Source organism: Bos indicus, chromosome X (genome assembly GCF_029378745.1).
Source record: "Bos indicus isolate NIAB-ARS_2022 breed Sahiwal x Tharparkar chromosome X, NIAB-ARS_B.indTharparkar_mat_pri_1.0, whole genome shotgun sequence".
In the NCBI taxonomy this organism is placed as follows: domain Eukaryota; kingdom Metazoa; phylum Chordata; class Mammalia; order Artiodactyla; family Bovidae; genus Bos; species Bos indicus.
In genome coordinates this window covers 112,930,639-113,488,665 of record NC_091789.1, presented here as the reverse complement: position 1 = coordinate 113,488,665, position 558,027 = coordinate 112,930,639, and the positions used below count along the sequence as shown (strand labels likewise).

At 41.4% G+C, this 558,027-nt stretch overlaps 4 protein-coding genes, 1 non-coding gene and 2 pseudogenes across 6 annotated transcripts; 3 read left to right on the top strand and 4 right to left on the bottom strand.

The window, feature by feature from the left end:
* Positions 1–42,231: 42,231 nt before the first annotated feature.
* DYNLT3 (dynein light chain Tctex-type 3) lies at positions 42,232–52,975 on the bottom strand. The gene is made up of 5 exons (XM_070784871.1): positions 52,826–52,975; positions 49,831–49,872; positions 45,262–45,385; positions 44,568–44,645; positions 42,232–44,049 (listed from the first exon to the last, which is right to left on the bottom strand). Exons 1-5 carry the CDS (start codon positions 52,853–52,855, stop codon positions 43,973–43,975), a joined length of 351 nt encoding a protein of 116 aa, XP_070640972.1. The 5' UTR covers positions 52,856–52,975; the 3' UTR covers positions 42,232–43,972.
* A 60,682-nt stretch (positions 52,976–113,657) lies between these two features.
* SYTL5 (synaptotagmin like 5) lies at positions 113,658–375,577 on the top strand. The gene is made up of 17 exons (XM_070783448.1): positions 113,658–113,798; positions 257,494–257,973; positions 282,668–282,877; positions 305,953–306,068; positions 308,520–308,625; positions 312,184–312,318; positions 327,869–328,010; positions 333,773–333,902; positions 336,029–336,135; positions 338,628–338,720; positions 343,891–344,069; positions 345,992–346,091; positions 347,657–347,818; positions 358,368–358,476; positions 360,033–360,168; positions 363,010–363,218; positions 364,281–375,577. Exons 2-17 carry the CDS (start codon positions 257,855–257,857, stop codon positions 364,421–364,423), a joined length of 2,196 nt encoding a protein of 731 aa, XP_070639549.1. The 5' UTR covers positions 113,658–113,798; positions 257,494–257,854; the 3' UTR covers positions 364,424–375,577.
* Positions 135,626–135,776, bottom strand: LOC139181831 (U2 spliceosomal RNA; annotated as a pseudogene).
* Positions 170,824–170,930, bottom strand: LOC139181842 (U6 spliceosomal RNA). The gene has a single exon (XR_011565570.1). It is a non-coding gene; the product is annotated as a U6 spliceosomal RNA (small nuclear RNA).
* H2AL3 (H2A.L variant histone 3) lies at positions 218,674–219,273 on the top strand. The gene has a single exon (XM_070783786.1). It carries the CDS (start codon positions 218,805–218,807, stop codon positions 219,156–219,158), a length of 354 nt encoding a protein of 117 aa, XP_070639887.1. The 5' UTR covers positions 218,674–218,804; the 3' UTR covers positions 219,159–219,273.
* Positions 375,578–405,523: 29,946 nt separating the features above from the next.
* On the bottom strand, positions 405,524–547,285 carry SRPX (sushi repeat containing protein X-linked). Of its 2 annotated transcripts, XM_019956343.2 has the most exons (10): positions 547,113–547,285; positions 487,558–487,617; positions 481,826–482,017; positions 478,358–478,534; positions 464,395–464,521; positions 460,856–460,977; positions 459,931–460,110; positions 457,250–457,383; positions 436,369–436,490; positions 405,524–406,037 (listed from the first exon to the last, which is right to left on the bottom strand). In XM_019956343.2, the coding sequence occupies exons 1-10, from the start codon at positions 547,192–547,194 to the stop codon at positions 405,854–405,856; spliced, it is 1,380 nt and encodes a 459-aa protein (XP_019811902.2). In that variant the 5' UTR covers positions 547,195–547,285; the 3' UTR covers positions 405,524–405,853. The 2 variants fall into 2 exon arrangements, with proteins under 2 accessions (XP_019811902.2, XP_019811905.2); XM_019956346.2 differs by lacking the exon at positions 487,558–487,617.
* Positions 437,678–450,627, top strand: LOC109554752 (peptidyl-prolyl cis-trans isomerase D-like; annotated as a pseudogene).
* Positions 547,286–558,027: the final 10,742 nt, after the last annotated feature.

Sequence of the window (558,027 nt, the reverse complement as noted above, 5' to 3'; positions counted from 1 at the left end):
ATGTCAAATGTTTTAATCCCTCAGGATTTTGCAAGTTAGTTGTGTGCGTGCGTGCTAAGTCACTTCAGTCCTGTCCGACTCTTTGCAACCCTATGGACTGTAGCCTGCCAGGCTTCTCTGTCCATGGGATTCTCCAGGCAAAAATGCTGGAGTGGGTTGCCATGCCCTCCTCCAGCGGATCTTCCCAACCCAGGAGTTGAACCCCCATCTCTTAGCAAGGTAGCTATTTTAGCTCAGTTTTGTTGATTAAAAAAACTGAAGCTGAGAGAGAATAACTGATAGGCTCAAACTATCCCACAACTACTGGGCAACTGTATCAAAATTAAGTCTGTATCAGATCAGATCAGATCAGATCAGTCGCTCAGTCGTGTCCGACTCTTTGCGACCCCATGAATCGCAGCATGCCAGGCCTCCCTGTCCATCACCAACTCCCGGAGTTCACTCAGACTCATGTCCATCGAGTCAGTGATGCCATCCAGCCATCTCATCCTCAGTCGTCCCCTTCTCCTCCTGCCCCCAATCCCTCCCAGCATCAGAGTCTTTTCCAATGAGTCAACTCTTCGCATGAGGTGGCCAAAGTACTGGAGTTTCAGCTTTAGCATCATTCCTTCCAAAGAAATCCCAGGGCTGATCTCCTTCAGAGTGGACTGGTTGGATCTCCTTGCAGTCCAAGGGACTCTCAAGAGTCTTCTCCAACACCACAGTTCAAAAGCATCAATTCTTCGGCGCTCAGCCTTCTTCACAGTCCAACTCTCACATCCATACATGACCACAGGAAAAACCATAGCCTTGACTAGATGAACCTTTGTTGGCAAAGTAATGTCTCTGCTTTTGAAATTGCTATCTAGGTTGGTCATAACTTTCCTTCCAAGGAGTAAGCGTCTTTTAATTTCATGGCTGCAGTCACCATCTGTAGTGATTTTGGAGCCCAGAAAAATAAAGTCTGACACTGTTTCCACTGTTTCCCCATCTATTTGCCATGAAGTGATGGGACCGGATGCCATGATCTTCGTTTTCTGAATGTTGAGCTTTAAGCCAACTTTTCCACTCCCACTTTCACCTTCATCAATACGTATAAGTCCGTATATTTCTAGCTAAAAATTTCATGTTCTTTATGCCACGCTAGCAGATTAGACAAGGTATAGGTAACCAAGGATTTTTTTTAAAGCTATTGTGCTGCTGCTGCTGCTGCTGAGTCACTTCAGTCATGTCCAACTCTGTGCAACCGCATAGACGGCAGCTCACCAGGCTCCCCCATCTCTGTGCTATTGTGCTAGGTACAGATAATGCACTAAGAAGAGCTGAGTAACAGTGGTGTATAAACCCTTGGTTTATACTATCTAAGCATCTTGGTAACTTAATTTAGAAATATTGGTTAACCAGATTCATGCTAATTTTTATTTTAATGTTCTCGGCTTTGTTTAGGTATAGTTGACAAATAAAATTGTAAGATATTTAAAGCGAACAACATGATGATTCACTGAACGTTTTTCCAAAGAACAACTTTCAGTTATATAACCACAGTGCAATGAATCAATCCAAGAAATTTAACACCAATACAAAACTATCATTTACTATATAGTCTATGTATAGGTGACGTTGTATCCTTAGTGCATTGCATTGGGAGGTAGGTATTATCAGTTTGTCCTGTTATTAGTGGTATTAAGTTTGACCACCAGATTTTTCTGTTATAAATCTAAAGGTATTATTTTACTTTTGTAATCAGTAATTAACATTTAGGGAATACTTCCAATGATACCAATATCATTTTCTCCGATAGTCTTTCACCCAGGCATTTTAAGATACATTGATGAAATCACATTGAATTGATTTTTATAATGATGGTTACTGAATATCTAGATTCTTAATAAAACTAGATATTTTATAAATATCTTAAACCTCAATAACCTACCAATTTCTTTCCCCTCCTCAGATTTATTGAGATATAATTGACATGGAACATTGTGTAAGTTTAAGATGTACAACGTGTTGATTCTATACATTTATATATCGCAAAATGATTACCTTATTAATTAAAGTGTTAGCCTTAGCTAACACTTCCATCCTGTCACATAATTACAATTGCTTTATTGTGGTAAGAATAATTAAGATATATTCTTTGCAGTATCCCAGACATTTTGACATATCGCACTTCCATTTTCATTTGTTTTGAGATATTTCTTGATTTACTTTGATTTCTTCTTTGACCCATTGGTTGTTCAGGAACATGTTTAATTTCCACATATTTGTGAATTTTCCAGTTTCCTCCTGTTACTGGTTTCTGGCTTCATACCATTGTGGTCAGAAAAGATACTCATGATTTCAATCTTCTTAAATTTACTAAAACTTGTGTGAGACCTATCATTTACTGTATCCTAGAGTATGTTTTGTGTGTGCTTGAGAAGAATGTGTATTCTTTGTTGTTTGATGAAATGTTCTATATATGTCTGTTAGTTCTATTGGTCTGAAGTATGTTTCAGATTCATTTCCTTGTTGATTTCCTGTCTGAATAACCTATCCATTGTTGAAAGTGGAGTATTGAAGTCCTCTACGATTATTGGATAGTTGTCTATTTCTCCCTTCAGATCTGTTAGTATTTGCTTAATGCATTTAGGTGCTCTGATGTTGGGTGTATATATATTTATGATTATTATAGCTTCTTGACTAATTGCCCCCCCCTTATCAATATATAATGACTGTCTTTGTCTCCTTACCATTTTTGCCTTAGAGTCTATTTTGTCTGATCTAAGTATAGCTACTCTTGCTCTCTTTTGGTTTCCACTTGCATGGAATATCTTTTGCCATCCCTTCACTTTGAGTCTATGTGTGTCCTTAAAGCTGAAGTGAGTCTCTTGTGGGCAACATAGACTTTTTGCGACCCTATGGACTGTAGCCCACCAGGCTCCTCTCTCTGTCCATAGGATTTTCCAGGCAAGAATACTGAAGTGGGTTGTCATTTCCTTCTCCAGGGGATCTTCCCAACCCAGGGATCAAACCCAGGTCTCCCACATTTCACGCAGACTCTACCATCTGAGCCACCAGGGAATCCCATATAACATTATAAAACAGTCTACCTTACAGTGATAATTTCAGTTTAATTACATACAAAACCTCTTTTTACTACCCCCTTTTATATTCTTTATGTCACCATTTACATCTTTTTATATTGTATAACTAAACAAATTGTAATACTTTTGTCCTTTAACCTTTATACTAGAGTTAAGTAGTCAACACATCACCATATTACAGTGTTAAGGTATTCTTAATCTAACCTTATGCTTACTTTACCAATCAATGTGTTGTCTTATTTTCACATCTAATTAGCATCCATTCATTTCAAGCTTGAGGAGCTCTTTTCAGCATTTCTCTTAGGGCAGATTTACTGGTGAGAAATTCCGTTTTTGTTTGCTAGGGAAAGTTTTTATTTTGCCTTCAATTTTTTTTTTAAGATTTACTTATTTTATTTATGGCTGTGCTGGGTCTTCGTTGCTGGGCATGGGCTTTCTCTGGTTACAGTGAGCAGAGGCTACTCTTCGCTCCAGTGTGCAGGCTTCTTCTCATTGCAGTGGCTTCTTTTGTTGCAGACTACAGGCTCTAGACCCAAGGGCTTCAGGAGTTGTGGTTCGTAAGCTCAGTAGTTGTGGCTCCAGGCTCTAGAGTGCAAGCTCAATAGTTGTGGCACACGGGCTTAGTTGCTCTGCCGCATGTGGGATCTTCCTGGACCAGGGATCAAACCCGTGTCCCCTACATTAGCATACAGATTCTTAACCAATGGACCACCAGGGAAGCCCTTGCTTTCAATTCTGAAATACAACTTTGCTGGCTAAAGTTTTCTTGGCTGGTAGTTTCTTTCAGCATCTTGAGTTTTCAGCATCCTTTAGCATCCCATTCTCTCCTGGCCTGCAAGGTCTCTGCTGAGAAATCCACTGATAGCCTTATGGAAGTTCCCTTGCATGAGAGATTTTTTTTTTTTTCTTTTGCTGGTTTTAAAATCTTTGTCCTCGGTTTTGGACAGTTTTGTTATTACATGTCTTGGAGAAGATTGTTTTGGATTGAAATTTTTAGGTGACATTAGCTTCATGAACTTGGATGTCTAAATCTCTTCCCATGTTTGGGAAGTTCTCAGTCATTATTCTTTAAATAAGCTTTCTACTCCTTTCCGACTCTCTTCTTCTAAAACTCTAATGGAGTATACATTATTTTTTATCGTGTCCCATAATCCCCCAGGCTTTCTTCATCCTTTGCCATTCTTTTTTTTCTTCTTACTCCTTGATTGGATAATTTTACTTGGTCTCTCTTCTTGTTCAAAGATTCTCTCTTCTGTTTGCTAAATTCTGCTGTTCTATACTGACTTCTTCAATTATTGTATTCTTCAGCCCCCCAAATTCTGTTTGTTTGTTTTTTTCATTTTTTTCTATCTTTTTGTTGAACTTCTCATGTTGTTCTTGTATTTTTTCCTGATATCATTAAGTTGTTTATCTGTGTTCTCTTGTAGCCCTCTGAGCATCTGTAATTATTTTGAACTCTTTATCGGGCAATTCCTAGATCTCCATTTCTTTGAGGCCAACTACAGAAATTTTACTATATCCCTTTGGTGGAAGCATGTTTCCTGATTCATCATTCCTGCAGCCTCAAATATGTGTCAGCATATTTGAAAAAGCAGTCGCTTCTTCCAGACTTCATGAACTGAGTTTAGGGAAGGAAGCCTTTTACCTGAAAGAGGGACATACTGGATCATATGGTGACTCTGTGTCACCTGGTCCAGGGTCCCGAGCATGGGGGTATGTTGCAGCGCCCAGTCTGGGGAAACACGATGTCTCTTCAGCTCAGGCCACTGGACTCCACAGTACAGAAAACTGTGTGGTCCTTGGTGAGTACTGCATGGGGGAGAGGGGTTCCGTAGTGGCTGCTAAACAGTACCTCCAGTTCTGCTAGCTAGTGTTGGCAGTGGGGATGACCAGAGCTGGTGGCATACACACACTTGGTTGTGGCAGCCAGCTGCAGTTCCCATGCAGTGGCAGAGGCTCCTTGCAGACACACTCGTAGTGATAGGAACCAGGGCTGGTAGCGAGGGCCAGGCTAATCATGTGCCCTTAGTAGCTGCTGGGGATCTGGCTGTTGACATGTTCTCTTGCAGCTGCAGACATTTCCCTGCAGGGTATACACTGCAGTGTAGACTGGTGATGGGTTCAGGCTAGGGGCATGGAGCAAAGCTGGAGGTGCTAGGTACAGGTGGGCAGGGTTGTGCTGGCCAGTGACAGAACATGGCCGGGCCCCAGTTCACAAACTGCTGTGGGAGCCTTGGTTGTTGGTGCACTCACCCATGGCTGAGCACACTCCAGCTTGCAGGCTGCAGTCAGAGGCCAATGACTGGCGTCAGGCCAGTGGTATGCAGGTGCACAGCTGCAGGGGCTCACTTCCAGGGCAGGCCCGGCAGTGGGGTCACTGAGGGGTGGGCGCTAGCCTGGCTGTGAGCCTGACTCCAGGGCACTGGTGAGGGTGGGGAGGGACTCGGGCGGCTGGTATCTTACACTTGCCCAGCCACTGAGACCTCAGTGCCTGCAGGTGTGACCAGCTTCTGGTGGGGGTGGGGTGGCAGTGCTAGGGTAGGGGGCGGGGCAAGACTCAGGTGTTAAGCATCACTGAACAGACTACCTATGGGGCAAAGACTGGAGACATTAGCAGGGCGTCCACGCAGGTATGCTGGCATTGCCTTTATCAGTGGAGAAACGTGCAGAGTTTTTCTGCAGAGTGGGTCTCCATGAACCACACTCTCTCCCACTGCATGTCTGCTAATAGTTAGCAGCTAGCCTCTGCCTTTCTTCCTGGTTCATAGCCGACTGTATTAACCTCTCAATTTGGCCAGTGGGGTGGGGATGAAACTGAAGCAGAAGCTTCCTGCAGTATCGCAAGAACCCAAGGAAGCTGTCATTCACTCCACTCTTAGGGAAGGGGTGAGTTCCTGGTGAGGGCAACTCTTTCTAACTGGGAGGTTCTTTCTTGGCCCTGAACAATGCCTGCTTGGGAAGGGGGCGGTGGCAGGGAATGATGTGGGCAAAATGAATTTGTTTTTTCTTCTCTTTTTGTGTGATGACTCCCAGGTGTTTTTGTTGTTGTTGTTCCACAGTGTTGCTAACAGTTCCTAAGTGGACTCCAGATGTCTCCCAGAGCTGTTTTTGTTCAGGAAGAGTGTCCAGTCATTAATCTTTGCAGGGAGATTAGAAAGCTGGGTTCTCCTATGTCACTATACACTAATTTTTGGTTGGGTTCTCCTTGCATTGTGTGGACCTTCTCTAGTTGCAGCAAGCAGGGGTTGCTTTTCTTTCCAGTTCGAGGGCTTCTTATTGTGGTGGCTTCTCTCGTTGTGGAACAGGGCCCTAGGGTGCTAGGACTTCGGTAGTTGTAGCAAACGGGCTTAGTTGCTCTGCAGTATGTGGGATCTTCCCTGATCAGGGATCAAACCCACATCTCCTGCATGGATAAGCAGATTCTTTACCACCAAGGAGACACAAGAGAGGCGGGTTTGATCCTTGGATCGGGAAGATCTCGAGGAGAAGGAAATGGCAACTTACTCCAGTATTCTGGCCTGGGAAATCCCATGGACAAAGGAGCCCAGTGGACTACAATCCACAGGATCGCAAAGATTGGTACGTGATTTAGCGACTGAAACAACAAGCAAACAATACCAGGGAAGCCTCCTACGTCACTATTTATCCCATAACCTAATTTTCACTTTAGAATGGACCTATTAAGAAATGGAATTATTTTGCTTGGAGAAAAGGCTTCAAAGTGATTCAATAATATTTATGAAATCCATGTTTTTAATATTTATTTTATTCATAAAGGATTTCTGACAGAAAAGGCCAGTTATTGTCAATATTGTTGTGTGTGTGTTATGAAATAAAATTGCATGAGGAAGAAGCCAGTTTTGAGTTTTAATCCAGCTTTTCCACTTTCCTCTTTCACCATCAAGAGGCTCTTTAGTTCCTCTTTGCTTTCTGCCATAAGAGTGATATCTGGGGTTATTGATATTTCTCCCGGCAATCTTGATTCCAGCTTGTGCTTCATCCAGCCTGGCCTTTTGCATTAAATATTCTGAATATAAGTTAAATAAGCAGGGTGAGAGCCTTGACATTCTCCTTTCCCAATTTGGAAACAGTCCGTTGTTACATGCCAGGTTCTAACTGTTGCTTCTTGACCTGCATACAGGTTTCTCAGGAGGCAGGTCGGGTGGTCTGGTATTCCCATCTATTTAAGAATTTTCCAGTTTGTTGTGATCTACACAGTCAAAGGGTTTAGCATAGTCAATGAAGCAGAAGTAGATGTTTCTCTGGAATGCTCTTGCTTTTTCTATAATCCAACAGATGTTGGCAGTTTGATCTCTGGCTCCTCAGCCTTTTCTAAATCCAGCTTGTACGTCTGGAAGTTCTCGGTTCACATACTATTGAAGCCTAGCTTGAAGAATTTTGAGTATGACCTTGCTAGCATGTGAAATGAGTGCAATTGTGAAGTAGTTTGAACATCCTTTGGCATTGCCTGTCTTTGGAATTGGAATGAAAACTGACCTTTTCCAGTCCCGTGGCCACTGCTGAGTTTTCCAAATTTGCTGGCATATTGAGTGCAGCACTTTCACAGCATCATCTTTCAGGATTTGAAATAGCTCAGCTGAAATTCCATCACATCCACTAGCTTTGTTCATAGTGATTCTTCCTAAGGCCCACTTGACTTCACACTCCAGGATGTCTGGCTCTAGGTGAGTGATCACACCATCGTGTTTATCCAGGTCATTAAGCTCTTTTTTGTATGGTTCTTCTGTATATTCTTGCCACCTCTTCTTTTTATATATATATATTTTTAGTATCAGTGCAATATTTTTTTAAAATAATAATCATGCAAAAGAATCCTGAATATCAAAACTCTAAAGGACAAGATCAGTATGTTACAGTTTCTCCTGGTCTGTTTATCTTAATAACAGGTCTATTGAGCTATAACTCACAGACCATACAATTAACCCATTTAAAGTGTAGACTGTAGTGGTTTTTAGTCTATTCACTGAGTTGTGGAACTGTCACCATAATCAATTTTAAAACACTTCATCACCCTTTAAAGAAGCCATGTACCATTAACAGTCACTCCCCATTTCCCCCTAATCTCCCCAGTCTTAGACAACCATCAATTTACTTTCTGTCTCTATGGATTGAATTTGCTTATTCTGGGCTTTTCTTATAAATGGAATAATTCAATATGTAGTCATTGGTGATTAACTTCTTTCACTTGGCATAATGTTTCCACCTCTTCCTAATATCTTCTCCTTCTGTTAGGTCCATACTATTTCTGTCCTTTATTGTGCTCATCTGCATGAAATGTTCCCTTGGTATCTCTAATTTTCTTGAAGAGATCTCTAGTCTTTCCCATTCTATTGTTTTCCTCTATTTCTTTGCATTGGTCACTGAGGAAGGCTTCCTTATCTCTCCTTGCTATTCTTTAGAACTCTGCATTCAAATAGGTATATCTTTCCTTTTCTACTTCGCTTTTCACTTCTCTTCTTTTCACAGCTCTTTGTAAAGGCCTCCTCAGACAACCATTTTGCCTTTTTGCATTTCTTTTTCTTGAGAAATGTTTTGATCACTGCCTCCTGTACAGTGTTACGAACCTCCATCCATAGTTCTTCAGGCACTTTATCACTAATCCCTTGAATCTATTTGTCAATTCTACTGTATAATCATAAAGGATTTGATTTAGGTCATACCTGAATGGTCTAGTGGTTTTCCCTACTTTTTTCAATTTAAGTCTGAATTTGGCAATAAGGAGTTCATGAGCTGAGCCACAGTCAGCTCCCGGTCTGTTTTTGCTGACTTCTCCATCTTCGGCTGCAAAGAATATAATCAATCTGATTTCAGTATTGACCATCTGGTGATGTCCATGTGTAGAGTCTTCTCTTGTGTTGTTGGAAGAGGCTGTTTGCTATGACCAGTGCATTCTCTTGGCAAAAATATGACCTGTAGAGTTTTCTAAATACTAGGCAAAAGATCAACCAGGTAGCCTGAGATTCTTTAAAAACTGTAGTCTTTATTATCCTGTGGTGATTGTTGGGAAATAAAATAGCCTCAGGAATTGGATATTCCAGTTAATAATAATTAATACCAACAGATTTGCAATCTTCAAGGAATTGGGATACTTTATAAAGTAGAAGAGGAAATTCAGTCCTGATATATACTAGTTTGTGGACAAAAGGAGGTACCAATAAAGATTATAATACATGAATAGTGGCCTCTCTGAGTTTATTTTCTTGATCTTACTCTGAGAACTATTAACTGTCTGACTTTGGGAAACGGTCCAAAATATTACATTCTGAAACTTCATCTTTCAGAGAATACTACTAAAATCTGATTTATATTTTAAAAAATGAGGCTCAAAAATCTTAAGTTTTAGAATTACATGAGAATATTAAGTAATCACCAAGTTTACCATTATATTAGATCACTTGCTTGCTAAACACTGCTTCCTCTTTCCAGTCATGCAATTCCCAATTAAGTAACAATAAAAATCACTGGCTCTCCCACTCACATAGAAAAAGTGAAACATCCCTCTTTCACATCAGATGGAGGGAAATTCAGGGCAGAAGGAATGAACCACCTTTATCTTTCCTGAGATTCCAGAGGAAATTTCAGATCTCCTTGCATTTATTGATAAGAAAAAAGAATCATGCTTCTAAACATCTCCCAGGAATAGTTAATGTGCCTGTATTGGCTGAAAATCACCAGAGCATACAATTCACATAGTAATTCTTCCATATGTAGCTAATGAAGTTTAGCTGACCTCTCTGATAATCCTGTTTTTCGGCTGGGGGCTCAGCAGCACCCACCCATGGTTAAAATAGTAAAGCCAAGTATCTCTGTTGTCAGCTTCCTGGTGCACTTATTACTTGGTGTTCCGTTCTTCTAGGGCCACTGTGCCTGTTAACTTGACAAACCAAAGGCAACAGCGGGTTTGACCACATCCAACTCACAATGTAATTATACTGTCAACCTCCTTTTAAGAATATGAGTTTTTGCACCTTTTTCCTTTGTAGAAACCATTCAGCAAATTTTACTTTCCATGTGCTCGGTAGAAAAATGCATTTTAAGAAGTCTTCCTCTTTAAGATATCGTATATCAAAGAATGTGGAGATGGAAAGAGGGGAAAAAAACAAAACATCACTAGATGATACCAGCATTAATTAGAAGGAGTGAAATAAAATAGGGAATATTACAATAAAATGGAGTGATTTTTTTCCTTGCTTTTAAAAAAAAAAAAAAGTAAATGTTTTCAATGATCGCCATTTGGCCCTGAGTTTCCACTACTCTCTGTATCCATGTCCTCTGCAATGTGGCTTCACGGTATTTTCCAGCAAGAGCAGGAATCTATTCACTCACCCCTTAAACCTCGGCTATCCTTATGACTTGGCACTGACCAGTGGAATGCAGTGAAATTGATGTGTGAGTTCCAGAGTCTAGGCCTCAAGAAACCTGGCCTGCTTATCTGTTCTCTTTTGCCCTCTGCCTTTTCCATGGCAGTATGCCCAGGCTAGCTTGCTCAAAGGTCAAGTGTGGAGAACAGAGCAGATCCAGCCTAGTAATGCCAGCCAAGATACCAGACATACAAGAGCCCAAGACTAACAAAACTTCTTAGGCAACCCACTACTGACTGTGAATGTATAAATGAGCCCAGCTTAAATCAACAGAATCACCCAAATGACCTCTAGATGCATAGAAAATAGTAAAAAGTTCTTGTTTTAAGCCTCTAACTTTAGAATAATTTGTTACATGACAAAGCTGCTGACTAGACAGGTCTACGATGAGAGTTGAAGGTGATAATATACTTGTTGACCCTGCATGAGAAATTTTTTCTGGGGATTACCATAAAGAACATGTTGGCTTTACTGAGTAAAAACACAATATCCTCTGAATTATCATGACTGATGTGGAGTTATACTTGCTTGGAAAATCCCTGGGATTATGGATCCCGAAGGTGTTGCCATGTAGAAAATACAAGTAGTTTATTTTAGACATTTCTAACCCAATAGATAGCATCTTGTCCTGTCTATGCAGCAATAAGCTATCAGACAGTCTATCTGAAACAGAAGTAAAAACTGGGGATGAGGGCAGGAGGAAGTGTATGAGCCGCCAAAATAGAACTAAAATCCACAAACAGTACGTTTAACTCTGCCCAAGCCAATCTGAAATTCACTCAGAGCGTTTTCATACTTGCCATAACAAGCTTAGTGATCTTGGTCCCAAATCCATAGTTGATGAGAAGTGGCAAGTTAGAAGAAGAAGTGGGCGGCAGAGGATGAGATGGTTAGATATCATCACTGACTGAGTGGACAAGAATTTGAGTAAACTCTGGGAGATAGTGAAGGATAGAGGAGCCTGGCGTGCTGCAGTTCATGGGGTTGCAAATAGTCGAACACGACTTAATGACAAAAAAACTACAGGAGAGAATGGTATCAAGTGACATCGGAGAACCTAAAGAAAGGGCAAAGAAAGACATGCTACAGCAGAGTCAAAAACTCAGAAGCATAGCAATCTGGAGTCATGTAACGTAGGGGAAAAGAGGTCCATATACTGCAACAAAACATAAAGACATCATTGTATTGTATTTCCTTTTTTTGTACTGTATTTCTTCATTCATTCATTCATATTCAACACATGATATATACACCGAACGTTTTCCTCTGGTCATTGTACTGGCCAGAACCTAAAGGGTGGAGAATATTAATTAGAACCTACAATTTGACACAATATCCTGTGTGATGGCAGTGATGTTTTTACTGAAAAGTGTTAGTTGCTCAGTCATGTCTGACTCTTTGCGACCCCATGGACTGTAGCCCACCAGGCTCCTCTATCCATGGGATTCTGCAGGCAAGAATACTGGAGTGGGCTGCCATTCCCTTTGTCAGGGGATCTTCCTAAACCAAGGACTGAACCCAGGTCTCCTGTGTTGCAGGCAGATTCTTTACTATCTGAGCCACCAAGGAAGCTCTACTCCATTCAAAACAAGAAAAAAAAAAAAAAAAAGAGTTAAGTCATGCTAGCCAGCACATGCACAATGGTTAAGATTTTTGTCTCTGATTAAAGGGTAGATTTTCACTTATCTGGAAAGTTCAGACGTTGAAAATGACTCATTGAGGGTGTTCCTAGATGGCTTAAGTTTTGCATTATTGCTATGTCCAAGTTATGTCTAATGTGGGTTTTGTATAGTTAGTGTATCCCTGTCCATTATAGGAATGTCCACATTTCTTGGAGAAAGACAAGGAAAACTTGTGTAGATTTTCCTTTAAAAAGTAAACTTTGTTTATAATTAAAGATAAAAATACAGAATCAGATTGCTTTCAAAGTGGGGAGGGGAAAACAAAGTTACGTGATATGTAAGACATTAAAAGAAGAAAAATAGTTTTATTCTTCTGAAAATAATGCCTTAAATCTTCTGCTGAAAATGAAAAAATACAGAATACACTAACAATTTTTTTTTTTACTTTTCATTTTCTTTTACTGGTATTTAAAAACAAAATTAGTTATTTTCAGAAATGAGGAAGTTTTGACCTGCTGGATAAAGTTCTGCTGCAGGTGGTGTTGATTGCTTTCAGATGGCAGAGAATGGTAAGCTCTTCTCTGCTGCTGCTGCTGCTGCTGCTGCTGCTGCTGTCACTTCAGTCGTGTCCGACTCTGTGGGACCCTAGAGATGGCAGCCCACCAGGCTCCCCCATCCCTGGGATTCTCCAGGCAAGAACACTGGAGTGGGTAAGCTCTTCTCTAAGTGAAGATTAAACTGGGAAAATGAACCCAAAGCATGCCTAGCACTTAGGGAAAAAAAAACATGAAACTCACAAGTCACATGGAAAAGACAGATTCAACTACATAATAAAAATTTAGACACTTCCAGTTCGAGATGAACTGACCCTAAGCAATTTTCTTCCTCTTTCTCCCAAGACTTATAAAGCACATTTAAAAATAATAATAGTATAACCGGTGCAAAAAGAATAAAAGAGGGCCATCAAGGGATAAAAGATTTCAGTATATTCCTAGAAGCTGGGTAATTGGCAAGGAAGTGGTAATTCATGAACTGGGATGAAGAAAACCAAAACCAGAATTCTGTGAATAGGAGGCTAAAGCTCAGGAAGATGCCTACCTGTCCTGAAGGATGCCAGAGGGTTTCAATTCTGTTCAGTCACTCAGTTGTGTCCAACTCTTTGCAACCCCGTGTACTGCAGCATGCCAGGCCTCCCTGTCCATCACCAATTCCCAGAGCTTGCTCAAACTCATGTCCATTGAGTCGGTGATGCCATCCAACCACCTCATCCTCTGTCATCCCCTTCTCCTCCTGCCTTCAATCTTTCCCAGCATCAGGGTCTTTTCCAGTGAGTCAGTTCTTCACATCAGGTGGCCAAAGTATTGCAGCTTCAGCATCAGTCCTTCCAATGAATATTCAGGACTGCCAGAGGGTTTAGGGACATGGAAATACCAGGTATAAAGGAAGAGAATAGTGACAACTGTGACTAAAAAGAGTAGAACATCATCCAACTAATGAAAATTCCAGAAAGAGTGCAGAGATAGCAGGTGGGAGAAAAGCATCAAAGAGAGAAGATAATTTTTCTGAGCTAAATAACACAAGTTATCATGCTGATAGGATCCCACTGAATAACCAGTACATTGAAAGCCAATCCCCACATCTAGACACAGTGTTACAAAATTTCAAAATATCAGGTTACAGCAAGATGGAAACAGCCTACACAAAGCACAATCAAACAAGTCAAAACACAGCTAACCCATAATGTAGAAAGAATCAGTTTCTACCAACACTACAGACTTGAAGATCCTGAACTTCCATACCTCCTCATAGTTTTGCTACAAGTTATATTCAACTTTGAGTTCTATTTGGTCTCAGACTAGGTTCCCTTGAAAGCAGAGTTTAAAGCAAAGATTAAAGTGCAAGAGGTGTGCTCTGCCATCTGAGCCACCAGGGAAGCTGGGTCAAGTTAAACAAAGTATGCTTTTCATTTATTTCAGATGGGACTGAACCTTTAATTTGTGAAATCTGTTGATAACTCCAGATATTAATAGAGGGTACCAAAACTGAATTGAGTTGTAGGACACCCAGTTGGTGTTAGAGAATTGGTCAGTGTGGGGCAAAATCCATCCATACATTTGGCAACCAGAAGTGAAATAGTGAGAGGAGAAAGACTTTCCTTTTCATCACCCTCCTCCCATCCCCCCAGCCTCTAACCCATGCTTTTGTACTGTATGGTCCAGCCTCAGTGACACGAGAGAAACAAGATGTCATGCTTTGTGTTGGGACATTTCATTGAAGTCTGGGGAGAAAGGAGCCACCCCACACAGATGGGGCTCTGACATGAGGGAAAGAAAGGAGACATTTGAGAGAATCAAGGAGGAAGCACACAGTTCATGTTCTATAAGCCAGTTGGTGTTCAGGCGCCCAGTCATGTCCAACTCTTTGCATCCCCATGGACTGCAGGATGCCAGGCCTCCCTGTCCCTCACCGTCTCCCAGAGTTTGCCCAGGTTCCTATCCATTGCATTGGTGATGCTGTCCAGCCATCTCATCCTCTGATGTCCTCTTCTCCTTCTGCCCTCAATCTTTCCCAGCATCAGGGACTTTTCCAATGAGTCGACTGTTTGCATCAGACGACCAAAATACTGGAGCTTCAGCTTCAGCATCAGTCCTTCCAGTGAGTATTCAAGGTTGATTTCCTTTAAGATTGACTGGTTTGAAGAATTGAAATAGACACGTGTACCCCAATGTTCATCACAGCACTGTTTATAATAGCCAGGACATGGAAGCAACCTAGATGTCCATCAGCAGATGAATGGATAAGAAAGCTGTGGTACATATACACAATGGAATATTACTCAGCCATTAAAAAGAATGCATCTGAATCATTTCTAATGAGGTGGATGAAACTGGAGCCTCTTATACAGAGTGAAGTAAGCCAGAAAGAAAAAAGCCAATACAGTATACTAACACATATATATGGAATTTAGAAAGATGGTAATGATAACCCTGTATGCAAGACAGCAAAAGAGACACAGATGTATAGAACAGTCTTCTGGACTCTGTGGGAGAAGGAGAGGGTGGGAAGATCTGAGAGAATAGCACTGAAACTTATATATTATCATATGTGAAACAGATTGCCAGTCCAGGTTCGATGCATGAGACAGGGTGCTCAGGGCTGGTGCACTGGGATGACCCAGAGGGATGGGATGGGGAGGGAGGTGGGAGGGGGGTTCAGGATGGGGAACACATGTAAATCCATGGTGGATTCATGTCAATGTATGACAAAAACCACTACAATATTGTAATCAGCCTCTAAAATAGATAAATTAAAAAAAAAATTGACTGGTTTGATCTCTCTATAACCCAGCTAAACAGTCAATTGTAAGGCAGAATAAAGACATTTTATGACTTCCATTTTTTTTCTTTTTCAAATCACTTTTTGATTATATAATGTATGTAAAGCTAAGTGTATAATGGACACTAATCTTAAGTGTACAACTCGAGCCATTTTTTTACATAAGTAGGCACCATGTAACACCACGCAGATTGAGATCCAGAACATTTCTAGAAACCTGATTTCCCTCTTGCCCCTCGACAGTCAATACCCTGACCCTTAGAGATAATCACTGTTCTGACTGCTAATATATACTTGTTTTTTGCAAGCTCTGAATTTCATATTCATAGAATCCTGTAGTATATGCAGTTTTGTGCCTTCTGTTCAAAGTCTTCCTGTGAATCATTCATGTTGTGTGCAGCAGAAGTTTGTCCTTTTTTATGGTGGTGTTACCTTCAGTTGTGTGATGCCACTAAAATTCATTTACCCATTCTTCCATTAATATCTGGTTTGTTTCAGGTTTATTTCCAATTTTCAGTTATCGTGAGTAAAGCTGCTCTAAATATTTTTGTATATCTTTTGGTAGACATATGCATATATGTAGGAGTCAGATTCCTAGATCATAGAGTAGTGTATGGTGTTTTGTTTTGTTTTTACAGATTTTTATTTATTTATTCATTTTTTTGGCCCTGGCTCGTGGCATGTGGGATCTTGTTCCTCGACCAGGGAACCAACCTTAGTCCCCTGCATTGGAAATGAGCACTCTTAACCACTGGACTGCCAGGGAAGTCCCTGAGTAGTGTATGTTTAGACTAATAGACACTTCCAGACTTTTCCAAAGTGGTTGTCCCAATTTATAATTTATAGTCCTGGACTTTCCTAGCAATCCAGTTGGCTAAGACTCCATGCTTCCATGGCAGTGGACACAGATTCAATCCCTGGTCAAGGAACTAAGAGCTCACATGCCATGAGGTGTGGCTAAAAAACAAGAAATAGAAAATATATAGTCCTACTAGCATACTATGAATGTATAATAATTAAGACAGTGTGGTATATTTTATAAAATAGGCTATATATTTTTCAAGTTTATATAGTCAAGTTAACATAAATGTATATAAATCATAAATATATATAAATCAAGTTAATATATATTCATGTAAACCAAATGTACTATTTCACTTAAGGGAGAGGTTGGTCTTTTCTATAAATGATGCTAAGTGAAGTGAAGTGAAGTCGCTCAGTCACGTCCGACTCTTTGCAACCCCACGGACTGTAGCCTACCAGGTTCCTCCATCCATGGGATTTTCCAGGCAAGAATACTGGACTGGGTTGCCATTTCCTTCTCCAGGATAAATGATGCTAAAGCAATTACATATCCATATGAAATAATATAAACCTTGACTTCTATCTTACCAGAAAATTAGAGATTAGTATAGACTTAAGTGACCTAAATGCAAAATGTTACTAACAAAACATGTAGAATAAAATGTAGATTATCTTTATGATATAGGGGTAGGCAAAGGTTTTATAAACAGCATATAATTAGCATTAACCATAAAAGAAAAAAATTAAAAATCAGACTTTATAAAATTAGGAAATTTTGTTCATTGAAAAATATTAAAGTGAAAAGTCACAGATGGGGAGAAGATAATTGAAATACATATATCCATAAAGGACTCATTTTTTAAGTATATAAAGAACTTGTACAGATCTATAATAGAGACAAAGATATTCAAAATGGACAAAACACTTCAACAGTCACTTCTCAACAAAATATATCTACATAGCCAATAGCCATGAAAAATTCTCAACTTCGTTAGTTATCAGGAAGACACAAATTAACATCACAAGGCAATACTACCTCATATGGACCAACGCAGCTAAAATTTTGAACTTTTGGTGTTAAGGGGGACATGGGGCAATTAGGACTTTAAGACATTTTCATTTTTTTAGGTACACTAAAATTAGCCTCCCATTACTCTTTCTTGAGAAGTCACTTGAGGCTGTATTTTTTGAAAAATGAGGAAGTAGTATAAAACAAACGAGGAAATAGGATCTAGAAAGCAGTGGTTCTAACCCAAGAGAGCAGAGAAAGAATATTGCAGGATTATGACTGTGGACTATTTCAGGCTGAGCAGGTATTTCGATCAAAGCTACAGGAAATAAATGAATGGGATGGAATACATAAAGTGATGGGCAGTTGGGTTTCTTGAGCATATGGGAAAAACATTTAATGGGAGCTTGGATAAAAAAAGAATCAATTCAGACATCACTCTAGGAATATCTTCTTTTTAGTAGCAAGGACATGACATTAGAGCCATAGAAAAGGAAAAATATACTAGCACAACTCAGCTCAAAATTAATAATAATAAATAATGAACCTGGAATGTTAGGTCCATTAATTAAGACAAATTGGAAGTGGTCAAACAGGAGATGGCAAGAGTGAACATTGACATTTTAGGAATCAGCGAACTAAAATGGACTGGAATGGGTGAATTTAACTCACATGACCATTATATCTACTACTGTGGGAAAGAATCCCTTAGAAGAAATGGAGTAGCCATCATAGTCAACAAAAGAGTCCAAAATGCAGTACCTGGATGCAATCTCAAAAACAACAGAATGATCTCTGTTTGTTTCCAAGGCAAACCATTCAATATCACGGTAATACAAGTCTATGCCCCTATCAGTAATACTGAAGAAGATGAAGTTGAATGGTTCTATGAAGACTTAACACCCCAAAAAGACATCCTTTTCATTATAGGGGACTGGAATGCAAAAGTAGAAAGTCAAGAAATACCTGGAGTAACAGGCAAATTTGGCCTTGGAGTACCGACTGAAGCAGGCCAAAGGCTAATAGAGTTTTGCCAAGAGAACGCACTGGTCATAACAAACACCCTCTTCCAACAACACAAGAGAAGACTCTACACATGGACATCACCAGATGGTCAACACCGAAATCAAATTGATTATATTCTTTGCAGCCAAAGATGGAGAAGCTCTATACAGTCAGCAAAAACAAGACTGGGTGCCGACTGTGGCTCAGACCATGAACTCCTTATTGCCAAATTCAGACTTAAATTGAAGAAAGTAGGGAAAACCACCAGACCATTTAGGTATGACCTAAATTAAATTCCTTATGATTATACAATAGAAGTGAAAAATAGATCCAAGGAATTAGATCTGATAGAGTGCCTGAAGAACTATGGATGGAGGTTCATGACATTGTACAGGAGACAGGGATCAAGACCATCCTTAAGAAAAAGAAATGCAAAAAGGCAAAATGGTTGTCTGAGGAGACCTTACAAATAGCTGTGAGAAGAAGAGAAGCAAAAGGCAAGGGAGAAAAGGAAAGATATACCCATTTGAATGCAGGGTTCCAAAGAATATCAAGGAGAGATAAGAAAGCCTTCTTCAGCAATCAATGCAAAGAAATAGAGGAAAACAACAGAATGGGAAAGACTAGAGATCTCTTCAAGAAAATTAGAGATACCAAGGGAACATTTCATTCAAAGATGGGCACAATAAAGGACAGAAATGGTATGGACCTAACAGAAGAGGTGGCAAGAATACATAGAGCTGTACAAAAAAGATCTTCATGACCCAGATAACCACGATGGTGTGATCACTCACCTAGAGCCAGACATCATGGAATGCGAAGTCAAGTGGGCCTTAGGAAGCATCACTATGAACAAAGCTAGTGGAAGTGATGGAATTCCAGTTGAGCCATTTCAAATCCTAAAAGATGATGCTGTGAAAGTGCTGCACTCAATATGCCAGCAAATTTGGAAAACTCAGCAGTGGCCACAGGACTGGGAAAGGTCAGTTTTCATTCCAATCCCAAAGAAAGGCAATGCCAAAGAATGCTCAAACTACTGCACAATTGCACTCATCTTTCACGCTAGCAAAGTACTGCTCAAAATTCTCCAAGCCAGGCTTCAATAGTATATGAACCGTGAATTTCCAGATGTTCATGCTGGATTTAGAAAAGGCTGAGGAACCAGAGATCAAATTGCCAACATCTGTTGGATCATCGAAAAAGCAAGAGAGATCCTGAAAAACATCTATTTCTGCTTTATTGACTACGCCAAAGCCTTTGACTGTGTGGATCACAACAAACTATGGAAAATTCTTAAAGAGATGGGAATACCAGTCTACTTGACCTGCCTCTTTAGAAATCTGTATGCAGATCAAGAAGCAACTCTTAGAACTGGACATGGAACAAGAGACTGGTTCCAAATTTGGAAAGGAGTACGTCAAGGCTGTATATTGTCACTCTGCTTATTTAACTTATATGCAGAGTACATCATGAGAAATGCTGGACTGGATGAAGCACAAGCTGAAATCAAGATTGCTGGGAGAAATATCAATAACCTCAGAGATGCAAATGACACCACACTTATGGCAGAATGCAAAGAAGAACTAAACAGCCTCTTGATGAAAGTGAAAGAGGAGAGTGAAAAAGTTGGCTTAAAACTCAACATTCAGAAGACTAAGATCATGACATCTGGTCACATTACTTCATGGTAAATAGATGGGGAAACAATGGAAACAGTGAGAGAGTTTATTTTCTTGGGCTCCAAAATCACTGCAGATGGTGACTGCAGCCATGAAATTAAAAGATGCTTGCTCCTTGGAAGAAAGGCTATGACCAACCTAGACAGCATGGGCTGGTACACTGGGATGACCCAGAGGGATGGTATGGGGAGGGAGGTGGGAGGGGGGTTCAGGATGGGGAACACGTGTACACCCGTGGCAGATTCATGTTGATGTATGGCAAAACCAATACAATATTGTAAAGTAATTAGCCTCCAATTAAAATAAATAAAATTTTTAAAAAAGCAGAGACATTACTTTGCCAACAAAGGTCCATCTAGTCAAAGGTTTGGTTTTTCCAGTAGTCATGTACGGATGTGAGAGTTAGACTATAAAGAAAGCTGAGTGCAGAACTCGTGTGTTTGAACTGTGGTGTTGGAGGAGACTCTTGAGAGTCCCTTAGACTGCAAGGAGATCCAACCAGTCCATCCTAAAGGAAATTCAGTTCAGTTCAGTTCAGTCACTCAGTTGTGTCTGACTCTTTGTGACCCCATGAATCACAGCACGCCAGGCCTCCCTGTCCATCACCAACTCCCGGAGTTCACTCAGACTCACATCCATCGAGTCAGTGATGCCATCCAGCCATCTCATCCTCTGTCGTCCCCTTCTCCTCCTGCCCCCAATCCTTCCCAGCATCAGGGTCTTTTCCAATGAGTCAACTCTTCGCATGAGGTGGCCAAAGTACTGGAGTTTCAGCTTTAGCATCATTCCCTCCAAAGAAATCCCAGGGCTGATCTCCTTCAGAATGGACTGGTTGGATCTCCTTGCAGTCCAAGGGACTCTCAAGAGTCTTCTCCAACACCACAGTTCAAAAGCATCAATTCTTTGGTGCTCAGCCTTCTTCACAGTCCAACTCTCACATCCATACATGACCACTGGAAAAACCATAGCCTTGACTAGATGGACCTTTGTTGGCAAAGTAATGTGTGTGCTTTTGAATATGCTGTCTAGGTTGGTCATACCTTTTCTTCCAAGGAGTGAGTGTCTTTTAATTTCATGGCTGTAGTCATCATCTGCAGTGATTTTGGAGCCCCAAAAAATAAAGTCTGACACTGTTTCCACTGTTTCCCCATTTTTTTCCCATGAAGCAATGGGACCAGATGCCCTGATCTTCATTTTCTGAATGTTGAGCTTTAAGCCAACTTTTTCACTCTCCTCTTTCACTTTCATCAAGAGGCTTTTGAGTTCCTCTTCACTTTCTGCCATAAGGGTGGTGTCATCTGCATATCTGAGGTTATTGATATTTCTCCCGGCAATCTTGATTCCAGCTTGTGCTTCTTCCAGCCCAGCGTTTCTCATGATGTACTCTGCATATAAGTTAAATAAGCAGGATGACAACATACAGCCTTGACGTACTCCTTTTCCTATTTGGAACCAGTCTGCTGTTCCATGTCCAGTTCTAACTGTTGCTTCCTGAGCCGCATAGAGGTTTCTCAAGAGGCAGGTCAGATGGTCTGGTATTCCCATCTCTTTCAGAATTTTCCACAGTTTGTTGTGATCCACACAGTCAAAGGCTTTGGCATAGTCAATAAAGCAGAAATAGATGTTTTTCTGGAACTCTCTTGCTTTTTCCATGATCCAGCGGATGTTGGCAATTTGATCTCTGGTTCCTCTGCCTTTTCTAAAACCAGCTTGAACATCTGGAAGTTCACGGTTCACGTATTGCTCAAGCCTGGCTTGGAGAATTTTGAGCATTACTTTACTAGCGTGTGAGATGAGGGCAATTGTGCGGTAGTTTGAGCATTCTTTGGCCTTGCCTTTCTTTGGGATTGGAATGAAAACTGACCTTTCCCAGTCCTGTGGCCACTGCTGAGTTTTCCAAATTTGCTGGCATGTTGAGTGCAGCTCTTTCACAACATCATATTTCAGGATTTGAAATAGCTCAACTCGAATTCCATCACCTCCACTAGCTTTGTTCGTAGTTATACTTTCTAAGGCCCACTTGACTTCACATTCCAGGATGTCTGGCTCTAGGTGAGTGATCACACCATCATGATTATCTTGGTCATGAAGATCTTTTTTGTACAGTTCTTCTGTGTATTCTTGCCGCCTCTTCTTAATATCTTGTGCTCTGTTATACAGTGGAAGTGAGAAATAGATTTAAGGGACTAGATCTGATAGATAGAGTCCCTGATGAGCTATGGAAGGAGTTTCGTGACATTGTACAGGAGGCAGTGATCAAGACCATTCCCATGGAAAAGAAATGCAAAAAAGCAAAATGGCTGTCTGAGGAGGCCTTACAAATAGCTTTGAAAAGAAGAGAAGTGAAAAGCAAAGAAGAAAAGGAAAGATATAAGCATATGAATGCAGAGTTCCAAAGACTAGCAAGAAGAAAAAGCCTTCCTCAGCAATCAATGCAAAGAAATAGAGAAAAACAACAGAATGGTAAAGACTAGAGATCTCTTCAAGAATATTAGAGATAAAGGAAATTAGTCCTGAATATTCATTGGAAGGACTGATGTTGAAGTTGAAACTCCAATACTTTGGCCACTTGCTATGAAGAATTGACTCATTTGAAAAGACCCTGTTGCTGGGAAAGATTGAAGGCGGGAGGATAAGGGGACGACAGAGGATAAGATGGTTAGATGGTGTCACCAACTCAATGGACATGAGTTTGAGTAAGCTCTGGGAGTTGATGATGGACAGGGAAGCCTGGCGTGCTGCAGTCCATGGGGTCGCAAAAAGTCGGACATGACTGAATGACTGAACTTAACTGAATGATCTCTATTATCACAATATCATAATGTCATAATAATGTAAATGTTTATTGGTTTTCTGATTTCAGAATTATTATAAGCATACATCATTTTATTGTATTTTCTTCTATTGTGCTTTACAGATACTGTATTTTTTTACATATTGAAGGTTTGTGGCAACCCTGTGTGGAGCAAGTCTATCGGCACCATTTTTCCAACAGCATTATTTTTAATGAAGGTATGTACGTTGTTTTCTTAGAGATAATGCTATTTGCACATGTATTAGACTATCATATAATGTAAAGAAAACTCCTATATGCACTGCTGCTGCCGCTAAGTCAGTTCAGTCGTGTCCGACTCTGTGCAACCCCATAGACAGCAGCCTACCAGCCTCCGCTGTCCCTGGGATTCTCCAGGCAAGAACACTGGAGTGGGTTGCCATTTCCTTCTCCAGTGCATGAAAGTGAAAAGTGAAAGTGAAGTCGCTCAGTCGTGTCTGACTCTTAGCGACACCAGGGACTGCAGCCCACCAGGCTCCTCCATCCATGGGATTTTCCAGGCAAGAGTACTGCAGTGGGGTGCCATTGCCTTCTCTGCCTATATGCACTGGGAAACCCAAAATGTGTGTGACTACCTTTATTGAGATATTCACTTTATTGAGGTGGTCTAGAACTGAAAGGTCTCTGAGGTATGCTTGTAGACAAATCACAAAAGAGTTAGGCATGTATAAACAGGTTTGAAATTATGTGCACCAAAATCTTGCTATGTTAATCTGAGGAAGTAAGAGGGGCTTGGGGTTGGTGAAAGGCTGTTCTCACTTTTATTCCATGTTGTGTTATGCTGTGTTGTGTTATTTTTTGGATATTTTGATCAGATTTCACATGATCAGATTCATGCTTAGATTTTGTTTATAAAACAGCCTATTCTAAGTTTTGGTGGGAAATGTTCAGCCCATCTTACATCTTTCCTCTTTTGAAAACTTTTCAAGGCTTTAGAGCCCTGACTTTGTAACATGACTTAAAAGGGACTGTGTTTACTTCTTTGGCTTCACTTCTTTACTTCTTGATTTTGTACCTAATAATATTGATATTATGAGGGCTTCCCTTGTGGCTAAGATGGTAAAGAATCCACTGCCAGTGCAGGAGACCCAAGTTTGATCCCCGGGCCAGGAAGACCCCCTGGAGAAGGGAATGGCAACCCACTCCAGTATTCTTACCTGGAGAATCCCATGGACAGAGGAGACTGGGGGGCTATAGTACACAGTGTCACAAAGAGCCAGACACCACTGAGTGACTAAACAATACAACAAACAACATTATACCTAATATTGGGTGGGCTGGAAAGTGCCATCCTGCCATATGCCTACAAGTCATACTGGGTACTTGTGAAGAACACAACTATTTCATGGTCCTTTTTGTGTACAAAATACACTCAACCTTTGCCTAAGGCTGACAACCCCAGGGTTCTTCCTTCCTGTCACAGTATTAAGCTCAAAGTCCAGGTATGTTGGTTGATACCCAGGAGTTACTGTCATTTCTACCTGCAAGCCAGTCAATTCTCAGGTAGCAGCCAGGATCTCATTGCCAGCATTGTTTTCCAACTTTCCCTCCTAGATGTACAGGTTTAATACATACAGGATTTTCTTCCCAAGGGACTGCGAACAACATGTTAACACTTTGTCTGTTGCCTCACAGAGATCTTCACTTTTTTCAGTCTTCAGTATCTGCTGCTTTGCTACCCACCAACAGATTGCTATGTCAAACTCATTTATTTTAGGCTTGCTTATGCTATGCCCTACTTTCTATCTCAATTTCTATGTCAGTAGTTAGTATTAGACTCTGCTGCAGTAACAAACAACACCCATATCTCAACAGCTTAAAGCAATGAAAGTTTACCTCTTGCTATACTACATGACCATTGCATGTTGGCTGGGGGTGACTGGCAACTCTGTTAACATTATCCTATGTGGACCCAGGCTGGGGCAGGCTCCATCTTCTTGCTTCTATGTGCTACAGGTGCTATATGCTTCATTTCATTGAATCCTCACAATTATTCCTGCTTTTCAGAGGAGGAAATTGAGACATAAAGATATCAAGCAATTTTCCCAGGAAAATTGCTTTCCTAAGAAACAAGGCAGTTAGGATTTCAATCTGATTGGTTTGTCTCCCACCAAACTTAACTACTACTCTTCATGCTGTTTCTTCATAGAATAGTGATGAAGGATCAAGGTAAATGGATGAAGAGACTGAAGTTCACTGGGATGAAGGGGGGCAGTTTAAATTCAAAAGATGATCTTGGAAGAATTCTTTTTAAAATGTATTTATTTATATATTTTGGCTATGCTGGGTCTTCATTGCTACACACAGGCTTCCTCTAGTTGCAGCGAGCAGGGGCTACTCTTGGTTGCTGTATGCAGGCTTCTCTTGTTATGGAGCACACAAGCTTCAGTAGTTGTGGCATGCAGGCTTAGCTGCTCTACAGCATCGAACTTATGTCTCTGCATTGGCCAGCGGGTTCTTAACCACTGGACCCCCAGAGGAGTCCTTGGAAGAGAATTCTGCTTTCAAACCCAGAAGTTTAATTAGTGACAATATATAAGAGCAAAATTGGGTTATGATGTTAAAAAAAAACAGTTAACAATTGAGTGAGAATAAAGTGCATCTATTTTAGTAATTTCATTTACTTTGACAAGATACTTAAGATATAATCCTAGAATACAGTGTGGTTTTGTACCAGATCTAGGGCCACTGTGAATCCTGGAGTACCTGTGATTATCTGGGGAGATTGGATGTGAGAGGTGAATGGCCGTGGAAAGGGTTGGTGTTGCTTGAAGCCCTAGGAGTCCTGTGGATGGTCAACCTAACTGAAGCAGCATTCTGGGTGGAAAAGAACCACCCTGAATTGAGAAATCTGTGTTCCTCTTACAGACTTGTGATGTGTTTGCTCATCTCCCACTGTGGGATTGAGAATTCAGCTGTTTACTGTCTAGTAGAACTCGTAGAAGTGCAAAACTGAGAACAGACATAGAGAACAGCCATGTATTGAGGCTGGATATGAAAATTGTCTCTGGACTTCTGTGGCAATCCAGCAGTTAAGACTCCGCACTTCCACTGCAGGGGCGCGGGTTCAATCCCTCTTTGGGGAACTAAGATCCCACAAGCTACGTGGCATGAAGTGAAGTGAAAGTCAGTTGGATCCGACTCTTTACGACCCCATGAACTATACAGTCCATGGAATTCTCAGCCAGAATACTGGAATGGGTAGCCTTTCCCTTCTCCAGGGGCTCTTCCCAATCCAGGGATTAAACCAGGGTCTCCTGCATTGCAGGCAGATTCTTTACCAGCTGAGCCACAAGTGAAGCCCAAGAACACTGGAGTAGGAGCCTCCCTTCTTCAGGAGATCTTCCCGACCCAGGAATCAAACCAGGGTCTCCTGCATTGCAGGCAGTTTCTTTACCAACTGAGCTTTCAGGGAAGCCAACCCGAAAATAAATGAATAAATATTTTTTTAAAAAAGAAGGAAAATTGTCTCTAACAGTCCACTGATATCAGTGGCACTGTGAGGTAAGCAGTGACTGTCACCATAGCTGCAGCCAAAAGGGTTGCCATCCACCGCCTCAGTGCATGACTGAGTTGATCACAGCCTTCTCCTTGCGAAACTCTCCTCACTGGACTTTCCAGGACCTCACCCTCTTCTGACTCTGCTGTCGGTCCCCCAAGCCTTCCATCTCCAGTGCATAACGACTCCATTTGCTTACCCAGAACCTCCACTTACCCAGTCACCTGCCACTGACTTTTCTCTCTCACACACAATAAGCAGCTCATTTTCAAGTCCTGTCCACCCTACCTTCAGAACGTGTCCAGCATCCACCCTACCTTCAGAACGTGTCCAGCATATGACCTCCATGGCTGTTCGTCACCTCTGCCTTGACTATCCTAGTCTGGGCTGCCGTCATCTGTCACCTGCACTATCACAGTGGCCCTGCTTTCGGGGCTCTTGGCTTCTGTCCCTGCCCGCCTACCATTCACTCTCAACACAGGAGCCACGGGGATCACTCCCTCCTCTGCTCAGAAACATCAGAGCAGCAGCATCTCATGCAGATATGGTCCCATATGATCAGGTCCCCTGGCACCTATTTGGTTTTATTTCCCACTACCTCCCTCCTTTTCTCACTCAGCTCCAGCCACACTGGCCCTTTTCTTGTTTTAAAATTTTTTATTTATTTGCCATGCAGGATCTTTAGTTGTGGCGTGTGGCATCTATTCCCTGGCCTGGGATCGAACCCAGGCTCCCTACGTTGGGAGGGTGGAGTCTTAGCCACTGGACCACCACAGAAGTCCCTCACACTGGCCACTTTGTCCCTCAAACATAACAAGCCTGGTTTCACCTCAGGATCGTCACGCTTATGATTCCTTCTGCCTGGAAGATACCTTCTGTCACAATTCTGTGTGACTCACTCCCTCATCTCCTTCCGACCTCAGATGGAATGTCACCTTTACGAGAGAGGTCTGCTCAGACTGTTGTGTCTAAAACAGCAGCCTTGACACTGTCCCCTCCCTCCCTGAGCCACCCCCTCCCAGTGTTACTGCTTACTTCTTATGACTTCTCTATAGTACTTTCTACCCTCTGAACATACCTGCTTATTGTCTGCCTCTCCACTAGAATGTAAGCTCCAGGAGGGGAGAGTTTTGTTCATTTCTTTCCCAAAAGCCCAGAACGAGGTGTCTGGCACATGATGAAAACTTAAGTAACTGCTAACTGCATAAATTACTGACCTTACACTGTTCTGTGTAGGGAAGAGTCTAGAGAAGGAAAGTAGGTCTTGGGAGTTTGGCAAGAGGTGGCCTGGAAGGGCCCCTGAGGAGTACAAATAAGACCCAGCTGAGAGGTAGTGAACAAAGCAGATCAGTCACTGCCCCCTGTCTCTACTACTTATACTCAGAGGCCTGGGAAATGCGAATTCCAGTGTGATAGGTTTAGAGGTTGACTTATTTTAACCATATGAACAAATTACATATGTTTTATGGGAAAAGCTGGAAATCTCTGACTATCCATCTTGGATAAGTGATCAAAGGCAGCAGGGAGCCATGGTTTTTCACCTCAGGGAGAACAGGCTTTGGAACTTAGACTTCAGGACACAATCAGTGGCGTCCTTCTGTCCCCTGGTGGCAGCACAGCTAAACTGCACAGGGAGACAGATGCCTTCAAGAAAAAGAAAAGGCAAAACAAAGATGTCAAGCAAAGGTTGCAGCTCTCAAAACCTGTACCCACCAGAAGTATGTGCACACGGGTGTGTTTGCCTGGGAGTAAGATCTCTAAGTGACTTTCCTTTCCGAAATCTGATCATGCTTCCTTACTCATGTGACTCCAGCATCCCAGGGGACCAGTTTTCATGAAATACATTACCCCAACAGCTAGGTTTGGATATAAAACACACCCCTCAATCCAGGCCCTGGACAACCTCCTCTCATAACCATCTGCCAAACGTGTTTGTAGAAAGGATTTCTCTTGTGGCTGGGAGGTTGACAAAGGCAACCTCAAAGTCCCCTCCAGCTCTAGGCTTCAATGACTTCACAGTGAGCCCTTGTCACTCCATTCCCTTGACTGGAGTGGGAGTCTGGCCAGCCCTAAGTCTCCTGCTTCAGACTCTCACTTGCTGGAGGCATCTCCATTCCCCTTGAAATCGTCACTGCTTGCATCTTACTTCTGCCTAGCAACATGCTCCTTTTTACAGTTTTTTTTTTTTTAATTTTTTGGCCACACAATGTGGCATTTGGGATCCTAGTTCCCCAATCAGGAATGGAACCTGCACCCCCTGCAGTGGAAGCAGAGTCTTAACCACTGGACTGTCAGGGAAGTCCCTAAGCAACAAATTTCTTATTCTTGATTTTGTGTAACTAGAGATCTTATCTTTAAACTGTGTCGTGAATGTAGTGGAGTCCCAAAGTTAGTGCTTCTCTCTAACATGCATATGGATCGCCAGAGGAGAATGTTAGAAATGGAGAATTTCAATTCTTCCCCATGTCACTCTCCACCTCTGATTCAGCATATCAAGCAGGGAGCCTGGGTATTTTCCTTTTAGCTGGCACTTCCAGTCTTCCCTGGTGGCTCAGAGGTTAAAGCATCTGCCTGGAATGCAGGAGACCTGGGTTCGATACCTGGGTTGGGAAGATCCCCTGGAGAAGAGAATGGCAACCCACTCCAGTACTCTTGCCTGGAGAATCCCATGGAGGGAGGAGCCTGGTGGGCTACAGTCCATGGGGTTGCAAGAGTCAGTCATGACTGAGCGACCACTTTTACTTTCTTTCACTTTCCAGTCTTCCCACTGTAGGTGGTCTATGGACTACCTTTGGGAGATACTGGAAAAAATGGTAACAAGAGAACAGAGTTCTAAGGCCCCTCCTCTGACACTGCCCTGAACCATTAAAAGGAAAGTGTCAAGCAGTTTGTAAATATCATACGTAGAATTGGATTTTCTCAGAAGATATGTCCTGTAGGCTGACATGGAGAAGAATATGATCCAGTGTTGCCAAGGCTACTGGCCTCAGCCGCTGATCACTCTCCTGTCTTTCTGGCTTCTGGGTCATGGCCAGCTTTAAGCCAAACTTCTTGCTTGAACCTGCTCCCTTGTTTGGTGCCAGTCTTGGCTGGATTTTCTATTTATCCCATCTTAATTCTGTAAAGTCCTATGACATATTATGAAGGGGCAAAGTACCAGAGAAGCTTCTGGACAGATGCAAACGGTTGATTTAGCGTCAAATATATATTAGATGAATAGACTGTTGCTTTGGGTTTTTTATTCTGTGATACTAAAGGCCCTAACCTGCCCTCTTCATTTTATAGATGAATAAAGTACAGTTTAGAATGGTGAAATGATTACTTCAAGACCATGTAGGCAACTGGAGTTAGAGCCAAAACTAAAATGGAGGCTTGTTACTCCCAGTCAGGTGCCATTGTTGACTCTAGAGAGGCAAACCTACAGGCCTTAATGAAGCTGATCCCAGTGAGTGGTGCTCTGTGTGATTTTTTTTTAAAATGTTACTTGTAACTCATTTTATTTTTGGCTGTGCTCAGTCTTCGTGGCTGCACAGTCTTTTTTCTAGTTGCAGCAAGCGGGGGCTGCTCTTTGTTGGGGTGCATGGGCTCTCGCTGCCGTTGATTCTCTTGTGAAGCACAGTCTCTAGCCATGTGGGCTTCAGTAGTTGCGGTTCACAGACTCCAGAGCACAGCCTCAGTAGTTATGGTGCATGAGCTTAGCTGCCCTGCAGCAACTGGGATCTTCCTGGATCGAGGATCAAACCCGTGTCCCTTGCATTGGCAGGCAGATTCTTAACCACTGAAATACCAGGGAAATCCACTCTATATGATTTTAGATACTTTAACAAACCTTATTCAGCTCAACCAGTGAGAAACCAAATCCCATGGCATCCTTGGATTTTCTCTCTTCTTGGCTTCCTAGACCTACCAGTCATGAGTTCCAGATAATTCAAGCTCCACTGTATTTCTTACATTTACACATTACCTTCCTACTCCACAGCACTTGCTGTCCTGAACACAGTCATCCAGAAGAAAACCTACTGCAAGTTATCTGAAGCACACATGCACACACACACACAAATACACATAATTATAAATAAAGAGCTGGGCAGGTATGATACCCTGAGAATGACAAAAAGAGCAGGCCCAGTGTGTACGATTTTTGTGCTTTGTTGGGGGAGCTATACTGCAATTCACAATGAATTCCATTTTAGAATGGATCTTTTTAAGGGCTGGCACAGCATCTCTTTAGCTATATGTGTATATGTTGTATATTTATATATGGCAGAGGAAATTCTCTCCCATGTACAGATACATGTGCTTGCTGTTTTCCAGAGTCTTAACTCTGTTCTCTCTTCTGAAGACAAATGACAAAAGAAATACAATCTACTAAGAATTAAAAGGTACTCATCTTATAACCAGTACTCTTGCCTGGAAAATCCCATGGACGGAGGAGCCTGGTAGGCTGCAGTCCATGAGGTCGCTAGGAGTCAGACACAACTGAGTGACTTCACTTTCACTTTTCACTTTCATACATTAGAGAAGGAAATGGCAACCCACTCCAGTGTTCTTGCCTGGAGAATCCCAGGGACGGCGGAGCCTGGTGGGCTGCCATCTCTGGGGTCGCACATAGTCGGACATGACTGAATTGACTTAGCAGCAGCAGCAGCAGCATCTTATAACCCCGGAGAAGGCAATGGCAACCCACTCCAGTACTCTTGCCTGGAAAATTCCATGGGTGGAGAAGCCTGGTAGGCTGCCGTCCATGGAGTCGCTAAGAGTCGGACACGACTGAGCGACTTCACTTTCACTTTTCACTTTCATGCACTGGAGAAGGAAATGGCAACCCACTCCAGTGTTCTTGCCTGGAGAATCCCAGGGACGGCGGAGCCTGGTGGGCTGCTATCTATGGGGTCACACTGAGTTGGACATGACTGAAGCGACTTAGCAGCAGTAGCAGCATCTTATAACCCAATAATTCCACTTTTAAAGTGTTTGAGAAGCATTCACACATGGACACAAGGAGGTTTGAGCAAAGGTATTCATACCAGCATTGTCTGTAAGAGTGGAACACTGGAAACCACCTAATGTCCACCAATAGGAAATGGAATAAACTATGGCCTGTCCATACTATATGATACAATATAGCAGCTAAACTCAACAAGGTGACTCTATATATGTTGACATCAAAAAAAAAAAAAAAAGAAAAGAAATCCCAAAGGCATACTGTTGCCTAAAAGGAGCAATCTACAGAAGAATATGCATTATATACAATAATACATGCATATATGTATATAAATGTGAAAAGAAACAGAATCATATACATCAAAATAGCAATAATTATTAGCTCCTATTACACTTGGGAGTGGATGGCAGGATAGGAGATCAAAAGAGGACAAGATGGAGAGCAAGGGGCTTTTAAGCTTTTGTTATGTGGAAAAGCTTGGTGTAAAACAGTGCATTCACGTACTGTGTAATTTAAAATAAGTTTTTCAAAGTAATGTATGATTGTTTCTAACCACATAATACATAAAGTGACATGTGATACTTCCCTTTTCTTCCCCATAATTTCTCTCTTCCCCTATTGGTCGGCATTTCAGTTGTTTTCTTCTTCTTCTTTTTTTTTTTTTTTTTAATTAGCTTTTACAAACAGTATTGCAAGGAAACTTTTTGTTTTTATCCATTTATGTTATTATTTCTGTGATATAGATCTTAAGAATTGTGATCATGGAACATAACACTTAAAAAATTGATAGATGCTGCTGAAGTACCCTCCCAAAAGAGCATACCGATAATTCATAGAACAGTAGTTCTGTGGTAACTCTGTAGATCATATTATCATGATTGCAACAGTAATAGCTGCTTCCAGACATACTGCATTGGCCTTAAGGCCAGACAATAGCTGACTTAATTTCCTTCCCTTTGCCTGTTGACCACTGGTGGAACAATCACAGAGCCTGCCACATCAGCCTAATGGTGGAGGAGACTGGGATAGTATGGGAGGGGAAGGTAGAGGCTGGTAGACCATGAAACTGACACAAATTAATGACCCATGGGCCACATTAACCCATAGACATGTTTTTTTTGGCCTGTACAATGTTAGGCTACACAGTGCTTAAAAATATATTTATATATATATATATCGAAATCAGTGCCAAGTGTTAAGGGAGCAGTGCTTAATCCCCACTCATGTTCTCTTTCATATGGTTCTCCATGTGGAGAATCATTAATTTCCTTAACATTCTTGATCTTTCTTTACTCTCTCACTCATTCCTGACCTGGAAAGTAGAGTGCTTCTTCTTCCTTTCCTCTATGTTGATTCATCAGACAGCGAGTGTTTAGGGGTCAGTATATTTATTTATTAATTTTTGGCTGTGCTGGGTCATCATTGCCGCACACCAGCTTCTCTCTGGTTACAGTGAGCAGGGGCTACTCTTCACTGTGCTGCACAGGCTTCTCATTGCACTGGCTCTCTTGCTGCAGAGCACGGGCTCTGGGCAGTTGTGGCTCATGGGTTCATTAGTTGCGGTTCCCAGGCTCTAGAGCACAGGCTCAAAAGTTGTGGTGCATGGGCTTAGTTGCTCTGCATCATGTGGGATCTTCCCAGACCAGAGATGGAACCTGAGTCCCCTGCATTGACCTGCAGATTCTTATCCACCACGCCACGAGGGAAGCCCCTAGAAAGTATGAAAGTGTTAATCACTCAGTTGTGTCTGGCTTTTTGCGATCCCAAGGACTCTAACCTTCCATGCTCCTCTGTTCATGGGATTCTCCAGGCAAGAATACTAGAGTTGGTAGCCATTCCCTTCTCCAGGGAATCTTTCCCACCCAGGGATTGAAGCTGGGTCTCCTGGATTGCAGACATGGCTACCATCTGAGCCACGAGGGAAGCCAAAATATTAAAATATTAATAAGACCAGTTCCCCTCAGTCCCATTCTCCAACAAAAAGGTCATTTTTAAAATTTTTATAATTTAACTGAAGTATAGTTGTTTCACAATATTGTGATAATTTCTGGTATATTATAGAACAAAGTGATTCAGTTATACGAATCCACGTATTATGTATTATTTATATTGTTTTCCATTATGGTTTGTTACAAGACATTTAGTAGAGTTCCCTGTGCTGTATAGTAGGACAAGTTGTTGTTTATCTATTTTATATATAGTAGTTTATATCTGCTACTCCCAAACTCTTGATTTATCCCTCCTTCACCCTCTTTCCCCTTTGGTAAACATAAGTTTGTTTTCTGTAAGTTCCTTTCTGTCTTGTAAACAATTTTATTTGTATATTTTAGATTCCACATGTAACTGATATCATATTTGTCTTTCTCAGAAAGGTGATACTTTGGTTTTAATTTTTCTGTCTCTTAATTTGTTCAGAACTCAGGAATGGAAGAGGTATACTAGTTATGAGACCCACCCACACCACCCCCCCATCCCCTGCCACCACTAGGTCCAAATATCAATGTTGAAAAATACTGAGTCTTTGAAATTGAGAGACTTCACACGTATTTCTGAATTTCTTGCAAAGCTGGAAGATTAGGGAACCCCAAAACCTTGTTTCTAAATGTTAATAATGACTGGAGCTGAGGTGTAGCCTCCATCTGAAGGGGCATGTGCTGTCAAACACCTCACAAGTCCTCAGTATTCCCTATTTCTTTTCTGATACTGAGTCATTTTCTGATATGAGTCATTTTCTGATATTTTTTAAATCACTGAGATGCAGCATCATGTGATAATGGAGTTGTACTAAATAAAATGATGCCCAAAGGTATCCACTTCTCAATCCTCAGAACATGTAAATATTTTACTTTTCAAAAGGACTTTGCAGATATGATTAAAGCTCTTGGGATGGGGAGGTTGTCCTGGGTGGACCCAGTGTAATCACAACGGTCCTAATAAGGGAAAGATAGAGGCAGGAGCCTCAGAGTCAAAGGAGGAGATGACAGAAGCAGAGATCAGAAAAGAGAAGAGATTTGAAATTGCTACACTTCTGGTTTTGAAGATGGAACCATTAACCAAGAAATGTACATAGCCTCTAGAAGCTAGACAAGGGGAAAAAAAAAAAAAGTGGATGCTCACCTGCGGAAGGAATGCAGGCCTGTTTAAACTTTGACATTAACTCAGTAAGGGGCTTCCCTGGTGGCTCAGTGGTAAAGCATCTGCCTGCAATGCAGGAGACGCAGGTTTGATCCTTGGGTCAGGAAGATCCTCTGGAGGAAGAAATGGCAACCCACTCAATATTCTTGCCAGGAAATCCCATGGACAGAGGAGACTGGTGGGCTACAATCCATGGGGTCACAAAGAGCCGGGCACGACTGAGCAACTACGCATGCATGCACAGCCCAGTAAGACCACTGTGGACTTCTGACCTCTAAAACTTACTGTAAGAGAGTCAATTCAGGTTGTTTTCAGACCACCAAGTTTAAGCAGCAATAGAAAACTAATAGAAACATTAACAAGAAAGTACTTCTTTCTTTAATTGAAGTGCAGTTGATTTACAATGTTGTGTTAATTTCTGGTGTACACCAAAGGGACCCAGTTATGTATTTATATACATTCTCTTTTATCTTCTTTTCCATTGTGGTTTATCACAGGATATTGAATATAGTTCCCTGTGCTGTACGGTAGGACCTTGTTGTTGATCCATTCTACATATAAAAGTTTGTATCCCCAAACTCCCAATCCAGCCCTCCCCCGTCTCCTTCCCCCTTGGCCAACAGAAGTCTGTTCTCTACGTCCGTGAGTCTGTTTCTGTTTTGCAGACAAGTTCATTTGTGTTGTATTTGAGATTCCACATGTGATAGTGTATGGTATTTGTCTTTCTCTTTCTGACTTGAAAGTATTTCTTTTCACTCACTTTATTCAGATTTCCCCAATTTTACTCATACTCATTTGTATTTAGTCCTACACAATTTTATAATGTGTACGTTTGTGTATCCACCACCACAGCCAAGATACTGAACAGTCCCAATATAAGAATTCCTCATGTTGGACTTTTATAACCACACCCACCTCCCTCCTGCCCATTTCCTCTTCCCTCTCCACTATGTCTAACCTCTGGCACCCACTAATCTGTATGACATTTTTATTTTTATTATTTTTTAGAATTTTGGCTACATTGGGTCTTCATTGTGGCACAGGCTTTTTGTAGTTGTAGAGAATGGGCTCTGGAGTGAGTGTAATCAGTAGCTGGGGTTTTTGGGCTTAGTTGCCCCAACCAGGGATTGAACCCGAGTCCCCTGCAATGGGGGGCTTTCCTGGTGGCTCAGATGGTAAAGAATCTGCCTGAAATGCAGGAGACCAGGGTTTGATCCCTGGGTTAGGAAGATGCCCTGGAGAGAGGGAATGGCGACCTACTGCAGTATTCTTGCTTGGAGAATTCCATGGACAGAGGAGCCTGGTGGGCTACAGTCCATGTGGTTACAGAGTCGGACACGACTGATGTGACTAACACTTTCACTTTTAACCACTGCATTGGAGGGTGGGTTCTTAACCACTGGACCACCAGGGTAGTCACTGTTTGCCATTTTTTAAACGTTTGTTTCAAAATGTTATATAAATGGAATCAAAACAGTATTCTTTTTGGATTGGCTTTTTCACTCAGCATAGTTCTCAGGAGATTCATACAAGTTCTTGTGTGTGTTTTCTGAGTAACAGCCCATGTATGTACCAGTTTGATAAACTATTCACTGGTTGACAAAGTGGTTTCTAGGTTTTTGCTGTTACTAAAAATGCTGCTATGAACATTATGTACAGGTTTTGTTCTGTTTTTAATCACCCTATGCTGGTGATTCTAAACTGACCACCAGACCATTGCCGTCAACCTGCTCCCTGCCTAATACACCCCCTCTGCCACATCTGCTGCTGACACCATTCTCAACACTCTGCTGGTGTTGCTGGTATTCGAAGTGTGGTATGTCTTCCCTGGGTTGGAGGGTGGTAGAGAGGAGCGGGCAGCTGTGATATTTCTGCTAATAAAACTTGGATGAGTCCTTGACAAGATTTCCGCTTTCCATCTTCCCTTTTTCTCCTGTTGAATAATACTCTCCTTATTTTACAACCCAAAATTCAGAGAAAATTACTTTGCCTGACCAAATGTGTCCCAGCCATTCCTGGGTAAAGAACATCTACTTCCCCTAAATTTTTATGGGGCAGAGTCATTTTATCTTTGGCCTGTGCAATTTTGTGTGTGTGTGTGCATGTGGTATGATTTCTAGCAGGAGGCACTGAATGGGTGACTACCATATTCAGTGTGCATGGATGACTCTCTTGGTAGAGGGGATTCCATCTTAGCTATTAAAAAAAAAGCAAAATCAGTAAATAAAATGTTAACCTTTTTATAATAACGTTCTTTCAAATAAGGCTGTAAAATGAACTCCAAGACAATATAAAATTACCTGTACACCAGTAAAAAGTGAGGTAATATACATCAAAAAATGAATACTTTGGAACGTCCCTGGCTGTCCAATGATTAAGACTCTGCCCTTCCAATGCAGGGGCCATGGGTTTGATCCCTGGTTGGGAAACTTAAGATCCCACATGTCAGAAAAAAAAAATGAATACTTCAGTTTTGGAAAAGCTGACTTCATTCTTTTAATAAGTAGAGTACAGGTTTGGTTTATTGGTAAGGTCTCTGAGTTCAAGATAATAAAAACATAATATATGAAAGTACCTTGTATTCCATTGTTTATAACTGAGAACAATAAAAAGAAAAAAGTCCTCAAATTAAGGTATAATTTTTTAAGTGGCTGGGAAACACCTCTTACTCTAAACAGGGGTTGGTAAACTCTGGCCAGCCTGTCACCTACTTTTGTAAATAAAGTTCTATTGGAACATGGTCATGCCCATTCATTTACATACTATCTTGGGCTGTTTCACACTACAATAGCATACTTGAATAGCTGCAAAGGCCTATAAAGTCTCAGATATTTATTACTTGGTCCTTTAAGAATGAGTTTGCTTTAATTATTAAGAGACCACTACTGTAGTCCTGATCATTTTGAGTGGTACTCTCCATGAGCATTATCTGTAGAAGCCTATGTTAGCACATGCAGCTTACTCCAAATTCCTAGCATACAAAATTAAAAATTAAGGAAAAGTTAGTACATGATATAATATTAATTTCCATGGAGATTTTCTCTATAAGGTATTATAGGGATTGAAAACAACAGAACTGTCATTAAGTAATAATGCTGCCTCACGTAAAATTCTGTGCTGCGAAGCCTGAATGGAGATATCTCAAGTTAGAAGCTGGCATACAGAAAAACATCTAAAAAGACAAAGCATTCAATAAAATAAAAAAGCTTATTTGGCATGAAGCAAGCTGAATACACATTATTGGCTAAGCCCAGGCATCAAATTCCCTGACCTGGTTAGGCAGAACTGCAAAGACACTTCCCCATACAGTCTTCACCTTTAAAGCATCCCAGAGGGAGGGCAGCTGCCCACATTTTATGTCCTCTAGAGAAGATCCCAGTGGTGCCTATGAATGTCTATACAAAGTCCCAGCTTTACCTCTGAGATCCTTAGAAACCATTTTAGGAAGAGATGTTCTTCATGAAGTAATTAGGGGCCATTTCTAATTAGGCCTGGATTGTCAGTATTTCCTACATATTCAAGGTCGACATGGAGTGACACAGAATGGGACCACCATGAGAAATACAGGATTTGCGATTAGACAAGGTAGACTAGAAACTCCTGGACCCCTGAGGTTGCTGTATGTTAGTGGTGGCTATCTAAATCTTGGAAAGGCTAAATAATTAAGATCCTTTTATAGGGAATTTAGTAAATATGCAAAGGTCAATTTTATTGAATTATTAGACACTGAAACTATAAGCCTCTTTAGCCACAAATATAACTCTACCTCTGAATATAAAACAAGTTCCCCTTGGGTAGATTCTAGTGCATGGGGTGAAATTTTCAATTCATCACTCAAACTTTTCTTTGGTGTCTGTTATAAAAAAAGACCTATTGAAGGTCAGGAAGGGCGGCGGTGAGGAGATACCCCTCGTCCAAGGTAAGGAGCAATGGCTGCGCTTTGCTGGAGCAGCCGTGAAGAGATACCCCACGCCCAAGGTAAGAGAAACCCAAGTAAGACAGTAGGTGTTGCAAGAGGGCATCAGAGGGCAAACACACTGAAATCATACTCACAGAAAACTAGTCAATCTAATCACACTAGGACCACAGCCTTGTATAACTCAATGAAACTAAGCCATGCCCGTGGGGAAACCCAAGACGGATGGGTCATGGTGGAGAGATTTGAGAACCCCATGAACAGTATGAAAAGGTAAAATGATAAGATACTGAAAGAGAAACTCCCCAGGTCAGTAGGTGCCCAATATGCTACTGGAGATCAGTGGAGAAATAACTCCAGAAAGAATGAAGGGATGGAGCCAAAGCAAAAACAATACCCAGCTGTGGATGTGACTGATGATAGAAGCAAGGTCCAATGTTGTAAAGAGCAATATTGCATAGGAACCTGGAATGTCAGGTCCATGAATCAAGGCAAATTGGAAGTGGTCAAACAAGAGATGGCAAGAATGAATGTCGACATTCTAGGAATCAGCGAACTGAAATGGACTGGAATGGGTAAATCTAACTCAGATGACCATTATATCTACTACTGTGGGCAGGAATCCCTCAGAAGAAATGGAGTGGCCATCATGGTCAACAAAAGAGTCCAAAATGCAGTACCTGGATGCAATCTCAAAAACAACAGAATGATCTCTGTTTGTTTCCAAGGCAAACCATTCAATATCACGGTAATACAAGTCTATGCCCCTATCAGTAATACTGAAGAAGATGAAGTTGAATGGTTCTAGGAAGACTTAACACCCCAAAAAGACATCCTTTTCATTATAGGGGACTGGAATGCAAAAGTAGAAAGTCAAGAAATACCTGGAGTAACAGGCAAATTTGGCCTTGGAGTACAGACTGAAGCAGGCCAAAGGCTAATAGAGTTTTGCCAAGAGAACGCACTGGTCATAACAAACACCCTCTTCCAACAACACAAGAGAAGACTCTATACATGGACATCACCAGATGGTCAACACTGAAATCAGATTGATTATATTCTTTGCAGCCAAAGATGGAGAAGCTCTATACAGTCAGCAAAAACAAGACCAGGAGCTGACTGTGGCTCAGACCATGAAATCCTTATTGCCAAATTCAGACTTAAATTGAAGAAAGTAGGGAAAACCACTAGACCATTCAGGTATGACCTAAATCAAATCCCTTATGATTATACAGTGGAAGTGAGAAATAGACTTAAGGGCCTAGATCTGATAGATAGAGTGCCTGATGAACTATGGAATGAGGTTCGTGACATTGTATGGGAGACAGGGATCAAGACCATTCCCATAGAAAAGAAATGCAGAAAAGCAAAATGGCTGTCTGGGGAGGCCTTACAAATAGCTGTGAAAAGAAGAGAACTGAAAAGCAAAGGAGAAAAGGAAAGATATAAACACCTGAATGCAGAGTTCCAAAGAATAGCAAGAAGAGATAAGAAAGCCTTCTTCAGCAATCAATGCAAAGAAATAGAGGAAAACAACAGAATGGGAAAGACTAGAGATCTCTTCAAGAAAATCAGAGATACCAAAGGAACATTTCATGCAAAGATGAGCTCGATAAAGGACAGAAATGGTATGGACCTAACAGAAGCAGAAGATATTAAGAAGAGATGGCAAGAATACACAGAACTGTACAAAAAAGATCTTCACAACCCAGATAATCACGATGGTGTGATCACTGATCTAGAGCCAGACATCCTGGAATGTGAAGTCAAGTGGGCCTTAGAAAGCATCACTACGAACAAAGCTAGTGGAGGTGATGGAATTCCAGTTGAGCTATTCCAAATCCTGAAAGATGATGCTGTGAAAGTGCTGCACTCAATATGCCAGCAAATTTGGAAAACTCAGCAGTGGCCACAGGACTGGAAAAGGTCAGTTTTCATTCCAATCCCAAAGAAAGGCAATGCGAAAGAATGCTCAAACTACCACACAATTGCACTCATCTCACACGCTAGTACAGTCATGCTCAAAATTCTCCAAGCCAGGCTTCAGCAATATGTGAACCGTGAACTTCCTGATGTTCAAGCTGATTTTAGAAAAGGCAGAGGAACCAGAGATCAAATTGCCAACATCCGCTGGATCATGGAAAAAGCAAGAGAGTTCCAGAAAAACATCTATTTCTGCTTTATTGACTATGCCAAAACCTTTGACTGTGTGGATGACAACAAACTGTGGAAAATTCTGAAAGAGATGGGAATACCAGACCACCTGATCTGCCTCTTGAGAAATCTGTATGCAGGTCAGGAAGCAACAGTTAGAACTGGACATGGAACAACAGACTGGTTCCAAATAGGAAAAGGAGTTCGTCAAGGCTGTATATTGTCACCCTGCTTATTTAACTTATATGCAGAGTACATCATGAGAAATGCTGGGCTGGAAGAAGCACAAGCTGGAATCAAGATTGCCGGGAGAAATATCAATAACCTCAGATATGCAGATGACACCACCCTTATGGCAGAAAGTGAAAAGGAACTCAAAAGCCTCTTGATGAAAGTGAAAGTGGAGAGTGAAAAAGTTGGCTGAAAGCTCAACATTCAGAAAACGAAGATCATGGCATCCGGTACCACCACTTCATGGGAAATAGATGGGGAAACAGTGGAAACAGTGTCAGACTTTATTTTTCTGAGTTCCAAAATCACTGCAGATGGTGACTACAGCCATGAAATTAAAAGACGCTTACTCCTTGGAAGGAAAGTTATGACCAACCTAGATAACATGTTCAAAAGCAGAGACATTACTTTGCCAACAAAGGTTCGTCTAGTCAAGGCTATGGTTTTTCCTGTGGTCATGTATGGATGTGAGAGTTGGACTGTGAAGAAGGCTGAGCTCCGAAGAATTGATGCTTTTGAACTGTGGTGTTGGAGAAGACTCTTGAGAGTCCCTTGGACTGCAAGGAGATCCAACCAGTCCATTCTGAAGGAGATCAGCCCTGGGATTTCTTTGGAAGGAATGATGCTAAAGCTGAAGCTCCAGTACTTTGGCCACCTCATGCGAAGAGTTGACTCATCGGAAAAGACTCTGATGCTGGGAGGGATTGGGGGCAGGAGGAGAAGGGGACGACTGAGGATGAGATGGCTGGATGGCATCACTGACTCGATGGTCGTGAGTCTGAGTGAACTCCGGGAGTTGGTGATGGACAGGGAAGCCTGGCGTGCTGCGATTCATGGGGTTGCAAAGAGTCGGACGCGACTGAGCGACTGATCTGATCTGATAAAAAAAGACCTAATTCCTTTACCACACACACAAAAAAAATCACAGATTTTTATCCCACTTTTAAAAACCTGTTATCAAGGATATATTTTCTTACTCAAACTTTAAAAATACAATCCGCAGTATCGTAACATTACCTTAAAAATGTGATGACGGCTGTAGGTGATGAAAATGCTTTCGGTGACTCATAATTAGATAACACCCAACTTGGAAAGAAGAGCAAAAAAGTACTTCTTATCAGAGAAAACGTAATGAGATGTTGCCATCATTTAGGGCGGTATACTGGTACTTTACAAACATAAAATTATAGCTTTACCAAAATCCAAGTTAGTACTTACAGCTGAATACCCTAATTTTACATACTTAAAGTCCTTAATTAAAAAAACACAAAACAGCAACAACTCAATTGCAAGTTGACAAATAGGACAAAATTCCTTGCCACAAATAGTTATTAGAAGCTAATAAATAGTTACAGAATATATTTTATACTGCTTTTTAAAATAATTTTTCGTTAAAAAATAATAGAAGGCATAAAATAGGAACTGTTATTTATGTTAACATCGGTGTTCACCCAGTGAACACCAGTGTTTGGCTTGCTATTTTAACAGCATTTATTCTGTACAATGTATTTCTGTGGTCCAACATTCATTTCACGTCCCCATTCTTATTATTTAAAATTTCTTAAAGACGATGTCATTTCTTATTCAATGATCATCCAGAAGCAAACATACAGTGCAGGAAGATAATCTTTATTACATTTTAACTAGAAACAGAGCAGATAGCAAGTTCACGAGGTATTTTTGATTATTATTCTCTTAAAATCAGGCTTCAATAACAATAGTCAAAAGCGAGCCTTAACTGCACAGATATATTTTGGTCACTATTAAAATCTTCAAGGGCACCAAAGCCAGCAGCGTAAACTAACATAAAGGTAATCACTGAAAAATTTAATGTGCCAAAGTGTAGATCACTGCATTAAACTCTATCCTTGTATTTTCTTAATCATCTTCTTCAACACTGAACAATTATTGTTACTCGGCAAAATATCAAACATGCACATAGCATGCCTACAAGAATACTCTCTTAACATTGTCAACACTATGCCTTCCTTTCCCCCTGGAATTCAATGACTCATGGTTCCACTCCCTACATGTATTAGTGGTAATATGCAAAATTGATTTTGTTTTCAAGGTTAAATAGCAGATTGACTTTGCATTTGGTGGCCAGCTGTGTACCCTAATTTTTTATCAGTTATTTCTTTCACAAATTTAACTACATTTCATAAGCCCTGAGATATTCAAAAACCTGCTAATGATTGTATACTTTTAATTTACACTTTACTCAATTTGAACCCCTCATAAGTACTTAAAATTATTTACAGATGATTGTAACTAAAGCAATGATGGAATTTACTACTTGTGTATTAGACTGATAATAAGGCCTTTAACTAAGAGTTGCATATTTTATGCAGTTTTTTGCTTGCTAGGAGCCATTCTTAAAATTACATCAATGATTCTCTGTCAGTAATAATTGCTTTTCATTTGCTTATTCCTACTTGGATAACCAGATTCACTTTTTTCCTCTTATAAAACAATATTTTTTTCTCTTTCCCAGACATAAATGTTGTCCAACTGACTAGGTACCAAAAGAAAGTTTGAACGGCATATTGATAACTATGATTAACAGAAAAATAGCTCATAACAGACATTCAATAAATGCGTCTTCTATCTGGAATGAATGAGTTGTAAGGCAGCTGTTGGAGTCTTATACTTTCATCATATGCTGTAACTAATTTTTTTTTAATTTAATTTTATTTTATTTTGCTAATTTTCTTTACCTAGGGAATTCAGGTTACCCAATTCAATTCGCCCTCAGATGTAAATCTAAGAATTTTAAATTTTAAAAAGTGATTTAGCTATTCTCAGAAAAGGTAAACAAGTTAATAATAACAGTTGCTACTAGTTGATGGAAAAAAAAAAAAAAAGGATGGGATTACTTTCCACTAAATCATACATACAACTGAGGAGAAATAAAAAACTAAGCATTAACTGATTTTTATCATTTTCTCCACAGTTATCCTTGCAGCATTTTTGTTCATATATTTATCCCTGTTAACTTTTCTAGCTGAAAGAAAATTTAATTATCTTCATGGATTTCCCCATCTCCTTACATACATATTGTTAGTGAAAAGCTGGTGTAAATTTAAGAGTGTATTTTCATGTCATGCCATATTTATATATTTGTTTTTTGCTAACATTAAGTTTTCCCTATTTAAATGATCCTGTATGGAAAATGAGAAAATCTGCCAACTTCCCACGAGACTGCTTGCTTGCACTATTCTGTTTTTGTTGATAGTTTTGAAGCATATTGCACACTTGTCATCTAGCATATGAATAAGTAACTGTTACTCTTTTTAGAAAGGATACACTGACAAATTCTTAGGTTAATGGCTTTGGCCAAGTATTTTTAGCCAGCTACAGGACAATAGCAATGGCAAAAACATTGACGATACAGTTCATGGTTCGGTTCTCCCATCTTACAGTGCAGGTTCCTGAAAACACACAACGAAGGGACTCAGAAACATCATAAACATCAAAATTATCAGGAATATATATACATTTTTCATAGGTTTTAATATCATATTTAATACAACCCATTAACTCTTCCCCTTTCCTATTTGTCTGATAGCAGACTTGCCACTAGGTATAAAGCAATTCTGTTGATCAAGTCTTGTGGGAATTTAAGTAGAGATAAATAAAGATTTAATAACAAGGACCACTATTTAACTTTATCAGAAGTTGGATTTTGTTTGAGTCAGCTTAAAGTCTCTTAGGGGTTCCCAGATGGCGCTAGTGGTAAAGAACCTGCCTGCCAGTGCAGGAGACATAAGAGATGTGGGTTCGATCCCTGGGGCAGGAAGATCCCCTGGAGTAGGAAATGGCAACCCACTCCAGTATTCCTGCCCGGAAAATCCTGTAGACAAAGGAACCTGGTGGGCTACAGTCCATGGGGTCACAAACAGTCGGACAGGACTGAAGTGACTTAGCACGCACATACAAAGCCTCTTACCATCAGATGTGGTGTCCCAAAAACATGAGCTGGCTGTGTGAAAGCCATATGGACTCCTCTGGACCACTGCACAGGTCACTAAAAATAAAGATGCAGAGTGAGAACACTTAAAAGGAAAAGTAAGTGTTTGAGTTCAGAGCAGTAAATGCTATATAAATAAATAAATAACAGAAAACAAAGCCTTCAGTGAATCAATTGAAAAACCTAAGTCTCTCATTTTGATGATTTATTACAATAATTGTGAACTCACTGGATCCAGTCTGTTTGTTGCCCAGTGCCATAACCAATGGTAATCGTACCACAGGAAAAATGTGGGCCAAATCATGTGCCTTGTCCCATAGGCATAATTCAGACACAGAAACAAAGAAAATCAATATTATGTGTCACCTCGCAATCCTACTGAAAAGACAGTAGGGCTGAGGCGGTTTCAGTGAAAATAACCGGTGCAAATGTAAAAGGTGATGTTACCAAGACAAGTAGATGGTTGGCAGGAGCACAAACTGCTTTTGAGTAGCAAGAGATCTCCATCTTTCAGGTATTATCATAGATTATTTGGGGATGAATAAGTCAAAAGTCCTTCACACCCTATTAGTATCCAACTTGAGGGTCTATCATTCATTTACATTCTCTAAATTCAGAGAAAACCACAGAGACTAAAGTGAGTAAACTAATGAGGAAGGACACAAATACTTACCAATATACTTATAAGCTTTTCCCAACTTAACCAGATGTGCTAGGGATTGTTCCACTATGCTTGCAGTCCATTGGTTGATATTGTTCTGATTATAATCTTCACCTCCCAAGACCCCATCTATACACTAAAAGGGCAGAGGACAATTATACACATATTGCAGGAAAAGATTTATTCAAAATATAAAATATAACCCAATAAAACATTTTAGAAAATACGCATCTGGTAAATATTTATTATGCATTGTCTCTAACTGTTGGAGAATTTTCAAAGCATTTCTGCATGCATTATCTCACTCTGAGATATTACAGGCCATGTAAAGATAAATGTGACATGGCCTCTACTGTAAAGAACTCAACAGCCTAGCAGAGAAGCTAATAAAAGAACTCTATCACACAAGGAAGACCAATCCAGGGTGATAAGTTATGTTGTAAAATGATTATGGGGGGGGTGATTTTAAAAGGGTGATATCAATTGGTTAAAGAATGGCTTTGCAACACCTGAGATTTGACCTAGGTTTCAGATGCTAGAAACAAAGGAGACAAATGAAAAAATATATTTCTCATGTACAATAATTATATTTTCATCCATATAATGCTTAGCTATCAAAGAGCAAGCACACCTACCACTAAAAGTGAATCATCAACAAACACTACTTTTCAGGCACTCTAGAAACAGTTAAACATTTTCCCACAGTGTTTACTAGTATCCACTTCTGATACTTGATGAAGAGCACTGGTGTAGCATCACAGTCTTAGGTTTTAAGACTCTAAGACTCACTTTAAGACTTACCTCTCCCACCCTAGTGTGACCTTTTGCAAGTGACTTCATCTCTTGAAACCCCTATTTTCCCAACCACTGGACCACCAGGGAAGTCCCTTATTTATCTTATAACTAGAAGTCTGTACCCTCTGACTGACATCTTCCCCACCCCATGACAATTATCATTCTACTGCTTCTATGAGTTTGGGGTTTTTTAGATTCCACATATAAGTGAGATCATATAGTATTTGTCTTTCTCTTGACTTATTTGGCTGCTACTATTTTTAATTCAAGGGATAGAGCCAGGAGAGTAAAGCATTTATTCAGTTCATTCATAGAATCCAGCTTAATAAGACAGACATACACACAGGTGCACAGCTTTCATTTACTACAATTGGACTATAGTACAGGCAGAGTCGGACACGACTGAAGCAACTTAGCAGCAGCAGCAGAGGCATTAATGGCTTCCCAGGTGGCTCAGTGGTAAAGAATCCGCCTGCCAATGCAGGAGATGCGGGTTCAATCCCTGGGTCAGGAAGATCCCCTGGAGGAGGAAATGGCAACCCACTCCAGTATTCTTGCCTGGAAAATCCCAAGGACAGAAGAGCCTGGCGGGCTATGGTCCATGGGGCTGCAAAGAGTCAGACATGACTGAGCACGCATGCAGAGGCATTAATGGGCTTCCCTCGTGACTCAGACAGTAAAGAGTCTGCCTGCAAGAGGCATTAATTAATATGGAATCCTAAGCTGGATGGTATAATATCTTCACTAATTATAAAATATAAAAAGAGAAATGAAATTTAGAGGGACTGAAGAAAGTAACATGGCTCAAATTATTCTCCCAGGACGTTCAATAACATGAAGAGTTAGGAGAGTCAGTGGCCCAAGGGTCAGTGGGCCAGCAATTTCATTCTGGCTTTACCATTCCCAAGCTGACAGTCTTTGGGAAACCTCTGCCTCTCCCTAGACTGCCATACCTTAATGAGAAACAAGAGCCCTTGTTCCCTTTCACATTATCTAATAGGACCACTTCAATTTCTGTTTGAAGCAATAGAAACATCCGGGGCCTGTGGATGCCATTGTAAATAACCCTGCTAATTACTATTAATTAACATTTAGCCTCTTCATTACCATTAACCAGGAGACCTACTAGATAATGAGGTCCTTAACCTGCTCTGTATCCACAGGGCAAAACTCAGAAGTCAGGCACGTAGCAGACACTCCATACATGTTTGCTGTTCAAGTAATATTGGCTTTGATATACTCTCTGGACATCCTGAATCAAATGTACTTTAGATTAAGCTCCAAGTTAATTCCATTTGTAACCCACTTTTTCTATCAAAATGTGTTTGTGGCAAATTCTATTACTGACAATGAATAAAATATATGCATATCACTGATGAGTGAGTGGCTCTAAGACTTCAGTAGGAAAAATATAGTAGCAGAGGAGCTCAGAGCAAGGACTCTTAAGAAAATAAGGAGATTGGCAGAAGATAAGAAAAACAAAAATGCCTGCTGAAATTATACAGTCATCTGGGAAGTGTTGAAATGTTTTCAGTAGCGCTCTCTCTCCCCACCCCACTCTCTGTCCACCTTCCCTCCTTCCCCCACCTCTCTCCCTCAACTTTTTAATGTCTCAATAGCAAACAGAGTTGGCTCAGGGAGAGGAAAAAGAATAGACCAGTAGCAAAATGCCACCTGTGGGAAACCTGAGATGTCTTTCAAGTCTCATATTTCATATGAAAATTTCAAATGAAGCTTGCTTTTGACTCCATAGTGTATCCATTTGTATCCAGTGTATCCGTTTGTTATCCGTATTTGAAAATGGTTATTTATATTACTTAACCCCTTCTTGCAAGTATGGAAGTAAAACTGATGCCCTAAAACACACTCAGTGGCTTCTAGGACCACCTAACCACCACTAAGTATGTGTATCACATTTTAAGAAGCATGGTTCTTTTACCTGAATAAACTATTTAAGTAACCCATGCATGTGGGTTGAAAAATCCAACAGAAGAGTTTACAATGAAAAGCAAAAATCCTCTCCTCCCTACTTTTTTTCCCCCCATCCTTAGCCCCCTTCTGCAGAGCAAACACTTTTAGGGTACAACTGGTTTTTAAAATCTCTTAAGGGTCCCTTACATATCTCCAGATAACGTTTTTATTGCTATGACATGAAAATTTAGTTCCCTGTGACCACCTGCCACCTCCTGCCCCAACCATGTCCCCTCAATATAGTGAATTCACTATTTTTACTTCAGTATATTTACACCATTAGGAGCACGTTTCTTTTCTACTCTGGATGTTTCTTTCTACACAGAGGATTTTTCCTGATCATCCCTGGCCTCTTGCCCCACCTGTTATCATTCCTCCCCATGGAGGGGGAGCAAGTTACCTGCTGGTGCTCCACCCTTCTCATCTGGGAGAGCCAGTCTAAAGAGTGAGTACAAGGAGAATCAGATATCACCTTTGTTATTGGTTAAAAACTACATTAAAGATTGGGGCTTCCCTGGAGGCTCTGTGGTCAAGAATCCACCTGCCAATTCAGGAGATGTGGGTGTGATCTCCAAATGCTGTGGACCTGAGTATTGGGTTTCTCCTTCCCTCTTCACCCAAACCAACGAAAGGCACCAGCCTGGTTAAGTGTTTCTGCTGACTCTAACTTTTCCCTGGATGCCTCTTCAGAGGTCTGAACTGAACCGGTACGCAGTTTGAAAAACAAGCTCCCATCTCTAATCTTGTTGTCGTTCAGTCCCTCAGTCATGCCTCTTCGGCAACCGCATGGACTGTAGCCCACCAGGCTCTTCTGTCCATGGCATTTCCCAGGCAAGAATACTGGAGTGGGGTGCCATTTCCTCTTCCAGGGGATGTTCCCAACCCAGGGATCACACCCACATCTCCTGAATTGGCAGGTGGATTCTTGACCACAGAGCCTCCAGGGAAACCCCAATCTTTAGTTTTTAACCAATAACAAAGATGATATTTGATTCTCCTTGTACTCACTCTTTAGTCTTTTCATGTGGTTCATAATCTGTGTAAAGAAGCAGGTACCATTGAAAAGACTCCTCCAATACCTCAGCATCCTTTGCTTCATGTTCCATCCAGCAAGGACAGTCTTTGTTGACTTTCCACTTTGAAAAATGAGGCTGCTCATTCCTGCCCTCCCGTGATCCATGCTATCTTCCGCCTCCCCAATGCTCTCATTTGTGCTTCTGCATTGTCAAAGCATGGAAAACTTTGCATTTTTAAAATCATGATTTCATTAAAAAAAATTAGTGGTTTAGTATTTTTAACTCTATATCATATTTGTTACAATATTGCTTCTATTTTTTTTTTGGGGGGGGGGCGTGATTAAACCCATGCCGCCTGCACTGGAAGGCAAAATCTTAACCACTTGACTGCTAGGCAAGATCCTGCATTTTGTTTTAATAACGAAATATTCCTGGCTACAAAGTTCTAATACATGATTCTGAACTATTAAACATTTACAATAATATGTGGCCCCATTGGAATAAAAGTTATTTTATTCAAAAGACAGAAAATCAGCTTTAGAAAACAGCAAGCCAATATTCTAGATCAACACTTAAATATCCCTTTCAGGGTAAGCCTCAAGATGCCTAAGAGCATACAATATGACTGACAGCATGCAATATAACAAACACAGAAGCAGCCCTATAAAGAATTAGTGAATGAATATTAAAAATCTTGTTTAATACTCAGGCTTTTAACTTTGTACTGAAAGTGAAAACACAGTTTTAAAAAATTTCACCAACGCATCAATCTTCAAGATAAACAAGATACATAACTCACCTCTTTAACAATATTGTGGGCTTCATCAGCATTGAAGCCAACCTAAAGATGGAAAACAAAAGATATAGTGGCTTTCAACACAGACTTCCTTCTCCTGGGAGCTATGATGCTACACAGAATACCCTAGGCTGGCCTAGACAGGTATTGGTGACAGGGGACCGCAGTGAAAAGGGGCATTAGGATTAGATTACTGAGGCTACTAATCCCACCTTGATCTTTAAAATCGCAAAATGCCATGCCACCTACCTCCCTGGAGATTTTCACTTATTAGATCTTGGGCAGAGCCTAGGCAACATTTTTCTTAAAGTGCTTTACTCATATGGGGTTTCCCAGGTGGTGCTAGTGGTAAAGAATCTGCCTGCCAACACAGGAGATGCAAGAGATGAGGGTTCCATCCCTGGATTGGGAAGATCCCCTGGAGGAGGAAATGGCACCCCACTCCAGTATTCTTGCCTGGAAAATTCCATGGGCAGAGGAGTCTAGTAAGCCCACAGGGTCGCAAAAGAGTCAGACATGACTGAGAATGTGAGCACTCATACACACACTGCTACTGTTGCTGCTGCTGCTGCTGCTGCTAAGTCGCTTCAGTCGTGTTCGACTCTATGCGACCCCATAAGACGGCAGCCCACCAGGCTCCCCCATCCCTGGGATGCTCCAGGCAAGAACACTGGAGTGGGTTGCCATTTCCTTCTCCAATGCATGAAAGTGAAAAGTAAGTGAAGTCACTCAGTCATGTCCGACTCTTCTCGACCTCATGGACTGCAGCCCGCCACTCCTCCATCCATGGGATTTTCCAGGCAAGAGTACTGGAGTGGGTTGCCATCGCCTTCTCCTAGCATATACACACTACTATATATAAAATAGATACTCAACAAGGACCTATTTATATAGCACAGGGAACTCAACTTAATATTCTATAATAACCTACATGGGACAAGAGTCTGAAAAAGAATATATACATGTATAACTAAATAATTTTGTTGTACACCTGAAACTATCACAACACTGCAAATCAACTATACTCCAACATAAAATAAAAATTTTTTTACAAAGATATGGGCAGCACAAGAAAAAAAAAAGTGTTTTCCTGGTGATTCTGATAAACACCCAGACTGCAGATCATTGTGTTGTAAAGCTCAGGAAACAGGAGACAGACATATGTGTTATCAGTACACAGGAAATAGTTGTGACCAAATAATAATGAGGGGGGCCATGAAAAAAGAATGCTGGTAAGTTTGAATTTTGTTCTTAACTTATGCTTGGCAATTTATGTGGCTTTCCTGAGTTAAAGTTTATGAAAATACTTGATCATTCCAAATTACTGTCACTTTATAACATATAAATAATATTTAGACCTTTAATCTATGCCCATAATACAACAGGTCTGGCAACTTTGTCTTTCTTGGGGAGTGGCCTGATACAATCTTGAGTTAAAAGCAACTATTAATGACTAAAAAATGTCCTAGAGTCAAGAAATAGGTTATGTGATAAGATCTCAGTCTAAACCAAAACATTTCAGGTAGTACATGACTTGTTTCCATGGAGACATTTTTTAGGTGCTTTATGACATCAGCATGTTTGTAAATCCCACTATACAACAAAATAGTTAAAAAACCGAAGTAAATTCTGAAAATAAGTACCTTGTTGAGTACAGATTTAAAGTATTTTCAACTTATTTAATTATACCAGATAATTCCCCAACAACACCCTAAATCATCAGAATAATCATGAAAACAGGTGTCACAACTGCCCCTATTAAAATAATTTTACCTTCAAATAAGGTCCTTATCTATTTTCAAAAGTGGTCTACAAACTAAATAATGTCCATTTCCGTTCAATTTGGAAGGTCACCAGGGAATCAGGTTGTACTGGATGGCCATGGTAACACATGTAATTTTATTTCTTTTATAATACAGGCATTTAGGGGGTACCACCTTAGCAGCAACAGCAGTACAGAACCATCTCAGGAGTCAGGAGACTGGTACTTTCGGGGGATATGCCTTGAGGATGAAATTGCTTATGTTTCAATTTCTAAAATAAGAAAACCACTAACCTTGAAGCCTGTATGCCACCTGCATCATAGCAGCCTGAGTTTAAATGTGATCTTAACTTCTGCAAAAGCTCACATCCTAAAGATGAATGGTCCAGAACGCCCTTCCAGGGGTCTAATAATACACTATTTTATGCTGCACCTCCACCAGGTGCCTGCCTAGTTTTATTTCACGGCACCATTCACCTGTGGCTACCACTGGACAGAAAATGTCTTTGTCTGTTCTGCCCTGTCACAGGTTATGCTGGGATCCAACAGGCCTCATCCTCCTCCTGGTTAGAGAGAAGCCAGAGTTGTAGCTGTGTAGTCAGAGGTCTGGGTTCAAATGGAGTGGCTGTCATTTCTGGCAGTTCTAACTTTGACTTAGCCGCCATGAAAGTCACAGTCCCCCGTGGGTAACAGGAAGATGACAATTGACATCACGGGCTTCTGGTGAAGTTTTGGGAAGCCTGAGTCAATAAGCAAGGGCTCCTAATCCATAAAGTACCTCCTTCCAAACCACCCCAGTGAGAGCGCCTGGGAGGGGCAGCGGCTCTGCCACCAGGGCCTCGCTTGGCAGGGATGTGGCCCCTGCTTTGGGGACACCAAGGGGCAGAGGAAGCAGCCAGGAAGACCGGTTCCCAAGGCCCGCCCTGTAGACGGGCGGCTCCCGCCACCCCACGCACCCTAAGTCAAGGCTTCTAACCTTCGGCCCCGACCCCACTGCCAGCCCCCAGCGCTCCCAGTAGCTCCTGCCATCCCGACTCTCACCCCACCCTCAAGGCCTCGGGGTTGGGGGCCGAAGAAGGGCGGGGCGGATCCCAGGCCCTGTGGAGAGGACCTAGGCACGGCGGACGCTGCACCCCAACTCTCTTGGCTGCTGGATGCCAGGAGACCACCCTGCCGAGACAAAGTGCCGAAACGGGCGGGGGCGGGGGTCGCTCGGGGGCGGCGGAGGGGCGGTACCTCGTCGCAGGGGCGATGGTACTCCTCCATGGTGGCGCCGAGTCTCCTGGGGGGCGGAGCTATGGGCGGGTCAAGCTCCGCGGCCGCGCACTGGCCTCGGGGGAGGCCCCGCCCCCGTTTATGGCCCGGGGCGTTCCCTACGCAGGCCCCGCCTTTGCGTCCTCACAGTGGCTCCACCTTCCTTTCTCCTGGCTGCCGGGTGCCAGGAGACCACTCTGCCAAGACAAAGCGCCGAAACGGGCGGGGGCGGGGGTCACTCGGGGGCGACGGAGGGGCGGTACCTCGTCGCAGGGGCGATGGTACACCTCCATGGTGGCGCCGAGTCTCCTGGGGGGCGGAGCTATGGGCGGGTCAAGCTCCGCGGCCGCGCACTGGCCTCTGGGGAGGCCCCGCCCCCGTGCATGGCCCGGGGCGTTCCCCACGCAGGCCCCGCCTTTGCGTCCTCGCAGTGGCTCCACCTTCCTTTCCCCTCATCCCAGCCCTGCCATCACCACTCTCCCGCAGGGCTCCTGCAACTGGGTGTCTCTCTCCGTTGCCTCCAACCATTCTGGAAACCGTAGTTTGCTGTTAAAGAGCTAGGATTTGTGCCAGTGAGGGTCAAGAAAGGGTGACCTAGTGTCAGTCTGTCTAGAGTCCTCATTATTTAGGAGTGCCCACTGCAATGGTTATTTGCACATATTCGTGCATCATCCAGCAAATAGTGTAGTGAATGCAATAGTGAATAAGTTGCTTTGATTTGTCTTCTTACTAGCTATGTCACTTGGAAAAATTAACCTTCCACAACCTCAGTTTTCCCATATGAAAACAAAATTATACTTATTTTATGACTGGTTGTGGCATCAAATAAGATGCTGTAGGTAGAGGCTCTCACACCCTTCCTCCTCCATGACTATGTAAAAAAAAAAACACAACTGATTTATAGGAGAGAAGGTACAAATATACTAAATTATAAATATTAGCAGAACAATAGTTACATTTGTTTTTAAGTTATAAAGCTTCAGATACTCCTAAGTAGTTTCTCATTTAAACCCATGACAACCCAGCAGGTTTGCTTCTGTTACCATCATCCCATTTTTCGAGATGAAACTGCAGGGTAGAGAGTTTAATTTACCCAAGGTCTCATATTCAGTAAGTAGTAGAAGAATTTAAACTTAGGAGGCTGATAGCAGCACCCAAGTTCTTAACCACTGTATTAGTTTCCTCTTGTTGCTGTAACAAATTATCATAAATTTTGTGGCTTAAGGCAGCACAAAGGTCAGAAATCTAAAATGAGCCTGTAGAACTACATTCCCTTTGGAGGCTTAAGGGGAGAATCCATTTCCTTGCCTTTCCAGCTTCTAGAAGCTGCCTACCTTTCTATAATATTTGACATTCAATAAATGTCAAATACTTTAGGGACCATGCTTTAAAACCACCATAGCTCTGTTAGCATCCGGGTTGCAAGAAAAAGAAGATTCAAATAGGATGAGCTGAAATACTAAGGACCTTTGTTTTCTGGTATAGTCAGAAATACAACAGTAGACATGTTCCGGGTTGGTTCAATAGCTCAACAAGTTTTTGGAACCTTTGAGCTGTCCAGCTTTCCATTCTACTATCCTCAGCATATCAGCAATATTTGGTCATGGTCATACATAGCTGCAGCAATTCTTGTGTTACAAGGAATGAAGTTATCACATCCAATGAAAAAAGTGCACATTGACTTGGGTTTATTGATTTTTCTTAGTAAGGCAAATCTTTCCTTCAAGTTCCTGGGAGTCTTGTCTTCAGGACCCTCCCAATCACCAACATTTAGTCATGTAGATTTATCCCTTGACAAAACCTATGTGAAAAAAAGTCTTGTATTTTCATCTTCTATGATGAAAAGTGAGTGTTATTAGAAGGAAAAAGGGAATGTGAAATAAGCCTTGGTAGGAAAGTCCTTATCAACTATTTTCATGCAGTGGTCCATATATAATAGTAATATTTGCGTGGTGAAGTGAAAGTGTTAGTTGCTCAGTCATGTGAAACTCCTTGTGACCCCACAGACTGTAGCACACCAGGCTCCTCTGTCCATGGGATTCTCCAGGCAAGAATATTGGAGGGAGTAGCCAATCCCTTCTGCCAGGGATCTTCCTGACCCCGGGATCAAACCTGTGTCTCCTGTATTGCAGGCAGATTCTTTACCGTCTGAGCCACCAGGGAAGCCCCCAAAAGATTTCCATGCCTCCCCACTGGGGAATCAAACTCTGGTCTCCTGCATGACAAATGTGGGTACTCACCACTATGGGGTAAACTACAGAGGCTTTGGGGGCATTTTATGGTGTTTGGTTAAAAAATCTGTATTTTCTTTAAGTTATATAATTGTAAGGAAAAAATAAAACACAAAGGTTGTTAAACATTGAATTTGTAAAAACTTGCAAGTGAAATCATTCAAATGTTTTAATGAGACCCTCAATTTTGCTTTCATGGATAATATTTTATATCTGGATTTATGCTTAAAATAGCTATATGCAATTTCTGTTTGAGAGATTTTAATAATTATTTATCCTCCAAATCTAAATAGATTCTGTTGTTGAGAAGTGTTCTTCATAGGAGTGACTGATAAAACATTTAGACCCATTTTATAAACCATTCAATTTATATTTAAAAGCTTCTGCAATAGTAGTCTAAGTAATTAGGACTAACCCTTTCACTGCCAATTAGGAAGGCTGTGCAAAAATATAATCATTTGCTCAAAGGAATCGGAGCTTCAACAACATGAGCAAGAATCATGGATCTAAGACCTGGAGAAGAATGAAACTTTGAAGCATGAGCAGGGCATTTGGGACAAATTTTCCCCCTGAGGGGAGAGAAGGTACAAAGCTTTTTGTTCATAAGCCAGGAGGTAAAATCAGATTTGTGCCCTGCCAAGGAGGAGATCTCTGATAACAATCATATTTTGGGTTGAGACTCCAAGGATTACACCCTAGAAAAATAGTGTAAAACAATAAAACTTGATCTTGCAGGCATTGAATCTCAGTTTTTGCCGGCATTGTCTCTTTTGTGACCCCAAGGACTGAAACCCGCCAGGCTTCTCTGTCTATGGGATTTCCCAGGCAAGAATGCTGGAGTGGATTGCCATTTCCTTCTCTAGGGGATCTGCCTGACCCAGAGATTGAACCCGCTTGTCCTGCATTGGAAGGCAGATTCTTTACCACTGAGCCACCAGGGAAGCCCAAAGCTCAATTTAAAATCACTCCAAGTCTTGAAATCAAATTAACATGACCTGGCATTGCTAATGCCTCTAGCCAACTTCTAGAAGCAAATGTAAATTCTTTCTGGAGGAAGAAAACATCATCCTAGATCTCAAGTTAGATCCTTAATTGTTCACATATATCATCGGATGCAGAATAAAATATAACTAGGCACATAAACAGACAAAACATTATCATAAATCAACAGACAATAGGAACAACTCAACAATTCTAGATGGTGGAATTATCAGAATACAGTAGATTTTAAAATAACTATGCTTCGGGACTTCCCTTGTGGTCCAGTGGTTAGGACTCTGCACTTCCAATGTGGGGGACCTGGGTTCAATCCTTGATAGGGGAACTAGATCCCACATCCTGCAGCTAAGACCTGGTACAACAAATAAATAAAAATATATTAAAAAAAAAAAAACTATGCTTAATGTATTTGAGATAATATTGAGAATTTCCTCAAAGAACTGGAAACTAGGACTTCCCTGGTGATCTAGTGGTTGGGAATCTGCCTGCCAAAACAGGGAACATGGATTCGATCCCTGGTCTGGGAAGATTTCACATGTCACAGGGCAACTAAGCCCGCTTACTGAAACTACTGAAGCCTGCTCTTACAGAACCCATGCTCCGCATAGAACCCATGCTCCGCAACAAGAGAAATCATTGCAATGAGAAGCCAAAACACCGTAACTAAAAAGTATCCCCTGATGGCTGTAACTAGAGAAAGCCCCTGTACAGCAACAAAGACCCAGTGCAGCCATAAATAAATAATTAAAAAAAAAAAACCAACTAGAAACTATGAAGAATATCCAAATGGAATTTCCAGAAGTGGGAAACACAATAACCAAGATTAAAATTTTAAAGGACTGGTTCTATAGTAGTTTAAACAAAGCTGAATATTTAATTAGTGAAATTTTAAAAATAGGTTGTGAGAAAATATTCAGAATGGGAAATAAATGAATGGAAAATATGCAAGAAATCATAGAGGTAAAAGGAACATGATGAGAATGTTCAACACACATAATTGTAGTTCCAAAAGGAGATCAGAGGGAATGGGACAGAAGCAATATCTGATGAAATAATAGCTGACTATCTTCCAAAAATGATTGAAGGACCATATTAATCAGGTCTTCTACAGGAAGCAGATGAACACTCGAAGTATAATAATTCAATAAGGATTTATTTACAATGATGTGTGTTCGGGAAGTAGGTATGGGCAATCCACAATGAATAGTTCAGGAACCTGATACAGTCTACAACTTTTGCCCTCAACATTCAGCCTCTTGACCAGCTACAGAGGCAGAGACTTTCACTACTATTTCATGCTACTTGAGCCTCTCCCCTTTGTAACTCCACCATTTCATATAGGACACAAATTATAGCTAACTTTTTTTGGTTTCAGGTGGTTACATGATCAACTTGTTTTCACATTAGAATGATACTGCAGTTGATGGGTCACCTCTGTGTATCAAGCAACATGTCTTAAACTGCACATTTACTACATTTATATGGAGCTTGTGATTACCATTTTAAAGTCACCTATGTGATGGATCAATGTGATGTTGTACAATTATGGGAAATGACGGACTCCTTCAAACTTGCCCTGGAGGCCTTCTAATGTCATAGTGCAGGTTTTAAATTTTGTGTTCATAACTCTTAATTTTTATCTGTGTTTTCCAAAGTTATGGTAAGATTCCAGGTGACTCTACAGTTTTTTTTAGTGCTCTTGTTACCATTGAGACTACCCTATAGCCCCTTGACCCTCCAGTACCTTGCCCTCCACATGCATTTCACCCTCTGCTGATAATGTGAGTAATTATGATGTCACCTCATGCCATGAATTACTCATGCTCATGATTCTCAGTAGGAAGATCATCCATGAGCTCCCTTAGAATATGAACATTTAAGGATTTATTTCACAAGGATCTAATTCCTAATACCTTGTGTTAGTCAGGGTTCTCCCGAGAAACAGAACCAACAGGATGTATGTTTATAGAAAAGGAATTTAACTTAAGGAATTGGCTCACACAACTGGGTAGGCTTGGTGAGCCCAGAATCTGAAGGGGAAGCCACCCACCTGAAGATTCAGGAAAGAAATTCATTTCAAGTCCAAAGGCAGCCTTCTGTAGAACCAGGAGAGCCTATATTGCAGATGAAGTCAGAAGGCAGTCTGCTAGAGAATTCTCTCTTACTTAAGGGAGGTCAGCCTTTTGTTTTAGTCAGTCCTTCAACTGATTAGATGAGACCCACCCACATTATAGACGGCAATCTGCTTTACTCAAAGTCCACTGACTTAAATGTATATCTCATTCAAAAATACCTCCACCAAAATATTCAAAATAGTGTTTGACTAAATATCTGGAAACTGTGGCTCAGAAAATTTGATATATAAAAGTAACCATCACAATAAGAATACAGTTAAAATAACCATCAGAGACTACTTCTCATACTAGTTACTGTATAGTCAGGTTGCCAGGATAAAGGTGGCACACTCAAATTAGCATAAATTGAGGGGGGCTTATTTACAAAGGGACTAATTACACGGGTGTGGGCAGGTGAATGACAAATCAGATTGCAATAACCTGGGCTGAGAAACTATGGAACTATCAGTCTTTTCCCCATAAGTTTAAGGGGGAAAAGAGGCTTAAACAATTATGTAGAGAAAGCCACTTTGAGAGGAACAGTAGTTCCCTTTTGTCAAAGGATACAGCAAACCCAGGATACCTCCAAAAAAGGGAGCCAGAGGAATCATTATCCTAATCTCTTCAACCTCCTTCTGACCTCCTACTAATGCTCCTCATTGGCTGCAATCAACTGGAATCAGAAGGCATGGGAGCTATTGTATTAGTAAGCAATATACGTCAGCTTCCCAAGGCAGAGGAGCGTGGAGAATGGATGTAGAGAGGCAAACAGGATATGTAGCAGAGATTGAAGGCCACAGATCCAAGAATCCCTAAGATGTCCCATGCAGAGTGAATAAAATAAAACTCACGTTTTGGCACATTGCACTAAAATGATTGAAAACCAAAGGAAACTGAAAAATTATGAAGTAGCATCCCCTTCCAACACAGAAGACAAATTACCTACAAAAGTCAAACAAGAAGACTGACATCTAACAGCTCACAGAAACAATAGAAAACCAAAGACAGACAATACATTTGCCTTCAATGACAATGTATTTTGACACCTTCAATGACAATGTATTTTGACACCTTCAGAATACTGAAGAAAAGTTCCATGAACTTAGAATGTGTCCCTAGCAAAATAACCTCCAAAAATAAAGATGAAGTAATAAAAAAATTTAGGCAAATAACTGAGAAAATTAGTCAGCAGCAGAAGTCAAGGAATTCAAAATTCCACATCAAGGAATACAAAAATCTATTATTTTGGCAAAAGTGAATAATCCTGGGAAGAAATTAGGGCAAATTAGGAAGAAATGTGGAAAAGGCAATGGCACCCCACTCCAGTACTCTTGCCTGGAAAATCCCATGGACGGAGGAGCCTGGAAGGCTGCAGTCCATGGGGTCACTGAGGTTCAGACACGACTGAGTGACTTCACTTTCACTTTTCACTTTTCACTTTCCTGCATTGGAGAAGGAAATGGCAACCCACTCCAGTGTTCTTGCCTGGAGAATCCCAGGGATGAGGGAGCCTGGTGGGCTGCTGTCTCTGGGGTCGCACAGAGTCGGACACGACTGAAGCGACTTAGCAGCAGCAGCAGGAAGAAATGAGTAAAGAAAGAGTAATTAAAGAAGTAAATTTTTTGATAATTTAATGACTATCAACTCTATAAAACAATAATGATAATGTCTCATGGAGTTGAACTGTTGCCTTTTGGTTGCTCTGTCGTGTCCGACTCTTTGCAACCCCGTGGACTGCAGCATGCCAAGCTTCCCTGTCCTTCACCAATTCCCAGAACATGCTCAAACTCATGTCCATAGAGTCAGTGATGCCATCAAACCATCTCATCCTCTGTCGTCCCCTTCTCCTCCCGCCTTCCTTCAGTCTTTCCCAGCATCAGGGTCTTTTCTAATGAGTCAGCTCTTCGCATTAGGTGGCCAAAGTATTGGAGTTTCAGCTTCAGCATCAGTCCTCCAATGGATATTCAGGACTGATTTCCTTTAGGGTTGACTGATTCGATCTCCTTGCAGTCCAAGGGACTCTCAAGAATCTTCTCCAACACCACAGTTCAAAAGCATCAATTCTTCGGCATTCAGCCTTCTTTATGGTCCATCTTTCACATCCATACATGACTACTGGAAAAACCATAGCTTTGACTAGATGGACCTCTGTTGGCAAGGTCATGTCTCTGCTTTTTAATATGCTGTCTAGGTTTGTCATAGCTTTTCTTCCAAGGAGCAAGTGTCTTTTAATTTCATGGGTGCAGTCACCATCTGCAGTGATTTTGGAACCCAAGAAAATTAAGTCTGTCATTGATTCCATTGTTTCCCCATCTAGTTGCCATGAAGTGATGGGACTGGGTGTCATGATTTTAGTTTTATGAATGTTGAGTTTTAAGCCAGCTTTTTCACTCACCTCTTTCACTTTCATCAAGAGCCTCTTTAGTTCCTTTTCACTTTCTGTCATTAGGGTGATGTCATCTGCATATCTGAGGTTATAGAGTTGAATAGATAATGTCAATTAAAATACAGGATAAGAATATAAATTGAGAGGAAAATAGAATTAAAGTGTTCAAAGGCCCTTACATTGTCAATGACATGGGTGAAAGTATCAAATTGTATTTCGACAAGTCAAAGATACATTTTATATATGGTAAGCAATAAAGGTGGAAAATTCTAAAAGAGATGGGAATAGCAGACCACCTGACCTGCCTCTTGAGAAACCTATATGCAGGTCAGGAAGCAACAGTTAGAACTGGACATGGAACAGCAGACTGGTTCCAAATAGGAAAAGGAGTATGTCAAGGCTGTATATTGTTACCCTGCTTATTTTACTTATATGCAAAGTACATCATGAGAAACGCTGGGCTGGAAGAAGCACAAGCTGGAATCAAGATTGCCTGGAGAAATATCAATAACCTCAGATATGCAGATGACACCACCCTTACGGAAGAAAGTGAAGAGGAACTAAAGAGCCTCTTGATGAAAGTGAAAGAGGAGAGTGAAAAAGTTGGCTTAAAGCTCAACATTCAGAAAATGAAGATCATGGCATCTGGTCCCATCACTTCATGGGAAAAAAATGGGGAAACAGTGGAAACAGTGTCAGACTTTATTTTTGAGGGCTCCAAAATCACTGCAGATGGTGACTGCAGCCATGAAATTAAAAGACGCTTACTCCTTGGAAGGAAAGTTATGACCAAACTAAATAGCATATTCAAAAGCAGAGACATTACTTTGCCAACAAAGGTTCATCTAGTCAAGGCTATGGTTTTTCCTGTGGTCGTGTGTGGATGTGAGAGTTGGACTGTGAAGAAAGCTGAGCACCAAAGAATTGATGCTTTTGAACTGTGGTGTTGGAGAAGACTCTTGAGAGTCCCTTGGACTGCAAGGAGATCCAACCAGTCCATTCTGAAGGAGATCAGCCCTGGGATTTCTTTGGAAGGAATGATGCTAAAGCTGAAACTCCAATACTTTAGCCACCTCATGCGAAGAGTTGACTCATTGGAAAAGACCCTGATGCTGGGAGGGATTGGGGGCAGGAGGAAAAGGGGACGACAGAGGATGAGATGGCTGGATGGCATCGCCGACTCGATGGACGTGAGTTTGAGTGAATTCCGGGAGATGGTGATGGACAGGGAGGCCTGGCGTGCTGCGATTCATGGGGTCGCAAAGAGTCAGACATGACTGAGCGACTGAACTGAAGCAATAAAGGAAAAGTTTAAAAACAGTATAACTACAATGCCAATAGAATGAAGAAATGTAATAATAATAAAAAATACTCAAGGCATAAAGGGAGAGGAAAAAAAAGAGCATAACGCAGGTGGGACAAATATGTATCAAGCAATAAGATAATACAGGTGTCCCCAACCTCTGAGATCTAATGCCTGATGATCTGAGGTGGAGCTGATGTAATAATGATAGAAATAAAGTGCACAATAAACGTAGTGTGTTTGAATCATCCCGAAACCATGCCCTGCCCCCAGATCCATGGAAAAATTGTCTTCCATGCAACTGATCCCTGGTGCCAAAAAGGTTGGGGACCACTAAGATAATATATTTAAACCTCAATGTATCATAATTATGCTAAATATAACTATATCATATGTTTCACTTAAAAGACCAAAGGCAAAACAAAACTTAATCCACCGATATGCTGTTTACAAGAGACACATAAAAAATATTAGGGAAGTGTAAAAAGTTGAAAGCAAAATGATAGGAAGGAAATGCCATGCAACATGATCATATATATGTTATTTATTAAAAATACATATATATGCACATATACATATATGTTAATATCAGATATATAGCATACATACATTAACATCAGATAAAGTAGGCTCTCAGGCACAAAGCATTACTTGAGGAGAAGACAGACATTTCACAATTATAAAGGAGTCAATTCACTAGGTAGACATAACTGTCCTACATTTGTATGCACTTAATAGCCTCCAAACATAAGAAATAAAAATTAATAGAATAAAAAGAGGAAACAGATAAATTCATAATCATATGGGAGATTTTAATACCACTCCCTCAATAGGTAACACAACAAGTTGGCAAAAACATACATCAGAAAGAATATGGGAGACTTAAACAAGATGAACACATTTTTTTTCCAATTGACCATGTGTAGAAAACAATGCAGCAACCACAAAATACTTATTCTTTTGAAATACAAACAGAACTTTATATGAACTAGATTATATTGTATGGGGAATTTAATCAGCATTATTTTTATGAACAATGATTGCAATATGATGATAGATATTAGGCCTATTAGTTTTGTAGCTGACAGTCCTTCAGTTTCAAATGGGAGAAACACATACTCCCTTAAGAAATCTTTTCTAGAATTAGAAAATAATCATTTTACTTCAGAATTATTCATCTTTGACACCAGAGTTCATTTTTCAAGCTACACGTTACCACTTTGGGAATGAAAAACTCTGTCTACTTAATAAGACACAAAGTCATAGTTATCAATGTTCTCACTAGCAGGGCATCATATGTAACTTAACTCTGCAATTTGTAATGCTAACCCTGCTTCCCTATAGGTTTTGTTTTGGGTATCTGCTTCTACAATCCTTTTGTTTCCAGCAGGTAAGCCACTATAAAACTTTCACATCATACTATTTTAAAGCCTTTGTGACATCTGGTCCCAATATGACAGAATACATTTTCTTCCATAGCATAAGCCATTATCAAAAAAGGAAATTACAAGATAATACATTTTTTTCTCATTACTAGTATGTATTGTGTGTCAGTCGCTCAGTTGTGTCCGACTCTTTGCGACCCCATGGGCTGTAGCCCACCAGGCTCCTTTGTCCATGGGATTCTCCAGGCAAGAATACTGGAGTGGGTTGTCATTTCCTTCCCTAGGGGATCTTCCTAACCCAGGGATTGAACCCAGGTCTCATGCATTGCAAACAGATTCCTTACCATCTGAGCCACCAAATAGAACACTAATTTTAAATTGCCTCACTTAGGATGAACATCGGAGAAGGCAATGGCACCCCACTCCAGTACTCTTGTCTGGAAAATCCATGGACAGAGGAGCCTGGTGGGCTGCAGTCCATGGGGTCGCTAAGAGTCGGGAATGACTGAGTGATTTCACTTTCACTTTTCACTTTCATGCATTGGAGAAGGAAATGGCAACCCACTCCAGTGTTCTTGCCTGGAGAATCCCAGGGCTGGGGAAGCCTGGTGGGCTGCCATCTCTGGGGTCGCACAAAGTCGGACACGACTGAAGTGACTTAGCAGCAGCAGCAGGATGAACATGGATCAAAATGGGGCAGGGTCCGGACTTCCTGGTGGTTAAGGCTCCGCACTTCCAATGCAGGGGGCCCAGGTTTGTTCCCTGGTCAGAGACCTAAGATCCCACATGGGGTGTGGCCAAAAAAAAAAAACGAGACAGGGAATAGAAGCTACAAATGCAGTTACTACGCTGACATACACTTTCTCCCATTCTAAAAACACTGATCAGTAATGCAGATGTGTGAGGAAAAATGTCCTATTTATGAGGATTGCAATGCTGTGAAATTAGTCTCTGGAGGACTGAAAAGAACAGGATTTGAACCCAGGCTACAAATCAGAATCATGGGAGGAGCTTTGTAAAACTCTCTATCCTAGACCCCCGGGCTTTCCTAGTGGCTCAGCGGTAAAGAATCAGCCTGTTAATGCAGGAGAAGCAGGTTCCATCTCTGGGTCAGGAAGATCCACTGGAGAAGGAAATGGCAACCCACTCCAGAATTCTTACCTGGGAAATCCCCTGGACAGAGGAGCCTGGTGGTCTACAGTCCATGGGGTCACCAAAAGTTGGATACAACTGAGGGACTAAACAACAACATCCTAGACTGCCCCCCGCTGCCCCGCCCAACCGCAACCCGAGATTCTCATTTAACTGTTCTGGCATCAGTAGTTTTTCCAAAGCTTTTCCTAGGTGATTATAACATGACGTCCCAGATGAGAACCCTTGGTACAAAATCCATTTTACCTGTCTCTGAATGTCAGTAAAACAAGGTCAATTCACTTTTGCTGGTAAGGCATAGAGTTCTGCTGGAAGTTAGGACAATAAATTATATTCTTGGGTTTTTTTGGTGATCCATGGTGTGGTGATTCATTCATTCATAAAATGTTTGCTTAGCACCCACTATGTGCCAGGCATCATGTTAAAGCAGTAGTTCTCAATCAGGGGTGATATTTGCCCCCTTTTGGACCTGAGGGATACTTGAAAACATCTGAAGATATTTTTGATTGTTATGACTAGGTTGGATGGTACTGCACGTAATTAATAGTGGTCACTGATGCTGCTAAACATTCCACAATGCACAGGACAGTTCCCCTCCAAAAAAACAAAAATTATTTTGCACAAAATACCAGTAGTGCTCAAGTTGAGAAATCCTGTATTGGATGTGGGTAAATGGGAGAAAGTCCCTGTCTCTCTGGAGCTTATGATCTAGTGGAAGAAGCCAGCCAATAAGCAAATACTATATATATTTGTGTATTTATATGTATGTGTATGACGTCAGGCAGTTTGTTTTAACTATTACAGAGATGAATTAAGCAAAGTAAGGGACTAAAGTGTGATTGGAAAGAGGCTCTTTTACATGAGGTGATGAAGGAAGGCTCCTCTGAGAAAAAGAAGTTTAAGCCATCACTGGAATATCAAGAAGCTAGATGAGAACTCGGGAGTTAGGCTAGGGGTTAGGCTAGAATTTAGACTAGAAATCGGCAGTTAGTGAGAGAGGACAATGTGTTTTCTCGGAGAGCAAGGGAAAGAACTAATTAGGAAACTATGAAAAGACTTACGGCTGCTGGTTTGGGCTTTTCGATCCTTATTTCAAAGTAAAAACAATTATTTAAGTCACGAGGTCTAGCCACATTCAGCTCTTGGAAGCGCTTGCAGAAGAGTAGGGTGAACCAGCGGTAGGCTTTTTCCAGGTGATTCAATCGAGGATGAGCAGTCCTTGGGACTTGAAGGTATTTGCGGGGGAGAGAATGTGCGGATAGGTCATGGATTTTCAGCTGGGTGAGTAATGGTGGACAGTAAAAAAGTAATAGGGTCTTTGCTTTAAATCAGATTAGAGAATTACTGTGGTGAGGGTTTTAGAAGAAGTGAGATGGGAAGAAAGAGAGTAAGGGTCAGAAAGTCAGATGATTGAAAATAAAAGTTTTTGAAGCCAACATCTACAGAGAAAGGAGGAGCCTTTCCTACTTGGTACTCCCTTTGGAGCCCACTGTGGGCAGTGAAGCCAGGGGGCAGGGGACTACTAGGAGTACAGGAACTTTGTGTTAGGGTCACACCTGGGGGGCCAGTGCTTATATCAGATTCTATGATTTGGACTTGATGTCTTTCCCTGGCTTGTTGGTATATGGGGTGTTCTGGGGTATAAGTGAAGAGAAGTAGCTGAGGGACTTCACTGGTGGTCCAGTGGTGAAGAATCCACCTTTCAATGCAGGGGATGAGGGCTCGATCCATGGTGGGGTAATATAAAAAGAAGGAGGTCACTGAGAACAAAGCCCAGTGTCGTGCACCATGATGAGCATTGACTCAGGCTGGAGTAAGTAGGCACGAGGGAAGAAAAAGAATTTTTCCATGCAGGCTGATCCTTCCTCCCAAACACGTAAATTCTATATGAGACATCTATGTCTTTTTTTCTGTCCTTTTCTCTGAGTGAATTTTTAGTATGATTTAGTATTTGTTCATGCAGCGAAGGTGACATTACATTTCTGACCCTGATATGCTCTGCTTGTCCACACAGTTGCATAACAATAAGAGTGTTTCAGGCTAAGGTTTGGAGGATTCATTTATTTGTGCATTTTTGATCCCTCCTACTCCTGCTATTTCTACCAAAGGCAGTAATTTTCAAACCATATGGTTTTAAAAATTCTATGCATGTTTTGGGTGATCCATTCCCTATCTCATCCACAAATTGCGAACTTGAAATGACTCAGAATATTTTCTTCCATCACAGAGGAAAAAAATCTATTTCTTATTTATTGTCTATCTTATGATGGAAAGAAATGCTGACCTTTTGATTCAGGGCATATAATCTGACCCTGTTGTCTATTATAGTGCCTTATTGTACTCATGGGAACTATAATCTGGTTAAAAAATAAATGTACTTCATGAATCTGCTCTATATTTACTTAGGGAAAATACAGGTGCAAAGAGACCAATTAAGTCTCACCAAGCTCTTCATTTTTGTGATTCTTCTAAACCATATCTCACGAAGGACATTTCTTGATGATTTTGAAGGCCTGGAGTCAGGTATTTACAAGCATAAAATGCCTTCATTAAGTTTAGTCATTTTGCTCATCAAAAATCTTCAGGAAATCATTCATTGTCAAAGCTTGCATGCTAATAACCCTCTTCATAGGCAAAGCACATTATAAATATTTATTCACAGGCCAGATGAGAACCTTTAAAGTGGTTAATTTTAAAACAACTTTTGTACAGGGTGAAAATAACACTGAATATGAACAAGATGAGCATTTGTGTCATGGTTTCCACATAATAAAGCATTTGCTAAGCACAAGTACTAATCACACATGTTTATTCAACACGTCATACAGCTCTGGTTTTCAAAGGCATAATCAAAGAGAAACTTATATAGTTTGATCTTAGTCGACATTAAGGGATTATGGATAGATTTTTAAATTTTATTTTATTGAAGTATAGCAGATTCACAATGTTGTGTTAATTTCTGCTGCACAGCAAACTAATTCAGTTATACATATGTGTATATATTCTTTTTCGTTATGGTTTATCACAAGGTATTGACTCTAGTTCCCTGTGCTATACAGTTGGACCTTGTTGTTTATCCATTCTATATATAATAGTTTGTATCTGCTAAACCTAAACTCCCAATCCCCTCTCCCGCTTGGCAACCACAATTCTGTTCTCTGTGTCTGTGAGTCTGTTTCATAGATAAGTTTGTGTTGCATTTTAGATTCCACATATAAAGATATCATATGGTATTTGTCTTTCTCTTTCTGACCTCACTTAGTATGATAATTGCTCAGTCCATCCATGTTGCTGTAGATAGAGTTCTCATAACAATCATCAATATATTCCACTCTCCTTAGGTAAAGACATGGATGACACAGATATTGAACAGTGCTTTGAAGCAATATGATTAAACACATTTCTCGTTCTTTTATTCCCAGGTATAAAAATTTAGGAATCAGCACCAATTGAAATGTTCAAATTTCAACTGTCTCCTTCCAGACACAGACAAGTGCATAGAGAACAATGAAAGTTGTTTATAAAGAGTTTTCTGCCCACCCTGGTCAGTGGTAAAGAATCTGCTTGCCAATGCAGGAGACACAGAAGACTTGGGTTTGATCCTTGGGTTGGGAAGATCCCCTGGAGGAGGGCATGGCAGCCCACTCCGATATTCTTGTCTGGAAAAATTCCATGAGCAGAGGAGCCTGGTGAGCTGCAGTCCATGGGGTTGCAAAAGAGTCAACTCTTTTGACACTTTTGACTGAGCCACTAAGCACACAAGCACACATACATGCTCGCATGCAATCTTAACTCTCCCCTGTTTAATGTTTGATAGAATGTGAGATTCAGGGCCTGGAGATAGACAGCCATGATGGTGAGGACGTCAGGCCAGTGTGACAGGAATTTGTTCAGATGTGAAGGAGGCCCTCACTGGGGGATTTTTACCAGAGGTGTCTTTCTGAAGTCATCTTGAAATTTAGCTTTTGGCTACTTCTTTTAGAAATCATCACCAAGTGAAGAAAATTATGGTTTTCTTTGACTCTTTGTTGACTAATAGCTTAACACAGCTGAACACTTCAGTTGATCCAACTCATCTGCCTTTTCTCTACGTAAGCCAGGCTGGTGAGTAAGTCCTTCAGGGAACAGAGTGGGGCCTCTAATTCTGGGGTCTCCATCTACAGTGGGGTTTTCAGAACAGTGGGGTAAACCTCTGGGTTATTCTCTGGTCTCCACAGTCCATGGAATTCTCCAGGCCAGAATACTGGAGTGGGTCAGTTCAGTCACTCAATCGTGTCCGACTCTGTGACCACATGGACTGCAGAACACCAGGCTTCCCTGTCCATCACCAACTCCCAGAGTTTGCTCAAACTCATGTCCATCAAGTTGGTGATGCCATCCAACCATCTTAACCTCTGTCGTCCCCTTCTCCTGCCTTCAATTTTTCCCAGTATCAGGATCTTTTCAAATGAGTCTGTTCTTTGCATCAGGTGGCCAAAATATTGGAGTTTCAGCTTCAGTATCAGACCTTCCAATGAATATTCAGGACTAATTTCCTTTAGGATGGACTGGTTGGATCTCCTTTCAGTCCAAGGGACTCTCAAGAGTCTTCTCCAATACCACAGTTCAAAAGCATCAATTCTTTGGCACTCAGCTTTCTTTATAGCCCAACTCTCACATCCATACATGACCACTGGAAAACCCATAGCTTTGACTAGATGGACCTTTGCTGGCAAAGTAATGTCTCTGCTTTTTAATATGCTGTCTAGGTTGGTCATAGCTTTTCTTCCAAGGAGCAAGCATCTTTTAATTTCATGGCTGCAGTCACCATCTGCAGTGATTTTGGAGCCCCAAAAAATAAAGTCTGTCACTGTTTCCTCACCTATTTGCCATGAAGTGATGGGACCAGATGCCATGATCGTCGTTTTCTGAATGTTGAGTTTTAAGCCAAGTTTTTCACTCTCTTCTTTCACCTTCATCAAGAGGGTCTTTTGTTCTTCTTTGCCTTGTGCCATAAGGGTGGTGGTGTCATCTGCATCTCTGAGGTTATTGATATTTCTCCCGGCAATCTTGATTCCAGCTTGTGCTTCCTCCAGCCCAGCTTTTCTCATTATGTACTCTGCATATAAGTTAAATAAGCAGGGTGACAATATACAGCCTTGATGTACTCCTTTCCCTACTTGGAACCAGTCTGTTGTTCCATGTCCAGTTCTAACTGTTGCTTCTTAACCTGCATACAGATTTCTCAGGAGGCAGGTCAGGTGGTCTGGTATTTTCATCTCTTTCAGAATTTTCCACAGTTTATTGTGATCCACACAGTCCAAGGTTTTGGCATAGTCAATAAAGCAGAAGTAGATGTTTTTCAGGAACTCTCTTGCTTTTTCGATGATCCAGTGGATGTTGGCAATTTGATCACTGGTTCCTCTGCCTTTTCTAAATCCAGGTTGAACATCTGGAAGTTCATGGTTCACATACTTTTGAAGCCTGGCTTGGAGAATTTTGAGCATTACTTTGCTAGCATGTTCTCCAGGGGATCTTCCCAACCCAGGGATCAAACCCAGGTCTCCCACATTGCAGGTGGATCCTTTACCAGCTGAGCCACAAGGGAAGTCCAAAAATGCTGGAGTGGGTAGCCTTTCCCTTCTCCAGGGGATCTTCCCAATCCAGGAATCGAACCAGAGTCTCCTGCATTTCAGGCAGATTCTTTACCAACTGAGCTATGAACGACTTTCACTTTCACTTTCTGTTCAGTTTTTGTTCTCCACCATGGCCATTATGAACATTCTCCCGACTCTCTGACCCTCTGACTCCAGAACATTCCTGTCAGAATTGTCAGAATATTGCTTCCCACTTCACCAAGAAACGGTATCCATCATGTGAGGCTTCTTTTAATCTCTTGCCACCTAATATAAGAACACACTTGCAAGCCTAGCTATTCTTTGCTTCTCTTATAACAGAAGTAGTAATCTCTCCATCAGTTCTTTGATGTTTCTTTCTTTCTTACTTGGGGCTTCCCTGATAGCTCAGTTGGTAAAGAATCTGCCTGCAATGCAGGAGACCCCAGTTTGCAATGCAGGAGACCCCAGTTTGATTCCTGGGTCAGGAAGATACCCTAGCGGAGGGGAAAGCTACCCTCTCTAGTATTCTGGCCTGGAAAATTCCATGGACTGCATAGTCCATGCGGGTCTCAAAGCGTCTGACACTGAGCGACTTTCACTTTCTTTCTCACTCATAGACTATGAGAAGACACTGTTTTTAATTCCCCCTTTGTTTTTAATCCCCCTCCATTTAGGGTTTATTGTAACTGCAAAACTGCACGCATCTTTCATGTAAGTGTAAACCCTATGAGCGTATGCATTGAGGCAGTCCGAGCGCGGGTTGGAAAAGAATTTCCAGACAGAGTATTTCAGAAGGGAGTGAGTTTATTAAGAACAAAGAGCAGAGATAAAGTGAGCACCTGGGGAGCAGCAGGCCAACAACTCCTGACAGGCCAGGGAGAGTGGACAGTTTCTGTAGGATAATAGCCGATTTTTATAGCCTCAAGACAAAATTCCTGCTGCATAGTTTGCCTTAGTTGATTGTTTGGGCGCTATAGGAGTGGGCATCTTTGCTTAACTGGGAGTCAGGAAGCTTGTTAGTGATGATCAAGGGGCTTTTGGTCAGGTTACAAAGGGATTCAGTCAGCTTTGGAGGTGTTCTTGGTTCTGGGCTCCTCTTCTGTGGCCTTGGTGCAAAGTCTCTCACCTGTGGCCTTGGGAACAGGACACAGACAGTATGGACAAAGAAGGTTGCCTGCCATATAAGTAAACAAAGGATGTCGTGGCCACCAGTCCCTCAGTCACTGCAGCCACACCCGACTGTGCACCCCGAGGGGTTTTAGAATAGAGAAAAAGAGGATATTGGCCCTGGAGAGTTAAGGTGCATAGCAAAGGTGTAATTTCATTAAGACGCAGACTCTTGTATCTCCCCACACATCGAAAAGCAGTAAATTCATTAACTTGAGACATACGATTTTTCTTTAATTAGCAGTAATCTTTTGATGTTCAAATACCTGGTTTGGTTTTGTTTTCCAAAAACTCCTGTATATCCTGGAGTCTCTCTTATCTCTTTGGAATAGTCCCTCAGTTATCTGAGAGATTGTATCCCAGGCTTCAGTCCTCCACATGCTGCTGGCCAAAATCTTGTCCTTCTCTACCCACTGAAGCTGAATAATAAAAAAAAAATACGGAGACAGAGTTTGGAGGAAATAGAGGTGGCTTTAATTCTCAGCGGCAGAGAGGGAAACACAGTAGGCTCCTGTCTCAAGAACTGTACCAAGCCCCCATGAGGAGTCTAGGGACTTATATAAGATGAGGGCTTGCAGTCAGGAGTCAGTGATGAGGAACAAAGATGATAGTATCTTGATGTCTTCCTCTTGCATTGTTTCAAAGACAGTCATAGACTGGTGTCAGTAACCCAGTAATTGAGTCTGGCAGTTCAGTGACTCTTCGGCCTTCTTTCTAATAAGTAACTACAAGGGGAAGAGTGTTGTAAGCGTAAACATGAGATACGGGATGTACTTAAGCATAGAGTCAAAGGAAAGAATGTGAATTTTAGCTCCTGCAGAGTTAGGGGGCAGAAAAACAAACTTAGTCACAGACATGCAGAGTCGGGAGCAGTTAAACTAAAAAAAAACTAGGAATGTTCAGGCCTGCTTACTGTTCTCTGTATTTTCTTTGTTCTCAGGAAAGGGAAAGAGGAAAAACTCATTCCTTTTTTTTTTCTTTTCACTGCAACAAGAATGCTCCAAATAAAATACAATCCATAACTTTTAGGTTGTGTTCTGCTCCCCCCCAGTGGTCAGCAGTTTTTACGGACAACAAAGGGAGCCAGAGCAGATTTCTCACCTTTCCTTGAACGCTATGAGAACCTGAGCCTTGTTCCAGCAGAGGCCTCTTGTGCCTGTCCACCTCCTCAGAAAGTTCTGGTGAATTTGGGTGAGCCTTTCCTGGTTTTTGAACCTTCTGACTATTGATTGGTTGACAATCCTGAGTTGTATTTGGTGATGTCTAATAGGTGCGCACCCCACCACAGCACCCCCAGTTGAAAAAATACTGGAAGAGCCCAGTTGAAAGACATGGGGAGTTGCCCAATTGAGAAACACCCCACTGTCTGGACTAGCTGATTAGGTAGGTAAGAGGCTGGTCTAACACCTTTCCTAAACAAGGCACACCAGAAGGTCAGCTTGGCTTATGTACTTACCAAATCTTATACTTACACCCCAGCCAGGTTTATGTACTTAAAAAAACATATAAGTACTTAATTGGGAATTAAAGGAAATCTTCCCTTGAAAATGGCCAAAATGGGGCTTATTTATTGTGTATGCAGTTAAGTTAGAGAAAGTAGGCTTGATTAAACATCACTTTAGAATTCTGACCTTAAAGAAACAGAAGTCCTTCTGGGGGGAATTTACATTTCTCTCCCTGTGTCTTTGAGGTGTAAATAGTCTACCTGATCTTCTTAGGCAGTTCTGGTATGTGTATGTATGTGTATGTGTTTTGAGAGCTTGGTCGCTGCCATCTGGAAGGTACACATATGGTGTACAGTTGGTAGCCAATCAAATAGACTGGGATTCTGAGCAGACTTGTCTGACTGTGCCAACTCTCAGGGACTTTTGCCAACTTAACTTTCATTGTGTCAGTCTTTATTTAGACTATTTTCAGGAGAAAATTTTCTAAATGTAAAGATGGCATTCTTCACACTTTTGTGGGGACACCTCTTATATCTTATGACATTCCTGGTGGCTCAGTGGTAAAGAATCTGCCTGCCAATGCAGGAGAAACAGATTCGATCCCTCGGTTGAGAAGATCCCCCGGAGGAGGAAGTGACCACCCACTCCAGTATTCTTGCCTGGAGAATTCCATGGACAGAGGAGCCTGGTGGGCTACAGTTCATAGGGTTACAAAAGAGTCAGACATAACTGAGTGACTACAACAACTGGTACATCTTACTGCTTTTGTTGCAGGAAGAGGGACCCCTTCCAGGGCCTGAAACTGGGCTCTTGTCTAACACTCAGAAATGATTTGTCTGAGGAGACACATGTGCTGACAAAGCAAGAGATTTTATTGGGAAAGAGTGCCCAGGTGGAGAGCAGTAGGGTAAGGGAACCCAGGAGAACTGCTCTTCCAGGTGGCTTGCAGTCTCAGGTTTTATGGTGATGGGATTAGTTTCCGGGTTGTCTTTAGCCAATCATTCTGACTCAGAGTCCTTCCTGGTGGTGCACGCCTTGTTCAGCCCAGATGGATGCCAGAGAGAAGGATTCTGGGAGGTGGTCGGACATGGGGTGTCTTCTTTCAACCTTTCCTGAACTCTTCTGGTTGGTGGTGGCTTATTAGTTCCGTGTTCCTTACCAGGACCTCCTGTTGTAAAACAACTCATGCAAATAGTTACTATGGTGCCTGGCCAGGGTAGGTAATTTCAGTTACTGTGCTTCCCCTGACACTTTGAGTCACTGTTAACAAATATATCATTAACGGCAAGACGACGGATCCTTTAAACTGGAGAAACTTGTTATAAACAGCTGTTTTATTGGCACCAATGAAAAACAGAAATTAGAAGGTCGAAAGAAATATACACAATGGTAACCTAAGAGCTCCCTTAGTTTTAAACAACCAAAACAAAACAACTGGTTTAAGAAGCCTTATTTGAGGTCTGTGCTTTCCCTCAATTAGTCTAGAGATACTAATAAAAACATTAGGATAATTAATGTTAATTAGGTTGATTAACAGGGAAATAAGAAAAAAAACCTGAAGGAAAGTTTAGGGACTTCTTCCCAACAAGGTAGAAATGTTAAAGGGAATCATACCAAGAGGATAAAGAAATCTTTATATGCTTATTTATAATAGAGTAAGTAAAACAGACATTAATGAGATAAAAACAAAAAATTTTGATACAATACTGCCTGAGTTTAGATCTCCCAAAAGGACTCCTTATTCGTTCTCAACATTAAAGGGCCCCAAGCAAGTCTGGTCTATTTATACCCCAGTTTTTAAAAAAATTATATATATATATATATATATATATATATATATATATATATTTAAAAGGCTACAAGAAAATTACACTGAGATACCTGACCAGCAATTGCTTGGGCCAACAAGCCAATTAAGTTTTTTAAAAAAATTAAATAAAGGCCTGTGTCCCTTGGCTCAATTCTCATTGGGGATCCCAAGGTCTTTTGCATAAAAATAGATTCAGTGGTCAGGATAACAAGAAAGATTTGTGGACTCCTTGTAAGAACAAGGGCTGTTGATGGGATTCTGATAGAAACAAAACTTAAAATGTATGAAAGTTGATAGAATTGATATGAAAGCTAATATAAATTGCTATATTTAAATGAGATTTATATAAGATGGTTACATCTCTTTTGCCTAATTATATTGTGGGGTAAGCATGTTTCACTGGGGAGTGCTTCCCCTGCTTGAAATCATAAATGTGCCCATCAGGAAATATTAATTAAACACACTAAAGGTAATCAGCAGGGTTACCTGAGCCCACATGATATAAAATAAAAACTGGGAGTTAATATTCAGGGGCTAATTTTTTTTTTTTTTTTTGCTTCAGGTTTAACCTGTGCACTCAGAGGGCCTCTGTTGAATGCCTTATACAAACTTTTGAATACATAATTATATTGAATCTTAGATGATATGTGATATATACATGATATATTGAATCTAGAACATAGAACTCTTGACTTGCAGTTTAGTTGGAAATATTCTTGCTGATATGAAAGCAAATTAGAGAAAATATAGTTGGGCCAATCAATCTTTTAATATCATTTAGGCAGCAGACTAGATCTTTGGGGAATTAAAAGCAACTGTCTTTGTCTTGCTGCTGCTGCTGCTGCTAGGTCGCTTCAGTTGTGTCCCATGGACTGCAGCCTACCAGCCTCCTCCATCCATGGGATTTTCCAGGCAACAGTACTGGGGTTCCAGGCAACAGTGGGGTGCCATCGCCTTCTCTGCTTTGTCTTGCAGATCCCTACAAATCAGAAACATACCCATTCCCTTCTCCAGGGGAGCTTCCAAACCCAGGGATGGAACCCAGGTTTCCTGCATTGCAGGTGGATTCTTTACCATCTGAACTACCAGGGAAGCCCAACCCACATGCAAAATGTAAATACAGACCTGAGCCTGAGTCTGATTAGATTAGAAGAACCTGAAACCAAAGAGAAAAAAGAGACTTTTAAAACTCAAACCACTGGAAAGGCTCCCTCACCTAAAATGTTATCCACAACTTCTTAAATATTTATTAAGGACAAATATGAATCTTAAAAGTCCTTTCCACAAATAGTAAAGATTTAGTCATCTGAGAAAACAAATGTAACTTATTCCAATTGTTATTTATAAACTAGTAAGGTGGGTGGCTCAGTGGTTAAGAATCCACCTGCAATGTTTGATCCCTGGGTTGGGAAGATCCCCTGGAGGAGGGCATGGCAACCCACTCCAGTACTCTTGCCTGGAGAATCCCATGGACAGAGGAGCCTGGTGGGTTATACAGCCCATAGGGTCACAAAGAGTCAGACAGGAATGAAGTGACTGAATATGCACGCAAGTTTCTATTGTAGTACCTGATTCATAACTAAGCCATAAAGTGAAGTTTTGAGATCTCTAGATTTGTCTACATATGTCTGTGTGTATGTTATATATGTGAGATTTCTCTACCTCCAGAAAATATTATCAAAATTAAATGTATAAATATGCTCTGTTTGATTGACTTAAAAGTAAACACTTACAAATTAAATATTTCTAGATATAAAAGAAACTGACCAAGATGAGTTTCAAGTTCATGTGATCTAGGAAATATTCAGTATTAGCTAATATCAGGTATTAAAACTAACTTAAGCTTGTTGGGTTGACCAGTACAGATATGGTCTTGTTTTTATTGTACCTAGGTTTACTTAAGGTCAGTAAGTTCATGTTATTTCTGTTGCAGAGTGTCAGCAAGCAAAATTAACTTGGTGTGATGATATTTTCATAAGTTACAAAATAAAGGTAAATGATATGAGAGTTTTCAAGAAGAAGTATGTTTAATTTCTCTAGATTTTTGGTAGCCTGCAGCTTTATTTTTTAAGTTAAATAATGGGAGTTTATTGAATATCTAGGTCATTTCAAATAAGATAAAATATTAGAACATTAATTGCTAAACATGTCTAAAATGAATTACTTTTGTCTCCTTATGAGACGGAAGCTAAAGATGTTTGGGTTTGTTAGACATATGTCTTAAACCATGTTAAGGAAAGAAATTATGCTATGAGAGAGGTATGTTTCTAAAGGTTATAGGATAATCCAATCAGGAAGTAAGTATAGTATGATAAATAAGCTAGAATTACAAACAGTTTACAACTACTTACTGCTTTTGGTTTTTACTAAAGATTAAGATTTTCAAGGATTAAAATTACAATATGTAATTAAATCTACTAAATATAATAAGGGAAACATTTCAGTATGCATGGAAAATAGAATGTGTGTTTTCAGCAAAAGAAGGTATGAGGAATTAAAATATATTTTGTTAAGGGGAAAGAGTGATTTTGCTCTAGAGCTTGCTGTTTCTGGATGGAAGAATAAGGGACAAATAGGAATATAGAAGGCTGTGGAAGGTATTTAGAAAGGCAGCCCTGGAAAAGGAGTTTCGTGAATGGTTGGGCTGAGATTGGATTAAATTTAAATAGTTAAATGGATTTTGTTATTAAGAGTAAGCTGATGCAGACTGAATTTGGTTCCTCTCTCAAAATAACAAAATTTTCTTGGAATACTGCTTTTGATAACAGGTTGTGTGACTTTCTTTGCCTTTAAGTGATTTGTATTTGCTTTTGAAATCTTTTGTCACTTTAGTTAAGTGAACAAGTACTGTTTCACAATAGAATCTATGATCTATTTGACCAAGTACTTTGAATCTTTTTCATATTTTAAAAAATTTATTTATTTATTTGGCTGCATCTAGTCTTTAGTTGCCACATGTGGGATCTAGTTTCCCAATCAGGGATTGAACCCCGGCCCACTGCATTGGGAGCACAGAGTTTTAGCCACTGGATCACTGGGGAACTCCCTTCTTGTTGATATTTTTGACAAACTTCCCAAATACCAAATTTTAACTGAAATTCTTTTGACACCTCAAAGAAACCTTGAGGCATCTCCAAGAGGAATGTTAAACTAATTAGACTTATTTGGTATGTTAATACTGGAGGAGCATTGTCAGGTAATTGGAGATAAACCTTCTTAGGTTATATTTTGTATGGGAAAATAATATAGATATTCCAAAATTTATATGGAATTCCTGGGAATCTAATATGATATTCATGATTTTATGACTTTTTTCTGAAATATACTGACTTTTAATCTTTACAGAAAACCTATTCTATTATGCTATGACCTACAATAAGTTGATAAAGCACAACTTTTGTAAACAAAGACAAAACATTAATTTTTTTCTGTCTCCCTGATCCCTCCAGAATTTGGCTTCTCCAACCCAACTGGCTCCCCTATGGACTTGATGGCTTATTGTAACTAGACTACAGCTAGTTATACTAATCTTAGTTCTAATTTGTTCTCTCCAGTTATTTTCAAATCATTTATGTCTGATGCCTCTCTCTACTATGATTTTATTAACATTACTATATGTATTGCTTGTACATCTAGTACATACTTGCACATCTTGGCTGTCTTATAAGATGGTTGTCTCTTTTTTTTTAACCAAATGTGTAACCAGGGTCTCCAACAAAATTAATGATGGTTAAACATCTTGAGGCAATCAATTATATATATGTGTGTGTGTGTGTGTGTGTGTGTGTATCCATTCCCCTGGAGGAGGAAATGGCAACCCACTCCAGTATTCTTGCCTGAAAAATCCCATGAGCAGAGGAGCTAGTAGGCTACATTCCAAAGGGTTGCAAAGAGTTGGACATGACTGAGCAACAAAGCATGCAGAGTATACATATATATACTCTACATAGAATAATTGTAATAATGCAGCTTTTTATGTGAGAAGAAGCAACAAGGAAAGACATTTCCTAGATGATAACAGACCAGTTAGAGAGGCAATTCAGATAATTTTAGATTATCAATAGGACCTGATCCAAAAATTAGCACATTAAGTGGTCTATCAACAAAATCTTTGCGTGATCTAGGAAGGATACTTACTAGTGCCATGGGATAAAGTTGGTCATGAAATGCCTCCCAAATGTTGGTTAACTTTACGAGCAAGAGGAGGCACTGTGGACAAACAGTGTTACCTGTCATATCAGTAAACAAAGGATGCTAAAGTGTTGAAGCCTTCAAGCCTTTAGTCACTGCAACCAACCCCCAGTGGTGTACTCTGAGGGGATTCAGGATGAAGAGAAAGAGGGTACTGGCTCTGGGATAGCTAAGGTACATATCAAAGGAATCATTTCATTAACCCTCTTGCATCTTCCCATACAAAGAAAAGCACCAAATTCATCAGCTTGACATGTCTGGTTTTTAATTAGCAGTAATTTTTTGGTGTTTGATTTTTGGCTTTTGTTTCTTTTCAAAAACTCATATATATCCTGGCTCCTCCCTTATCTCTTAAGAACAGTCCCTCAGAGCTACCTGAGAGGCTGTATCCCAAGCTGAAGTTCTCAGTACAGTAAGTCCCCTACATCCAAATGAGTTTGTTCCAAGAGCATGTTCCTAAGTCCCACTTGTTCATAAATCCGACAAAGTTAGCCTAAGTCCCAACTAATATAATCAGTTGTTATTTGTGTGAGAATTTTATAATACTTCTCACACAAATAACATATAAAAAACAAACACAAAAAGAAGACATTTTCAAGATAATACCTTGAAAAGTGCAGTAGTAGAGTACAACAGCTGGCATACAGGGGCTGGCACTGAGTGAACAGGTGAGAACAGTTACTGACTGGAGGAGGGAGAGGGGATGGGAGATGGTAGAGCTGAAAGATCATCAATAGGAGATGGAGTGAAAGTGAAAGTTGCTCAGTCGTGTCTGACTCTTTGCAATCCTATGGACTGTAGTCCATGGAATTCTCCAGGCCAGAATACAGGAGTGGGTACCCTTTCCGTTCTCCAGGGGATCTTTCCAACCCAGGGATCGAACTCAGGACTCCCACATTGCAGGAGGATTCTTTACCAACTGAGCCACAAGGGAAGCCCAGTAGATGCAGGGCAAACTGCAGTTTCATTCATGCCTGACATTGATGGCACAGGTTCTGGTTTCTTGCTGTATTCAATTCTATCTACCCTCTAAAAAAAATGACGCATGTGACAATGTATGCCAGACAGGTGAACTATGACAACTTATGTGATTGGACTTGCAAACACACATTTATATCTTTGCAAGTTTCCAACTTGAAAGTTCATATGTAGGGGATTTATTGTAATGCCCCTAATAAAACATAATTCTCAACTTTATGTTGTATATATATATATTTTTTCAGTTGACAAGGGTAAGGGAACCATTTGCCCCTGTATTTCTAGAGCCAAGATCAATGGCTGATGCAAGAAATGGTTTTGTTTTTCAGTTAATGTATGAGGGCTAAGAGGGGTGTGTGTGGTGGGGGGGGGGGGGGGGCGCAGAGTAGTGTTATGGAACCCAGAGTGTTTTATCATTCAATTTTAATAATTCTGTTCCTTATGAAATCTCCTACTGATAGGTAGTCTTCTATCAACAAAGCAGTGGTGCTATCGAAATACTTATCTATAGTTGAGTTTACTTTTATGTCAACACAGTCTCTGACTCTAACTAGTTGTCAAGTTTATGACATTTATACTGTACTATGCTACCACTACAGATGGTGACTGCAGCCATGAAATTAAAAGATGCTTACTCCTTGGAAGGAAGGTTATGACCAACCTAGATAGCATATTGAAAAGCAGAGACATTACTTTGCCAACAAAGGTTCATCTAGTCAAGGCTATGGTTTTTCCTGTGGTCATGTATGGATGTGAGAGTTGAACTATAAAGACAGCTGAGTGCCAAAGAATTGATGCTTTTGAACTGTGGTGTTGGAGAAGACTCTTGAGAGTCCCTTGGACTGCAAGGAGATCCAACCAGTCCATTCTGAAGGAGATCAGCCCTGGGATTTCTTTGGAAGGAATGATGCTAAAGCTGAAACTCCAGTACTTTGGCCACCTCATGCGAAGAGTTGACTCATCGGAAAAGACTCTGATGCTGGGAGGGATTGGGGACAGGAGGAGAAGGGGACGACAGAGGATGAGATTGCTGGATGGCATCACTGACTCGATGAACGTGAGTCTCAGTGAACTCCGGGAGTTGGTGATGGACAGGGAGGCCTGGCGTGCTGCAATTCATGGGGTTGCAAAGAGTCGGACACGACTGAGCGACTGATCTGATCTGATTTGATGCTACCAATGTGTGAATTTCCCAGTGAGTTATTTATCAGGAAGTTAAGTAGTAAAAGTCAATGTGAAATGAGGGAGCTGTGTAAGAAACCGTTTTGATAAAATTATACTTATTCAATTTGTTGGAGCATTGCATAGTATCTTAGATATCAGTGACATGGTTGAACAAAGTATGCTTTCCTCAAAAGAAAAGCATTCAGCCATTTACATAGAAAATGAAGATACAAAAGATCAACTTCAAAACAGAGAATGTCATCTCTTTTTAAAAAAATGCAATTTAAGGCCTATCCTTTAAAGGTTATGTGTGAGGTCCAAATAAAATGAATTATTCACTCCTAGCTATCACATATTACACTGTGAATCTCTCTTGAAGAGCAGTGAAAGAAAAAGCAGTATAAAATCTGTCTCTTTGTCACCTTTTATCTAAGTAGCCTAAAACATATTTTGGTGTTATGTGTTTCCTCAGTAGACTGATTTTTTAAAAATCTTTGGAATAAAATTAAATACAGATTTTTGTTTTAAACAATATTTCACCAAATGTTTGTTGATGGCCTGTTATAGTCTAACAGTAGTCTGGACTTTTGAGGGTCGTGGGAGGAAGGGAATGTGACACATTAGCTGAGCTCAGACTTAGAAGAAAGGTAAATGTTAACTAGGTTAAGGAAGGTAAAAATGCCAGGAAGAAGAAACAGAATGTTCAAAAGCATGGAAGCGTGTAAGATTACAATGCATGTGGGAAAGTATAAATGTTTCCATTTGAATAGAAACAGGATACATGTTGAGATATAAAAATCAAATTCCTTAATATATAAAGAGTGGTTAGATTCCCCAGGGGGAATATGGAGAGTGAGGAGAAAAAAAGGAGCACAGAGGTTGAAATACTAGAAAACACTTACATCCAAGGGATAGGCAGCAGAAGGGTGCCCCCAGAAGACAGAAAGCATAATTATGAAAGACGTGAAATCACACACACACACACACAAATCCAAAGTCGAAGAATAAATTAATTGCATTAATGACTAATTTTTTTTACCCCTCCTAGTATCTACTCCTGTTATTATGTACATTTTCAGTGTTTTCCTTCTCTGACTCTAAGCTTGGTCACATGACATGTTTTAGCCAGTGGAATGTTAACAGATGTGACACAGAGATTGGAAATGAAGCTTATACAAATTGGCCTGTACTCTTGTACCTCTGCCATGAGAAGGACTAGTCTGTGTAGCTCGCTGCTCATAGCAGAAGAATAGACCAGCTTAGATCAAACAGCCCCCAACTGATTCACGGACTTGTGTTAAAATAACCAATGATTATTTAATATTTACTATTTATTTGACTGTGCCAGGTCTTAGTTGTGGCACACAGGATCTTTGATCTGCGTTACAGCATGCAGGATCTTTAGTTGTCTTTAGCTGTGGCATGTGGGATCTAGTTTCCTGAACAGGAACTGAGTCCAGGCCCCGTGCATGGGAAGGTCAGGGTCTTAACCCCTGGACCACCATGGAAGTCTCACCAATGGTCATTAAGTCACTGAGTTTTGGGGTAGAGTGTTATGCAGCAATAGCTGACTAATGCATAAAGTTTCAAAGAAAGAGTGAGCGTTGGCATGGAATGTCAGAGAAAGAAAATAAGGATTGAACATAGTACACTGAATTATGCAATTAGGAGAATTCTGTTTACCTTAATCAGAGCAGCTTCAATGAAGTGATGGGTTCAGACTCACAACTGCAGAGGATTTGAAGAGTTTAAGGATATATTCAGCCTACCATGTAATGGAAACGGACTGGGAATGTAGTATGGGGAGACAGACGGCAATAGCTAGCTGATATAGGTGAAGGGAAAGGTGCTGTGTAAAAACTGTAGAGATCTTTTCTACGCTTAGGAGACAGAACCAGCCAAGAGGGAGGAGTTGAAAATACAGAAGAAAAGAGAATGACTTATGCAGAGTGATCCTTGAGCAAGTGGAAGGAGATGACCCCCTAGAGCAAAGGAAGAGAAAATCACATTGGTTAGAAGAAGGGTTACTTCTCCACTGAGCCAGAAAGATAGAAATTAGGATTGGGGAACTTCTCTCATGATCCAGTGGTTAAGACTCTATGCTCCCAATGTAGGAAGCCCGGGTTAGATCCCTGGTTGGAGAACTAGATCCCACATGCTGCAACTAAGACCCTATGCAGGCAGAAAAAAAAAATTTGTTTAAAGAAGTAGGATGGAATAAAGATACATTTCCAGAAAAGAAGTGAGAGGAGGAAGAAAAGTGAAACAGGGAATCCCAATATTATGGCTTCTATATAAACTGCAAAAGGATATTGGTCAGGAAACGTCACAAAGTCACATAGGAAAGAACAATAAGGTGATAAACATTAATTATGGCTAGTATGTGAAGAGAGGGGAGACTTACTCCAGTATTGAGTAAAGCTCAGGATGCTTTACCAACTAACACTGCAGTGGTGTGACTTGTATGATTTTTCTAGTTAGGCTTTGTAATTCAGGTCTAGGAGTAGTTGGAGGGATTCTTGCATGAAATGTTGCAGGGTAGTGTGATAGAAGAGAAGATGTATTAAATACATTAGGAGCAAATAGGGAAGTGAGTTGTAACAGTCCAACTGTATATAGAGCCATGAGCTACAGAAAACCTTACTGTATGGAATAGCCTAAATAAGTAATAAATTACTTTTCTTATACAATGAGAATCCTGAAGAAGGGACTTGGTCTATGTTGTAATTCTGTAGTATCATCATTGTAACATCAGTGTATCATCTTCTTCATCCTTGTCGTATAGCTTTGATCTTTGTGGTTGCCATATGGCTGCCAAACAAGCACATCACCACATCTGAGTTCCAGGCAAGAAAGCGGAAGGTGTAGTCAGGGGCTTTCTCTTAATGAGATTCTCTTTGGGAAGGAAATCCTTCCACTGGGACTTCCCCTAACCTCTTTGGAGAGAATTGTGTCACATTACACCCCTTATTGCAAAGGAGACCAAAATTTCAAGGTTTTCATCTTCCAGCCTCTATTTACACAGGTGGTTTCAGGAAGAGAGGTCTGATATTGGGGTTAAATGAGCCAATGTAGTGTCTGCAATAGGAGTGAGATCAAGAGAGCTGGCATACTGCAAGCAAACAGAGGAACCAGAGATAGAAACTTCCAATAAATCAGATATGGTGAGAAATGGGAGGAAGCTAAAGGATGTTGGAGGTTAAAAATTCTGGGGTGAAGCAGTTCAGATAGTGAGAGATGGTTGTTGAAGAGCCATGAGGGGCAAAGGTTCTTGGACTTCAGAAGGTAAAACAAAACAAAACATCAGGCTAGAGAGACCCTTCTACATGGATATTGACATTTCTCAGAATGATGGAGGGGTTTGGAATTTGAGCAAAGTAAAAAGTTAGTGTTGCTAATAAAATAGCATCCTTTTCTGTGCATTCAATCAGTAATGAAGAAAAGTCCTGTTGCTCATGTTTGAAACCTGAAAGAAGAAATGACTGGGTTGGCCAAAAAGTTCCTGTGAGTTTACAGAAAAACCTGAATGAACTTTCTGGCCAACCCAATAGGATAACTCCAAAGAAAATCAGACAGCAGAGCCAAAAGAAACTTAATATTCATTGACTGTTCAATTAGCTGTAGCTAAAAGTAGTACCTTAAAACAACAACTATCTATAATTTTTCAGAAGTCTATTGATTGGCTAGGTGCTATGGGTTTTGTTGATTTGAGCTGGGCTCAGCTAATTTCCAGAGAAGGCAATGGCACCCCACTCCAGTACTCTTGCATGGAAAATCCCATGGACGGAGAAGCCTGGTAGGCTGCAATCTGCGGGGTCGCTAAGAGTTGGACACGACTGAGCGACTTTACTTTCACTTTTCACTTTCATGCATTGGAAAAGGAAATGGCAACCAACTCTAGTGTTCTTGCCTGGAGAATCCCAGGGACTCGGGAGCCTGGCGGGTTGCCATCTATGGGGTCGCACAGAGTCGGACATGACTGAAGCGACTTAGTAGCAGCAGCAGCTAATTTCAGGGCTCAACTTATGTCAGGCTTCCCAGGTGGTACAGTGGTAAAGAATCCACCTGTTAATGCAGGAGACACAGGAGGCACAGGTTCAATCCCTGGGTTGAGAAGATCCACTGGAGTAGGAAGTGGTAACCCACTCCAGTATGCTTGCCTGGAAAATTCCATGGACAGAGGAACCTGGTGGGCTACAGTCCTTGGGGTCACAAAGAGTCAGACATGTCTGAACGATTGATTATGCACACTCACATCACAGCTTTTTTCAACCTCTGTCATTCATACATCTCTGGATGGCAAGTCAGTTGGTGGCTGACTGGTCTAGGATGGTCTCAGCTGGAATGACTAGGCTCTGTTCATCATGGTCTCTCATCTTCCCTCAGTCTAGCCTGGACTTGTTTTCATACAAAGGAAAAGTTCAAGAGAAAAAGCATAAGACTGCAAGGTTTCTTGCCACCCAGGCTCAGAACTGGAACATCATTATTTCTTCTGGACTGTGTTGGCCAAAGTAAGGCACAGGTTGTACTGTGTTGTGCTTAGTTGCTCAGTCGTGTCCGACTCTTTGCGACCCCATGGACTATATAGTCCATGGAATTCTCTAGGCCAGAATACTGGAGTGGGTAGCCTTTCCCTTCTCCAGGGGATCTTCCCAACTTGGGGATCGAACCTAGGTCTCCTGAATTGCAGGTGGATTCTTTACTGAGTAAGCCACCAAGGAAGCCCAAGGCACAGGTTGACCCACATTCAAAAGGTGGGAGAAAGGACTCCACCTCTTGGTGGGAGGAGCTTAAATTTCATAGTGTAAGGGGTACAGATGCTGGAAGGGAAGTATTGGAGCCATTTCTGTTATCAATTGACCACGTTGTTCATTTTTTTGAGTCACTTATTGAAATTTAAGACCATGGTATGGTAAGTCTGATTACATCTACTTCATAAAAATAAGCAAGCATAAATGCTTACAGCTTGACTAAGTGGTTTCTCTTAGATTACTGAGATGAGATGATTTGAAGTGTCAGTAGTTGGTAGTCATAAATATGAATGGATATAGCCACTTAGAAGTTTGAGTGATTCTTTTATTTCACTAATCACTAACCCTAGTAGCTACTGTGCATGGTGAGGACTTTTGACCCTTTAATTATGACTTTACCCTCTTCTTGCCAGCCATGTAGAAACATACGGACTCATCACTGAATTGCTTGGCTATCACATGCCTGCTTTTTAATTTTTTTGGCTGCATCATAAGGCATGTGGGATCTCAGTTCCCCAACCAGGGATCAAACCCATGTCCCTTGCACTGGAAGTATGGAGTCTTAACCATTGGACTGCCAGGGAAGTCCCCCATATGCCTGATTTATTAAGTAACTTGTTATACGGGTGAAACTGAGGCAGACACTTTCTAGTAGTCTACTTTCAGTAGATCTTTCTACTATTTTCATAACCCCTGGGAGTGGAAATGACCACCCACTCCAGTATTCTTGCATGGGAAATTCCATGGACAGAGGAGCCTGGTAGGCTACAGTCTGTGCTGTCGCAGAGTCACACACTACTGAGCATGTATGCATTTTCATGAGAGAAGGAAGAGAACTTTTTGTAAATCCAGTGATCCTTGACACATCTGAAACAAACAAGCCCAAGCCTGGTGTGCTGAAAGCTGTGACCACAAATGGTCCCCCAACTGTGTCTGCCCTCATCCGGAGCACACACAGATCCATCTGTGTCAACACGGGTCCTTCTCTTCTCCTTCCTCCTCTCCAAGGTTGCTCTACATGAATACAGGTTTGTGTGCATGCGTGCATGCTCAGTCATGTCCAACTCTTTGCAACCCCATGGACTGTATAGCCAGCCAGGCTCCTCTGTCCATAGAATACAGGTTTGGAAAAGAGTAAAAGCAGAACACTCACTCTGCCTTCTCTGGATGAGTGAGTTCCTCTAACAATAACGCTCCCGGTGCCACAAAGAAGCTGTTGTCAGGTTGTGGAACCTGAAGCCACAGCTCCCTTACCAGTTGTTCTTTGATGCATCACTTCAGGAGCCGTGAAACAGATGAGATCTAAGGGCAAGCACAGTTTTCCACACAGTTCAATGAAACAATCTGTCCCTTGAAAGCTACTTTATTTCCAGTGGTACTTTCCATACCAGTGTGTTGAAAATGTCATTGAATCAAGCTTTTTATTAACTTGTCAGTGTATCCAAAATGTTCCACAGAATCTCCGCGGGGGATTTTCTTGTCTTTTAAACCTACACATTGCCACACAGGCTTTCCTCCCTAATTAACACTGACAGGTTCTCTTTAGTGCAAATATCCCCACTTAGAGCACAAGAGAGCAGGTGGGTGGAAACAGATTTTGATCATTTGCTAGACACAGAAAGAGCAGCCAACAGTGCTAACAGGCGTATGGCTGAGATGGGAATATTGTACGAATGAGTCCAGGGCAGTGAAGTCATACAAGTCAACAGTGGGTTGAGGTATTAACACAGGCTGCTTATTCTGAGAAAACTGGAACATGTTGGATCCTATGGGGACTGAGAATTTTTTTTTCCTAATTCAGGAAACTAACACACATTGCTGAGTTCTGAGTTGTGCTGGTAGACATATTATCCTAAGGCCAATATTACTCACTCCTTGGATGTCTTGGCTAGTGTGTTTCATGGTGTCTGGGTAGTTTTCAGAGTACACCTTCCTTGACTAAACTGATTTTTATGGCCCTAAACTCCAGATGCTGATTCAGGTTTTTGCCTTTGCCCCATCCCAATGTCCTCAGATTTCCAAAAGACCATGAGTCCACCCTGATATCACTAGAAATTCACTCACTTAGCCTAAGGTAAAATTCAAATTCAGTGTTGGGTGATTTTGTAGTGTCAACTCTGCCCTTTGACCCAGAGGGTTCCCACCTATGTAGTGTGATTTTAAGATTTTATACCCTATCATCTACATTATATGAACAGCTTGCCAGAAGATCCCAAGTACCTAATATTGGAGTGAAGCATAATTTTGGTCAAATCCAAATTAAAAAAGAATCAACGCTTTCAAGTTGTGGTGCTGAAGAAGACTTTTGAGAGTCCCTTGGACTGCAAGGAGATCAAACTAGTCAATCCTAAAGGAAGTCAACCCTGAATATTCATTGGAAGGGCTGGTGCTGAAGCTGAAGTTCCAATACTTTGGCCACCTGATGTGAAGAGCTGACTCATTGGAAAAGACCTTGATGCTGGCCACCTTATGCGAAGAGCTGACTCATTGGAAAAGACCTTGATGCTGGGAAAGATTGAGGACAGGAGAAGGGGGTGACGGAGGATGAGATGATTAGATAACATCACCAACTCAATGGACATGAATCTGAGCAAACTCTGGGAGACAGTGGAGGACAGAGGAGCCTGGTGTGCTGCAGTCCATGGGGTTGCAGAGTCAGACATGACTTAGTGACTGAACAACAACAGCAACCAGGAGTTGCACACCAAGACCTGGTAGCCATACCTAGCTGCAGGGAGTCTGGGAAATGTAGTCCTTAGCTGGATGGTTAGCTACCCAGTTTAAACGTAGAGGTTTCTAGTCCTAAAAAGGAGAAGAAAGAATAAATATTGGGGACATTTAGCAGTCAAATCTCTGGTCAACCAAATATCCATGAATACCACTTCCCCTAGGGAAACAATCCAAAGAGCCATGCAATCACTTTATCTGAGAACCCAGCATCCATTTGTGATGCATAGTCTGACTTTCAGGTTTTGATGTGACTTCTCATGGTCTGGTGACCTATGAACTTGACAAATGATCAGCCTTCTCATCATCTAATATGCTGTGATGAGGAGAGCTAGGATAACCATACTTAAAGCTCCCATTTTGGGAAAAGGAAGAATTGGAAACACGTGATAATTATTGTACCTGGCAGTTAGATTCTGTTGCACAGCAGTTGTGAAAGGTTCCTTCCTGGCAGTGAAGTGCCACTGGGTCCTACTCTGGAAGTAACTCATGTATCTTTTTCTGGAAGGCCACACTTGGAATGTATTGGAACGTGTACCCTTCCTGGGGGTTGCATAGTTTTAAATAGCCTAATTCCTACTGGTACAGATTGGAGGGATTAGGGGTTGTTTCAGAGTTAAAATTGAAGAAGGCAATGGCAACCCACTCCAGTACTCTTGCCTGGAAAATCCCATGGACGGAGGAGCCTGGTAGGCTGCAGTCCATGGGGTCGCTAAGTCGGATGCGACTGAGTGACTTCACTTTCACTTTTCACTTTCATACATTGGAGAAGGAAATGGCAACCCACTCCAGTGTTCTTGCCTGGAGAATCCCAGGGACGGGGGAGCCTGGTGGGCTGCTGTCTATGGGGTCGCACAGAGTCGGACACGACTGAAGCGACTTAGCAGCAGCAGCAACAGCAGGGTTTAAATAGGTTTGAGCATCATAAGTCCACCAAAAAATTAGAAAACTAACAGTTTATTTGCTTTCAGTCAAGTCCATGAGAAGAAAGTGAAAAAGTTGGCTTAAAGCTCAACATTCAGAAAACTAAGATCATGGCATCTGGTCACATCACTTCATGGGAAATAGATGGGGAAACAGTGGAAACAGTGTCAGACTTTATTTTTTTGGGCTCCAAAATCACTGCAGATGGTGATTACAACCATGAAATTAAAAGACGCTTACTCCTTCAAAGAAAAGTTATGACTAACCTAGATAGCATATTCAAAAGCAGAGACATTACTTTGCCAACAAAGGTCCATCTAGTCAAGGCTATGGTTTCTCCAGTGGTCGTGTGTGGATGTGAGAGTTGGACTGTGAAGAAAGCTGAGTGCTTTTGAACTGTGGTGTTGGAGAAGACTCTTGAGAGTCCCTTGGACTGCAAGGAGATCCAACCAGTCCATTCTAAAGGAAATCAGTCCTGGGTGTTCTTTGGAAGGACTGATGCTGAAGCTGAAACTCCAGTTCTTTGGCCACCTCATGCGAAGAGTTGACTCATTGGAAAAGACCCTGATGCTGGGAGGGATTGGGGGCAGGAGGAAAAGGGGACGACAGAGGATGAGATGGCTGGATGGCATCGCCGACTTGATGGACATGAGTTTGAGTGAACTCCGGGAGTTGGTGATGGACAGGGAGGCCTGGCATGCTGCAATTCATGGGGTCGCAAAGAGTCAGACATGACTGAGCGACTGAACTGAACTGATGTAAAAGTGACATGTAGTTTTAAGTTAACCAGGACTTTATTTACTAACCTCTGTGCTCAACTCTTCTCCTCTTCCTCAATTATGTTTATTCTTCCTCAGGACCATGGTGGCTATCTTGAAGGCACCTAAAACAATAAGAGGAGAGAAGGCAAAACCCTTAATCTGAATTTTCCTACTGGTCTGGCTCCTCTTGCCTGGCCAAGAACAATCATGTGAGATGCTCTTGAGAAAGGTTTGAAGCCACAGTCTTCTTTGTGGTGTTAGGAGTGTGGAAGCAGTTGATTTATCCAAATGTGCAAAACCTTAATTTGTCAGATTCCCAATCAGTTTAGATTGTAGGCTACAGGCTGAAAGTATCCCTTCATAGAACTGCATTCTGTTCCATCTCTTTTTGCAGACTGGTTAATTCTTACTTATGGTTAGTTCTTGACTATAGTGCTTTGCTAAAAGAAGCCAAGATATACCAACCATGTGACTTTTGTTACCACTTCCCTGTGAGTTACAAGCTCAGTAAGCAAACGGCCTTGATTTCAAACACACTGACAATAGGTTTGTTGCAGGAATGGGGACCCCTTCCAGGGCCCAAGAGTGGGCTCTTGTCTAACACTTGGAAATAAATTATCCGAGGAGACACATGTGCTGACAAAGCAAGAAACTTTATTGCGAAGGGGTGCCCAGGCAGAGAACAGCCGGGTAAAAATAAGGGAACCCAGAAGGACGGCTCTGCAATGTGGCTCGCAGTCTCAGGTTTTATGGTGATGGGGTTAGTTTCCAGGTTGTCTCTGGCCAATCATTCTGACTCAGGGTTCTTCCTGGTGGTGCATGCATTGCTCAGCCAAGATGGATTCCAGAGAGGATTCTGGGAGCTTCGTAGGGCATATGAACTGGCATCTCCTCTCTCCTTTTTTTTTTTTTTTTTAAAATTTTATTTTATTTTTAACTGGAGGACAATTACTCTGCAATAAATTGTGATGGTCATTGTAGCACTGTTTATGGTTCCTAGGACATGGAAGCATCCTCTCTCCTTTTGACCTTTCCCAAAATTCTTCTTGGTGGTAGCTTGTTAGTTCCACGTTCCTTACCAGGACCATCTGTTGTAAGATAACTCATGCAAGTGGCTACTATCTTGCCTGGCCAGGGTGGCGGTTTCAGTCAGTGTTTCCCCTACCAGGTTTACCAGATGTTTGCTATGACACAGTAAGGGTCACCATCTATCTAGCCTACATGATCTGTTACCTCACAGCCTGCTGTCCTAAATGCTAAGCAAATAGCACATATTTCAGCTTCTGTAGTGTCAGCCCTGTTCCTGGTAGCAAACTCTGTTGGGTTGGTTGGTTTGGCTGCTTTAGCAGAGATCAGACAAGAAAGATTTTTAAAATAATACACAATGTACTTCTCTCTCACAGGAAAGTCTGACATGGAAGGTGGATGGAGGAATAGGGAAACTGCTTTTAAAAGTCATCCAGGGTGGACTTGCCTCGTGGTCCAGTAGCTAATACTCTGGGCTCCCAGTGCAGGAGGCCTGGGTTCGATCTCTGGTCAGGGAACTAGATCCCATGTGCCTCAACTAAGATTTCATATGCTGCAACTAAAAGAAAGAATAAAAAATCAGCCAGGGGACCCAAGTTTCTTTTCTCTTTGCTTTACCACCCCCTAGAATGTTGTCTTCATCTGTCTGGTTAAAAGTTGCTCACCACTGCTTTCTTTGTGGTCTGGACTACAGAAACAGGAAGAGGGGAAGGGGAAGGGTAGATGCTTCCTTTTAAGAATGTGCCTGAGATTTCATACATTACAGTTGAGCCTTGAAAAACACACTTCAAACTGTGTAGATCCACTTATACGTGGATATTTTTTCAGTACTAAATACTACACATTCTGCAGTTGGTAGAGTCTTTTAATGTGGAACCGTGGATGAAAGTGAAAGTTAAAGTCGCTTAGTCATCTCTGACCCTTTGCAACCCCATGGACTATACAGTCCATGGAATTCTCCAGGCCAGGATACTGGAGTGGGTAGCCTTTCCCTTCTCCAGGGGATCTTCCCAACCCAGGGATCAAACCCATGCCTCCTGCACTGCAGGCAGATTCTTTATCAGCTGAGCCACAAGGGAAGCTCAAGAATACTGGAGTAGGAGCCTATCCCTTCTCCAGAGGACCTTCCTGATCCAAGAACTGAACCAGGGTCTCCAGCATTGCAGGCAGATTCTTTACCAACTGAGCTATCAGGATATGGAGTGTCAACTGTACGTAATACTCACATTTTCAACTGCGAAGAGGGATCAGCATCCCTAACCCCTATGTTGTTCAAAGGTCAACTATACTTCCACTTAATGGTGTATCAGAACTTCCTCACACCAGCTAGCACAAGCTCACAAGAGGCAATTGTTAAATTTTAGAGAATTTTGTGAGCTGGTTGAGAAAGACAGCCATTGCTAAAAATTAAATATATAAATTTACCATTAAACAAATTGTATTAGAAGAGTAAATAATTAAAGTGTGTTTTCCCTCAATTATTTTACTACACTTTATTATTATCTATGCTGCAGCTGCTGCTAAGTCGCTTCAGTTGTGTCCAACTCTGTGCGACCCCATAGATGGCAGCCCACCAGGCTCCCCCGTCCATGGGATTTTCCAGGCAAGAGTACTGGAGTGGAGTGCCATCACCTTCTCCAATTATCTATGCTACTGATGTTATTTGTATCTATCTATCCACATGGTTCGAATACAATATAATGTTGTTGCAAATACTTTCCAACTCTGCCATTCAATGAAATTGTAGATTGAAATCAGATACGGTTGGAGTATTTACACCATAGAAATTAGCAAATGCTACAAATCTGGGCTCCTCCTCCTTTATACCCACATGTGCTCCGACTCTTCATGGCCCTATTGACTGTAGCCCACAAGGCTCCTCTGTCCATGGGATTCTCTAGGCAAGAATACAGGAGTGGGTTGCCATTCCCTCCTTCAGTGGATCTTCCCAACCCAGGGATCAAGCCTGTATCTCTTATGTCTCCTGCATTGGTAGGCAGGTTCTTTACCACTAGTACCACCTGGGAAGTTCCCTACACCCAAGAGCTGGTGGTTAAACATTTACCAATACACAATCACTTCCATTATATCTATTTGGCCAGAATTTACTCACATGGCCATACCTACTTACAAGGGAAGCTGGGACATGTAGTCTTTAGCTGGGTGACCATATACCTATCTATAATTGAGTGATTCTATTATAAGGAAGAAGTGGAGAATGCTTTTTGGAAGACCATGAGCATGCACATGTTTTGAAGTAGAAGAGGAAGCTCTGGTCAGGTTTCCAGAACTGAGACACACTCTATCAGTAGTTCTTTGTAGATGGTAATAAACTCAAAATAGAGATTTTAGTGCTTGTGTAGTCCACCACCCCAGGGTTAGTGAAAATGAGTGATTTCCGTTTAGAATAGTGGACGAAGCACATAAGACAAGCCTCCTCTGTCCTGTGTCCAGTTGCCAGAAAATTCAAAAAATATATTAAAATATAAAAAAATGTATAAATGTGCCAGAAAACAACAACGTGAACCCTTTGTACCTCCAGAAACTCTGAGGAATCACTGAGAGGCAGAAAGATGATGTATTAATAAGATTTAAGTATGTACCTAATGGGACTTCCCTGGTGGCTTAGATGGTAAAGCGTCTGTCTACAATGCAGGAGACCTGGGTTCGATCCCTGGGTCAGGAAGATCCCCTGGAGAAGGAAATGGCAACTCACTTCAGTATGCTTGCCTGGAAAATCCCATGGACAGAGAAGCCTGGTAGGCTACAGTCCATGGGGTCGCAAAGAGTCAGACACAACTGAGCAACTTCACTTGTATATACCTAAAACCCAAAATATGCCTGAGTGATGTGGGTACTGTAAAAACTGGAAACCACTCACAGAGAACTAGTTTCAGGGAAATCCAAATTAGAACATTGAGTATACTCTGGAATAAAAGAAAGTCTGTACTTTTGATTTGGTAAGGAATTGGGATATGGAGGTATTGAGCCCCTGCCTCTTCCTTTCTCAATGTGTTCTTATGAAGGGCAACTCTTGTTGTAAAGTTTTAAGTCTGTGAGTATTTTTTTTTCAACTGATACACCAAGATCCACAATTTAGTACACAACAGAGACTCCTAAGGCCAGAAAAGATATGACCAGTGACTGAATGCAATGCTTATCTTGGGTAAATGCCTGCAGAGTAAACATTCATGCAAACTGTTTGCTCTTTCTATATTAAAGTATAATGAGGATATTTGGACTAGGTAATATGGTCAGAGACTTGTCTTATGCATATATGGCTTATATTAAATGATGATTCTATCCAAACATTTTTCTTTAAAATCATGTTAGAACCAAGCACACACACACAAAGCTAGAAGTAAAAATATTCCCAGGATGATGGATGCTAAATTGCTTTCTTCTTCCTCACAAAAAATTAAAGTGGTAGGTGTCTGTTTTTAGCAGCATTTTCCACAGGAGATCAGGAAAGCCATTAGACGGTTATGGATGAATTCTTGGTATTGGATGATAAAAATGACTAATGTGTCTATGGGTTTAAGAGAGCTGGAAAAGGCTGTACAGATAAACAGTACTTTAGGATATTGGACATTTGGATTCTGGAAGGAAGAAATGTAAAATTACAAACACATTCAAATGATTTATCTATTTCTCTTTAAGGAGTAAATATTGTTTTTTAAAAGACTGTTTTTAACAGTATGTCCTTATTGGTTATTTTGTGTATAACAGTGTGTACATGTCAATCCCGAATTCCCAGTCTATCCTTTTCCCCTCCCCCAACCATAAATTCATTCTCTAAGACTGTAAGTTTGTTTCTGTTTCATATGTTCATTTTTATTATTGTATTTGTAATTTTTTGATCATTGGACACATACATCTAATACTATTAATTGAGAACCTACTATATGCAAAATGCCACTAAGCCCTAAAATAAACACAAGGAGCTTGCAGTCTAGAGGGGAATGTAAGAGAGACATTTCAGCTCATTTTTTTTTTTTTTGTAAAAGTATTGACAGCAAATACATATGGACAGTCCCACATTTAAAGCAGGTGCTGTCATTCTCAACAAGGTGGGAATTCCTAAGTTAGGAGATTTGTAATACTAGGCAAGAGAGCTAGCATTCCACTATTTCTTCAGTATTCAAAGAGCACAGCCTACATGTCCTAGTTTAGAGGGAGATAAATCCTTTATAATAAGCCTGTTTTTCCCCTAAATGGGCTGAATTAGCATAGGAGGGAGAAAAGACAGGACTGAACTGACAATTTTCCACAAAAAACTTCACAATGTTGCTTTTAACTCTGACAGGAAGCAATTTTAGTAATGTATGTTTATTTCCAGTCTTTTCCCTTATTTCTCCTTTTGAGAATCCTGGGTTTTTGAAGCAGCAGTGCTGGAGTCTGAAGTGGAGAGAAGAATTTGAGAAAGTGAAAACACTATATGAAAAGGTGTAGAGCTACTCCCAGAAGATAAGAACAGTCTGGAAAGGATGGCGATCTGTGGAGAAAGAAAGGCACTGGGAGATTCATGAGAAGAGAGGGAATAAGGAAAGCAACCACAAAGGAACTAGTAGAATGATGCCTTGAAAAAGGACTTTGAGATTGACATATATACGCTATTGATACTGCATATAAAACAGATAACTAATGAGAACCTACTGTGTAGCACGGGGACCTCCACTCAGTGCTCTGCAGTGACCTAAATGGGAAGAGAATCCAAAAAAGAGGGTATATATGTATAACATAGAGCTGGTTCCCTTTGCTGTACAGCAGAAACTAATGCAACATTGTAAAGCAGCTATACACAAATACAATTTTTTAAAAACATCCAACCAGGACCTTGGCTGCCCAAGGTCACTCAATTCCAGGGGCAGGGCCAATTTGCTGCTTTAGAAAGCAGGAGATATGAAAGGAAACCCCAGTGGAGAGCCTGGGAGAAGGGAAAAAGTATTATTTCTTTTTTATCTCTGTGCCGCTTGACTGGCTAGAATATTCATTTACTAGGAAAGTTTTTGTTAAAATCTAATAGAATGTTTTAAACATGGAGGAAAAAAGGACTTTGGAGAAGTCTTATTCCCTGGTGAGATACAGTTCTACTTTACTGACTCCTGAAGAGACATCAGGACATGCTTTCCTGGCTTTACAAGGCTTTTTAGAATCAGACTTGTGAGAGTTTTGTCCATGTTTTGTTATTTGCTTGTTTTGGATGTCACTAAGGCTATGGTTTTTCCAGTGGTCATGTATGGATGTGAGAGTTGGACTGTGAAGAAAGCTGAGTGCCGAAGAATTGATGCTTTTGAACTGTGGTGTTAGAGAAGATTCTTGAGAGTCCCTTGGACTGCAAAGAGATCCAAACAGTATATCCTAAAGGAGATCAGAAACTGAAACTCCAATACTTTGTCCACCTCATGTGAAGAGTTGACTCATTGGAAAAGACTCTGATGCTTGGAGGGATTGGGGGCAGGAGGAGAAGGGGACGACAGAGGATGAGATGGCTGGATGGCATCACCGACTCAATGGACATGAGTTTGAGTGAACTCCAGGAGTTGGTGATGGACAGGAAGGCCTGGCATGCTGTGATTCATGGGGTTGCAAAGAGTCAGACACAACTGAGCAACTGAACTGAACTGAAGGGCTTCCCAGGTGGCGCAGTTGTAAAGAATCCAACTGCCAGTGCAGGAGATGCAGGAGGCACAGGTTTGATCCCTGGATTGGGAAGATCCTCTGGAGAAGGGAATGGCAACCCACTCCAGTATTCTTGCCTAGAGAATCCTATTGACGGAGGAGCCTGGCAGGCTACAGTCCATGGGGTCATAAAGAATCAGACATGACTGAGTATCTGAGCACAGCACAGCCTCTATGATATGGGCCTTAAGCAAGGGTTGAGAATAATCACGTTAATTGAGAATAAACAGGAAAAATTCTGCCACCCCCAATGGTGTACCCTGAGGGGCCTCAGGATGGAAAAGAATAGAATACTGGCCCTAGAGAGCTAAGATGCATATCAAAGGAATGATTTCCCTGAGCCCAGACTCTTGTATCTTCCCACACATAGAACAGTGCTAAATTCAGTAACTTGAGATATCTGGTTCCCTTTTGTTAACACTAATCTTTTGATGTTCCTACTTCTTGTTTTTTGTTGCAAAACGGTATGTCCTGGCTCCTCCCTTATCTCTTCAGAATAGTCCCTTAGAGCTACCTGAGAGCTTGTCTCCTACGCCTAAGTCCTCAGTATGTCCACTGAATAAAACATAATTCTCAACTTGTAGGTTGTATAATTTTTCTTCAGTAGACACTGTATTGGTATTCTCTAACATAAGTTGGTACACCCCTGCTCTTCCTTCCAACAGGTACTTCCTTCTTTGCATAGAAGACTTTTAAAGATTAAATATGCTTTGAAGCCCAAAGGAATGGTAAGATTTCAGCACAGAAACATACTGCTGGGATGGTGGAAAGGAGAGCTCTTTTTTAAACATATCACAGATGTAACTGCCTTTCTTACTTGAGGACAAAACTAAGCATAGCATATTACTCCAATGTTTAAGCTTTCCATTTCAGATTTAATTTTGCTTTAAAGAATAGTGCCAACTTCCCGCTTGAACAATGATTCTTCCCTCATCACTTTTCCAGTCCCATTTTTAGCCTTAGGTGATAAATGGGCAAACTTTCACAACTGGACTTTTCAGACCAGACTCTAAGTATAAAAAACATTGAGAGAATCCTCTGGTGGTCCAGTTGTTAGGACTCCATGCTCTCACTACCAAAGGCCTGGGTTTGATCATTGGTCAAGGAACTACAATCCCATAAGCCACATAGTGTGGCAAAGAAAAAAAGAAAGCAACAAAATAAACAAAAAAATAAAATTGATATTGGATTCTTAAATTATGCCTTTGCAGCCTTATACTGAAGTATTTACTGTAATTGAAACAGAATTTCAAATCTAGACGAAAATGTTAATGATAGACATTTGTGTACTTAATACATAGTGAAGCCAATCAAACTAAAATGTTGGAATTTGGAGTAGAGAAAGGTTATTGCAGGGCCATGCAAGGAGAATGTTGGCTTGTGCTCAAAAAGAAAAAAAAAGAAAAGAAAAGAAAAAGCAAACTCCCCAGTGGTTTTGGGGAAATGTTTTTAGAGGCAAAATTTGGGATGAGTCTGTAGGGTGTGTGACTTTGTTCTGATATTTGGTGGTGAGGTAACAGGGCGGTGCTCTAGGAATCTTGTGCTCAGCCTGAAGTTACCATCCTCTACCTTGGTGGCCACCTTAGTTCCTGTATTGTTTTATATATATATTCATATTCCTTGGGGAGGAACCAGGATCCTGCACTGTAGTTTCTTGATTTTTTCCTCCTTTGTTTCTGCATTCCCTCACTTCCCTAATTAGCAACTGTTTGAAACTGCTCTTTGGAAATCAGGGAGGTCTAGGAGTCTAAAGACTTTATTCCTACAAATAAGAAAAGGGGACATGGAAAGAGTTTCACGCCCTGGAGGGACTCAGAAGGTCCTGTTCCATTACAAGAACAAGTAGCACAAATAATTTTTTTCTGTTAGATTTGGTCCAGTGGTTAAGATTTCTCACTTTCACTGCAGGAGGCTCAGGTTTGATCCCTGGTTGGGAGAGTTCCACATGCTACATAATGTGGCCAAAAAAAAATAAATCAAAATAGTGCATATACTGGACATTATAAAATCCAAGAATTTTATACTAGAAATGCAATTTAAAAATAATACCTCACCTTGGGCCTTCTAAAATAATGTTATAATGGATGGGAACAAGAATTGGAAATCAAGAAAGAAGCCCAGAAAGATAAAATGTAAGGTAGTGGGTATTACAAGTAGGTTTAGTTTTTTTTTTTTTTTAATTTATAGTTTTCCACCTTTTAAAAGTGAGAATGTATAATTTTAAAAATCATAAAACTATTTCATTAAAAATTAAATATGAATAAGAGATCTACTTTTATAATTTTCAGAGAGTTAACTGAATCTTCTAGGATCACTGGATTTAAGAACTAGCTTTAGTAACCATTTGGGCTGATTGTTTCATTTGGGGGTTGAGGTTGTTGAGGTCAGAGAGGTCCTGTGGCTTATCTCAGGTCACACAGTGAATAAGTTGGCAAATCTGGATATAAAATTTGGATTTCCTGGAGTCTCATCTAATATTTATTCCACTGTGCCCCCAATTAATTCTACATGTCCATCTCCAGAGGCTATTATAGACAGGAGATGTGGCAGGCTCTCTTTTAGGTATTTTTGTGTGTGTATTGTCAAGTAAAGGGTAGGTCACACAATAAAGAATCTGTCTGCAGTGCAGGAGACTTGGGTTCAACCCCTGGGTCGAGAAGATCCCCTGGAGAAGGAAATGGCAACCCACTCCAGTATTCTTGCCTGGGAAATCCCATGGACAGAGGAGCCTGGCGGGCTACAGTCCAGGGGGTCAGAAAGAATCAGACATGCCTAATAAAGGTGTGCTTTGTAATTCAAACTATATTGCACAATGATAAACATTGCCTACTGTAAATGTCAAGACAGAAGATAGAAAATCAGTTTGTGGGGCAGCTGTTTGGCTAGCCTAGGTGGCTGAAAGGGCAGTTCTGCCATGTGCCCTGGGTGTTGTTGACTTAAAAAATATTCCCAACCTAAAATTTGAGAGTTATGTTTTATTTGGTGAAAATTTTTAGGACTTCGAGTCTAGGAGACAGTATCTCAAGTAACCCTGAGAGAACTGCTCCAAGGAGGCGAGGGTGAAGGGAGCTAGGTTATACAGAAGTTTTGTAACAAAAGACAGGTATTCTGAACATAAAAAGATTATTGTAAATTAAAGTAAAGCAGATATCCCAAGTTAAGGAATTCAGTGATTCTCTGTGTTTGGGAAGATGTAAGAGTCTGGGCTCACTGAAATCATTGCTTTCATATGCATGCACCTCAGCTGTCTGGCGGAGAAGGCAATGGCACTCCACTCCAGTACTCTTGCCTGGAGAATCCCATGGGTGGAGGAGCCTGGTAGGCTACAGTCCGTGGGGTCGCAAAGAGTCAGACACAACTGAGCGACTTCCCTTTCACTTTTCACTTTCATGCATTGGAGAAGGAAATGGCAACCCGCTCCAGTGTTCTTGCCTGGAGAATCCCAGGGACTGGGGAGCCTGTTGGGCTGCTGTCTATGGGGTCACACAGAGTCGGACACGACTGACGCAACTTAGCAGCAGCTGTCTGGGGCCAGTTTCCTGTTTTCACATCCTGGTTTTCCTTAGGACATACTGCAGGGAATGGGTGCTAGATAGCAGGTATTCTTTTCTTTCTTGAGTTTCCTCAGGGCTCACCAGCTCACATTGGAGGGCTGCAGTCACTGATGGCTGTGTCATCCTTGTTTACTGCCATGGCAGGAAATACTCCATTTCTCAGCATGTTACCAAGAAATTCAGCATAGAGACTATTCCTCTGACTCTTCCAAAGTTCAATCTGTGAGCTTTTAATATTCATTTACAGTTCCCTCTCTGCTTATTTAGATTCTGAAGCTTGAATCCTAGAAACTATCAAATAAACCTGCCTACAGCATCTCAGCCAGTAATGGGAAGATCTAGGGCTTGAAGTCGGTTCTGACTCTCTTAGCTGACACTCTTCAATTCTGAAGTGTCAGAAAGAAAAAGGAGAGGTTTACTCTGTTACTCACTTATTCTGGAGTGAATTTTTTTTTTTTTTTTTAGTTTTAAGAAGCAATTATATCATAAGTAGAAAAGCTTTGGGAAATGAAAATCTCTAATCAGACACTTTATTGAAAGGATTGTGGGTTCCACTAAAAGAGCTGGAGTTACGAGCAGAATGGGAGAGGATATTTGCTGATTCCTTTGTCAATGTGGCATTAAGGAAAACCTAGGTGGCCTAGATGTTAAAGGAAAGAAATTAGGTTGCAGAGACTACTGAATTAATCACAGTAACAAAGAGTGCTAACCAGACAGTGCTGGTGCTGGGAGTGTTTTTGCAGAGTCAGTAACAGGAACTGTACATAACCTGGAGAATACTCCTTACCAAATGCGATTGTGTGTGCCTGATGCATAGTGAGGCCAAACAAACCAAAACATCAGAGCTTGGATCAGAGAAAGGTTTACTGCAAGGCCAGGAAAGGAGACCAGTGGCTTGTGCTAAAAACAAACAAACAAAAAAGCCCTATACTCTGATTGTTTTGGGAGAGAAGTTTTATGTGCAAAATTTGGGGTGAAGGCTGCAGGGTGTATGACTTTCTTCTGATTGGTTGGTGGTGAGGTAACAGAGTGGTGTTCCAGGTGCTCAGCCTGAAGTTACCATCCATACTTCACCTGTGTTGTGTGGTCAGAGCTCTCCATGGAGTAGTCTAATGTAGACAACGATCTATGTTGTTTTTTTTTTTTTTCTTTTTCTTGGAAGTTCATATTAGAAAAGAAAAGTTAAATTGTCTCTTCTACTACAGATATGTTAATCCTAGAGATAGTTTTATGAAGACAAAAACTCCTGGATATGGGAAGGTGTTTGGGGGATGAGCATACAAAGAGTCTTTTTTAGAAACATTTTAAAAGCAAACTGCAATTTGCCTAATAACAGCCTACCCAGTAGAAAAGAATTGCTTTAACTTCTCTTGAGCGCTTTCATCTCAACTCTGACAAAATGAACGCCTGTTGGCAATTTAACAGTTCCTTGGTTTTTAGCTGAAAGAAAATCAAATAAATGGAGTGCTGCTAATACTGAGGTGAATGTGCAGTCTTGCAAGACTGGATTTAACTTGTTTTCCAAAATATATTACATAAAATATATGTGATAAAAATATATCACGCTTATAGATCCCTAGGTCGGGAAGATCCCCTAGAGGGGAGGGCATGGCAATCCACTCCAGTATTCCTGCCTGGAGAATCCCATGGACAGAGGAGCCTGGTGGGGCTACAGTCCATGGGATCGCAAAGAATTGGACACAGCAGAAATGACTTAGCACGTATGCACATACTGCATTTAGCTATTTTTTCTGTGTTATTTTATCTTTGTGTTATACTGATGCCTGATATCCCCAGACCTATATATATATATTGGTCTTGCCACTGTGAGAGAGAATTAAATGGGAACATTTTATGAATGAAAAATATTGCCTGCCATATCAATGAAGATGCTGTGACCATCAAGCCATCTTCTTTGAGAAGTCAAGTGAGTTGATCTGATGACAACATTGTGCCTTTATAATAATCATAACAAACACAAAAGTATAGGGTGACATTGGAGAAAGTGGGAGAGGGTGGCTGAAAAAGAGAAAAGGATAAAAAATATATGTAGGTAGGTAAGACATCATGTCCCCATCTAAAAAATAAAGTTTTCCATAATAATGCTGACATTGGGGGCGGGAAAGGGGAGAGTGGTGAGCAGAATAGAGCATCTGATATTCTGAAAATTAAGCTTCATCGTCTGTATCAACATTAACCACACACATAGACACACTAGAAAAGAGACTGATTCAGCCTTAATGATACACTATAAGTAGATTTGCATTGAACTGAAAATATGTCCATGTGAAAGTATATCAAAATTAAAATCTCATTTGCATATATAATATCAGTTAGAGCAAATATTCACTGCATGATAATCCTCCCTCTAGGAGAGGCCATTAGGTTGATTTGCATTCATTTAAATGCTCATGTGAAACGTGGATTTTATCTATGCAATTACGAGAGTGGTTAATACATTGTGCTATTAAAAGTTAAAAGACTATTCAGAATTTGTAAGACACAAATGTGGCATTAGATGGGCCCAACTCAAAGGAAAGCCTCTCACATAAATAGACTCCATTTCTTCAGTGTGGGCAGAGAAACGGAAACTAATCACTCCACACAAATTTCTCTGCATCCGGTGTTATTCTTGTGGCAGGGATTCATGAATGAATGGAGAGTTATTTTTACAGTAAGCAAAATAATCAGTAAACTACATGACATATTAAAGATGTGATAGATTGCAAATATGGCCATGAATTCTTTCCATCCCTGTTTGTACACCCTTCTACTGTTTTACTTTGCAGCTCTTCTCACTAAGCATTGGAGTCTGTTTCTCAACCCATTAGATCTAGGCTGTTCACAAGACTTCCCTTGGCCAAAAGGACATTAGCAAATAAGATACAAATACAAGCAAGGTTTGAAAATTGCTAGCTCAATGGGGCTTACTCCCTTATTGTTCTTGGAATCCTCAAAGAAAGTGTGTTAGTCGATAAAGTTGTGTCTGACTCTTTGTGACTCTATGGACTATAGCCTGTCAGGGTACTCTGTCTATGGAATTCTCCAGGCAAGAATACTGGAGTGGGTTGCCATTCCTTTCTCCAGGGGATCTTCCCAACCTAGGAGTTGAACCTGGGTCTCCCGCATTTCAGGCAGATTCTTTACCATCTGAGCCATCAGGGAAGCCCTCAAACCTCTATATGAATGATTCCAAGGAAAACTGCTGGAAGATAAAAAAGCTACATGGAAGAGAACAAACACTAGAAATGTGAATGAGGCCATTCTGGATTGTGCAACCATCAGCTGACCATAGATGCATGAGCAAACCTAGGGGAGGTCAACTGAGTCAGTCCAGGCCAGAAGAACTGCACAACCAACCCACTGTCAACAAGCTAGATAAAATGGTGGTTGTTTAAAGCTGCTACATTTGCAGTGTTTTGTTACAGAAGTAGCTAACTGGTACATGCATGCTAAATTGCTTCCGTCCTGTCCAACTCTTTGTGACCCCATGGACTGTAGCTCACCAGGCTCCTCTGTCTATGGGATTCTCCAGGCAAGAATACCGGAGTGGGTTGCCATGTTCTCCTCTAGGGGATTTTCCCAACCTAGGGATTCAACGTGTGTCTTTTATGTCTCCTATATTGGCAGGCGGGTTCTTTACCAGTAGCGCCACCTGAGAAGCCCCAGCTAACTGGTACTGCAGGTTATAAATATTTTAGAGAGAAAGAGAGCAGATAAAGTGGGATTAGAGGTGTGTATGTGGATGTCTGGGGGGATATGTTGCCGTTTTAAATAACTTTGTTGGCAATTCCCAGGGATCCAGTAGTTAGGACTCTCTACTTTCACCGCTGAGGGCTTAGTTTACTCCCTGATTGGGGGACTAAGATCCTGCAAGGTGCATGGGATGGCCTAAAAAAATTTTGTTTAAAGTTTAAAAATAAATAAATAACTTTGTCAGGGAAGGCTTTGCTGAGCAGATAACATTTGACTCAATATATGAAAGAGATAAGGAAGTGACTCATGGGGTTATTTAACAGAAGGGCATGCCTGGCAAAGGGAATGGCAAGTAGAAAGTTTCTGAGGCAGTGTGTCTGTCTATTTTGAGGAAAAGCAAGGTCAGAGTGCCTGGAGTACTGTAGGAGATGAGGGCAAAGGGGTAACAGGAAGCCATCGATTTATTCCCTGAGTTCCTTGTTAACATCTGGGAAAAAAGCCTTCCAATGTATACGATGGGATACCCCTGTACCTTGCCCTGACTTATAGGAGACCACCCTAATGAATCAATCCACAGGTAGAACACTGACACAAGCTGGCCAACCAGCTTCTTCCTCCTGGGAATTTGAAATTTGGAAACCAGGAAACCAGAGATTAAGAGGTGTTAAGAGCTGAAGTCCCCTTACTGGCTGAGCTCAAGAGACCCAGGGTCCACACCCAGCTCTAGTTGTTGAATTTCTAGAGCTGGCTGGTTTGTTGTCCCTGTCAAGGTTTCAGACCTAAACTCATTTTTGAGGCCATGGAACACCCCTGAATCATTACAATGAATTTACTCTCACTCTCAATCTTTTTTCTTAAATAAGACAAAGTTAATTTCTGTTGCTTGCAAATAAAAGAAACTTAACTAATGTAATCATCTTGTGATTTCTCTCTTGTTGTTTAATGTATGCCTTCTCTTCTGAAATGGGATTATTAGATTCTTAGAAGAAGAATTTCTTCAACTTATTTCAAATCTTTTGTCTATCCAGCTGTGCATATAGGACAAGATAATCACAGCTAAGTATTCATTCAGTGCCATAATGTGGCAAGCACAGAGCTAACTGCTTATGTAGATTATTTTATTTAAGTGTCATGATAATTCTATGAATAACTACTCTGATTATCTCCATTTTTACAGATGAGGAAACAGAGGCCAGAGAGGTGACATGGCTAATAAATGGAGGATGCATTCAAATCCAGATAATCTCACCCACATTCTTTCAGGACCCAACACCAAGTAGGTACTTAAAGATACTTGTGTATTTTTTTCATTGAAGTGTACTAGGTATGTGCAAAATCACCATCTGGGATGATCATCTGGCCTTCACCATCCAGATAAGGTTTCACCAGCATCCCCTCCACTATGGGCAGAGAGGTTTTGTCCTAGGAACTTACTGTCAGTGACAAGTTAGGGGGTGCGATGTACAGACAGCAGGAAACCATTCCTGCTCAGAAAATGTTCCTTATCCCATCAGGGCCAGACAGGACAAAAACAGATCACATTTTGGGTCAGCATTCTTGTTAAGATGCAAATAAGTTATGCCAATGTGAGTTAAGTATAACATGACATGAATTCATTTACATACATCAGTACATATTAATTTACCAAGAAAAAGCAAACAAACAAAGCTCTATGAAGGCAAGGCCTGAGATTCCTCTGCTCACCTCTGCATTACCTCACACAATGTCTGACTCCTAGTATGTACTCAATAAAATATAGCCAAATGAATTGGATGAATGAGTAAAGAGAATTAGGCACCAGAGAATAAGGGTCCAGCTAGGAGAGTTTAAATACATAGAATTATCCATTCCTGATGGATGCATATGAATCTTATTGTATGAATTTTATTTATTAATTTTTTTTCCTTTTCTGGCACTACATGGCATGTGGGATCTTAGTTCCCTGACCAGGGATGAAACCCACGCCCACTGCATTGGAAGGCAAAGTCTTAACCACTGGACCACCAGGGAATCCCAGTATGAATTTTACGGTTCTTCTGAGTTGTAGGGTTTCTGTGTTGTACACGTGCACTGGGTGAACTTAGATGAGGCCATTCCCCTGTGTTTTGGAGGTAGGTCTCACAGGAAGGGTAAGATGAGAGTTTGAATCAATAACACAGAAAAGACTGTCAGAGAGAAATGCAGTGGGAGAGTCATGATGGGTGGCAAAGCAGGGACATGTCCTTTGATTCTAATTTGAAAACAGAATAGACATCCATTGTCTCAGCTATAGGTAGCTAGAATGTAGATGACAAACCTATGTGGAGAAGTTGCCTGGTACCCTGGGGAAGAGCACTGGGTTGAATACGTTGATGGCTCCAGTTTCTTATCCCTTCCTATATAGATGCGCATTGCCATGTTATTTTGCAGTGCCTTCTTGGGTTGGGTGTACTTCTCTGTCCCTTGACCTTGAGCTCAGCAAAGGATTTTATTTGGCCAACAGAATGAGGTGGCAATGATGCTGCACCAGGTTTGAACCTAGCAAGAGACTTTGCAAGTTTCCTCTTGTGTCTGCCCTTTTACTATTACCATAAGAAGAATATGCAGGCACCAGCCTTCTAGTCCCACGTGGTAACAGACTCCATGTAGCAGAGTCACCTCCAACCAAGCTCAGCCTAAATTAGCTGACTCTGATTCAACTCATAGATACTTGAGAGTAAACAATTCTGGTTTTAAGCCACTGATTTTTAAAGCATCAGTTTATGGCTAGGGCTAATTGATACAAGCACCAAACTCATGGAAGAACAGACCTTAGTTTGAACTCTAGCTCAAACTAGAGTTGGCTATGTGCCCATGAACAAAGCATTTAAATGTTCTGAGCCTCAGTTTTCTCATCAGTAAAATGGGCATAATAATAGCTACCTTATCATTTAGGGCTACTAAAAGGAATATCAAGATACGTGTGAAAATCTTCATAAATAAATATTAGATTAATGCTTTTTTCTTTATTAATGGAGATCATTGGTTCATTCTACAATACTTTTTTTTTCTTCTTTGTGTGTTATAGGAATCTCACTTAAAATTTTACATTGTCACAACTGTTCTATCCCATGTCAATGTTTTTTTTATTTTAAAAGTCATGTATTTATTTTTTATGTTTTAAAATCTCATGTAATTTTCAATTAAATTATAGTTGGTTTACAACAGGTTGTTGGTTTCAGGTGTACAGCACATGCCAAAGTTTTAATGAGAGCAGTGAGCCTCTGGGGGCCACAGTGGTAGTGGGAATAAGTGGAAGACTGAAAGACCCTCAAGAGGAATAATGAAACTCAAGTGGGCAAAATCAATACCTCCCCACTTGATGGTGCTTTAGTATTTGGTTTCATAAGAAAACATTTCCTGATACTTAGAGGGAAGAGCTATCTGAAGCAGCCCAACTGTCCCTGCCTTCCTGGCCACCCTTGATGTCAAAAGCCTAGAGATGAACCAGAAGATAAAAGGAGGTACAGAAAGAGCAAATCCTACAAGCTATAACATGACACTTCCCAGCTCCAGGAGTGCTGTAGTCAATGCACTAGAAATGCAAAAATACCCAACCCTTAGATCCAGCTTCTCCACCTACAAATTATTACTCCTCCTCTGAGCTTACAACCCATTCTCTCTGTCTGTCTCATTTGTCATTTAATTATGTGCTGCCCCTGTAACACTAGTGTGTTACTCTGATCATGTTAATTTCAGTATCCATGGACTCCTTGTAATTTTCCTCTTCAGACCCTTTATTTATTTATTTTTTCTACACCCTTTATTTTATGTCAGGTACTTAAAACAATGGGTTCTTCCCAATACGAAACAGATTTACAGATTTATAGTCAGCTTGTGATGGTTTAACGCCAAGATGTTACAGAACCATCTACCAGTGAAAAAGGGTTCAGTGGAAGCAGACTTAATGGTTAATTGGACTTTTCAGATTTAAAGAAAAAAATCAAGCAACATAGCAAACAGACTTTTTCTAATTTACAAGTATTAACAAGCTTGTAGGGGGAGCCTTATTGCATAATATTCATTATTTGTTCTCTTAAGCATAACAACTTTGCTTGTTCATGTTGAATAGGCTGAATGATGCTAAAACAGGTCTTTCTTTTTAGAAGGTAGTATTTAGGGAGTCACACACATATGATAGGGAGGCTTAATCTGTTTTAACTTTTTTATTTACTGTCGTATTCCTAATGCCTGGAACAATTCCTGGCATATAGCAGGCAAATATGCACTCCAATATTTCTTGACTGCCTACTACTTGCCAGATTCTGTTCTAGGCACTAGGGATAATCCATTATGTAAAGCAGAAATGCATGTTTTCATGGAGTTTATATTGTACAAGTGGGAGACAGAAAATAAAGAAATAAGTGAATACCATATTTAGTATGTCAGATGGGATAAAAGCTATAGGGGGAAATAAAGCAGGAATGGGGGATGGGGTGCTGGGGTTAGGAGAGAGAGTTAGTATTTTAAATTTGGTAGTCAAGGAAGACCTCGGGGATAGATGACATTTTTTTTAGGCTGCCTGCATATGGCATGTGGGATCTTAGTTCCCTGACCAGGGATCAATCCCGTGTTCTTTCCATTGGGAGTGCAGAGTCTTACTCGCCAGACCACCAGGGAAGTCCTAGGGATAGATGACTTTTGAAGAGAAACCTTAAGTTGTTAAGAGACAAGCCCTGGTGATATCTGGGGGAAGAGAGTTCTGGGCAGAGGGAACAGTTAGTGTACCAGCTTTATATGTGGAAGGAAGAGCAGGAAGGCCAGTACGAACAGAATGGAGGAAAGTAGGGAGATAGTGGAAGACGACAGGCTTAGAATGGTGGCAAACTCTAGAATATGTAGGGACCTAGTGGCCATTGTAAGAATCTGGTTTTTACTCTGAGGGAGACAGGCAATGGGGGATTTTGAATAGATGAATGACATGTTTAGAATTATAATTTTTAAAATAAATCAAGGATTAAATTAATAATAAATTGTAGAGACTAGACAAATTTCATGTTCAGAAAAAACTGCAAATAATTTACGCAGACACCTTACATTTAAGGAGATGGAAAATAACTTCCCACCCCTTTAAAAGGGTGGGTTGTGATTTTCTTCCAAAATGTACGGTATAAAAAGGGAAAGAACAGTAACTTTATTTTGTGTTTTGTTTTTGGCTGTGTGGTATATGGGATCTTAGTTCCCAAGACAGGGACTGAACCTATGCCCCCTGCAGTGGAAGTGCAGAGTCTTAACCACTGGACTGCCAGGGAAGTCTCCCCAAATTAATGTTAAAGTGGAGAAACCTGCCAAATACTTCCTTGGCCAGGTGACCAAGGCCAACATCTACAATGATGTCATACTGATAATATATACACTATCAATACTCTTGTATATACCATCAAGTATATCTTGTATATACTTTTGTATATATATTCAAGTCAACATAGAATTGTATTTTTAAAGGATAATTCCAGCCACTGTGGGAGAATAGATTAGAGGGGTCAAAGGGCAGAAGCAAGGAGACTAGCTGGACTGTTTGTAATAATACAGCAGAAATAATGGTGGCCAGACTAGATGGTAGCAGTGCAGGTAATAAGAAGTGGTTGGATTCTAGATGTGTCTTGAAGGTAGAATAGGCAGGGTTTGCTGGTGAATTGTATGTGAGGTATGAGAAAAAGTCAGAATGATCTAAGGATATTTAGCTTGAGTGTCAATATGGATGGAGTTTCCATTCAAAAAGATGAGGAAGACCTGAGAAGGAGAAATCTGATGAATATATCAAGGGTTGGATTTTGTATACAAGGCAAGTTGCAGATTCCTATTTAGCCATCAATGTCATGCCATGCATGTGCACTTAATCGTATCCAACTTTGTGCGACCCCATGGACCCACCAGGCTCCTCTGTCCATGGGATTTTCCAGGCAAGAATACTGGAGTGGGTTGCCATTTCCTATTCCAGGGGATCTTCCAGACCCAGGGATTGAACCTGAATCTCTCCTATCTCCTATGTTGGCACGCAGGTTCTTTACCACTGCACCACCTAGGACGCCCAATTAGCCATCAAAGTGAGGATATTAAGCAGGTTGTTGGATTAATGTCTGGAATTCAGAGGAAATTCTGGGCGGGAGATAGAAATCTGAGAGTCATTAGCAAATAACTGGAGTTTAAAATCACAAGACCAGATTAGATCACGGTGCTTGATAACTACTATTTGATAGAAAATAAATATATACCATCTCTTCTGGTTAAACACATTTTCTATAAGAATTGTTTATATGCAGTTGCAAATAGGGGAACAAAATCAATATAATGTGGAAATTGTATTGGAGTATAATTATAACCTTCAGCATGAAAGGAAAAAGGATTCAACTTGGCTGCTGCACAGTCAGAAGCCTTCTTAGCTTTATTTTAATAAAATGAAAAGTGAGAGTCTGTACCAAGGGGCTTCCTCCCCAAGGAAGCCTTACTTATGGTTCTTGCACCAGGTAGATTGCACTTCCTCCTGTGCTTACCTTAATGACAAGCTCAGGTCTGAGTTCCACGTCCTTGTGTGCTGTCTCAGCTCTATCAAGTCAGAATTTCAGCTGTGTTGGTTTATTGCACATTTAATATTCTATGGATAGCCTCTTGCCATATCAAACTGTTGTGTCTGAGACATTCATTTTTTATTTTATTAATGTTCTGCTAATAAGATTGCATACATTTTGAGTGATCTGCCCCAACTCTATTTTTTTCCAGAAGTCTTATTACTTGTAGTTTGCTTTTTGCAAAGTGAGAGATTTTTCAGGGAAATGATTGTATACATGTAGTGGACATGTTACTTTTGTCCACATCTTTCCTAGCATCTTTTTCTTTAGGAACTGTACCTTCTTCATCAGGTAAGGTTATTAATCTGTCCATTACATTCCCCTCCAAAGCAGACGGACAGGAATGGGCACATGACTCAGGATAGCCAATCAGAATACATCACCTACCTGGCCCATGGTGATTGGCTCAGGAATAGACCCATGACCCAAGCAGAGCCAATCGCTGGATCTTTGCTGCAACTCTTAGAAAGTTAGGACTCTTTCAACTCTGGAGCTCTCTTGGACATTATCTGACTAAATGATGATGCCATCCCAAGAAAAAGACACAAATTAAGAATCCACAGTAAATTATTCAACTCCTGTGTATTTCTCCCATTATTATTTTCTTGGAAAATACATACTCTTTCTTCAAGTCTCAGTTCAGTTGTTATCTTCTGATGAAATAATTCATGACTACTGCACCTCCTCCACCGAGGGCTGCAGACTCCCTTCTCAATCCCACAATACGTTGTACACATCCCTTTTACAGCTTTCCTGCCTGAGTTTGTTTATCGTCTGCTCTTCCCCTTCCTCCACTCTGCGGTGTATGGTGTATGGCATTCTTGATCTTAGTGACTTTGCCTTATTCATCTTTATAAGCCCAGGACCTAACATAATGCCAAGTACATGGTAGGTGTATATTAAATGTGAGTTGAATGAATGGATGATGATATGATTCTAGTAATACTTATAGTTGATCATCTTGCATGAAAAGAGACATTGCCTTACACACACACAGACACATACACACTCTAGGGGAAAATAGGATTTATGATAGGAAAGAATTTTGATCCATGATGCTGAAGCTGAACCTCTGATACTTTGGCACCTGATGCAAAGACCTGACACCTTAGAAAAGATCCTGATGCTGGGAAAGATTGAAGGCAGGAGAAGAGGATGACAGAGGAAGAGATGGTTGGATGGCATCATCCACTCTATGGGCATGAGTTTGAGCAAGCTCTGGGAGTTGGTAATGTGACAGGGAAGCCTGGCACGCTGCAGACCACAGGGTCACAAAGAGTCGGACATGACTGAACTGAGTGACTTAAAACAAGCTTAAAACAATACAGTTCATTGGGATGAACCTTGAAAAGAATACAGTAAGGAAGAATGCAGAATATTGGACACTTTGGAAGAAGAGAAAAAATAAAGTTAGAAAAGAAACAGTGCCTTATAAACTTGGAGAGTAGAGAGAGAGAGAGAGAGGCTGAGGCTTGATATTATTAAGGGAAGTAGGTATAGATAAGGAAGAAAAGAAAAAGGAAATAGATAGGAAAGGAGGAAAAGTAGAGAGGTGTTGGTGGAAGGCAGGAGTGTGAAGGAAAATCCTGGTGTCAGGCTGGATATTGGAACACTGAAATGAATGTCATAGTCTCTGCCCACTGTAGGGGAGATCTAGGTTTGTCATGACAGTTGAAAAAAAAAAAAAAAAGGATGATGAGAAGGGTGTGTGTTAGGGGAGATTACACACTTTTCTGAATGGGCAGCAACCTTCCACAGCTGAAATGCTGTCCTCAAGCTGGGAAAATGTGCCACTCTCCCCCCATTCTTTGTCTCTTTCTCTCTGAACTCTGGATTCTCTCAAGCTTGTCAAGAGTAACAGGATTTTTATTCTACATGCTGTTCATCCCAGTTTTGATATGGTGGAGACAGGACTGTGGTCTCATCCCCCTTCTCCACCCAGTAGAGCAAGATTTTTGTTGTTTACTTGCTAGGTCTTGTCTGACTATCTTGCAACCCTATGGACTGTAGCCCGCCAGGCTCCTCTGTCCATGGAATTCTCCAGGCAAGAATACTGGAGTGCATAGCCATGCCCTTCTCCAGGGGGATCTTCCTGACCCAGGGATGGAACCCTGGTCTCCTGCACTGCAGGCAGATCTTTACCATCTGAGCCACCAGGGAAGCCTGTGGGAAGGTCTGGGCATTGCCTAATCCAGCTGGCAGGTGGAAAGAGTTGTTGAAGGAGCTGCTCTGCTGTAATTGATCGGGACCCTAAGGGGCCTTCTCCAGTATCCTCTGCTTTAGCTCCTCTCTGAAGGAGGCACCTAGATAATAGTATTTGATGTAAATTTCCTGAGTTGTTTCGTAAATGTGAAAACCCCCCACCAAATGGAAGATGTTAACTACTTGATGAGCACAAAGCCCCAGGCCTCTTGGAGCCTAAGGACTGATGAAGGTATCCTTTTTGACACCACCCAGCTACCTCACCAGCTACCAATCAGAGACTTGCACAGGATTTAATCACAGACCCTGCGACCTCCTTCCCTCACGCGATTTTTATAAGTGATTTGTGAAAACCCTTGGGGGGAGTTTGGGGCTTTTAGGGCAGGAGCCACCCCGTCTCTTGGCATGGCCCTGCAAGGAACGATTCTCTGATCCAAACTCAGACTTTTGGCCTCACTGTGCAAAGGACTTAATAACGAGCCTTAACAAGGAGGGGGAGACCTACAGGAAAGGACACACCTGGGATCTTGGAGCCAGCTGTGCTCACTTTTGGGAGGGGTAGGTTCTGGTGCCCCGGCCACAAGGGGGAGGCCGAGGGTGGCAGGGCAAGGGTGTCTTGCAGGGTTGGTCCTGCCTTCCCCGGAGGGGAGGGGGTACGGGCCTTGGCGTTGTGTGTCCAGATGGCACGTGGAAAGTGTGTTGAGCTCAGATGGGTAGGCCAGGGGTAGCGGGTCCCCGGGTAGCGGTGGAGAGGGGAGACCCACGACGGCAGCTCATGTCCGGCAGGGTCATCTCCAGGGGCGAGCTGTGGCAGGCGCAGCCCCCGCTGGATGGGCTCTGGCGCCGCCGCCTAGGGGAGTCCGGTAGACGGCGCTGAGCTTAAGGGCGGCCGGAGACGCCCCCCAGCGCTTCGACCCGGTACCTGCCGGGGGCGGGCGGCGCGAGGGGCGCGCGGCGCGAGAGGCGGGCACCGAGCGCGTGAGTCACTCTGCTCCCCTGGGCTCGGAGAGGGACTTCGCCTCCCGCCTGGGGTCTAATTTCATCTCCAGCTTCGGCGACTCAACCTTGAATACCTGCCCCTCCTGAGGGGGGACCAGCGTTCTTCCGTCTAGGTGACAGCCAGGTAAGTTTCTGGTCTTTGGATGCTTGGGTGGCTCGCGGGGAGGAGGGGGGCGGTCTCCCAGTCTGTGCCTCGGTCTGCCTTTGCTTTCACCTCTGGTTCTCTCCGTTGGAGACAGAAAGTTAGATTTAAAAAAAACGCAACAGAGAAGATCAAATGCACGCTAAGACCCCAAACAAGCCAAACTCTGGGGCCCTATTTAATTTCCCGGGTATCTTCAAATGTCCGGATGCGGCGTTTATGGGGCTAGGAATGTTCGATTTGTTTCGTGTGTCCCTCCTCCCCCACTTTCTTCCTGGATTATTCTCAGAGGTCGCGTTTGGAGGGGGGTTGGGGGACAAGGGTGACGAGAAAGCTGGAAGGCTGAGCTGGAATCCCTTGCCAGGGCGGTTTCTTCATTTCTCTGCGAGGTGGCAGATGCTCTACCGTAGCCCGAGTTGGGATCTTGGAGCCAGCCCAGGACCTGCCGGAGCTGTAAGGTAACTGCAGTTGCTGCATATCAATCTCGGCACCGCTGACTGAATCAAAATGTTCCGGAGGCACAATTAATGTGAATGCCACGATCATGTTGAAACAATTCACTGAAGGACTCTCTTGAATATTTTATTTTGAATGTATCGTATTTCAGGAAAATTTTAGGAGGCTACCGCGGGTCTTATTTTCTCTATTTTCAGAGATGCTTCCAAACCTATTATTTCTCTTCAAGAAAATCAATGAACACTGTCTCTCAGAAGGATTTAACACTGCAAAGCTACCTCTTACTTTTCCTTTACGAGTGTGTGTGTGTTTGTGTGGGGTGGGGGGGGGGGGGAGGTGCTCCCACCAGCTGCTTTTAGAAAAATCGACGCGGGGAGGGTGCATGCCCCTTTCTCGACCATTAAGCTCAAGTGTTTCCGTGACTATTAAATAGATACTAATTGTTGCTGCTCTTTTTTTGCTTAAAAGTAGCAAAGGAAAGAACCTCCTAGAATGCCGTGCATTTGTGGCTCGTCTTGTCGACTGATTGCTTTACATCAGTACTGTTTGGTTTGATGCAGTGTTAACAGGTGGTCTAAATTCACAGCACAGTTCTGTTCTAGACGAACAAGCCTGCTGATATGGGCGGAAAGTCCAACGTCTCCTCACCCTCCACACGTCCCCCCCCCCAAAAAAAAAACTCGTGTCTTTCTCCTGCTTTGTGGGATAGAGAAAGATGGTGGGGGCAGCTTTTCTGGCAGTTGATTGGGTCGCCTATCATTAATTGTGCTTTCCTGAATCATCATTTGGTTTATAATCTGTGATTATAGAGATGAACCTTTACCCTCCTCCCCCCAGAAAATTAATAAAACATGAGATGTTTAGTCAGTTCTCAGGGGTAACTTTTTAGAGTTAAATGGAAACTGTGGTGATCCTTTTTTTTTTTCAAAGCTCTTCCCAGGGAGACCCCCCAAACTGAGTCAGATTTCCCACCTGTTGGACAACATGACTCTTCTCCTCTGCCTGTTGTGACTCTTGGTTTGCACAACAGTCTTGCTCAAAATAGTAAAATTTCTTGAAAGGCAGGGTAATGTCTTATTCATCTGTATATCCTTGGAGCCTATAAAATTAGGTGGGGGTCTGAATGAATGAATGAATACATGAATTTGGCAGTTTAAATTGGGTTTGGCATCCCTTGAACATCTCCTGGGCATGCTTTTTCTTCACTCCTATAAGATAAACCTTCTAATTCAATGATTCTTAGTGTGGATTCTCAGACTATACTTATTCTAAATAAGGGTTTGACATATATGGAAAACATCTATATATTAGTTATGACCTTTTTTTTTCCTGCAACAGAAAAGTCAACTAAAAGCAGCTTTAACAAATTAGAGAAAGCTGACAGCAGGTGATTACTGGAGTAGGCTCAGTGGCCCAACAGTGTCAGGGGATTAGATTTACCCTCCTGGTTTCCTGGGCTTCCCTTGTGGTTCAGCTAGTAAAAAATCCACCTGCAATGCGGAAAACCTGGGTTTGATCCCTGGGTTGGGAAGATCCCCTGGAGAAGGTAAAAGCTACCCCCTCCAATATTCTGGCCTGGAGAATTCCATGGCTGTATAGTCCATGGGGTCGCAAAGAGTCAGACACAACTGAGCGACTTTCACTTTCCTGGTTTCAAGATGTCTGTAACAGCTCTAGACATTACGTCCTTATCCCACATTCAAATGCAGTTAATGGGGTAGAAAGTGGTAGAATAACTTCCTCCTGCAACTTTTTCCTATCAGATAAGAAATAACTTCCCCAATGTTCCTCAACAGAATCTCCCTTTTATCTTATTGGTCAGAGTTGGGCCACCTATCAATCCATGGGACTGGACTGTGGCATGGGGAGGCCAGGAAATATCTGTTTTTTTACCTTGTATTGTGGAAAGGAGGCCAGGGAGAGGGGCTTTGGCGAGAGATTTTGGGAACTAGCTGGCAAGTCTGTTGATCTGTCATGAAAGAAAGTGGTTCTGTTTTAGCCAGTGATGGTATTAATGATTGGTCCAACTATCACATTAAATATTAAACAGTGTAGCAAAAGCATATTCAGAACAGGATTATTTTCTCTCTCGGGTATGGTATTTTAAGGGTGCTAAATCATTTTTGTAGAGTGGTAACTTTTAGATACTGCAGGTAGAAAAATAAATTTCTATATATAATATATATATGGCATGTATGGTTTTTATTGTTATAAATGTGGGTCAGATCCTCCAGCTTCTGGAGAAAGAGAGTAAACCTTCAGTAAGTAGATAGTTGTGCTGTGAGTTTGGGAGCGTCACAACCTCGCAAGGACAAATGGAAAAGAGTTTAGCAATTAAAAAACATAATTACTGGTTTGGCACCTATGCCCCGAAATTCTGGGTTACACAAACTCAGAGTCTCTAATTTGCATCCTAGGAGTCTGGAGAGCAACTTAGCTGGAGGGCCAAGTAGAACATGAGAAGTTGTAGATACTGATGATTTAGGGTGATGGATTTTCTTTGAGAACCTTCTGTTTCTTAGTGTGGAACATGTACTACAAAAAATGTTTGAGATGATCCTTAGCGCACACATTAAAGCTGAAGTTGATGAAGGAAAAAAGAGCATATATCTCACTGCCAGCTTGGATTCTTGACTTTTCCAGTAGAAGTCCTGATGTATTTGCAGAGAGGACCTACTGATGTGGGGTGCCATTGCCTTCTCCGACTTAGCATCAGTGGTTCTCAAACTGTTTTGCACTTTAAAAATCACCCAGGGAGCTTTTAAAAGTCCAGATTTAAGGCCTGATACCTGGACTTCCCGGAGAAGGCCATCGCAACCCACTCCAGTACTCTTGCCTGGAAAATCCCATGGGTAGAGGAGCCTGGTAGGCTGTAGTTCATGGGGTCGCTAAGAGTCAGACACAACTGAACGACTTCACTTTCACTTTTCACTTTCATGCTTTGGAGAAGAAAATGGCAACCCACTCCAGTGTTCTTGCCTGGAGAATCCCAGGGACCGGGGAGCCTGGTGGGCTGCCGTCTATGGGGTCACACAGAGTCGGACATGACTGACGTGACTTAGCAGCAGCAGCAGATGATTGCAGTACACACCTGATTTTGGGAACTGTTATCGGTTGCTCCGGCTCCCAAAATCAAGTACCACAGACTAGATGACTTAAAAACTGAATTTATTTTCTCACAGTTCTGAGAGCTAGATGTTCAAGATCAAGGTGTTGGCAGGGCTGGCGTCTTCTGAGGTAGGTCCCTCTCCTTGCCTTGTACGTGGCCGCCTTCTCACTGTTTTCATGTCTTTCCTCTGATGTATCTGTGTCCCAGTCTCCTCTTACAAGGACACCAGTCATATTGGATTAGGGCCCACCCCTCATTTTGATTTCATTACCTCTTTATAAAAGCTCTGTCTCCATGCACAGATTCTGAAGTACTAGGGGTTGGGATTTCAACTTGTGAGTTGGAGTGGGGTTGAGGGTGAAAGTGAAGTGAAAGTGAAGTCACTCAGTCGTGTCTGACTCTTTGCGACCCCATGGACTGTAGCGTACCAGGCTCCTCTGTCCATGGGATTTTCCAGGCAAGAGTACTGGAGTGGATTGCCATTTCCTTCTCCAGCGGATCTTCCCGACCAAGGAATGGAACCCAGGTCTCCTGCATTGTAGACAGAAGCTCTACCATCTGAGCCACCAGGGAAGTCGCTGGGGTTGGGGGTGTGGGGACACAATTCAGCCCAGAACAGGAACCACTGGACAGGTATGAGTACGGCACTACCCGGAAGTTACTGTGCAGACAATTCACCGGAAGATCTTTCTATAGTTGAGATTCCAGTTCACTAACTCTGGGTGAGGCATGAGGGTCTGCAGTTCTCACGAACTCCAGGTGATGCCAATGCTGCCAGCCCCCAGATAATGCTGGAAGCAGCTCTGGTGCTGTCTAGATTGGTACTTCTGAAGCTTGAGCAGGCATGGGAATCACCTGGAGAGCTTATTAAAAACAGATTGCTGGATCCTGACTTCAGAATTTGTGATTCTGTACGGTTAGGGCCTAAGGGTTAGAGCCCAAGAATTTGTGTTTCTAACAAGGCTTCAAGCTGGCAGTGAGACATATGCTCTCTTTTCCTTCATCAATTTCAGCTTTCATGTGTGCACTAAGGATCATCTCAAACATTTTTTGTAGTACATGTTCCACAGTAAGGAACAGAGAAGGCTCCCAAAGACAATCCATCGCCCTAAATCATCAGTATGCACTACTTCTTATGGTGCTGCTGGTATAGGGACCATCCCTTCTTTTTTTTTATTTTTTAAATGTTTAATTTCAGTTATTTAAAGTTCCATCAGTCTCTATACACTTAATATTAAACACACAGGAAGCCGGGGCTCCTAGTGGAAATACACATTTCAATTTTGGGGATTGTTCAGATACTGAGAAGAGCTTTGTGAACCATGTCTCTCTCACATTTTGAGATTCTGTGGTATGGAGTGAATCTAGTTCATTACATACATCATTGTTTGTGAAGTTTATAGTGTTGTACTTTTTGTTTTGCCAGGCTTAATTACTTTATCTGCTCAAAAGACAAAGGATGAGGAAATGAGAGAAAATGCTACACTGATGTCTCTTAATCTCTTATGCAAATGGAGGTGAATGAACAGGGAGTCTATACATCAGCCCATTTATCTCTATTTATGTTTATTTTCTAATCACAGAGCTAAATTGCAGCTTGCCCTTATATCAGCTCAAAGATGATTTTATGAGATGAGTTGCTGGCTTCTTATATGTGATTTTTTTCTTGGGAGGATTAACAATTCTAGAGATTGTACAATCTGGGGCGGGGCTGGGAGGCATTGCACATTTCTCAAAACACATTAATTTTAAATTCTAATATAATTAAATTTTTATTTCTATGTGAGACCAATGGTGAGCTACATCAAACAATACCCCCCTCTCCAAAATGACTGGAGGTGGAAAAATAGTTTGCCTGCTCTTTGAAACTTCAATTAGTAGAATTCATGGTCTGCAGATGTTTTTACTTTTTTGGGAGAGTAAAACAAGAGACTGTCTGCAAATGTGAGACTAAATGGTTTAGAAACATCCAAAAACTTATGTTAGGCTGGGTATAATTTCAAGAATGTGGTTGTATTTTTTTTTAAGTAGAAACTTGTCCCCCAAAATAGCTATATATATATATTTTTTGTATATTGGTCACTCTACCTTTGATATCTCATTTAGCTGTTGTAACCTCTAATGTATCAGATACGTGTGTGTCAGTTATCTGCTGCCATAATAATGCTGCATAACAAGCAACCATAGAATCTCAGTAGCATATGACAATGTGCGTATTATAAGCTCATGTGTCTAGGTCAGCTGGGGGTTAACTAGGCTGTTTTGTTGATCTTGGCTGGGATTGTTCACATGTCTTGGATTTATCTGGATATTGGCTGATGTAGGCTAACCCTTTCAGTGTTTGCAGTTATGTATACATACACACACACACACACACACACACTTTTTCTTAACGTTCTCTTCCATTATAGGTTATTACAAGCTTTGGGTATAGTTCCCTGTGCTGTACAGTAGGTCCTTATTGGTTATCTATTTTATATATAGTAGTGTGTATGTTTTAACCCCAAACTCATAATTCATCCCTCCCCTCTCCCCTTTCTCCTTTGGTAACCATACATTTGTGTTCTGTGAGTCTTTCTATTTTGTGAATAAGTTCATTTATATCATTTTTTTTAGATCCTACATATAAGTTGTGCTGTATGATATTGGTCTTTTTCTGTCTGGCTGGCTTCACTTAGTATGATAATCTCTAGGTCCATCCATGTTGCTGCAGATGGCATTATTTCATTCTTTTTTTTTTCCTTAAATCACTGAGTAATATTCCTAGACTAACCTTGAGTGGAGTAACTGGTGCCTGGGCTCTGTTTCACATGTTTCTCATCCTCTGGCAGGCTACCTGGTCGTGTCCTCAGGGCAGCCAGCAGAGGTACAGGAAAGAACAAATGGAAATAAATAGGTCTCTTGAGGCCTAGATGCATAACTGGTATACCCTCACTTTTACCTTGTCCTGTTGGCCAAAGCAAGCCCCATGGTTAGGCCCAGAGTCAGAGTGGGAGGACCCTACGAAGTTATGACCAAAGAAATGGATTTAGAGAAGGATAAAGAACAGGGGCTATTTTTTGCAGTCTATCACAGAGGAGAAAAAGTTTTGAGACATTAAATAACTTGTTCAGATCTCATTACTTACAAGAGGTCAAGCCAAGACTGAAAAGCAACTTTGATGCCAAAGTTTAACACTGTTTCCTTTATGCCACATTGCTTTCCTACTTTTTATTGTACCCTATTTAGAGCAAAACTGGCAACAGAAAGTATATGTACAGCCTAGAAGATAAAAAATTATCACAAGTGAGATTCTGGCACATGCATGTATATATACATTGTTATATTTTTGTTTGCTCAATTAGTAGCATTTATGTTTTTAGTTCTTATTAATGTTCTCTCTTATCTCTGGTATGAAGCATCTAAAATATTTCCATTTTAAAGTAAAAAATGAATTCAACTTTTAATCCAATAAATCTAAAGCGGTTTCATGCTGCCCTATTTTCCCTCACTTCTGACTTTACCAAAGTTATGCCAGGTTTATAGGGCTTCCTATTCCAGAATGAATTTGCTGATGCCAAAAGTGTTGGAGTTTACCCTCAGGGTCTTCGCACAGTTTCTACATTCTTGGTGAGTTTTGCCAGCAATTGGTAAAACCTCCCAGCATGTCCAGAGGAGAGGTTACCTGTGATACTTCCAGCCTGATCATCGGACCTGCCAGATTAGATAAACTCAGTTGTGGAGACGATGCAAGAGAGTGTCCAAGCCTAATGCCATTAAATAGTTGAATTGTATAATGAATTCTGTTTCTCCTGATTTCATGCTTGGCAGTCAACCTTATGATTCTCCATGTCTGTTGCCTTCAGGGAGTGAATAACCTGGTCAAGCTGTCTGGTCTGTGTGAAAGTTTCATTTCTCATTGTAAATTACTAAGCCTCCACTCTGACTTTAAACACTTATGAGCATTATGGGAGTGAGTCAGCATCCAGCACCTTCAAGCCTGAGAAATGCAGAGACACTGATAAGATCAGTTATCCGAGCTTGCACTGCTAGCATTTATTCATCATTTTCTGCATCCCAGCAACTGTGCAATTTTATTTACATGATCTCATTTGGTCCTCGTAATAACTTTGTGAAGTAGTACTTTTACTTCCAATGTACAAAGAGGAAGACTGCAGTATAGATTAAGAGCTTGCCCCACATCAAACGGCTCCTTTGGCAGAGACCTCTAGTTGCCATTCAGCATCCTTTCTTGCCTTCTCCCTTAGTGATGGTGCAGTTTTATTCCTGGTGCCGATGCATCCACTGAACAGTCTCTGTGACCCAGCATCTCTTGTACCAAGGTGTGATCCTATGACTGAGCAGTGCCACAGAGAACCGTTGTGTTGTGTGGGGACTTCTAAGGAAGCCTGCCTAAAGAGAGATGGCTTGACTGGGAGGAGGGTCCTTTGCATACTTCCTGTTTCCTCCAGCTGCTAGCCTGGAATGCAGGCATGATGGCTAGAGCCATCTTGGACTCAGGATGTATGTCAGTACTGATGTGGTGAGAATGGAAAAGTCAAGGAATCTGGGCTCGTGACAGAGCCCTGCAGCTACTGTGCCAGCTCCATTTCAGAGCTCTTTGCTGGCTTCCTGAGCATGTTAGTGTTGTCCTAGCCGAGAAGAAAGGTAGTGAAGGCTGTTGGGTAGGCAGTGGACAGTGTTTACATACTATGTACCAAATGCCTACTGTTTGAACTGTGATAGACACATATGTTTGCGTTCCATCCCTGCCACTTAGTAGCTGCGTATATTGGGCACATCTTGTGTCTCACTGTGCATCCTTTCAGCCTCCCTTTTAGTCAAGCCATTGATCCTGCAACCAATTTCATGTGGGTGTAACCAGACAGGACCTTGCTTGAACCTTACAGTGGATAGTTCACTTTCCACCCTGGGACTGCTTCGATGTTACAACACAGAGGCCTGTTGGAACTGTCTGGCACTCACATAGGTATTATGGACTGTGAGAGTATTTAAGGCCCGTGAATCAATCCTTGACTAACATGGGTTGGGAGCCAGAGATAAAGGCTTCTTTCTCCCATCCTTGACTAGATAGTTTTGAACTGCATTTTAGTTTTGTTAGCTTCTAAGTCATTCACATAGAGTCTAAGAAAGGTGAAGGTCCCCATTGCCTACAGTTTGTGGCCAACTTGAAAATATGCCCCTGTATTGATTTTCTCTTTTCTGCTTCCCTTTCCTAAATTCCCTAATTCTATTTTCTGAAATCAATTCCCCAAATAAATTGCTTGCCTGCAAACCCTTGTCTCAGGCTCTGCATTTCAGGGAGACCTTAGGTTAAGACTTTGTATAACTTTGAATTAGTTGTACTGATAAAAGTTTTGGCACTTGCTGACACTTCTATGCCCCTAATAGGATGAAGCAATATACTATCTTGAGTGTGCAAAGATGGCAATACATTATGAAATCTGATAGTGTCAAGTATTGGTATGTACATGGATCAATAGGAATTGATGTACCTTGTTTTTTAAAATTTTTTAAATTCATTTTTAATTGGAGGATAATGGCTTTACAATGTTGTGTTGGTTTCTGCCATCCATCAACATGAATCAGCCATAGGTATACATATGTCCCCTCCCTCTTGAAGCTTCCTCCCACCTCCCACCCCATTCCACCCCTCTATGTACCTTGATAAGGGGAGTGCACGTTTGGTAAAATCATTTTGGAAAATAAAACTGGCACTATCTTTTTTAAAAATATTTTGTTTAGTTATTTGGTTGCGCGAGGATCTTTAGTTGCAGCACAGGAACACTTAGTTGCAGCATGTGGGATCTAGTTCTCTGACCAGGGATCGAACACAGGCTCCCTGCATTGGGAGTGTGCAGTCTTAGCCACTGGACCGCCAGGGAAGTCCCCTTGGCATTATCTTGTGAAATTGAACATGCGTATATTCTTTGACCCAGCAATTTTATTTCTAGGTATAACCTCTCAAATTCTTCTGCCTGTGAACCAGGAAATCTCCTTAGACATGTCCTTGGCAACATAGCTGATAATACAAAAGTACTGGAATAAATTATTTGTTCACTGATGGGAAAATAGATAAAAAATTTGTTATTCGTTATTTTATGATAGAATAAAAATGAATTCACCACTGTTATATACAAGAACATAGCTGCCTTTTAGAAACAAAGTAGTGAATGAAAAGCTAAGTTACCAAAAACTTCGTGCAGTTGGGCATAATTTTTATAAAGCTTAAAAACAATACTAAGCAATGCCTTGAGAGGAATCCCACACACATGATAAACTGTAAAGTAAGGTAAATCCCAGTTCAGGCTAGTGCTTTCCTCTGATGTGCAGACAGGGATGGGAGAGGTAGGAGCACACAGTAGATGCACTGACATTCAGAATGTTCTAGGTCTTGCATTTGGTGATAGGTTCACTGAAACTCATTTATCATTATTCCTTATACTTTATAAATGATATAGAATATTTTGTATATATCAGATTATATAATAATTTTTTTTAAACGAAACTACCACCAACAAAGATGCTGTGCTAACAGAGCGTGGTCTTGGTGAAAGCCTATTCCAGCCCTTGCTCTCAGCTAATGGCTTTGAGTCACTGTTCTTCATCACGTGATATGTTTCCTCCCTTTTTGTTTCCAGTGTATTGTGACCAGTTAGAATGGCAGGGCACAATATTCAGTTTCCTTATGGCCCTGAGGGGCTTCCCTGGGTGGCCCAGATGGTAAATAATCTCGGAAAGATCCCGTGGAGAAGGGAATGGCTATCCCCTCCAGTATTCTTGCCCGGAGAATCCCATGGACAGAGGAGCCTGGAGGGCTGTAGTCCATAGGGTTGCAAAGAGTCATAAACGACTGAGTGACTAAGCACATGGCCCTTAAGGGTTACGTCCTTTAGTATACTTAGAACAGTTTGCTGTGTCCTCCGTTTCATCATCTGCTTTGCCTGTGGTTCCTCTATGTCCTGAGGCTCCTCGCTGCTTTCTGCTGTATGACCACTGTCATTTTATTGCTAGTCTGAACACTGCATTCGTGGGCTACAGTCCCCTTCTCTCTTTGGGGTGTGTGTTTGTATTGGTTGCTAGTATAATGGCGGGGAAGTGGTGAGGCTATTAACAGGACATTTCTCTCTTGATTTTTAAACCTACTCCTTGTTGTATCATAAGGTTGATAACCTTTACCCCATTTTTGTGTCATGGACCCTTTGACAAAAGTGATGGTCTCTTTATCAGAATAGTGGTTTAAATACATAAAATCAAACAGATTGGATTACAAAGGAAACAAATTATATTGAAATACAATGATCAGAATTGCAATGCACTTCTTTATTAACTTCCCTGGTAGCTCAGACGGTAAAGTGTCTGCCTACAATGTGGGAGACCTGGGTTCCATCCCTGGGTCGGGAAGATCCCCCAGAGAAGGCAATGCACCCCACTCCAGTTCTCTTGCCTGGAAAATCCCATGGACGGAGGAGCCTGGTAGGCCACAGTCCATGGGGTCGCAAAGAGTTGGACACGACTGAGTGACTTCACTTCACTTCACTTCTTCTTTATTAACTTACTACACAGTAAGATCTAATTGTGGGCCTACTGACTGCCCAAATTTTAAAGTCGTAATGAACAAAGGGATATTTCACAATATACTGTTGTTCAGTTGCTAAGCCATGTCTGACTCTTTGCGACCCCATGGACTGCAGTACACTAGGCTCCTCTGTCCTCCACTATCTCCCAGAGTTTGCTCAGTCAGTGATGCTATCTAACCATCTCGTCCTCTGCCACCCCCTTCTTGTTTTGCCTTCAATCTTTCCCAGCATCACGGTCTTTTCCAATTAGCTGGCTCTGTATCAGGTGGCCAAAGTATTGGAACTTCAGCATCAGCCCTTCTGATGAATATTCAGAATTGATTTCATTTAGGATTGACTGGTTTGATCTCCTTGGTGTCCAAGGGACTCTTAAAGAGTCATCTGCAGCACCACAATTTGAAACCATCAATTCTTTGGCACTTAGCTTTCTTTGTGGTCCAGGTCTCACATCCATACATGATTACTGGAAAAACCATAGGTTTGACTATGTGGACCTTTGTTGGCAGAGTGATGTCTCTGCTTTTTAATACACTGTCTAGGTTTGTCATACCTTTCCTTTCAAGGAGCAAGTGTCTTTTAATTTCATGGCTGCAGTCACCACCTGAAGTGATTTTTGGAGCCTATGTATTTCACAATATGTGCAATAACTGTAATGTGATGTGTGAAATATGTGTGATTTCTATTGGTGACAAAGCCACACAGATACTGAAACTATTGTGGTTTGTTGCCTATATCCATATTTGAAGGAAATACTAAATTTTGGTTAGAGATTAGTGAATTCAATTCTGTCGCTCAGTTGTGTCCGACTCTGCAACCCCATGAACCACAGCACACCAGGCCTCCCTGTCTATCACCAACTCTCAGAGTTCACCAAAATTCATGTCCATTGAGTAGGTGATGCCATCCAGCCATCTCATCCTCTGTCGTCCCCTTCTCCTCCTACCCTCAATCTTTCCCAGCATCAGGGTCTTTTCAAATGAGTCAGCTGTTTGCATCAGGTGGCCAAAGTATTGGAGTTTCAGCTTCATGAACACCCAGGACTGATCTCCTTTAGGATGGACTGGTTGGATCTCCTTGCAGTCCAAGGAACTCTCAAGAATCTTCTCCAACACCACAGTTCAAAAGCATCATTTCTTTGGTGCTCAGCTTTCTTTACAATCTAACTCTCACATCCATACATGACTCTTGGAAAAACCATAGCCTTGACTAAACGGACCTTTGTTGACAGAGTAATGTCTCTGAGATTAGTGAATATAAGGATGTAATTTTTTTTTTCCATCCAAGTTCATTGACCTTCTAAATTCTATCCATACATCCTTGGGGACCGTGGACCCTAAGTTGAGAACCTTGCTGTAAGCAAAACGAAGGAAATTACAACAGATGAAGGAAATGATTTAAAGTCAATACCCAATGTTATCTAATCCATAGTCCACAAGGAAAGCATTTATTAAGTATCTCCAGCCCTTCATGGGGGGTTTCCCAGGTGGTGCCAGTGGTAAAGAACCCGCCTGCCAATGCAAGAGATATAAGAGACGTGAGTTTGATCCCTGGGTCAGGAAGATCCCCTGGAGGAGGACATGGTGACCCATTCCAGTATTCTTGCCTGGAGAATCCCATGGTCAGGGGAGTCTGGTAAGCTACAGTCTATGGGGTTGTGAAGAGTTGGACACTTCTGAAGTGACTTAGCACTCACACGCAACCCTTCATGGGAGGAGGTAGGGATTGCAATACATCCCAGTTCCCTTCGAATCTCACAGGCCTTCTCTTTGAGAGGAACTTCCTGTTCATTGCCCTGCAGACAGACCTCCATGCTTCTTGGTGAAAGTCCTGCCTCCTCCTCAGAGGAGTTCGTCTTACCATTGTATTCATCCGTCTCCTTTCTCCACTCTATTTTCCCCATTCAGGGATGTCCACCTTCAAATAGTTCTCTAGTGACTGCACTATAACAGTGGTCTTTGGCACCCTGAGCCTCTTCTGCTTCAAGGCCTTTCCCCTGTGGTGCATTATCTTGAGCAGAGCCATGCGCCCCTCCTAACTCTCCAGTAAAAACACTCTCAGAGGTAGTTCAGTCTTTATAAAAAATTTTTATTGAAATACAGTTGATTTACAATGTTGAGTTTCAGGTGTATAGCACAGTGATTCAGTTATATATATATATATATATATGTTTACATTCTCTTCTCTTATAGGTTACAAGATATTGAGTAGAGTTCTTAGTGCTATATATTAGGTCCTTGTTGGCAATCCATTTTATATATAAAAGTGTCTATATGTAATCCCAACTTTTTAATTTATCCCTCTTCCTCCACTTTTCCTCTGTGGTAATCATAAGCTTGTTTTCTCTGTGGGTTTATTTCTGCTTTTTGTAAGTAAGTTCATTTGTATCCTTTAAGATTCCACATATAAACATCATCATATGATATTTTCTTTCTGTTTCTGATTCAACTTTACTCAGTTTGATAATCTCTAGGTCCATCCATGTTGCTACAAATGGCATTAGTTCCTTCGTTTTTATGGCTGAGTAGTATCCCATTGTATGTGTACCACATCTTCTTTATCTATTCATCTGTTGATGGACAGTTAGGTTGCTTCCATGTCTTAGCTCTTGTAAGTATATAATAAACATTAGGGTACATGTGACTTTTCAAATTACGTTGTTTTTTTTTGCTGGATATAGGCCCAGGAGTGGGATTGCTGGATCGTACAGTAGAAAGGAAGCCGCTCTGTGCAGTCCGTGCTCAAGTTGTGGGGAATTATGTTCCATCTCCTTGAGGGTGGAGTATCTATATAAATTAGGTAGAATTCTTCTGTGTAGGAAAATGGTCTCCTCTGTCCCATTTACTTATTCAGTCATTTATTTATATTAGTATGGACTCATGGTAATGAAGTTTTAATGAAATAATCCCAATCTTATTTATGACCAATAGCATGAATTTCTATACCAAACTATGGCTAGCCCTATAGTTTTTAAGCACACAAAAAAGAGTAAAACCAATGGTTACATGTGGACTTTGTTTTACTGTTTGTCTCTCTTTCCTTCTTAGGGGCAGGTTTTTGCTTTAATTTCTAACCAAAAGAATAATTAACTAATGTGGTTTAAAAAAAATCAACCATCAAAGAGCACACAGTGAAAGATTACTTTCCACCCCATATCCTTTAATCCTTTTCAGATACATCTCTTATTAACTGTTACTGGTATTTTTCCAGAGATTTTTCAATGCATGTATTAACATATATCATTCAGCTATTTTAGACTCCAAAGCAAAGGATTAGGAGAGGAATAGCAGGGTAATGAAAGAGAAATAAGAAAGGAGAGGGTAGAAGCAGACCAAAGGTGGTTAGGTCAACCATACAATTTTTAATCACTATATTGGAAATGGATTCCTTTTTCCAAGGTTTTTTTCTGGTAGTTTTGCTGCATTTGTGCATTTTAACCTTTGCTTGTCAAGCAGTATAGCTGTATCAGTCTGGTTTCTTAGCAGAGGACAATCAAATCCTCTTTTACTAGTTTAAGAAGAATTTATTTGAAGGTATTAGGTGGTATGGTGTTTCTGGCCCCACTTTTCCCCACCTCCACCCAGGCCTTTTGGATATGTGACTGTAGTTTTTCTTTCTTTTTTTTTTTTTTTTTAACATATATTTAATTTTTGTTTGTTTATTTATGTCTTAGTTGCGGCATGCAGGATCTTTAGTTGTGGCCTACAGGTTCTAGTTCCCTGACTAGGGATTGAACCTGGGCCTCCTGCATTGAGGGCTTCCCAGGTGACTCGGTAAAAAATCCATCTGCCAATGCAGGAGACTCAGGTTTGATCCCTGGGTTGGGAAGATCTCCCTTCAGGAGAAGGGAATGGCAACCCACTCCAGTATCCTTGCCTGGAGAATCCCATGAACAGAGGAGACTGATGGACTACAGTCCAGGGGTCACCCAGAGTCAGACATGACTGAGCACGCATGCATGCATGCCCCTGCATTGGGAGCATGGAGTCTTAGCTACTGAACCACGAGAGAAGTCCCTGATCTCCTGACTGTCTGCCGTCACCGCATAGGGACAGTCAAGGATGACATTCCCAGGACTTGAAATCCTGAGGGGAGGCACGATGGACCCTTCATTTGCTCTACACCAGACTTGCTATGTATGATCTTCTTAGCTCTAAGAAAGCATTTTGGTTCTGATATTGTTCGCTGAAGGTTTCCCTGCCATTTCCTCCCATGACATCTGGCAGGGTGAGTAGCATGAGAATAATTCCAGGTGATACAACACTTTAGTTACATTGGATACTGTAAACAAGGAGTTTGACCCCATTGCACTTTCCCCATAATAAGTGAAAAGTCATAAGCAAAGGCCTATAGAAAAGAATATTCAGGCTGTCCTGTGGAGAAGATGTAAAGGAAGAGATACATCCCTGTTTCTGTCTATACCCTATATGTATATGCCAGTTGCTTTGGCTTAGGTATCCTAAATACCTAAAGGTGACAGTGGTGGGCTAATGGATGTAAAGCTCAATCTTGCCCTCCAACATCACTCCCACCACAAGCTAGACCGGCCTTATCAAGTGTCTGGTCTGGGTTATGTGGCATTAACTGATTGATCGAAGACATTTCCATTAAATGAAAAGGTTTTGAGTGTAGGTGTATATATTTGTTAAGTGCCAGTTGTGAGAATGGCCCACTTGAAACCTTTATTTGTTCTTTTTTTTCCCTCCTCTGAAGACCTTGTTCCAACTAAATATTTGCTGAAACATTTTGGTGACCTTTTTGTGTTTTAATTTAATAGGTAAAACCATACTGCTGCTAACAGTACAGATGCTAAAAACTACTGCATTTATGCAGTATTTTAAGGGGGGGATTTTAGTACATCTGGGTGAAAAATGAAGTATTGATATTTAGCTATGTAGCCAGTATCTGGATTCTTGATTGGATATTAATGAAAGGAGTTGGAATATGTATATATGAATATATTGAAATATATATACACACATGTTATATATATGTGTGTATATACACATATGTTATATATATGTGTGTGTGTGTGTGTGTGTGTGTGTATGCTTTAGAAAAGCATATAGTCTATAAACATTCCCAACTATGGCAACAGGACCAGGACATTTACTTGGAGGATCAAAACATATTGTGATATTGGCAAGAAGCTACTTGGCCCATATAGCTTTGTACATTTAGTCATTTGGTTTAATGTCCCTTGTGAATTGATGGAGATAGTTCACAAGGGATGTTAAATATGGAATAATCCATTCAGCTGTCTGGGAGTTTGTGGTAGGCACTCATTATTATTGTTATTTTTTGAGGTAGATTTTCTTGTGTAATATGTTACCAAACATATTTGTGACAAGTTCTGAAACTTCCATTCACAAAGATGCCAGGCTTGAATCAAGACTTAGGCTAGGAATGATATATATGGGGTGTAAAATATGACACAAACGAACTTACCTATGAAACAGATGCACAGAGAACAGACTTTGTGGTTGCCAAGGGGGAGGGAGGTGGAGGAGGGATGGAGTGGGAGTTTAGGGTTAGCAGATGCAAACTATGACATTTCGAGCAGATCAACAGGTCCTACTGTATAGCACAGGGAACTATATTCAGTATCCTGTGATAAACCAGAATGGAAAAGAATATGAAAAAGAATGTGTGTGTGTGTGTGTGTGTGTGTATGTATAACTGAATCACTTTGCTGTACAGCAGAAATATGGCAATCCACTCTAGTACTCTTGCCTGGGAAATCCCATGGACAGAGGAGCCTGGCAGGCTGCAGTCCATGGGGTTACAAAGAGTTGGATGCAACTCAGCAACTAACTCTTTCTAGTAATGGAGAAGGAAGGCGTTGTCTCACTGATCTTTTGTCCCAAATGCCTTTACATAGACACTTTATGTGTAAGAGGGACCAAAGTACTGTTGCCTTTGGCCTGTGGGCTTGGCAGCCTTAAGAGTTTGGTGTTATTATTCCTATTTGGAGGGGAGTAAACTGAGGCCTGGAGAAGTGAAGTAACCTAATATCATAAGCTATGAAGTGGAGGAACCAGGATTCACACTAGGACATTCTGGCTCCCAGGTCTGTGCTGTTCTTTTTCTTTATTAATATTTATTTTTGGCTATGTCAGGTCTTGATTGTGGCACACAGGCTCTCTAGTTGTTGTGCATGGGCTCTCAAGTGCACAGGCTTCAGTAGTTGAAACACGCAGGCTCAGTTGTTCCATGGCATGTGGGATCTTAGTTCCCCGACCAGGGATCAAACCTGTGTCCCCTGCATTGGAAGGCAGATTCTTCATCATTGAACCACCAGGGAAGTCCTTGTGCTGTTTACCTCTACACTGCACTTCCTTTCGTGATGCCAGCTTAGTGTCCATCATGTGATCCTGTAACCCTCGGGGTTTCCTGAGTTAGAACCTTGTAGCAAATGGAAAGGATGGCTCATCCAGGAACAACTTTTGCTTTTCTCACTGTGCTACTGAGTTTCCCAGAACATCCTCTTGGTGGAAGAATTAAATGGGAAGAATATTAATCTGATATTCCCCTAAGGGCACAAAATATAGGACTTTAAAAATGTCATTAAGATCAAATCTGGTCTTCTAAGTACAGGCAGAGCCAGGACGTGAATCCACACTGAGTAAAAGGACTGAAGCTGGAATTCTGCTGTTGCCATTTATTAGTTAGAACACGAGTGTGTTACTTTACCTCTCTTACCTGGCACTTGGTAAATACTAAAAAAGTGTTAGCTGTAATTTCTATATCACAATATTTCCTTAGCCCTCTACCTTTCCTTATGACAAAGCACGTTTAACTAGCTTTTATGTCAATCAGCAAGCTGCCTGATACGTCATTGAATTAAATAAATGTTAGTAAATATGAGATGGAACAGTGATGATGAAAAAATGGATACCCAAGAAGTCTAGATGGTCAAGGTGACTTTGTTTCTTTGTTAACATAATGACAAGTTGGAAGGAAAAGGAATGAGTCACACTGACAATGAAGTATCAATTTAGGGTTCATTTTAACTTATTATTTTATGACTGTTGCTTGTTTCCTGTTGCTATTCATTTCTTATTCATTGGGGGAACAATAGTTGTTTTTGGCTTTGTGAGTTTTGTATCTGAGACATTCACTTCAAAACATATTAGTCAAGCCTTTTCTTCTCCCCATCAGTCATCTCCAACACCAAAAATCAAATTTCCAATTTTTTTTCAGAAGTATTAGATGTGCAAAAATGTTGGCATGTGCTTACTCTTTTGGGATTACTTTTTATGAAGGTTCAATATAGGATTATTTTATTACAGAGAAGATGAATATGAAAGATCTTGTGGCAGTTGTCACTTTCCTTCTCTTAAAATGATGTTGTATAGAGAGCCTTTATGATAAAGGACGTTACAGTTGACGGACGATCCATTTTAAAGGGGAGAGTTTGATTATACTTTGTTGTTCAGTTGCTCACTTGTGTCGGACTTTTTGTGACGCCAAGAACTGCAGCATGCCAGGCTTCCCTGTCCTTCACTATCTCTCGGAGTTTGCCCAAACTCTTGTCCATTGAGTCAGTGATGCTATCTACCCATCTCATCCTCTGCCATCCCCTTCTCCTCCTGCCCTCAATCTTTCCCAGCATCGCGGTCTTTTCCAATTAGTCAGCTCTTCCTGTTAGGTGGCCAAAATATTGGAGCTTCAGCTTCAGTGATGCTGGAGCTTCAGCATCAGTCCCTCCAATGAATATTTAGGATTGATTTCGTTTGGGATTGACTGGTTTGATCTTGTTGCTGCCCAAGGGACTCTCAAAGAGTCTTTTCCAGGACCACAATTTGAAAGCATCAATTCTTTGGCACTCAGCCTTCTTTATGGTCCAAATCTCACGTCCATACATGACTACTGGATATACTTTATGGAGTATTTAAATACAAATACTTTGTCCACTTTGTGCTGTGCCTTACCTGGGACTGCTGAATGCATTTTCTGTCTATACACATTTGTTCTTACCTCATGTGCCTTCTGGTAACACCCTTTATTATGCCTGGAATTCAAGGCACCTCTTCTATGATGTAATTGAAGTATGTCTATATTCTTCAGTCTTCTCTCAGAGATTGGGGAGGCGTGGTATTGCCTCTCACTTTAGTAAGCCAGGAATGTGGTTATTTGCCATAAGTGAAAGTGAAGTAGCTCAGTCGTGTCTGACTCTTTGCGACCCTGTGGACTGTAGCCTACCAGGCTCCTCCCTGCATGGGATTCTCCAGGCAAGAATACTGGAGTGGGTTGCCATATCCTTCTCCAGGGGATCTTCCCAACCCAGGGATCGAACCTGGGTCTCCCGCATTGCAGGCAGACACTTTAACCTCTGAGCCACCAGGGAAGCCCAGTTATTTGCCATGCTGGGAGTCAATTTCCTCTTCTGGTATGCTTGAGGAGCCCTGAGTGTCATGACATGTATCACAAGTTTGTCCTGGTTATCTCTTGTCCCCTCACTTAGCTCATTACAGGTATCTGCTGCCTAGTAACTGAGCCTCCATGCTGCTGCCTCTCTCTGACCCATCCCCACACTATGGACAAGGGCCTCTTTTTTCCTTTTCTCTCTGTCTATTTGTATCACCACCAAATTTCCTTACATAAAGCTCTTCATACCTATATTTTTATCACCCTTTTGTATCTTGTTTTTTATAAAGTTTTGTATAAAACTTTATTTTATATTGGAGTATAGCTGATTAACAATGTTGTGATAGTTTTAAGTGTACAGCAAAGGGACTCAGCCATACATATACATGTATCCATTCTCCCCCAAACTCCCCTCCCATCCAGGCTGCCACATGACATTGAGCAGAGTTCTCTGTCCTATACAGTAGGACCTTGTTGGTTATCCATTTTAATTATAGCAGTGTGGACATGTCCATCCCAAACTCCCTAACTATCCCTTCCCCCTAGTCTTTCCCCTTATGATAACCATAAGTTTATTCTCTTAAGTCTGTGAGTTTCTTTCTGTTTTGTAAGTTCTTTGGTATCGTTTCTTTTTCGATTCCATGCAGAACGGATATCATATGGATTTCTCTTTCTCTGCCTGACTGATTTCACTTAGTATGATAATCTGTAGGTCCATCCACGTTGCTGCAAATGGCATTATTTCATTCTTTTTAATGGTGGAGTAATATTCTATTGTATATATGTACCACTTCTTTATCCATTCCTCTGTTGATAGACATTTAGGTTGCTTCCATGTAAACAGTACTGCAATGAACATTGGGGTGCATGTATCTTTTTGGATCATGTTTTTCTCCAGATATATGCCTAGGAGTGGGATTGCAGGGTCATATGGTAGCTCTATTTTTAATTTTTTAAAGGAACCTCCACATTTTTCTCCATAGTGGCTGGCTGTATAGACAAGGTTCTCTTTATCAAAACTCTGCTCACAGAAAACTATGTTGTTTAAGGCTTGGAGATAACAGTGGGGGAGTACAATGCAGATAGGAGATTTTCAATTGGATATCAGCCATATTATGCTTTCAGTCCACTGGCCCTGCCCCTTCATTCTTCTTCCCTCTTGGCCTGCATCTGTGTTTCAGATCCCACCTATGCCCTTGCATAAGAGTCATCCTTTTCCTATTCTCAATCCTTTCTCCTCCGTGTCAGGAGAGGCAAAAGCCCTTTACAACCATAATGATCTTTGGCGAATGGATACTGGGGATCATAAAAACACTGTTGTACAACATCCTACAAAATCCATTGCCTCTCACTTGGAATCATCAGCTCCTGGGTTTCTCCATGAGTCCAGTCATGTGTGTGTCATACTCTTCAACCTGCTTGGCTGCAAACTATTTCCAATGTAGTGACTTCAAGAAGGAAATAAACATGTTTGGAGTTCTGCTCTGAAGATTAAGTATGGCTACAGGGTCAAACTTAGTATTTTCTTTGTCCCCTTGTCTGTGGTTTACAAAGGGTGATTATGACTGTGGAATCTGGAAGAAACATAAATGTAAAATATAAAAACAAACCATTGCACCTTTTCACAAACACTTGAGACCTAATTCCACAGGTCCACAAAACTCATGTGCCTAGCAGTAGGTGGGGTTCCATGTGTTCCAAAACAAAACCAAATACAACAGCAGCACCAATTAAGACTTTGCATCAAAGAACACTTAAAGTCCACTTAGTCAATACTGTGAATTTCATATGCAAATACTGTTTTTAAAGTTCTTCTGGTTTAGCTCTTTATTAATTAAATGATGGAAACAAGTGACATTTTTAGTTGCCATATGGGTTTTTTAGTGTACTGTTTGAAAAACATTATTACTGTCTGAGGAGAGACTTAATATTTAGTGACTTAATTCTAAGCTTTTCCATTTATTTCATTCAGTCCAGTATTTGTTTGTTTGGCCACACCATGCAATTTGCAGGATCTCAGATCCCTGACCAGGGCCATGCAGTGAAAGCTCGGGGTCCTAAGCACTAGGTCACCAGGGAACTCCCTTCTGCCCGGTTTTTGGACATATGTTTAATAAGTTCCTGCTGAAGGCCAGATCACCAGACACCAAAGATGATTCAGACCCAGATTGCACCCTAAAAAATCACCTCCTGGGGAGAATCAACATACATACATACATACACACACACGTGTGTGTATGTATATATATGTGTATATATATATATAAATACAAGGTAGAGAGTTGTGAGTGCCCCAGGAGAGATTTGGATAAAAAGTTCATTTACAGCACTTAATATTCAAGAGCAGTATGATTCCTCTGATAGCACTTTCAACTGTCTAGGGCGTCCCACTTGATTTGCACGTCTTTGATACTACACTTGATCTTAGCCAAAAGGCCGAGAAGCGATTTTGCACGTCTTTGAATCTCAATAGACTGAGATTCAAATCCTGCCTCTGACACATAACAACTATATGACCTTAGAGTGTTCCTTTATATTCAGTGAAATTCAGTGTACCCATTTATACACTGAGGTCAATAATTCCTCAGAGGGTGACCTGAGGATGACCTGAAATGACACATGTGGTATATAAAGTACTTGGCACATAGTAGGTACCTAGCAGGTGTCTCCTCTCCTGTTGCTCCATAAACAAACCAAGTAGATGAATAAATGTAAGTGCCCTAATGTGTGAAAATGTATTGGATAATCCAAAGGAGGAGGAGGTCACAGCTTCCAATCTAAGGGTATAAAAACTATATGACATATTTAAAATTTACTTTATCACAATGCCTTTGCTGACGGCCCTATATAAAATAACAACATAGTGTGTATACACACACTATGTTGTATATAGTGTATGAGGTAAAGAATCCACCTGCCAATGCGGGAATTAATTGATCGCTGGGTCAGCAAGATCCCCTGGAGGAGGGAATGGCAACCCACTCCAGTATTGCCTGGAGAATCCCATGGACAGAGGAGCCTGGCGGGCTATAGTTCATGGGGTTGCAAAGAGTTGGACGTGACTTAATGGCTAAACAGCAACAACACTGCTAACTTCTTTTCTACTTTGTTTTCTCCCTAGCATGAATCATCTGAAATATTACATATTTACTTGTTTCCTGGCTGCCCACAACCCTTCCCCTTAGAGAATGTATGTTCCCCAAGAGCACAGGCTTTGTCATTTAGTTCACTGCTGTATCCCTGGAGCCTAGAACAGTGATTAGCATATAGTTAGCACTTAATAAATATTTATTAGATGAATGAATGTAGGGACTAAAACAAATTTTGAAGTAAATTAGTTTTTTTCTTTTTTAAATTTATTTCTTTATTTTGGCTGCGCTGGGTCTTTGTTGCTGTGTGGGCTTTTCTCTAGCTGTGATGAGCAGGGGCTACTCTCTAGTTACAGTGCATGGGCTTCTCATTACGGTGGCTTCTCTTGTTGCAAAGCACGGGCTCTAGGGCACACGGGCTTCAGTAGTTGTTGCACACGGGCCCAGTAGTTGTGGTTCCTGGGCTCTGGAGCACAGACTCAGTAGTTGTGTTGCATGGGCTTAGTTGCTCCATGACATGTGGGATCTTCCCGGACCAGGGATCAAACCCATGTCTCCTGCATTGGTAGGCAGATTCCTTACCGTTGAGCCACCAGGGAAGCCCCTGGTTCTTTTTCTTTCCATTGGCTTCTGTGATAACATGAAACTTTTTGGCTAGTGAGTTGGCATCACTGGTACATTGGATCCTGAGGTTTTGCATTCCATCATGCCTGTTAGTAGTGGTCATCTCTTAGCTATTTTCATTTTTTTCCAGTGTGCTACTTGCTTGTCTCCAGAATCCCCCTCTACCGTCAAACCTTATCAACCTCTCTCACCTCTGCTGATCTATTTCCTTCCAGGAGTATGTATCCCTGACTTTGTAACTTCTAGATCTTTCTTTTCTCTCTCTTCAGTGGTTTCTGTGTGATGGTGACTCTGTCACATTTCCACCAGTAGGTGCCAGTATCTGATATGACTTGCAGAGACAGATTTACCACTTATGGAGGATTCTTTTTCTGGAAAATGTTCCCATTTGAGGAGAATTCAGAAAGAGCAAAACCTTCTCTCTGCTTGGAAGAAGGCTAGGTTGAAATCTTATTAACCTATGAAAGATGCCCTGGAGAAGGAAATGGCAACCCACTCCAGTATTCTTGCCTGGAGAATCTCATGAACAGAGGGCTATAGTTCATGGAGTTGCAAAATGTCAGATGGGACTGAACACACACACACACTGCATTATGAGACTGTGGGTGTGCCTTGGAGTTCTGCATTCACAGCTGCTTTAAAGGTGTCATCCGCTTAGTATGAATAGAATGCTAGATTTCTAATTTTAAAAAGTATTTATGCAACAAGCAACAGGGAACTATAGTCAATATCTTATATCTATAATGGAAAATAATTTCAAAGTTAATGTGTACATGTACAACTGAATCACCTTGCTCTGCGCCTGAAACATTGTATGTAAGTCAACTATACTTCAATAAAAGATATACATTAAGAAAAAAATAAAGACATGATTGAAGGTGTTATATTCCTTGTTTTCATTGTTCTTTTAAAGTAGATAGTTCTTACTGCCTTTATTTATATGGTTTCAGAAAAAATTCATTTTCCTGCATGTTGGTGCCAACATAGTAGGCAAAAACTATTTTGGAAAAGGCATACAAAGTAAAAATAATATACAAGTGAGGGTAGTATTTTAAAGTTTTTGGTAAGATAAAAAGTTTGGTTTCTTAGATGACTTTCCAGTTTTTAAACTGGAAAATATGCATTTTCAAGATGAATATTTAAAACAAAAGTTAAAGCTGTAATATATCCCAACATTGTAAAATATTAATGTTTCCCTAAGAATCTTACCCTTGATCCTATCAGATACAGGAAGAATCTCAAAGAAAGGTTTCATATGTTCTCTTTAAAGTTTTGAAAGTAAAGATTCAACGGATAAATATTTAGAGGGTGATAACAATGATTAGATTTAATGTAATGATTTAAATTCTGGTTGAAAGATTATTCCATATTAGGAAGTCTCTTCATATAATATTTATCAAAGAAAATTTAAAAGATTGCCTTTTTAAATTGAAGTATAGTTGATTGACAGTGTTGTATTAATTACTGCTGTACAGCAAAGTGATTCAGTCATATATATATATTCAGTAATATAAAAATATATTCTTTTCCATTATGGTTTAGCATAGGACACTGAATATCGTTCCCTGTGCTATACAGTAGGATCTTGTTGTTTATCGGTTCTATATGTAATAGTTTGCATCTACTAATCTTAAACTCCCAATCCTTCCCTCCTTCCCATTCCCTTCTGCCTGGCAACTCCAAGTCTGTACTGTTATGTCTGAGTCAATATCTATTTCATAGGTGGTTTCATTTGTGTCATAGTTTAGATTCCACATGTAAGTGATATCATATGGTATTTGTCTTTCTGACTTAACTTCACTTAATATGATAATCTCTAGTTGCATCCATGTTGCTGCAAATGACATTATCTCATTCTTTTTTATGGTTTAGTAATATTCCATTGTATGTACATACCACATCTTCTTTACTCACGTATCTGTTGATGGACGTTTGGCTTGTTTCCATATCTTGGCTATGTAAATAGGGTGGAGGTGTTATATTTCTGGACAGAAGTCTCTGATACCATTTATCCTCACATAAATACAAAATCTTTACAGCGTCTTTTTGATGGATACATCTACACACTGGAAACCTTTAAAAGGCATATTTAAATCAGCCTCAAAAGCAGTTACCCCATTTCATCTCCCAGATGTTCAAGGAACTCTTCCATGCTGTTGGGCTACTTACCAAAAAATTCACAGTATCCACTGAAAAATGTGCACAACCAAAAAGTTAAGAATAACATTTTATTGGGGGCATTATTAAGGACTTAAGCCCAAGATACAGCCTCTTGGACAACTGAGGGCCTGTTCTGAAGAGGTGAGGCAGGAGCCAGGATGCATCGAGTTTTTGCAACAACAACAAAAATACCCAGGTAGTTGGATGTAAAACGATTACTGGTAATTAAGGAAAACCAGACATCTCAAGTTAGTGAATTTAGCACTATTCTATGTATGGGAAGATGTGAGAGTCTGGGTGTTTTGAAATTACTGCTTTGATATGCACATTAGCTATCTAGGGTCTGTATCCAGTTTTTCTCCATCCTGAATCCTCTGAGGGTATACATCTGGCTCAAACCTTAACTTAGAGCTAGTGAATTTTTTTTTTTTTTTTTGGTAAGCCATCTCATTTCCTATTTGGAAGGTAGAATTTAAGCAGTAAGTTAACATGATACGGTATTGTCATTCTGCCTAACAGTCAAATGGTGCTTTAAAATACATGAAGTCAGACCAAAATTGCTACTTTAATAGCTTCCTGCAGTTTGTGCTTGTAACTTTCAGGGCGAGCACAGAATTTATCATTGGGACACCTGAGCTATTGTGTATGGGGGGAAAATACCACTTTAATGCATCTCTCGGTTATTCAGAAGCAAGGCCCAGATCCTATTATGCATAAAAATGGGAAATGCTGTCTTCTTTGGAGCACAGTTGTGTCTCTAAGAGATGATTATGTTGTTAATAAACTTTTTTTTTTTTTTAACTTTCTTTAAAGGGGGTGAGTTATGGGCCCAGTAATTTGTGGGAGAGAGCAGGAGAGGGAAGTCTGTAATGAGAGGAGAAAGTGAGGTAGGAGACAGTGGGCCTCTGGGCCAGACACCTGGTGGTTATCAAGTGGAGTAAAACTGAGCCGTTATTCTCACCCAGACACTCCAAGGACAAAGCTAGTGGCAAAAACTGATCTCAGCTAAATCAAAGAGATAAGGTGCCCACTGCTGAGGTCAAGGAAGACTTCCCTGTCTGCACATGTGCAGGAAGGCTTCTTGGGGGTCGAAAAGGGAGGGAGGCCCCACCCCATAAGAAGTGTGGACATGCACCCATAGGCCTTTATGGTGGGATCCAAAATGCAAGTTGCACATGCATTTTGGGGAGGATCCATGGACCAGTCAGATGTGAAGAAAGAAAAAAGCTAACTGGTCAAGGGTAAATAAAGACCCGGAAGGACTGTCTTATATAAGTGATTTACCTTACCTCCATATTGCACTCATTCTCACTCAGGATGTCCACACTCCTTTCCGGGTGTGTATCTCTGCCTAGCTTCTGAGCTGGATAAACTGTTTTACTGTGTGCTCTCCCAAACATTGTCCTGTATCTCTAATAGTAAACATTGTACCTATTTGTACAGTCTTTGCCTCCTTGAAATATTCTTCCTTCAAACAGGGGCAAGAGCCAGAGCCACTTTGCTTCTAGCCTTTAGCCCCTGGTGGTCTAGTGGTGAGGACTCCTGATTTTCATCCAGGTTACCCAGCTTTAATTCCTGGGCAGGGAACTAAGATCTCTCTTCAGGACCGCTCACTGCAATCAAAAGGAGCTTTCCCCCTCAACAGCAGGGGTGTGCTGAGTTGCTAAAGAGGAAGAGGGGTCCATATGAGACCCCAGAGAATGGGTGTGACCTGTTGGCTCTAGAAAAAAGAAGTTTTGGGAAAGGTTTTAAAGCTTTCAGATTTTTGTAAAGGTTCCCCTCTGTTTATCATAAGCCTGCAATAAAGTTGGTTAAATAGTAGCCTGGTGTTTATCACACTTTGCTGAAAAATGGGCAGGGCTATGTCAGTGGTTTGGATCAAGTACTGTTGCATTCAGTGGAAGTGAGGAGGGCAACATGCAGAGGAAAAGAGAGCAAAACAGTTTTAAGGTGGACAGAGGTGGTCAGGGGAGGATTGACGAGGTGATCTCACCAGCTTAGACAAGTAGCCTTTGGGGAACCTCAGAAGCATGTAAGGAGGGAACTGGCTATTATCTTTGGATCAATCAAAAGAGGGATCTCAGAAAACTGGAGAACTGTATTTGCATGCATAAAGTCCTTTCACATATAGTTATTAGCATCACTTTAGTGTTTTTAGCAGAAAGTTATGAAAGTTTAGCAGAAAGATACGAAAAAACATAACTGATTTGGTTTTGACCCTCTAAAGAGGAAACGTGACAAGAGTTCAGAATTCAATCAGGCTACACAACTGAAGGAAGTTAGCTGCAAAAATAATTGGAATTCAGTGTCGACTTCTAGGCAAGTCAGAAATTACATTGGGATAAAACCCGAAATAGGCAGAGACAAATCCCCTTCAAAAAAGTATTGATTGAGAGTTTCACATTTCATGGTAAATATAAAAGGGGTTTAAAGGCATCTGTTAGGACCTCACAAAGGATACTTATCCTAAAGCTTGGATCCTGTGTCTTGCCTACCTGCCTGTCCTCTGAGATGGTAACCGAGTTTGACTTATTAGTAATCTGGATATGTTTAAGCTTTGTGTTTGTAATATTGAGACAGTTGTCCTCAAATATTCATTTTTTTCTTTTTCTAAGTTAGTAGCATCCTTGCTTTTTAGCCAGGCATGTGATTGTTCAAGATTACATTTCCTAGCCATCTTTTTAGTTAAGTTTGACCACATGAATGCATATAAGAAGATGTGGTGTGCACCATACAGAAACTATCTTTGAAAGGAGAGGGGAACCTGTATTTATTGTTTTCTTTTTTCATTCCTGGTAGGGGGATATAGATATGATGGCTGGATATGAGGTGACGAATAGTAGACAAGGAAGTGGCCAATAGAGTGGCAAGATAGAAGGAGCCTGGGTCCCTGATACCATGAAACAGCTGAACCAGCCTAACCACCTTTCTCTAGATTTTTACATTAGGGATAAAGACATGTTGACTTTTTTTAGCTGCTTCTGCACGTGAACCTGGTCCTGATAAGTATAGGAAAGTACTCTCAATTCACTTGAAAGGAAAATATTTTCTCTTTGCTGGTAAGTACATTTCCAAACCAGGGAATATATAGAATAAAAATAAGGGTTGTATCAGTTATCTTTCACTACTGTAATGCTGTATGACAGCCACAGCACAGCACAGCTTTCTTCTATGCGTCCCTCATCCTCCAGCAAGCTAGCCCAGGCACAGTCTCATGACAGTGGCAGACATGTGAGAGAACAAGTGTTTTTCCATGCTTCTACTTGTCTCATGGTTGTTAACACTCCATTGTCCAAAGCAAGGCATGTACCTGGACTCAGTCATGGGGATGAAAAATATATTGTCTCTTTCTTTTTTAAAACATTTATTTTTTGCGTGCACTGGGTCTTAGTTGTGGCACACGGGGGATTTTCGATCTTAATTGTGGCATGTGGGTTCTTTAGTTGGGGCATGTGGGATCTAATTCCCTGACCAGAGATCAAATCCAGGTCCCCTGCATTGGGAGTGCTGAGTCTTAGCCACTGAACCACCAGGAAAGTCCCAAATCTGTCTCTTGCTATGGGAAGCTGCAAAATCACTTGGCAAAAGACATGGATACAGAAATGAGTAAAGAACTGGGACCAGTAATGCAATCAGTCTAACTTTAGTACTAACACTTAGTACTAATAGTTTGTCTATATTTGGTATTTAATGTATTTGCAATATTGAGGTGAATTGGGCATGTAAGAAATTGTGACTCGCTTAGATTGTGATTCCAATTTTGCATGTATGGTTTTGTCATTAATTTGAATCTTTTGATTCACAGTTGAAAGGTGTAGGCTAACTTTACTAAGTGAAGAATATTGAAGGTCTAAGAGAACTTGAGGTTCATTATACTTTTTAATTGAATTTTTAGATTTTTCTAAGATTTGATACTTAAGGAAAATACTTTATTTAGTGCTATTCTTAGCTCTTTTGAAAGGCTTTTCCTGACCAGGCTATTTTCTTTAAAAGAATGACTGTATCCTCTTACCTTGTTGTCTCTAGGGCATTTATCAGTATGTGGCATTATATATTTAATATATATATTACTCACCATAAAGGTAATAATTTTGTGTTGCCTCCTGCTATATCCAGAACACCTTAAAATCATTTGGCATATAGAAAGTGTTCAAAAAATTTACTGACTGAATTAAGCTTTTACTTTTAGGCCATGTGTTTGAAATGCTTAAAAAGCATTGAAAATAGGTCAATTGAGATTACTCAGTCTGAGGAGCAAAAACAAACAACAGAGAAATGAACAGTGCATGTGGGATACCACCAAGCATAACAACATAGTCATAAAGGGAAAACTGAGAGAATTTATTAGTACCAGACCTACCCAACAAGACGCATTAAAGAGAGTCCTTCAGACTGAAATGAAAGGACATTAGTAAGTTACCCAAAGCCACATGAAGAAATAAAGAGCACCAGTAAATATACATATTTTAGTAAATATATGAAAGACAGCATACATGTATTTTTTGTTTAACTCTTTTACCATATCTAATTTAAAAGACAATTATGTAAAACAGTTATTATAGTTCTGTGTTGGTGGGCAGACAGTGTATAAAGCTATAATTTGTGTGACAATAACAGGACAAAGTTAAAGAATGGAATGGAGACAAGTTGGAGCAGATTTTGTATACTACTGTAGTTAAGTTGGTATTAATTTGAACTAGATTGTTTTAAGTTAAGATGATAATTGTCATTGCAAGGGCAGTCACTAAGAAAATAACTTAAATATATTAAAATAAATGAAAAGTGAATGAAATGGTACATTATATCTTTTAACACAAAAAGACAGTGGTAAAGGAATAGAAGAATGAAAAAGACATAAGGAAAATAAATAGCAAAATGGTGGGTATAAATCTTACCTTATGAGTAAACACTTTAAATGTAAATGGATTGAAAGTTGCTCAGTTGTGTCTGACTTTGTGACCCTGTGGACTATACAGTCCATGGAATTCTCCAGGCCAGAATACTCCAGAAGAGTCGAGTGGGTAGCCTTTCCCTTCTCCAGGGGATCTTCCCAACTCATGGATCAAACCCAGGTCTCTTGCATGGCAGGCAGATTCTTTACCATCTGAGCCACAAGGGAAGCCCAAGAATACTGGAGTGGGTAGCCTATCCCTTCTCCAGTGCATCTTCCCGACCCAGGTATCAAACTGGGGTCTCCTGCATTGCAGGCAGATTCTTTATCAACTGAGCTATCAGGGAAGCCCATAAATCGATTAAGCATTCCAATTACATGAATTGGCAGAATGGATTTTAAAAAAATGAACCACTTACATGCTGGCTACAAGGGCCACATTGGCTTGGCCAAAAAGTTTAGTAAGATGTTATGGAAAAAACCCGAACGAACTTTTTGGTGTACCCAGTGCTTTAGATTCAAAGTCACAAAAGATCGAAAGTTGAAGGGTAGAGAAACCATGCAAACAGTAATCAAAAGAGAGCTGGAGCAACTATTCTAATATCTGACAGAATAGACTTTAAGACAAAATTGTAGCTAGAGCCAAAGTAATACATTTTATAATATGTCTCAACCCACCAAAAAGATATAACAATTGTTTGGTTGCTAAGTCCTGTTGGACTCTTTGTGACCCCTGTGGACTGTAGCCTGCCAGACTCCTCTGTCCATGGCATTTTCCAGGCAAGATTACTGGAGGGGGTTGCCATTTCCTACTCCAGGGGATCTTCCCCACACAGGCATCTCCGTAGCTCCTGCATCTTTTACTGCTGAGTCACCAGGGTATGCACCTAACCAAAAAAACCCCTGAGATACATGAAGCAAAAGTTAACAGAAAAGCATATGTATTAGGGGTATCCTGGCTATCTTTAGAAAATATAATCTGCCACATCCACATACATTAAAAGCAGGGAAAATTACACAACTTTTGGAATTCACCTCATCTTGTTCCAGTAACTCTCGTTTAGATACATGTTGTGAAAATTAATGGGCTGATTACCCTGTCAAATCTCAAGATTGTTTGTTGAACCCAAATTAACAGGGAAAGGCTGAGGCAATGCAGAGTGTATACAGTTCATATGACTTTAAAGTGAAGGCACCCATATGTTTAGGTTGGCCATCTCTTGTATATTAGTCTGCATTCCTCTAATGGCCTGGATATCATGTATTGATACTAGGTATTTAGGGCTGTGGCTGATTAGCCTTTAAATTATGGGGGGCATGTATTTATGCTCTCCCAGGAAGCTGAGCCTTCCTTCATTGGATATTTGAAATGCTATTCTTTACCTAACAGTAGTTGGAGAAGGCAATGGCACCCCACTCCAGTACTTTGCCTGGAAAATCCCATGGACGGAGGAGCCTGGTGGGCTGCAGTCCATGGGGTCACTAGGAGTCGGACACGACTGAGTGACTTCAATTTCACTTTTCACTTTCATGCACTGGAGAAGGAAACGGCAACCCACTCCAGTGTTCTTGCCTGGAGAATCTCAGGGACGGGGGAGCCTGGTGGCTGCCGTCCATGGGGTTGCAAAGAGTCAGACACGACTGAGCGACTTCACTTTCATTTTCACTTTCATGCATTGGAGAAGGAAATGGCAACCCACTCCAGTGGTCTTGCCTGGAGAATCTCAGGGACGGGGGAGCCTGGTGGCTGCCGTCTATGGGGTCACACAGAGTCAGACATGGCTGAAGTGACTTAGCAGCAGCAGTAGGTAAAGTAGTCTACGTTGTACCAGTGAGTTGTCCCTACAAGGGAACAGTATGTGTCAACATGTACATCAACAGACATGATAGGTAGATAGACTTTCTAAAAGTGGCCCCCAAGATTTCAGATCTCAATCTCCAGGACCTGTAAACATATATGGATGTCTCTTTTTGTGCTGTAGGATACAGCTGATCTTAAAAATACAGATTTTCAGAGTGAGCCTAACCCAATCACATGAGCTTTTAAAAGCAGAGAGATTTCTTTAGCTGGTGGTAGAATAGGAGGGCAGAAGGGAATATCTGAGTCAGAACATAGCAAAGATTTTTTAGAAATTTATTTTATTGAAATATAGTTGATTTACAGTGTTAATTCTGCCATATAGCACAGTGATTCAGTTTTACATACATGTGTATATATACACACACACACACATTGTTTTTCATAATCTTTCCAGTATGGTTTATCACAGGGAATTGAATATAAGTCCCTGTGTTCTGCAGTAGGACTTTGTTGCTTACCCATTAGATATGTGTAGTAGCTTGCATCTGCTAATCCCGAGCTCCCAGTCCATTACTCCCTCACCCCTGTCCTCCTTGGCAGTGACAAGTCTGCTCTCTACATCACTGAGTCTGTTTCATAGATAAGTTCATTTGTGGCATAATTTAGATTCTGCCTATAAGTGATACCATAAACCCTGTTGCCGGGTAAGTTGGCCCTGCTCTTGCGCCCAGGTGTCAGATGAGGAAACTGATGCTCAAAGGACCAAAAGTCGCAGTGAAAAAGACACAGAGCTGGGACCAGAAGCCAGCTCATGAATGAGTCCAGTTAAGAACTCCCAGAGCCAGTATCCCTGGGGCCCAACCCGGTTGTGTTCCTGGATCCTGATATTTGTCACTTTCTTTTTGACCTACTTCACTTAGTTTGATAACCTCTAGTTGCATCCATGTTGCTGCAAATGGCATTATTTCATCCTTATTCATGGCCAAGTAGTATTCTATTGTATATATTGCATGTACCACAGCTTCTTTACCCATTCATCTGTTGATGGAGAGTTTGTTTCCATGTCTTGGCTACTGTGAATAGTGCTACTATGAACATAGGGGTGCATGTATCTCTTTGAATTAAAGTTCTGTTTGGATATATGCCCAGGAATGGAATTGCTGGATCATATGGCAACTATTTTTAGTTTTATGAGTAAGAACATGAGAAAGATTTAGCACACTGTTAACAGCCTTGAAGATGGAGGGGACCACTTGGTAAGAAATACAGGTGGCCTCCAGGAGCTGAGAGTCAGAAAGGACAGCTGACAATCAGAAAGGAAAGGGGAACTGGAGTCCTACAACTTCAGGGGAATGAATTTTGCCAACCACATACATGAACTTTAGTTTGGAGCAGATTCTCCCCCAGAATTTATGGATAAGAGCCTAGCCCAGCTCGCACCTTGATTTTGGTCTCATGAGACCCAGAGCAGAGAATCCAGATGAGTCCACCGGACCTCTGACTTACAGAGCTGTAAGGTAATAAATGGTGGTTATTATCTTCTCAGTTTACGGTAATTTGTTAAACAGCCATAGAAAATAGACACAGTGGTTTGAGTACCATTGTATTCCTGTTATTTCTCATCTTCCCATGATCATATGAATGAGGTACATGCTGGATGTTGAATATGGAGCACCAGAAACATATCTGTGATGAGTTATGGACCTCACATGGGCTTCCCTGGTGGCTCAGATGGTAAAGCGTCTGCCTGTAGTGCAGGAGACCTGGGTTTGATCCTTGGATTGGGAAGATCCCCTGGAGAAGGAAATGGCGACCCACTCCAGTACTCTTGCCTGGAAAATTCCATGGACTGAGGAGCCTGGTAGGCTACAGACCATGGGGTCACAAAGAGTCGGACATGACTGAGTGATATCCTATGGACCTCACAAATTCAGGTATTTCCCCAAAGCAAATGGAGAATTCATGGATTTACTGATTTTTCACGTACGTGACACCCATTTTCTTTATTATTGTTTCAAAACATTATCTTGCATTATGGAAGGGGGTTGGATTATAACCCTGCCTGGAATTTTCTTCACAGTATTTCTACAGATGATTGGGGGAGTATGTGAGAAGGGCCTACCTGATCCGTGTGTACAGTTTCCACTTTATTTTTAGAGCAGCAAGTTCTGGTATTGTTTACTGAGCCTGTAGAATTTAAAGGACTTATTTTAGGCGACATTTTTGATCATTTTTAGAGATTTTTTGGGAATGTGAGTAAAGAAACTTATTTAGGGATTCCTTTATTGTGAAATTTTCCCTCATTGAAAATGTCCTTTCACCAAGTACAGGTGATAAGCTTCAAATTGGTGGTCATTCTGTTGTTGTTCAGTTGTGTCCAACTCTTTTGAGACCCCATGGACTGCAGCATGCCAGGCATCCCTGTCCTTTACCATCTCCTGGAGTTTGCTCAAACTCAGATTCCATTGGTGATGCCATCCAACCTCCTCATCCTCTGTCCTCCCCTTCTCCTGCCTTCAATCTTTCCCAGCATCAGGGTCTTTTCCAATGAGTCAGCTCTTCACATCAGGTAGCCGAAATATTAGAGCTTCAGAATGGCCCCAATTGGGTCATTCTGTAGCCCCCCAAAGTAGAAAATCTTTCTTTTGTCATGTGCCACCTCTCGCTGGTAGGAGCAACCTCACCTTGCATCTTGGCATAGATCAACCCATTACTGGCTTTCAAAGCTGGCTTTCAGCAAACCCTTATTTGCCTTGATTTTTTTCATTGTTTTTATATTGCATTCTATTGATTGTAGGGTCAAAATGCCTTAAAACTTTGCTTTGAATAGAAAAGGAATTTAAAGATACACAGAGCTGAGTTGGACTCACAAAATAAGAGCAGAGCAAAATAATACATAGAGCTTGACCCACAAAATAATAATTTTGCATCTGTCTCTGTTCAATCTCTTTCTCTCCACCTTCCCCTCTCCCTTTACCTCCGGTTTTTAATATTTATCCCTATCCCACCTTCATGCCCCAAGGCTGTAAGTTTAGCATAACTCTCATTTGGGCCTTTTCTCTTTTATCAACTAAGTGCAGGAATTTTCAAAGATTAACTATGATAAGTTACTGTGAAATAGTGAGACAGACCTTTGGGCGATAATCCTTTCATCCAAAAGAAGGGTGAACCTTTGAACAGTTCATTTACTAGGTTATGCACCTCTTCAAATGAATCTACATATACCCCAACTTTTTTTTTTGGCCTGAGGTTTTTGAGGTTGCTTGGAGAGATAATTAACCTATTCCATGAGGAAATAAGTTGCCTTGCTAACAGATTACTCTCTGAGATACATTTTTATTCCTTAGGTGTAACTTCTTTCTGTGTTTTAGCTGCATAGCCTTTATCCCTCCAGCCTTCCACTGCTCTGCTGGTTCTGATGTGGAGATTAGCTAGGGGAAGGTTTGATTCAAAGTTGAGGCAGGACCTATTGCATGATGGGATCAGGAGAGTCTTGCTAAGAGTCCAACAGGAAGTGGATAGATTCTCTTAGATTATTTTATGGGCTGTACATTGTCATCGTAGGTACACTGGCTAAGTGCAATGACACCCATGAATACAGCCAATCAGGGCAAAGAAAGCCATATTCTAGATGTAAACTCCCTTCGTCTAAGGTATCTGTTGGTGTAAAAGGTGAAATGTGCTACATTTCCTAAGCTCGGTGCTCAAAATTCTGTTTACTGTGTTTCATCTGAGTTACAAATTGCACGCCCCTAGAGGCAAGACAGATAGACAGTAGAAGACAGTGGTCACTGTAGCAAACCAGAAGTGTGCAGCTTGTCATCAGGGGACAGCCATCCACCAACCCCTTCCTAACGATGCCATGCAGATTTTGACACCAGCATTTCTTGATCCTCTGATTTTTCAAAGAGGAAGCAGAAACATGGGTTATTTTATGTGAAATGTCCCCATTAATAAATGCTTGCCATTATTTTGTAAACATTTAAAACAATAATTAGGACTAAACAAAATACTCCTGGAGGCTGGATTTAGTCACTGGATCAGTTGGTGAACTTTGATCAAAACCAAGGTTTCCTTGGAGACTTCCCTGGTGGTCCAGTGGTTAAGACTTCATTCTTTTGCTGTAGGGAAGACAGGTTTGATCCCTGGTCTCAGGGAACTGAGATCCCCGCATGCCTTGCTGTGTGGCCAAAAAACAAACACAAAACCAAGGGTTCCTTGTGATCTTGTTTTCCTCATTCGTTCTCTCTCGGAGAAGGCATGCATGTTGAGTAAACAGGTATTTTGAATGAAGACTAGGTACATCATGGGTGAATAATTTGTACAAGGATGTAATTTTTTACATCAATATTTACCTAGCTGCATGAACTAGGGTTGGGAAATTCATAGGAAGTCAGTGATACATGCATATGACCACTGTGTGTGTTTTCCTGTCTTTTACTATATGATGTATGGTGACTGTGGAAAGAGTTTTGATAAGCTGGAATTGCAAAGTCATAGGGGACTTACTTGGGAAATTTGATTAAAACCCATGAGAGGGTAAATGATAGAGTCTAGGGGGAAGAAGTAATTCCTTCAGACTGCTGTATCCATGCCTCAAAAGGCTGTTTTTGGAAATAAAGCTTTAGAGAAGAAAGCTGCTTAACAAGGGCTTTCTGCAGAAGGAGTTTTCCTGTTCCTGCTGGTAGTTTATGTGGTTGCTATGAATCACTGTTAGAATTAGATGAATTTGTTGCCTGAATAAATTGGAGTTTCATTTTAAGTCAGGCGTACAATATATCATGCTCTGAAATAATATTTAAATACAGTTTTAGAATCACTAGGTTATTAAATTTCAGTGTCAGGGGGACCAGTAAAGCTCATCCACTCGAAAGATTCCTTGCTAGAAAGTCATGTTTCCTGTATTCATTGCACAGCAGTAACTGGGAGCAGCACCCCACTCCACCCAGCTTGTGCTGGGACACAGGGAAATGGAGAGTGGCTAATTAGTGTTTGGTAGTGTAATGAATTGGGCTTCCCTGGTGGCTCAGTGATAAAGAATCTGCCTGTCAATGCAGGAGACACAGGTTCGATCTCTGAGTTGGGAAGATGCCCAGGAGAAGGGCATGGCAACCCACTCCAGTATTACTGCCTGGAGAATTCCATGGACCGAGGAGCCTGGTAGGCTACAGTCCATGGGGTCTCAAAGAGTCAGACACAACTGAGTGACTAACACACACACACACACACACACACACACACACACACACACACACACACTCTGTAATGAGTTATCACCCAAGATTCCTTACCCTTTGTGATCATGGAATTCATCATTCACATTGACATAAGAATGATGATTTGTGTAATCAAACCTAGACCTTGCTCATAAAAAGTTCTGGGACTGTAGTCAAGGTGATGCATTCCTAGCCCATATCCCTTCTGTGCTCATCTCACATGCCAAGGCTTGCTTATTGCTAATACTTGCTAATCTCTGTCTGAGGTCTTTGTTCTGTGGCCATTGGGGCAAGCTCACCTTATATAGCCCAGGTTCCCAGAGTCAGCCTTCAACCAATGACAAGTGGGGAATTGCTGGATTAAAAACACACCAAGTTTGGCATTTCCCTGATGGTTTAGTGGTCAAGACTCCACACTTCCTGTGTAGCAGGCATGAGTTCGATCCCTAGTCAGGGAACTAAGATCTCGTGTGCCATGCAGCAGAAAACAAACAAAAATCCAAGTTACTTGCTACTTCCTTGAGGTATTTCTAAGACATACTCTCACAGTCTCCTGGTGTTCTCTAGAAGGACTGAGACCCAGTTACCCACAGTGGTAGGAAACTGGCTTGATAACAGACTCTTCATTGCTTTTCTTTCCTTGCTCATCTCTCTCCCTACTTCCATACTAGTGTTTTTTACTCTGTGATTACTTCCTAAAACAACAACTTCTTGGACTCAAATGCTCATCTCAGGATCTGCTTTTGGGGACACCTAAACAAGGACAGGAACACTGATCTAGTGCTCCAAAATTCATTTTGACCAAGTTTGGAAGAACATTAGTTTGCATTTTAGGATCACTTCTTAGCTTTAAAATAAAATGAAATCTATGAAAGACTTCCTGTATCTTTTATAATTTTTGGTGTTGATAAAATGTGGCTTGTGGGTTTAGGGTATAGCTGATGGTTGAACACTTTCAGTGAGGTCTCTGGGATACAGAACTTCTAGTTGATGGTGAGAGAGCTATTAGTTTAAGGTCTGCATCATCCAGGATGGGCACATGAATATAATGTAATATATTATAATTACTTATAATTATATAATTACAATTATATGTATATAACTCAGTTCAGTTCACTCACTCAGTCATGTCCAACTCTTTGCAACCCCGTGGACTAGAGCACGCCAGGCTTCCCTGTTCATCACCAGCTCCTGGAGTTTACTCAAACTCATGTCCATCAAGACGGTGATGCCATCCAACCATCTCATCCTCTGTCATCCCCTTCTCCTCCGTCTTCAGTCTTTCCCAGCATCAGGGTCTTTTCCAGTGAGTTAGTTCTTTGCATCAGGTGGCCAAAGTATTGGAGTTTCAGCTTCAACATCAGTCCTTCCAATGAACAACCAGGACTGATCTCTTCAGGATGGACTGGTTGAATCTCCTTGCAGTTCAAGGGACTCTCAAGAGTCTTCTCCAACAACACAGTTCAAAAGCATCAATTCTCTATGCTCAGCTTTCTTCACAGTCCAACTCTCACATCTATACATGACTACTGGAAAAACCATAGCTTTGACTAGATGGACCTTTGCTGGCAAAGTAATGTCTCTGCTTTTTAATATGCTGTCTTGGTTGGTCATAGCTTTTCTTCCAAGGAGCAGGCATCTTTTAATTTCATGGCTGCAGTCACCATCTGCAGTGCTTTTGGAGCCCCCCAAAATAAAGTCAGCCACTGTTTCCATCATTTCCCCATATATTTGCCATGAAGTGATGGGACCAGATACCATGATCCTAGTTTTCTGAACGTTGAGTTTTAAGCCAACTTTTTCACTCTCCTCTTTCACTTTCATCAAGAGGCTCTTTATTCTTCTTCACTTTCTGCCATTAGGGTGGTGTCATCTGCATATCTGAGGTTATTGATATTTCTCCTGGCAATCTTGATTCCAACTTGTGCTTCATCCAGCCTGGCAGTTCACATGATGTACTCTGCATATAAGTTAAATAAGCAGAGTGACAATATACAGCCTTGATGTACTCCTTTACCTATTTGGAACAAGCCTGTTGTTCCATGTCCAGTTCTAACTCTTGCTTCTTGACCTGCATACAGATTTCTTAGGAGGCAGGTCAGGTGGTCTTGTATTCCCATCTCATAAGAATTTTCTAGTTTGTTGTGATCCACAAAGTCAAAGGCTTTGATGTAGTCAATAAAGCAGAAATAGATGTTTTTCTGGAACTCTCTTGATTTTCTGATGATCCAACAGATGTTGGCAATTTGATCTCTGGTTCCTCTGCCTTTTATAAAACCAGCCTGAACATCTGGAAGTTCACAGTTCACGTATTGCTGAAGCCTGGCTTGGAGAATTTTGAGCATTACTTTACTAGCGTGTGAGATGAGTGCAATTTTGCAGTAGTTTGAGCATTTTTGGCATTGCCTGTCTTTGGGTTTGGAATGAAAACTGACCTTTTCCAGTCCTGTGGCCACTGCTGAGATTTCCAAATTTGCTGGCATATTGAGTGCAGCGCTTTTACAGCATCATCTTTCAGGATTTGGAATAGCTCAACTGGAATTCTATAACCTCCACTAGCTTTGTTCGTAGTGATGCTTTCTAAGGCCCACTTGACTTCACATTCCAGGATATCTGGCTCTAGGTCAGTGATCACACCATCGTGATTATCTGGGTCATGAAGATCTTTTTTGTACAGTTCTTCTGTGTATTCTTGCCACCTCTTCTTAATACCTTCTGCTTCTGTTAGGTCCATACCATTTCTGTCCTTTATCGAGCCCATCTTTGCATGAAATGTTCCTTTGGTATCTCTGATTTTCTTGAAGAGATCTCTAGTCTTTCCCATTCTGTTGTTTTCCTCTATTTCTTTGCATTGTTCGCTGAAGAAGGCTTTCTTATCTCTTCTTGCTATTCTTTGGAACTCTGCATCCAGATGTTTATATCTTTCCTTTTCTCCTTTGCTTTTCGCTTCGCTTCTTTTCACAGCTATTTGTAAGGCCTCCCCAGCCAGCCATTTTGCTTTTTTGCATTTCTTTTCCATGGGGATGGTCTTGATCCCTGTCTCCTGTACAGTGTCATGAACCTCATTCCATAGCTCATCAGGGACTCTATCTATCAGATCTAGTCCCTTAAATCTATTTCTCACTTCCACTGTATAATCATAAGGGCTTTGAATTATGTCATACCTGAATGGTCTAGTGGTTTTCCCTACTTTCTTCAATTTAAGTCTGAATTTGGCAATAAGGAGTTCATGGTCTCAGCCACAGTCAGCTCCTGGTCTTGTTTTTGCTGACTGTATAGAGCTTCTCCATCTTTGGCTGCAAAGAATATAATCAATCTGATTTCGGTGTTGACCATCTGGTGATGTCCATGTATAGAGTCTTCTCTTGTGTTGTTGGAAGACGGTGTTTGTTATGACCAGTGCATTTTCTTGGCAAAACTCTATTAGTCTTTGCCCTGCTTCATTCCATATTCCAAGGCCAAATTTGCCTGTTCCTCCAGGTGTTTCTTGACTTCCTACTTTTGCATTCCAGTCCCCTATAATGAAAAGGACATCTTTTTTGGGTGTTAGTTCTAAAAGGTCTTGTAGGTCTTCATAGAACCATTCAACTTCAGCTTCTTCAGTGTTACTGGTTGGGGCATAGACTTGGATTACTGTGATATTGAATGATTTGCCTTGCAAATGAACAGAGATCATTCTGTCATTTTTGAGATTGCATCCAAGTACTGCATTTAGGACTCTTTTGTTGACCATGATGGCTACTCCATTTCTTATGAGGGATTCCTGCCTGCAGTAGTGGATATAATGGTCATTTGAGTTAGATTCACCCATTCCAGTCCATTTCAGTTTGCTGATTCCTAGAATGTCGACATTCACTCTTGCCATCTCTTGTTTGACCACTTCCAATTTGCCTGATTCATGGACCTGACATTCCAGGTTCCTGTGCAATATTGCTCTTTACAGCACTGGTCCTTGCTTCTATCACCAGTCACATCCACAGCTGGGTATTCTTTTTGCTTTGGCTCCATCCCTTCATTCTTTCTGGAGTTATTTCTCCACTGATCTCCAGTAGCATATTGGGCACCTACCAACCTGGGGAGTTCCTCTTTCAGTATCCTATCATTTTACCTTTTCATACTGTTCATGGGGTTCTCAAGGCAAGAATACTGAAGTGGTTTGCCATTCCCTTCTCCAGTGGACCACATTCTGTCAGATCTCTCCACCATGACCCGCCCATCTTGGGTTGCCCCACTGGCATGGCTTAGTTTCATTGAGTTAGACAAGGCTGTGGTCCTAGTGTGATTAGATTGACTAGTTTTCTGTGAGTATGGTTTCAGTGTGTCTGCCCTCTGATGCCCTCTTGCAACACGTACCATCTTACTTGGGTTTCTCTTACCTTGGGCGTGGGATATCTCTCCACGGCCGCTCCAGCAAAGCGCAGCCATTGCTCCTTACCTTGGACGAGGGGTATCTCCTTACCACCGCTCTTCCTGACCTTCAACGTGGGATAGCTCCTCTAGGCCCTCCTGTGCCCATGCAGCCATGGCGTGGGGTTGGTCCTCCCAGCCACCGCCCCTACTTACAATTATGTATACAATTATATATACATAATATATATGTAATAATATATAGTAAAATGTATAATGTAGAACAGGTGCTTAGCACAGAACAGGGTCTGGGAAAATACAGCCCATTGGCTACATGTAGCCTGATGCCTGGTTTTGTGAATAAAGTTATATCGCAGCACAGCTACACTCATTTGTTTATAGATTGTCTAATGATGGCTGCTTTTGTGCAAGAATAGCAAAGTTGAATGGTTGTGAAAGAGGTTATATAGGCCACAAAGTCCCAAATATTTACTCTCTGGTTCTTTTTGAAATTTTCCAACCCTCAGTACAGAATATCTTATCAGTTCAGTTCAGTTTGTGTCCGACTCTTTGCTACCCCATGAATTGCAGCATGCCAGGCCTCCCTGTCCATCACCAACTCCCGGAGTTCACTCAGACTCATGTCCATCAAGTCAGTGATGCCATCCAGCCAGCTCATCCTCTGTCATCCCCTTCTCCTCCTGCCCCCAATCCCTCCCAACATTAGAGTCTTTTCCAATGAGTCAACTCTTCGCATGAGGTGGCCAAAGTACTAGAGTTTCAGCTTTAGCATCATTCCTTCCAAAGAAATCCCAGGGCTGATCTCCTTCAGAATGCACTGGTTGGATCTCCTTGCAGTCCAAGGGACTCTCAAGAGTCTTCTCCAACACCACAGCTCAAAAGCATCAATTCTTCGGTGCTCAGCCTTCTTCACAGTCCAACTCTCACATTCATACATGACCACAGAGGGCTTGTATAATGTTTTAATTTAGTTTTTTTTAAGTGAATAAAGCATCTAATTGAGCATGGTTTGCTCTTGCTGACTCATACCAATGGCTAGCTTAGTAATACTATATGGGGTGCTAGTATGGTGGCTTTAAAAAAAGTAAGTGATGTGTAGTGTGGAAATGCAGCCCTGAGTATGAGTTGTTGGCCAATTGGAAGAGCAAATGTTAATTTCTACAAAGTTAATAGATACAGACATGATCTTGTAAAGATGCAGAATGATGGTTTGATACAGTAAGGCAGGTGAATGTCTGTGTTTGTATGTATTTAATAACTCTGCTGTGAAAAACTCAAACCTAGAGAATCATTGTAAGAACAGTCCAGTAAATGCTCATATATCTTTGACATAGATTCACCTATACTTGGTATTTTACTGAATTTCTCGTATGCTTATCTCAAGCATAGTGTTAATTGCTCAGTTGTGTCTGCCCCTTTGCAACCCCATGGACATGCCTGCCAGGCTCCTCTGTCCATGGGATTCTCCATGGGAGAATACTGTCCATGGGAATACTGGAGTGGGTTGCCATGCCCTTCTCCAGGGGATCTTCCCGACCCAGGGATCGAACCCAGGTCTCTTGCATTGCAGGCAGATTCTTTACCATTTGAGCTACCCTGGAAGCCCTCTCAAGCATAAGGACATTCTTTAAAAAAAACACAGTAAATTTATCAAATTCAAGAAATTTATTATTGTCACAATATTATCTTAAAGTCCATTTTCAAATTTCACCAATTGTCCCAATTTTGTGATTCGTGTTTTGTGTTTTAACCTGCTCACTAGATAATCCTGATGCTTCTTAACATTTGAGAAGGCTTCTCAATCATTAGGGCAGGTTAAAACACAGATTCCCAGGCTCCACCCCTAGAGATTCTGGTAATAGAAGGTTTGGGGTGGAGCTCAAGTATTTTCATTTATTACAAGCTCTCAAGAGATTTGGTCAAAATGCTGCCAGCTTTATACCTTCGCCCCCCATCCACCCCACCCTCCTAAATCCAGGCTACTACTCAGGGGCCCACACTACATTTAGTAACTTGTTTCTTTAGTCTTCTTTAAGCTGGCACAGCTCCTTTGTCTTGCCTTTGTTTTTCATGATATTACCATTTTAAAAGAGAACATGCTGGGTTTTGTTCCCCTGTAAAATGTCTTTCACTTTGGGTTTAGCTGATATTTTCTCATGGTCACATTTAGATAGTGCATTTTTTGGTAGAAATCTTACAGGAGTAATGTTGATCCATTTGTCCCTTTTGTTGATGACTTAACGTTGATCACTAGGTTAAGGTAGTGTCTACCTGATTTCTCCTCTGTAAAGGTGCCTTTTTACTTTGAAATTAATCTGTAATCTATGGGGAGGTACTTTGACCCTGTTTTCTGACAGACTTTCATCCCATTTATTTGATTCATGCCTGAATTATCACTATATTTATTAGTTGCTGAGTATCAATTTTCTGACTCTGTCATTCCTGCTACATTTATTAATTTTCCTTGTATACTAAATAGTAAAGAAGAACTTTCCCAATACTCTTACTTGTTTTATGGAATCATTATGAACTAATGGTCTCCTATTTTATTTATTGGATTATAATCCTGTTTTCATGATTCATTGTTGATCCTCAATCATCTCTGATTTGACCTCCAGGGAACTCCTGTGTTCTTATAACATGACTCCATCCATTTTTGGGCACACTAGATACATCTACTTATAAAATATTTCATCAATATATACCTCTTACCTGTCACTAAACACTTGCTGTGCCCTTAGTGTATTGCTAGTGCTCTTAGGTGTCAAAAGGTATACAAGGGTGCTGAAAGACATCCCTTCCTTCACCAAAGAAATAATATCTCACTTAATGTAGTAGTACTAACATAGAGAAATCACAGACTAATTTAAGAGGATATATGCTGCTAAGTCGCTTCAGTTGTGTCCGACTCTGCGACCCCAGAGACGGCAGCCCACCAGGCTCCCCCGTCCCTAGGATTCTCCAGGCAAGAACACTGGAGTGGGTTGCCATTTCTTTCTCCAAGAGAATATATAATCCAATCCTATTGTTTATTTCTAGTTTATTACTCCTTGTAAAATGAATTCATACCACTTAACAATAACAACACATTTTATTCTTGTGAAATAGGAAACAATCTTTAGTCTATACGCAAGACTTATTCCTATGCTACTGTGTAGGAAAAAGTCAGTCAGCAAGATACACCTGAAATTTATCTTGTTTAGTGTGTGAAGTGTAAATTTTAGGGTCTTCTCCAACAGCTCATCAGTGAAGAATCTCCCTGCAATGCAGGAGATGCAGATTCAATCCCTGGGTTGGGAAGATCCGTTGGAGGAGGAAATGACTACCCACTCCAGTATTCTTGCCTGGAGAATCCCATGGACAGAGGAGCCTGGCGGGCTACAGTTCATGGGATCGCAAAGAGTTGGACACAACTGAGCATGCACACACATGTAGATTTTAATACAGTTAGACAAAGAATTTCAGATTTTGTAGTGTCACATATCCTGTAAGTTTGTGGAATGCTATTTGGTGTAATAGGTATTTGGCCAGTCTTGTGATTAGCTAGCTAATTCTTGTAATCAGTTTGGTTTTATATGTTTCAACTTTATATAGTATTGTTAGGTAAGACCATTTTACTGTTTTTTATATATCTCCAGTCATCTTTTTTTTTTCATCCTTTTGTCCTTCTAAATATTTTAAAGATGTTCTTCTCTAGTCTGTCTTCCTGAATACCAATTCTCTTCCATTTTTCTATTATGTCTGATAACACCCATCAGTCAAATTCTTCATTTTGGTTCTTGTATTTTTTCCTATTCTAGAAATTCTCTTGCTTTAACAGATATGTTATGTCACTTATAGTTTCCAGTTTTCTCCTAAACAATTTAGTCTTGTCTTTTATGTCCTTAAACATTGTAACCATAGTCATTTTTAGATCTGTATTTATTGTTAACTAGACTTACTATGGTGATCATCTTGCAGTATATATAAATATTGAATCATTATGTTATATACCTGAAACTAAAGCAATGTTATGTGTCAATTATACTTCAATAAAAAGATAAAGCAGTACAAGTTTCTAGATCTAGTTATAACCTACATCTGTTGTAGAGAGCTAGCCATCTTATTCTAGGTTCTACATTTGAATTCAGTTCTCCTGTGCAGAAAGCATTTTACTTGACTTGAAAAATGAATTTTCCTATACTTTAGTTCCAACTTAAAAATTCCAGGGCTTTCCAGTAGGCATCACTTTTCCTTACAATTAATAGTTGGAGCAGGGTTACACACAATAGTATTTATTTAGGAGGTCAAGTTAAATCATCATTGGGGGAAGAAAAGGAACAATGGAAGAAGGAGCTTTAAGTGAAACTCAGTGTGCAATAAAAGCTCTGTGCATATCTAATGAGGCTAGAATTCATAGATTACTTAAACATCAAGTGAGCCAATATATCAGAAAGATAAATACTGTGCTGTCCCAGGGTATGTTTGCAACATGGGCAAATGGGGCCATAGTATCATAACATTAAACTCTCACAGTGATAAGTAACATTAAGGACGCTGTGTTACTTAACAGTTCCTGTTCTTCCAAAGGTGAAACAGATAGTAACCCTAATGATAAACATTTCAATGAAGTGATTATCAATGTGCATTGTTTCTGTGTTAGAATAATGGAAACATTTCAAGGCTACTTCTTTTTTAAGACAAAGGAAGTAATCTTTTAAATATGAAGCTGGAGGATTTTTTTTAAACTCCTGAATTTATATCTTGGCAAGATCTTGGTGCTCATTGTTTGGATCTAGGTAGATGGTCAGGATGACGATAGAAGATGCCATCTAAACTCTTATTTGTTGATTACACTGTGGGAAGAATAAAACAGTGTTATTTGGGGGGGCAGGGGGAGGTCAGAGCTGATTCAAATAAGCAAAAATTTCTGTGACTTCAAAGTCAACATGGATTTCAGAATAGTAGTAGTTGTTCAGTCACTAAGTTGTTCCTGACTCTTTGTGACCCCATGGACTGCAGCATGCCAGGCTTCCCTGTTCTTCACTATCTCCCAGAATTTGCTCAAACTCATGTCCATTGAGTTGATAATGCCATCCAATCATCTCATCCTCTGTTGCCCCCTTCTCGTCCTGCCCTCAATCTTTTCCATCATTAGGATCTTTTCTAATGAGTGTGCTCTTCACATCAGGCGGCCAAAGTATTAGAATTTCATCATCAGTCCTTGCAATGAATATTCAGGGTTGATTTCCTTTAGGATTGACTGGTTTGATCTCCTTGCTATCCAAGGGACTCTCAAGATTCTTCTCCAGCACCACAGTTCAAAAGCATCAATTCTTCGCCACTCAGTGTTCTTTATGGTCCAAATCTCACATTCATACATGACTACTGGAAAAACCATAGCTTTAACTAGACGAATGTTTGTTGCCAAAGTGATGTCTCTGCTTTTGAATACCCTGTCTAGGTTTGTCATAGTTTTTCTTCCAAGGAGCCAAGTATCTTTTAGTTTTATTGCTACAGTCACTGCCTGCAGTGATTTTAGAGCCCAAGAAAATAAAACGTGCCACTGTTTCCATTTTTTTTCGCCCATGTATTTGACATGAAGTGATAGAGTACTGCTCTTTTAAAATAAAAGAGAAGAGAATTCAATAAATCAGGTTGTGGACACTAACTAGAGAACCATTGAATATTGCCATTTAAGTTTTCTTCTGTTTCTTCAGTTTTAATGTCTAAGAAGTCTTAAAAACAAAAATTTGCACATGATAATCCCAATATCTGAAGCCCTGTGGCTCTGATTGTGTTGGTGTTGTTTCTGCTGGTTTTCAGTCATGAACAAGAGCCTGAGTTATTCTTGTCTGAGGACCCACAGTTCAGATAACAGTAAAAGAATCATTTTTCCCCGACTGGAAAAATGTGCATTTGTCAAAGAATGGATGAACAGAATGACAATGTAGTAGGGTCATACTCTATAAAAGTATAGTAAAATATAATGGTTAAGAGTGACATGACTGGATTCAGGCTGCCTATGTCCAAATCCCAGCTCCTTTATCTGCTAAACCTCTGTTTCCTCATCCTTAAGATGAAATGCTTACTTTTTTTAATTGAAATATAGTTGATATTGTAATATAATACAATATCATTTTGTATAGTATACAATATGCTATATTGTATACAAATTAACAATGTTGTATTAATTTCTGCTGTACAACAAGGTGATTCCGTTTGTGAATTCAGGATGTGTGTACACATTATTTTTCATATTTTCCATTAGGGGTTGTCACAGGATATTGAATACAGCTCCCTGTACTATGCAGTGGGACCTTGTTCTTTACCCATCCTATATGTACTAGTGTGCCTTTGCTAGCCCCAAACTCCCAATCCACCCTGGCTACTTCCCTCCTTTTTGGCAACTGCAGACTGTACCTATGTCTGAGTCTGTTTCTGTTCCATAGATTAATTTGTGTCATATTTTAGATTCCATATATAAATGATATTGTATGGTATTTGTCTTTCTCTTTATGACTTACTTCACTCGCTATGACCATCTCTAGGTCCATCCGTGTTGCTGCAAATGGCATTATGTCATTCCTTTTTACAACTGGGTAGTATTCCATTGTATGTACATATCACATCTATTTTATTTATTCATCTGTTGATGGACATTTAGGTTGCTTCCATGTCTTGGCTATTGTGAATATGCTGTGATGAATATAGAGGTGGATGTACATAAGATGAAATATTATAGAGTTCTTATAAGTATTAAAAGAGAAAATGCACATGAAGTAATTAAGCCAATACCTGGCAAGCACTCAATAAATGTTAACTTTATCATTATTGTTAGATATTCAGAGGGAAGAGAGTCTCAAATTTTGCACCTGGGAAGTGTTTGAGATGGTGTTGAAAAATGCATTCATTCATTCATTTATTCATCATTTATTTTATTTGATATATACCTAATAGTTCTTGAAATTAATAATTTGAGCCACTGATGGACAGAATGAGCAGAATCCCAAAAGGAGGGGAGAGCTGTAAAGGGTCAGATAAGAGTAAAGGATATCATAGAAACAGCCAAAGCAAAGCTTGGAATCATGATTTATATGACAAGATCACCATGGATGGAATGTATAAGAGAAAAAGATAACCTACAGAAAAATAATGGGCAAGTGTATTATTTTGTAATGTTCTGTAATCATCTTATATACAGGTATACACTTCTGGATCCTGTCCCATTCCTAGTTCTATCCTGTGACATTAAGCTGATTATGTGTACAATAGTGCAGGAACCACATATCAACTATCAGATCAGATCAGTCGCTCAGTCATGTCCGACTCTTTGCAACCCCATGAATCGCAGCACGCCAGGCCTCCCTGTCCATCACCAACTCCCGGCGTTCACTGAGACTCACGTCCATCGAGTCAGTGATGCCATCCAGCCATGTCATCCTCTGTCGTCCCCTTCTCCTCCTGCCCCCAATCCCTCCCAGCATCAGAGTCTTTTCCGATGAGTCAACTCTTCGCATGAGGTGGCCAAAGTACTGGAGCTTCAGCTTTAGCATCATTCCTTCCAAAGAAATCCCAGGGCTGATCTTCAGAATGGACTGGTTGGATCTCCTTGCAGTCCAAGGGACTCTCAAGAGTCTTCTCCAACATCACAGTTCAAAAGCATCAATTCTTTGGCGCTCAGCCTTCTTCACAGTCCAACGCTCACATCCATACATGACCACAGGAAAAACCATAGCCTTGACTAGACAAACCTTTGTTGGCAAAGTAATGTCTCTGCTTTTGAATATGCTATCTAGGTTGGGCATAACTTTCCTTCCAAGGAGTAAGCATCTTTTAATTTCATGGCTGCAGTCACCATCTGCAGTGATTTTGGAGCCCAGAAAAATAAAGTCTGACACTGTCTCCACTGTTTCCCCATCTATTTGCCATGAAGTGATGGGACTGGATGCCATGATCTTCGTTTTCTGAATGTTGAGCTTTAAGCCAACTTTTTCACTCTCCACTTTCACTTTCATCAAGAGGCTTTTTAGTTCCTCTTCACTTTCTGCCATAAGGGTGGTGTCATTTGCATATCTGAGGTTATTGATATTTCTCCCAGCAATCTTGATTCCAGCTTGTGTTTCTTCCAGCCCAGCATTTCTCATGATGTACTCTGCATATAAGTTAAATAAGCAGGGTGACAATATACAGCCTTGACGAACTCCTTTTCCTATCTGGAACCAGTCTGTTGTTCCATGTCCAGTTCTAACTGTTGCTTCCTGACCTGCATACAAATTGGGCTTTTTCCCACTGACATAATAGATACCCCTTGAGTAACCTGGAAGGCTCCAAGCCATTAATGTCTTTAGCTCATGTGATCTGTGTCTTTTGTATGCACTGATAATCTTTGAGAGCTGTTTTATCTGAAGCTACTCAAGCAGTGATTCTCAAGCTTGAGCATGCTTTAGAAACACCTGGAGAGCTCTTTCCAGTGTCAACTGCTGAGCCTCATCCTGAAAGCTGTGGATTTCATAGGTCTGGAGTAGGTCCCTAGAATCTACATTTCTAACAAGTTCTTAGGTGACACCCTTGGTGGTGGTCCTGGGACCACATTGTGAGAACTACTATGTTAATGACCATACTGTATACTAAACTATCTTAGAATTTCATCATGTTTTCTTTTGGTAGAATAACTTTCTAACTTGTGTATTTAGTTGTTTCTCCTACCCATGGAATTTAATTCTTTGAAATAACTTATGGGGAAATAAATAAAATACACTTTTTCATTTATATTTTGTCTTAGCCGTTCCCTTACTGTGATTTTGGATTTTCTTGCTATTAAGGTTAACTGCTTTGGGAGGCCTAAGCTACCATTAAACTCCATTAGTAGTATATATTTTATAATATTTCAGAGAAATCCCATTGCATTATTCCTAATGGGTTGAGTGGGGCTTTTTCTAAAAGTAATTGTTATAATAATAGGCCTTTCATAAATGTAAGCATGAATTCTTTCATCAGTACGTTCTTGATGTTCATAATATGTCAACATTTAAAATAAAGTGCATGTGCAAATTTTATGGCATTTTCCCCCTTCGTGATCATAACTCTTTAAAGCAAATACACATCCCTTCAAATTCTTGTTAATTTTACCTGTGCTGCCTCCTACCTAAGTGAGTCACACCAAGTTTTACATGTCAGTTCTCCTGACAAGAAACTGAACGCTGAAGTAATTTTCATATATTCTTTTTCACTTTTCCTCATAGTGCTTTCGTGCACAATAAGCAGGAAATTACTTTGATGTGAAGAGGTGGTAAGAGGATGGTCAAAGCACATAATGCCCAGATCATTCGCTCACCCTCAGCCTTCTCTTTCAGCTCTGACCTCCACTGTCTACTTCCCCATTGCTAGGCCTCATTTTATCTGTTTACTCAAGTAGAACTAACAAAAGGCTTTTGTGCGTGGCCAGACTTTTAAATCTTGGTAGTAACAGGAAAGGGAAGATGGTGACAGCCAAGGCCTGCTTAGCCCCACAAAAAACTTGCAACAGAATATCACACCACCATATTTACACTGAATCTCTCCAGAGGACTCCATATTGCTTCCACCCAGGCCCCTCTCACTCCCTTTCTCTCATCCCCTCTTTCCTTCTTGCTGGTCTCCCTCTCAGCCACCTTAATCTCTTACTCTGTTTCACAGAGTAATTCAGCTCTCTTTTCTGCCTGCCATGCATTTAAATTTTGGGCCAAATGTTCTCCATTTCTCCATTAAAAAACGAGTCAAGTTTCATCATGAAAGGATTTCTCTAAACAAACTACCTCTGAGGTGATTTGGATCATTTCCTTAGAGAGCAATAAGTGGCTGCAGTCAGTACTAAGTACTATTTTATTTTCTTCCTGGTACATTTGTTAAAGAAAAGGCAATAGGGCTGCTTGGTGCTAAGAGGACTGGCACCAGGTTGTTGATGCAAAACCCCCCTCCCAACCCTCTCCTCCCACCAAAAAAAAAACCGAGGTGAATTAGGAAGTGTGTTGCTAGCTTAGAACTCAGATTCCTGGTCTTAGCTTTGTTTTTATTTGGCAGTACAGTCATTAACAAGCCACTTTTCAGCTCCCAGGCTGTTGCTTCATTTTTTGTTTTTATTTTTTGCTACGCTGTGCGGCTTGCAGGATCCTAGTTCCTCTTCCAGGGATTGAACTTGGGCTGTCATCTGTGAAAGCACTGAGTCCATACCACTAGACCACCAGGGAAGTCCTGTTTTCATTTATAAATGGAAAGAGTTGGGTTAGTGTTCTCCAAGTTTAAGCAAAAACTGAAAGGAAACAAAAACATTTCAGAGTGACACCCATTGAAGTCCAGACTCACCCTCTTTTTTTTTTTTTTTTTCCAGTTTTTTTTTTTATTTTGTTTTTAAACTTTATATAATTGTATTAGTTTTGCCAAATATCAAAATGAATCCATCACAGGTATACATGTGCTCCCCATCCTGAACCCTCCTCCCTCCTCCCTCCCCATACCATCCCTCTGGGTCGTCCCAGTGCACTAGCCCCAAGCATCCAGTATCGTGCATTGAACCTGGACTAGCATCTCGTTTCATACATGATATTTTACATGTTTCAATGCCATTCTCCCAAATCTTCCCACCCTCTCCCTCTCCCACAGAGTCCATAAGACTGTTCTATACATCAGTGTCTCTTTTGCTGTCTCGTACACAGGGTTATTGTTATCATCTTTCTAAATTCCATATATATGCGTTAGTATACTGTATTGGTGTTTTTCCTTCTGGCTTACTTCACTCTGTATAATAGGCTCCAGTTTCATCCACCTCATTAGAACTGATTCAAATGAATTCTTTTTAATGGCTGAGTAATACTCCATTGTGTATATGTACCACAGCTTTCTTATCCATTCATCTGCTGATGGGCATCTAGGTTGCTTCCATGTCCTGGCTATTATAAACAGTGCTGCAATGAACATTGGGGTACACGTGTCTCTTTCCCTTCTGATTTCCTCAGTGTGTATGCCCAGCAGTGGGATTGCTGGATCATAACAGACTCACCCTCTTAATTCTTCCTCCCCAATGGCCCCTTGAGCTTTCTCACAGTGTAGTTCTGAAAGCACTGACCAATTTTTTTTTTTTTTTTTTGGCTCTTTCTCATGTGGGATCCTTGTTCCCCAACCAGGGATCAAACCCATTCCCCCTACACTGGAAATGCAGACTCTTAACCACTGGACCGCCAGGGAAGGTCATGATCTATGATGACCTTCATAGGTCAGTGATGGTTTTCATCCATCATTGTTCCCTGATTTTCTGGAATTTATGACTGGAGTTTCACAGTTTAATGTGAATGCTCCTCATAATTAGAATGAAGGCAAATGATTGGAGTAATTGATTCCATTGAATCATTGAATCATTGATCAATCAACCAATTCCAAATGATTGAGAGAGAAACTATCCACGACCTGGCATAGCAGAGGAATTTTGGAATTGTCTGATGTTCAGTCAGGCTTCCCTTGTGGCTCAGGTGGTAAAGCGTCTGCCTGCTTGACTGAATGATGTTCAGTCATTAGTTACTGGTGGCCTTGAGCTGAGAGGTAATCAAATCTCTCTTGCTACCTCATGAATTTCCAATATTTAAAAGTCCTTTGCAGGTCTGCTTGTTTTAGAAAAGATGTCACTCTTGAAAAATACTTCTAAAAAAGAGATGGGGATCATTTTGATTGAAATTTGCCCTTCAGGACTTGACAATAATTGATGAACATCTGTATTGTCTTAGGATCCCTGTGCAGTCAATAATATAGGAACCCATCCCACTAGCATCTGATTCTGTGAAAACAACAGCAATCACTCAGACCTCTTTAACAGGGTTTGGTGATATACCACCTGACACCTCAGGCCCTTGATTTATGCTTATCTGTGAAGGAGAGTCTCCTGCAGATGCCAGAGACGCATGTCAAATGGGCACATGGGGCCAAGAATGGTGTCCATCCATGGATGCAGGCACAGATGAAAGGAGGGTAATGCTCCATGGGACAAGCCTCAGCCAGTGGTTGTGTATGAGTGGGTAGATTAATGTCCTCACCCCCGCAAACATCAGTGGTATCCTTCTGAGGCATGTACCTTGCAATTTCTCATATTCTGTCCATATGAACTCAGTCCCATTGGCTCACAACAATAATAAAACTTTGATTTTCTTTCCTTCTTCCTTTGCCCCACTTTCCCTACTCTCTCACTTTTACAATCCTGGGGTTACCTTGCAAATAGTTAATCTGCCCCCAAGTCCTTGTCTTAAGATCTACTGTTGGGAGACCCAAGTTAAACTTGATGCAATGGAATAATATACAACAATGGAAAAGAATAAAATAATGCAATTTGCAGCAACGTGGATGAACCTAGAGATGCTCATACCAAGTGAAGTAAACCAGATAAAGACAAGTATCACATGGTATTAAATCGTAAAATGATATAACTTACGTGGAATGTAAAAAAGAAAAATACAGATGAACTTATTTACAAAACAGAAATGGACTCACAGACATAGAAAACAAACATGGTTACCAAAAGAGAGGGAGAGGGATAAATTAGGAGTTTGGGATTAACATATACACACTAAAATAGATAAGAAACAAGGACCTACTGTATAGCACAGGGAGCCCTATGCAATATCTTGTAATAACCTATAAAGCAAAAGAATCTGAAACAGGATATACATATGTATAACTGAATGATTGTGCTGTATACCTGAAACTAACATAACTTTGTAAATCAACTTTATTTCAATAAAGTAAAAAAACCTCAGATTAAGCTACTAACTTTCAATGCTGTTACAAAAATGGATAGTGTGCTGTCTATTTTGAACTCTGTGACCACTCTTTTATATATGCACTCTTGTTTCAACAAATCATATTGTGCTCTTGATGGCCCAAGCTGAATAAAAGCAGGATGTAGGTAATTTTATTTTTCAGAGAATTATAAATCAATGTGGCCATGAATTACATGATTCTAAATTTTATCATTTTAGGTCCTAGAACCAGTTTGTTGAGGATTTTTAAGTCATTGGGGGCAAAAAAGTGATATAGCTTTATCTTTACCAGGAAACTGTCCCCCAGCTGTGTCAAAATTCCTTTCCCATAGATCACATACTACCTTAAGGATATCTTAGCCAGGTTCTATAACTCTCCTCTTGCTTTGCATTCCTGGAAGAGGACCATTTCATTTCAGATAATTATTTCCTCCCCATTGAAAGGCAAGAGAATAATTTGTCTTCATGAACACCCCCTAAAAGACTGGCAACCCTTTCCCCTCCTGCATATTCTCTTAATATTGACTGGGAAAGCAGGGTGGTGTTGGTTGATGGTAAGAATCATACTGTCTTGGCACACTTCAGTAGGCCTGAGGGGAAGAGGCTGGGTTGAGCTGTTAGCTCACTGGTGGTTCATTGAACTTGCTGCTGCTGCTGCTAAGTCGCTTCAGTTGTGTCCGACTCTGTGCAACCCCATAGACAGCAGCCCACCAGGCTCCTCTGTCCATGGGATTCTCCAGGCAAGAACACTGGAGTGGGTTGCCATTTCCTTCTCCAGTGCATGAAAGTGAAAAGTCAAAGTGAAGTCACTCAGTCGTGTCCGACTCTTAGCAACCCCATGGACTGCAGCCTACCAGGCTCCTCCGTCCATGGGATTTTCCAGGCAAGAGTACTGGAGTGGGGTGCCATTGCTTTCTCATTGAACTTGGAGTGTCCTTAACCTTGGGTCTTAAAAATGTCATCTGCATCCTCTTATGGCATGTTTACTTAGCTCTACCATTCTAACAACAAATCAATATGTACCTCCTGAGTTCACATCAACAAACTTGTTATTGAGATAAGTCAATTTAAATTTTAGAGATTTATCAGCTATGATTTACTCATGAGTCAGTGAAAGTCAGCTAAAGATAAGGGAGATAACAGAATCAGAAGGATCAAAAAAAAATCATGGCTAGAATAAAACCACTGTTGGTTTTAGTGCTGAGAACTACAAATAAAAAAAAGATTAAATTCAAGGATATTAGGGATTTAAAAATTAAATCGTAAAATGCTTGAAGCATGAACTTCCTTGAAGGTTATCCTTCAAGGCCAGAGGGGAAATGTTTATGTTCAGAAAAGTTACATAAGTAGCTGCTGTACTCAATAATTGGGTGTGGGGGAATATAATCAATTCAACCATGAGAGTCCTTATATCTGTGGATTCTCTGTGATATTTGAGCCCTTAAGTTTGATCTCGGAAGACATATACGGGGGAAGAATTGCTTTGGTTCATAGAAAATTAACCTTTCCTTTTACTTCAAATGGTTCCATCTCAATAATTGTGACAGAAGCTCTTCTTCCAGAAGAACATCTTGTGTGATAGAATGTCCTTGATAATGGCTACTTTCCTGCCCAAACAGTTTCGCCTTCATCATTTAATTGCCCTGGTACCTCTTCTCTCCCATTTCCTTCTCTCTCTCTTTCACTGCCCACCTTACTTACTTTTCTCTCCCTTCTCCCTCACTCCTTGGGGTCTAAATTGGCTGTCTTCCTATTACAAAGTTCATTATTTTCTTGGTCATCTCTGGTCAGTTAGCTTCACCCACAGTTGCTTTGAGAACTTTGTTTTGTGATTGCTCTGTGCATCCAAGGGCATTTTCTAGTTCCTTCAGGGAGCTGTTGTCATTTTAACTGGGCTTTGCATCTTTTTCATTTAATAGAACATTTCTGAAGAATATACCTATTCTGGGCATGTGTGATGGTTCCTCTTTCTCTGGTGGAAAAAGTCAAAAGTACATAGATTTGGCAGACTTTATTTTTCTTTAATATATATTTATTTATTTTAATTGGAGGCTAATTGCTTTACAATATTGTATTGGTTTTGCCATACATCAACATGAATCCGCCACGGGTATACACGTGTTCCCCATCCTAAACCCCCGCTTCCACCTCCCTCCCCGTACCATCCCTCTGGGTCATCCCAGTGCACCAGCCCCGAGCATCCTGTATCATGCATTGAACCTGGATTGGCGATTCATTTCATATATGATATTATACATGTTTCAATGTCATTCTCCCAAATCATCCCACCCTCACCCTCTCCCACAGAGTCCAAAAGACTGTTCTATACATCTGTGTCTCTTTTGCTGTCTCATATACAGGGTTATTGTTACCATCTTTCTAAATTCCATATATATGCATTAGTATACTGTATTGGTGTTTTCTTTCTGGCTTACTTCACTCTGTATAATCGGCTCCACCTCATTAGAACTGATTCATATGTATTCTTTTTAATGACTGAGTAATATTCCATTGTGTATATGTACCACAGCTTTCTTATCCATTTGTCTGCTGATGGACATCTAGGTTGCTTCCATTTCCTGACTAAAAATATGGAACGCTTCACGAATTTGCATGTCATCCTTGTGCAGGGGCCATGCTAATCTTCTCTGTATCGTTCCAGTTTTAGTATATGTGCTGCCTAATAGAGCACGGCAGACAGACTTTAGTGTAGATTCTGACCTCCCCAGTTTGTAACCTTAATCAAGTGATTTATTTGTTCCTTATTCAGTTTCCTTACTGTAAATGAGGATAATAGCCACCTCCAAATTTGTTGTGAGATTAAATAAAATGAACTACTTAATTTTTGTGAACACTGTAAGCTGAAAACTTTTAATTTTCGTCTTCCTATTTCATTTCTCTGGAGAAGGCAATGGCACCCCACTCCAGTACTCTTGCCTGGAAAATCCCATGGATGGAGGAGCCTGGTGGGCTGCAGACCATGGGGTCGCTAAGAGTTGGACACGACAGAGCGACTTCACTTTCACTTTTCCCTTTCATGCATTGGAGAAGGAAATGGCAACCCACTCCAGTGTTCTTGCCTGGAGAATCCCAGGGATGGGGGAGCCTGGTGGGCCGCCATCTATGGGGTCGCAGAGTCAGACACGACTGAAGTGACTTACCAGCATTTCATTTCTCATTTCTTTTTCTGATGTTTTTATAGATTTTCAAACTAGGTCAAGGTACCAAATGATCCAGTCCATTCAAATCCAAGTGCACAAACTTTTCTTCTTCATAGATTCATGTTTGTTTTCAGCTGAGGGAACATTTCTTAAGTGGGCAAATCCTACTCCAAGAAGTTTCAAAGTTGTAAGGATTTTTCTCCTATTTTCTCACACTTACTTCATTTAAATTCTGAATAATTTCTCCCCATTTTGTTCTATTATTAAGCAGTGTAAGGGACAATATTGTTAGGGGAGCAAATAGAATAGTAAAGGTTAACAACAACATGAGGTATAATGGGAGCTGCTTTCGTTTTGTAGAAATATTACTCTTCTGAAATTTTATTTTTTTAATTTTATATATTTTAATTGAGCTATAGTTGATTTACAATGTATTAATTTCTGGAGTATAGCAAACTGATTCAGATATATATATATATATATATATATATATATATATTCAGATTCTTTTCCATTATAAGCTATTATACCAGTTTAGTTTCCTGTACTATACAGTGCATGCTTAGTCACTTCAGTCGCATCCGACTCTCTGCAACCCCATGGACCATGGCCCACCAGGCTCCTCTGTCCATGGGATTGTCCAGGCAAGAATACTGGAGTGGGTTGCTGTTTCCTTCTCCCGTGATAAAACATGAAATGAGTGAAGTCCATCAGTCGTGTCTGACTCTTTGTGACCCCCTGGACTGCAGCCTACCAGGCTCCTCCGTCCATGGGATTTTCCAGGCAAGAGTACTGGAGTGGGGTGCCATTGCCTTCTCCACTATACAGTAGGACCTTATTATTTATCTGTTTTATGTAAAGTAATGTAGATCTGTTAATCCCACTCTTGTAATTTGTGCCTCCCGCCCCTTTTTTGGTAACCATAAATTTGTTTTCTATATCTGACGGTCTCTTTTGTAAATAAGTTTATTTGTATCATTTTTTAAAGATTCTACCTGTGATACCATATTATGTTTGTCTTTATCTGACTTCACTACTTATAATCTGTGGGTCCATGCGTGTTGCTGCAAATGGCATTATTTCATTCTTTTTTGTGGCTGAGTAATATTCCATTGTATATATACCACACCTTGTTTATCCATTCATCGGGCAATATACATTTAGGTTGCTTCCATGTCCTGGCTGTTGTCAATAGTGCTACAGTGAACATTTGGCACATGTATTATATCTTTTCAAATTAGAGTCATTTTCTGAATACATGCCCAGAAATGGGATCGTTGGATCATATGATAACTGTTTTTAGTTTTTTAAGGAGCCTCTGCACTGTTCTCTATAGTGGTTGCACCAATTTAAATTCCCACCAACAATGTAGGAGGGCTTCTTCTGGAATTTTAGAGTCCAAAAGCATCACTGGAATTGAGTCACTGCATTGGTGTAATGTATCATTTTGACCAAATGCTGAATTCCCAGGTTTATTACTTCTCACTCTGGCAATACTTTATAAAATACCTGTCCTCTTCTCCAGTTCACACCGGAGTCTTGATACTTTTCCTTTCAGTTAAAAAATATCCTGTGAGGAATAGATGTATTGGAGTTGTGAAACATGCAGTGAATTCCTGTGGAATTCGTTCAGAGAGATTTTCATATTCTGCCATCATTTGTTCTATGAAAATGTATGAAATTTCTGAAGTGGAAATAAAAACATGAACAAGACAGCTTCTACCTACCCCAGATTCACAGGTGGATAGGAAGGGGAGAGCTACAAACAGCCACAACCTCCATTTATGTATTGCTGTTCTTTTTTTCCTATGTAAGCCTAAAGATCTCTATTTAATCTCATGCACATTGTCTGGTATGGCAGGCACATTTAGTTCATTCCCTGAAAACCATTTTTAATCCTTTTTCTCACTGGCTTCCACTGTGGAAGCTAAAAAACCCTGTGAGTTACTTCCCTGTTCTTCCTTGTCAATGAAATATAAAGGAAATTCATCTGGGGCTTCTTGGAAAGTTTGTACTTTCTGATAAAAGGAATGAAGTGCATGAGGGGAAAGAGTGATTTGGGTTTAATTTCTGTCACATCCTGCCTTTGTTTTCTTGTTACTGTGATACTTGGAGCTAGGAAGGTCCTCTTGCAGTCATGAAGCAAATAGCCAAGGGACCATATCCCATATGCGAAGTATAGTAGAACTTAACAATAGAGAGAGCCTAGATCTTTGGTCACATGGGTGAGCCACCAAACCAACCTGGCATTGCTCTTCCTCCAGTGGTTTATGTCACTGTAGCTTTTTTATCGTTGTTGTTCCTGATATCACTGTTACTTACTTCCCAAAGCATTCCTCATTGATAGATCTGGAAAGAGTGATCTATCATACCATTAGCATTTTAGTTTTAGTCAGCTTAATTTCTCAAACCTTGTAGGGCCTGAGTACATTTTGAATGTACTTAGTGGGTAGAACATGAAAAAGACAAAAAGTGAGTACCACACGAGGGAAAGTTTTTGAGCACTGGGGAAGAAACATTACTTTAGCAACAGAGAGAAGAAAAAGGGAATGCAGAGTACAAATTTTGCCTCTGCAGTTGCACCTGGGGTGATCCTCGGTACAACATTTAAGGAGAAATGTAGTGTTTGGTTGGTAATTTGTTCTGTGCTGTGTAATACAGTACTTAACACATGAACCATGGCCATCAATTTTTCATCATCTCAATATTTTTGAGTTTTTTTTAAATTGAAGTATAGTTGATTTGGGCTTCCCTGGTGGCTCAGATGGTAAAGGATCTGCCTGCAATGTGGGCGACCTGGGTTCGATCCCTGGGTTGGGAAGATCCCCTGGGAAAGGGCATGGCTACCCACTCCGGTATTCTTGCCTGGAGAATCCCATGGACAGAGTAGCCTGGCGGGCTATATAGTCCATGGGATCACAAAGAGTTTGACACGACTGAGCAACTGACACTTTTATACTTTCACTTCATAGTTGATTTACAATGCTGTGTTAGTTTCTGCTGTACAGCAAAGTCAGTCAGTTATACATATGCATATATCCCCTCTTTTTTAAGATTCTTTTCCCATATAGATCATTACAGAGGATTGAGAAGAGTTCTCTGTGCTATACACTAGGTCCTTGTTATCTATTTCATATATAGCAGTGTGTATATGTTAAACCCAACCTAATTGACCCCCTCTTTTTCCCCTTTGGTAACTGTAAATGTGTTTTCTATGTCTGTGAGTCTATTTTCTAAATAAATTCTTTTGTATCACATTTTCGATTCTACATATAGGTGATATCATATTGTATTCATCTTTGTCTGTCCGATTTAACTTTACTCAGTATGACAATCTCTAGGTTCAGATTTTTGAGTTTTTAAGATGTGTTTACCCAATGCTTGTTTTAAATCCTCAGGGAATGCCATTATAGACAGGTGGGAACTTCAAAAATGTACGTTTCTCAATAGATTGAGTTACATGTATCTTTCTCTTGCCTTTCAGCCTTCTCCCTACATAAACACCAACCATGCCTTTGAATGCCCTCTTGCTCTTAGATGAGTCATGTGTTGATGTGACCCTTCCTGTCATCATCTCTTCTATGCTGTTGGTCACTTAGAGCAAACTTAACAAATGTAAATTTGAAAGATACCTCTGTACTGTGTGTATGTGTTTTACAGGAATAATTACTTGCTCAAAGTATTTTCATAAGAGCTCTCTTAGGTAGGAAGACTATTGTTTAATAACACATACTTGAATTACAGTTGACCCTTGAACAATGTGAAATTGAACTGTTCAGGTCCATTTAATAGGCAGGTGTTTCTCAATAGTAAATTCTAGAATACTACACAATCTGTGGTTGGATGAATCCACGGTGTGGAGGAACCATGGTTATGGAGGCCTGGCAAGCTATATGCAGATTAACCTCCATGTTATTCAAGGGTCAACTGTAGTACATTTTCAGAAACACTCACCGTGTAAAGCAGAGTAGATCTTTATTAACTTTTATCTTTTTGAAGTTTTTGTATATGCATTCAGTTATCAGAAGCTGTGCTTGAAATTCCAGGTACAGGTACAACTGGGAAGTATTTGATGCTTGGGAATCCCTGGCGGCTCAGTGGTAAAGAATTTGCCTGCAATGCAGAGGACGCAAGCTCTATCCCTGGGTCAGGAAGATACCCTGGAGGAGGAAATGGCAACCCAGTCCACTATTCTTGCCTGGAAAATTCCATGGACAGAGGAGCCTTGTGGGCTACAGTCCATGGGGCTGCAAAGAGTCAGACATGACTTAGCAGCTATACCACCATGACCATGTAATGCTTTTCTATTTAAGAAATTCAGACCAATGTGTTGGTTTTTAGGTGGCTCTAAAAATGATGGAGATTACCTTTAATGTGTGATGTGTATTCAGTTGGTTGTCATAGAATAGCTTACTCAATAATAATTTTTATTACAAAAATTAGTAAAGTACTAAATATTGGCTTTTGACTAAATGAAATAAGTACTTTTCCTGAGATCTTTTTAGGCTATGGAAGTGTAAAGATATTTGCAAACATACCTTGGATTTATGTGTTACTTTTTATGTGTATTGAAGTTTTTGAATAGTGGTACATATGATGGGTACTATCCATCCAGTGTGTACTACTAATTTTACTTTTTAGTAATTACCATAATTGATTCTGAGGCAAAGAGCTTGAGGAGAACAATAACAATGGAAGAAATTGAGTAGGTATAGATTGATTTGATCTTAGAGGATAGAAAGAATTTCATAGCATAAAAATAAGTCTTGGACAAGAAAATGGTTTATGACTAATTAAAAATTTAAAAGTTTGAAACATAAATATATACCCAAGAAAAGTGGCATCTAAGTAAGAGGTCAAGTTGTCTTCTTACTAAATATGTGTTAAGATGTGAAAGTAAATACAAATTCCCAATCTTAGAACTTTTGGAAATAGAGAGTTGGGATTCACTAGAATGGTTACAGGAGAGCAGTGGGATAAGAGTTAGATTACAGCAATTTGAGAAGTGACTGGGAGGTAGGTTGGACACACAGTGTAGCCAAGCGTTTCAATAAATTCAGTAAATGTGATGAAGATACAGACTGTATAGTAGATTGACAACAATGCGTATGTATTTTAGACTTGTTTATAGGCTAAGGCTTTAGGAATAAGTGAAATTGGAGTTTCAAGACAAAGAAGAGCATGTTTGCAGGAACAAGGAGATGGAGGAGGGATGAAGGGATAAGGGAGAGGAAGAAGACACGAAGGTACTAGATTTGAAAAAGGATGAAGGTTGGAAGCAACCTAAATGTCTCAACAGATGAATGGATAAAAAACATGCATATATATATATACAATGGAATATTACTTAACCATAGAAAAGAATGAAATACCATTTGCAGCAACATGGATGAACCTAGAGATTATCACGGAGAAGACAATGGCAAACCACTCCAGTACTCTTGCCTGGAGAATCCCATGGACAGAGGAGCCTGGTAGGCTATAGTCCAGGGGGTCGCGAAGAGTCAGACACGACTGAGGGACTTCACTTTCACTTTTCACTTTCATGCATTGGAGAAAGAAATGGCAACCCACACCAGAATTCTTGCCTGGAAAATCCCAGGGACGGGGGAGCCTGGTGGGCTGTCGTCTATGGGGTCGCACAGAGTTGGACATGACTGAAGCTACTTAGCAGCAGCTGCAGCAGAGATTATCATACTAGGTGAAGTCAGGCATATGATATCACTTATAGGTGGAATCTAAACTATGATGGCAAAATAATTTATCTATGAAACAGAAACAGACTCACAGGCATAAAGAACAGATTTGTGGTTACCAAGAGGGAAAGGGGCTGCTGCTGCTGCTAAGTCACTTCAGTTGTGTCTGACTCAGTTCGACCCCAGAGATGGGAGCCCACCAGGCTCCCCCCGTCCCTGGGATTCTCCAGCCAAGAACACTGGAGTGGGTTGCCATTTCCTTCTCCAATGCATGAAAGTGAAAAGTGAAAGTGAAGTCTCTCAGTCGTGTCTGACTCTTAGCGACCCCATGGACTGCAGCCTACTAGGCTCCTCCATCCATGGAATTTTCCAGGCAAGAGTACTGGAGTGGGGAGAGGGATAAAGTAGAAGTTTGGGATTATCAGATACAAATTACTAGATATAAGATAGATAAACAACAATGTCCTACTATATAGCACAAGGAACTATATACAGTAACTTGTAATAACCTATAATAGAAAAGATTATGTAAAAGAATATATATCTGAACCATTTTGCAGTATACCTAAAACATTGTAAATCAACTGCACTTAAACTTTAAAAAATGTAATGAATAAATGTTTATTTAGTGATACTAAAAGTCTTAGAGGTCATTGCAAGAAAGTCTTATCAATAACTAGAAATATTTTGTGGCATAAAGAACACAGAGTTCCTTTATCACAAATGCAATTTGAGATCCAGGGCTAATGAGTTTCCCCCTATCTGTGAAATCGGAGTTACAATTTCTTCTCATATATATTACAGTGTGGTTATAAAAAAAAAATCAAAGAGGAAATGTTACAAAAATCTTTAAAAATAATAAATGAGATTATGTTTTTTGAGTAACATGCTTTTATTGATATCACATTTATATTCATTTGGCACCATGGCATGTGTTGATTACACATTGGTCTCTTTCTGGGGAACCTGGAGGAATAGTATAAACTGGTTATACACTATATGAAAATTTATTTAAAAACAGCTGAATTCTTCATACTTTTAATGTATGTAACATGTTAAGACTGCAAGGACAAGGATTCAAGTCATTTATTGTATTTGCAAAATTAGTGAGGTGAATGACTAGACTTATCTGTCAACATCATCTGTATCTATCCTGGAAACATGTAGATTTACATCTTTTACTCGTTTCTTGTTTTTTATCTTTTATCTTATTTCTTATCTTTTAGTTATTCATTATTGTTAGGGTTAAGAGATGACAGCCTTGAATTTTTCAAGTCCAGCAGAATTGCTCACATCTTCTTAGTTGGAACTCACCTTCAGCCAATGATTTCCTGACCAATAGGCATAAGGAGTGTCTTAGATTTTATTAATAAGTAAGTGAATTTGATTACCTTTCCCCAAAGGAGTCTATGAATTGGCTTAATTCATATCTCCTACCTGGGGACTTGAGTTCAAGGTTAGGCTTTGATAAGGACCCCTTCACTCTCTTACACTGAATCCCAAATTTGCAACCTGAACATCCATGTATCTTGGAGCTTCTTGTGTGTCACGGTAATATGGTTATGAGACGCATGGGGGACAAATGCAGAATTTAGTCATTTATTTGTGGCCTGTTTCACGTGAGGAATCACGTTAAAAATGAGCACAATTACATTTTATTGATTCTCCTAAATCAACCCTGCTGGTTGAACTATGTTGGGGAGAGAGAGCAATATGGCGTGGAATAATCTTGCAGTTCCAAGTCAGGCTTGTTATTTAACACATAATCTCATTTTGAGACCCAGGAGAAGAAATTATATGATTGTACCTAGAAAGTTTAGAGTTGTTGGTTCTTGCTTATGCTTGGTATAGGAGGCACTTTTCTGCAAAACTGTGCTTAAATCAAGTAATTTTAAATGGCATAGAGAAGTTTATTGTTAAAGTAAGTTGAGTGTAAAGTTTTTTTTTTTTTATCAAGTATATAATCACTTAATTTGCATGCCCAAATGTTAATACATCAGATTTTCTTAAATGAAGATTTTTTTCATTTAGATAAGTAATTTTTAACTTAAGGTACATCTGCTATCATTTTCATTATTGTATTAAGAGGAGTTTCTTTTATTTAAAGAATGGTCCATTTTGTAAGTTACAATGGAATGGTGCTCATAAGTTCCTTGTTTTTTAACTATAGATTCTCAGTGTAGGACTATGCTGAAGGCAATTTACACTGAATTTATTCACAACCAGCATTATGGTAATCTTGACTGCTTCTTTTTATAGAATTGCAGCCTCTTAAAGGTTCAGGGCTTCCCTGGTGGCTCAGACAGTAAAGAATCTGCCTGCAATGCAGGAGACCCAGGTTTGATCCCTGAGAGAAGGAAATTTCAACCCACTCCAGTGTTCTTGCCTGGAGAATTCCACAGACAGAGGAGCCTGATGGGCTACAGTCCATGGGATCGCAAAGAATAGGACACAACTGAGTGACTTTCACCTTCACACAGGTGAAATTTGCATTTTTAAAGGAAAATCAGACAATTTAATCATTCAGGAGAAGCTTGTGATATATTTTTTAATAATTGTATTTATTTTTTTGGTTATGCTGAGTCTTTGTTGCTGCTCAGGCTTTTCTCTAGTTTCAGCGAATGGGGGCTACTCTTGGTTGCAGAGCACAGGCTCTGAGGTGTGGCCTGCAGTAGTTGTGGCACATGGGCTCAGTAGTTGCAGCTTGCAGGCTCTAGAGCACAGGCTTAGTAGCTGTGGCTCACGGGCTTAGTTGCTCCATGGCCTGTGGGATCTTCCTGGATCAGAGATGGAACCTGTGTCTCCTGCACTGCAGACGAATTCTTCACCACTGCATCACCAGGGAAGCCAATAGGTATATCATGATTGGTTTATCCCTTTACCAGCTGATGGACATTTGGATTGTTTCCAGTTTGGGGCTACTGTGAATAAAGCTGTTATGGTTATTTGGATGCACGTATTCTGCTTTATTGACTATTCCAAAGCCTTTGACTGTGTGGATCACAATAAACTGTGGAAAATTCTGAAAGAGATGGGAATACCAGACCAGCTGACCTGCCTCTTGAGAAACCTGTATCCAGGTCAGGAAGCAACAGTTATAACTGGACATGTAACAACAGACTGGTTCCAAATAGGAAAAGGAGTCGGTCAAGGCTGTATATTGTCACCCTGCTTATTTAACTTATATGCAGAGTACATCATGAGAAATGCTGGGCTGGAAGAAGCACAAGCTGGAATCAAGATTGCCGGGAGAAATATCAATAACCTCAGATATGCAGATGATACCACCCTTATGGCAGAAAGTGAAGAGGAACTCAAAAGCCTCTTGATGAAAATGAAAGAGGAGAGTGAAAAAGTTGGCTTAAAACTCAACATTCAGAAAACGAAGATCATGGCAGCCGGTCCCATCACTTCATAGCAAATAGATGGGGAAACAGTGGAAACAGTGTCAGACTTTATTTTTTTGGGCTTCAAAATCACTGCAGATGGTGATTGCAGCCATGAAATTAAAAGACGCTTACTCCTTGGAAGGAAAGTTATGACCAACCTAGACAGCATATTCAAAAGCAGAGACATTACTTTGCCAACAAACGTCCGTCTAGTCAAGGCTATGGTTTTTCCAGTGGTCATGTATGGATGTGAGCGTTGGACTGTGAAGGAAGCTGAGCACCAAAGAATTGATGCTTTTGAACTGTGGTGTTGGAGAAGACTTATGAGAGTCCCTTGGACTGCAAGGAGATCCAACCAGTCCATTCTAAAGGAGATCATTCCTGAGTGTTCTTTGGAAGGACTGATGCTAAAGCTGAAACTCCAATACTTTGGCCACCTCATGTGAAGAGTTGACTCATTGGAAAAGACCCTGATGCTGGGAGGGATTGGGGGCAGGAGGAGAAGGGGATGACAGAGGATGAGATGGCTGGATGGCATCACTGACTCGATGGACGTGAGTCTGAGTGAACTCCGGGAGTTGGTGATGGACAGGGAGGCCTGGCGTGCTGCGATTCATGGGGTCGCAAAGAGTCAGACACGACTGAGCGACTGAACTGAACTGAATCTTTCCTGATAGTACAATTTGGCACCTACATGCACTGATTATTTTCAGTTCAAGATAGGAAAGATAAAGTGAAAGCAGTACAGTATTCTGAGCTTTTCGTATAAACTACTTGAAGGTTAATTCTATAGTATATAATTGTTTAAACCTCTCACAGACCTCAGGGTGGAAGACCCATGATAGGTGCTCCATAATTTGCTTCTTGATGAATTAATGTATCTTTAATTTTCATATTAGGACCGATGTTCTTTTTAGGTCCTACCTCATGAACAACAACAAAAACAACAAATATTTTGCCTTATCAGATATATCTAAATGTGAATTACAACTGGATCTCTATAAAAATCCTTCTCATGTCATTTATGTAAGTTAGAGAATAGATGGCATCTGTTTTAAAAAATTGTATTTAGCTTTTGTAAATGGAGCTGTAATGGCGTATAATTAAGGGCAATCACTTCTCAGTGTCATCTGTCATATTAGCTCTTCATCATTACTACTACTTGAACAAGTACTTGAAACAAGTGCAAATCTGCACCATGTCATTCTGTGCGTTGATGGGCTCAGCTAATAAAGAGTATCATTTTAGCTTTAAATAACATTTCTAGTTTGGGGAACACTTTCAGGTAACCTCTTTTTATCTTTCTTTCTGACTTTCTATACTCCTTTCACTTCATTGGTAATTGTTTTTCCTATCAAACAGAAACTCCAGGTGTTTTCAAAATAACCAGAGAGAATGTGATGCGGGGTTTTAGTGTAAATATGTCAGGTTGAACTTCAAGCCAGTAAAATTCAGTCAAATGCTATCATTTAAAAAGCTGTCATAAAGGATTGTATGACTCACAGTACACATTTTGTTTTTATAGGTGACTAATGCTTCACAGATGTGTGATTGTTTGATGGTTATAATGACAAAGAATGACTTTGCCCTTTGATTCCTGGATTTAATCCATCCTTTACCTCTTCCTATTTCCTTTGGCCTTGATAAGATCCACCTTGAGTGTATAAGTGTTTTCACTACCCAGATTCCTAAAATGGTCTCCTGGCTATTTGTTTTTCCTGGGGTTATTGTTGAACTACCCAGTGGAAAAAATGAGCTTGTTGAGTTGAAGAAACATCCAAATCTTTGGGAGAAAGGCACCCAAGCAAGATCTCCTGGGCCATTTAATTATTTAGCAGACACTGTTGAGAACCCAGTAAAATCTTGGCACTGGGCATGGGATTAGGTATTCAAAGATGAATAGCACTGGCCCAACCTCAAAGGGCTCTTGGACTCTTGGTGTATGAAACCAGAGAGGTAGAAATTGATACCTGCATATTCTACTACATCAACTGTCTTTCCTGTGTAAATTGAGAACTAAGAGAGTAAATAGTTATTAAATATTTTAACAGGCTTTGTACATATCTCATTTAATTCTTCCCCAATTTGTCATTGTGTGTGTGCTCAGTTGTGTCCAACTCTTTGCAGTGCCATGGACTGTGGCTCACCAGGCTCCTTTGTCCATGGGATTTTCCAGGCAAGCATACTGGAGCGAGTTTCTGTTTCCTCCTCCAGGGTATCTTCCCAACCCAGGGATCAAACCCATGTCTCTTGGGTCTCCTACATTGGCAGGCAGATTCTTTACCAGTGAGCCACGTGAAAACCCCTAATTTGTCAAAAAGGGGATAAAGCTGCAAACTTTACAGATGAGGGAATGTAGAAAAGTTAAATAATTTGCTTAAAGTTACAGAGTTGGCAGGGCTGAGGTTGAACACAGGTTGAGGCTGAAGCTCAACCTGACATGTCAGAGATATCTATTTGTTGTGTCTAAGCTCATGAATCCCCATCATTCCAGCTTGGTTTTTAACACTGAAAACGTCCCAATTAAAAAAAGGAAAAAATGTGAGAGAGAGAAAAAAAGCCAACAAAAAACCAACGAAGTAAATTGGAGTAACAGCTAGGGCTTTAAAACTGTGGAAATTTAGATTGAAGGAACAAATTTTATCTTGTACCATGGAGTAGAATATAGCATCTTGTGAATAGCTATGTGAGATGTGAAAATGCCTAGCCTCTGGATGTTGGAACTTTAATGACCATAAGACCTCTTTTACATTAGGATGGTTTAAATCATCTGCTATTAATATTTCATGACTGAGGGCCAGTCAGCTATTTCAAGCAGTTTCAGTAACAGAAAATGAGTGTAATATTTGAGATAGTCCATCATATTTGTAAACTACCATCATAGTAATAATCAAATATCTAATATCTGTGATTTCTATTAATGGGTCCTAGTTCTGTCCCTAAAGCAACATAGAATTTGCATAATTTACAACATTAGAATTTACATAGTTCTGTGTTGGAGCAAATGCTGTTTGGCTATGTCTCAAGTATGAATTGAAGAGAATTCTTGGTTTCCAGGGGAAGAAAATCTGGTTATCTGAATTTGCAGTATTCTGGTTCCTGTAATAGTTTTTTTCTCATTGTGTTTTGTTGACTTGTTTAGTGTCAGTAGACCCCTATCTACTGTTAGTGTGGTGAGAGGAGTCAAGTTTTTGAGCCTTGGCTGAGGGTGGAATCCTTGAAGTATTTTTTTATTGGACATTTCTCAGTAGCCAAGCAGCTGGGGCTCTGGTGGGAACTTACCACTCTGACCTTGCTACATGGAGCATGCACATCTTTATGATATTCCTTTTCCATGCCCTGATTCAATTAAGTATGGAATACTGTGGGAACAGTTAGGGCAGGTAGCCCAGATTTGGTGCGAAAAGGTTTTCTGAAATAGTCGGCAGACATCAGAACTAATTTCACAAGTTAGAAGAAGAATTAGCCAGGCAAAGCTGAATAATGGGAGTAAGGAACAGGGTACCTCCAAAAGAGAAGGAACACTATATGTGATGGTACCGAGGCGAGAGAGAACGTGGCATGTTTAAGCAACAAGAAAGGATTCAGTATGACTTCTTTAAAAATTTCCAACTTTTTTGAGATGTAAACAATAGATATAATTTATATACAGTAAAGTATATCCATTTAAAATATATATTTTTATAGGGTTTTAAATTGTTCTGTGAAACATAAATTTTACCATCTTAACCCTTTAACGTGTATAATTGGGTAATGTTAAGTATATTCACATTGTGGTATGTAGTCTTTTTTGAATAAAAACATACTCAACCTCCTTCATAGGACAAGAAAAATAATATAGCATTACCCTTTGTATTTTCATGACACTTGGATTGCAAATATGTTGGTAATGAGGACATTGATCAAATGAAGTTCAGATTGTAATCATTAAAGCCAATTAATTTTTCTCCATCATTATCCCACTCACCTCAATGGAAATAGTTCTTTTCCTTGTCCAGGATGAAATCTGAGTAGGCTTTACAACTTTTTTTCATCACTTACACAACAGCAAATCTTGTGGTCACTGTGTATGAAAGTCACTCAGTTGTGTCCGTCTCTCTGTGTCCCCATGGAGTGTACAGTCCATGGAATTCTCCAGGCCAGAATACTGGAGTAGGTAGCCTTTCCCTTCTCCAGAGGATCTTCCCAACCCAGGGGTCGAACCTAGGTCTCCCACATCACAGGCGGATTATTTACCAACTGAGCCACAAGGGAAGCCCTGTGGTCACTGTAAGGATCAGAATAATTTAATATATTGCCTGTGGCCAGGAAATTAGTAGGTAGGGCAGGTCATATTAAAATAAAATTCCTTTCATTCTGAGTGTGAAAGTCTTTCCCACATTCTTTGATAAAAATATATAGCACTGAGGATAAAGATGAAGAAATGGGCAGTAAATGAAAGTGGCCACCACTGGCCTTTGCAGATGGTTCTCCACTATAGGGAAGGGTTTTAAGAGTTTATTCATTTTCACTGCTACATAAAATTTCATGGTATAAACATACCACTGTTAAATCACACAACAAACTATGTTTCAAATATTTTGCCACATCAAACAGTGTAGTAGAAAACATATTTTATGCCTAGCTCTTGTGCCTGTGTGCAGGAATTTCTCTACATAATTTATAAGAGAGTAAAATTCCTGAGTCATAGGGGGTGAAGATCATCAAAATTTAAAGATATTGGCAAAGTGCTTTTTAGGAATTTGTCTCATTGCTATCTTTTTAAAAAGTAATTTTATTTATTTATTATTGGCTGCACTCGGTCTTTGTTGCTGTGCGTGGGCTTTCTCTATTTGCAGCAAGTGGGAGCTACTTTTCACTGCAGTGTTCAGGCTTCTCGTTGAGGTGGCTTCTCTTGTTTGGGAGTGCGGGCTGTAGTGCACTCGGGCTTCAGTAGTTGTGGCACACAAGCCCATTAGTTGTGGTGCATGGGCTTAATTGCTCCATGACATGTGGAATCTTCCCCGATCAGGGACTGAACCCATGTCTCCTGCATTGGCTGGCAGGTTCTTTACCACTGAGCTACCAAGGACACCCTCATTACTATCTTTATAAAAACATTTAAATGTTTACTTATTTGGTGAGTATGAAATTGTACTTCATTGGCATTTTAATTTGCATTCTATTTATTATAAATAACATATTAAATTGAATTTCCATAGCAAGTTACCACAGACTGGGGTGGCTTCCCTGGTGGCTCAGATGGTAAAGAATCTGCCTGCACTGCAGGAGACCTGGGTTCAATCCCTGGGTTGGGAAGATCCTTTGGAGGAGGGCATGGCAACTCATTCCATTATTCTCTCCTGGAGAATCCCCATGGATGAGTGACTAAGCACACCCACAGGGATGGCTTAAACAATAGAAATGTATTTCTTATAGTTCTGGAGGCTGTAAGTTTGAGATCAGGGTGCAGGCATGGTTGGTTCTGGTGAAGGCTTGCTGATGGCAGTCTTCTCATTGTGTCCTCAAATGGTGGAGAGAAACTCAGCAGAGTCCCTGGTATATGGTTTTTATAAGGGCATTAACCCCCTTGTGAGGGCCCCTCCCTCATGACCTCATCTAATTCTTACTACCTCCCAAAGGTCCCATCCCCAGACAGTATCGTATTGGAGACTAGGGCTTCAACATAAAGAAATTTGATAAGCCTTGATCCATGCATACACCCATGAAAACGCTGCTACAGTGAATTTACGGAATACTTCCAGTTTCCTAAGACCCCTTGGAGTCAATCCTTTCCTCCACCCCTGGTCTAAGGACAGCAATGATTTCCTTTCTGTCTCTATGGATTAGTTTCCATTTTCTAGAATTTTATGTAAATGGAATCATACAGCCTATACAATTTTTTTGCCTCGCTTCTTTCACTGATTTTGTGATTTATTCATATTATGTCTATCAGTAATCTGTTCCCTTTTATTACTGAATATTGTTTCATTGTATGGATATTCCACATTTTGTTTATCCATTTACTTGCTGATGGACATTCATATTGTTTTCAGTTTAGGGCAGTGATGAATAAAACCTTGTATGAACATTCATATACAAGTCTTTCGGGGGATCATTTTACTAGCAAAAATGCCTAGGAGTGGAATGGCTGGGCAGTTTGCTAAATGTCTAAATTTAAAGAAGCAGACAAAAGGTTTTCAAAGTGGTTTACCATTTTACTTTCCTACCAGTAATGTGTAATGGTTCCATTGTTTCCACATCCTCCCTAACACATGATACTGTTGCTGTTGACTTTTTGTTGTAGTCATCCTAGTGGTCATATACTGGTATCTCATTCTCTTTTAATGTGCATTTCCCTAAAATTCCAGATATATTTTAAAGAAATTGGATATTTTTTTCATGTGCTTACTGGTCAATTATATATCTCTCTTAAGAAGTTCTTATTAAAGTCTTTTGCCCATTTTTAATTGGGTTGATTTTTGAAGCATAATATATCTTTGTATATTCTAGATGCAAGTTCCTTGTGCTGTATTTTCTCTTGTTCTTTGGCTTACCTTTCAATTTTCTTAATAGTGTCTTTTAATTTTGATGAAGTCCAGTTTATCCTGTTATTTTTGATGGTTCATGCTTTTAGTGTCTTACTAAGAAATCTTTTTCTACCCCAACATCACAAATTTTTTTTCCTATGTTTTCTTCTAAAAGTTTTATAGTTTTAGCTTTACATTTCAATCTGTGATCCATTTCTAATTTATTGTACATTGTATGTGTATTATATATGTTGCATATATCACAGTAAATTATTATATGTATCATATATAATATGATCTAAACTAATATATGTGTGTATATATTATACCTAATATGGTTTAAACTATTATACAATTTACATTAATATTGTAATATACAATTATAGTGCTGTAATTAATGTATATATTAGTGTGTATATTAGTGTGTATATATTAGCTTAGCTCATATATACCATATATGCACATATACACTGTAATCTGATAAGATACTAATTATAGGTAAGGGCTGAGGTTCATTTTTTTCTCATATGAATATCCATCATGCAAACACCATTCACTGAAAAGATTACCCTTTCTCCATTGAATTTTCTTGGTGACTTTATTGAAAATCAACAGACCATATATTCTTGGTCTGCTGCTGCTGCTGCTAAGTCGCTTCAGTCATGTCCGACTCTGTGCAACTCCATAGACAGCAGCCCACCAGGCTCCGCCGTCCCTGGGATTCTCCAGGCAGGAGCACTGGAGTGGGTTGCCATTTCCTTCTCCAATGCATAAAAGTGAAAAGTGAAAGTGAAGTTGCTCAGTTGTGTCCGACTCTTAGCGACCCCATGGGCTGCAGCCTACCAGGCTCCTCCGTCCATGGGATTTTCCAGGCAAGAGTACTGGAGTGGGATGCCATTGCCTACTGATCCTTTAATTCTGTTAAATGTGTCTATCATTTCACTGGTACTACACTATATTTATTCCTGTAGCTTTATAATAAGACTGAAAGTCAGGTAATGTATGTCCTCCAACTTGTTCTACTTTTTAAAATTGTTTGGCTATTTTAGGTCGCTGTGACTTGAACTGTAGAGTATTCACAAAAGATTAGGGCTGAGAGTTAGACTGAGGCCAGATAATGCAGAATATTGTTAATCAGGTTACAAAGCTTTTATTCCCCAAACAATGGAGGAGTATTAAAGAATTGCTAAAACCTGTTTGCAGGTCAGGAAGCAACAGTTAGAACTGGACATGGAACAACAGACTGGTTCCAAATAGGAAAAGGAGTATGTCAAGGCTGTATATTGTCACCCTGCTTATTTAACTTATACACAGAGTACATCATGAGAAACCCTGGGCTGGAGGAAGCACAAGCTGGAATCAGGATTACTGGAAGAAATATCAATAACCTCAGATATGCAGATGACACCATGCTTATGGCAAAAAGTGAAGAGGAACTAAAGAGCCTCTTGATGAAAGTGAAAGAGGAGAGTGAAAAAGTTAGCTTAAAGCTCAACATTCAGAAAACGAAGATCATGGCATCCGGTCCCATCACTTCATGGGAAATAGATGGGGAAACAGTGTCAGACTTTATTTTTCTGGGCTCCAAAATCACTGCAGATGGTGACTGCAGCCATGAAATTAAAAGACGCTTACTCCTTGGAAGGAAAGTTATGACCAACCTAGATAGCATATTCAAAAGCAGAGACATTACTTTGCCAACAAAGGTCCATCTAGTCAAGGCTATGGTTTTTCCAATAGTCATGTATAGATGTGAGAGTTGGACTCTAAAGAAAGCTGAGCGCTGAAGAATTGATGCTTTTGAACTGTGGTGTTGGAGAAGACTCTTGAGAGTCCCTTGGACTGCAAGGAGATCCAACCAGTCCATCCTAAAGGAGATCAGTCCTGGGTGTTCATTGGAAGGTCTGATGTTGAAGCTGAAATTCCAATACTTTGGCCACCTGATGCAAAGAGCTGACTCATTGGAAAAGACCCTGATGCTGGGAAAGATTGAGGGCAGTTGGAGAAGGGGATGACAGAGGATGAGATGGTTGGATGACATCACCGACTCAATGGACATGAGTTTGGGTGGACTCCAGGAGTTGGTGATGGTCAGGGAGGCCATGCAGCTCATGGGGTGCTGCAGCTCATGGGGTTGCAAAGAGTTGGATGTGACTGAGCAACTGAACTGAACTGAACTGAGGAGTAACGTATTTGCATTCTGGAAATCTTTCTGGGAAACAAGTGGACTATAAATTGAGGGATAGGGCAAAGGCAGAAAAACTAATACCTAGACTGTTTCAGTTGGAGAAGGCAATGGCACCCCGCTCCAGTAGTCTTGCCTGGAAAATCCCATGGACGGAGGAGCCTGGTAGGCTGCAGTCCATGGGGTTGCTAAGAGTCGGACACAACTGAGCAACTTCCCTTTCACTTTTCACTTTCACGAATTGGAGAAGGAAATGGCAACCCACTCCAGTGTTCTTGTCTGGAGAATCCTAGGGACGGGGGAGCCTGGTGGGCTGCCATCTATGGGATCGCACTGAGTCAGACACGACTGAAGTGACTTAGCAGCAGCAGCAGCAGCAGCAGCAGACTGTTTCAGTAATATTAGAAAGAGATGAGCTCTCCTTTAAGGCATTGAAGCTGGAACAGTCCAGCAGAGCTCTCTGGTATGATGATAATGTTCTAGAGCTGCTCCGTCTGATGCAGTAGCCACTGGCTACATGTTTCTCAGCTTATTTCAGTCACTTGTTTGTGTCCAACTCTTTGTGACCCCATGGCCTGCAGCACACCAGGCTTCCCTGTCCATCACTTAACTCCTGGAGCTTGCTCAAACTCATGTCCATTGAGTCGGTGATGCCATCCAACCATTTCATCCTCTGCCATCCCCTTCTCGTCCTGCCTTCAATGTATCCCAGCATAAGGGTCTTTTCCAATGAGTCAGTTATATTCCAATGAGTCATATTTCTACTAAGTTCTTATATGACCACTGGGACTAGGGAATGGACTTTCTAAATTTTATTTAATTTTAACTAATGTGAATCTGAATGTAAACGTCTACATATGGCTCAGCGCAGAGCTCAAGGAAGGAATAGACTTCAGAGATAATAAGGAGAAAAAGTGGGAAGCATTTTATCACTCATGAAAGTCAAAACACACAGAACAAGGGTAAGGGGAGAAGAATAAAAAGATGGCACTCAACTTTCTGTACTGTATTAATTAGTTATCATGTATATTACCATTAGAGTATAAACTCAATGGGGGTGGGGACTGTCTTTTAAAGATTTATTTTTTTATTGAAGTATAGTTAATTTACAATATGGAGTTAGTTTCAGGTATACAGCATGGTGATTCAGTCATGTGTGTGTGTGTATTCTTTTTCAGATTGTTTTCCCTTATAGATTATTATAAAATGTTGAGTATAGTTCCCTGTGCTATACAATAGATCTTTTAATCCCAAACTGTTAATTTGTGCCCCCCACCCCCCACCTTTCCCCTTTGGTAACCATGAGTTTGTTTTTTCTGTCTGTGAATCTGTTTCTGATTTGTAAGTAAGTTCATTTGTATCATTTTTTTAGATTCCACATAGAAGCAGTAGCATATTTGTCTTGGCTTATTTCCCTTAGTATGACAATACCTAAATGGCAACCCACTCCAGTGTTCTTGCCTGGAGAATCCCAGGGACAGGGGAGCCTGGTGGGCTGCCGTCTATGGGGTCACACAGAGTCGGACACGACTGAAGTGACTTAGTAGTAGCAGTAGTAGGAGGTATATCCATGTTGCTGCAAATGGCAAATTTTTATTCTTTTTTTTGCTGAGTAGTATTCCATTTTGTACACCTCCCCCCACCACACATCTTTATTTTTGGCCATACTGTGTGGTATGCAGGATCTTAGTTCCCTGACCAGAGACTGAACCCAGGCTTCCTGCAGTGGAAGCATAGAAACTTAACCAATGGACCACCAGGGATGTCCGTATACCACATCTTCTTTATCCATTCATCTGTTGATGGACGTTAAGGTTGCTTGGAACGATCTTTCTTAGTCATTGTTTTATTCCCAGCACCTTACATACTGCCTGGCATATAGCAGGAACTCAGTGAATATTTGTCAAAGTATGAAAGGAAAGGAGGGAGAGATAACGATCTGATATGATATTAGCCATATTCAATATGATGAGAGACTAATGTGAGAAGAAAATCCAGGAGGAAGTAGATAATACTAGTAATACCTAATGTGTATTGAGGACTGTGGTCAGGTGCTACTATATGTTCCTACCTACATCATATCATTTAATCTGTACAACAATCCGGAGTCAGATATTATGCCCATTATACAGATACAAATACTGAAAATCGAAAAATTAAGGAACATGAATAAAGTGGCATTACCAAGTGGTGGAGTTAGAATGAGGTTAGTTTGGGCCAAGTGGTGGGACAAGTAGAGGTAGCTCAAAGAGAAATCTCGACTCCAGATAACAGATTTTGGAATCATCAGTAAAAGATGTTTGCATGTGAATGGAAGTGTTTGTTTAGTAAGAGAGATTATAGAATGAAAATAGTGATCTGTTCGGAGAGAATCCTTGAAACTGAGAAGTCCTGAGAAACGATGGATGGATGAAAGAGGAAACCCAAAGAAGGTCATGTCCCCAAAATCAAGGGAGACAAAGGATTGAGGAAGGGCAGGGTGTGGTCTGCATTGCATAGGCTGGAGATCTGTATGTATTTCATGGAGTTAGCAACTAGCAGTTTCCTGTACTGATGACAGAAACAGTTTTCTGAACTGGTGGAAACAGATTACAAGTCACCGAGGAGTAAATAAGGATGTAGTGATAAGATATGAAATTCTTTGTTCATAACGATAAAAAGATATGGTGGTATGGGAAATGGGACTGTGGGTTATCTACATTGTTGTTTTAAGAAGGAAAATATTTGCACATGCTTATGAAAGAAAAGGCTGTTGTGGTGGAGGAGGAGGTTGGAATATGAGGGTTGGAGAGTGAGAACCTTGACAGTGAATTTTGTTGTCTACACTAATGCTGCTCATTGTGGTCAGCAGACCCATGCCAGTCCATGCACTGTGAGCTACTGGACTGAGACATGATGAATATGGAAATGAAAAATAAACATGTAGGAATATTAATTATTATTTGACAGTCATTTGATACCTATTGAATATAAATATAAGGGCTTCCCTGATAGTTCAGTTGGTAAAGAATCCACCTGCAATGCAGGAGACCCCAGTTCAATTCCTGGGTCAGGAAGATCCGCTGGAGAAGGGATAGGCTACCCACTCCGGTATGTTAAAACTAGGAGCTTGTACTCTGTATATTCTTCTTTGGTCATTTTTGCTTTTGCAGTGATTCACTTTTATTATGTTTTACACAAAGATAAGACAAAAAATGATCCTCAGAAGACTGGATGTTTTTTTTAAATGATCCTTCATCACAGTTTGACAACCACTATGGAAAACAAAACAAAACAACAGTATAATGAAGCAGGCATGGTAAAATGTTAACATTGAGGAGACCTCGTTGAAAGGTATATGGGAACTTTGTATTTTTAAAAAAAAATCTGTAAATCTGAAATTAATTAAAAGTAAAATGATTTTTTTAAAAGCTTGAAGACTAACAAATGTAGATAACAAATCAGGGGATTAATTTTAAGGGAAAAATTGACAACTCTTCCATTGCAGTTGAAAGGTGGGAAGGAAGTATGAGTGTGGATTAGGTTAAGTTTCTTTTTTTTAACTTGTTTTTCATTGGAGGATAATTGCTTTACAATGTTGTGTTGGTTTCTGCTATACAACAAAGTGAATCACCTATAAATATACATATGTCTGGTCTTCCCTGGTGGCTCAATGGTAAAGAATCCTCCTGCCATTACAGGAGATGCAGATTTGATCCCTGACTTGGGACTATCCCCTGGAGAAGGAAATGGCAACCAACTCCAGTATTCTTGCCTGGAAAATCCCATGCACAGAGGAGCCTGGCAGGCCATAGTCCATGGGGTCACAGAAGAGTTGGACACAATTGAGCAACTAAACAGCAATGTACATATGTCCCTCTCCCTCTTGAACCTCCCTCCCACTTCCCACTCCATCCCACCCCTCTTGGTTGTCACAGAGCACCGAGTTGATAGTTTAAGTTTATAAGTGGAGCTTTGGCGTTGAAGACCACCCCTGCCTGGGACTTGGGTGGTGTCTCTATATTCTCTCTGGGGAGTAGGAGTGAGTACTCTTGCTAAAAGGAAGTGCTTTTGTACCTTCTTGAGAAGGGAATGGCAACCCACTCCAGTATTTTTGCCTAGAGAATCCCATGGACAGAGGAACCTGGTGGGCTACAGTCCACAGGGTCACAGAGAGTCAGACATGACTGAGCAAAACTTTCACTTTTGTACCATCAGAGGTGGGCTCTGAGTCAGAGTTTGTGTGCAAATAGTTTATTTAGAAGTTCATTCCAAGAATCACCATTAGTTTTAGTTAGGAAGTCAAGAGGGAGATGAGAAGTCAGGTGATAAAGTGTGTGTTATGGAATAGGTTTCTCCCATGGACAACTGGGATTCAGTCCTTCTGGGAAATGCTATGGAACAGTGCAGAACATAGATCGTGATTATCCCATTTTAGAGGCAAGAGAACTGAAACCTTTGTCCTCCATCTGCCATCTATTTGTCATCTCCTGAGAGCAATCCAAAGAAAGGCAATGCCAAAGAATGCTCAAACTACCACACAGTTGCACTCATCTCACATGCTAGTAAAGTAATGCTCAAAATTCTCCAAGCCAGGCTTCAGCAATACATGAACCATGAACTTCCAGTTGTTCAAGCTGGTTTTAGAAAAGGCAGAGGAACCAGAGACCAAATTGCCAATATCCACTGGATCATTGAAAAAGCAAGAGAGTTCCAGAAAAACATCTATTTCTGCTTTATTGACTATGCCAAAGCCTTGGACTATGTGGATCACAAGAAACTGTGGAAAATTCTGAAAGAGATGGGAATACCAGACCACCTGACCTGCCTCTTGAGAAATTTGTATGCAAGTCAGGAAGCAACAGTTAGAACTGGACATGGAACAACAGACTGGTTCCAAACAGGGAAAGGAGTACATCAAGGCTGTATATTGTCACCCTGCTTATTTAACTTATATGCAGAGAACATCATGAGAAATGCTGGGCTGGAAGAAGCACAAGCTGGAATCAAGATTGCCAGGAGAAATATCAATAACCTCAGATATGCAGATGACACCACCCTTATGGCAGAAAGTGAAGAGGAACTCAAAAGCCTCTTGATGAAAGTGAAAGAGGAGAGTGAAAACGTTGGCTTAAAGCTCAACATTCAGAAAACGAAGATCATGGCATCCAGTCCCATCACTTCATGGGAAATAGATGGGGAAACAGTGTCAGACTTTATTTTTGGGGGCTCCAAAATCACTGCAGATGGTGACTGCAGCCATGAAATTAAAAGACGCTTACTCCTTGGAAGGAAGGTTATGACCAACCTAGATAGCATATTCAAAAGCAGAGACATTACTTTGCCAACAAAGGTCAATCGAGTCAAGGCTATGGTTTTTCCAGTGGTCATGTATGGATGTGAGCGTTGGACTGTGAAGAAAGCTGAGCGCCGAAGAATTGATGCTTTTGAACTGTGGTGTTGAAGAAGACTCTTGAGAGTCCCTTGGACTGCAAGGAGATCCAACCAGTCCATTCTGAAGGAGATCAGCCCTGGGATTTCTTTGGAAGGAATGATGCTAAAGCTGAAACTCCAGTACTTTGGCCACCTCATGCGAAGAGTTGACTCATTGGAAAAGACTCTGATGCTGGGAGGGATTGGGGGCAGGAGGAGAAGGGGACGACAGAGGATAAGATGGCTGGATGGCATCACTGAGTCTGAGTGAACTCTGAGTGATCATTGAGTCTGAGTGAACTCCGGGAGTTGGTGATGGACAGGGAAGCCTGGCGTGCTGCGATTCATGGGGTCGCAAAGAGTCGGACACGACTGAGCAACTGAACTGAACTGAGAGCTGCAGTAGGGTGAAGCTGGGACATACTGAGAATAGTGGGAGTTGAGGATTTGAAGGCACTGACAGCATCTTCTATGGTGAGATAAGAAATGAGGGAAAACAGGGTTAGAAGAGAGGGATGAAAGTTAAAACATGATACCGGTAGGAATGGGCAAAGGAACTAACCAGGGAACATGTGATTGATTGCCATGATTCCCATGTAGGCTTGAGACCTTGGTGAAGGTTGGAGTCCATGGATTTATCACCGTGTCAGTCCTCCCATGGCCATAACAGTGTGTCACGTATAGAGGCTATGAAAGCAGTCAGATGTTTGACTTTTATTATTTTCCTTGGCAGCTGCATAAATCTATGAGCACATCTCACTGAGCTTTTAGACTACAAGAGTAGTAGCTCACATCTTTTCAGATGAAGTACTCTCAAGCTTGGTTTTCACTTTAGGTATTTAGGCATTTGATTTGCAAGCCTCACTATAGAATTTACATCTGTATCATTCCATTGCTTTCAGGATTTGCAGTCTTTAGTTGTCAGTAAGTTCCATAAGGTAATGAGGCCAGGTTTCCTTCAGCCCTGGATCCATATCCCAAGCTAGTACATAGTGTGTGCTGAGTCGTGTCTGACTCTTTGTGACCCCATGGACTACAACCCGTCAGGTTCCTCTGTCCATGGATTTCTCAGGCAAGAATACTAGAGTGGGTTGCCATTTCCTCCTCTGGGGGATCTTCCCGACTCAGGGATGGAACCTGAGTCTCTTGTGTCTCCTGCATTGGCAGGCAGGTTCTTTACCACTGAGCCACCTGGGAAGCCAAAGTCAGCATGTGTAGTGGGTATTATGTGAAAATAGGACGATCTGTGCACTCAAAAGCTCAGAGACTTGCAGAGGAACAGGAACCTGTAAGGACATAAGCAGAGCACAGTGGATTGAGTTCTGTGATACAGCTTACATAGTAGATGCTCAATTAATATTTGCTGAGTGACTGAAGTGTGATCCGGTATACAAGATCCTCTTGTCATGAAAAGCTGATCATATTCTTAGTGGAAGTTAGCAACTATGGACTTAAAGTGGTTTCAAGAAAAGATGGCAGTATTTGCCATCATATGGTGAGAACATTTTCTTCACTCTTCCATAAACAAAATGGAAGAAAACACTGAACCCATTAGTTTGCAAATTTTGTTTTTATGGGAGGAGAGACTGAGACACAGAGTCATTTTCATTTTGTTAACTAATTATCTCATGATTATTGAGCCGTAGCGGTCACACTGCTTCTTCCATGGCTATTAAATTTAACAGAGTAGCAACATTTAGGCCTCAAGACATCTAACTCAGTAGTGATGAAATGTTTATGATCCGGGAATGATAAATAACTCATCTTACCTTGCTATTCCCCCAAAATAAAAATCTTTAATGGCTAGGTTTCGACTATTACAGTTTTTTTTGTTAGCCATGCAACAATTTCTTAACAGTCATTGCGTATAACAGACAAATATAGAAAAATTCTAGTTCTTGCTTTATTTTGAAGAGCTTGAAATATTTTTATAACATTCTTTCATTCTTAATAAGATTTCCATTTTATTTTGAAAAAGTCACTACTTCCTCAATATGGTGGGGTGGGGTTGTATTGCTAATTTAAAATTTTTTTCACATAATATTATTCAACAGTGATTATATTCATAAGAGTAGAGATAAAGCATATTAGGTGAAGAAAGGGCTTCACAGGTGGAACCTAGTGGTAAAGAATCCTCCTCCTAATGCAAGAGACCCAAGAGATGCAGGTTTGATCCCTGGGTGGGGAAGATCCTCTGGAGGAGGGAATGGCAACCCACTCCAGTATTTTTTCCTGGGTACTCCCATGGACAGAGGAGCCTGGTGGGCTTCAGTCCATGGGGTTGCAAAAGTCAGGCATGACTGAAGTGACTGAGCACACACACATGGGTAAAGAAAAGAGGTTTCTGCCATGAAAAAGTTCAGAGCCTTGCACGGGGGAAGGACTTGTACGTAGGGAGGAACAGTGACTGACGTGCCTTCAAATGCTTTGAAGGGAAGAAGAAATCTCCATTTAGAGAAGTTAGTGGAGACTTTAAGAGGACATCATATTTTTAATTGATCTTAGGGGCTGGGGAAAACATTTTGTAGCCATTGGGGAGGAAGATGTAGTTTGGGAGTTGGAAAAGGAAGGGGGAAATGGAAGTAGGAAGGACATGCCAGACAAAGGGAAAAGCAGATACACAGAGATCATGGTTGGCCATGGAATGTTCTGGATGGTGGAGAGTCCTAAGGGATGCACTAAGAGCTTTGTTCTGTACTTCATGGGGCAGCCGGGGCTGAACAATAGGGCAGCACTGCTGTGGTCACCTTTAAGATACAGGATGGACTCCCAGCCCAAATATAATGTGATCTTGCTCACTCTCTCTCGCCACACACACACACACACACACACACCCCTGAGAGGGTATGAAAAGATGAATCTCTCACATAGTGAGGCTTTCTGGGCAGAACAGGTTCCCAAGTAGTCCTAAAATACATTGAGAGAGCGAGCAAGCAGGGAGAGAAGACTGGCTCAGGGTTTTATGGTGGTTAAGGAGTGGGATGAGGGTAAAAATTCCCAGGCCTGGGAAAGGGCTTGTATGATTGAAATCTCCCACTGGCACCCCAGGAAGGAGCATGCAGGCTTTCTTTGTAAGCTGGCCCACTTGTGGAACAGAAGGAGAAGAGCGTGGGGTGAGGCTTGAAAACCGTTAATAGTCAACCATCAGAAATGGAGACATGGGACTTCCCTGATGGTCCAGTGGCTAAGAGTCTGTGCTCCCAATGCAGGGGGCCCAGGATCAATCCCTAGGCAGGGAAGTAGACCCCCACATGATATAACTAAGGATATGTGCCACAACTAAGAGTTCACATGCTGCCACTCAAGATCGTGCATGCCACAGTGAAGACTGAAGATCCCACATGCCGCAACTAAGACCCAGTGCAGCCAAATAAATTAATACTTAAAAGAAAGAAAATGGTGACATTACACGAGGATGATCAGATTTGGGAAGGAAAATCACCAGGAACAGTGAGAAGATAACTTGGAAAAGGATGAGGAGGCTAGGCCAGAAGAACCCTCAGGAGCCTGTGGCAAGTTGCTGGGTAAAAAAGAAATGAAGACCTGACTGTGACCACAAAAATAAGGATGCTTTGAGGAATGTTTCCGAGGAAGAGTTGAGATTGGTACCCAATAAACCTGGTAGTGAGTGAGAGAGGGTGCTCCAGGATGACTTTGAGAGCTGGTTGTACAACTAGAGAAACAATGAAAATAGGCTCTATGGGAGAAGGGACAGGTGGTGAGGAGGAGACCAGGAGTTACTTGTTTTAGGTGTTTTGAAATGTCATGGCCTAGAGTCACCACATCCTTTGAGAAATGCACCACAGGTCTTCTAGACTCTGCCCTTTTCTGAGTCATCTTGAGTGTCACTGGTCAAATACCATAATGCTAAAAGCTAAAGTTTCTCTGGGAAGCCCAGTTGAACATGACTTCCCTTTTCTTTTTCTAAGGAACATTTATTGTTTCTTATTATAAAACATGTTTCATGTAAACAATTATGGAATATAGACAAGTATAAACAGGAAAAGATAAATGCCCCATAGTTCCTGTCTATGGAAATGATAACTAACATCATACTAGTGTATTTTAAATTTTTTTTTTTTGTAGAGAGGGCCACTGGAGATCAAATGGGAGAGAAACTTAGTCTAAAAGAGTGATAAGCTTCAAAGAGGAAGTAATGTTTTATCTGGGTATTTGAAGATTTTGCGAACATTTGCTTAGCATAAAGGGAAAGAAAGTGGGCTGAGAGTGGAGGAAGTATACGAGAATAAGAAGGATACACATTTTAAGATTGAAGTCATATGTTTCATTGCGGTTTATAACTCAAATTTTTAAAATATCAGCACAATGTTTAAGTAAAATTTTTGCAGTGAAATATATGGATAGGAAACATATTGTATTATGTCTCTTGCCTTTAGGAAAGACCACATTGGAGATTTTTAAATCTACTTCCTGAAATGATGTTTGGGGACTGTGGACTAGTCTGCCACAGAAGTCTGTTACCACCAGCTCAGTGTTAGTTTCTGAGCATTGGGCTTGCTGGCTTCCTTTTTGACTCAGACTCCAGAGATTACCAAGTGTGATTGCCCAAATAGATATTTCCCTCATATTTGAAAATTTTCACATGATGATATGTTTTTCTGTTGTTATAAATTATAGATCAAAAATTAAGCTTAGAATTCCCAAGGACTCAAAGTTTAGCTGCAAATATTCCCACCCCCACCCAGGTTCACTGAGTAATCATTGACATACATCACTGTATAAGTTTAAGGAATACAGCATGATGGATCGATTTACTTATATGATGAAATGATTACAAAAAGTTTTGCTAACATTCACCGTGCAAATTTTGCTTTTTAAAAAATGTGGGTGTATTGTGGCAGAGAAGTCAGTTGCTGGACTATGAGTACCAGTGATGTGTGCTCTTGTAGGTCAAGAAGAGGGATTCTGGGACTTCCTGGTGGTCCAGTGGCTAAGACTCCCAGCTGTCAATCCAGGGGGCCCAGGTTTGATCCCTGGTCAGGGAACTAGATCCTCCATGTCACCACTAAGACCTGGCACAGTCAAATAAATATTTGACTGTGCTGAAAATGCTGTTGGATTCTTTAGTTATCTTTATTAGAGGATTCTATTGATGGATAGATGTGATTAAATTCCTGTGATTCTACTGATGGATAGGATTTTTCCAGTTTGGTGATTTTGGCATTTTTTTCATATTGTGGGTGAAGTATACCAGATAGTCAGTATTTCTGACTCTGGAATTAAAGCAAAGAAGTTCTTAGATGTCTTTCTGTCACTTTCTATGTCAGACCTGATTAAATGTCTGGAGAAGGAGGATCTCACTCTGCACGTTCAGTTTTCAAGAAGAGCTATTTTTTTTTATTTTCAAGAAGCACTGTTTTTAAATGCAGTGATGACTCCTCTTAATTAAAAGCAAATCTTCAGTCTTAAAATTTTGCTGATCACTGTGAATTTTGAGAGTAGATATTTTTCTGTAATGCAGTGAATAATTGACCCCTTCTCATTGCCTAAAGCATTAAACTTTATTTAAGCCTCTCTGCAAGTCAAATTAGTCAGATTCTTCCAGTACAACTCATTTCTGAGAAGCACTTTTGGAAACTGCATGAAGTATTTTTCAGTCCCTTGGATTATTTACCACAGAAGTGATTTAATGCACTAAATTCCTAGAGTGGCTTCAGTGTCAAAAGAGAGAACACTCTGGATTCCCCATGAAGTTTTGAGAGCCTGCAGTTCCATGAGCGGTTCCATGAGTAAGTGGTGTGCATCAGTTATGTATTGCTGCAATAATGCTAGATAGTCGCTACCAAACCTTAGTAACTTAAAATCCGCAACCAGGGACTTGCTGGTGGTCCAGTGGTTAAGAATCTTTCTGCCAATGCAAGGGACGCAGTGATGGGGGAGCTAAGATCCCACATACCATCGGGCAACTAAGCCTACATGCCACAACTAGAGAGCCCATGTGCTGCAAGATCTGGAGCTCACGTGCCAAAACTGGAGAGAAGCCTGCATGTGACAATGAAGAGGCCATGTGCCACAAGGAAGATCCTGGGTGCTGCAACTAAGACCCGACACATTCAAATAAATAAATAAAATCACAACCCAAGTTCCACTCCCAGCAGGGAAGTGAGACATGCTCTGTGGACCAACTCCCCAGAAAACTGATGAAAATTATTTTTGAAACAACCATTTAAGATTTCTGGAAATGGTCTTAAGGGCATACAGCAAATGAAGAAGTATTTCTTCAAGGAAATCTATTAAAACAAGGAGACAGCAGCAAGTCTTAAAGGGATTTGAACTGGTACCCACTCCATCCTTCCTCCCTCCCATTCAGCAAAATGGAAACTCCACTCAGGACTGGTGCAGCCAAGGACACAGGGCTCTTCCCTCCAGCTCCTAGTCCAAGGGCTGTCTTTAGGAGAGGGGCTGGGCATCAGTGTTTCTCATTCTGCCTCCTGTTATTTGTTACTAAGACTATGTTCTGGGCAAGTGTGGCTCAGAGATGGGGACTCGCTTCTTCCTCCCAATTCCTGCTCATGGGATAGAGGTTCTACCTTGGGTGCATCATCCCTGAGTATGCTGGGACCTGATCACCCTTACATGGGTTATAATTAATGGGTGATGCACACTTGGAGAGGCAAACTGAGAAGACCTGAGGCTACCTCACCCTCAGGTATTCAGCTCCTAAAATAGGGTATCACTCAAGAAAAGAGCTCCATTGTCCCCACTCTCAGCTCCAGAGCCAAGGCTCTGCATGATCAGAGGTGATGCAGGCCCTAAAACTGAATCTCTTACCAAAATAACTGATTTCATTTGCAGCAGAGTATGGAGAAGTTCAAACCTAAGGGCACTCTCAAAAACAGTGGAAGTTGTGTTGAAAGGCAATTGGAAAGAGATTGGGAGATTAATTGAGAGATCCAGACAAAACTATAGGCTGGCTAGTTTTCTGGAGAGAAACTGAGAAAGTGACACCTGGGAGGAGCCTTCCTGAGGACAGAACAAACTTAAAGACAGTGACCTAAGCAACTGACCTTTCAAGAGAGCCTGGATTGGATTATACCAAGTATATGGTACAATACATGCCCTCAGGGAATTCTTAAAACTAACAGGGCAATCAACTAGTTTAAAGGTTGGGTTTGGTCAGAAAAGAGATAAAGAGAATTCTGCGGAAACCAATGTTGTTCCGTTGTTCTGGGGTGTCTGGGCTCATACCCAAGTCCGTACCCCATGAAGAACATCAAGGCTTCCTCATGTGACAGGAAGCTATAGTCTTCAGTAAAATAATCCAGCCAATTACTAAACAATTAAACAGAGAAATAATAATAAGCATTTTGTGGGACCAGTATGCAGAGTTCCTGCAATGTGTTACCTAAAATTTCCAGTTTTCAACAAAAAATCGTGAGACCTGCACAGACACCAGACAGTATTATGACCCACACAGCAGAATAAAAGTGAAAGTGTCAGTTGCTCAAGGGTCTCCGAATCTTTGCAACCCCACGGACTGTAGTCTGCCAGGCTCCTCAGTCTGTGGGATTTTCCAGGCAAAAATACTGGAGTGGGTTGTTATTTTCTTCTCCAGGGGATTTTCCTGACCCAGGGATTGAATTTGAATCTCCCACATTTCAGGCAGACATTTTACCGTCTGAGCCACTGGGGAAAGAGACTAGAACAAAAGCAGACAACAAAAACTTATGAGAGCAGCCAGGTGTGGGATTTAGTAGATAAAGACCTTCAAGTTACCATTATAAATATGTTCAAAGGACTAATGAAAACCATGATTAGAGAAATAAAGGAGGATATGATGACAATGCTACATCAAATAGAGCACACCAGTAAAGAAATAGAAATCATAAAGAGGAACCAAATGGAAATTCTGGAACTGAAAATTACAACAAATGAAGCAATTTCACTGAAGGCCGGTAGGTTTGAACTGGTAGAAGAAAGAATGCTGAAGTGATGATGAAGATAGGATAATTGAGATTTCCTAGTTGGAGGAGTAGAAAGAAAAAGGATGAAGGAAAATGAAAGGAAGTTATTCAGGCTGAAAGCAAGTAAGCAAGCAAGCATCTCCAGGAAGTAATTCAAATCAATTAAAAAAAAAAAGGAAAGTACTGATTACTTTAAAAGAGTATAGATGCATATTTCTTTTCTTCTCTTAACTGATTTAAGAATTGTGTAGTGCAATGGGCATGTAAGATATGAAAATGCAATCTAGATATGTGTGTGTATATATATTCCAATAATAGCACAAAGGGAATGGAGTGGAAGCACAGGTGTACTGAGTTAAGTAAATGACTCCAGATGGTAACTGGAATCCATATGGACAAATGAAGAGAACCATAAATGACAGATAAGCAAGTCAATATAACACCATCTATAAATACATGTTTGTTTTCCTCTCCTTGTTTAAAGTTATAAATATATAAAATTATATAAGGTAATTATTATGTTAATGTATTATTGATTTTTTAGAATCTAGAGATTTACTATGTATAAGTAACACTGTGAAAAGGGGATGATTTGACTTGGCTGATCATGACTGGGCTCACATATCTAAGGCCTTCAAAGGGACAACTGGGCTGATTAGGCTCAGCTTCACATGGTCTGTCACCCTCCAGCAGGTTATCTTATGCTTATTGGCATGATAAGAAGTAGGTGTTTCAAGTAAGAGTAAAATTACGTGGAGTCTGTTTAGGACCAGACCCATTACTAGCCCACCATCACTTCCACATTTTAGGTGGTAAGGCCAGTCTAGATTTAAGAGTGGGGATATAGGCACCACATCTTGATTAGAGGAGCTGCTGAGTCACATTTAAAAAAATGAGAATGGGACAATTGTAGCCACTTCTGCAAATAATCCACTGCACAGTATTAGAACCATTCATCCTACACTTCCTTGTTTTCTTAAAACTTTTTAAAATTTGGGTGGTGATGGTAGTGGTTTAGTCACTAAGTCATATCTGACCCTTGCAACCCCATGGACTGTAGCCCGCCAGGCTCCTCTGTCCATGGGATTTCCCACGCAAGAATACTAAAGCGGGTTGTCATTCCCTTCTACAGGGGATCATCCCGAACCAGGGATTGAACTCGGGTCTCCTGCATTGCAGGCGGTCTCTTTACCGTCCAAGCTACCAGGGAAGCCCCATTAGCTAATTAGAAAATATATATGGAAACTGTGTGCATGTTTATCTAGATTTGAGAGATGGATCTAAGTGCCAAGAAGTCTGTTAAAATCCAGATTCTTTATTGCTTATGGGTAGATACAAGGTCATCTCAACCTCCCTTCTTCTTACACTTACTAGCTTTTATTTAAAACACTCCAAGTACTTTATCAGTTTAGAAATTTGCCTTTGCCATCTTTCTGGAATGTTCATTTGTCTTACCACATCTCTGCCTCAATTCTAGGCATAGAAGATGATGTCAGTATCCTGGCCAACCCCCAACAGCCTGTACAATTTAGAGGCATATTTGCCTAACTTTCAAATGTCAGAACCTGTATTTCTTTTTTTTCCAATTTGAAAAGTTGTATTTATTTATTTTGGCCATGCTGTGTGGCATGTTGGATCTTAGTTCCCTGAGCAGAGATTCACCCCCTGCGTTGGAAGCATGGAATCTTAACCACTGGACCACTTGGGAGGTCCTAGAACAGGCGTTTCTTTGTGTGAGGGCTTTTATTAGATTGTCAGAACCCACCCTGCCTAACTGCATGGTAGTCAATGGCACCCTACTCCAGTACTCTTGCCTGGAAAATCCCATGGATGGAGGAGCCTGGTAGGCTGCAGTCCATGGGGTTGCTAAGAGTCAGACATGACTGAGCGACTTCACTTTCACTTTTCACTTTCATGCATTGGAGAAGGAAATGGCAACCCACTCCAGTGTTCTTGCCTGGAGAATCCCAGGATCGGGGGAGCCTGGTGGGCTGCCGTCTATGGGGTCGCACAGAGTCGGACACGACTGAAGTGACTTAGCAGCAGCAGCAGCAGCCAGAATGCTGAGGCATTATCTTCCCCTGGAAAGTGTGTTTTCTACCTTAGAAGTTTTTCAGTGATATTAAGCTGATTAATAATGAACACTTCGTTTGCTTTCTTCACTTCCCTGTCTGAATTCTTCACTTCCCAGCTAGAGTTTCCTGGGAATGCTGGGTGTGATAGGCTAAACAGTTTTGTTGTTGAGTCACTTTGTGTCTGACTCTTTTGCAACCCCGTGGACTGTAGCCCCCAGGCCCCACTCCACGGGATTTCCCATGTCAGAATACTGGAGTTGGTTGCCATTTCCTACTCCATGGTATCTTCGTGACCCAGTGATCGAATTCACATCTCCTGCATTGCAGGCAGATTATCTACCACTGAGCCATCAGGGAAGCCCTAATAGGCTGAGTAAGGCCACCAAAAATAACCAGTTCCAAATCCCTTAAATCTGCAAATGTTTCCTTATATGGCAAGAGAGAATTCACATATAAGATTAAGTCAATGATCTTGAGGTGGAAGATCATTGTGTATTATCTGATCGAGTCCAGGTGTAAACATACATGTCATTATTAGAAGGAGGCAGAGAGAGATTTGATACAGAAGGAGGAAATTTGACCCCTTAAGCAAGATGCTACCTTGTTGGCTGTGAAGTTGAAGACAGGGGACAAGAAATAGAAGGAATGTATAGAGAGCCCTGGGGTCTGGAAAAGGCCATGAAACAGATTCTGCTGTGGATCCTCCAGAGGATGGCCCTGTTGGCAAGTTGTTTTCAGCCCAGTGAAACTGTTCTGAACTTTTTACCTCCAGAGTTGTACAAGACTAAATATGTGTTGGTATAAGATACCAAATCTGTTTTAGCAACCATAGGAATCTAATAAAGATTTTGGTACCAGGAAGTAGGGTGCAGCTGTAACAAATACCTAAAAGAAGAAGTTGCTTTGGAATTGGATAATGGCTATAGATTGGAGTAATTTGGAGGAGGATGACAGGCAAATGCTAGATTACCTTGAACAGTTAATAGAAATATGAATGTTGAAAGTGCTGCTGGTGAGGGCTCAAATGGAAGTGAGGAACACAGTAGAGAAAGCCAATATTGTCATAGAGAATACCATATGAATGTTACAGATGTTGCTGGTGAAGACATTTTTCTTAAAAAATTTAATTTTTTGTGGTTGATTTACAATATTGTGTTAATTTTAGGTGTATAGCAAAATGGTTCATATGTAATCTTTTCAGATTCTTATCCCTTATAGGATATTGCAAAATATTCAGTATAGTTCCCTGTGCTATCCAGTAGGTCTTTGTTGATTATCTATTTTATAGATACTAGTGTGTATCTGTTAATCCCCAAACTCCTAATTTATCCATTCCCCTTCTTCCCCTTTGGTAACCATAGGCTTGTTATGAAATGGTTGTTCATCTATTTCTGTTTTGTATATAAGTTCATTTGTTTTGGCTTTTGGGGGGTTCTACATTGTAAGCGATAGCATATGATATGTGTCTTTCTCTGACTTAATTCACACAGTATAACAATCTATCAAGATTCATCCTTGTTGCTGCAAATGGCATTATTTTGTTCTTTTTAATGGCTGAGTAGCATTCCATTGTATATATGTACCACATCTTTTTTATCCATTCACCTATTGATGGACACTTAGGTTGCTTCCATGTCTTGACTGTTGTAAATAATGCTGCAGTGAACATACGGGTACGTGTATCTTTTTGAATTATGGTGTTCTCTGAATATATGGCCAAGGGTGGGATTGCTGGATCATATGGAAACTCTATTTTTAGTTTTTACAGAATCTCCATACTGTTCTCTACAGCAGTTGTACCAACTTATGTTCCCACGAACAGTGTAGGAAGGTTCCTTTTTTCCCACACCCTCTGCTGGTGAAGACTTGGAAGGAAATATGGAACATGATTTTGGAAACTTGAGAGGATTCTTGTTACACAGTGGTATAAATTTTAGGTGAATTGTCTCCTGCAGTTATGTGGAGAACAGAACTTAAAAGCATTGAATTGAAAATTTAGCTTAGAAATTAAATTGTAATTTAATTGTGCAAATTAAATTGTAAGCTAAATTTTAAATAAATTTCAGTTAAATAGAGCAGATTTCCAAGATAAGTGTTGAAAGCAAGCCCTTGTTTCTTCTTGCTACTAGTGGTGAAAATGGTAGAGAAAAGACAAATTGAGGGAAGATCTGTTAAGCAAAAAGGAACTTAGGACTTAAAGATATGAGAAAATCTCAGCCTGTCCAGTTTGCAAAAGTACATTAAAATGAAAGGATTCACTGTCAGGAAAGTGTCCTGTAGAGAAAAATATCAAGGATGTAGCTAGATATTTTTTGCTAGTTACCTCTAAGGTATGAGAATACCAGAATATACAAACAGAGGGCTCCATGAAGCAAAGTGGGCTGTGACTCATAGATAACCCTAGTCATCTCAGTAGAAACAAGGAATAGAGAATCTCTGAATGAGCCTTCTGTGTAAGGGCATGGATTACTCAAGATACACATGGGAGACTACAGGATTCTTGAGCATGTTAAATCAGCATGAACAATGCCATCTCTAACTGAAAGGATAGATAGAAGATGAAAGGAGGCTGTGGGGCTCCCAGAATTTGACAAGCAGAAAACAGGCTGATAAAGCTACTCAGCTGCAAACACGTGTTCCATTCAAAATAAAGGCAAGATGATTCTGAGGGGAGAGCCCAGGGCCTAGAGGGCAGAGCTATGGTCAGGGGGTGAAGTCCTGGAGTCAGAAGGAGCCTCAAGCCACAAAGAATTATTCCCAGGCCTTGAAACCTATGGAGGTTTGCCTGCTTGAATATTGAAATTGCTGGAATCAGAGAGTTCTTTTCTTCTACTTTCACTTTGGGAATTGAAATAGCAGTAACTGTTATCAGCTGTACATGAACCAGAAATAAGCAGAAACACAAACTTTGTAGAGATGACAATTAAAATGTGGGAAAACAGAAAATGAGGAGAAACATTTCTTGTGCTTTGGCTTCACCAAGGACAGCCAGGAAGAGAAACATCTGAACTTAAACTGAGCACCGAGTGCACTTTCCCTCTCTTTATAATGTTTACTGGGTTCTGATGAATTCATTAAGCGTCTCATCGTAAATTCCAAAATGATCCAAAGATATTTTTCAAACTGTAAAAATCAAGACACATAATAAACACGAGGTGAACATGAGTTCACCTCCAATACTTTGGCCACCTGATGCGAAGAGCTGACTCATTTGAAAAGACCTGATGCTGGGAAAGATTGAGGGCAGGAGGAGAAGGGGACGACAGAGGACGAGATGGTTGGATGGCATCACCGACTCAATGGACATGGGTTTGGGTGGACTCCGGGAGTTGGTGATGGACAGGGAGGCCTGGCGTGCTGCGGTTCATGGGGTCACAAAGAGTTAGACGCGACTGAGCAACTGAACTGAACATGAGTTAAAAGATTTTATTTTACTCAGTGAAGGAATTGAAAAGTGTTATAACTTGTTCCAAAGAGAAATCAAATGTTGGATACAGGAATACTGATCAAGAATATTTAAATGAATGTGTACATGGAAGCGAAACTGATTTCATTACATCATGAGAAGGGGACAATTTAATCTCTACTACACAGAATCTCTTATATGTTTGTGAGTAACTTCCAACTAACCAAAGATTGTCAAAGACCTCAAAGACAGTACAAGGCTAGAATCAGATAATGTGCTCTGGTACCCTAAAGAGAGGGAAAAGTTTGCCAGGGAAACACACATCTGTACAATGTTATAGTCAAGTACACTTCCCTCGATATCAGGGGGCAGTGGGGTGACCAGGTTTATGACATGGACGTGGCTTGGCTGAGACCTGATTAGGGCGCAGTGGAAATCAGTGACATCCCAAAGTTGAGGGTGTCACAGATGTAGCCCCCTGATCAATGGGGGACTAGAGCACAGGGATAAAATGTGTTGGGCTCAGTGCATGTGTCTTAAGAGACTCAGTCCAGCAGGAAAATGAAGCAGAGCTTGATCTGCAGAAGCAAAGCCAGCAAACAGCATGTCTGAAGAACAAAGTGAGGAGTGCTCTTACCAGACACCAGCCCATCCTGTACCTTCCCTGCCACAGTTCCCCGTGTGCCTCTTAGACTGTCTTCTGCAAGAGGATGAATATGTCCACACCCTGAGTTCATCCAAACAGATTTCCTTCTTTTCCATGCTCAATTATCTCACTGACTACATTCTGGCTGGGTCTGGTCAGCGCTGAGGCCAATGGCGGTATGCAGGTCTCTCCACAGGGTGTGGAGAGCCTGGGGGGTGACAACACAGAACCTCATCACCACTTAATGAATGTGCCCTTCACTCTGATGAGATGCCTGGATCCAGAAGGAATGGCTGAAGCTGGGTCCCCAGAGCTTGGCAGGAGCCTTCATAACCTCAGCCCAAGGTACAACTTCTCAGCTGAGGAACCCCGGCTTCTGTCAATAAACGCTATTAAAGTGTTTAAATCCATGTCTGTGCTTCTGACTACTCTCTTTCTGTGAAAGGTGTGGTCAGGGTGGGATGATGAAATCTGTGATTTCAGGGAATGGTTTCCAGTGGTGACAGTGTGGGGAGTGATTCTCGGGGGAGTCGTTGACTGAGGTTTTGGGGTGAAGACTTTCTCACTGGCTCTGAGGGAATCTGGGCTGGGAGGTTGCAAAGTTGGCCAGAGAGGGGGCATGTTGAATTCCGTGAATGATGGTGGTAACTCGGGAGGGGCTACAGACCGTGATGGACAAGCTGAAGGCTTTATTCATCATGGGGAACACCTGAAAGTGGGTGATGATGACAAGGGGGATGGATAGAGGGTGGAGGAGGAGCATCTGGCATGAAATTTATTCATGATGGGAAATACCTAAAATCAGAGGTGATGGCAATGGGGTGAATGGAAAGGGTGGTGTAGAAGTTGGTGTTAATTTAATGGGGCCGGATCTTTAGATGGAGATTGAGGGATGATGGGGAAACTATAGAGAAATACACATAAAATAAGTTGTTGTCTGGTTTGTTTCATTTATTTATGTCATGCTTCATTCCAGAAAATATTAGTAATGTATTTTACCATGTTGGGTAATATCAGTGCTATGTTTTTGGCAGAATGTAGCCTTCTATCCTCTTGTGGACATGAGTAAATTAGCCTGGACCTGGTTCTCACATCATTGCTGGATGCTTGGGCCTCTGTGAAAACCTCAGCCTGCTGAATTTTGTAGGGAGACAGAGAGAGTGCTGTACAGACGAGGAAGCCAGGGCTACATCTGTTAACCAGACAGTCCTCACCCTAGTTCCCTTTCTGCCCCCCTCTGTTTGGTGACACCCTCTATTTCCCTCCTTTCACTATTGATGGAAGCTTGGAGCTGACTTAGCTTTTGGCAACTTCTCAGGAGTGTCTTAAGAGTAACCATGTCGGGTGTGCTTAGAACTTGATGGAGTCAGTGCTTGTTTAATTGACTTTTCTTGGGATATTAATATATTTATAATTATGGCTGATTCACATTGTATGGCAGAAACCAACACAACATTGTAAGGCAAAAAGTCACTCAGTCGTGTCCAGCTCCTTGGGACCCCATGGACTATACAGTCCATGGAATTCTCCAGGCCAGAGTACTAGAGTGGGTAGCCTTTCCCTTCTCCAGGGGATCTTCCCAACCCACGGATCGAACCCAGGTCTCCTGCATTGCAGGTGGATTCTTTACCAGCTGAGCCACAAGGGAAGCCCAATTATCTTCCAATTAAAGATGTGTTTTTTTTTTTTTTTTACTTCTAAAAATTTTTATTGAAGTATAGTTGCTGCTGCTGCTGCTGCTGCTGCTAAGTCGATTCAATCGTGTCTGACTCTGTGCGACCCCATAGATGGCAGCCCACCAGGCTCCCCCGTCCCTGGGATTCCCCAGGCAAGAACACTGGAGTGGGTTGCCATTTCCTTCTCCAATGCATGAAAGTGAAAAGTGAAAGTGAAGTTGCTTAGTCGTGCCCAACTCTTAGCGACCCCATGGATTGCAGCCCACCAGGCTCCTCTGTCCATGGGATTTTCCAGGCAAGAGTACTGGAGTGGGGTGCCATTGCCTTCTCTGGTATAGTTGCTATACAATATTATATAAGTTACAGGTGTACAATACAATGATTCACAATTTTTAGGTTATACTTCTCTTATGGTTATTACAAAATATTGGCTATATTCCCCATGTTGTACAATATATTCCTTTTAAAAGATTTTTTTTATATGAACCATTTTTAAAGTCTTCATTGAACTTTTTACAATATTGCTGTTGTTTTGTGTTTTGGTTTTTTGGCTGCAAAGTATATGGGATGTGAGAGTTGGTCCATAAAGAAGGTTGAGCGGTGCTGAAGAATTGATGCTTTCGAATTGTGGTGCTGGAGAAGACTCTTGAGGGTCCCTTGGACAGCAAGGAGATCAAACCAGTCAATCCTAAAAGAAATCAACCCTGGATATTCATTGGAAGGGTTAATGCTGAAGCTGAAGCTCCAATACTTTGGCCTCCTAATGGGAAAAATTGACTCCTTAGAAAAGACCCCTGATGCTGGGAAAGATTGAAGGCAGGAGGAGAAGGGGATGACAGAGGACAAGATGGTTGGATGGCATCATCAACTCAATGGACATGAGTTTAAGCAAACTCCGGAAGATAGTGGAGGACAGAGGAGTTTGCTATGCTACAGTCCTTGGGATCAAAGTGTTGGACATGGCTTAGCGATTGAACAGCAAAAACATATGGGATCTTAGCTCCCCAGCCACGGCTGGAACCCTGGGAAAGGTGAAGTCTTAACCATGAGACTGCCAGGGAATTCCCTGTACAATATAGCTTATTTTATATACAATAGTTTGTACTTCTTAATACTCTACCCTTATCTTGTCCCCTCCCCCTCCCTCTCCCTGTGGTTAACCACAAGTTTGTTCTTTATTTCTGTGAGTCTGCTGCTTTTTTGTTATATTCACTAATTTGATGCATTTTTTAGATTCCACATATAAATCATATCATACAGTATTGGTCTTTCTCTGTCTGACTTATTTCACTTATCACAATGCCCTCCAAGTCCATTTGTGTTGCTGCAAGTGGCAACATTTTATTCTTTTTTATGGCTGAATAGTATTCCACTGTGTGTGTGTTTGTGATCAAACCCAGGTCTCCCACATTGCAGGGGGATTCTTTACCAGCTGAGCCACAAGGGAATCCCAATTATCCTCCAATTAAAGATAATTAAAAAAATTAATAAAATAAACTTTTATCTCACTGTCAAGATGGATGTTCACCACACAGATTTGTAAATCATTAACGAGAGCCATGGCACCCTTCTGGCCTTAGCCAAGGCCCCCTCTTACTCTCCTGTTCATTTGAGTGGCCAGCAGGCCTCTCCCCAGTGACGTCAGGTAGAGAGTGTCCTTCAGATGGTCATGTGAGGGCACCAGCTGTGCCACCCCGTCCCTGAAGTGGAGCATCTTTGTGTCCAGGGCACGATGCCTCATCTTCCAGTGACTTTCAGGCAACAGAGAGTGCCTCCGGGGTGACTGGTGCCAGGGAATCAATCATGATACTCACATCCTACCATGTTGGCTAAATAGCTGAGTGGTTTTTGAAAGCTGTTGATTTTGGCTTATGGCTGTGGCATGTTTAACACTGAATGTAGTCTCCAGGATACCTCACTGGAAGTCACACCATGACTTGTTGTAGCATGAGACCTGGTCTCCAGGATACCTCACCGGAAGTCACACCAGAGGATCCATTGAGGACCAGAGAAGTCATAGTAGGTGGATAAACTGTGTCAGGTTAGCAGGTCTGTGTGCTCAGGGTCACCTTACAGACCATGCCATGTCAGCACTAGTGGCCCTGTGACGCCTGCAGGGAGCCAGGCTTCCTGGGCTCTTTAGACTTTCTGTTTGATGACTAGGTTTGGAGGTTGAGCTTTTCTGACCTCACGTGGGCAGGCCATGTGCAGAGTCACGTGGACAGGGGAGAATCAGGCAGAGCGGTACCACTGTTGCTTTAAGAATCGTGTTCCAGCTGTGCCTGTGGGTTTACAGCAGACATGGGGGCCCCGGGCAGCTTATCCTCTGTCTAACTGTGGCACCCTGCCACACCTCTCTCCTCCCCAGGACCAGGGGTCCTCCACCAGGGGAGGAAGGCAGGCAGAGGCTGAGAACCACTGCCTTTGGGAAAGCATGAGTCACCCAAGGTTAGGCTTTTTGTGCATTTTGAAAACACGGCAAGTGGGCTAATGAGGGAGGATTTGTTCTACTTTAAGCCCTGCAGAGAACACCAGTGATGACCAGTACCCTGTTGAGAGTGGGAATGCTGAAACCAGTGTGAGTGGGAACAGGGACTTGGGAGGGCATGCGTGCCAAACGCTGAAACCAGTGTGAGTGGGAACAGGGACTTGGGAGGGCGTGCGTGCCAAACCAGGTCTGTGATCAAAAGTGGTGTCAGGGCAGGCCAGGGTCAGACACCAGACACAGGTCAGCACAGGTGAAAACATCACTTGTGAGATGACATGAGCCAAGAGTCCAGCCTGGAAAGACCTTGGAGAGTAATGTCAGATTGCTGTTGGTGTGGACACAAGGCCTGGGAATAAGGCTGGCCTCCCTCTGAAGACAGCCTCTGAGAAGAGAGGTGTTTCGAGGGCCTAGGCTCCCCTGGTCCCTGAATCTGACAGGTCCTGTAGGAAGTTGCCAGAGACCACCTGACTCTTTACAAAGGGCTTTCAGAGCCTCGAAATGACATTCAAGGAAGAGGAGACTATATGAACACCAATATATGATGTCCCTAGAAAACAAATTACAAAGTGGCCACTGAACAGACCTAATCTAGTCAGCAAATGGAATTATTAGGCCTACAGTGACTATCTTTTTAAAAATTTATTTATTTATTTTTGGCTGTGCTGGGTCTTCATTGGTGTGCACGGGCTTCCTCTAGTTGCAGCAAGCAGGGGCTACTCTCTAGCTGTGGTGCAAGGGCTTTTCATTGCTGTGGTCTCTCTTGTTACAGACTACAGGCTGTAGGCATGTGGGCTCAGCAGTTGTGGTGCCCAGGCTCAAGTAGTTGTGATTCAGTGGTCAGTTGCTCTGCAGCATGTGGGATCTTCCTGGACCAGGGATTGAACTAGTGTCCTCTGCATTGGTAGGCTGATTCTTTACCACTGGCCCACCAGGGAAGTCCCCTACAGTGAAATTTTTAAAGGAAAATTCATTATCAAGCAACATTTACAAATCAAGAACTTTTTGCCTGAAAAATCTCAATTTTTTTGGTGAAAATCAAAATGTCTGGACATCCATGGCTATAGTCCGATGAGGATGTCTGACTGCTTGTACCATTCATACCGGGCCTTTCCTTTCTCTGTTGTATCTCACGCGTGGCCCACTTCACTCATTTATAGCATATTGCTGGCTCCTGGATCATGGAAAAAAGCAAGAGAGTTCCAGAAAAACATCTATTTCTGCTTTATTGACTATGCCAAAGCCTTTGATTGTGTGGATCACAATAAACTGTGGAAAATTCTTCAAGAGATGGGAATACTAGACCACCTGACCTGCATCTCGAGAAACCTGTATGCAGGTCAGGAAGCAACAGTTAGAACTGGACATGGAACAACAGACTGCTTCCAAATAGGAAAAGGAGTACATCAAGGCTGTATATTGTCACCCTGCTTATTTAACTTATATGCAGAGTACGTCATGAGAAATGCTGGACTGGAAGAAACACAAACTGGAATCAAGATTGCCGGGAGAAATATCAATAACCTCAGATATGCAGATGACACCACCCTTATGGCAGAAAGTGAAGAGGAACTCAAAAGCCTCTTGATAAAAGTGAAAGAGGAGAGTGAAAACGTTGGCTTAAAGCTCAACATTCAGAAAACGAAGATCGTGGCATCTGGTCCCATCACTTCATGGCAAATAGATGGGGAAACAGTGGAAACAGTGTCAGACTTTATTTTTGGGGGATCCAAAATCACTGCAGATGGTGACTGCAGCCATGAAATGAAAAGACGCTTACTCCTTGGAAGGAAAGTTATGACCAACCTAGACAGCATATTCAAAAGCAGAGACATTACTTTGCCAACAAAGGTCCGTCTAGTCAAGGCTATGGCTTTTCCTGTGGTCACGTATGGGTGTGAGAGTTGGACTGTGAAGAAGGCTGAGCACCGAAGAATTGATGCTTTTGAACTGTGGTGTTGGAGAAGACTCTTGAGAGTCCCTTGGACTGCAAGGAGATCCAACCAGTCCATTCTGAAGGAGATCAGCCCTGGGCGTTCATTGGAAGGACTGATGCTGAAGCTGAAACTCCAGTACTTTGGCCACCTCATGCGAAGAGTTGACTCATTGGAAAAGACTTTGATGCTGGGAGGGATTGGGGACAGGAGGAGAAGGGGACGACAGAGGATGAGATGGCTGGATGGCATCACTGACTCGATGGACGTGAGTCTGAGTGAACTCCGGGAGTTGGTGATGGACAGGGAGGCCTGGTGTGCTGTGATTCATGGGGTCGCAAAGAGTTGGACACGACTGAGCAACTGAACTGAAAGATATTTGAGTTCATCGTTTCCATTGTAAATTAATTGTAAAACCACAATTTTATGAAAGATAAAATCTTCTCGTTCAGTGAATTAGTGTAGCGTAGTGCTCTTCAAATTGTTTTGGTATAGTGTCAATATTTTCTGTTACTGTACAAGTTCGTTGCAAACTGATACAGCCTTATTTTATGTGACTATTATGAAGCTTACATATGACACTTCACTGAAGTTCAGCCACACCTGGACTAATACATTTTCTGTTCAACAAGATGATTCCACTCACCTAAGTGTTGTTGTACAGCCAGATTGCTAGAATGGTCACTAAATGCTAACTTGTGATTTCTGTAGGTCCTGTCACTGACTAGTAGACAATAATGACCCCATGGCAGTACCCAAATCATGTTTGCAGAGCAGTGCAATAGTACATTTGTTTCATTTTATTCTTTGAGAAGTATGGTTTCAAATCTAAGGAAAGGCAATGAAAAGGCCCTGAGTTTAGTGTTTCATTTAGCATTTCTCCTTCAGAGTCCTGAATATGGACAAAAGGTTAAGCGCATGCTCAGCTGCTCAAGTCATGTCCGACTCATTGCAACCCCATGGTCTGTAGCCCGTCAGGCTCCTCTGTCCATGGGATTTCCCAGGCAAGAATACTGGAGTAGAGAGGCCATTTCCTTCTCCAGGGGATCTTCTTAACCGAGGGATTGAACCCCGGTCTTTTGTATCTCCTGCATTGGCAGGCAGATTCTTTTACCACTGAGCCACCTGGGAAGTCCCACACAAAAGATTATATTACTCTCTTATATTTAGGGTTCTCAAATCACTGTGGGGAAAATATCTCTAAACTTCTGTAAATACAAAATCAACTAAAGCAAAAAACTGGTTTGTTGCAGGGAGGCAGGTTAGATTCTGTTGTTGTGAGATCCTTGGGTTCCGAGATATAGTATGAGAAGAATTCACCCACTGAACTGTGGAAGAGAGTCTTCATGTCACAGTGGGGCAAAATAGTGAAAGAAGAAGGGGGCAAACTGGGTTCTGGTCTCCCGTAAGTGTAGTTTTCTTGGGGCCCGTCAGCTTCCATGGCTATACAATGTGGTGCTGATGTGCTCAGTCGTGGCTGACTCCTTGCGACCCCATGGACTGTAGCCCGCCAGGTTTCTCTGTCCATCGAATTTTCCAGGCAAGAATACTGGACTGGGTTGCCATTTCCTTCTCCAATACAGTGTGGTGGTTGGACTAAATTATCTCAGAGATTTGCTTGAGGTGTACAGTTCTCAGCTTATGATCTTTTCCTAGCTTCCCTGATAGCTCAGTTGGGTAAGAATCCACTTGCAGTGCAGGAGACCCTGGTTCAATTCCTAGGTCAGGAAGATCCTCTGGAGAAGGGATAGGTTACCCACTCCAGTATTCTCGGGCTTCCTTTGTAGCTCAGTTGGTGTAAAAAAAAAAAAAATCCACCTGCAATGCGGGAGACCTGGGTTCAATCCTTGGGTTGGGAAGATCCCCTGGAGAAGGGAAAGGCTACTCACTCCAGTATTCTGGCCTGGAGAATTCCATGGACTGTATAATCCATGGGGTCACAAACAGTTGGACACAACTGGGTGACTTTCACTTTCATGATCTTTTCCTAAGGAAAGTTCTCTACCTAAAGTGGGTGAACAGGGCACAGAACAGGGATTTTTTTTTTTTAAGTATTCATTTTGTAGCTGAGGCCACTTTGGCCCAGAGATGCTGATGAGTTCTCCCAAGGTCCCATGGCAAGTGGGTTGCAGGGTAGGGATGAGAACCCAGCCTTGCTGCCTGCTGTGGAGGCTCTTCCTCTGCTATATCCTGAGAAATGGGTGGTCTTGACATAGGAAGGTTTTAATGGTCTCCTCTGGGGGAAGAAAGCCAAATACTTCAATATAGAGGTGTTGATTTCTTACAAAAGGTATGAATTGGTTTCTGGGAGAATATATTGGCTTGGTCCTAAAGTATGTTCGAGTTCTTCCATAAGATGGTGCTGCTGCTGCTGCTACGTCGCTTCAGTCGTGTCCAACTCTGTGTGACCCCATAGACGGCAGCCCACCAGGCTCCCCCGTCCCTGGGATTCTCCAGGCAAGAACACTGGAGTAGGTTGCCATTTCCTTCTCCAATGCATGAAAGTGAAAAGTGAGAGTGAAGTCGCTCAGTCATGTCCGACTCTTTGTGACCCCATGGACTGCAGCCTACCAGGCTCCTCCATCCATGGGATTTTCCAGGCAAGAATACTGGAGTGGGGTGCCATCGCCTTCTCCATAAGATGGTACAGAGACACCCAAATGAACTGTTTGACCAACCCAGTATATTGTTTAAATGTAGTTCATTTAAGGTACCATAATTCAGTTTCTTTAGTCTCAAGGAAATTTAGGAATAGTCAGTTTGTATAAACAATTTATCTGGATATGTCACTCAGAACAGAACCCCTTTAAGAGATTTTATAATCAACTGTAGTCCATTATAGTAGTATCATTCCAAGATAGGAAAACATTACACACTCAGTCAGAGGTGAGGGCATTTTTGAGTGACAGACATGGACATAAAAGCATGGAAAAACAGAGATTATAGCTTCAATGTTATAATTTTAGCCATGGCTCAAGTAAATATCAAAAAGTGTTCTTCTCTAGAGGGTATGATTTGAAGAAGCAAATAGACAAACAAAGACTGGAAAACCAGTTTCTCTGTTGTCTCTCACTCAGTGGAGCCTAGATCTCTGTGAACCTATTTCAAGAGGTCGCCAGATGGTCAGATCCTGAAACCAAATTCTCCACCATTTCTGCCAACAATAGGAATAACTTATCAGCTATAAATGAACAAAAACAAAGCAACCACAAAATTACTACAGAGGAAAATTTTAAAATTAAAATTAGAAAATCATGGAAATCCTCTTGGTTTCCATGGGGCTTTGGAATCACCTAGAAGAAACAAGACACTCCTGGGCTTTAACTGAGAATGTGGCACTTTTCTGTCTTGGGAGTTTACCTGGCTCTGACAGGGGAGTCCATGGCCATATCCATGTGACCTCCAAAACAGTTAAAAGATATTTTTAAACATAGAAAATCATGACACTCTTAAAGATATGAAATGTACATGTATTCAAAGAATCTGTTTAACTCCTGAGGGGATTGGCAGATGGTATAACAAAAGGTAACCTGAAGAACAAACATATAAGTTTTGAAGCAGAGTATTTTAAATGTGTAATTGGAGGCACGATTGGTTTTATTACAATATGAGAAGGGAGACAAATGGATCTCCCCTGGACAAGGCATTCAGTATGTCTATCAGTGACCACCAATTTACAGAGGGATGTGAACCAGTTCAAAGATAATCCAAGGCTAGGCTCAGATAAGCTGAAGTGGTGTCCCAGAGACAGGGCTGTGTTTCCATTAAAACATTCTTTTTCTCTCCATGCCCCCTGTTTATTTATTTTTACTAGACTGTTACAGTAAAATAGAAAGAGTTCCCTATAAAAAGAGGTTCCTATCACAACCATTTCTAGGCCAGCCCTGGTCAGGGCCAATTGGCTACTGATGACATCACAAAGCCTGAGCTGTCACAAAGGCAGCTCCCTGAGCAATAAGAGACCTGAGCAAGGGGACACAGCCAGCAGAGAGACACTGGCATCTCAGGAGGCCCCAGCCAGTGGTATCATCAGTCTGGGCTGATAGAGGCAGCATCCAGCCGACACCATGTCTCCGAGAAGACACCTCTGGAACTGCCGTCGCAGTAGGAGACACTCCCTCTCCCGTTCCACCAGGGCCGAGCTGCAGTTCCCTGTGAGCCGCGTGGACCGCCTCCTGCGAGAGGGTCAGGGCGCCTATCGCCTGAGCTCAGCGACGCCCGTGTTCCTGACCGCAGTCCTTGAGTACCTGATAGCCAACATCCTGGACCTGGCGGGGAAGGAGGCCTGCACCAACCACAGGGTGCGCATCAGCCCGGAGCACGTGCAGACGGCGCTGATCAACAATGAGAATCTCCGCCGCCTCTTCCAGCCTGGTGCCTTCTCTCAGCCCACAGCTTCACCACACCTTCCCGAGAATTAGGGATGCCCAGGCACCTGAGTCCAGCCACACCTCATCAGTAGCTTCATCTCGCCCCAAAGTGCCCATAGATGAGGGAGGCCTGGTCTTCTACCCTTAGCACTGCTATTAAAGCGTTCATGGCTGTGCTTGTAACTGCTTGCTTTCTGTCATTTGTCCTTGAGGCGTCTGGGTGACATGGGGTGGCAGGGGGGTCCTCTCATGAGGGATGGAGGGGTGGAGTGGGTGGTTAGGGAGGGATGCTGGAATCCTGAAATCTGGGAGCGGTTTCCAATGGTGACAGTATTGTGTGTGGTCCTGGGGGGAGTCACTGGCTGAGGTTGCGGGGCAGGACTTCCTCACTGGCTCTGAAGGAGTCCAGACCAGGGAGGTTGGGAGGTTGCCGCTGAGAGGGCCTCTTGAATTCCCAGAAGGATGGTGGTAATGGGAGAGGGGCTGAAAACCGTGAGGGAGGAGCCTAAGGCTTTATTCCTTATGGGGAACATCTAAAAGTGGGAGGTGAAGCCAAGAGGAGTGATTGAAGAGGATGGCAAAGCAGTCAGTGTGAACTTAATGGGGCAGGACTTTTACATGAAGAGTGAAGAGTGATGGGGAAACCATAAAGAAATACACATAAGAGGAATTATGGCCATGTTGAGTTCATATATTATTTTACCATCTCCTTCCAAAAAAGAGACTTGAGACAGGGCTTATTAGCCAGTGCTGTGACACTCTCTGTGGACATTCACCAGATGGCAATGGGCCCCCCTCTGCTGCTCCTGGCCTGTCATACAGGACTGGTCAGAGGCTGCCCAGCTGGCTTCCACAGTGGGGTCAGTGGACCTGGGTTCGCCATCCCGGTTCACCACCTTCTGGCTGTGTGATCTTGGACATCCGTCTATTTCCTGTGAGCGGCAGCTCCCTCGTCTGTAAAACACGGATAATCAGAGTTCCTCCATCTTGGGGTTTTCCCATATGTCACCATGTTCCTGTAAACTGTGACTTAACCTGTGATTTAACACAGAGCCTGGCACAGGCCACACCCTTAACAGATGGCTGCCTGTGTCTCCCTCCCCAGCTGCTTGGACAGGTCCCCCAGGGGGCGGCCAGGCCTGATTCAGTTATTCTGTTGAGATACAGAATCTCTGCTTTGGGGGGGCAAAGTACAAAGTAGGTAGCCCAGAGAAACATATTTCAAACTTCTGACCTCCAGAATTAAAACCAAATAAATGTTTTATTTTTTTATTTAAGCCGAGTCTGTGGTAATTTATAAGCGCAGTCTTAGGAAACTAATGGAGCTGAGGAATGAACTTTTGCAATCTTTTAATAAAAGCAGACAGACTTGAGGAAACTAGAGCTAACTCTCTAACAAAACTTAATCTTTTTTACTGAGAGCAAATGCAGTTCTCAGATTTGAGTTCAATATGATATTTGACACTAAATAACCAGAAGCTGTTTTATTAAATCATATGAATAAATTCATGAAAACTGAGTCAGACTTTGAAAAATGTAATACAAATTTGTGCTATTTTTCAAAGTTGATTTCCGTACACCTTCTCTACTTTTCTGTATTAAGTATATACATGCTGAATTTTGTATTTCGGTGCCCTCTTTCCTATTCTGGAACAAAATGTCATTTTACTTTAGAACTGAAACATTCTCTTTTCCCCTGAGTTTTGAGGCTCATAGTAGGGTCTTGGTAATGTATATTAATTAAAAATTTTAATTAAAGTCACTTTTATTTTGCAGAGAGGTCTGGGGGTCCATAAATGTGTACTTCATGTGATTTTTACTGGACTAGGTCACATATATACCTAACCCACCTGTTTTAGCCACACACATTCCTTATATGTACAGCTTCTCAGTGTGACAAAGTGAACATGTTGATCGACAGAGCTGAAGATGTAGCCTCCTTGCAGCATGTACAAATAAGCACAATTGTATATGTTAAAATTATAGCTAGTGTTCACTGTATTTTTAAATAATAAAACCATCCATTATGGAGCTCAATTTAGTGTCATCCAAGGTTTTTAGTTACCTAAGGATTTTGAAATGCTCTCAAGCTGACATACCTAGAACTTTATTATTGTGGAAATTTAGGTTTGTCAGCAAAATAACTGGATTTGATTAAACAGATTTTTCAAGTCTTAAAGTTTTATTGGAAGGAATCCTAGGCCATTTGATCAGTAAAAGTGTATAAGTTTTGGAAAAAAAATACTTGAGTAGCTTAAAAAAGTTTGCTTGTATTTCACCTAACATGGATAAATAAAGGATGATATAGATTTCACAAAACTTGAACTGTTAAGCTAGACTTGTTTGCTAAAGATTTAACCACATTTTATGCATTTGAGTTCTTAAAATGGTTGTTAGTTTCTTAGAGAATATGTATTATTTCAGTTTAGCTCATTTTAAGTGTCACAGTTCAATTTCTTTATTTTCAGGGAATTTAAAGAATACTTCCTTTATATAATTAATGATTTATTAGGTATGACAATCAGAACAGAGCTCCTTTAAATTCTGTTTTCATGATCTAATATATTAATATCTCCCAGATGAAATAAAGGGCTTTGGAGGTGTGATTTTGCAGGTGGCTCAGTGGGAAAGGACCCACCTGCCAATGCAGGAGAGGCAGGAGATGGAGGTTCCATCCCTGGGTCAGGAAGATCCCCTGGAGGAGGGCATGACAACCCACTCCAGTATTCTTGCCTGGAAAATCCTATAGACAGAGGAGCCTGGCGGGCTACAGTCTATGGGGTTGCAAAGAGTCAAACACAACTGAGCAACTAAGCACACGCAGATGAAAGAAAACATTACGCACATAATCAGAGGTGAAGACATTTCTGAATTAGAGCCACATAGACGTATAAGCAGAGAGAAATATAGCTTATACCTTCAGTTCTACAACTATGCCATGAGTTAAGGATAGACACAGAAACCAAAGAACTCACCAGTCCAGATAACAAAATGCTGTTTTCCTCCTAAAGGGTATGAAATTCTTAATTGATGTGAGCTCAATAACAGGTAAATCACAAAAGAAAAAGACTGAAAAACCATATAAACATATGTCTCATCCATCAGAGATGAGATCTCTATAAACCATCAATCCATGTAGAGAGATCTCTAAATGACCTGACCCTAAAACGAAATTCCTATCTGTTCCTGCCAACAGTGGAGAATAACCTATGGGGCTATAACGTATCTGAAGTAAAACAAAGACTTAGTTAGTAGATTACTAAATTAAAACTAGAGAAACAGAGTCAAAAACATTGCTTTGGTGCTTTGGGTTTACCTAGACCACCAAGAAAAGACGTGTCTGGGCTTAAATTCTGCACAAGGTACACATTGTCTATCTTTGAATTTGATCTGCTCTAGTAGGTATCAATGTATTAGACATTTTAATTTGACCTCTAAGATAACTGAAAGGTAATTTTTTTTCTTTTGGAGGGTTTAGTTTAATTCATTTTTAAAAACTTATTTTTATGCAATTTTTAAAGTCTATATTCTGTGTGCAGTTATTACAAAATATTGGCTGTAATCCCCTTGTTGTATAATACATCTTTGTAGGCTATCTTATACCCACTAGTTTGTACCTCTCACTTCTCTACCCCAAAATTGCCCATCTCCTCACTAGTAACAAGTAGTTTGTTCTCTATATCCATGATTCTACTGCTTTTGTGTAATATTCATTATTGTAATTTTTAGATACCACATGTAAGTGATGTCATACAGTATTTTGTCTTTCTCTGACTTATTTCAATTAGCAAAATGCCTTCCAAATCCATCTATGTTGCTGCACATGGCAAAGTTTTGTTCTTTTTTATGGTTGAGTAGTATTCCATTGTGTGTGTGTGTGTGTGTGTGTATCCCATTGTGTGTGTGTGTGTGTGTGTGTGTGTGTGTGTATCACATCTTCTTTATCCATTCATCTATAGATGGATACTTATATTGATTCTCTATCTTGACAATTATAAATAATGCTTCACTTGAACACTGAGGTGCATGCATCTTTTCTAATCAGTGTTTTTGTTTTTCTTAGCTATATATCCAGAGTGGAATTGCTGGGTAGTTTTATTTTTAGTTTTTTTCCTTTTTTTTTGCAAGCTCCACACTGTTTTCCACAGTGGCTACACCCATTTAATTTCCCACCAACAGTATATGAGGATTCCTTTTTCCCGTACTCATCAATATATGTTATTTGTGCTCTTTCTGATGATAGGCATACTGCAAAAGTGAGACAATATCTCATTGCGGTTTTTCATTTCCTGTTTAGAAAAATGTCTGTTCATTTCTTTCACTCATTTCTAAATCAAGTTGTTTTTGGATGTTGAGTTGTATGAGTTATTTATATAGGTTGTGTATTAATCCCTTATTAGTCATATCATTTGCAAATTTTTTCTCCAATTCAGTAGATTGTCTTTCATTTTGTCAGTGTCTTCCTTTGGTATGAAAAAACTTTTTGTTTATTGCCTTTACTTTAGGAGACAGATCCAAAAAAATATTCCTGTGATTTATGTTACAGTGTTTTGCCTCTGTTTTCATCTAGGAGTTTTTTGGTATTCCATTTACGTTTACGTCTTTAATTAATTTTGAGTTTGTTTTTGTATATAGTGTTAGAGAATGTTCTAATTGCATTCTTTTACAGTTTTCTCAGCACCACTTATTGAAGAGACTGTTTTTTCTCCATTGTATATTTGTGCCTCCTTTGTTATAGATGAATTGACCATAGTGGGTTTATTTCTGGGCACTGTATCCTGTTCCATTGGTGTATGTGTCTGATTTTATGCCAGTACCATACTGTTTTGATTACTGTAGCTTTGTAATACAGTGGGAAGTCAGGGAGCATGATTCCTATAGCCCTGTTCTTTCACAAGACTATTTTGGCTATTCGGGATCTTTTGTGTTTCCATACACATTTTAAACTCCTTTTTCTAGTTATGAGAAAAATGACATTTGTAATTTGATAGGGATTGCATTAAATCTCTAGATTGCCTTGGGTAGTATGGTCATTTTAACAATATTCACTCCTCCAAGCCAAGAACATGGTATATTTTTCCAACTGTTTGTGTCATCTTCAATATATTGCATTAGTATCTTTTAGTTTACAGAGTATAGGCCTTTGACCTCCTTAGGTAGGTTTGTTTATTCATAGGTATTTCATTCTATTTAATGCGATGGTGAATGGAATTATTTCCTTAATTTCTTTTTCTGATATTTTGTTAGTGTGAAGAAATGCAGTCAATTTCTTTATATTAAATTTATCTTAAAGATAATTTTTCAGTTCAGTTCAGTCGCTCAGTCATGTCTGACTCTTTGCGACCCCATGAACTGCAGCACGCCATGCCTCCCTGTCCATCACCAACTCTCGGAGTTCACTCAAACTCACGTCCATCGAGTCAGTGATGCCATCCAGCCATCTCATCCTCTGTTGTCCCCTTCTCCTCCTGCCCCCAATCCCTCCCAGCATCAGAGTCTTTTACAGTGAGTCAGCTCTTCACATGAGGTGGCCAAACTATTGGAGTTTCAGCTTTAGCATCAGTCCTTCCAATGAATACCCAGGACTGATCTCCTTTAGAATGGACTGGTTGGATCTCCTTGCAGTCCAAGGGACTCTCAAGAGTCTTCTTCAACACCACAGTTCAAAAGCATCAATTCTTCGGTGCTCAGCTTCCTTCACAGTCTAACTCTCACATCCATACATGACCACTGGAAAACCCATAGCCTTGACTAGACAGACCTTTGTTGGCAAAATAATGTCTCTGCTTTTGATTATGCTGTCTAGGTTGGTCATACCTTTCCTTCCAAGGAATAAGTGTCTTTTAATTTCATGGCTGCAATCACCATCTGCAGTGATTTTGGAGCTTTAAAAATAAAGTCTGCCACTGTTTCCACTGTTTCCCTGTCTATTTCCCATGAAGTGATGGGACCAGATGCCATGATCTTCATTTTCTGAATGTTGAGCTTTAAGCCAACTTTTTCACTCTCCTCTTTCACTTTCATCAAGAGGCTTTTGAGTTCCTCTTCACTTTCTGCCATAAGGGTGATGTCATGTGCATATCTGAGGTTATTGATATTTCTCCCAGCAATCTTGATTCCAGTTTGTGCTTCTTCCAGCCCAGTGTTTCTCATGATGTACTCTGCATAGAAGTTAGATAAGCAGGGTGACAATATATAGCCTTGACGTACTCCTTTCCTATTTGGAACCAGTCTATTCTTCCATGTCAAGCTTCCTGACCTGCATATAGGTTGCTCAAGAGGCAGGTCAGGTGGTCTGGTATTCCCATTTCTTTCAGAATTTTCCACAGTTTATTGTGATCCACACAGTCAAAGGCTTTGGCCTAGTCAATAAAGCAGAAATAGATGTTTTTCTGGAACTCTCTTGCCTTTTTGATGATCCAGCGGGTGTTGGCAATTTGATCTCTGGTTCCTTTGCCTTTTCTAAAACCAGCTTGAACATCTGGAAGTTCACGGTTCACATATTGCTGAAGCCTGACTTGGAGAATTTTGAGCATTACTTTACCAGTGTGAGAGATGAGTGCAATTGTGCGGTAGTTTGAGCATTCTTTTGCATTGCCTTTCTTTGGAATTGGAATGAAAACTAACCTTTTCCAGTCCTGTGGCCACTGCTGAGTTTCCAAATTTGCTGGCATATTGAGTGCAGCACTTTCACAGCATCATCTTTTAGGATTTGAAGTAGCTCAACTGGAATTCCATCACCTCCACTAGCTTTGTTCGTAGTGATGCTTTCTAAGGCCCACTTGACTTTACATTCCAGGATGTCTGGCCCTAGGTGAGTGATCACACCATCGTGAATATCTTGGTCGTGAAGATCTTTTTTATACAGTTCTTCTGTGTATTCTTGTCACTTCTTCTTAATATCTTCTGCTTCTGTTAGGTCCATACTGTTTCTGTCCTTTATCGAGCCCATCTTTGCATGAAATGTTCCCTTGGTATCTCTAATTTTCTTGAAGACATCTCTAGTCTTTCCCATTCTGTTGTTTTCCTCTATTTCTTTGCATTGATTGCTGAGGAAGACTTTTTTTTATCTCTCCTTGCTGTTCTTTGGAACTCTGCATTCAGATGCTTATATCTTCCCTTTTCTTCTTTGCTTTTCACTTCTCTTCTTTTCACAGCTATTTGTAAGGCCTCCCCAGACAGCCATTTTGCTTTTTTGCATTTCTTTTCCATGGGGATGGTCTTGATCCCTGTCTCCTGTACAATGTCACGAACCTCATTTCATAGCTCATCAGGCACTCTATCTATCAGATCTAGTCCCTTAAATCTATTTCTCACTTCCACTGTATAATCATGAGGGATTTGATTTAGGTCATACCTGAATGGTCTAGTGGTTTTCCCTACTGTCTTCAATTTAAGTCTGAATTTGGTAATAAGGAGTTCATGATCTGAGCCACAGTCAGCTCCCGGTCTTGTTTTTGCTGACTGTATAGAGCTTCTCCATCTTTGGCTGCAAAGAGTATAATCAGTCTGATTTCGGTGTTGACCATCTGGTGATGTCCGTGTGTAGAATCTTCTCTTGTGTTGTTGGAAGACGGTGTTTGCTATGACCAGTGCGTTCTGTTGGCAAAACTCTATTAGCCTTTGCCCTACTTAATTCCGTATTCCAAAGCTAAATTTGCCTGTTACCCCAGGTGTTTCTTGACTTCCTACTTTTGCATTCCAGTCCCCTATAATGAAAAGGACATCTTTTTTGGGTGTTAGTTCTAAAAGGTCTTGGAGGTCTTCATAGAACCGTTCAACCTCAGCTTCTTCAGCATTACTGGTTGGGGCATAGACTTGGATTACTGTGATATTGAGTGGTTTGCCTTGGAAACGAACAGAGATATTTCTGTTGTTTTTGAGATTGTATCCAAGTACTGCATTTCGGACTCTTTTGTTGACCATGATGGCTACTCCATTTCTTCTAAGGGATTCCTGCCCACAGTAGTAGATATAATGGTCATCTGAGTTAAATTCACCCATTCCAGTCCATTTTAGTTTGCTGATTCCTAGAATGTTGACATTCACTCTTGCCATCTCCTGTTTGACCACTTCCAATTTGCCTTGATTCATGGACCTAACATTCCAGGTTCCCATGCAATATTGCTCTTTACAGCATCAGACCTTGCTTCTATCACCAGTCACATCCACAACTGGGTATTGTTTTTGCTTGGCTCCATCCCTTTATTCTTTCTGGAGTTATTTCTCCACTGATCTCCAGTAGCATATTGGGCACCTACCGACCTGGGGAGTTCATCTTTCAGTATCCTATCATTTTGCCTTTTCATACTGTTCATGGGGTTCTCAAGGCAAGAATACTGAAGTGGTTTGCCATTCCCTTCTCCAGTGGACCACATTCTGTCACACCTCTCTACCTTGACCCGCCCCATCTTGGGTGGCCCCACACGGCATGGCTTCGTTTCATTAAGTTAGACAAGGCTGTGGTCCATGTGATTAGATTGACTAGTTTTCTGTGATTATAGTTTGTGTGTCTGCCCTCTGATGCCCTCTCACAAGACCTACCATCTTATTTGGGTTTCTTTTACCCTGGACGTGGGATATCTCTTCACGGCTGCTCCAGCAAAGCACAGCCACTGCTCCTTACCTTGGATGAGGGGTATCTCCTCACAGCCACCCACCCTGACCTTCAATGTGGAGTAGCTCCTCTCAGCCCTCCTGCGCCTGAGATTTTTAGAACAAAATAAATCATGTAAATGCAGATGTGAAATGAACACATGTTGAAAGATTTTACTTGAGTCATGAGAGAACCAGAAGATGTTAAAACCATTAAAAAAAGCAAAGTGAATACAAAGAAGAGATACAAGAATATTGTTCAGTAGTATTGAAATGTGCTAGAGGTCAGAGCCACAGGCCCTAGGGTGAAGACTGTGTCCCACAGGGTTGAATCACAGGCCAAGGACTTCAAGCCATAAAGGATTATTTTCAGGCCTTGAAACCTCAGGTAACTTCCTGGCTAGATTTTGATTTTGCTTGGGCTAGTGACTCTCCTTGTTCTCTCTTGTGAAATGAGAATATCCATAACTATGCCTGTCCCACTACAATATTTTGAGAGTAGATAACTTATTTTCTAGTTTCACAAGTCTGTAAATGGAAAAGAATTTTGCTTGAGGATCTCACTCATACCTGATCAAGAAGATGAGATTTTACACTTTGAGTTTGTTCTGAAATAGTTTGAGACTTTTGGGATTGAAGAGTTCAGTGAATGTATTTTGCATGTGTGTGTGGGGGGACATGAACCTCTAGGGGCCAGAGTGTGGACTTAGGTAGGCTGGATAGTGATTCCAAAATATATCCAGGTTCTAGTCCATAAACCTGTGAATATTACCTTATATGACAAAAGAGATTTTTTTTCCTGCAAATATGATTAAGTGGAAGATTTTGAGTGGAGGAGAATATCCTAGATTTTATGCATGGACCCTTAGTGTAATTGCAAGTGTTCTTATAAGAGAAAGGTTGAGGGAGAGTTTTTGACATAGAATAAGGCATGGTGACTACTGAAGCAAGATGCTATACTATTAGCTTTGAAGATGGTAGAATGGACCATAGACAAGGAATGTACCTCTAGGAGCTGGAAAAGGCAAAGAAACAAATTCTCTAGAACCTCTGGAGGGAGTGTGGCTCTGCCAGTGCCCAAGTTTAGCCCAGTAACAATAATTTCAAACCTGTTGACCTCTAGACTGTAAGACAATGATTGTGTGCGTGTGTTTTAAGCCACGAAGATTATGATTAATTGTTTCAGAAGCCATAGGTAACTAAAACTTCTCTCAGACTACTTTTACTTGAATCCATGTCTCAGCATCTGCTTCTAAGGGAACCCAAACTAAGATGCTCGGTGAGGATAAAGGATGTAGCAGCCAGTTGATTGATTGTTCCCCACCACCTTCCTGACATATGATGCATATGATTATGTTTTGAGATTGGGTAAAGCCGTGCAAATTAAACGACGCTTACTTCTTGGAAGGAAAGTTATGACCTACCTAGACAGCATATTCAAAAGCAGAGACATTACTTTGCCAGCAAAGGTCCGTCTAGTCAAGGCTATGGTTTTTCCAGTGGTCATGTATGGATGTGAGAGTTGGACTGTGAAGAAAGCTGAGTGCCGAAAAATAGGTGCTTTTGAGCTGTGGTGCTGGAGAAGACTCTTGAGAGTCCCTTGGACTGCAAGGAGATCCAACCAGTCCATCCTAAAGGAGACCAGTCCTGGGTGTTCATTGGAAGGACTGAAAGTGAAGCTGAAACTCCAATACTTTGGCCACCTCATTCGAATTGCTGACTCATTGGAAAAGACTCTGATGCTGGGAGGGATTGGGGGCAGGAGGAGAAGGGGACGACAGAGGATGAGATGGCTGGGTGGCATTGCCAACTCGATGCACATGAGTTTGGGTGAACTCTGGGAGTTGGTGATGGACAGGGAGGCCTGGCGTGCTGCAGTTCATGGGGTCGCAAAGAGTCGGACACGACTGAGCGACTGAACTGAACTGAAAGCCTTGCAAGACTGTGTAAGATGAAACAGAAGAAATAGGTCTCTTATTACCATTTAAATTTTGTCAGAGATGAAGCTCGCTGGGAGACTTTTACTCTGGAATAACTGGCACTAGAGTAGCCCTTCTGCCAAAAACAGTAACAGAACTGGGCAGAATATGTGAGCTGACTGTTTTTGAGCATTGTACAACATGCAGCAGAAGGTTGTGATTCCAGAGACAAAGGAAGCACTGCTGCTGCTGCTAAGTCGTATCAGTCGTGTCCGACTCTGTGCGACCCCATAGACGGCAGCCCACCAGGCTCCCCCGTCCCTGGGATTCTCCAGGCAAGAACACTGGAGTGGGTTGCCATTTCCTTCTCCAATGCAGGAAAGGGAAAAGTGAAAGTGAAGTCGCTCAGTCGTGTCCAACTCCTAGCGACCCCATGGACTGCAACACATCAGGCTCCTCCATCCATGGGATTTTCTAGGCAAGAGTACTGGAGTGGGGTGCCATTGCCTTCTCCTAAAGGAGGCACACAGGTAGCTAAATCATCACTCCAGTTGTCTGCCTGGGGAAAACATTCCAATGGCACAGTAAGCTGGATTCTAGGCAACACACAATGGTACTGCTGGGCTGATGAGGTAGAAATCAAGTTTCAGTAAAGCTAAAGCAGCTGGAGTTTGCAAGACAAGGCATCAGAGAAGAGGGAGCTATGTAAAGGAAGATCTTCAAAAGTTCATTTGGAGGTTTCCCAAGAGTCTTTGGCTGAGGACTGAGCTGTATAGTCATAGGGAAAGACTACTGAGACTGACCAGAGGGTACAGGGTTAAGAGAGGAACAGAGATACTACCAGTTGACCCATGCTGGGGAATGTTGCAGATACAGGAAACAAGTAATGAGTCCTTGATAATACCTCCCTAATATGTTGGGTATCCAGCTGAAACATCAGAAGCTTTAGGAGTAAAGATTATGTTCCATTGTAAGGCCTACAGTAGATTCATTCTTTAACAATCCTAAAACCCAACAAGAGATAGAATTTTGAGGTTGATTCCTCAAAATTAACTTGGGCTTTTTGCATACTTTAATACTAAGCATAAGATCCAAGGTATCAAACTACCTGTTAAACCATCGACACTCTACAGAACCCAGCGTTCCTAAAAGATCTAAACAGAACAAACATCAACTCTTCAGAACCCAGTATTCCTCAATATTTTTAATATACAGTAAAAATCTTCAGCATGGAGAAAACAGGAAAATAGGACCTGTCAATAGTCAAGAAAAAGTCAATAGAGAAAAGCCCCAAGATGGCCAGTTGTTGGATTTTATAGACAAAGACTTTAAAGCAATTATTCTATAGTCAAAGAACTAAAGACAAATGTTCAGTGAATGAAGGAAATATGGTCTTAATGAATGAACAGATTAGAAATTTTAACAGACAATGGAAAAGTGTAAATACCAAATGAAAATTTAGAACTTACAATCAGCAAAATAAAACACATAAAAGATGGGCTCAACATCACCTTGAAGAAAGAATCAGTGAATGTGAAGACAAATTAGTAGGAATTATCTAATCTGAATTGATGCTTTTGAACTATGGTGTTGGAGAAGGCTCTTGAGAGTTCCTTGGACTGCAAGGAGATCCAACCAGTCCATCCTAAAGGAAATCAGTCCTGAATATTCATTGGAAAGACTGATGCTGAAACTGAAGCTCCAATACTTTGGCCACCTGATGCGAAGAGCTGACTCATTGGAAAAGACCCTGATGCTGGGAAAGATTGAAGGCAGAGGAGAAGGGGACGACAGAGGATGAGGTGGTTGAATGGGATCACGAACTCAATGGACTTGAGTTTGAGCAAGCTCCAGGAGTTGGTGATGGACAGGGAAGCCTGTTGTGCTGCAGTCCATGGGGTCACAAAGAGTCGGACATGACTGAGCAACTGAACTGAAGTGATCTAATCTGAAAAACAGAATTAAGCATTTATCCTTTAAAATAGATAAATTTAAATTAAAAAGGTATTATATTGGCTTCTCCTGTATTAGTCTTTGGACTTAAATTAATAACTTTACTGCCACTTTAAGCTGGACTCATGTGTTTTGTTTTGTTTTGTTTTGTTTAATTTCCCAGAACCTCAAAGGACCATTGCAGAAAAACAGAAAAAGAGGCCTGCTATGATAATATAAATGAATAGTTATCTTGGGGAAATAATCTTCCAAAATTTTCACTTATTCCAACATAGTACAAGTACTAAGAAGAGTTCACTCATTATCTACTGTTCAGCTGAGCAGCCACATCCTGTTACAGTTTACCTTCTAAAAGTCATACGTACACAGGGCAGGTTCATGGTTAGAAACATGAACTGTGTTTCTGGAATGCCTGGATTTAACTTCTGGATGTACCACTTACTAATTGGGTAACTGTGGGCAAAGTTCTTAGTTTCCTTATCTGTATTATGGGGATAATAGCTCATACCTCATAAGTTTTGGAAACTATAGGAAATGATATGTATAAAGCACTTGGAATAGTACCTGGCAGATATGTGTTGGCTGTTATCATTAGATACATTTTCCCCCAGGTCCTTTAATAATACGAGTTTGGGGGAATAGAATATTCAATGAATAAATCATCTTGAAAACATTGATTTAAAAAGTAACTCATGTCAGTGTGCTTTAAAGGCTAAAACAGCTCTTACCTTTCCCCTGCTGATTCGTTTTTTTTTTTAAAGTAGAGATATGCCTGCTTCTTTGGAATAGCTGTCCACCACAGATAAATATTACTTTGTGCTACTGGGTGTGTTCAGTGTGTAAATAGATCGTGGGAACACAAGAGGCTAGTTTTTCAAGTTTCTGCTCCTTGCACTCCATGAGGGTCAGGTAGTCCAGCATTCTACAGTTTGTGCGTTTGAAAGAAAAGTAAGCCTACAAAAGCGTTCTATCCATCAGATTGAGGTAAGAATACTGTGTCTAGTGGACTTTAGTGTGACATCTTCTTTCTTAATTTTTATATTTTGTGTTTGTGAGGTGGGGTTTGGTTTCAGGAAATGAAAGACTAATCTCACCATTTGGTTAAAAGGAAAAAGACAGGAATATATAAAGAAGGGGCATTTTGGCCAATGGGCTGCTCTGTAAGTTTGATGGAATGAGGAGGGAGATATAGGTATCTTCTTGTTATTAGCATTTAATTTAATCTACAAATTGAAGCATTGCTCTAGATCCCACTGAACATAGGAGCAATTATGTATCTATGACATAATCAATTTCATAGCAGAAGTACTGTGTCACTTTGCCAAATCTATTACACCTCTAGGTATAAAGTAGTAGTCCTTTTGCTCTGAATTTCTTTTCTTTGTTAGATAAGTCAGATTTTATTTAGCACCATTGAATTGTTCTTTGCTTTCACTCCTATTCTTGATACGGTGACATATCTAGTATGGATATATATTTAGTATGATTGCTGAAGTTTGAAAGCCTTGGAATAAGTTCAATATGGATATGATGTTTTTAACACCACAGGAAGATGAGATACTGACTGTGAATATGAATATAATACACTAGAGAGATGCATCAGGTTTTAAAATATTTCTCTTTAATATGGATTGTTTTAATTAGCTAGACCATCATCTTCATTTAAGTCAAAACTGCATTTTGCAACATATCAGAGTATGTATTTGGAGAACAAAGGAGGTATCTATTTAAAGCATTCAAAGTCATGACTAGAAAATATTATATATGATAATAAATTTTAAATACTGCTTAAATCTTGGCCTCCTTAAAATGTCTTTCAAGCATAGACACTGAGTGTTTAAATTTTTCACTTCATAATACAGTTTGTATGTTGTTTAGATAACAGCTTAAACACAAGACTGTTATAATTTAAAGCCTATGGCTTAAGTGCATAAAGACATTCAATTGGACATCAATCAAATTCTTAAACAGATCCCTCTATCCCCGTGTGCATAAAAACATGTACACAAATATGTATTTACATATGGGCAACTAATATCTGGGAAACAGATAAGGAAAAAGGTGAGAAGATGTCTTTTTGTTGTCAAATCATGTTTATTCTATGTACTTAGGATTTCTGAAATGCTCTACCAGTCTGTGGTAATTAGCTGTGCTGTCATTCAACTTATTCAAGTTTGACAACGTGTTCTAATAATTTAGGGAATACAATAATAAAATACTTCTTTTTACTTCTTTGTGTCCTGGAGACACATCTAGTATTTTTGTTGAAATGACTTTCTTATAATCATTTTGTATGTTAAGAGAAGGAAGTGCAACTTGAATTTGTGAAACATGCAGTTTGTTTTACCTAAGCCTTATTACTCAATGACATATGTTATGGCTATCTTGCCAGCATATGTAAACATTTAGCTATAATCCTTTCTATTTAGAATTTACTTGTAACTACGTTTTTGTATATCCCATATGTTGTTTGTGTTTGCACTCACTCTCACCCATTTACTCCCACACACATCCACATATTTTGGATGATTTCATGGAACGCTTTTTTCTTTTTACTTATTTCCGTCTGTGCTGGATCTTTGTTGCTGCACGCAGGTTTTCTCTCGTTGCAGCGAGCAGGGTCTACTCTCTAGTTGTGTTGCTCAGGCTTCTCATTGTGAGGCTTCTCTTGTTGCAGAGCTCTAGAGCGTGGGCTCAGTAGTTGTAGTGCATGGGCTGAGTTGCTCCGTGGCCTGTGGGATCTTCCCTGACCAGTTATCGAACCTGTGTCCATTGCATTGGTAGGCAGATTCTTTACCACTGGACCACGAAGGAAAACCCCATCAAGGGACTTGAAATTTGTCTTGAATGTGGGTCCATTCCAGGCTACGTCTTTCTGCGGGTAGTATCATTTTCTTGACTTCTGTTTCTTTACCCTGCTTTATTCCATCTTCCTTGATGCCTAGTCCATGGAGTTCTGATTCTACTCAAGATAGCACTAGTAAAGCAGGTAGGTCCCCTTACTTCCATCACTTGTAGAGTTGGCAACTATAGTGACTGCCTTAGGTTCTTGAAGATCATCTGGAAGTCAGGCAGAGCTGTTAGAAGGACAAAATCTGATAAATATATAGTGTCCTAGGGTAGGAAGTCCACCTGATCTGTTATATCGTTTGAGCAAGAACACATCTCTAAGAAATGGTTAATTAAATCTGCCTCTATTATTATACTACCCACTTTCTCTGTTTTAAAATCCCACTTTCTGTAAATTGCCCTATGACATGACATCTACGTTCATTGGTTTATTGACACTGTATTTCCAAGGGTCATTTGTGGTGCTTTTAGGAAATCTAATTATGTTCATTCATTTGTCTATTGATTCCCCTATTCAGTAACTGTTTATTTAGTAACATGTAAACATGGGCACTACTATGTGCTGAAGTTACAGTAGGAAACACTGAAAGTTTGCCTTTAAGTACCTCTGTTCTAGTTAGGAACGATGCCAATTTACTCAAGTAATTTATTATAAATGTAATAAGTGCTGTGAGGTATACTTATTCGAATCCTCATTCCATTTGACTCCTTTGCTTTATGTAGCATTCATTGTCACTTCCTACTTCTTGAATTTTTCCCAATCTTAATATCTGTTATTCTACACTATCTCTTCAGCTACTTTTCTACCACTTTCCCTCTTGTTTCTTCTTCTCTTCCCTAAGTGATGGTTTCCCCCTAGGTTTAGCATTTGGGCCATAATGAATTACTTGTTTTCTTGGCCTGTGCCTTCTATTGACTCATAGTTTTAAATATCACCTCTAAGTGAATGCCTCCAAGTTATCCATTTCTAGGTTTTTCTATCTGCTGTATGTTTTCCCACTTGTACATCCAAGTCCAACTGTCACCCAGTGTTCTTCAGGATTGTAGGCAAACTCACTTTTATGTGAAACCAATTCCTCTTTCATCCATGTTTCTGTTAATGGCATTGATGGTCTCCTGGCTTCTCATGTTTGACACCTTGAAATCAGTTTTGCATCTAATTTCTCATTGACTCTCAATACCTAAACCACTACCAAGTTCTTTCATTTCTTTCATGATAATCTAGCTACTATCTATCCTTTCTCATCTCCTTTTTCTGTTGTTTTTCCTTTTATTCTGTGTTTTCTCATCCTCCCCTCCCCGAGAGTCATCTTGAATTCAGAGTCTTGATTATATTCTAGCTCCATCAGAAAATCCATCCCCAGAAAGTCCCTATCTCATAGGTATCTTCTTTTTCTAAACCTTCAGAACAAAATAATGGAAGTGATGGGAATAACAGGTTTTGGTAGCCAAAGACGCAGGGTTAAGCTCTGTTCTACCTGTCACTACCTCCTGTACACTTTTGCTGTCTGTGAGCCTGTTTCCTCATAGTTATCCTATCTTGCATAATGGTCACAAGGAACAAATAAGATCATGGAGGTGAAGTCATTTAAAACCATGAAGCACTAGGTAAATATTAAAGTAAGATTTGTTAATATAAGAGTAACTCAGGGGCGGGGACCAAGGTTCTGGGTCTTAACTATACCCAGGAAGTATAGTGTAGGGTTAAGTTTGAATCCCACTTTTGCTACTGACCAGGTGTGAAACTAAGAAAATTTAGCTTCTCTGTTCCTGTGTCCTCATCAGTAAAATGGGAGTAATAATTGTTTGCACTCAGAGGGGTGTTGTTTGATTTAAAGGATTAACAGATGTAAAATACTTACAAAACAGTGCCTGACCTATAGTAATTGCTCTATAAGTGTGAGAGGTGGTGCTGGAGGCCAGTGACATGTAGATACAAGGTGGGAGTGAGTTATTATTAATAGAACTGAGTCACCAGGTGAGGATCAGGTGTAGTAAAGATGGAAACACAGAGCCGTGGAGCAGCCACTTAAACCTGGCTGAATCCCTCATCATTGAGATCACAAATGGCCCTGTCATCATTGTCATCACAAATGGCTGTCCTTTTGTGTGAATAGATGTGCATAAGGAGATACGAACATTCTGAGTAACTATTTGGAGATAACGGTATTTCAGGCTCATTTTTGTTGTTGTTAAAGAGAAAAGAATGGTAAGCAGTTAGCCCTTATAGAGTCATGAAATATGTTGATATGTCATGGAATCAAAATATCAGTATCCAATTTGCATTCCTTTTACTTATTTTTCTTCTCTAATTGCCATGGCTAGGACTTCCAAAACTATGTTGAATAGGAATGACAAGAGTGGACATCCATGTCTTATTCTTGATCTTACAGGAAATGTTTTCAGGTTTTCCTCATTGAAAATGATGGGAATATAAATTCATATAGCCACTATGGACTACAGTAGGAAGTTTCCCTAAAAAACTAAAAATAGAATTACTTTATGACTCAGTAATCCGACTACTAGGCTTATATCCTGAGAAAACCGTAATTCAAAAAAATACATGCACCCCAATGTTCACTGCAGCACTGTTTACAATAGGCAGGGCATGCTGCTGCTGCTGCTAAGTCGCTTCAGCCGTGTCCAACTCTGTGCGATCCCAGAGACGGCAGCCCACCGGGCTCTGCCATCCCTGGGATTCTCCAGGCAAGAACACTGGAGTGGGTTGCCATTTCCTTCTCCAATGCATGAAAGTGAAAAGTGAAAGTGAAGTCACTCAGTCGTGTCCGACCCTCAGCGACCCCATGGACTGCAGCCTACCAGGCTCCTCTGTCCATGGGATTTTCCAGGCAAGAGTACTGGAGTGGGGTGCCATTGCCTGGAAGAAACCTAAATGTCCATTGACAGATGAATGGATAAAAAAGATGTGGTAGATATATTCAGTGGAATATTAGCCATAAAAAGGAACAAAATTGAGTTATTTGTAGAGATGTAAATGGATGTAGAGTCTGTCATACAGAGAGAAGTATTAATAAGTCAGAAAAGTATCGTATATTGACACGTGAAATCTAGAAAAATGGTACACAATGAACCTATTTGTAGAACAGGAATAAAGATGTAGACATAAAGAATGGACATGGGGACATAGCAGAGGAAGGGGAGGGTGGGATGAATTGAGAGATAAGAACTAAGTTATCTAAACTACCCTGTGTAAAATAGCTAGCTAGTGGGAAGCTGCTGTATTGCACAGGGAGCTTCGCTTGGTGCTCTTTGGTGACCCAGAGGGGTGGGAGGGAGGCCTAAGAGTTAGGAGATAATATGTATACAAAGAGTTGATTCACTTGGTTATACAGGAGAAACTAATACACTGTTGTAAAGCAATTATTCTCCAATAAAACACACACACATCAGTATCCAAATGTTAAGAAACCAAACGTATCCTCTGCAGTCTAGAAATCTCTCTCCCCTGCTGCCTTCTTTTGGCCTCACTGCAAGGCATGTGGAATCTTTAGTTCCTTGTGGTTTAGTCACTAAGTCATGTCTGACTCTTGCAAACCCCATGGACTGTACCCCACCAGGCTCCTCTGTCCACGGCATTTTCCAGGCAAGAATACTGGAGTGCATTGCCATTTCCTTCTCCAGGTGATCTTCTGAACCCAGGAATCGAACCCAGGCCTCCTGCATTGCAGGCGGATTCTTTACCGACTTAGCTACAAGGGAAGCCCAGGGGTCAAAGCCTCACCCCCTGCAGTGGAAGCTGTCCAATCTTAACCACAGGACTGCTAGGGAAATCCCTAGGAATCTCTTTCTTTAAAAAGTATATGCTTCTAGCATTTCTGAGTGCAAGGGACCTTAGAAATTTCTCTCAATTTATAGGATCATTGACCAGAGTATGTATTTTTACTAACACACAGTATTCACTTTGGGTGAGGGTTTTTTTTTTTTTTTTTTTTTTATGTTCAGATCAGATCAGTCGCTCAGTCATGTCTGACTCTTTGTGACCCCATGAATTACAGCACGCCAGGCCTCCCTGTCCATCACCAACTGATGACGTCATCAAGTTCACTGAGACATCCATCGAGTCAGTGATGCCATCCAGCTATCTCATCCTCTGTCGTCCACTTCTCCTCCTGCCCCCAATCCCTCTCAGCATCAGAGTCTTTTCCAATGAGTCAACTCTTCGCATGAGGTGGCCAAAGTACTAGAGTTTCAGCTTTAGCATCATTCCTTCCAAAGAAATCCCAGGGCTGATCTCCTTCAGAATGGACTGGTTGGATCTCCTTGCAGTCCAAGGGACTCTCAAGAGTCTTCTCCAACACCACAGTTCAAAAGCATCAATTCTTCAGTGCTCAGCCTTCTTCACAGTCTAACTCTCACATCCATACATGACCACAGGAAAAACCATAGCCTTGACTAGACGAACCTTTGTTGGCAAAGTAATGTCTCTGCTTTTGAATATGCTATCTAGGTTAAGAAAGGATAAACGATACTTAGACTATTCCAGCGGTGGTTCTAAGTGCTTTAGATTGTTTAACTCCCTTTACTCTTCACAATAACCAAATGGGATAGGCTTCATCATCCTCATTCCATTTACATAACAATAAGCTCAGGATCATAGAGGTTGTCCATAATTAATGAAAAATTGAGCTAGGCTGCAGACCCTGGTAGTCTAGAATCAAGCACCCGTATTCTCACCCATTGAGTCCTATCATCCTAGCCTCTCTGTACTCTCATGTCTTACTCAAGAGAACAGGCTGTGGTGACTTGGGCAGCTGTTAGATGTTACTGTTCCAGTTTTCCTTGACAAGTGGTATTAAATGTTTGCTAGTTTCTCAGAATATATAAAAATAAGGTTTATACTAGGTATTCCAATATCTATTCAAGAAGAGTCTGATTTTTCTCACCTGTGATTCTGTATATGAGCCTCACAGTTCTCCAATAGCGATGCCCTCTTTCCTAGACAGCATATTATACTGTGAATTGGCAGGTACTTTGCACTGTGCTTCATTGTTGCCCCTGCCATGGGGATGCTCTCTTGTGTGCCTGTTAGTTTCCATCTTTGTTGTCTGTTAGTTTGCATCTTTGTTTTTGCCAACAGAAGTTTAAGCTCAGTTTTTAGAGTTGCCACTTTTTGTTTCTTTGTTTAAAAACTTCTTGTCCATTTAATTGTTCTCTCACCTAATTAAAAATTATTTTCTCTAAGCCTTACCAGCTACAAAAATAATTTGTTAGACTTTTGCTTCATTTTCTGCTTCACTGAATAAAAATATTAAAATCTGACTTACCTTCTCTGAGCCCCTTAATAACCTTATTCATTTCCAAGTAGGTACAGTACCATTTGTAACTCTTGTTAACGTTTAATTTAGCAATTTCCAGTCCTTGTAACAGTTGACTTATCCAGGCTAATTTGATTTAATCTTTCTAACCAAATGCCAGGAACACTCTGTTCCTACATTATGAACACATCCAGTTCATTTAAGGATTTCTGGTTCATGTAAATAGATTTTGGTGACATTTTCGTTTTTGGTGTTGTGCAGTCAGAAAATATTTCCAAGAGTCAGGACTTGAAGGAAAATTAAGATAATGAAAAAAAAACTCTAAGATATATTTCATTAGCAAGCAAAATCCTTAAAAACAAACAATATAATGTAAAAAAATCACTTGACATTGACATGTAACATAAGAATGAAAGTGGTAAAGTGTGAGTTGCTCAGTCGTGTCCAATTCTTTACAACCCCTTGGACCATCAGTCTCCTCTGTACATGGAATTCTCCAGGCATGAAAACTGGAGTCAGTAGCCATTCCCTTCTCCAGGGGATCTTCCTGACCCAGGGATTGAACCCTGGTCTCCTGCATTGCAGGCAGATTCTTAACCATCTGAGCTACCAGGGAAGCAGAAATTATAGTAGAGATAGGGTGTGGGAAGATTTCTGTATGTGTAGGGAAATCATATTTGGAATCTAGCCATTAAATAATGATGTTCCGAGGTTCAAAAATAGACTTTAAAAACATGTTTTTATCTGGATTACAAAAGCTAAGTTCAGCAACAGCCCACTTGGTAAACACAGACCAAGAGATCATATGAAATATATTTCTCTAATTCAAGTATCAGAATATAGACAAATCCATTGATATATCCTCCCAAGACCTGTGTATAGAGATCAATAGAGTTTAGTCTCCTAGTGTGAAACTATATTAACATTAGCATATGATTTAAAAATTTGAACTTAATTTCATTTAAATCAAATGATATAATATCAAACAGGGATTTTCTAAGTAGTAAGGGTCTATTTTAGAATGGGAAAGACTAGAGATCGCTTCAAGAAAGTTAGAGATACTAAGGGAACATTTCATGCAAAGATGGGCTCAATAAAGGACAGAAATGGTAGGGACATAACAGAGGCAGAAGATATTAAGAAGAGGTGGCAAGAATAAACAGATGAGCTATACAAAAAAGATCTTCACGACCCAGATAATCACGATGGTAGATGGTGATAATCACTCACTTAGAGCCAGACATCCTGGAATGTGAAGTCAAGTGGGCCTTAGGAAACATCACTATGAACAAAACTAGTGGAGGTGATGAAATTCCAGTTGAGCTATTTCAAATCCTAAAAGATGATGTCATGAAAGTGCTGCACTCAGTATGCCAGCAAATTTGGAAAACTCAGCAATGGCCACAGGACTGGAAAAGGTCAGTTTTTATTCCAATCCCAAAGAAAGGCAAAGCCAAAGAATGTTCAAACTATCCCACAATTGCAGTCATCTCACACGCTGGCAAAGTATTGCTCAAAATTCTCCAAGCCAGGCTTCAACAGCACATGAACCATGAACTTCCAAATGTTCAAGCTGGATTTAGAAAAGGCAGAGGAACTAGATCAAACTGAAACTAACACAACATTGTAAATCAACTATACATCAATAAAAATTAATTTAAAAAATAAATCTAGTGATGTGATATCAAGGATAAATTTTTAAAAGTAGTTAAGTACCTGATACAAAACAGGCAGTTTTCCCCAACTTTCCACAAATAATGGTGTATTCCATGATGTCTGTGCCTGTATAATTTTCAAGTTGCATGTTTTGGGTAGAACTGGAAATGTATTAAAACACATTTTGTGACAATGAATTACTGTCCTCTAACTGAGAGACCAGCTCAGGAAAAATAATTCCAGGGAGTTCAGTCAGTAACATGTTAAAAAAAAAAAAAAAAAAAAAAGATTGGAATGTTCTCTTTGTAGTAGCCATGGTACAGAAGGAAGAATTTAACCTGCTTCAGACCATTCACAGTTGTCTTCTAATTTTGTTGTTACTACGTTTGAGCTCTAAACACAGCAAGGTTATTTCTAACACACAACAAAATCAAATACCTATTGATTTTCTTTCAAGTGAACTCCTGTTTGTCTCATTGTTCTTGTGAGTAATAGCTATATGTTTAGCTTTATAGTTAAGCACAGTAGGATATAACTACATATTAGCAGCAGTCAGATCTACAGAGTAGATTCCTGAACATTGAAGATAAAATCCACTGGTAATATTTGTCTGATTATCTTGGGGCTTCCCTGGTGGCTCAGATGGTAAAGAATCTGCCTGCAATGCAGGAGACCTGGGTTTGATCCCTGGGTTGGGAAAATCCCCTGAGGAGGGCTTTGCAACCCACTCTAGTATTCTTGGGGCTTCCCTGGTAGCTCAGAGGTTAAAGCATCTGCCTGGAATGCGGGAGACCTGGGTTCGATCCCTGGGTCAGGAAGATCCCCTGGAGAAGGAAAATGGCAACCCACTCCAGTACTCTTGCCTGGAGAATCCCATGGAGGAAGGAGCCTGGTAGGCTACAGTTCATGGGGTCACAAAGAGTCGGACACGGCTAAGCAACTTCACTTTCACTTTCACTTTCCAGTATTCTTGCCTGGAGAATCCCCATGGACAGAGGAGTCTGGGAGGCTATAGTCCAAGGGGTCGCAGAGAGTCGGACATGACTGAGTGACTAAGCACAGTACACACACACACATTGGGATAACTGTTGAACCCGGGTCAGCAAATATAAAATGTGGGTGCAATACTGCCACCAATAATAATAGTAACTATTCATCTTCTCTGTGGATTTCCTATGAACTAAGCCCTATTCATATGCTTTCCATGTAACCAAGATCATGTCTTCATTCAACCATATCTTCAAGATCCCAAGTGTGACACATTTCAGAGCTTGGATTTGAACCAGAGTCCCTGTTCTATGCAAGTTACCCTGGTCAAGTTAAGTAACTTCTAAAGGCATTTCCCTGGTATATTTTTTTTTTTTCTGTGCTGACTCAATTTTTACCTTTCTCCCTGTTTCACAGGCTCACCCAATCTGTGCTGGTCTTTATCTGTAAAGTTGTCCCTGATCTGGCCCTGATGCCAATGTCTCGGGACTTACATACTCTCTGTGACCTTCTATCAAGGTGTGTGTGAAGGAGGGAAACCTATGTTTGTCATTATTCAAGGTTCTTAGGTCAGCTGGCCCCTCAGCACTTTGAGTTCCCACAGACAGTGCTAATTTCCTCTCTCCCAGCTGAGCTGTTCAGACCATGCTTGTAGGAGCCTATGTAGCAGCAGGCCCTTCCTTGCTTCATTTTCCTCTACTCTCTCCATACTCTGACCACTGCTGCAGCTTTCACATCCTTTCTCACTCAGGAGAGGCTGCCTCAGTGTTGTATCTTACATTCCTCTCTCCACTGTCTCGTAATAGATTTCAGTGTTCAGATCTCCAAGCTTTGTTCTTGGCAGAGAGAACAGCTAGTTTGAGGTACATTAGAAGAAAAAGAAAACATTGAGGATCGCGTCCCAGTGTTCTTTCCCAACTATATGTGATAAAGACCCAGTTTCTTTGTTTTGAATTTTCCAAGCCACCTTGAACTCTTAATAGTTTTGTAAAATTCCCTGTACAGTGAAGTGAGTCCACTGATGATATGCTCCTTTCTCATGTCAATGTCAGAGTCCCATGAAAGTTCTTGAATGCTCTGAATTCTGTACACATCTTGCCTGTTACAAGTTTACTGAACAGCACTATTATGTCCATGAACCACATTCAGACCAACATTACTGTAGAGATCATTTTTCATGGGAAAAAAAGGTACAAAGAATCTGCTTTTCCCTCAGTCTGTTTCTTGTTTTGCAGGTGTGCCTGCGTATCCATCTTTGTATGTTCCTTTGGTATACAAATGTGGACCCTCCAAAAGCCAGTGGGCTGGGCATTGGTATAATGTTGACCAAGACAAAAATATACATGGTGGTGGTGGTTTAGTCACCAAGTCATGTCTGACTCTTGCAATTCCATGGACTGTAGAACACCAGGCTCCTCTGTCCATGGGATTTTCCAGGCAAGAATACTGGAGTGGGTAGCCATTCCCTTCTCCAGGGGATTGAACCTGGGTCTCCTGCATTGCAGGCAAAATTTTTTACCTTCTGAGCTACCAGGGAATCCCATATATGTGTGCATATGTATATATATTTCATTCTATGGTACAGTGTAATCATGGACAGAGGAAGATTGCTTTAATTTGAATCTTAGCTCCAGCACTTTTGAGCTCTGTGGCACAGGACAAGTTAATCTCCCTCTGCCTAATTTTCCATATCTGTAATATGAAAATAGTAAAAATAACTCAAAGGGTTAATGTTAAGATTGAATGAGTTAATATGTATAAATCAGCACCCCAGAGTAAGGTCTGATATTTGGATATGAATTCTATGTGTTTGGGCTTCCCACCTGGAGCTAGTGATAAAGAACCACCTGCCAATGCAGGAGACATGAGATGTAGATTCCATCCCTGGGATGGGGAGATCCCCTGGAGAAGGGAATGGCAACCCACTCCAGTGTTCTTGCCTGGAGAATCCCATGGGTGAGGAGCCTGGCGGGCTACAGTCCATGAATTTGCACAGTTGCACCCAGTTCAGACATGACGGAAGCAACTTAGCAGGCATGCATGCATGCTGTGTGTTTACTGTCATTATTACCATGAACCATTAGGAAAAGGCGTTAAGGCAAATATGATTGATAATGGAGCTGAAGATAGTCTATCCAATAGAAAATATAATACAACATGGATAATAGATCAGGCATGGATAATTATGACTTGGTTAATGTGAAGTATGTCATGATTTCAAGAGTGTGACATGGACTGTGCTAGACATTTTGCATTAACAGTTACTTTTTATGCCCCTAGTACCCCTATGTGATGGGTACTGTTATTATTTCTACTTTACAAAAGAAGAAATTGAAGTTCAGAGAGGTTAAGTAGTTTAGTGTCTGTAACACAGTCAGTAGTACAGCTGGAATTTGTAGTCAGAGCTTCCTGAATCAGAAACCTGGAGTCCTTGCAATTCTCTACTTGAGCTGTCTATTGAAAAACTATGTGAAGTTTTAAAAATGCATTTAAAATTCACCTATAAACTCAAATTCTTCAATTTGATTTTTTTAAAAAGCCTCATTGAGACAATTCACCTCCCACAGAATCCACCCATTTGGAATATAAAATGCAGTGTTTTATAGTATATTGAGAGGTTAAACACCATCGCCACAATTTAGTGGCAGAACATTTTCATCTTGGTGGTAGGCCTGGCAATAGAGTCCCTTGGGTCTTTACTTCAGGGCCAGAGACCCTGTAAGATTTCTTGAAGTGAAACTTTGAAAGTGTTAGTCACTCAGTTGTCTGATTCTTTGTGACCCCATGGGCTGTAGCCGGCCAGGCTCCTCTGTCCATGGGATTTCCCAGGCAAGAATGGTTTGAGAATGTTTTCTAAGTCACACAACTTTCATTTTCTTTTGTTTTCAATTTATTATTTTTGACTGTGCTGGGACTTTGTTGCTGTGTGCAGACTTCCTCTAGGTGTGGAGAGCCAGTGTGACTCTAGTTTTGCAGTGAGGTGGGCTTATCACTGTAGTGACTTCTGTTGCGGAGCACAGGCTAAGTAGTTGTGGGGCATGGGATTAGTTCATGTGGAATCTTCCCAGACCAGGGATCAAATCCATGTCCCCTACATTGGCAGGTGGATTCTTAACCATTGGACCACCAAAGAAATCCTCATTTTCTTCTTTAAAAGCATAGAAATGCAGCTCAGATAGTATTAAGGAACTCGACCACTGTGTTCTCAAACTTCAGGGTGCACAAACACCACTGAGGGCTCTTGTTAAAATTCACATTCAAATTTAGTAGGTTTGGGGTGAGATCAGGCCTACTTTCATCAACTTGGTTATAGGAATACTAACATTGGAGCCCAGTTAAGTGAAATGCTATCTTTCCTGTAATTCCATTCTTCTCATTCGTAGTTATGTGTTACCAAAACCTCCCCCCAAAATGACTGTTCTCAATCATTGTATTTTGATTTTTTTCAGTAAAATATTTGTAGACATTTTTCTTTCTTGTTATATAAATAGCTACAATATAACCATGATTTTGCGTCTTGTAACAAAAAGCCTAACATATTTATTGGCTGGCCCTCAGTAGAAGAAGTTTGCCAGCCCCAAGTGTAGAGCATCTGGCTTTCCCAGTGGCACACAATTGGTAAGGAATCCACCAGTAAGGCAGGAGACGTGGGTTCAATCCCTGGGTTGGGAAGATCCCCTGGAGAAAGGAATGGCAACCCACTCCAGTATTCTTGCCTGAGAAATCCCATGGACAGAGGAGCCTGGTGGGCTACGTTCATGGGATCACAAAGAGTCAGACACAACTGAGCTCACATGTACAGTATAGAGCATGGTGTAAGACCACCTCTAAGTTGCATGAATCTTGTTCATCTTACTCCCCAGTTGCTTGCTGTGTTTGTCAGACTTGGCATTAGTAATCAGACTGATAGGAATCCAAACTAAGTCAGAGGGGCAACAAACTGGCCGTATTTATGGGTAACCAACCCCCCTCTACCCAGGAGGAGCTGTCTGAGCTCATGAGAATCAGCTTCAGATTTTGTTTAAAAATAGATCTTCCTGGGTTGCAGGATACTTGCTCGAGTAGCCTAGGTAGGTTTCCACAAAAGACCTAGTCTTCTCAGCTAGGTCATGTCAATAAGATTTTGGAAGCAGAATTTCCTAGCAGTAATTTGTTATCCATACAGAGAGCTTGGTTAATCAGGTTTGGATGACAGGTGAACTTATGGGTAGAATATTGCTTCCTCTTATGCCAACTTTAAAGCTGCTTTACCCTGAAGGAGTTCCTGGTGGCTCAGAGCTTAAAGCGTCTGCCTGGAATGCGGGAGACCTGGGTTCGATCCCTGGGTCAGGAAGATCCCCTGGAGAAGGAAAATGGCAACCCACTCCAGTACTCTTGCCTGGAGAATCCCATGGAAGGAGGAGCCTGGTAGGCTACAGTTCATGGGGTCGCAAAGAGTCAGACACGACTGAGCGACTTCACTTCACTTTACCCTGAAGGATCTATGGTATACTCATACTAGAACACAGATGACTTTTCAAAACTCTCCAGGCTTCAAGTTATCTCCTACAACATAACTTATTGTAGAGCTTCCCCCCAGATGTCTATCTTGTACTCTTCTATCCTGTGGTCTTGGTCAATGACAATTTTAGGTCTCCTAGCTGATGGCTGATTTTCAGGCTGTCTCTTTTTTCTTTTGGATGCAAGAACTTATCCAACAATCAACAGTTGCTGCAAATAATCCTTGTTCCCACAAGACCCCTAACTGTGATCATATTTTAGTATGCTCTGGGGTGGGGGGGGGGACAAGTACAAAGTATGACCTTGAAGGAATTAGATTACCCCCCCCCCCCGCAAATAATTGCAAGGTTTACTGATCTATATTATTAGAAACTAGGATATGGCCAAGGAATATGTGATATAACACTGGATCGAGTTCAATGTACTGATAAGGTACATTTGCTAGAGTTTCTGGGTTTAGTGTGGTAGATCATGCAACTGGAGATCATGCAACTGGAGTTGTTTGTAACAGTTTACTTGATTGATTGACTGAAATCTGAACATAATAAAGTGAAAGTGAAGTCTCTCAGTCATGTCCCACTCTTTACAACCCCAGGGACTCTAGCCTGCCAGGTTCCTCCATCCATGGGATTTTCCAGGCAAGAATACTGGAGTGGGTTGCTGTTTCATTCTCCTGGGGATCTTCCCAACCCAGGGATCAAACCCCAGTCTCCCACACTGCAGGCAGACTCTTTTCTGTCTCAGCCACCAGGGAAGCCTCCCTGGACATGATAGTGGCCTCCATTGATTATTGAGTGATATGCTTGACTCCCAGTTCATTAGACTCAACTGTATCTTTTGCTGTGTTGATTATCCTCTGCCCCTAGTTTCTTTCATCAGTGCATTTCTTTCTTTGTGTCTTCTTTAAAAATTTAAAAATCTTCATGATCTTGTCTCTGCCTCTTCTCTTCCTGTGTATTCTCAATTCCATGATTTCAGCCACCATGTAGGTATCAGTAATTCTCATTTAAATGCCTCTTGTAAAGACTTCTCTGATAAACTCTATTCATACCAAATGCCCTTCTGAACAGGTCTTTGTTTTTGATATTTGCCTCCTAAGCACCTGGACCCCAACATCTTCAGATTTTAAGTAACTTTTTTTCTCTTACCCTTTTTTGTTTTGTATCCTCTATCTCTGTTAGTAATATTACCATCAACATTCCTAGGCTTTACCCCAGTCCTATTGAATTAGGATTTCTGGAGATGGAACCTCAGGAATCTTATGTCTGAACAAGTCCCATGGCTGGTTCTAATGTACACTAAAATTTAAGAATCTTTGCATTTCCCCATGCCAGAAACTTCAGTGGTTCTCTCTTCCCACTCACATCTAGTTGGTAACTGGACCTTATGAGATTATCCCCGAATATATGAAAAATGATCCTTTATTCCTTCCCCACAAACTTCACTTCCCAGTCTCTCCCTGGTCCTCCTGCCTGATCCTTCTCATTGTCTACATTACCTCTACCCTCTCAGACAATCACTGAATACTGATGTCTTTCAAAACACACATTTAAAATAGAAACCTGACTGTGCTATTCCTTGTCTTAAAAGCATCCAACAGTTTGATGGCATGGGAGCAGTGTTCAGACTTTTTAAGGTCATGGAGCTCTTTCTTCAAATAAAACACTGCCAGAAAATCCAACTTATAGAAGAGATAAAAGCAGAGCTGCTGTTTGAAGCAGGGGTCGGTGCCACAGACTTGGCCATGCAACCTGCCTTGCTGTGTTTCCTAAGAAACGAGTCCACAAGACACAGTGTGGAAAACACTGGATAAAGTCCAGGTGATTTATTTGGCCATCAAATTCCTCCCTGGCTGGCTCTTTCCTTCCTCTTCCCTTTCCACCATGAACTCAGACCCCAGCCTTGGGATTATTCACTATTCCCTGGACCAGTTCTGTGTAGTTGTGGCTTTTCATATTTACCATCTTCACATCCCACAATGATCACTTTCCTTTTCCTCACTGTCCTTTTCTTTGTGTTCTCAAAGCCAAGTTGGCATTTATCACCTTTTTTAAAAATGTTTTCGTCTGTCTTCACTACAAAATAGACAAACTCTTTAGGAACAGAGCCCATGCTTTATTTATTTATGTATCCTCTAGATTCAGCATTTCATTGCATGAACATTTATATGCTCTGTAACCCATTGTATCTGTTCTTTGGCTTTATTTTTTCCCACCCTGAACATGCCTTAGTGAATTAAGCATTATTTTAAAATTACATTTATTAACCACAAAACTATATGACACTACTCATTCATTGTAGAAACATGGAAATGAGCATTATAAAGAAGAAATTAAAATACAACTATAGTATAACTACCCAAAGATAACTTAATATTTTGACTTCCTCCTATCCTTTTTTCCATATTTAGGTGTGTATTTATTTCATTTAACACATTTAGAATGTATATGTGTGTATGTGAATATTTATCTTTGTGTGTATTTATTGTAAAGACAGCACATTTTTAAGTAAACAATGCAGTATTGTTAGCTATGGTCACTGAGCTGTCCTGTAGATCCCTAGGAGTTATTCATCTAGCATAACTGGAACTTTGTACCCTTTGACCAATTTTGAAAGATTCAATTCATCCTCTAAAAAGGTTAGGGTTATGGTAAGAACCATAAAAGCTCAGATTTTTTCCTACTTTCAAGCTATAAAGTAGCTCTGTCAGTTTTATGTATGGTGGTTGGAGACACATGATCCTGGGTCAGATACAATGGATTTTATTATTATCAGGACAGCTAGTCTTGTGAGCTTCACGTTGGCGTTGATTCCCCTTGCCCACAAGTGCCCTGATGGAAACTGTGTGCATGCAGTGGATTTGTGTAACAGCTGAGGAACCCTGAAAGTAGGGAATTCAACTTTTTTACAGTGGACTGCAAGGAAATCTGCCCTTGGCCCTTGAGGGAGAGTTTTGCTTTTTGAAACAAATTGTAAGGGAATCTTCCCTCTGCTCCAAAGAGAAGCAGACTATGTCATTCACTAGTCACTCTACAAACAGTTCTGGAAGGATTGTCCAGAATAAAGGGCCAGTTAGTGCCTCTGCTCACAAGACATGTAAATATGGAAGAGCCCATGGAGAACTGTCTTTCAGCTACGAGTTGAACCTATTTCCACTTCCACCAATGGGGCATGAATATGCCCATTTCTACACAGCCTCACCAAACATTGGATGACAGTGGATTTGCTTCTTTTTACGTTTTCATAATCTAATGAAAAACTAAAAAGTGTTTTCCTTGTCACAGTTTTCTTTTGAATGACCAAATAAGCTTTATTTCATATTTATATGAATTGCTTGTAAATTGCTAATACTATGGGTTACCTGTTCTTGTTTTTGCCCCTTATTTTACTGGTTCATTTTCCTGTGATTTAGGGGAGCTGTTTATACTTTCTATGTTATCCTTTTTCTGCTTTATATAGAAAAATCTTATTTCCCAGCTTGTCTCTTCTTTCTTTTTATTTATACTGGCTTCTTTTGTATAGATACTTAAAATTTATATATGGTCTGTTGTGTGAAACTTTTTTTGGCAATACAGGATTTTGTGGGTCTTGCTAGTTAAAAAGCATGTGGAGGAATTACCAGATATTATGGTACAAGTGTATCTACTAATTCCTTCAAATCTTTCTTTCTTGAATTTATTTAGGTTTATTCCTGACCAGTTTTTTATTAAAAAAAATAGACATAGTCTCCTCTTTAAAAATATCAAAACATGTGATGCCATGATTAAGAACAAACAATGTTAAATATCTTTTTCAAATTGAGGGTTCTGTGAAAATTCACAGTGAACATCAGAGCATTAAAGATTCTGATAAGTTGTGGAGTGCTAAGTGGTAAATAATTGCCCTGCCAATGCAGGAGATGCAGTTTGATCCATGGATTGGGAAGATTCCCTTGGGGAGGAAATGGCAATCCACTCCAGTATTCTTGCCTGGAGAATCCCATGGACAGAGAAGCCTGGGCGGCTGAAGTTCATTGGGTCGTAAAGAGTCAGACATGACTGAGCATGCAGGTTGTTCCATGGAAGCCCTGAGAGGTAGTCACTATCATGGTTAGAAGCAGGGTCCTTGAAACCAGACTGCTCTGAGTTACTTACTGACTGCATAATTTGGGGCATGGTAATTAATGTCCTTTGCCTTAGTTTTCTCATCTATAAAATGGGGGTATTGGAACTTATTTTGTGAGAGGGTCATGAGGATTAGTTGAATCATCTATGTTCTAGCTGTTTTTATTTTGGGACATTCTGAGGATGCTGTTCTTGGAGCATCATGGTAAAGCTGCTGGTCTTATTAGTTGACCATCCTACTGTTGCTCAGGGAATCAATACCATTTTGAAAAGAAATTCAACTACTGCACCCCTATGAAATGTGCCACACAGATATGTCCACGGGAGAAGAAACTGCTCAATTAAAAGTAAATGCTTGCAGTTCTGTAGCATTGGCCCTCGAATCTTTGAGGTTGTGTTCATAGTTAAGGAACTATTCATTTCTCTCCTCACAGCATCTTTATCTCTCTCTCAGTTCTAACCTCTTGATAGTCATGTGTAGTCCTCCCTGCTTCAGTGTTCTTCCCGGAGAATCCCAGGGACGGGGGAGCCTGGTGGGCTGCCGTCTATGGGGTCGCACAGAGTCGGACACGACTGAAGTAACTTAGCAGCAGCAGTCCTCCCTGCTTATCTATTTGAAAGATGCTCTCAAGTAAATTTTGCATATGCTATTTTGCTGGTTATTCTAAGCATCCTAAATATCCCTATAAGTGTGCTGAAAATTCATCTTGCTGTTGTGCTGTCAGTAACAGGCAACAGAAAATTAATTTTGTGTTAATTTCCTCACAAGAGTACTTCCAGAAACATACTATTTTTTTTCCAATTGATATGTAAGTATGTTTAGCTTTATAAAGAAGGATTCTGTGATACATTGTTCAATAACCTGGTTTTTTAACTTGACATACAGTATGTATGTTTCCACCTTGTTGTTGTTTAGTCACTAAGTCGTGTCCAACTCTTTGTGACCCTGTGGACTATAGCCCACCAGGCTCCTCTGTCTGTGGGATTTCCCAGGCAAGAATACTGGAGTGGGTTGCCAGTTAATTCTGCGTATTTCCACCTTAATATTACATAATATGTTATATCGATGTATCCATTTCCTGTGATCTGACATTGCTTCCAATTTTCAGCTATCAAGCAGCGCCCTGGCAAATCTCACAAGTTTCTTACTAGTCCTTAGGACACAGTTCATACTTGAAATTGGAGGGTCAAGTTCATGCACTCCTTGCCAGATCACCTCCAGTGATAAAAGTCTTGGAGTTAATGTCCTTCATATTGCATTAGAAACAGTTACCTGCCAAAGATCTAAGTTCTCATTGTCTCTATTTCATAACTATTATATTCCCTCTGGCAGTGCATTTTTTAAAATGAGCATTTTTTTTTCATGACTAGCTGGATTTATAACTAAATAACAATGCAACAAAAATTTTTTTCATCTCATAATCTTCTCAAGTGATGGAAGAAGCATAGCTAGAAACCGTCTTTACAAAGATAATTCTAGGGATAAGACTGGCTTATCACTTCCTTAGCAGTTAATCACAGTGTTTTATGGTTATTTGTTGAAGATGATAAAATGGTTAAAGGATTATTTGTGACATGTCATTCTTCCTAGAGGTTTGAGACATCAATTACCCACCTGAGATTAGGAAATGTAATTCAATCATTTTAAAAATAATTTACAATAATTCTAATTTCTAATGCATTTTTCTGTAGAAAATGATTCACAGTATCTCGGTTTGTCTGGGCTACAAAAAAAGCACCATAGATTGGATGGCTTAAACAAGAAACATTTATTTCTCACATTTTTCGAGACTGGGAAGTCCGAGAGGAAGGTGCTGGCATATTTGGTGTTCGGTGAACGCCCACTTCCAGGCTTTTAGATACTATCTTCTTCCTGTCTCCTTACATGGCAGAAGGGAGGAGGGAGCTCTCATCATTCACGAGGCCTCTGGTCTCTTGAGCTAATCACCTTCCGAAGGCCCCACCTCCAAACATCATCACATAGGGGCTTAGGTTTCAACGTATTAATTTTGAAGGGGCACATACTGTCTATAGCACACAGTGTAGTTGTCATCACAAATTCAGCTTTGCAAACTTTCATTTATCATGATCATTTCCCGACGTGTTTTCTTTCAATTCTTTTAATGAAATGTTCATACATACAGGAATGTTGAAAAGAAATACAGTAAACTCTCATGGACTTGCCAACCGGGTTCTGCTATTAACATTTTACCATATTTATTTCATCTCTATAGTTAATACTTTCTTTGAAAATTCTTTGAAAATAGGTTACAAATAATACACTTACCAACTGGATGCTTCTTTATGCACCTTCTAAGAATAAGAACATTTCAAAGAATATTCTTACTAATAACCACAATATTATTTTCATACTTAAAAGGATTAGTAATTTCATATTATCTAGTATCTGGTCCATATTCACATGTCCTCAGTGTCCTTAGAATGTTTTTCTTTTTTTATAACTTTTGTTTTAAAGGATCTAATCTAAATAATCAAGCTTTTTGTATTGTATTTAGTTATTTGGTTATATGGCTCTTTGGACTCTTAATCTATAAGAGTTCATCCATTTTCTTCTTCTTCTTTTTTTTTTTTTTTTTTGTCATTGACTTGGAAATGTGTTGGTTAATCCAGAATGTGAAGTACTCCCATTTTATATTTGTAAAACATACTATTTTTTTAAATGTGCATACATGTTTTTATTTATTTGGCTCTACCTGTCTTAGTTGTGGCCTGTGGGATCTACTTCCCCGACGGAGGATCGAACCCAGGCCCCCTGCATTGGGAGCACAGAGTCTTAGCCACTGGACAACCAGGGATGTCCCAAAACATACTATTTTTAAAGCTGCATTTCAAGTACCTCATAATGAAATTCATTCAGATATACCCTTTCCTTTGCCTACAATTCCAACCCTGATGAATTTTAAGTGTGTGTTACTCAAAACAGATGCTTTTAAAGAAACTTAGGTCTTTGCAGGATGTTGTGGGATTTTTTCCTTATTGCATTTTGTGTGGTACTGAGCAGAGGGAATGACCTGTCTGGAGTTATCTAGCAATAGAATGACATCCAAACCATCTGGTCCTCTTTTTAAATATTTAGCTTAGTTTGGCAAGGCTACTGGCCAGAGAGGGAAAATTCCATATCTGAAATGCTGAAGGAGAGAGATCTGTTTGTAAGTGAAGGTTTTGGAGAAGAAAATAAACATGAGTTCGTCCCTCCTGATTTTAACTAGTGTTCACTGGGTCCATTTAACTGAAAGAATGAGACTCAAAAGAGAATGAGACTCATCTCTAGATCAAATACACTCCTGATTAGTGTTATTCTTTTTTGTCACTTGGTTAAAATGTGTACATAGTGGGTAAGGGATTCAATAGCAGAGGATATGAACTAGCTTAACACAGTCATCCAAAAATGGTACATATTGGGACTTCCCTGGTGGTCCAGTGGTTAAGAGTCATTGCCCCTCCAATGCAGGGGGCGTGAGTTTGAACCCTGGTCTGGGAACTGAGATCTCACATGCTGTGTGGCACAGCCAAAAAATAAATAAATAATACAAAAATGGTACCTACTTAAATAAATTAATTACAGCCCAGATGCTGGTCCTCCAAGGGTTCAGAAATGTGATTTGGTTAGCATACAGAGAGCAGATCAGACATGGGTTCAAACTAAACTAGACACAGAGGGTTCCTTTGGGAGGACCAGGACATCCATTTCTTGAAGGGAGAGCTCTAGGGGAAGCCAATTGCAACCAGAAGTCTCCAGAAGAAAGTTAAACTCAAGCAAGAGTGAAATAGTTGTCTGCTTTGAGGTATTGATGACATGAGACATGAAAATTTGCCAGACTGAGTCCTCATCACCCAACATGGAGCATGTACTATTGGGAACAAATAGTTAACTTTCACTTGGGGGCCCAAATACTTCTGCTCGGGTCTGAGTCTGGCTGGGCACCGTCAGCATGTAGCTCTCTGGATCTCCTCTGTCTTGTTCCACGCTCATTGTCTCATCTTCTCCATCCTGTGTTTTTCCAAAAGGACTGGATGCCCAGCATTTTGATTCCATGTTACTAAATGATACAGTCCCATCCTGCCTTCTGGAGGAAACATCTTGATTTTCTTGATAAAATTTTGGCTATTTCTGATCTCCTTGGTCATTCATTTATAAATCATTTCTATTAGTCCAAGTATAGATGGGTAAAAATCCATTCAGGGCTAATTTCGTTAAACTCTTACTGACTAATTTCATTTTTCTTATATCCATGTTTGATTTCCCATCTTCTCTGTCACCATCCTGCGATAGCCCCATGGTGTTACTCCACCCCTCCCTCTTTTCTCCTCAGTAGACTCTTGGACTTTTAGAAGGCAGACTTGCATATACTTAAGCCCAAGGCAAGAATAACCAGAAGCCTCAGGTCAAGCATTTTTATAGCTTCCAATCTTCTGAATGAATTCTAAATACAATTCTATTGAAGAGTCACATAGGGCATTCTAATCTGACATTGCAAATACACAGTATGTGTTAAGTGAACCTGGCTGTGATGATAACATATTCATTATCTGAGTTACCAAGTGCTTTTCCTATTTTTACCTGAAAATAGATGGAGACACAGAAGGGGCAGAAACAACAGCTGTGCTATTTATCTGAGAGAGACTGCATCTGATGGAAAAACCAAACCTTTCTATGTCTATGGGTCTATTTCTGCTGTGTAAATAAACTCGTTTACCGAAGGGGAAGGGTAGGTAGGCATTGATTAGGAGGATGGGATTAACATACACACTACTATATATAAAATGGATAACTTAACAAGGACCTAGTGTATAGTGCAGGGAATTCTACTCAATATTTGGTAATAACCTATATGGTAAAATGATCTGAAACACACACACAATCACTGTGCTGTACCCCTGAATCTAACATGATATTGTAAATCAGCTATGTCCTCAGTTTCTTAGTCGTGTTGGAGTCTTTGTGACCCCATGGATTGTAGCCCACCAGGTTCCTCTGTCCATGAGATTTCCCAGGCAAGAATACTGGAATGGGTTGCTATTTACTTCTCCAGGGGATCTTCCCAACCCAGGGATCTAACCCACACCTCTTGTGTCTCCTGCATTGACAGGCAGTCTTTGCCACTAGTGCCACCGTGTTTTTTTTAAAAAGCCTAAACCTTTCTGATGAGCCCCATTTACTCTTAACCTTGTTATTTCCTTTTCATGTCAATCTTGGCATCCTCTGAGCCTTACAGCCTTTAGGACTTTGGAAATGGGTTAAAGGCCTGCAGTATATTTAAAGAGTCTACTACACTCACTGAGATCTGGTCAGTTTCCCCCAAGTGGAATCGCTCTTGTTCTGTGGGAAGCAGTTCAGTTCTAGGTCATTTCAGCAAGGTTCTGGTTTCATTATACTATGCAGAGAACAAACACATGGGAACTTTGGAAAGTTAAAGAGGCCCTGGACTAGAGCCTGTCCTTTCAGATCTGAGAATTTGAGGTCAATCTGAACTTATGGTAACTGGGAGACCCCAAAGCAGTCTAGGAGTAAGTATCTAGTTGCACTTGGAAATCTGGCTAGAATCAACCAAACCAAGTGTCACATGCATGTAGATTGTAGTTCAGAGACCTAGAGGGAGGCTGAGGAACATTGTCGTGGGATGATGCCAAATCCCAAAACCCAGTAGGGCATGCTAAGAGCTATCATTCTTAAGGGGATGCACAGAGAGAACCGAGGTACCAAGCCAATGAAAGAATGTGCTCAAGAATTAATATGAAGGAGAGGGTCTGGTGAGCTTATGTTGACAAAATGGGAGTCTTAAAACAACTATCTTGCAGTATGTAATATAGATCTGGTATAATTCACAACCATGTACGTCATAAGATATAAACCTACATTGAGAATAAAATGTCACCCAGTAGTTGAAGTTCCTGTGTTCTCTGATTGCATCTCTGAATTTCCCATGAATTTCCTTGTATTTATACTATGAATGTTTGTGGCCTTAAACTAGATGTAATGTCTTTGAAAATTAGTTCTTTCATGCATAAGCTGTTCATATTATTCTGCATGAATTCTTCTGCAAGTGTTTTCATTCAACATTATGTTTGTGAGAGAAATTTAGGTTGATACGTGCAGCACTGGTTCATACTTGTTTTGTTAGTAGTGTTTTCTTATGTTGTGGTTCTAGTTTCGGGGAGGGAGGGTGGGAGGGCAGGATGGAGCCTCTTAAGGGACCTGTCCTGTTGTGGACAGTCCAGGCTGTCCTAGTGACCCAGTACACCCATGGGTCAGCTGTAAGGGTGGTGACAGGATCTGGCTGGTAGAGGATGCTCGTTATAATGGAAGAAACTGAATTGGCATAGAGAACTTGGAATCAACGAAATATAAGTAACTCTTTGATGCTGTAGTAAGTACAATAGATATCTCATCAGTGCCTGTTTACAGATTGAAAAGTGGTGTTTGGGTTAGGTACATCACTGTTTCGAATACTAGACACATTTACAAGTGCTTTGGGGAAAATCACCTAATTAATTTTTCTTTCCTTTGTTCCCTCCACCTTTGCAGTATTTTCTGGATTCCGTCCCAGCAGATCTGTTTTCTGCTCTGTAGCTTCCTGGAGTAACGCTAAGCATCATTAGGGGAACTCAGCTGCCATTGGACTGTATATCAAAACGAAGGCTTTGGAGATCTTTTCAGTTAAAACAATAATGAATTTCTTGAAATGTAATCCCAGTGGAGCTTGTTTTCTGTGTTGCCTGGAAGAATCCTTACCTACCATCATCAGATCTTCAGAGACCTCATAAAAGCTTCTGTTCATCAAGCAACTGAGTGACTCTTGAGATATTCACGGGGACCTTAAGAACTGCGGGTATCAATTTACCTGGAAAATTCAACCACTGCCACTCAGGGCTACTGCTGAAATACCATGTCTAAGAACTCTGAGTTCATCAACTTGTCATTTTTATTAGATCATGAGAAGGAGATGATCCTGGGAGTCCTAAAGAGAGATGAATATTTGAAAAAAGTAGAGGACAAGAGAATAAGGTAATATTCTTGAACTTGTCTGCCTTCCTTGACTGTTTTCTATTTTTTGGAAACAATTTAGATCAGAATTGGGGCAACTCCAACCACACTAGAGACCAGTGTAGGTCAGTGTCTTCATGGATTCCAAACAATAGCATAGATATTAGAAAACATCTTTGGCACTTTATCATTTCGCCAGAAAGAAGGTTGGAATTGAGTGGTAAATATGGTGTTGATGAGGATGTTCGTTTGCCAGTGACATCATAATTTGTAGTTAAGTGGAAGGACTGCCCAGGTTTGAGTACCAGCCCTGGGATGTACTAGTTGTGTGACCTTGAATCAGTGACTCAACTTCTCTATACCTTGGTTTCCTCATCAAAACAGCAGGGGTAGGTATAGCACTCATCTTATAGGGCTGTTGCAAAGATTAAGGAAGATAATGTGTAGTGCCTGATACTTCAGTGCACAGTAATTTTTATCTATTATTTGTATAATATCTTTCTTTGGTCAGTCTTAGTGGAAATTTTTATCGACCAGAGCTGTGAGAGGAAGGGTGTCTGGAAACTGATAAGTTCGTATTGTATCCCAGAAATCATTTGAATTTTTTGAAATAAGTTTCTGTGTGAGGAAAGTTGAGTAATGTGGACAGAATTGAGTTTCACATGGGTTGTAGGCAGGGTTGATATTTAGCCGAATCCCTAGGTGTGGCCTCATCTGTGTTTCAGCCAGCATCCATTCTGATTGGTTACATCATCAGTTCCCAATGATCAAAGCATCATTCTGATTGGTTACTATGTTCATTATGATTGGTTGCTGCCTGACCTGTCCTGCTTGTTAAATGTATTTGGTTATTATGTCTCATGGAGAAGGCAATGGCATCCCACTCCAGTACTCTTGCCTGGAGAATCCTATGGACGGAGGAGCCTGGTAGGCTGCAGTCCATGGGGTCCCTAGGAGTCGGACACGACTGAGCGACTTCACTTTGACTTTTCACTTTCATGCATTGGAGGAGGAAATGGCAACCCACTCCAGTGTTTTTGCCTGGAGAATCCCATGGACAGAGGAGCCTGGTGGGCTGCCCTCTTTGGGGTCGCACAGAGTTGGACACGACTGAAGCGACTTAGCAGCAGCAGCAGCATTATGTCTCACCCCTGAGTAGAGGGACAGAAATAAGCAGAGTTCCTTCCTCAGCCCCTGTCTACTGTGTAACATGTGGTTTTGTGTATCAAGTATCTCCGAAAACTGCAATCAGAAGCTTATGTTTGTTTTACTTGAGAAAACACATCATAAGATTACCCTTATATGTTGCAAAAATATTCAATGTGCCTAAAGGAACTAGGATGCTTAGAATTGGAATGACATTGAAATATTCTTGATTGATGCTTATTTCATAATGAAGAGCTCAGAGTTTTTATTTTCATTATTCTAAGGCATTCAGCTAATCTTAAAGGCTTTGATGAAATATGCTGTACTTTTTCTATGCCTAGAATTCAGGTGGCAGTGAAATCCAGTTAATAATGATTTTAAAGAATTCCAAAGTGATATTTTTGGCATTGATAGTCCAGTCTTGAAAAGTGACTAAATTTTCTAATGGCATTGAAAAAGTTCTATTGTTTATGGGAGACAGGGTACTAAGGAGTTATTGATAACACTCTCTGGGGAATTAAAAATCACTCTGTTCAGGAAAAAGCAATTTAATAATCAGATCCCAGGAAAGACTGAAGTACAGTGAACAGGACTTTGTTCAGAATATTTGTTCCTGTCATTCTCAGTAACTTTTAGTAATGATCTAGTATACTCCCTCTTTTTCTCTCCCTTCCCTTGCCTTCTTTCCTTATTCTCTGTAGTGGAAATTTGGCCAAATCATGTAATATACAATAGAGCTATCAAGAATAAACATTGATTCCCTGGCTCTTTAAACATTGGGAGGACAGCAGAAGAAAGACTTTTACAGACCTAAGAGATGTTATTATAGAAAAAAAATTTTTTTGAAAGAGGCAATGTCATTCCCTTCCTTAATAACAACACTGTCTAATATTTAGTGCAGGTTTTTGCTGCACTGACTGTGTTAGATGCTCTGTCTCATTTTATTGTGAGCTATCAAGATAGGAGCCCAGACGAAATGACTCAGGCTCTGTCCCTCTTCACAGCTTCCTGTATTGAGAAGCCATGCCAAAGTGGGTAGTGTGGTGTTTCGAGTACATTGCTGTCAAATCACCCATCTCCGTTTGCAAATTCAAATCTTAGTTACACCATGAAGTCTTATCATCACTTTAGACTAACTGCCTGTATAGATCTAGGTTCCTCAATTGACAGAACAGAAACAATAACAGTAGCTACCTCATGAGCTTGTTGTAAGGATTAAATAAGGTAATATTACCAAGAGCCTAGAACAAGACTGACTTACAGTAAGCACTTAATAATGGCTGGCTAAAATCATTAGGGCTTATTGCTGGTTTGTGTTGCCCTTGATCTTGTGAGTTGTTGTGAACACCATCACTCCAATCCTTTACAGCCCCTTTGCTGGATTTGTGCTCTTATCTCCCAGTTTCCACGTGCTTTACTTCTAAAGACTGGCACCTTCCACCTTCTTTGGAGGACTACCTTTGGGTGGCTGGAGTAGCCCATAGGTGTAAAGAACCACATGTACCAGATAAACTTGCATTTTTGTCCCCACTGGGTTGCCCCAAGCCAATGGCTCATGGGTATAGAAACCTCTTGCCTCCAGACTCTGCAATACAACTACTTTTTTCCCCAAATTTTTATTGGATGAGTATTGCTTTACAATGCTGTGTTAACTTCTATTGTACATCAATGTGAATCAGCTGTATGTATACATATATCCCCCCACCTTGAGCCTTCCTTCCACCGCACCCCCCACCCCCACCACCTCACTCATCGAGGTCATCACAGAGTACTGAGCTAAGCTCCCTGTGCTATACAACAGGTTCCCTCTAACATTCTATTTTACACATGCTAGTGTATATATGTCAATCCCCATTTTCACAAGTCCATTCTCTAGGTCTGTGTCTCTATTCCTGCCCTGCAGATAGGTTGCAATGCAACTTCTGCTTCAGAGCTCCCCATGGGATCATGCTGAGACTGGCCTGTCACTATAAGTCACACCCTTCCTAACCTCCCTTCTCTTCCCTTTCCTCCTTCTCCTACTCCCTTCTGCCCTTCTCCCTCACAGGTTCCTCCTGAGAGCAGTTCATAAGTCACACGCATGGGTATCTACATCTCCAAGTTCCTCAAAAACCCAACCAGGAGATTAGTCAGACCAGGCAGTGAACTTAGTTAATTTTCTTCTATATCCTCCAAAATCATCAACACAAAGAATTTATGGTGTGGCAGATTTTATTGTAACAGTAAACATTGATGCTAGCTTTTACAACCATTGTTTTCACTAGGCTACAGCGGTGCGTGTTGGTACTTTGTTGGAGTCTGGAGGGATGAGTAAGTTATGATGAATAAGATAGAAAGTGAAGGAATGGTTTCACAGAAGAGCTAACATAAGGCTTCTGTTTGGGAGGTTAGATGGTTTGACAGAGTCCTTCCACCTCTAGGAGATTTTCTTTTGTAATTTTATGTATTTATTTATTTGGGGGAGTTCTGGGTCTTCATTGCTGCGCGGGCTTTCTCTAATTGTGGCGAGCAGGGGCTACTCTTCCTTGCGGTGCATGAGCTTCTCATTACAGTGACTTCTCTTATTGCTGAGCACAGGTTCTACAATGCACAGGCTTCAGTCATTGTGGCGCATGGGCTCAATAGTTGTGGCTCCTGGGCTCAAGAGCACAGGCTCAGTAGTTGTGGTGCATGGGCTTAGTTGCCCATTGAAGCCCCCTTCTATAATATCTTATAGCAACTGAACATTAGCTTTTAGATCTGTGACAACTTAACCTTAGATTAAATCATTTGTCCAGCTGGTAAAGATCAGAGCCCATGTTCTCTCATTGCATAATTGCTTTCTTTCCCCCAATGCTTTGATGCTTTTGCGGAACTGCACCTATTCTGACCCTGTTGAAAGCCCATCCGCAGCTTTACTAATAGTTGTCAGAGAAACGGAACAGAACAGAAAACAGTTCTATAGTCTGGTATTTACTGACAGCTCTAACCTACAAGCTATATAATATATAATACAACTTTTATTTAAGTGTTGCTCTTATACAACAAAAACTAACAGGAGTTTCTTATGTGGTTCTACCATTTATGCTGGTTGAAAACCAAAGTGTAAGCACATAATGCCGAGTTCCACATAGGGAGCTCAGCTGAGATGGGCCACCAGGCAAACAGGAATTAGTGTCATCAAAAGACCACAGTGCCCAGCCTGGGAACCCTATGGCTTTGTCTTTAAGTGTTTGATTCCATCATTTTCCAGCACAATGGTGGAAGAAAGAGGAGGACGGAGAGACAAAAGGGGAGAGTGCATTTAAATTAGCTGTTTGGAATCCTTCAGATAAGCTAAATATTTGGTTCAAATGGATTTGAAGCGATTTCAAGAATTACCCATTCACCCAGGAAGTAAGGGCAACCAGTAAGTGCCAAACAACAGTATCTTCTTAATACTCTACAAATGTTTGATCTTTTGGGCTGTTTGTTTTTTCAAATCTTATCACTGCCACTAAGAATGAAATTGGTTTGACCTTCTCAAGAGCCTAAAGACACACTGTTCCCATTAAACACCAGGAGAACTATTGGAGTGGACTTCTAGTTTGGTAAACATCTTGTTTTTTTCCTAGTATTAAATAGAATTGCCACAAAGCTTAATAGATTAACAGAAACTCTCAGCATGAACATCCTTGTTTTCTAATAGAATCCAAACTCTTAGTGAGTCACAGAGACCTGGGGGAAAATATCTGACTCTGCCTTAAACAAATTTAAAACCTTAGGGGTTTTCTCACTAAATACCTTATTAATCCCAACATATATACACACATAGGGAAACTAAGTTAATTTTGATTCTATACCATTTTCCTTCAAGTGATTCATATTGTAAGTCTCATCATAGGCACAGGGCCACAAATACCTGATATTTGATGACATTTCAAACCATAGATTGTCTAAATAATTATACTTACACTTGTCAGACTGGATATTGTTTTTGTTTGAAATAATACAGTCACCATAGTCATGAGTAAAATTGTTACCTATGTAGATCTGTAAGTATTCATATATGTGTATATAAATATATGTGTGTGTATATGTCTTAACACACACACAGTTGACCCTTAAATAGTGCAGGGGTTAAGGGTTCTCAACCTCCCTATTAAAAACTAGAGACATCACTTTGCCTACTAGAGTCTCTATTTTCAAAGCTATGGATTTTCCAGTAGTCATGTACGGATGTGAGAGCTGGACCATAAAGAAGGCTAAGTGCCGAAGCGTTGATGCTTTCAAACTGTGGTACTGGAGAAGACTCTTGAGAGTTCCTTGGACAGCAAGGATATCAAACCAGTCAATCCTAAAGGAATCAGTTCTGAATATTCATTGGAAGGACTCCAATACTTTGGCCACCTGATGTAAAGAACTGGCTCATTGGAAAAGATGCTGATGCTGGGAAAGATTAAAGGCAGGAGGAAAAGGGGATGGCAGAGGATGCGATGGTTGGATGGCATCATTGAGTGAATCATTTTGAGCAAACTCTGGGAGATAGTAGAGGACATGGAAGCCTTGCGTGCTGCAGTCCATGGGGTCACAAAGACCTGGACATGACTTAGTGACTGAATAACAACAACAACCCTCTGTATAGCTAAAAATTGGAGTATAACTTACAGTTGGCCCTCTGTGTCCACAGTTCTACATCTGAGGATTCAATGAACCATAGATTATGTAATGCTGTAGTATTTACTATTGAAAAAATTTGCGTATAAGTGGACCTGTGCAGTTCAAACCTGTATTGTTCAAGAATCACTTGTGTACATCTCTTTGATTATTCTCTGAATTCCTCTTTCATTATCCTTTCCTTTCCTTGCATACTGTCTCTAGCTAGATTTGGTGTAGAGGACATGACCCTAGGCAGCAGAGATTCATTTGCAGTCATGTCTAGGAAGGTGCCATTCCCTTTTAGCCCATGTAATCTACAATACGGCTGGATGTCCATAGGGTAAGATGTCAGGGCTGGGAGAATGAATTCATCTTCCACAGTTAGGTCAGTTCATAAGGTAAGATTTAATTAAGCAAATACTAACTGTATTCCTGGGGAAATGTGCATTTTTTCCCCTAGGTAAATATACACTTTACTAACAAAAATGTTACCTCTGACATTTTAGTTTTCAGTAATAAGACCATTTTATATGAAGTTAATATTAAGGTTCCTATAGTAATAGGAGTTCAGAGAAGGCAATGGCACCCCACTCCAGTACTTTTGCCTGGAAAATCCCATGGATGGAGGAGCCTGGTGGGCTGCAGTCCATGGGGTCACTAATAGTCAGACATGACTGAGCGACTTCACTTTCACTTTTCACTTTCATGCATTGGAGAAGGAAATGGCAATCCACTCCAGTGTTCTTGCCTGGCGAATCCCAGGGACGGGGAAGCCTAGTGGGCTGCCGTCTATGGTGTCGCACAGAGTCGGACATGACTGAAGCGACTTAGCAGCAGCAGCAGCAGCAGCAGTAATAGGAGTTAGGGTTTAATTGATTTAACTCTGTAATACGAATAGGCTAACATGTATTTAATAAATTTTCTAATCATTATTTCTTTGCAGAGTAATTAAGCATATCTGGTAAACATTTCATACAAATATCTAAAATTGATACAGCTGTTACATGGCAAAGGACTGTTTTAGGTTTCTAAACTTAATGCACTAAGATCTATAAAGAGCATCAATAACTACAGTAGTTTTGTATTATTAATTCTTAATTCACAAAGGAATATTTAGCATTTTCTGATACACTTTTTATTATGGAAATAATGTTTATGACAGAAAATTAGAAAAAGCATACAATATGAACTTTAAAAACCCACATGGGACCCTCTTCACAGAGATAATTTCCACTTTTGCATTTCTTTTCTGTTACTTTTATGTGTGTACATGAAATGTTCATATAATTGGGACCATATTATATATGTAATTTTGTATCCTCTAACTTTATTGTTGTTGTTCAGTCACTCAATCGTGTCTGACTCTGTGCGACCCAAGGGAATGCAATATGCCAGGTTTCACTGTCCTTCACTATCTCCCAGAGTTTGCTCAAACTCCTAAAATTGAGTCAGTGATGCCATCCAACCATCTCATTCTCTGTCATACCCTTATCCTCCTGCTGTCAATCTTTCCAAGGATCAGGGTCTTTTCCATTGAGTTGGCTCTTCACATCAGGTGGCCAAAGTACTGGAACTTCAGCATCAGTCCTTGCAATGAATATTCAGGGTTGATTTCCTTTAGATTGACTGGCTTGATATCCTTGCTATCCAAGGAACTCTCAAGAGTCTTCTCCAGCACCACAGTTAGAAAGCGTCAGTTCTTTAGTGTTCAGCCTCCTTTATATATCTGTACATGATTACTGGAAAAACCATAGCGTTGACTCTACAAACCTTTTTCAGCAAAGTGATGTCTCTGATTTTTAATATGTTGTCTAGGTTTGTCATAGCTTTTCTTCAAGGAGCAAGTGTCTTTTAATTTCATGACTGCAGTTACCATCTGCAATGATTTTGGAGCCCAAGAAAATAATATCTGTCACTGTTTCCATTTTTCCCCCATCTATTTGCCATGAAGTGATTGCATCAGATGCCATGATCTTAGTTTTTTGAATGTGGAGGTTTTATTTTATCTTTTTATTGAAGGATAATTGCTTTACAGAATTTTGTAGTTTTCTGTCAAACCTCAACATGAATCAGCCATAGGTATACATATATCCCCTCCCTTTTGAACCTCCCATCTCCCTACCCATCCCACCCCTCTAGGTTGATAAAGAGCCCCTGTTTGAGTTTCCTGAGCCATACAGCAAATTTCCATCGGTTATTTATTTTACATATGGTAATTAAGTGTCCACAGTACACTTTCCATACATCGCACCCTGTCCTTCCCTCTCCCCATGTCCATAACTCTATTCTCTATGTCTGTTTCCCTATTGCTGCCCTGTAAATAAAGTATTCAGTGCAATTTTTCTAGATTCTGTATATGTGCGTTAGAATACGATATTTATCTTTCTCTTTCTGATTCACTTCACTCTTTATAATAGGTTCTAGGTTTATCTGCTTTATCAGAACTGACACAAATGCATTCCCTTGTATGGCTTAGTAATAGTCCATTGTGTTTATGTACCCCAACTTCTTTACCCATTCATCTGTTGATGGACATCTGGGTTGCTTCCATGTTCTAGCTATTGTAAATAGTGCTGCAATAAACAATGGGATACACGTGTCTTTTTCAACCCTGGTTTCCTCAGGGTATATGTCTAGGAGTCAGATTGCTGGGTCATATGGTGATTTTATTCCTAGTTTTTTAAGGAATCTCTATACTGTCTTCCATAGTGGCTGTATCAATTTACATTCCCACCAACAGTGCAAGAGTATTCCCTTTTCTCCACACCCTCTCCAGCATTTATTGTTTGTAGACTTCTTGATGATGGCCATTCTGACTGGTGTGAGGTGATATCTCATTGTAGTATTGATTTGCATTTCTCTAATAATGAGTGATGTTAAGGATCTTTTCATGTGTTTGTTAGCCATCTGTATGTCTTCTTCGGAGAAATTTCTGTTTAGGTCTTTTTCCCACTTTTTTATTGGGTTATTTGTTTTTCTGGTATTGAGTTGTATGAGCTGCTTATGTATTTTGGAAATTAATCCTTTGTCAGTTGTTTCATTTGCTATTACTTTCTCCCATTCTGAGGGTTGTCTTTTCACTTTGCTTATAGTTTCCTTTGCTGTGCAAAAGCTTTTAAGTTTAATGAGGTCCCACTTGTTTATTTTTATTTTTATTTCCATTACTCTAGGAGGTGGGTCATAGAGGATCTTGCTTTGATTTATGTCATCGAGTGTTCTGCCTATGTGTTCCTCTAAGAGTTTTATAGTTTCTGGTCTTACATTTAGATCTTTGATCCATTTTGAGTTTATCTTTGTGTATGGTGTTAGGAAGTGTTCTAATTTCATTCTTTTGCATGTAGCTAACCAGTTTTCCCAGCACCATTTATTGAAGAGGCTGTCTTTGCCCCATTGTATATTCTTGCCTCCTTTGTAAAAAATAACATACCCATAGGTGCATGGGTTTATTTCTGGGCTTTCTATCTTGTTCCATTGGTCTATATTTCTGTTTTTGTGCCAGTACCATACTGTCTTGATGACTGTAGCTTTGTAGTATAATCTGAAGTCAGGAAGGTTGATTCCTCCAGCTCCATTCTTTTTTCTTAATACTGCTTTGGCTATTCAGGGTCTTTTGTGTTTCCATATGAATTGTGAAATTTTTTGTTCTAGTTCTGTGAAAAATGCCATTGGTCATTTGATACAGGGATCGAATTGAATCTGTAGATTGCAATTTGGTAGTATAGTCATTTTCACAATATTAATTCTTCCTACCCAGGAACATGGAATATCTCTCCATTTGTTTATGTCATCTTTGATTTATTTCATCAGTGTCTTATAATTTTCTGTGTACAGTTCTTTTGTCTCCTTAGGTAAGTTTATTCCTAGATATTTAATTCTTTTTGCTGCAATGGTGAATGGAATTGATTCCCTAATTTCTCATTCTGAGTTTTCATTGTTAGTATATAGAAATGCAAGTGATTTCTGTGTATTGATTCTGTATCCTGCAACTTTGCTAAATTTACTGATTAGCTCTAGTAATTTTCTGATACTATCTTCATAGGGTTTTCTATGTACAGTATCATGCCATCTGCAAACAGTGAGAGCTTTACTTCTTCTTTTCTGATCTGGATTATTTTTATTTCTTTTTCTTATCTGATTACCGTAGTTAACACTTCCAGAACTATGCTGAATAATAGTGGTGAAAGTGGACACCCTTGTCTTGTTCCTGATCTCAGAGGGAATGCTTTCAGTTTTTCATCATTGAGAATAATGTTTGCTGTAGGCTTATCATATCTGGCCTTTACTATGTTGACGTAGGTTCCTTCTATGCCCATTTTTTGAAGAGTTTTAATCATAAATGGGTGCTAAATTTTGTCAAAGGCTTTTTCTGCATCTATTGAGATGATCATATGGTTTTTATCTTTCAATTTGTTAATATGGTGTATCACATTGTTTGATTTGCATATATTGAAAAATCCTTGCATCCATGGAATAAACCCAACTTGATCATGGTGTATGAGCTTTTTGATGTGTTGCTGAATTTGTGTTGCTATTTGATGTTTTTCTTGTTTCTTGAGGTAGGATTGTATTGCTATTAACTTCCCTCTTAAGACTGCTTTTGCTGCATCCCATAGGTTTTGTGTTGTCATGTTTTCATTGTCATTTGTTTCTAGAAATTTTTTGATTTCCCTTCTGATTTCTTCAGTAACCTGTTGGTTATGTAGAAACGTGTTGTTTAATCTCCATGTGTTTGTGTTTCTGACAGTTTTTTCTTGTAATTGATATCTAGTCTCATAGTGTTGTGGTCAGAGAAGATATTTGATACAATTTCAATTTTCTTAAATTTACTGAGGTTTGATTTGTGACCCAAGATGTGGTCTATCCTAGATAATGTTCCATGTGCACTTGAGAGGAAGGTGTATTCTTCTCCATTTGGATGGAATGTCCTGAAGATATCAATGAGATCCATCTCATCTAATGTATCATTTAAGATTTGTGTTTCCTTATTAATTTTCTGTTTTGATGATCTGTCCATTGATGTGAGTGGGGTGTTAAAGTCTCCTACTATTATTGTGTTACTGTCAGTTTCTCCTTTTATGTCTGTTAGTGTTTGTCTTATGTATTAAAGTGTACCTATGTTGGGTGCATAGATATTTACAATTGTTATATCTTCCTCTTGGATTGATCCCTTGATCATTATGTAGTGTCCTTCCTTATCTCTTGTTATATTCTTTATTTTAAGGTCTATTTTGTCTGATATGAGGATTGCTACTCCAGCTCTCTTTTGCTTCCCATTTGCAAGGAATATATTTTTCCATTCTCTCACTTTCAGTCTATATGAGTCTTTAGGTCTGAAGTGGGTTTCTTGTAGATAGCATATATATGGGCCTTGTTTTCATATCCATTCAGCCAGTCTGTGTCTTTTGGTTGCAGCATTTAATCCATTTACATTTAAAGTAATTATTGATATATATGTTCCTATTTCCATTTTCTCAATTGCTTGGGGTTGATTTTGTAGATCTTTTTTCTTCTGTTCTATTTCTTGACTATATAAGTTCCTTTAACATTTGTTCTAAAACTTTTGGTGTTACTGAATTCTCTTAACTTTTGCTTGTCCAAAAAGCTTTTTATTTCTCCGTCAATTTTGAATGAGATCCTTGCTGGGTACAGTAATCTTGGTTGTAGATTTTTCCGTTTCAGTACTTTAAATATATCCTGCCATTCCCTTCTGGCCTACAGAGTTTCTGCTGAGAGATCAGCTGTTAAGTGTATGAGTTTCCCTTGTTGTTACTTGTTGCTTCTCCCTTGCTGCTTATAATATTCTTTCTTTCTGTTAAGTCTTGGTTAGTTTGATTAGTATGTGTCTTGGTGTGTTTCTCCTTGGATTTATCCTGTGTGGGACTCTTTGTGCCTCTTGGACTTGATTGACTATTTCCTTTTCCATGTTGGGGAATTTTTCAAGTATAATCTCTTGAAAAATTTTCTCATACCCTTTTTCTCTTCTTCTTCTGGGACCCCTATAATTCAAATATTGGTGCATTTGATATTGTCCCAGAGGTCTCTGAGACTATCCTTAGTTTTATTCTGCTCTTCATAAGTTATTTCCATCATTTTATCTTCTAGCTCACTCATTCATTCTTCTGCTTCAGATATTCTGCTATTGATTCCTTCTAGAGTATTTTTAATTTCAGTAATTGTGTTGTTTGTCTCTTCATGTTTATTCTTTAGTTCATCTGTTTTTTTTGTTAATTGATTCTTGCATTTTCTCCATTTTGCTTTCAAGGTTTTGGATCATCTTTACTATCATTATTCTGAATTATTTTTCAGGTAGTTTGCCTATTTCCTCTTCATTTATTTGGACTTCTGTGTTTCTAGTTTGTTCCTTCATTTGTGTAGTATTTCTCTCCCTTTTCACTATTTTTTTTTAACTTACTGCGTTTTAGGTCTCCTTTTCCCAGGCTTCAAGGTTGAATTCTTTCTTCCTTTTCATTTCTGCCCTCCTAAGATACTCCACAATTGCACTCATCTCACATGCTAGTAAAGTAATGCTCAAAATTCTCCAAGCCAGGCTTCAGCAATATGTGAACCATGAATTTCCTGATGTTCAAGCTGGTTTTAGAAAAGGCAGAGGAACCAGAGATCAAATTGCCAACATCCACTGGATCATGGAAAAAGCAAGAGAGTTCCAAAAAAACATCTATTTCTGCTTTATTGACTATGCCAAAGCCTTTGACTGTGTGGATCACAATAAACTGTGGAAAATTCTGAAAGAGATGGGAATACCAGAACACCTGATGCAAATTCCCTGACCAGTGATTGAACCTGGGCCCTCAGCACTGAAAGCAGAGAATCCTAACCTCTGGATCAGCAGGGAATTGGTGAGACAGTTTCTAAACCTAGTAAATTGACACAGATGGCAAGATTTCTTTATCTAGACAAGGGTTCCTTCAATTCTGTTCCTTATTTATGTTCTCTCAAGTAGCTTTCTCTCTGAGTGAAACTTTCCCCTCATTCTTGGATGGTCTGGATTCTTTTTAATAGCCATTGACTTGCAAATTAATCAAAAGCTTAATAAAGTTTATAGTGGTATTTGATGAGGAACAGCTCTGTTGGAGAATGTTCACCAGGAGAGATTCTGTGATAAGAGGCAACTTGGGCGCATCATTCGGTGGGCAGATAGGAGAAACCCTTCATGTTTGAATCTTTACTTTGAATATGTTCAGTCTGGCTTTTTACAGCTGGGAAAGTGATACCAATTGCTAGTATTCCCAGTGTTCATTCTGAGCCACAGTATTTTAATAAATTGAGAAGCAATGAGGGGAGTCTTGGATGGGCAAAAGTACAGATTTGGGAATATAAAACTCTGGATCTGAATCATGAGTGCACTACTTAATAGCCCTGTGATGTTTCTTCTCTGAGATTCCACTTTTTTATCTGTAAAAATTGGAATCATAATGTCTTTTTCACGGGTCATTGTCAGCGATTATGGGCGTGACACTTAAAGTAGAGGGCCTGTCATTATAGTGGCTAAGTGTTGTGATGGTTAGGTTTTAATAATAGATGCCACACACATAGGCCTACAATCAAAATGAAAAAGTCAGGAGTGCAGGAGGCATGCAGCCATCGGCATCAGGCTGCTGTGACATTGTTCTGCACACATTTATTATTTCAAGTGCTTTTTTTTCCATTGTTTTTGGTTTCACAGTATTTTTTTGTCAGTCACCGTGGTTTTGTTCTCTTAAAGGAATATGAAACTCTAGCTCTAGACAATGATTTAGCTGGTAGGCTCTGAAGCAGAGGCTGAAGCAAAACCTAGTAGCAACATCTGTGCAAGTGGACAATAATAAAAAGAGCTAATATCTGCTGAGTTCTTCTTTTATTTGTTGAGAGATAGGTTTGTCTGTGGGTGACAGAGACATACTTTAATTACGACTTACAGAAGATGGAAGTACATTGCTCTCTAACAGGAAAGTCTGAATTGGTTGGCAGCTTTGTGATGTAATGGTGGCTCCATTATTGCATGGATCTAGGTGCCTTGTCTTTTGTAGTTCTACCATCTTGAAAGTTTGGCTCTTCTTCCAAGATGACTCACCCCTATATTCTCATCCTACCTTCTGGCAGGGAAGAAGGGTTCGTGGGACAGGGATACCCCTTTTCCATTAGGGCCATGACCTAGAGGTTACTTGTATCATTTCTGATCATATCACTGGCTAATATTTGGTCTCATGGCAAAATTAACTGCAAGACATGCTGGGAAATGTAGTCTTTGAGTGGCCATGAGCCTAGCTAGACATTCCACTAATAGAAAAATGGAGAACACATATTAGGAGATGCATACTGGAATGGTCTATTCCACAACTACTATGTGCCATGCTGTGCTTTACACTATAGTTATGCTCATGACAGCATCATCTTATTTAATGCTCACAACAACCCCATGAGCTTGTAATTACTATGAATTTTTTTTATAACAGAGGGAATATTTTGAGACAGAGAGAAGTTAAGTCTTTTTAAAACATCTTGAGACACAGAGAGGCTACGTAATTTTTTTAAAGTCTCAAGGGAAATAAGGGGCAAGGCCAGGATTTGAACCCAGGGAGTCTGACTTTGGAGCCTTATGCTATGAACCACTGTATAGTTCTGGCTTGCTCAGTATTTTTCTCCAGCCTTGATGTGCTCTGCTAGATGAAACTGTGGATTGTTGAAAGGCATCAAGGAATCAAAGAAGCTTTGTGAAGCTTCTATTGCTTCCTCTTCCAGGCAGTTAACTGCTTCCCTTCTAGAACTTCTAGCTTATTTGATGCAAAATTGTGTTCAGCACAATTGGGTCTAAACAGGGTAGCAAAAGAAAAGCAACACCACACACACATGTGACAGGAATTTTAATGAAAGCAGTTCCTGATTTGAAAGCAATGTGTCTATGCCACGATAAAGCAAGCACTCTTTGTACTGCATTGAACAGTTTTGATTATGGGATAGAATAAATTGACTTCAGTATATCACCAGAATATAGAAATGAAAATATTGTCATTTAACAACAGTTGAGACTGTTGGTCTCTGTAATATTTAGGATTTCAACTACATATAAGTCATCAATTCGCATGTTAATACATATTTATCTGTGTAGCAACAAGCAAACCTAAAGAATGAACTGATGTTTTTAAAATACAAAGGCACCCTGAATTTATCTTTTTGTTGTTGTTCTATTTTGTTTTACTTTTTATTATAGAAAACTTCAAACATTCACAAGAATATAGTAAAATGAACCTAAAATAGCCATCACCCAGCACAACATTTATTGATTTAAGAACATCCTTATACCTTCAATGTCTTTCCCCACTGGATCCTTCCACTGGATTTTTTTTATAGAGCATCATATACATCATATTATTTCATCCACCAATTTTTCAGAACATATCTCTTTTTAAACATAACTACAATTCCATGATCACATCTAAAAAGTTTAATATGAGTTCTTTAAATTCATCAAAAATCCAGTCAATGTTCAAATTTCCTTCAGTCATTTATATTTGCAAAATATTTATTCATTCTTTAACTGATTAGTTGATTGATTGTATTAAAGTTTGCTTCTTTTATTTATTTATTTATGTTTTGGAGGCTAATTACAATATTGTATTGGTTTTGCCATACATCAACATGAATCCACCACGGGTGTACATGTGTTCCCCATCCTGAACCCCCCTCACACCTCCCACCCCATCCCATCCCTCTGGGTCATCCCAATGCACCAGCCCGGAGCATCCTGTATCATGCATCGAACCTGGACTGGCGATCCGTTTCACATATCATAATATACATGTTTCAATGCCATTCTCCCAAACCATCCCACCCTCGCCCTCTCCCACAGAGTCCAAAAGACTGTTCTATACATCTGTGTCTCTTTTGCTGTCTCGCATACAGGGTTATCATTACCATCCTTCTACATTCCATATATATGCGTTAGTATACTGTATTGGTGTATTTCTTTCTGGCTTACTTCACTCTGTATAATAGGCTCCAGTTTCATCCACCTCATTAGAACTGATTCAAATGTATTCTTTTAAATGAACTGATGTTTTTAAAATACAAAGGCACCCTGAGTTTATCTTAGGTGAAAAATTGGCCTTAGCTGGAATTAAATGTCTTCAACAGCTTTTTTTCCTTAAGTGTAGCTGATATATGATGTGTTACTTTCAAGTATACAGTGTGTACCTGCTCACCTTCTGTGGTGGCTACAATCACTGATGACTGTGACAACGTTTGTTTACTGATATGGCAGGCAGTATTCCATTTATTTATAGCAAAGTGATTCAAGTATACATGTATAATGTATATCTACTCTTTTTCAGATTCTTTTCCACTATAGGTTATTATAAGATAATCTGAATATAGTTTCCTATGCTATTCAGTTGGCCCTTGTTTATTTTCTATATATAATAGTGACTGTCTGTTAATCTGAAGTTCTAAGTTATCACCCCCTACCCCTACTTTCTCCTTTGGTAGCCATGAGATTGTTTTCTATGTTGATCAGTCTATTTCTGTTTTGTAAATAAATTCATTTGTATCATTTTTTATGATTCCACATGTAAGGGATATATAGTATTTGTCTGACTTCACTTGGTATGATAATCAGTAGGGATAAGACCCATCCATGTTGCTGCAAATGACATTAATCTTTTTTTTTATGTCTGGGAAATATCTTTTTCATAACTTTTTTTCTTTGTATATTCATTACTTTTCAACAGTTGATTTGGGGCCATATTTATGTCTACTACACTTTTTTTTATACCTATCCAGTACTCTTTGTTTTTGTTTCCAACTAAGAACATAGAGGAAATGGTGAGATTTTTAATATTTTAAAGAATCAAAATAGTTTTTCTTTCTGATCAAAAGTGTACAAATAAGGTTAAGGAAGATGGAAAAGTTCTAGAAATCCTTACTGTAGTTTTCCCAGGCTTGCATTACTTTTTCAAAGTGTGTCTGATATCAGTTTTAGCCAATTTTGATTTTATTCTCAGGAAATCTAACATTGTACATTTTTCTCTTTGCATTTTCTTTCTTTAAAAATAATGGCTTCACCCACAGTCATCAAGACAGTGTGGTACTGGCACAAAGACAGGAATATAGATCAATGGAACAAAATAGAAAGCCCAGAGATAAATCCACGCACATATGGACACCTTATATTTGACAAAGGAGGCAAGAATATATAATGAATTAAAGACAATCTCTTTAACAAGTGGTGCTGGGAAAACTGGTCAATCACTTGTAAAAGAATGAAACTAGAGCACTTTCTAACACCATACACAAAAATAAACTCAAAATGGATTAAAGATCTAAACGTAAGACCAGAAACTGTAAAACTCCTAGAGGAGAACATAGGCATAACAGTCTCCGACATACATCATAGCAGGATCCTCTATGACCCACCTCCCAGAATATTGGAAATAAAAGCAAAAATAAACAAATGGGATCTAATTAAACTTAAAAGCTTCTGCACAACAAAGGAAACTATAAGCAAGGTGAAAAGGCAGCCTTCAGAATGGGAGAAAAGAATAGCAAATGAAGCAACTGACAAACAACTAATCTCAAAAATATACAAGCAACTCCTACAGCTCAATTCCAGAAAAATAAATGACCCAATCAAAAAATGGGCCAAAGAACTAAATAGACATTTCTCCAAAGAAGACATACAGATGGCTAACAAACACATGAAAAGATGCTCATCGTCACTCATTATCAGAGAAATGCAAATCAAAACCACTATGAGGTACCATTTCACGCCAGTCAGAATGGCTGCGATCCAAAAGTCTACAAGCAATAAATGCTGGAGAGGGTGTGGAGAAAAGGGAACCCTCTTACACTGTTGGTGGGAATGCGAACTAGTACAGCCACTATGGAGAACGGTGTGGAGATTCCTTAAAAAACTGGAAATAGAACTGCCATATGACCCAGCAATCCCACTGCTGGGCATACACACTGAGGAAACCAGAATTGAAAGAGACATGTGTACCCCAATGTTCATCGCAGCACTGTTTATAATAGCCAGGACACGGAAGCAACCTAGATGCCCATCAGCAGATGAATGGATAAGAAAGCAGTGGTACATATACACAATGGAATATTACTCAGCCATTGAAAAGAATACATTTGAATCAGTTCTAATGAGGTGGATGAAACTGGAGCCGATTATACAGAGTGAAGTAAGCCAGAAAGAAAAACACCAATACAGTATACTAATGCATATATATGGAATTTAGAAAGATAGTAACAATAAACCATGTATACGAGACAGCAAAAGAGACACTGATGTATAGAACAGACTTTTGGACTCTGTGGGTGAGGGAGAGTGTGGGATGATTTGGGAGAATGGCATTGAAATATGTATAATATCATATATGAAATGAGCCACCAGTCTGAGTTCGATGCACAATACTGGATGCTTGGGGCTGGTGCAATGGGACGACCCAGAGGGATGGTATGGGGAGGGGGGAGAGAGGAGGGTTCGGGATGGGGAACGCATGTATGCCTGTGGTGGATTCATTTCGATATATGGCAAAACCAATACAATATTGTAAAATTAAAAAATAAAATAAAAAATAAATAAAATTACAACTAAAAAAAAAAAATAATGGCTTCACATTGTAAAGTCCTCTATAATTCCCCAAACATATTACCATACTTAACTGCCTCTGGCTCTCACAACCACCCTTGAGGAAGATAGGAAAGGAATCAGTATCTTCATTTTGAAGTCAAAATACTGAGACCTGGAGAGATTAAGTGGAATGCCCAGTAATACCTAGTATGCCTGAGATTTCCTCCCTCCCACCCCGTTGCCTTCCTTTCTCCCTTCTTCTTGTCTTCTTTCTCTGTCACTCACCAGCTTTTGCTTATGCTCTCTTTTTTTCATTCAATTAAATGATCACTATTATGTTCCTGACACTGCTTAGATGCTATAAAATGAAAAACTGAACAAAACAGATGCAGTCTTGCCCTCATGGAAATTTCAGAGGAGTTCGCAGGACAAACATGAAACCAGTAAAAAAAAAAAAAAAAAAAAAAAGGTACAACTAAGAAATATGCTAAGTTCTGTGAAGAGAAAGAACACAGTTCTCTGAATGAGAATAAGACAGGAATCTGCAGTAGATTCGGTAATCAGAGAAAGCCACTCTGGGTAAGCAGCAGTAAAGCTACAATAAAAGAATATATGAAAGCTAGCCAGATGAAGAAACTAGGCTTATTTTTAAAAAATTATTTATTTATTTACTTTTGTCTGTGCTGGGTCTTCCTTACATTTGTGTGGGCTTTCTCTAGTTGCAGCTCTCGGGCTCAGTAGTTGCTGTTGAAGGGGCCTGGAGTGTACAAGCTTCAGTGATTGTGCACAGAGGCTTGGTTGCTACATGGCATGTGGAATCTTCATGGACCAGGGTTCAAACCCATCTCTCCCGCATTGGCAGGCAGATTCCTTACCCCCTGCACCACCAGGGAAGTTCTTAGGCTGTATGTTTATCATTCAGGGTAGGCTAAGTGATGCTTTAAAACAGTTCCAAATTCTTACTGGTTTAAAACAATGAAGGTTTATTTCTCTCTGATGTTCCATGTCCATAACTGAGTGGCTAGGGTCTCTACTTCATGGCATCTTCAGACCAGGACTCACACTTACAAGGCAGACACTATTTGGGACATTGCCATCCTTCATGGGAAGAAGAGGGTTTGTGGTAACTTGGTGATTTGCTCTTAAAGTTTTTACCTGGAGTCACATATCACAGTTCATGTACCAGCGGGAGTCACTTGACCACATCCAATGTCGAGAGGGCAGTATCTACAGTTCCAACTTGTTCCACCTACCCAGCCTCTCTTTCAGCTAATGGTGATGCTGTGACACTGTCTGGTCAAGTGAACCTATCTTCATTGGAGGACTTCTGCATCAACTTTTGCTTTTTTGTTTAGATACAGGTCACAATAAACTGTGGAAAATTCTGAAAGAGATGGGAATACCAGACCAGCTGATCTGCCTCTTGAGAAATTTGTATGCAGGTCAGGAAGCAACAGTTAGAACTGGACATGGAACAACAGACTGGTTCCAAATAGGAAAAGGAGTTCGTCAAGGCTGTATATTGTCACCCTGCTTATTTAACTTATATGCAGAGTACATCATGAGAAATGCTGGACTGGAAGAAACACAAGCTGGAGTCAAGATTGCCGGGAGAAATATCAATAACCTCAGATATGCAGATGACACCACTCTTATGGCAGAAAGTGAAGAGGAAGTAAAAAGCCTCTTGATGAAAGTGAAAGTAGAGAGTGAAAAAGTTGGCTTAAAGCTCAACATTCAGAAAATGAAGATCATGGCATCCGGTCCCACCACTTCATGGGAAATAGATGGGGAAACAGTGGAAACAGTGTCAGACTTTATTTTTCTGGGCTCCAAAATCACTGCAGATGGTGACTGCAGCCATGAAATTAAAAGACGCTTACTCCTTGGAAGGAAAGTTATGACCAACCTAGATAGCATATTCAAAAGCAGAGACATTACTTTGCCAACAAAGGTTCATCTAGTCAAGGCTATGGTTTTTCCTGTGGTCATGTATGGATGTGAGAGTTGGACTGTGAAGAAGGCTGAGCGCCGAAGAATTGATGCCTTTGAATTGTGGTGTTGGAGAAGACTCTCGAGGGTCCCTTGGACTGCAAGGAGATCCAACCAGTCCATTCTGAAGATCAGCCCTGGGATTTCTTTGGAAAGAATGATGCTAAAGCTGAAATTCCAGTACTTTAGCCACCTCATGCGAAGAGTTGACTCATTGGAAAAGACTCTGATGCTGGGAGGGATTGGGGGCAAGAGGAGAAGGGGACGACAGAGGATGAGATGGCTGAATGGCATCACTGACGCGATGGACATGAGTGTGAGTGAACTCTGGGAGTTGGCGATGGACAGGGAGGCCTGGCGTGCTGCGATTCATGGGGTCGCAAAGAGTCAGACATGACTGAGCGACTGATCTGATCTGATAACTGTAAGATACAGGTATAACTGACACTCCATCCCTATTCTTTCTGCCTTAAACTCTGCTGATGCACTACTGAAGCTGCCTAACCATTTTGCATAAGAATGATGAGCCATACTTTGAAGATAGGGGGTCATCAGAATGAAATGATTCTTTAATGACCTGACTTTTCAGTTGAACTAATACAAGCAAGTGGCTAATTCTGGATTTCTTGTATGTGGGGAATAAAGTGAAAGTGTTAATCGCTCAGTCGTGTCCTACTCTTTGTGACCCTATGGACTGTAGCCTGCCAGGCTCCTCTGTCCATGGAATTCTCTAGGCAAGAATACTGGAATAGGTAGCCATTCCTTTCTCCAGAGGATCTTCCTGACCCAGTGATCAAACCCAGGCCTTCTGCATTGCAGGCAGATTCTTTACCGTTCTGAGCCACAACGGAAACCCTTGTGGGAGAAAAATTACACCAAATATTTAAGCCTGTTATTTGGAACCAGAAACATTTCTAACTTGTGTGGATAAGAAAGATGAACAGATTCTGTGCTTACAGCCCAGAAACCCATCTTCCTCAGATACCTTCCTGAGACTGGGCCAGGAGTGCAGGAACCAAATGAGATCGACCTTGCTTTGTGAGTGGTGGCCAGTGAAGCAGAGGAAAGAGAAATTGTCCGTCCTCTTCCTCTCTTCTAGCTCCCTGCACTTCCCTTTCTACTTCATACAGTGTTACCAGTTGCACAGTTTCTTTTCCTGACTACAACAACTGTCCCTTTACCCTCTACTCTCTCATTACCCTGCTCCTCTTCTTGAGAAATGCTTGTGTCCAGTTAAGGTGAAATTATCCTAGGTATGATTGAATTGGGTTTCCCTGGTGGCTTAGCGGTAAAGAATTCACCTGCCAGTGCAGTGAGACATGGGTTTGATCCCTGGGTTGGGAAGATCGCCTGGAGAAAGAAATGGCAACCCACTAATGATTGAATTAGGTCAGTTTCTCAAAGATTTGAAAAATCTGTAAGCCGCTTGTGAGTGAAAAAGGTTGCCTGCCGTATCAACAAACAAAGGGATCTTGCAACCATCAAGTCACTGCAGCCACCCTGAGGGGACTCAGGATGGGAAAGAACAGGATACTGGCCCTAAATAACTGAGTTTCAAGTCAAAGGAATGATTTCCATGAGCCCAGACTCTTGCCCCTTCCCATACACAGAAAAGGGCTAAATTCATTATCTTGAGCTTCTGGTTGGTTTTCCTTACTTGTCAGTAATTTTTGATGTTCCTACTCCTTGTTGCAAAACTCCTGTGTATCCTGGCTCCTCTCTTCTCAGCAGTCCCTCAGAGCTATAGCTGAGCAGCGGCCTCCCAGGCTTCAGTCCTCAGCAAGTCTGCCGAATAAAACAGTTCTCAATTTTTAGGTTATCCATTTTTTTTCATTCGACATGCTTAATATTTTGTGCTGCCTGTGGAATTCTTCCCAGGTTTCCCCACAGTCTCAGAGGTTCCTCTCAGAATATGTGGGACAGTTAATGCTGGTTGTCTTAGGAATTCCCAACTGATGTGTTTGGACCTTGAAATTCTTGGTTCTCTGTGTCCTTCCTGTGGTGGCCCACGTCTTTTCAGACTTTGGAACTGGGAGCTAAGTGAATGCTGATTGCTAAATGAAGGCCTGTGAATAGAACACAAAGAAAAATGCAATCTAAATATTTGACTTTATGGCCATAACTTCTCCAAATGGTCTCAAGCTCTAGTTTAAGGAGCAACCAAGTAGTTAAACTTCAGGCACGTGATCATAAAATTTATTTATTTATTTTTTTGTCTCTGGAATATCCTGGAATACCCCATGTTCTCAATTTCTTATTCTTTGGCCCACTATCCTACTGGGATAGGACTGCAGTCTACGATTATTCTTTGTTTCACTCATTTTGATCATTTTTTTCTTTATGATTGTTGCATGAAGTGTTACAGATTATGACTAGGCAGTGTTTTATTTCTCCTGTGCCCTGAGGTGTTTAAAGGTTTGTGTGTGTGTGTGTGTACGCGCGCATGCACGCATGTGTGCACTCAGTCATATCTGACTCTTTGAAACCCCTTGGACTGCCAGGCTTCTCTCTCCATGGGATTTTCCAAGCAAGAATACTGGAGTGGGTTGCCATTTCCTGTTCTAGCATATCTTCCCGACCCAGGGTTCAAATCTGTGTCTTCTTGAGTTTCCTGCATTGTCAGACAGGTTCTTTACCACTGCACCACCTAGAAAGGTCTGTTGTTATTTTCCAAATAATACAATTGGAGTTTTCAAATGAGAATTCATCTCATTTTAAAAGTTGTAGCTTTTACAGGTTTTTTAAAGTAAATTGTGTGGAGCTTTTCTTACACCCAATTTCAGGAGCCGGTTGTTCATGAAAAAAAAGACATAAGGATGCTTTGTAAGTTCTAAATCAGGGAGTAGAAAACATGTGTTGTGTGTTCTTGTCATTTGTGCTCAATTGGACAAGAAAGGGAGAACTTTGCTTTCTTTTCAATTATGGATTACTACAGGATATTGAATATTATATAGTAGGACCTTATTGTTTATTTTATATATAATAGTTTCTGTCTGTTCACACCACACTCCTAATTTGTCCCTCCCCCATACCCTTTTCCTTTTGGTAACCATCTGTTTGTTTTCTATTAGTTTGTTTCTGTTTCGTAAATAAATTCATTTGCATCATATTTTAGATTCCACCTTTAAGTGGTATTTGTCTTTTTCTTTCTGACTTATTTAACTCAGTATAATCTCTAGGTCCATCCATGTTGCTACAAATGGCATTATCCTTTTTAATGACTGAGTAGTATTCCTTTTGAATAGCTATTTTCTAAAGCGTATGTAAATAGATCATGTCATATAGTAAAAGGAGGGGCATAGAAATAGCATTTATTTAGTACTTGTGTGGCAGGAAACAAGCTGGTATCTTCCCATATATTTTCTTACTTAGTCTTAAAAATGGTCACTTTGGAATATTATTACTCCTGTTTTTGAAATGAAGAGACCGAAGTTGAGTCGGTAAATCATTGTTTACGTTTGAATAGGTAATTCATGATGGACCCAGGATTCAAACAAATGTATATCTAACAGCAAAGCCCATGGGTTAGTGGCAATTGTTTGATATTCAATGATGGGCAATGTCTTTGTAGCAAAGTTCACATTGGCTCATTTAAGGCAGCAATCCCAAACCTTTTTGGTATCAGGGACTAGTTTCGTGGAAGACAGTTTTTACATGGACCTGGTGTGGGGTGCTTTGGGGATGATTCCAGCATATTACATTTATTGTGCACTTAAAGTGAAAGTGTTAGTCGCTCAGTCGTTTCCGACTCTGTGTGACCCCATGGACAGTCTGCCGGTCTCCTCTGTCCATGGAATTCTCCAGGTAAGAATACTGGAGTGGGTTGCTGTACCCTTCTCCAGGGGATCTTCCAACCCAGGGATGGAACCCAGGTCTCCTGCATTGCAGGCAGATTCTTTACCATCTGAGCCACCAGGAAAGCCCATTGTGCAGTTAATTCAATTATTATTATATCAGCTCTACCTCAGATAATCGAGCATTAGATCCTGGAGGTTGGGGACCCCTGACTTAAAGAAAGCACCCATGATGCCAAGTTTGATTTCACACTCTAGCCTCATATCTAGGCAAGGAGACAACATAGCATTGTGCTCCCTTGTTATGGTATCAAAGACACCCTGGAGAAGTTAGCATAGAATGTAAATAAATACTAATAGCAAATAGAAGTGCCTGGATAAGATTTCAAAATCCAAGAGTAAGACACAAACATACTTTTCCACTAATGAGATCAAAGGATTATTGATTCTGGAGGAAGAAATGATGGATTTTTGAAAGTCACTTGAATGTAACTCCTTGATCCTTTCAAATAGTCTCCCCAGTGAACACACCCCTTAGATATAGATAGCTCTGCTCCTCTTTTGTAAGTGATTTTTTTCCGTCTCCTTCCAGGAAGCTGAAGAATGAACTCTTGGAAGCAAAACGCAGAAGTGGGAAGACTCAACAGGAGACCACCAGGGTCTGTGCCCACTGTCAGAGAAACCTGGGCTTGATATTCGATCGGGGAGACCCGTGCCAGGCCTGCTCCCTCAGAGTGTGCAGCCAGTGCCGGGTCTCAGGCCTTGATGGCAGCTGGCGGTGCACCATCTGTGCAAGAGTCGCGTGAGTTTCTTGCCTTTGTGTGCAAAGTCAGTTTTGATGACTGAAGAGCTGGGGAAGGGGAAAGCAAGGAGGAAGAATACATAAAAGGTAGCGATAGAGAATAGAATTGAAAGTATAGCCCCACTAGAAGTTCAGTAGTGCTTTGGCAGGGTGTGATGTGTATTTGTGTGTGTCTGAGACAGAAACATTATACAGTTGGAAGCCTCACAGAATGTGGTCTCTTCCCGCATCTGAACACCACCCTCAGGCTTTCTTAGAGCCACACTTGGCTCTACCCAGCTTCTTAGGGTGTGTGTGCTCAGTCCTGTCTGACTTTTTATGGCCCCATGGAATTTTCCAGGCAAGAATACTGGAGTGGGTTGCTGTGCCCTCTTCCAGGGGATCTTCCAAACCCAGGGATTGAACCTGCATCTTCTGCATTGGCAGGCGGGTTCTTTACCACTAGTGCAGCCTGAGAAGTCCAAAACTGGGTTTCAGTTCAGTTCAGTCGCTCAGTCATGTCCTACGTTTTGCGACCCCATGAATCACGGCATGCCAGGCTTCCCTGTCCATCACCAACTCCCGGAGTGTACTCAAACTAATGTCCATCGAGTCAATGATGCAATCCAGCCATCTCATCCTCTGTCGTCCCCTTTTCCTCTTGCCCCCAATCCCTCCCAGCATCAGGGTCTTTTCCAATGAGTTAACTCTTTGCATGAGGTGGCCAAAGTATTGGAGTTTCAGCTTCAGCATCAGTCCTTCCAATGAACACCCAGGACTGATCTCCTTTAGGATGGACTGGTTGGATCTCCTTGCAGTCCAAGGGACTCTCAAGAGTCTTCTCCAACACCACAGTTCAAAAGCGTCAATTCTTTGGTGCTCAGTTTTCTTCACAGTCCAACTCTCACATCCATACATGACCACTGGAAAAACCATAGCCTTGACTAGATGGACCTTTGTTGGCAAAGTAATGTCTTTGCTTTTTAATATGCTATGTAGGTTGGTCATACCTTTCCTTCCAAGGAGTAAGTGTCTTTTAATTTCATGGCTGCAATCACCATCTTCAGTGATTTTGGAGCCCCCCAAAATAAAGTCAGCCACTGTTTCCACTGTTTCCCCATCTATTTGCCATGAAGTGATGGGACCAGATGCCATGGTCTTAGTTTTCTGAATGCTGAGCTTTAAGCCAACTTTTTCACTCTTCTCTTTCACTTTCATCAAGAGGCTCTTTATTTCCTCTTCACTTTCTGCCATAAGAGTGGCGTCATCTGCATATCTAAGGTTATTGATATTTCTCCCAGCAATCTTGATTCCAGCTTGTGCTTCCTCCAGCCCAGCGTTTCTCATGATGTACTCCACATATAAGTTAAATAAGCAGGGTGACAATATACAGCCTTGACGAACTTCTTTTCCTATTTGGAACCAGTCTGTTGTTCCATGTCCAGTTCTAACTGTTGCTTCCTGACCTGCATACAGGTTTCTCAAGAGGCAGGGCAGGTGGTCTGGTATTCCCATCTCTTGAAGAATTTTCCACAGTTTATTGTGATCCACACAGTCAAAGGCTTTGGCATAGTCAATAAAGCAGAAATAGATGTTTTTCTGGAACTTTCTTGCTTTTTTGATGATCCAGAGGATGTTGGCAATTTGATTTCTGGTTCCTCTGCCTTTTCTAAAACCAGCTTGAACATCTGGAAGTTCACAGTTCATGTATTGCTGAAGCCTGGCTTGGAGAATTTTGAACATTACTTTACTAGCGTGTGAGATGAGTGCAATTGTGCGGTAGTATTTCTGCTTTATCGACTATGCCAAAGCCTTTGACTGTGTGGATCACAATAAACTGTGGAAAATTCTGAAAGAGATGGGAATACCAGACCACCTGATCTGCCTCTTGAGAAATTTGTATGCAGGTCAGGAAGCAACAGTTAGAACTGGACATGAAACAACAGACTGGTTCCAAATAGGAAAAGGAGTTTGTCAAGGCTGTATATTGTCATCCTGTTTATTTAACTTATATGCAGAGTACATTATGAGAAATGCTGGACTGGAAGAAACACAAGCTGGAGTCAAGATTGCCGGGAGAAATATCAATAACCTCAGATATGCAGATGACACCACCCTTATGGCAGAAAGTGAAGAGGAAGTAAAAAGCCTCTTGATGAAAGTGCAAGTGGAGAGTGAAAAAGTTGGCTTAAAGCTCAACATTCAGAAAACAAAGATCATGGCATCCGGTCCCATCACTTCATGGCAAATAGATGGGGAAACAGTGTCAGACTTTATTTTGGGGGGCTCCAAAATCACTGCAGATGGTGACTGCAGCCATGAAATTAAAAGACACTTACTCCTTGGAAGGAAAGTTATGACCAACCTAGATAGCATATTCAAAAGCAGAGACATTACTTTGCCAACAAAGGTCCATCGAGTCAAGGCTATGGTTTTTCCTGTGGTCATGTATGGATGTGAGAGTTGGACTGTGAAGAAGGCTGAGCGCCAAAGAATTGACGCTTTTGAACTGTGGTGTTGGAGAAGACTCTTGAGAGTCCCTTGGACTGCAAGGAGATCCAACCAGTCCATTCTGAAAGAGATCAGCCCTGGGATTTCTTTGGAAGGAATGATGTTAAAGCTGAAACTCCAGTACTTTGGCCACCTCATGCAAAGAGTTGACTCATTGGAAGACTCTGATGCTGGGAGGGATTGGGGGCAAGAGGAGAAGGGGACGACAGAGGATGAGATGGCTGGATGGCATCACTGACTCGATGGACTTGAGTCTGAGTGAACTCCGGGAGTTGGTGATGGACAGGGAGGCCTGGCGTGCTGCAATTCATGGGGTCACAAAGAGTCAGACACGACTGAGCGACTGATCTGATCTGATCTGATCTTGAGTATTCTTTGACATTGCCTTTTATTGGAATTGGAATGAAAACTTACCTTTTCCAGTTCTGTGGCCACTGCTGAGTTTTCCAAATTTGCTGGTAACTGGGTTTAGTAATCTGCAAATCAAGGTGCAAAAATAATTCAGTATATCTTCCTGTCTTTCCCATGAAATCAAATTGTTTACTTGGGATATTTCTCCATATATGTGTACAGAAAAAGTATCAGTAATGCACTTTGCTTTCTATTTAAAAGGAGCATGATATATCTGTGACTCAAGTGCATAATGTAAAACTCACTATTTTAGACCCTGAACTCTTCTCAGAAAGTTTTTCTCAGTGTGAAATAATGGGTCTTTCCAACTCTGCTCCCCTTTACTTCACATTTCAGAGTTGGATATAAAGGCTCTTCCAGTATTGTCAAATTGGAGAAGGAAATGGCAACCCACTGCAGTATTCTTGCCTGGAGAATCCCATGGACAGAGGACCCTGGCGGGCTATAGTCCATGGGATCGCAAAGAGTCAAACACGACTGAGCGACTATTACGGTATAGTCAAATAATGACTTACAGAGGAAATAATGGACAGAATTTCCTCAGTTATAGTTTTGCCTCTATATAATTTTGCAGGAGCATTTATCCCTCTCCACTCTTAGTGACCACTGCTGCAGACAACAAATCAGAAGAGGAAAACTTGGAAAGAGACTAGCACCCCCCCCCTTTTTTTTTAATGAAAACATAATGCACATGGCTTTTGTTTTTAACTAGAGTTAACTTACACAAAAGGACATAAATGGCAAGTGTACAACAGGGTTTCTCGATTTCAGCATCACTGAAATTCTTGGCAATATGGTTCTTTGTGGGGGAGGGAGGGGCTGTCCTAGGTACTATAAGATGTTTAGCAGTGTTCATGGCTTCTGCCCAGGAGACACTGGTAGCACTCCTCCCTTTTTCAGTGGTGACAATGACAGATTCCTGCCAACATTGCCACATGTCCCGTAAAGAGCAAATGTCTTTGAGAAGCACTGATGTACAGCTTTGCAAATTATCACAGTTTCTATGTAACTACCATTCAGGCAACGAAATAGAAATGCTACTGATGCCCCAGAAGCTTTTCTTCTTCCTCCTCCCAATCACTAGTCCCTTCTTATTCTCCAATGATAAATATTATCCTGCTAACACCATAGGTTAACTTTGACTTTTTTATACTTTAAATTGATTTTATGGTTTAAATCGATTTTAATTGTTTAAATTGTTTATTTTATACTTAAAATATAAAAAAAATAAATTTTTTTTACTTTAAATTGACTCATACAGGATGTATGTATTTGTTCATAACTACTTTTGGTCAACATTATGTTTGTGAGACATCCATTTTTGTTGCATTTGGCAGATGTCTACTCATTTTCACTTGTATGCTCATTTCACTCATTTTCACTATAGTGTTTTGTTAACACTGTATTTATAACTATATAAGAATTCATATACCATTCTATCATTGATGTATATTTGGGATGTTTCTAGCTTTCACCTCTTATCAATATTCTTGCACATGTCTCTTGGTACATATGTGTATGTATTTCCATTGAATATGTACATAGTAAAATTTCTGGGTCATATAATTTATGCATGTGTTTCATTTCAGTTGTTGTTTAGTAGCTAAGTTATGTCTGACTCTTTGTGACCCTGTGGACTGTAGCCCTCCAGGCTTCTCTGTCCATGGGATTTCCCAGGCAAGAATACTGGAGTGGGTTACCAGGGCCTCATCCAGGGGATTTTCCCAGATCAGGGATCAAACCCATGTCTCCTACCTTAGCAGGTGGATTCTTTACCATTGTGCCACCTGGGAAGCCCCACGATGCCAATTTGTTTTCCAAAGTGGTTGTGCCAACTTATCCTTTCACTAGCAATACATGAGTGTTGTTACTTTATATTTTTACAACAGTGTTTTTTTGTTTTTCTATTTTTATAATTTTGTTGGGTGCGTAGCAGATTAATTGCATTTTTCTTTATTACCAATGAGAATGAGGATATCTTCATATGTTGACTGACCATTTGAACGTCCTTTTCTGTGAAGTGCTGGTTCAGGTCTCTTGCCTTTTTTCTGTTAGGTTATCAGCCTTTTACTGACTAGTGTGAAGGGGTTCTTTATATATTCTGTGTACAAACCATGTTGGTTCCTTGTGTTTCAGATATTTTTCCCCCAACTTCTGATGTTCCTTTTCATTCTCTCAGTGGTGTATTGAAGAACAGAAATCTCTAATTTTTTAGTAACTCAATTTGTTCATCTTTTCCTGTATGAGATTAGTGGGTTTTTTCTTTCTGTATCCTAACAGAAAAAAAAAAGCTTTTTGTAAAAGTTGATGAAAATATTCTTCCGTGTGATCTCCTGTAAGTGTTATTGTATTACCTTTTTAGACTTACAATCTACTTGGAACTGATTTTTGCATGTGTTGTGAGTTACAGATTCATTTTTATATTTTGATATGAATATCCATTTGATCCAGCAACATTTATTGAAAGGACCATTTTTTCATTTCTCTACAGTGTCACCTTCACAAATCAAGTTTCATTTCTGACTACTCTATTACATGTGTAATGTACCAATGACACATTATTTTAATTCAGTGTAGCTTTATAAAACTTTATATCCAGTGGGCTTGCCACTTTGCTGTTTTTGTTCAAAATGCCCTGGCTATTATTGGTCTCTGGTATTTTCAAATACATTTAGAATCAGCTTTCCAGAAAACAGGTCCTACTAGCGTTTTTATAGGGACTACATTACATCTACAGAAAGTTATGGAGAGAATTGATGTCTTTCAATATTTAGTCTTTTGACCCACAAACACTATGGGCCCTTTCATTCGTTTACCTTTAATTTCTTTTAGTAATATTTCATATAATAATTTTCCTGATACATCTTACATATCATTAGATTTAATCCAAGTATTTGATTTTTGTGTTATTATAAATAGTATCCTTAAATATTTTTTTTTCTAATTGTCGTTGATATGGAGAAATGCAGTTGATTTGGGTAGTCTAACTTTGTATTTGGAAATCTTGTTAAACCCACTTATTAATTAAAATAATTCCTGTGGCACCATTCAAATTTTATTTTTGCACAAGTGTGTCTTCTTTTCTAACACTTGACATCTTTTTTTCTTTCTGTATTGCATATTTGTTTTCAATTTTATTCATTTCTTGTTCTTTTACTTTTTTAGAATTTTTCATTAATAGTGTTTTGATTCATATGTTTAGATACTACATTTTTTCCATCCTTTGTCCTTTTCTAACATATACATTTAAGGATATGAATTTCCCTGTTTGCACTGCTTTAGCTGCATCTCACACATTTTCATATCCATTATTTTTTATGATATTGGTTTCATTCTGTTTTCTAATTTCTGTCACCTTTTTTTTCCCCAACTACGAGTTATTTACAATTGTCTTTTGATATCTAACTTCATGGGGATTTTTGACATCTTTTTGATATTGAAATTAGCTTTATTTCACTTTGGTCAGAGGACATACTCTATATGATTTCATTCTTTGAAATTCAGCCCAGAAAATCTTCAATTTTGTTAAATGTTCCAATTTCCTTGAAAAAATGCATTCTGCAGTATTGATTTGAATATCTTAGTTTTGTCTTTTAATGATATTTGTTAATTGTGTTGTCCAAATCTTCCATATCTCTACTGATTTTTTAATCTATATATTCTATGTGATATTGAGGGAAATATATACTAATGTCTCTCAATAATGATTGTGGATTTTCTATTTTCCTTTTTAACTTGATAATATTTGCTTTGTGTATGTTGAATTTAGAGTCTTGATTGCTTAAGTATTTAGAATTGTGAGATTTTATAGTTGTACAGAAACCTTTATAATTATGAAAACTCTCTTCTTATCTCTAGTTATGATTTTTTCCTTTTAAAGTTTACTTTATAATTAGTATGGCCTCAGTTGCTTTCTTTTGGTTGGCATATGCCTGGGGAATCCTCTTTATCCTTTACTTGCAACTTTTTTTCTTTCCTTATATTTGCCATATGTCTCTTATAAGTGGAATATTATCATGTGTGCATATTTTAAATCTAGGCTGACAGTTGTCATTTAATTAGGATATTTGTCCCATTTGTAGTAATAACATAACCCATATATTTTATTTAAAATTTACCACCCTTTTACTTATTCTTTTTTTGGTCCCATCTATTCTGTTCTTTTATCTTTACTAATTTGCCTTCATTTAGGTTGTTGCAATATTTTTCTGTTTATCTCCTCTAATATTTATACATTTTTTACTACTCATCTAATGATTACTCTAGAGATTACAGCATACATCCTTGACTTGTTAACATATAGTATTAATTAATAGTTTTGGTACTTCTAAGACAATATCAGGACTTAAAAACACTTTGATTGCCTTTACTCCCATCCTAGTGCTATTGTATATTTTAAATATTTGTATATCTATATCTATGCACACACATATACACACATAGCTGAGTGTGTGTGTATATACATATATGTATTTATGTATGTATGTATGATTTGTCTTAGTCTATTTAGGTGGCTGTAACAGAATGTAATAGACTAGATGGCTCTTAAACAACAGAAATATATTTTTCACTGTCCTGGAGATCAGGGTTCTGGGAGATTTGTTGTCTGGTGAGGGTGTGCTTCCTGGTTCATAGCCAGCTGTCTTCCCACTGTGTCCTTACCTGGCAGAAGAGGGCAGAAGAGACAAAGGAACTCTCTGGAGAATCTTTTTATAAAGGGAGTGATCACTTCCCAAAGACTCCATCCAAATAACCATTGCACTGGGGGTTACATTTCAATATATGAATTATTATGGAAGGGGTACATTCAGTCTATAACATAATTAATCCCACAAAATATTGTTATTTTATAGTCATTATTTCACTTAGACTTACTACTTAGTTACCCTTTCCATAACTATTTTCATATCCTTGAATTCAACTAATCATGGATAGTAAAATTTCATGTGTAAGTGGAACTGAGCAGTTCATACCCATGTTATTCAAGGGTCAACCATGTTTGAAAAACTGTAAAGCTGAAACTCCAGTACTTTGGCCACCTCATGCGAGGAGTTGACTCATTGGAAAAGACTCTGATGCTGGGAGGGATTGGGGGCAGGAGGAGAAGGGGACGACAGAGGATGAGATGGCTGGATGGCATCACTGACTTGATGGACTTGAGTCTGAGTGAACTCTGGGAGTTGGTGATGGACAGGGAGGCCTGGCGTGCTGTGATTCATGGGGTCGCAAAGAGTCAGACACGACTGAGTGACTGAACTGAACTGAACTGAACTGAAAGCTTAGTGAGACTCTGTTTAATAATATGTATCAATTGAGAATATACTTTTTTTTTCTAGCAAGGAAATTGGATAGGGCCTGTAAATATTCAAGATTACCTTAATCAGATCATGGTTTAAGCTAATTTCAAAATTGAAGCCTTTGTCTTTGAGAGAGTGGATCTGTTTTGGGATCACATTTATTCCTGGATAATACTAATAGTCCTACAAGGTCTCAAAATATATACCAATTAGATAAGAGAGGTGATTGATTTTCTGGCTTATAAATAGTGGAAATAAGCACACCAAGAATTCAGAATGTGTGTTAGTACAGTTGGATTGAATAAATATCAAAATCTGTTTGTTTTTCCACCGAGTTCTTTTCCCACCAAACTCTGCCAAGGTGAGGTTTGTTATTTCAAGTGATGAAAGGAAAAGGGATTTTAACAAATGACTGACCTACTAATTGCAGAGTCTGACGACTTATAAGGAATAATTCAGTAACTATTTCTCCATTTCTTATACCATATTATTTTATTTGATCCCTAATATTTGATCATTTTCAGTTTTTATTCCATTTCTGTTTACCTCTTCTCTACATCCTGAACCCTCATTTGCTCACACAACAGTAACGAGGGACTGTGACTCATGAGCCTTTCAATCAATCAGGAGTTGCCTCAAGCTTTTGTATGGGGAGAGGAATTTTGTCTTTAATTTCTAAATGTCAGTTGTAATTACTGAAACACTCTTTTCAATATAAGACCCAAGAGGTTTGTGTGTTCATGCATTGCTGATTGAAAGTTTTGCCATCAGCTCATCTGGTAGTCAGTATAGATGGTAACTGGAGGTCTAATTCATAAAAAATCTCCCCTCAATCTGGTCAGATCAATATTAGGTTATATATGTATATAGAGAGAAACTTTTAATGTGTTAAGTCATTGGAATTTGCAAGTTGTTTGTTACGGAAGTTAGCTTACCTAACATAACTAACATAATCCCTTCCTGTGTTTTTTTTTCCCTTAATACTTATATGGTATATACTTTCCTATTCCTCCACTAGAATATAAGCTTCACAACCATGAGAGCAGGGCCTATTATCTGTAGTGTTCAATGAAGTAGTTCTAGTGCCTAAAAGAATACCTATGATAAATACTCAATGATGAGTAAATAGATGGCAAGGCCCCACTTAAAGCATTTCAGGCTTAAGCATGTTATGGAACAAATGTGGTTTTCTTCGGAATTAACGCACACACACGCACATATGCATGGACACACATCAGGCACACATATTTGCCCTCTGAAGAGAGTAAATTTCCAGCTGTCACAGAAAGATATGACAAGTTGTTGTCAGAAGGATATAAGAATAAATAATAAAAAAATGAAAGGTCTGTGTCTTCCTGAGGGGATGTTAAAACCTCAATACAGAACTTCAGAATTACTTGTACTTCTTTTTTTCTTTGATGTGATAATAACTTAATAAACCCAACTATCCACCTATCCACTTGCCCTATCTTTTGACCCATCTGTCCATCCTCACTACAACAATTATTGATAACCTGTTGGAATACTAGCGGATAAGGATACAAAGATAGATGAAACATAGACTACCCTCAATGGTTGCATAGTCTAAGGAGGAGGAGTTTATTACATTATTATCTCATCACTAGAATAAATTCTGTATTTGTGCATTACAATGTTCTGAGAAAAAAACAGCTTTCAAAGTATGGTTCTTATACCTCCTTTTAAAAAGTTAATTTATTTATTTTAATTGGAGGCTAGTTATAATATTGTGGTGGTTTTCGCCATACAGCGACATGAATCAGTCATGGGTTGTACATGTGTCCCACCATCCTGAATCCCTCTCCAAACTCCTTCCCCACCCCATCCCTCTGGGTTGTCCCAGAGCACCAGCTTGGACAACAACTTATAGTGGTAGCATCTGTGTGACAGCTGGAAATTTACAAGATATGTGTTTCACTTGGTAGAAACAGAATCTCTCCTCATTTTAAAAACTGAAAACAGAGACCATTATTTCTCCAGCTATGAGTCTATGTGATCTCAGAGATTATCTGTCAGTGTTGGAAGTACCCTGTTTGCTATTCATGGAGTGGTTTTTGAGAGGAAGCATGAATGATACTCTATTGGCAGTGAACACCCTTAATTTGTTGTGAGAGAATGCTATAGTGCCAGTGGGCTGTCTCTATGTTCAATAGACCATAAAATTGAAATTCCCACCCTGACCTCTAAGAGATGAGATGAGTCAGAAAGTGACTCATTCTCTAATCAGTTGGAAAGCACAACCTTTGTTGTCATTTACCTTGGATTTGGTAAAAGTAAAGAGCTTTAATTGTTGTAGCACTGAAAAGGATTACAGCAAAAACTAATAAAGGGAGGCTACCTCCTTCAATGGGATGATCAGCCCTTGACATTTTTTGCAGCCCCTTCTGGTTCTAACAAGTTGGCTGCTGTTGGTCTCCTTTTAAAATTAACTCTATAGAAACAGAATAAAAGTGACCCTGACACAGCCAGTTAGTTCATGTGGCTATCCTAATGAGACCTACAAAATTCCACATGATTATGTTAGCGGAGGCAGTTGCTTTCCAACAAAGACAGCGATAATGATCAGTTTTCCTAATTAGCACCTCAGTTGAACTCAGACCCCAAATATAAAAACAACATGATCAGGAGCCCAAAAATGAAATACTTCTGATATGATGTTGATGAGCTGATCTTATTTATATTCATGCCATGTGGTGACATTTCATGCTGCTATTTGTCCTTGTGGAAGCCTTTGTCATGTTTAAGGAGGAGTCCGGTGTTTTTATTTTTGATGAATTGGTAGTGATGACTGAAAACAGATGAAATAGACCTGAGATAGATGAAATATGAGTCCCTGTCACTAACTTGAAAGACGATAGTACCAGTGGTTGGAACATATACAGAGAGGGTACAGAGGGAATGCATAGTGCTTTGTTATGAGAAGGAGAAATACAGACCCTGACATCTGAAAACTGATCTGACATTTACATGTAGGTCTTGATGTTGTTAGAAGGTGATCTGGGGCAGGCTGTGTTCTCCTAGTAGACTTAAATGACCTCAGAGCACCAGCATCCCACAGGATCACTGTGTATCCATGATGAAGTGAGACACAGTAAGAATGCTTCATAATCTTATTTTAGCATAGATGAAAACAAGGTGACTGGTCAAGCCACAATGTATCACACATCCCCGTTTCTTGGTTAATATGAATTTCCTCCTACTTCCTTACTAATTACAGCCTTAGCCTTCTTCTAGACTGCCCTTCTCTTAGGTAAAACTTAAGTTATCAATGATAGCCTTGTCCCTGCTCCCTGACATCATGTAGTCTACAGCAAATTCCTGCTCTCTTGAAATCTCCCTAAAATTACCTAACATAACCCCAAGTGAAAGTGAAAGTCGCTCAGTCATGTCTGACTCTTTGCAACCCTGTGGATTACAGCCTGCCAGGATCCTCTGTCCATGGATTCTCCAGGCAAGAATCCTGGAGTGGGTTGCCATTTCCTTCTCCAGGGGATCTTCCCAACCGAGGGATTGGACCTGGGTCTCCTGCATTGGAGGCAGAATCTTTACCCTCTAAGCCACCAGGGAAGCCCAACATAACCCCCAATCCTATATTAAATTCTTTCAAACGCCTTCTTCTCGAGACTTCCCATGGTTTTTCATGACATGTTTTCCTTTATTGCAATGAACAAAATTTTCGTTAAACTATACCCGTGTATCTGGAGATCTTTTGGTCCTCATGGGTACTAGTAATTGCCACATACTCATTTAAACATCACTCCTTTTTTTAAAGGCAAATTTCTATAATCTAGCTACAAGGGAAAATTCACACTGTAGTAATCCCAAACTGAGCCACAGATTTTGGGGGTGATGTGTGCGTGCTTAGTCCCTCAGTCATTTCCAACTCTTTGAGACTCCATGGACTGTAGCCCACCAATGTCCTCTGCCATTCGACTCTCCATGCAAGAATACTGGAGCGGGTAGCCTATCCCTTTTCCAGGGGAACTTCCTGACCCAGGAATTGAACCAGGGTCTCATGTATTGCAGGCTAATTCTTTACCAACTGAGCTACCAGGGAACTTTTGAGGGTGATAAGAAGCTGTTTGGAGTACTTTGACATGCTACTTTAAATCACTTATTAATCATATATGAGCGAGCGCCTTCTCCCTTTTTTAGAATACTTTGTTCACTGTGGTTTAGTATCTTAATACCCACATAGATTAGAGGGATTTTTAAATGTAGAAGTATCATACATATCAAGATACTCTATATATACTGTTTAAACAATAGTAAAAAGTATCTATGTATTTATCACTCAGTTTAAGAGACCATTCTTGTTTTCCATTTCTTATTCCCTTGCTCTACTTTATGGTTTTATTGTACTTGGATATATCCCTAAATAATATATTTTCTAATTTTTCAATTTTGAATTCTGTAGAAATGGAAATTATACTATATGTGTTCTTTGTGACATTTTTTAGCTCAGCACTTTTTTTGTGTGTGTGAAATCTATCCATGTTTACTTTTTTGTTTTTAATTTACTTTTTGGTTGTGCAGCATAGCATGTGGGATCTCAGTTTCCCGACCAAGGATTGAACCTCTGTCCCCTGCCATTGCATAGAGTCTTAACCACTGGATCACCTGGGATGTCCCTCTATCTATGGTTATGTGAATATCATTCCATTCCTCTTCACTGTTGCATCGTCCTACAGTGTGCCTGTTTTCTTGTTGATGGACATTTTTGTTGTTTTAGTTTATAATGTTACCCCAAAAATGCTGGTATCACCTGCTTGTACGTATGGCCTAACAAACATGTACAGCAGTTTCCTTATTGTAGGGTTTTTAAAACTGAGTCATGACCCATTGATGGGTCCTGGCCAGCATTTACAAAAAGAAGGGGAAACAGAAAATGTCAGTATACATATAATTATATGCATGTAAGTCCGACTGAGCGACTGAACTGAACTGACTGAAATCTACATATACTTCATTGTGTGTGTGTGTGTGTATTTATTTTCTGGATTATGATGTAAAACTTTTTTTTTTCTTTCCAATTCCCCCTCCCTCCAACCCCCACCCCACCTCTGATAAGCACAGATATAATCTCTTTCCCTATGCGTTTGGAGATTTTCTTAATTGACCTCCAACACTATTAGTTCCTGGTGTACAACATAAGTCTAGTTACCATCTGTCAAAAATGTTTGAGAAAACTCCTGTAGGAAGTGTGCCTTAGGAATGAAATTGTAGGGCAAAATGGTATGAACATTTTCAGCTTTTTAAGATGTTAAATTGTGTTTTATAATTGTTGTACCAATTTAAATTCTACCAACATTTTATAAAACTTTACAATCTTACCAACACCTGGCATCATGAAAATTTTTGATTGTTGTTCAACTGGTAGATCCAGATGGATATCTTAACTATGATTTTTTTTTAATTTTTCTGATTACTAATGATGTTGAGTATCCTTTCATAGGTTTATTGGCCATTTGGGGTTCCTTTTCTGTGATATGACCATTTATGTATTGCCCAATTTTCTCTTAGGCTGTTAGTCTATTCTTTACTGATTTGAAGGTGTTTGTGACCCCCTTCATTTGTAAAAATCCTTTTGCCTTAAGATCTGTTTTGTCTGCTATTAATACAGTAATATAAAGTTTCTTTTGGTAAATATTTACATGGTATATTTTTTTCTTACCATTTGCCTTTCAACCTTTCTGTGTCTATATGCTTGCAAGGAGACTATATAGCATAGATGCATATATATGCTGTATATGTGTATATATATATTTAAATATTTGCTATACATATATGCTATATATACAAGCTATGCATGTATACTATATATATATAATTTTTAAGTTTAACTTGACAGTATTTTTCTTAAAGTATAGAGTTTAGTCTATTTGTATCCATTGTAATTACTTAATATTTGATTTTATTTATATTATCTATACATTGATGGAAATACTATATTTTTCTCATTCCATTTTATCCTTTCTACTAGTATAGATATTATATGAGTTTTTATTTTAGTGGTTACCCTAGAAATTACACCATTCATATTTAATTTCATGAATCATTAGTTTTACCCTTCTTCTAATCAACAAAAGGAACTTGATATTCTTAAATTCCAACTGTCTTCACCCAGGCTTATATATACTTTTTGTCCTATGTTTTAGAAACATCTGTTTTCAATTCAACATTTTTGATATCATGTTTGTTTTACATCAACATTTGTTTAGATTTATCCACGTGTTTTACCAATTCCATTTGTTACCATTCCTTTTTATATGTTAGATCTACTTTACTTCCTCTTTTTCTTTCTTTCTTTTGGTCATGTGACACAGCTTTTGGGATCTTAGTTTCCTGACCAGGGAGTGAACTGTAGACCACAGCAGTGAAAGCACGATGTCCTAACTACTGGACCGCTAGGGAATTGCTTTACCTCCTCTTTAGAAGATCCTTTAGTGAAAATCTATTAATGGTAAATTATGTCAGTTTTTATTGTACTGAAACATTTTTTATCTCACTCTTTTATCTCACTCCTAAACAATGGTTTCTCTGGATACATGATTTTAAATAGATATTTTCTCTCGGAACTTTAAAGATATCATTTCACTGGCTTCTAGCTTTCGTTATTTCTAATGGAAGTCACCTGTCATTCTAATCATCATTCCTTTGTTTGTAATATGTTTTTTTCCTCCTCTCTAGCTGTTTTAAAGATATTCTCTTTATCTGTAGAGTTCATAATGTGTTGAAGGATTTCTTGTTACTTTTCCTGTTGGAAAGGAAGAAAGGAGTAAATATATACCATCATCTCCATAACGCCAGGGTCTTTTTCGTCTTTTTCACTTCTGTACTCTTAGCCTTATTTTTTTTTTCATTGCTAAGTCATGTCTGACTCTTTTAGGACCCCATGGACTGTAGCCCACCAGGCTCCTCTGTCCATGAGATTTCTGAGGCAAGAATCCTAGAGTGGGTTGCCATTTCCTTCTCCAGGGGATCTTCCTGAACCATGGATCAAACCCAGCTTTCCTGCATTGCAGGCAGATTTTTTACTGCCTGAGCCAAGAATGCAATAAATAATTGATATGTAATGAATGAATTAAATAATTCTAGCTTCCTTGTGAATGATAAGGAAACGTTATATTTCAGTGTATCTAACTACCATATCTTATCTCAGATCTCTCCAGCAAGTTAATAGAAAATAAAGGGAAAAAATGAATGCTTAGGGCACTCTTCTTTTTTAGGATATGATTGCCTACTTTTTCCCTATAAGTCTAAGGAGAACTTGACTTTACATTTAAATAAGCTATCAAGCAAAAGTTTGTGGTCCCAAGAGTTTAATGTTAAAGAAAATTAGAACCTAGCAAATTCTAAATATTCAGTAATCATTAATCACGTTTTACAAGTGTAACTCAATTTCAGTCAAACTCTTCAGAGTGACTTGTAGGAAACACACTGTTTATTCAAAGCTTTGTATTTCTGAAATATTAGATTGATATGGCAGAGAGAAAAAGTTCATAGTAGGTTTCATGTTTCTTTTATTTCTTCTTTCACTCCTTTATTCCTGTCACTCTGCTCCAAACAGAGAGACATAGTCACAGATGTGTGCACGCACACACAGCCAGTCACAGCCCATCATATGAAATACTGCATGTTATTCCTTGGCTTCTATACCTTTTCACCCTTACTCAAAGCCTTGTCATAGCTGGTTCTTTTCTGAAGAGCTTTGCTAAATGTAGGGGCTTTTAGTATAAATCCTGTTTTTGTCATGATACTGTACAACTTTGGGCAAGTTATTTCAGCCATGTGAACTTTGATTTCCTCATCTGAAAACTAAGGATGATATAGCTACTTTATGACATATAGTGAACATTAGAGATGCCATGTATACAGTGCCTAGCACGTGGCTTGGTGCATGGTACACATTCAGTATTTGTTCCCTGTTCTTCAACTAATCCTTCCACCTACACCTCCAGGACCCAAGAAAGTGGCAGAGGCATAGTCCCAAGAGGTGGTTCTGATGTTGCAGAGTTCTAAAGTAACAAATGACTCAGGTCCATATTTGAGTTGAGCAAATACAAGGGCTATAGTTGTTGTTCTTACAAGGATGGTAAGAGGTAATGACTAACAGTTCTGGGAAGATCTTATTTGTGTTAGGTGTTGCCAGCTCTAGGCATATATGGTAAAGATGATAATGTGGAGGGCCATTTGCTGGGGCATGTAGACCTGATGTGGCTCACTTTTCTGTGACACCTGAAACTGCTATTTATATGTGTCCACCTTACTCTGTATCCCAAGAAAATGACAAAAACAAAACAAACAGAACTTCCCTGCACACTTCCAGTGCCGGGGGCACATGTTCTATCTTTGGGGAGCTAAGATTTCATATGCTATGTGGTGCAGCCATTAAAAAAAAAAAAAACCCCAACAAACAAAAAAATAAGACAAGCCTTTGGCATGCCTCTCTTAGGTGGTTCTCTATCACTGATCTATGTTATTCCCCTTGTCCTTGTATCTTTTTGTGTAAATTCTTTGTCGTATTGCAGAAGTTGACAAATCTTTTAAAAAATAAAATGCCAAAGAGTAAGAATTTTAGACTCTGTAGGCTCTGTTGTTCCTGTTAAAACTACTCAAGTTTGCAGTTGTAGCAGAAAAGCAGCCAGAGACAATATATAAACAAATGAGCATGGCTGTGTACCAATAAAACTTTATTAACAGACTCTGAATTTTAAATATTGTTCATATAATTTTCACAGGTCATGAAATATTCAGCTTTGGGGTAATATTTTCCCCAACCATTTAAAAGTATAAAAACCATCCTTAGCTCATCAGTATCAGTATCAGTTCAGTCACTCAGTCGTGTCTGACTCTTTGGGACCCCATGGACTGCAGTACATCAGGCTTCCCTGTCCATCACCAACTCCCGGAGTTCACTCAAACTCATGTCCATCGAGTCGGTGATGCCATCCAACCATCTCATCCTCTATCGTCCCCTGCTCCTCCTGCCATCTTTTCCAGCATCAGGGTCATTTCAAATGAGTCTGTTCTTCGCATCAGGTGGCCAAAGTATTGAAGTTTCAGCTTTAGCATCAGTCCTTCCAATGAATATTCAGGACTTATTTCCTTTAGGGTTGACTGGTTTGATCTCCTTTCCGTCCAAGGGACTCTAAGGAGTCTTCTCCAACACCACAATTCAAAAGCATCAATTCTTTGGCGCTCAGCTTTCTTTATAGTCCAACTCTCACATCCATACATGACTACTAGAAAAACCATAGCTCTGACTAGACAGACCTTTGTTGACAAAGTAACGTCTCTGCTTTTTAATACGCTGTCTAGGTTGGTCATAACTTTCCTTCCAAGGAGCAAGCGTCTTTTAATTTCATGGTTGCAGTCACCATCTGCAGTGATTTTGGAGCCCAAAAAAATAAAGTCTGTCACCGTTTCCACTGTTTCCCCATCTATTTGCCATGAAGTGATGGGACTGGATGCCATGATCATAGTTTTCTGAGTGTTGAGTTTTAAGCCAACTTTTTCACTCTCCACTTTCACTTTCATCAAGAAGCTCTTTAGTTCTTCTTCCCTTTCTGCCATAAGTGTGGTGTCATCTGCATATCCGAGGTTATTGATTTTTCTCTTGGCAATCTTGATTCCAGCTTGTGCTTCATCTAGCTGGGCATTTCGCATGAGGTACTCTGCATATAAGTTAAATAAGCAGAGTGACAAGATACAACCTTGACGTGCTCTTTTCCCAATTTGGAACCAGTCTGTTGTTCCATGTCCAATTCTAACTGTTGCTTCCTGACCTGCAAACAGATTTCTCAGGTGTCAGGTCAGGTGGTCTGGTATTCCCATCTCTTTAAGAATTTTCCACAGTTAAAGGCTTTGGTGTTGTCAGTAAAGCAGAAGTAGATGTTTTTCTGGAATTCTCTTGCTTTTTTGATAATCCAACAGATGTTGGCAATTTGATCTATGGTTCCTCTGCCTTTTCTAAATCCTTAGCTCATAATCTGTATGAAATACGTAGTGAAGAATTTGGCCTACAAGCCATAGTTTGCTTACCTCTACCCTATTGTTCTGAATTTTTCATAGGTATCTTTTTAGAATCTGTGCAAATTATTTCCTGAGTTGAACATTAAGACAAGTAGGTTTTTATGTATAATTATTCTTAGTTTTGTGTGGCCATCATCACAAACTGCCACAATTTAGCAGCTTGCTCATATGTGCTCAGTCGCTTCAGTCGTGTCTGACTCTGACTCCATGGACAGTAGGCAATGTAAATATATGATCTTGATGCTGCAAACTCAGCCTCTGTGTACCAGTGCAAAATTGAATCTTGGAGACAGAGTTTTGGGTGAAGTAGATAAGAATAGCTTTATTGATTTGCAGGAAAAGGAGGACACAGCATGCTAATGCCCCTGGAAAACTGTGTCAATCCTGGAGAATTTGGTGAGGAGTTTTACAGCAAAGCCTCAAGGGCAGGGTTGCTGATAAGATTAGAGTGTGTGGGGTCGCAAAGAGTCGGACACGACTGAGCTACTGAACTAACTAACAGGTGGTCTTTTTAGAAATGAAGACTGCTGACATCTGCCATTTGTTGGGGGATTTTAGTTCTGTAAAGAGCTCAAAGATATTGTTATGTATATCCCTTTTGAGGGAACTAGGACTTAATGTTGCACTATTGTTTCTTGGCTGCTCCTCCCTTGTGTTATATCCCCTCCCTTCCTTGATTAGCAACTGTTCAGGTCTGCCCTTTGTAACTCATGTTAGGTCATGGAGTCTGGAGTCTGTTCCCTACAAACAAGAAACGACAGAAAGGCTTCCATGCCCAGGAGCCCCATAGGGTACAGCTCAGTTTCAGTCTTACAGTTCTGTCGCTCAGAAACCTAGGTTGGCTTGTCTTATTTCTCTACTCACGGTTCACTAGGCTGAAATCAAGGTGTCAGCTGGCTGAGTTCCTACCAGAGGCTCTGGGAAGATTGTACTTCTAAGTTCATTTTGGTGGACAGATTCTGATTCCCTGTGACTGTGAGAATTAGGCTCCCATTTCTTGTTGGCTGTTAGCTAAGAGGCAGCCTTTGCTCCTAGAGGCCCCTCCCTCTGGTTCTTACACGTGGATATCTGCATCTCAGAGCCCTCTTTTCACATTTGGAATCCCTCTGACTTCCCATTCCACAGCTTCTCAGTATCCAACTTCATTTTCTTCCTGTTTTCAAGGGCTCAGTGACTACTATGGGCCCACCCAGATCATCCATGACCATATTCCTGTGTTAAGGTCAGGTGATGAATAACTTCAGTTCCCTCTGCAAAGTTCAATCACAGCACTACCTCATTTAGCATTTGATTGAATAAACAAGGCCTGGAAATCTGGAGGCAGTACAGTACCTTTAGAATTTAGAATTGCATTATTACTGCCTGCTTTTCCAACATAAGTACTGATGTATGCCTATAGATCACCTGAAATATATCCAGATAGAGCCCATTCAAGTATTAAGTATTAACCAACTCAAGTATTAGTTTTTGCTGTATTTTATACAGCTTTGAAGCTAATCCAATAATCCTTGCTTCTTGATAGGTGATCTAGCCACTTGAAGATAAATTTCAGATGTACAAGCTATGGTCATTCAATGAATAATTTACTCCAAGGATAACCTTTTCACTTTTTCCCCAGTGATGGAACTGGGTTTCATAGGTAACTTATCTTTCTTTCCTACATTTAGGAGGAGTATTTCAGGGACTCACCTGTTCAGTGGTTAGGACTCCATGCAGGGGGCATGGGTTTGATCCCTAGTCAGATAACCAAGATTCCACATACTGCACAACATGACATAAATGAATAAGTAAGTATTTTATGATAATTGCTAGAGAGAACAAATTGGCATATTTTTCTAGAGTGTTTTTTTTTTTTTTAATTTAGGATCCAATTGTTAATTTCTCAGTTCAGTCAAGGAGGTACTGAATCTCATGGATATAATACTATGGGGCTAGAGATCTCTATTTGACTCTTAGCTGCTTTACTTTAGCCATGGCAGACTTGCCACCAATCTTGCTGATTTTCATCTTCAGTTGTTAACCTGAAAACTGGGTTCACCTCTTGGTGAGTGTTGAGTCAGTAGATGCAACCAAGCCAAGGATCAAAAGAAGGAAGTATTTATTATTACTTGCAGCAAGTAAGGAGAACAAGATTCTCAGGTGACTCTGGTAAAGAATCCACCTGCCAATGCAGGAGATACAGGAAACATGAATTTGATCCCTGGGAGGAGGAAATGGCAACCCACTCCAGTATTCTTGCCTGGAAAATTTCATAGACGGACTGGCAGGCTGTAGTCTATGGGATCACAAAGAGTCAGATGTGACTGAGCACTCGCACAATTAAGGGGAACACCAGGGATCTTTCTCAAAGCATTGTCTTCCCAACATCAAAATTGCAGAAGTTTTAAGCTAAAGGTACATGAGTATTCATGAGGGGGCTTGAGCAGAGGAGAATTCAGCATAGTATTGGGGGCAAAGGTCCACAGAGTCCAGCTTCAGTTGGAGTCAGAAGGATCAACATCATCTTCCTATCCTCCACCCTTGTCAGGGCCTTAGTTCCTGTAGAACTGAAAGATACGTTGCTAAGTATGTCCCTTGAGGAACTAGGACCCTCCCCATGGCTCCACCATTGTTTCTTGAATGCTTCTCCTGAGTTTTTTCATTCCCTCCCTTAAGATCATTAATTGCTGAGACCTGTTCAAGGGCGAGCACTGTAGCCAGGCTCACATAACAAAATGGCTCAGGCCAAAATTGATTCTATGTCAAGAAAGCCATTCCTGGTTATCTTTTGCCAGGGACTCTGTAACCTATCTGCTTACATTGTGGCCTAAGTATCTTTTATCTTTCTTTTCACTCCTTACCCCCATGATACCCAGATACACATCTTCATCATTTCCTGTCCTATCTGTTGAGTTACTTCTTCATTGGCCTGTCCGCTTCTGGTTTCTACCCCATATAATACTTCAGAGATACTTCAGAGATTCTGCAATTCAACTTGAAATTTAGATTATCTGCCAGTGTTCCCCATTGCCTCCAAAATGGCATTGCAACTCCTTAGCTTGACTTTCAGGGTTTTCCATTTTGTGACTCAATTCTGCCTTTCAACCTCATTTTCCATTACAGTCCTCCATAGAGCCCCTGGGCTTCTCTGGTAGCTCAGAGGTTAAAGCATCTGCCTTCAATGCAGGAGAGCTGGGTTCGATCCCTGGGTTGGGAAGATCCCCTGGATGAAGGAAATGGCAACCCACTCCAGTATTCTTGCCTGGAAAATCCCATGGACAGAGGAGCCTGGCGGGCTATACTCCACAGGGTAGCAAAGAGTCGGACATGACTGAGCAACTTCAGTTTCACTTTCATAGAGGCCTTAGGTCAAGTAGTAGATGAACATATGGGCCATGTTCTAAGAATGATCAATAGGCCTATATAACTGGGGTAAAGGGTTTGTATAAACATTGCACATGGTTGTGATTGTTCCAAGGTCTTTCTTTTCCACCTTCAACATTCTATTGATTGTAAAACCAGACAGGTCCTTCTACCACCTACATTTTTAATTTGGTTCTTCCTCTTGTCATTGATCTTGTCATTAGTCTTATCATTGTCATTAGTCTTGTCATTGCCCTAGCTTGAGTCTGGCTATCTCTCTCCTGGACTATTGCCATGGCCAACCTGTCTCTTTGTCCCATTCTCTTTAATCCAGTCATTATATTACATCAAGATATCATTCTAAAGCAGAGTGTGATCACTGCCCCTTTATAATTCAAAGCTTTCGTTTGTTCCCCATTGTTTCCATTGAAGCTTATTTATTCACTAATGCGGTAGTTAGGACTCCCCAGGTGACACTAGCTGTAAAGAACCTGCCTGCCAATGCAGGAGACATAAGATGTGGATTTGATCTCAAGGTTGGGAAGATCCCCTGGAGGAGAGCATGGCAACCCACTCCAGTATGCTTGCCTGGAGAATCCCATGGACATAGGAGCCTGGCGGGCTACAGTCCATAGGGTGCAAAGAGTTGGACATGACTGAGGTGACTTAGCACATGTCATGGTTAAGAACTTGAACTATAGCATAAAAAAGAATGCAATAATGCCATTTGTAGCAACATGGATGGACTTAGAAGTTATAATACTAAGTTAAGTAACCCAGACAGAGATAGGCAAATATCATGTGATGTCACTTATATGTGGAGTCTAATCTATGACACAAATGAAATTATTTACAAAACAGAAGAAGACTCATAGACACAGATGACAGACTTGTAGTTGCCAAGGGCATGGGAGAGGGGTGGATTCAGAGTTTGGGGTTGGTAGATGCAAACTATTATATATGGGATGGATAAACAACAAGATCCTATTGTATATCACAGGAAACTATTCAATATCCTCTGATAAACCATAATGAAAAGGATATGAAAAAGAATGTATGTATGTGTAACTGAATCACTTTAAAGCAGAAATTAGCACAACATTGTAAATCCACTCTACCTGAATAAAATAAAAATTAAAAAAACCAAACAAAAAAGAAGTCGAGCTATAGGTCAGACTGCTTGGGGTGGGATCCTGGCTTTATGTGTGAGACACATCATTTTATTGCTCTGTTTCCTCATCTATAAAATGGGGATAATCATGTTTACAGAGTGGATAAAAATATAGTAAGTATGAAGAGCAATTAGCGAGAGCCTTGTATATAGTACATATTCAACTAACAGTGGATTATGATCACCATAAATTACTCCAAGGAGTGAGATGGACTCTGTAACTGGCTATCTTTTACTCAATTAGGGGTTTTTGAGTTAATTATTTGGCTGAACAGTTGAATTCCAATGCTCTCCTCTTTTCTTTTGAGTAGGCAGCTAAGGATTGTAACCGGTGAGTGGTTTTTTGAAGAGAAGGCAAAGCGTTTCAAGCACGTCAATGTTCTGGGCACTGATGTTGTCCGACAGTCCATCTTAAGAAGAAGTCCAGGTAACTAAAGCAAAACTGCTTTAATCTTCGTTTTGGTGGGCTAAATAACTTCTCTTTATTATGTATCAAAGACCATAGTTGAATTTCCTCTGTTGACTCCCTTAGATCATTTCAAAACTTGGTGGCATCAAATCTAAATCTTCAGTTCGTACAAGGGAAGATGAAGTTGGTAGAAAATGAAATCCATGGTCATTTTTCTCATATGTGGCACACTGAGGTTTTCAGGGAAGGCATTGCTCTTCATCACAGACTTCTTTTCCTGAATGCACTTCCAATATTTTACTAAACAGTTAAAGGAACATAAAACAGATGCCTTATGTGATTCACATTGTGGAAGAAATCTTTGGTTTTTCAATAAAGATATATTTCAGATTTAATTTAAATGTTACTTTTTCTCATCCAGGGATTCTCAACCAAGTGCTGATATTTTATAATGTGCCCCCTCCCCTAATCAGGCTAAGGGAAGTGTTTGGAAATGCTAGGGGCCCTATCTGGTTATCCCAGTGACTGTGGGGGAATCAGTGGCATTGAGGGATGCTAAATGGCCTGAAATACACAAGGCAGTTTGACTCAGTGAAGAATTATACTGTCACCAAATGCAAATACAGTACGTTCCCTACATATGAACCTTCAAGTTGTGAACTCTCAAACATGACAATGTGCTTTTTCATGTCCAGTTAAATCAGATGTGAATGAAATTGCAGCTTGCCCTTCATCTCCTATTGCTGATCGCCCTTCAGCTCTGCCATCTCCCACTTCCTCTCCCTCCTCCACTTCATAATTCTTCTTGCCTGTTCACTCAATGCCAGCCCCTATATGCCAGCTGTTGAACTGTACTACTGTACTAATGTGTCTTCTTTTTGTATTTGTTTTTTATGTGTCGTATTACACATAAAAGTATTACACATAGAAGTATTACAAACTTCTCACATAAATAACAGCCAACTATACTGTTGGGTACTTAGGTTAACTTTGTTGGACTTACAAACACACTCTCAGAATGGAATTTGTTCATATGTAGGGATTTACTGTAACACTCCACTTTGAGAACGCTAGTCTGTGCATTCAGACCACAATTTAACTGCTTAAATATTGAGTGAAACGTATGTTTAGAATCATATTTCTCATCTGGGCTACAGTAAAGCTGGAGCAGACATCTGTGGGTCTGTTCCTAGGGTATCTCACCTTTCACATACTGGATAAAAATGCCCTGATTTTGAAGCCTGGCTAGGAGGCTTAGACCTGCTTCCAGGGCCCCTTCTTGGTGTTGCACTACCAAGGAAGGGCTCTCCCAGATGGGTAACTCTGGGACTAATGCCACAGAGAGAGCATAGTCGAGTTACAAGGAAGCAGTCAGTTCTGGCTGCTTCCTCCACTCAAACCTCAGCAGTGTAGACTGTCAGAAGGTATGTGCAGGGCTACTCACCCTCCCAGGATCAGATCAGATCAGTCGCTCAGTTGTGTCTGACTCTTTGCGACCCCATGAATCACAGAACGCCAGGCCTCCCTTCCATCACCAACTCCTGGAGTTTACTCAGACTCATGTCCATTGAGTCAGTGATGCCATCCAGCCATCTCATCCTCTGTCGTCCCCTTCTCCTCCTGCCCCCAATCCCTCCCAGCATCAGAGTCTTTTCCAATGAGTCAACTCTTCGCATGAGGTGGCCAAAGTACTGGAGTTTCAGCTTTAGCATCGTTCCTTCCAAAGAAATCCCAGGGCTGATCTCCTTCAGAATGGACTGGTTGGATCTCCTTGCAGTCCAAGGGACTCTCAAGAGTCTTCTCCAACACCACAGTTCAAAAGCATCAATTCTTCGGCGCTCAGCCTTCTTCACAGTCCAATTCTCACATCCATACATGACCACAGGATAAACAATAGCCTTGACTAGATGGACCTTTGTTGGCAAAGTAATGTCTCTGCTTTTGAATATGCTATCTAGGTTGGTCATAACTTTCCTTCCAAGGAGTAAGAGTCTTTTAATTTCATGGCTGCAGTCACCATCTGCAGTGATTTTGGAGCCCAGAAAAATAAAGTCTGACACTGTTTCCACTGTTTCCCCATCTATTTCCCATGAAGTGATGGGACTGGATGCCATGATATTGTTTCTAGAATCCCATGCTACAATTCAGCCTCTAGGTATTTGGAGTTCTCCTGAACCTTGGATCCTCTGCCCTAAAAATATTTGTAGAGGAGGATGTTTAATTCCTCCATTGTGATTATCTCTGCAAAGCTTATCTCAGCAAAACTCCCACAGGTGAGTCCCAATCTTAATCTTCTTTTAACTCGACAGATGAAAAATACATGTGTGACTGGGAAACATAAGATGGAAACATCATTGCCAGTTACTCTGTCCTGTGTTAATGTAGAAACATGAATGAAGACTAGGAAATAGCTTTCATTTCTTGCCATTTTGTGTGTAAATCTGTCTTCTGATTGTTTTTAATGAGGAGATGGAGAAATACAAAGCCAAGAACAAACCCGCCAGAACACAGAAAAGTCAGATGCTTTGCCTTCTTCTGGGCAGAAGGCCAGCCACGATGGACCCAGGAGAAAGGGGTAAGACACAGCCTCTTTAAGGGAATCTTTGATCCTTGTTCCAGTCACCTGTGACATAGACACCCCCCCACCCCACTCCAGCCCCCGCTGTTTTTCAAGTCTAATGTCACTTAAGTGACCCAGAAAAGGTCAGAGACTTGACTGAGGTAACATTTTCTTATCATTTGCCTCAGGAAATGCAGTTTTAATTACTTTCAGTTTTAGATAAAGGTCCCTTCTGACCTGAACCTGTGAGGATTTTGCTTTCATTTGATGTATCTAATCTTATACAAAGTGAATCCCTTTGTTTCTCGGTAGAAGGCTTCATGCTCAGGCCAGTGTTGCCTGTAAGGAGGTGATGACTACCTTTGTTGTAGTCGACACCAACCCCTCCACCCTCCCCAACCCGCCCAACCTGAGGGCTGATGTATGAAACGGCCAAATCCAAGATTTCTTTTTTTTTTTTATTTAAAGTAATTTATTTTAATTGGAGGCTAATTACTTTACAATATTGTATTGGTTTTGCCATACATCAACTCTTAATAGGGCTTAAAACACTGTCTCCCCTGTTTAAAATGCAGGTCTCCTTAAGGAAAGAATCATTTGGCCACCTCACTAACTTCATTCAGAAAGCAAATCTATGTGTCATGTACTGAGAATAGGAATGGGAGGCCAATAGGGAGGTGCTGGGAAACTGGAAATGAGAAGGTTCCATCAGGGGAGTCAATAGGCCCCAAAAATGCAGGTTATAAGGACTGAAAGGCATGACTTCCCTGGTGGTCCAGTGGTTCAGACTTTGCCTTCGAATGCAGGAGGTGTGACTTCAATCCCTGGTCAGAGAGCTAAGATCCCACATGCCTCATGGCCACAAAACCAAAACATAAAACAGAAATAATGTTGTAACAAATTCAATACAGACTGTAGTGGTCCACATCAAAAATTTAAGAAGGACCCAAAGGGCAAAGTATTGCTTCATAGCCCTGCCTGTTGCAGTCTCTATAGTCTCTATCTCTTAGTCAGCTGGTGGCCAGTTCTGTGGTCCAGGTAGTGAAAATCCTAATCTATACCAAGTGGCTTTATGGTTTGTTCTGAGTAGTGTGGGGCTTCCCTGATGAGTCAGCAGTAAAGAATCCACCTGCCAACACAGTAGACGTGGGTTCAATCCCTGGGCTTGGAAGAACCCCTGGAGAAGGGAATATGGCAACCTACTCCAGTATTCTTTGCTGGGAAATCTCATGGCCAGAGGAGCCTGGCAGGCTATAGTCTATGGGGTCACAAAGAGTCAGATATGATGGAGCACATACACACACATTGGGTAGCATGGCTTTGTTCTCAGCAAAAGCCAATGTGAAAGGCTGCCAGTCCCTGAGCCTTCATCTGTCTCTACAGAAAGTGTATTTTTTTTCTTTTTTTAAAGAATCTTTTACTATGAGTAGGTGTGAATCCTAAATGTCATTTGACTCAAACACTCATGACTAACCATGACTTCGTTAATTAGCAGTGATGAATGGGAAAGATAGCTAGAGGGGCCATATGTCCTATATCTTGAGCCTTCCTACCATTCTAAACCTATTTGTCTCCCCTTGGGGCTCCCACAATGGCTTGTGCCTCTGCATCACTCTTGATTTTGTACTCTGACATGAAGCCCCTCCTTACACAAGAATGTAAAGTAAATGAACGGATCTCGCCAGATACACCCCCTCTCTCCCCTCCTCTTAATTGTAAGCTTTTCTACTGGCTTTCTTACTTTTGTGCTGCAGTATTCAGCATGGTGCCTGGCCCATCAAAAACAATCAGTGATCTGATTGAATTCGGTGTGGAGCCCACAAGGGCCTCTAGGAGGTAGAGTGTGTGGACCCCAGGCCAGGCATCACTATGTGGGTTACAGAATGGCAAGCCTGGAGCTGGGAGACAGTAAGGAGCTAAACAGTACCATGAATGATATACATCCTGAATTGTCAAGAGAGTCCTAGTGCTGGACTGAGCTCTGCTGAAACTCCAAACTGGGGTCTGATTGTTCTGTCGTCAAAGAATGTAACACCTAGTTGGAAAGAAAAGGTTTAAAGGTCCACACTTGAAAAGTTAATAATGTAGAGAAGGATTTTAGGAAAATCTAAGATGGCAATATGAGCAGCCTGATAGCCCTTTTGAAACATGGCAAGAAGTTTGTTGTTGTTGTTCAGTAGCTCAGTCATGTCTAATTCTTTAGCGACCCCGTGGACTATAGCCCACCAGGCTCTTCTGTCCATGAGATTTTCCAGGCAGAAATACTGGGTTGCCATTTCCTTCTCCAGGGAATCTTCCCGACCCAGGGATTGAACCTCTGTTTCCTGCATGGCAGGTGGAATTTTTCCCACTGAGCTACCAGGGAAGCTGTATGACTACAAAAGATATGAGAACAAATAATTAAATATTAGATTATCAATGTTGGGAGGGCACAGGGACCATTGGGAAAGGAATCAAATTCTAAGTGGGACTTGATGAGGAGCTTGAAGGAGGGAGAGGGCCCAGTATAACAGAAGAGGAGGAAGAGTGAGTTCACATGGAGGAGACAGGAAGCAGCTATGCAGAGGTAAGGACATGTACACAGTGGTTCTCAAAGTAACATCATTTGACATGATATTAAGTGCTATTCTCACCAAAAATGTAATTTCCAGGCAGACTGAAGCTTCTAACACTTTGACGAGACACTCCACACAGTGGTCTTTGAAACAGACAACTTGGCAGATCCTATTAAAATTGTCTTAATACCTCTGGAATAGTTTTTCCCCATGAGAAAACTATAGCCAGTGAAGTAAATGAATTGGTCTCTACCAATACCACACAAAAGGAAAATAGCTTTGGTTTGTCTTTATGTGAGTGCATTTGAAAAGACGCATGTTTGAGGCTTTTGGTAGCTTGGATCATGACCTGAATGTTAATTTCTGAAAAGCTCTTTTTGCTTAAGTTCCAAATAATTTGGGGAAATGGGAATGCAGTCAAGTTTGATGTGGTGTGAGCCATTCCATTGTTCAGACTTATTACCCCAGGGCATCCATGCAGTCACTTATTCCTCAAGAACTGGCTGGGTTGTAGTTCATGCCAGGCCTCCCGCTAACCTTAGGGGATCTGACAGGAAACAAGAAGAACAAGAGTTGTCCTTCTCATGGGGCTACAGTCTAGTAAGTTGCTACATTAGTTGATCCCAGAGGATCATCATAGCTCTTCTGTCTGAGCAAGGTGAGTTCAAACTCCCCTTTTCTCAGCATTGTGTAAATAAGTTCAGCCCCGTCAGTGCTTCTCCATTCTCAGGTGATAGTGGTGAGTCCCCAAAGTCAATGGTATTTTTCTTTGAAAGACAGAGTCCTAGCTTACCAGCAGCTGGTATGGCTTTGGGAGAATGCCCTCACCACCTCTACTGATACCTTTGACATTCTGTTGCAGAAGCCATGGGGACTCCCCAGAATTTCTCAGCCTCAAGTCAGCTTCATTGAAGAATTATATATGTTGGAAGTACAATAAATGGTATTCTTAAAATGATATACTTAAGTGTTTTATTATTTTCCTTTTAAATACATGTACGTATATATGTAATTTCAGATTTCTTCTTAGCAAGTTCAGATCAGCAACCAAAGGAGAAATCATCACTCCAAAAACTGAAAGTGGGCGGAGCTACAGCTTGGACTTAGACAGCCACAATTTTTGGAGTTTAAAGTCAGCCCTTGGTTCTGACAGGTAAGACACATAACAGATTGGCCAAAGGAATAGACTGAGGACAGGGTTGGTATGTGCACTCATGCTCAGTCACTTCAGTCATGTCTGACTCTTTGTGACCCCATGGACTATAGCCTGCCATGCTCCTGTGTCCATGGGGATTCTTCAGGCAAGAATATTGAAGTGGGTTGCCATGCCTTCCTCCAGGGGATCTTCCCAACCCAGGGATGGAACCCAGGTCTTGCACATTGCAGGTGGATTCTTTACCAGCTGAGCCACCGGGGAAGCCCAGGTTTGTATATTTCTATCCAAACGATGCTTCTAGATACCTGCAATGTATTCCCTCTCAGAGATCTTCTAATACGTAACGTGAAAACCCAGGAGGATAGTTTTTAGTTGAAATGGTAAACACTTATATTTCTGGAATTACAGCTATGGAAATCATCTGTGCACTTGCATGGCTGAGACTTGATGTCTTTTGGGGACTCAGGGCTGCAGTTCACATGGATAAATCCAGGAAAATAAATTGTTTTCATTGATTTCTTGATTTTTTTCTGTTTAAGCTTTGGAAAAAGAAACCTCTAGGTGTCAATTGCTTGCAACTTTAAAAAAATTAATAATAATTTCCTTTGAATTGCCTCAGAGAATTTCCACAAAGTCCACTTCTTTATAGTTCTACCACCTCTAACTTGTTATCAAAGGGCCAGCTCCTCAAATCTCCCATGCATAGAGCTAGCACCTTGTTAAGAAAAGTAAAGAGAGAAAAGATAGCCAAGAGCCTAGTCATCTCCTATCAGGCTGAAATGTTCTTTATCCTTTTGGAACAGAAGTCAAGGCTGATTTTCATGACTGGTATATTATCAAAGGCAACGATGAGAAAAAAGATCTACCCTCATGGGTCATTAAGAGCACAGGTAGTGTCCATACCGATATCTTTTTTCCTATAGCATTCCTACAAACTTGTGTCACTTTATGTAAAACTTCAAAGAAAAAAATAAAACAAATCATTTCTCATCCACTATCAAAAGATTATGATTGTATTCAGTCCTTTCCAAATTCTCAAAGAATGTAGCTATATTTCCTTTATGATAAAAAATACTTTAAACCCTCATTGCATTTGTCCTTGAAATCATTTCCTTTGACTTCTCTTGGGGTGGCCCTCTATCTTGTCCCATAAAACCTTATGTAGGAAAATCTCATTTTTGGTTTTGATTGCTGAGTTCCTAACTCTCAGACAGGGATCAAAATTATTTAGAGATGCTATTTTTGTTCAGCCTCGTGGGGACTCGCTGGATGAGCTATCTTGGCTCATATTTCAGGCTGGCATTTAAAAGGAACAATATATCTATATAAAGAGGAAAGATGGAGTCCCCCGTTCAAAACACTTAGTCTCCTGGCTCAATGAAGAAAATTAAATTATTTCATTTACAGTTACTTAAGAGTAAGGGTCATACTCTGCAATATCACAGTGCTTACACGGTTGTTTCAGAATCTACCTGCCTGGGTTTATTCCTTGAGTCTTAACAACTTCTGCGTGTAGATATAGTTGACCCTGAAATAACATGCTGACCCTACCCCCTCACTTTACCTGTCAAAAATCCGAGTATAACTTGACAGTAAGCTTTTCCTATCCACAGTTCCTCTGTATCCTCATGCAGCTCCATATCCAAGGATTTACCCAACTGAGGATCCTGGCGTACTGTAGTGTTTACTATGGGTAAAAAAAAAAAAAAAAAATCCATGCATAAAAAGAACCACACATGTAAAGCTATAAAGCCATATGGACGTGTTTTACCAAAGACTGGTGTATTGACCCAGGGGTCTCTTGTTGTAAATTGGAAGGTTGTCACTAAACAGACTTTATCTTTGAGATTGTAAATACCCAAGATCAATAGATAGAATATAATGGTCAGGGTGCTTTGGTTTAGAGATAGAATATATTAATAATAGTCAGGGTGCTTCGACTGAACCATGCCAAGAACAATGTGTTCCCAATAAGAAGGAGAGTCAAGATGTTCAGGAGATCAGTAGAGCACAATGTCCTTTTCCTGAAACATGTATTTATCATAATGATGACTCATTCATTAAAGGACTGCCACTGTGAGATGAGTTACATTATCCCCAAATTATTCCTTAGGAAGTGGGAGCAGGAGGTGGCCTATCTTTTCTTCACTCCCATCCCTAAAAGGTGTTAACTCCTTTTTTATTTTCTTGGAGCTGGAGGAATTCTGCAAAGCCAAGTAGTCAAGCTTGCAGACTTTCTTTTCTCATTAGGTTCTTCAAGCAGAACTGCAGCCTCCCCTGTAACAGCAGATTCCCCAAAAAAGAATTTGCAAGATTCTGGCCTCTGCCGTCTATTACCTGGCCTAGCTTAGCAGTTAATTCCCCCTTCTCCTCTTCCACGCATATTTCTTCATAGTTCATTGCTCTTTTTCTGGAGCAGCTGGGCTTGAGCATCATTTTTAAAAACTCATATCGGAGTAGAAATGATTGTTTTTCAGATGCCTGGTTAGACTTTATTTCTTTTCAGGAGTTTCAAAGCAGGGAAATGTGTGAATGGCTTAGGCAAGGTGCAGCAGCCTCTCAGAGGAACATGGCAAATGGCTCTTCACTGGTTTCTTGGGATTTGACACATGAGACAGCTGCGTTTTGTTTTTTTAAAGGCATATAAATGTGAACTGTAATTAACAGAATACTCTTCAAGGCAGTCATTCCTAATTCCTTTCACGCTGTGATGAGTTGTCAAGTGTGGTGTGATTTGTGAGATATCTATCTTAAATCTTAAAAAAAAAAAAAAAAGTCTTAGCTAATACTGAAAACAACAACAAAAAATCAAATAGACTCACAGACTTTGAGAAGGAACTTATGGTTGCTAGGGAGATGAGTGGGGGAAGGGGATAGTTAGGGAGTTTGGGATGAACATGTACACACTGCTATACTTAAATGGATAACCAAAAAGGTCCTACTGTATAGCACAGGGAGCTCTGCTCAATGTTATGTGGCAGCCTGGATGGGAGGGGAGGGGAGTTTAGGGGAGAATGGGTACATATACATACATGGCTGAGTCCCTATCCTGTTCATCTGAAACTGTCACAACACTGTCTGCTAATTGGCTATACCCCAATACAAAATAAAAAAGTTTAAAAAAAAATCCCACTCTCCTAGAAATGAATCCTCAGACAAGGATTCTTAAGTGAGTAATTTATTAATTGAAATGATTCTGGGCTACCAGAATTGAAATGAGCTACCAGTAAGGGAGTAAGTGACCTAGATGGGTGGGATGGAGAGGGGTCAGAGAGAGGTCCAAGAGGGAGGGGATATATGTCTACATAGAGCTGATTCAATTTGCTCTAAGCAGAAACTAACAAAATATTGTAAAGCAACTATACCTCAATTTTTTTAAAAAGCAAAGAAGATGAGAAATTTGCTGTCTCTGGTGAGGTATGAGTTTGAGAACTCAGCTTAATCCTGCAAGAGATTCTGGGGCATAAAGTATTGGTATCTCTAGGTTTTTACATTTTGAGGAGCTGGACCATTGCACTTCTGTCCCAATAAGTCATTGTTTATAGGTTCCCTTAGATTGGGTTTCCAGATTTAGCAAATGATGATACAGGGTGTCCAGTTAAATTTTTCAGGTAAAAAACTTAAAAAAAATACGTTTCATGAAATCTTACTTGTATGTGCCACATAAATAGTAGTATATTTTTATACTAAAAAATTCTTGATTGTTTATCTGAAATTCAGATCTAACTGAGAGTCAGGGGAGGCATATTTCAAGGCATGCTTGGCCTCCAGCACTAAAGGCAAAGCTCTGAACATCATAAGTGCAAACCATTAGCAGAAAAGTACCCAGAAGCTTGGGATGGGTGGGTGGAGCCTGCTGCAAGGGATCTGAGGGTATCTGGAAGGGGACATCAATACTGTCCCCTAAAATACAGGAATAGTGGAACTTAGAACTGAAAAATTGATTTTGTTCAGTAAGAAGATGGATAAAGGATGCTGTTGTGTTTCTCAGCAGCATTTCTATCATGACATTGGAGGATACGGCAAGTATTGAACCACAGGAACCTGTACCTCTGGCAACCAACCAGTTTCTCCTGTCCCCCAACCCCACCCCCTGCCCAAGCGCATTCTAGTTTTATCCAGTTGTTCTTAATTGCTCTCTGGGAGGCCCGGGACTGACTGTCACAGTCTCTGTGAAGCTTCACAAGCTGATTTGGTCAGCTTTGATCCAAAAGCAGAAACCACACCATTCATGGCAGCCCTTACCTTCTTAGCTGATCCTCATTCTTACCCTTCCCCCAGCTCCCTCCTTCTGTCTCACCCTCTCCCTCTGTCTCTCTCTTTCCTTCCGGTAAATAAGACATGTTTGGTATCTTAATGACTAAAAAAGTCATTCTTTCCTCATATCTATTATTTTGGGCAAAATAGGTTGATGAAACCCATTCTGTCATTTTGTGACGCATCCTTTTTTCATCACAAGTAAAATCATCTTCCTGTCCCCAATGTCATTTTCATTAACATCTTTGAGATTAAGATGGCAATTAGGCAGCATCCTCATACTACTATTTGAAATATTAGCAAGCTGGGAGTGTTTTAGCTCTGAGTCAGGACCACTTCCACAAAGTTAATACTGGTTTGTTTTGTGCAGTAGATAAAATGCTGTATAGCTAGTTTCTAATGCTCTGAGCAAACTCCTTTCCTTACCAGGCTTTAAAAATTGTTCAAATTTATAGTACATCTCTAAAAGTACATCCAGCTCATTCTGTAATCCTAGCTGTGAGAGTTTTGTGACGCAAAAGAATAATGGTTATAAGGACTGTTCTCCAAAGGAAAATTACTTTCACTTCTTTCCTGTGCCTCTGCTTAATTTGTCCGGTGCTAATTCCTTTCTTCCTATTTTAACCTGCTTTGAGTAAGCTCAGCCCTTCTTAGTGGCAGCAAAGGGTGAGCAATTAAAGCCACAAGCTTCACAGATACTAAGCCTAAAGCAATTTGCAAAATCCTGGTGTCCTGAGAAAAATGACTCTTCCTTCCATGAAGTGATAGACAGGTGACAGAAGAAGTGAGAAATAGTGGAGTTATGAGAGTATGTGATTTACTTGAACTGTGGCTGTATCCATTAGAGTTACATGAGGTCTAGAGTGGGCTTCCCTGGTGGCTCAGATGGTAAAGAATCTGCCTGAAATGTGGGAGACCTGGGTTCGATCCCTGAGTTGGGAAGATTTCTTACTTATTCTGACTTGTTCTGTGCACAGGAGCTCCAGGCTCTTGGGATTGAAAAGAAATCCTCTCTGGTAGAGTTGTGTGTGTTCCTAGTAAACAGAGTTCTGTGCTTAAGGGTGAGTGCTGAGTGGGAATGGGTGGGACACTGCCCTCTGCTGCAGCATCCCCCCATAACTGCTCTCAGACCTTTTCCAAGGGTGCAGTGTCTCACACTGCCGGAGCCCCTGATTTGTGTTTTCTTTGTATACATGTGACTTTCCTCATTATAAATGTCAATAATGTGAGGCAGTATGGAGATCGGGAGTTCAGCCAGACCCTTGACACCATATTTAGGTTGAACTACCCCTGGGTTCTGAGTTCTTTTTGTTAAATTGGAGTAGAATTGCTTTACAATGTTGAGTTTAGTTTCTGATGTACAACAGAGTGAATCAGCTATTTGTATACATAGATCCCCTCCCTCTTGGACCTCCCTCCCTCTTCCACCCCACCCCTCTCCATCATCACAGAGCATGGAGCTGAGCTCCCTGTACTACACAAGAGCTCCCTACTAGCTCTCTGTTTTATACACGGTTGTGTATATGTGTCAATCCTAATCTCCCAATTTGTCCCACCCTCCTTTCCCTACTTCCCATGTCCACATCTCTGTCTCTATTTCTGCCCTGGAACTAGGATCATCTGTACCATTTTTCTAGATTCCACATACATGCATTAATGTGTTTCTCTTTCGGACTTACTTCACTCTCACCTAAGGTGTATTAGGTGACACATTACATGCTCAGGGTAGCTAAGACAGAGTAATGGCCTTTCTTCTTCTGTTAGATCACTGACGAGTAGAGCTAAATCATTCGCTCACCTATGTATTTTATTTATACAAATAAATTCAACATATAGCTCTGCCAATGTTATTGGCCTAGTACTGTATGTGTTCATTTAGTTGCTAAGTTGAGTTTGACTCTTGTGACCGCATGTACTGTATGTAGCCTGCCAGGCTCGTCTGCCCTTTCCTTCTCCAGGGGATCTTTCTGACCCAAGGGTCAAACCCAGATCTCTTGCATTGCAGGTGGATTCTTTACTGACTGAACCACCAGGGAAGGCCCCTAGTACTATATGCCAAGTGGTAAATGTGGAAGTTCTTAGACAATGCTGCTTTTCTATCCCTTGGTGAACTTCCAATTTGTCAGGGAAGGTTGGGATGACTAAACGATTTCAAGACAATATGGTGTCACTACACACAAAGCTAGTGGAGGTGATGGAATTCCAGTTGAGCTGTTTCAAATCCTAAAATATGATGCTGTTAAAGTGCTGCACTCAATATGCCAGCAAATTTGGAAAACTCAGCAATCCCAAAGAAAGGCAATGCCAAAGAATGTTCAAACTACCACTCAATTGTACTCATTTCACATGCTAGCAAAGTAATGCTCAAAATTCTCCAAGTGAACCTTCAACATTTTGTGAACTGAAAACTTCCAGATGTTAAAGCTGGATGTAGAAAAGGCAGAGGAACCAGAGATCAAATTGCCAGCGTCTGGTGGATCCAAGAAAAAGCACGAGAATTCCAGAAAAACATCCTCTTCTGCTTCGTTGACTATGCTAAAGCCTTTGACTGTGTGGATCACAACAGACTGTGGAAAATTCCTCAAGAAATGGGAATACCAGATCACCTTACCTGCATCCTGAGAAACCTTTATGCAGGTCAAGAGGCAACAGTTACACCCAGACATGGAACAACAGACTGATTCCAAATAGGAAAAGGAGTACGTCAAGGCTGTGTATTGTCACCCTGCTTATTTAAGTTATATGCAGAGTACATCATGTGAAATGCTGGACAGGATGAAGCACAAGCTGAAATCAAGATAACTGGGGGAAATATCAATAACCTCAGATATGCAGATGACACCACCCTTATGGCAGAAATTGAAGAGGAACTAAAGAGCTTCTTGATAAAATTGAAAGAGGAAAGTGAAAAAGTTGGCTTAAAGCTCAACATTCAAAAAACGAAGATCATGGTATCCCGTCCCATCACTTCATGGCAAATAGGCGGGGAAGCAATGGAAACAGTGACAGACTAGTTTCTTGGGCTCCAAAATCACTGAAGATGGTCACTGCAGCCATGAAATTGAAAGACGCTTGCTCCTTTGAATAAAAGCTATGACCAACCTAGACAGCATATTAAAAATCAGAGACATTACTTTGCCCCCATATTCCATATAGTGAAAGGTGTGGTTTTTCTAGTAGTCATGTATGGATGTGAGAGTTGGACTATAAAGAAGGCTGAGCACTGAAGAATTGATGCTTTTGAACTGTGGTGTTGGAGAAGACTCTTAAGAGTCCCTTGGACTGCAAGGAGATCCAACCAGTCCATCCTAAAGGAAATCAGTCCTGAATATTCATTGGAAGGACTGATGTTGAATTTGAAACTTCAATACTTTGGCCACCTGATGTGAAGAGCTGACTCATTTGAAAAGACCCTGATGCTGGGAAAGATTGAAGGCAGGAGGAGAAGGGAACGACAGAGGGTGAGATGGTTGGATGGCATCACTGACTGAATGGACGTGAGTTTGAGCAAGCTCCTGTAGATGGTGAAGGACAGGGAAACCTGGCATGCTGCAGTCCATGGGGTCACAGAGAGTCGGACATGACTGAGCGACTGAACAACAACATGGTATCATGATAAAAAGATCATCTGCATGCTATGGAAAAGCCAGAGACAGGCATTTAACCATCCAGGAGAATCAGAGGAGCTTCATGGAAATGATGCCTAAGCAATTTGAAGGAGTGAGGAGGACGTGGCCACACAAAGAGAGGTGAGCACATCCTAGGTAGAGGAAGCAGAAAGTTCAAAGGAAAAGATACATAAAGCAATTTTGCATGTGCTAGAAAACAAACAGTTCAAGGGTTTTTTAAAAATATATTTTAATGTTTCTTTTTCTAGCTACCATCTTTTTTATTTGTATTCATTTGTTTCTTTTTGACTTTGCTGAGTCTTTGTTGCTGCACGCAGGTCTTCTCTAGTTACAGTGAGTGAGGACTGCTCTCTAGTTGTGATGCAGGGCCTTCTCATTGTGGTAGTTTCTCTTGTGGAGCAAAGACCCTAGAGTGCTTGGGCCTCAGTAATCATGACACACAGGCCTGGTTACCCTATGACATGTGGCATTTTCCTGGATCAGGCATCAAACCTGTGTCCCCTGAATTGGCAGGCAAATTCCTACCCACTGGACCAGGGAAGTCCCAGTTCAGAGTTTTTAGAGTGTAAAATTGAAATGTGGTTTACAAAAGATGAAATGGAGAGTTTCATTGAGCAGGATGTGGATGGCTTTTGATACCTTGATAGCTTTTTTCTTATAAGCAACATAGCATCCCATGTAGAACAAGAGTTTAGGAAATCCAAACTATTGGGTTGGCCAAAAAATTCACTCAGGTTTTTAAGACTCTTTGGAAAAACACGAGCCAAGCAAACTTTTTGGCCAACCCAATACTAAGTACAGAGTAAGTGCTTGTTCCATTTAGTTGCTGAAAGCTAAATTCTGAGGTGAGGGCAACTGGCTTTCTCACTTATAACTTCTAGTCCACCCAATATTTGTCATGGCTGCTGGCCTCTCGTCCAACTGGCTTCTAGCTATTCTTTAAAAACAAGACATGGGAACAGGATTTTGTTGTGATTGTGAATGACAAAATATTATCAGACTGAGATTTCTACTTGTCCTTAATTTCTTTTTCCTCATACCCAGAGTCCCTCCTACATGATGACTGTCTCTTCCATTTTAGAGAGTCTTTTTAAAGAAATGAGATATTTTGAGGAAGCCCAAAACATTTTAAGACCATCAAACAAATCAGCTTTTGTTTTAGTAAATTGAATGATCAAGGCTCTTTATGTTCTTAACATTAATTCATTGAACAAAATTTCACTGAACACCTCCCACATTGTATTATATTTGTCCTTTCTCCAAAAGGGAAAAAGAAGGAAAATATATGTTATTCAGACACATAAAATCAGTGGTTTCAGAGGAAACTGCAGCAAGAGAAACTGCTTAATGAATTTCTAGTTCTTCGGTATTTCTCTGCTTCCCTAATTCAGTGGTCAAGAGCTCTTAAGTTGTTTCATTTGTGCATTAAGTATGGTAAAGAGTCTACCTGCCATGTGAGAGACCTGAGTTCAGTCTGTGGATTGGTAAGATCCCCTGCAAAATCGAATGGCTACTCACTCCAGTATTCTTGCCCGGAAAATTCCATGGACAGAGGAGCCTGGTGAGCTACAGTGCATAGGGTTGCAAAGAGTAGGACATGACTGAGCGATTAACACACGCACAAACACACATGTATTGTTCATTGCTTTGGGATGTATTGACCTCTCCAAAGAGTTTGGTATTTATTTATTTACTTATTTAATTAATTTTTGTTAATTTTTGGCTACCATTCATGGCATGCAGGATCTTTGTTCCTCAACCAGGTACTGAACCCTCACTCCATGCAGTGAAAGCTTAGAGTCCCAACCACTGATCCACCATGGAAGTCTCAAGAGTATGGTTTTTAAGTGGAGACACACATACCTGTGTGTTCATGAGCCTGTGTTCTCAGGCACACACACAGGGGTCAACAAACGTTTATGTAGAGGTACAGATTGTTCCCTGGTGGCTCAGTGGGAAAGGATCTGCCTGCCAATGCAGGAGAGACAAGTTTAATCCCTGGGTCAGGAAGATCCCCTGGAGAAGAAAATGGCAACCCACTCCAGTATTCTTGCCTGGAGAATTCCATGGACAGTGGAGCCTGGTGGGCTACAGTCCCTGGGGTCAAAAAGAGTTGGACACAACTGAGCGTCCAAACAACAACAGATTGTTAATATTTTTGGATTTGGGGGCCAGATGGTGTCTGTCTGAGCTACTCACTCTGCTGTTAGAGTGTCAACTGAAAAACAAAACCCACAACCCGAGAGCTGTGAGTTAAGGTTTATTTGGGGCAGAATGAGGACTACAGCCCTGGAGACAGCCTCTCAGATAGCTCTGAGAAACTGCTCCAAAGAGGCAAGGAGGAAGGTCAGTCAGTATTATATGATTTTAGTGAAGAGGGTACATGCAGTCAAACACAGATTTTGGCAGAAGATTGTTACCAGTCAAAAGGAACAGATGTCACTATTAATGATTTTAGTAATTTTATAGATACAAGGCACAGAGTGCCTCATTCCTGATCTCCACCCTGGACTCCTTTTAAGGTATCTGAAGGTCAGTGACCACAGTGGCTAAATGATTTCATTATTATAGAGGCAAATGGCAAGTGCCAATTTTTAGTTGGCAGTTTTGTAAAAGCAGCTGTATACAATGTATAAAGTGAATGTGAATGCCTGCATATTAACAAAACTTTATGGCACTGAAATGCGACTTTCACATAATTCTCACATGTTATAAAATATTCTTCTTTTAATTTTTTTCAACCACTTGAAAATGTAAAATCGCCCTTAGCTCACAAGTTATACAAAAACAGGTGGTGACCCCAGTTCCATCCAGGAGCCATAGTTTGCTGACTCTTCTGGTGCCACACATTTGCTCACTGACACAGAAAGCATCCTTCCATTCATCATATTCTAAGCCATGAGGATAGCTCAGGTCTCTTGATGCGAGCAGTGTGCTGAATAATCGTGGTATGAGAGGCAGGCCTAGTACAGTTGGAGATATGCCTGAGTTGAGTGAATTTAAACTCATCCACAGAACTTTGCTGGCATCCAGTGGTTAAGATCCACGCTCCCAGTGCAGGGCACAGGCTCGATCCCTGGTCAGGGGAAGATCCCACTTGTTGTGTGGTTTGGCCCTATAGAAACAAACTCATCCACAGTTGAGACCAGTGTTTCTCAGCTTTGGCTACATGTTGCAGTCACTGGTGATGGGGGAGTGGTGGGAAAGGATCTTGATGCCTAGATCCCATGCCCAGAGGGTCTGATGTGGTTAGTTTTGGGTGCAGCCTGAGCACGGTGTTGTTTAAAAGTTCCTACGATGTTTCTGATGCGCAGCCAAGGGTGAGGGCCACCCATCTCCCATAAGACAGTGGGGACAAATAAGTTGCAGTTTGGGGATCTCCAAAAACGGGAAGGTTGAGCCATGTTCAGCTTTTTTCCCTTTTGTTTCTCATTTTTAGCACCTCTTTCTCATTTAACAGGCTCGCTTCACTTTCTAATTACAACCTCTCTTGCCTGTCTCTCAGGTGTTTATTTCAGATCTCAAATAACTAAAAGGAGTTAGGAAGGCATGTAAACTGCAGAATGAATATCATATCATCTTAGTGTTATGTTATGCCCTAGCCTCATTGTCCCAGTGAGCATGGTATCTTTCAGGTTAATGCTGTCTTTGGCTGATCTCTTATAAAAACACTCATTTTCGCAGGCAGGCACAGGCTCAACCTTGTCCGTCTGCTCTGGGAAGGTTGAATCCTGGGAAATTCTTTGCAGGCTTCAACTCCTGGGAGACCACACTGTAAACCAGAAAGGGAACTTGTTAAATTAGAGTTTCTGTCCCTTCTCCTTGAATTCTTTACCTAGAAATTGATATATCTAGGAGGCCATTATCAAGGTTTGAGGCCAGCATGAAATTAGAGATAACAAAACAGAAAGCTTTTTAAAAGTAAGCTAAAATAAGGGAAACTCTTTCCTGCCCTAGGAAATGTGTCTTTCAAGTAACTCAGGATTTCCAAGCTCCCCAGACAGTGTCACATTCCCCATACTTTGGGCCTTTTAGATCAAAAGGAATGTATCCCTTTCTTGTCAGTTTCCCCCTAAGCAGATTTTAGCTTCAAGGTTTGTTAGAACTGATTTCTAATATTTCTAATTTAAATATCACTAACATGATATTTGTTAGAACTGATTTCTAATATTTCTAATTTAAATATCACTAACATGATATATAGCTTCCCTGATGGCTCAAACGGTAAAGCATCTGCCTACAATGCAGGAGATGTGGGTTCGATCCCTGGGTCGGGAAGATCCCCTGGAGAAGGAAATGGCAACCCACTCCAGTACTCTTGCCTGGAAAATCCCATGGATGGAGGAGCCTGGTAGGGAACAGTCCATGGGGTCGCAGAGTCGGACACGACTGAGTGACTTCATTTCACTTCACTTCAACATGATATATGGATCCAAAATAGCTCTTTCTTAATTGAACTTTAAATTTCTCTAATTTTGACTTGAGGATTTTATCCTCTTCCTATTTGAGTGGCAAAGATTCACATATTTTATGTCAGATTTTGCATAACATCTGAAAGAGTTGGCACACAAGTATTTATGATATTCTGCCTCATTAGACTAAATTTTTTTTAGTTTAATCAAATGAAGCATTCAACTGAGAGGAAAATATTATTAATAAGCTCACAGTAAATGTCAGGGATAAATGTGAAAGTGTATGTCATTTTTAAGATAATGCTTCTGGCAACAGTAATTTCAAATGGCTGGCTCATGAGGCACAAGACTTTTTTCCCCCCTTATTACAGGATAGCCTCTTGAATGTCATCACCACACTTAATCAACTTCTGCCAGAGCTTCCACATAAATGGGACTTTGGGTTCTAGGAAAGCTAATCCATGGTGGAGACTTTTCCAAGACCACCTGGGTCTGGGAGGACCATCATCACAGATATAAGCAGAAATACCCACACAAATTCCCTTGGATCATAATCTTTTGGTTCATTTCTGCAAGATTCAGTCCAACTCTTTATCTTTCGAGACTTTACCTAAAACAGTATGGTGGCTCAGATGGTAAAGAAACCACCTGTCAATGAAGGAGATATGGGTTCAGTCCCTGGATTGGGAAGATCTCCTGGAGGAGGAAATGGCAACCCACTCCAGTATTCTTGCCTGGAGAATTCCATGGACAGAGAGCCTGGTGGGCTATAGACCATAGGGTCACAAAGAGTCAGATACAACTAAGTGACTAACTTTCACTTTTTTTTTTGAGTTGAACATGCCTGAGTGACTTCCCCCCCCCCGCCTTTTTTTTTAAGCCTAAAACAGTAGGGAGAGACTTTTTTTTGGTAGTATTACTGTAAGAGTAGAGAACCTCTGGGCAGTGTACAGCATCCCTGGGTAGGTCTCTAAGCCCCTTCTCCGTTGAACTTGTGAGAAAGAACAGCATCACTTCAGAAAGGTCCAAACATTGTTAACTTGCCAAATGTAGAAATGTAGCACCTGAAATCGGAGGGCTCAGGGAAATCACCAAAGAATTTCAAACTGTATCAATCTATTTAATCCCCAAATTTTACTTTCTTGTCATCAGACACAAAAAACACAGTCATAGACCCTTTCTGAGCAGAGTCCATAGTACTATAATTTATTCAGACCACCAGTTCTAGAAATAACTTGTCAGGGACTGTCTCTGTGTAGTATTGAAGGACTGCTACCCAGAAAATTTTCCGAGCTCACTTAATCAAAATCTAAGAAACTAACCAGCTCTCTCAACCCTTTGATTATCTTCTCCTTGATAGCATTCCTCTCTACATTCTATCCGTGTAGAACCTGCCTGGTTGTAACAATTTGATTGGCAAAATGATGCATAAACAATTTGAAGAACTAGCATGAGCTTGAATGCTATCTTTGGATAAGCAGATAATTCTGTTTTTATTCTGACTTTATCATATGTTAATACTAACTCTGTATGTTATTAATACTAATTCTGTATGCATGTGTGGAATAAGTGCCTAACCTCTCTAAGCCTCAGTTTCTTCATCTGTAAAATACGAATGTTCATACCTTTTTTTTTTTTTTTTAAGAAAAAAAAATGAATGTTGTGGAATGGAGACTGTCGAACACCTAGACAATACTCAGTAAACGCAGCTGCTGTTTGCATAAATCTCAATAGTTGTGGTAGCTGGTTGTATCAATCAGGGCATATTTTATTTTGGTGGCTTCTCTGGTGCAGAGCCTTGAAAAAAGTTACAAGCTGTGGTTAACAGCTCCAATGTTTATTGCTAATTCTTCTGCCAGATTTTTCTTCTATTAATGACCCATGTGCCATCATTCTCTTTAAAATATGCCCTTTCTTTATTCGTATAAGTCTCTCCTCCAGTTGGCTCAACTGTGAGCTCTAGCCACTATTAACTGTCACTGTTGTGCTTTAATAAGGAGATTTTGTTATTACAGGTGCACTTATAAATTATTAAAATAGTAACTGAGTGAAATTCACAAGGGCTTACATTTTACTACTGAGCATATTTTGTGCTCACTGATGGCAAAGAATGAAAGAAGGACAAACACTTCCCTTTAATTTGTCAATACTTATTTACTTATGAAATTCCATTTAATAAGAAAATTGCAATCACCTCCAGCAGGAACTGTTTTTTTTTTTTTTTTCATGAATCATTACTGAATGGAATTGAATCCATTTTAGCAAACATAAAAATGAATCAAACTCATTTACAAAAATGTCATTGTTTTTAGCCTTCGTTTATTAAATGTGCACCATGAGTCAGTCACTAAAACACTGAGAAATAAAATATAATTGCCAATCTTTGATTAAATATGTACTGAGTGAAGAATTGACTCATTGGAAAAGACTCTGATGCTGGGAGGGATTGGGGGCAGAAGGAGAAGGGGACAACAGAGGATGAGATGGCTGGATGGCATCACTGACTCGATGGATGTGAATCTGAGTGAACCCCGGGAGTTGGTGATGGACAGGGAGGCCTGGTGTGCTGCGATTCATGGGGTCACAAAGAGTCGGACACGACTGAGCGACTGATCTGAACTGAGTGCGTCCTTTGCACCAAGATACTGTGAAGGTGCTGGAGGTGTCATGGTAAGTGTGTCATCAGCTCTGTCCCCAAGGAGCTCATGTTGAAAGAGGTCCCAAGGCCCACGTATCTTTTAAGCAGCCAAAGAAGACATCATGTGGGCAACTTCTACACAGTCTGGGAAAGACTGTAGTCACCAGGAATTGAGTAGAGCAGAGGTTGGCAAGGCCTGTGATGGACAGAGAAGGCACAGTCAGGGAGGCTGGACTTCATCTGGCCCTTGAAGGATGGGAGGATTTGGATAAACCAAGAATGACGAATAAGGCTTATCAGGTGGGGAGAATATGAGCAAAAACCTTAGAAGTGGAAGCAGGAGCACGAGCAAGCATGGTAAGTTGAAAAAATAGTTGGCAACCTGGGCTGGCTAGAAGAGTACTGCTGAGCAGTGGGGAAAATAGTTGGAGAGGTAAGTTCAATTACGAAGACGCTGGAGTCAGACAAATGGCGCTGAACCTCATGAGCCCCTGAAGGTGTACCTCAGGTGGTCCACGTGTTGCCATTGTTTTCTGGGGAGTTTTCCCTGACTATGTCTTTGGTCACTGCTCCACTTCCATTTTAAAGTCAGAATGTTTTTTCTCATTCAGGGGAAGCACTGGCTCATCAGATTTCAACGAGCCAGAAGCTGGTCCTGGAACTCCGAAGAGTGTCCGGAGCAATGGCATGACCCCAGGCACTCCGAGGTCACCGGCCCCCAGCACCCGCAGCGTGACCTCAGTCAGCAGTCGAGTAAGTTCACAGATGTGAAGGAACAGCTCCATCTGGGACTCAGCCTCACCACCGAGGCATGGCTAGCCTTCAGCTCTCTGAATCTGAGAGCCTGTTGTTGATCTTGTTTAACAGTAATAGATGCTTCTTGCTCAGAACTGAACCTCCTACATCCATAGCTCATGGCAGGAGGCCTCAAGTGTGAAGGAAAGGGCAGTTTCAGAGGTGGAATTTGTTTGATGGGGGTTTCAATGGCTACATGGTTTCAGTAAAATATAAATCATGTTTAGCACTCTGTGATTTTGATCATCCATTTTATTTGTCAAGAACTTGACTGTTATAAAATATTGCCAACAGATTTAAATTAGGAAAGGTAGACTCTTAAAATATTTTTATCATTTTCTTTTCAATACATCTGATAGAGTCTGCATTTAAATTGCATTGTGTGTGTTGTGTGTGTAAGCTGTTCTTTTGAGTGAATGAACATCTACTAGATTGTTTGATTAAGCAGGAAACTCCATATAGATAGCTCACATATTATGTCTTTACACACAAACTACAATTCTTTGATTCAGCCAATATTTAATGAGGACCTTCTCTATGCCAAGCCCTGGTCAAACAAAGACTTGAAAGAAGTGAAAGAATTAAGCTTGCGAGCATCTCTTGCAAGGTTGTCATCCATACTGGGACAGCACTGATGTTCAGCAAATACATTATGGGAAGGCTGTTGGAATCACTTTATATTGCAGTCACTTACATCAAGGACCCCCATCTGCATAGTCAGTGCTCTTGCTTCACCAGAGTCTGAAAGATCTTTAGTGCCCCTGGAGGAGCAGCCAGTGCAAAGACCCTAAGGTGGGGGCATATGTGGTGTGTTCAAGGAAGAACAGGGAGCCCTGTATGGCCGTTATGAGTGAACAAAGGAGGGATACGAGAAAATGAGTTCAGAGGGGAAGTAGGGCCAGATGGGCCGTGTGGACTCTGTGTGCACTTTGGCATTTACTCTGGAGAAGATGGTGGCAGTTGGAGAATTTTCAGCAGACTAATGACATGATCTGGCTTCTGTTTATGCTGGAACTGAGGGCTGTGCTGAGAAGAGCCTGTTGGGAACAAGAGTGGAAGCCAGAAGGCCTGTTAGGAAGGAGGCCATGGTATTACTGCAGGAGGTATTAGTGGGCTTTGGAACACGAAGATAGATGTGGAGATTGTGAACGACAAGATTCTACAGATACTTTTAATGAAGAGTCCAAAGGCATTCAGACAATTAAAGAATAATAATAATAAGTGTATTTAAACAGTTTTAGTCTAAATTAAACTTGTTGATAAGATAAAAGGCCTATTTAAAATTTTATCAGTATTTATACTTAGCTCCACAAACAGTATTGTTCAGTAGCCAGAAAAGTGCATGCACAGTTGTGACTGTACTCACTTCTCTGGCAGCCTGAAAAGGGGTGACATTCAAAATATTTAGAAACTAGTATGTCAGGGGCATTGAGCCATCAGAACAGACCCTGGTGCAAGATTAGGCAGCATCCTGAGGTTCCTCCCAGGCCATGCAGTGACCTGGATTGTGGGGAAAACTAGGGTTGTGGAGGACAGGAGCACAGGAAGAAGGGGTGGACTGGGAGTTGCCCTGCTCACCAACTGATCCAGAAGTATTAAAAAAAAATGTTAACAGCTGGTACAGCTCTGCTAGTGGGAAGCAGCAGACTGTCAGTCCAATAATTAGTAAGTTAGTCAAGTTTGTTCTCAAAACAAGGCTTATCTTCCTAAGTATCATCACTGGAGGTGGGGGGTAAGGAGGGAGCTCCTTCTCATATGCTAATCCCCTCATATCTACAACCTTTAGGTGAATATTTCTCTTTTTTTTAATTTTAAGAACTTTAAACCATTAAATTGCAATTGATTTACAATGTTGTTACTTTCTGCTGTACAGCAGTGATTCAGTTATACACATATATGCATTCTTTTTTTACATTCTTTTCCATTATGCTTTATCATAAGAGACTGACTTGTTGTTTATCCATTCCACATATATTGGCTTACATCTGCTAACCCCAGTCTCCAACTCCATCCCTCCCCCCAAACCCTCTCTCTTGGCAACCACAAGTATGTTCTCTGTGTGTACAATTCTGTTTTCTGTTTTGTAGACAGGTTCATTTGTCATATTTTAGATAAGATTTGTCCTTCTGACTTACTCACTGTGATAATCTCTCAGTGCATCCAAGTTGCTACAAATATATGAATACTTCTTTATTAAACAACACCTACTCTGTGCTTAGTGGCTCAGTCATGTCTGACTGTTTGTGACCCCATGGACTAAAGCCCGCCAGGCTCCTCTGTCCATGGGGATTCTCCAGACAAGAATACTGAGGAGGGTTGCCATGCCCTTCTCCATGGGATCTTTCCAACCCAGGGATCAAACCCAGGTCTCCCACATTGCAGGCAGATTCTTTACTATCTGAGCCACAAGGGAAGCCCTAGATATTCCCCAACAAAAATTTCCTATGATTGAGTAGACATATGTATTGATATATATAGGCTCAGATGATAATGAATCCGCCTGCAATGCAGGAGACCAGGGTTCTATGTTCCCTGATTTGGGAAGATTCCCTGGAGAAGGGCATGGCAACCCACTCCAGTATTCTTGCTTGGGAAATCCCTTCGACAGAGGAGCCTGGCGGGCTATAATCCATGAGGTCACATAGTTGAACACGACTGAGCGACTAACACACACATATGGTGCTTGTGCTAATCTCATGCTTACATTCTAACTGATGTAGCTGGTCTTTTCTAAAAGAAAAAGAGGCACAAAGAGAAATACTTTCTGTCAGATAAACTTAGTGCAGCACAGTACTTTATGAAGCGTATTTGCTCTTTCATGATGAATAGAAGACCCATATAGAGTTACATGATGATCAACTTAACAATTTCTCAATTTCTCCCACTTCTCAGAGTCTCTTTGTTTCAGTGTTCTTGTCTGCTTTAGCATGTGAGAAGTACCTTTTTAAAATGGAAATTTCTTAAAACATGAAAGTCTCTAACCTGTGCTCTGCTGTGATATAACTAATTTTGGGCCTCACATCCTGAATCTCCAGGGTATGTGTTACATACTGTGCAATATTAATTGGCCTATTAGTGCTCAATATTAATGTTATTCCCAGGGTGCCAGTTGGAAAATTTACTGTCACTGTTAAATGCTGCTAAGGCAGTTGGTCTTGCTTCATTAGAGGAATCCATGTGTGACCACCTTTTTGAATGGGTGGCAATTAGAAAAGTTAGGACTTATATTCCTCCTGCTACAGGTAGTTGCTGCTGCTAAGTCGCTTCAGTCGTGTCCGACTCTGTGTGACCCCATAGACGGCAGCCCACCAGGCTCCCCCGTCCCTGGGATTCTCCAGGCAAGAACACTGGAGTGGGTTGCCATTTCCTTCTCCAATGCATGAAAGTGAAAAGTGAAAGTGAAGTCGCTCAGTCGTGTCCGACACTCAAAGACCAAATCCAGTCTATATTGGAGTTGCATTGATTTGCATTTCTATCTTTCTGGAATGAGTTCATTAACATTGCCTCAGTGTCTAAGTTATGGGGTAAATTATGTAGGGCACCAAGAAGGGGATTCCTTTCTCTAGGATATTTAAAGACAGTTTTTGGTTGTTTTTGGAAGGGGCAACTAAAGAGTCTCTTTTAGGTTCAATCATATCACATCATGGTGTCATTTGCATGTACACTTAACCTTAATACAGTTGTCAGAAGTGCAAAATTAGTTTAATACTTAAGTGAACTTGGAACAATGCAATTGTCAAGCCCCTGTGGGCACAGGCAAAGTTGGGACAGAATTTTCCTTTATAATGAAATTAAGTGTCACTGTTGGTGGGAATGTAAGTTGGTGCAGTCCCTGGAAAATAGAGGTTCCTCGGAAAACTGAAAATTGAATTACTATATGATCAAGCAATCCCACTCCTGGGAATATACCCAGATAAAACTATAATTGAAAAAAATACATGCACCCTATGTTCATAGCAGCACTGTTCACAATAGGCAAAACCTGCAAACAACCCGTATGTCCATGAACAGATGAGTGAAGAAAGAAGATGTGATATGTATATACAGTGGAATATTCAGTTCAGTTCAGTCACTGAGTCATGTCCGACTCTTTGCAACCCCATGAATTGCAGCACGCCAGGCCTCCCTGTCTATCACCATCTCCCGGAGTTCACTCAAACTCACATCCATTGAGTCAGTGATGCCATCCAGCCATCTCATCCTCTGTCATCCCCTTCTCCTCCCGCCTTCAACCTTTCCCAGCATCAGGGGCTTTTCAAATGAGTCAGTTCTTCTCATCAGCCAAAGTATTGGAGTTTCAAATTCAACATCAGTCCTTCCAATATACACCCAGGGCTGATCTCCTTTAGGATGGACTGGTTGGATCTCCTTGCAGTCCAAGGGACTCTCAAGAGTCTCCTCCAGCACCACAGTTCAAAAGCATCAATTCTTCGGTGCTCAGCTTCACTCAGCCATAAAAAGAACAAAATAATGCCATTCATCATACTATGTGATGTTAGATTAATACCATGTGATTTCACTTATACGTGGAATCTAAAACATGGCACAAATGAACTTATTTGCAAAACAGAAACAGACTTGCAGAGAATAGACCTGTGATTGCCACAGGGGAGGGACTAGAAATTTGGGATTGGTTGATGCAAGCTATTACATTTAGAATAGGTAAACAAGAAGATCCTACTATATAGCACAGATAACTATATTCACTATCCTGTGATGAACCATAATAGAAAAGAATATAAATAAGAATGTATATATTGTGTAACTGAGTCACTTTGCTATACAGCAGAGATTTTCAGAACATTGTAAGCCAACTATACTTCAATAAAAGAATTTAAAAAAGAGAAAACATAAAGTGTTAGACTGAATACCATTACATGAACAAGCATCTATAAGCAAGTAGATACCCAATTAAAAAAAACAACAACACCCATTCCTATAAGCAGGGAAGTCTCCATTCTTTATCCTTTTATGAACATTATTGCAATGATGTAGGAGGACTTCCTGGGTGGTCCAGTGGTTAAGAATATGCCTTCCATTGAAGAGAATGAGGGTTTGATCCCTGGTCTGGGAACTAACATTCTGCATGCAGTGTGGCAACTAAGCCCACGTGCCGCAACTAGAGAGCTCGAGTGCCATAATGAAGATCCTGTGTTGCCACCATTAAGACCCCACACAGCCAGATAAATAAATTTAATAAAATAATGAAAAACTTAAATAACGATGTAAGCAACCATATTCTGATCATCCAGCCTATGTGATGGGGAAGGTGGCCTGCTTTTCTGTTAAGTGAGGGGTGGTGAAAGTAAGGCATGGTTGAGGAGAGAGGGTGTGGAGAATGAGGACAAATGTGGAAGCGAGAGTTCTAACCCTGAGTACTATTCTGTGGGTGTAAAGCTTGCCATATTCTTACACATAGTTCATGTAAGTTTGGAGGTTCTTACACCATCTTTACTGATAACCTTATAACATTCACTAATTTTGTGAACAAATAATTATTTCAGACACCTTTTGTGCTAGTTAACAAAACTCTTGGTAGATATTTTTGAGAGTATTGATAGTAAGTTTTAGACTTACGGACTCCTGTTGAGGGTTCTCTAGGTGTCAACTGGCTCCTCTTGAAGAGTAAGATAGATATGGTTATACTGGTAGACGGAAGTATTTGGAAGTCAATTACAGTCAATATTATATGTATATTTCCATTTCTACTTTGTGAGAAGGAACGTGGTTTTGAAAATTCCACCGATTTGGCTGCCATTGAAAGCACCTCTGAGGACCTCACAAAGACTCATCGCCGAAAACCTTCCAGCACACCATCCATAGCAGTGTCCCGGGCCTCCCTCTCCTCAGGTGAGTATTTCCAACCTGACTGCTCTGTTGTGAAAATGACTAAATCAGGTGAAACTGACTGCCTTGTGGGGCCTTAAATGTTTGTTTAATGCCTTTGAAAATAATCATCCACTCTTTGACCCATGGTGTTCAGCCCACTCCATAAGAACTGTTGAAACATGAACCCATGTGATGCCTTGAGCCCCTTGCAAAATCTGTGAATTCTGAATTTGATAAGAGTATACAGTCATGGGGCTTCCCAGATAGTGCAGTGGTAAAGAATCTGCTTGCCAAGGCAGGAGACGCGGGTTTGATCCCTAGAGGAGGAAATGGCAATCCACTCCAGTACTCTTGCCTGGGAAATCCCCTGGACAGAGGAGCCTGGTGGACTACAGTCCATAGGGTCTTAAAGAGCCAGACATGACTGAGTGACAGAGCCGAGAAGTCAGTAGAGGAGTTCAGGAAATATGATTGGCTCATTTAATACAAAAGATAAAGACACTTGCCCAGAATTCAAGGAAATGGTAATTCCATCGACTCATCGGTCAGAAGTGCCCTGTATCTAGACAGATGAATCATTATTCCATGGTTTAAATAAGGCCTTCTTTGCAAGCAGCATTAAAGGATTATTAATAACCCCTTTCATTTGTATGATCCCTTCAAACATATTGTTTCACTTTAGTATCACAACAACCCCTGTGAAACAAATATTATTTTATGGTATAATTTTATTACCTTTGAATAAGGAAACTCTTCAGAAACATATGTTATGATTAGGAACTTTATGTCCCATGTCTAGATTTGAAATCATGACAAGATCCCCAGAAGGAAGAAATCACCAGATATCTAATGCTAACATAAAGCCTAAGGCTTGATTCTCTGTGCTGAGTTGGGGGTGTCTCTCCAAGACAAGTCGCTCCCAAACAGTTGGCTAAATGTGCATGGCTATTATTGCATTTGGTTTAGGACTAGAAAATTGGTTCTCTAGTTCAATGAATAATTTTAAACTAGCCTAGAAGCCAACCTCGTGGAGTGTATTTCTACTACTCGTGCTCATACTGAGTTGTTCAGTTGTGTCCAACTCTTTGCAACCTCATGGGCTCTAGCTGGCCAGGCTCCTCTGTCCATGGGATTTCCCAAGCAAGAATATTGGAGTGGGTTACCATTTCCTCCTCCAGAGGATCTTCTCGACCCAGGGCTTGAACCCATGTCTCCTGTGTCTCCTGCATCGGCAGGCGGCTTCTTTACTGCTGAGCCATTTGAGAAGCCCCTTCATTTCTCCTCTTAATAATACTCAGTAGCTCCTGTGGATTGAGTACATACTCTGTGTCTGGTGCTATGCTAAGCAGTTCTGTGCTGTTTCATTTATCATTTCACTCTTAATCAGTTGCTCTCTTCAGTCTTTCTCATTTATAAGCAAGTATTCTCTCTCAGCAGGGTTTCAACATAGAAGTCTTTTATGGAAATAAACTGTTGATAAGCTATCCACAGCATTACTGAGTTTTGCATTTTTCTTTATATGTTTAAAAGCAAGAAATTCTGCTGATGAATGTTCTGGTGTGCAAAGAAATAGAAGTTCCTTTCAATTTCCCTATAGCTACTCCATTTTTGTGTGAAAAGAACTTGCATCATTTCATTACATTTTATGTCAAATATAAAAACACAATGTATGTGTGCATGCTCAGTCATGTCTGACTCTCTGCGATCCCATGGGCTGTAGCCCACCAGGCTCCTCTCCATGGAGTAGACAATAGATTCTCTAATAAATAAGGAATACTTAATGTTTTATTTTTTTCTAAACTTAATGGCCCATTCTTTGAGAGTTTGCCAAGGTTTTTGAGCACAACAAAATTCTTAAATAGCTTACAAATTGATCATGTTATAGTAGTAGAACATTTGCCTTCCTATGCTCAAAGGAGAAATGTACAGATCAGTGTTGGTAAGTCAGTCCAGGAAATTTTCAAAATACTGTTAATAAATGGTAGCATGTTAGCGTAAACAGTATGAAGTTTCTGACTATTGTTTTCATGACACTGTCTATGCCCTATCCCTAGAAAGAATTGGAATAACAATGAAACATTTGCAATGAGAAGTGAACCCTTCTAACAAAACAAGATGATTCCCTTCTTCCCTTTTCCTTCCTACAGACCGGAGTCGATCTGAGTTAGATTTGAGCGGGTCATTTACAGAAGACTTAGAGGATACTATAAGCATAAGGAGCAAATCTGTCCCTGGGGCTTTGGACAAAGACTTGGTAAGTTGGATATGGAAGAGTGTCTAATGGTCATGAAGAAACGGCACAGGCTTATTCCAAACCTGTCCACTTTCGGGGAGGATGAGTTGAGAGTGAAGTGAGGCTATACAATCATTTCTTCCTATTAGTCTTCACAACTAACATATAAAAACAAATATGATTTAGAAAAGGTAACAGGTGATCAGGTTAATGAGTGACAAGTATCTCTAAGAAAACACCTGTTGGGGATTTCAGTTCTTCATTAAAAAGCGTGTCACTTAATCTAAACCCAGGTAATGTAAGGAATCCTAACATTTCCTAAATCCAACATTACTAGACTTATCTGACTATATGTTTTATATGAACATTTCTACATCTCACGTTATCCCCCTAAACTGTCTTCTCAATTGAGACTAACTTATGTGAAATTTAATGTTTAAGGTAAAGTCATTCATGAAATGAGAATGTTGAATTAAATTATTGTGAAGGTGAAGGTTCTAATCTGAAATTCTTATTTCTACAACAGCTATAATCCAATTTGAACTCCTTGGGATGAAAGATAAGACAAATGTTAAATGACATTATTAAAATTTTTCTGACACAAACCAGGAAACTTAGTTCTAACACTCAATGTTATTTACTATAGTAATAAAAAACTACAAAGTATTTTTAAATCCACCACAAAAGGGCAGTGGTAGCGGTGGGCAATGAGAGCAAATGGTTTCAAAGCTTACTTGGTATTCAGCCTTTAAAGAACAGATAATTCCAATGTTACTAAACTATTACTGATCATAGAAAATCTTCTGAAAATGTTCAAATTCAAAACTCTGAAAATCTTCAAATTCATGATATGAAGCCATTTTATATAACCTGAATACTCAAACTGGTAAATTAATTTATAAATATATACAGAAAACTTGAATATATACACAAACCTAGCAGTGAATCAAAAATATTGCAATAAGCAAGTTTTATTCTAGGTTTGAATAGAAGAATTCATCTATATAAGAATATCTTTTACATAATTAATATTTCACTATATTAAAATGAAAGTGAAGTCGCTCAGTCATGTCCAACTCTTTGCGACCCCATGGACTGTAGCCTATCAGGCTCCTCCGTCCATGGGATTTTCCAGGCAAGAGTACTGGAGTGGGTTGCCATTCCCTTCTCCAGGGGATCTTCCCGACTCAAGGATCGAACCCGGGTCTCCTGCATTGCAGGCAGATGCTTTACCATCTGAGCCACCAGGGAAGCCCCTTCACTATATTAAAGGAGAAAATAAAAACTACATCAATAGATGCAGAAAACTTTTTAAAAAGAGAATGTAATTTGAACAGGATGCATAATACTAGCTGCACCCAGGGTAAGGAGGACCAGGGAAGAGGGGAGAAACCAAAAAGAAAGGTGTCCTTAATAAAAAAAAAAAGAAAGAAAGAAAATAGTATGCATGATATAATCCATTTATCTGTGTGTATATGTACCCTGTTCATCCATCAAAGATTATTGAAATTTAATTATTAATATGTGAGTGGAGATACAAGTTTTTTTAATCTATATTACTTGAAATTTTTACTATAAAAATGTATTATTTAAATAACCAGGGGATAAAAAGTGGGGAAAGAAAAGTAGAATCTGGAATTTTGGATAAGAAACCAATATGTAAAATAGTTTATTCTATTGAAGAGATTTTCAAGATACATTTCCGTGTCTTAACAGTATAGACATACACAGGCATACATTAATGTGCATACACACACACATATATACACAAATGCACCTCAACTTTTTAAATTAAAAAATAAGTACTTTGCTCAAAGTAAATCAATTTAGTGAGCAGTGAAGGAGGAATTGAATGCCCAGGTCTGTGTGATTCCACATTTCATGTTTTTTCCATAAAGCAAGCATCGCTAGGAAGGGGACCCCAATCTTCAGATGGTTGTAATTCAGGTCGAATGGAGAGCAAAAGAGCAAAACCTAGGAATGGAGTTTTTTCTAGATATTTGTATCTGATATTTCAAGTATTTAAGAAAAGTGTTCTCAAATGTCATATATTAATTCATATATTTGAAATTTAGAAGGGTGGTACTGACAAATCTGTTCACAGAGCCACAGTGGAGACACAGACATAGATAACAGGCTTATGGACAGGGTTGGGGAGAAGAGGGAGAGGGTGAGATGAATGGAGACAGTAGCATGGATACATATACACTAACACAGGTCAAATAGATGGCCAGTGAGATTTGCTGTATAACTCAGGGAACTCAAAGTAGGGCTCTGTAATAACCTAGAGGAGTGGGAATGGGCGGGAGGTGGGAGGGAGATTCAAGAGGGAGGGGACATATGTACACCTACGGTTAATTCATTTTGATGTATGACAGAAATAAAACCAATGTCATAAAGCAATCATAAGTCAATTATAAATAAATATTTTAAAAAGTGGTTTTTTGTAAGTGAAAAGACTTTCTAGGAAGGACACCAAGGCACTGATTTTATTCCCCTCCATCCTTCCTTAGGATTCCTTAGAAGAGATGGAAGATGGCATTGATGACTTAGTGTCCTCCCGGTTTTCTTCAAATACTCACAGTCTAGCGAGTGGCCTGTCAACAGTAAGCAATTCTTGAGCATGCACTGGAATATTCTCTCTTGTTGGTTTTCTTTGCATTTCCAAAGAAGAGAATCAAGTTCTTGGAAAACACAGGATCATGAATTAAAAGTTATTATAATCTCCTGCTTGCCTTTTGTCCACAGAGTACCTTTTATTCAAATTTTGTGGGGGCTTTTCCTAAGGGTCCTGATTCCTACTTTAAAAAAACCTCTCCCTACCACATTTTAAAACCTCATCACTCCCTAGTTCAGGCTCTCATCAGCTGAACCCTCTGAATTATCTCGGTTCTCAGTTGGTAAATTTCCCTGCTGCCATTCTCTCAGTTCCTCAGATGTCCTCCTTGCTACCACCAGTCACTTTCCTCACTTAAACACATAGCCAAGTAACTTTCTTCCCTATTCGTACATCAAGTCCATAACTTCCCACTCCTACAGAATAATATTCCATCTTACTTTGGTGTTTGAACCCTTCTTTGAGAGGGCTTTAGGTGCTCCTGTGTCTTTTTATCTATCTGTATGTCTCCAGGTCTTTTCTTGGTGTCTTTTATTTCCATCTGTTGCTCTAATATGCTTTTCTCTTTTGACCTTTGGGCAACTTCCTTAAAGAATTCTCAAGCAGGCTCTGACAGGAAATGGACCTACCTAAGTGTGCCTGATGCTGACTCAGACACTGTGAGTGTTCAACCTTTCCTTTTTCTTTTTTCCAATTGTACTTCATGGATTTCATGGTACAGGAAATCTCATTAGCTAGGCAATTCTTCCAGTCTTTCTGACTCATGTATCATTAACCAGCAATCCTCTTTTAAAAGGTAATAATATAATCAGAATCCAAGTATTTCAAAGACAACACATTTTTAAAACATTAGAATCTGTGGACTAGAGAAAAGATACATGGTCCAGAATGGTTTACCGTGAACAAGGCACCTTTTCATGGGATTCTCCAGGCAAGAATAACGGAGTGGGTAGCCATTCCCTTCTCCAGGGTATCTTCCCAACTGAGGGATCCAACCTGGGTCTCCTGCATTGCAGGCAGATTCTTTACCATCTGAGCCACCAGGGAAGCCCCTTAGAATAAACATCTCTGTTTAATTCACAGCATTGGCTTGGTTAAAAGCATAGAGTTTGGTTAGCAGTAAAATTCTTGTAACTTCTTCAGTTTCTTCCAAGCTTCTGCAGTAGTGGGTTCTTAAACTGAATTTTCTATGTACTGATCTCATGCTTTAACAGAGGACCTTCTTTGAAGGAGTAGCTACAGAAGGATGTGGTATAGATATAAGTCAGTGACCCAAGGGGTCAGTGAGATATGGTGTGGAGGTCCTCAGACTAAAAATTGGAAATCTTTTGCTTTGTTGTCAACAACAAAAAAATAATCAGTCGATCTAAGAAAGAAATGGGAAATTCTATTGGTGCTGTATTGAAGATTATAACCTGGGAACAGCATCTCAGAAAGCTCCAAGAACTGTTCTGCCCATAGAAGTCAGGCAAGGAGGCCAAAGGGCAGATGAACTTTTTCACGTTCAAATTTTTCTTGGGGAATTCTCTGGTGGTCCAGGGCCCAGGTTGGTCAGGGAATTAATATCATGCAAGCCATGTGGTTCAATAAAAACAAAAAAGAATGTTTAAATCTTTCAAGCTCTGCCATAAAATATGAACTTTATTTCACAATGTTTTGGCACCGCCAATAATTTCTGTGAGCCAGACTTGATTCATATGTGACATAAGGGGTTTGGGGCTTATTCTTAAAGCCCTTGAAACTCAAAGCATGTTCTGTTGACCAGCAATATTGAGTGACCTGGGACAGAGACTATAAAAGGCTGTCAGTTTACAGAACCCCTAGTGTCTCAGTGGTAATTTCATAGCGCTGCTAGGCCAAGTGAAAGTGAAGTCACTCAGTCATATCTGACTCTCTGTGACCCCATGGATTGTAGCCTACCAGGCTCCTCAGTCCATGGAATTTTCCAGGCAAGAGTACTGGGGTGGGTTGCCACTTCCTTCTCCAGGGGATCTTCCCGACCCAGGGATCGAACCTGGGTCTCCCACATTGCAGGCAGACGCTTTACCGTCTGAGCCACCTAACCCAGTTAAATAGTTAGCTTGGAAAAAAAAATAAGCACTGGTATCTTAACAACTTAGTAGCCATTTGAAAATATAATGCACAGTAACCATTTGAAAAAATAATATTTTTATTCCATTCTTCAGTCTCGCTCCATCGTGTCCGACTCTTTCCATTCTTAAATAGCCCCTGAGGTGATGTGTGGGCCTGATGGGGACTACATGAGTTGGCAGCAGCATTTTCATTTCCTTTTCCTCATGGATTTTTGTGCAGTACATGTTTTTTGTCATAGTTATTGCCTAAAACTCAGGTTCGCATGGATAGGACTTTATTAAAAAGAAGAAAGTGGGATTGAACGTTAACACTGTGAACTACTGTTAGCAGTTTGCATGGTGTCTAATAGTTGTCACTGGTGTTTCCCTGGGAATTTTAAAATATGCTGCGGTGCCCCTTGTGAGTTGGGGCTGGTGCTCTGGGATGCCTTAACACACAGTTTGGGAACTGTGGACCTAGGAGTTTGTTAGAAAAGCAGAATTGCAAGGCTTCCCTGATGGTCCAGTGGTTAATAATCGACCTTGCAATGCAAGGGACACTGGTTCAATCCCTGATCTGGGAAGATTCCACATGCTGCAGAGCAACTAAGCCCTTGCACCACTACTATGGAGCCTGCACTCTGGAGACCAGGAGCCACAACTTATGAAGCCCAAGTGCCCTAGAGCCTGAGCTCTGCAACACGTGAAGCTACCGCAATGAAAAGCCCTGCACAACGCAACTAGAGAGCAGCCTCTGCTCGTTGAAACTAGCGAAACCCCGAGTGCAGCAACAAAGACCCACCACAGCCAAAAATAAATAAACAAATCTTAAAAAAAAAAAAAGAAGACAGAATCTCAGACTCCACCTGGGACTGTGTGGATCAGAACCTTCATTTTAATGAGACCCCCAAGTGACCAGTAGGCAATTAAAGTTTGCAAAGACACCTGCTATCATGAAAATTCTGGTGTTTGGTTTTAGGAACAGAATAGATGACTTAGGTCACTCACTGGCTCTTTAAGTTTTAATTTCCAAATTATTATGGGATCCTTGGTTTGCTCTTGCCCTTGATTTAAGCTTGAAAAAGAGACTGGCCATATCACCCACTGCTTTTGTATCAGTCTCTACTTTGAGCAATTGGAGGAAGGTAATGACTTTTGTTTTATATATAAACAAAAAAATATATACAAGGTATGCAGTCTAACCTCTCTTCTCAATCACCATAGTCTTTACTTCCCAGTCGTTCATAGACAGGGCTTTTGAAATGCCTAGATCACTCCTGAACGCCTTCCAGGTGGTTTTTTGTGACAATCCTGTTGCTAAGACACAGAGTTCATGTTGCTGGCAGTACAGGATAATTTTGTTACATTTAATTTAAAATGCATCTCTTATTATTAGTATCCCATCAGAACTTTCATTCATTCTGGCACATTTGGACAGGGTTTCTTTTTGCATTTTAATTTTATTTATTGGTTGGTGTATTATTTTCTTGTTTAGTGTTCTGTTTGTGAGTTGCTATTTTATACATGTGTAGAAAGCCATGGTCATATTAGTTACTAACCCTGTGGCCTCACAGCTGGTCAGGGGAGTCCTGACAGCTATGGGCAGTGATGTTCTCATGGCATGCCCTTTTGGAAGATGTAGTTATGTTACAGAATCAATCTTGGGTCTGGTTGTCTGGGTACAGTAAAGGCAATCTACTGACACCAGGTTGTGGTGAAGGAAAGTGCAGTGTTTATTGTGTAAATGTCGAGGATGGATGACTGGTGCTTGAAACCCCTCAAACTTCCTGAAGGGTTTGAGCAAAGCATTTCTAAAGGCCAGATGAGGGTCACAGGTCTCAGAGTATGTGATCAGTTTGTGCACAGTTCTTTGATTAGTTGATGATGATCAATCCTTAGGCTACAGAAGGTCTGGGGGCTATGTGCTCATGGTCATCAAATCATTAATTTCTTCCATTTGATGAGGGTTTTAACATCTGTAAAACAACTCAGGAAATGTGCATCAGATTCTATTAATATTATCTAGGTACTTCAAGGTCCGTCTAGTCAAGGCTATGGGTTTTCCAGTGGTTATGTATGGATGTGAGAGTTGGACTATAAAGAAAGCTGAGCACTGAAGAATTGATGCTTTTGAACTGTGGTGTTAGAGAAGACTCTTGAGAGTCCCTTGGACTGCAAGGAGATCCAACCAGCCCATTCTAAAGGAGATCAGTCCTGGGTGTTCTTTGGAAGGACTGATGCTGAGGCTGAAACTCCAGTACTTTGGCCACCTCATGCGAAGAGTTGACTCATTGGAAAAGACCCGGATGCTGGGAGGGATTGGGGGCAGGAGGAGAAGGGGACGACAGAGGATGAGATGGCTGGATGGCATCACTGACTCGATGCACATGAGTTTGAGTGAACTCCGGGAGTTGGTGATGGACAGGGAAGCCTGGCATGCTGCAATTCATGGGGTCGCAAAGAGTCAGACACAACTGAGTGACTGAACTGAACTGAATTGAAGGTACTTCAGAGGCAATAAAGTAGCAGATAAAGGGGAGGGGCTACATTGGGAAGGCTCCATAGGGTCCTGCTGGGTTATAGTATGGCTTCTCAGAGACTTATGGGATGGAATACTCTATGTAGGTATCAGAGAGAAAAGCTTGTAGCTTATCCTTGCACAGAAATATGGGTTCTTTTTTCTTTGTCCTGATGAGTGCATTCTAGACCTTGAAGTAGAGTGACCTTGAGTCTCCCAGTGAAAGAGGAGAAAGCTATAGGGATGGGGAGAGGAGATGAAATGGGAAATGCCTGTGTCCCCCTATTCATTAGAAGTGAATGAACAAAGGCTATTCACTAACCCAAAAAGTTAATCCCCTCTCAGCGAGCATCCTGCCTTCCTTACTAATGGTCCTAGACATTGTCCTTTCTCAGGCTTGGATTTTATGCAACATCAGAAAAACAAGCCATCTTTTGCTTTCTTCCTTCACCGTAAGCTTCCCTGCTCGTTATAAACAACGGGAATTGTAATTAAGTGGTGGGAGATAGCTTCTGTGGCGAGATCACTAGCATAACCCCGGATGCCTCTTTTTATCTTGTTGATTCCAGACCAGCCTGAACAGCATGATGAGTGTTTACAGTGAGACAGGAGACTATGGCAACGTGAAGGTCAGCGGGGAAATCCTTTTGCACATCAGCTACAGCTATGAAACTGGCGGGCTCTACATTTTTGTTAAGAACTGCAGAAATCTGGCCATAGGAGATGAAAAGAAACAGAGGACAGATGCGTAAGCACATAGCATGTTTCCCAGACTGTTTCAGTCACTGCCCATGTGAATTACATGTATTTGTCACCTTGTGTGTTTCTTTTTCAGAAGCCTTGTAGCATTCATCTAGAATCAGAAGGTTGATCATCACTTTCTTCCTCTGCCACACTTCTAAATATTCTCTGACATGCATATATAATGGTCGCATTTGTAGTTACCTGAGTTTTATTTTATTTAAAAAAAATTTTTTTTTTTGGCTGCGCATTATAGCTTGTGGGATCTCATTTCCCTGGCCAGGGATTGAAGCCAGGCCGTGGCATTGAAAGTAGCAAATCCTCACCACTAGACCACCAGGGAACTGTAAGATTTTAAAGTAGCTATTACTCAGCATGATTCAGGACTCACAGATTTGTAGTTCACACAGAGGCAGCTTCTTTGTCATACAAGGCTGACACGTTGGCACACCCCAGGCTGTATGAGAGTATCCTGTTAATTTTTGTTCTGGGAAACCCTCCAGAAAAAATTACCAAGCTGTTTGCCTAATTGAACAACCTGAAAGGGTAATTATGAGGCTCTTGGGATTTCCAGGATCAGCCTGGGAGGGCAGGTGAGACCATGGGAAGGTAAGACCCAGGGCTTCCCAGGACCACTGCCAGTTTGGTGAGTCACTCTGAGGACTCACAGGTCTCCACACACAGTCATAATCAGTACAGGGAAAAGGCATATGTGGCAAAGTTCAAGAGAATCAAGGCTTAAGCTTCCGAGGACCTCTCCCAGTGGAGTCACACAGGATGTGCTTAAGTCCTCCAGCCACAAGTGGTGAAAACACATGGGGAGTGTTGTCTACCAGGGAAGCTCATTGAGAGACTCAGCTGGTCACATACCAAAATCTCAGTCTCCTACATGAAAGCAGATGTTCAGCAGGAGCTATACTATTTCCACAAATATTTTTGGCACAGTGAGCCACTTATTTCTGCTCCTGGAGTGATGAAAATCCTCCTGAAACCCAGGTTCTGCATGCCAGCCAAGAGCCAAACTTATAAACAGATAATTCAAATGACAGCAGTCTCAGACCTGCTGTTTACCCTTTTTCTACATAATAGATAACCTAGGTTTAATACACAGCTCAGCAAATCTGTTTCCAAAACAGACAAATGAGTAGACAAATAGATTGGTCCGGTTACCTCCTTAGCTAAATATCAGAGAGCTTCAGGATTGGTATCATCAGTCTCAAAGGGATCATTTAAAGCCACAGTAGGTGGACTTCAGGACTCTGGTAGCATCTTTTTACATTTCAGTCTTGTACATCTTGTGCATTTCTGAGTCTGCCATGATGCCCTGATCCTGGGACTGCTCAAGGCCAGGTATTGGGGAGAATTGCTATTGTGACTTCAGGTTGTTAATTTTAATTTCCTCTTTTTCACTATTTTTCTTTATTCACCCATTGACTCCACTCATCAGAAGTCCAGACATCTGAGTGGAGAGGAAAATTACCTCTATGATCAAGAGCATTGTTCATAATAATAGATTATACTTATTCAGTAGTATAATATATTAGCTCCTTGTATATGTCAGCTCATTTGATCCTTATCATCCCCTAAGTCATCATCCCAGGTTTGCAGATGATGAAACTGGGATACAGAGAGATTAAGTAAGCTCTTGAGTTCCCCCAAACCATTGACACCTGGAGTAATTCAAACCCAGCTGGCTTGACTCTGGAACCCACTCTTTTTACCACAAGAATTTACAACTTCTCTCTTATTGAAGGGCCAGAGTTATATTTCAAAATGTCCTGGTATGTAAACCACGTTCTCTTTGGTTCTGTCTCTTATACTCACTAGCCTGTTTCTTTTACCCTTTTTATTCACTGAAGTCCCTGAGCATTTCTCTCAAAGTAGATGTTTCCCAAGGATTACTTTCATTTTTTTTTAAATCATATACAGTTATGTCAAGTCATATCTTCTTCCTGACAAGTCCAGAAATAACAAGCGCAAGACCAAAATAAGAACAGGCACCAATCCAGAATTCAATGAAACCCTAAAGGTAAATCAATACTCTTTCACGGTAACTTTAATGACTCGATTTACCTCATTGGTTTAGATGTAACTGTAAAGGGTTTGCATGTCAAGGCTTATATGTATTTTAGAAAAGCAGAATGTGAGTCAGTTGGCTCTCTGTGTCTGGAAAAGAAAGCGGTGTAAACCACTCTTAGTCTATTTCTCTGCTGCTCTGAAGATTGCACTGGAAGTAGAGGTGATCCAGGAAAATTACATCTGAGTTGGTATTAATACCTCTTGTCCAAAACTATGTTTCACCCTTGGGAAAACAATTTTTTTTCTAGTTCCCTGTTAAAGAAGTTTGTCAAAGTTTTGGCCCTAACTTAGCAGGTCACTCTATACATACTCATTGTTCTGCTAACGCAGCATTAAAATGTGCTGTTTCCTGTTAGGGTTTCAGAATTTGGCTGAGTTTATCCATGTGGTTAATCAACAGTGGAGATGCAGGGCTAGATTTGAAAAATCTCAGAGACAGTGGCCTAGGTAAGATATAACCCAGGCCCCAATTCTAGAGACATTACTTTTTCCCATGGGCCTCCATGTAACCTCTTCCCTCACCCTAGACACAGTTGGCCTGGTGAGAAAGTTCCAAGGGGACGGGGATGTTGAAGTTACTGCCAGTCACAGGGTAAATTATGGATCTTGAAGCCAGAATAATGGAGTCATGGAGTCCACCACAGAAGGAAGTTGGCGAGTGGGGGCATATGTCAGCAGGGTCATATGTGAAAGCAGGAGCCAGTATCAAGACAGATCAAAATGAAAAGGAATGAATATATGCAGAGGGTGAATCCAGCAGCCATGACAGGATAGCAAAGATGAGCCGAAGCAGAACAGATAAGAATGACGTGGCAGATCTGGGAAGCAGGGCCAAGGTGAATCATTCCAGAAACAGGAAGGATGATGCGAATCCAAGATGAGGAATCAGTCAGTCTGAAGTGTGTCTGAAGTGGTATTTGCGGAGGACAATCAGGAGATTTTGAGGGGGTGTGCGTATGTGGCCCTGGATAATGTTCTGCTGGAAAAGGGAAACCATGCCAGCAATATTTTCTTTCTGCTCAATCTATGTATATATCGATTTCACCCCTGCATTTAGGCTGGACTTTATGAAGTTTGACATTTGCAAGTTTCTCACTGTCAAACTTTCCTGGATTTGGGTCTTATTGTTATAAATAAGACAGAGAAATTAAAGACTTGATACATTAAACCTTGCACTTACAAAGTAGTTGTTGACAAAATAATCAGGCAAGTAAAAAGCAAGTAAAGCTGAAAAGGGGACAAGCTTCATCACCTCGCACTTTTTATATAATATCTGAAGTTTATCAAACCCCCATGAAAAGCCTGTCAATAGATCTTTCAGTGCTAGATCTCATGCAAATGAGTTTATGGAATAGAACCTGACTTGTAGCAGAAATGAAGAAAAATGAAGTGTTTTTCTCTTGGGTTTGTTTTGTTTGTATTACTACTGCATATGATCTGGAAGCCGGTGGAAGTAAATTTCACCCTGTCCTAGAAATGGATATGGAGTGTGATGTTGTAAATCTGGTTTTGCAGTACACCATCAGCCATGCCCAGCTGGAAACGAGAACTCTGCAGCTCTCAGTCTGGCATTATGATCGATTTGGACGGAATAGCTTCCTGGGGGAGGTGGAGATTCCTTTTGACTCATGGAACTTTGAAAATCCAAGTGATGAGTGGTTTGTGCTTCAACCCAAGGTAGGAAATGCTTCCAGATAAGTCAAACACTTACACAAGGAATGAGCAAAACTGATGTCAGAGGCCTAAAGAATCTGAAGACCTCTAGTTGTCAAGTGATAATCCGAAAAGATTAGTGCAGCTTATTTTGGAATGATATAACAAATGTAAATACACTCTTTTGGAAACCCTTCTTTGATATAGACTGTCTGTAAAATGCAAGCCATAATCTTGCATAATCATATTTCTTATTAATTTGACCTGCTAAAAATATAGTCAGTATTCAGTAGTCACCATGGATAAACAAAAGAATACATTATATGATCCTATTAGGTCAAAAAAATTTTTTTTCAAGGCTGGTACTAGAAATTAAATGCTACGATAGTATGTTCTAAACTAAACCAACAGTGCCTGGGATTCACTCTATGCAGTTGGCATGTCTACAGTAATTTTTGAAGTCAAAAGTGAGATGGGATAAAGGTCCCACTTATGTAACGAAAGATTGTTCTTTATATAGAAAAGGGAAAAAAGAACATGATGGTTAAGATAGTGGACTCAGATCAGACTTCCTGGGTTCAATCCTGGCTTCACGACTCTCTGTGTAACCTTGGGGAAGTTACTTAACTTCCCAGGCCTTGGTGTTCTCATTGGTGATGTAAGAATTGGACATCAGTTTTAGGGATGCTGTGAGGCTTGAAGAAGCCTGCCTTGTGATATTTGCAGTGTCAGGCACGTTGCAAGCTTCTCGATAAATGCTATGCAGTGTTTGTTACATTGGAATCCTTATATTGTAATTGACAGAAACCCCAGCTCACACTACTCAAAAAATGAAAGGAAATTATTGACCAGAGATGATCAAGCATGGCTTGATCCAGATGCTCAGATCTTAGCAAGGCCTGATCTCTCTTCTCTGTATTGGCTTCACTTGCAGACTTCATGCATTGTGGGCCTCCCCTCACTAATCCCAGGTCTGCTTCTCTTGAACACCACAACAGCTGCAAACCTCTCATCCTTGCCTCACACTGTCCAGGACAGGAAAGAGTTCCTCCTCCAATAGTCAAGCCAACATCCTGGACCTGGTTCCTAATTCTCATTACATTATTTGCCCATCCTTAGCCAATCATTGCAGCCAGAGAGGAGAGATACATTGAGGGGCTTAAGACCATCAGAACATAAAACTGGTCCTGAAGGTGGTATCACCCCCAAATAAATCCAGGTACAGGAATACTAAAAAACAAAAATGGTGAGTGGGTGCTAGACAGCAAAAACAAACATTGATCATCAATAATAGTGTTTGTTCATCATCATGAGTAGTAGCATCATTCACATCTCATGGTTACAACCACCGCTAAGCATTGTTATCCCCATTTTATATGAGGAGCTTGAGACTCAGAAGTTAAATGTAACTTTCTGGTGGATTTTATAAGTGTTGACCTCAAAAATTTGGTATAAGTAACTCATGGACAACCTTTAGGAGGTTTACTTTGGCTCTGGGTAAAATTGACAATGAAATAGGGATCCTCAAACAGAAAACAACCTCACTCCTGTGACTCACATAAATATGGTAGAGAGAGGAAGTACAATGTTAACAACAAATAAGTCCACAATAGCGTAACATTTCTCTGACATTATTAATAAATATGAGAAATATTTGGTCACTACAGCATTAAAGTTCTGTGATTTGAATGAAAAGCCTCACCATAAAGGATAGCAATTAAGTTGATTTAAATCTTCTGGCACTTGCTTCCTTTTGTGTATAATGAGTGAGTATCAAAGAATCATAGAAAATGTCCAGTACATCATGTGGTGTGTGACACTGATGAAGGACAAGTAACATGCATCTAAGTCCGTGAAATTAGCTTGTCCATCAGAAATGTAACAGAAGAGCACAGAGAAGCTGTTTTGGAAACCTGCTTGGAGGGTTTCCAGTCAGTTTCTTGGAAATGGTTGGAGGATTTGCTCTGAGATGATATCAGTATTCTCTCAGGCATTGATTTGGCTTAGGGACCAGCAGCTTTCCATGGTAATCACCTTCACATTGACATTGAGTGGTTTGTTTTTTTTTTTTATTACAAGTGAGAAGCATCTCTCTGAGGCTGCTTGAGATAGAAACATTCTGATGGTGTTTAATGTTAGTGGAACTCCTGTTGTCCTCTGCCAGAACCCCTTGGATTCCTTTAACCATGTCTGTTGTGAATTTTGCCTCCAACTGCCTCTACCTGACTGTTTTTAGAAGACTGTCCTCAGGCTATTGTAGATTTTTCCCATGTAGGCAGAGAGTCAGAAATTCCTAGGAGCTTCTGTCCCTCCTGCCGCAAGTCAAGTCTTCACCAATAACTGATAGATGGTGGAGTCTGAAAGCTCAGTTCCATTACTGAGAGAGGGAAGAGCTCTTAGGTGTTATTTACCCTCCAGAGCTCTCCTGCTGGATCAGAAGCCCTTGCCTGGCTTCCTCCTCTTCCCCAACCTATCTCCCCAGCCCTTTCCCTGGCCTGGCCTGGGAGCCTTTCCTTAATAGGTCACTTGCAAAAGAATCCTCATCTCAGCATTGGTTTCTGGCAAGAAGTTGAATAGCCAGCTGTTAGTCGCTCAGTCACGTCTGACTCTTTGTGAACCCATGGACTGTACCCACCGGGCTCCTCTGTAGGATTCTCCAGGCAAGAATACTGGAGTGGGTAGCCATTCCCTTCTCCAGGGGATCTTCCTGATCCAGAGATTGAATCCACGTCTCCTGCAGTGTCAGGTGGATTCTTTACCATCTTCTAGGTACGCAGTCTAAATTAGTGTCTAATCCACGTCATCTTTTCCTGCCAAGCTTTCTCTGACATGTATAGAGGAAAGGCTGCAGGTTATTCAGACTTGCTTAGGTACCATGCCTTCCAAACTTGATTCTCCATCTCCCTCCTCAGTCATTTCAATGCAGTAGCCACTTCATCAACTATAGCTCTAGCATGAGCCACCCTGGACACTTGATGTTTCTCATAGATTATCCAGCTGAGGAGCTGAAGGGTGAGCTACAGGGACCAATTTCCTTGGTAACAGAGGATCAGAAATAATATTCCTTAAACATTCAGAAAGACGGACATCCTTTGGCAGTGGGAAGATTGGAAAGACAGAGTGCCTTATTGCTTATCGACTATCTGTTGGTGAAAAGTCCCTGGACACCTACCTTTGATTTTACTATGTCTTCCCACCCATCAGGAGGCTGGTGCAGACAAAGAAAGAACTCAAGATGCCAGGTGTACTTACTGTAAAGTAGTTTCACAGTATAACTCCCATTTTACAGCGTGATGTGGGATTGTTTATTAGCTGTAATTCATTATCTTACTGAAAAACAAGAAGAGCTTGTCAGTGTAAATTGCCTTTCATGTATTCCCAGAAGGTGCTATTATAAAAAGGACCTTTGAATGTCAACAGCAAGCTTAAGTGGTTTTCAAAGGAAGCCTTCTCTGTCCCACCTTCAGGCAGAGTCAATGTACAGGAGGTCCTGTAGAGTCATTGCCTAGCTAAAGGGTTCTTTTTATGTGGTATTTTGGACAGACTTGTGTCCATGATAGATGACCCCACCTTAGCCCTGTAAGTGTGCTGGGAACTCTGCTTCCTACTCTGATTGGCAGTAGATCCCTGTCTCTTCAAAAAGCAAAAGATAATGGGCATTATCAGATTATTCCCCACCCGCGCTGAGTCAGATTCCTTCACTGTTTCCCTATTGACTCTGGATATTGTTTGAGTAAATTCTAACCCTTACCCTGGCCCTCAGCGCTCAGTTGGTATAGCCCAGTTTTCTGGAGCAGAGGAGTCAGTGCTTTACCTGTATCCCCATTTTCATTCATACATGGCTCCCCTCAGCTGTCCCTCCTGCCAGCCAGTATCTGCCAATCTTCGTAGGATAGGCATCCTCAGGCTGCTGGAGTGGGCTTGGAATGTGGATGTCCAAAGCCAGAATAGCCTGGGAATTTCAGTCTTGTGGGAGTTGAGGGCAAAGCCCTTGGTCAGTAACTGATGAGTGAAGGAGTATAAACACCCTAGCATCTTTGCTTTGATCAGGAGCACTCCAAGGTGTGATCTGTCTTGTCTTCGGAGCTCCCCTGTGGAACTGAGCAAGGGTTACTCTCCCTGAACTTGACCTGACTTTGTAACCTTGGCGAGCCTCTCTTCCCTTCACTGTCCAGCTACCCTACTGCCCATCCTAATAAAACACTATAATAGAAATTTGTGTCTTCAGGTCTCCTGAAGACCCCAGAGTAGAAACCTTGTTTTCATCTTCCTTGCTGCTTCCTCCCTGTACACACACATCTGAGCACACCTCCCAACCAGTGCTCAGGCACATTCTACACAATCCCCACTGAATTCCACTCATCCTACTTTGTTGCTTATATGTTAAGTCACTTCAGTCCTGCCCAACTCTTGGTAACCCTATGGACCGTGGCCAGCCAGGTGCCTCTGTCCTTAACCCAGGCTAATCTTCCCCCACCCCCCATCTTCATATGTCATCATGTCTGCCATCCTATAAGAACCAGACAAGGGCCCCCTTGTTATCCCAGTCTGGATTACTCTCTCTTCCCACAGTAGTTTGTAATTTTTGGCTGCACTGGATCTTTAGTGCAGCATGGGTGTTTCTAAGTTGCGGCCTGTGGGCTTCTCTTGTGGAGCTCAGGTTCTAGAGCGAGCAGGCTCAGTACTTGCAGTGAACTGGCTTCTCTAGTTGAAGCCTAAGGACTTAGTTGCTTGAGGCATGTGGGATCTTACTTCTCTGTTCAGGAATCGAAGCTGCCTCCCCTGCATTGGAAGGTGAATTCTTAACCACTGCACCACCAGGGAAGTCCCCCAGAGTAGTTTCTTTAGTAGGTCCCCTACATACGAACCTTCGAGTTGTGAGCTTTTGAAGATGCGAAAGTGCATTCGCACGTCCAATCACGCAAGTTAATTCAAGTCTCTGGCATTATATATAAAGTTGGGTACCTAGGCTAACTTTGTTGGACTTATGAACAAATTGGATTTACAAATGCACTCTCTCGGAACTTAACTCATTCAGTAGGGAATGCACGGTACTTGTATTTGGAGCAACTGTAATGGTTTGTGTGACACCGAGCTTGCTCTATGGTAGAAACCTTCAAGAAATCAGGACCAATAATTATAGGTCAGTTCATGGACAAAGTCACAGAAGTCAAACACATACAATGTTTTCCAATTGCATTCCTTATGGAATTTCCAATGCATTTATTAATCACTTATTTTAACTTAAATGTGTATTCATTTTCAAGTTTTCTAATACAGGGGCACTTTTTTTTTTTTTTTTTTTTGAGTATAGTTTCGGTAGTTGAAACTCTATCATATCCTCCTGGAATACATTCTGCCCCTAATGTATCCTAATCAACAATTTCTTGTTTGAGTTTCTCTAGAGTGAAACAAAAGTTTCAGAATACTTGCAAAGTCAACCAAATGCAAAATCTTTCTGAATATTCATGATCTTTCCTCTAATCTTTTACAGCTTCAAGCCCAAATAGAATCCAATAGCGAATTTATTTTCACATCTTTAGTTCTTATAAGTTGGTCAACCTCATTTTTTATAGTAGCAGCTGTCTTTTGGGACTCTTCAGTTTGTGCCATTCAGTTATATAATTAGAGCCACAAATATGCCTGGCATAAAGAGCTCTGGGGACGAATGCAGCTGACTCAACTGATGGGAGCAGGCATACATGGTCTTTGTATAGAGCATCCTGCTCTTCAGTGGGAATAGAGAGCATTCATGTGACAAATCAGTTAAATAAGAGCAGATGGATAGAGTTGCTATGGAGTATATTCCTTCTAGATAGAGTGAAAACTCATGGAAAGCAGGATCTCTCTGTGTCCCCATAGCACTTAGCAAAATGCCTTAAGAATCATTACTGTTGGGTGGGCCAAAAAATTTGTTCAGGTTTTCCCATACCATTGTACAGGAAAACCTGAACGAACTTTTTGTCCAATCCAATCCAAGGAGACCTTCCATATGTGTTGGTAGAATGGAATGAATTGAATTGAATTCTGCAACCTTTTTCTGAGCAAAAGTTCACTGAATAGTGGGAAATGGTAGTATGTCAGGAGAGGACGTTGCCCTGGAACTTCCTTGCAAGTGTATACCCAAAAACACCCTGAAGTCATCTGAGGGCTTGACTGGGCTGGTTGGTCCAGTTGGATGTCTCACACTTGATGTTGGCTGCCAGCTAAGAACTCATCTAAGCCCACCAACTAGAGCACCTATGTGTGGCTTCTCCATGTGATGTGGACCTCACAGCATGGATTCCCAGAGGGAGAATCCCAAGAATATTCATTTCAAGAGAAGAAATGGAAGCCGTTCATCTTAAGACCTGAGCCCAGAAACTGGCACATTGTCACTTCTGCCATATTCTACTAGTCAGAGCAGTCATAGACCCCACTCAGATCCAAAGAGAAAGGGCAAATACCTCAACCCTCGTTAGCTACAGTATCAAAAAGAAAAACAAACCCAGTGACCTCTTTCATTTGTCATAATATGCATGGTAATTTTCCATTTGTGACTTTCACATAAACTAAACTTTCCTGAAACCATCAAAGCAATAAGAAAACTCCTCACATAAGGCACTTGATTTAGAATAGTAAGATTAAATGTTAAATGGGTAGTCTGATTCACCACCTAATCTCATTTGTGCCTCTGGCAAGGTAGCTGAATAAAAGCTTCAAATGATTTTCCCAGCCTTACTAATAAGGTTTATCACCACCAAAAATAAGGTGTGATCACTCACCTAGAGCCAGACATCCTGGAATGCGAAGTCAAGTGGGCCTTAGGAAGCAACACTATGAACAAAGCAAGTGGAGGTGATGGAATTCGAGTTGAGCTATTTCAAATCCTAAAAGATGATGCTGTGAAAGTGCTGCACTCAATATGCCAGCAAATTTGGAAAACTCAACAGTGGCCACAGGACTGGAAAAGGTCAGTTTTCCTTCCAATCCCAAAGAAAGGCAATGCCAAAGAATGTTCAAACTACTGCATAGTTGCACTCATTTCACATGTTAGTAAAGTAATGCTCAAAATTCTCCAAGCCAGGCTTCAGCAGTACATGAACCATGAACTTCCAGATGTTCAAGCTGGATTTAGAAAAGGCAGAGGAACCAGAGATCAAATTGGCAACATCCGCTGGATCATCAAAAAGGAAGAGAGTTCCAGAAAAACATCTATTTCTGCTTTATTGACTACGCCAAAGCCTTTGACTGTGTGGATCACAATAAACTGTGGGAAATTCTTCAAGAGATGAGAATACCAGGCCACCTGACATGCCTCCTGAGAAATCTGTATGCAGGTCAAGAAACAACAGTTAGAACTGGACATGGAACAACAGACTGGTTCCAAATAGGAAAAGGAGTACGTCAAGGCTGTATATTGTCACCCTGCTTATTTGTGTTATATGCAGAGTACATCATGAGAAATGCTGGGCTGGATGAAGCACAAGCTGGAATCAAGATTGCCGGGAGAAATATCAAGAATCTCAGAGATGCAGATGACACCGCCCTTATGGCAGAAAGTGAAGAAGAACGAAACAGCCTGTTGATGAAAGTGAAAGAGGAGAGTGAAAAAGCTGGCTTAAAGCTCAACATTCAGAAACCTAAGATCATGGCATCTGGTCCCATCACTTCATGGCAAATAGATGGGGAAACAGTGGAAACAATGGCAGACTTTATTTTTGGGGGCTCCATAATCACTGCAGATGGTGATTGCAGCCATGAAATTGAAAGCCACTTACTCCTTGGAAGAAAAGTTATGACCAACCTAGACAGCATATAAAAAGCAGAGACATTACTTTGCCAACAAAGGTCCATCTAGTCAAAGCTCTGGTTTTTCCAGTAGTCATATATGGATGTGAGAGTTGGACCATAAAGAAAGTTGAGCATGGAAGAATTGATGCTTTTGAACTGTGGTGTTGGAGAGGACTCTTGAGAGTCCCTTGGACAGCAAGGAGATCCAACCAGTCCATCCTAAAGGAAACCAGTCCTGAATATTCATTGGAAGGACTGATGCTGAAGCTGAAACTCCAATACTTTGGCCACCTGATGTGAAGAACTGATTCACTGGAAAAGGGCCTGATGCTGGGAAAGACAAGGCAGGAGAAGGGGACGACAGAGGATGAGATGGTTGGATGGCATCATCAACTCAATGGACATGAGTTTGAGTGAACTCCAGGAGTTGGTGATGGACAGGGAGTCCTGGTGTGCTGCAGTCCATGGGGGTCACAAAGAGTCGGATATGACTGAGCGACTGAACTGAAATGAAGGAAAGTCAGCAAGGTTTCCTTTTGTCAGTCTCAGTCTTTTTTGCTGAGGTTTGAATAGCCTCGGGCTTTCTTATGGGTTTGGGGGTTTCTGGGAATTCTTTCAGTCTGCCCTCTCTCATAGCAGAGCAGCTCTTAGCCCTTGAAGAATTGCTCAGCAGTCAAGTTCCCTCAAGAAAAGTCTGAGGAAGTATCTACTTTTCTTACCCTATTTATGAAAAATCTAAAGTTCAGTTGTCTCATTGGGAGACCTACAGAACAAAGGCTTTGGGTATGTGCTCACACTGAATTTTCAAATTTAAAATTGGATTTTGAGAAGATTGTAGATCCACATGCTATTGTAAAAAATAACATGGAGAGATCCTATATACCTTTTACCCAGTTTCCCCCAGTGGTCACATCTGACAAAACTATAATGCAGTGGCACAACCAAGGTGGTAACATTGATATAGTCCACTTGTCTTACTCAGATTTCCTCAGTTTTCATTTGTGTGCATGTGTATTAATTTCTATGCAGTTTTGTCACATGTGTAGCTTTGTGTTGGGCTTCCCAGGTGGCAGTAGTGGTAAAGAACCCACCTGCCAGTACAGGAGGTGTAAGAGACACAGATTTGATCCCTGGGTCAGGAAGATCCCCTGGAGGAGAGCATGGTAACCCACTCCAGTCTTCTTGCCTGGAAAATCCCATGGACAGAGGAGCCTGGTGGGCTACAGTTCATAGAGTTGCAAAGGGTGGGACATGACTGAGTGACTTGGCACTGCAGCACTGGAGCTTTGTGTATTTAGCCCTACAGCCAGGACACAGAACAGGTCCATCCTCACAAAGATCCTTTGTGGTCTTTATAACCACACCCACCTCGCTCCTGCCACCCCTATTCCTAACACCTGTTTGTGTCACTCAGTCATGTCCGACTCTTTGCGACCCCATGGGCTGCAGCCCACCAGGCTCCTCCATCCATGGGATTTTCCAGGCAAGAAGACTAGAGTGGGTTGCCATTCCCTTCTCCAGCAGATCTTCCTGACCCAGGGATTGAACCTGAATCTCCTGCATTGCAGGCAGATCCTTCACCATCTGAGCCACCTGAGAACCCCTTTCCTTACCCCTGGCAACCCTGAATCTGTTCTCCGTATCTATTGTTTTGTCTTTTCAAGAATGTTATATAAGTGAAATCGTATAGTATGTTATCCTATTAAGCTGACTTTTTTCACTCAGCATCCTTCTCTAGAGATTCAATCAACTTTTTGCAGGTATCACTAGCCATTCCTTTTTCTTCCTGAGTAGTACTCTGTGGTATGGCTTTACCACAGTTTATTTAACTAGTTACCTATTGAAGGACATACAGTTTCTTTCCAGTTTTGTACTACTACAAATAAAGATGAAGCAAATATGTATGTACAGAATTTTTCAGTGTACACATTCTTTCAGTTTCCTGGGATAAATGCCCAAGTATTTTTTAATCTTTTAAGAAAATGCCGAACTGTTTTTCAGAGAGGCTGTGCCATTGTACAGTTGCACCAGCAATGTTGGAGCGTGCCATTTTTTCCACGTTGAATTTTAATGATGTGAATTGCCAGTGTAGCTGTTCAGAGTTGGTGGCTAGCAGCCCAATTTGAATCAGACATTACTGCCTGCTTTCCCTTTCTTGGTCACTGAAGTAGGAAACCCTTGTGACATCAAGGGCAGACAGAAAGAAGTATCTTCTGGGGCTGTTATCACTGAGATCTTTATTTTTGCCTCATTCCCCCAAATTATTTATATATGTTTAGTGATGGGTCCAGACCTCAGTGCATCACAGGCGCTCAGTGTCCGTTGTTGACTCACCAAATGTCAACATGTTATATCTCCCCTTTCAAATTCCTTTTACTTTAAGGTTTAAAGAGCTTCCCAGATGGTGCTAGTGGTAAAGAACCGACCTGCCTATGCAGGAGACATAAGAGACACAGGTTCAGTCCCTAGTTCGGGAAGATCCCCTGGAGGAGGGCATGGTAACCCATTCCAGTATTCTTGCCTGGAGAATCCCCAGGGACAAAGGAGCCTGGCAGGCTTCAGTCTATAGGGTCGCACAGTCCGCTGGGACTAAAGGGATTTATATGCAAATACCTTCATAGAGTTTTCCAGCCTTTCTTTTGTCATGCCTGAGGCAGCTCTTAAACCAGTAATGCCAACATAATTGAAGTGGAATAAATTGTCACATCTAAGCCACCTAGTAAATATTGTATATTCAAATACAGGCTCCAAAATTATAAGCATTCTGAATTTTTCTTTTTACCTGTCTCCTCTTGGCCAGGTGGAATGTGCTGCTGATATTAGCCTTCAGTACAAAGGAGAGCTGACAGTCATGTTACGTTACATACCACCAGAAGAGAAACTGATGCCTCCACTAGGACAATTTCAAGGTAGAGGAAGAAAAATCATTGGCTTTGATCAGTGATGTTCCATTTCTAGAAGTGTGGAAGTAGGGAGAGGGATTGGGTGGATGATGTTATTGGGTTAGCTAAGAAGTTCATTTGGCATTTTCCGTAATATCTTCTGTAATGAACTTTTTGGCCAACTCACATCAAGTGAAAAGGGTTAAGTATCACTGTCCTTTATGGAGAGTTGAGAAGTATATACTGTATGCGGGGCTTCCCAGGTTGCGCTAGTGGTAAAGAACCCACCGGCCAACGCAGGAGACATATGAGACATGGATTCGATCCCTGGGTCAGGAAGATCCCCTGGAGAAGGAAATGGCAACCCACTCCAGAATTCTTGCCCAGAGAATCCCATGGACAGAGGAGCCCAGCAGGCTATAGTCCATGGGGTCGCAGAGAGACACAACTGAAGTGATTTTGCACGCACACACATGCAATATATGGGGAAGGGTTGTTACAAGAAAAGGACCGAGTTCATAATTAGAAATGAACCTTTATGTTGATATTTGTTTCTTGGGGGTCTAAGGTATATAGAACCTTCCTCTGGGTTGGGGGAGGGGGCAGAAATGGGGGATGGTCTGCTAAGAGGGGAGGTGTAGGAAGCTGCTGTCTGGATTTATGAGATTCACAGCTACTCGGGGCATCTTAAGAAAGAAATTAACCTGGAACACAGAATACAAAGGAAAATTCCAGATGGAGTCCACATTTAAGTCACTCTTACCCTTGTTTCCTCAGCTCCTACAGGCAGCATGCATTATCTTTCTGTTCATATCACCCTTGTCATGGTGACCCTTTGCTAGTAATTTCCTATCTCTTGACCTCAGTTTCCTCACTTCATAGGGATACTGCAACTATTAAATAGGTTCATTCCTGTAAAGTGCTTACAGTACTGTTAAATAAAGGTGGTGGTGGCAGTGGTCATTATTCATGTTGAGAGTATTTCATCAGAATAAAAATGTGGTATGGGGAGTGTTTTCTCTCACCCTGAAATGTCATTGTGCCTGGGCTTTAGCCTTTAGAGCTAGCCAGGCGTGGAGTTGACTATAATATCCAAGGCAGGAGTTATGGAATTTTCTCTATGTGCATCTTGGCACATGTGTGTGGCTTTCATTGTAGCTGTTTCTCATGGAGAGCAGGGATGTGGCCCAGGCAGCTCTTGGGGTCTTTTCTGTTTTATTCCTTTATACGATTTAGGGGAGTATTTTTTTTTTAACTTGTTTATTTTTTTCAACAAATACAAATGAATGATAGATCCAGAAAGATTCCATTAGGGTAAAAAACATTCAAGTGAATTCATGGAAACATATACAGTAATGTACATAGCTCATTCACTCACCAAATGAAATAAATCTTTGTAGTCTTTGTCAGTTTTGAAATGGACCCTATGATCTATTTCTCTTTTCTTCCCTTCTTTTCTCTCCCCCCTCCCTCATTCTCTTTCTCTCTTTTTCTTTCATTCTCTCCACCCATTCCCTCCCCTCCCTCCCCCCTCTCTTTCCCACCCTTCATCCCTCTCTGTTTGTCTCTGATGACTGATGCAGGAAAGAAGACCTTTAAACGAGGAAAAAAGAAGGATCCATCTATCATCTCTGGAGGAATCCTAGAAGTGTTCATCAAAGAGGCAAAGAATTTGACCGCGGTGAAATCAGGAGGCACTTCTGATAGCTTTGTGAAGGGGTAATTTGGTTTGAGCTCATTTTCAATGATACTTAGTGAGAGATGAAACAGGAGACAGGGGTGGCTGTGAGGCTTCTGTCTTGTTCTTATTCTAAACGTGTGCTAGGAAAGTGCTCCCCTTGAGTGCTGGTGCTTTCATTGCAAACAACACAAGAGGGATCTGCTTATTCTAGTGTATTTCAGAATTTCCCATGACTCTCATCCTCAAGCCTGGCGAATTTTCCTGTGAGATTTATTTCTCAAAGGAGGAAAAAGTTTAGCTTTCTATACGTAATATTCTTGTATTGTGCTTTGCTATCTTTTGGTGCTGGCAGTATGTGACAACAACCAAAACACTGGATCTTTGGGATTTTTCTCTCTTGGGGGAAATTGTAAAAAGTGGGGATGCCAGAGCATCGTCCCTCAAGATATCCACTGGGAAGTGCCTTAGAGAAACTCCAAGACTGACTCTTGGGCATTTGTGCCCACTTTGTGGAACCTAGGGCAGTTTCTTGAGGGAATACATCCCTTTTGATGGGCATCTTACCCATTCGAGGTAACCCAAATGACAAATCCCTCCTGATTTCTATTTGAGATTTTTCTCTTATAATCAGAAAAACTAGGACAAGAAGGATATTTTTCATCCATACAGACAAACACATAAATGTGCATGTTTCAAGCAGTTAAGTCTTGCAGTTCCCAATATAAGATGTGGACCCTGCTCTCACAGAGTACCACACGCTACATAAGGTAAAACAAATTCCTGTGATGCCTGCCATGAGGTTAATTCTTTGTCAGATGACAGTATCATTCCTCTCCTCCTTCCTCCTTGCTGCTGCTAAGTCGCTTCAGTCATGTCGACTCTGTGCGACCCCATAGATGGCAGCCCTCCAGGCTCCCCCATCCCTGGGATTCTCCAGGCAAGAACACTGGAGTGGGTTGCCATTTCTTTCTCCAATGCATGAAAGTGAAAAGTGAAAGTGAAGTCGCTCTGTCGTGCCCGACTCTTAGCAACCCCATGGACTGCAGCCTTCCAGGCTCCTCTGTCCATGGGACTTTCCAGGCAAGAGTACTGGAGTGGGGTGCCATTGCCTTCTCCATAGAAAAGTGTAATTTCCTCCATGAGGAAATGAGTCAAACCTTTATGCTTACACTTCTAGCTTTGGTAAGGGCGATAATAAAGGGAAGCCAGATGTCTGGGTCTTCCCTGCTGGTGAGTGTGTGTGCCTGAATTCCCGGCCATCTGTCCTTGACTCTTTCTCACTCTTCCTTCCTTTTATGTGGATCCTGCCACTGAAATGTGTCTCCCCAGCCTTACCATCCCATTCAGGCCTCTTCCTGCTCACTGGTGGGATGAGGGGATGGCTCCTTGCTCATGAACTCCTTGTGCCCTTGCACAAATGACTGACATTCTTCTGAAACAGTTTTTATTTTATCATGTTGAACATGTATGAAAGAAGAGAAAATAAAGGATGTATTTTTAAGGCCAGTAACTTTCTAGTAAATTCTGTTCCTAGTTACAGTTAACCATTGAGCTGATTTTAAGAGGACCTCAATTTTTTTTTTAAAGAGCATGAGAGAGCAAGAATAGTCCCTTCTATAAAATTTAATATTATAACATATAACCTTAAATACTCAGTCCATGAGCCAACATAAGAGTGTCTTAAACAACAGTCTTTGTATGGAAATAAACACTAAAGGTAAGGTATCCCATTGGCCAGAACTTAGTCACCTGGCTATACGAGCTATAAGGGAGGCTAGGGAATGTAGTCTTTATTCTGGACAATCTTGTGCCTAGCTGAAAAAATGAGGACTTTCTTTTTTTGGAGACAAATAGAGAGAATGAATGTTGGGAGATAAGCAGCATCTGTTTGGTACATGAAGTGAAATCTCAAGTGTCATAATGTGTCTTCTTTATTGTAAGATCATTTGTGGTATTGTTCATGTTAATTTGATGTACTAATTCCATATCCATAAGTCTCCTTCCCAAAAATGCCTGATTCATCAGGTACTATGATCAAAAAAAGAGTAAGGAAAATGAAACAGGGAAGGGAGAGAAGCTGATGAAAGTGTTACTAGGCAGGTTCCTACTGTGGTCAAATGGGGCTCATTTCCACTAATGAAGTGTTAAGCAGCTCTTTGAAATATACCTTAGGATTGTCCCTTCAAGGGACAGGAAAGCTAGGAGACTCATCCACCAATTTCCTTTACTTCAATTTATTTTTTAGCTGTGCTGTACAACATGTGTGATTTTAGTTCCCTGATGAAGAATGAATCTGTGCCACATGTGATATCAGCAGGGGAGTCTCAACCACTGGACCGCCAGGGAAGTCTCCTCATCCACCAATTTCTAAAACTCAGTGGTTGAGGGTTGTTCCGAGGGACATGAAATTCCCAGTAATCCAGGGTTTCCTTCATGTAAGCTGAGTTGGCTCACAGAGCACCAAAGTCCTTAGTTGGAGAAGCCAAGAGACACAGGCGCCTAAGGTGGGAACCTGTCAGCATGGCAGGAAGTGTTCTTCCTGGCATCACGTCCCCACAGAGGTGAGCCAGTGATGATGGGAGGCAGGACATTATTACAGAGTGTCTCCCACAGGAGGTATTTTCATTTCAAGATGAGGGAAGGACCAATAGGATTAGAAAGGACAGTGTGGGCATTCTACTCTTGCCCCCACTTACAAGAGATAATAAGCCATTCCACTATATCAACCCAGATGTAAGCATATAAGGTGATGGGAAAGATAATCAAACACACACACCCAGGTACACACCAGGAATTATGGGAAATTGAAATGACTATGCAAGGATGCCCTTTTCTGCTTCACTGTCTCACTGATGACTTGATTGTGTTTTCTCCTGCAGCTACCTGCTCCCTGATGATAGCAAAGCCACCAAGCACAAAACTCTGGTAATAAAAAAGAGTCTGAACCCTCAGTGGAATCATACTTTCGTGTTCAGTGGCCTGCATCCCCAGGATATAAAGCATGTTTGCCTAGAACTTACCATCTGGGACAAGGAGGCCTTTTCCAGCAACATCTTTCTGGGAGGAGTTCGTTTGAATTCTGGAAGCGGTGAGGGACAAGGGTACCCTTAGATAGTCTGACTCGACGTGGGGCAGGGGAGTGGTTCCTACAAGTGTAATGTGTCATAGGTGTATATGTAATTTCTGCTTAGCTGACTCTCGAGATTTCTATAGATGCTCTATTCCTTTAGCCAAGGTTCGGCTCACTGTTAAAACTAGTATTCTGTAACTTTGTATCCTTCAGCTAGAAGTCTGGGGTGCATAATGCTTATATTTGGACTTCTTATAAAATATCATTTACACTTTAGTCTGAGTGAATTTCAACTACTTTCTTGGGCCTTACTTCAGGATTTGCTTAGGAGACAACCACCGTGATGATACACGCTTCTGACAATGACAATACACAGCGAAGGACTTCCCAGACCAACTTCATGTTCTTCTCAATGCTGTCCAGGGCTTGCAGCCTTTACTCAACACTGGTTGAATTGAAAGGAAATCCATTTTTTTCCCTAAAAAATAATGTCTCATGTTGTTCAGACAGGTCACAGAAACACAGAATTGGTGCCACAAGACACAGCTATAACAGAGTGAATTGGGAAAGTTTTAGCAGCAGAGCGGGTGCAGCCCTGCAAACTTTCATTATCCTAACACTAGGCCAGCCACAGTCTGCATGCAACAGGGTTGGCCTCCCTGTGGAGAACGACCCCACCCCTGTGATGCTCTGCTTATGTATAGATTAAGGCTGTCTCTGCCACTAAAATGACAACTCCCAGGTCACAGAAGTGGCCTCGTTCAAAAGGGAGAGCCTTGGAGCCAGTTCAGCCTGTTCTTCTGACATGTTAACTCAGTCGAGATGAGCCAGCTTTCTATTTAAGCTACCAAAGTGAGTAAGAAACAAGCCTCCAGGGCCATCATAATCTGTTCCCCATCACCTAGGCAGAAGAGAGTAATGTTGCCTGCAAAGGATGTATTCCACGCTAACATCACTCACTAGATATGGTGAGAACAAACCAGTGAAGGTCTTTCTGGTCAGCAGAGGTTGATAGGTATCAGTCCAGAAGATGAAAACATTTCATTTCTAAAGTGTAATGCTCCCCCTTCGCTTCTTTAGGTGTGAGCCATGGGAAGAACGTGGATTGGATGGACTCTCAAGGGGAAGAGCAGCGCCTCTGGCAGAAGATGGCAGACAATCCCGGAACTCCTGTAGAGGGCGTACTCATGCTCCGTGCCAGCATGGGAAAGACCAAGCTCTGAAGGTACCAGCTCTCAAAAGTGAGGCCTCCCAGGACTGTCTGGTTGTTATTTCCTACCAGTGGTAGGCTCACGACCTGGAGTCGGCTTCCTTGCCATTTCTCACCTGAGCCTGTTGGGACATAAGGGGAGAGATGTCAGTGTTATGAATAGCTAGGATCTCGCCAGCTGTCTTATAAAAGCATGTACTCTCTATGTCCACAGGCTAGGGCTTTTTTGACTGGATGATAAAAAGTATACCACATGGTCCTGTTAACAAACACATTGTGCAATAGCTCATGGGCTTTATCTCACAGGGGAAATGGCATATGTTTATTTGGAACTACAGTTGAGATTGGGAGCCCCCCAGCTTCTTCTAATTGTGAGTGGCTTTCGGTTTTCTCAAGGTTGAAGGGAACAGGGAACCACTTGGAACGTAGGCCTCTTGCAGAGTAAGAAGAAGGGATACTGGCTACCCTTTCCTCACCCCAGGAATCCCCACTATCCAAAGAAGGCACTGTGGGGATGGTTGCTCGGGCAAGAGGGTGGTCCTGTTGCTGTAGCTAACTTGCGGATTAGCCGGGTGAATTTTCAAGATGAACTGAGGTTTCTTTTTCCCTGTGGTGACTATGTAATTGATACTCTAAACCATCCCATTTGGGGGAGTGAAGAGACCTAAATCATTACACCAGGACATCAGATGTAAATCAGGACTGACCTGGGAAAATTGGGATGTAGGGTCACCCTAATTATGACCTAGCTATTGAGAGAGCTGTGTTGTAAACATTTATAAAATGTTCTAAGCCATTAACTAAAAGGGAATAAGAAGCAATGCACATTTTTGAGCCCCTACTTGTATTACATCTGCTGTATCCTGTTGCTCAAAGGAAGTCACATGGCCAAGCCCCAAATCAAGAGGCAGGGAAATATACTCTGCTCACACTGAAGCCATGGCAAGAGTGAGGGTGCTGGAAGAGATGAAGGATTGTGGCCAATAGTTCCATCCTACCTCTGTCACTTGGAAATGCAGAGGCTTTAGCCACCAAACTTAGATGCAAAGGGAGTTAATGCTGAAAAGGGACCTTGGACCTGTTCCTCATTTTGCACAGTCCAAATCTGAAGCCCATAGAGCAAAGATGACTTGCCTAAGATCATATAAAATCTGTGAGTGTATCTGGACTTAAATACAGGGTGTAACTCCTAAGCCAGTGTTCTGTCGACTGTGGTCTTCCACTTGGCATGATCCTATGCTAATCATGATGGGCAAGAGCACATAGATGGCGGGAGGTGGAGTCAAGTCTGAATGTTTGTATATGAATACACTTGACACAGTCTTCTTCTAGAGTCATATTCTAGCCTCTCAACTCATTTTTTTCACTTGAATTCATGTAAAAATCCTTAAAAGAATGGATACTGAATTTTAGTAGTAGGAAAGCTAGAATCATCTTCAGATAGCTAATTCTTCCATATTCTAAATTTCTTTTTGAATTTTGAAAACAATTTTAAGAATATATTTACCGTTATTCTTAGTAAGGTGAATAACAATCCATATTCACTGTTATTCAAAAATAGGCTATCCAGTTCTAGGAAATGGAAGTTATTAGTCTAGTGTAGTTTAGGGCGTATGATACAATTTTTAAAACTCACACCTGTATCTCTATGTTGCCCTTCTTAAAAACAGAAAACAAAAACTGTATGATCATCACTACTTCCTATATTGGAAGAATAAATGTCTTCAGACTTGCCATGACTCAGTATATCCTCAATGACATTTTTAGGGGAGGTGAGAGGGTAAGCCTGGAGACATTTCTAAAGTAGACAGACTGAAGTAGATTTATTCACCAATAATGAAAGTGGAAAAATTAATTCCAAAATATCTTGAACTCAAGATGAGCATGAATTTCATGTATTCAGACCTTTGCCACAGTTAGAGCAATTGTGAGAGCATTATGATTTCATAAAATCCAACATCTAACAGGGTGTTTCCATAATGTAAGGCCCAGGTATGCCAAAGTCCATCAGAATCCTGTTGGAGTGGCTCTCAGAAATAAAAGGCAAGTTGATCTTTTAGGTTACTTTTTTTAAAGTATAATTTAGAAGCACAAAAAAGATTTTTAATATAAATGATACATGTGAATGGCACAAAATTAAAGTAGTTCAAAATTGTGAAAAGCAAGTCTTACCCTTTCCTCTTCCATATCAGAATATATTGACAGCCTCTTTCTTTTTATATGGCTACAGTGTACTACATTATAGGGGTGTATTAAATTTATTTAACCATTCTTATCAAATACTACATTTAATATGGTTAATTAAGCTATCTATGTTTGGTGGCTTTTTGAAGCAATTTTTTTCCAGAGTAAACACTTCTAAATTCAAAATGAGATCTGTATATTACATGTCAATTCTACTTTTGGTTATTTATCCTACAGAGATTGATAAATATGTTAAAAATGAGTACATACAAGGATATTTCTTGGAAAAGATTGGAAAACATCCAAAAGCCCATCAACAGAGGCCTTCTCTAATATCATTCATGCCTAATTTTTCTATTTCATTAATTGTTCCCTTTCCTTGTCTGTTAAAGATTGTAAAATGCTTTACTTTGGATTCCTTTTTTTTTTTTTTTTTTGGCTGTGCTGTGTCTTCATTGCAGCACAGGGGCTTTCTCTAGTTGCAGTGCGTGGGTTTCTCTTATTCTCTAGAGCATTCAGGCTATCTAATTGTGGCAAGCAGGCTTACTTGCCCCACGGCATGTGAGATCTTACTTCCCTTACCAGAGGTTGAACCTGCATTCCCTGCAGTGAAAGGTGGATTCTTAACCACTGGACCACCAGGCAAGTCCCTCTAAACATTGGATTCTTTGATGCTTGTTCTCTTTTCTCCTCACTTTATCCATCCTCAGGTATTATCATGTATTGTATCCTCATTGTTTTATGACCATTTATATACTTATGACTTCAAATTCGCATCTCCAACCCAGACCCTTTCTCTCAGCCCCAGGCCCTGATCCAACGGTTTATATGATATCTCCACCAGGATTGCTCATACTCTCAACATAGTCAAAAATGAACTCTTTATTCCACCCTTTTTCTTACACCTATGTCTTTCTGCTCCACTACATTCTGTCTCAGTACCTTGTCCCATCATCCACCAGGTTATACTAACTAGACACTGGGTAGTGACCTTTTTTTTCATTGCCATATAGCAGACTTACAATATTAGTTTTAGCTGTACAACATAGTAATTTGATATTTTTATAGATTATATTCCATGTAAACTTATTATAAAATAGTGACCATATTCCATGTGCTGTATCCTTATAACTTATTTATTTCATACCTAGTAATTTGTACCTCCTTTTACATATCTTTGGAGAAGGAAATGGCAACCCACTCCAGTATTCTTTCCTGGAAAATCCCATGGACAGAGGAGCCTGGCAGGCTGCAGTCCATGGGGTCACAAAGAGTCGGACACGACTGAGTGACTTCACTAACTCACTTACATATCTTGCCCCTCCCCCTACACTTCTCCCCACTGGTAACCACTAGTCCTCTGTAACTGTGAATTTTTTGTGTTTGTTTTTTAATTTTTGGCTGCTTTGGGTCTTTGTTGCTGTGCATAAGCTTTTCTCCAGTTATGGCGAGCAAGGGCTACTCTATATAGTTGTAGTGTGTGGGTTTTTCTTGTTGCTGTGGCTTCTCTTATGAAGCCCGGGCTCTAGGCACCCCAGCTTCAGTAGTTGTGGCTCGAGGGCTCTAGAGAGCTAGCTCAGTAGTTGTGGTCCATGGGCTTAGCTGCTGTGAAGCATGTGGAATCTTTCTGGACCAGGAATTAAACCAGTGTCCCCTGCTTTGGAAGGCAGATTCTTAACCTCTGAACCATCAGGGAAGCCCCTCTGTTTTATTATATTCACTAGTTTGTTGTATTTTTTAGATTCCACATACAAGTGATAGCATACAGTATTTGTCTTTCTCTGACTTATTTCATTTAGCATAATGCCCTACAAGTGCATCCATGTTGCTACAAATGGCATTATTTCAGTCTTTACTATGGTTGAGTAATATTTCATTGTATATATGTACCATATCGTTTTTATCCATTCCTCTGTTGATGGGCATCTAGGTTGCATCCATACCTTGGCTATTGTAAATACTGGTGCTGTGAACATTGGGTACATATATCTTTCTAAATTAGTGATTTTTGATTTATGCTTCTTCCTTACCCTGAGGCAAAATTAATCAGGAAATTGTATTGATTGTATCTCCTAAAGATCTCAAAAACCTGTCCAATTCTCACCATCTCCATGCCACCACCTAGGTATAAGTGACCATTACCCCTCTCTGTAATTGTTACAAGTCTCCTAACTGCTATTTTTGCAGCCACTCTTGCCCTCCTTCGATCTACCCTCCACAGGGTAGATTTTCCCTGTGGAAATTTTCCCACCTGGAAATTTCCCAGGTGGCCAGATTTTCCCAGCATGTTAATTTAAAATGTTTAAACATATAGGAAAGTTGAAATGATTTTATAGTGAATACCCTTATACCCACCACCTAAATTCAACTTCTACCAGTAGGCTATACTTACACATCATTGGCTATCTCTCTATCCCCAGTTCAGTTCAGCTCAGTCACTTAGTCGTGTCCGACTCTTTGTGACCCCATGGATGGCAGCATGCCAGGCCTCCCTGTCCATCGCCAACTCCCGGAGTTTACTCAGACTCATGTCCATTGAGTCGGTGATGATTGTTTAAAAATTGCAAATCTGATCATCCTTTAAAACTTTCTGTGGCTTTCCATTGCCCTGCGAATAAAATCCAAATTCCTGCTCATGGCCTGCCAGGCCCTGTATTAGATGATTGCTGCCTCCAGCTCCCCCCACACCATGCCTCCTTCCTTTCTCCCCTTTCAGCCACACAATGCATTTCTCTACTTTTCAACTGTGCCAGCCTCTAGTCTCTCTCACAGCCTCTGCAATGGAATCTTCTTGCTCTTTCTCTACATTGACCTGATTTCCATTCATCATCCAGGTCTAAAATGTTACCTGCTCAGGGAAATCTCTCCTGATGCCCCTCTGCCTGACTAGGTCACGTGCCTTTCTTTCCCCTTCACTACATACATCACAATTTTAATAAATTATTCATGTAATGAGTCCTATTATGCCTGTGTCAATTCCCTTCCCACCACATCCCAAGAATATAAGATTCAGAGGGGCAGAGAGAGACGATATTCATATTATTTCATAGCTGTATCCCCCATGCTTAATTAAGAGCAGGTAATAAAATATTTGTGGATTAAGTGAAAGTGAAAAAGCAGTAAAAAGAATGTTAGAATATAGATATCTTTAGAGATCACTGTTACAGGGAACTGAGATCCACATAGATCAAGAAAAATATCTGACTCTGGTCTTTTAAAAGCAACCTTTCTTCTTGCCTGGAGAATCCCATGGACAGAGGAGCCTGGCGGGCTACAGTCTATAAGGTCACAAAGAGTCAGACATTACGGAAGTGACTGAGCACAGCACAGCACTATAAGTACTTTAGTTACAATCCTAGACAGCACATTTCAGCTTCTCTTTGGCATAGATAAAGCACAGAGTGTTCTCTCCAGCCTAGCATCTCAGCTTCTCAGAAGAGAAGACCATGGCCTTGCCTGGAGGATCCTACTCCTTATTTCAAGCAGCCCTCAATTTTTTTCTTAGTTGAATCAGACAAGTTATAAAGAGACCCTGACAAGCTTACAAGCCTGATTTCAACTATTCCGTTTGTAAATGGCACCTGCAGGACACATGGAAGATCCAGTATATCAGCTCTCATTTTGCCGTTTGTTGTTAATGTCATTGGAATCGTCAGGATATGGATTTTCCAGGTCATAAAAGCACCAACCACAAAGATATTTTGATGGGACTTTTTATTTTGATTTCCTTTTTCTTAGAAAAAGCTTAAATATATGATGATCAATCTCTAAGTACTTAACTAATGGGTGAATTGAGCCCACCATATTGACAGTAATATTAGCAGCAGCAGTATCTTCTACTCCAAGGTTTCTATTTGGCAGGGGAGGAGATAGCTGTGGAAAAAATAAGGGTAAAGCCCACTCTTAGAAGCAAACCGGATCAGGATATCAAGTCCCAGAAGCAACTCAGAGTAAACCACGATGGCATTTTGGGCTGTGATCGGTGTTTTTCTTCCATGTAGATACTTCACATGAAACTGAGCATTGCTTTTAGAAGTTGGAAGAAAAGGTTTCCTCCCACAATGGTATATTTATGACCTCTGAAGTTAATGAAAAGAAACAGAATGAGGAAGTTTATATAGGCACCATTATAGCAAAATTGGATCTTACAAGGCTTGAACAAGAGCCATGGAAATTGGGCCATCTCAGGGATTCCACCGGATTATCTGAATATGGGGTGTGAATGTAATACACTGATTTCAGAGCATTGCTCCAAGCCTACTGAACACAATCTCCATGAAATTCCATCATTTTTATCAAGCTTCTTGGGTGATTCTAATACACATGGATAACAGTTTGAGGAAGATTGTACTTGAGGAGAAATTACATTGGCTATATTATTTACACCAACTCTGCATCATGATAACATATTGGATTTGATTAACCTGGATGTTATTCATTGTGAGGCAACCCTGGTGAGATGGAAGGAGCCTGAACTTGAACTCACACTGACAGAAGCTCAAGTCTTGACTACTTACCAACTGTGTGACCTCAGTCAAGTTCATCATCCAATCTAGGCCTTGATCTAGTTGCCTGGAAAATAGGGATAATTGGGCTGCTTTGGAGTAATTGAAGATATCAAATGAAGTAATATAGGTAAATATGCTTTGTGACTTCTAACCCACTGTGAAAAAATGATCATTATTAGTGATCTAGAGATAGCAACAAGCTGGAATCAAGATTGCCGGGAGAAATATCAATAACCTCAGATATGCAGATGACACCACCCTTATGGCAGAAAGTGAAGAGGAACTCAAAAGCCTCCTGATGAAAGTGAAAGAGGAGAGTGAAAAAGTTGGCTTAAAGTTCAACGTTCAGAAAACTAAGATCATGGCATCTGGTCCCATCACTTCATGGGAAATGGAGAAACATTGGAAACAGTGTCAGACTTTATTTTGGGGGCCTCCAAAATCACTGCAGATGGTGATTGCAGCCATGAAATTAAAAGACACTTACTCCTTGGAAGGAAAGTTATGACCAACCTAGATAGCATATTCAAAAGCAGAGACATTACTTTGCCAACAAAGGTCCGTCTAGTCAAGAGTATGGTTTTTCCAGTGGTCATATATGGATGTGAGAGTTGGACTGTGAAGAAAGCTGAGCACAGAGAATTGATGCTTTTGAACTGTGGTGTTGGAGAAGACTCTTGAGAGTCCCTTGGACTGCAAGGAGATCCAACCAGTCCATCCTAAAGGAGACCGGTCCTGGGTGTTCATTGGAAGGACTGATGCTAAAGCTGAAGCTCCAATACTTTGGCCACCTCATGCAGGGGGTTGACTCTTTGGAAAGGACCCTGATGCTGGGAGGGATTGGGGACAGGAGGAGAAGGGGATGACAGAAGATGAGATGGCTGGATGGCATCACCGACTCGATGGACATGAGTTTGAGTGAACTCTGGGAGTTGGTGATGGACAGGGAGGCCAGAGACAGACAGACTGCAACTCATGGGGTCGCAAAGAGTCAGACACGACTGAGTGACTGAACTGAACTGAACTGAACTGAGAGATAGCAATCTGTAGTTCATAATCTCTTAAGCCCTTCTTTTCCTGGGTGTTTAGCTGGGTCTTAAGCATTCATTATTATGAAGTAGTCTCCAGTGTATAGCAACAATACAAAAAATACCCCCAAAACTCCTTACTTTGCTATATCATCTATTGTGGAATTTCCTACTTCATCTGATTAGATAGTAAGTTTTGCAAAAGTGTTTCATTTGATTGAAAGAGAGACTGTGTCAGCTTTTTGTTAAGAGGTTGTAGAAACCATAAACAAACTATCTTTCCACCTTTTTCCTTAACATTTTCAGTGTAATGACCATTTCTTACTATGGCCCTTCACTTATCTCCTATGTCAGGGAGATCAAACCTGCCTTCCTCACAGGGTTGTTGTTCAGAATCTCACTTTTTATCTAGAGAAGGAAATTTACCATCCTGTCAAAACAAATTCCATAGAAATATAAATGTTGTGGTCATTATGAGGAATGCATGGTGTTTCAAAGATTAGTACTTCTTTCTCATTTACCACATTAGAATGTATTGACCTATACCGGCAAGAGGGTTCCTTTCATACTTGGAAAAGGGAGATAGAATGTATAGTTAGTATTGCCTACAACTGACAAAATACGCCTATAGGGAGTAGATCATGTTTTATTTCCAGTATTTCAGCAAGGAGGATAAATGTCTCTTATTTTGTTTTTCTTTGTCTCTGATTGAGGCAGAAATTAATACAGCAAGCAAGTAAAATATTTCAGTATAATAGTTAAAGCAAAAGTTAAAATCATTGGCATTTGCTAAGGAAAAAAATGTCTCTTTATAGAAGGGCAGAGAACTAGATATGAACTTGAGTCACAGTATTTTTACCCTTTTATTGTTTTTATCTGCTTACTCTGGGGGAAGGAATCTAATTGCTCCTTCCAAGTATGATTTTCTACTTAGCCAGAGGTTCATTTTGTCTTCAGAAAGTTGAAACCTGTTTGTGCAAATCTATGGGAACTGATCAGTCCCAACAGTAAAAATGTTTTATTTATTTATTTAATTATGGATTTTTAAAATTGGGATATAATTGCTTTACCATGTTGCATTAACTTCTGCTGGACATTAACATGAATTGGCCATAGGTAAGGAAATGGCAACCCACTCCAATGTTCTTGCCTGGAAGGCGGAGTCTGGTGGGTTGCCGTCTATGGGGTTGCACAGAGTTGGACACGACTGAAGCGACTTAGCAGCAGCAGCAGCAGCAGCAGCAGCAGCAGCAGCAGCATACTCACTCATATCCCCTCTTGAGCCTCTCTCCCACCCCTGCCCATTCTATCAGTAAAATCTTTTAAAATCTTTCCCATTTGAAAACAGGGAAGGGAGCCATCCCCTTACAAAACAGTTTATGTCAATCATTTATGTTTGAACTGTAGTTAGAGTGATTGCATATCAGGAATATATTTGCTTTTCCATCCTTTCCAATATTCATTATTCATAAATTGACATCTTGAAGACAGTTCATTGGTTTTCAGTTGCTATGAAGAAAGAAATGTGTAGACTTTTCTGAATCTTCTTGCTTTTGACCTTTTTTATTACCTTCAATTAATTTGTCCTTCTTAATTCCTAAGTATCATCTTACATTGTGCCTCTGACAGATGGGGTGTAGCTCCGAAGATGGGAGATGTCCTTAATGTTTTTGGATTAATGGAAATGTTATTATTAATTTTCAGGTCTTTTCTATCACCTCTGAAACCAGCTCTGTTACAGTCATTTGTTGGCAAAGCATCTGAATGCACAAAGCCAGGTTGGGGGAGGGGGGTTACCCTGACTGCTTCCTAAGGAATCAAACTGCAAGGGGTACTAAACATCCCTGCAAAAGTATAGTGAGATGGGGAACTCCTCCTGGAAAGACTATGGTATTAGCAAGAAGAAATACTGTCTTCTTGAGTAGAGAAATGAACAGCAATTCATGGTTGATGAATGACAGGTTTGATTAGAGACTGGGCTTCTGTTTTCCTGAATGGAGTATGTAACTTGGGCCAGGCATGAATTGCTAAGGACATAGGGAAAGGGGGAGAAGGATGGCCTCCTTTGGACATTTCCTTTATCCCTTCCACTAGGCAACATTTCTCAAAATAAATGTTGTATCAATACAAATATTTAAAGAACCTCGGAGACGGACACCACATCATCAGGGCAAACACCAGCCCAACTCTGAATGCACTAGGTCCCTGTTGCTGGATTGAGCGTGGTTGTCACAGGCAGGCTGTTTTTCTCTGGGCCTGAAGATGAATCCAAGCATTTAGTGGACTGGAGAGGGAAGACACACTTGCAATACCTAAGAACACCTGAGGATTGCTGGGTTCCTGGGGCACTGGAATGGCAGCTCTCCTTGGGAAGAAGTAAGAGTGGAAATTTTCCAAACTCTGCCAATGACTGGGTCACCTGTATCTGCCTTGTCCCTAGCATGCAACTGCTTTGTCTGCCAATTTACTCTCCTAAGCTCTGGCTTTGCTAGGAAGTTGATCTCTTTGTTTTTAAATTTTTAGACTTTAAGAAATTAAAGAAGTATTAGGTTTGTAGAAAAATTAAACAGAAAGTACAGAGTTGCCATATACTAGCATTCCCCTCCCTCTGCAAGTTTCTCCTGTAATTAACGTCTTCCGTTGGTGTGGTGGTGGTGTGATATGTTAATACAATTGATTAACCAACAATGGTGTGTTATTGTTCATTGAAGTCCATAGTTTACATTTGAGCTCACTCTTGGTATTTTACAGTGGTATGGGTTTTAGCAAATGCTTTATATCATGTATTAACAATTACATTCTCATACAGAATCATTTTGCTGGCCTAAAAATCCCCTGCACTCCAACCCCTCACAACCACTGGTCTTTTTTACTGTCTCTATAGTTTTGCCTTTTTCCAGAATGTTATATAGTTGGAACCAATCATACAGTATATAGCCTTTTCCAACTTGCTTCTTTCACTTAGCAATATGCATTTAAGTTCCTCCGTGTATTTTGTGCCTTAATAACTCATTGATTTTTTTTTTTTTTTACTGTGGTAAGAACACTTAATGGGAGATGTACCCTCTTAACAAATTTTTAAGTGTACAATACAGTGTCATTGGTTTTAAAGAGAGAGAGAAAAGGATGGAAGATTTAAGAATTATTGTTTCTTAAACATTTAAAATTTCTTAAAAATTTCTCAAACATTAAAAAAATTACCTGGAGAAGATGGGAGGTCTGCATTTATTTTGCTGGTTTTCTTGGTTTTCTTATTGGCTACAAATGATTGTTCCTATGTACCTGTTTTGCCATGTATAGTGCAAAATCAGTAGCAATGCTTAAACACTTAATATGCCTACTTCTAAGCTTCTGTATGGATTGTGTCCCCCAGACCAAAGCTTTGTGCCACTCTGTACTTGCTGCAAAGTGTAATATCTTTTTCATTAAATTCACTTTCCGAATAGCTCTCATGTGTTCTGTTATAAGTTATTCCTGGGTACTCGAAGATACATATACTTGAAAATGTGTTGTGTGTCACCTATTCCTCCTGCTTTTATACTTCTTTGTCTTTGGAGCAAAGCACATTTGCTTAATTGAGACACACAGTTTGAATGACTATCTGGTGTCTAAGATTCAGCTGATGAACAACTCTTCTTGTTGCTTAGCTATTGAATCTCTCATTTTGGTTTTTCTTCACCTTTCGTTTTGTAAAGCTGAACCCTGACACCATCATTCCGTTTGCTCTGGGCAGCGATAAGAGAAGGGATCAAAGAAGTGACATTTATTGAGCACCTACTATACATCAGGGGCTTTATAAATTGTTACCTATTATCTGTGTTTAAAAAAGACAAAGGACAAAACTGGAGACATGAGTCTCAGGTTAAGTAACCCAACTAGTATGTAATAGGCCTCACCCTACATTTCAGATCCCAAAGCCCATGTCCTTAGTTCTTCACCAAAATGTACCCCAGATTCTCAGGGTGTGATTCATGAACCAACAGCATTAGCTTCATCTGGGAGCTTGTTGGAAATGAAGAATGTTGTGCCCTAAGCCAGATTCAATCAGAATATTCATTAGAACAAGATCCTTGGTTGACCTGAAATCACAATAAACTTTAAGAAGCATTGACTGGACCTTAATATTTAAGGTACTTGATACTATAGCCTGGTTGATGTGAACATTGGCCTAAGACACATCCCATTTATCAGTCTTTTTTTTTTTTTAACTTTTATTTAACTATAGTTGGTTTACAATATTGTGTTAGTTACAGGTATACAGCAAAGTGATTCAGTTATATATATATATATATATATATATATATATATATACACATACACATATATATGGGCTTCCCTGGTGGCTCAGATGGTAAAGAATTGTCCTGCAATGCAGGAGACCTGGGTTGGATCCCTGGGTGGGGAAGATCCCCTGGAGAAGAGAATGGCTACCCACTCCAGTATTCTCTTGCCTGGAGAATTCCATGGACAGAGGAGCCTGACAGGCTACAGTCCATAGGGTCGCAAAGAGTCAGACACGACCGTGTGACTAAGCACACAAATTTATACACACACACACACACACACACACATTGAAGTGAAGTGCAAGTCACTCAGTCATGTCCGACTCTTTGTGACCCCATGGACTGGATTGGGTAGCCTTTCCCTTATCCAGGGGATCTTCCCAACCCAGGGATTGAACCCAGGTCTCCCGCATTGCAGGTGAATTCTTTATCAGCTGAGCCACAAGAGAAGCCCAAGAATACTGGAATGGGTAGCCTATCCCTTCTCCAGTGGATCTTCTTGACCCAGGATCGAACTGGGGTCTCCTGCATTGCAGGTGGATTCTTTACCAATTGACCTATCAGGGAAGTCCCACATATAATGAAATAGAATGTAAAAAAGAATATATATATATATACACACACACACATATTCTTATTACAAGGTATTGAGTATAGTTCCATGTGCTATACAGTAGGTCCTTGTGGTTGTCTATTCATAATAATAATGTGTATATTCATAGTCATATTCTATTCTATTCATCATAATAACGTGTATATTTCAATCTCAAGCTCCTCTAACTTATCCCTTTCCCCTTTGGTAACCATAAGTTTGTTTTCTATGTCTGTTTAGTCTATTTCTGTTTTGTAAATAAATTCATTTGTATCTTTTAAAGGAGTTTTAGAGAGATTTATTTGGCTGTGTCAGGTCTTAGTTGTGGCACATCAGATCTTCAATCTTTGTTGCAGGTGTAGCAGGGCTTCCATACCACTCTAAAAGGGGCAAAATGCAGCCAGTTCTAACTGTAAGATGTTGTTCTGGGTGCTCTACCTCTGTCCCTGCTTTTTTTTTTTTTCCTCTTTGTCCTTCTTCACACTGATCTGTACCCTAAGAAGCCAACCTTAATGAACTGCTTCACAGGGGCTTTCTTGCCATGTGGATTTTGGTTGGGATTGGCCAAAGGAAGGGACCAGTAGGAGATTGAATGGTGAGATCAATATAGTTCTTCCCCTGGCTCCTTCCTACTGGATCACGGGGGTTATGTTCCTCTGCCCAGGACTATAGCTCCTGGCAGGTGGCCTTCTCCAGCTGGAGGTATGGCCACCACTCTTTCTCTTCACCCCCTTTAGGCCTTGGAGGGGTAGTCTTGACCGTGGTCAGTTTCAGTATCCCTCTTTACTTTTCTTTAACCCCAACCACCACTTTATAAATAGTCCTTTTGTTACTTTTTCCTTAAGATTACACTCATAGTTTTAGTATTCCATTGTTTCTGGCTGGGACCCTCATTGATACAGTAATCGGTATTGGGGGGTATTCTTAAAAAGTGGTCCCTGAAAATAGAATTTTAGGTTTGTCGCTCCCATATTTGAGGAGCATTGCGGGCGCTTGGCAAAGCAGAAGATGCTTAGTTAGTTTGTTGGAATGAATGGAAAAAAATGATCTTCCAATCTTTGCACCTCTAATAACCATAAAAACTCAGATGGCCATAAATTAAGAGGGATTGCTCTCTAAGGTTTCCCAATATGTACAGAGATGGTCATCGAAAGATATATGTTCCCTTTAAAAGATTCCATTGGCTCTCTACAGCAGATATCCCTGCTTCTGATTATGTGTGCTGATAAGAATTAAGAAAGCATTTCTCGGTCAATACTTGGTTACCAAGTCCTAGACTTTATTGCTTTGCTCTAGTAATGATAGCGCATCTGGACTAGCAAGAATGTCATCAATATGATGGATGAGCCTATGTAAAGACAATGAAGATTCCTCCAGAGCCCCTTATAACAAAGAGCCACAGAGATGGTGAGTGTTTCTTAGGTCAGAAAGTAAAGATAAACTGTTCTCTGTCATGTGACTGCACCATTATACTTAGACTCCAAGGACATCTCACAAGGTTTCTCCTCTGACCTAGAAACTCAATTTACAGAGAAGAAAGCACAGCTGTGAGTTCATGCCATGGAATTCATTGGTCTTACCACATGTCTCAGCACCCCGAAAGTAGCTGGTTTGATAGAAGAATGAAATGGTTTACTCAAAGGTCAATTATAGAAAGCACTGATAGACAATGCTTAGTGAGGCTGGAGAGATATCTTACATGATAGAGTATATACTTTAAGTTGCTATTGTTTAGTCGCTAAGTCATTTCTGACAGTTTGCAACCCTATGGACCATAGCCCACCAGGCTCCTCTGTCCAGGGGATTCTCCATGCAAGGAGACTGGAATGGGTTGCCATTATACAGTGCTGTAGCCCTCATAGCAGAAACCCATGGGTTCAGGGAACAAGATGTGCAACTGGGAGTGTCCCTTCTTGTTGTTATACTTAATAACCTACTTAAGCAGTTTTTCCTATGTGTCTACATGAAGTTGGGTTCAATGAGCCTAAGGGCTCTAGTGCCCAAGGAAGGGCACTAGCATATTTACATAGGAAACAGTCCTGGTGCTATTATATTGCAAGCTGAGAATGCCTCTTAAATGGGTAGGGCCCCTCACACCACGAAAGCTACAGGTACAGAAGAGGTACTAGCTCGGGTGATTATTAAGAAGAACTTGAGTTGCTTATCCACAGTTGAGTTGCCTATCTCCATAAGGAGAACTGTGTCTAGAGCTCAGGGAATTTATCGAGACATCTGTCAGTTTTCCAATGCTCAGTCATCCTGATCAGGGGAAAACTGCAGCAAACCAATAAAAGTGGTCACTAAGAAACCACGTCCTTTCCACAGTGAAGGTTTGGGTCAATCCTCCAGGTAAAGAAATTCAGCTGAAGTGCTGGCAGAGAGTCACAGGAGAATTTGAAATGATTGTTAACACAGATCTCATGAGCAGCTACCTGAGTGAGACTGAAACACCTTTGTTTGATGTTAATTAACTGTTTCTTCCAACCTCTTTACCCTCCACCTAGCTTCTGTGTAGAATGCCAGTGGTAGCTAAGATTTTAGGTTTCTGGTGGGTGTATCAGAGAACTGATATTACCCTGCAGTGATCTGGTTGTCAGGAGTCGGGAAATGTTCTGATTGTATGTGATACATAGTAAATAGTTCAGGCTTTATGGGCCATCCAGTCTTAGTTGTAACTACTCATCTTTGCCATTGTGGAGCAAAAGCAGCCATTAACAATATATAAAAAAAGAAAAAAATATGTGTGTGCACCTGTGACCCAATAAGACTAATGACAAAAACAAATGGCCAGACTACTGGCTGTAATTTGCTGACTTTTGCAGTAGGTGATGGGAACATGAGATTTTTTTAAAAATATTTATTTTATTTGGATGTGCATGGTCCTCATTGCAGCATGCAGGATCTAGTTCCTTGGCCAGGGATTGAACCTGGGCTGCCTGCATTGGAGGCAAGGAGTCTAAGCCACTGGACCACCAGGAAGGTCCTGAGACCTGAGATTTTTTATTCAGACAAAACAGTAGATGCTGAGGGTAAAAGGGATGAACTGTGCTGGTATTCTCTGTCTGCCCCACCAGAGTTCCTCTCTGCAGTTTTCAAAACTGCTTTGTGCTTTGCTCCTTGGCCCTCTAATTTTCAGTTGGGTTTGACCAACTGGATCCAATAGCAGGAGATAAAAACACAGAAGAAGAGAAAGTTCACGTCATTTATTCCCCAGGCTCCCTCCCTGCTGGGCTGCGGGTTGTTAAAGGCTGGCTTCCTCTACCACGGCTCCTCAGAGGTGGTCTCTTTTTAATTATACATGGCATTCTCTCTGGATTCTAGTAATCACTCTCTCTGCTTGCCCTTCGGGCCTAGGGTGGTAAATGGCCTCTGATGCTGCTAGTTTTAAGGTGCTTCAGTATCCCTTAATAGTTCCCTTTACCATTTCTGATTCTTGTTCTTCAGTTGCTAACTTGTGTCTAACTCTTTTGAAAGCCCCTGGACTGTAGCCTGCCAGGCTCCTCTGTCCATGGAGTTCTCCAGGCGAGAACATTGGAGTGGGTTGCCATTTCCTTCTCCAGCAGATCTTCCTGACCCAGGGATCGAACCTGCATCTCCTGCACTGGCAGGCGGATTTTTACCACTGACCATGCTCACTCATTATAAATAATTATTTCATTATGTCCTCTTCAATTCCCATTAGAATCCGCCATCTGTTTCCCACTAGAACTTAGATTTTAAAAATGTCATTGATTGTAAGACACTCTCCATTTCAGAGATGTTAAAATGTGTGTGTTGGGGCGGGTGGTGCATTTCAGGATCAATGAACTATGCTAATTGCAATATCTTCCTGATGAATGAATGAATCAAGGAATGATTCATATTCAGAGTACAGCTTACCTCAAAGGACAGATGCAGTGGAGTGGAGTGCTGTGCCAGATGGTGTGTTATTTAGAATGAACTTCAACAATCAGAATCAACATTGATTCTTCTTATGTACCTAGATGGTTTTTGCAGTCTTGAGATGGGTAATCAATATGAAGGTCATGTCCTTGCCTAGGACGCCTAATTGTTACATCAGAATGAAAATATCAGAATGCTCTTGAGTCATTCTCTTTCTCTGGAAATGAGATGACTCCAAAGGAAAAGCTACCAACAGGGGTACGATTGGGTGTTTGGTGAAGCAGGCCTAATGACTGTTGCTTGTGACTCTTCATGACCTGAGTTCAGAGCTTTCTACAGGAGAACAGTATGAGAAATCATCAGTCCTCACAAGCTGCAGTTAACACACATTCACTGCCTGTGTGACAACTGGAATATGTTCTGGCCCAGCCTACTTGAACAGCCATGGGCCTTCTTTGAGCTTCTCAGGTGGCGCTAGTGGTAAAGATCCCCCCTGCCAATGCAGGAGACGTAAGAGATGCAGGTTTGATCCCTAGGTCAGGAAGATCCCCTGGAGGAGGGCATGGCAACCCACTCCAGTATTCTTGCCTGGAGAATCCCATGGACAGAGGAGCCTGGTGGGCTACAGTCCATGGGGTCGCAAAGAGTCGGGCACAACTGAAGTGACTTAGCACACACTCACGGGCCTTCTTTACAGACGTCACTTAGTCTAGGCTGCGTGTTTAGAACTTACGAACTCTCTTAGCAGAGCTACTGATCCGAACTGCATAGGCTGTCTGATTGCTGAAATCTAGCAATAACTGAGGTTACTCAGGCCAGTACAAGAGTAACTGTGCCTTTGGAAAAGTCTGCTGTGTTTCCTTTTTCTAATTCTTAAGTTCCTAATTGTTCCCATAGAGACAAACAAGCAAGTGTCTCTTCTCTGGCCCTTCTCTGGAGCAAAGCTACTCAGAGCACGGGTCCATGATAAAATAAGGAACTTCTATCAGAATGTAAATCAACGTGCTGCTTCCTTTGCTGAGAAAGATTTGCTATCAAAAAAATATCAGCCAAACTATATAATGCATTTATGGACATTGGTGATTTACATTCTGGGGCCAGCTCCCAATTTTTTTTTTTTTTTTTTTTTGAACCACTAACAAATGGTCCAGGGACCAGTAGCCAGTAGGAGGACTATACTCCAAGGAGCATTACTCTGGAGGGTCTTAGAACTCAGTCCTTTCACAGGACCATCGCCTAGAAGTGCGGCCACTTGCTGAGAAATGTATTACTTCGTGTTCCAAGAAGTGCCTCTTTTCTCCAAGGCTTTGTATCCATGCTTAGTCTCAGAGGGCATCAGAAACCCACTTAATAGCCTGCCCAGCAGTCAAATGGAATTCCCTGAGACTAACAGACACATTGCAAGATACTCAGAGAGAAGGATTCAGATTTGCTCTGTGGTCAGACAACATTTCAGTTCCATTTGAAATCAGTTTGTTAGTCCCAGGGCGCTGCGGCCAAAGTATATAACATCATTCTACAGGGAAACTTGTCACTTCTGATAGAGAGACAGACAGACAAAACAAAATTCCAACCTCTGTGCACTTAAATTCAATTTCCCCTGAGTTCCAACATAGCCATAGAACAAACAGGAAAATAAATCCTTAGGCTGAATATCTTCAAAAATGATACCATAATAATAGAAATGTATTCCTTGTATATACAAACCACATCTTCTTTATCTATCTGTCAGTGGACATTCAGGTTGCTTCTTTGCCTTGGCTGTTGTAAATAGTGCTGCTATGAACATTGGGATGCATGTGTCTTTTTGAATTAGAGTCTTATCTGAATATATGCCCAGGAATGAGATTGCTGGATCATATGGCAACAATATTTTTAGTTTTTTAAGGAAACTTCATCCTGTTTTCCTTAGTGGCTTACCAATTTACATTCCCACCAACAGTGTAGGAGGGTTCCCTTTTCTCTACACCCTCTCCAGCATTTGTTATTTATAGATTTTTTTCATGATGGCCATTCTGACTGGTGTAAGGTTGGACTTCATTGTAGTTTTCATTTTCATTTCTCTAATAATTAATGATGTTGAGCATCTTTTCATGTGCCTATTTACCATCAGTATGTCTTTGAAGAAGTGTCTATTTATGTCTTCTTCCTGTTTTTTTTTTTTTTTTAGTATTAAGTTGTATTAGCTGTTTGTATGTTTTGAAAATTAAGCCCTTGTCAGTTGCATCATTTGCAAATGTTTTCTCCTGGTCCATGGGTTGTGTTTTTTTTTTTTTTTTTCTTCCAATTTTATTTTATTTTTAAACTTTACATAATTGTATTAGTTTTGCCAAATATCAAAATGAATCCTCCACAGGTATACATGCGCTCCCCATCCCGAACCCTCCTCCCTCCTCCCTCCCCATACCATCCCTCTGGGCCGTCCCAGTGCACCAGCCCCAAGCATCCAGCATCATGCATCGAACCTGGACTGGCAACTCGTTTCCTACATGATATTTTATATGTTTCATTGCCATTCTCCCAAATCTTCCCACCCTCTCCCTCTCCCACAGAGTCCATAAGACTGTTCTATACATCAGTGTCTCTTGTGGTTTCCTTTGCCATGGACTGGAATGGAATATGACTTATCCATTAAAAACAATGGAATATTGCTATTTACAGCAAGATGGATGGACCTAGAGACTATCATACTAAATGTACTAAGAAAGACAAATAGCATATGATATCACTTATATGTGGAACCTAAAATATGATACAAATTCACTTATTTACAAAACAGAAAAAAACTCACAGACATAGAAAACAAATCTATGGTTGCCAGAGGGGAAAGGGGGTTGGGAAGGATAAATTAGAAGTTTCTATTAGCAGATATACTCTACTATATATAAAATAAATAAATAACAAGGTTCTAAAATATAGCACAGATATTCAGTATCCTGTAATAAACTATACTGGCAAAGAACATTAAAAATAATATATATATATATATATATATATATATATATATATATATATATATTTATCTGAATCACTTTGTTGTATATCAGAAACTAACACATTGTAAATCAACTAAACTTTAATGATTTTTAAAAGATAATAGAAATACATTTTCATGTGCACATTCTCCAGTGAAATTGATTCTGATTAACAAAGCTACTTGCCTTGCATCATTCCCATGTCTTTCAAGGAGAAACAAATGCTATATTTTAGATGAGTTAAGCATACTTCATGAGAAATAGATGGGGAAACAGTGGAAACAGTGTCAGACTTTATTTTTGGGGGGCTCCAAAATCACTGAAGATGGTGATTGCAGCCATGAAATTAAAAGACGCTTGCTCCTTGGAAGGAAAGTTATGACCAACCTAGATAGCATATTGAAAAGCAGAGATATTGCCTTGCCAACAAAGGTCCATCTAGTCAAGGCTATGATTTTTCCAGTGGTCATGTATGGATGTGAGAGTTGGACTGTGAAGAAAGCTGAGAACCAAAGAATTGATGCTTTTGAACTGTGGTGTAGGAGAAGACTCTTGAGAGTCCCTTGGACTGCAAGGAGATCCAACCAGTCCATTCTGAAGATCAGCCCTGGGATTTCTTTGGAAGGAATGATGCTAAAGCTGAAACTCCAGTACTTTGGCCACCTCATACGAAGAGTTGACTCATGGAAAAAGACCCTGATGCTGGGAGGGATTGAGGGCAGGAGGAGAAGGGGATGACAGAGGATGAGATGGCTGGATGGCATCACCGACTCGATGGGCATAAGTTTGAGTAAACTCTGGGAGTTGGTGATGGACAGGGAGGCCTGGTATGCTGCGATTCATGGGGTCGCAAAGAGTTGGACACGACTGAGCGACTGAACTGAACTGAACTGAAGCATACTTCTAAGCTTGTAATGCAAACTTTAAACATTGGCCATAAGCAGAGATCCAATGACTTTGGTAAGTGTTTTTGTCGGTGATTATACTGGCATCCTTCTCACCTCATCCAGAATAGTGACTCATACTTTTGGCTGCACATGAGAATCCCCTCAGAAGTTTTTAAAGTCTCCCCAGGACCTGTCTGCACCCAGGAAATTTACATCTTAATCTCCAGTGATGGCACATAGGCATCAGTCTTCCAAAACTCCCCTAGTCCATGGGGTCACAAAGAGTCAGACACAACTGAGCACACAGACACACACACACACACACAAGTAATTCAGTGTGCATCCAAGGTTAAGAAAGACTGACACGAAGGGTATTGAGAGAACTGTAGGCTAAGGGTAGAATGATTGCTAAAAAAGACATACCCCTTAGGGCACTAAGCTAAGGGGAACCTTCCAGCACCTCTTCTGTTACTCTAGTTTCCAAAGTTAATATTGTTAAAAAGGAGTTAAAACTGCAAGGAGTATAGATTCAGTGCAATCCCTATCAAGCTACCAATGGTATTCTTCACAGAGCTAGAACAAATAATTTCACAATTTGTATGGAAATACAAAAAACCTCGAATAGCCAAAGCGATCTTGAGAAAGAAGAATGGAACTGGAGGAATCAACCGACCTGACTTCAGGCTCTACTACAAAGCCACAGTTATCAAGACAGTATGGTACTGGCACAAAGACAGAAATATTGATCAATGGAACAAAATAGAAAGCCCAGAGATAAATCCACGCACATATGGACACCTTATCTTTGACAAAGGAGGCAAGAATATACAATGGATTAAAGGCAATCTCTTTAACAAGTGGTGCTGGGAAAACTGGTCAACCACTTGTAAAAGAATGAAACTAGAACATTTTCTAACACCATACACAAAAATAAACTCAAAATGGATTAAAGATCTCAACGTAAGACCAGAAACTATAAAACTCCTAGAGGAGAACATAGGCAAAACACTCTCCGACATACATCATAGCAGGATCCTCTATGACCCACCTCCCAGAATATTGGAAATAAAAGCAAAAATAAACAAATGGGACCTAATTAAACTTAAAAGCTTCTGCACAACAAAGGAAACTATAAGCAAGGTGAAAAGGCAGCCTTCAGAATGGGAGAAAATAATAGCAAATGAAGCAACTGACAAACAACTAATCTCAAAAATATACAAGCAACTCCTACAGCTCAACTCCAGAAAAATAAATGACCCAATCAAAAAATGGGCCAAAGAACTAAACAGACATTTCTCCAAAGAAGACATACAGATGGCTAACAAACACATGAAAAGATGTTCAACATCACTCATTATCAGAGAAATGCAAATCAAAACCACTATGAGGTACCATTTCATGCTGGTCAGAATGGCTGCGATCCAAAAGTCTACAAGCAATAAATGCTGGAGAGGGTGTGGAGAAAAGGGAACCCTCTTACACTGTTGGTGGGAATGCAAACTAATACAGCCACTATGGAGAACAGTGTGGAGATTCCTTAAAAAACTGGAAATAGAACTGCCTTATGATCCAGCAATCCCACTGCTGGGCATACACACTGAGGAAACCAGAAGGGAAAGAGACACGTGTACCCCAATGTTCATTGCAGCACTGTTTATAATAGCCAGGACATGGAAGCAACCTAGATGTCCATCAGCAGATGAATGGATAAGAAAGCTGTGGTACATATACACAATGGAGTATTACTCAGCCATTAAAAAGAATACATTTGAATCAGTTCTAATGAGGTGGATGAAACTGGGACCTATTATACAGAGTGAAGTAAGCCAGAAAGAAAAACACCAATACAGTATACTAACGCATATATATGGAATTTAGAAAGATGGTAACAATAACCCTGTGTACGAGACAGCAAAAGAGACACTGATGTATAGATCAGTCTTGTGGACTCTGTGGGAGAGGGAGAGGGTGGGGACATTTGGGAGAATGGCATTGAAACATGTATAATATCATGTATGAGACGAGTTGCCAGTCCAGGTTCGATGCACGATGCTGGATGCTTGGGGCTGGTGCACGGGACGGCCCAGAGGGAGGGTATGGGGAGGGAGGAGGGAGGAGGGTTCAGGATGGGGAGCACGGGTATACCGGTGGCGGATTCATTTCGATGTTGGGCGAAACTAATACAATATTGTATAGTTTAAAAATAAAATAAAATTTAAAAAAAAAAAAAAACTGCAAGGAGAGGAAATACTCGTGACTTCTTGTGAAGATAAAATGAGATCATGTGAGTACAATGTTTGGATTCTCAATCAGCCTGCTATTCATTTCTGATTAAATTAGTGAAGGATTATTAATAGAATTTATTGATAAAAAGAGCTGCAGACAACAGAAATGGATGCAGCAAATTTGAAGTGATTTTCCCTTGTGCTTTGGGTCTCTACAAGGCACACTTGCCCACGAGTCCTGCCAGAGTTGAGAAAAAGAGCCAAATTTTTGTTATGCTTACACATATTCCTACTCAAGCTTCTGTCATCATTCCAGAATTATATTCACAATCAGTGCACTTCAGTTGAAGGCAACAGATCATGGTGTGTGGTCTGCAGACCCTTGGGCAACCTAAAACCTTTTTGAGGGGTCAGCCAGGCCAAAGCGGGTTTTCCTTATTTACTTTTTTTTGCTGTGTTGACATTTGCTGGGGTGGTCCAGAAGTGATGGTGAATAAAACTGTAGACACTTCAGTAGTTTGTTTGCCCAAGTACATGTAGGAAAAAAAGTAACATACCACTTTCATTTTCAAAAGTCCTGATGAAGCAGTAAAAGTTATTAATATGTTTAAATCTTGACCTTTAAGGACGTGTGATTTTTCAGATGTTTTATGCATGCTCAAGTTTGAAGGTTGTCTCAGGGAAAAGCACTTGGGCATTTTAGTTGCATATTGAACTGGCTATATTTTTCACCATTTTTATTTTAATGAATGAATGAATGACGGATGAAGTGTAATTATTTAGGCTTGAGGACTGGGCAAACATTTTCTCAAAATGAACAAAAAGAGCCTGTCATTTCAAGGAAAATAACTGACAGTATTTGCTTTTAATGATAAAAGTTGAGCGTTCAAGCAAAAACTAGAATTTTGGAAAGCTTGTGTACACTGTTCTTTATGACAGCTTCCCAATACATAGAGATGTTTTTGATAGGATCGGTGATGACATTAACCAAGGTGAATTTTTTATATTGTATAACAAATCTTATTGACCTTTGGAAGATCTGCCTAACTCAGTGAACCAATATGTTCTCAATGATCAATGCATGAGTTATAAAATCTTGTGTGGGTTAAAGATCCATGCAAAGTGCAAGATAGACCAATGGATTTTGTTTTATTTTTTTATTTTAATTGGAGGCTAATTACTTTACAATATTGTGGTGGTTTTTGCCATACATTCACATGAATCAGCCATGGGTGTACATGTGTTTCCCATCCTGACCCTCCCTCCTCATCCCATCCCTTAAGGTCATCCCAGTGCACCAGCCCTGAGCACCCTGTCTCATACATCGAACCTGGACTGGTGATCTATTTCATATATGATAATATACATGTTTCAATGGTTCAATGCTATTCTCTCAAATCATCCCACCCTCGCCTTCTCCCACAGAGTCCAAAAGTCTGTTCTTTACATCTGTGTGTCTTTTGCTGTCTCGCATACAGGGTCATCGTTGTTTCATTGTTTTATTTTGCCACACGGTATGGCATGCGGAATCTTAGTTCCCCAACCAGGGATTAAACCTGTGCTCCTTGCAGTGGAAGCACGGAGTCTTAACCACTGGATTACCAGGGAGGTCCTAGACCAGTGGATTTTAATGCAACACAGTGTAAAAATTTTCCATATTGGCATCAATAGTTAAGGAACTACTACTTCCTGAGTTTTGAGGAAGTATCAAAGAAAAATATCCAGATACCTAAGTAGGGCTATTAAACTCTCTTTTCTGTGAAGTCTGACTATCTTCATATACTTTAATTAAAAGAACATTGATATTGCAATGGACTGAATGGAAAGCATATGTGAAAATCTAGACGTCTGCTTTTATGGCACATTTTTGAGGAGTTGCAATAATGCAAAATAATGCCACTTATCTGACTTTTTAAAACTTTTGTGATGCATATGCAGTTTTTCTTAAAAATGTTATCTACATTAACATGAGTTTATAATTTTTTCCTAAATGAATTGAAATATAAGTTTTGAAAAATGTGTTCAGTCTTAATTTAGGTACAACTGACATAACATTATGTTAGTTTCAGGTGTAAAACATAATGATTCAATATTTATGTATCTTGTGAAGTGATCAACATGTATAGTTAACGTCATCATCCATATTTACAAAATATTTTTTCTTTTGATGAGGATTTTTAAGATCTACTCTCTAAGCAACTTTTAAATGTGAAATACAGTATTACTAACAATAGTCACCTTGTTATTATATAACATTCCTGTGACTTACTCATTTTATAGCTAGAAATTTGTGCATTTTTGACCCTCTGTACCCATTTCACTAACTACCACCTCTGTCTCTCCAGTGACCACCAATCTGTTCTTGAGTTTGGAGTTTGTTTATTCGTTTGCTTTTTAGACTTCACATGTAAGTGATAATATATAATATTTGTTTTTCTTGATCTCTCTTACTTCACTTAGTATGAGTTCTTAGGAGAAGCACACTGACTGAAACCGCCCACCCAGGCCAGGCACCATAGTAACCATTTGCATGAGTTGTTTTATGACAGGAGGTCCTGGTAAGGAACAAGGAACTAATAAGTCACCACCAACTGGAAGAGTTCGGGAAAGGTCAAAAGGAGAAACCACATGTCCGACCACCTCCCAGAATCCTTCTCTCTGGCATCCATCTTGGCTGAACAAGGCGTGCACCACCAGGAAGGACTCTGAGTCAGAATGATTGGCTAAAGACACCTGGAAACTAATCCATCACCATAAAACCCGAGACTGGGAGTTACATGGCAGAGCAGTTCTCCTCGGTTCCCTTACCCTGCTGTTCTCCGCCTGGGTGCCCTCTTCCAGTCTCTTGCTTTGTCAGCACATGTGTCTCCTCAGACAATTCATTTCCAAGTGTTAGACAAGAGCCCAGTTTTGGGCCCTGAAAGAGGTCCTCCTTCCTGCAACCACCTTGCTATTATATAACATTCCTGACTTACTCATTTTGTAGCTAGAAGTTTGTGCCTTTTTTACCCTCTTTACCCATTTCACCAAGTACCACCTCTGTCTCTCCAGTGACCACCAATCGGTTCTTGAATTTGGAGTTTGTTTGTTTGCTTTTTAGACTTCACATATAAGTGATAGCATATAATATTTGTCTTTCTCAATCTCTTACTTCACTTAGTATAATCTCTAGGTCCATCCATGATGCCACAAATAGCATTATTTTGTTCTTTTTTATGGCTGAGTAGTATAACACAGCTACTATATCCATTCATCCATTGGTGGGCATTTAGGTTGTTTCCATAGCTTGGCTATTATTGGTAATGCTGCCATCAACATGGGGGTGCATATATATTTTTTGAGTTTGTTTTCATTTTCTTTAGATAAATAACCAGAAATGGAATTGCTGGATCATGTGGTGATTCTATTTTTAACTTGTGCTGTTTTTCATAGTGACTGCAGCAACTTACATTCCCACCAACAGTACCCAGAGTTCCTGTTTCTCCAAATCCTCACAACATTTATTGTCTTTTTGCTGATAGCCATTCTAACAAGTGTGAGAGAATATCTCTGTGATTTTGGTTTGCATTTCCCTGATGATTAGTACTACTGCATGTCCTTTCATGTCCTCATTGGTCATCTGTATGTCTTACTTGGAAAAATTTCTATTCAGATCTGTTTTTTAAAAAATTTTATTGGTGTAGCATTTATTTTCCTTGTTTTTTTAATTGTATTGTTTGTTGTTTTGCTATTGAGTTATATGCCTTCTTAATGTATTTTCAATGTTCACCCTGTTATCAGATATATGATTTGAAAATATAGTCTCCCATCTGATACATTGCCTTTTCATTTTATTGATAATATCCTTTGCTGTACAGAAGCTTTTTATTTTGAGGTAGCCCCAGTTTTTGCTTTTGTTGGTTTCACTTTTGAAGTCAGATTCAAAAAATCATTGCCAAGATGTCAAGGAGCTTACTGCCTATGTTTTCTTCTAGGAGTTTCATGGTTTCAGGTATTACTTTCAAGTCTTTAATCCATTTTGAGTTGATTTCTTTGTACAATGTTAAGACAGTGATCTTGTTTTATTCTTTCGCATGTGGCTGTCCAGTTTTCCCAACATCACTTATTAAAGAGACTGTCCTTTTCACTGTCTATTCAGGGCGCATTTGTTGTAAATTAATTGAACATATATGCATAGATTTATTCCTGGGCTCCCTGTTATTCTTGGACTCCCTGTTGTGTTCTGCTGGTCTGTGTGTCTGGTTTTATGCCAATACCATACTGTTTTGATTACTATACTTTTGTAATGTATTTTGAAATCAGGATGTGGACCATGATGCCTCCAGCTTTGTTCCTTTATCTCAAGATTGCTTTAGCTGTTCGGGGTCTTTGTTTCATATGAATTTCAAAATTGTTTGTTCCTGTGAAGAATGCCATTGAAATTTTGAGAGACTGCACTGAACATGTATATTTCATTGCATAATACGGACATTTTAACAGTATTCTTAAAATCCATGACCATGGAATATTTTCTTGTGTCTTCAGTTTCTTTTATCAGTGTCTTAACAGTTTTGAGTGTATAGGTCTTTCACCTCCTTGGGTAAATTTATTCCTAGGTATTTTACTTTTTGGTGTGATTGTAAATGGGATTGATTTCTTCCCAGTTTTAATTTCTAACACAGTAAATATCAGTAGGATAACCCACATAAATGAAAGTACTTTCAGTTCAGTTCACTCAGTCGTGTCCGACTCTTTGCAACCTCATAAACTGCAGCATGCTAGGCCTCCCTGTCCATCACCAACTCCCAGAGTCCACCCAAACCCATGTCCATTGTGTAGGTGATGCCATCCAACCATCTCATCCTCTGTCGTCCCCTTCTCCTCCTGCCCTCAATCTTTCCTGGCATCAGGGTCTTTTCAAATGAGTCAGCTTTCTGCATCAGGTGGCCAAAGTATTGGAGTTTCAACTTCAACATCAGTCCTTCCAATGAACACCCAGGACTGATCTTCCTTAGGATGGACTGGGTGGATCTCCTTGCAGTCCAAGGGACTCGCAAGAGTCTTCTCCAACACCACAGTTCAAAAGCATCAATTCTTCAGCACTCAGCCTTCTTTATGGTCCAACTCTCACATCCATACATGATCAGCAAAGTAATATCTCTGCTTTTAAATATGCTGTCTAGGTTGGTCATAACTTTCCTTCCAAGGAGCAAGTGTCTCTTAATTTCATGGCCACAATCACCATCCACAGTGATTTTGGAGCCCAAGAAAATAAAGTCAGCCACTGTTTCCACTGTTTCCCCATCTATTTGCCATGAAGTGTTGGGACCAGATGCCATGATCTTAGTTTTCTGAATGTTGAGCTTTAAGCCAGTGCTCCAAAAGTTTGGGAATTGCTAGTTTAAGGAAATGTCTACACACATAGGCTAGCTTTGTTTTCATTCTTGCCCAGTTAAATTCAGTCATCTTGATCTTATGGAAGTTTGGCTGTAGGCTTTGTTGAGCAGATCTATTTCAGTTTACCTTAGACCAAAGGCTTAATCTTTATTTCTGGGTTTTCAAGGGAAGCCCAACTTGTTCAAAAAGCCCCTTTACCTTGATTCAATCTCTGGCACTGATCAGATACTGAGATGTCTGTTGAGATCTTTTTCTTTCAACTGTTGTTTTCTCCCTGGGCTCCTTTGAGCTTGGCTCTGTACATGCACTCCTCAGGGAGCACTTACGGATTTGAGATGAATTTATATGCAGATTTGGAGCCTCCCTCCCTGTGGCTTTCTCCTCTCTCCAGTCTCCTAGATTTCTAGCCTCTTCATAGCTGCACTCTGAATGGCCTAATGGTTTTCCCTATGTTGTTCTTCAATATAGGTCAGAATTTTTGCAATAAGGAGTTCATGATCTGAGCCACAGTCAGCTCCTGATCTTGTTTTTGCTGACTGTATAGAGCTTCTTCATCTTTGGCTGCAAAGAATATAATCAATCTGATTTCAGTCTTGGTCATATGGTGATATCCATGTGTAGTCTTTTGTTGTGTTGGAAAGAGGGTGCTTGCTATGACCAGTGTGTTCTCTTGGCAAAACTCTCTTAGACTCTGTCCTGCTTCATTTTGTACTTCAAGGCCAAACTTGACTATTACTCCACATATCTCTTGACTTCCTACTTTTGCATTCCAGTTCCCTATGATGAGAAGGACATCTCTTTTTGGGTATTAGTTCTAAAAGGTCTTGTAGGTCTTCATAGAACCGTTCAACTTCTGCTTCTTCAGCATTAGTGGTTGGGGCATAGACTTGGATTACTTTGATACTGAATGGTTTGCCTTGGAAATGAACAGAGATCATTCTGTCGTTTTTGAGATTGCACCAAAGTACTACATTTTGGACTCTCATGTTGACTATGAGTGCTACTCCATTTCTTCTAAGATTCTTGCCCACAGTAGTAGATATAATGGTCATCTGAATTAAATTCACCCATTCCTATCCATTTTAGTTCACTGATTCCTAAAATGTTGATGTTCATTCTTGCCATCTGTTTGATTGCTTCCAATTTACCTTGATTTGTCAGGAGCCGCATTAGGCATTACTGACAAAATGGAGGCACGGCCCCACCCCCCATCTCCTCATCTCGCAGGCATGGTCCCTGGATGAAGGAGTTAGGCCTTGTGATTCTGACTTGTTCTTTCCTTTCTTTGGTTGAGTTGGCTGGAAAGAATGTTAAGGTGCTTGAGAGAAGCATGAGAAAGCACAAAGCCTTCTACAGCTGCACCCAGAAAATAATCTATAAAGTAACCATTGACATTTATTCAAGGATCTTTACAAAGATGAGCACATAGGCCGCAGCTTGAGGCCATGGGAAGGATTGTTTTCTGAGACCTATTTGTGAGGGAAATATTTATGGCAAAAGAAGTTTGCTGAGTTTAGGGTTTAGGAATAATTAAGAATAGCTAGAAGCCTTTTTAGGAGATAGTGATCTTAAGATGCTAGGGGCAAACAGGATTTAGAAAGATAAGAAATAAACTGAGGAATGTGGCATGAGTTACAGTGTAATCACAAGTTACGTATAGGACACATAACAGAAAGTAGATAATAGATAGTAAAGCCAATTCTGAGAGAATCACCGAAGCAGGAACTCTGTTTGAAGGACAACAGTGATTTCTGGAGACACCAAATCTGGGTGGGGGAAACTAAAAATGTCAAACCTCTGACCTAATGCTTTTGTCAAAGTATAAAAGAGAACCTGAAGCTTGAAATAAACATGTAGTTCCGAACTATGAGTCAGAGGCTACATCATTGTCCATCGATACCGCTCACCCCTTCAGGCTGATTCCCTGGCTGCTGGAGCTGGACTCCGGCATTGATTCATGGAACTAACATCCCAGGTTCCTATGCAATATTGTTCTTTACAGCATTGGACTTTACTTTCACCACCAGACACATCCAGAACTGGGTGTTGTTTCTACTTTGGCTCAGCCTCTTCATTCCTTCTGGAGATATTTCTCTTCTCTTCTCCAGTAGCATATTGGACACCTACTGACCTGGGGGATTCACCTTTCACTGTCATATCCTTTTTCCTTTTCATACTATTCATGGGGTTCTCAAGGCAAGAATGCTGAAGTGGTTTGCCATTCCCTTCTCCAGTGGACCACGTTTTGTTAGAACTCTCCACCATGACCTGTCCATCTTGGGTGGCCCCACATGACATGGCTCACAGTTTCACTGAGTTAGGCAAGGTTTTGGTCCATGTGATCAGTTTGGTTAGTTTTATGTGGTTGTTGTTTTCATCCTGTCTGCCCTCTGATGGAGCCTCAGCCCAGTTAAGACTGCAGCCTTCTGCTTGAGCTCCATGTCCAATGCACCAAGCAAATGGAGGAGGCTTCAGAGTAAAAGCCAACTAAATGTGTGTGCTTCATCCAGTGTGCTTCATTCTTTGAGGGTTGTATCTTCTATAATTTTTGCCTGCTTTTGGTTGAAATCCAATGAACTTGGGTGACTTTTTTTTCCTGTATTTTTCCAGATTTATGATCATCATCAAGGAGAGGTAGTATAGTATAAGCTGCACTGCTGTGAAATGAAATGGAGTTATTGTCTTTTCTCATATTTGAACCAAGATCAACAGGTCGTGTCCTGATCTGTAGGGACACAGCAGAGTCAAAACCAGGTCATTGAAAAATGTGTCCTCCTCCAGCTGTGCAGTGTTCTATAAACTCTTTTCCCACAATCCTCATACTGATTCCCACTTAATATTGTTCTGTATATGTGCTTCTGATGTTGGACTAACATAATCTTCTCACAGCTTATGCCTTCATCTTTGATAGTTAGTCATCTATCCAGCATCCTTGGCTCACACTGGCATTTTGTGATTAATTCACATCATTATATATGTCTTTCTAAAGGATGCTTTCTGCTTTTTGACCATTTACATCGGTGTGGACTTACAGTTCCAGTTGACATTAATCATTATCATATTTTTGGTATTCAGTTAGCCTTTACTAGTTCTTTCTTCAGGGTAACTAATTTATTCCTTTGTTTTTTTTTTTTTTTTTTTTTTTTACCCTTTTTTATTGAAGCATAATTTACCTACGATGAAATGCACCTATTAAAGTGTAGGGTTTGAAAAAAAAATAAATTAAGTGTAGGGTTTGATGTGTTTTGAAAGCTGTATCAGTTCAGTCAGTCATGTCTAACTCTTTGCAACCCCATGGACTGCAGCACGCCAGGCCTCCCTGTCCATCATCACACTCCCGGAGTTTACTCAAACTCATGTCCATTGAGTCGGTGATGCCATCCAAACACCTTATCCTCTGTCATCCCCTTCTCCTCCCACCTTTAATCTTTCCCAGCATCAGGGTCTTTTCAAATGAGTCAGTTCTTCACATCAGGTGGCCAAAGTATTGGAGTTTCAGCTTCAGCATCAGTCCTTCCAATGAATGTTCAGGACTGATTTCCTTTAGGATGGACTGGTTGGGTCTCCTTACAGCTCAAGGGACTCTGAAGAGTCTTTTCCAACACCACAGTTCAAAAGCATCCATTCTTCAGTGCTCAGCTTTCTTTATAGTCCAACTCTCACATCCATACATGACTACTGGAAAAACTATAGCTTTGACTAGACAGACCTTTGTTGATGAAGTAATATCTCTGCTTTTTAATATGCTGTCTAGGTTGATCATTACTTTTCTTCCAAGGAGTAAGCATCTTTTAATTTCATGGCTGCAGTCACCATCTGCAGTGATTTTGGAGCCCCCAAAAGAAAGTCTGCCACTGTTTCCACTGTTTCCCCATCTATTTGCCATGAGGTAATGAGACCGGATGCCATGATCTGAGTTTTCTGAATGTTGAGCTTTAAGCCAACTTGTTCACTCTCCTCTTTGACTTTCATCAACAGGCTCTTTAGTTCTTCTTTGCTTTCTGCCATAAGGGTGGTGTCATCTGCATATCTGAGGTAATTGATATTTCTCCCAGCAATTTTGATTCCAGCTTGTGCTGTATACATCCATGTAACCCACATCCCTATCAAGACAAAACATTCTTACACCCTGTGATGTTTCCCTTATGCTTCCTTCCAGTTTCTCCCCTATGGATGAAATCACTGTTGTGCTGATTTCTGTCACTATAGACTAGTTGTGTCTGTTTGCAAATTTCATATAAATGGAATTATACAATGTGTGCTCATTTGGGTCAAGCTTTCATTCCAGATGATTTTGAATGTTGCACGTATCAGTAGTTTGTTGTTTTTACTGCTGAATTGTATTCTGTCTTGCCAGTTTATACATTTTCTTGGGCCATTTCCAGTAGGGGTTATGATGAATAAAGCTTAAAGCCTTTTAGTGTATATGCATTTTTTGTTCCCTTAAATAAATACCAGGGAGTGAGACTGTTGGGTCATAGGGAAGTTGTATGTTTAATTTTATAAGAATTTACCATTTTTCTAAAATACTTTTTACCACTTCACACCCCTACCTGCAATGTATGAGAGTTGCAGTTCTACCTCTGATCAACACTTAGTATTATCAGTCTTTTTAAAATTTTAGCCACTCAAAGTTATTTTTTTTAATATATGTTTGTTTCGACTGTGCTGGGACGTCGTCGTTGCACACAGGCTTTTCTCTAGATGTGGAGAGCGGGGGCTACTCTCTGGTTGCGGTGCAGGACTTCTCACTGTGGTGGCTTCTTTTGTTGGGAAACACGGCCTCAATAGTTGTAGTGCATGGGCTTAGTTGCACTGCGGCCTGTGGGATCTTCCTGGCCCAGAGATCCAAACTGTGTCCCCTGCATTGGTGGGATGATTCTTAACCACTGGACCAGCAGGGAAGTCCACTCAAGTGTATTTTATTGTAGTTTTCATTCTTCATTTCCCTGATGACTAAAGATGTTGAACATCTTTTCATATGCTATTGACCATTCATATGTCTTCTTTTTGAACTGATTAAATCTTCACTATTTTGTTATTTATATTTTATTATTGATTTGCAGGAGATCCTTATCATCACTGAAGACAAAATATTACTTCAGTTACCTCTGAAACCATTCTTACCTTTTAACAATAAGGAGATGTCTCAGGATCCCTTTTGAGTTTTCCTGCCCCACAGTTGGAACCAACTACAGTTGACCCTTGACCAACATGGATTTGAACTGTGTGGATCCAAATATATGTGTTTTTTTATTTCAATAGCAAATACTAAAGAACTAAATGGTTTGAGGTAGGTTGAATCCAGGGATGCAGAACCACAGACACAGGGGCCTACTTTCCCACTTTAAAGTTATATATGGATTTTGAACTGTGTGTGTCAGCATCCCTAACCCCTATGTGGTTCAGGGTTCAGCTGTACTCTCTAGGGAATCCTGTCACTTTTTGTGACAGCTCATGATAACTCGTGTAACCTTTCTTAGAACCTGAGACAGGAAGAGCTGGGCCCAGCTCTCACCATAGAGTTAGTTCTGGCCATGGTAGGGCCCTGGCTCTTCCTGCCTTGGAGTCTAGAATGGGATACTTGGAAATTACTGTGTGAGTCACTTCTGGCACCAAAGCATTGTACCGTAAAATGGGAACATCAAAGCTGTCAGATTCATCCATGCTTATTTCTGTAATCATTCAGTTATAAGCCTGAAATGTCTTACCAATCCTCTCACTGGTCTTCTTTTGTCCTGTAATTCTCATACTGCTCTGAGTGGTCCCCAGCTGAACTCTCTCCCAGACTTTCTTTGATGCCTTCCGGACCACTACCATGTGTGGGCACATGCACGCACGCGTGCACACACACACACACACACATACACACACACACACACACACACTTCATAGTAAATTAGGCTTCCTATATCTTTGGTGTCTTTTCAGGATAATCCTGAGTAAATCCTGACTTTATCCTGCATCACTTTTCTTAAAGGATATTGTTCTTTGTTCCACACTTCAGTATTTGTTGCTTGAGAGGCACCGTCATTATCATTCCAGTTCTCCACTGCCCTTTCTAATTCTTCATTTTTAACCTAACCTAAGCAAAAGACTTTCTCTGAGATTCTTGCCTCCTAACACATGACTTCCATCACCTCCCCTTACAACCATCCATCTACATTACATTTGGTTCTCTCCTCCACACTTAGATAAGCCTTTGGAATTTCAATCTCATTTATCTTCTCTGTCTTCAATCTTGCCAAGAGGACTTATCATATGGACAACCCATCCACCTCTCTAACATCACAATTCCAAGGATGTTGTCCTCCATTCTCTGTCATCACCTATTTTCTAAACGCCGCTTATCTTTTGCTGACTATTCAATCTTCAACCACCTGGGGCTCACCAGCCCTTCCCTATATGTGTTCAATATCTTAGTGCTGTTGCTGCCCTTTCTTTTCAGACTGATCCAGGTCGCTGTTGGTCATCATATTTTCTCAGTCCTACATATACCTCCCTCACCCTTGTCCTTTCACCACACCTTTAGCACAACCCTCCACCCCAGATCAGTTCTCTAACATGCCTTCTCTCGTCCTCTACCTGGATGATGAAGCATTGCTGAAAAATAAATGCTCATTTGTGCTGATTGGCTTCAGTATGGCTTATAAGATATTTTTCCAAGAGGTACTTAAATATCTCTGTTAACTATTGAATTTCAAGGAAGCAAAGTCCAACAAATCCAGTGTTTGAAGACTACAATTTTTATTTTGCTATCAGTATCACTCAAGATTGAGTTTCAGAAAATAGAATCTATTACAGCTAAACAGAAAGGATTCCCTCATCATCTAGAGGTGAAAGATGAAGAAATAGACTGTATGCTGAACTTGCTGAACACCTCTCCAAGCCACTTGGGAATGCCAAAGGAGCTGCCAAGAAACTAGAAAATCAGGAATTTGCCTACCAGATTGAGAAGGTACCAGTAGACTTGCTTGTTCTAGGACCATTCCATTCTTGCCACCATCAAGAAGTCATGGTCCCAATTAAGAAGCTGCCATCAGTTATTGGCAAAAAACCACATTGCCTCAGCCACAGTCTAGAATAATATGCTTGTTCTGCATTTTTCTCTTTCCACACATTGATTTAGTTTCAAAACCAAGTCACACTTTGAGTGCATGTGACTGATGGAATCTGTTTTGTTTTTCAATTTTTGTTGAAGTATAGTTGATTTACAATGTGTTAATTTCTGCTGTACAGCAAAGTAATTCAGATATATATTTTTTTTTTCAAGTTCTTTTCCATTATGGTTTCTATTGAATATAGTTCCCTGCGTTATACAGTAGGACCTTGTTACTTATCCATCCTGTATAAAATAGCTTACATCTGCTAACCCCATACTCCCACTTGATCTCTCGCCCCCACCTCCCTTGCCTGATAGAATTTTCATCACTTCTCAAACTACAGCTGCAATGGGACCTGGGGAATATAATTTGTCTTTCTTCATCTGCTTGCTAAAAAGGGTTGAATACATATTAAGCAGACCTATCTACATTATTGACCACACTACCCCTATCCTAAAGATCACTGAATGATTCTCTAATATAAAAGTGTTTAGATGCTGTAGAAGCCAGCTTTCAAATTGTCTCTCCCCACCATGACCTTTACCTCTTGGTATCCATACATTTATATATCCCCTTCCCTCACTGAATAGGGCTGACGTATGTGAGATCTAGGATTCCTTGGAAGTAACTGCATGTCTTCTGAGGCTAGGTCATAAAAGATATTGTCACTTCTGCTTTGTTCTCTTTTGGATCACTTCCACTGGAAGAAGACACCACCATGTTATGAGAACACTTATGCCACTCGAGAGGCTCATGTGGGGAATAATAGAGGCCTCTTCCAATCAATAACCAGTACCAACTTGCCAGTCATGTGAGTGAGCCTCCATGGAAGTGGATCCTCCAGCCCACCAAGCCTTCAGGTGACTGCAGCCTCATGAGAGAGTACAAGCCAGAATTGTTCAGCTAAGCTGCTCTCAAATTCATGACCCACAGACAATGTGAGAGAGAATAAACATTTCTTGTGACGTCACTAAGCTTTGGGGTAATTTTCAATGCATGAATAGATGCATGATATGGTTACCAGCGTGTCAGTCATTGATCTTCAATGTGCTTTAGACGATCTCATTGCCTTTTTTCTCCTTCATTCCCCACCCCATTCATCTAAGCTGAAGTCCTGGCATTGAAGGCCTGTAGAGGTGAAATCTGCAGTTCTCTGAGAATGGCCTAGACTCTTCAGCCTTCTGATTCACCCTTTGCTAGCCTTCTGATAATGCTCCAGCAGCTCCTACTAGACCTGCCTCCCACAAACAATTATATGTGGACAAAATATAGAAAATAGCTATCTGCAGGAATTGGAGAGTGACCAAAATGCAGGCAGATACTGGAGGGCAGTCATCAGTTGGAAGAGGGCACATATACTAGGTGAGTCATCAGGGTTTGCTGGGTTTTGTGTAAGGGCTGGTTGCTGTGTGCACCAGGCTGATCTTAGGGAGGAGGCTTTACTGAAGATAGTCTTAAATGCTTTGAAGAGCCACCGGAGACGGAAAGAGCAACCATGGCAACTGAGAAGTCAGAAGGGAAATCTCAGAAAGGAGATAGCCAAAGGTAGGGAGCAAGAAGGGGAGCTCCTGACTGTGTGTAAACTACCTGCATTTCTCACAGATCACTGTGCCACTCATATGCAGGTGAGGAGTGGGGGGCAGGTTCCAAGGAGCCCAGTGAGGTTTAAAAGAACTGAACTGAGACTCCAACTGCTATCTACCACAGCAGAGTCTGAATTCAGCCAATTTAATCGCCTGCCCCTTTATTATACACACACATGCATGCACATTAGTAAGAGTGCTGCTGTGCCAAATGGTGTGACCAGGCATAACTGAGGATTGTTTTTCTGGGGTCCGAAAGGCACATAGAAATATCCTGTAAGATTTGCTGTGAGCAACCAGTCCTCTAGAAGACAGCCTATTATTTTGAAATGGCCCCAAAGTTTGTTGTAGGGTATGTATACAAATGCATGCATGCAACTATGTACTTTTTATTGAACAAATTTGACATACAGCATTTTGTGGATTTAAGGTGATATGATATTTAAATATTGCAATATGATTGCCATTGTAGCAGTATTTATCACTTTATATAATTTTAGTATATATTATTTGTATTCATTATACTGTGAATTAAATGTCTATGGTTTATTTACTACTCATTACAAGTTTGTGCCCTTAAACAACATCAGTTTTATGCTCCACCCACTGGTAATCACCATTTTACTCTAGTCTTTACATGTTTGACTTTTTAATTTTCCCCATATAGGTGATATCATGCAGTACTTATTTTTCTCTGGTTTCTCTTTGGTATATTATGCTCAAGGTCTATTCATGTTGTCACAGAGAGCTGGGTATCATCCTTTCTCATGGCTGAATACTATTCCATTATGGTATACATGCCACATCTTTTTTCCATTCATCTGCTGATAGGTATGTGGCTTATCTTCATGTCTTGGCTATAGTTAATAATGCTGCAATAAACATGGGTGTGTCTATTATCTCTTCAAAATCCTGTTTTCATTTCCTTTGGGTAAATACATGGAAGGGGGACTATTGGATTCTATGATGGATCTATTTTTAATTTTTTGAGGAACCTTCATATTTTCCATAGTGGTTGGACTAATTCCCTTTCACCACATCCTCACCAGCATGTGTTGTCTCTGTCTCCTTTGAGAACAGGCATTCTAACAGGTATGAGATAACTATTTGTTGCTTTGATCTTGATATTCCTGCTGAATAGTGAACTGGGCATCTTGTCATGTGCCTCTTGGCCATTTTGATGTACTCTTTGGAAAAATGTCTATCAGATTTTCTGTCCACTTGGTTTGGTATTGTGCTATCGAGTTAAATAAGTTCTTTATGTATTTTGGATATTAATCTCATATCAGCTCTGTGATTTACAAATATTTGTTGATTATTTTATTTGCTGTGAAAAAGTTTTTGAGTTTAATGATTTTGCTTTTGTTGTTTGTCCTTTTAGTGCCATGCCAGAAAAAACCATCATTGCCAAGTCTAGTATCAGGAAGCTTATTCCTTACATTTTATTCTAGAAGTTTCATGCTATTCCAGATTCTCCTGGCCTGTAGCTTCTTTTGAGAAACCTATTGATACACTAATTCAGCTTCATTGGTGGCTCAGATGGTAAAGAATCTACCTGCAATGCAGAAGACCCAGGTTCAATCCCTGGATTGGAAGATGCCCTGGAGAAGGAAATGGCAACCCACTCCAATATTCTTGCCTGGAGAATCCCATGGACAGAAGAGCCTAGCCTACAATCCATAGGGACGCATCCATAGGGACGCAAAAAGTCAGACACAACTGAGCGACTAATATACCCTAATATGGGGTGGGGGGTCCTTTGTGGGCTACTCTCATCTTTTACCTAGCTGCCTTTGAAATTCTTTTTCATTGACTTTTGGCAGTTTTATTATAATGTGTCCTGGAGAAAGTCTTTTTGCATTGAGATGATAAGGTTCTATTAGCTCTGAGGACTTGTAAATACAGTTCCTTGTCCACATTTGGTAAGTTTTCAGCTACTGTTACTTTAAGCCTTCTGCCCGCTTCTCCCTTTCTTCTGGTATACTCATTAATCTTAACTCTCTCCCCTTTTATATCATTTCTAAATTCCAATCCTCAAGCTTATTTATTCTCTTTTCCATCTGATCTCTATTTCAAATGCTTTCTGATACATTTTTTCTTATTTCTCAATTCTTTATAGGATCTCAGTCTCTTTGGTGAAATAGTCCTGTTTGTTCATTTTATTCCTGAGTTCACAGAAGTGCTGTTTTGATTTCTTTGTTAGATTGCAATATTCTGTATCTTTGGCCTCGGTTTCTAGAGAATTGTCATCTTCTCTTTGTGCTACCATGTTACTATGAGTGAGTTTTTTCTTTCATAGTGTTTGAGAGCCTCTGCTGCCTTGTTTGTCATAGGGAGCACCTTTCTTATTTAGGTAAGATTTTGTGTATTTCCATTCAGATTAGAAGTTAAGAGCCTGCCTTCTGCTTTCCAGAAGGTGGCGCTATAGCAAAAGTTTTAGTCCTTAGTAGAGGAATCAACTCCCTGCTAGGGTTGGGAGTGTATATAGGGAAAAAACAATGGTGGGGAAAACTTTTTTAAAAAGGTGGCAGCAGAGTGTGAGATGTGTACGTACTGGGGGCTTTGGGTGCCCATGGCCTGGTCGGGGGAATCTTCAAGTACGGGGTGGTGGGCACCTCAGGGCAGACAGCAGGAGATACATTCCTCCAGTTCCCTTGGTCTGCCTTCTTCCCTCTCCCTCCCCACAATTGTGGATGTCTCACTTCAGCTATGCAGGATGTTGCTGAAGAGCAAGGGGAGCCTCCAGCTGTAGCCCCCGTGGCCTGACAGACTTTCACTTCCTTTGCTAGAGAGGTCACCACTGATGTTTCCACTGCTGCTTTTGCAGTTTCCTTTACCTCAGTAGCCTCTTCTGAGCTCCTATCTACTCACTTTCGTATGCACAGATGGACGGATTTCTTTGCTGGCCTGTGCAAAGGTTCTTTCATTTATTTATGCATGTCCAGATGCTAGGAGGGATTGGGGGCAGGAGGAAAAGGGGACAGAGGATGAGATGGCTGGATAGCATCACCGATTCGATGGACGTGAGTTTGAGTGAACTCCGGGAGTTGGTGATGGACAGGGAGGCCTGGCATGCTGCAATTCCTAGGGTCGCAAGGAGTCAGACATGACTGAGCCACTGAACTGAACTGAGGTGAACTACAAGTTAGAGGGGAGGAAAGAAAAAGGTAGGACTCATGTACCATGACATACCACAGTGTACTCATTCTTCAAATAGTCTATATCTCATTAGGCAAACTGTAATAGAATAGAAGAGAAGACTTGTTTGAAGAAATCTGAGCAGCTCCTTAAACATCAGCCCATCTTCAAGCCTTGGATCTTTCATGTATGGGGCAAAGGGCACACAGGCTGGCTTTCCACAGATAGGAGAGCTTTAATGTGGGCTGATACATTTACTGAATTGTGACAAGTGGTCTTTTGAAATGTTCATGGCTTCACATACTCACCATTGGCTAATCTTCCTTCCCCAATCATGTCGTTGACCTTTTATCTGATAGATACATTTACGGAAGACAGAGGTCAAAGAGCAGCTACTAGGGGAAAAATCATTTGTAAATGAAATATAAACCTATTCACAGGATAGCAATCACCGTCTAATGTTCAAAAGTGTCAAATCTGCTGCTAGTTTTAAACCTCCAGGTTGGAATTTGGACGTTCCATCATTGATTTAGTTATTTGTTCAGGAATTGATTGAAATTTTCCCTTCAGTTTCAGAATGTCAGTTTGGATCAGGGTTTGCTCATGATAGTTGAGGGAGTCCAACTCCTAGTTGTAAAAGTATGGTGTTTCAGGCCTGACCTTAGGCAAATACTAATACAGAGCCTTCCCTTGGAAGGCCTCATGAGGGAAAGCTGCTTGCCCCCACACAGACTGCTGGTATACAGTCAATGAATCGCAGCCACTGGCTGGAACTGCAGGCAAGGCCTGGAAATGTCCTGTCACATATCTGTATTCCTAGCCCAAGTGACTTCATTCCTAGGTCTCTGAGGCTTTGAGCAGAGGTCTTCATGTTCCTCTCCTGGGGCCTTACAGGAGGAAGGGAGGGAAGCTTTCCCCCTGATTCAAGATCCAGTATTTTCCCACTCCTAGCTGCTCGTCCTTCCATGACCCCAGAGTCCATAAAGCTGCCAGACCTGGGTCTCCCTCAACAATGTGACCACCTCATGTCTTTGTAACCTACCTGAGCTCGCACCTGGTGACCACTGGTCCACTGGAGAGAATGCAGATAGAAAAATAGAAGATGGAGCTCCAGTTTTCCCTTCTTGGTTATAGCAGCACAGTAAGTGATAAAAGTCTTACCTCTTTCATTGCCAGCTTGTTGCTTTAGGGGCTCCTCTGACACTTGAAAGTTCAGCTCTCTCAGTTCAACTGAACTCCTCCTGAGACTAATTTTTCCATTCCTAAAACACCAATAATCGCAGTCCAAAGACTGGTGACCACACTGAGCAAGTATGGCTAATGCTTGAGAAAAAATGATTTTTAGCACATTTGCTCTAAAATATTTTATTAGTAAGTTTTATATAAAACAGAAGATACATACGTGTCACACTGTATAAATGCATGGGAAGCCTGTATATAGTTGTAGTTTCTAGTTTCTCTACCAAAGTAACCAGCCATGATGGAATTAAGAGAGTAAATATATTCAGTTTTTGCTACAAAAAGCAGTGTAAAATTAAGTGCCAAGAAAGCTTATAATAATAAAATAGACTTTAAAAATTACAAATAAAAATCTGTACATCAAGGATATTTTTCAGGCCTTTCTGTGCGTGTAGCTCTATGTAGAGAGAAGAGGCATGACTGAGAGAGGACACAGCCCATCAGGTGTTACAGGTCTGGCCCATTTCTGCTTGCAGGACCATCTCCTCTTTTCTCAAGGGGAAAGTGTCGATCAGGTTGAAGAGGGCCACAGGCGTCACCAGGGAGACGTAGCGCTCCTTGTCCACGCCATGTTTATCCAGTACCACGATGCTGAAGGAATAGAGTGGAATTCGCAGCAACAGCCTAAGACAAAGAGAAGACTAGGTCAGAATTGTCTTCCCAAGGACTGGTGAACCAACTAGAGTCCTAGAGTGAACCTGTGTGCACAGAAAGGCTTAATATCACTAAGGACTCAAGTATCCTTTAGACCTTTTCCTGTCAAAGTGTGGTACATCGCATGGGAACTTCTTAACAATGGAGAATCCCAGGCACCACCCCCTCACCCCCCACCAAACCTACTGAATTAGAAGCTGCATTCACTAGACCAGTTGAGTAGGACAGCTTTAGACTGTAATGGCAGGAAGACTTTAGACCTGCAATGGTGCTATGTACCAACAGTTGCTCCAAGGCATGTTCAACAATGCTAACAATTGATTCAACCTCTAATTGCAGATGAGGTTTGCACAACCACAGATGCACTAGAGCCCCTGGTTATCAGCAGGGGTTATTTTGGCCCCCAGGGGACATTTGGTTCTGTATGAACAGTTTTGGTGTTCACCATGTGTGACGGGTGCAACTGGCCTCTAATGGTAGGAAGCCAGGGCTGCTGCCTGCCATCCTACAATGCACAGAACAGCCCACTGTCCATAGTGCCGTGATTGAACAATCCTGGCCTGGTGGTGGTATAGTTGCCAAGTCTAGGTGAAGCTAATTGAAATTATGTTCCAAACATTCCAGCTGTGGCCCATCTAGCTCACAACTGCATAAGAGGGGACAGAACTTGCTCTTCACCCTAGTTTTATTCACTTGGTTGATTGTTTTTTTTTTTTTAATACATTAAGTAATTTCAAAAAGCATTTGAAGTGGTTGCAAGGGCCTGTTTTTTCTGTTCTACCCCATTAGAATTTCAAATGTATAAAATAATGTATTTCATTAGAAACCTGTTTAGATGAAAAAAAGCCAGGGAAAGCCAACAGATGAGTTTGGGGCAGGGGGAGGAGCCCACTCAGCAACACAACAAAATCTGGAGAAGAGACCGTCTCACACACAATCTCAAGCTAGAGTACATACTGCCATCTGGATTTAAAGTGACTATTCAAAATCCGAGCTGACTATACTTTATTCCGCTTTTTTTTTTTTTTTGGCTGAGCATACAGGATCTCTCTTCGTCAACCAGGGACTGAACCTGTGCTCCCTGCAGTGGAAGTACAGAGTCCTAACCACTGGGCCACCGGGGAAGTCCCGCTTCTGGCTTTTAATAGTTGGAGAGATGAGAATAATTTCTGTTTTATCCCAGTGGGAAACTAAATTGTTCATCCACTTGTGTGTTGCTTAGTCATGTTCAACTCTTTGTGGCCCCATGGACTGTGGCCTGCCAGGCTCCTCTGTCCACTTCTAGTGAGTAGAAATACAAGACAGCATTACCATATCTCCCATGGTTTCTCGTGGTGGTAAGAGGGGAACCTGGGAGTAGACCTCAAGAAGTGTATTAATGAGTTTTGGAACATTTAAATCTTGAGCATGAAAGTGATGTTAGAACGGAGAACTAAACTTCTCTGCATCTTTAAAAAGACGACTAATTAGCGGTTTCCCAGGTGATGCTAGTGGTAAAGAACACACCTGCCAATGCAGGAGACATAAGAAACACAGGGTTTGATCCCTGGGTTGGTAAGATCCCCTGGAGATGGAAAGAGCAACCCACTCCAGTATTCTTGCCTAGACAATTCAATGGACAGAGGAGGCTGGGGGGCTACAGTCCATAGGGTCTCAAAGAGTTGGACACAAGTGACGCACACCTACCTGTCTTTATCTCCCCATACATGCACATAGGTAGATAGGTACACACAGCAGCTAAACTGCTAACAGGAAAGGGAGATTTTAATAGAACAGGATAGGAAACAAGAGAGAAGTGCATTTGGAAGGAAAAAGGAACTAGGCGATGTGGTGGCTGGAGCCGATGGGAAAGGGTGACCAACATAGAATTGGAGCATTTGCTGTTACAGTACTTAAGTCAGGACAGAAATCCCCCATGGTGCCACCATCTGCTGCTACCACACACGTTCCTCCTGTGGGCCTTGTGCCTTGATTGACACAGAATATTAAGAGGGAAAACTGCCATGAGAAGAGAGGAGCTGTCAGATCAGCAGGCTACCAACAGGTATAGAAATGCATCCCACCATGGCTAAGAAACCACAGGAATTTTGGAGATAAGACATCCTACAGGATGAAGGATGGTACCAGCAATACTTCAGAGTTACTCAAATATTGGGTTGATATGAATTTCAGAGCAAGTTCTAGACAACTAGACAAAACACTAAGGGAGGTTTCAGTTCAAAATCCTAGTGTAGGAAGAGTCTGTACTTACCTCTTCCCATTGACACACCAAATCTACATACGGAGCAATTTCCCCAGAAAAAAAAACTAAAAACTAGGAGAGTGACTTTTGCATATCAGGAAAATGAGAAGGAAATCACACCAAAGTAAGCATAAAAGGCTGAGAGACAATCTGGCCAAAACCCCAGCAGTATCTCCAGTCACAGTCCCCACCCATGTGTGGGGACCAGCAGTCAGGAGGGCACTCATAACCTGGAGTTTCTCCCTGAGTAGTAGATAGTTCCTCTCCCACAGCAGGCTCTCCAGCATTTAAGACCTGTCGCAGAGAGATAACCCCCAAATCTCTCTCCAAACCAGTGGGGCTCATACCCACGAGAGCTGCTGAGCTGTCACAAACTCAGAAACAGTTCTTGAAGGGAAGACTAGTACACCCCAAGACACAGTGTAGAAGCATCCATTTAAAAGTACCCAGACTTTATGTGAATAGGCTCATTTGATAATCTTAAGTAAGCAGTCTGAGGGGCCAGGGGTATGTTGCTGCTGCTAAGTCGCATCAGTCGTGTCCGACTCTGCGATTCCATAGACGGCAGCCCACCAGGCTCCGCCATCCCTGGGATTCTCCAGGCAAGAACACTGGAGTGGGTTGCCGTTTCCTTCTCCAAGGGGTATGTTGGTGTGAGCAATTTTCAAACTCCCTCTACCGGGTAAAAGCCAGCAGAAACCATCTCTTACCTCTTTTTCTGGCCGACTGCCACCTCCATGGTCCACCTAGGGTAGACATTTTCCTGTGTTCTTTCTGCCTACTAAAGCCAGCAGTTACCTTCCACCACCCCTCCACCCCCGTGGCTCTGGTGGCCAACAGGGCCTTTTGCTTGCAGTCCCTCAGGGCTGTATCTGCATACTTTAAAAGCTGCTGCCTGCAGGTCTGCCTTCCAATCAGCCTGAATCTAGGTGCTCACTGATCCTCTCCCCTGGAGCATTAACAGGTCTTGGCACACCCTCAAACACTGGGAACTACTGAAATTAAAATAAGCTCCTTGGACAATCACAAAGGTTTGCAAGAGAAACTAGGGTTCATCTCCAACCTGGGGCCAGTCCTTCAAGACTAGAAGTGCCCACTGCAGCTAATGCACAGAAACCAACAGAGAGCCAACTAAAATGAAGAAACAAAGGACTATATGTTCTTCTATATAAAAATAGAGAAACATATAGGATACATAACCAACACGGACCTACTGTATAGCACAGAAATCTCTACTCAATATTCTGTGATAACCTGTATGAGAAAATATTCCTTGAATAAATATATATTTTTATATGTATGTGTAAGTTAATCACTTTTCTATACACCTGAAACATACACCATTGTAAATCAACTATATTCTACTAAAATTAAAATATAAAAAAGACAATTGTCAAAAAAACTTAGGTTAAATAAAAACTTAGGTTGAAATGGAAGCCAGAAAAAATTAAGAAGGTCAAGATGGTAAACATCATACCTTTACACCAAAAACAAGACCCTTTTCAGTGTGGAGACCTGTGTGATTGCATAGGTCACACACCCATGAAACTGGCTCTGTGTCTCTAAGTCCACCAAATCTTTCCTAACAATGAAAACATACTAATCCAACCTTGTGTTCCAGGACAGGACAGTCCAAGAATAGGTAATTATAATTCCTAAGGCAAGGAGATTCCTATTACCCAACCTTATCCTGCCCTCTATACTGTCAGCCATCATTCAAAGCAGCTTCTTTAGTTTTATACCTCTGTTTCTCAGAGCAAGGATGAAAGAAGGAGCTTAATGTTTGGGAAGTCCTAGGTGGTATAGTGGTTAGGAGTTTGGTTCCCAATGCAGGGGTCATGGGTTTGATTCCAGGAGAGAGGAGGGAATTTATACATTTGTATGGGATTTTCCAGGCAGGAGTACTGGAGTGGGGTGCCATTGCCTTCTCCAAATGTATATAACCAGCATAGCAACACTTAAATATATGCATACACACACACACACACACACACACACACACACACACAGAAAATATTAACAGATGTAAAAGGAGAAGTACAAGGACAATGATAGTAGGGGCCATTAATATGCAGCTTACAACAATGGACAGATATCCAGATGGAAGCTCAGTAACAGAACAGCCTTAAACACATTAAACTGTGGATTTCATAGAGAAATACACAACATCCCATCCAAAGCAAGAGAATATCTATTCTTCATGTGCATATGGAACATTCTACAGGATAGATCCTTAATCAAGACGATTAAAATCACAGACAGCATCTGTTTCGATCATAATGTATCAAACTTAGAAATCAAATATAAGAAGAATACTGGAAACATTTACGAATAATGTGGTAATTAAACAGTGTGTTAGTGGACAACAAGTGACTCAAATAGAAATAAAATATATTTAGTCAAATGAAAATGGAAATAAAACATCCTAAAACTTATGAAATGCATCAAAAGCAGTTCTGAGAGAGAAGTTCAGGGCAATAAATACTTATCAAAACAAAAATCTCAAAAGAAACCTAACTTGACATCTGAAACAACTAGAAAGTTAGGAAATAATAAGGATCAGAGAAGAAATAAATGGAGAGACAAAAAAGACAAAAGAAAAAACCACTGCAACAAAAGGTGGGTCTTTCCAAAGGTAAAATTCATAAAACTTTAGGTAGACTCACCAGGACAGTTTGGATTCAAACATAAATCAGAAATGAAAGAGACTCACAACTGGTATCACAGATATGTAAAGAACAAGAGACTACTGTGAAAATTTACATGCCAAGAAATTTGACAGCCTAGAAGTGGTGGATAAATTCCTAGAAAAATACAACCCTTCAAGACTGAATTATGAACAAATAGAAACTCTTTAACAAATTACTATTAAGAAGATTGAATCACTAATCAAAAACCTCCCAACAAATAAAAGTCCAGGACCAGATGGTTACACAACTGAATTCTACCTTCATTCAAAGAATAATTAATACTAAACCTTCTCAAACTCTTCCAAAAACTAGGAGAGGAGGTTCCATTTTAAAACTCAGTTTACAAGGCCACCATTTGCTGATAACCCAAACCAGACAAGGACACCAGAAAATTACATGCCAACATCCCTGGTGAATGCAAATGCAAAGATCCTCAACATTTGTAAAATAATTCAACATATTTATACATTTCCAAGATGCAAAGATGATTCAACATCTACCAATCATGTTATGCCACATTAATAAAATGAATGATAAAAATCATATAATCCCAATAGTTTCAGACAAAGCATTTGACAAAACTCACCATCCATTTATGATAAACACTTTCTCAACAATGTGGGTATAGTGGGAACAAACCTTGACATTATAAAGCCCATATATAAACAAGGCCACAGCTAAGTTTATACTCGATGGTAAAAAACTAAAAGCTTTTCATCTAAGATCAGAAACAAGACAAGGATGCCCATTCTTGCCACTTGGATTCAACATGCTATTGTTAGTCCTAGCCAGACTTGGTACACAACAAAAAAGAGAAAAAAGATATCCAAATTGGAAAATAAAACTGCCATTATTTCTGGATTTCATGATGTTATATACAGAAAACCCTAAAGACTCCAACAAAATACTGTTAGATTAATAAACCAAATTCAGTAAAACTTCTGAATACAAAATGGATATACAAAAATCTTGGGCATTTATATACACTAATAAGCAAATCTTAAAGTCTTTCCAACAGTAGTAGATATAATGATTATCTGATATAATTTGCCCATTCTCATCCAGTTTAGATCACTGATTCTTAAAAAGTTGATGCACAGTCTTGCCACCTCCTGTTTGACCACGTTAAATTTACGATGATTCGTGGAACTAACATTGCAGGTTCCTATGCAATATGGTTCTTTACTGCATCCGACTTTACTTTCAGTACCAGACACATCCACAACTGGGCATCATTTCCGCTCTGGCTCAGCCTTTTCATTTCTTCTAGAGCTATTTCTCTGCTTTTCTCCAGTAGTATATTGTGCAAAAATCAAGACAGGGAGCTGACTGTGGCTCAGATTATGAGTTGCTTATTGCAAAATATAGACTTAACTTGAAGAAAGAAAGGAAAACCACTAGGCCATTCAGATGTGACCTAAATTAAATCTCTTACAATTATACAGTGGAAGTGACAGATTCAAGGGATTAGATCTGGTAGACAGAGTGCCTGAAGAACTGCAAACGGATGTTCATAATATTGTACAGGAGGCGGTGACCAAAACTATCCTCCAGTAAAGATATGCAACAAGACAAAATGGTCTCATGAGGAGGCCTTAAAAATAGCTTTGAAAGGAAGACAAGCGAAAGGCAAAGGAGAAAACGAAAGATATACCCATCTGAAAGCAGAGTTCCAAATAATAGCTAAGAGAGATTAAAAAAAAAAAAAAAAGCCTTCTTAAACTAACACTGCAAAGAAATAGAGGAAAAGAATAGAGCGGGAAAGACTAGAGATCTCTTCAAGAAAATGAGAGAGACCAGGGGAACATTTCATACAAAGATGGGCACAGTAAAGGACAGAAATGGTATGGACATTAGAGAAACAGAAAATATTAAGAAGACATGGCAAGAATATACAGAAGAACTGTACAAAATAAGGTCTTAATGACCTGGATAACCACATAGGTGTGATCACTCACCTAGAGCCAGACATCCTGGAGTGTGAAGTCCAGTGGGCCGTTGGAATCATTACTATGAATAAAGCTAGTGGATGTGATGGAATTCCAGTAGAGCTATTTCAAATTCTAAAAAGATGATGCTGTGAAAGTGCTGCAGTCAATATGCCAGCAAATTTGGAAAACTCAGCAGTGGTCACAGGACTGCAAAAGGTCAGTTTTCATTCTAATCCAAAAAATGGGCAAAGAATGTTCAAACTACTGTCCAACTGCACTCGTTTCACATACTAGCAAGATAATACTCAAAATCCTTCAAGCTGGGCTTCCACAGTACGTGAACCATGAACTTACAGACATAGAAGCTTTGTTTAGAAAACAAAGAGGACCAGATATCAAATTTCCAGCATCCCTTGGATCATACAAAAACCAAGGGAATTCAAGAAAAACATCTACTTTTGGTTTATTGACTATCCTAAGCCTTTGACTGTGTGGATCACCACAAACTGGGGAAAATTCTCAGAGAGATGGGAATACCAGGTCATCATACCTGCCTCCTGAGAAACCTGTATGCAGGTCAAGAAACAACCATTAGAACTGGACATGGAACAATGGACTGGTTCAAAATTGGGAAAGAAATACTTCAAAGCTATATATTGTCATCTTGTTTATTTAACTTCTATGCAGAGTACGTCATGCGAAATGCTGGGCTAGATGAAGCTCAAGCTGGTATCAAGATTGCCAGGAGAAAGATTAATAACCTCAGGTAACACCAACCTAATGGCATAAAGTGAAGAGGAACTAAAAAGACTGGCTGATGGTAAAAGAGGAGAGTGAAAAACCTGGGTTAAGATCCAACATTCAAAAAACTAAGATCCTGGCATCTGGTCCCATCACTTCATGGCAAATAGATACAGAAAAGGTGGAAACAGTGACAGACTTTATTTTCTTGAGCTCCAAAATAACTGTGTATGGTGACTGCAGCCTCAAAAATCAAATACACTTGCTCCTTGGGGAAAAAAAGCTATGACAAACTGAGACAGCAGATTAAAAAGCAGAGACATCATTTTGCCAACAAAGGTTTGTTTAGTAAAAACTATCACTTTTCCAGTAATCATGTATGGATATGAGAGTTGGACCATAAAGAAGGTTGATTGAAGAAGAATTGATGCTTTGGAAGTATGGTGGTGAAGACTTGAGAGTCCTTGGACAGCAAAGAAGTCAAACCAGTCAATCCTAAAGTAAATCAACCCTGAATATTTATTGGAAGGACTGATGCTGAAGCTGAAGCTCCAATATTTTGGCCACCAGATGGAAAGAATCACGTCTTTGGAAAAGACCTTGAAGCTGGGAAAGACTGAGGGGAGGAGGAGAATGAGGCGACAGATGATGAGATGGTTAGATGGCATCACTGACTCAATGGATGTGAGCTTGAGTAAACTCTAGGAAAGAGTGAAAGACACAGAAGCCTGGTGTGCTGCAGTCAATGGGTCACAACGATTTGGACAAGAGTGAGGGAATGAAGAACAACAAGAATAATAAAGTACCAGAAATAGAAAAATCACTTTCCTAGTTGTATGAAAATCAATAAATACCTAGAGTAAACTTTACTAAGAATTCAAAGGACTTGTACATTGAAAACAATACACATTCCATTTCAAAACTATGAAGCCTTTGGTAAAAGCTCAAGGCAGTGGTTCACTCACTGTGATCCCAGACCAACAGCATTAGCAACATCTGGAACCTTCCTAGAAATGCAAGTTCTCAGGCCCTACCATAGACCTAGCCCATCAAAACCTCTGGGGCAGGGGCCCCATACTGTTTTAACAGCTCTCCTGGAGATTCTGAGATACGGCAAAGCTTGAGAACCACTGTATAATTCCTTTATGCTGCTTATTTACTTTTTACACCATTATCATTAGCCTACAGAGGTCTACAGTAGCCGCAACAGATACAACCTGAATCAGACGTTTTCTTAAATCAGATTTTTCTATCCAAATTTAAACAATTTAAAATCACATCAGGATTTTATATAGATTCTCTCTATATATCTGCAATCCAGAAAAAACCCTTTAGGAAATTCTACAACAGGTTTTTTTTTATTTTTTTTTTATTTTTTAACTTTACAATATTGTATTGGTTTTGCCATATATCAACATGAATCTGCCACAGGTATACACGTGTTCCCATCCTGAACCCTCCTCCCACCTCCCTCCCCGTACCATCCCTCTGGGTCGTCCCAGTGCACCAGCCCCAAGCATCCAGTATCGTGCATCGAACCTGGACTGGCGACTCGTTTCATATATGATATTATACATGTTTAATGCCATTCTCCCAAATCATCCCACCCTCTCCCTCTCCCACAGAGTCCAAAAGACTGTTCTATACATCAGTGTCTCTTTTGCTGTCTCATATACAGGGTTATTGTTACCATCTTTCTATGCATATATATGGAATTTAAAAAGATGGTTACAACATGTTTTAAAAAAAAAATCATTGACATAGTTCTAAATGAGCAATAGCTTCATGAAACCTACTGGGAAATTTTTTAATAAAATGTTTCAGATGTCAACAATCTTCTCAGGTTTTCTTATCTTTAAATTGGACTGTTGGTAATTATAAATATATTCTTAAAGGGTACTGTCACCCCTGCAAATAGTAAAGCTGATTCCATTTAGAGTCATTTAGTTACTTAGCACCAACATGGCACCAGGCACTGTACTAGGTACTAGATGCTAATGCAGCAGGACAAATAATGAATAAATAAAAGATTATGAGTGTTCCCAGGCTTCTCCTCCAACTAAAGAGAATTCAGGCCTATTTATTGTTCTATATCCCTGGCCTTCTGAGTTTTTTTATCCTGGTGTGGATGGTGCAGACACTCTGCCAAAGTGTGGTGGGTCAAAAGGCAGATGGAGTGCCACGGAGCAACTAAGCCTGTGTGTCACAACTACTGAGCCCGTGGCTCTAGAGCCCAGGAACCTCAACTACTGAACCTGTGTTCTGCAGCTACTGAAGCCTGCCAACCGTAGGCCGTGTGCTCCAAAACAAAAGAAGCCACTGGAATGATAACCTTGTGCACCACAACTAGAGAGCATCCCCTACTCACTGCAAGTAGAGAGCACCCCCACAGCAATGAAGCACCAGTGTAATAAAAGATTTAAAATTTTTAAAAACTAAAACTGAGCAATAGCAACAATGGATCCAGCAATCCCAGTCCTGGGCATACATCTGCAGAAATCCATAATTCAAAAAGATATGTGCATGCCAATGTTCATAGTAGCACTATTTATAATAGCCAGGACATGAAAGTAACCACATCTCCATCGACAGAGGAATACATAAAGATGTGTGTGTATGCATACAAACACACATGCCATATAAAAATATCCAGCCATAAAAAAAGGAATGAAATAATGTCACTGGTAGTGACATGGATGGACCAAAATATTGTCATAGTAAATCAAGCAAGTCGGCCAAAGACAAATATATCACTGACGTGTAGAATCTAAATTTTAAAAAATGATACAAATGGAGTTATTTACGCATAGAAACAGACTTACAGATATGGAAAACAAACATGGTTACCAAAGGGGAAACATGGAGGGGGGAAGCATAAATCAAGAGCTTTGGATTTATATATATACACTACTATATATTCAGTTGATAACCAAGAAGAACCTATGTATAGCACAGGGAAATCTATTCAATATTCTGTGATAACCTATATGAAAAAACCATCTAAAAAAGAATGAATACATGTATAACTGAATCACCTTGCTGTATACCTGAAACTAACAAAACACTGAAGCAACTCTGCTACAATAAAACAAAAAAGAAATCATTCATGTACATGTTCACATCAGCACTATTTACAACAGCCAAGACATGGAATCAAGCTAAGTGTTCACTGACAAATTAATGCATAAAGAAGATGTATAATATATACACGATGGAAAATTACTTAACTATAAAAAAAATGCCATTTCCAACATGAATGGAATTAGAAATAATCATATCAAGTGAAGACAGACCAAGAACAAATATCCTGTGACATCACTTATATGTGGAATCTAAAAGAAATGATTTAAATGAACTTCTTTTGTTTTTGAAGTCCCATTTAATATCTTTTAATCCTGTGTATCCCTTATCCGCTGGATCATGGAAAAAGCAAGAGAGTTCCAGAAAAACATCTATTTCTGCTTTATTGACTATGCCAAAGCCTTTGACTGTGCGGATCACAATAAACTGTGGAAAATTCTGAAAGAGATGGGAATACCAGACCACCTAATCTGCCTCTTGAGAAATTTGTATGCAGGTCAGGAAGCAACAGTTAGAAATGGACATGGAACAACAGACTGGTTCCAAATAGGAAAAGGAGTACGTCAAGGCTGTATATTGTCACCCTGTTTATTTAACTTATATGCAGAGTACATCATGAGAAACGCTGGACTGGAAGAAACACAAGTTGGAATCAAGATTGCCGGAAGAAATATCAATAACCTCAGATATGCAGATAACACCACCCTTATGGCAGAAAGTGAAGAAGAACTAAAAAGCCTCTTGATGAAAGTGAAAGTGGAGAGTAAAAAAGTTGGCTTAAAACTCAACATTCAGAAAACAAAGATCATGGCATCTGGTCCCATCACTTCATGGGAAATAGATGGGGAAACAGTGTCAGACTTTATTTTTGGGGGCTCCAAAATGACTGCAGATGGTGACTGCAGCCATGAAATTAAAAGACGCTTACTCATTGGAAGGAAAGTTATGACCAACCTAGATAGCATATTCAAAAGCAAAGACATTACTTTGCCAACAAAGGTCCGTCTAGTCAAGGCTATGGTTTTTCCAATGGTCATGTATGGATGTGAGAGTTGGACTGTGAAGAAAGCTGAGCACGGAAGAATTGATGCTTTTGAACTGTGGTGTTGGAGAAGACTCTTGAGAGTCCCTTGGACTGCAAGGAGATCCAACCAGTCCATTCTAAAAGAGATCAGCCCTGGGTATTCTTTGGAAGGAATGATGCTAAAGCTGAAACTCCAGTACTTTGGCCACGTCATACGAAGAGTTGACTCATGGAAAAAGACCCTGATGCTGGGAGGGATTGAGAGCAGGAGGAGAAGAGGATGACAGAGGATGAGATGGCTGGATGGCATCACTGACTCGATGGACGTGAGTCTCAGTGAACTCTGGGAGTTGGTGATGGACAGGGAGGCCTGGCGTGCTGCGATTCATGGGGTCGCAAAGAGTCAGACACGACTGAGCAACTGATCTGATCTGATCCCTTAATTAGTTATTATAGTTATTTTACTACTTTTGTCTTTAAACCTTTATACTAGATTTATATATCCACTGTAACTGATATATCTATATTTAAAAAGTTTTTAAAATACTATTTTAAGTATTTTAAAATGGAAGTAATTTCAATTTTCTTTGAGGTGTATAACAAAGTGAGAATTATACATAAATATGCATATTGTTTTAATTTCATGGCTGCAGTCACCATCTGCAGTGATTTTGGAGCCCAAAAAAGTAAAGTCTGACACTGTTTCCACTGTTTCCCCATCTATTTCCCATGAAGTGATGGGACCAGATGCCATGATCTTCCCATGAAGTGATGGGACCAGATGCCATGATCTTCGTTTTCTGAATGTTGAGCTTTAAGCCAACGTTTTCACTCTCCTCTTTCACTTTCATCAAGAGGCTTTTTGGTTCCTCTTCACTCTCTGCCATGAAACTAAAAGACGCTTACTCCTTGGAAAAAAGTTATGACCAACCTAGATAGCATATTGAAAAGCAGAAACATTACTTTGCCAACAAAGGTCTGTCTAGTCAAGGCTATGGTTTTTCCAGTGGACTGTGAAGAAAGGTGAGCCCTGAAGAATTGATGCTTTTGAACTGTGGTGTTGGAGAAGACTCTTGAGAGTCCCTTGGACTGCAAGGAGATACAACCAGTCCATTCTGAAGGAGATCAGCCCTGGGATTTCTTTGGAAGGAATGATGCTAAAGCTGAAACTCCAGTACTTTGGCCACCTCATGCGAAGAGTTGACTCATTGGAAAAGACTCTGATGCTGGGAGGGATTGGGGGCAGGAGGAGAAGGGGACGACAGAGGATTAGATGGCTGGATGGCATCACCCACTCGATGGAAGTGAGTCTGAGTGAACTCCAGGAGTTGGTGATGGACAGAGAGAGGCCTGGTATGCTGCGATTCATGGGGTCGCAAAGAGTCAGACACGACTGAGCGACTGAACTGAACTGAACTGATGCATATTGTTTATCCGATTCTTTTCCACTATAGGTTACTGAATATTATTCCCTGTGCTATACAGGAGGTCTTTCTAATGTCTCTTTTATACTAGTGTGTATATGTTAACCTGAAATTCCTAATTTTTTCCAGTCTCCCTCAATCCCCTACTATCATCTTTGGTAACCATAAGTTTGTTTTCTATGTCTATGAGTCTATTTTTGTTTTGTAAAAATCTTTGTGGTCCTTTAGAATGTATTAAAACTTAAGTTGTTTTACAAATAAAAAAACATGATAAACATAAGTTATATACAAGCTTCATGTGACCAGAAACCAGAAAACTACAATAGATACACAAACAATAACAAGAAAGGAATCTAAGCATACCGCTGATTCTTTAAATCACACAAAGATAACAAGAGAAGAATGTAACAGAGGAGCTATAAAACAGACATAAAACAATTAGGAAAATGTCAGTAACAATATACCTATCAATAATTTAAGTGGACTAAATTATCTAATCAAAAGAAAGGGTAGCTGAATGGAGAAAAAAAAAAAAAAAACGACCTATCTATATGCTGCCTACAAGGGACTGAATTCAGATGTGAAGGCACACAAAAGTTGAAAGTGAAGTAATGGACAAATATATTCTATGCAAGTGCAAACCAAAAGCTGGATAACTTTTCTTGTATCAGACAAAACAGACTTTAAAACAAGACTATTATCAGCTATTCTTTGGAACTCTGCATTCAGATGCTTATATCTTTCCTTTTCTCCTTTGCTTTTCACTTCTCTTCTTTTCACACCTATTTGTAAGGCCTCTACAGACAGCCATTTTGCTTTTCTGCATTTCTTTTCCATGGGGATGGTCTTGATCCCTGTCTCCTGTACAATGTGACGAACCTCCGCCCATAGTTCATCAGGCACTCTATCAGATCTAGTCCCTTAAATCTATTTCTCCCTTCCACTGGATAATCATAAGGGATTTGATTTAGATCATACCTGAATGGTCTAGTGGTTTTCCCTATTTTCTTCAATTTAAGTCTGAATTTGGCAATAAGGAGCTCATGATCTGAGCCACAGTCAGCTCCTGGTCTTGTTTTTGCTGACTGTCTAGAGCTTCTCCATCTTTGGCTGCAAAGAATATAATCAATCTGATTTGGGTGTTGAACATCTGGTGATGAAGAGATAAGAAAGCCTTCCTCAGTGATCAATGCAAAGAAATAGAGGAAAACAATAGAATGGGAAAGACTAGAGATCTCTTCAAGAATATTAGAGATACCAAGGGAACATTTCATGCAAAGATGGGCTCGATAAAGGACACAAATGGTATGGACCTAACAGAAGCAGAAGATATTAAGAAGAGGCGGCAAGAATACACAGAAGAACTGTACAAAAAAGATCTTCATGACCAAGATAATCACGATGGTGTGATCACTGACCTAGAGCCAGACATCCTGGAATGTGAAGTCAAGTGGGCCTTAGAAAGCATCACTACGAACAAAGCAAGCGGAGGTGATGGAATTCCAGTGAAGCTATTTCAAATCCTGAAAGATGATGCAGTGAAAGTACTGCACTCAATATGCCAGGAAATTTGGAAAACTCAGCAGTGGCCACAGGACTGGAAAAGGTCAGTTTTCATTCCAATCCCAAAGAAAGGCAATGCCAAGGAATGCTCAAACTATGGCACGATTGCACTCCTCTCACACGCTAGTAAAGTAATGCTCAAAATTCTCCAAGCCAGGCTTCAGCAATATGTGAACCATGAACTTCCTGATGTTCAAGCTGGATTTAGAAAAGGCAGAGGAACCAGAGATCAAATTGCCAACATCCGCTGGATCATCAAAAAAGGAAGAGAGTTCCAGAAAAATATCTATTTCTGCTTTATTGACTATGCCAAAGCCTTTGACTGTGTGGATCACAATAAACTGTGGACAATTCTGAAAGAGATGGGAATACCAGACCACCTGACCTGCCTCTTGAGAAATCTGTATGCAGGTCAGGAAGCAACAGTTAGAAATGGACATGGAACAACAGACTGGTTCTAAATAGGAAAAGGAGTACGTCAAGGCTGTATATTGTCACCTGCTTATTTAATTTATATGCAGAGTACATCATCAAAAATGCTGGGCTGGAAGAATCACAAACTGGAATCAAGATTGCCAGGAGAAATATCAATAACCTCAGATATGCAGATGACACCACCCTTATGGCAGAAAGTAGAGAGGAACTAAAAAGCCTCTTGATGAAAGTGAAAGAGGAGAGTGAACAAGTTGGCTTAAAGCTCAACATTCAGAAACCTAAGATCATGGCATCTGGTCCCATCATTTCATGGGAAATAGATGGGGAAACAGTGGAAACAGTGTCAGACTTTATCTGGATGGCATCACCGACACGATGATCATGACTTTGAGCCAGTAGGAGTAGCAATACTCATATCAGATAAAATAGACTTTAAAACAAAGGCTGTGAAAAGAGACAAAGAAGGACACTACATAATGATCAAAGGATCCATCCAAGAAGAAGATATAACAATTATAAATATATATATGCACCCAACACAGGAGCACCACAATATGTAAGACAAATGCTAACAAGTATGAAAGGGGAAATTAACAATAACACAATAATAGTGGGAGACTTTAATACCCCACTCACACCTATGGATAGATCAACTAAACAGAAAATTAACAAGGAAACACAAACTTTAAATGATACAATAGGCCAGTTAGATCTAATTGATATCTATAGGACATTTCACACCAATACAATGAATTTCACCTTTTTCTCAAGCACAAACGGAACCTTCTCCAGGATAGATCACATCCTGGGCCATAAATCTAGCCTTGGTAAATTAAAAAAAAAAAATTGAAATTATTCCAAGCATCTTTTCTGACTACAATGCAGTAAGATTAGATCTCAATTACAGGAGAAAAACTATTAAAAATTCCAACATATGGAGGCTGAACAACACATTGGTGAATAACCAACAAATCACAGAAGAAATCAAAAAAAGAAATCAAAATATGCATAGATATGAATGAAAATGAAAACACAACAATCCAAAACCTGTGGGACACTGTAAAAGCAGTGCTAAGGGGAAGGTTCATAGCAATACAGGCTTATCTCAAGAAACAAAGAGAAAAAGTCAAATAAATAACCTAACTCTATACCTAAAGCAACTAGAAAAGGAAGAAATGAAGAATCCCAGGGTTAGTAGAAGGAAAGAAATCTTAAAAATTAGGGCAGAAATAAACGCAAAAGAAACAAAAGAGACCATAGCAAAAATCAACAAAACCAAAATCTGGTTCTTTGAGAGGATAAATAAAATTGACAAACCATTAGCCAGACTCATCAAGAAACAAAGGAAGAAAAATTAAATCAATAAAATTAGAAATGAAAATGGAGAAATCACAACAGACAACACAGAAATACAAAGGATCATAAGAGACTACTATCAGCAATTATATGCCAATAAAATGGACAACTTGGAAGAAATGGACAAATTCTTAGAAAAGTACAACTTTCCAAAACTGAACCAGGAAGAAATAGAAAATCTTAACAGACCCATCACAAGCATGGTAATTGAGACTGTAATCAGAAAGCTTCCAGCAAACAAAAGCCCAGGTCCAGATGGCTTCACAGCTGAATTCTACCAAAAATTTATAGAAGAGCTAACACCTATCCTACTCAAACTCTTCCAGAAAATTGCAGAGGAAGGTAAACTTCCAAACTCATTCTATGAGGCCACCATCACCCTAATACCAAAACCTGACAAAGATGCCACAAACAAAGAAAACTACTGGCCAATATCACTGATGAACATAGATGCAGAAATCCTTAACAAACTTCTAGCAATCAGAATCCAACAACACGTTAAAAAGATCATACATCATGACCAAGTGGGCTTTATCCCAGGGATGCAAGGATTCTTCAATATCCGCAAATGAATCAATGTAATACACGATTAACAAATTGAAAAATAAAAGCCATATGATTATCTCAATAGATGCAGAGAAAGCCTTTGACAAAATTCAACATCCATTTATGATAAAAACCCTCCAGAATGCAGGAATAGAAGGAACATGCCTCAACATAATAAAAGCTATATATGACAAACCCACAGCATACATTATCCTCAATGGTGAAAAATTGAAAGCATTTCCCCTAAAGTCAGGAACAAGACAAGGGTGCGCCCACTCTCACCACTACTATTCAACATAGTTTTGGAAGTTTTGGCCACAGCAATCAGAGCAGAAAAGAAATAAAAGGAATCCAAATTGGAAAAGAAGAAGTAAAGCTCTCACTGTTTGCAGATGACATGATCCTCTACATAGAAAACCCTAAAGACTTCATCAGAAAATTACTAGACCTAATCAATGAATATAGTAAAGTTGCAGGGTATAAAAATCAACACACAGAAATCCCTTGCATTCCTATAAACAATGAGAGAACAGAAAGAGAAATTATGGAAACAATTCCATTCACCATTGCAACGAAAAGAATAAAATACTCAGGAATATATCTACCTAAAAACAAAAGACCTATATATAGAAAACTATAAAACAGTGGTGAAAGAAATCAAAGAGGATGCCAATAGATGGAGAAATATCACTTGTACATGGATTGGAAGAATCAGTATAGTGAAAATGAGTACAGTCCCCAAAGCAGTCTACAGATTCAATGCAATCCCTATGAAGCAACCAATGGTATTTTTCAGAGAACTAGAACAAAATTTCACAATTTGTATGGAAATACAAAAAACCTCGAATAGCCAAAGCAATCTTGAGAAAGAAGAATGGAACTAGAGGAATCAACCTGCCTGACTTCAGTCTCTACTACAAAGCCACAGTCATCAAGACAGTATGGTAGTGGTACAAATATAGATCAATGGAACAAAATAGAAAGCCCAGAGATAAATCCACACACCTATGGACATCTTATCTTTGACAAAGGAGGCAAGAATATACAATGGAGAAAAGACAATCTCTTTAACAAGTGCTGCTGGGAAAATTGGTCAACCACTTATAAAAGAATGAAACTAGAACACTTTCTAACACCATACACAAAAATAAACTCAAATGGATTAAAGATCTAAATGTAAGACCAGAAACTATTAAACTCCTAGAGGAGAACATAGGCAAAACACTCTCTGACATAAATCACAGCAGGATCCTCTATGACCCACCTCCCAGAGTATTGGAAATAAAAGCAAAAATAAACAAATGGGACCTAATTAAACTCAAAAGCTTCTGCACAACAAAGGAAACTATGCTGCTGCTGATGCTAAGTCGCTTCAGCCATGTCCGACTCTGTGCGACCCCATAGAAGGCAGCCCACCAGGCTCCCCCGTCCCTGGGATTCTCCAGGCAAGAACACTGGAGTGGGTTGCCATTTCCTTCTCTAATGCATGAAAGTGAAAAGTGAAAGTGAAGTCGCTCAGTTGTGTCCGACTCTTAGTGACCCCATGGACTGCAGCCTACCAGGCTCCTCCATCTGTGGGACTTTCCAGGCAAGAGTACTGGAGTGGGGTGCCATTGCCTTCTCCAAAAGGAAACTATAAGCAAGGTGAAAAGACAGCCTTCAGAATGGGAGAAAATAATAGCAAATGAAGCAACTGACAAAGAATTAATCTCAAAATATATACAAGCAACTCCTGCAGCTCAATTCCAGAAAAATAAATGGCCCAATCAAAAAATGGGCCAAAGAACTAAACAGACATTTCTCCAAAGAAAACATACAGATGGCTAACAAACACATGAAAAGATGCCCAACATCGCTCATTATCAGAGAAATGCAAATCAAAACCACAGTGAGGTACCATTTCACACCAGTCAGAGTGGCTGCTATCCAAAAGTCTACAAGCAATAAATGCTGGAGAGGGTGTGGAGAAAAGGGAACCCTCTTACACTGTTGGTGGGAATGCAAACTAATACAGCCACTATGGAGAACAGTGTGGAGATTCCTTAAAAAACTGGAACTAGAACTGCCATATGACCCAGCAATCCCACTGCTGGGCATACACACCAAGGAAACAAGAACTGAAAGAGACACGTGTACCCTGATGTTCATAGCAGCACTGTTTACAATAGCCAGGACATGGAAGCAACCTAGATGTCCATCAACAGACAAATGGATAAGAAAGCTATGGTACATACACAAAATGGAGTATTACTTAGCCATTAAAAAGAATACATTTGAATCAGTTCTAATGAGGTGGATAAAACTGGAGCCTATTATACAGAGTGAAGTAAGCCAGAAAGAAAAACACCAATACAGTATACTAATGCATATATATGGAATTTAGAAAGATGGCAACGATAACCCTGTATGCAAGATAGCAAAAGAGACACAGATGTATAGAAGTCTTTTGGACTCTGTGGGAGAGGGCGAGGGTGGGATGATTTCAGAGACTGGCACTGAAGCATGTATATTACCATATGTGAAACAGATAGCCAGTCCAGGTTCGATGCATGAGACAGGGTGGTCTGGGCTGGTGCATTGGGATGACCCAGAGGGATGAGATGGGGAGGGAGGCGGGAGGGCGGTTCAGGATGGGGAACGCGAGTACACACGTGGCAGATTCATGTTGATGTATGGCAAAACCAATACAATATTGTAAAGTAATTAACCCCCAATTAAAATAAATAAATTTATATTTAAAAAATAAATAAACAAAAATAAAAACTTTGTGGATGCGAAGTACTCAGCTCAAAGCGGCTCTGCCTCACCCTGGCTTTGATAGACAGTGGTCTCACCCTGGCCACACCCTGGCTTTGATAGACAGTGGTGTCGCCCTCCCCACACCCTGGCCTTGATAGACAGTGGTCTCGCCCTGGCCACACCCCGGCCTTGATAGACAGTGGTCTCGCCCTGGCCACACCCTGGCTTTGTTAGACAGTGGTCGAGCCCTGGCCACACCCTGGCTTTGTTAGACAGTGGTCTCGCCCTACCCACAGATCCCACTCACGGATCATGCCCACCCACGTGACCTCTTCCTTAACCAATCTCAAGCCCAGGCACTGACCCCGGCCAACGGACACCATTACCCGTCCATCCCAGAGCCCGCACCCAGCCACCTGCCATCTGGCCCGGAGCCCGCCTCCGGCCACCCACATCGTTCACCCTGGGAAAGTTCCGAGGAGACGGCTGGCGCCGGCGCCCCCGCCGATTTGTGCCCCGCAGACGCCTCATCCCAGCCGCCATTCCCTGGTTCGAGGAATGTCCCGCCATGCTGCCCACATCACCCTCACAGGTGCGTCAGAACTACCGCCCCGAGTGCGAGGCCGCGATCAACAGCCACGCCGCCCTGGAGTTCCACGCCTCCTTCCATTGCCTGGCCGTGGCTGTCTACCTCGACCATGATGACGTGGCCTTGAAGCGTTTCTCCCGCTTTTTCCTGCTCCGCTCCCATGAGCACAGCAAGACAGCCGAGAGCCTGATATTCCTGCAGAACCATCGTGGGGGCCGCATCTGCTTCCTCAACATCAGAAAGCCTGAGACCCAACAGTGGGAGAGCGGACTCCAGGCAATGCAAAACACCCTGCACCTGGAGAAGTGCGTCAACCAGAGCCTGCTCAACCTGCACAAGCTGGCCACTGATAGCAGCGACGTCGAGCTGTACTACTTCCTGGGGACCGACTACCTGGACCAGCAGGTCAAGTTCATCAGGGAGCTGCGGGACCACCTCAGCGACCTAAGCAACATGGGGCTCCCAGAAGGTGCTCTGGCAGAGTACTTCTCTGACAAGCTCACCCTGAGGGGTGGCGACAAGAAGGACTGAGCCTGGACTGGACTTTCCCCCGAGTCCGGGGTGACTGCCCAAGGTCACCCTGCCTGCAATGCAGACCGCAGTATTGCCCTTGCAGAAAAAGTTCACAAGTTTTCCTTTTTTCAGTGTTGCCAGTTCTTCCAATAAAGTAATTGCTTCCTGAAGAAATAAAGGTGCCTTGTTGATTCATGCGTGCAAACCCTTAACCTTTCAAGCTTTAAAACAGGTATCCAGCAGTCTTTCGAGCTACCAATGCCCTGTCCACAGGCAGCTCAGGATCTCCACAGAGGGAGGGAAGAAGAGGATCCATGGGACCCTGAACAATACAAAATGTACCTTCCCCTAATAAACAATGTGGTATATGGGGTGGGCATGGGTGAGGTGAGGCCCTGGTGAATGTGGGTGCCTGTGAATAGATGAGACATAAAAATATGGCCTGAAAATCACGATTGGGGTTGATCTCCAGAAATAGTGAAGGGAAAGGGATTGGGAAGGGAATGAAATAAAAGGGTCTTCATTTTGTTTGAAGCAGACTTCTGGGTAGCAAGATGGGGGCCTGGGAAACTGGCATAGCAGAGTCCCTCTCTGACAAGCTCACCCTGGGCTACGTGACAATTTAAGGGTAGCAGGCCTGGCTTTCCCAGAGACACACTTCCTGTGGTCACCACTGTTGAGCATGGAATCTGCCCTTACAAAACATCCACGTGCAATTTTCTACTTGAACTGTACCACCCTGCAATAAAGTAGCATGATACCACTCCCAAAATTTATCTCAATTCTATTGAAGGTGATTCTATATAGCCCTTCTAGGGTGAAAAATAGAAGCTCATGAATGAAGGTCGATTTGTGATACTGAATATAAAGTAAAATAAATCCCCCTGAATATGAAGTCAGTGGTACTGGCTGCAGGTTGAAGCTGGGAGACCAGTTCATAGGTATGACAGCTGGTCCAGGTGAAAGACAATGGTGGTTGAACTGGAGTGGAGGATGTAGAAATGAAGAGATGTAGACACACTGCAGATGGATTGGGATACATCAGCAAGGTTTCTTTGTGGACCAGAGATGAAGAGTGAGATATGAAGAAGAAAATCTACTTTAGCCTGGGTTGATGGTGGTACCATTTTATCAATTTGGGGTCTTTTGCCAGGGGCACAGCTGGGATGGAAGGTTGGAGAAGGCATGTCATGTAAAATCTGAGATGCATATTAGACATCCAAATGGAACTGTCATGCAGGTATCCAGAAAAATGAATCTGGGGTTCAGAGTGGATGTCAGCTTTAGAAACAGACCCATGGGAGACATCATGATCAGATGAAGTCTCTACACATATAAACCATAATATTGCCTTTGCCTACCAAAAACACTCAAAATATGTTTCTTCTGTGCCTAGGTGTGGTTAATAAGGCAAAAGTTAAAATTTTACAGATCTTGCCTGTCTTATCAAGGATACATGGTCCCTGATAAGAGATGGTCCTCAGATTGACACATGGTCCATCTGAGCCTCCCAAAAGTTTGCAAACTGTTTTGAATATTTACAAATATTCCAATATTTACAAATATTCCTCCCTGTAGCTTAGACAGTAAAGAATCTGCCTGCAATGTGGGAGACCTGGGTTCGATCCCTGGGTCAGGAAGATCCCCTGGAGAAGGGAATGGCAACCCATTCGAGTATTCTTGCCTGGAGAATCCCATGGACAGAGGAGCCTGGTGGGCTACAGTCCATGGAATCGCAGAGAGTCGGACATGACTGAGCGACTAACTCTTATTTGAATATTTACAAATATATAAACAAGCCTGGCTACAAAGGAGTTAACTGTCCCATTTCACCATGACTGCACTTGAATATTTTCTTAAAATGAGGATTAACTCTCTTCAGTTAAATTTCCAGAAAATTTGCTTGTTCCTTTGTTCTTAGACAACCGGGGTCTTCTCACTCTGTTTCTTTCTCTGCTCACATTGAGGATCTCTCCTCTTTCTTTGACGGGCATTCCCTGGTGGCTCAGATGCCAAAGAATCTGCCTGCAATGCAGGAGACACAGGTTTAGTCCCTGGGTCAGGGAGATCCCTGGGAGAAGGGAATGTCCACCCACTCCAGTGTTCTTGCCTGGAGAATTCCATGAACAGAGTAGCCTAGCAGGCTCCAGTCCATGGGGTCGCAAACGGTCGGACATGACCGAGTGACTAACACTTTCATTTTCCTCTGACAATGTCTCAGATCCTACATATGTCAATTAACGGTTCTCCTCTAGATAGAAGCAAGCACCAGGTGAGTAGCTGTTCATCTTTATAACTAGAAATTGACTTTCAGGTTGTGCTAGGGCTCCATTACTGCGCAGGCTCTTCTCTAGTTGCGGTATGTGGGTTCCTTAGTGTGGTGGCTTCGCCTGTTGCACACCACGGGCACGAGGCGCTTGGACTTCAGTAGTTGTGGCACATGGGCTCAGCAGTCGTGGTTCCCCGGCTCTAGAGCACAGGTTCAGTAGTTGTGATTCGCAGGCTGAGGTGCTCTGCGAAATGTGAGATCTTCCTGGATCAGGGATCAAACCCAGGTCTCCTGTTTGGCAGAAGGATTCTTTACCACTGAGCCACCAGGGAAGCCTGAAGATCCTTCTTGCTGTCCAGTTTTGGAGAAACAGTTTGGTGTCATGGATTCTTCCCCACAGATGGCCTGGGATCAAATGCCATTCTAGCCACTTACTAAATTGAGGGCATTGGGGAATGTGAATTACCTTCTCTGTGCCTCTGTTATCTCATATGTGAAATAGGGATCAAAAAACTATTGCTTAAAAGAGTAGACAGAGAAGGTAATGGCCCCCCATTCCAGTGGTCTTGCCTGGAAAATCCCATGGACGGAGAAGCCTAGTAGGCTGTAGTCCATGGGGTCGCTAAGAGTTGGACACGACTGAGCAACTTCACTTTCACTTTTCACTTTCATGCATTGGAGAAAGATATTGCAACTCTCTCCAGTGTTCTTGCCTGGAGAATCCCAGGGACGGGGGAGCCTGGTGGGCTGCTGTCTATGGGGTTGCACAGAGTTGGACACGACTGAGGCAACTTAGCAGCAGCAGCAAAAGAGTAGATGGCTTATTATATTGTAAATGTTTAATTTAAATTTAAACATATTTAGAATTAGTATCTTTCAATTGCCCTAAGGCAGGGCAGTATCAAATGAAACAAGTTCCCACAGGGCTAGATGACCAAGGTCAACCCAGGGCATTTGTACATGTACACTCTCCATTTTCTACCTCAGATCTTATATAATTGGGGGAGAAAAAAATAGCATATGTAGGGCACAGCTTTCTGTATCTGCCTGAATGCCCTATTCCCTTACTGGGGGAAGATCTAACAAAGTTAAACGCCCAAGTGACTTTCTCACCAGAAAAAGTAGACACTAAAGTACTCCTAGGTCAAGCCTGCCCCATCCAAGCTGTGCTATGACAATGGAGAGACAAACTTCAACCAGAAGTCCCTGAAGAAATTCTACAAAAGGTAAGAGCAGATGCTTGAGTGGAGGGGAGGCCAGGAAGAGTCAAGACTACTGACCCAGTAGGAGAAGACTCCAGCTCAGTGCCAAGTATTGGAACTGAAAAAGCAATTGCCTTTAAAGAGGCCTGTGAAGAATAAAGCCTCTGACAACCACCTTTATTAAATGCCAAGTAATCCAAACTTAGTAGTGTACTGTTAGTCACTCAGTCCTGTCTGACTCTTTGTGACCTTGTGAACTGTAGCCCGCTAGGCTGCTCTGTCCATGGGATTCTCCAGACAAGAATACTGGATTGGGTAGCCATTCCCTTCTCCAGGGGATCCTCCTGACCCAGGGATCAAACCCATGTCTCCCACCTTGCAGGCAGGTTCTTTAGCCTCTGAATCACCAGGGAAGCCCTTTAAAGGCCACAGGCTGTCTGGAAGCAACATCCAAATGATACTTGCCCTCCAGGATCAACACCAAATAGTGCTACAAGCCAACTGGCCCTATGATCCCTCCTCCACAAAACCCATCTGGATATGGGGAATGTGCTCCCAGGATCTGTGCAGGGACTGCCCTCATGGTTGTGCCTAAGTAGCATCCATAAGATCGCCTGTAGCCTAGGATATAAATGTCCCCAGAATATTCATGTGCTTTGGATGAGCTCTTCCAGGAAGGAAAGGACAGCATTCCACTGCTAAAGATGTCCTTGATGACCCCAGAGAGCTCTCAACAATTTGTTCCACAGGCAGCATGCCCTGCAGTCCTCAAGGAAGCCTCTACGTTATATCAGGCTAGCCTATGCCCAGCCGATGACCAACACTGCATATCCACATGGGTTCCCACCCCTGGGTGGCCTCCACTCCAGAAGACCTCACTCGTGAGTGAGACAGACTCATCACTGGAGATGATCCCATCCCAAGGGACATCGTCCCAGGCCAGGAGTTCACCATCGGAGACGCCTATGCCTTGTCCACTGGAGATGACACCCAAGGGCCAGGGCACCATGTTGGAGATGCAGCTGCTCACCCAGATGACTTGCTCTCCAGTTCACATTGTGGAACACTGCAATGTGGACTGAGACATTCCAGAAACAATGGATCAAGTGCACTGCCTGATGGCACCAGAGGACGAGCCGCTATTATCTAGCGGAACTTGCTAGGTGCTGGCTGGCTGACCCAACCCTAGACCAAGAGGCCCGTCAGACTGTCAGTCATTTCTCAGCCCAAAAGGTGCACCAAAAACAGACAGCGCTGCTGCCTACAAATACCGAAGGCCGTTCATGTCCTCACCTCCTAACTCTGCTGTCTCAGCATCACAGGCTGGACTGTACTCTAAGCACCTGGGTTGTTTTGTTTTGTTTGCCTGCACTGGGTCTTAGCTGCAGTATGTGGGATCTCGTTCCCCAACCAGGGACTGAACCCAGGCCCCCTGCACTGGGAGCTTGGGGTTGTAGCCACTGGGCTACCACGGAAACCCCCTGAATTGTTTTTTTTGTTTGTTTATTTTTAATGTTTTTTTTTATTGTAACATAAGTGTCTGATCTTAAGCTGTTGATTGCCAAGGCATCCACATCACAGACAGCTGTCTTAAATAAACACAGTGCCAGCTACCAGACTAGATGAGAATCAGGCTTCCCCATCACAGAAGTTTCCTTTGTTTTAGAGATCACTGGATGACTAGGATAACTGCCATCTGACCACTTGGTTTTCCCTTCTGACATTTTAATTCACGCTCCTGTTTTAAATTCACCAAGAAAGACTAAATCTGTGACACACTAGGCATCCCATCCTAGAGCCCAACAAAAGCGACCCAGGCAGCATGTGTACTCACTTTCTACCCATGATCTGGCTGTGCAGCCCAACGCATGCCGTGCGGCCTCCAGGACCTGTGAGTAATAAGCCATGTTTTCTTTACAAAGTTCCCTAAGGGTTGCTACTGAGGCACCTCTTGCAATCATAATAAGAACCACAAGGCGGAGTGGGGTGGGGCGGGGGGGTTGGGTAGGGGTGAGGCGGTGAAATCACAATGAAAAACATGGAAGTGTTAGTCATTCAGTCATGTCAGACTCTGTGCGACCCCACTGACATTAGCCGGCCAGGCTCCTCTGTCCATGGTATTCTCCAGGCCAGAAAACTGGAGTAGATAGCCATCCCTTCTCCAGAGGATCTTCCAGATGCAGGGATCAAACCTGAGTCCTTTACTCCCAAATATGGATCGACAAATGTTTACCAGATATTTGACAGAAGTGAAAGAGATCATGATGAATAAACAGAACTATTTCTGGAGAGAAAAACAAATATACTACAGGAAACAGAAAAGAACATTACAAAAAATCCAAATTCATATTGTCAGAACTGTAAAGACGACAATGGGTTTATAAAATGGGAATAGAGTGCTATAAAAGGGAGCAACTAGAGTATAAGAGAAAGTCTTTGGAAAAAAAGTATTACAGCAAAATTAAAAACTTTGCCGGAGGCGGTCCTAAGATGGCAGAGGAATAGGACGGGGAGTACCACTTTCTCCCCCACAAATTCATCAAAAGAACATTTGAACACTGAGTAAATTCCACAAAACAACTTCTGAATGCTGGCAGAGGACATCAGGCACCTGAAAGGAGGTAAGAAAAATATAAAAGATAAAAAGATAGACAAAGGAGGTAGGGATGGAAGTCACTCCCCGGAAGGGAGTCTTAAAAAAGAGAGAAGTTTCCAAATACCAGGAAACACTCTCACTGGCGAGTCTCTGGTGAGCCTTGGAACCTCTGAGGGCAACATAACCGGGAGGAAAAATAAATAAATAATTAAAACCCACAGATTCCGTGCAGGACTGTAACTCCCAGTGGAGAAGCAGCACAGACGCCTGCATCCGCCACTAGCAAGTGGGGGCTGGGCAGGGAAGCAGGGGCTGCATTGCTTAGAGTAAGGGCCGGCCTGAATGCCCTGAGGGCAATCTGAGGGAACTAATTTGAGATGGCAAACAAGACTATGGGATAGAAAAGCCCTAACCTAAGACACCTCCAGGCCCTCTCACAGAACAAAGAACTGAGCAGAGCTAGCCAGCTGCGAACAGGCCCATCCCTCTCCGGAGACAGGCAGGCAAGGGCAGCCAGGGCCAGAAGGGGCAATCGCGGCCTCAGAGAGGCATTAACTACCAAACTGCAAGCAGGCTTCATTGCTAATGAAGACTTCTTGGGATTCTGGACGGTCGACATCTGCCTGAGAAGGTGCGCGGGTTGTACACCCAGAAAACCCAGTGGCAGGGACGGGGGAGGCGATAAGTCGCAGCAACCGCGCTCGCCAAACACCTGGTCACCTGAGCTGCTCGGACCTGGGAAGGACACAAAATGCAGGCCCTACTGAGTCTGCGCCTTTGTGGAGTACCTGAGTACCTGAACCTGAGCGGCTTAGACCTGGGAAGTGCATACAACCCGAGAGTTCCCAGCAGAGCAACCTAGAGCCTAAGCAGTGTAGACAGGGAAAGCATACACGCCGTGAGTGGGGGCAAACCCAGTATGGCCAAGACACTGCGAGCACTCCCCACAGACACCAGTGTTATTTGTTTGCAGGGTTCCTCCCTCTCCACAGCACGACTGAACAAGTGATCCTAAAAAAGTGTCCACCACCGCCCCCTTGTGTCAGGGCGGAAATTAGACACTGACGAGACCAGCAAACAGCAGAAGCTAAAACAGAGGGAACCACCTTGGAAGTGACAGATGGAGAAGTCTTGAGGCTACTGTAAGAATAAGACTGAAAACCAGAGGCAGGAGGCTTATCAAGGCAGTGGTTCACTGACTGTGATCCTCAGACCACAAGCATCAGCAACACCTGGAAACTTCCTAGGAATGCAAGTTCTCAGGCCCCACTATAGATCAAGTGAGTCAGAAACTCTGGGGCTGGGGTCCTGCACTCTTTATCAGCCCTCCCAGAGATTCTGAGGCAGGGTAAATCTTGAGATCCACTGTACAATTCTTTTATGCAGCTTATTTATTGTTTAAATCATTAGCATTAGCCTACAGTGGTCTATAGTAGCCCCAACATATACAACCTGAATCATAGAAATTTTCTTAAATCAGATTTTTCTATCCTTCAAAGATTCTCTCTGTATATTTGCAATCCAGAAAAACTGGTAAATTCTGCAGCAGTTTTTTTAGAAAAAAAAAATCATTGACATAGCATATGTATAGGTAGTTCTAAATGTGCAATAGCTTCATGAAATCAACTTTCAGAATTTTCAATAAAAATTTTTAGATGGCAACAGCCCTCTCATGTTTTCTTATCTTCAATTTGAAGTGTTGGGAATGATACAAATACTCTTAAAGAGTACTGTCACTCCTGGAAATAGTAAAGCTGATTCCCTTTGAATCACTTACTTAGCACCAACATGACACCAGGCACTGTGCTAGGTACTAGGTAGCAAATTTGAAAAGATCTAGTTCTGACCTCACAAGTGTCACTCCTACGGAGGTACTAGATACAAATGCAGGAGGACAAAAATGAATACATAAAAGCTGATGAGTGTTCCCCGGCTTCTCCTTCAGCCAACTAAAGAGAACTCAGGCCTCTTTATCATTTTCCATCCCTGGCCTTCTGAATTTTTGATCCTGTTGTGGATGGGCCAGACTCTGCGAGGAGACAGGTATAAATCAAATGTGTGGTGGGTCAAAAAGCAGATGGAATGCCGCTGAGCAACTAAGCCCGTGTGCCACAACTATTGAACCTGTGCTCTTGAATCCAGGAGCTGCGACTACTGAAGCCCACGTATCTAGTGCCCATGCCCCATAACAAGAGAAGCCACTGCAACGAGAAGCTTGCACACCACAACTAGAGAGTAGCCCCTGCTCACTGCAACTAAAGAAAAGCCTGGGGAGCAACGAAGGCCCAGCACAGCAAAAAATAAGTAAAATTATTTTTTTAAGGCAGATGGAAAATAAGGAAATTAGAAAAAATAAATTGTTATGTCACTACATAACAACACTTGCTAAAGATATTTCCATCATGATAAGGGATTTCTGTGAACTTTTTTGAAAATCTGTGATATGGTTCACCAAGTTTTATTTCATTTTCTTCTTCCTGAGTATATACAAAGACCATATTTCCCAGTCTCCCTTGAACTCTGATCACAATCATGTGATGAGTTCTGGCCAATGGATTCGGAGTCAGCAGTTTTATGCTTCCAATATCACACACATACACACACACAAATGGCATTCTTTTTTCACTCTTTCCCCTTCTTTGTACAACCCGGAAGTAATATCTTCTGGGATGTGGATACTACAGGATAGTGGAACTACCAATAGCTTGGGACCATAAGAACAGAGATCTATCCCCTCCTTTGCAGAGCATGAGAGAAAAAGATAGATGAGAAAGGAAGGTTTTTAAGGAGCTTTGCTTTTTCTAATTATTATTTTCACAGTGGTCAAAAGAAACAAGTAAAAGTTTGGGTCGCTCTGAAATTACCTTTTGGCTGCTAATTTTTGCTTTTGTAATGCACCATTACTCAGAGTCCAAACACCATGATTCTGGCATTATACGTTACCAAAATAAAATAGTTGTTAAAATGGGGCTATGGATAAGTGCCCTGGAAGCATGGAGGAAAAGTACGCCAAGCCTGGAAAGGCTAAACTGGATGCCTGCCCTCTTAATAAGACCAAAGATTGTTTAAGGTCCTTTTTGTATTCTCTCCCCTTTCCATCCCTCTCCAACCAAGGGAAAAATAAACACAAAGACAAAGCAAAAACACCTGGGAGGGGAGGGGAAGAACCCTGGTGATTACCCTCTGCATCATATATTTGAATAAGCAGCCACATGCCAATTAACATGGTTATAATGCTCCCAGAACAAAAGTACTGAAACATTGCCTGGAATCAAGACTCAATAGACAGAAATCAGGGACCCTGATCAGAAAAAAGTACATTTATAGGTAACAACATTTAAGAAGAGAACTTCCCCCTACCTGAGCTGCAGGGCCAGGGCTGGAGGCATCACCTTTGCTCCTATCCTGCCGATGAGGGTTGGGAACACCCCTACCAGCTCCACCACAGTGATGTGTCGAAGATCCAGGCCACACTGTGCTTGCTGGAAGAAAAAATCCAAGATAGGAGGTGTAAGTGTAGCTAAAGAAAATCCATGTCAAACTACAGGTGGACAGAAGCAGCACTGTTCCGTTTGGGGAAGTTTCTCTGCCCACTCCATACTGTCCTGAAGATGGTTGAGAAACTGGGGTTAAACTAATGGCTATAAAACCCAAATACCTTCCTAAAGGAATCATTCAGAAATGACTTGGCAATGAGATTTTGAAAACCTAAGTAAAATGGCAGTGTACATATTTCCAGATGGGGTGAGACTTTGCATGAGCCAAATTTCCTAACAAGTATCAAAGACCACCTCCAGAGGATTTTCATTTGTATTTGCAAGGACAAAAGATTACTTCTAGTGTCCCCTTATCTACCCATTCTTCCACCCCTCACACTCAGCAGCCCAAAGCCCACACACACACTAACATGGTGAAGAAACTAGGATAAGACATTCCAACCCCCACCTGATGCCCTGCTTTCTTTCTTTTTTTAACAATTGGTGACCTGGGTTTGGTGGGTGCCACCCAATTCCCAGGTGGCACAAGTGGTAAAGAACCCACCTGCCAATGCACGTAGACCTAAGAGACAGAGATGCAGGTTCAATCCCTGGGTCGGGGAGATACTCTAGAGGAGGGTAGTATGGCTACCCACTCCAATATTCTTGCCTGGGAAATTGCATGCACGGAGGAGCCTGGTGAGCTACAGTCCATGGGGTCGCAAAGAGTCACACACAACTGAAGTGACTTAGCACATATGCACGCCTGCACCAGCAGACACCACTTGATAACCTGGCTCTGGTGGCTGGAGGGATTACAATGCTGGGTCACACGTGACTGTAATAGTTTTTGCTGGGCTACCACCTCCAGGTCATTGCAGAGACAGCAAACTAAAATACACCCCCAGTTTGTGAAAGAGGTCTCATTTTTTCTCCTGGATCTTCAGCCTTAAGGACAGGTTTCAGGCTTGGTACACATCTTGAGACCTACAGAGAGGCTCTCAGGGAATACAGGCCAGGGACACCATTTTTGTGCTGTCCCTCTGGACAGTCCCTCTGCTATGCCCAGGCAGGGGAGGTGATACATAGCCTCACCCACTACAGACTGAGGCTCCTGTCCCTTCCAGACCAGAAAGCCTATTTGGGAAAATTTGAGAGTTGCCTGAAATGTGCCCTCCCAGTACCACCCAGGCATGGCCCGAGTCATTGCCCTACCCATTCTGGAGTGTGGCCCCCAGCTGACAGGAAGAGTTGGTGAGAATACCTGGAAGCTGTACAACCCAGCAACTCTTAACTGAGAGGCGGGTGAGCAGAGCTGATGGCTGCCAGGGCAAAGAAAGTGGCCCTGTATAGCCAGGGAACTTGATATATGAGTCGGCTTGAGTCAAGGTCACAAACTAAGAATATCCGTGGCATTGAAGGTGCTTTTCCCACTGTGCCCAGGAATGGAAAACCATTCACAACCTCACTTATAACTGAATACTACCTTCAGACCACCTGACCAAGGAACTGAAGCCTAACACAAAGGAAGCTGTATCACCCATCCAACAGCCCTGCTTATGGTGCATCTGAACAGAACACAGACTGTAGCTTTCTCTGTCTGCAGAGCAAAACTGGTGTCCTTACCTAGGCAAAATATTCAGTGCACACTCTTGTTTGACTTGGGTCCCCAGACTATGAGCCATGCCAACTCTGGGTCCCTTCCTGCTGCTTTGCCAGAAGAGGGAAGCTAATTCATAGCCGCACCTACAGCTGGGCATATTACCCAGTCTAAAGCATCTAGTAAGCCTGAGGAGAATCTAGAATTCATGAAGCACATCCTACAGCTGTATTTGGGCAGGGGACTAAGATGGCAGACCTACCCAGCTGTTCCCAGTCTATGGCACACCCCTGCCACCAAGCTCAGAGCTCAAACCGATGCTTTAGCCAACCAGATCCTAGCAGCAAGCCCCACCTTCCCAAGGATGTTACCAGCAGATATGTCCAGAAACCTAACAGAGCTGACTGAAGAACTGTCTCTGCCAAAGTAAACCGGAACTGTCTGGAAAAAGAGATCACTTACTCAAATGAACAGATACCGATAAAAAGAATCAAGGATCATGAAAAAGCAAGTATGTCTGATACCACCAAATGTAATTAATAAAGGGCCAATAACTGACCCTAAGAAATTGGAGAGCTATGAACTTTCAAAGAATTCAGAATAATTCTCTTAAAGAGGTTTTGTGAGCTATAAGAACAGACAACTAAATGAAATTAGAAAAATGAACAGGAGTTTGACAAATATAAACCATGAAAAAAAAATCATACATCTGAATAATAAAATAACTGACAAATTCAATAGAGAGCCTCAAAAGCAGATTCAACTATGCAGAAGAATAAGAAACCTGGGAACCAGATAATTTGAAATTATCCAGTCAGAGGAACAAAAAGGAAAAATAATGAAAAAGATTGAAGAGAGCCTAAGGGACTTATAGGACACAATGAAAAGTATTTGCATTCTGGGAATTCTAGGAGGAAGAAAGGGACAAAAAGTGTATTTCAGTAAATAATGGCTGAAAAATTCCCAATCCTTGGGAGAGAACTAGACATCTAGATCCAAAAAGGATGCCAAATAGATTGAACCCAAATAGGCTACACCAGGACATATTATAATTGTCAAAAGACAAAAACAAAGAATTTTTAAAGCAACAAGAGAAAAGAGAGAAGTTACATACAAGGGAACCTCCATAAGACAGAGTGAGTGAGTGAAGTCGCTCAGTCGTGTCTGACTCTGCGACCCCGTGGACTGTAGCCCCCCAGGCTCCTCCGTCCATGGGATTCTCCAGGCAAAAATACTGGAGTGGGGTGCCATTTCCTTCTCCAGAGGATCTTCCTGACCCAGGAATCGAATCCAGGTCTCCCGCATTGCAGGCAGACGCTTTGCTGTCTGAACTGAAGGGTTTAGAGGCCGTCAAATGGACATGACCTATAAAGGCAATTTTGATGGTTTTACATAGAAATGACCTCTAATGAAAGAGAACACAAATGGGAACTATTTGAGATACATTTCTATGTAAAATGTAGTTTGCACATAATTCAGCATTTTAAATGAGCACTCTGCAACCGAGACCAAACCATAAGACTACCATAAGACTACCAGTGGTTTAATAATGGAAATTTTTCAGACCAGAAGAGAATGGTATGACATATTCAAAATATTGGGAGGAAAAACTGTCAACCCTAGAAATTCCATATCCAGTAAAGCTCCCCTATAGAAATGAAAGAGAGACAAATATTTTTCTGAAAAAACAAAAGCTGAGAGAGTTCATCACCATTAGACCTGCTTTACAAGACTTCTTTGAGTGGAAGTACAGTCAGTCGTCCATATCCACAAGTTACAGATCCACAAATTCAACCAACCATGGACCACATACTATATGTAGAACCAGAAGATCAATGTATATGGAGCCCATAGATACAGAGCACTGACAATGGGATGTAAGCATCCACGGATTTTGGGGTCCACAGTGAGTCTTCCAACCTATCCCCTGTAAGTACTGAGGAATAACTATAAAAGGACAATAACTAACATCATAAGAACATAAGAAGGCAGTGTAAAACTCACTGGAAAGGGGGAAACTTAGTTAAAGTTGAGTTCTGTAATATGGTAATAGTGGTATGTAATTCACTTACAGCTTGAATTTAAAAGTTAAAAAACAACCATGGTAGACAGAGACAAGATGGCAGAGTAGAAGGATGTGAGCTCACCTCTTCTGATGAAACCACCAAAATAACTAACTTCTGAACAACCAACAAAAAATGCTGCCGCTGCTAAGTCACTTCGGTCATGTCCGACTCTGCAACCCCATAGTCGGCACCCCACCAGGCTCCCCCGTTCCTGAGATTCTCCAGGCAAGAACACTGAAGTGGGGTGCCATTGCCTTCTCTGCAAAAAAATGCTAGAACCTATCAAAAAAGATACCCTACATCCAAAGACAAAGAAGGAGCTACAAGATGGGGGTGGGGGGGTAGCGTGCGCACCCGCGGGCCTGTGTGCAAAAGTGATTAAATCAACTCCTGGCCATCAGGTGGGCAGGCCACAAACTGGAAAATAATTACGCCACAGAAGTTGTACACAGGAGTGGAAGTTCTGAGCCCCACATCAGGCTCCCCAGCTAGGGGGTCTGGCAACAGGAAGAGGAGCCTCCAAATCCTCTAGTTTTGAAGGAAGTGGGATTTAATCACAGGAATTCCATAGGACTGGGGAAAACAGAAACTCCACTTTGGAGGGCACACACAAGGTCTTTGGCACACCAGGAACCAGGGAAAAGAAATCAGTGACCTCATAAAAGACTGGGCCAGACCTACCTGCTAGTATTGCTAGTATTGGAGGGTTACCTGCAGAGGTTAGGGGAGGCAGCTGTGGCTCACTGTTGGGACAGACAATTACAGCAGTAGTTCTCAGGAATATACATCAGCATGAGCCCTGCTGGAGGCCACCATTTTCTTATCAAGACCTGGACCCACCCAACAGCCTGTAGGCTGAGTGCTAAGATGCCTCAAGCTAAACAACCAACAGGACAGGAAAACAGCCCCACTTGTGAGACTATTTTAAGTCATCCTGAGCACACAGCTGCCTACTAAACACACCCCTTGACAGGACCCTGCCCAGGAGATGGACAAGACCCAGCTCCACCTATCAGTAGGCAGGAACTAATCCCTCCCACCAGGAAGCCTGCACAAGCCTCTTAGACTGCCTCATTCAAAAGCAGACAGACAGAAGCAAGAACTACACAGCCTGTAGCCTGCAGAGTGGAAACTGCAATCAGAAAATTAGACAAAATGAGACAGCAGAGGTATATGTCCCAGATGAAGGAACAAGATAAAACTCCAGAAGAACAAATAAGTGAAATGGAGATAGGCAATCTGCCTGAAAAACAATTCAGAGTAATGATGGTAAAGATAATCCAAGATCTCAGAAAAAGAATGGATGCACAGATAGAAAGCACCTCAATATATAAGGCAAATACTAATAGACATAAAAGGAGAAATTGACAGTAACACAATAATAGTGGGGGACTTTCACACCCCACTTTCATCAATGGATAGATTATCCAGACAGAAAATCAATAAGGAAACCCAGGCCTTAAATGACACATTAGACCAGATGGAATTGATATTCATGTAGCATTTCATCCAAAAGCAGCAGAAAACACATTCTTCTCAAGTGCACCTTCTACACAGATCATAGAAATGTTTTCTTAGATCAGTCTCCCAAGGCAAAAGAAATAAAAGCAAAAATAAACAAACAGAACCTAACCCAATTTATAAGCTTTTGTGCAGCAAAGGAAACCACCAGCAAAATGAAAAGACAACCTACAGAATGGGAGAAAATATTTGCAAACAAGGCCAACTGACAAGGGGTTAATATTCAAAATAGCAAACAGCTCATACAACTCAATATAGAAAAAACAAACAGCACAATCAAAAAATGGGCAGAAGACCTAAACAGACATTTCTCCAAAGAAGACATACAGATGGTCAATAAACACATGAAAAGATGCTCAACATTATTCATTACTATAAAAATGCAAGTCAAAACTACAATGAGGTATCACCTCACACTGATCAGAATGGCCATCATTAAAAAAATCTACAAACAATAAATGCTAGAGAAGATGTGGAGAAAAGGGAACCCTCTTGTACTATTAGTGGGAATGTAAATTGATACAGCCACTATGGAGAACTGTATGGAGGCTCTTAAAAAAAAAATCTAGGAATAAAAAGTCTACAAATAATAAATGCTAGAGAGAGTGTGGAGAAAATGGAACCTTCCTACACTGTTGGTGGGAATTTAAATTGGTACAGGGATTATGGAGAACAGTGTGGAGGTTTCTTAAAAAACTAAAAATAGTGATACTCCTGGGCATACATCAAAAGAAAAACGTGGTTTAAAAGGATACACACACCACAATGTTCATTGCAGCACTATCTACAATATCCAAGACATGGAAGTAACCTAAATGTCCACTGATGAATGGATAAAGAAGATGTGGTACATATATACAATGAAATATTATTCAGGCATAAAAAGAATGAAATAATGCCATTTGCAGAAACATGGATGGACCTGGAGTTTATCATAGTGAGTAAGAAAGAGAAAGACAAATACATGACATCACTAATATGCAGAATCTTAAAAGGTGACACTACAAAGCAGAAGCAGACTCAGAGAATGAACTATGGTGTCAGGGTGAAGGGTGGGGAGAGGAGAGAGTGCAGGTTGGACAGGTACACACTGCTATATTTAAAATCTATAATCAACAAGGACCTATTGTATAGCACAGGGAACTCTGCTCAATTTTTTGTAATAACCTAAGTGGGAAAAGAATTTGAAAAAGAGTAGATACATATATATGTGTGTATATATATATATATATATATATAACTGCATTACTTTGCTGTACATCTGAAACTAACATTGTTAATCAACTATAATCCAATATAAAACATTTTTTCAAAGATACAGAAACTTAAAAAAATACCTAACATGGTAAAAATAACTAAAATTACAATAATCTGAGGTATACAATATTAAAGTTATGAAGCATACAATATTAAAAACTATGTAAATTGTAACATCAATAACCTAAAATGGGAAGGGAGTATAATTTAAAGTATAAAGCTTAGGATTTGATTGAAATTAAGTTGGTATTAGTTTAAAATAGTATGTTATAATTTAAGGTTTTTTTGTTTGTTTGTTTGTTTTTAATGTAAGCCTCATGGTAACAGCTTCCCAGGTGGTACTAGTGGTAAAGAACCTGCCTGCCAATGCAGGAGACATAAGAGATGTGGGTTCGATCCCTGGGTTGGAAAGATCCCCTAAAGGAGGGCATGGAACCCAGTCCAGTATTTTTGCCTGGAGAATCCCATGGACAGAGGAGCCTGATGGGCTATGGTCTATAGCATCAAAAAGAATCAGACATGACTGAAGTGACTTAAAATGCATGCTCATATGGTAACAAGAAGGGAAAAACCTGAATTACAAAAAAGTATGATAAAGTCAAAGCATACTAATACCACACAGCATCAAAACACAAGAAAAGAAGAAATAGCTGATCTATAAAACAACCAGAAAACAATTAACAAAATGGCAGTATCTTCTTATTTATCAATAATTCTTTAAATGTAAATGGATCCAGTTCTCTAAATGAGAAATCAAATGGCTAAATGGATTTTTATAAAAGATCTAATGATATGCTCATTGCAAGAATCATTTTGGCCTTCAAGACATACAAAGGAAATGTAAAGGGATGGAAAAATATTTTAAGCAAACAACCCAAAAAAGTCAGGAGTAGATATATCAGACAAAATAGGCTTTAATTTTAAAAATGGTAAAAGGAAACAAAGACGGTCATTATATAATGATGATAGGATCAATACATCAAAAAGTTATAATGATCATATTTACGTGCCCAACGTTAGAAAACTGAAATTCATAAAGCAAAAACTGATAGACCTAAAAGGAGAAATAAACAGGACTTTAAAACCCCACTCTCAACAATGGATAGATCATCTAGACAGAATCAATAAAGAAACACCAAATTTGAATAACTCTATAGACCAAAAGGGGCTTCTCAGCTGGCACTAGCGGTAAAGAACTCACCTACCAGTGCAGGAGACATAAGAGACATGGGTTTGATGCCTGGTCAGGAAGATCCCCTGGAAGAGAGCATGGCAACCCACTCCAATATTCTTGCCTAGAGAATCCCATGGACAGAGGATCCTGGCAGGCCACAGTCCATAGGTTCGCAAAGAGTCAGACATGACTGAAGTGAGTTAGCATGCACAGACTAAATATACAAAACAGACATACACAGAATAGTCTATCCAACATCAGCAGAATACACATTCTTCTCAAGTGCAGGTGAAACATTTTCTAGAACAGACCATATGTTGCTGCTGCTGCTAAGTCGCTTCAGTCGTGTCAGACTCTGTGTGATCCCATGGACAGCAGCCCACCAGGCTCCCTGGGATTCTCCAGGCAAGAATACTGGAGTGGGTTGCCATTTCCTTCTTCAATGCACGCACGCATGCTAAATCACTTCAGTCATATCTGACTCTGTGCGACCCTATGGACAGCAGCCCACCAGGCTCCTCCGTCCACAGGATTCTCCAGGCAAGAATACTGGAGTGGGTTGCCATTTCCTTCTCCAGACCATATGTTAGGCCACTAAATAAACAAGTCTTAGAAAATTTAAGACAGAGAAGGCAATGGCACCCCACTCCAGTACTCTTGCCTGGAAAATCCCATGGATGGAGGAGCCTGGTAGGCTGCAGTCCAAGGGCTTGTGAAGAGTCGGACACGACTGACCGACTTCACTTTCACTTTTCACTTTCATGCATTGGAGAAGGAAATGGCAACCCACTCTAGTGTTCTTCCCTGGAGAATCCCAGGGATGAGGGAGCCTGGTGGGCTGCCGTCTATGGGGTCACACAGAGTTGGACATGGCTGAAGCGACTTAGCAGCAGCAGCAGCAGAAAATTTAAGAAGACTGAAATTATACCAAGTATCTTCTCTGACCACAGTGGTACAAAATAAGAAATCAATAACATGGGGTCGCTAGGAGTCAGACACGACTGAGTGACTTCCCTTTAGCTTTTCACTTCCACACTTTGGAGAAGGAAATGGCAACCCACTCCAGTGTTCTTGCCTGGAGAATCCCAGGGACGGGAAAGCCTGGTGGGCTGCCATCTATGGGGTCGCACAGAGTCGGACACGACTGAGCAGCAACAAGAGGAAACTGAAAATTCATGTATACATGGAAATTAAACAACACTCTCCTGAATAACATATGGATCAGGAAGAAATTAAAGGGGAAATAAAGTATCTTGACACAAAAATGGAGACAACATATGAAAACTCAAATGCACAACAATAAAAATCAACATTAAAAAGCAAGAAATTTCCCAAATTAACAACCTAATTATGCCTTAAGGAGCTAGAGAAAGAAACTGAACCCATAATTAGCAGAGGGAAGGAAATAAAGATTAGAGCAAAAATAAATGAAACTGAAAACAGAAAAATGGTAGAAAAGATTAACCAAACTAAGAGTTGGTTCTTTGAAAAATAAATTAAATTGACACTCCCTTAAACTAAGGAAAAAACTAAATCAACAAAACTGTAAATGTCAGAGAATTACAACTGATACAACAGAAATACAAAGTTCATAAGAGGCTATTATGAATAGCTCTATGCCAATAATTCGACAACCTAGAAGTGGAAAAATTCTTAGAAACATAAAAACAATCAAGAGTGAATCATGAAGGAATGGAAAGTCTGAATAGATCAATTACTAGTAAGGAGATTAAATCAATAAAATAATTAAAAAATTAAAAATCTCCCAATGATTAAAGCCCAGGACCAGATAGCTTCACTAATGAATGTTACCAAACATTTAAAGAATGTTTGTAAAGAATTGACAGTAACCTTGAAACCCTTCCAAAAAAAGTAGAAAAGGAAGAAATATTTCCAAACTCATTTTATGAGGTCAACATTACCCTGATAGCAAAGCCAGAAAAAGACACTATCAGAAAAATACAGATCAATATCCCTGATTAGTATGGATGCAAAATTTCTCAAAATATTAGCAAACTGAATTCAGCAGCACATTACAAGGATAACTCAGCATGACCAAGTGGAATTTCACCTAGAATGCAGGATGGCTCAACAGACACAAAATCAATGTGATATATCAGATTAATAGAATGAAAAACTCACCCCAATAGATGGAGAAAAAGCATTTGACAAAATTCAACTTATGTTCATGATTTTTTAAAAAAATTTTTTGGTATAGAAACAAAGTACCTAAACATAAGAAAGGTCATAAATGACTAGTCTAGAGCTAACATTATTCTCAGTGGTAGAAGGCTGGAACAATCTATGAAAAAATGCAAGGCATTTTTACACAAGTGGGGATGGGGGTGGAGAACAGTCCTGAAGCTTGTACAGAACTACAAAAGACCCCTAAATAGCCAAGCAATTCTCAAAGAATAGAACAACAACAACAAAAAAAGAATATAGCAGGAGGCATCACATTTTCTGATTTCAAGCTATACTATAAAGCTATGGTACTTCAAACAGTATCAGTTCAGTTCAGGCACTTAGTCATGTCTGACTCTTTGCGACCCCATGAATTGCAGCATGCCAGGCCTCCTTGTCCATCACCAACTCCCGGAGTTCACTCAAACTCATGTCCATCGAGTCGGTGATGCCATCCAGCCATCTCATCCTCTGTCGTCCCCTTCTCCTCCTGCCTCCAATCCCTCCCAGCATCAGGGTCTTTTCCAATGAGTCAGCTCTTCGCATGAGGTGGCCAAAGTATTGGAGTTTCAGCTTTAGCATCAGTCCTTCCAATGAACACCTAGGACTGGTCTCCTTTAGGATGGACTGGCTGGATCTCCTTGCAGTCCAAGGAACTCTCAAGAGTCTTCTCCAACACCACAGTTCAAAAGCATCAATTCTTCGGTGCTCAACTTTCTTCACAGTCCAACTCTCATATCCATACATGACCACTGGAAAAACCATAGCCTTGACTAGATGGACCTTTGTTGGCAAAGTAATGTCTCTGCTTTTGAATATGCTATCTAGGTTGGTCATAACTTTACTTCCAAGGAGTAAGCATCTTTTACTTTCATGGCTGCAGTCACCATCTGCAGTGATTTTGGAGCCCAAAAAATGAAGTCTGATACTGTTTCCACTGTTTCCCCGTCTATTTCCCATGAAGTGGGACCGGATGCCATGATCTTCATTTTCTGAATGTTGAGCTTTAAGCCAACTTTTTCACTCTCCTCTTTCACTTTCATCAAGAGGCTTTTGAGTTCCTCTTCACTTTCTGCCATAAGGGTGGTGTCATCTGCATATCTGAGGTTATTGATATTTCTCCCGGCAATCTTGATTCCAGCTTGTGCTTCTTCCAGCCCAGCGTTTCTCATGATGTACTCTGCATATAAGTTAAACAAGCAGGGTGACAATATACAGCCTTGTCATACTCCTTTTCCTATTTGGAACCAATCTGTTGTTCCATGTTCAGTTCTAACTGTTGCTTCCTGACCTGCATACAGTATAGTACTGGCATAAAAACACAGCCTTACCCGCCCAAAAAAGCAAATGGGAAGGAATTGGGAGCCCAGAAATAAACTCAAGGATATATAGTCAACTTGTATTTGACAAAAGAGCCAAGAATACTCAATAGAGAAAAGTCAGTCTTTTTAACAACTAGTGCTGAAGAAACTGGATATTCACACGTAAAAAAATGAAACTAACACCTTAGGTTATACTTCTTACAAAAATGAGCTTGAAATGGATTAGAGACTTAAATAGAAGATACGAAACTATGAAATTCCTAGATGAAAAAACAGGAAAAAGAGCTCCTTGATATAGCTCTTGGCAATGATTTTTGGATATGACACCTTAAGCACTAGCAACAAAATGAAAAAACAAAAAACAAACAAAAAAACAAGTAGGATTACATGAAACTAAGAAGCTTCTGCACAGTAAGAGAAACTATCAACAAGTATAAAGACAACCTACAAAATGGGAACAAAAAACACTTGCAAGCCATTTATCTGATAAGGGATTAATATCCAGAATTGCTAAAGAACTCATTTAACTCAACAGCAAATAAATGATTCAATTTTAAAATGGTCAAAAGGCCTGAACAGACATTTCTCCAAAGAAAATATATGAAAGGCCAACAGATACATGCTAAGTCGCTTCAGTCATGTCCGACTCTGTGTGACTCCACAGACGGAAGTCCACCAGGCTCCCCCGTCCCTGGGATTCTCCAGGCAAGAACACTAGAATGGGTTACCATTTCCTTCTCCAATGCATGAAAGTGAAAAGTGAAAGGAAGTCACTCAGTCATGTCGGACACTTAGCGACCCCATGGACTGCAGCCCACCAGGCTCCTCCATTCATGGATTTTCCAGGCAAGAGTACTGGAGTGGGGTGCCATTGCACAGATACATGAAAAGATGCTAAATATTACTAGTCATTAAAAAGCAAATCAAAATCATAAGACAACACCAAATGCCTATTAGAAGGGCCATCATGTTGATGTATGGCAAAACCAATACAATACCGTAAAGTAAAAAATTAAAAAAAAAAGGCCATCATTAAAGAGACACATAACAGCACAGCTGGTCTACATGGATGCAGTGTGCTGTGCTGTGGCCATGCAGTGCTCTGCTGCTGCTAAGTTACTTCAGTCGTGTCCGACTCTGTGCGACCCCATAGACATCAGCCCATCAGGCTCCCCGTCCCTGGGATTCTCCAGGCAACAACAGTGGAGTGCGTTGCCATTTCCTTCTCCAATGCATGAAAGTGAAATGGGAAAGTGAAGTCGCTCAGTCGTGTCCAACTCTTAGCAACCCCACGGACTGCAGCCTACCAGGCTCCTCTGCCCATGGGATTTTCCAGGCAAGAGTACTGGAGTGGGGTGCCATTGCCTTCTCCATGCAGTGCTCTGAGTCACTTGCAAATGGTGTCCTTGGGCCACAATGTTGCACTTGTCTCCTCCTCACCCCAGTTAAGCACTCCAACCCCAGTAACCCTCTAGTCTTCTTCAATCTGGATATTAGAGGGGAACAATATGGTCTAATTGCCTTAAAATTGCTTGCAGATATTATGCCCCAAACTGCATAAATTTTTCAAGCATTGTGTACAGGAAAATTGTGTACAGAACACTTACCCAGGTGGTGGTAGTGGTAAAGAACTCCTGCCAGTGCAGGAGACATAAGAGACATGAGTTCAATCCCTGGGTCAGGAAGATTCCCTTGGAGAAGGAAATGGCAACCTACTCCAGTACTCTTGTCTGGAAAATCCCATGGATAGAGGAACCTGGTGGGCGACAGTCCATGGGGTCGCAAAGAGTTGGGCATGACTGAAGTGACTTAGCAGTCAGGTACAGGAGAAACAGGCATCGGACTCACTATTGGGAAACCTCTCTATTTGAAAAAAAAAAGTCGCTCAGTCGTGTCCGACTCTTTGCAACCCCATGGACTGTAGCCCGCCAGGCTCCTCCATCCATGGGATTTTCCAGGCAAGAGTACTGGAGTGGGTTGCCATTTCCTTCTCCAGGGAATCTTCCCAACCCAGGGATCAAACCTGGGTCTCCCAGACTAGGCAGACACTTTACCGTCTGAGCCACCAGGGAAGTGGTGAAATTGAAAGGATGCCCTTTTCATCAAATCAATAAATTTATGATTCAGGGTGGAGACTTCTCCAATTAGAATGGGACAGGTGGAGAAAATATTTATGATGAAAAATTTGAAGATGAAAACTTCCATTATCAGCATAATGAGGCGGAATTACTGAGCCTGGCAAATGCAGGCTGCAAGATAAGCGATTCTCAGTTCATCATGACAGTTCCGACTCCTCACTCATGGGAAACACGTGTTGTTTGGGCAAGTGATGAAAGGAATGGGTGTGGCAAGGATTTGGGAAAATGTGGAGATGAAAGGTCAAAAAACTGCCAAATTGTGCATTATTGCAGAATGCAGAAAACTGAAGGAAGGGGATGATTAGGGAATATTCCCCCAAGATAGTTCTGGTGACAGTCATCGAGATTTCGGAGGATGCAGATGTAGATTTAAAAGATGTAGATGAAATTTTATCAGTAACAGAACACTTAAAAAACATTGGAAATTCTTTATTCAAATCCCAGAACTGAGTGATGGCCATTAAAAAAAAATACACCGAAGTTTTAAGGTATGTGGAAGGCACAAAAGTTGCAGCTGAGAAAGCACGTGGATCAAAGCTGCAGCCTGTTGCTTTAAGCTGTGTGCTGAATATTGGAGCTTGCAAACTGAAGATGTCCACTGAAAATGTCTGATTGGCAGGGAGTGGTTGACAGTTGCTTGGAGGTCCTTGAAACAGATTCAGCAAACACCAAGGCACTGTACCATAGAGCCCAAGGGTGGCCAGGATTCAAAGAATACGATCGAGCATTGTCTGACTTTAAGAAAGCCCAGGAGATGGCACCAGAAGATAGAGCTATTCAGGCAGAATTGCTGGAAGTCAAACAAAAGATAAAGGCACAGAAAGATAGGCTGCTCTGCAGCCTATTCAGAAATGTTTCTTAAGCAATTCAGTTTTGGTTAAGTATTGGAGAGTCAGTTCCTAGGTAGGCTGATAAGAAGTCCTGAGGAGGAGAAAGGGGTCTGGAGTTTTCAAGGAGGAGAAAAGGACAAAGGGTTTTTTTCTTTAAGCCCAGAGCAGATGATTATACAACAAAACAACTCATATTGCTCAAGGATATGTTTTCCCTTAAACTCTGTACCAATGATTATATAACAACAATGTATCCTGCTTGAGGACATGTTTCTCCCTTTTGAGAAACTTCTGACTAATCCTGTCATTTTAAAATATATATTATGGGAGCAGCTCTGGTAAAATCTTTCTATTGTTAGTTCTAATCCCATTATCTTAAAATGTATATTGTGGGAGTGGGTCTGGTAAGACCTTTACAACCCTGAGACATTCTTTTGATTTACTGCAATAACCAATTAAAAAAGTATATAACTCCCTTGCTAAGACTAGCAAGGGGGGCACTCTCTGTCCCCCTCTGATGTCTATGTCAGAAGCTTTCTCTGTCTCTTTTCATACTTTAATAAAACTCTGCTACACAAAAGCTCTTGAGTGATCAAGCCTGGTCCCTGGTCCCAAAGCTAAATCTTTGGAGATCACGAATCCGACACTTTTCACCTTAAGCTGTCAGTATGCATTGAATTACTTAAGCAAATAAATAATAAGGGGAATAATAATATAGGGAATAAGAAAATTTAAGGGTTTATCTATTATGTATGATCCTTAATGTGTTTGCTTTGATGCTTCAGTTCCCCCATTGTTTCAGTTAAGTTCAGTCACAGAGTCATCTCCGGCTCTTGGCAACCCCATGGACTGCAGCATGCCAGGCCTCCCTGTCCATCACCAACTCCTGGAGCTTACTCAAACTCATGTCCATTGAGTCAGTGATGCCATCCAACCATCTCATCCTCTGTCGTCCCCTTCTCCTCCTGCCTTCAATCTTTCCCAGCATCAGGGTCTTTTCCAATGAGTCAACTCTTCGCATCAGATGGCCAAAGTATTGGAGTTTCAGCTTCAGCATCAGTCCTTCCAATGAATATTCAGGACTGATTTCCTTTTGGATGGACTGGTTGGATCTCCTTGCAGTCCAAGGGACTCTCAAGAGTCTTCTCCAACACCACAGTTCAAAAGCATCAGTTCTTCGGTGCTCAGCTTTCTTTATAGTCCAACTCTCACATCCATACGTGACTACTGACAGTCTACAAATACTGATAGGGATTCAGTCTTAATAAACCAGTGCTACAAAAGGGGGAAAGAAAAAGACATGTAACAAATGCCATTGAGGACATACAGAAAAGGGAAAGCTTATGTACTGATAATCACAATGGTGTGATCACTCACCTAGAGCCAGATATCCTGGAATGTGAAGTCAAGTGGGCTTTAGGAGCCATCACTAAAAAACAAAGCTAGTGGAGGTGATAGAATTCCAGTTGAGCTATTTCAAATCCTGAAAGATGATGCTGTGAAAGTACTGCACTCAATATAGCAGCAAATTTGGAAAACTCAGCAGTGGCCACAGGACTGGAAAAGGTCAGTTTTCATTCCAATTCCAAAGAAAGGCAATGCCCAAGAAAATTCTCAAACTACTGCACAACTGCACTCATCTCACACACTAGCAAAGTAATGCTCAAAATTCTCCAAGCCAGGCTTCAACAGTAGGTGAAGTTACAGATGTTCAAGCTGGATTTAGAAAAGGCAGAGGAACCAGTGATCAAATTGCCAACATCCGTTTGATCATCGAAAAAGCAAGAGAGTTCCCAGAAAAACATCTACTTCTGTTTTACTGACTATGCCAAATCCTTTGACTGTGTGGATCACAACAACTGTGGAAAATTCTTCAAGAGATGAGAATACCAGACCACCTGACCTGCCTCCTGAGAAATCTGTATGCAGGTCAGGAAGAAACAGTTAGAACTGGACATGGAACAACAGACAAGTTCCAAATTGGGAAAGGTGTACATCAAGGCTGTATATTGTCACCCTGCTTATTTAACATATGCAGAGTACATCATGAGAAACACTGGGCTGGATGAAGTGCGAGCTGGAATCAAAACTGTGGGGAGAAATATCAATAACCTCAGATACGCAGATGACACCACCCTTATGGCAGAAAGTGAAGAACTAAAGAGTCTCTTGATGAAACTGAAAGGAGAGAGTGAAAAAGTTGGCTTAAACTCAACGTTCAGAAAAATAAGATCATGGCATCTGGTCCCATCACTTCATGGAAAATAGACGGGGAAACAATGGAAACAGTGACAGACTATTTTCAGTTCAGTCGCTCAGTCATGTCCGACTCTTTGCCACCCCATGAATCACAGCACGCAGGCCTCCCTGTCCATCACCAACTCCCAGAGTTCACTCAGACTCACGCCCATCGAGTCAGTGATGCCATCCAGCCATCTCATCCTCTGTTGTCTCCTTCTCCTCCTGCCCCCAATCCCTCCCAGCATCAGGGTCTTTCCCAATGAGTCAGCTCTTCACATCAGGTGGCCAAAGTACTGGAGTTTCAGCTTCAACATTGGTCCTTCCAATGAATACCCAGGACTGATTGCCTTGAGGATGGACTGGTTGGATCTCCTTGCAGTCCAAGGGACTCTCAAGAGTCGTCTCCAACACCACAGTTCAAAAGCATCAATTCATTGGTGCTCAGATTTCTTCACAGTCCAACTCTCACATCCATACATGACTTTACTTTGGGGGGATCCAAAATCACCGAAGATAGTGACTGCATCCATGAAATTAAAAGATGCTTGATCCTTGGAAGAAAAGTTATGACCAACCTAGATATCATATTAAAAAGCAGAGACATTACTTTGCCAACAAAGGTCTGTGCAGTCAAAGCTTTGGTTTTTCCAGTAGTCATGTGTGGATGTGAGAGTTGGACTATAAAGAAAGCTGAGCACTGAAGAATTGATGCTTTTGAATTGTGGTGTTGAAGAAGACTCTTGAGAGTCCCTTGGACTGCAAGGAGATCCAACCAGTCCATTCTAAAGGAGATCAGTCCTGGGTGTTCTTTGGAAGGACTGATGCTGAAGCTGAAACTCCAATACTTTAGCCACCTGATATGAAGAAATGACTCATTGGAAAAGATCCTGATGCTGGGAAAGCCTGAAGGCAGGAGAAAAGAACGACAGAGGATGAGGTGGTTGGATGGCATCACCGACTCAATGGACATGAGTTTGAGTAAGCTCTAGGAGTTGGTGATCGACAGGGAAGCCTGGCGTGCTGCAGTCCGTGGGGTCACAACGAGTTGAATACGACTGAGCGACTGAAGTGAACTGATGTCTTGTTGGTGGGAATGTAAATGGGTGCAGCCACTAGGGCAAACAGTAAAGCAGTGCCTCAAAAAAATTAAAAATAGAACTACCATGTGATCCAGCAAGTCTACTTCTGCATATTTATCCAAAGCAAAACACTAACTTCAAAAGATATAAGCACCCCCATGTTCTCTGCCGCATTATTTACAATAGTCAAGCTATGGAAACAACCTTAATGTCCCTTGATGGATGAATGGATGAAGAAAATGATATATATAAAATGCAATATTTGTTCTTGTTTAGTCACTAAGGCTAAGACACTAAGTTGTCTGACTCTTGTGACTCCCATGGACTATAGCTCGCCAGACTCCTCTGTCCATAGGATTCTCCAGGCAAGAATACTGGAGTTCGTTGCCATTTCTTTCTCTGGGGGATCTTCCTGACCCAGGGATCAAACCATGTCTCCTGCATTGGCAGGCAGATTCTTTACCACTGAGCCACCAGGGAAGGCCCAATAAATGTTCACTGAAATGCAAAACAAATGAGACCAGGGGAAATACCAGGCTAAAAAGGTGCATTTTATTTTTGACTGATCATTTGGAAAGGCTGCTCCTCTCTGATTTGATTTAGTTGGCAAGTCACAAATAAAAAAGATCTGTAGGTCCTTAGCAGATGGCATTCTCACTGAGTAAGCACAGCTTGGCAGCTGGAATGAGGCTGCCCCTCTTATGTGAGAAGTTCACTACCCAGACCGAGGAAGTGTATCTCTGCTGCCACAAAACGGAATGAATTCTTGCCATTTGAAACATGCATGTACCTTGAGAGCATTATGTTAAGTAAGTCAAAGAGAAAACATCATATGATCTCTCTTACATGTGCAATCTTAAAAGAAAAACCCAAAGAACTAAAACAAATTGAGCTCATGGATATAGAGAACAGATTGTCGTTTTCGAAAGTGGGGGCTGGGGCTGGGCAAAATGGGTGAAGGGTGTCAAAAGGTACAAATTTCTAGTAATAAAATGAAAAAATTATGGGGATGTAATATACAGCTTGGTGACTCTAGTTAATAAAACTATATTGTAGATTTGAGAGTAGCTAGGGGAGTGGATCCTGAAAGGTCTTATCACAAGAAAACCATTTTTAGTAACTATGTATGGTGATGGATGTTAAATGGACTACTGTTACGGTCATTTTGCAATATATGCAAATATTGGGTCATTATGTTGTCCACCTGAAACTAGTATGTTAGATGTCCACCATACCTCATTTTTTTTAAAAGAAAATGTTCCAGTCCTCTGAGCTGGTCCTTGGCAAGAACCATGACCTGCTCAACCACATGCCAGGAAGTCTTATCAGTAGCAGCAGTGGCAATAAGGAAACAAAGAAGTAATTGAAGATGAATGATGACTAAATGGGAGAAAGAAAGTTTAAACTCCTCAAGTATGAGAACACCAAGTTTTTATTACACTTCCACGGAAATATCTCTGTATGGGGTGATAGAAGTGGGAGAAGAATGTAAAAAACGGTAGAAATAAACATTCTTATTATTCTAACAATCACATAAGCCAATCAAACCTTTCTTTGAAGGCTCTGCTTAAAATGCCAATGTAAATATGTTGGAAGGGGGAGGTCACATATCAATACCTTGATATCAAGTATCCTAACCAACTAGTTGATTAGTAACTTAGCAAGTACTTGAAGGAGTAGGCTAGACTAGGGCAGGGGTCAGCAGACATTTTGTGTACAGGGCCAGAGAGTAAAGACTGTAGGTTTCATGGGGCTGGCTGGTCTCTGTTTTAATGGTGCCACTGTGATGCTAAAGCAGCCATAAAGAATGCACAAATGAGCAAGCCTTGGCTGCGCGTCAATACAATTTTACTTACAAGTGCCATAGTTTGCCCAACAGAGAAAAAGCAAGTTGTTTGTCTTTTTTATTTTTCCATGGAAATAAGAAGAGGTTGGGAAATGTATAGTTATGGGATACAGCCTCCAAGGCCAGTTCCCCACACAATGGAGTGTTGTGGCCTTGTGCTACCCCAAGAGCAAGCCCCTACCTGGGACAAGGGGACATAAGGTGGAGGTCAGGTGGCAGGGATTGGAGGTAAAGACGAGATAAATTAGGTTCCTATCAAGGGAGCCCCAAACTTTTTATATGGCTCTTCAGAGTTCATGGGAAGTCCAAGTACATGTGGAGAATAAACAAAGTTTTATTATTCAATGTCTTAAAGCTGAAAGTTAAATTGTAGCCTTCAATTAAACCAAGATTGTTCTGAACATCTGGTTCTGTTTACTGTCGTGTGTGTGTATGTGTGTGTGTGCACAAGCATGCACTCAGTCATGTCTGACTCTGCAACCCCATGAACTACAGTGCGCCAGACTCTTCTGTCCATGGGATTCTCCAGGCAAGGATGCTGGAGTGGGTTGCCATTTCCTTTCCCAGGAGATCTTCCCAACCCAGGGATTGAACCTGCATCTCTTGCGTCTCCTGCATTGGCAGGCGGATTCTTTACCACTAGCACCACCTGGGTGAAACATTTCTCCCAAAATATGCAGCACCACATCTATGACCCAACTCAGCATCCCACCTCTTCAATCAGATTGGCCACTCTTATTGACAACATGCTTCAGGACAAAAATCAAGCAAGTTCTAATTCAATCCTTTCAGTTTCTGGCTTTTTTTCCCCTCCCATAAAACATTGGTTGCCTCATTTTGTAGCTACAAAACTTACACAGCTAAGAAGGGCACATTTCCTAGAAAAGCCACCCCCCAACTCTGAAGTTCTTAGGAGTCACCTGGAGGTCTTGCTAACAGGTAGTTTCTGATCCAGTGTGTCTTGGGTGGGGGCTTCAGAATTTGCATTCCTAACAAGCTCCCAGGCTGACACAGCTAGTCCATGGACCACGGTTCAGAGAACCGCTTTTCTGAAAGATGCTCACCCCTCTCTGAGGAGCTCTGTGGGAGCTGGGGAAGCTCCCTGCAGTGGCATGTGGAGCCTCAGGGCCCCTGGACTCTTCTCAGTTCTTGAGTCAGCCTTCTGGGTAAATTACAGATAGATGGCCTCCCTCCCAGGCATACCCTGGCCGGGTTCAGCAAAGACAATTTGTTCTTTGGCTGAACCTGGACATGTCAGTTAGGCTTATTAGTGAAGACAAACAAACCTCATTATTTGGAAAACGATTGTGTTAGCTCTGGGGTGTCAATGCTAATCAGGTTATAGCCCAGACCCAGAAATGAATGGTGGGAGTTCTGAAGTGCAAGTTCCTAAAGTTCCCAGGAAATGGATTAAGAATTGAATCTAGCCTTTGCTTTTTAATGAAATGGCCAGGCCCTTCCTGTTCAGAGGCCTCCCTTCTGCCTCGGCCCTGCTGCCAGGACTCACCTGGAGCATCCCCAGCTGCAGCCGGTAGAGGAGGTTTCGGGCTGTGGGGGTGGACACAATGAACAGTCTCCTTTTCTCATAAAACTGATCCAAAAGTGCAGCTGCTGTTCTCACGCCGACATTGACATTCATGGCTGTAATCAGAAACAGTCAGGTAGGTCAGAAACCCTCTACTGCTTCCGGCTCAATACATACAGCCTGTGATGAGACACAGAAACATATGTGTAAGAAGTAAACCCCGAGGTAAAGACTCAACTAGAAGTCTTCAGTTTATTCAGGAGGTGGTCCCAAAGAGCACTCAGTTGGGGAGTGGGGATGCGTGTTAGTTTCCTCCTGCTTGTGGTCAACTCATCACCACAAACCTAGCGGCTTAACACACATTCTCTTACAATTCTGGCAGTGCGAAGTTTGGGACGGGTTTCACTGGGGTCAAGTCAGGGCTGTTCGCAGGGCTGTGCCCCCTCCCCCGCTGCCCTCAACCCACATGCCCTGGGGGAACATCTGTTTCCTTGCCTTTTTCCAGAATCTTGGCTCCTAGCTTTTCCTCCACCTTCAAAGCCAGCAGCATAGCAGCTTCCAACTTCACTCCTCTCAGAGCAGTCCCACCTCCCGCTTATTAAGGATGCTTGGGATTCCATTGAGCCCACCTGGGTAATCCACGTGCTTTTCCCCCATCTCAAAATCCTTAATTTACAACTTCAAAGGCCCCTTGGCTACGTAAAGTAATACATTCACAAGTTCTGGGGATTACGAAGTGAATATGTTTGCAGGGCACTGGAGGTGGGGAGCATTACTCTCCTACCCTAGGAAATGAGACAGGGAAGTAAAGAGGGATGTTCTTTGTATTTTAATAAAATCTAAGAGCCTCAGGCACTTAGCTGTTGATGCATGTATCTGTGTCTCTATCTCTCTAAGATTAAAGGGAAAGCATGAAGATGAGAAAGTACTGCCACTGCTGCTGCTAAGTTGCTTCAGTCATGTCTGACTCTATGCGACCCCATGGACTGCAGCCCACCAGGCTCCCCCGTCCCTGGGATTCTCCAGGCAAGAACACTGGAGTGGGTTGCCATTTCCTTCTCCAATGCATGGAAGTGAAAAGTGAAATTGCTCAGTCATGTCCGACTTCGCGACCCTATGGACTGCAGCCTACCAGGCTCCTCTGTCCATGGGGTTTTCCAGGCAAGAGTACTGGAGTGGGGTGCCATTGCCTTCTCCGGAGAAAGTACTAGGAAATGAGAAAAAGTGGAGTACAGAAATAGAAGCCATGTCCAGAATTTTCTGGCTAGTCCAAATGTCACACTATGATCACTATCCAGCCCAATTTTTGTTCCTCAGTAATAACAGCTGACAGTTATTGAAAGTTTAGTTTCATTACTGTTGCTGTTATCCAGGCTAGAATATTGGAGTGGGTTGCTATTCCCTTCTCCAGGGGATCTTCCCAACCCCGGGACCATATGCCAAGCCTTGCTCAATTCCATTGTTCAATAGATGACCTCATTTCATCCTTTCAACAGCTCCAGGAGAAGGTAGAGTATTTGCTTCCTCATTTGACATTAGGAGCAAAGATCCCGAAGGCCCAAGATCTGTGGGACTTTCCAGCTAGTGCTGCAAAGCAGGGGCTCTATCATCTGTACATATTAGCGCACTGGCTTTGGAGAGAGGAACAAGGGTTCAGTTCAGTTCAGTCGCTCAGTCGTGTCCGACTCTATGCGACCCCATGAATTGCAGCACGCCAGGCCTCCCTGTCCATCACCAACTCCCGGAGTTCACTCAAACTCATGTCCATCGAGCCAGTGATGCCATCCAGCCATCTCATCCTCTGTCATCCCCTTCTCCTCCTGCCCTCAATCCCTCCTGGCATCAGGGTCTTTTCCAATGAGTCAACTCTTCGCATGAGGTGGCCAAAGTATTAGAGTTTCAGCTTGAGCATCAGTCCTTCCAATGAACACCCAGGACTGATTTCCTTTATGATGGACTGGTTGGATCTCCTTGCAGTCCAAGGGACTCTCAAGAGTCTTCTCCAGCACCACAGTTCAAAAGCATCAATTCTTCCGTGCTCAGCTTTCTTCACAGTCCAACTCTCACATCCATACATGACCACTGGAAAAACCATAGCCTTGACTAGACGGACCTTTGTTGGCAAAGTAATGTCTCTGCTTTTTAATATGCTATCTGGGTTGGTCATAACTTTCCTTCCAAGGAGTAAGCGTCTTTTAATTTCCTGGCTGAAACTACAGATGCTTTTTTGTTTGGGTTGCATGAGGTTTTAGTGGTGGCAAGCAACTCCTCATTGTGGCATGTGGGATCTAGTTCCCTGATCTAGAACCTTGGCCCCCTGTATTGGAAGTGCAGAGTCTTAGCCATTGGACTGCCAGGGAGGTCCCAAGGGTGCAGACTTTGCTAATTCATAATGCTGCTGATTTATAATGAACCCTGGGCTCCTACCTCCAGCTTGCTCCTTAGAGGACATGTGAGATAAATCAGCAGATGAGCAGAGGTGAAGGAGGAGAGTGGGCAAGATGGGCTGCCCAGTTACTGGAGGACTGTTTTCATCCAACAGATGAATATGGCTGGCCCTGAACCTTTCTAAGTATATAGAACAAAAGGCTCCCTGTCCTGGAAACCAGAACCAAAGGGGCTTCAGGGTCTGCTGCTGGCTGGAGAGAGAGCTGCCCTCGTACCTGTGCAGGTGGGCTCAGTGCCAGACCAAGCCAGGTTGGACTGACATACTCGGGCAGAGCTCCCCTGGAGCTCGTAGCCTCCGACGCAGGAGAATTCACACACAGCCCCATAATTATCGCCGTCACTGGAGCACTTCATGTAGCCGTTCTCTGGGGCATGGAGCTTGCCGCAGCGTCTCACTGTGTGGGACACAAGCCCAGAGGGTGCTCAGTGCTGAGTGCCCCCCTCCACCACCACAAAGCAAGCAGGGAAGGGGAGGAGTCAGAAACACCAGCTTCTACACTGGGCGGGTGTGTAGGGAGGGGCAGGTGTGGCTATCTGCCAGTGGGTGGACCTTGGGAGGGTCACTGTTCAAACCAACAAGACCACTGAGATAAACTGATTCAGCTCCCTGTGGTCTAGATGAGGAGGTTGAACCCAGAAGAGGAAGGAGTAAAGATGGCTAGCTATTAGCTACCCAAACCATGAAGCTCAAAGTAAACCTTAAAAACCTTTTTTGCCTAAAGGTTCTGGAACACCAAGAACACGGTCGGCTGGTGGGCTACCTAAGGGGCTCCTAACCTCCTTCATAGCAGGACTTATATAGGCTTTGGCTGGTCACTGAAGCCCAGGAGTGGAAAAGCTATTAAATACTATTGTTCTGGGACAGCCAGCGATGGGCTCATGTGAGATGAGCTTACTGCTGTCTTGGACTCCTTCAATCATCTGCCTGCACTCAACCTCATCTGGATTTGAATTGTAAAATTTAGGCAGTGAGGTGGCACCCTTCCCCTAGCCTCATGATCAGAGGCAAATCCAGAGCTGGCAAGTCTTCCTCTGACAATGGGCACTCACAGAAGGTTCTAGCTTGAGTCTCTGCTTCCCTTTGTTCTTAGAAAGAGAGGACAAAAAAAAAAAAAAAAAGCCAAGAAGCAGTCATCTTACCTCTTACTTTAACTCGAAATTGGCAAGTGCCCTTGTTCTCGGCTCTGTCATAGACTGTGTACTGGATCTTGTGGTCTCCTTCTGGAAAATGCGAGCCTGGGGGTGGGCCTTTTAGAATAACACTTAAAGGGGGAAAAAATCAGAAACACCAAAGATGATCGCTGTAGGCCCTAACAACAATCGGGCCGTGATGGCCTAAGGATCAAAGAGGACCATCATGGGTGTTTGTTGAGCACCCATTCTGTTCAAGATACAGAGACTCCAAGGGACTGCCATTAGGCCAGTTTTTTAATTCTCAAAGAAGAGAATTTCCTGAGCTTTACTTTGTTTTGGAAGTGCAGTTTGAGACCAGAAAATGGAAGTCCCCAGTTCCTGGGGAAATCAGACTGGTTTTTCTTTTGGGGATGTAGAACAGAGGATGGGAGACGCTGAGAACCCAAAGCTCAAGTCTTCCTTCCTTTGGTCTAAGGAAGACCCGAACTGCCGCCAGATTGGGAGGATGAGGGAATTTTCTTTGAGGGAAATCATTTGAGAGGTTAGTCCCAGCAGTCACTGGCAATTTGGGCCTGCAGGGGGCGCTAGAACTTCCTTTGCTTTTTCTATCTCAGTGGAGACCTTTCCTGAGGAAAAGGCAAATTCACTGTGATTTCATGGTAATCATAATAATAACTCAAGTTATTATTATCTTTATTATTAGTTATTATTATTATCATTATTATTCTTTGTGCTGTGTGTGCTGAGTCACTCAGTCGTGTCTGACTCTTTGCGACCCCATGGACTGTAGCCCTACAGGCTCCTCTCTCTGTGGGGATTCTCCAGGCAAGAATACTGGAGTGGGGTGCCATTCCCTCCTCCAGGGGATCTTCCCAACCCAGGATCGAACCCAAGTCTCCCTCATTGCAGGCAGATTCTTTACCTTCTGAGCTACCAGGGAAGCCCAGTATATAAACCTTATACATGTCTGGCGTGATTCTAGACATTATATATATATATATGTATATATATATGTATACACACACACACATATACAGTAGTTTATTTAATCCTCTCAACAACCCTATGATGTAGGCATTATTTTACCCATTTCACAGATGAGGAAACTGAGCCACCAAAAGATCAAGGAACCCACCCAAGGTCACAGAGCAAGGATGACTCCCACATCTTTCTTCTCAGTTGTCTGATAAGAATATCAGTAGGTACAATATGATCAATTGTTTTTAAATAGATAATTTCCGTTCTCTCTACACGTCTGAGGAATGAAAAGAATATTGACTGACAATGTGCATGTGAAATTCTCACTGTCACCATTGAAGAGAACCTTCCACACAGGTGGACAAGGCGTTGTTTACAAGTATGCAATGAGGGGTGTTACAAGAGTGTCAGACATCCCAGCATTACAGACATGTCACTTTGGGCCTTAGGTGCTTTAAGGTCCTCATCAGGAAGCACAATTTAAAAGCAGATAAACCTGAGAGGAATCAGACTTCAAACATGAGTGGCCGCTCACCTCTTGGAGACTCGCTTTCATGTGTGACATGCAAATAACAGTCATAGGGCATAAATATGGAGCTCACAGGAAGCACCTGTCTCAGCACCTGACACTAGAACCTTCCCCCCACCCCAGAAGGGGACTACAGAACAGAAGCTTGCAAAAGACATGAGGAAAAGAAGAGAAATGCCAGAGAAGCAAGGAGGCCAAGCAAGAGCTGCAAAAGGGGAAAAGACAGCCTTCTCTGAACTCATTCTGCTCCACAGCTCTGATGGCCCTGGGCTGTAGAATTTAGGAAGCCAATAGCTGCTCTGAACAGAGGGTTGGGGTTACTAAGATGCTCTTTCAAAATGTCACATTTCTAACTGTAACACACAGATTACCCACAAAAATGCCAAGGTGAATATCCTTGCTAGATAACTAAAGTCATCTGATGACCTGATATTGTGTGTATATTATACCAGATTTCAATAGCAATCGCAGTTGTGAGAATCTAAGAATCTGTTATGGGCTAGGAGAAGGGCCAGGCATTGTGCTGGGTTCCAAAAGATTCAACAATTGTTAAAAGCCAATCCCTGACGATATCAAGGGCTTTCCAGGTGGCTCAGTGGTAAACAACCCACCTGCCTGCCAATGTAGGAGACCTGGGTTTGATCCCTGGGTCAGGAAGATCCCCTGGAGGAAGAAATGGCAACCTACTCCAATATTCTCCCTGGAGAATCTCATGGCCAGAAGAGCCTGGCAGGCTACAGTCCATGGGGTCACAAAGAGTTGGACATGACTGAGCACACACACATGATGCATGACATGGTTATAGCAACTGTGACTTATATTTTTAATCCTCATCGCCTAAAGTTTCTCCTTAAGGGGTGACATATATATGCGACAGAAAATAAATAATTTCTTAATACTCACACTTTATCTTTGAGGAATTACAAGGGGAAACATAACAAATATGATCTAAGCTAGATGGTGGGAAAAATTATCAGGCTGTCAGAACAAAATGTCCTAGGGGTAAAAGACTGAGCCTCTTCCTAGAAGAAAATGTTCTGTTATGGCTAATATTGGCTTAGAAACATTTCCTCTTGCCCAGCCTGGGTTGACAGAATTCTAGAAAGCCTTGCCCTGCTGTATGGCTCACCAGGGGTAAGTCAGAGGTGTTCTTTGTCCACAGATGGAAACTCGGCGGGGAGGCCTAATAGGACCATGTACTCTAAGGCATGGATGTGAATATGCTGACATAAAGTAGTGGCCCCCAGGGAACATGAGGGCCCATCCATAGCCACAGGGGCACAGGCGCAGCTGCTAGATTAGAACAACATGTGGCTGAACTTCACTGAAGGGAACCACCCATTTTTAAAGATTTTGGGGATGTATTTCAAACTATTTGTGCAGTTGGTCCTAGAGAAGAGGGTTGGGGTGGGGAAGAAGGACTTTTTTATTTACAAGTGGTTTAAGTGTTTAATGGTCATATATTAAAAAATTAAAAATCAAAAGTTGTGAAAGAAACAGGTGCCAAAAAAAAAGAGATTTTGGAGTTCTGCCCTAAAACATACTCCCAGAGCACAAGGGGGCGACACTGAGCTCCACCTGGGAGACATAGGTTCCCAGGGAGGCGGTGGCTTAGGAAGGCCTGGGTAGGGGGCCTAGCACACAATGGCAGTGAGTCTTTCTGTGAATTAACCACTTGACTTCCTCTTCCTCCTCCTGTCCCTTTTCCTCCCTTCTCCCCACCACTCCTTCTGACTTCCTTTCTTTCCTTCAACAAACAGTTACCAAGTAGCAACTATGTGCTAGGCATGGTTCTGGGCATTAAGGATATGGCTTCAAACCTACTGTAGTTGAGACAGGCAGTAAACAGATACATAAGTGAAGAATGTAGTATGCCAGACAGTGAAGAAAAATAAAGAAATGAATGAGGTGTGGCTGAAAGAGTGCTGTACCGAGTCCAAAAGCATACACTGACCTGCAGATACACACTTCCTTATTCTTGGTAGTGAACTTCTCACATAAACGGGCAACCTCATTCCAGCTGCCAAGCTGCACTTACTCAGTGAGAATGCCATCTGCTGTGTCTCTTCCCTCGGGCGTCTCCCAGGACACTCGGACTGTCAGCTTGTTGGGTTCTGCAACGCGTTCCTTCACACTTGGACACTTGATTCTAGGAGGTTCGAGATCTGAAAATATAACCAGAATATTCTCACCATCATCAGGAAATATCAACCTGGGGTTCGACACCCAACCCACCATTAGACATGCCCGAAGCTCTGTGCTGAGTTGTGTCGGACTCTTTGTGACCCCATGGACTGTGGCTCACCAGGCTCCTCTGTCCATGAGATTTCCCAGGCAAGAATACTAAAGTGGGTTGCCATTTCCTTCTCCAGGGGATCTTCCTGACCCAGGGATTGGATCCTTGTCTGTTGTATCTCCTGCACTGGCAGGCAGGTTGTTTACCACTGCACCATCTTTGCGAGTGCCCAAAGCTCTAGGTGCTCCCTGTTTTTGAAGGGCTTCTTCACCCCTTCTGTATTTATCTTCTTTCCCTTCATCTTGCCCCTTCTTGTCTGCCGAGTTCAACTTTTTATTTTGTACTGGGATATGCATGCGTGTTCAGTCGCTTCAGTCATGTCTGACTGTTTGCAACCCTATGGACTGTAGCTCATCAGGCTCCTTTGTCCATGGGATTCTCCAGACAAGAATACTGGAGTGGGTTGCCATGCCCTCCTCCTCCAGGGGATCTTACCAACCCAGGGATCAAACCTGGTGCCTCCTGCATCTTCTGCATAGCAGGTGGGTTCTTTACCACTCAGCCACCAGGGAAGCCAGTATTGGGGTATAGCTGATTAACAATGATTGTGATAGTTACAGATGCACAGCAGAGTGACTCAGCTATATATGTGTGTGTGTGTGTACACATATATATGTACCCATTCTCCCCCAGCTCCCCTCCTACCCAGGTTGCCACATCACCCTGAGCAGAGTTCCCAGTGATATGCCTGCCGAGTTTTAAAGACTGTGTGAGTACTTACCTGTGTATGGCTAAATCAGCAATCAGCTGGCCTTGCTAGTGTCTTGTAGGGTAATTTATCAGCTACAGCAACTTCTTCCCCACGCTTCCAAACTCTGCCTGTTGACTTGGCAACATAGCAGTTACCCAACTAGAAATCATTCAGCCATAGTGAGTCCTTCCTGCTTTAAAGATAGTATCATCGGATACTAGAGAAAAGTGCCTTAGGTATCATCTGCTGCTGCTAAGTCGCTTTAGTCGTGTCTGACTAGATGGCAGCCCACCAGGCTCCCCTGTCCCTGGGATCCTCCAGGCAAGAACACTGGAGTGGGTTGCCATTTTCTTCTCCAATGCATGAAAGTGAAAAGTGAAAGTGAAGTCATGTCGGACTCCTAGTGACCCCATGGACTGCAGCCTCCCAGGCTCCTCTGTCCATGGGATTCACCAGGCAAGAGTACTGGAGTGGGGTGCCACTGTCTTCTCCTAGGTATCATCTAGTTGATTCAATTCAAGGCAACAAATCTTTAATGAGTACCAGCCTTCCCCAAGGCATCATTTCAGCTGCTGGGCTTGGGCATGCAAAGGCAAGAGAATCATGTTATTCTCAGAGTTGACAGTCTGTTGAGAGGATTATGTCACCATATGTGAAATATGACACAAGGTAGAAAATTAACACTGCTCTAGGCTACATAAAAGTAAATGCTGTGGAGGCTTAAAGGAATTACCCAATGCTCTCATTTTACAGATCAGGAAACTGAGCATCAGACAGCATAAGTGATTTATTTAAGGCCAGGCATGAAAATAATGAGAATGTGAACTATAACCCAAATTAGAGCACTTGTCCTTAAAACAGACTTCCCTGGTGGCTCAGATGGTAAAGAATCTTCCTGAAATGCTGCAGACCCAGGTTCAATCCCTGGGTTGGGAAGATCCCCTGGAGAAGGGAATGGCAACCTACTCCAGTACTCTTGCCTGGAGAATTCGATGGATAGAGGAGCCTGGCGAGCTGCAGTCCAAGGGGTCCCAAAGAGTCAGACATGACTGAGCGACTAACACACGCACACACAAGGTGAAATCACAAGAAGGGGGAATTCAAACTTTTACAAGTCCTACTTGATGATTTTCAACAGGCAGAGAATGTATTTTTAAGAAGTCAGAGTAAATTAACATTTCGATTTGCATTATCTTACATGTCAACTGCTAATTGTTTAAATACTACTATAACCTGAATGAAAATGAAATGTCATTTGATTCTGAATTACAAACATTTCTGAGAGACTAAATGCACCAAGTCGAATCTTCATATACTTTCTCTTGTGTCTTGTCCAATAACTCACTTTATTTAGGGTAAGAAATCATGAATAATTTGTTAAAAGTAGTGTCTTAAGCGATCCAAATTCATTTTCATTCAATGCCATGCTTCAGTGGAGTGTGAATTTACAGCCATAATATGCTAATCCTCAAGTGAATAACTATATTTTATTGAATCTAAGTCACCAATTGTGAGACGCATGCTAATTGCAGGGCTAGTAACTGAAAAAAAATATGCTTCTTAGAATTTATAGTTTATCAACGTGATGGTGAAATGAAAGCTGCTTTAAATGAGTTAGAGGTGTCTATTTTCAGTTGCTAAGATGTTAAAAAACAATCCTTTTTTGTTTTTACTATGATAGGTGATAGAAGACATATTTTTATAGTTCAGATGAACATTTTTCAGCTTTGGGTGAATCAGAAAGATATGTATATAATACCTGCCCCCTGCTGGCCAAATGCAGTCAGCAAGCTCATAATAGAAAGCATATTTATTTTTTAAAAAATTGAAGCCAAGGGACTCCCCTGGTGGTCCATGGTTGGGATTCTGTGCTTCCACTGAAGGGGGTGCAGGTTCAATCCCTGATCAGGGGACTAGGATCCCACATGCTGCATGGCATGGGCAAAAATATTTTTTAAAAGAGGCGGGTGTGAAAATGAATTATATCTCAACTAAAAATGCTGTACTCTGGCCCAGTGGTAAAGAACCTGCCTGCCAATGCAGGAGACACGGATTTGATCCCTGGATAGGGAAGATTTCCTGGAGAAGGAAATGGCAACCCACTCTAGTATTCTTGCCTGGGAAATCCCATGGACATTGGAGCCTGGTGGGCTACAGCCGATGGGGTTGCAAAAGAGTCAGGCACGACAGAGTGACTGAAAAACAATACTGAATCTAGAAAAAAAATTAAAGCCATAAAGGAGGGGAGGAGGAAGGGAAATAGATTTCAATATAAGATTACTTAGTGTTACCATATTACTAAGATCACTTTGTGTTACCATATTCTCTTGGAGCAACACTGTCAGAGTGAAAAGATATTCTTACCCTTTGTGTCGTGTAAACTAAACATCTAGATGATATGCTGGCTGGGTTGTTTTCCCTATAAACTAGACATATTGACACTGAGCAAACACAGCTCCAAATTAGGTTATCTGGGTGAAGAGTCTCAGCTTCCCAAAGCCAGCTTCTGACAGCTGACAATGATCAGTCGAATTTGGCCTACTTTTTCAGAAGCGGTGTTCTTCCAAACAAGAACCAAGAGGAAATAAAGCACTAACAATAATAGCTAATATTTATTTGCTGACCCTCCCCTACTTGCCCAGCCCAGGCGAGGTACCCTCCCTGCATTATTTCACTGAATTCTTGCCACCGCCCACTAGACTAAGTCTTGTTATTATCATCCCCATTTATAGTCTGGGAAGCCTTTCCTCTCTTTGGGAACTTCTTTGCAGTCTGGGATTTTAAGACATGATCACATGTTTTTAAATTATTTTAATCAGTCGAAGACTTCTGTGTGTCTGCCTACTGCTGAGCTAGTTATTTTCCTCCATCCTCTGCATACACATTCTTTCCTGGTCATCACATCCACCTTGTCCATAAACCCTGGAAAAGCAGCAGCAGAGCGGGCTCCTGTCACATTCTCAAGCATCAGGCCCCCTTTTTCAGCTGGCCTGCACTTCAGCAGATGCTCCAGAAACTGAAGCTTATTATTACACAGCTGTGGCCATCACTGCTATTTCTACATTATTATAAATTTCCATGGATGAAATAAACAAAGTTACTATAGAAACCTGATCACAATTCCTTGTTGAGTCAGAGTGCCTGCAGGGCCAGTTACCGTGTGGCAACCTGGCAACTCTCATGAACATCCCGGCCTCTGCCCCACTCACTGGAGACATCTGACAAACTGTCCCCTGCCTCTGTGTCTAGTTTCTTCTCTGCGTATAAAATACCAGAAACAAACATGTTGCACTGTATCAACCACTGTTATCTGCAAAGCTATACTACATACTTGGGAATATTTACTCTGTCTACCAGATAGATGGTGGAAATAAAAAAGAAGGTGAGGGCTTCCCTGGTGGTCCAATGGTTAAGAATTTGCCTGCCAATGCAGAAGACACAGATTTGATCACTGGTCCAGGAAGATTCCACATGCCGTGGAGCAAGTAAACCCATGTGCCACAACTGAGCCTGTGCTCCAGAGCCCAGGAGCCGCAACTACTGAAGCCCATTCACCTTAGAGCCCATGCTCTGCAACAAGAGAAGCCACCAGGATGAGAAGCCCGCGCACCACAAGTAAAGAGTATCTCCCGTTCTCTGAAACTGGAGAAAAGCCCATATATGTCCGTTTCTTTAGAAGAAAAGAAGTTTTCCTGGGCCTGTGACCCTTCAGAATAAAGATTCTATTCCAAGCCTTGTTTCAAGTTATCTATGGCCATGGGATGGGTTCCACCAGTGAGCTGTGAGAAAAAGCGACATGTGCAACTTCTGGGTTGTGCTTTAAAAAGGTATGTGTGTGTGTGTGGCAGGAGGTACTCTCCTCTTTCTTTTTCCTCCACCCTGGTTTGAATGTGTATGAAGTGGTGAGCTGTGAACAGCCATCTTCGATTGCAGATGAAAGCTGCAAGTTGAGAGTGGAAGAACAAATGAGGAGGAGGTTGGGTCTAGGACACTGCCCGGATATTTATAAGAGAATGGAAGTTCTAACTTGCTTAAAGTATTATGATTTTGGCCTTATTAATATACCTGGAAATAGGATATAAGCAACCACACCTGTTTTTTTCAAATTTGGTATGACATCTTCCAAGATGTACTTCACTAATGATTTCTAAGCTCTGATTTCTAACAAAGAATACTCTGGTGAATTTCCTGGGAAGGTGGCTACCCACAATCCCCTTATATACATGCAGTTCCTCCTACCAACAAAAGAATGGGAAAGACTAGAGTCTCTTCAAGAAAATAAGAAATATCAAGGGAACATTTCATGCAGAGATGGGCACAATAAAGGACAGAAACGGCAAAGACCTAACAGAAGCAGAAGAGATTAAGAAGAGGTAGTAAGAATACACAGAAGAACTATACAAAAAAGATCTTACTGACCCGGATATCCATGATGATGTGATCACTCACCTAGAGCCAGACATCCTGGAGTGTGAAGTCAAGTGGGCTTCGGAAGCATTACTAGAAACAAAGTTACTGGAGGTGACAGAATTCCAGCTGAGCTATTTAAAATCCTAAAAGATGATGCTATGAAAGTGCTGAACTCAATTTGTCAGCAAATTTGGAAAACTCAGCAGTGGCCACAGGACTAAAAATTGTCAGATTTCATTCCAATTCCAAAGATGAACAATGCCAAAGAATATTCAAAATATTGCACAATCATGCTCATTTCACATGCTAGGCAAGGTAATGCTCAAAATACTTCAAGCTAGGCTTCAAAAGTACATGAACCAAGAACTTCCAGATGTAAGCTGGATTTAGAAAAGGCAGAGGAACCAGAGATCAAATTGCCAACATCTGTTGGATCATAGAAAAAGCAAGGGAATTCCATAAAAACATCTACTTATGTTTCATTGACTACAGAAAAGCCTTTGACTGTGTGGATCACAACAAACAGGGGAAAATTCTTAAAGAGATGAAATACCAGACCACCTTAACTGCCTCCTGATAAACCTGTATGCAGGTCAAGAAGCAACAGTTAGAAGCAAGAGGTAGAAGAACTGGACATTGAACAATGGACTGATTCCAAATTGGGAAAGGGGTACATCAAGGCTGTATATTGTCACGCTGCTTATTTAACTGACATGCAAAGTACTTCATGTGAAAGCCGGGCTGGATGAAGCACAAGCTGGCATCAAGATTGCCGGGAGAAATATCACTAACCTCAGATATGCAGATAACACCACCCTTATGGCAGAAAGTGAAGAGGAACTAAAGAGCCTCTTGATGAAGGTGAAAGAGGAGAGTAAAATATCTGACTTAAAACTCAACATTCAAAAAACTAAGATCATAGCATCCGGTCTCATCACTTCATGGCAAATAGATGGGGGAAAAAATGGAAACAGACTTAATTTTGTTGGGCTCCAAAATCACTGCGGATGGTCACTGTGGCCTCAAAACTAAAAGATGCATGCTCCTTGGAAGAAAAGCTATGACAAACCTAGGCAGCATATTAAAAAGCAGAGACATCACTTTGCCAACAAAGTTTCATCTAGTCAAAGTTATGGTTTTTTCAGTAGTCATGTACGGATGTGAGAGCTGGATCATAAAGAAGGCTGAGCGCCGAAGAATTGATGCTTTCAAACTGTGGTGTTGGAGAAGACTCTTGAGAGTCCCTTGGACTGCAAAGAGATCAAACCAGTCAATCCTAAAGGAAATCAATACTGAATATTCATTGGAAGGACTGATGCTGAAGCTCCAATAGTTTGGCTACTTGATGCAAACAGCTGATTCATTGGAAAAGATCCTGACGCTGGGAAAGATTGAAGGCAGGAGGAGAAAGGGCAACAGAGGATGCGATGGTTGGATGGCATCACTGATGCAATAGACATGAACTTGGGCAAACTCCAGGAGATGGTGGGGGACAAGGAGGCCTGGCATGCTGCAGTCCATGGGGTTGCAAAGAGCTGGACACAACTGAGCAACTGAACAACAGTAACCTTCTACCAAGAAGTAGAGTCTGCCTCCCCTCCATTTGAATCTGTGCCTGGCTTGTAACTTACTTTGACTGACAGAATGCAAGGGAAGTGATTCTATGCCAGTCCCAGGCGTAGGCCCTTAAAGAGTCTGGCACCTTCTGTGTTTACCATCTCAGAAGCCAGCTGCCATCTAAGGAAGCCCAGTTATCTGACTTGAGAGGCCAAGTGGAGAAGGTGAGAAATGAAGGGAGAGAGAAAAAAGGGACTCAAATGTCAGCCAGCACGGTGACCTCTGAGTGAGATGCTGCACATGGGAGTGAAGCCATCTTGGCTCCTCCAGTCCCAGACATGCGCCTTGGCCATTACTATGTGCAACAACGGTGAGCTGTCTCCACCAAGCCCTGCCCAAATCACCAACCCAAACAGCTATGAGCCATAACATGGTTGATTGAAGCCACTAAGTTCTGGGTGGTTGGTTGTGCAGCAATAGATTACTGACACAAACATAAAATAGTTGGAGGTTGTTGATGGAGGGAAGAAGTGGTCATTTCCTGGCACAGGGAGAGAGTGACTAACCAAGGCAGAACAAATCTGGCCACTGAAAACTTCCCTCATTGCTTGCTTCCCCCAGCTAGATTGTAATCCGTGTACATGTCCCTGAACAGGGTTTCCACTTCTTTGGCACCATATGAGATATTAGGAAACTTTCCCAATGGACCAAAGAGTTGAGAAGCAAAGAACTCCACAACTGGAAGTCACTATCTTCATCAGAAAGATGCCAAACTAAAAATTCATTGGAGATATACTACAGTGGTGCAATAACAGTTTACCTGTTTAATTTGTGCTAAAAATCATGCCAGGTTAAAAAGTGGAGCAGTATCTTGGACTTCCAAGGTGGTAGTGTAACCACTGGAGACTTCATGTTTCCAATGCAGGGGACACGGGTTCGATCCCTGATCACAGAGCTAGATTCTGCATGCCCTGGTTGGGCAAGTTCTACATACCATGCAGTGCGGCCAAAAAAAAAAAAAGTGGAGTAGTATCTCAATCAAGCAACTTGTTGCAAAGCTGAAACTAGCTTCCTAAAAGTTTATAAATCAATGTGTATTTGTCCACCTGGGAAAAATTTTGTATGATTTCAGAGCATTTACAGCAATGCCCTGATACATTTATTCTCAGCCCCACGACGTTTGTATCCTCAACTGAATCTCTAGAAATAATACCATTCTGCCTAGCAAACTTCTTGTGGGTCACTGGGTCAACTGAGCGGTCAGATAATTGGGAAGCTGGAAAAGTAGTCCATCAATTTGCGTATCTAAAACTGCAAATTGAGATTTTTTTTTTTATTCCAGACTTCCGTTTGTGTTAACTCTCCAACTATTCTATTCCACAGGAAATATAAAATAAGCAGAGAGTAATTTCAGGAAGCAAGTTGGTTTGTACATGGTCTTTTGTTAAAACATCTCAATAGGGCTCCCTGTGTATCTGAAGATACTTGCTCGGTTTTCATTGTCCATGGGTTTTAAATTTACTTGAATTTTTTTTCTCTTCCTGTTGGCCTAGGGAAAAGTGTTGGTCCAAAGGAGAAGACCTGTAATTGTAACTGTCCATTGTTATATCTACATGCCAATGTAACTGGAAAGGACTAAAAATAGAAAGAAAGAAAAAAAATATACCCCAAAACAATAGTTGTTACAGTCTATGGGTTTGGTTCTTTTATATATATATATATATATATATATATATATATATCATGGAAGTTGTGGCTCTCTAAATATTTTACCCTCCTGCAATTTGCAGTATGTTTTTCTTTGTCTACTACATTGACTTATTTCTATCTATATCTGTTTTTAAAATAACCATGGACATTGAGTCTACTGCCAGAGTGTAGGCTGCCTAAGAGAATGAATTTTGACTTGTGGTCCTTTCAAATTAGCCAGACCACAGAACTGACCACCTCAGCATCAAAAGCCAGCCCAGGGTTCTCTCTTCCCTCCAGATCTGAAAGAGAACTGGACGGACTTTCTTAGCACTCAGCACAGCTGGGCCTAGAGGCATTGCTCAAGGCGGTGTAGAAATCTGAGAATTCCTTGGCCACCATGTGTCAGCTCCAAAACTAGGCTGAGGCGCCGAGCTGTGCTCACAGACCCCCGAGCCCTGCCAACACACCAAGTCAATAAACTCATTTAGTAATACATTGAAAGCCAAAGAGTTCATGACATCCCTGGAGTAAAATTCACAGGGGACAAACTCCAGCTTCTCTGTCACAGAATCAAAGAAAGATTTGCCTGCTTGCTGTGTCTTATTTCTCTTGTTTTTCCTGGGAGCTCACTGATCACTGATCTCCTTTTTACCCCCTACATTGCATGCACAAATTCCCCTACCCCCAAAGATGCCTGAATCTTGCCCTGTTCCACTCTAAGATCAGTCCCTTGGAATTGGGGTTCATTTCTTAGTTTTTTCTCTCTCCCTCTGGGAAGGTTCCAGGCCCATCTGGTCCGGCTTAAGACATGCTTCTTGCTTTTTGAGAACAATCAGCAATTTCTTTCCATTGTTACACACAATCTGGACATCTGAACACTGTGATCCCTGGAGGATTCTGCCAGTGTTTGCTCAGCAGGGAGATTTTCGAGTATCTCCTCCCCTCCTATCACCTCTACCCCTTCCAATGTGAGGGAACAGACATTCAAAGCAGGGGATGGGAGGCGGTGGCAGTGGAGAGGAGTGTTCTGAAGAGCTAGCTTGCACACTCCAAGGCACCAGGCAGCGAGTGAAAGCAACATCTGGGAGGGGCTCTTCTGACCTCAACATCTGGCCTCAGGTCACATCCTTCTAGAAAAGTGCCTGGAGCTCACAGCCTGAGCACTATCCTACATGCATGGCTGAGCAGGCCCGCTTTGCAGGCTCCTCCTCACTGAGAACTACAGTGATTTACAGGGAGATGTCTAAAACCTCAGAGCAAGGCTGCTAAGGACTTCCCTGGTGGTCCAGTAGTTGGGAATCTGCCTGCCAGTACAGGGGAGACGGGTTCGAGCCCTGGTCCGGGAAGATTCCACATGCCTTGGGGCAACCAAACCTGTGTGACACAACTAGAGAGTAGCCCTCCACTCAGCACAACTAGAGAAAGTCCATGTGCAGTGACAAAGACATAGCACCGCCCAAAAAATAATAAATAAATAAAAGGAAGTAAAAGGCTTCTGTGGCACAGATTCTGTTGGCACTCAGTTTTTTTTAAAATCATCACTTGCACTGAAATCTTTACTGCCTGTACTGAAATTCTCAAATTGACATGTCTTGGACTCCTCCTGCCAGCTGGGTGCCAGCTAGCTTTGCCAATGGGAGGCACTCCCATGAGGACAGAGGGCAGGAGGAAGAGGGAAGCCATTAGGCTTCTGGTAGGGGCTTTCATGAAGGTTTCCTGGGCTCCTGACTTCATTCTCATCCATGATGGTGTGAGCTGCAGACATGTCAGCCTCAGGGTGAGTTTATGGACTTTGGGTAACACCACGAGGCCACTTTTGCTCCCCCCAGCCCTTGGTTGGGATGGATTTCTGCTCTAACTAATCTCTAGATGGCGCAGTGCTAAAGAATCTGCCTGCCAATTCAGGAGACGCTTCCCTGGGTCAGGAAGGTTGCCTGGAGAATCTACCCACTCCAGTATTCTTACCTGGGAAATCCCATGGACAGAGGAGCCTGGCAGGCTGTAGTCCATGGAGTCGCAAAGAGTCGAACACGACTGAGTGCACACACACATAATGTCTGGCAACAGTCTTTTTCCTCTTTTATTCCTCCAGCCCTTCCTATGTTTGTAACCACTGCCCTGTATTAATGTCTCCTCTGTCGGAAACACCTATAATGGTTTCTATCTTCCCAATCACTGATCAATTCAAACTCCCAGCTAAATCATAGAAAAAGAGAAGCCAGGAATAAATCCGAGTCAATTATCTGAGAAATTACTTGGACCTGGTGCTCTTGTTAAGATGGATATAAGGTAAGGTCCGGGGCTGTGATATAGAAGATGTAGAAGGCTCACATCTCGGGTCAGTCCCCTGGCTATAACTGAAGAAAAAGGATGACCGATGCTGCCAAGGGAGACAGTGGACAGTGGTACCGTCATGAAGACACCGTAGGACCAAGGCCAGAGAAGCTGTTGTACAACTGCCCCCAGAGGGCAGCATCCAGTTTCAGTCACATCCCTGAATTGTTTGCCCAGATGCTGAGCTGTCAGGAAGGAGTCCTTGGGGGAATGGGCAGGCGCAGACCAAGCTGAATGGTTCTCTGCAGGATGGGCAGACCCAAGCAGGGTAGGAGCCAGGCTCCTGCGGTCAGCTGCCTTGCCATCTCTGTGCCAGAGCTGTCTCTGGATTCAGGGACTTTGAGCCTAAAAGCCCGGAGACATAGGCTTGGCTCTATGCAACATCAACAAAGTCAAGGCCTTATCCGCAGAAGGGGGATTGGACTACAATGTTCTGTTAGGCTAGGTCCTGGCAGCGCTAACACATTATGAGTCAACAGTCTCCTGGGATAGTAGTTTTCAATTACCTGGATTAGTTTTGGAAAAATGCCAGGGCCCCAGATACTCAGATTTAAACTGCAGCTAGAGTTAAAAACCACTGTCCCAGGGCAGTCTACCTCAACTTTAAAAGGACACAGGAATCCCTTGGGGATCTTCTTACAATGTGGCTTTTGATCTGTTGGGTCTGGGATAGGACCCAAGAGTCTGTATTTCTAACAGGCTTCCTGCTGATGCTCAAACTGCTAGGCACTATTTTGTGTTAAAAGGTACTAAGTGTTGCGTTAGTTGCTCAATTGTGTCTGACTCTTTGCGACCTTATAGACTGTAGCCCATCAGACTTCTCTGTCCATGGGATTCTCCAGGCAAGAATACTGGAGTGGGTTGCAATTTCCTTCTCCAAAAGGTACGAAAGTTCTTCCCAAATTTGATGTTCCAAGGCAGGTTCTCAACCTTTAGAGCATCAGAATGTCCTGGAGGGCCTGTGAAAATGCAGATTGCTAAGCCCCACCCCAGCATCGACAATCCTGCAGGCCTGGAAATGTGCATTTCTAAAGCTTCTGGTCAGGAGCCCACACTCTCTGAGATCCACTGCTCTCAGACGATGGTCCTGAGTCTGGTTATGCATGAAAATCACCTGGGAAGCTTTTATAAATGCCACTTGCCTCCTCCAGCTATCCCACATCAGGCTAACTGAATCAGAATCTCTAGGGTAAAACCAAGGTGCATTGTTGTTCAGTCACTAAGTCATGTCCGACACTTTTGCAACCCCATGGACTGCAACCCACCAGGCTCCTCTGTCCATGGGATTTCCCAGGCAAGAATACTGGAGTGGGTTGCCATTTCCTTCTCCAGGGGATCTTCCCAACCCAGAAACTGAACCCAGGTCTCCTTCATTGCAGGTGGATTCTTTACCACAGATCCCGGAAGCCCCGGGATCAAGGCATGGCTAGGTTCTAAAAGATACTCAGGTGATTCTAGAAAGTAGCCAGGGTGGGTATCCACTGCTCAGAGATGGGTGATTCTCAAAGAAGGGGTGATTTTTCTCCTCCATCTCCTCCTCCCTCCAAAGGACATTGGACAATGTCTGAAGACATTTTTGGTTGTCACACGTGGGAGCTGGGGAAAGATGTCGTTGGCATTTAGTGGGTAAAAGCCAAGGCTCTAAGCATTCTAGAGTGCAAAGGACAGGACCCCATGACAAATAATTATCGGACACCAGATATCCATTGTTCCAAGATTCAGAAACCTTGTCTAGAGCAGGGTCCAGCAGAACCCCAGAATCTGCCCCAGATCTCCTGAAGCAGAAGCTACATTTTTACCAAGGTTCCCAGGTGATCCCCAAGCTGGAGAAGCACTGTCTTAGATCAGTGGCTCTCTTTAAGCTCTTCTGAATGCCCTAGAAGGCTCCTTAAAGTGCCAAGTGCTGGGCCCATGCCCAGAGTTTGTGATTCAGCATGTCTGGGGTGGGGCCCTGAATTTGCATGTGTAAAGAGTTACAACGAGGACTTCCCTGGTGGCACAGTGGATAGGAATCCGCCTGCCAATGCAGGGGACACAGGTTCGAGCCCTGATCCAGGAAGACTCCACATGCCACAGAGTAACTAAGCCTGTATGCCACAACTGAGCCCACACACTGCAACTACCAAAGTATGTGTGCCCTAGAGCCTGTGCTCTGCAACAAGAGAAGCCTGCACACTGTCAACCAAGAGTAGCCCCTGCTCACTGCAACTAGAGCAAAGCCCGAGAGAGGCAACGAAGACCCAGTGCAGCCAAAAGTAATTAATTAAAAAGAAAAAAAAAAAAAAAAAGATTTCCAGCGAGGCTGCGGCCAAGGCTCCCCAGAACCACAACTAAGAACTACTGCCAACAAATCCAGAGTCAGGGAAGACAGCCAAATCCCTGCCAGTTTAGCACACTGAGCATTTGCTGATTCCCAGAGTTGCTAACAAAGGAACTATGTCTGTGGGCTGAAAGACACAGAGCTGCTCTCCGCAGGACCATCCAGCCAAATGTCAACAACTCTGCTCGATGCTACAGGGCACACCCCAGCACTAAAATAGCAGGATTGCCCCGCACCTCTCTCTGCTAGCCTCCAGCTGCCTTGATCACAATCCGAGAGAGACACAAGTCACGGGAAAGCCATGAGCTGTGAAGTCAACTCAAGCAAAGAGACTGAGGCTAGATCTGTGCTGAGCCAGAGAAATAGGGATGAAGAAAACCACGAAAAGCAAAACTGGGCCCTTAGGCGTCACACATGGAACACAGGTGTTTCCTTTAAAATCCACTTTATGGGGACTTCTCTAGTGGTCCAGGGGCTAAGTCTCTGTGCTCCCAATACAGGGGGCCCAGGTTCCATCTGTGATTGGGGAACTAGATCCCACGTGCTTCAACCAAGAGTTTGCATGCAGCAATTTAGGGATCCTGCATACTGCAACTAAGACTGGGTGGAGATAGATACATAAAAATTTTAAATCCACTGTATGGACATCCCCTGCTCCTCCCAAAGTAGGTGCCTCCTGAGGACTGGTGATATTTTCTTACCAACACAGGTGGCTGGTTGGCCGCTCCAGGCCTTGTTGTCCATACACCTGACTGTCTGCTCCCCTTTCAGCGTGTATCCTGGCGAGCAATAGTACTCACACTGGGAGTTAAAGTAGGCACCGTCGATGCACTTAAACCCTCCATTCACTGGCATGGCAAGGGTAGGACATCGCTTTTCTGAAAAAGAGAAAACCAGAGATTCAGCATGTCTTAGTTTTTGTCACAGAGTTTCAGAGTCCAGAAACTGAAAGCATAGGCGGAAGTTAACTGAAATAAAGCAGACAGAAGTCTGAGAAAAGACGGATGGTGTCACCAAGCAGGACGCCATGGGGCCTTTGGGGAGGCAGACTTCTTCCCATATCCTCCACGCTAACTCCTCTCTGAAGACCCAGATAATAGTATCTGACGCACACTCCCTGAGTTTTTCAAATGCTAAAACCACCACCAAGTGGGCGCAATGAACTACTTGATGGCCCGAGACCCCTGGCGCCTATAATGTTAACCGCCCTGTTACCTCACCATCAACCAATCCAAGAACTGTGCATGAACTTTTCATGTACCCTGAGACCCACTCCCCCTCCACACACACACCTGGCCTTTAAACAGGCTGTGCTAAAACCCTTCGGGCAGTTGGGAGGCGGGGTGAGTTTGGGCTCGAGCCACTGATTCTCCTTGCTTTGTCCTGCAATAAACCTTTCTCTGCTCCAAACTCCGATTTGGAGTAAGATTGTGCTTCCAGGGAAGACCAGTGAAGGGTGGGGGAGGCAGGACGGGGAGAGGAGGAAGGGGGGCAAGCTGGTATCTCAGGCCAGGTGAGCCTCAGCCTGATCTCGCAGGGGAGCCCTGGAGCATGATTGACACCTGAGTCTGCCCTGCCTCCAGGCATGGTAGCTGGGCTTTCAGAATCCTTTACCCGTCAGTAGTACTGGGCAGCTAGAGGCTGCCCATGGGGGATGCTCTCCCTTTTAGGATGGAGAAAACAGTGCTCTGATGGAGCACAGCCTCTTCTTCCTTGGAGGAAGGTCAATCGACGGTACAAGTCATGAAGAGCAACTGGCAGCAGGGCATCCAGGACACCTGGGAGAAGCACACACTGTCCAGGATAGTCACCCAAACGGCATAGTTGCCTACATAGACTGGGTCACACGGCTGCAGCCCCCAACCCCAGTTTCCCCAATAGTTAAAGGCACCCATATCAACAGTGTTGTTGCAAAAGCAGCATGTATGTGAAACGATTGGTACCCAAGTGCTCCATTCATGACAGCGGTCTGGAAAAGCAACGGCACCTCAAATGTGCTTCAACCATGCTGTGCAATGTGCAGTTTCCCAAGTGAGATAGAACTTCTCAGGAAGCTCAAAGTCAGCCCCTGAAATGCGCTTACAGTCTTCTCCCCGGAGGCCTGGTGCCTTTCAGGGAATGAGCATCATTCAGTGGGTAATTCTTCCCTGCCTCCCTAAGTTCTACCTCTTGGAGGAGCACTTTTCTCTACTACCAGTAGTCGAGGGCAGAGCACCACTTTTTTTTTTTTTTTTTTGAGAGGGAAATAAAGTTTATTAGAGTGGGAGATGCTGACAGAACAGTGGGCCAACTCAAGGGAGAACCGACGTTGAACAGAGGAACTTAGTCCACTTTTATACCCAGGGTACAAGGAGTGCGATAGGGGTCTTGTGGGTCATTTGCTGATTGGATGAGGCATGTATACTGGGTGGGGGGAAGAGTAAGGCAAATACCTTCTCCCTATGGGGCAAGAGGGAAGACAGGTTACACTGCTCAGGAGGACCTGAAATCTGTTAATAATTACAACATGGGGGAGAGAAGGACTCTAAGGGTCTGGATTTTCCGTTCCTGCCTTCCAAGGCCCTCCTTGGTTTTATCTGCTCTTTTATCCTTGGGTCACCACAGAGTCCTCACTTTGGCTCAGATAAAACTCTCTTCTATTCTATTATAGATTGTTTATTGATTATTTTCATTGACACTAGTGAGGCAAATCTTTTCTTCCCTGGTTTCTTGGCCATTTGCATTTTCTCTTTTATGTTGCACCTGGTTTTGATTTTTGCCCCTTTTTGGTAGTGTTTTCTTTTTCCATTTGCTTACTGATTTGTTGTTGTTCAGTCACTCAGTTGTGTCCAACTCTTTGTGACCCCATGGACTGCAGCATGCCAGGCTTTCCTGTCCATCACCAACTCCCAGAGCTTGTTCAAACTCATGTCCATCGAGTCGGTGATGCCATCCAGCTATCTCATCCTCTGTCCTCCCCTTCTCCTCCTGCCTTCAATGTTTCCCAGCATCAGAGTCGTTTCTAATGAGTTGGCTTTTAGCATCAGGTGGCCAAAGTATTGGAGCTTCAGCATCAGTCCTTCAATATTCACAAGTGATTTTCTTTAGGATTGACTGGTTTGATCTCCTTGAAGTCCAAGGGACTCTCAAGAGTCTTCTCCAACACCACGGTTCAAAAGCATCAATTCTTTGGTGCTCAGCTTTCTTTATAGTCCAAGTCTCACATCCATGCATGACTACTGGAAAAACCATAGCCTTGACTAGACAGACCTTTGTCAGTGAAGTAATGTCTCTGCTTTTTAATATGCTGTCTAGGTTGGTCATAGCTTTTCCTTCAAGGAGCAAGAGTCTTTTAATTTCATGGCTGCAATCACCATTTGCCTCCCATAAAGCAGGAGCTTGGAAGTGGGCCAGAGCACCATTCTTGCACTTATGCTGTGGTTTACTCCTCTGCCTGCTGTCTCTGATGCTGTTCCGTGAGACCCCTGATGGCAGATGGCCCTTGATGGTAGAATGTGTCTTGTTTCTCAATCCCCAACACCTTTCCAGGGTCCAGCACTCATTAAACAGACATAATATAGTGCAAAACAAACCTCTGTTCTCACCCCCTTTCCAAACAGACAATCACACTCCTCTGTCTGAAATGTGTCATCTTCTGCCACATTTTAGGAACACATTGGCTTCTGCTCACAAAGGAGTTTTTCTCATCACAGCCCACAAAACATTCAGTAAAAATCCTTGATCTCAGAGCAAAAGAACTTAGGCCCCAGGACTTCCCTGGCAGTCCAGGGGTTAAGACTTCACCTTCCAATGCAGGGGGTGCAGGTTCAGCCCCTGGGTGGGGAGCCAAGATCCCACGTCTTGGGGCAAAAAAACCAAAACAGAAAACAGAAGCAATACTGTAGCAAATTCAGTAAAGATGTTAAAAATGGTCCACCATCAGGTCCAGAGGCTAAGACTCCATGCTTCCAATGCAGGAGGCCCAGGTTCAATCCCTGGGAAGCAGGTCTAGTCAGGGAACTAGATCTCACATACTGCAACACAGCCAAATAAACAAAACCAAATAACGAAAAAGCCAAATAACAACAAAAATGGTCCACGTTAAAAAAAATCTTTAAAACAAATAAACAAAAGAAGAACTTTGGCCCTGATTGGCCCTGAGGTCTCCCACACGGGGCCAGGCTACTCACGCTTGCAGATGACCTTGTCCGACCACCGTTTGTTTGACTGGCAGATCACCTGGGGAGAACCCTGCAGCTCATAGCCCTTCTGGCAGCGGATGTCACACCTGGTTCCCAGGGTTGTTTTGTAGTATCCTCCTTGAGGGGCCCTGCAGTACACATCCCCGTACTTCACCTTGATGGGGGAGCACCACGGGATGTCTACAGGGAGCAGAAACAAAGGAAAAGGAGAAACAGAAAATGACATCTTCAGAAAATGTGTCTTTTTCAGTCTCGAAGTCCCTGACTGGCTGCATTCCAGATGTTGGACCTCCAAATAGTGCCCCATGTCTTATAAGGTATCTCTGGGTGGGGAGGTTATGATCACGGGACTAGGTGTCAGATATATCTAAGTATGGGTCTAGGTTCCTCCATTGGTGGCTGTGTGATATTGGACAAATTACTTAACCTCTCTGAGTGGATACTCCTAACTATGTCATAGGACTCTTATAAGGACTGAAAAAAATGCATAGTAAGCAACTAGCACAGTGTCTAGCACATAGTAAATGCTCAATGAATGCTTGTTCTTTTGAATATTTCCCTTGACTAGAGACAGAATTCTCTTGAGAGCAACTGTTACCATTATGAACTCTAACCCCAACCATCCATATATGACGGCAGGGAGTTAATAATTGGTCAATTTAGATTTTTTTTCCAAGTTTGTATCATAGTTGCTATAAAAACACATAATCCCATCTTAATGAGTGTGGCTACAGCAACAATTTCCAGGGTTTTGCCACAGGATATAATTTGGGCTTAAAGTCACAGAACAGGGACTCCCCATTGGGAAGCAACCTCCCTTTTCAGATGTCTGCAGTTAAGCCCCCTTCAGGTAAGAGATGACACCCTTCTCCAACGGCAAAGCTCCAGGGTGTTTTGATTTCAGTCTTGTAGTTGACCAGAGTACAGCTTAGGGCGACACATACTTTAGAACTTCTCCCTGGGCCTTTAGTAGGTGCTCGCTGAAAGCCATAAAATTAGCAGGACAAGACTAGCTCCTGGAAAGTTCCTACAGTGCCCACTACACATCAGTGGGGACCAGAGACGAGCTCCCTCAAGTCTGTCGGGTTCTCCATACCCTGAACAGGTATCCCCTCCCCGCTGCCGCCATGCTCCTCACTTTCCCCCTAGCACCTGAGCTGTCAGTGAGTGAGGTTCGTGCGCCATCATGTGGCCACGCAGGAAACTCCCTATTTGACTTGTATTTCTGGCTGCTGCTCAACCATGAAAATCAACAGTCCTTCCTGTCCAGGTCTCGTGCATAGACTGTTTTCCTTTTTTTAAAACTTATGTGCTTTGACATCGCCTTTGGCTAATATTTTCATCATATTATGCTTTGCAGGCAGCTTCAAATGGGTGCTAAGGTAGAGACTCAAGCAGTATTTCCTGGACTTCCTTGGGAGAAGTGTTGTCCCAGGCTCAGTCTAGAGTTGATTAAGTTTGACCACGTGGATACAGACTTGCAGGAGCTTACACCAGGCCTCCAGCCCTTTCTGGAATGAAGTTTCCTTCCTCTGGGGTTTACACATCCAGTCTGTATGTGCTAACATTTTAAAATGAGAAAAATCTGACCCTGAAGTACAAAACAACAGACTATCTCCAGTATTTTCTTCTAAGTATAAAATAATTTTTGAACTGATTTTAAATGTTTCAGTTCTTTCTTTGGTGATGGTCCCGGTAAGCCACGAAATTAAGAGATTTCAAGATCACAGATAAATGAAAAGCCTTTGGGGGTATGTTTGCTTAGTACTGCCAAGCTGTGGATATTTCTTCTATAATCAAAAGTCCTTACCATAAATTCTGAAAAAATCCATAGATGCCACTCCAAGACTTGGAACCTATTGGTTTCTATCACTACTAGAAGTGATGTATATTTCTCCCTCCCTATTTCTGCCTTTCTTTTCTAACTGTAATAAGAAAGACCACCCACAAGGAATCTCCAAAATGTACTTAGTGTTTTAAAGCTCAAAGAAGCACTTTGTATAGTCCACAAAGGACTTCCACAGTGTTAGATCTTAAAAGTCATCTGTGGCCTTACCTCTTTGTCTTTGTCCTCTTTTCCCCGCCCCCTTTCCCTAACTCTCCCACTACTTCACTTCCTCTAAGTTCCCCTTCTGGACTGCAACGCTTCTGTGCTTCTCTAGTTCTAGCCTCTTCTCCTGCCAACTGGTCCCCTTCACTGCCCTTTTGTCACAATCTCACAGGCCAAACTGAAATCCTGGACTGAGAACTGGGCTCCAGAGAGAGCAAATGAAATCCCCAACTGGGCAGAAGGGTGATGAGGTGAGAAGGAATACGGGAGACCCAGAGGGAGGTGATGAAAACCGTGAGCTAGTAGCATATGGTACTCTTGCCTGGAAAACACCATGGATGGAGGAGCCTGGTAGGCTGCAGTCCATGGGGTCACAAAGAGTCTGACACAACTGAGCAATTTCACTTTCACTTTTCACTTTCATGCATTGGAGAAGGAAATGGCAACCCACTCCAGTGTTTTTGCCTGGAGAATCCCAGGGACGAGGGAGCCTGGTGGGCTGCCGTCTATGGGGTCACACAGAGTCGGACACGACTGAAGTGACTTAGCAGCAGCAGCAGCAGTAGCGTATGTTAGATACTGGGCAAAGTCAAGAGGACTGGGCTCATATTATCTAACTCAATCATCTCCTAGTAATTCAAAACACTTTTCAGGGACTCAGGTTCCTAACCTACACAAGTAAGGAATCAGATGAAATTATTTTAGAAGTCCCATCTATTGCATTGGACAAAATGTTCATTTGGGTTTTTCTCTAAGATGGTACAGAAAAACTTGAATGAACTTTTTGGGCAACCCAATACAATGTTTATTTTTATTCTGATCAAATTTTATACCAGTTTGAAAATGTCCAAAAAAAGTCCCATCTAGCTTTGCAGTTGTATGATTCAGATTCAAATTCAAATTATGCCTCTCTGCCCTCCTACCCATCTCACACCCACGCCTACCTCCTTACTCCTTCTGACTGATAACTTTGTGTAGTCTCTCATAATCCTTCCAGCTAAAGGCAAATCCTTTTTACATTATGGGTCCCAATCATAATTCCACAGATTTACAACCTGGAAGGGCATCCAATTCTCTACTCATTATTCACTCAAATGTTGAAAACACTCACATCCTCCAGCCTTTGGACTTTGATGTGAGGTTAGGAAGTACAGGGTCTTAGAGTAAATTAATGTCAGGCAGCAGATCCACAATGCTTAGCACACATATTGCGGTTGTCTTTTCCACAACTGTGCCCAGGACAAATGTTTAAGGCTAGCAGGTACATTACAGAATGATGGGCATATACATGTATCACAAATTCACATATTTCAGTACAACCAGGCCATTAGCAGTTTTTTTTTTAATTAAGATATTCTGAGCCTTCACACAGCTAAAAAACAGTGCTGGCTACCTATCCAAAAGCTGTGCTGTTCTCAACATGTGGGGGAAAGAATCTTGTTTTTATTTTTTTTTTCAAAACGATTTTCTTTTGGATTACTTCCCAAGACAAATCTTTGGAAGGTATTTTGACATTTTAACAGCCCTGCAGCGACAGTAATGAAAAAGTCACTGAGTGACTTGAATTTGAAGTGCATGCAAATACCATGAAGTACGTGTGTATTAAATGATTCACTTTGCTGTACAGTGGAAAACAAATCAACTTCATAAATTAACTGTGCTCCAATAAAAATTAATTTTTAAAAATAATTTTTAAAATAAATGTTTAAAAAAGTGAATTAGCAAAATGTTTAAAATAGAGATTTACAGAAAGGACGCTCTTATGCTGCTTCAATTAAGACAGTTTATTTAGGAAGAGACCTAAAATTGATTCTTCTGGAAAGCTTTCTCATCTCCCTGGGCCATTGTGGAGTTCCTGGGGGTAAGCAGTATCATGTAGCAGACTGACGAACCACTAGTAAACTCTGGATGTTGAGCTAAAACATCTGGAGTTTAGACCCAAACATAATCTTTGCTAACTGTGTGAGTCTGGGCAAGTCACCTCCCCTCTCTAATCTGTGTTTTCTTCATCTGTAAATAAGCAACAATATCATATCTCTACATGTCTTCCCCCTCCCCTCCATTAGTGTGAAGACAGAATGGTATTCCAAGTAAAAGAATCAAAAGCAAGGCTTGCCACATTAAGTGTTGGTTACATTTCATATCTTCTTTCTTTTATACATTATGATTTATATCATAAATTTAATTCCAAAAACACTGAGTACATACTCTGTGCCAGACACTGTGTAGGGGCCTGAGGATCTACAACTAACCCCCTGGTGAATAATGGTTTGCCTCTAAGTTTTAGAATTTAAAAATAACTGACAATGAAAACAATTCCCTAAGAAGTATATATTCTTAAACATTTGAGGTGAATTCTAGGGCAGGCACATATTTTGGCCATCTGGTCTACCTTCCATACATCCAATGCTGTGAAGGGAGGATGAAGACTGGGAACAATGATCCAAGGGCACTACACAATGGCTCTTGTACATGTGAAGGGTCACATGGGCACGCATGTGTTTTAGGAAGATTTTTTAAAAAACTCTCAATCAATTAATGTTATGAATAGGAAAACCACCTTACTCCAAACAACTCATTAACAAGTCTGTGCTTTGATTGGTTAATTCCTGAGGCAATAATACAGGAGCTATGGATAGGAATAAGTATTTGTACTCACAGGTCATAAGCAAACATGGAATACAGTAGGAAACACACCTGGACATAGGTACCAGTCATTATATTAGAAAGGTTGTTCACTTGTGTAGAAAACAACTGAAGGACTTTCTCCAACCAAAGAATGGCCAGTACTACCCTGATCTTCCTATAAGTTAGATACATCATGACAGATCAGGGGAGTGCTCTTGCCAAAATATAGACAAATTTCCTGGACAAAAAGCCATGATGGAACTTTATTAAGCAATTTTATTCAAATTATTTCTCAAATGTAAAAGGAACTGGATTCAGCAAGGAATAATCTAAATTTACCTTCACTTTTCTCAGGACTCAAGTTTCAGAGAAACAACTCACTGGTAGGAAATATTTATGGACATACTTACCTGAGCCTGCATAGAAGGTTCTTGATTAGGCTTTTTATACCTGCTGGAATGGGTAGATTGCTGAAAATGTGTAGAGATGGAATTCTTTATCATTAAAGTTTCATTGGTCAACACACTTAACTCATCATTTCAGGAGCCAAGCCACACTCAGGAAGAGCACAATGAAACGAGCTTATGAAAATCAAGTTTTCTCATTCTCCATTCATCTCAGTACATTAGCAGCACTGGGTCCAGATTTGACCTTGGAAGGTTTACTCAGGATAAGTCTGGCTGTAATGTATGAATTAGGTAGAACTCATGGCTTGATTTTCACTTTCATCAGCTAGAGCTTGGCTTTGCAGAAGTAAGGATAGTAAAGAAATTGATGAGAATAAAATGACCACTGGGGTGCTGAAGGGCAGCACTTCAGAGATTTTCAAATGCTTTTAGTTTTCTTTCATTTGTTTTTTTCTGTATTTTCTTTCAAATGGGAGCATATGCATGTTACTTTTTAAACATTTTCTTTTCTGGACAGGCAATTACAAGTGAAAATGTGTTGTCTGGTCACTTTATTATAATCGGTTCTGCAGGGCAAGAGGGAAAGTTCTCCTGGCATCAGCAGGTCTTCATTAGCACATAAGCAAAGCATTCACCTTTATATTTAGCGTCTGAATACACGACTTCATCATCTTCTAGCGGTGAATCTCCAGATCCTACAATAAAAAAGAACAGAAACTGCAGCAAGAAAAGCCACACGATATGGACGAATATTTTGAAGCACTGCTTTGGCACAGTCCATGCAAGAGGGGCTATTAGAACGCAGAGCAAGAGTGAAAGCTTCTGTGGCCATTCACAAAGGGACAGGGGACCGCTCAGAGTGAACCCAGCTGGACTGAGATTGCCAGAGCCTGTCAAAAGGAGCCTGCAATGGTTTGGGAATCACCATGTGTCCACTGGAATTCTGGACTCGGGATTGAGAGCAAGTCAACTTCACTCTGAAAAGACGCCAATGAATATGAATCTCATGCCAGCAGAGACACAGTAAAATGTGTGTGACTCAGGCACAGCCCAGAGTTTCTCCAGCAGTCAAAGAAAACCTGGTGGAACTGGGTGTTTATTAAAAGAACTGGGTGTTATTTTTATTTTCTTTATAAAAATAATCTGAAAATAAGTCCATCTTGTGAAACAAACTTGGGTGGAGGATAAGGAGGCAAATCAAATGTCTTGATGACAAAAGTTCAAAGCTGCCTTAGTATCTGTAGGAAATGAGGGCTGAAATTGATGACATGGATGTTTGTTCAAAATCTCTCACCCAGGCATGGCTAAAATCAAATTTCTTGATGAATCCTGCTACCCTTGAAAACCACAACCTCAGAGAGAAAGTCTGTGTTTAATTTAAAAATTTAAACTCACTTGGAAGTTGGAACTGAATCATTTTTCAAATGTTAACTGTTGAATTTCAGTGAATGGTGATTCTTAACCTTTAGAGCAGCACCAGGCCCCAAACTTCAAAGCAATAATCTTCAATTTAGAGATCTCTCCCTCTCGTCTTTCTCTTCTGATCACTGACTGTTGAATTAGCAACATCTTGATCACACATTTACCAGCAGGGACTGCAACCATCACAGGTAAGAACATTCTCTTTTATAAGTTTATTCAAAGCTCCAAAGAGGAAAAGAGAATCGAATAATGGTCCTGCTCTACTTGTATCCTGGATGAGAGATGGTGAGTGGAAATTAAAAGTGATGAAGGCCAGACCATGTCCATTTGGAAAGGACTTTCCCAATGAGAGAAGCCCAGTTCTGCTTCAGGTTTCTTTACCTGGTCTCTGACCACCCAGACAGGTATAAAATTACATCAACTGGTCCTTATTCTGTATCAAAAAATGAACACAAAACTCTTCAGGAAAGCAATCTAGCAATGAATGAGAAGCCTATATTCAAATCCCTTGATTCAGTGATTCCCCTTCTGGGAATCTATCCCAAAGAAATAATATTAAATATAGAAAAAGAATTTGCATTTGTTGTACACCTGAAACTAACACAACACTGTAAATCAACTACACTCCAATTTTAAAAAATTAAAAGAATTTACAAAGATTTCTTTGCAACATCATTTAAAATAGAAAAAGACTATAAACTGACCAAACAGTCAATATTAAAGTTAAATAAACCAAAGTACATTTACTGGATATAATATAATGTAGTCATTATGATGTTTATAATGGGTTAAATAAAATAGAAAAGGCTTAGGTTGTAATATTAAGTGAAAAATGTGCTGTAACAAAATTATATAAATGGTATGATTTATAATAATGTAAAACAAATTCAAAACAAACAATGCATGGAAAAGAGTCTTTGATGACTGGATGCTCTTCTTTCTTCTCTTCTAAATGTTCCATTATAAACATATGTTACTTTCATAATGGAAAATAAATTTTATTTATTATTCACTTAATGCAAAGAAGTGTAGTTTCCAAAATATGTTTTGAACGGATCAGAAGCTTTTAAGAACTTACTGTCCCTCCCCTCCTACTGTGCTCCCTTCCCCCAGAATCAGAGTTGAACTGGAAGTCTTCCAGAACTGGTGAATTCTCCAACTCCATATGGCACATTTCTCAGCGTTGCGAGAGATGTCTCATATTAAGAGCAGTTCCCTCTTTCCAAGTCACCCTGGCCTCCATATAATCTATCTAGGCAGTAAGAGGATCTGCACTGATTCTTGGCTCTAAGCAGAAAAGACAACTGCCACAGGTTGGGCTCTTTGGGAGGTATAATACCTTACAAGATGGAGTTTAGTACATGCAGTGTTTATTAGGGATCCACACCTCTGAAAGGGATAAGAAGGAAGTATGTTTGGAGAGAGGGAGAAGTCAAGCTTTAAAGGCAGCCCAGTGACAGCTTCTGTGCATGCATGCGTGCTAAGTCGCTTCAGCTGTGTCCAACTCTTTGTGACCCCATGGACTGTAGCCCTTCAGGTTCCTCTGTCCATGGGATTCTTCAGGCAAGAATACTGGAGTGGGTTGCCGTGCCCTCCTCTAGGGAATCTCCCCAACCCAGGGATCGTACCCACGTCTCCTGTGGCTCCCACATTGCAGGCGGTTTCTTTACCACTGAGCCACTGGGGAAGCCTGACAGCTTCTGATGTTGGACTAAAATGGCTGTACCCTTTTATCCCTATTTCCATCAGCCATTGGATATGGCCCACCTTGAGGACATGAACTTGGGTGAAGCACTCCCAACGGCTGAGGCAAGCTCTTAAGGGACAGAAAGCTGACAGGTGTCTGAGAACAGCATTACCCCCAGCTGAGACAATCAGTCCTTTTGAAGGCACATCGGATCAATGCATGTCTGTGACCATCACAAGAACACTCGCAGAGAATCAACTGGAGATGTGTTAACTCAAAGAAGGGACCCTCCATAGAGATGGGACCAGACTGAGACCTACTGGAGAGATAGGGCACCTAGGGTGCACAGCTCCACTTTGCCAGGACAGCAGTACTCTAAGACAGAGTCATCACATGTTGTTTAATATAGTGAAAAGTTAAACACCTAACAATAGGGCATGAGCAAATTATCTTATATCAACAAACTATTTTATAGCCACTAATCAAGTCTGGAAAATATGTGTGAAATATAACTCAGCAGGAAAGCAGATACTGCAAACTATATACAGGATGAAGTATGAAACTGAATACACACACACACACACACACATATATATGTCTTTCCAGGTGGCGCTAGTGGTAAAGAACCTGCCTGCCAGTGCAGGAGATGTAAGATGTGCAGGTTTGATCTGTGGTCAGGAAAATCCCCTGGAGGAGGGCAGAGCAACCCAGTCCAGCATTCTTGCCTGGAGAATCCCTATGGACAGAGGAGCCTGGTGGACTACAGTCCTTAGGGTTGCACAGACTCAGACACAACTGAGGTGACTTAGCATACACATATGTATATATTATATATATATATATAATGACATTATATATTCTATATATATCATATAGAATATGTCATGTATTCTATATGTCACATACATATGTTAAATTTGTTATATGACACATATATATGTCAAATTTGTAATATGATAAAGTGGGATTACTAATCAGTGGGGGGAAAGGTCAATAAATATGCTGAGATTAATTGGCTATAAATCATATACAAAGAAAAATAAAAACTAAGAATCCTATCTTACGCCAAACCAAAAAATAATTTCCAAACAGTTTATAGACCTAAATTGGAAAGCCAAAATTTTGAGGAAAATGAGAAATATCTGCATAAACATGAGGTAGGGAAAGCTATCAAACAAAACTCACAGACCATAACCCATAAAGAAAAATATGGCTACATTTCACTACACAAAAATATAAAACTCCTATGCAATAAAAGACACATAAAGTTTAAAGACAAGACCCAGTCTGGGAAAAAATATTCAGAATGTATATAATGCAGAATTATTATTCAGGATATATAAAGAAGATAGTCCAATGGGAAAAAATGACAAAAATGATTAGAAGTTTTGTAGAAAAAAAAATGAACTGAATTTGAAGCAAATACCATTAGAATGTTAATATAAAAAAATCTTCAAGCTCACTGGTATTCAGGATAATATATATCAAGATACCAATTTATACTCAGGAGATTGGCAACAATTTAACTGTCAAGGCTGTCATGAAACAGACACTCGCAAGTTCCATTGGTAGAAATACAATTGTACAAGTAGGCTGGAAAAACTTTGCACTTCATTTGAAACTATCCTTCAAATCAGCCCTTCCATTTCTAGACATACGCCTCAGGAATTTTGGCATAAGGCAGGAGTAGCCATGTGCTAGAAGGTTCCCTGCAGCATTGCCATTAGTAAAAACAGATGTATACAACCATTCCTAGAAATAGATGGAGGTGTATTATTCATACGATAAGAAGCTGTAAAAGTTCAAATGAGTGAACTTGATCCACACAAAACAAGATGAAATCTCAAAACAATGTATGGTTTTAAAAAAAAGCAAGTTGTATGATAAATACAGCATGAGATTAAGTATACAAAATTTTTAAATGCAGAATATAATACAATATGTTTTCTAGAGATATGCGCTAAAATGGATTGGAAAGATATACATCAACTTTATATTAATGGCTTCCTCAGGGCAGGGAGGAAGGAGAAGAAAGCCAAATGCATACACGAGGAGCCACTGATGTCTCAGTTCTTATAAAATATCTGAAGTAAATGTGGGAAAATATTAACATCAGTTGAATATAGATTGTGAATACTTTGCTTATATTTGAAATATTTTGCCATGTTTTAAAAGGAAGAGAGGGAGAGAGAAAAGGAGGGAGAAAAGAAAGAAATGGGAAAGGGGGCTGAAAGAATACACCATAAACCTCCATGTTGGAGCAGCAGAATTAGAGTGAAAATTTCCATTCTTTTTTTTTCCTTTCATGTTTTCTTCATTGAGCATATCATTATGTAAAATTTGTAAATACATATATGCATGTATATATATGATAACTCCATATACAAGTTTTCTCCATTTGCCTTCACCTGCACACATAACTCCCACAGGGAGCCTTGACCCTGCCTCCAGGGGTGTCAGGGATAAACCACATGCATTGTTAAACCACACATTCAACTTAAGATGACAAGCTCAACTCTGGTGTCATTTGAAAAGTGGTAGATGTTTGCCTAGAGAAAGGAGCCCTCTAGGTTACACCATGAGACAAGTCTTTATAATGAGCTAAAAGGAGATATAAGGATGGTTTGCATCATCACCCACAAGAAAGCAGTCTCCCGGGCACAGTAAAGCAGCTCTTCTGTTCATTGGTTTCTTTGGATAGGTACTCAAACCTGAAACCAGGCATTCTCACTACTGATTTTACTTAGAGACCGCAAGGCAGACAGTTCAGAAGATGTCAATTCAGAATCCTGGCAGAGATTACTTTGATTAGTAACTCACTTATAATGGTACATCCACCTCCATTTAGACTGTGCATACATGCTCAGTCCTGTCCAACTCTTTGTGACCCCATGGACTGTAGCTCGCCAGGCGTCTCTGTCCATGGGATTTCCCAGGCAAGAATACTATAGTGGGTTGCCATGTCCTCCTCCAGGGGATCTTCCCGACCCAGGGATAAAACTTGCTTCTCCTGTGTCCCCTGCACTGGCAGGCAAATTCTTTACTACAGTGCCACCTGGGAAGCCCCATTTAGATTACAACCCACTAATTAATCTCTTTCTACCTTGAGCCATGATGACTGTAAGTCAGAAATTCCTCTTTGCCAATAAATGTTGCAGAGATAGGCAAGAAAGCTGGCATTGGCAGATGACAACCACAAAGAAGTCTGCTTAAGGAGAACAAGGTTTATGGGAAAGACTTTCTCCCTGATAAAGGAGAGAAGCCACAGAGAGAAGATAATTTTGCCCTCGTTTCTCTTTTCCTTCTTTGGGAGCGACTGTGTAAGGATAAATACCTAAAGCTATAGCAGCCACTTTGTAACCATGAGATAAGATGTCTCAGGACTTAAGATTTTCAGCTGAAGATGGTACAGTGGAAGGATAAAAAGAATATGGGGTCTGTGATGACTATATTGGCCTACTAAATCAACCCTAGACATCTTACCTCCATACTTCACGTCTGTTGTTGTTTAGTCGCTCAGTTGAATCCGACTCTTTGCAATCCCATGGACTGTAGCATGCCAGGCTCCTCTGTGCATGAGATTTTCTAAACAAGAATACTGGAGTAGGTTGCCATTCCCTACTTTTTGCTAGGTCAATACTAAATGCCCTTTCAATTTAAACTGCTATGAATAGCATTGTTTGTTACTTGCAAGCTGAATGCATTCAAACTGATTCACAAATGAACAGGGAATTTACTGCCTATTATTGATAAGAGATCAGAGAAAACAAAATAAATGGATATTCCCCCAAATTCCCAGTTTATATTCAGCCTAAACTCATATATCAACTTCTATAAAAAATGATGACCAGTCTACAAAATGGTTGTCATAAAGGATATAGTAAGATCAAAGTGAAAGTGAAAGTCACTTAGTTGTATCCAACTCTTTGTGACCCCATGGACTATATATAGTCCATGGAATTCTCCAGGCCAGAATATTGGAGTGGGTAGCCTTTCCCTTCTCCAGAGGATCTTCCCAACCCAGGGATCAAACCCAGGTCTCCCACATTGCAGGTGGATTCTTTACCAGCTGAGCCATAAGGGAAGCCCAAGAATACTGGAGTGGGTAGCCTATGCCTTCTCCAGTGGATCTTCCTGACCCAGGAATCGAACCAGGGTCTCCTGCATTGCAGGCAGATTCTTTACCAACTGAGCTATCAGGGAAGCCCCCTGACTAATTATGTTCAGAAGATGGTACTCACTAAAGCTTACTAAAATAGCAAAGGAGATTCACACATATTAGAAAAAGATTTTCCACAGGGTTAAAATAGAAAGGAATAGAGAGAGAGAGAGAGAGGTTGGCAGGGAGAGAGGGAGGTTTCCTAGCAAACTGTTCTTTATTTACAAAAGGCTGTTCCCTTTAGAATTCTGGTTAATTGAGGTTTTATTATGGCAACTATTAATAAGTCCTCATATGGTTCACATGACCACTCTTTGGAAAAAATGCTTCAGTGCTTCTTCCACACAAATACAAATTCTACACTGGCTCAGAAATCAGAAACTCGGTGCTCGGTGCCATGTCCAATTCTGTCCCTTAGCCATACCTGGAGCCAATTCCATTTATAATTCTGCTGTCCTTGCAGAAACTTCATCTAAATTAACAGATTTGCAAAGAAGTAGTCACTCCTTTTTTATGAAGTTCAAAGAAGGGTCTTCCTGGCCTGTTAGGTAGTTAATATCATTGAGTCAACAAACTCATTTTTAAGAAATATCTATCATACGTATTAGAATTACACCAGGAATTTAGATTTAAAAGGCTACTAGAGTGCTCATCGCCCCAAAATTTTTTTTCACTGTGACAGTGGGGAATACAGGGAGCATTCAAGACCAATGGAAGAAGTGGCCAATCTGCTAAACCATATTCCTTTATTGACTGTGATACATGATGCAAGTTGACAGATTTGCTGGTTCTGTGTTAAAGTTTTAGTTCAAAGGGTTGGGTTTATTTTTTTAACTTCTTTTGAAGACAGCTATACATTCTTAATGTTTTGTCAGAACTTTTTGTTTTCTCATCATCTTTATTCTAAATATAATTTTATTATCAGAAGTCATCATATTTAATAGTAAATATAAATTTCATCATCAAGTGTAGGCTGAAAGTCAATGGGAAAATCAAATTCAGTTTGCAGTAGAGATTCTTATCTGAGGCCCTGGCCTCCTAGAGGATCAGTGGAAGGGCTTTGCGGGAGTCCGTGAACCTCTTGTAATTGGACATACTGTCTGGTACATGAATATACTTTCTGGGGAGAAGTTGCTAACTTTTAGTACATTTAATAAGGTTTTGAGCTGATGCTGCGATGGAATAAGACTTTTAGGGACCTTGGGAGGGGGTGAGTATATTTTACATGTGGCAAGGACATGGATCATTGGGTGCCAGAGGGTAGACTGTGACATGCAACCTCCAAGTGATCCCTTATCTCCAGGAACTCACTCCTTTGTATAACTCCCTCCTTTAAAATGTGGAATGGAATTATTGACTTTGCTTCTAATGAAAAGAATATGGCAGAAGGGATGTCATATCTCTTCTGAGGTGGACTTATAAAAAGACTGTGGTTTCCATTTGGACATGCTCTCAGTTATTTCTTGGGTCATTCATCCCAGAGTATGCTGGCTGCCGAGTCATGATGGAGTCCTATGAGGAAGCCCATGTGGTGAGGAAGCCCATGTGGTGAGGAACCAAAGCCTGCCAATAGTCATGTGAATAAGGTTGGAAGATCTACACACACACACACACACACACACACACACACACACACCGAGCCTTCAGATGAAACACACACACATCGAGCCTTCAGATGAAACCTCAGGCCAAAGCAACAACTTGATTGGAACCTCTTGAGAAAACTTGAGCCAGCTAAGCCATGACCAAATTGCAATCTATACAAATTCTGATATAAGCAGTATTTGGTTTAAAAACAAAAAAAAGGCGGGGTGGGGGTGGTGGTGGAAGTACAAACCTGCAGGATTTATGCTCCTGAGCACCTTGTGGTGCTAGATTTTACCTGAGACTGTATCCTGATTGGGTCTTTTTCCCTTCCCCTCCTCACTGACAGCTTTTCTCTGAGAGCAGTCCCCCTGCAAGTCACAGGCTCTGCTTCTAGGGAACCAAGGTAAGATAGCAGCTGAATCTCCCTAAAACTCAAATACTGCAATTGGCCTCAAACAAACAATTATTCTTGGTTTGTTTTACAAACTCCTCATTTGATGGTTCATAATCACATTTTCTATTTGATTTAGTACATATTATTTTAGGCTTTTACTACCTTAAGTTGCTGGGCTTCCCTGGTAGCTCAGATGGTAAAGAATCCACCTGCAATGCAGGAGACTTGGGTTCGATTCCTTGGTCGGGAAGATCCCCTGGAGAAAAGAATGGCAACCCACTCCAGTATTCTTGCCTGGAGAATTCCATGGACAAAAAGAGCCCGGCAGGCTACAGTCCATGCGGTCACAAAGATTTGGACACAACTGAGTAACACACACACACACACACACAAACACAAACACAAACACACACACACACACACACACACACACACACACACCCCTTGAGCTGCTATGCATGTAAATGAGCTTCTGGTAAAAAAAAAAAAAAAAAAAAAAGACAAACATATCTGGGCTGGTATGTTTTTCAATAATTTTTTTTAAAGCATTAAGCATAGTTAGGAATCCTAATGCCACCAAAGTTTTGTTTTTAAATTCCTATGTCTAAACCATCTTGAATGATTTATGATTTAGAAACAATATATGTATATATACATTCAATTTAATAATACCAGGAAAAGTCACATACTCAATCCTCTCTAGTAAAATAAACTGCTGTCAAGTTTAGTTTATGAATTCGTATGATCAGATGATAAAATCTGCTTTAGGAAAAAGTGACTCTCAGTTTCAAGATATTACCATAGTTTAGCCTTCGAGGCAGGAAAACCCCTGTGGTTCTCTATGCATCTCCATGTCCTAAAGATCCTTACAAAATGGGGGTCTACAGAAAGTTCTTTTTACTTCTGTGAAGTATTATTCCTGAGTCTCTCGCATTCTGTGGCTCTTATTGACACATACAAGTGCTCAAACATTTTAGTAGACCTGAAGAAGAGTGGACAGAGGGTAGACTGGTAACTCTTCTCTCCTACATGGGTAATTTCCAAGAGCTTCTTACCCAGAAAGTCCTAATATATCGGGGACCATTGATTGAAGAAGCCCAGGTGTGAGTTTCATGCCTGACTGGTAGGAAGACTTGCTCTGTTATGTCCTGGCAAAGTCTCAAGACAGGGGAGAGATGTCCAGGAGTTGTGTATAAATGTGTATTTTTGAAGGAAGGGAGCAGAGGAGAAAATTTAGCTTTTCAAGATCATTCAACTCCAAAACATAGGAGCAAGTACACAGAGGGGCCAGACACTGTAAATGAGAAACTCTTTCTTGGAAGTTTACACTTCTAAATCAGGAGCAGACCAAGAGACAAAAGCCCAAGGGTGGGACTTCCCTGGTGGTCCAGTGGCTAAAACTCCACTCTCACAGTGCAGGGGGCGTAGGTTTGATCCCTGGTCAGGGAACTAGATCCCACACGCCACAACTAAAGATTCCACATGCCACAACAAAGACCCAGCACAGTCAAATAAAAAATATTTTGAAGCCCAATGGTAAGAAAAGGGGGTGGGGGAAGTACACAGAGAAGATGCTTGTTCTGAGCGGAACAAGGAGAGCCAGAAAGATCAATCTAAATAAACTTTTTGCTAATCATGGGGAATAAGTTGGATGCAATGTTTATTACTAGTATTTGTCCTGGAGGAAAATGTTTGCCAAAATATTCAGATGGGACAAGTCCATGGTCCATCTCAGACATTCACTTCACCACATCCCCTTTTCCCCTCTCCATCACTATCCCAAACCCCTCACATGTAGCAACAATCAACTAGAGTAGCATGTTTCAAACTTTTGACTCAATTTAATGGGTCATAATCAGTGTTCACGTGAACCGTGAACTTCCAGATGTTCAAGCTGGTTTTAGAAAAGGCAGAGGAACCAGAGATCAAATTGCCAACATCTGCTGGATCATCAAAAAAGCAAGAGAGTTCCAGAAAAACATCTATTTCTGCTTTATTGACTATGCCAAAGCCTTTGACTGTGTGGATCACAATAAACTGTGGAAAATCCTGAAAGAGATGGGAATACCAGACCACCTGACCTGCCTCTTGAGAAACCTATATGCAGGTCAGGAAGCAACAGTTAGAACTGGACATGGAACAACAGACTGGTTCCAAATAGGAAAAGGAGTACATCAAGGCTGTATATTGTCACCCTGCTTATTTAACTTATATGCAGAGAACATCATGAGAAACGCTGGGCTGGAAGAAGCACAAGCTGGAATCAAGATTGCCAGGAGAAATATCAATAACCTCAGATATGCAGATGACACCACCCTTATGGCAGAAAGTGAAGAGGAACTAAAAAGCCTTTTGATGAAAGTGAAAGTGGAGAGTGAAAAAGTTGGCTTAAAGTTCAACATTCAGAAAACGAAGATCATGGCATCCAGTCCCATCAATTCATGGCAAATAGATGGGGAAACAGCAGAAACAGTCTCAGACTTTATTTTGGGGGGCTCCAAAATCACTGCAGATGGTGACTGCAGCCATGAAATTAAAAGACCCTTACTCCTTGGAAGAAAAGTTATGACCAACCTAGATAGCATATTCAAAAGCAGAGACATTACTTTGCCAACAAAGGTCCGTCTAGTCAAGGCTATGGTTTTTCCAGTGGTCATGTATGGATGTGAGAATTGGACTGTGAAGAAAGCGGAGTGCTGAAGAATTGATGCTTTTGAACTGTGGTGCTGGAGAAGACTCTTGAGAGTCCCTTGGACTGCAAGGAGATCCAACCAGTCCATCCTAAAGGAGATCAGTCCTGGGTGTTCATTGGAAGGACTGATGCTAAAGCTGAAACTCCAGTACTTTGGCCACCTCATGCAAAGAGTTGACTCATTGGAAAAGACTCTGATGCTGGGAGGGATTGGGGGCAGGAGGAGTAGGGGACGACAGAGGATGAGATGGTTGGATGGCATCACTGACTCGATGGACGTGAGTCTGAGTGAACTCCGGGAGTTGGTGATGGACAGGGAGGCCTGGTATGCTGCAATTCATGGGGTCGCAAAGAGTCGGACACGACTAAGTGACTGAACTGAACTGAATTAGTGTTTTTACAGTGAAATAGACTAGAATTGAAAATGTCAGGGTTCATTGCACATATTAAGACTAAATACTACTTTTCAATTATCTAGGTGTGCTGTACGAGGGTGTCCCCAGTTTGCATGAGACAGTTAGATTTTATGTCTGTTGTCCTGGCATGATTATCATTAGCACTCCCTCACTTTCAAGTGTTCTGATTGGACAATAAATACTATATTCTCCCAAATAGTAGGTCACAGTATGTATTTCTTCCTATGGGTCTTAGTCAAAATAATTGGAAAAACAGATTCAGAATTTTTAGGAAAACCCATGGGTAATGATAGCCTTGTCGAGTTAATTCTTTCTTCCTTCCCGCCAGATGAAGATATCTGACCATACAAGAAAAGTTACTGGGGACAGTGATGGAAGCCTTTGTTTTGCCATGATTTGCTCAGGACATGGATGTTCTAGCCCATAAAAAGCCAAGCAGGGACCGAATTTCCTCATTTGCCCATGGCTATCCTCTCTGGTGAGATGTAATTGAAAGAGCCCTGCAATTAAGTTCTAGCTCCTCCACTCACTGTATGGTCTTAACTGGGGAAGCCAGTGTATCCTTTGCTCAGCCTCAGTTTTCTTCTTCTTCTTCTTTAAATTTTATTTTATTTTTAAACTTTACAATATTGTGTTAGTTTTGCCAAATATCAAAATGAATCCGCCACAGGTATACATGTGTTCCCCATCCTGAACCCTCCTCCCTCCTCCCTCCCCATACCATCCCTCTGGGTCATCCCAGTGCACCAGCCCCAAGCATCCAGCATCGTGCATCGAACCTGGACTGGCGACTCATTTCATACATGATATCATACATGCTTCAATGCCATTCTCCCAAATCTCCCCACCCTCTCCCTCTCCCACAGAGTCCATAAGACTGTTCTATACATCAGTGTCTCTTTTGCCGTCTCGTACACAGGGTTATTGTTACCATCTTTCTAAATTCCATATATATGCGTTAGTATACTGTATTGGTGTTTTTCTTTCTGGCTTACTTCACTCTGTATGATAGGCTCCAGTTTCATCCACCTCATTAGAACTGATTCAAATGTATTCTTTTTAATGGCTGAGTAATACTCCACTGTGTATATGTACCACAGCTTTCTTATCCATTCATCTGCTGATGGACATCTAGGTTGCTTCAATGTCCTGGCTATTATAAACAGTGCTGCGATGAACATTGGGGTACACGTGTCTCTTTCCCTTCTGGTTTCCTCAGTGTAAAACGGAGTGACAGGAGTGGGGAGAAGAGTGCAGTACACATTTTTAAATTATGCTTCGTCCAAACATTCCTGTAGTCAATCTCTAGTTGGAATCACAGTAGTCAAGCAATTTTGCTTGAGTTGAGTAAGGCTGACATGGGTGTAGGGCCTTCTATCCTGGATGGCAGTCATGGGTGTAGGCCGAAATGGGCAGGTTGTCCAGTTGAGGCAATTGACATGACCTCCTCCTCCTCCAACTGATAATAAACAAGGAGCATGGCACATGACTCTTAACTTCACCAGATTCTTTCAATTCCATTGCCTCCCATGAGGGAGATATCATTCAGGGACTAGAATATATAGGTCAGGAGGGCAGCAACCCTTCAGTACCTTGTTCATGAACCTCTCAGCTCAGAATGAAGTGAATGTCAATTGCAAGGCACACAGGATTGAACGAACTCCTATGACCATAAATCTTGTGCCATTTCACAACTTCTTGTTTCTATCTTCATGCCTTTACACGACCCATCTGAAAAGCCCTCCGTCTCCTCTCAGCCCCTTTCCTAATTTAAAAGCTATTTTGAAGCCTAGCCCCTCTAGTTGGTCTTTTCTAATTTTCACGTTAAAGTCTATTCACACTGATATGCCCTGTTCTCATTTTTGAATGAGCACTGATCTTATATTTTGATTTTTCAGAAGTTATTTCAATTGGGTGTAAGTTCTATCTTCCCAAGCAGACATGAAACTTCTCAAGGAAGTTATGTTGGTAATATTTCCAAATATAAAACTTATCAAGAAATTTGTGGGTCTCCTGTGAATCTTCTTGGAATTCACTCCATTAGACAAAAGCTACATCCACAAATCTCATAGACATAAACTCTTCTCTGTTGTTTCATTGAGAGGATCTGGAAGACATATCCTTACTTTCTTACAGCCTCAGTGAACAAAGTGCCACTCCATCTAGAGTACCTTAAAAGGCTTTTTTCCCTTGAGACATTTGTCTACACACCCCTGATCTGCTGGAGCTGTTCCACCAGCATCAAAGTGAAACACCATCTCCCTGAGTGAAGGCTATACTTACAGAAACAGATACGGTATTTAAGATTCAGAAAAGCTGCCCAAATAAAGCTGCAACCGGCATATCATTCTTGGCAGTAAACTGGTGGTATAATTTACAAAATTCCGGCGCATTGTAGCAAAACTGAAAAGAACAAGATTCAGTTAAGAGAGATACTAAGAAAAGAAAACTGCAGCAGTGTGTACTGAGGATAGTAGGCAGCAAGCCTTTTAACTGCATGGCTATAGAATGATAAAATGTAGATTAAGGGGAGACACATAAGACTGGAGGTGGGCAGGGAGAGGGAGAGAGAAAGAGAGATGTGAGGAAGAACACTGCTAGAAAATAGTCCTTCAATGAACATCACAGGATTGCCTGTGATAGGCTGCGCCCTGTTCAGCTGAAACCTGAGGCTTCATCCTTCTGGAACATTCTCTGGTTCCCTGACAAAGGATGGAACACCAGCATCCAAGGATGAAAACCTGGATTTCACTTGAAGCCTTTCATGCACTATATATTTAGCCAGCTCTGCTGTGATGGGAAGTATTAATAGGAAGGTTTCTTTCAGGGATAGTTTTCCTCTTGAATTTTGAAAGCATGATTTTCTGCCCAGTGTCCTTGAACTGACAGTCACACACTGGCTGCTTTCAGTTATTATTATCTTCATGGGGAGGCTCAAGCTCTGGGGAAAAAAGAAGGTGGAACTGAACTGATGGCAATTCTGGGTTCCAAAATGATCATCTGCAGGCCTTGTGTAATACCTCTGGGGAGTGGCTAAACCCCAGGACACAGTGCCTGCTGCTACCCTTTCTCTGGGTGTGATGGACATCCCCTGTGTTCTTCTGAAGGAAACAGGCCCCCTCCTTTGGGGGAACTGTAACATTCCCCCATACTACCCACATGCTCCTAGTGGAGATGGCTTGATCCCATCCCCTGACCACAGGGACAATCACAGCAATCAAGCTGGGACAATCAGATCCTTCAGAGGATTTTTTTCTGGTGGTAAAATCCAGTAAAAGTAAAATCTAGTGGTTAAAGGAAGCTATGAGCCCTGTCATTGTCAATGACAAAGGTTAAGTCTTGTAGACGATGCTTATCCAAGGGAATCAAATAATTACAGACAAGAAGGGACAGGTAGAGGATACAGAGAAAGAGCGACCTCATAATTCTTGAGCCCTTGGTTCCACTATAACTTGGGCCCACCAGCATACCCCTGACCTGATAGAAAACAAAATCTCCCTTCTGCCAAAACTAGTTCAAGATGGGTTTCTGTCACTTACCATCAAGAGGGCTGACTTAAGCAATAGGCCATCAATTCACATTTGAATGAAATGAATGACCAAAAGATGTATCACAACATCCAGTCTGGGATAAGAAATCAGCCTCAGAATATCACCTCTGATTCCTTATTTCAAAACAATAGTGTAGCTCAGGTTTAAAATACCTTAGTGTGCTGTTCTCTGGTGGCTCAGACAGCAAAGAATCTGCCTAAAGTGCAGGAGACTGGGGTTCGATCCCTGGGTTTGGAAGATCCCCTGGTGGAGGGCATGGCTACCCACTCCAGTATTCTTGCTTAGAGAATTCCATGGACAGAGGAGCCTGGGGGGCTACTGTTCATGGCGTTGCAAAGTGTTGAACACGACTGAGTGACTAACACTTTCACTTTCAGTGTGCTGTTCAAAAAATTTAGTGGGATCAGTTTTATTTTATTAAATATTTCTCTTACTTATTTATTTGGCTGCACCAGGTCTCAGTTGGGGCACTCGGATTTTCAACCCTCACTGCAGCACGTGGGATCTCTGTTTTAGTTGTGGCATGTGGAATCTAGTTCCCTGACAACGGAACTAGACCACTAGAACCCAGGCCCCCTGCATTGAATTGTGGAGCCTCAGCCACTGGATCACAAGGGAAGTGCCAGCTTTATTTTAAATAAAATACATTAGATCAGAATGAGAAAAAAAAAGTTACTATATATAAAAGTTTATGAAACTTCTGGTTCAGTAATATAATTATATATATATATATGTATAAATATTTCATTGATCTAAAAAGGCAGTTTTACATTTTAATTTCTCTGAAATAATGATGACCTTTATAATTTAATGGAATGTGTACTTTAATTGGCACCACTTCTATCTTTCTTAGTGGTACCGAAAACAAGGATGCCACTGACAACCAATGGAGTTTTAGATTCGATGACACACTGTGTGTGTGTTCTGGACTGTGATGTACAATATATTTCTTACTGCTGGTAGCACTCAAAAGAATTTGAAAATAACTGCATAACATGACTGATCTAGGAATTCCAAATTAATAATCAACTGATTTAATTAATTAAATAATTTTTTAAAAGCTTATAATCTTTGCTATCCATATCAATTAAGGCATGGATCCGTTCTCATATTTACATAATGCCTTAACACAACCAATTATATAAAGGGTTCCCCAAATGGCTTCCTTTTCATTGTGGAAACTCCAGATTCTCATGGGGAAAACTTCAGATAGCAGAATAGGCAATTGGAGTGGTATACTGGATCAAGGAACTTTTAGTATTACTCAACAAGTACCTTATGCAGCTCCTTGTCCACAGAGAGGCCAGAGAAGCACAGGGTGTCTGGTACACCTGCCAGGATTTCAAGGCAATGATGACAGGGAAGCCCAAATGCCTCTCACACATAGCTGGCAGTGTCCCAAACGTGCATTTATAAATTAGTTGCCTGTAACTTGAACTTGGCTTTCCCTTGGAAATCATCTTCTAATTGGTAATCAGATCCCCAGGAGAGTCCATAAGAGCCCTTTTAAGTCATTATGTAGTCAAACCCTAGGTGTGCCTGGGGGTGACTCAGTACACACTAAAAGGGAAGGGCATTCTCTCTCCAGCGCCTACTATATCCCACATTTGCTGCTCCCCACCCCCATGCTGGGACATGGCATTCAGGCTCCTTCTCTTCCTAGTACAGTCATCCAGCTACTTGACAGTCTTGATCTGCTGACCTAGAGTCTAACAAAGAGACTAATACGGATATGGACATTTATATGTGTATCCTGGTTTCTCTTTATTGACAGTCCTCTGGTCCAAGAACTGAAAGCTCAGAAATTCCAGATGCAAACACAAATTAGCATTTTTATGTCTTGGCTGCTCTCAAGGATGCTGCAACTTGTCAATACAGGAGCTTGAGGCACATTGGCCCCTGCCCAGCTTCTTGCTGGAGAAGGGCCTGTAGTGACAAGTTCCCTTTGTTCTTCCTCCAGAACCTCAAAACATCAGTAAGCCCCAGGGTCAAGGCAAGACTGTCTGGAGAATGCGGACTGGTGGAGCTGGTCAAGTCGCTATTTGCAGGGTTGAAGCCAATTCTCAGAAACCCTGGGCCAGTAGAAAAGGAAGTATACACCCTTAAGTGAACTTGGCCAAGCCATGTCTTTCTGTGCAATTTTCCAGCACTCCGACGAGCAGACACAAGTCCAGGGTAAGAAGGAAACAGTCAAATTAAAGGTAAATGAAGTCGCAGTGACATCTCCAACCTTTCATCATGCAGAAGCTCTGGGCAGCACCCCTTTATTTGGTTTTACTGGCCAAAGTAGACACCCCTGAGTCCAAACACAGGGGCCTACGGCTTGTAAGGGGGAAGCAGGACTTCCTGCTTAGTGGATAGATACTTCCCCAGGCACTACCCTGGGTGATTTCCATAAAGGATTTCACGTAATGCTAGAGAGGGTGTAGAGGAAAGGGAACCTTCCTACACTGGTGATGGGAATATAAATTGGTGCAGCCAGCATGGAGAACAGAATGGATGTTCCTTAAAAAACTAAATATACAGCTACCATATGATCCAGCAATCCCATTCCTGGGCATATAGCCAGAGAAAATTTAATTCATAAAGAGACACGTGGGACTTCCCTGGTAGTCTAGTGGTTAAGACTCTGAGCTCCCAATGCAGGGGGCGCAGGCTCAATCCTCATCAAGGAACTAGATCCCACGTGCTGCAACTAAGAACCAGCATAGGTAAATAAAAATACATTAAAAAAAAAAAAAGATACAGGCATCCCTATATTCATAGCAGCACTATTCGCAATAGTCAAAACATGGAAGCAATCTAAATGTCCACTGACAGATGAATGGATAAACAAAGTGTGGTACATGTACACAATGGAATAATACTCAGCCATAAAAAAAGAATAAAAAGACTTCCATTTGCAACAACATGGGTGGACCTAGAGATTATCATACTAAGCGAAGTCAGACAAAGAAAAATACCAAATGCTATCACTTCTGTATAGAATCTAAAATATAACACAAATGAACTTATTTACGAAATGGAAACAGACTCACGGATGGAGAACAGACTTGTGAGCGCCAAGGGAGGGGTGGGGGAGGGATGAAGTGGAAGTTAGGGATTACCAGACGCAAACTATTATATGCAGAGTGGATAAACAACAAGGTCCTACTGTATAGCACAAGGAACTATATTCAATATTTTGTGATAAGCCATAATGGAAAAGAATATAGAAAAGAATGTCTATATGTATAACCAAATCACTTTGCTGTACACCAGAAATTAACACAACACTGTAAATCAACTATGCTTCCTCAATTTTTCATTTTTTTTAAAAAAGAAGAAAAAACAAACAGAAAAAGGATTTCATTTAATCCATGTACTCTATCCAAAAAGAAGGAAAAATACAAACACACTATTATGCATCCCTTACAAAAGTTTTGATTGGTATTGGTCTTTGAAAGCTTTTCTTGATGTCTAGTAGTCATGTCATATTCAAAGTCTACACAGCAAAATCAAATTGGGTGTGGATCTTTTTCATTATTAAGGATGCCCAGGTAGATAGAGTAAACCAGGAGCATTTTTAGAGCATGAAACTGAAGTCTCTGAGAACTATTGCTCTTCCGTGAACTGCTGAAGAAGGAATTGCAAATGAAAAATTAACGCAAGCAGAAAATAGGAAACAGCGTAGACAGTCTGTTACTCTCCTCCCTTGGTGAACACATGCAGAAATTCTCAAATGTTAGCAAAAGACAGCTCTTCGTTTTATTGTAAAATCTTGAACAAGTGATGGGGTGGCTATCTCCACTAAGAATTTTCTAGTTTCTGAATCTGAGGAAGGGGAGTGAGGGTTGAGGAGGTACGAGTGTCCTTCAACTCATTAAATGACCAGATTGCTCTAGTCTAATTCCATGAATACATTTAAAAAATAACTGCTGTTTGGAAAGAGAAGCAATTTCAAAGTCAAGCAATTAGGACTCGATTTCAGGCAGTGTGGGAGCCACTGTAACCTGACTGTGCTCACACACAAGTCAGCTAAAAATTCTGGAGAAATTAAACAAAAATTTGGGGAGCATCCACTTTGAGTTTTCAAAAAAGTAACAAATACTCAGAGGCCAAAATCATTGCAGAAGTGGGAACCTGGGGTAAGCAGTTACTGAGGTTCACTTTCCCTTTTAAGGGAAACTACCAAAACTGAGCTTTGATATCCAGAGACCAGTGAAGATTTAGGTTCAGAAGACAAACTCCAGGGACCACTCAAGATTGGCAGTTTCAAAGGAGACCTCCTACCTCCCCTCACTACCCCCTACATAAAGCTAATATATTAAAGGTCTACACACTCAGTGTAAAGAGTGAACTAGAAACAAATCTACCTCGTGTAGTGGGACTACAAAGAAAAGGTTTTGTCTTGTACACTGGCATTGAGTGGAAGACAAAAAAAAATTCTCCCATGAGAATCCATAACCACATTATTATGGCTATTATTACTAAAATCTCAATAATAATAATGAAAACCCCTGGGATTCCATTTCATATCAAACCAAGTTGGTAAACATTTGATAATCTATGATCAAGTGCTGATAAGGATGTTGAGCAGTAAAAACACACAATAGTGGTTTAAATGGGTACAGTCTCCTTAGTAAGTTATTTGGTATTATTGAAGAAAGTCAAAGTTATATATGTATTATGATCCAGCCATTCCACCCCCAAGTATTTATTCTAGAGACATTCCTGCACATCGTTCCAGAGAAATGAACAAAGATCTTCCCAAAAGCACTGTTTCCTATAAAACTAGCAACAACCCAAATGCACACCAAGAGTAATATGAATAAATTATGGCATATTTATATAATGGGATTTTATATAGTAACGATGAAACAAACTACAACTACAGGCAACAATGTGAACACATCTCAAGAATCTAATATTGAGTGAAAAAAGCAAGTTACAAAAGAATGCATTCAGTGTGACTTCATTTACACAAAGGTCAAAAGCTTGCAAACGTAAATAATACATTTTAGAGAGATAAACATATTCCAGTAATACTACAAAGAACACCAGAGGAATGATAAACCCCGAGTTAGATATTGGCTACTTCTTAAGAGACAGAAGGACTCAAATCCAAGAGAAGCATAACAAGGACTTCAAGGTAACACTTAATGTTCATGTCGCTAATGTTCTTTTTATTAAACTGGCTGGTAAACACAGAAGGATTTGGTTATTTATTACTTTATCCATATTAAATAAATGTTCTTTTGTTCTACTCAATGTTTCATTTAAAAACAAACATTTTTTTAAACTGAAGCAATTATAATGTCTTCAATGCAAAAAGTTTGTTACATTGGTTTCTCGTTTGTTTGCAATGACAAGAACTTGTTTATCCTTGAAGTTCTTAAGAATGACCATTTGGACCTCAACTAAAAAGCATGTTTTGTCAATAAAATGAGAGACTCTTAAGATCTGGAAATGGTCTGGGAAGATACTCTGATGCAGACAACAAGGACTCAGTATGTCTCGATGAAAACTCAAAATTTGAAGATGTAGACATCCCAGCCTAACCTCAAGCAGCTTTCAACTTTTATCTATAGAACAGTCTGAAGTTCTTCCTTAAAGTCCACTTAAAATTTTTCTTGCTTTGTATGTAAGCCAATGGCACACCACTCCAGTACTCTTGCCTGGAAAATCCCATGGACGGAGGAGCCTAGTGGGCTGCAGTCCATGGGGTCGTGAAGAGTCGGACACGACTGAGCGACTTCACTTTAACTTTTCACTTTTATGCATTAGAGAAGGAAATGGCAACCCACTCCAGTGTTCTTGCCTGGGGAATCCCAGGGACAGGGGAGCCTGGTGGGCTGCCATCTATGGGGTCGCACAGAGTCGGACACGACTGAAGTGACTTAGCAGCAGCAGCAACACCCTACCATTGCCATGATCAATGCTCAAGAGAAACTTTCTGGGTGGGTCAAATAAATCTGGGCAAGGGGGACTGACAGTATATCCAAGTGGACAGAAAAGCCCTCTTGGGGCTCAAGCAACAGAACTGGGTCAAATGGGCAGGTGGGTGTTAGTCCCTCAGTCATGTCTGACTCTGTGACCCCACTGACTATAGCCCGCCAGACTCCTCTCTACATGGGATTTTCCAAGCAAGAATCTTGGAGTGGGTAGCCATATCCTTCTCCAGGCCCAGGGATTGAACCTGGGTCTCCTGCATTGCAGGCATATTCTTTACCATCTAAGCCACCAGGGGAGCCCCCTGAATCAAATGGAGACAGGGCCTAATCCATGAAGTCACCCGAGCAGACAATGGAACTTCCCATCTCTGCAGTGGGAAGATGGGGGCTCTGAATCTAGACTGACCAGGAGAGGAAGACAGGAAGTACTGACCACCATGGCAAAATGAGAAGGGATGTGAAGTTTGGGAAAGAATAAAAGCAGAAAAGGCTTACAAATTAAATTCATAAACTATATTTTCCCAAACAGATTTGAAAACGTTTCCTTTCTTTTTTCTGGTTTTGACCACACCACATGGCATGTGAGATCGTAGTTCCTTGACCAGGAATCAAAACTGGGCCCCCTGCATTAGAAGCATAGAGTTTTAACCACTGGACCACCAGTGAAATTCCCCTAGAAAAACTTTAAAAGATTGATAATATCTAGTGTTGGTGAGTATGGGGAAATATTCATATATATTACTTACTGATGGACAATTGGGAAGACTCTTTCCAAAAAGCAAACTGGTAATACACATAAAAATCTTTAAAAATACACATATACCTTGAGGCAGCCACTTCCAGAAGTCATCCTAAGGAAACAATTAGGTAAGTGTACATAAACAAGGATGTTTGCTGTGATGGTGTTTATACTAACAAAAAGTTGAAAGTACTAGTCCATCAAAAGGGGGCTAGTTAAATTGTGATATGTTATTAAAAACGATGATAAGGGACTCCCCTGGCGGTTCAGTAGTAGAGAGTCCACCTGCCAATGCAGGAGACATAGGTTTGACCCCTGGTCCAGGAAAATTCAACGTGGCATGGAGCAACTAAGCCCGTGTGCCACAACCATTGAGCCTGCACACCATAGAGCCTGTGCTCTACAAGAGAAACCACGACAATGAGAAGCCCATGCACTGCAATGAAGAGTAGCCCCTGCTCGCTGCAACTAAAGTCCACAGAGCAGCAAAGACTCAGCACAGCCACAAATAAATAAAAAATTTTTTAAATGATTTAAAAAGCAGTAATTGAAATGAGCTTAGTTGGTATGCAGATTAAAGCATGGGGGTTCACATGTCTATAGTCTGAAGTTTATTTAAAAACTAGATGTATTAAGGGACTTCCCTGGCAGTCCAGTGGTTAAGACTTGGCTCTTTCACTGCTGAGGACTCAGGCTTGATCTCTGGTCAGGAAACTAAGATACGGCAAGCTGCAAGGTAACACAAAACCAAACAGAACTACATGTATTGGTGAGTGGAGGGGTAGATACATATGCAATGCAGCATGTATAGTAAAATGTTCATTGTAGAACCTAGTTGGTACCGTATGTTGGTTCATGATAAAAATGCTTTCAACTTCTCGGAGTGTTTGAAACATCTGTCAACATTTTGCTGACACAATGCTAATTGGAAAGAAAAGATGTCCACCACAAATTTTAAGATTTCAAAAAGACCCCAAAATAGATGGATAAATAACATCATTTTAATTGTGAGAGTTGCACCATAAAGAAGGCTGAGCGCTGAAGAATTGATGCATTTGAACTGTGGTGCTGGAGAAGACTCTTGAGAGTCCCTTGGACTGCAAGGAGATCAAACCAGTCAACCCTAAAGGAAATCAACCCTGAATATTCATTGGAAGGACTGATGCTGAAGCTGACCTTCCAACATTTTGGCCACCTGATGCGAAGAGCCAACTCACTGGAAAACTCCCTGATGCTGGGAAAGGTTGAAGGCATAAGGAGAAGAGGGCAACAGAGGATGAGATGGTTAGACAGCATCACCGACCCAATGGACATAAGTTTGAGCAAGCTTGGAGAGATGGTGAAGGGCAGGGAAGCCTGGCGTGCTGCAGTCCATGGGTTCGCAAAGAGTCCGCCATGATGTAGTGACTGAACAAATGTGCTGCTAAGTCATTTCAGTCGTGTCCGACTCTGTGCGACTCCATAGACGGCAGCCCACCAGGCTCCCCCGTCCCTGGGATTCTCCACGCAAGAACACTGGAGTGGGTTGCCATTTCCTTCTCCAATGCAGGAAAGTGAAAAGTAAAAGTGAAGTCACTCAGTCGTGTCCAACTCTTAGCGAACCCATGGACTGCAGCCTACCAGGCTGCTCCATCCATGGGATTTTCAGAAAAGCCTAGAAAGCTAAACAGCAATATTCAAAGTGGTTATCTCCAGACATTAGATGAGATCTGATTTTCCTTTTTTTATTTTATGCTTTTCAGTCTTCTCAGAATTTTTTCAATGGCCCAGTGCTAACTTTACAACTATTTCATAAAGTTATTTCCCAAAAAAGCAATAGAGAAAAGAACTAGAGTGTCAAGAATGGAAAGCAGGAAGTGGATGAGTTTGGGAACGAGGCAGAGAGTGGGGCAAACCCAGAGCCCAGGCAGGTGGGTGGACCCTCTGCTGCTGCTAAGGGGGGGCTCTCAGGACCCAGGCCTGAAACATGATCATATGGCAGAGTTGATGAAAGAGCGACTAGACTAGGACAACATCTTGTTCATCCTATGAGGACACAAACTGCCCAGATTCCATATATTTTCATCTAAGTGAGGAGTTTCAAAGTGATGAGAGTATCAAGATGAATTTGACACTATTTGAGAAGCTGTGTATACATGGACAGATACACAGACAAAAACCAGATTTCTCAGTTGGTGTGTGTCTGTCACCTCCATGCAGATGAACCATCACCAGCTAGGAAAAACCAAGTATTAAGAGAAGGGCCTTGAAACAAGGTCAGTAAGACCCCAGCTGGTGCCTTACCTGAGCTCATGTCCAGATTCAGGGAAACTACATTTCGGGGCCTGAAAGAATGTATTGGGCCAACTGCAATTATCCCTCGTAATCATGGAAATATTAAAGAAAACCAAAGAAATGTCAAAGATGAAGGGTGGGCAAGTTTCAAACAGATAAAACTATGGAAGCTACAGATGGGAAAATTCTAACTCCAACCTAGGCTTTATTTTAGAACATATCATTAAACAGAAAAATAGGAAGAATTTGGGAGGGAGGTTTTTTGTTTTTTTGAAGTATAGTTGATTCACAGCATCATGTTAATTTCAGATGTACAGCACAGTGATTCAGTTATATATATTTCTTTTTCAGATTCTTTTCCTTTACAGGTTATTACAAGATATTGAGTAGAGTTCCTGGTCCTATGTAGTATGTCCTTGTTGGTTATCTATTTTATATATAATAGCTTGTATCTGCTAATACCAAACTTCTAATTTATCCCTCCCCCTCCCCTTTCCCCTTTGGCAACCATATGTTTGCTGTGTAGGTGGGTCTGTTTTGCATATAAGTTCATTTGTATCATTTTTTAAGATTCTACATATAAGTGATATCATATGATATTTGTCTTTGTCTGTCTTACTTCACTTAGTTTGATAATCTCTAGGTTCATTCATGTTGCTGCAAATGACATTATTTCATTCTTTTAATGGCTGAGTAATATCTCATTGTATATATGTACCACATATTTTTTATCCATTCATCTGTCAATGGACATTTAAACACTTCCATGTCTTGGCTATTGTAAATAGTGCTGCTATGAACATTGGGGTACATGTATCGTCTTTATTTTTTTAATGGTGATACTTTGGAATCCGCTTTGGTTAGCCTCATTTCCTTCATTTACTGAAGAGAATGTCTCTTCTGATACAGGGCATCTTGTCTGCATCAAGACCCATACACCCTCGCTTGACATCCCTGTGACTGGATGGCAATATGTTCAGTGGTTGTAAATACCCTAAAAAATACTGATTTATACATTGTGTTTGTAAAAGCAGGGATTTTACAACTTTTTTGACCGCAACCCACATTAAGAAAGAAATGTTATCTTGTAAGTCACTACACACATACCTTCATATGACTGAAAAATAAGTTCTGCAAGGCAATGTTTAAGGTGTGATGATGCCCTCTTATATTTTCTACTCTATTCAAGTGTTACAAAAGTGCTGGCACGACCCACTAGATTTCACAAGCCACAGATGTGTAACAGTCAGGAGATGTGCAATAGGGCTCTGTGTAGACTATGAGTAAGAGAAGAATTAAGAATAGATTTTGTGGATGAAAATTTTCACCTGCCTTATTAGTAAACAAAAGATGTTGCAGCCATCAAACCCTCAGTCCCTGCAGCTGCCACCAGCGGTGCATCCTAAGGGGACTCAAGCAGGAGAAAAGCAGGATACTGCCCCTAGATGGGTAAGGTGCATATCTAAGGAATGATTTTCATGAGCCTAGACTCTCACATCTTCCCATAGAAAAGTGCTAAATTCATTACCTGGAGATATCTGGTTTCTTGCATCTTTTGATGTTTCAACTACTTGGCTTTTGTTGTAAACACTCTTCTTTATGCTGGTTCCTCCCTTACCTCTTGGGGAAAATCCCTCAGAGCAATCTAACAAGCTGTCATCTGGGCTTACTGCCCCCACCAAAAAAAAAAAGAAAGAAAAAAAAATCCACCAAGTAAAGCATAATTCTCAACTTTTAGGTGGTGCTTTTTTTTTTTTTTTTTTTTTTTCAGTCAACAATTTGGAGATGATACAGAGCTGCAGAGGACAGGATCTTAGTTGTGTTCCTCAAAAAACAGGCCCTGAGATAATGATGTAGGTAGGTCACTGGGGAGGTGATCCCAGTAAGCCTATTGTGGAAGTAGGGAAATTGACAAAGGAGAAAAATAGAAAAGTCCATGAAGATGCACTAAGGTGCAGGCTGCTTCCAGGGGCGATTGATGGGGACACACTCCCATGGGGGACCCTCTGGGGAACTGCAATGGGACTCGGCAGTTCAGGCCTTTGTCTACTGACACCTGCCCTGCCTAGACAGAAGGCTGGCCCCAGTGGTGGTAAACCTATTTTTCTAGAACCTTCTGCCAAGTCAGGTTCCACAACACTGGAGAAAGCCTGCTGGCAGAGTCTCTGAGACAAAGGGACATGTGAGGTGAAGAGCTGCCACCAGGAGTGGGAACTGTCCACTTGGGCTGCAGGAGGATGCAGAGGTGGGCTGGGGGGCGGAGAGCGCTGGCTATGAGTGGACACAAAAGTACAGATGAAGAAATCATCAGAGGCAATAGCCAGTTGGACACGTAGAAGATTATGAAGTCTTATATTCTTCTTCCTTTTAAGCTCTTCAGACCCAGTATGGGCAGAACTGACAGACTTGGGAGAGAATGGTCAGCTAGCTGCCCAGATTGTGAGCTAACAGATGAAGTAGCTTCTTACAGAAAAACCCAAATGAACTTTTTGGCCAACCCAAGAAAACAAAAGAGACAGTGACAGTGACCAGGAAGAGGACAAGAGACACTAAATCACAGAAGACTGAACCAACTGCACCTGGGGATACCATTTAGGCTCCTTCCTGAGGCCACTTGAGAATAATACTGACATGCTAGAAGATGCTAGAAAGAAGAACCCCCCAAAGGACCAATGTGGGCTACCTTTCACAGCAAGTAAATAAGTAACCAAAAAAGTATAAAGTTTGTTAAAAGGTGAGGAAACTTTAGATTTATAGTCTGAAGAAAATGAGACTTCAGGGAAATAGAATCCCTATGTTTTGATTTCTCCTGGATCAACATAGAGACAAGGAGACTCACTCTGTATAATTCCAAAAGTGAAAACCAGAGACAATGTCTGGAAGTTATCCAGAGGCTGGTTTCAGCTCCATTTGAGCCAGGGTTTTCTAAGGCATCGAGACCATCTTAAGATACCATCAAAACTCACTAAGCCTGGACGTGTTCCCACAAGGGTGGAGGATGCTGGCAGGTTGAGTAAGATGGGGGTTCCTGCTCTGGGGAGTGGGCTGGGGACCTAAAGGCCCTTTCCAAGGTTAAGAGTCTAGGGTTCGGTGCAATTAGACTACTAAATAATGCCTCCCACACTGACCCCAGATCAACCGATGTCATTGAAGAACAACATGTGGGGAGGGAGAGATGGGCAGAAAGATAGAGGAAGAGACAAAAGACGACTCTAAACATCAGAGAGAGGAAGACTAAAAAGGCAAGCGTGCTGAACACCTACAAGGATCATTCCATCAGTCCTGAGGAGGAGGGATGGAGCTGTGGCTTTCAATCCACTGTTGGTTACACACTTGGTCTCCTGCCCCTTCTGCTGGAAAAGAAACGTGGGGGATGGGGGAGAGAGAAGCCTCAACGAATAAGCATTTCCTCTATCTCAGATTCAATGTAACAGCAGAGAAACAAGAAGTCTCAGAGCTGCCATTTAGAAAATAAACTACAGCCTCTCACATATACATTGGAGCCTTAGAGCACAGGCGCACAGGGAAACTATAAATCCAGATGTGCCCTGGCTGGTTAGCAAATATTAAACAAGCAAGAACCCTGGGGTAGGGGCCAAGATCCCTGCATGATTATCGCTATGATTTTCAGCTACAGCAAATGGGTCTTTTAAAGTAGGATTCAGCAGCGCTGATGGTACAAAGATTATGCAGGCGCCAGGAAGCCAAAGTACCCTGGAGAGCAGGATAAAAGGGCTTTAAGAGGAAAATGAATTTTTAAGATGGATGAGAGCGGTGACTTGTTGCACAATAAAGAGCATTAGCAGAATATTCAGTTTGGAAGCCCAGACACAAAATTAGGGCTTCTGCCCTATGCTACTGGTCTCCTCTTATGCTTTTCCCAACCTGTCCACCACCAGTCACTGGTCTCCTGTAGACTTTTTGCAAGTGTTTTAAAGAAAAGTATATTGTTCAATGACTTGTCTCAAACTGAAGACACGCAGGTCAAAGCACTCAGATTAAGGAATGGATCACGAACAGGATCGTGACTTCTGACACCATCACAAGGTGACTTCCTTTCATATACTTAGAGTGTAGGGCTCTCCTGATGGCTCAGTGGTAAAGAATCTACCTGCCAACGCAGGAGACATGGGTTTGATCCCTGGTCCAGGAAGATCCCACATGCTGCGGAGCAACTAATTGAGCCTATGCTCTAGAGCTTGGGAGCTGCAACTGCTGAGTGCTGCAGCTACTGAGGCCTGAGTGCCTTAGAGCCCATGCTCCACAAGAGAAGCCACCACAACGGGAAGCCTGCACACTGCAACTAGAGAGTAGCTGCCGCTCTCTGCAACCAGAGGGAAAAAAGCCTGCACAGCAACAAGGATCTAGCACAGCTAAAAATAAGTAAATAAATTATTTTTAATGTGGAAAGAGGGATGTCCCTGGCAGTCCACTGGTTAGGACTCCACATTTCCACTGCACCAGGCATGGGTTCAACCCCTGGTCAGGGAACTAAGATCCTGCATGCTATGCAGCGCGGCCCCCCCAAAAAAAGAAAGAAAAAAGTGTGGAAAGTTGTGAGCAGATGAAAAACTAGATGTGGTATCTTTAGTTGTGAGTGGATTAAAAATCTAATGCAGTGTTTTCAGAGGTGAGGTTCTGAGATCAGAACAGTGCCTTTCTAGAAGATTCAGAGTAAAACAATGGAGTGGCATGCTAGGAAGCCTCGTCCAGCCCTGCTCCCACCCACCTGTGTGCCTATGGCCAGACCCACCACCTCACACACCTGTTTAAGCACGGAGTCAGTGCATTCTATCTCAGATTTTCAAAGTAAGACACAGGCATTGCATCAGAGAGAAAGACTTGATTTCAAGAGTGTAAGCAAAAGAACACAGATGAGGAGGGAGATGGGACTGATTTACGGCAGTTGCTGGAGAAAAGAAGAGAGGATCTGAAACAGCAGGGTGAGATGCTCTGATGGAAAGGAGCATCATTCCATCTTAGACTTCAAGCCTGATTTATATTCTGAAAGTGTTTTTCTAAGCTAATGATTAATTACATGTCAACAATGTTGGTTCACAAGACTTCAAAAGAGTTCATCAAATTGGAGTATTTGGCTCTTTTCTGGATGTTTTGTACAGAACTTGAATGTTAACATGAATGTTGTTTTCTGAGTCTTGGCTATCACTGAGGAATTGTGCTGCAGGCAATTTCGGATGTCCATGCAAAATAAGGATGTGTGGCTAGTTCATGTATGATTAGAAATAGCTTGGGTAGGGACTTCCCTGGCAGTCCAGTGGTTAAGATGCCACACTTCCACTGCAGTGGGCACTGGTTTGATCCCTGGTCAGGGAACTAAGATCCCGCATGCTGTGTGGCACAGCCAAAAAAAGAAAGAGCTGAGCTAACCACTGTGCTAGGACCCTTGTACATGACCCATACAGAGAAGCCACACACTTCTTCACACTCCAGTCTTTTATAGATAATTGTCTGTGCTTTCAGATAAGATATAGATAACTGTGTTTTAAAGCTGCTTAGTGTTTTAGGACACCAATACAAGTGCCCAAAGAAAAGCAATTAATTGAAAAGTTTACCAAAAGCCCCATCTGCATGAAAGATTACGTTTTACTAACTCTGTCCCAATTCCACAATTTCCATTACTCAGACTGAAGGCAGCACTGTTCAATCACTGCTCCAATGAACTATTTAATAAAGCAAAGGAGGACACACACGATTTAATGCAAAGTCACCCTCATGGTTGCTGCTGCTGCTGCTGCTAAGTCGCTTCAGTCGTGTCCGACTCTGTGCGACCCCATAGACGCAGCCCACAAGGCTCCCCCGTCCCTGGGATTCTCCAGGCAAGAACACTGGAGTGGGTTGCCATTTCCTTCTCCAATGCATGAAAGTGAAATGTGAAAGTGAAGTCGCTGAGTCTTGTCCGACTCTTCGCAACCCCATGGAGTGTGGCCCACCAGGCTCCTCCGTCCATGGGATTTTCCAGGCAAGAGTGCTGGAGTGGGGTGCCCTTCGTGGTTATGTTCCTTTAATTATTAACATATATTTGTTGTCATGACCTCATGAGAAAACAGCTTTGGATGGAACTGGGTTTGCTTAAAGGGACAAAAAGTACTTATACATGTGTCAGATACAGATATATGATCCTATTGTGCTTTCAGGGTGACTCCATAAGATCAGTATTCTCTACTCTTTAAATTATGATTCTTTTATTCTCTCATCCTAGTAATTATATCTTTGGAAAGCAGAAAGTGTTTTCCAATAAGTATTCCAACCATTTCTCTAAATCATAATTTTTATAAAACTTCATACAAAAGAATTTTCACCATCTGCAACAAAGTCAAGTCAAAAGTTATTTATCAAGGTCTGATGATCTATTTGGTACCACAGTCAAGAAAATGCAGGAGAGAAAGAAAAGAAGAAACAAAAGAGAAAAAGAAAGAAGAAAGAATATTGTCTATGTGGCCAGCACCAAAAAGATCATGGAATTTTAGAAAAACAGGTCACATGATTACAATTCTGGGTAATTTGGAGTAATCATACTCCACAGCTCTTCTTTCCTATTGAATGCGACTGAAAACCTGAACAAAATGCACTGAATAGCTATCTAAGGACTCTGAAAAGGAAACATCAGTGGGTAGACTGGAGAAGAAGGCAGAATTTGAAGTACCACTGAATTGGTGGTGATGTTCCACTGGGCTGAACTCAAGTCAGTCTGAATACACAAGTGGACACTGGATGCAGAGAGAGTTCTAGAAGAATCTCTCTAGCTCTGGCTCAAAGAGTGGGAAAGATGATTTCTAATGCTCAGAGAGTGGAGAAAATTCTCCAGGTTTTGCTTGCTTGTTTCCTTTCTTTGTTGTCTTGGGGCCCAGTTCCCAAGTAATCTTGTAGCAATGGGCAGGAGAGATGGCAGCAGCAGCTATAGCAGTAGCAACATGGGCCAGCAGGCACCTGAGACTCTGGGTAAGGGAAACTTTCTCAGTGGAGAAGCTGTGGTCTCAAGAGGGTAGGGAGGTCATCCATGTTTTTTTTTTTTTTTTTTTGTAATCAGAGGGTAATTACATTACAATATTGTGATGGTTTTGCCATATATCAACATGAATCGGCCATAGGTATACATATGCCCCCTCCCTCTTGAACCCCCCCAACCCCTCCCACCCCACTAGGCTGTCACAGAGCACTGGCTTTGGGTGCCCTGCATCATACAGCAAACTCCCACTGGCTATCTATTTCACACGTGGTAATGTATATGTTTTATGCTATTCTCTTAAATCATCCCTCTGTCTCCTTCCCCCACTGTGTCCATGAGTCTGTTCTCTATGTCAGCATCTCCAGGCTGCCCTGCAAATAGGTTCATCAGTACCCTCCTTCTAGATTCCATACATATGCACTAATATACGGTATTTGTCTTTCCCTTTCTGACTTACTTCACTCTGTATAACAGGCTCTAGGTTCATCCACCTCATTAGAACTGACTCAAATGAGTTCCTTTTTATAGCTGGCCAAAAGTCCATTGTGTCTACGTACCACAATTTCCTTATCCATTCATCTGTCAACAGACATCTACGTTGCTTCCATGTCCTAGCTATTGTAAATAGTGCTGCAATGAACATTGGGGTACATATGTCTTTTTCAATTATGGCTTCCTCAGTACATGCCCAATAGTGGGATTGCTGGGTCGTATTTGTCCTCTGTCTTTCCCTAGCTTGGTTTATTTTTTACTATTGCTCAGGAGCCTACAGGAAATTTATAGCACTGGACACTCATATTAGGAAAAAGAAAAGGTCTCAAAACAATAATCTCAGCTTCTACCTTAACAAATTAGATAAAGAAGAATAAAATAAAGGCAAGGGAAGAAGGAATAATAAACATAAAAGCAGAAATCAATAAAACAACACAATACAGAGTAGAGAAAAATCAATCAAATGAAAAGGTGGTCCTCTGAAAATATTCATATAATTGATACAACTCTGGCAAGGCTGACAAAGAAAGCAACTACCAATATCAGGAATAAAGCAGGGGATCTCGCTTCAGATACTATGTACAACACTACACATAACCTTAACAACCTGGATGAAGTAGACCAGTTCCGCAAAAATTACAAACTACTAAGACTCATCCCGGATGAAATCAATAACCTGAATAGTCTCCAAGATATTAAAGAAATTAAACTTGTAGTTAAAGTTTCTAGGTCCAGATGATTTCGCTGTGAATTCTACTAAATATTTATAGAAGAAATAATATCAATTCTATGGAATCTATTCCAGAAAGTAGATGAGGAGAAAACATGTCCAAATAGATTTTACGAGGCCAGCATTAAGCTGATGCCAAAACCAGACAAGGAAATCACAAGAAAATAAAACTACAGGACAATATCTGTCATCAGCATAGATGCAAAAGTCCCCAAAGTGATATTAACAGACAAAACTCAGCAATACATAAAAAGAAAAATATACCAGTATCAAGTGACATAGATACTGGGAATGTAAGGCTGGTTTAATATTAAAAAAAAAATGTAATCTACCACATTAACAGACTAAAGAAGAAAATTCACATGATCATATAATTGACACAGAAAAAACATTTGTTGAATTTTAATACCATGACAAAAACTCCCAGCAGACTAGGAAGAAAAGAGAACTTCCTCAACCTGATGAAGAAAATTTACAAAAAGCCTACAATTAACATTATACTTCATGGTGAAAGACTGAATGCTTTCCACCAGTGATAGGGAATAATGGAAAGATGTCCACTTGCACCACTCTTACTCAACATTATACTAGTAGTTCTAGCAGTGCAATAAGATGAAACAAAGAAAGGGGAGGGGGACGGAAGGAGGGAGGAAGGCAGATTGGAAAGAAAGAAGTCCCCATTCACAGGTGACATTATTATTTATATAGAAACTCCTAAACAGTCTACAAATAACTCTTGAGGTTAGCAAGGTTGCAAGATATAAAGTCAAAACCCCAAAATCACATGTATTTCTATATGCTAAAAAATAGTTAGACAATGAATTTTTAAAAATAACCATTTCTAAAATAGCTCCAGAAAACAAAATACTTAAGTATAGTTAACCTTTGAACAACATGGGTTTGAACTGTGCAGGTCCACTTATGCAGATTTTTTTTCAATAAATATATGGTCAGCCTTCTCCATCTGCAGGTTCTGCATTGTCTGATTCAACCAACTCCATCTCATGTACTCTGTTTCTGATTTGTGGTTGGTTGAATCCACAGATATAGATTCTGCAAATATGGAGGGCGTATTATAGGACCTGAGCATCTGTGGATTTTGGTATCAACAGCAGGTCCTGGAAACTAATCTCACACAGATACCAAAGGATGACTGTATAAATCTTAAATTAAAAAAGTACTAGATCTGTATGCAGAAAACCTCAAAATGCTGATTAAAGAAATAAAAAAGGATCTATATGAATGGAAAGATAATCCTGCTGGTGGATTAGAAGATTCAAAATAGTAAGGATGCCAATTGTCCCCAAATTGATTAATATATTTAACATAATTCCAATCATAATTCCAGCAAGCTTTTTAGGTCAATGGAGGCAAGCTTAAAGTTTATATGGAATGTATAACCCTAACAATTTTGAAAAAGAAGAATAAACTGGAAGAAGCACACTACCCAATTTTAAGACTATTTACAAAGCTACAATAATCAAAATAACATGACATTATTGAAGGAACAGGCACAAAGATCAATGGACCAGAATAAAGAAGAAACAGATCAGCAAAAAAACCTGCCAATTAATTATTTTTAAAAGTGCAAAGGAAATTCAATGGAGTTTATTATATTCTGAGTATACCTCAAAAAATGGGCCTCCCAGGAGGCGCAGTGGTAAAGAACCTGCCTGCCAATGTGGGAAACGCCAGAGACACAGGCTCGATCCCTGGGTTGGGGAGCTCCCCTGGAGAAGGAAATGGCAACCCACTCCAGTATTCTTGCCTGGGAAATCCCATGGACAGGGGAGCCTGGTGGGCTACAATCCGTGGGGTCACAAAGAGTCAGACACGACTGAGCACGCACCTAGTGCACCTATACCTCAATAAAGCTGCTATTTTTTTTAAAAAAAAGAACAACTGTGTATTCACTTTTTTTAATATTAGGGATTTCAGGAACGTTAAATACATGCAGGGGGCCTTTGGGATTCATGGAAATGGAAAATTATTTGGGTTACTGCAGCTGTTCATCCTAGCTTCTTTATCCAAATTTAGAAACTAGATGAAAAAAATATTCTGTCACTTGCTCCTCATGTAATAAGTGTCCTTATTAAGCATTCAGCATTTAACATTAGGTCATGGAGAAAAAAAATAACATATGAAAATATAAAATAATCCATTTCAGATTACAAATGAATTCAAAGAAAAACTTAAGGTCAAAGCAAATCTCTTAGGTATTGATAATACCAAGGAACAACTAAAGCCCTTTGTTATCGGGCACAAATGATGCAAGTTCCTTGAAATGAAAGGACATAAGGACACTTGAGGGCAGAAAAAGTAGGCATTGAGAGATTTTTTAGGGAGACCTAAAAACCAGGCTGGCTTGGAAAGGCATGGTGGGTGACACCCACGTCCACTTGACTTACAGTAAATGACCTGTCTCAAATTGCTAGTGGCTAGTGGTTACCTAACAGTCATGGCCAGCAATTTGTGGGTGTCTGTCACATAAAGTCCAGTAAGGGAGAGAGAGAAAATGGCTAGTCAGCCCTCTACAAGGAAGAGAGTGTGAGCAAGTTGTTTTTTGGGAGTTATAACCATAACTTATATATGCACAGTACATCACAGATTACTTCCATAGGAGAGCAGGTAGCATTGTTCACAGCTGGCAGATGCAAGCAAAAACCATGCTGGTCAAGTTCATCTAGCTAGTAGGTGGATAAAGATGTTAAGCATCTTTTCACATATTTTCTTTGTTGAAGTGTGTCTGTTAAAATATTTTGCCCACTCTTTAAATTGGGTTACTTGTTATCTTATTGAATTTAGAGAACTCTTTATATATTCTGGATAAAAATTCTTTATCAGCTTCATCTTTTGCAAGTATGTTCTCCAGTCTGTGGCTTGTCTTTTCATTCTCTTAACTGTGTCTTTCAAAGAACAGAAGTTTAAAATCTGGATGAAATGCTTTTTTTTTTTTCAATTTTATAGATTATGCTTTTGGTATCATAACTAAGAAAGCCTTGTATAACTGAAGCTCACAAAGATTTCCTCTCATATTATCATCATGAAGTTTTACAATTGTAGGTTTTATATGTGGCCTTCCCAAATGGCTCAGTGGCAAAGAATCTGCTTGTCAATGCATGATACACAGGAGATTCGGGTTTGATCCCTGGGTCATGAAGATCCCCTGGAGAAGGGAATGGCCACCCACTCCAGTATTCTTGCCTGAGAAATCCCAGGGACAAAGGAGCCTGACAGGCTATAGTCCATGGGGTCGCAAAGAGTCAGACACAACTGAGTGAACACACACACACAGCTTTTATATTTAAGTTTATGATTTATTTCGAGTTACCTTTTCTGTAATAAAATCTGCCTTTGATGAAAGTAAGACAGAGAAGTACTAGGGAATAAACAACAGAAATGATTCTAGTACCAGTCAGCATTGGGGAAAACCTTGGATTTTCCCAGGACTACTGATTTATTCATTTCTATGGATTTCAGCGAATCTGGGCCTGCCACCTTCTGTAGCTAAACAGTCTAACACATTTATATAGCTAACCTGGGGTCCAGCATTTAATCAGAATGCACCCAGCAAACATCCTGGGAAATTAAGCTCACATTTCCAATATGCTCTTCCAGACCAGCCCTACATGGGATTGCTTGCAAAGTTGGCCAGCAACAATTCCTCCCACCCTGCACATGTATACCACTGTTGCTGTCTTAAGAGGTGGAGTCCATCTACTACCACCACCACCCTGAAAGTATGCTTGCTTTGCAATTTGCTCTGACGGATAGAATGTGACAGAAGCGATATGTCCAGACCTTCAGGGCCCTGGCAGCTTTGGCTTTCATCCCCTGGGAAACCATCTACATGTTCAAAAGTACACTTACTTTGCTGGGGAGAAAGACAACATGGAGGAAAGAGAAAGAATATAGAGAATAGGAGACTGTAAAGAGGTAGAGGGAGAGGCCCTGCCATCCCAGCCATCCCAGATGTAGTGCCAGTAAGTTTTAGGAGAGTATCTTACACAGCAATAGCTAGCTGAAACACTCCTCAAGCTTCCTCCTAAAAGTGTGAATTACAGTTCACTTTCTAAGCTAGACAGCTCTATTTGGCAGGAATCAGTTCACCAGTAGAAAGAACTCTGAATCTTGGGTTAAGTTCCAGCTGAGCCATTGTTCATGTGAATGTCCCCAGAAGACTCTAAGGTAAGGTGCAGGTGGTTCGTTTGGGAGGCCTCCCAGAAGGCATAATCGTAATGACGGACTGGGGAAGAGAGGGAAGGGAGGAAATGCAATAAATGGACCGCTTGCTGGGCAACTGTGGCTCCATCCTACTAAGGACCCTTCTTCCCTCTCTTACACCCAAACCTCAGCTTTATGTAATTTCTTTCGCCATTAAGGCTGCTCTTCAACTTTATTTCAGCAGAGAAAAAAGAATAATAGTGGTAACATGAGGAGCTGGTAAGAAAAAAGTATCAAATCTGTATACAGACTGTGACTCCTGCCAGGCACAAGACCTAAGAGATGGCCTTGCTTCTACAGCTCTTCATCTGAGAGAAAGCTCCATCCTCCATTCAAACTCTTTTGTACAAGACCCCCAAAGGACAACTTTAGGAGAGTTGATGGTATCCGGGGTCCCCAGGCACTCTGCCTTGAATTAGCAGAGACAATTAAGACAGCATGTGGCTTGTGCAATTTTAATTGTGACCATATTCTCACAGCTAACAAAAAGAAAGTTAAAAGGATAACTTTATAAATGAAGGCATTACTCTCATCGGAGGGAAAAATATTTTTTTTCCAGTTAAGTCTCCTTCTATTGTTTACTTTTTGGCCCATTGCCTAAAGCTGGGAAAGAGGCAAGACAGGAAAAAGACAGGTACCTAACTCTGAAGAGATCGGCACAAAGCAGAGGCCCTCCACAAATGCCAGCTCCAGTTCCCACCAAGGGCATTCCTGAAGCCCTGGAGGCTGGCTGTTGGCACTCAACACAGACGGAACCAAAAAAGGTCTGGCCTATAAAGTAAAACCAGACAGCGGAACAACAGCAACAGCCTATGGTCTTCCAAAGGCTCAACTGTTCTCCACTGAGGTCAATGGAGACACAGAGAAAATCCAAGAAAGGAGGGAGGCTGCAGCAAGCCCTATCAGCAGAAGGTTCCAGATAAAGGTAGTGACTGAGGGAGACTCTGAGGTGGATTCAAGTTCTCCCTTGCTCCAGATTCACCTCAGGCGGCCATCAAATCGCCTCTGTCTCCAGGCAAATGAGGTGATTCCACTTCTTCACAATTCTGTTCAGAAGGTAAATCCACATCAAGAACCCACCCATCCACATCAGCTTATGAGGTCCTGAGGCCTCTCCTCATTTTAAACAAAGACACAGCCAAGACTTGGGCAAAAGGACTCGGGGATTCCTCTCACCTCACCCTCAAGCCTCACTGTTGCTGCAATTTTCTAACTAAGTGACAACATTTATAAACTCTCTGATGGCAAAGAATGAAAAGTGTTCACGTGAGGGCCCAAGGCTGTGACACCACTGACCCTGACAGCAACGGAGAAAGTTCTAGAACAAGAAGGGGAGAGCTGAGCCTTGAGAAGGAATGCACAGCTGCCCTGGGCTAAGAGGCATTGTCAGAGGACACACCATCTCTTCAGAGCTGAAAGCTTCCTGAGGCTTTTCATGGACAGAAAGAGGGCCACTCACTATGGACAAGGGCACCAGCAAAAGCCACTTGGACCTGACTGGCTGGTTTGGGATTTGCATGAGGAAATTCTACAGAAGAAGAAAGAAGAATATTCTGAAAGGAGACACTGTTTAGAGGAGGAGAGAGATATATCCCAAAGGCTGTTCCCAGCTTTCTTCACATTTTAACACACAAAACATTTCAAAGAACACATTTGCAAAAACTAAACACTGGTGGCCTTCAGCTGGAGGAAACTTCTCAAGTATGGACACAGCCACCTAGCATGCCAGATGTGAGGCAGATGGTGTTACCCAAAGGTGTTTTTCCTTTTCCCCTTGAGCCTGCAGTGGTCACTGCCACCAGTAAATGCTTCAGGCAATTCAATGCCATCTCCCCAAAGGTCCTGTCCCGAAACTCAAAATGCAGTTTCTTTGAAAAACAACAAATAGAAACACTATTCTATTGAGATGGAGAAGGCACTGGCACCCCACTCCAGTACTCTTGCCTGGAAAATCCCATGGGTGGAGGAGCCTGGTGAGCTACAGTACATGGGTCACTAAGAGTCGGACACGACTGAGCAACTTCACTTTCACTTTTCACTTTCATGCATTGGAGAAGGAAATGGCAACCCACTCCAGTGTTCTTGCCTGGAGAATCCCAGGGATGGCAGAGCCTGGTGGGCTGCCGTCTATGAGGTCGAACAGAGTCTGACACAACTGAAGCGACTTAGCATGCAGTCTATTGAGATGCTGTGAGAAAATAACTTGGAAATACCCACACAAGTGGTTCTCACGCTTGAGTGAGCATCAGAAGCACCTGGAGGGTTGTTACAACATGGTTACTGGGCCCACCTTCCCCCACATCCAGTTTCTGATTCAACAGTTCTGGGATGGGGCCTGAGCATTCAGGCGTCTAGTAAGTTCGCAGGTGCTGCTGCTACTGGTGGTCTGGGGAACACAACTTCAGATTTGGTGGTCCTCACTGTTTGTTCTCTCCCACAGGGGAGCAATTACATTAGCATATCATGACCCTGAGCTGTCCAGCAGTAAAGAAACCTTTGTTGTTGTTGTTCTTTAGTTGCTAAGTTGTGTCCAACTCTGTGACCCCATGGACTGTAGCCCACCAGGCTCCTCTGTCCCTGAGATTTTCCAGGCAAGAACACTGGAGTGGGTTGCCATTTCCTTCTCCAGGGAATCTACCTGACCCAGGGATCAAACCCAAGTCTCCTGCTTGGGAGGCAGATTTTTCACCACTGAACCGCCAGGAAAACCCACTAAAGAAACCTACAGAACTTGTTTAAAATGCACTCTGCTACCCAGACAATATGTATGAATCTCTCTGGAAAGCAGTGCTTCGAGGAAGCCACTTTGGGAAAATTTCTACTAGGGATGGTCCTGACCAGCAGAAAGATCACAGGCTCCAGAGGGAAGAGCCACCGAAAAAGACAGATGTCCAAGTCAAGGCCTTGGCAGTGAGTGAAGGGCTTTGGGCCACACCCTGAGGCAGGATCCTGGCAGGGCAGGCGGTCTGGAGAGCCCCAAACCCGTGGTCCAGAAATGCTCACAGAATCCAGGAAGTCTGTCAGGAGGCAGCCAAGGCCAGTCTGCCTCTCCAGCCTTGGATCAGGATACCAGGCCTTAAGAACTGATGGAGAATATAACAGGGTCCTAGTTTCTAGAGACCAACAGGACTAAGCCTCCAACAAAGAGAGTGAGACAGCCGTTATTCATCAGATAAATGTGTAAAACAGGGTGGGCTTCCCTGGTGGTCCAGTGGTTAAGAATCTGCCTGCCAGTGCAGGGGACGTGGGTTCCATACCTGCTCTGGGAAGATCTCCCATGCCGCCAGGCAACTATGCCTGTGTGCCACAACTACGAAGCCCGCGCTCCACAAGAGAGTCACTGCAATGAGAAGCCCGTGTCCCAAAACGAGACAATAACCCCCGATCGCAACTAGAGGAAGCCTGCGCAACAGCAATGAAGACCCAACACAGCAAAAAATAAACAAATATTTTTTTTAAGTGTGTACAGGGCTAGTTACAGCATGCTAGCCTACATGGCTTAGAAGATCCCCTAACTAAGACCAAGATGAGTCCTGAACTGAGCCTCGTGGTAAAGGAGCAGAAGCCCCTAACACCGAGGCATCTTTTTACAGGGAGGCTCTGACTTCATAGCTGTGATTGCTAGGCGTCTATAGAGCTCCAGGCCAGGCAGGTCTCAGGGTAGATTCTGAGTACCAAGACCCTAGTTGAGGGGTTGACAAAGTTTTGCTGTAAAGAGCCAGAGAATACTACTTACAGCTTTGTGGGCCATATGGCCTCTGTTACAGCTACTCCACCCTGCCACTTATCACCAAGTAGCCACAGACAACACCCAAACAAATGAGTGTGGCCGGGTTCCAGTGACACTGATAGACTGATAGCTGAATTTCATATAAATGTCAGGTGTTACAAACTAGTCTTCTCCTTCTGATTTTTTTCAATCACTTGAAAATATAACCACCATTCTTAGCTCCCTGGTCCTACAAAACCAGGGGACGGGGACTGGGGTGGGACGTGCTGTTTGGCCTGCCCAGATTTATTGGGTTGGCCAAAAAGTTCATTCGGGATGTTCACACATTGTTACAGAACACCCTGAATGAACTTTTTGGCCAACCTAAGAGTTTGCAGATGCCTGCCCTAGGTCCCCACTGTGAATCTGACAGAGCAGAACCCACAGAGGTAGGGGGTCAGGGAAACCTCATTTCATCAGACTGCCCCCAGTCATACCAACCTAGCCTGTCCAAACACCACTGCTGGGCTGGGAACCACTTACCCACTCAGAGCCCTGAAACCATTTTAGTGCTCCTCACAGTTCAGTCTCCCTGACTTGCCCAGCTTGGGGGCTTTGGGGAGGCTCCATGTGAGGGGTGGGATGTGCTCTCCTGTCTTCCCCACTGGTGTCAATCTCAGCCATCCTCCAAGGGGCTGCCTGCTACCGAAGCCCAGCGCCATCCATCTCTGGCACGAAGATGTGGAGCCCCCGTGTCTTTAAGAGTGGATCTACTGCAAAAATTCTCAATCTCAGGACAAGGTCTTGCCAGAGAGGCAGAGCCGTCCTATTAGACTCATGCAGCCAGCCTTTCTTCATGAGCTGAAGTTATTTCTAAGCTTCATCTGAGCTGCAGGGCAAAGACAGGCAAACACCCTGTTAGCCATCACCCAATATGTGCTCTGCCATGGCTGGCAGTCAGGCCAGATGGGGGCTGTGCTCCATGGAGGAAGACTTCAAAGGAGAGGCAGTTGAGGCCCCCACCCCCCACCCGAAGGTTTGGGTTTGTTTTGAAGTTAGAAGTGGGAGCAGACAAGGAAAGGCTACACATGCTTATCTCAGGAATGTCGGGGACTTAGGAAAAGAAGTTAGAGGAGGCCATGAGGAAGGCCAAGCCCAGGAGAGAAGGGGAAGAGGGTTATCATGCAGCCCTTAGAAACAGACCTGCTGCCCGGTCCTGGTTAAGGACTTAACTCACCCAGCAGACCCGGCCTTCTCAAACTTCACTGTGTAGAAGAATCCTCAGAGGGCTCTTGTTGAAATGCACATGATTTAATAGGTCTCAGGTGGGGCCTGAGCCTCTGACTCACTTTCTCTGTGAGTTTGCCTTTTTAATAGATGCAAGTTGTCAAAGTACATAGGGCCCACAGCTTTGTCCCACCTGGAGCTGAGCTACTGATATGCAGGACTGCTGCATAAATGGGCATTCAGGAAGTTGTCTATATCACAGCACCCACGTTCACACCTGACCAAAGACCAGGTGGGTTCTCAAACCATGCTGCCCTCCATTCTTTATTTTTGTATGAAATTTATTTCATTTATTTACTTTTTGGCTGCACCACGTGGTTTGTGGGATCTTAGTTCCCCAACCAGCGATCCAACCTGCACCCTTGGCAATGAAAGCCCGGAATCTTAACTACTGGACGGCCAGGAAATTCCCACCCTCCATTCTTTAAGTCTTGAGTCCTGGGCCTGCCTCTCTCCTTTTCCTACTTAGCACAAAATCTATCTCCTGATCAAGCTCTGTGCCCACTTGTGCCTAGACAGGGCATCTTTTTCTAAGCTGCCCAAAGGAATTGGACTATACAATGCCCTGCAGCCAGCAGTGAGAGAATGGCAAGCACCCTTAGGTGACCCTTGACAAGATGCTGCCAGTTGACAGCTCAGACACTGCTTTGTCACTCAACCCTTGAGTGGATACTGTTCATGAACTGAGCTATAATGATATCACTCAACCAAAAAGACATATAATCTCAAGAGTTGGTGAAAATGCAGAGAAATCAGGACCATTACACACTGCTGATGGGTGTGTAAAAAGGTACAGTCACCTTGGGGAAAAAGGCCTGGCAGGTCCTCAAATGGTTAAACGAGTTACCGTATGACCCTGCCATTCCGCTCCTAGGGATCTACTTAAGAGAAATGAACACACATGTCTGTACATGAATATTCACTGCAGCATTACTCATAATAATCAAAAAGTAGAAAGAGCTCAAATTTCTATCAATTGATGAATGGATAAAATGTGGTCTATCCATACAAAGGAATATAATTTAGCCATAAACAGGAGTCAAGAGCTGATACCTGCTCCAAAATGGATGAGGTTTGAAAAACATTATGCTAAGCCAAAGAAGCCAGATACAAAAGGATAAATATCGTGTGATTCCATTTGTATAGAATGTTGACAAGAGAAAAATAGAGAGACATAAAATACTTCAGTGGTTGCTTAGAGCTGTGGGGAGGAGGGTAGGAAGTGATGGTTAAGGGGTGTGGGGTTTCTTTTAGGGGTAATGAAAACGTTCTAAAATTGTGATGGATACACAACTTTGAATACAAATCACTGGATTGGTTTACACGGGTAAATAAGTGGTATGTGAATTACATCACAAGAAAGCTGTTAAAAAATATCACGACTTGTCAGTTGGGGAGCTCAAGGCAAGTGGCAGAGAGAGGGAGCCTTCGGGACCTCGACAAGCATGGGCAAGGACCAGCTTTAGGGCAGCAACTTCTCAGAACTCTTGAGGAACACCCAAGCAGCCTTGGGTGTGAGAGTCTCAGATTGCAGCCAAGTGTTGATACAAACAACCACGCAGAAATACATGAAGGTAGGGCCCTGGGAGTGCCTGGGGCACCACTGATCCCTGCCTGCCAATCCCTGGTGCTGGGCCAGTGCCTAACATGTGGCGGCCATTCAAAAACTGAATTTAGTTCCTGCCCATGGAGGAAACGGAGAAGGCAATGGCACCCCACTCCAGTACTCTTGCCTGGAAAGTCCCATGGACGGAGGAGCCTGGTGGGCTGCCGTCTATGGGGTCGCACAGAGTCAGACATGACTGAAGCGACTTAGCAGCAGCAGCATGGAGGAAAGGGAATCCTGGAGTCACTAGATTGAGTTCTAAGGCCAGCCCTGCTTCTCACTCCCCGTGTGACCCCAAACTCCTTCCCCTTGCTGAACCTTAGAGGATCATCACTAAGACATGGGGAGTTCTGTCGCAGGCGCCCTCTCAGGCTGAGGTGCCACATGAATCAACTGGCCCGTGCGGGGAGCCTGGATGTGGGTGAGAAACTCCTGAGCCTCTAGAGATCGAGATACCCACCAGCAGGTCAGTCCCACCGAGACAACGCCCCACCCCCACCAAGGACCAGGTTCCCTGGTCAGCCACGATGACACAGAATGAACAAGACTCCAAAGCCTGCTCATGTGGCTGGGGCATCCGGTCCATGAGTAGTTCCTGGAGAGATAGATTCTACTACTTTGGAAAGTTGAGTTAGACTCGAAGTGGAGACAGGATTTCAACACTGGATATTTAAAGGAACTGGAGCCTTTGTCTGACAAATGCTGAGTCAGTGGCAACAAGTCTGTCAGAGTCCCTCTACAGACCGGCCACCCTGGAGGCAGAGTCTCAGAAGATGAGGGATGTGGCCAGGCCACCAGTTCCTCAGCACTCCACCAGGGGCCTGCCAACGCTCGGCTCAATTCTCACTCACCCCGTGGCCCTCATTTAACCAGCGGTTTTGAACATTCTTGAATCCCTGGAGCTGGCAGGGTCATCAGCCCAGCCACCCACACAGCCAGCAGCAGGCCAGAGGCCTCCAGAAGAGGGTCCTGGGCTGCCCTGGCTACAGAAGAGACAGAGAGGCTCATCCGACATAGCTGGGCGGACGCCGCCAAGAGCCAGTGAGTGATAACAGAGGAAACAGCAGAGCCCTGTCACCGAACAGGTCACTGTCAGAGCAGGGCAGAAGCAACAGGGCAAGGATCTTTCAATGCCAAGGCTGAAAGTCCACACCCAAATTCTGTTTGGATCTGTCTGACTATTACTCATTTAAAAAAAAAAAAAAAAGTTTTAAAACCAATACACTCAATTCACAACCCCAAACCTTTGGGATAATCCAGGGCACTACGTCCAAACCCATTTATCATCCTCTTGAGAACAATGCATCAAGAGGAATGAAGTATGAGCTAAGGATTACGGGGTCATGAATCACTCACCTCAGGAATGACAGCTCCAGAAGTTTCTGAGGTCAGAGTGCGCTGTGAGCCCATAAGACCCAGGTGCAACCAATTATCATCTCCAACAAGCTTTATCCTTAAATCTTTTATCTGAAAGACCCTGCTCCCTCCCTGCAAATTCACTGGTGTTTCTAAGTCTCCTAGTGTCCTAAGGTGATTTGACATGCAAGAGCCTCAGCAATTAACTATGCCCCTACATGTTGCCTGTCCAAATGGATCTTTGGTTCAGTCCTGCAAATTGCCTCTGCTATCTCGAATTTCTTTTTCTTTGGGGATTAGCAGCTTGGAAATTTTGCTTAAATCCTGCATGGATATTTGAAATAGAATGTGTTGATTCCCTGTCACAATTACCTCAATCGTTCAATCAACCCACAAACAGCCATGAAAAGATTCTGCCCCAAGTCCCAGATACTGTGTTAAGTGAGGGATACAGTAAGTTGCCAGCCCAGGCCTGAAGGTAATTACAACCTAGGATTATGACTGTTTTGTTTAGTGTCAATTTTTAAATGAGGAGAATGGGAAATTGTACTGCTGGTTATAACCCAAGAGGCTACCCGATCATTGGTTCAAAGTTTCCCTACTCTGGCAATTTCATCTTACTTTCTCTGTTGACTTTTGTGCCCATTAAGTGCACATACTTATATAGCATTCACAAAGCTATCTAGTAAGTTGTGGTTTTGATTTAGAATAGGGCCTTCTCCCCAGAAAAAGATCACTCACATAGACTTTTGTTTCCAATTTCAAAATGTTGTTAGAGAAGGAAGCCCAGAGACATCCTATGTTAACCTTCCTTGGGCCTGTAGGGTCAACACTATTGGTATCAGAATCACTCAACATCACTCTTTAATCCCCAGGTCCAGGGTTCCTACATGGCTCCCATCTGTGTTCTAATAATTACCACCTTAGCTAGCTTGGTATCTATTTCACCATAAGACAGAGAGCTACTGTGTTATGGTGAGAAGAAATTCCCCATCTTCTCCATCCTGGTATTCTAGCATTGCATCCTTCTATGTCCACTTTAAAAACAAAGTCTCTGAGTAAAGCACAGGTTCCATGAGAAGAAGGCAGAATTCAAACATCCAAGAGAAAGAGCCAGGCTTAAAAGACCCCATAAACAATGGCCCATAAAAGCTGACAGTCAAGAAATGACACAGTCAAGAACTGACGGCTAACACAACATGGAAAATCAACTATACGGCAATAAAAATTAAAAAAATGAAAAAAAGAACTGAGGGGACTGGCTTGAGAAGTTCTCTATGAACTGGAACTCCAGTGAGGTAATTCTTCACACTGCTGTTTTCAAAACGAATCTTTAACCTGGGTATTGATCATAACTTGGCTGCTACAATTTCAGACTACGGTACAACCTGGCAAGTCAACCTTCTGCTCTTGAAACTCACTTCAATCTTCACTTTCAATTACTCATTTGAGTTGCATTCTCTGAAAGGGGAATTGATGCAGCACACACATTTGCGTTGACTAAGGAAACCATTCAACCACTTTGGAAGGGACTGTTGCAAAGTGGCCAAGAAAAATAATAAATGCAAATTCCAGCCTGTGGCTGCAGTGTCTCGTCTTATAACTCCCAACAGAGAAGGTTATTGCTCAAATGGAGGGTGTTCACGGATTTAAAAAAGCCAACATCTACAGCCAGCAGGGCATCATCTCTATGTATGGAGGTTAGCGGTGGCACATGTACTGTTTGCCCATACATTTCTCTTAGCTCCTCTGACCAGTAGTTCATCACCTGAATTGCAGGAAAACTATCAGGTGGCAAAGAACCTGTCTGCCAGTGCAAGAGACGTAAGAGACACAGGTTCGATCCCTGGCTTGGGAAGATCCCCTGGAGGAGGGCATGGTAACACACTGCAGCATTCTTGCCTGGAGAATCCCATGGACAGAGGAGCCTGGCATGCTACAGTCCATGAGGCTGTACAGAGTCAGACACTACTGAAGTGACTTAGCATGCATGCACGCATTAACTCAATAAGCACAAATATCCTGTTGGCTTCTAAGGTCCTGGCTAGGCTCCGTGGGAAATATAGTGAGCTAAGACAGAGCAGTGTCCTGCTTTCACAGCCTCAGAATCTAGGAAAAGTGTAAAGGAATGCATACCTCATTGTAATGTATGGCATGTATGATAAATGCCACAAGACATAGGAAATGCTGTGGGTGTTTACAGGAAGGTAGGAGCTTCCTTATCAAAGGATCAGTCAGAATGGCTGCGATCCAAAAGTCTACAAATAATAAATGCTGGAGAGGGTGTGGAGAAAAGGGAACCCTCTTACACTGTTGGTGGGAATGCAAACTAGTACAGCCACTATGGAGAACAGTGTGGAGATTCCTTAAAAAACTGGAAATAGAACTGCCTTATGATCCAGCAGCCCCACTGCTGGGCATACACACTGAGAAAACCAGAAGGGAAAGAGACACGTGTACCCCAATGTTCATCGCAGCACTGTTTATAATAGCCAAGACATGGAAGCAACCTAGATGTCCTTCAGCAGATGAATGGATAAGAAAGCTGTGGTACATATACACAATGGAGTATTACTCAGCCATTAAAAAGAATACATTTGAATCAGTTCTAATGAGGTGGATGAAACTGGAGCCTATTATACAGAGTGAAGTAAGCCAGAAGGAAAAACATAAATACAGTATACTAACGCATATATATGGAATTTAGTAAGATGGTAACAATAACCCGGTGTACGAGACAGCAAAAGAGACACTGATGTATAGAACAGTCTTATGGACTCTGTGGGAGAGGGAGAGGGTGGGAAGATTTGGGAGAATGGCAATGAAACATGTAAAATATCATGTAGGGAACGAGTTGCCAGTCCAGGTTCGATGCATGATGCTGGATGCTTGGGGCTGGTGCACTGGGACGGCCCAGAGGGATGGTATGGGGAGGGAGGAGGGAGGAGGGTTCGGGATGGGGAACACATGTATACCTGTGGCGGATTCATTTTGATATTTGGCAAAACTAATACAATTATGTAAAGTTTAAAAATAAAATAAAATTAGAGAAAAGGAAAAAAAAAAAAAACAAAAAAAAAAAAACAAAGGATCAAGGAAAAGTTTCATCCAAGTGGGAGTGTTGCTGGACGATGGGCAGAATTTCAACAAATGGAGGCTTGAAGGAAGCATTCCAGGTGCAGGAAGTAATAACCAACAAGAAGAGGGAACATGGGACTCCAGGTCTATAAAAGCATAGAGTCAACTTTGGCTGGATTTTAGGAAGCCAGGAGACAAGGACTGGAAAATTCAGCTGCAGGCAAACTGTACAGTCCCCTATCAACAGCAGAGAACTTTCTAGCTAATTTAAGAGGACAGGGAGCAGCTGCTTTAGCTTTTTGAGTAAGAGAGCAATGTGATCAAAACAAGTGATAGTTACTTCAACTTTAAAAATTAGAAGTAAAATAAAAATGAAGTAAAATTGTATTTAAAAGAGCAGTATCTGGCCAAAGAAAGTACAATGAGTTTTCATATGAGAGACTAAAAGTGAGAATGTTCTAGAAATCACTGAAAAGAGAAGGGCAATATTTCAATCTCTGTGTGAGGAAGGTTTGAAGACGGTGCTTTAGTGATGGGTTCTGGTGTCTCTTTCAGTTCACAAATCTAGAAAATGAGTAGCAATAATAGCAGGATCTGGAGAAAGGAATGGCAACCCACTCCAGTATTCTTGCCTGGAGAACTCCATGGATGGAAAAGCCACAGGGTCGCAAGAATTGGACATGGGCTTCCCCAGTGGTTCAGTGGTAAAGAATCCACCTACAATGCAGGAGACATGGGTTCGATCCCTGGATTGGGAAGATCCCCCTGGAGAAGGAAATGGCAACCCACTCCAGCATCCTTGCCTGGAGAATTCTATGGACAGAGGAGCCTGGTGGGCTACAGTTCATGGAGATGCAAGGGTCGGACATGACTTAACGACTAAACAACAACAGTAGCAGGATACTGTACTCAAAGTGTTATCAATAAGAAAATGCCAGATGAAAAGGTCCTGCTTGTCCCAGTGTTGACTTAAAAAATATTCACAACCTGAGAGTTATGTTTTATTTAGTGGGAATTTTTAGGACTTCAAGCCGGGAGACAGCATCTCCAGTAACCCTGAGAGAACTGTCCTGAGGAGGTGAGGGGAGGAGCCAGGTGATGTAAAAGTTTTGCAACAAAGAGCAGATAGGGACTTCCCAGGTGGTCCAGTGGCTAAGATTCTGTGCTCCCAAACTGAGCAGGTGGCTCAGGTTCCATCTCTGGTAAGGGAACTATGATCCTGCATGCTGCAACTAAGAGTTCTCACAGGGCATATAAATAAATGAAAATAAATATTAAAAACACCAAAGGGCAGGTAGTCTGAACATCAAAAGATTATCATTAATTAAAGAAAACTAGATAACCCAAGTTAGAAATTCAGTGCTTTTCTATCTATGGGAAGATGCAAGTCTGGGCTCACTGAAATCATTCCTTTGATATGCACCTCAGCTGTTTGGGGCCAGTATCCTGTGTTTTTACATCCTGGGTTTCCTCAGGGTTCACTGTAGGGAATGGCTACAGTCAAGATGGCAGGAATTCTTTTCTTTCCTGAGTTTCCTCAGGGCTCACCGGCTCACATTGGAGGGCTGCAGTCACTCATGGCTGTGACGTCCATGTTTACTGTTAGGGCAGAAAATATGCCATTTCTCACTAGCATTCTCCTTTTGAATGCAGAGGAATTCTATCAGCTGATTACATGTTTTAAACCCAAATAGAAATTTCTAGCCTAACCCGCTCCCAATGAGACTTTAATTGTATATCCTGAGCCAGGTGTTCAGCTCCTAATACTTATCTCCAAATGTAGCATTTTAAAAGACTGCTCTGGCTGGTGAGGTCTGGTTTGGCTTTCAGCCATCCTCACTTGGTTTTCCTGGCTGGTGATGAGGAAGAAACAGACAGAACAGGCTCCATCTTGAAAGCAGGACTTCATCTTGGGCCGGACTGTGGACTTTGAGCTATATGCCCAGTATCTATGGAAACGGCATACCAACTGGAAAACCAGGCCCCCTGGATGGAAGAGCCCCAGGACTCGTACCTAGAGTCTCTGTTGCCTAAAAGAACACCCTAATTATCTGTGTAACAGAATAGAATCATAAATACTATTATGCTTATTGGGGTATGACCACAGGCCTATTGATAATTGTCCACTGTTAACTACCTAGGCTTAAGGCATATGAATCATGGGTTAACTTTGATTGTATCTTTCTTTTCCTTTGTTCAGACTAGTTTCAAGGAATTTGGGGAGGTGGGTTTGGGCATGTACACTTAGGGTATATAAGGTTTTCAGAAAAACCGGTCAGGGTCCTTGGCTAAGAGGAGACTCTGCCTTGGGCCCGCCGGTGTAATAAACTGCACTCCACTATCTGCATTGTCCTTCTGAGTGAGTTTGTTTCCCAGAACGCGTGGCTACAACATTTGTTGCGTGAGCCGGGACACTCCTCACTTTGAGGAGACAAGTCCCATTTGGGACTACTCTGAGGCCTCACGGCTCGAATCTTCTAGAGGGGGGAAGGCACCTCACTCTTCTGGAAGGATTCTGCTTCTCAATGCCCGGACCTTTCATGTTAGCAGGTAGTGGATGGCAGCAGGGGAACTGAGCACTCAGGTGAGGAGGAACCCACCCAGCAGGGTGGAAGAGGGGGCCTGATCACCACCCTGGGAAGGATTAGAAGGGGCACAGACCCACAGGAGCCTGGAATAGGCAGGTGGCAATGGTTGCTTGGTACACAGGTTGACAAGCGTGTTAGGGCTTAGGAAGGAAATTTGTGAAGGTCATTTACGAGGTGGTGTCCATGCCATCTTGGGGAAAATTATTACCAAGCAATTGCCAGGGGATTTTTAGAAGAAACTTGGTTTTTGTGTACTCATACTCTGCCCTCCCCAAGGAGGTGTCCCATCTGCTATGAAATTCTTGACCCCCTCGGAATTGTCAGGCTAGAAGGAGGGGGATACATAAGTGAGTACGAATTGGCTTCTCTAGAGACAGCCTGGGACGTGGGACATTTAACCCATCTGTATTTTCATCTGCACCTGATCAAGCCCACCAAGGCAGAATGGGCTTTAAAAGTTAAGGGAGAAACAGTCTTGGATCACATGGTGTTTTGGTTTGGCTGTGCTGACCAGCAGGTGAAGACACGCCGATCCCCCTTCTCCCTCCGGGATCTGGCGGGTGAGGCTCTTCTCACCCCAATTAGGAAGGAGGCAGAATGGCAATTTAAGTGTCATTGAGTGGAAATATCAGAAGTACATAGGGTACTGAGAACTTCGTAGACAGAATGAAAAGGAAAAGTAGAAGAAGGTCCAAGAAGGTAAGCAAGATGAGGGGAAGTGAATCTAAGGCAACTGTATTGGAGTGCATGATTAAAAATTTTGAGAAGGGATTAGGAGGAGACTATGGGGTGAAGATGAAGCCTAACAGCCTCCACATACTCTGTGAGGTCGAATGGCCCCCTATGGGAGTAGGATGGCCACCAGAGAACACCATGAACTCAAAAATAGTGGAAGCAGTCTATACAGTAGTCACAGGAGAGCCAGGACACCCGGATCAATATCCATATATTGACTCATGGCTAGGGTTAGCTCAAGACCCTCCTACTTAGACAAGGTTCTGTATCCAGAAGGGAAAGGGAAAAATATTAATGGCACAAAAATTGACTGATAAAAAAGGAAATTCTACAGGATTTGAACGGGGATGACCTGACCCCTCCCCCATACTAGATAATGACGTGCCTGCCTCCCAGTGCTCCACCAGGACCGGAGGCCGCCTTACTGCCCAATCCAGGGCCAGCTAAAGTTCCTGCAGCAGCCACTGCTCTTCCACCAGCTCTCCCGGAGTTCGCAGAGCCGCCGTTTCGGCAGGCTCCAATCCCAGCGATGGAGACCTCTGGTCAATGCCCCCAGGATTCCACCTCAGCTGGACCTCCTAGACTGTATCCACCTCTCCCGGTGAGTACTGATGGGAAGGGGGAAGAAAACACAGCAATTAGACAGAGGCTGCACTCCGCCAAGGAACAGGTGGAAAGAACCCCACTACAGATGCCCGTTAGAGGGTACAACAGCCTCCAGTTCAGGATGCATGGGGCACTACCGTCCGCCGCCTGTAGCCTATTAATACCAGCCATTTTCCTCTACGGGTATATTAAACTGGCAGAAACATGCCCCACCGTACTCAGGAGAGCCACAAGCCATGATTAGTCTAATGGAGACTATTTTTTGAGCCCACCGCCCTACATAGGATGACATAATCCAACCACTAGGCTCCCTTTTCAGCACTGAGGAAAGACACAGGATCCGAACTGAGGCCAGAAAATGGTTAAGAGAAATGGCACCTGAGGGTACTGCAAACCCGCAGCGGTGGGCAGAACTAGCCACCCTCGATGAGAGGCCCAGCTGGGACTGTAACACAGAGGAAGGGAGGGGCCGCCTGGGGAGATATCGGGTAACTATCTTACAAGGTCTCAAGAGTGGGGCCCAAAAAGCTATGGGCATCACAAAACCCTCCAAAGTGAGTCAAAGGGAAAGCGAATCACCCTCTGAGTTCTGCAAAAGACTGTGCGAGGCCTATAGACTTTATACGCCAATAGACCCAGCCAGAGGCTGCTGGGTCTCAGATGGTGATAAATGCAGCCTTTGTGTCTCTAGCCTACCCTGAAAATGTCAGATGGGGGGGCACCAAGTGACTCATGTGTTTTTATACATCCCTGAATGCCCAGTACCTTTGTTGGGAAGAGACTTGCTGTCTAAATTGGGGGCACAAGTGACCTTACCCCCCACGAAAGACCCACTGTTTGAGTGGGCTCAATCACCTATTTACTCTTCCTCTCAGTAACCCCTCAAGATGAATGGAGGTTGCATGATCTCCCGGAAGGGAAACCAGACAGGCTAAACAGTCGAGAGAGAAAGTTAACTCAACAATTCCCTGAGGTCTGGGTGGAAGACAACCCACTCCAGGCTTGCAAAAGTCCCACTGGTAATAGAACTCAAACCTGGTACAATTCGGAGAAGGCAATGGCACCCCACTCCAGTACTCTTGCCTGGAAAATCCCATGGACGAAGGAGCCTGGTAGGCTGCAGTCTCTGGGGTCGCAGAGAGTCGGACACGACTGAGCAACTTCACTTTCACTTTCCACTTTCATGCACTGGAGAAGGAAATGGCAACCCACTCCAGTGTTCTTGCCTGGAGAATCCCAGGGACGGGGGAGCCTGGTGGGCTGCCGTCTATGGGGTCGCACAGAGTCGGACACGACTGAAGCAACTTAGCAGCAGCATCTGGTACAATTGTGTCAGCACCCACCTTGGACCTGCCAGACCTTGCTTAGCCATTTACTCTTTACGTGACTGAAAAGGACAAGGTGGCTATGGGCATGCTGTCCCAGATTATGGGGACATGGGACAGACTGGTGACTTTAATCAGCTGGACAATGTTGCCACTGGGTGGCTGGGATGCTTACGGGCAGTTGCTGCAGTTGCCTTACTGGTCCGGGAGGCAACCAAGCTGACTTTGGGCCAAGATCTGTTCGTAAAAGTCCCACATGAGGTCAACACTCTCCTGCGAGGGGACCCCCATAAATGGCTATCAACATCCCGGATTACTCAATACCAGGGACTGTTATGTGAGACCCCCATGTTACTACTGAGCCTTGTCAGGCCCTGAATCCGGCCACTCTCCTTCCTGTGGGAGAAGGTGGGCCCTCATATGATTGCAAGGAAATATGCCAGCAGACCTGACTTGAGAGACCAGCCAATCCCGGACCCAGATTTGGCCCTGTACACCGATGGCACCAGCCTGGTGCAACAAGGGCAACAACAGTTGGGATATGCAGTAGTCACGGAAGAAACCATCATTGAGGCTAGCTCTCTGCCATCACACTGGTCCGCTCAACAGGCCGAACTATATGCTCTAATCCAGGCCCTCCAGATGTCAAAAGGTAAGAAGACAAACATTTACACAGACTCCAGGTATGCTTTTGCTACACTACAGGGCTCTGTATAAGGAGAGAGGCCTTTGACAGCTAGTGAAAAAGATATTAAAAATAAGGAAGAAATCAAGACCCTATTAGATGTTGCCTGGGAACCAGAAAGGGTTGCAGACATACGCTGCTGAGGACGTCAAAAAGAGGATACCCCCCAGGCTCAGGGAACAGACTGGCAGATAAGACCTCTAAACAAGCAGCCGAGGGCTTGGGGGTGACAAGTGAAGCCCCTATTAAAGCTCTCATGTTGACAGAGCTACCTGAGCTAACGCTAGACTCTCCAAAATACACTGAAGCCCAAAACCAACTAGCCAAAGCAGAATGGGCCATCAAGACTGAAAACGGATGGTGGGAATTGCCAAGTGGCAAACTATTGGTACCGGAGGAGCTGGCACCCACTGTGGTAAGCCAAACACACCAAGTGACCCATCTAGGCCATGATAAACTGGAAGAGCCAATTTGAAAATATTTCCTGGTTCCCCACTTCTCTTCCCTATGCAGGACAAAATCTCAGAACTGCACTGCCTGCTCACAGGTCAATGCTGCCTCTCGGCACAGACAGAAACCTCCAGGGACTCAAGTGAAAGGCACGCTGCCCTTTGAACACCTGGAAGTGGACTTCACTGAAATGAAACCTCACCAACACTACCATTACCTGCTGGTCATGGTATATACGTTCTCAGGATGGGTAGAAGCTTTTCCCACCTGGATTGAAAGAGCATCAAAAGTAGCCTGGTGCCTGCTTAGGGAGATAGTTCCCAGATTTGGATTTTCTGCCAGCATTGGATCAGACAATGGCCCAGCTTTCATAGCTGATTTAGTACAACAAGTAAGCGAAACTTTAAACATCAAGTGGAAATTACATACAGAATATAGGCCCCAGAGTTCTGGGATGGTGGAAGGAACCAACCAGACACTTAAAGAGACACTCTCCAAGTGGGTCTTAGAGACTGACTGTTCCTGGGTGGACTTGTTTCCGACGGCTCTGCTCAGACTCAGGATGACCCCACAGTTCCATGGCTCTTCTCTGTACAAAATTGTGTATGGGAGGGCCCCTCCCATAATAAAACAGGTATCAACAAATTTGCCTTAGGTGAGGGGAGATGAGATTTCACAGCAGATGGAACAACCGAGTAAGGTAATAAATCAGGTAACTAAGTTTGTACTAGAAAGGGTGCCATTCCTCCTTGGGGAACAGATTCACAAATTTGTGCCCGGGGATCAGGTGTGGTCAAGGACTGGAAACACGACTCCTTGGCCCCACATTGGAACGGTCCATATACTGTTGTTCTAACCAGCCCTACTGCAGTTAAAGTTGCAGGTGTCACTCCCTGGATCCTTCATATGAGGGTGAAGAGAGCATACCATGCAGACCTGGAGGACGCTGAGGGCACTACACAAAAGACCCACTGATCCCTGTGAAACCAAGATCATCTTAAAGAAGAAACAGAGATGAAGCTCTACAATCAACTGCTGCTTCAAGGACTTGCTGGTATCATCTTGAGACTAACCATAGTTTCAGTACAAAGAGGGACCTGTGCTATAATTAAAGTTGAATATTGTGTATATATTCCTGATTTATCTGGCTATATATCAGCCACCCTAGATGACATGAAAGGTCAGGTAAAAGTTATGTCTGATGATAATCTTCCTTTTTGGACTTTGGTCCTATCTTGGGTGAAGGGTGATTGGTGGAAAACTATATTTACCATTTTTATAGTTGTCTTGATAGTTCTGCTTTGTGGACCCTTTATTTCACAATGTATTATGAACATTGTAGCCCAAAGGTTGATGTTGTTCTCCCAAATTGGAGGTTGGAGAGTCAGGGTGCAATATATCCCTATGAATGATGCTCATACTACGAGTTAAGAGCATCAAGAGGCGGGGATGAAGGAGGAAACAGACAGAACAGGCTCCATCTTGAAAGCAGGACTCCATCTTGGACCGGACTGTGGACTTTGAGCTATATGCCCAGTATCTATGGAAATGGCATACCAACTGGAAAACCAGGCCCCCTGGATGGAAGAGCCCCAGGACTCGTACCTAGACTCTCTGTTGCTTAAAAGAACACCCTAATTATCTGTGTAACCAAACAGAATCATAAATTCTATTATGCTTATTGGGGTATGACCATAGGCCTATTGATAATTGTTCACTGTTAACTACCTAGGCTTAAGGCATATGAATCATGGGTTAACTTTGATTGTATCTTTCTTCTCCTTTGTTCAGACTAGTTTCAGGGAATTTGGGGAGGTGGGTTTGGGCATGTACACTTAGGGTATATAAGGTTTTCAGAAAAACTGGTCAGGGTCCTTGGCTAAGAGGAGACTCTGCCTTGGGCCCGCCGGTGTAATAAACTGCACTCCACTATCTGCATCGTCCTTCTGAGTGAGTTTGTTTCCCAGAACGCGTGGCTACAACAGTGAAACCGCACACTTTACCAGTTTTCCCCAGGCGTCAGGTTCACGGAGCCTTTCTTAGTGGCCACAGCACTTGTTCTCTGTCTTCAGCCTTGCTTGCAAAAGGAGGTACACTGAACCTCAAAAATCTCAGATGTAAATGAGGTTTCAAGAGTTCACTGCAAACAGAATAAAATGGAAATGCAAAGCAAAACTACAAAGAGATACCTGTCAGAATGGCTATTCTCCGAAAGACAAGAAACACCAAGTGTTGGCAAGGATGTGGAGAAAAGGGCATCTTTATGTGCTACTGATGAGAAAATAAACTGGTGCAGCCACTATGGAAAATAGCATGGAGGTTCCTCGAAAAACTAAAAATACAACTACCATTTGTACTCAGTTGATAAGTTGTGCCCAACTCTTTCTAGACCCCATGGACTGTAGCCCACCAGGCTCCTCTTTCCATGGGATTCTCCAGGCAAGAATACTGGAGTGGGTTGCCATTCCCTTCTCCATGGGATCTTCCCAACCCAGGGTTTGAACCCCGCATCTCCTGTGGGAATGATTCTTTACCATCTGAGCCACCAGGGAAGCCCATCCCTAAGTTTATTACAATGAAAATTAAATCATATAAATTTACATTTAGGGAAAGGGCTTCCCTGCTGGCTCAGAATGGATAAAGAAGATGTGGTATATACATACAATGGAACAGTATCCAGCCAGAAAAGAAGAATGGAATGCTGCCATTTGTGACAACATGGGTGGACCCTGAGGGCATTTTACTAAGCGAGGTCAGTCAGGCAGAGAAAGACAAATACCATATGATCACACATATATGTGGCATCTAAAAAATGAAACAAAATCTAAGCTCATAGATACATAGAACAGATTTGTGGTGGCCAGATGGGAAGGGGGGTGAGGAGTAGACGCAATGGGTGAAGGCAATCAAAATGTATAAACTTTCAGCTTTAAATCAGTCATGGGATGAGAGGTATAGCATGGTATGTGTGTGTTACTCACCCAGTATTTGTGACCCCATGGACTGTAGCCCACCAGGCTCCTCTGTCCATGGGATTCTCCAGGCAAGAATACTGGAGTGGGTAGCCATGCCCTCCTCCAGGGGATCTTCCCAACCCAGGGATCGAACCTGGGTCTCCTGCATTGCAGGCAGATTCTTTACCATCTGAGTCACCAGGGAATGACTATCATTAATAATACTGTATTGAGAGTATATCTTAAAAGTTCTCATCACAAGAAAAAAATTTTTTGTAACTATGTACAGTGATGCATGGTAACTAGACTTACTGTGGCCACCATTGTGCAGTGTGTACAAATATCAAATCACTACACTGTACACCCAAAACTAATGTTATATGTCAATTACACATCAATAAAAGCAAAAACAAAGAACAGAGTAAGAAATCCTATCTTACAGACATACAAACACAATCCAACATAGACAACTTAGCTATAAACTTTCCATATACTTCATGTGGGTTTTTATAGACACCACATCTTGGTAGGCTATAAAAATCAGAGAGCCAGAAAAGCTGCATCAAATTCAAAGATGGAAGAACTCCAGAGACCTTCTAGGAGTGGGACTGGGAATGATTTTCTCTCTCTCTCTCTGACAGTTTCCCTATTAAATCTCAGATGGTTATACAATAGGGGGAGAAGTGCTGATGGGGGCTTCTCAATACCCATCTCCCTCTTTCAAAGATTCCTGATTCCAGGCCTCTTACCAGAGACACACTGTCCACTTGCTAAGAGACTGCCTCTGAAATGATCTTCAAAATCTGTCACTCAGCACTTAGGGTGAACATGGCTGACATGACTTGTCTTGGGACCCACAGGCTTAGAGAGTCTCCCCTCCCCAGACTTCCAAAACCTCTGGCTTGGACTGAAATCTGCTCCTTTGGAATCATCAGCCCCAGCAGAGCACATTTCCTGAAAGATCCCATTGGGATGTGCCAAGTTGGGGGCAGCCTGCAGGCTGGTGCTGGAGGGAGGAGCCGGGCCAACCAGGGCCAGTTCCCAAAAGTAGTGAGCGTCCAAGCTGGAAACCCATGACTCTGTGGGTGGCTGGGCTCTGGCAGCAAGCTATGCAGTAGAAGGAAGGAGAGTGGAGGGCAGGGTGAGAGAGGGGAGGAAGGTCAGGTGGAAAAAGACAAGAGGCCCGGCTCCATCAGTTGCACAGGCGGCTTAGAGATGCCTGCCAGTTCAGCAGGAAAAGCCACCTCTAATTTCTCAACTTCTCCCCCTGCTCCCTGTCCAGTGCGGGCTTCTCCCTCCCCTCTAGTTTCACATTAACCTGATTCCCGCTTTGGGGGGTGGGGGTGGAAGAATGAATCCACCTGGGGGTCAGGGGAATGGCACTTGCCAGGCACAGAGGATAAAGTCTCCTTTCCACTTTGCCCTGAATCAGTTCCTACCCAACAGCTGAAAAACTTACAAGAGTCAGCTGGAAACAAAAGTTCCTGATTATCACTTCACACGTTGGATTCATTCACTCATTAGTGGATGCGCAGGGAATGTCTAGCAGCCAGCCCTACATCTCCCCAGCATTCTATCTGGGAACCCTCCCCCTCCAAGCTTCACCCACAACTCTGTAGGTTCGCTTTTCAGACCCAAATTTAAACTGCCCACAGTATTGAAAGTAAAGCCAGATATCTGCTGACCCCATAGCCCACATAACCCACTTTCCCATTAACACTAAATTAAAACACGCCCATGGATTTCTTCTCTCCAGGGCGACACGGGTGCATCCATGTTTCCCAGCCCCCCTGAAGCTCTTTGCTAACTTAAGCCTCTCTGATGAGGGACTCGGCGGTAGTTTTTAAAAGGGCATTTCCAAAGAAGATTTTGTCAACACCAGGAGAGCCCTAATAAATACCTGGGTTCCCTTAGATGCTACAGACCACGCCTTCCTGAAACCAAAAGCCCCACCCCCTGTCTAGCAGAGCCCGCGTGCTAACCAAGCGCTTGCCACATGTCACCACTCTCAGCTGGCACCTCTCTCCCACGGTGCAGACTTTCTCGGAATCCCCAGCAGGGGGGGTTGGGGGATGCGGGAGAGGCCCCGCCTGCGCCGGCCACGAGAGTCTACAGCGACTAGTGCCCTGCAGCCCCAGGGGGTGGCCTGGCTCCTCGAGTGGGAGGGGGTAGGTACTCCTTCCAGGACAAGCTGTCAGTCCCCTGGGTCCCGGCCGCGAGCAACAGCAGGAGAGGCAACTCCTGGGGGTGAGAAAGTAGCCCTCGGCCAAACGTCTCTTGGTCGCCTCTAGCGCCTACGTGGGTTTGACTGACCCCCTGGAACTCCGGGCGCAGAGGGTCCGTCGACTCCCGGCGGCCGCCTGACAATCGGTTCTCCCTTCCCGTTGCCCGGACGCCAGCCCCACTCCGCGTCCCCCAATCCCGGGGCGGCGAAAGACGAAGTCGGCGCAAACAAAGGGCGCCTCGCACCACCCTCCGGCCAAGCCGGAGATGGGGGTGGTCCCCGGCATCCCGCTGGGGAGGCTGGCCCGCCCCCGGCATTACCTGGGAAGCCGCGGCTCGGCGGGACTCGTAGCAGCAGTGGCAACAGCAGCAGCAGCGCGGGCCGGAGTGCGGGGCTGCCCATGGCGCGCCGGCGCTGCGCTCCGCTCAGCTGCGCGGCGCGCGTCCCGGGGGCGGGAGGAGATCGACCGGACCGAGGGACTGCGCCGCGGGCCGGCGGAGGCCGAACTTAAAAACTCCTCCTCTCGCCTGTCTCCCGCCCCCGGCCAACCCTCCTTCCTCCGCCTCCCCGGAGCGCTGGCGCGGCTGGGGCTCCGACCCACCCCCTCCTTTTGTGCCAGCGCTTCTTCTGGAGCGGGGCTGACACCTCCGCCCCCCTCTCCGGGGTGCCGCAGCGCGCCAGGGGCGTGCCCTAGTAAACCGAACCATCCCAAAGTATCTCTGGGTTTCCCAGTTTGCGCCCTTTCACTCCAAATACACACACCGGTTGCCCGACCCCCTCCCAGGTCCCGGGCCCCTAGCACCATGTCATCTATGCAGAGAGCTGGGTGAGTCGCAGGGAAAGAGAAGAGACAACCGCGGCAGGTTATTATGGCCAAGTTCGCGGGTTTGACCCTCCTGATCACTCCCCAAGTTTGCTGTTATTATGCCCACCCTCTCCGAAAAGAAACGCCGCTTAGAAACTTGCTCGGGTCCACGGTTACGGACAGAGCGGAGATTTGAACTTAGGTGTGTGGTTGCGCCGGCGCCAGCGTCCGTGCTATGGCTTTTTGGTTTCTCTTTAGCGAAGGAATGAATCAAGGGCTGGCCCGGGTGTGTGCCGGCTGCACTGCGGTTTGGGATGAGGCTTGAGGTACTCTTTCCAAGGTTGGCTGATGGGCGAGCACAAGGCCCAGAAAGTTCCCCGTCTCACCCACAGCCTGGGAATCCAGCTGTTGTAGTTTCTTGCAATCAGAGTTCCCCATTTCCTGGATTGTTCACACCCCTAGCACACCACGATCCGCCTGGAGCCTCCACCCTCGTGGAGGCTGGCGTCAGGATAGGGTTTCTCGGCTGCCTGCAGGACGGATCTGGTTTCTTCTTTGAGGCTTTCTCTCCCTCTCTCTCTCTCTCTCTTTTTTTTTGTTTTTTGTAAACACCTAAGGCAGGGACCTCGCCCCTTTTCCTGCCAGAAGATCATAACTAAGACAGATTCCAACTAGGGCTGCTGCATTCAGTTGTGCCATGTGCTCTGAGCGAAGGTCCTGGAGGAAGGGGCAAGGGTGCTAAAATCCAGCCGCCTCTGGGGTCACCGAGCCCTGTTCTATGGTAGAGGCCATGTTCATTGTGGAAAGGCAGCTTTCTCCTCACCTCAGCAGTCTGGTCTGTTAGCTAGATGAAGGGCCCTGGGAATATCCATCCAGAAGGTTTTCAATTTTTTTAATCTAGATGGCTTGCTCTTTTCCCAGTTCTCACAAAAGACTCTGCCTTGAACTTCCATCTTATCCTCTCTGGTGCCTGGGAGCCTTCTCTCCATCGTTGCTCCTCATGGAGCCGACAACCCTTCTGTAACCTTCTGATCACAAGACAATGAGGGTGGTCAGGCTCTTCCTAGGCCTCCATCTCACCAGACTCTCCAGGGAATGGTTCTCAATCCTGTCCACCCAGGAGAGAAATCTTAGGGGAGCTTCATGGAAATACCCTATCTGGGCTCCACCCCAGCCAGACCAATGAAACTAGAATCTTTAGGGATGTAGCCTGGCCTTTGAGTAGATGGATCATCCCCTTGCCCCCATGCTCCAGTGGTGCAGATTTTAGAATGGGATAAATTCTAAGTCAAGGATTCTCAGCCCAAGTGCTATTGACATTTGTGGCTGGACCAATCTTGGTTGGGGAGGGTGCCTGCTCTGTGTACTGAAGGATGTTTTAGTTGCATCCCTGGCCTCTGTGCCCCTAAGAACAAGTAGCAGGCCCTCAATTTTTCTCTGTTGTGACAATACATGTCTCCAGGAGCTGTCAGATATCTTCTAGCACAAAAACTGGCCCTAATCGAGAACCCCTGTTGGAGGCTCATGAGCAAAGGTTTATGGGCACCCCAAATTTCCAGGTCCAGGTTAGTCTGACCGGTGGCCTTCCTTTCCTTTATCACCTCTGAGACAAGCTCTGCTCACAAAACCCAGCATGCATTTTATTACTGAACGGACAAGGAACACCTGGCTCTCACCTAGCACCTGAATCTGGCTGATAACAAGCAACACCACAGTTAAGAGCCGCTTTCTTTGCTACTTTAGAACAAACTCCAACCAGATTTATAGTAATAATTACAATAACTAGTATTACTATATATAATTATTATATACAGGACTCTCTGGCAGAAGGGATGAGGGAAGAGGGAAGCGTAGGAGAAATTATCCATCCTCTTCACAGTGTCCTGGTAGACAGTAGGATGGTTAAGTAGATTCATAATCTGTTAAGCAACTGAATCCAGCAGACAGGGCCATGAATGGATGGAAACAGGAGGAGAAGTCACCCAGGGAGTGCCACAGAGCTCTGATCTCTTCCTGTCCTGCTGGTCATAGCTACTAATGAGTTGGGAAAAGACACTGTTGGCATGAGGCACAGAGATAGGTAAGAAATAGGTTCCAGGCATCTCTAATAAATAAGCAAGAATGTTGTATTGACTCTGAACACTAAAAAATAATGATAGGACTTCCCTGGTGGCACAGTGGATCAAAAATCCGCCTGCAAATGCAGGGAACATGGGTTCTATCCCTGGTCCGGGAAGATCCCACAAGCCCCGGAGCAACTAAGCCCGAGAGTCACAACTACTGAAGTCTGTGCTCTAGATCCTGTGCTCCACAAAGAGAGTGGCCACCACAATGAGAAGCCTGCTCTCTGCAACGAAGAAGTAGCCCTCACTCACTGCAACTAGAGCAAGCCCGCGTGCAGCAAAGACCCGGCATAGTCATAAATAAATAAGAAGATAATAAAGATAAATATGATGCCCTACATGAGATCTCAAAATTCAACCACACAGACTCAGAGTACAGGAAACGTGGCTTCTCAGCAGTACCTACCATACTTAGTTGCCTACAGGCTACGACAGACTTGCCAGGCACCTCAGGGCGCTGCTGACAGAGCCTGTTCTATCCTCAGAAGCATTCCTGAGTGCTGGGCAAAGTGCCGAAAGTGAGGAGAAGGGAACACAGCCTAAGTCTGGCAGGGGGTAGTGGGGTGGGGAGAGGTGTCTTTCCACCAATTGCAGTGTGGAGGAGGCTGGATTAAACAGCACAGCCTTGCCCCCTGAGTTAGAGCAGAATGACCCACAGTGGAGAAGGAAGGAAAAGGAGTCGCAGGATTCCCCACCCCTGCACTCTCTTCCTTGAACTTGTAGACTCAGAGACACCATTGAAGCAGAATCTGGCAGCCCCCTACCTACTGCAGGAGAGAGCTTTTCTGAGCATGTCAGTCAAGGCCCTTCCCTCGTGAGTCTCTGCCATCTTCCCACACCTCCTTATCCCCCACCCTCACAAACCTGTGCTTCTCTTCCCACATCCTTCCAGAGTAAAGGACCTGAAGCTCAAGGGGAACATTGGTGGCTCACTGTACCTTAGGAAATGGGAGTGGAATCAAAGTCAAGGAGACACTCAGGAGGGATGAGACTTGAGACAGTGCAGACCAGCTGTGCATGCGTGCATGCTAAGTTGCTTCAGTTGTGTCTGACTACTTGCGACCCATGAACTGTCGCCCACCAGGCTCCTCTGTCCATGGAATTCTCCAGGCAAGAATACTGAAGTGAGTTGCCATGCCCTTCTCTAGGGGTCAAACCCAGGTCTCCTACATTGCAGGCAGATTCCTTACCCACTGAGCCACCTGGAAACTAGCTGTGGTGAAGGACTATTTTTCCAAAATTCTCAATTCAAGTTTGGGATTAGCAAAGGCAAACTATTATATATAGGATGAACAAACAACAAGGTCCTGTATAGTACAGGGAACTATATTCAATATCCCTTGATAAACCATAACAGAAAAAGAACATGAAAAGGAATGCATATATATGTATAACTGAGTCACTCTGCTGTACACCTGAAATTAACAGAACATTGTAAATCAACTATACTTACACAAAATTTTTAAAATTCCCAATCCATCATTGATCAAGGCTTTCATAAAATCAATAAATATAACTCCCTAGAAAAATAAAATGGGAATGAGTCAGAGAGCAGCATGGGTTTAGGGACCACACTTTGAGTAGCACAGTTATAGTGGGTTTAATTGTTTCCATCCTGCACTTATACAAACTAGAGACCACACTAGACTCCAGGTTTCTGAGGACTCAAGGCTCGAAGGACAGGGAGATATGACCGCAGTCTATTGGAATCATGCTAAATGAATGCCAGAAGGGCAGGGCGAGTTTGGCTGGTACTATTGCTCTCTGGTATCTGTTACAAATCTAGATCTGAGAGGGTTAACTTAAGAGTGCTCAAGGTCAAGATCAAAAAAAGCTACAGGCAGTCTGTTTACAATCCCCTGGCTTAAAGAGATTTCTTCTCTTTCTAGAATAAATATTCAGAGTGATACAAAACAAGCTCTAAGGGATGAAAACTTCTGCAGCATAAGGGAAAAGGAGTAGTTTGACTCCTAAAGATTCAAAGGAAAACATCTCATTTATGAAAATAATCAGCTACCAAAAAAAAAAAAAGGGAAAGGCAGTTTCAGAAACTATTTGGTGTATTCAGCAAAAGATTCAAGAATACTCTTATACAGCAGGAGTAGAGGTCATATAGGCTTCCCTGGTGGCTCAATTAGTAAAGGGTTGCAATGCGGGTTGCAGGCGCATTGCAACCGGGCTTCCAGCCCTGGGTTGGGAAGGTCCCAAGGAGGGCATGGAAACCCACTCCAGTATTCTTGCTTGGAGAACCACCATGGACAGAGGAGCCTGGAGGGCTGCAGTCCATGGGGTCACAAAGAGTTGGACATGACTGAAACGACTGAGCACACATACAGAAAATTGAGAAATATAAGAATGCAAAGATTCAAATATGAAATTAACACCTTTGGTCAGGCTTGGAAGTTATCGTTCCTGTCCTGACAACAAGAGAAAGCTGGGTAAATGAAAATACATGACTTTTCTTGGAGTCAACAAAGAACTGAGTTTTCAGGCAAATCACCACCCATCTAGAAAGACAGGCAGATCCAGACAGTCACAGCCAAGATCTGCTTACCTGGAGCAGAAGACACGCTGGAGTCATACATTGGTAGGTACGCCATAATGGCAATGTAGAAAAATGGCTGAGGGCTGAGTGCAGACTAATAGGAGAGTGAGAAACTGCTGGGGGTGACGTCATAGCAGAGATTCCCACACTGCCATAGGCTTTAACTTCAGGAACCCTACCAGGTTTTCATGGTGAAGGTCCAGGAAAGTTCCCCTCCTGCTCTGGCAGAGAGAAGGTACAAGTAATCCTTCTGAAATATGCTCAGAGACTTCTCCGGAGAAAAGGACTACTTGAAGAGGGCTACCTGAATTTTCCAGAGCCTTACTTCAACTCTAAGAATGGCTCAATGATGAACTCCCAGAAAAAAATATCATTTGGGGAACTCCTTGTGTGGTTTTGGAGGGATCTGCTGACCACAAGACTCTAAATCACGGTCATAGGTGTGGTCCCATGAATCATGCTGGGTCAATAGAACTTGAGCCCCAGGCCCCTGGAATTAGAGGGCTCAGCACAGGCCTCAGGCTGGCCAACCAGGGGCTTGCTCAGAGACTTATAATACAAAGCCCAATTGAAAGAATCCCTCTTATTTTCCTCTTTGGTTAGATACTGTATGGATGTGACCTAAGACATGCTAGTTTTGAGTGGGGCTCAGAACAAGAGAGGGCTTGCCAGTTGGCACTGTGGAAAAGAACCCACCTGCCAATGCAGAGAGACACATGAGATGCAGGTTCAATCCCTGAGTTGGGAGGATCCCCTGGAAGAGGAAATGGCAACCCACTCCAGTATTCGTGCCTGGGAAATCTCATGGACAGAGAAGCCTGGCAAGCTACAGTCCGTGGAGTTGCAAAGAGCTGGACATGACTGAGCAATTGAGCATGGACACACACAGGACAAGAGAAGACCCTGTCATATGTCTGGGCCACTTCATAAGCTGCTCTGTCACTTGGGCCATGTGACCCGATCTACTGGTGTTCCATGTGTCAGCAGCTGAAAGAGGTGCAGTGTGAAGTCTTTGGCAAGCCCCTCTAGATGAAGCAAGACCTGACCCTTAAAACTTTGTGGCCAAATCCCTGCCCTCCTTAGTGGATACTTACTCTCCTTTTCAGAATCAACTTTTGGTTGATGAAATGCTTATCTGTGGACCACCAAGTTACTGTGTAACTTGAGCTGCTCATCGTGAACTAGCGTTGTCCAACTGGCCAAGCCATACAGTAGGGTATTCACTGTGGCACTCCATCATCAAATGGAAGTGATTCATATGTAATCAGGCTTGTGTGGGCCTGGAAGGCGTAAGTTGCATTAAGAAAAGGCCTCAAGGACTTCCCTGGTGGTACAGTGGATAAACAACCCACCTGCCAAGGCAGGGGACATGGGTTTTATCCCTGCTACAGGAAGATTCTACATGCCATGCAGCAGCTAAGCCCATGCACCACAACTACTGAAGCCCGTGTGCCTAGAGCCTGTGCTCCAAAACAAGAGAAGCCACTGCAATGAGAATCCCCCACTCGCTGCAACTAGCGAAAGCCTGTACACAGCAACAAAGACCCCATGCAACCAAAAAACAGAAAGAAAAAAGAAGTGACCCCAAAATCCATGGTCCCTATTTCTGCTACATTACCTTCTCTCTTCCAACCCACAGTTCTGGCCTGATGGAATGAGCCCTCTGGCCAGTTAATTGAGGAAGAAAAACCTCAGATAGTTCTGCACGGCAGGTAGGCAGCACCTGAAAGTGGAAAGCAGCAGCGTTACCGCCCAACTCGCTTACAGCCCTGAACAGCAGCACTGAGAGGGATCCTCTAAGTAGGCAGGGTTTTGAGAAGTCTACCTGGTGGTGGTTCAGACGGTAAAGAATCCACCTGTCAACGCAGGGAACACAGTTTGATCCCTAGGTTGGGAAGATCCCCTGGAGGAGGAAATGGCAACCCACTCCAGTATCCTTGCCTAGAAAATCTCTTGGACAGAGGAGCCTGGTGGGCTGCAGTCCATGGGGTCACAAAGAGGCAGACAGGACTGAGCGACTAACACTTTACTTTCACTTTCACCTGGTGACTTCAGTAGACATATATCGGATTTTCCTTCTCTGTCCACATGCTTCTGCCCCAATTCCCATCCATGGTCTTATGGAATATCTTACCCACCATCTTGGTACTGAGCAAAGCACGGCTTCCAATCAAGGAACGCACTTCCCGGCAAATGAAATGTGGCAATGGACTCGGAGTGATGGCATTTACCGATCTTACCATGTTCCCTATCATCCAGAAGCAGCTTGATTGAAGTGGCGCCGCCTTTTGAAGATGTACTTGATGCATAGCTAAGTGATAACACCTTGCAGGGCTGGGCAAGGTCATCCTCGATGCTGTATATGCTTTGAGTTGCCATCAAATATATGATGTTGTTTCTCCTGCAGCCAGTATTCATAGATCCCTAAATACAGCAGGGGAAACAGGAGCGGCACTGTTTGCTATTACCTCTAGTGAAAATCCTTAAGTGTTCCTCTTAATACTCCCAGGTCCGATGATTATTGCCAACAGAAAACCGTGTGTGTGCGCTAAGTCACTTCAGTCGTGTCCAGTTGTTTGTGACCCCATGAACTACAGCCCGCCAGGCTCGTCTGTACATGGGATTGCCCAGGGAAGAATACTGGAGTGGGTTGCCATTTCCTTCTCCAGAGGATCTTCCCACCCAGGGATCGAACCTTTGTCTCTTATGTCTCTTGCATTGGCAGGCAGGCTCTTTACCACTAGTGCCGCCTGGGAAGCCATTTGAACCCTTAAATGAAGGGTGCAAAGATGGGTGGACAACAAGCAAATTCAGGCAGGGATGCTAATATACCAGAACCTTCAAGACTGAAAGTTTATCACACCTCACCAAAGAACCATGAGCTGCGGAGGTGCTAGTTGACAGCAAAATGAATACAAATAGTATACGATGGGAAGGCAGTTATAAATATTGGTGTCCCAACTGGCTTAGTGGTAAAGAATCTGCCTGCCAATGCAGGTGATGCAGGAAACTTGGGTTTCATTTCTGGGTCAGGAAGATCCCCTGGAGGAGGAAATGGCGACCCACTCCAGTATTCTTGCCTGGACAATCCCATGGACAGAGGAGCCTGGCAGGCTACAGTCCATGGGTTCGCAAAGAGTTGGACTTGACTGAGTGAGTAAACCACAACAAATTTATAAATATCCATTATGACCATGTGGCTGCTGCAGAGAGGGAGACTGTAATAGTTATAAATAGTTCTTCCTTATTTTAATACAGATATATTTGTATATATATTAGCTAGATATTTTTGTTTTCTTTCTTATTTCATCTCATCATCTAACATGATATATTAATGCTTTGTGTCTCAAAGATATCAAAGGAAATGTGTGAATCATCTTGGAAAAGAATGAACATCACCCACGGACAAAATAAGGAACTCTGTATTCTCTTCTGGGGAAAGGGTTAGCATTTTTTGGTTGTATGTGGAAGAGTTGTATAACTAGGCAGAAGTAGGACTTTAGCCTCGTGCTGATTCAGATATTAAGTATACTTTAAGGAGATGTGTATGGATGCCAAGTTGACTAGGGGTGAATTTTAATGGCTTTGTGATGTGTCAGCTTGGCTAGGCTGAGCTACATTTCCCAGAATTCACTCTCTTGTTTCCAGTTAGGGGAGATTCTCAGGAGATTTGGAGGCTGGAAGAGAAGCAGTGGCCATTTTGTAGCTCACACATGTTGCCGACTTGCTGACTTACCTCGCTGGTGTGAAGCACCAACCTTTCTCTAATCCTTCAGCTTCTTCGACTCCTAGGCCAGGTGTAGATGTGTTTAGCTCTGTGATGAAGAGCCCTATTCTGCTGGAGATCCTCATCACCAAGGTCAAAGGCCACATGGACTTACATGAGTCTGCTTCTTCCTCATGGGGCTCCAACTTGTGCTTTTTGGTTCCAACCTACCTTCAATCTCCCCCCTCCACTTAACATCCATCTTCCCTCCTGGACATTCCATGAATGTCAAGCTCCAGCTTTAGACTCAGAGATAACAGCCATAGAGAGACTGCTTAGTAAGCGGCCACAACTGCATAAGAACAGTTCCCTGTAATGAATCCATACTGAACTTTCACAATATACATCTGCTTCTCTGGATGAACATGGGCTGATACAGGTGAGGAGCAAGGGTGAGGAGATAGTAAGTTTAGTTCTGAACATGTGAAGATTGCCGTGTGGGTGGACCAACAAGGTGGGGACCTCTAGCGCTAAGATCATTTGAAATTTAGTAGGAGAGAGGAGGAGAGGGGTCGATATTTGAACAGCTTGCATGGAGGTGAAAGCTGAAGTCACTGAAGTGGATGAGCTCCTTGAGGACATTGGAGAAAAAGGAAGAAAAGGAAAAAGAGGCTTGGAGAATACAAGTTAAACAGGGGAGCATGAAGGAAGCCATAGCAAACACCAGCTTCTGGATCTTGACAAGGGGCATCTGAGTCCCAAGGGAGAAGAGGCACCCCTTTTTTTTTTTTTGCCAGATAAGACTTGTAGAAATTATGGACAAGGGAACATGACCCAGTTCTAAAGGCTGACGAAAAATAGAACAAAGTGAAGAAACATCAGTTAGATCCTGTGGTTAAATATCTCACCCATAAGGATTGAACCCCTAACTTCTAAGCCCTCACCTGGGGTGGTAATGTGGTTTGTGGCAGTCTAAGAGAGGAGTAGAGGAGGGGGCAGAGCTCTTGGGAGACAGGAGTAACTTAATGTGGTAAAAATGAAACAATTGGTTGGTATTCTAGAGGCCATGCATTTGAAGACGAGTTTTAACTCATGTGAGACTGGGATGTTTTTGCCAAAAGACTACCCTCAGACATATGCCTGCATCCAACTGTGATGATATTGATTGCCCAAAGACCAACCCTGGTCCTCAGTCCAGTAGGATCTGCTTGAGGCCCTGTGGAGACAGTTCTGCCCTTTCACCCTTTATTCTGAACATGATTCTCGGGCTGCCTTCTTTAAAGTTTGTGCAGCTGACCCTCTGCACAAGGTTGCATCCATCGAACTGTCTCCCCTCTCTCCCCCTAGTCCTTGCAATTCTGTTGATGTTGGCACATCTCTGGGGCCTCTGCCTTTTCAGATGCTGATTCATCCAGAAAACATCTGCTGGAGGTAACAGCCTTGTCACATGTTTCAAGTCATAGAAGGACGTGTTGGAGGAGAGGGAAAGCTTTCATTTACTCACTTGTAATCAACCCAAAGGTCAGCATCACAGAAAGGACTTGGACAGGAAAATGAGTCCTGGAGGCTAAAGAAGGGCTTCCAGCTGCAAGGGGAACAGCTAACGTGCATCCCCTGTATGTGTGGGCACAGTGCAGGCTGCCTCTCCCTGTGGCTGTCCCCACAGCCTTTCTCCTGTTCTTCAAGACCTCTCTTGGATCCCGAGAGTTTCTGGCTCAATTATGAGGGCTTCAGGGAGGCCAGAGCACATGCAGAAACCCTGCTGTTTGGCCAGAGGGCTGAGGGCTCCAGCCAAGTACAAAAACAAGCCAAGTTTAGAAACAATGAGTTAATAGTCCTTCCTGCGTTGCATCATACTATTAGTGATAACTAATCAAATGCTTCATTTAGTCAAATCCTGTTGGACTTTTTGTCCTGTCTGCCTTTCAGGGATCAGCCTTTCTCTGACCCTGGTCAACAGCCAAAGAAAAGTTGACTCGTGGAAAAGTTACAAGACTTGCACCAAGGCCCACAAGAGTTGAACACACCAAAGCTGAATAAGGATTCTGAGGTATCA

Bases quoted from the DNA above. Each gene is read 5' to 3' on its own strand.
- DYNLT3 (XM_070784871.1), bottom strand. From the start codon at position 52,855: ATGGAGGAGTACCATCGCCCCTGCGACGAG. The intron at 49,873-52,825 runs GTACCGCCCCTC...TTCCATCTTTAG, and splicing joins ACCATCGCCCCTGCGACGAG to GTTGGCTTCAATGCTGATGA. The intron at 44,050-44,567 runs GTAAGAGGCTTT...GTGTGTTTTCAG, and splicing joins TTGGGACACCACATCTGATG to GAACCTGCACTGTAAGATGG.
- H2AL3 (XM_070783786.1), top strand. From the start codon at position 218,805: ATGTCTCCGAGAAGACACCTCTGGAACTGCCGTCGCAGTAGGAGACAC.
- SYTL5 (XM_070783448.1), top strand. From the start codon at position 257,855: ATGTCTAAGAACTCTGAGTTCATCAACTTGTCATTTTTATTAGATCAT. The intron at 328,011-333,772 runs GTAAGTTCACAG...CTTTGTGAGAAG, and splicing joins TGACCTCAGTCAGCAGTCGA to GAACGTGGTTTTGAAAATTC. The intron at 336,136-338,627 runs GTAAGTTGGATA...ATCCTTCCTTAG, and splicing joins GGGCTTTGGACAAAGACTTG to GATTCCTTAGAAGAGATGGA.
- SRPX (XM_019956343.2), bottom strand. From the start codon at position 547,194: ATGGGCAGCCCCGCACTCCGGCCCGCGCTGCTGCTGCTGTTGCCACTG. The intron at 460,978-464,394 runs GTAAGTGCAGCT...TCCCCCTTTAAG, and splicing joins GCAGATGGCATTCTCACTGA to TGTTATTCTAAAAGGCCCAC. The intron at 457,384-459,930 runs GTACGAGGGCAG...TTCTGATTACAG, and splicing joins CACTGAGCCCACCTGCACAG to CCATGAATGTCAATGTCGGC.